Genomic DNA, 576,716 nt, shown 5'->3' on the forward strand with positions numbered 1-576,716 from the left:
TTGTCCATCTTGGTCAGTGGCGCTACATGATTTATGATATCGATCGGTTGTCTGGGAATCCTATGATAGAAATAAGTGACAGTTGTGATCGTAGGAATCATGCTGAGGGCAAAGTTAAGTGAGAGTGCAAATACTTGGGGGAATCAACAACTTTTGATGTTTCAAACAGACTTGTCAGCAAACCTCAGTCACACATGGAACATTTCTGTGGTGTGTTGTCTGAAGTGTTTGATTGCATTCACCAGACTCGGAGGCGGATATTTGTTTGTTTGATTGCATTCAGCAGACTCGGAGTCATAAATTTGTTATGATTGCCAGCACTAGCCAAGTGATAGCGTTGAAACTGCTCTGATTTAGAATCGGAGAGGCTTCGGTCGACTTTCAAATTTTTGTGGAACAAGCGCTTACCATTGCAGATGATCTTGATATCGGGCCTCTAAGTCTAAGAATTTGACTTGGAGATTCACTATGATACTGAATCAGTCCAATGAGACCTAAGGAAGATTGAGACCTATGAGGCGGAGTTGATTTTAGCCACTGCCATAATTGCCGATCAAGTTGTACTCATGACTCTTGAGCTTATTCATGGTGAAAATGCTAACCCTGTTCACCCTTGACATTAAGATGAGACGCGGAGACTAACACTATAGTGTATTAAGCTGGATCACAGACAAAGAATATGACTCGGCCAGGATTTAAAAAGGGTGGGGTATTTTCTGATTTTGATATAACAGGACATGCGATTGCTGATGTCAATTTTGTTTTAAAAATTGACGGAAAATCAACAATATTTGAATGTTTTGCGGAACAAACAGACACTTGACTAAATATTGGTTAGAAATGCTGTTTGTTTTCAGGGTGGTAGGGCACAGTGACATTTTGAGCGTAAAAAGGCTCACTGGATAACATAGAAGCACATTATCGAAGTTGTAATGCCTTTAAACAAGCGAAGTTTGGTTATGGGAGGGTACTCATAATCCTGATGGTACATGCACATGACATATATATAAGGCAGCTGGATTGAGACATCGTTGGAAGCAGCTGGCAGCAGTGTTGTATAAATTGTTCCTATACTGTATGAATGATATAGGCTACAACTAGAGAAAATTCTAATACATTTTACAGTATGTATGTTTGTATATATACTGTATGTATGTACGTGTGTATGCATGTATCTATGATCATCATTGCTGTCATTGTTATTTCGATGTGATTGAAAGTCCACCTGCTTATGACTACTCATGTATCTAGATCACCAATTATGCCAGCGTGGAGGATTGTTCGTTGTTAAAAAAAGCGAGATTGACAACATGATTGAGACGTCAGTCTGTATTCCTAATATATTGAAGTCAAGTGGCCTCTTGTCATGATCACATTCATCAGAGTGTCATGGGTTTAGTTTGCTCTATGATGTGTTCAATATTGACCTTGAGCAGGCCACTTTATTTTGATTGCCACAAAGCCATCAATGCAATCCAGGCAAACACAGCAGCCTCTTTTGGTCTGACTTTTCCACATATATTGTGCTGTTGGCACAAATCCCTTATGTCCAAACACATGGTATGGTTCTCAAGTCATTCTCACTTGAGAGAAACGCATGTTTAGTAGTAAATTGATTTTTCCATTGATTCCCAAGTGACAAATGGGTATTAGTTGCATTGGGCATTTAGTGCTCAAATATCAAGTGGGTGCTGGACTGAACACAATCTTATTTTTGTAGAATGTGTGCCACATTTGCAGAAGTACTGGTTCTGGGGCGACGTTTTCTTAAAGGGGGACTATAGGCAGGAGGAGGGGAGTCAAATTGGCCATCTTCGGGTGACTAATATGCTTAGTAAGGGCACTGGGTCATTCAGCACTACATATATTCATTGTACAAGCCTGAATAGTTTTGACGTACTGTGAGATGAGAGAGACCCCTTTTGGCGACATTGTGTAGCTTTATCTTGCCTGCCTAGCTGCTTCCTATAGTGTCGCTTTAAAGGGTTCTTCAGGATCAATGTCAATTGCATGTGTAATCACCGTTTAGACAAGTAATACCAATTTTTTGTTCTGATATGTATCCATCAGGTTACAAAATGAATTATGTATTCTGTCTCACATTGTGCATATCTGGCCATCTGTGCCTTCCTCCGGGCTTGGTACAAAATTTGTTACACAACAATGGTACATATCTACATGATATTTTTTTCATACGTTGGTTGGTTTATCTGTAGCCTTAGGGCAAACACAAATTAACATCCGTCGTTTGGTCGCTTAGGATGTGATTAGAAATATGTTGGTCTGACACATACAGTATGTCTCAAAAACATGTCTTTGCTGTCATTTGTTGTCAAGATCATAAGAAATAGCGATACCAGTGTATGGGTTTCAAATGTAGATGTAGGTTAAACCATCTCTGCTGTAAATTCCTTTATTCCTTGGATAACCAAGTGACTTCTATTCTGCTCTACCCAGAATGTTCCCATTTATGATTGCAATAGATACCTATATACCTTTATATCAACTAACGCCACAGAATAGATAAAAAGTACTATTCTAGAAAGCAATTCTCATCAGTCCCCAGAAATTGTTAAACATGCGTTTCTCATTTATGTTCAGAAAAACCTGGAGCCACCTGCTCCTCAGATTAATGGGTGAAGTTCCAATGAATCTTTGAGTGTTTTCAGTCTCTCCGACATAAGAATGACAATGTTTTGTGGATGGGCACTGTCTTTTCAAGAATCTTCATGATCTGGAACTTCAAGATGTAAAGCCTTAATATGCTCACTGTTGGGCTGTTGGCATTTAACCACCAGGCTTTAGTTGGAGGTTGGTGGGGTCGTTTCTCCTTGCAATAGATTACATGCAGCTCCCGACCAGTACACGTGTGTCACTTCAGTAAAGCACCCGCAAACAAGCAATATTTATCGCTATGCAACCTGCAATCAAGTTCCCATGCAGCAAAAGTATCTGGTTTGCGGTGTTCATGATCGCATGTAATAGCAAGAATCATTCTGGCTGCAACCTGTAATCAATATCAACCCAGGGATTACCGGTTTTACTCCCAGACATACAATCTTTCTATCGCCCATCTCAGCGATAATTGTCATAGGTTGCAGCAACAGAAATTGCTTGTTTGCGGTTCAAGTTTTTAAAGTCCATGCAGGTCCTCCTTCAAGTTCCACCAACAAACTGGACACAAAGTTTGACCATGAGACGCAACCCATGTTGATTATATCTCCAACCTTTCTGATTTATTACACCCTTGAGAAGGTCCCCCAGCAATTAATGTCTGTAGATCTAATTATGATGGAACCTCCCATAGCGGACACCTTCCTATTAAGGACAACCTCTCTATTAAGGACACTAGTTGTGGTCCCAAATTGGTTGTTTCCATTCAATTGGACCTCTCTAATCAGGACACCTCTCTACTAAGGAGCACTTGTCAGTCCCGAGGGTGTCCTTAATAGAGAGGTTCTACTCTGTATTTTATTGTGGGGCTCAGCTCAGGCACAGACTGAGGAGACGTAATTTGCGTACCATAAATAATGCATCTTAAACTGTAGAATGGGAATTTTGTCTTGTTCTGTCCCATCTAGTATGTTAGAAATGAACAATTACGCGCCTACTGGGAATGATCTCTTCTGTAGGTAGATAATAATTTGGTGGAGATATGTCTGCAGTTCTGACATTCGATCGAAGACCTCTATTCATAAATCTTAATTCCAACAGACCATGAATTATTGATATGGCCTAAAGTGGACGGTGTTGTTAACTGTCCTTTTAGTTTTAAAATAAAAAAATAAAATCAATGGGCAAATAGTCTGGTGTATCCTAAAAGGCAGGTTCTAATAGTACCAATAGTCAAGGTAGTGAAATCTTTGCCAGTCCAAGTACCGGTACATCTCAATGAAGATTTAACTCCAAAATTCTTCATGATTAAGCTGTTTTATTTTCCGATTACAGCATGAGAGAAATTGAAAGTGAATTGAGTTTTTTGATTTGTAATGCAATCATTAGATGTAAGACAATATCTTTACCTGAGAACCGGTGATTGGTGAATAAAGAATGGCGCTAGATCACCTGACACTCATCATTTTATCATTAAAGTATAAAGTCAATTTCCCCATCTCTTCTGACAGTCTGCATAGGTTCTGAAGTGAATGATGATAAGAACTTTCAAATTGCGGAAATCTCCTGGTTCTGAATCTTGAGCCTTGGCAACTGCTGCCCCCCCCCCATAGGTGATGTTTTAACATCCTTTGCTGGCCAAATTAACCCATGCCTATCTCTATCATTTCAGATCGCATCTTGCAGGAGGCCGGAAGTTTACTAGTCAAGAAGTCCAAAGGTGTGACTTAGAAGATGCCATATTAGAGAAGATATTTGGAGAAAATGTCCTTTTTAGGATGCTGCCTTAATGGGAACGAGCCAGTTCTTTGAAAAATACGAGAATTTGATCACTTTAGTTGGTCATCTATCCTCGGACATGAAATTCAAAGTGATTGGTCAAGTTATTCTCATATCTATGGATAGTTTCCAACCAAGGTTCGCTGCATCCAAATATGAAATGTATAAAATGACAGGGGCAAAAAATGCCCCAACTTGCCAAAAAGTTAGTGTCGTTAAAATCTGCGACAAGTGACTTTGATTTTGTATTATAGATGTTCAAAATGTGACCACGCGCTTCAGTGAAGTGCGGCGCAAATGAGTGCTTTGACTCGGATCCCGAGAATTCATTTCCTGATGGAGTTGGGTTGCATGAGTCCAGAATTGTACATACACGTTTATCATTTACTCTATAGAGCACCGTACAATTCCAGAGGGCCTTTGGCTTTCCTCTTTGAATATTCTGGTAAAGATGAATTTTGAAAACTACGTCTTCCGGACGATTTGTAGTTTGTGGTGCATTCCATCATGATTTGATAAGTGTATAATATTATGAAGGTGACGGGGTACTGTAGTGTAATCCATTATTTTCACAAAAAGCTTTGTGATTTGTGACTATGACATTGTATTACTTTACAAAGTGGACCTAGAAGTAATACTTGTAACTTAGTAAATTAGGGTTTACAGTACATGTATATATGGTAAGCAGAGAAACAGTGCCCACTTTTGATTTGGTCCCACAAAATTGTCTCGACTTCTATCTCCCCGACATCGCCCAAATAAATTGACATCAGGAATCCATGGCATCCTAATGAATTTTCTATTATGTCTGGCCCACGGTGGCACAATTAAGGCAACCCGCAGGCTGCCTGCTCCCAAAGATAATCCATTACTGGCGATTCTAATATCATGCCACAGGTGGAATTTGCGCTGTAGCCAAGGGGACTGGGAAAATTGTCCTTAAAAGATGATCAGATTTTGCCATCAGCCCAGCTAATATTACACACTTTTCCATCTATTCTGTGGTGATGTTTAACCCCCTGATACAGCTCTGTGTCTGAGTTTGTCCAGCAATTCTGTCGAATGTGTGTGACCATTGCGTTACATCTTTTTCCGACAATGTTTGGTGGTTTTAATTTTTCCTCTGATGTAATTAAGTCGAAGGAAGAAAAACTGCTGGCCGACACTAATGTACTTTACAGGATTCCTAGTATAGAGTGTGTTTCATCAGTACATCAGGAAATTTACCTAAATATTCTAGCAAATGTGTACACTTTCAGTTTGAATGAAATAACTGTTAGGCCCTCTTCACTGGAACTCTTAAACTATCATTAGTGCCGGTCTGGTACTCACGCACTCCAGTTTCTCCTCTCAGTAACTTGCCCATCGATTATGCATGTGTTTCATAGTCATTGTGTGCTAAGGTCTGTAGCACGGTGTGAAGCCTCCTTGCTAATGGGTTGAATTAGGCATCCTTGCTAACAAACAGTGTGGAACCCTCTCAAGTGAACGCAGCCACTATAAATAGCAGTCCTACGACTTCTCACAAGAGTCAGATTTTTTTCTTGCAGGTCCTTATGGGGATTAATTATCGGTTGTGTGCATTTCAACCCTAGCTGGTGTGAACTGCAGTGCATTCTGTGGACAACTACACAGCATTGGTACCGTTCTTTGATCCTCTGTGTAGATCTCTGCTATATCATCACTGCTCAGTATCTTCGATTCATTGTTGTGCACCATTCAATGCTATCTGCACCATTTCTCAACAGCAGTGGATGTGACAGCTTAAAGGGACAATATAGGCAGCAGCTAGGAACGCAAGATAAAGTTACACAAAGTCCCCAATAGGGGTCTCTCCCATCTCACAGTACGTCGAAATGATTCACGCTTGTACGAGGAATACATCTAATGCTGAATCTGACATGAACCAGGGCCCTTACTGTGTATATTAGTCACCTGAAGATGGCCAAATTAGCGTCACTGCTCCTGCCTATAGTCCCCCTTTAAGATGACAACTTTTTGTTGCTCTCTCCTATGGCTTTAAGAACAAGTCTTAACTGTTAGAATTAACCCTCTGATACAGATCACCTTGGCACGTGGGCATTGTTTTCAGGAGATAACTAATGCCATGTGAACCGCCTGTGAAAAGAGAAGTCTTTACTTGACAAGGTGGAATATTAAACAGAACTTTTATTTGTTAATATTTGAAGTATTTATCCAATCATACTAGTAAATAGCTCTTTGCTTTCTGAAATATGTTCTGTTTGATAATTGTCATGATCTTGACAATATTCTTGTCCTGTTTGATTAAAGGAAGAACTTTGGCATGGGATTTAGATGGCCAGGAGAATGATACCTCTCCTTCAGTTTTTTTTTGGGGGGGTGTTGAAGGTTTCATTCTGTTCTGCAATGTTTATTTCGGTTTAAATGGTTTTTCGATGATTAGTTTGAGAAAGTGACTCTCTTGCTCGAAGCCATTTTCTTATAAAAGCCCAACATATCACTTGCCAAAGTTGTCCCTTTAAGTCTGGTGATTTATAAAAATTGTTGTGAACATTGTGCTTTATAGTCTAGTCAGTGAGCGATTGTTTGACCTTGCTTTATAGCAGAGTATAGGTCAATTATGCCTTCATTTTCTTCTGCATTACAGTGGAACCTCCCTTAGCGGACACCTCTCTATTAAGGACACTAGTTTTGGTCCCAAATTGGTTGTTTCCATTCAATTTGACCTTTCTCATCAGGACACATCTCTATCAAGGACAGCAGGGTGTCCTTAATAGAGAGGTTCTACTGTATAACATTATTTCAGTCATTGATTCAAAGGGAGGCTGCTGTATATATTTGACATGTGCATAATGTTATGAAAGATATTTTCACGTTGCCCAATTGAACGAATATACTGGTTACGGGCCATAATAGATTCTCCCGAAACTTCTCTCAATTGAATTTAAGAATGGTGAAATACACTCTTTACACTGTTCAAATTCACCAGTCACAAAGGATTGGTCCTTTGTCACCAAAGATCTGTTCTCAACCCAATATGGTTGGAGCGATTGGGCACCGTGATTTTGGACCTGAAAATTTCAATAAATTGTCGAAGCATAATGAAAAATTGTTTCATAAAGCGGTGGTGGTGTTATTTAGTAGGTAAATGAACGGGGAGGGTGGAGCGAGGTTACGGTTCATGATGTCATCAACCGGCAGTTGTCCTACCACAGACCTCAAGTATGTGCTATATTTAGCAACGTTGAGCGATGTCATCTTCTCCAGTGATATCATAATTTGCGTTTACGTCCATGACGCCTTCTTGCATTCTAGCATACGTCGGTATGTCATGGTGATGTCAGCAATGCGTGGGGATTAGACATTGAGATCTCATCTTCGCTCCACCCTATTAAAGGAGGATTCTAATCTACAGGTACTGAAACCGGAGGATGAGAGTCCCGTAAAATTTAAGCAGAGTCCTCCTTTACATATTTATACTCTTTGTGAATATTGGCCTTGTATTGAAAATATGATTGTTAAAACTTTAGGCAATGTGTGTTTGAATATTTGAGAGGAGGGTTTCCTCATAATTTGATGAACGATTTTATTTGAGATTGAATCTCAGGTGTTCAGAGATAAGATTTAAGTTTGGCAAGCTCATGATACAATAGGCATGAAGGCCTATAAAGGGTGACGCAAAATAGTAGAGTTGATGGCAGCTTCTGTTTTAGATCAGTTTTGTTTGAGAGCTCCGTTAGGTATTTGATTATTTTACATTTGAGAATAATTCCTATAATTTTCAATTCTTGTTTTCTTTTGAACTGAATGGCATTTCACATTAGCATATAAGATAGAGCTAAGATTTGTTATATGATTAGCAAGTTGCTAATTAATACTACATAGCACCCCTTAAGAAAATGCCATAATGCATTGCTGAACAGTTTAGCTGCAAGTTAGAAACCGTGCTTCTTTCGTGTTGATTGATTTGATGGTGAAATTAGCTGTAAAAACAGCAAGGAGTCATTTGTGTTTAGTATAATTTGCTCGAATTTGTTTTGTAGAATGATAAGAGGATTACGAGTTGGATCTTCGGGAGACGGGTAGATATTTTCAGCTTCTGTTATCGGAAAGAAAGATATTGGTTTTTACTTTTTAGTTGTTTGTGATGTTTTCAAAGCAGGTGGAATGAGGACGGGTCCAGATGTCAGAGTCAGAGAGGTGATCTTCAGGGACCACCTTCTTTTTATCAAGTCCGTCTGCTGGTTTGTTTATCAGAAAGCAAAGTGGTCTTCACGGCTCTGGTCATGGGTCTGGACTTCATGGCTCTGGTCATGGGTCTGGACTTCATGGCTCTGGTTATGGGCCTGGACTTCACGGCTCTGGTCATGGGCCTGGTCTTCACAGCTCTGGTCATGGGCCTGGACTTCACAGCTCTGGTCATGGGCCTGGATTTCATGGCTCTGGTCATGGGCCTGGACTTCATGGCTCTGGTTATGGGTCTGGACTTCATGGCTCTGGATATGGGCCTGGACTTCACGGCTCTGCTCATGGGCCTGGTCTTCATGGCTCTGTTCATGGGCCTTGACTTCATGGCTCTGGTCATGGGCCTGGACTTCATGGCTCTGGTCATGGGCCTGGACTTCATGGCTCTGGTCATGGGCCTGGACTTGATGGCTCTGTTCATGGGCCTGGATTTTATGGCTCTGGTCATGGGCCTGCCGGAAGACATTTTCAGTATGAAATTGCATTGCCTATATTCACCCTTTATTGAAATAGAGGTGTCTGCATGTAAAGTGCCAGATATATTTTCATCCTTTTGGTATTGGGTCAGGATATATATATATATACTATGTACCATGCATGAGAATGTAAAAACTGTTGATTTCAAGATTATATGCAGGATGTATTGAAATAATGCACGCATCAAGATTTCTTTGTCTTCATGGTTTAGCAGTCTCCAATCTGACTTGAAACCTTGAAACCAAGAGAGGTACATGTAACTTATTAGCGAGTTTGTTTTTCCATGTTTATTGGGTCTCATCTCTTTGATGCTGGCGATACTGACACTTGCGTAACTAAACCTGTTGTTAGCCCATGTTGCAAATCCTTTGGCGAGCTTTGCGCTACGTTGTTTAAAACAGCTCGATCATGCAGTTATTTTGATCCACCCTGTATAATGGTGTGCATTTACTTTATATTTGGTGTTTTTTGTAGTACTTGAAAATTGTATCAATGTACATACAGAAATCCTGTGTACAGAAGTGCTGTAAATTTTTTGTGTTTTATTCCATTTATCGAAAAATAAAGCACTATTTATAATAGAATACTGTATTGATCTTATTATGTATGGTGTCACCTTATACCCCCCCCCCCCCCCTTGTCCTGCCTACAAAGTAATTTCCAACCCTGGACCTGCCATGGTCTAGTAGCACAGACTCCTGGCACAGTCAAGTGGTCCTTAGTTCAAACTGCACAGTCGGCAGGTCTCTTTGTAACTTGCCTTACTCCACCCAGGGTGCTTGTCATAAATGATCAAGTTGTTGCATTGAGTAGCTCATCTGAGATCTACCGAAAGGTTTCAGGACAAACCGAGGTTGAAGGATGGAGGTAGGACGGTCACCTCCACTGTAGTTAAAAATCGGGCTTTATACCCCAAATGGTTAATATCTTCATCATATTTATCATAGGCTTCATGGCATGCTGTCATTATTCACTGTCTAAAATATCTTGCCATGACAGCTTTCCGAACATCATGAGAGTCGAGTGGTATCGGCCACCACACATCCTCATATTTTCTGAGTGTCATACCAACCTGTTTTATAAGGTGCCATAATTGATTTCTTCAGAAAAGTGTTCTTCTGATGTATTCTAGACATATTTTCATCATACCCAACCTATTCTAGTTGATATCAAGTGAATCCAGCTTATGGCCATACACCTTCAACATGATGCACTTGCCGAGAGAATTAATTGGGTGGGTGGAGATTTCCGATGTTTTCTTGGGAGTGCATCAGGCAGACTTATGATAAATACAGGATGGGATTTGATCTGGTGAATACTTGTTATTGGATAAGGGATATCTAGGGATGGTTGTGTTTAAAAATTGGGTTTTTAATTCCTTCGTAGTTGCTAACTTGGAAAAAAACGTATTGGAGAGGGTTCTCGCAGATTTAAATGATTCTCAGCCCCCCCCTCCGTATTCAAATATTCTACAGAAGTGCATTATTTTTTTGTCAGGGCTGTGAAAATGTACGAAACTGTCTCTCTTTCATCAGTATAGTAGGGTTGCTGAGTACAATGACCATTACTGAAATGAAAAACATAGCAAATTGCCCTTATCATTGCTTTGCTGAACAGAAAACGATTTCCTGCAGTTCAGTTATCATTTCAATTCATACCAAATTGGTATTTTAAGGACAAAGTCACAACCAGAATTCAAGGCACAGGACACATCTGTTTAATAGCAGGACATGTTCTCCATTGTTGATAGTGGTTCTGGTCCCAAAGGTGTTGTTTTGATGCATTTTAACCTCCGTCATTAGGACACCTCCCTATTGGGGACTGCATTTGTCTGTCACAAGTGTGTTCCTTCATGTTAATAGAGAGTTTCTACTCATAAAGAATAGCAGTGAAGATAAAATATGATCGCATAAATCATAAAAGCATTCAGAAATGATGCATAAGCCCATTGTTTTTGTCATCAGATCCTCTCTACCACTGAACCAAAAGAATAAAGTGTAGATAATGGTCTCTTTACTGAAGGATAATTTTTTCCTCATCCTAATTGACACGATGATGACGCAAACCTGTTGGGAGCTGCGATAAAGATTGCCTCGCTGATAACAATCTAGAATGACAGCTATGCAGAGCGTATTAGCTTTCTGCTTCGGCTGTCAATCACAGAGGTATACTAATTAATTGTAGGGACAGGTAGGTGTTGCCATGGAAAGGATGTGGAATGTATAGGATAGATTTGCAATTAGCAAGAGAGGCGGTGAGGTGTGTCATATACAAACCTACTCCAATCGTTTAAAAAATTGAATTTGAACTTTTATGGTTGTGTACATACACGACGAATGTAAATTTTAACAATGCAGTTGTGCAGACTGATACTTTAGTACTGTAAATACCAAGTTTCATTGAATTTGCATGCATAAAAATTGCATAACATCAAAGTTCATTTCCATTTACGGCCTAGTCTTTAAGATGTTGGACGCCTAATCCAAACACCACGGGTTGGATAACCAACATCGACTCGACGATTGTGACCTTGACAAGTCTCTTGACTTCCATTGCCACAAGCACATCTTTAGAATGAGAATAGACTCCATAGCTTCTTTGTCCAACATAAGAGACAGACTTGTCCACATGACCTCTGTTATGATGAAAACAGTATCAGGTAGGCCTTGATGGCCGAATTCATGTTTGGACTTAGGATTGCCACGTATCATCAAAGGTGGGTCCAGTTGTGTTGAATTGATAATATATATGTATATGTATGTTTATTCGTACAAAAAAATAGTACAGCTTTTTCATGCAAAGTGCAGATCAATTTATCTTTCGAACCTGAAGTGCATTACAATAAATTTATCCTATGTTATTAAGTGTGCAAAGAAAGTCTATAATTTGTCCTAACTCTTCCTTTGATAGGAGACAATGACCGGACTCCCTCAATTTTAGTAACTCCCTGATTTGCTGTGCAGTTCTAAATGCTTCAGTGTTCTCATCAACTCTGTTTACAATTGAATACGAGTAATTTATGCGGACATCATATAAGGTGCAAACCAGAAACTGGGTTCTCTGGTACTGAAGGGGGGCTATTGGGAGTTAGTACCGAGGTATACACACAGAGGTCTTATATAGAGGGCGATTCTTGAATCCATCAGATTCTGTTCACAAACATACAGGGTGTTTGTGTGCACTCGGTACAGTAACTCCACAACTATCCTCACCAACAGCCCGCAACTCTTGGGTTTCCTCCAGAGATTCCTTCTGTAAGGATTGTCTAAACCATGTCATTCCAAAAAGATAACTTAACAAATCGTTTACAAATGTCACTTGGAAATATTTATTTAAATATGTTATCAAAGCACACATACTCTCAAAATAAAAGGCAATGCACATTCATACTGACATCGATATATTACAGTTTTTCTTGAAAGAACAAGTTAACAAGAATAAGTTGGAATTATTACGAACATGACACAAATATTTGAAAGAAAAGACAGATGGTGGTCATGAAATTAAGTACATCATATAAATACGGTATACACATCCTCCTTCTCAGTCAACACGTTTGAACAGCTCAAGGAACTTGAGCGACGAATGGAAGTCCCACTTGGTGAATCATCATTTACATTTACGGCGAAATATATTAAGCTGTACAAACACATTCAAGACTAGGCATGAATTGCTCTAGTAGTTTCTGGAAAACTGCTCCCGTTTGGAAATTCTGGCCACGATATGGCAAGTGCATCACTTTTTACCAGGTCACAAATTCTTTAAATTACATATACAACACACGCTTTGGTTAATACAGCAGTTGATTTTTCTTCAGACAGAAATTGCCTTTGTCCTCCTTTTTGCAACATCAAATATCTATTCACAATGCATAATGCATAGTACATCTATGTACAAGCAGTCGGCATCTTTCATGAAGCAAATATTTACATTTGATCGCTATGGAAAGCACAGACAAAATGGACGATATGATTTGACACAAAGAATGAACACAACTGGTTTAAAGTCTTTACATTAATTCCTGATCAGGTGGTGAGCATCAGTTATGTCACATTACCCCAACTGGTTTCTGATTGTCCAGACCAATGATAGGAGACGATCTCTATTGCCAACAAGTATTATGGGATGTTTCACCTTTGATATCTCTAAATAGACGGCCGAAAGTCATAGCAGCAGCATCTGTCTTGACTAGTAGGTGATTGCTGATGTGACCTTGGTCATCTGAGACCAGAAAAATAATGTCCTGTATGCCCCCCTTCTCAAGGGTACATCATTTATGACAAGACCTGCACATCTTGTGAAGCAACGCCATCCAGTCACAACAGTCAAAATCGGCTAATTATCAACTCTTGATTAAGACATGTCAATCGCTCATAGTACACATGTAGGACTCCTAAACATTGACATCCTACCATAACCATTCTGTACAGCTTGCGACAGCATGGTAGACAAATCAACCAGAAACTCCCAAAAAAGTTTTTGAGACATCACAGCATTGTTCGCTTGAGAATGGAGTGCCAGGACACGCATAGATTCATTTGCATAAAACACGGCGATACTACGAAAACGATTCAATTCTTGATTCTGTCGACTCAAAAATGCATAGTCACACACAAAGCAGTTAAAAGCTGTAAACCGTCGCTACACCAGTAAACCTGAAAAGAACCGTTTTGTTTTCGCTTCGGTACGCATTCGGTGCATTTCCAAACTCTCTGCTGAAGTGTTCTGTACTGCGTTCAATATCTCAAGGTGGGCATTTTCATGTTCAACTTTCGTCCAGTAAACACCTTTTCCGAATCGTTCCCACGCTGTCTTTGTCGTATAGTGTTTTGTCTTTCGCATGGCATAAACTATTGCCTGAAATGAGAGAGATAAAACAGAGAATTTTTAAAAAGGAAATCAATACAGATAAACACATTATTATAAGCAACCTTTTTCATATGATCACATATGATTCATAACTACAAGATGGAAATGTTTTCGTTTTGACACTACCATCGTAGCTAGCTCATTGCTATGATTACCGGTATCGACGAGTGGACAAGCCATCCATTGTCTCGATGTTTGTCACAGATTGTAGGAATACTGCTTACAGGGAATGATGAAATTACTATCAATCCACATTGTTGGCTTTTTGTTTGAGTAAATATAACATACTTTGTTTGGATATTGATTCAAAACCTTTTCTCAGATTATGTGAAATTTTCTCTAATTTATAATTATAATGTTTTCTAATAAGCTTATGTGACCCGCCACATCAAAATCAGGCGCATGTTGCTCTGAGCTTGGCAGGTTGAGACGGACTGTTTGTTCATTTCTCTATTGTCTGCCTTTTGTGAAATATGAGCACATCAATTTCTTCCAATATCTCTTGTGTCATTTAGGCTCATCTTCTGTGCTACATGCCCCTGGATTTGCTGTGACGGGTCACATATTATACAGTTTTCTCAAGTAAATTGGATATCATAATAGCAGCGGATTGCTTACCTCTGGGACCCATACAGTCAGGACGTAATTGAGGTTACTTGTAACATCAATGGAACTTCCTGTGTTGATTTCATTAAACCATATCATTAACGTGTTCTGAATCTCTTCAATCTGAAAAGAAAATGACAATATTTCACAGACAGTTCTCAAGGATATTACACCTATACATTAACCCTTTGAACCGGAGTCGCCCAAATATAGGCGAGGCTAGAGATCTTCAAATCCAAACGAACTTGGCCTTTGAGATACAAATGTACCGAAGCAGGTGCAGCAGGAAGCAGCACCCTTTATTCCACAACTTACGAACACTAAACACAGCTCAATGCCCAATACATTGGGCTGAATACCACAAGCCATGTTCTACAAAAGTGTCCACTGCAAGAATCACTCGGGAAGGACCGCTGGCCAGACAAACAGAATGACTAAAGGACTGATACACCAGGTCACTGCATAATACGACTCACTGTCATATGGCCTGAAAAAGGCCACCGAGGCTTAAAAATGCCATACATAGAACCTCTCTTAGCAGACACCTCTCCAATAAGGACAACCTCTGTATTAACGACACTAGTTTTGGTCCCAAATTGGATATTTCCATTCAATTTGACCTCTCTAATCACGACACCTTTCTTAAGAACAGCACTTGTCAGTCCCGAGGGTGTCCTTAATAAGGCGGTTCTACTGTATTTTCATAAAAAAAGACAAGACTTAAATCTTCAAATGATATTTTATACACAAAGAGGGCACAAATATCAGAGCGTCTAGATATTCATTACCTGACTGTCGTCATCGATTGGTCCAAAACCAAGATCTTTCCCCGAGGGGTGCGTCTTGAACTGGTCGTTCAGCAGACTCTTCCTCTTTCCCATGTAAATCTCAAACAAATAGTTCTTAACTTCATCACTTTGGATGAACTCCACCATTTCTTTGTATCGCTCTCGCCTCGTCATTTTACTGAAAATATAAACGAAGTAAAGGGTCACAAATTTGAATGGTTTGCCGAACTGCGTATCCATAGGCTGTTGCCTTGTGGCGCTTTTTCAAAGGTCTCCATAGCATGTTCCCTGGTACAACCAAATGGGACGTCCAATAATCCAAACAAATGTACATCTAGAAAACAAACGAAATGAATAAAATCATCTGCCTGGTCATATGAAGGTCTGCCTATTATGGCAACAGATATTCCTGTATGGACTTTAATAACGAATGGGCAAGCCAAGAGTGACTTAATTTGTTGCATTGACTACTGAAACAGCTTAAAGTGATACTATGATGTGATTTACAACTTTGCGGAAATACGCCCGTTGTTAATTGTAGATCACAAATGTAAAGCTCAAATTTTCCATTTTTGATTAGATTTATTATAAAATTGCTGAATGTAAACCACCGCGACCTCGAAAATGTTCATGTTGTGACGTCATCAACGAAAACTGCATCGAAGCGAGCCGTCCGGGTGGGATTAAACCATCAATTTCTAGAAAATGTGCATTTCGATTCGAAAACCTTACCGATTTATGAGAAAGTGACGTAGTCATTTGTCAAAAACAGCTAAAACATTATATGGTGAAATTTGACACGAGTTACCCTTTAACATTTCTTCCCAAGCCTATTCTAGAATCCTTTCTGTAGAATCCAAGGATTGCACATACTGGCATTTCAGACCAGGTGAATGTTCTGAGTGACACTGGCCAAGCCTCACAAGATGGACTTTCTCCCACTGTACCACCGTGCTTCCCATGCATCAAGACATTCACGACCTACATTTCTGCCAGCCTTTTGGACCTTGGTGTATCTTCTACAGTTTCCATGACGTTTGTGTCCTGGTCTTCATCCTCACTGCTGTCCTTTTCTCTGTTCTCTTCCACAGAAGTCTTCAATCGAGGTTCAAGTGTACAAGTGTCCAAGGGAGTGTCATCTTCGTCATCGGTCCAGGTTTCTGAAGGAAATAAGAGATTAGAATAAATTTTGGTGAATCCCCAGGTCTTCACCATACAGCTTGTCGCACTGGCCTGTATCCCCTTTCCCAAGTCCCCTTTCACACGGTTGACAATCTTGCCAGGATGTTCTCTACTGTCACTGCGTCTGTGTCACACAGGCAGATGGCACTCTTTAAAGGGGGAATATAGGCCGGAACTTAGGGGAGTCAAAATGGTGGACTTCAGGTGACTTATGTGGACAGTTAGAGGACTTGGGCATGTTTGATTTGATGATGAATATATTCCTGGAGAAAGTGTGAATAGTTTAAATATACTGGAAGATAGGACTAGGAGAGAACCATAATGGCGACTTATTTTATATAGTCATCCTTTAATGATAACTAATTCCAAGGGTGCATCTAAAATTACTATAGAAATGATGGAGCATGACAGGAATTACCTTCTACATGTGTAAAATACTCCAAACTCGACTGTTCGGTCAAACCGAGACCTTTCTTCGTGAGGAATTCCTTAATCAAATTTAGGGCTGCCTCAAACTGTGAGCCCCATGATGAATTCTTCCCTTCGTCCTATAAAGGAGAAAACAATATAAACCATAATGCATCACTATTCAGTACAATGTCAGGGTTTCCGCCAGAGGGGGGGGGGGGTGGGGGGATGGGGGATGGGGGATTCATCCCCCCCTAAAATATTTCAAGGGGGGATATCCCCTCCTTAATTTTGAGCACTAAAGTTTGTTTTACTGTCAAATGAGTAATTTTCATGATTTGATATGTAAAATAAGAGCATTTGGGAGCCAATTGTAGCGGTTTTAGGGCCAAAAAAAGTCTCAGGAGGGGGGGTCATACACCCTTTTTAAGAAAAATTTCATCCTGGCAGAAACCCTAAATGTTTTCTTTAAAATAGACGTTGGCAAATGTGTTCATAAAATCTAAAATTGTCAGCCCTGCAAGGTTACAGAGCCTCAGATTGACATCACTTGACGTGACTGAACATAATGATCATGTTTCACAATACATGTAAAGCTTCCACTGATGAAAACACTACTGTCATTAACTGCCCTATGACGTCATTATGATGTATTATGACGTCATAGATCAGAATCATCATGAAAACGCTTCGCTATATCTTCATATGACTCATATGAAGATATGACTCATATGAAGATATAGCCAAGTGTTTTCACGACGATTCCCAATGGCCCATTTACTGATCAAAAGAACCGACATAAAATGCGCTGTGATGTCATAAAAGTTGTAGCTGGGTGTTTTGATGATGCCCTCGTAAATACATCGCATTTTCAAAAACGCTGACATCAACTTTATGCGCCCAAGCTAAATTTGATGATCACATCACTACTTTTACCATCTACAGGGTGGCACAGAATTATTTTCCTGTGCACAATAGAATTCTATTGTGTATCAATTGTGTGTGGGAAAATAATTCTGGACCACCCTGTAAATCACAAATCAGATGTTCAATTGTTCAGCAAGGATTGTAATACTTACGATGAATTGTGCGCGTTCTGGACAAGAATAACCTCGTACGGCCTTCTTCGTGTACCTAACTTTAAATCTAAATGTAAAAAAACAGACGTTTAGTTAAAGTCGTTCATGGTACAAACCAGAGCAAGGGCAACATCCTTACAAGTACGTCAGCTCCCATTCTTCATTTGCAGGATACGTGTAGTAACTATTTGCTTTTAGCTGCAGAAAAACAAACACTGAAAAGAAATATCGCAGCGTATAAAATCTTTGGCTACCAAAAGTTCGAAAAAATGATTCCCAACAGATACATGTACTGTACGTCATTTTGTAATCACCAGGGTGACAATGAAATTGAAACATGTTGGACAATTATATTACGTCTATGAAGGAACATATAAGAATCTTTAAGATAATTGATATCTTCTGGATACTATTCCAATGAACTATACATGCTTCCCGAAATTGGTGGCTTGCATTGGAACTAACTTTTTCCCCCTTGTCCGTCATTAAAGGCATTCAAGTGTGTTGGTCAACCATGACTATCTCCTTTGTCCCTCCACCATAAGGCCTAGTTTCCCCTTATGACATCACTATTTCGGACACTCAGCGCCCCATTTCTGGAAAGGTGTATACATGTATGATATTCCTATCAATATTTTCATCAACCAATTGAACAATTCCGATCTTACCCTTTCTGCCCCTTCTCAAAGGAATCGCCAACAAACAGGATTGACAGACGACCAAGCCTTCTTTTTGTGTAATACACATTCCGGATCATGCACGGCCAGTAAGGATACCTGTTCCACTTAACCCACACAAAGTCGCCTTTGGAGAATTTAGGAGCTGCTGAAAAGATATTCCCCAAGTCATTTGCAGGTGGAAGTAGGCATGAACAAAAGATAATGACGAAAGTGCCTTGTAACTTTGATGGCTTTACCCATCATGTTGCAGTTAAGTAAGTAAGTTTATAAACATGTACCAGCGATGAAATTGTTTTCAGTAAAAAGTCAAAAAGAGAAGGCCTGTCTTCAGCAGATGCCAAACAGGATTCCGGACTCCCAGGGATGAGGCCCATTGTCTTATCCTCATTCTCTCTCTGACACCCCAACTCTCTATTCGTACAATGAAAAGAAGGTTTTTGGGGACGAATTATCCAAGGGGATTGTGACATTTTGCATTAAACTCTCAATATCTGAAAGTATCACACCCAGTGGCAATGTCCCATTAACTTGGACCGTTTCAATGTATGTTTAGAATGTCTCTATGATTCATCACATGATGACCTTAACTTGACCATATTATCTGACTTACAAGTCTGCGCTGGGGACGAATAAAATGCTTCAGGCAAGTCATCATCATCATCATCATCATCGTCATCATCATTGTCCTCTTCATCTTCCTTGCAGGAATCACCACTCCAGTCTAGGTTTGGGTCATAAGGCATGACATTGGCAGACACCCTGAATAAAAATGTTGACAAATCTGAAGTGTAGTTGGAGATATGATTACAGTTTAAACCACCAAATTTTCGAGTCATTTCGGCTAATCTCAATTAGTCGAATAATCTGTGGGGAAAAAGTCCACAAAGATTTGGTGGTTGACACAGAGTTGTTGAAAAATGTACGTAAAACAAGAATCAAGAGAGAATACGACTCTGGGCGAAGAGGTCATCTGTCTGGGCAGCACCTGTTTCAATACTGACCACTGATCTTACTCCTGGTATCTGGTTTGCAAACTTTAAATTTGAGATTAGTACACACACTTTACATTGAAGAAAGCAGCTACTATTGGCAGGGTAATTATACATACCTCTTAGCGATAGCTGCAGTCGTTACTGAGTCATCACAGTTTTCCTTTCCTTTAGTTGGTAATGCGTCATCACTGGTCTGGATCGCACTTTCAAAGCTCCCCAAACAATGAGCGACGGGGTTCTCCAAGTCTTCCAGTAGGCAGGCATAAACGGACGACTTTGTTTTTTTCAGCCCTTTCTTATCCTTGGCGTTTCTGGCAGGTTTCACAGCAGCAGGTTTTCTGGCAGGTTTTGCACGGGGTTGTGGCAGTTTAGAAGTCGTCGGTAATTCCTCCAACACTTTATTGACAGATCTGTGTTCACTGGGTAGCGAAGAATCACAATTTTTTGAGAGACAACTGGGTGGTTCATCTAAGGTATCACGCTCAGATTCTAAATCTAAATTCCTCGATAGAGATGGCCGAGATGGTCCCAGTCCTAAGTCCGGGGAGTAGTCCCTGTGTGCACTCCGTGGTGAAGAGTCACAAATCTTCGAGAGACATCTCGGTGACTCATCTGCAGTATCGAGCGCAGTTTCTAAATCTGAATATGGACGGCTGTTTTCAGTTTGAGATGATCGAGATGGGCCAAGTCCTAAATCTGGGGAGTCGTCCCCCGTTTGTTTTAATCGTCCTAAATCATTGCCATTACTAACCGATTTAGCAGAAACATCGTCTGTACAAACTGATTCAGTAGCAACTTCTGTCTTCTCCCGTGTTTTGCTCCTTCTTCTCCTTCTACCCCTAACAGGTGGAGAATCTCTGATTTTCATTTCAACCTGATGCTTTAAAAGTTTAGATGGTGTTTTCAGACTCTTTAAGAGTGCATCTAAATTTCTCGATGGAGACGGTGAAGTATCTCGAGGTTTTTCCGTTTCAACGTTAATCTTCCTCTTTTTTGTGTGACCTGAAGAACTCGGCAAGTCCTGTTGTAAGGGAAGAATTTGTGCTCTCTTACGCCCACGCCCAGTCAGCAAAGCCTTTTTTTCACAAGGTTTGGCAACCTTTACAGCTTGTGGTTTTCGGGATGCTGAATTAGTCCTCTTTTTAGTGTCCGACATTTTAACCAGATTCGCATCTGAGAATTCGTCCTCCGCTTTTGCACTTTTTTTCGCCAGCCTCTTAGAAGGAGCCGACTGAGTCCTTGACTTTTTCACCCCTCTCCCATTTCCTGATTTCTCAGCACCAGTGTCGGAAACAGTGTTTGAACGAGTGTCATGGTCATTTGACGGAACTTTCCTGTTCCGTTTAGAAATTGAGTCTTCAGCCACGCTTGTATCTGCAACAGTGTTTGAATTGTCCCGATTGTTCACTGACACTTTCCTTTTTCTCTTAGCTGGAGTGACATCTTTCAAATCCAACCGGTGGGGGAATGCAGTCACACGAGTCGACCGCCTTGGTGAGACAGATACACTCTTAGTCTTAGTAAGAGAACACTTTCTCCCTCGTCCTCTCTTTTGAACATCAGAAATACCCTCAGCAGAAACATTATTTTCTATTTCACTAGAAATTTCAAGAGGGGAAGTAACAGAAGGATCTCTCACAACATTTTCACTCTCTGGATTCTTTGTCAAATAAGTGGGATTCGTCTTAATTTCAGTTTTTTTACATAGTGCTAACTCAGCAGAATTAAGTTCATTACTAATCACATCCTTAGTTGAACCATCTGGCCAGACACTAGCAACACTTTCTTCACAGTAAGTTGGGAACTGCGCACCAAGACCCGAATCATTAAAAGGCTCAAGGCCAGACCTCCTCGGCTCATTTTCCTTATCCAAACAATTGTTCTCATCATCAGGACAGAAGCTTTGTACCACTGTACCAGTCAAGTCAGACCCATTATCAGAACGAATATGTTCATGATTAACAAGTATGTTTACAATGCTATCAGATTTCTGGCCACTAGCGGCTCCAGCGATGTTCTCAACGCTAATCAAGCTAGCACTGCTTTCAATTGGAGAACTGTCCGGTTTCAAGTCGGACCCACAGTCAGAAATTTCTGGAGCAACCTGTACAAAATCTGCGCTGATGACGTTTTGAGAACCCTCAGTCAAACCACTCGTCTCCGAATCATCTTCACTAGACATTTTGTAAATATGACTGCCAGTGTTAATATCTTTAGTATGAACAGAATTATCCGGTGATTGTAAATCTATCCCATAATCATAAGTGCCTCGCAAATCGCCTTCATCATTTGAACCATTCTTCCGTTCAACACTTTCAGAAAAACCACTATCAGTATAAAAACTTTTCTCCGCGCTGGTAATTTCAGCGCTTATTTCAGCGCCATAATCATACGTGCCTCGCAAATCGCCTTCATCATTTGAACCCTTCCTACGTTCAACACTTTCAGAAAAACCACTATCAGTATAAAAACTTTTCTCCGCGCTGGTAATTTCAGCGCTTGTTTCGTCATTACCATCACTAACATTAGCACTTTGATCAACGTTAGTACTTTCACAAACGTTAGTACTATCCGTTAAAGAAGTGTCTGGCACGTTAGTACTTTCACAAACGTTAGGACTATCAGTCAAAGAAGTGTCCGGCGGTTTCAAATCCATCCCTGTATTGCAACACTCCAGCACTTCATTTGGATCATTCCTTTCACACTTTAGACTTCCCTGCCTGGTCTGCAGTCACATATCTATAAACTGAAATGTAAAAATGAAATTTACATTACACATTGTTACATTACATTTATGGTGGTGCAGGATATAAAGCGTGGGGGGGGCTGAGTGGGTCATATATATATTCACATGTCGTGACGAATATTGGACTGAGGTATATGGAAAATCAATGCTCATGGTCTGCATGCCTGGTAAACAAACAAAACATGAAGGGAATGATGGACCAGACATGAACTGAGCCAGACAGGAACTGAGCCAGACACAGGGTGCTACAAACATGACAAACTATATTTGGAAGTAACTGATATGATCTTGTGTACCAGAACATGATCATCAGTCATGACGCCATCAATCAACAGACTGAAGAAGTTTCCAAAACGGATTGAAAGCTTTTGATAATTATGCCTGTAACGAAAGTTCCTAATTCCGAGGTTCAAAAGGTTTACAAGTCTCATTCAATTTTATACTACGGTACATGTACTCGCAACAATGAATTTCCATTAAGTGAACAACACCACCTGATGTTCAACTTAAGTACAATTTTATCATGACACACCTGCTGTTCAGATACCACAGTTTTTGAACAGGAAGCTGACAATAAAATAAAAGTAAAACACACAATTTTAAAATTTTTTCCATGATATTTAAAAACTTTCTGCATGCAGCTGTCTGAATAAGCGTTCAACTTTTTTTTAGAAAAGTTTACTGGATTCATATTTGTGCATATTTTACAGCATAAGAGTAAAAAATGTGAGGGAGTAAGTATGTATCGAGTAAAATGGCCTGATATTGTCAGGATGGTCACTGGCAAACTATCACCAAAATCAACTGAATTCAAGTTTGATTTGCAGACTTAACAACTCTGAAGGAAATGACTTAATGCTGTAAACTTTTTCATTTTATCGAATTTGCAAAATTCTGTTTTGTTGTTTTTACGGTCGGCTTCAACTGATTGAGGTCATATTGCCAAGCTTCAACACATCAGTCAGTGAGGATTACTAATTATGCACTGGCCCCATGGAAACACAGAAGCCACAGGTAGTGATATCAACCAAGAGATCAATAAATTATGCGGGAGAGTAACAGCACAAGTGACAAGGTGGAGAGTTAACCATATCATCAAGTATTCATAAAGACTTATATGTATACTTGATATCATGTGATACAAGTACAGTAGCCTCCATTAGCGGACACCTATGCTAGCATGACACTCCCTCCATTCAGGACACTGATTTTGGTCCCAAATAAGTCATGACCATTCAATTTGACCTCTGCAGTCAGCAAACCTCTCTATTAAGCGCAGCAGATCTGGCAATCCGAAAGGTGTCCTTATAGAGAGGTTCTGCTGCACATTAATCACACATTGGTGGTACACATTACATGTAGCAAACATTATATAAGATTCAGAGAATTACCTGTGATATGAAGTTAATAGTGGACAATAAAGGAGATGATAATCACTTATCCTGGTGCCCGGGAGAGAAATATCCATGAATGAATATTATACTTCTGGCACTTCTTGGTAGTATACTCCAGAACAACCAGGGTTTTTTCTTCAGAAATAAAAAAACACACCCTTGCATCGACTCATGAAAGGATTTGTCCTAATTTTCAATACTGACACTGCACTATGAACAAAAAGATGATATTCTATAATAAAGCCAACAAATTTTACATGCCCCAGGCGGAAATCTTCCAATGCACGATAAGAGCATGATGACAATGAGCTCCAAATCAGGGTACCAGCACCATCCTCTGACACAGGTACCACTGCACTGCAAACAAAGGAGTTATTTTTACAAACAAAGCCCGGACAAGATATGGCAGAGTTCTCAATTGTCCTCTGTCAGAACAAAAAAAATATGTGCAGCTGCTACTGGGGAGTTTGTGATTTAAGGGGGATTTGTACTTCTGTTAGAACCTCTCTATTAAGTGCTGTCCTTAATAGAGAGGTGTCCTGCTTAGAGAGGTCAAATTGAATGGAAACAATCAATTTGGGACCAAAAGTAGTGTCCTTAATAGAGCGGTTGTCCTTAAAAGAGAGGTGTCCACTGTACCTTTTAGATACTATCTCTTTCAGAAATCAATCACCGAAGGCACGACTTTTATTGACCTAGATACCATCGAAAAGGGCAGCCTTCAAACATGTCGCATGTGAAGTGGTACATTTAAAAGAACTTGGAATACAACAAAGTGAAAATCAATGAGCCTTACCTGGGAAAACGAGAGTAATTGAAATAAGCTCAACCAACCTGATATAAATGTATAGGGCCTGTAAGTCCCCACCGATCAACCCCTTTTGATAAGAAATAACAAATACTAAACATAGGTCATACCGGGAAAACCCTATGCTCCTATTTGTACTATGACAGAAGGCTATTTACACAATAGCATTGGATGACCTTGACCCTTGAAGCTCGTCTGGCAAGAATAAATCAATATGGAGAACCAGGCAACCAATTGCCTTCTTCTGACAAATCTAGGCCAAGAGTGCTGATTTTTTAAATATTAAAAATTAAGACTATTTATTGACCCTGGATTGGTTACAACAACCGGAATCCTAATTGGGTCACTTTGGTGCAGAACTTACAAAAGTTTTTAAGATATTAACAAAATCTTCACCACAAATGATTTACTTTGATAAAATGCACAACATAAAACCGTCATAAGTCACATATGTTAATGGAGGTCCGGTGCCATTGGGCTCTACACTGGCTTGGCCATTCATTTGATAGCTATTATGATAGACTTTCTCCCCTCCAATGGTGACTTTGACTTCCTTTTGTTGGAGAACAAATCGATTCTAGCAAAGGGCCGATTGAGATTGGAAGCAGTTCTGCACCTTTTACTTAGAGCAAGTATACATAACCTCAGGGTCGAGCACAAGCTATTACAAATTTTACATCATTGCTGGGACATGTACATGTACATGTAACTTTGTAATAATTCTGATGGGAAGAACATTGGTTAGAAACTTTTTCATGGACTGCACACTGAAAATGAAATTGAAAGCATGCCTGACAAGTTAGAAAAAGGGGAGATGTTAGCCCCTAATTTCTGCTTACAACAGTTTGTTTAAAAGAGAGCAGCGGAACCTCTCTTACTCTTAGCAAAACACCTCTGTTAGCAGGACACCCTCTCTAGACTCTATTGGGAACAATATGTCCCAAACTCACCAACCATATTCACTAGTCGACACGCACGTTTTAGCATACGGCAGTGACAGGTGACCAGGTTATCACCACGCCGTTCGTGCATATTTCTTATTATCACCAATTACGTCGTGACGTTATTCCTAATAAAATATTTGGCGATAACAGTACACTGACAAGCACGCCTTGCATATTATTGCCACTTACGTAATGACATTATTCCCAATGGAAATGGTAATGAAGTCGCACAAAGACAGCCCGGCCGACACTTGTATTCCCGCCGGATGTCACGACTCACGTGACGATGTGGGCCGTGGCGCCAAGAAGTAAATCTTTGGACGAACGTCGTCACATGCCCAAATAGCGATTAGCCAAGAACAATCGTGTATGACAACTACGTCATTATGGCCAGGCAGGTCATTGGGTTGTCCATCCCTCGGCCCGCCCCGTGTCGCGACATTTCTCTAGCTATGCCTGCTGCGTACCGGCCAGCACCGCCAGCATGGCTGACTGAGTTCCAGTAAGTCCACAATCTGAAAAACATGCCATCATACAAGCAGGTCTAAACAAAACTGAAAAAATATGGCTTTACATGAATAACATACCAACCCATTAGGTAAGAAATCGTTTGTTCAGTGCAAGAACATGAAAACGGAAGTTTGTATTTCCCCTCCCTGGGACTTAGTGAAACGGCGTGTAAAAATTGCAAGGCTGCGATTGGTCGTTTTTCGGCCTCGTCCTCGTTTTTCCAAATCATGATGTACCAGATAAAAGGAAAATTGACCATAACACCTGAACTCACTCTTAAAACATTGTAGAACCTACAAAAATGTCACAAATTTATATCATCTACCTTATACTTGTTTAACAGATTTTATTGTGTGTTAATCACGTATTTGTAGGGAAAAAGTTCAGAGGTCAAACAGATACAAAATGTCAGCCTCCATGAAAATGTGAAAACCAAAAAATCATCTGAATAATCGGCAATATCCTCTGATTTAGTTCCCAAATACAGGAACTGTTGACGTGAAATAGTTTTGCATTGCACTCACAACAGGTAGTCAAATTTTCCTTCATTTGCGTTGGCTAGATTTATGTAAATTTTATCATTGAATCATTTTGTAGTTGTAAAAATCTATTGTCGGACACATTCCAGTACCCGGATTTGCTTTGGTCATATGGTCATGCCGAAAATAACAGAAACACCAGGCATGAAAACAAATGCCGTTAGTTGCCTGGTCATCGCTAATAATGGTGCTGAAAACGTACAATCCTCCCACCAGACAGCTGTTCTATAAAAATCCACTCGCAGGAATTATGAATTTATGTAGCAAAATACCTTGCACTACTGACAATCGATATTTTCATACAAGTTTACCTTGGCGCTGGCCAGTCGTTTCGTCTTGAATAAAGGGTCACAGTAGTGGTAATGGCATTGTCCAAAGTCAACTTTGGCCTTCTGACGTGTTCTGAGTGTGCGCATTTGGGTTTTTTTTGGTCTGATTGGTCTTTGTCGAAAAGACCCATACCCTGCAACACAATCTGGTCCCCAGTCAGCTTGTAGCCTATCCTGGTTCAACTAAGCCTCAACTAAGGGCAAGGTCAAGAAAAAAATGAAAATAATTTATGTGTGTGGCAGAGTTTGTATGTGACACATGTAAACTTAGCCATGGCATGAGAATGAAAGACCTAGTTACGATACCGTCCACCTGCTGCACCAGATTCGGTAGGGAGATTGGCTTCTGTTTCCTCTACTGTTAAAACACGAGCCCTGATATGTTACAGGCATCTGCCAAGAACTCCTGTATATGTTCTCTTCCCTTACAGCATAGTATACATACCCCACGTTTAAAAAAATGTCTTATCAAAATCTTATCTTAATTTCTTCTTCAGCACGCTATTAGTATTAGAAAATGGTTTTTCTAACCCGTGTGTTAAGCAGAGCTGCCCGCTTCAAATACTGGCAGCGGTATCTCGATCGGGAGATGCAAAGGACCCGTCGGGAATTTAAACCAATAAGAGGCTGGGTCAATACAAGGGAGAAACCCTGGCACCATACTGAGGCAAGGCCATGGACTGAGGAAGCGAAACAGATTAATGCTCCAGGGCAGTATCATGAAAAGGTGTTGGTGGAACCCATCAAGGAATGGATTTTATTCAAGGGAGATCGGGTAAGTTCTTTATTTTCTCAGATGTGCCTGTGCCTGTGTACTTCGTAAAATGTAAGCTACATCATTGAATAATGTTTATAAATATCTTGTGTATCTGGTCATGTCATCAAAAACATGATAAAAACGCCATTAAATCTGATGCGTTTATATCAAAAACCACAGAAAACACTGATTCCTATCTTGCAACAATTTAATATAGCGCTAAAGATTACAAATACAGAGTTTGAAAAAGTAGGATTTGAGAGAACAGGGTACAGTGTGGTATAGCTGAGTCAGCAGAATAGCCGCCTCTCTGTTTATTCATGAAAAGTTAAAAGATAGTGATTGTGTCATGATGAGGTAGCGCACCATTCATAGGAAGACAAAGAATTCAAAGGTGGATCCAAAATACATTCATGTACTTTTCCTGTTGAAAACATAAAGAGTACATGTACCCGCCATTGTGTAGGCATGTCAACTGGGTAGTATTGCAGTGGCAGAGTGGCTCAGCTCCTCATCAGAAATCTGGGTGATCAGGATAGGTGCAACCAAAGTGCTGTATGACGGTCTGAGCAGCATAGTTTCCACACTTGAGGCACTCGTGAATTGATTTACCCTGCACCAATTGAGACAGGAACCCGCCAATGAACGAATCGCCGCAGCCATTAGTGTCCTTGATATCTGACGGGTTAACCTTGTTGATTGGCCATTCAATGATATTCCCCTCATGCCATACAATGGTCGGATCATGGCCAGCTGTGAAAATAATTGTCCGCCTCCTCTTTGAATTTTGCTTTGGCAATGCAGCAGTTTTTGCAGCAATCTCCTTGACATCTTTCGTGCCAAAGTTCATCTTATCAGCAAACGTTACAGCCTCTACTTCATTCCCTACCAAAATGTCAATGTAGTTCATGAGTTTCAACTCTGGGTCAACAAAGTAGTCAATGAGAAAAGGCGCGGAAAGATTCATGACGAAAAGCTTGTCATTTTCTGCTGCATGTTGACCTAATTTAGTAACCGCTGCTGTGCTGTTGGTCAGTACAAATCCACCAACATAAAAAACCTGTGCGGCTTCAACTAGTTTCTGCGGTGTTTCCGTCTCGAGGAACGAATGGCAGATACTACGGGCTGCACCAAGTTTTGTGACAAGAGATCTATCCTCGCCTGTTATCACTGCGCCACACAACCCGGTCATCTTCTCCGGGTGGACCATGTAGCAAACCTTGACACCCACATCATTGGCTTTCTCCTTTAGAATCTGAGCCGCCTTGTCATTGCCTACACAGCCAATAAAACTAGTCGCATACTTTTTCTGCAGCAGCCACTGAGCGACGCGGATAGAATTCTGAGTGGCTCCTCCTGCGATGTATTGCGGCTTAAACTCCTCTTGCATTAGTTCTGTGAAGAGGGGATCGTGTTTCTCTTCCGCCAATATGGCGTTGTTCGCTTCTAATTCGTATTTCTTAAGCACCTTTGCATCGGAAACGACGGTGATATCGAGAAGGGGGTTCCCCAGTCCAAGTAGAATTCCTTCCTTGACGTTGGCTGGTGCTGTACTCATCCTGGTGGCTAGCTGCTGTACTAAACCTCGTCTGATCAAACCTGAAAGATACAAAACAAAACATTTGGTGAATTAAAAAATTTCCTGGAGGAAAGGGGAAAAAAGTCATGTCAATGATAGTAATCTAAATGTGAGTGTGACAGAAAAAGTTGTGCTGGGGTAAATTAAAACCTCAGCCTACCATAGTCCTACCTTGGAATAAACGGTTTAGCATCTTGCCTTATTTCAACTACCGGTAGTTTCATACACAGGCAAATGTGAGCTGCTAAATACATCTACTGAACTGAATTCATATTGTAACATATAGTATTGATTTATCATTCATTACTCCAGGATTTGATTCTCTGCTTTCAACACTGTTTAAGAATTGGCTGACCCCAAAACATGAAAATGGGTCATCATCTGTTGTCTACACACAACTACATGTATGAATAATATTCACAGTTTTATAGGTCATGCATGAGAATAGGAATGATGTAGTGAACAATCCAGGTGTGCCTGCCGGCAAAATTCTAACAGTTGTTCTTAGTAGTCTGATAAAACCTCTATCTTATTCGGTGAGGAAAGCATTATCCCATGCATGAAGTACATGGGCTTGTGTCGAAACTAAGTTGAAATTAGGTGTGTGTGGCATTTCCTGGCTGGCAAAGCGCCTAACTTTTGCACTAATATCCCTCCCCCCCCCCCCCCCCCCCTGATTGAATGACACTTGGAAGGGTGATAATCAGTTTGGTCAAAACATGATGAGGCCAAAAATACGGCGAGAGAGGACGAGAAATAACTTTCTTATGACAGTGAGTGGGTGTGGCGGTGTGAAAATGGCGTGGAAAACCAAATGGAAATCGGAGGTTGTTTCTTACCCATTTAGCAGTTCCTTTGCCTCTTTTTCTGTGGCAGGAGCAATAAATGTTGCTGGAACAGGAGAAGGAAATGTTCAGGACTGTTGCCTCTCTCTCTCAGCTATTCTATGAAATACAACTTACATGTATTTGTATGATATGATAATGATATGATAGCTTTCCCACTTGATATCTTGTGTGCTACAAATATCTACATTTCACCTGAATAATGTATGCTGGGCATTGAATTCCTCGGCCAACCGTTGTGTTTGTTATCATTGTTGGAACAAATTTATAGGTAGATCAAGCTAGCCTGAATTGTATCAATGAGAAATACCCTAAAAGCCTTTAGCATGTTTAGGAAAGGTCCCAGATCCGGCCAATGATTTGCATGCAAGTGTTGAAGTCATAGACCTGATCTATGACCTCTTAGAAAGGATTTGTAGTATCCAATTCTAATTGCAAGGTTTGTTCCAATTACTTTCACTTTGCATCGTACTTTTGGTCTTTTACTGTTAGAGGAGGGGGGGTTGTGTTGAACTACAGACAGGGGCAGATGTTAGTGACATGGAATCAACTGTCTTTCGAAGCATGTGTCAAACTTTACTAGCAGCAATCAAAAGAGTCTGGATATGACAATTGTCACACGTAGGCCTAGGTTGTTTTTTTTTCTGTAAAAACCTACCTCCTTTTAAATATGAGCCCTGAAAATGAACTTGACTAATTCGATAGGTCACCGCCTCATCAGATGTTATTTGTGTCTTTCTAGGTAGAAGTGTTGGTGGGAAGAGATAAGGGAAAGCAAGGTATTATCAACAGTATCATCAAAGAAAGGAACTGGTGTTACGTGGAAGGCCTCAACTGTGTAAGTATTCTTAGCAGCGGAGTAAGAGGAAAGAGGTGAATTGAAGGTCGTTCTCAAAAAACTATCATTTGCAAAGTGTGCAGTCTTACAAATATCTGAAAGCCATTTGAAACGGATTTCCTTGTAGTGCTAGGATACTCACCTGAAGTTCCCTGCAAAGTCTATCTTGGACTTTCTGTAGCATTCCAGCATTCAGGCGGTGAATTATGTTACCTTGATCTGTCCGTGAGGTACTGCTCAGGTTAACCTTGGGGCCCATGTCAGAAGGTTGCCATGCGAGAATGTACTATTGAGCAGTACTGATTATCAATGGATCTTTGACCTAAGTGCAATTATAGTGTGTTTCTAGTGAGTGTAGCTGAGCAGAGAGTCGTAAGATCTATCAGAGAATATGTTAGTAGTTGGTGCCCATTACTTGACTGTTTTACTATAGGTCAAATTGCCATCCGTTCTGAGGTTGTGCCTCTGAACGTCTAACCAGTTTCAAATAATACAAAAATGGTAATAGTATCAAGGATTCTAGGTCCAAACATTAAGAGCATATCACTGTTACTTAAAGGGTAACTCGTGTCAAATTTCACTATATAATGTTTTAGCTGTTTTTGACAAATGACTACGTCACTTTCTCATAAATCGATAAGGTTTTCGAATCGAAATGCACATTTTCAAGAATTGATGGTTTAATCCTGCCCGGACGGCGCGCTTCGAAGCCGATTTCGTTGATGCATCACATCATGAACATTGTCGCGGTGGTTTACATTCAGCGATTTTATAATAAATCTAATCAAAATGGAAAATTTGAGCTTTAGATTTGTGATCAACAATTAAAAACGGACGTATTTCCGCAAAGTTGTAAATCACATCATAGTATCACTTTAATTACTGGTATATGATATCCCAAGAATTCATAAAGTCTTCATGAATTCTTGAATATACCAATCGCTTATCGAAAATGTCTTGGTTTGAGTTTAGTCCCATTTATTCTAAAAAAACGGTATCCTGATTTATTCTTGTCTGGTATTGATAAGCTGATTGTACAGTAGAACCTCTCTATTAAGGACACCTCGGGACTGACAAGTGCTGTCCTTAATAGAGAGGTGTCCTGATTAGAGAAGTCCAATTGAATGTAAACAACCAATTTGGGACCAAGCCTAGTGTCCTTAATTGAGAGGTTGTCCTTAATAGAGAGGTGTCCGCTAAGGGAGGTTCCACTCACTGAATTATGTTTTCAGAAATATTCGTCCTCGGGGTCATTTGTAAAAGGCACAGCTCCTCGGCTGATGAAGATGGAGAAACCTCTATTAGTCACCACGGAAGTAGGCTTGGTGGATCCATCTGATAGGTAGGTGTCAGACTGTCACCAAGGTGATCTGTGGCTTCATATCAATGTGGGTTCAATTGCTGACACCGACACATTGCTTGTTACAATGGACTAGTCACTTCACTTTGATTGTTTCGTCTTTGCTTGATTGCTACGTAAAATTGAGATAGATTGTGCCCAGATGACATGAGCAGTTTGTGACAAGTTCTTCTGTTGTGGCCAAAAGATGGAGTTGCTGGGCAAGAAACCTCATTCGGTTCCCAGAAAGAAATGTACAACACACATTAAAAAGATTAGTCTTTAATTTTTTGTGATTGTCTCCTCTTCCAGTAAGCCAACTGAAGTAGAGTGGCGTTATTCAGAACAAGGCGAACAAGTAAGAGTGTCAAAGCGAACCGGACGGATCATTCCACTGCCCAGGGAAGCTTACGAGCTGGAAGACTTTGTTTTACCATCTGATTACAAAGGTAAGAGTGTCAGGTCCTGTGATGTCATCTGAGAGGAGGCCTATAGACGGAGCTAGGGGATCAATTTGGTAGTCTTCTGCTGACCAATATGCACATTTAGATGCCCAGGTTGAGTTTGATTCCGTGACAGTTACTGGTATCTGGCATGTGTTGTGTCTCTGTCTATATTGAAATTGGTCTAACCCACATTATTATTATTAAAGATATATGGCATTATCAACTTCAATGTGTGAATTAGAACTTTTCTTAACTCTCCATCTCATGATTTCATTTCTGATTCTCCTTACAGAAAATGCCGAAAAGGATACCAAGCCTGATGAAGTAATTAAAGTGACATTTGAACCGAAATTAAAAACATTTGAACAGGAAATCATGGAGGAAATGGGAATAAAGGAGGATAGAAAACCTGCAAAAACGTACTGGTACTGAGCGGACAGGCAAACTATGTCAGTTTCTCATGGAGAGACGTGGACCTAGTACTAGTAGACAGTCTATGAACAGAGGACGTTCTCTTGTTATGGCGTTGTGTTAGATCACTTGACAATTTGTGATGTTGGTTGGTTAAAACATAAGTGAAACGCTGTCTAGGATGCTGGTTCTGTCCTCAGCTTGCTCAGCCATATGTGCTGACTAAAGTGATGCATCTATCTAGGAATGTGTAAAGGCTTACATCAAGTCTGAGAGGCTATAAACTGGTTCCGGCCAATTTTTATGTGGAGAATGAATATATACGGAAATATTTCAAATATGAAGTCTTCCTTTTCATCTTGACATTGTGTAATGCAATTAGCATTGCCTGTCCCACTGTTAAGGTAGTCATCAGAGCCTGTCGTTCTGTGAAGTAGAAGACACAATCAGTTCAGTTAAAAGCTAGATAGCACAGACGACGTCCTGTCCCCTGGTGTAGAAGATGTCACAATTGGACCCTTCTGTAGTATGTAGGTGTTGCAAAGTCTCTCCTTCTCAGGTAGTTGAAACAATGGGTGCCTTTGTACTGGATGACTACAGTCCCTCTGTCCCCACTAACACCTATTTGTAATCAGTCCCTACTTGTGGTTTCTGTCCCAGCCACCATCCTGCCGTACTTTGTCATGACAAGATCTCGTTTTGCCCGTCACTCAATTATAGTAGAACACCCTAACTCTAATAACACAGGACAGCTGGGAGGGGACACAACTAGCCTTTGCGAGCATGCTGGATTTCTGTTGATGGTCACAGCCAGTCCTACTCTGCTTGTTGAAACAGCTAGTAAAATTGGCCTACTGACATCACTGTCATGGTTGATGACAGAGTGGTTATGACATTCGAACAAACATGTTTCTAAAGCTATTGCTGATCTCTGAAACCACCCATCCCCATAAAACTCGACACATGCCAATGAATTTGAACGGGAAGCACTACCAACTAACAGAAGACAGGTTTACGGGCGTCACGGCTAAAACGGAATCCTCCACAGCAAGGTATAACGACTGCAACAACAAAACTATTTCTGCAAAATCAGAAATTTGGTGGCAAATTTAAAGCATTAAAACGCCTCTCAGAGACAGATGTGACCATGAAGTGTATCATACCCGGTGTAAATGTAAAAGGTAGTTAATAAGGATCAAGTTGATGCTGCTGTTATTGAAATATATTTATAGTTTACCGAGTTTTAATGGGTTGAATGTTGACTGTCAAAGTCGGTCTATATTTTTCAGGTTGGTGTCAGTGACAGTGTCTGTGTAGGCCTACCCATTTTTAAAACGTGCTGCTTTGTGTACCTCTGCATCCCCAAGAGTTATTCTCTGTTATTTTGTGGTCCCTGTCATAGCTTGGGTTTGAGAGTATACATCAAATTGATGCGACACACACTGTGGGAATGGGGAGCCTCCTGGTGTTGCGAAAACAAACAATTTTAACAATGACAAAAAAATTGAAAGACACTCAACTTTTTCAAGAGTCAACAGCACTTTCTTTATGCATGATATATCAAAATGAACGATATTTTCTCATGCTTACTTTTTTAAATTCGCCAAAATATAAAGGAAGTAATTCATCTGATTTAGTCATTTATGATTGAACCCATGATACCAGGTGGCAGGTCCAGGAATGTTCTTTCATTGCAGTGTTCGGTCGTGCCGTCCATTCCCTGTCTAAAATTGGAGATGAAGTATATATTGATCCAATGCAACATGGGGTAAGTGTTAGTGATAACAACTGGAAATTCAGCAATCATTATCCAAATCATTATGTAAGTAAGTAAGGGCTGTTTTCCCATAAACAGTGACAGCCACCTGTATATATGCTTCCGAAATTGGTGGCTTGCATTGGAACTAACTTTTTCCCTCTTGTCCGTCATTAAAGGCATTCAAGTGTGTTGGTCAACCATGACTATCTCCTTTGTCCCTCCACCATAAGGCCTAGTTTCCCCTTATGACATCACTATTTCGGACACTCAGCGCCCCATTTCTGGAAAGGTGTATAGCTAGCTACTAGTGCTATACTAGGTTATTTTGTCCAGGATAGCAAAGGAATGTTGTGGATCCATAGTCTCCTTTGCAAACTGTTGACAAGGATCCCTAGGGACATTAACTGAAGTCACTATGGACATTCATGATACACCAAACATGTAAATTGTGGATGGAAGGCAGCACTGAAGTATGAAGGCAAGTTCCGTGTTGTTATTCATTCTGTACTAGGCCTATTCTTTAAATGATTGTTCTTTTTCTACAGCTTGGTTTGCGGACTGTCAACTCTTCAAGATCAGCCTACTCGTGTTTTGTATTTGCACCAACCTTCTTCCAGCATTATGATGATAGTCAAGAGAAAGATGATGAGCCTGTCAGATGTAAGATAAATATGAAGGTGCGGACGGAAATCTTTAAATACAAACTGTATGTCATCTCTAAAATTACTGATCAAAACCATCAAAACTAAATTGAATCCGAAGAAGAAATAGCTAATGACTAACAAAATTTATGATAGATAACCAGTCTTAACGCTTCCTGGTCAGTCTCTATTCTCTACTTTGAAAGAAAATAGTTTGTCTTTGGTATATTGTGTCACTGGGCCTTTTAACAAAATTTTCTTGATTTCAGTCTTGTCTGACAGTTTTCAAGTCATTGTCACATTTAGAGAAGACTGTGGATAGATGTAAAATAACTATCAACACTAAAATTGCCCGAGTGATATTTCAACTTTATTGTAAACATGGTGAGTTCAAAGAAGATAGCAATTGCCAGTTGTAAAAGTATTGAAGATTTTAGAGTTAAAGGTGCAATATTTTCATGCTACCCAAACATACTCATACGAGAAATGAGATGTAATTGAGTTGTGTTGAAATGTGATTTCAACCATTTTGTCCAAGCGTCATCTACAAGTATGAATCCAAAAACAAACTTCTATGAGCTAAACAGCAGTTACAACTTTATTGGAACACCCTGTGAAATAATCCTTATGGTTCTTTATTTTCCAGGCATAGTAAAAACTTATAATTTAGCCTTTATTGAATGTGAAACACTTCAGGCTGTATTCTCCAAAGATCTGTGTCCAAATGCCATCACCGCTCAATCAAGGTAATCTTTGTGATTGTTTCCATCCCCAGTACTGAAGGGTGGTTACCACAGTAGTTCTTCCCATCTGCAACAAATGTGTTCAAATGTAAATGGTGCAGAGAGTCACGTAACTTTTACTCAATTGGCATAAATCCTAATGCTTCTATTGTAAATGAAACTTACAAATGTGTTCAAATGTAAATGGTGCAGAGAGTCACGTAACTTTTACTCAATTGGCATAAATCCTAATGCTTCTATTGTAAATGAAACTTACAAATGTGTTCAAATGTAAATGGTGCAGAGAGTCACGTAACTTTTACTCAATTGGCATAAATCCTAATGCTTCTATTGTAAATGAAACTTACAAATGTGTTCAAATGTAAATGGTGCAGAGGATCACGTAACTTTTACTCAATTGGCATAAATCCTATCCTTCTATTGTAAATGAAACTTACTGAAGTAGATAATACTTGACATTTGCCTGTGATGTTGATTTAGCAACTGTGCCCTGTTATTTGACTTAAAATATGCTAGTCTTCTAAAACTTGTCATTCAGACTGCTGTGTGATGTGGTCATGAACTTCCAGGGAACTCAAGAAGAGGTGACTCTTTGTGTCAACCCGCAGAAAGTCAGCTTGAAGAATTATGTGGAAGATGAACCAGGTATTGGCCTAAGTTAACCTCCAGGTACTTGTGCGGAGGACAATCAACCCAAACTTTCTTCTTTAGTTATGCCTCTGATTTACAACTTGAATGGTCCCAGCTACCAGAGTATGATTATTAATGCCAAAAAAAATCAAGATTAAAAAAGTTTCGTACGGGTGTGCCCCAAGACGTAGAACCCCCCCCCCACAAAGGTGTGTCTATCGGTGCACATAGCAGTGACCTCTCCCAACCAAATTCCTAGATCTGGCCCAGCAAAGGATAAAGTCGTCAGAATCTTTACTGTTGAATAACTTTAAACCTTGTTTGTTTCAGACCCCAATAAAGTCATTCACACTGAGATGACTCTGAACCCAGATGAATTCGATTCTTTCCAAGTCGGTGTTGATGCGGAGGTCACCTTTTGTCTTAAAGAGCTACGGGTAGGTAACCAAAGTCGGGTAGAGGCAAAGATATAATCAATGGGTTCTGGGCCATTGAAGTACCATTGTAGCAATTCTAAGTTTATCTGCTGAATGTTGTTACTTATTAAAACTTCTCTATGTTATCATTTCAGGCCATTTTAGCCTTCTCAGAAGCTGGTAATCTGCCCTTATCAATGAATTTTGAGTCAGCAGGAAAGTAAGTTTATCCACATTTAGATGACTGTAAATGAGATGATTTTAATGTGTTGATGAAATTTAGGCACAAGAATGCCTGCATTTCAATTTCAAATTAACTGTTGTGATATAAGTTTTAGCATTTCAATTGAATTGAGAGTTGGGGTGAAAAAAAAGTTTTCAACATTGTGATCAGTTCGATGTTGATAGTGTGCAATGATGGAATTGAAAGCTAAAAATACAAAGAGCAATCCTTCTTTATTTCGTCTAAGTACTAAATGAGCAAATCATAATAGTTATGATCTTATCCTGCAAACTTGTCATTCAGTCTCATAGTTTTCATATTTTGTCCTCATTTTCAGACCAATAGTCTTCTCAATTGAGAGTGATAGTTCATATGAAGCTAACTTTGTCCTGGCGACATTAGCAGATGCCCCAGCTGGCAGCCAGGCTGTGGCCTCACAATCCCAACAAACCAGAGTGCAATCTACTTCAAAATCACAAAGGTATCTGTACATCTTGGAATATTGCTGACTTTTATCATACATCTTTTGGTTTATCGTCAGTACTGCCGTCTGCCGAGAAAAAATAATTGAGAAGATTTTAGTGTGTTCTTCCCCAATCACATCTTGTGAGATCCATCCCACAGACATCTTTAAAATATTCAAAGGCTTCTAAAAACAACTGGATTTTATTTGGAATAGACAATAGCGACATCTATTTGGTGTACTGCCATCTGCTGGGAAGAAATAATTGAGAAGATTTTATTGTGGTCTTCCCCAATCACATCTTGTGAGGTCCATCCCTCAGACAAATGTCTTAAAAATATTCAAAGGCTTCTAAAAACAACTGGATTTTATTTGGAATAAACTATAGCAACATCTATTTGTTCTTTTAGAATCAACACAATGAGTAGTGCGAGGAAAAGACCATCAGAAAGCAGTTATAATGTGTCAAATGATACTGTGAGGCCATCCACAAGCAAGGAACAGAAGACTAATGGATATAGTAAAAAAAGGTGCATTTTCCATAGAATTTTTGGAGTTAATTGCGTCTCAAAGCGGTAATCATTGTCACTACATGTATTATTGGTCTCCATTATGGCACTCAATGGTATCAAGCCAAGTCCATGCAACTACAGTGGAACCTCCCTTAGCGGACACCTCTCTATTAGGGACAACTTCTCTATTAGGGACAACTTCTCTATCAAGGACACTAGTTTTGGTCCCAAATTGGTACTTTCCATTCAATTTGACCTCTCTAATCAGGACACCTCTCTATTAAGAACAGCATTTGTCAGTCCCGAGAGTGTCCTTAATAGAGAGGTTCTACTGTAATGCTTTATAACAATCATTTCATATTGACTTACTGGGCATATTAAAGTTCTTTTTCTCAATGTCAGGGACATGTCTAAAAGAGAGAAAAGAAAAGAGAGCAGTCGACAATTAGACGAGGCATTGCAGAGTTTAATGAATGATGATTTCGAGTGGGACCCGATGGCAGGTGGTGGTGACTTTACTAGTGCATCGAAGAAGACTTCTGAGCCTCACCCAAGGGAGGAAGAACTCCGCCGAGACAGCGCTGGTGATTCAAACAGTCCTGAGATACCAGTCCTTAATCAGCCACTTAAGGTTTGTCTAGTTTCTTCTTTTTTAAAGTTCTTCTTCTAGTTCTGCTGCTTCTTCTTTAAGAGCTGAACTAGACTATGCTACTGAGTAGTGCCGACTGTCTTGAATATAAGCAGTGATTTGATTCTCTCCATAAATGAGCAGATGCCTTCTGTCCTTGATACCAACTAGTGGTTCGTATTGCAAATGGAAGGTAATATTCCAGCTTTATCAAAGGCTACTGTAACTAAATATTTTCATTGAGAATAGTTTCGAATTGGAGGTAATGGTACAGAAAGTCCAGTGCTTATAGAAATGGAAGGCCAAATCATTAATCACAGTGTCAACGTCCCAAGTTGCCTTTCTTTGCTGAGTGAGGATGCTGTCTTGGAAACCTTTGACGTCTTCTCTTGGCATCTCGTGTCATCTGCTGATTATTTATTTCATTTTTTTCAGGTTGATAGTGATACTGCAGGAAGCTCGAGTAAACCACTGCCCATCCTGGTTGATGATGATGATGATGATGATGATGATGATGACTGTGTACCAGGAACACCTCCACCACCCCCAAGCAAAAAGGTAGGAGTAACTAGATTGTTTGAAGTATCTTCCGCCTGCAGCAGGCCTTTGGATTGTTTTAAAAAAAACCTTTGTGTAAGGTTTGTTACACATGAGCCTTGGCAATTTCAAAATTGACCCATGCTCGAAAAAAAGAGGATAGTGGATATATTGACTAGTTTATTTCAGCTCTCAACGTTAAAGTGATACTATGTAAAGTTCAAATTTTTCATTTTTGATTACCTGGTAGATTTATTATAAAATCGCTGAATGTAAACCATCGCGACCGCGAAAATGTTCATGTTGTGACGTCATCAACGAAAACGGCATCAAAGCGAGCCATCCGTGCGGGATTAAACCATCAATTTCTAGAAAATGTGCATTTCGATTCGAAAACCTTACCGATTTATGAGAAAGTGACGTAGTCATTTGTCAAAAACAGCTAAAACATTATATGGTGAAATTTGACACGAGACCCTTTAATGTATGAAAATATGGGAACAGGCGGCACTGTGTACAGTTCCTTAAAACATTACGTTCCAGCTCTCAATGTTAATGCCACATTTCTGACCATTTCCGATGTCTTTTTCAGTTCAAGTCGCTCTTTTTCGGCTTTTCCCAAGCTTCAAATGAGCCAGAGGAGAAAACACCAACACAAGAAGTCTTAGCAGAGGACACGGATGAGGAGGACTGACATTAGTTCAACTGCGATCCTATTCGGACTTTGTAATATTGTCTTTGGTGGAGGCAGAAATATTCATAAGGAAGGATGTGACAGTGTCTTCTCGGTTGAGCATACTAGTTGTCTTTCTTGGAGGCAACTATTCATGATAAAAAGATGTGACAGTGTCTTCTTGAAAAAAACCCAGTAATTGTCTTCAGTGGAGGCAGGATGTGACGGTGTATTCGCGAAAAACCCCAAAGTAATTGTCTTCAATGGAGGCTGAACTATTCATGAAAAAATGGATGTGACAGTGTCTTCTCGAAAATAAACATATCAATTGTCTTGAGTGGATGCAGAAGTATTCATGATAAAAGGATGTGACAGTGTCTTCTTGAAAGAACATCATATTGTCTTCAGTGGAGGCAGAACTATTCATAAGGAAGGATGTGACAGTGGGTGATATGAATAAAGACTAGCAAATGCTTTTATCTAAAACTCCATGTACATTTACACTAGGCCTTTCTGTACAAAATTGAAGTAAAAGCATTTGCTAGTCTTTATTCATATCACCCAGTGTCTTGTCGAAAGAGCATACAGGTACTTTGAACACAGGGAAGAAGAATTGTCATAAGGGACTTAAATCCTGTTTGACTTTTCTGTTTGACTTTTGTGTTCTGATGAAAAATGTGTTCAGAAGATTGTCTCATCTGAAAGATGTTATACTTGAACAATTAAAACTCTAAGAAAGACTGTTACTTGCATGAAAGTTTTTAATGAGGACTGTTGGTTAAGAAATATACAGCTGTTATAGTGGAAGGTATCTTGTGTTGATAGAGTGATGAAACTTGATAATAAAGCATTATTTTATTCAGATAAATCACTTTGATTTGGACATTTCAAAGCTCTCTACGGCCTTTTACAAGACAATTGGCTGCAGACATCTGTTTGCCTTGTCACTTGCCTGTTGTAGCCTCTAGACATGATTCTATATAAGACTGTGTTTGTCTTGGGAGGTGTTTGAAAAAAACGCCATTATTGTCGCCATTTGTTGGAGGGGTGGTTTTGTACTGTTTTTCAGTAGAGTCCATTGTGAAGACTGAATTAGACATAAACAATGTGATGGTGTCTTCCTGAAATTGTATAATATTGTCTTTGGTGGAGGCAGAAATAGTCATAAGGAAGGATGTGACAGTGTCTTCTCAAAAGAGCATACTGGTTAACTTTATGGGAGGCAACTATTCATGATATAAGGATGTGACAGTGTCTTCTTGAAAAAACCCAGTAATTGTCTTCAGCAGAGGCAGGATGTGACGGTGTATTCGCGAAAAACCCCAAAGTAATTGTCTTCAATGGAGGCTGAACTATTCATGAAAAAATGGATGTGACAGTGTCTTCTCGAAAATAAACATATCAATTGTCTTCAGTGGAGGCTGAACTATTCATGAAAAAGTGGATGTGAGTGTCTTCTTGAAAAAAAATCAGTAATTGTCTTGAGTTGAGGCAGGATGTGACAGTGTATTCGCAAAAAAACTAGCTCTTCATGATAAAAGGCTGCGACAGTGTCTTCTTGAAAAAAACCCAGTAATTGTCTTCAGTGGAGGCAAGATGTGACAGTGTATTGGCTAAAAACCCAAAAGTAATTGCTTCAATGGAGGCAGAACTATTCATGAAAAAATGGATGTGACAGTGTCTTCTCGAAAATAAACATATTAATTGTCTTCAGTGGAGGCAGAACTATTCATGATAAAAGGTTGTGACAGTGTCTTTTTGAAAGAACATAATATTGTCTTAAGCGGAAGCAGAACTATTCATGATAAAAGGATGTGACAGTGTCTTCTCGAAAGACCATTATACTGTCTTCAGTTTAGGCAAAACTATTCATAAAAACAGTCATGACAGTGTCTTCTCTCGAATGGGAATATTGTCTTCAAGGGAGGCAGAACTATTCATTGAAAATTGATGTGACAGTGTCTTCTCCAGAGGCCATTTTAATTGTCTTTAGTAAAGCTGAACTATTTACAATAAAAGCTGTGAGAGTGTCTTCTCGAAAGACCATGATATTGTCTTCAGTCGAGGCAAAACTATTCATAAAAACGGACATGACAGTGTCATCTCTCGAATGGGTATATTGTCTTCAAGGGAGGCAGAACTATTTGTTGAAAATTGATGTGACAGTGTCTTCTCGAGAGGGCATTGTAATTGTCTTCAGTGAAGCTGAACTATTCACAATAAAAGCTGTGACAGTGTCTCCTCGAAGGTACATAATATTGTCTTCAGTCAAAGCAAAACTATTCATAAAAACGGACATGACAGTGTCAACTCTCGAATGGGTATAATATTGTCTTCAAGGGAGGCAGAACTATTCGTTATAAAGGATGTGACAGCGTCTTGCCGGAAGGGCGCACTGTTGTCTTCAGTGGACCCAGAACCAGCCGTAGTATAAAAGGATGTGAAAGTATAATCTGGTCTGGTTGCCCCACCCTGTTGTCGCCATGGTGAGAGAACCGAATTGGGCCTGACTGATCCAGCGTGTAGAGATGACAGCCAAGCCCCGACCGGATCAATCCTGGCAGCTCCATCCTGTTATTGACATAGCAAGAGAGATAAGAGAACCACAACCAGACTGAATAGCACCCAGAAGCTCTAACATCTCGTCGACAGGATGAGAGAGATGAGACAGTCACAACAAGACTGAATCGGACATGACAGCTTAACCGGTTTGCAGACGCGATGAGAGAGGTGAGACAATCACAACCACACCAAAATGGGCCTGGCTGCTCCACCGCGTCACTTACGTTGTGAGATCAATGGTACAGACACGACCAGACCGAATCGGGCTCAGCTGCCACTTTAAACTGGCCGGTTCACCGCTTCTGCAAACCGGAGGAGCTGTCGGGATGTATTTAAGTCTGGTAGAGGCTGTCTCATCTTTCTCACCTTGGCGACAATAAAGTGGGGGCACCAGTGTTGATTCGGTCTCATCGGTATGATTGCGATTGTCAGATCTGTCCAACTGTGCAAAACTACCAAACTGCCAGGGCCAATTCGGTCGCGTTGTGACTGTCTCATCTGTCTTACCGCGTCAGCAACACCGTTGAGCTGCAAGGGCAGATTCGGTGTGGGTCTGGCTGTCCCACCTCTCACAGTTCGTCTTGCCGACACGATGAGATAGATGAGACAGTCACAAGCAGACTGAGCAGGACCTGGTAGCCCCAACCAGGTGCTGACACGGTCAGAGTGACGAGAAAAGTACAACCACACCGGATGGCAGCTATGGAAGCTCCACCGTCCTGCCAACACGGTGAGAGAGAGTGACAGTCACAACTAGACTGAATCTTTGGTGGAGGCAGAACTATTCATAAGGAAGGTTGTGACAGTGTCTCCTCGAAAGACCATAATATTGTCTTCACTCGAGGCAAAACTATTCATAAAAACGGACGTGACAGTGTCAACTCTCGAATGGGTATAATATTGTCTTCAAGGGAGGCAGAACTATTCATAATAAAGGACGTGACAGTGTCAACTCTCGAATGGGTATAATATTGTCTTCAAGGGAGGCAGAACTATTCATAATAAAGGACGTGACAGTGTCAACTCATGAATGGGTATAATATTATCTTCAAGGGAGGCAGAACTATTCGTTATAAAGGATGTGACAGCGTCTTGCCGGAAGGGCGCACTATTGTCTTCAGTGGACCCAGAACCAGCCGTAGTATAAAAGGATGTGAAAGTATAATCTGGTCTGGTTGCCCCACCCTGTTGTTGCCATGGTGAGAGATCCGAATTAGACCTGGCTGATCCAGCGTGTAGAGATGACAGCCAAGCCCCGACCGGATCAATCCTGGCAGCTCCATCCTGTTATTGACATAGCAAGAGAGATAAGAGAACCACAACCAGACTGAATAGCACCCAGAAGCTCTAACATCTCGTCGACATGATGAGAGAAATGAGACAGTCACAACAAGACTGAAACGGACATGACAGCTTAACCGGTTTGCAGACGCGACGAGAGAGGTGAGACAATCACAACCACACCAAAATGGGCCTGGCTGCTCCACCGCGTCACTTACGTTGTGAGATCAATGGTACAGTCACAACCAGACCGAATCGGGCTTAGCTGCCCCTTTAAACTGGCTGGTTCACCGTCTCTGCAAAACGGAGGAGCTGTCGGGGTGTATTTGGTCTGGTGGAGGCTGTCTCGTCTTTCTCACCGAGGCGACAACAAAGTGGGGGCACCAGTGTTGATTCGGTCTCATCGGTATGATTGCGATTGTCAGATCTGTCCAACCGTGCAAAACACCGTTGAGCTGCAAGGGCAGATTCGGTCTGGGTCTGGCTGTGCCACCTCTCTCAAATCGTCTTACCGACAGGGTGAGATAGATGAGACAGTCACAAGCAGACTGAGCAGGACCTGGTAGCCCCAACCAGGTGATGTCACGGTCAGAGTGACGAGAAAAGTACAACCACACCATCCTGCCAACATAGTGAGAGAGAGTGACAGTCACAACTAGACTGAATATTTGGTGGAGGTAGAACTATTCATAAGGAAGGATGTGACAGTGTCTTCTCGAAAGAGCATACTAGTTGTCTTTCTGGGAGGCAACTATTCATGATAAAAGGATGTGACAGTGTCTTCTCGAAACTAAAGATATAAATCGTCTTCAGTGGAGGCAGAACTATTCATGATAAAAGGTTGTGACAGTGTCTTCTCGAAAGAACATAATATTGTCTTCAGTGGAAGCAGAACTATTCATGATAAAAGGATGTGACAGTGTCTTCTCGAAAGACCATTATACTGTCTTCAGTTTAGGCAAAACTATTCATAAAAACAGTCATGACAGTGTCTTCTCTCGAATGGGAATATTGTCTTCAAGGGAGGCAGAACTATTCATTGAAAATTGATGTGACAGTGTCTTCTCCAGAGGCCATTTTAATTGTCTTTAGTAAAGCTGAACTATTTACAATAAAAGCTGTGACAGTGTCTCCTCGAAAGACCATAATATTGTCTTCACGCGTTCAAAACTATCCATAAAAACGGACATGACAGTGTCATCTCTCGAATTGGTATATTGTCTTCAAGGGAGGCACGACTATTCATTAAAAATTAATGTGACAGTGTCTTCTCGAGAGGGCATTTTAATTGTCTTTAGTGAAGCTGAACTATTCACAATAAATGCTGTGAGAGTGTCTCCTCGAAAGACCATAATATTGTCTTCACTCGAGGCAAAGCTATTCATAAAAACGGACATGACAGTGTCAACTCTCGAATGGGTATAATATTGTCTTCAAGGGAGGCAGAACTATTGGTTATAAAGGATGTGACAGCGTCTTGCCGGTAGGGCGCACTATTGTCTTCAGTGGACCCAGAACCAGCCGTAGTATAAAAGGATGTGAAAGTGTAATCTGGTCTGGTTGCCCCACCCTGTTGTCGCCACAGTGAGAGAACCGAATTGGGCCTGACTGATCCAGCGTGTAGAGATGCCAGTCAAGCCCAGACCGGATCAATCCTGGTAGCTCCATCCTGTTATTGACATAGCAAGAGAGATAAGAGAACCACAACCAGACAGAATAGCGTCCAGAAGCTCTAACACCTCGTCGACAGGATGAGAGAGATGAGTCAGTCACAACAAGACTGAATCGGACATGACAGCTTAACCGGTTTGCAGACGCGATGAGAGAGGTGAGACAATCACAACCAGAACAAAATGGGCCTGGCTGCTCCACTGCGTCACTCACGTTGTGAGATCAATGGTACAATCACAACCAGACCGAATCGGGCTTAGCTGCCACTTTAAACTGGTCGGTTCATCGTTTCTGCAAAACGGAGGAGCTGTCGGGGTGTATTTGGTCTGATAGAGGCTGTCTCATCTTTCTCACCGAGGCGACAATAAAGTGGGGGCACCAGTGTTGATTCGGTCTCATCGGTATGATTGCGATTGTCTGATCTGTCCAACCGTGCAAAACTACGGAACTGCTAGGGCCAATTCGGTCTCGTTGTGACTGTTTCATCTGTCCTACCGCGTCAGCAACACCGTTGAGCTGCAAGGGCAGATTCGGTGTGGGTCTGGCTGTCCCACCTCTCCCAGATCGTCTTGCCGACACGGTGAGATAGATGAGACAGTCACAAGCAGACTGAGCAGGACCTGGTAGCCCCAACCAGGTGATGACACGGTCAGAGTGACGAGAAAAGTACAACCACACCGGATGGCAGCTATGGAAGCTCCACCGTCCTGCCAACACGGTGAGAGAGAGTGACAGTCACAACTATACTGAATCAGCCCTCGCAGCTGCGCCATGTCGCCGAAACGGTTAGGAACATAAGCTAATCACAACCAGATTGAATTTGACCTGGCTGTCCCTGCGTGTCCCTGGAACTGTGAGAGAGTTGAGACGGCCGCAACTAGACCGAATCCGCCCTGGTCTTCTTCGTCTCGCCAACCTTTGCCTGCCGACATAAGATAGATAGATGAGGCTGTCACAACTGGAACCAGACCGATTCTGACCTGGCAGCCTAACCCTGTTGCCGACATTGTGAGTGGCGAGACAGATACAATGAGATCGGATGGCAATTGGTAGTTTCGCCTTTTTGCCAACACAGTGAAAGGGGTTAGAATAGTCACAACCGCATCAAATCAAACCTTGTATAACTCCTGTTGGCTAGGTACCACTCAGTCTGGTTGTGACCGTCTCATCTCTTTTAAGGCGTGTCGAAAAAAGAGTGGAGCTACCAGGGTTGATTCGGTATGGTTGTGACTGCCTCATATCTCACCGTGTCGGCTGTACAGTGGGACAGCCAGACCAAATTCGGTATGGTAACGACTGCCGCATATCTCTCACCGTGAATGCAAAACAGCGGAGCCTGGTCGTGGCTGTCCTCACCGTGCCGACAACAGAATGGGGCCACCAGTTTTGATTCGGCTTCGCTGTGACTGTCTCATCTCTCGCTCTGTCGCCGACTGCCAAAAGAGCGCAGCAGTCAGGCCAAATTCAGGTTGTCGCATCTCTTCCACTGTGTCTGCAACTGCCGGTGGAACTGCCAGGGCCAACTCGGTCTCATCTGTCCCACCATGTTGGCAACACGCTGCCAGCAGGGATCAGGTCTGGTTGTGGCCATCTCATCTCTCTTACCATCGGACAATTCGTCCTGGTTGTGACTGTTTTATCTCGCTAGGAATGTTAGCTGTCAGCGCAAATTTGGTCTGATTGTCGCTATCTCATCTCCGTGTTGGCAAGCGGCTTCAACGGCCAGGTGCCATTTGGTCTGATGGGGATTCTTAAAATTCCTTTTTCTTTCAGGTGATTACAATTGGCGTTCCATCCTCTCCCTGCGATCAGCCAAGACAACGTAATGTCCACAGCCGAAGAGCGACGAAGTGCGAAGGCCGTTGTATCATCTGTTAATACACCGGGCTATGAAAGAGTTTTTTCACTGAAGGAGGGTGCCATATCGGAGACAACATTCTAATGAATATGTCATCCAAATTTGCACCAAATTACCTTGGGAGCAGCACCGTTTGTCAGAGGTGACCATTCGTCTGTTACTGCAAAATCGATCAGGAGCGTGCCGACTTTGTAACTGTTGACATCATAACCACTCGTACACAAACTTCATGTCGTCTTCTAAGGGCCTTCCTTTCGGAAATATAGGTTCGGAACCTGACGACCAAATACATGTTGCTTGTCCATTCGGGGTCAAATTATGTCATCCTCCAATCTCAGAATCCTGGAGATTCTCACGTCTCATGTTTTGGAGGACAGTCTCTTCTCAGGTGGGAATTCTTAAAGAAGATTCTCGTGTCTAATATGAGAGGACAGTTTCCTTGAAGTTGGGAATCCTTCCTGAAGACACTAGTCTGTACACTATGTCATCCTCCAATATCAGAATCCTGGAGATTCTCACTTCTCATGTTTTGGAGGACAGTCTCTTCTAAGGTGGGAATTCTTAAAGGAGATTCTTGTGTCTAATATGAGAGGACAATCTCCTTTAAGATTCTTGTGTCTAATATGAGAGGACAATCTCCTTTAAGTTTGGAATCCTTCCTGAAGACACTAGTCTTTACACTCGTCTCTTGAAACGAGAGGACAATCTCCTCCAAGTGGTAATCCTTCCTGAAGGCACTTGTATCTAATTTGGGACGACAAAGCTAGAGCCCTCTGAGATGGTGTGTCGGGTAGACACTGACCACGTTTCCTTTGCAAACTCCTCTTGAAGCATGACTTGTTGTTTGGGAATTAGATCTTGAAGCAATAGTTGAAGACTCATTTCTCTGTGTGGGTGTGTGCTCAATTGAAGTCTCTACCCCACCATTGGTCATTGTGTCTTTGTCTCTCCAAAATGAGCTCGAGGTTTACATCGTTCAACCAAATGAGGTTCATCGTCTTCGATGGTTTCCTAATGACAGGACCATCTTTCCCTAAATGGTTGGACTGGGTCAAGGAGTTGTATTGGATCTACTCTCCCAAACAAGGAGAATTACGACAAAAAATTATTGCCACGGTCTGAGCCAAACGGGCTGCAAGGGGTTTATTAACAACCTTGTACCCAAGACCAAAAAATGAAAATTGCAGGTGTAAAAATATATAAAGAAATTTTTAACTTTTTCCTAGGAACAAGGTTTCCATTAACCCTCTCATCTCGTTTGGCTCTGACCATGGGAATATTTTATTTTTGCAAAATTTCTGCCTTATAAAATGGATATACCTTTTTTCTCTCAAAATTAACCCCCTCTGTGTGGAATCATTGCCTATCCATTGTACTTTAAAAGTACGTTCCTTTTTCACATCTTAGGAGCACAGAAGCAAATGGAGGAAGAATGACCTGCTTCCAGTCACATCTTTCTTACTATGTTCGCAATTTGGTGGACTAACTAGGTGCCATTCATGTCAGTCTGGTTGTGACCGTCTCATCTCTGCAACCGTGTGGACAACAGGTTGCAGATAGCAAGGTTGATTCGGTCTGGTTGTGACTGTCCTCTCTCCCACAGTGTCTGCAAAACAGTGGAGCTTCAAGGGCAGATTCTGTTAAGGGACAAAAGACGACTAAACATATTTATTTAAATTTTATTGTTAAGTAAGAATACAAAACAATGAGGCATTCTGAAATGTAATGACACTCTCAAAAGATGATACAACTAGAAAAATAAGCTACATATGATTAGGTACTGTCAGTTGTTCTGTAACAGAGTAGAGGAGCATAAATTACTACAGTTTATGTTGATAAAACTTTAAAGGGGGACTATAGGCAGGAGCAGAGGGGCTAATTTGGCCATCTTCAGGTGACTAATATACACAGTAAGGGCCATGGGTCATGTCAGATTCAGCACTAAATGCATTCTTCGTACAAGCATGCATTCTTCGTACAAGCGTGAATCATTTTGACATACTGTGAGATGTGAGAGACCCCTATTGGCGACTTCGTGTAACTTTATCTTTCCTGCCTAGTTGCTGCCTATATTGTCCCTTTAAAGACATATAGTACAAGTGAAAAACAATCCCACAAATATGAGAGACTTCTTTCAGCTTGACCTTTTGTTTTGACCGAAATTCCTTGTCAAGCGAATGTTCACGCTTTAAACTCGACAAATTTCCCCCAGAGACTTTATAGTTCTATATTTTAACTACTTGAATATGTTTGCCACTTTGTACCATATGCCCAAAATATCAACATATTAAAGCTAATTTACATCACAAAACTCAGTACAGGCTAATTAATCATATATGAATGTACATGTACCTAACGAGTCATTCGGACGGTTTCGAGCAGATCTATATGTACCTTCATATATCTCTAAAATGCCTAGAAATACTACAATCCACAAAAAATAATAAAGCTATCTATAATTTTACAGCAGTCACTACAGTGTCAATCACAGGATAAAGATGTATGATTTCAAATATTAGAGAGTAAGAAGTCCAACATAGTCGTTTTGACAAAATAATCGAACTTAATCATCTAGATGTTGTAAAAGGAGAATCTATTAAAGAAATTGTAATCATGCCACCAAACAGCAGTAATGAATGGATAACAGCCTGTTGATGAAACGAAACCAGTTGATTGATGATACCCAAAAAGAGGGCACAACGCCCATTCAATCAAGCAAGCAATAACTTTTCCTCAAAGAAGTATAGAGTAAGAATGAAAAGGAAATCGGACATTTGGTTTTTTCATCTTACAACTTTGATATGACACTCTAACTTAACTACAAAATGCACAGATGCTATCTGAATTCAAATTGGCTACTTTTCGACAAGACAAACTAAAAGGCTCTATGCAAACTCAATTTCTACAAAATTACATTTAAACAGCAGATTTAACCACCGATAATGGAAATATTCATTCCAACTAAATTATCGATAACGGAACAATTCCTTCCAACTAAAATACTGATAACAAACTGGATTTAGATCAAGGAAGCGAAAGTTAGTAGTCACAGCTTCGGTTGAGTGACAGAGTCAAGTAATGAGTTAGAATTAAAGGTAGAGAGAGTTAAGAATTAAAGAAGCAGGGATAATAAGGATGAGTTAAGATCACAGAAGGAGAGTGGGGATGCTTTTAGAGTTTCAAGTGATTTCATGCTGTCAATTTCAAAAGAGACAAACTTTTTAGAGTCGGGGGTTTTTATAGCCTGTATCACAGGCGACAAATCCTTTTACCAAGATTAGTACTGCTCTTGAACAAATCAAAAACATTTTCATGATGTTCCTTTTATTATTTGAGTATCACAACATAAAGCTGTTATCCACTGTTAACCTTACCTCAACTGATCAAACGAAAAGCTAAGTGAATGCAAGAAATGCTTCATTTCTGATCAAAAAGAGGTCAACACCCCTTCCTGATTTTTCACTTAGCACGAAATATGGTATGAGTTATAGTTCTCAGGTTATCAGCTGGAGGGGCAGTTAAGGAGACTGCTATTTGGTGACATACAAATGAAGAGCATCAGTGCACAAAACTCCATATATCGAATAATTTTGGCCGCTTTGGGAAAAATTTGACCATATTTTAATTTTGGATTTTGTTGAAAACTTCACTTTATAGAATTTTGTTCGCGAGATAACAATATGTTTGCTCAGTATGCTGAAAAATGACACCAAAATATTACAAAAGCACACACAGTATTTTGCAGCTGAGCTCTTCATAAAGACAGGGATAGGTTAGGTACTGTGACCAGGTGTTGGATAGCATTAAATCTAGGACTGAACAACACACAGCACTACCAAAACCTAAAATAAAGGCAGACAATTGCTTCCATGCAAGAAGAAGTCAAGCTAACAGTTGGTGAATCGGCTCATTTTCAACTGGCTATACAACTAGGAGTATGTACTTGATACATCATCGCTAAAACTTTCAGAAAAAAAGATCGGGGAAAATTTCACGGTGTACAGTAAAAATTCTTAAACTCTGTTTCACCAAAGGCTGACCAGAAAACCCTTATGACATACATCACACTGTACTTTGATACACAAGCTATTCTGATCATTTTCAGGTCAACTTTCTATGATATCACAGTCATTAAAGCTAAAACATCTACATGAAAAGGATAATCTTTATCTCCAGGAACAATGGCAGATTAACATCAGATAATCTCCTAAAACATGATTATCAGTTTTACGATAAATAAATTTAAAATCATTCTACTATTTCATGATTATTTTTAAAATTCTCCGATAGATTCTTGATAAAAATATTTTTATACTAATATCTGGCATGGTTCCAACATCAAACATTCTGCAAGATTGATGCGCCCCCATGAGCTTAAATAGCGAAATTGTCAAAGTTACAGGGCTTGACATTTCTGCTCTGTGACAACTCACAATCATGTAAAACATTCAATGATGCATAAAACTAATCAAACAGCAATCAAAAAGTCAATAAAATTTCTAAATATTTCATCCTAATTTTACGAAATATAACAAAAAGCATGCACTTTACAAAATAATAACCAGCATATATACACGTACAAAAACCTATTCAGTATCTATAATATAAAACACCAGAATCTATTTCTAATAACTTAATCCAATTAATTCCTAATTGAACCCTCTTTTTCTTGTTAAGAGAAATTAAGGGATAATTTAATAGTAATGATTTAAGCATTGAACTCCCAGAGAACAGATCATCTTTTAACATCATTATAAACCTGTTACATAAGCAGTCTACTTGCATCTTCAAAATGATGTCAGTGACCATTGATTTTAAGAAAATGAATATGAAAAATGGAATAATTGACACTATTTCAACAATAACTTAAGGACGGACTTCAAAAAGAAAGTTGGTCAGCATGAGAAAAATATCTGAGAGAAGTTACAGTGAATAACTGGAATTTAGTTTCAGTAGTTGATGACACAACACAGCAGATTTACCAGGGAATGCAGAATATATATAATTAAAATATAATTTTTTAATTTTTTATGACATGTATGATGGAACCTATTTGAAAATGCACCAGATATTGTGGAATAATATCCTGACGTAATTACTTGGACTGTTGTGTGCTGTTGATTCATCAGGGATCCAGGCATTGAAATATTTCAGTAAACACTTTTGCATACCAGATGCACGTCTGATCAACAGACTAGGATTAGAAGACTGGCCAACTAATGAAATCGCAGAAGCACAGCATATGATATTTAGATGACATTTAAACTTATTTCATTTCTTTTCTTTAAAATTTCCTGAGTGTTATGCACAGTGTTCAAGGCCATTATGGAGGGTAAACCATTGCTCATTTTTGCATTGGCACAAGCACTTCCTTGCCATTTCAAGAACTATCCTGCCTAATGAATTCCATAATGAAAAATGTCATGATGATATTGCCTTCCGATGCAAATTGAGCACCAAGTATGAGATATCGTTCTTCAGATGCTGCCTAGGGTCACAATTTCTTCACGAAGCAATGTTGAAATCTTCCACTGTTTCAGCTAGTATCACTCTCAACAAGAATTGATTAAGACTCGTCTTTATCAATTCTTGCTCTCAGTTATCTGTGCAGTGACGACTTGAGCTCATTAGTTGCATACTGCATCACCAAGTCCTATCATTTCCAGAGTAGGGACGTGCTCCACTTCGCGATAACTGTGAATATGCTCTCTCCAGTTGCATCAGTTCCTGAAGAAATAAAATGATGATAAAATTGTTATCAAATTGTTACAAGAAGTAACTCGAGTTTTACCACTGGGAATGTCGCAGCCTGGGTCTTGTAAAGATACTTGGAAGGATTCATCAAATTCAAAACTATACATGAAACTAAGAAACCTTTACACCGTGGGTTAACTGGACGTAGACACATACCAGTGCTTGTGTCCTTGGGTAAGTCATCGTCATTTGAAGGAGATAAAACTGAGATTTCTTAAACCTTGTGTCTATGCTTTGGGAAGCAACACGAATTCGATGCCTCCCATCAAGGCCCGGATGTTAATTTGCCTCAAAAGTGCTGTCATCAATGGGCGTCAACAAAATTGGCTAATCCCGTATTAAATTAACCCCATTGAAAGCTGTGAACTTACTTTCGTTTGATGCGTCAAAGCACTTTGTAGTCTTGATACTTCGGCCATTTTCTGAGTTAACATTGTCTCGTTCCTACTAGCACGGTCCTCAGCAAGTTCGGCACGGAGTTCGGCCTGTTTTGTCCTATCCTTGAGGACATTGGAATTGTCTATGTAACCCTAGGGAGAGAAGAGCTAGCTATTAGATTCATACTAAAAGCTGCTTAGAGGCAAGAACTTTGAGGAGTCTAAAGGTCACTGGAAGACGACCTAGAAGTTTCTGTGGGAAAAGTATCAATCGAGGCATGTTTAAGTTTTTAAGCATTTGCTCTGCACTTGAAGGTGTTATTCCCAAGGGAGCATTCCTTCTCCACGGCACGATGAGGGTTTTTGCATGCCACTACAGTTAGGGACCAATTGGCCAGGTGACTCTGTCACCAGAAGTAATGAGAGGCTTATGGCTCAACAATCAATGTTTTATTAGTATTACTCCGAAACAGCTGTGACATTTTTAGGTCACAACTCCAGAGTCTCCCCTGGCGAGAACTTACTGAGTTGTTTGTGGCAGTGAGATCGGTTGTTGAGCTATAGATTGCAGACCTCTTCAGACTCGTATTTTCCGCGCGGAGTTCTTTGATTCTGTTCTGTAGGTGGCGTAACAATTTGATTGTGTTCGTGTCACAGTCTGAGCTGCATGAGTTTAGGATGTTGGCCTGAAAAAGAAAGACGTTCTTCAGTACTTGGAAGATATAATTAGTCATCGGGCCTGCTTGAAGACTGGTACGTAGCCCCTTTGAACAGCTGTCTGAATTTTCGGAGATTTTTTCGAAGAACCTTTTAGATAATCACCTGAGTTAGTCTTGTTACTTCTTTCTCCAATCGTTCAATCTCTTTCTGCTGGTGACCGCTGAGCCTGTCTTTGTCTTTGCCAACTCGTTTAATGTCCCGAATTCGCCTGAAATGAAAATGCAACAATGAGCAGGTCGGAAGTTTGAATTTTTCAAGAACTTAATCAGTTTTACCTGATGATATCCAGTGGAAGGTACATTGTGACTCCTGCACTAACACAGAAACAGGTACAAGTAATCTATGAAAAGGGTAACTCGTGTCAAATTTCACCATATAATGTTTTAGCTGTTTTTGACAAATGACTACGTCACTTTCTCATAATTCGGAAAGGTTTTCGAATCGAAATGCACATTTTCTAGAAATTGATGGTTTTAATCCCGCCCAGACGGCTCGCTTCGATGCCGTTGAAATTGCGCTACGCCGACGACGTTTTCGTTGATGACGTCACAACATGAACATTTTCGCGGTCGCGGTGGTTTACATTCGATTAAAATAGCGATTTTACAATAAATCTAATCAAAAATGGAAAAATTTGAGCTTTACATTTGTGATCAACAATTAAAAACGGACGTATTTCCGCAAAGTTGTAAATCACATCATAGTATCACTTTAAGTAAAGTGACTTAATGAAGGCCTCGTTTTGGTGTGGATACTGACATCAGCTACGTGGATTTGGAAAGAAAAGACATATGGTGAACTTTTTAATGCTCTTTTCCTTACTTTTCTAATTCTCGCTTTAGCTCGTCTTCAAATTTCCTGGCAAACTTTTCCGCGACGTCTTCCTTCCATGTGTTCATATTTCGTTGGATCTCCCTCAGTTCATTGTCCTTGTCGATCAAGGCCGCTCTCAGAGCCTTGTCGGAGTTGGCCGTGCGTTGGAGCTGCGTCACCTCATCGAGATGTTCCTAAAAGAAGAGTAGGCGATCGGAAATGATTCAAATTATAATGGAGAACTACACCAATCAAAAGCTCATCTCCATGAGTAGCCAGGCTGTTGATCCAGCAGGATGTTATCTTCCTTCCAAGATTACATAACGAAATCGTAAATTTGAGTTGCAAGCGCCGAGCATTTGGTGCCCTAGAGATAATATCCAAAATACCCATTAGTACGTCATTCCAATTCATATGCATTGTCAGGTTGAAGACTCTAATGCTCACTATACATCATTATGTTGTCTCCTGCATTTCCTGGTCAAACACATCACTTTTTGCTCCACTAATTCTGAACATTGAATAATTGTTCTTACCTTAATGAGTCTTTCTCTAAGCATTTCCAATTCTCTATTCTTTTCCAAGTTAAATCGCTCCCGCAGTTCGTCCATTGAGTCGGCCTTCTCCTTCTGCAGCTTCAGCATCACATTACGCTGTCCTTCCAAGTCTTGCTTCACCTCAAGGACGTAGTTCCTGAGCTGGTCATTGCTTGCTCGGAGATTGGCCTGAAGGGTTGAAGTTGGAGATGAATTGTTTTGTTCTATCAAGAATTAGACCTACTCTACTACCATGGTGAGAGATGGCACTAACTCTTCAAAAGACATTGGATTAGCATGATTCCTATGCATAAGTACCTCACTTAGTGGACGCCTCTGTGAGTGGGCCAAGCTTTGGCCTTTTGAATCAGGACCTTTCTCTATTAGGAATAGCATTAGTCAGTCCAATAGGATGCCCAAAATTGTCTATTTCTACTCACAAGAGCAGCTGTAATGGAGTTCCTGGCAGGAGAGGGGTCCCTCTTGTGACACGATGCCTGGATCTTCCTGGGCGTCACACCAAGGAGGACTGCCGTCTTCCTACAATCCTCATTGATCTCGTGGATCACCGTCTTATCTTGACGGTCTGCGGAGGACGTGTTGTCACGCTCTCGGGCAAGGAATTCATCGACCTCTGCTCTGAGTTGGGAAATCTCATCATCTTTTCGGGCAATCGTCTCGCGGAGTCTTGCAATCTCTTTCAGGTTCTCCTGAAAATCACACCAGAGTTATAAGAATTGCTGACCGGATTATTAGTTTGATTATTTCATCTTACTCTGCCTCTTCTTCTCTGTTGGGCCTTTTGAAATCATTTTAGATCTTCGTTCTAACGAACGGACCTCTGTCATCGGTTTCATCCAGGAATTTGTTGTTTGGTGAAATCAAGTGACAAAGTGCACTGTCATGTTTTAGGGTGTCCTCGGTTCCAAACTTCGCTCTGCTTTTGGTTACCCGGTGCGTAATTTTGCAACAGTAAGCAGAGATCTTCAATAGTATATACTAAAGCAGTAGCCTACCTCATTTAGTTTCCCCTTGACCCTCTCCACTTCAGTCTCCCTCTCTTCCCTTGCCATCTCCTTCACACGGTTCAGAGAGTCGAGCTTGTCCTTGTAGAGCTGACGATTCTGCTGTCGCTGGTCTTCAAGCTCCTACAAAACAATGGAGAGATTGTACATCATTAATCGATCGATTCAGTTCCTTTTAACTTACTTATATTAGAGAATCAAATATGGAAACAGCAAAACTAAGGATGACGCTGATGCTGACCAATGTGCGAAAAGGCGACGTCAATTTTGTGGGAGGGGGTGGGTAGCGGGGGGGGTTAGAGAAGGGGGGGGGGGGGGGTTAGAGAAGTTACCTAACAAAATTACAAAGCAAAGTCATAATATCAGCCAAGCTTAACATGAAAGACTTCACTGATTACAAATCGTGTCATTTTCATTGACTGGTCTTGTCCAAAGCAACAAGATCAATAGGCATAAACATTCTTAACATTTCTCTCAAAAGAGATATCTGTGTAAGTTTTCCAACATGACATACCTAACAAATAGGACACCTTCATAGAGAAAGGAATGAATGATGGTAGTGGCACAGATATTTTCTTTTTGAAGCCTTATTTATGCAGACATAATAGACAGGTATGGACACTGTGATCGATCTATTTTGGACGGCTTATAAAGTGATAGTATGATATTTCAAAACGTAAAGTTATTGTCGACGAAGAAAGATGACCGGATGGCATTCCACGACACTAGTAGATCTCGGAATAGTCGAGAATGCCAGTCCTTGTTTCTTGAAAAGTCTAGCTCCAAATGGGAGTGTTGAAAGCATTGCGTTTTGTTTCATCGTTGTGTCATATACTTCCAAATGCCATTTAATACTGATCAATCAATAGCCTCATCTCCAAACTTTATAGCATACATTGTTACCATGACAACCATTGGCCTTATCCTGTAAAGCCAATGGATCAATTTGTCAGCAACAAAATGACAGCTATTACTATGACAACCAATATGCCAATGGAAAATATTTGAATATTTGACAATTTATTGTTCACAACATTAGTTTCACCATATCAACTCATTGAAGTTTGTGTGCATTTCGGTACAAAAATGCACTGATGTTTCTCAGTTTCAAAGGCACTGCACGTCATTCTACCCGACCAACGAAGTCGATGTCCAATTGTTCATCATTTTATGAAATATCTGCTCACGAAAAGTTGTCTTTTAGCTCTGACAAGTCAAACAATTGTAGATTTGGGTAAACCAAGTCTGCCTAAAAGGGTTAACTGTATATGCCATTAAGACGCCAAATCCATTGGGTTTAGCATATTAACAGATTACTGCACACCTAGGCCTTTTCTTGAATTATTTATGTAATTCATTTATAAAGCATATGTATAGAAAGCTTACAATAGCCAGTCATTGATCTGATAAAGTACTTTTTTAAACAGTTGGAAAATCAATAGACTTTTACAACCTGTCAAAATATGGAAGGAATCTGATACTTTACATGCTATTTTCCCTCATCTGACAATATATGGTTAAAAATTACCACCCAAAGCTTTCTCTTAATACACTTGTCAACTTTAGCTTTTATTCTCTTGAGACTCAAGTTCTGATGTGCGTCACACCAGCAAACGATTTTGTCAAATAATATTTTTTTATGCACAAGGCACAACTTATTCAAATACAGAACAGCCAATCACTCCATGTTTTTTCATGATAGCAGGCAGACACTTATGAAAATAATTGAAAGTAGGCTACATGATCAAAGTATAAATGTATGTTAAACCAATAATGAAAATGAAATGCATGAAAGTCCGCAAGAATCAAACCTGCAGCTGGGTCGTTTTGTCCCCTAGCCTTGTTCCACAAAAGTCCGCAAGAATAAGGAAGCTTAACTGGGAGAAGTACCAATGTACCTACAACAGGCATATGCCTGAAGAGTTCCACCAACACAGAATAAAAAAAACAAGGAGAAAGGGCTTTTCCAACTTTTTTTCAGAGCACAGTGAAGGCTACCCAATACACCCAGACAAGATAAACACTTCGGGATATGTCCTCCTTGTCTTGAGTGAAAGCAAAAGACCACACAACAATTGTACGACAGAAAACATACAAGTACTGCATGTTGGCCGTGGTACGCAACTTCTCCCTCTGAACAGCAAACTACCACTTCAGTTGAATGACCGGTACCGATGATTTCAAGGGCGGCGAACTTTACTAGATAATTCCAAACACGAGAAATACCCTACTAATGCATAATCAATACGCATCTGTCACTCCTGTCGGACCTACCAACGATGCGTTCACATCCTTCCACAAATTATGCATAACGTCCACGATATAGTCATTATCGTCCATCCAATCATGTCGAATCCATCTCCGCTTAAACTGATCCATATTCGGCTGTTTCGTACCACAAATGCCCCTTACAGGATTCCCCACGCCATACCTATGCCTCGGTTGAAAACCGACACTCAACTGTGGTTTCATACTCAAAGCACGTCAATATCTACACTCGATAAACGACCAATAATTAAATGGGCAGAAATCCAAATTTCTCCAATACTAGTGCGCAAGGAATGATAATTTCATATATTTGTATTGGGTCAGATATCTGAAGTGATTACTCCATGAATGACTCCGATCACACGGGTGATTACATTACTCTCCAATCAACATAGAAATTCTAAGTCGAGTCATAAATTAGACGAAAAGAGAGCAGAAGGAATTCCTTTAGTTTCCAACAGCTTTTTTATGTGGTGTCGATAACTGACATGAATATGTAGCCCCGTTTGACAAATCGGAACTTCACACTGTCATGCTCCTGTGCCAAATCAGTATTCGCCGCATGAAAGCCCGAAGACAAATATGACCTATTTTTCCATTAATCCAACCCTGTACATTTTTATCGTACGCACAATTCAACCATTGGCAACCCCAGGGCCTAGGAGAACGTATATAAAAATACCTGACCACCAGACTATGTAGAACAACATTAAATACCACAAACTGAATTTGGGGTATGGTTCGGTGCCAATCATGCACCAATAAATTCAACCAATAGGTGTTATTTTAGTCAGGATGTTTTTGAAGGTTGAATCGACTGACAGATTGTGACAAAATGACTTCGTACCTGATGTCATAATCTGGTAGCAATGGTTTTGCTGACTATTGACTGTGCTGACTGGCTCATCAGCCAGATGATGTCCGGGTTGGGGACTTGGGGTATCATTTCTCCTGGAATTGTTGCCCGGGAAAGTTTGCTGGTTCATCCCTAGTTCAATATGTCCACCCCCTTCGCATGGGAAATTGCGCAAAGAATTGGCAGGTTGGAACTTGTCATAAAGACCTACGACAAGTTTGAGAGTTGTAATGGCAAGAGGTGGCCATATCTCATTTTGAACAACTTAATTCAAAATCATGGATTAAAATTTCATAAAGATTTCTAATACGGGAGATTAGCTTACAATGGCTGTTCAGCATGTTGGTACCACTGAACATGAGAATTTAAAATGATAGCCCCTGGGGCCAAATAGTTCCCATGGGGATTTAACATCAGGGGTCCCCAAGTTGCAAATGACACTGGAGTCCCCCCCTTTGGTCGATGGCAACGGACATAAAACCACATTTCACAAATGTCTTTACAAATGGATGTAATCCTAAGAAACTAGATGTTGCTCTCTTTCGTAAGCAAGATGATGATTCTGTCAAATGTGTCTCCCCCCTCCTAACCATCTCAAAGCTACACTAGAAGGCTCATGATGTCAGCTGGCAAAGGAGTGTTCCACAAGCCATTGAAAATTTCATAAAAGAAAACGTGCTGGTATAATTTGACATTCAAGTTCGTCTATTTGTCGACCAATCGACACGCAGAATTATATTGATCTTCCTGTCATTACTGATGGGATAGTTTAGCGATGGAATCCAATAAACCGATTAGTAGACATTTGAATATTCGCAGTTTACTCTAGTTATGAGCTTAATATTAACACTGTAAGGTAGAAGCATGCATCCTAACCCTGTTTGCTGTAGCTAGGGGTGAATAAAGGAATTGACCTGGCGAAAGGGAAATATTGATATCAATGCTAATTAACCATTTATTCTTCTAAATACGAAATGACAACCTGGACATGTTCTCAAAATATCAACGTTTTGCTTGATGACATGGAAGACAATGTCAGTCTAAGTACCGAACCAAGATTTAGCTACCATCACACCATGTTTTAGCCATCTAGCCCTAGCGGTGATGAAATGTGCTCCGCTAACGGACGACGACGGATGCCGGACGCCACAGTATCGTATAAACTTCCCAGAGGTGAGCTAAAAACAACAACACAGAATTCAAATTGACAAGACTTGACACAGAGATGAGGCTTTGAAATACTACTTCCTACCTTAACCTTAAAATACATAACCTCCAGGTTTTCAACCTGCCAATGCGTCCATCGACCAGCCATGATCAGAAATGTCTGAGACAATGCTCAATTAATTCACGAAAGTTGTATACTTTGGAATTGTTCCCGAATATATCCTATTGGGTCGTTGGGAAAGATAACTGTTCACGCTTCAGAATGAAAAAGATTTCACATATTATATTGATAAACTGAGTGGGTGGAGCAGGCAACATGAAACTTATCGAGGCTATATCCTAAATAGCTCCGGTTGTTTAGCTGCTACAGACAACTCTGTCCTTCTCATCGCTAGAATACAAAGACAAGTGCGCATCGTTCAGCAAAGACACTTTCAGAATCATGACTCAAGTTAATCTGACAGCAAAAGGAAATTCATAATCAATAGAGATTTGATAACCACCATTAATCTTAAGAAATCACGATGGATTCATAATTCTATGACATCATTAAAAGAACCAAATAACGTCTGATTCTGAGGAAGTCCAGGTGACGTCCACAGCCACTTCAAAGATAAGCAATTGTACCAATAAAAGCTAATTGCTCATTTGCACAGAGTGATTTGCTTAATTCTGTTTCATGATCATTAAACCATCGACTTGATTGCCCAATGAATCTTGTTGGCCTCACCTGAATATCATATCGACTAAATTGGTTTGCCTATCAACTAAATCAGATGATAGGTAACTTGATGTTGTTCAAGTCCTCAAATAAAGAGAATTTCCTAGATTTTCACAAAAGACAGACTTACGAAGAACATGCCATAGAGAGGTCCGTTAATATCCATGGTCAAGACCTCTGTCTTCTTCGGTGTGAAAATTCACGACTCAAGAGAATCAGAGTTCATCTCCATGTGAAGATCTTCTAAGGCAAGCATCACTGGCCTTGAACTAGTAGAAAAGCAAACTACGGTTCAAATCTCTTGCACTGGTATGGCTTTGTGCATTTCACGTTTTGAAATCACTTTAGTCCACCAATTGTTTGAAAATAAGGTCATGTAAGGGAAGAATCCGAAAAATGTCAAAATTTTGGATTGGTGTCACTGTTAGCAATGCCTACAGCAATATCACATACTTTAAGTAAGTTGAAGTTCTTTCAAATTAAGTCCCATCTTCTAAGGAAGAATCACTTATTCAATCCCCAGAGATATATGGTATGCCACTATTACATATAAGACCACTTGAACAGGGTATGGATATCTGTTTTTGTGACTTAAAGTCCTGTTTCTTTCCAAATTCAAGAAAGACCCAACAATTGCAGTAAACACACATCGTCCAGAAAAAGTGAAAAAATGTAAAGTTGTAAAATCCAAATATCGAAAATGCAATAGTCTGTATGTTTATTTCTGCCAATGTCCTGTACATTGAAAGCAAAAGTCGCAATTATTCAAACCTTCATAAAGAAATTCAATATAAAGTTCCCCCATTTAGTATTAATGATAGGTACGTTCCTAAAGGTCAGCTGTTGGTTATCCAAATCAATCATCTACATGACTCCCCTTTGATCCGTTACCCTTCATTGGGTACATAGCATTATGATTAGTCCAATTGCACTTTGAAAGACTATCACAGAAACTATTGAAAAAGTCATAAATAGACATATATAAAAGCATAGATGGTGATAATTCTTTGGGAGGAGACTTCTTGTATAGCAGGACTTTCCTGTAGACTTCAGTTGAAAAGACCTCTACATATCACCAGACATCGGCCAAAAACTTGGTCTGCTTTATTTCACCCACCTTGCTTACTTATAGACTCAGTTATATCAGAATTTTTGTATTTTTGTATGTATTGTCTCTGCTTATATCAAGAACTCATAATGACTAGTCTTGATCAATCTTCAGTGAAAACCCTATAAGCATGATTGAGAAGTGCACTCAAATCTTCAGCGGACAGAGTTTCCTTGACATAGATTGGCAACAAACAGCAGAGTAATGTGCAATAAAGCAATGATAACATTGACGGAGATGAAGAAAATACTTTTTCTTTTCAAGGGTTAGTGCCCTTCCATTCATATCGAACTAGCAAATCGTCAGCAGAATGTCCCCAGTGTCCCTCAAAGTGTTTCACTTCCGCGCAATCTAACGTCATTATTGGCCGTTACCTTGAACAACATGAGACATAACAGACTCAGGAAGTGCATATGAATGATTGAGACGGACGGTAACGGCTGGCTGATGCATAATTCATGTTACAAATCTGACTATCAATTCACAACGACCAGTGTAAGGCCATTTAGTCTAACTGGCTTAGGAGACAGGTGGCCAAGAAAATACGAAGAGAAATAGTTAGTTCTTCTTAATCAATTGAGGGTGTTTGACATCCCAAAAAACAAACAGGGTATCATAAGGATTCAATGATTAATAAAACTGAAACTGAAATACATTTTTTAAACGAGGCAAGCTGAAAACAGCATAACTACTACTTTTTATCAAGACAGAAAAAGCAAACTCAGAAACTACCAACACAAGCTTCATAACCTTCACCGAGCACACACATCTCAGTAAACTAAGACATTTTCAACCAAAGCCATTTCTTGAAGGAGTGTGCTTAGATGCTGCTGGGCCAGAGCTTATCATATCAACAGAATTCTATAGTGGTCTCTAAAGATTTGTATCCGAAAAATGTGCACATACAGTTTACATAGTTTTTTTGAACACTTTCTCTATGATCCCAGAATCACCTTGATGGAGGAACCCAGTGAATATCATAAGTGCCATGCCAGCATTATCCTGAGACACACCATCCTCAAACTATGCAAATACTGTTAAAGGTGGCTATAGGCAGGAGCAAAATGATCAAATTGGTGGTCTTCAGCATATAATAGGGGACTTGGACATGTTTGATTCAGGGTACAAACCTGGATTCTTTCGATGTACTGTGAGATGAGAGTGACCCCTATCAGTGATTTAGTGTAACTCAATCTGACATCGTACCTATAGTCTCCCTTTAACACTGTGCATTACATGGGGAATTACTTTCTGACACATCTGTACGAAAGAACTAAGTTGAAAAATATCGTCCCCTGGTAAGCCCAACAGAACTTAATCACATATCACCATAATTGGTTTAGGAGGGAAATTATTTCAAGAATTATCAAGTTTTCAGTGGGTGTCATCAACCGTAAGGTGCTCAGCACTTCAAAGTTTGTCAACATAAAGAACTCGGTGCCACAGGGACCTAGGTTTAATCCAGTCTCAATATAAATTGATAATCCACTAGCTGTAGAATGGTTCGTCACAAGTGATTAAGTCTTTGTATATCTTTGTGTAAATTGTCTGAAATTCAGAAGAAGTGCATTTTCCCGAGGGACAGAGACGACTATACTGAGTGAGAGAAAACAAAATGGTGAATATAATGTCACTGAGTGAAATGCAAGAGAAAACGGCATGCAAGAAAAATGTTGGGTCCTGTTCTGCTCTAAAAGCCTCTCTTTTCAACTAAAAATTAGTCAAATGCCTAAAACATTTTCAGAACAGGACTTCAACTCTAACATACTGACTATGGACACTTAGCTCAGAATGATGCAAAGATATTGTGCTGGTATGAGAGACTACTTACAAAATGCTGAATGTTTTGAGGGAAAAAGAGAGGTGTTACTCTAGGATGACAGACGAGAGTCTAACTAAATCTATAGCAATTGACTAACTCAATCAATCGACTAACTCAATCAATCGACTAACTCAATCAATCGACCAATCCATGAAGTCAACAGCTGTCTTTTGGGAGACAGATTCTATGAAGGCCTCTTCAGTTATCTCTGATTCCGGCCACAAGCAATGCAAGGGTTGACCTAGGGTCTACTCTAACTGTTTTAGGCTCTACCAACAACTCTACCAAGTCAAGATGAATTCGGTTTCCCGCAATCTACAAGGTGGCATTAGCTAAACCACCGTGCAAATGAAAGATCTTTGTATCCGTGACCTGCAACATTGCCATCACAACATGCAATTTAACCAATCAGTGGCCACATTCTAACCACAGTCCACATTTGTCGCATGTCGCAGCGACTAAACTTGCTCGTTTGTGAGGTGCTTTATAGCCTAAGAAGATTGATCACGAGGTTTTAGAAGCAACATGAGTCACCAGCATAACTAAATCTCTGACCAGGGATGTGCAAAATACTGACCAACTCGGTTTATCTAAGTCAGATAGTTATAGCGAAAGATGCTTCCGTTATCATTATCACGGCACATTTAAAAATCCTTCGAATGGAAATAGTTTCAACACCACTGTAGTCACCCCCTGGAGTCAAATTGATACTAGTAACTCATGAGTCCTAAACCATTCTTATCAACATTTCATCCTACCTGTTTAATGAGATCTATCTGTTTCTCCAAGTGTTGGCTGATCTCGCGCTCCCTCTCAGCATCTTCGTTGGCTTTCTGCACAGCGCGGGCACTCTCGTCACCAATCTTGGCCAGCTCCCGCTTCCACAGACGATCTCGTTCAGCATCCCAGTTCTTCTTCTCTTGTTCCAAATGGGTGTTAAACTGGAAGCGGACAGGCAACAAAGGTTAGTCTAACAAATTATTCTACACCCTTTGATATCTTCTGAGTGATATCCTGACCTTGGTCTAATAGCAGAGCCAATACTTGACATTTGAGACTTGGAACCCACACATCATAGATATGTATGGAAGGACCAGCTGCATTCTCTGAAATAGCTCATGAATTTATTCTGAGACACCCACTTTTCTCAGTGTCCCCTCACCTTATCAAGGACGAATTTTGATGGAGAAACAAAGAGTTTTTCTTCATTGAGGGGATGTCCTCTTGGCTGAGGTGTCCAAGTCAATAAACAGTGTCAACGTACATGATATGTGTCCAACAGGTTTTTGTCACAACCACAAATTGAGACAGCAGTACAATACAGAAAGGACCAAACACGAGCAAGAGATTAAAATGTTTTTGCTCAGATTTCTTGAAGCAATGTGTTTTTCATTATTTACCTGTTCTTTGGTCTCGTATCTGACTTTATCTTGGAGAGTGTTGGCCGCATCCTCACATTGGCGGATCTGTTCTCGCAGGGCCTGATTCTCCTCGTCTCGGGCCTGCAATGAGACAAGACACACAGCTTATGAGCAACAGCAGCCAAATAGTTTAGCAACAAAAAAGTCGGGACAGGTACCCCTTTCCCCTCTCCTACCTGACACCCATCTTCCAGTATTTGAAACTGGCTAAGAAAAAGTCCAAGAAACAATAGATACATGAACGCTCATAAAGATAATGCAATGAAGATGCTAAGTCCATGATGTATTGTGACAGCCAATCATTCAATTCCCCCAAAAAGGTCCCCAATCCTACCTTAGCATACGACCAAAGTGGCTCAACATGGCTACGAAACAAATTCGGTCTCTGGATGAAAATTGACTTTGGTCTATGCATATTGTACATGTTGCTCGCAAATGCAATAGAACTAATGTCCAGAAAGTCGAAGTTATCGTCCGTGATATCACCTCCGCTGATCACCAATACAAGAACAAATTGACCTTATTTTCAAAGTCCCGTCAGACCAATATGCCAAACGCACATAGAGATTGAGATTTTGATAGAATCATACGTAGGATCAGTGCATGATTTGCAGTGAAAGTATTATAGGTTAAACGGCAGAGGATTTCTATAATTGTAAATAACCCATTGTGCCCATACATTCCCGTAAATATGACAATCAAAGATCGGGCATAGATTTTTAGGCAGCGCACCCTGGATCACTCAATCTTGTTAGCACAACAGGGCCTACACAAGTCACTGAAAGGCTAGGCTAATATTTCGCTTAACGACATCACCTCTCAACAAGCGTGTGGGTCGAGATGTACTCTAACAACGAAAGTAAAGATTTGACATTGACATCAAGGAAGCACACCCTGGATGAGTCTAATTGACTTAACTTGAGTGTCTTCCACAGGATATCTTGTTGACATAGCATTGGGTGTGCATAAGTCACCGAAAGGCTATGCTAATGTTTCACCTGACAACATCAACTCTGACAAGTGTGTGACAAACTGAGGAGGTAAATATTGGACACCGACTTCGAGGAAGAGCATCCTAGGACAACTGTAGTACAGTAGAACCTCCCTTAGCGGACACCTCTCTACTAAGGACACTCTCTCTACTAAGGACACTAGTTTTGGTCCCAAATTGGGTGTTTCCATTCAATTTGACCTCTCTAATCAGGACACCTCTCTATTAAGGACAGCACTTTTCAGTTCTGAGGGTGTCCTTAATAGAGAGGTTCTACTGTAGTTGTCTTAATTTGAGTGTCTTTGAAAGAGTGATGTTGGCAAAACAAGGGGTGCCTAAGGGCCATGTAGAATAGCAGAATGAGAGGATTCTGTACAAAATATGATAAATTTTCATACAAAATGGAACTTGATGAATTCATTAAGTTTTAATTTGTTCGATACGCCACACAGATTATTTGAAAATCACTTTTTACAGTCGTTAAGCCATGACTCGCAATGAGGGCATGAAAACTGGTCTGTAGGGACAGTTTAGTTCAGTCAGTAGCCGTGCGCAGCACTGTATTACCGTTCCTCCTTTAGTCTTCAGAGTTCAGGCATGGCGACGATCATCGCGACAAATACTGGCTTTTCCAGGTGATTGAAACCCAGAATCAGCTCATTCCGTTCATTCCGCTAATTCTACATGGCTGTGCATAAGTCAGAGTATTGCTTGGCTAACATTTTTTCTGGCAAAACCACCTAGGTCAAAGAGGTTTACAGTTTGAGGTTTGCTTGTTGATCTGTTACAGGTGATCTTGAATTAGTGATAGCCAGCAGAAATTCTCTTTGCGGCCACTATCAAAGCCAAATTGCTTAAAGTGATACTATGATGTGATTTACAACTTTGCGGAAATACGTCCGTTTTTGATTGTTGATCACAAATGTAAAGCTCAAATTTTCCATTTTTGATTAGATTTATTATAAAATCGCTGAATGTAAACCACCGCGACCGCGAAAATGTTCATGTTGTGACGTCATCAACGAAAACGTCGTCGGCGTAGCGCAATTTCAATGCCATCGAAGCGAGCCGTCCGGACGGGATTAACCATCAATTTCTAGAAAATGTGCATTTCGATTCGAAAACCTTACCGATTTATGAGAAAGTGATGTAGTCATTAGTCAAAAACAGCTAAAACATTATATGGTGAAATTTGACATGAGTTACCCTTTAACAGTCTATTTTGGTGCAGACAAACAAAAGTAGATATGTTGCCAATTTGTTTCACTAAGACTGTCACCAGATCTTGTACTTGTCTGGAAATAAGCCGTAACAACATTCTTCAGCCAAGAAATTCTACACTAAGATACATAAAGACACCAGAAATATCGAATTCAGAAAGAAAATCAGTACATTAAGTAAAGTGAGGACACTGTTTAATCGGGCATGCATAAACTGTCCCGGAACAACTGCTGTCACTTCTCAATAAGCTATACAAAACGCCTTTCATTGATAAACAAGTTTGGGCCGAATTTTACCGATAATCATTGAAGCCGAGAATGAAACGCAAGCCAATTTTATGGAAATGTAAGACCAATATAAAATCACCTGCCGAGATGCACAGGATGATTGGTTTGTGAAATGCCTGGGAATGTGTATGGGGGAAAGTGAGCATTCTCAAGTAACACCAATTAGATATTAACCCTTGAATTATTAATATCACAATCTGCTTAAAGGTTTTTACCTAATGTCGAAGGACTCTTCAAGGGAGACTGTAGACTGGAGCCAGCAGGGCCAGATTTAAGTTACACGAAATCGCAAATAGGGGTCTCCCCCATCTCACAGGACACTGAAACTTTTCATGCTCCTATGAGGATTATAGTTATCGCTAACTCAAACACAACCCGATAACCTAACTGCACATAATCTCACCTGGAGACTACTACCAGTTTGAGGACCTACCATCTGCTTATCATCCCCATTTAAGGAAACAGCCTCCTACCTTTATGTATTTCCAGAGAGGGAATAAGGGGGAGTGATAATAGGGGTCATTTTCATCCTCCTCAAGGTCAAGCAAGATATCATCCATAGCAACGAAGGAAAACGCACTCCCAAGTTAATAATCCAAAGAATAAGGTTCAGCAGATCCGTGATACAGAAATCACGGTCGAGTGCTGATCACCGGTATGTCAACAGTGATTCTGATGTAGGGTTTCTGTGCAATTCTAATAATGTGAAAATGGACTTCTGTCGACCACAATTAATGACTACTGGCAAGATATACATTTTACGCGGGGAGATAATTACACAATTTAAGGTATAAGAAAATATAGTCTATTAAGTATACTGCAAAAAATATTTTGTTGGTTTTTCGTGTTGGTGGAAATAGCATTAGCGAGCTAATCTGAGTGCATTGAAAGGAACAACTATATTTAATGATTGCTTATTTCCTACTTGTTTAGCTTTGGGTTGGTTGTTTACTTTACTTAAATACATAGAAATAAACTTCTCTGTCAATAAAACTAGTGCGTGCTTCAAAAAGGCCTCTTGTGCATAGAAAAATATTAACACAACTGAGTATGCAGTGACCAATAAATTATACGCAAATGAATTGTTCCTTTAGGCACCTATTCCATAGAGCTATACCCTATACTATACTATACGCAAACAATAGTTTCATGGTCATGCACCCTTTGTGAAGCTATTGTTCGCGTATAGTGTAGTATAGGGTATAGCTCTATGGAGAAGGTGCCTTAGACATTAACTGTTCAGTTGAGAAGGCCTATAAAATAAAAACACCCTGAATCTCATGTAGAAATTGACAGTCCTTATCAAAATTATATAAGCAACAACCCTATTAAGGGAAGTGACATTGAAATTTCAGGTTCACTTACACTCCTTGCAGTAATATTCCACAGTTTGTGATATAATCCCATTGAAAAAATACTCTGTCTATCCACCAATAATGTTTTTTTCTGGCTAAGAAGTCTAACAAAGTTCACGGCTGAATTTCGAACTGGTGAGATGTTCCAAGTTGTCTTTTTTGTCGACAATGACCCACCAATGACCCAAGCAGATTTATTTAGAGGATTAGTGGGTTATCGATGTATGTACAATAGTACATTTGAAGGCTTATACGTAAAGAGGACACAATATACGTCGCTGTTTTCAAGAAGTGACCAATCAACAAATGTTCACTTTTTGAGGTTTTGCCACCAAACCTTATCATATTGGTAAATGGTTCTTCTCTCAAATTTGTAGACCTGTACATGAAGTCATTTAGAACATACAACTAATTAAGTTTGGCGAGTCAACAAAAAAAACAACTTAAATATGCTAATTACTAAAAATAAAAAAATGTCGATTGGACGGTTTGTGAAAACGACGCATTGATACAAAATAATTTTTTCAAATTTGGACAATACTGAGGAGGCAGGGAGCTAGACTGCTTTGTTAGAAGAATATCATAAGTAAGCACTGATAGAGAGAAAACGACTTTGATATAACTGCGGTACATGGAGAGTGTATTTCCATAAATAAAACCACATTCAAAATTTTAAGAGCCATGGTAGGTTCTGTAGATAAGGATTACTGTACCTGAATATGTTTCCACAGCGGATAAAGGGGTGAATTCCAATAAGGGTCAATTTCTTCACACTTTCTCCTCATATATTCAGATTTGTAAGTCTTCAAACCAGTCATTTTGTCCAAAGATATTTCAGCTAAGGCAAGTTAGAACCACACTTAGGCATTCCTAGATAATTTATAACACATATCCTAACTAGAAATTTTACAACTTGATCTAGTTTACTATAGTATCTGTGTCTACTAAAGTATGCATGATAATACAAGACACTTAACGCTTGGTATTTCATTCTTGCTTTGGTTGAGTGGTTCTGGGAAGCCTTAATCGGCCTTCTGTCAAATCTGATTGTACTAATGAGAAACATGGCCCAAGGTTACAATGGAATAATGAACTGCACCCCCACCCCATTTCCTAAATCTGCAAATTAGAGCACAAAATGATGATAGTAATTTGAATCAGGTTATTGCACACAGACACATGGATTTTTATTGAGCTATTGATATCCTAAAGTCACCAATACCAAAATTTATGTTCAACGATGCAATAAACTGGTATAAGGAAAGCCTTTCTGTTTTAATTTCATTCCTAAAGTCATAAACATGATCAAGTCATAAATTATTGATTCAGGTGTTTGCATTTATTTTGCAAGTAAAAGGCTGAAAACCCGCTTGAACCCGTCTTTTATGGCACTCAAATAATCAAATAAAGAATCCTATTTATCAAACATGTCACGCTATAGAAACGGTGTGAAAATTGGCTTGAGAGCCTCCTATTATATGAAAATGTCACTGTGCACCAGTATGTGGTCAGGACCGCACCAGTATATGGCAAGTAAAGGACTCTGCCAGTATATTGCCAGTGAAGGATTGCACCATTATATGGCCAGTTAAGGACAGCACCAGTAAATGGCCATTAAAGGATTGCACCAGTATATGGCCACTAAGGGATTGCACCAGTAAGGTCAGTGAAAGTCTTCACCAGTAAATGGCCAGTAAAGGACTGCACCAGTATATGGCCACTAAGGGATTGCACCAGTAATGTCAGTGAAAGTCTTCACCAGTGGAGTGCACCAGTAATAAAGGCCAGTGAAGGATTACACCAGTATATGGGCAGTAAAGTACTGCACCAGTATGACCAGTAAAGTACTGCACAAGTATGGCCAGTAAAGGTCTGTACCAGAATGGCCAGTAAAGGACTGTGCCAGTATATGGCCAGCAAAGGACTGCAACAGTAAATGGCCAGTTAAGGACTGCACCAGTATATGACCAGTAAAGGACAGCAACAGTATATGGCCAGTTAAGGACTGTGCCAGTATATGACCAGTAAAGGACTGCACCAGTATATGGCCAGTAAAGGACTACACCAGTGAAATAAACCAGTACTCACAATAAGTTCATGGTGGTGTTGAGCTAACTGTTCTGCCAAGCGGCTTTCCGATCGCTGCATGAAGTCTCTTCTTTCTGCATCAAACTGAGCCTGGAGTTCATCTAGGGCTTCTTGCTTCTCATTGTATAACTGGTCCCTGAGTTGAGTGAGAGCATGCTCCTAAAAGAGAGCAAGAAAGGGGTTGTCTCTACAAATCTGTCTTTTTTTTCAAACTTCTGGTAACATACCCCATTGTAATCCAAACAAAATGTTGAAGTTATAGACATCAATCTTTTTTCTTCATTTGGGGAAGGATAGAAGAGTCATCTTTCATGGCATCAAGCAATTTTGAAATCATTCCTAAGTGGGAAAGAATCCCTTTAACAGCTACCGTACCTTTTCAGCCAATAGCGAAGACATTTCCTTTCTGTAGCCGTCACTTTCTTTGTCTCTGAGTTCTCCTTCTCTAGTGAGGTCGGTCTGAAGCTCAATCACTTGGTTCCTGAAAGGAGACATTTAGGAAACGATTCAAGCACAAGCAAAGATGCGTTCCCGCTTGAATACTTTTAAGAGTCACAACTCCTCTCTAGTTGACAGTGACTTGCCCTAGTCTTGAACTGGGAAACACCTTTTCGAGCTGAAAAAACATGACATAACTCCACACGAGTCAAGACCTGAGTAAAAACACAGAACTCTGAACAGCGGCCCAATTCACTTCTGATGACTTGCCACGGTCTACTGTTTCTACGATTTAATTTGCATAGCAACCTGTTCCTTTGCAAATACTCTCAAACTGATGATGACTCGATCCAACTAGAAAGTTACTATTTGACAATTAAATATAAGCACTTGGTAGAAATGAAGGGCAGCAAATTCATGCCTAAACTAAACAGAACGATGTCTTACCATTCACAATTAAATTCAAAATCGAAAACTAATTATGCATTAATGTGCGTAAAATATGCAAAGCCAACTATCACATACATTGGCCTCATGATGGAGTGAAAATCACACATGATTGTCCTGAATATCATTACCTGAACATAAAATTCCAATAAAACCTTTCCTGACCATGCTTGTTAATATTTATTTGGGGTATTTAATCGAGAGAAAAAATTTCTTTTGGGGTAAGCTTATAAGAAAATGGCTTTGTTAGTTGCTTATTGGCATGCAGTTGGTATATGGTCTGCTAGCATTAATATTGACTTGGCTAATGAACGATAGGCCTACATAAACACTGATTACTCATTGTAGTTTTATTGAATGACCCTAGATGGCAGGACTATTGATTGGCTCGCACAAAAAGTGAACAATTTCGACTCGTTGAGTCGTAGAGTAAAAACGATATTGACTGATCAATTTTCGCAAGCCAGATTGGTAGGAAAGAGTGATAGCATCCTTTAACAGATATGGAATATTCAAGCAAAGTATTGAACTAGAAGTATAGTTATGCCAGTTTCCTGAGGATCTGGCTAATCCAAACTGAGAAAAAAATTACCGGAGAAAAATATACCTCAAATACCTTAGAAAATACCCTTTACTGAAGGGCAAATGAGGGAGTAATTTGGCCTACCCAAAAAAGGGCCAAATGTTGTTAACCCTTTCGCTGCGGATGTACGCTTTTTTGCGACCAAAAAAAAATTTCCCAACAACCTTTTCCAATTGTCCAAAGCTCTATCTCTTCTCCTTCAGGCTGTATATTGGCCTCAAATTTACCAATGTTAAAATTGGCTTTTACAGTTTTTTGGGGGCAGCAATTGCAAGGAATCAATATTGAAATAATTTTGAGCAGCGCAGCGAAAGGGTTAAACAGTAATAATGAAAAACTTGAACTTGAAAGGGTACTAGCATAGACGAAATGAAGTATTAAGTTCAAATATGAGGAATAATTTAGAAGTGCAATACGACAATTTAGGTGTCGATGTTGGTAACAATTGTATATGCATGATTCTGATGACTGTTAGAGAAGTTCTGATGACTTGACCCCAGACATCATAAAGAACAATAGGTTATAACAGGGCCACATCAAGAACTGTAATAATAAAATCATGAATTTTTTCAATTTTGAACAAGGAGTTTTTGCCGTTACTGCTTTATAGCCCATACAGTCACGTGTTTATAACCTCTGAATAACTTAAATTTCGCATTTCTTCCTAACACACACAAATCTAACTCCCCCAAGTTTTGAATCTCTCACCAACACCACTATTCTTTTTTGGTTACACTTCCCCGAAATATCTTTTTATGAACCTCCCAAAACCCTTCCCAGCATGGCCCTGTTGAGGGATCTAAGTGAACTGACAGCGGTAAAGGTATTTCTTGGAGAATATGCGTCTGTGAAAGGGTTTAGACCAATTTATTATCATGAAATGAATGATTTAGAGTCCCATTACCCCGCCGGTAGTTGTTGAAGTGTTCCCCCTACCGTATGATCTTTGTGGTTAACAAAACGTCTTCCAAACTGTAACAGAGTTTTGAAACAACACACTGAGATATTATCTGTGAGAAAGACTATTTTGAAATCATTGAAATACCAGATGATGTACAACATGACAGTATGAAGGCACGACATTTAGCAATCACAGTAGTTGCGCGTACACCACGACATATTGGTGGACCAATTGCACGTACACCACCACATTGCAGCGACAAATTGGTTCGGCAATCCATTGCCGATACAAATTGCCGGGCGAATTTGTCCCATCAAGCTTGATGGTCCATATTCGCCCGGCTTGTTAAAAGCTCAGCTTTGTCGTGGTGTACGCGCTAATGGATCGGCAATTAGCTAGTTAGATGGTTCGGCAACAGGCGGCGCTTTCGAAATGGCACTTTCTGCGCATGCAATTTATTGTTTGCGCGCCATCTGTTGCCGGATTTTATAACTAGCTGCAGCGCTGGTGTACGCGCTTGGTGGATTTTCGATGGTGCGGCATTGGTTCGCGAACCAAGATTGGTGGTCCATTTTCAGGTGGTGTACGCGCGGCTAGTGACCTTTTCACAGTTGGGAAGCCAACAATTATAAACGGTAAACAAAAAGAGCGGTTAGTATGCCACTTGTCAATAAACAACAATGACACCGATAAGGCAACTGGGTGAAGATTTTCCAAACTCACGTTAATTGCAGATTAAGTTCATCCTTGTGTTCAACCTCTTGTTTCAAGACGACCACCTTGTTGCTTGCTTCCTCGAGTTCCTGTCTTAACTGACTTGTCTCCTCTATCGTCTGCTGGTGAAGATCCTGCAACTCGTTCTGTAACTTGCCTCTCAGAAGCTCATAATCGTCATGGTTTTCCTGAAGCAAGAGAAAAGACAAGGTTTACATACTATGAGCATTGTTACATGCCACTATGGTTAGGCACCAATGGGGTGACTGTCCCTCGAGTCCTTCTTCAGCAGGTAGGAGAATTAAGCCATTGCAATGAAACCTTTAATCACCTAGATGGGGACCAGAGAGTTTGCTTAAAGGCACAAGACACACGGAATTTCCCTTTTATGTTTCATTCAAAGGATGCATCAATAACTAAAGTGACTTGCCCAAGGTAACAAGGAATGTCTGGGTCTGTGAACGACTCACAATGCACTACAAGTGAATTCCCTAGATTGGGCGACTGCAACATCCTATTATCCAAGTGTTACATGGTCTCCATACTATTCTCTTCACAGTTTTTGATTCCAAGTACTGTTTAGAGGTGGCAGCATTCAAATTCACCAATTGCATTATCCTCAGCTAATCACGCAACAAGAGAAGGGTGTGTTGTTTACATTATAGCGCATGTCGCAGAAGAAAAAAAAACTATATCAAAATGACGAAAGGAAAATTCTACCGATAAACGATAAAGGTACATATTAACACTTTCAGGTGGTTTTCATTTTTATAGGATTTGCTTTTCACATACTGCCCACTCAGGAGTGTTCGTCACCATTGAGACACCCGCGATTCTCAAATACCAATATCGCAGAATAGGTGCAATGAAGCTAAAATTAAGCTTCTCTACACTGTGCTGCCATCATATGTTGGTACCTGTATTAGTCAGTTTTTTTGCCATTGCGCTCACATAGAATTGACTAGCCAATTCAAAGATGATTTGGCCTAACTTTCGATTGGAATTATATCGAAAACAGCCTTTTTGTTGACATTAGAACATACTCACACAAAGAAGTCAAATATGAAACTAGCAAATTCGAACACTGATGATATGTATATATGAAAGTGTGTCGACCAAAACAACATAAGCAAATAGCGCTAGATTAAATGACATTCCACTCCGTGGTATATAACTCCACTGAATAAAAGCCACACACCTTCAACTCCAATAGCTGAGAGGATTTAAGAGGACTTATACTAAAAACAGTTTGAAACGGTTTTTAATATAGTCCTTGCCAATATCTGGCAAAATATCAAAGAATTTTGAATTATGTGATATTTCGCTTGTCACATTCGGTGCAAAACATATACACAGCCCCTCATTATTTGCAGCGAAGTAGCCTTTTTAATAATGGGACATCAGTACCAATAATAGCCCCCCCCCCCTCTTCATATTGGAGGCTGGAAACAAACAAAGGTGTCATCTGATCCAGAGTAAAAACAGAAAATCAGTCACACTAGCGATGGCAAATGAGCTTCTTTGGAAAGAACTCGAGCAGAGAATATCAATTCACCTGTATCGTGTTCTCTTTTTCGCGCATGTCTTTTGCGTATTTTTGCTCGAGACTGCTCAGCTTTTGTGATAATTCGCCACGTTCAGTCGTCACTTCTTCGAGTCTTTTCATCGCCGTATCCAGTTTCTGTCAATGAAGAAAAGAGAGATAATCACAGAAATGCTCGATGATAATCTTCGCAAAAACAGTAATGCGATCATAGCTAACAACAAGTGTTGCAGAGGATTGGTCACAGAAATAGTACTGATTCTTTCAAAGGGCATTGACAAGGAATCAAGTTTTTCTGAAGCGGTACAAAAGGTTAAGACTTCTATCACAGATAAGCTTTTTATACAGGGTATCCCAAAAGCATTACGATAAGAACAAAATCATGCACTAAGTCCTTATATGCTCGGATGCCTGTAACCTTCTGACATGTACAAATGTAGGATATGCAACAGCCAATTAACATCACCACATGCAAATGCCACAATAAAATTGGGATTTGTAGGTGAAATTTGTTATAATGTTGGAGCTAATCCCTCAGAACAATCGGTGCCAAAACTCATTGAACTGCAGGTTTATCATATGACAAATCTACCCATTCAAATTCAAGGAAATATTTTGCTTGAAATCCAAAAATTCAATTTTCAGGAACAATTTACCACATAAAATTCCCTGGTTTTATTTGCACCGCACATATTTCCTAAAACTACAAAGTGCTTCCACCTTTTTATTATTATTATTTATTATTTATTAAATCCAAATAAACAAAATTACATATTGAGACAATTGCCAGGGCTTAGGCTGAAAGCATTAATAGCCCTGGTTACAATGGTATACAAAGAACAAGTTAAATCAAGATAAGGTAACATACTTTGAATGGAAAGAAAGGGATGCAAGTAAAGGTAAAGTAACACAAATAGTTATAGTTTGTACAAAGGTAGTGATTGATGAGGGGTTCCATTGATCTGGCACTAGTTACCAGAAAAGGCGATAATATTACTGAGAAAAGTGGCTGTTTTTTCTACAACAAGCCTGTTTGGCTTCCACCTCATGGTGCTTCCACCTGATGGTGACCACATGAACTAGTATTTGGCCAAACTGACCTCCTCTGTAGCATCCAATCGATTCCTATATTTCTTCTGCTCATTAAACAAGTCCTCCTTGGTTGCAAGCAGTGTCTTCTGCAGTTCGTCACGTTCCATCTGAAGGGCGTCCTTGTTGCTCACCTCCGATTGCAATACATCACGTTCAGCCATCATACGCTTACACTAGAAGAAAACAAAAAAGGATTAAATATTCGAAGGTGGCTCTGACCAGATCAATTCTGGTCAATAATTGAGCAAATCACACTAAAGGCCTGATTCCACTATGGTAGCTTACACTAGAAGAAAACAAAAACATTAAATGACATTCGAAGGCGGCTCTGACCAGATCAATTCTGGTCAATAATTGAGCAAATTACACTAAAGGCCTGATTCCACTTTGGTATTTCCCCACTGCAGTCACTGCAGCAGGAAAACAACACAGGGCCCCCGCGATTATTTGGTAATCATGAGTACCAGGCTCTTTCAGTTGGCGTCTTTTAATGATATTTCCCACCGACCATCCTAGCAAGTGATTCGAATTATCAAATATCCACCGGGGCCGACCATAGTTTGTCGCAGTGATCAGATCACAGAAAACTGTTGAATCCTTGCCTAGGTGGCACGAATCGATTGTTACCAATCTGCCACAAGTCAGCTCTTTTGTGACAAATGGTTCAGTTTTTTTGTGGCTTTCGCTTAATCAATCAGCGTTGTCAATCAATTATCATTACCATCTACAATGTATCATCACCTCGGGACTAATAACACACCACAATACCAATCAGGTATCATAAAGATCCGAACTGGCTCTTGGCGTTTTCAGAAGTAAATGGCTATGTTCCTTTGGGTGGCTGTGCGTAAACTACTGGTCCAATTTCTTTAAAGTCTCATTTTCTTACATGTAATATTGCGAACCAAGAGAATTTTCCCATCTCTGGGCTCCTATGAAGAAAAAAAAAATTTGGAAACCTTTGATAATTAAACTGTGTTGGGTCCAAAAATTTGATTTCAGAAAAAAACAAAGTTTGTAGACATCGGCAACGTTAGTTCTCACACTGCTACCCAAAAGGATGTCATAATTTACTTCTGAATAAGTCTGTAGTCTGTATCACAGCAACGCACACACCTGTGAAAGACTAACAACGTGCCATTCTCGCAAAGAGAAACAGCGATGCATACCACCAAACGACCAATGGAGTCTATAAGGAAACAGCTAACTATATTTGCCAAGATAAGCCAGTAATCACATTAAAGATAATGGGTTTACCACCCTTATATTTTTTGTCCATTACTAGTTCATTCTTTGATGCTAAAGACTTGCTTAGCCCAAGGCTGCAAGGAGCGCATATCCTGTCTTTTAATTACCATCTCTTGTCACATATAGGTACAACAGAAGGATGGGGTTGCTATACCGGGGATTGCAAGGAGTAGGTTCAACCAAAGGATGGAGTTGCCATACCGGGGATTACAAGGAGTAGGCAGGCCTACACTAGAAGGATGTGGTTGCTGTACTGGGGATTGCAAGGAGTAGGTGGGCCTACACTAGAATGATGGGGTTGCAATACCAGGGATTGCAAGGAGTAGGCAGGCCTACAGTAAAAGGATGGAGTTGCTATACCGGGGTCTGCAAGGAGTAGGCAGGCCTACACTAGAAGGATGGGGTTGCCATACCGGGGATTGCAAGGAGTACGTTCAACCAAAGGATGGGGTTGCCATACCGGGGATTGTAAGGAGTAGGTAGGCCTACACTAGAAGGATGGGGTTGCTATACCGGGGATTGCAAGGAGTAGGTTCAACCAAAGGATGGGGTTGCCATACCAGGGATTGCACGGAGTAGGTAGGCCTACACTGGAAGGATGGGGTTGCTATACCGGGGATTGCAAGGAGTAGGTTCAACCAAAGGATGGGGTTGCCATACCGGGGATTGCAAGGAGTAGGTAGGCCTACACTAGAAGGATGGGGTTGCCATACCGGGGATTGCAAGGAGTAGGTAGGCCTACACTAGAAGGATGGGGTTGCCATACCGGGGATTGCAAGGAGTAGGTAGGCCTACACTAGAAGGATGGGGTTGCCATACTGGGGATTGCAAGGAGTAGGTAGGCCTACACTAGAAGGATGGGGTTGCCATACCGGGGATTGCAAGGACTGACAATTATTTTCTAATCATGAACCTTCTACTATTTGCATTTGCTCTACTTTTTTGCACTTGCTTTACCTGGAATACATGTAGCCTGGAGAATATTTCTTCTAAAGATTTAGTGAGTGGGTTTTACATGCCAGCAGGGTTGGGTACCAATTAGGTTGATCGATTTATCCATATTTTACGTTCTTCAAATTTTTTGGAAACCAGTTGACCTTTATCATGGCTTTTATACCTGTTTTTGCATCATATGGGCAAATCCAGTGTTTCCTGTCTCCCCCTTTTAATCACCATCTCTAAAGTTGTCACGTACAACGGGAAGATGTAATGGAGAAATTAAGTGACGCAGCCTTCTCTTCTCCAATTACTGTTAATGAATGTGATCTTATAACTGTCTGGTTTACCTTTATCATTAGCTTCACAGCTTCTTACTTATATACAGCTGTTTACAAAACCATGCTAAAAGTGGATGTGCATCCTTCTAACCGATCCTCAATTAGCAAGGAGGGCCATTTTTTCCAAAGGTTACAGGACATTTGGCTTTTTAAATTCTTTCTTTATGCTTCTGATACGGAAAGGTTTAACAGACCTCATGCAAGAGAGTGTTTGAGGTAGTCACCCCCTTTTATAATTTTCATGGGTTATACCCTTTAACTCATAAATCTAACATGTAAGGCACACCTAATAAGGTGTTTCCACTGTTCTGAGCTAGAAGGCAGAAGGCCTTAAGCAGGAAAGATCTTGTAGATTTTACTATACTATCCAACTGATAATGAAGAATTGAATTTGTTATTTTTGATAAACAAACAGTAGAGAGTAGAGATTGAATCTGAAAGACACGGCTTTACACCAAACTGGCTAAATGTTATCAGCATCAGCTTATTTTGAGATGGTCCCTATCGTGATAAAGACCGATATCAAACCACGACAACCCACGTACCTCCTCTGGATTCATCCCGATATCCTCAAACTCGCGCAATCTCTCGTTGTGATCTTTTACTTGGTCATCCAGATCACGTAGCCGTTTCTTTCTCTTCATGATGTCCGTCTGAATCTCGTCCAGTTCAGTTGCCGCATTGTCTCGTTTGAATTCTGTCAACATCAGCTCGGTTCTGAAAAATGATAACCAACGGTTAAAGCATGTGACATACGGCACGGCACGTTTGTGAGACAATATCTTGTATTTCGTGTTTCGTAACTGAAATTGAAGAAAGCTTTCTGACAACAAAACACACATTGGTGTGGTCTTTCAAAGGTGTCGCACTGACTGCATAGAGGTTGCTTTGCTTTTCAGATAACCTGAGCATGGATATCCCCCAAATGTTTTTCTAACCGAAAAATATTTGATATAGGAAATAGTTCTGATGTAGAACCGCATTGCGTATTATTCCTTTTAGCTTTTCATCTTTCAAACTGCAAATTCCAAAACAAAATTTCCAACAAAATCATTTTTGTAAACAAACAACTCTTGTACAAAACATGCCACAATCACATTCCATGATGGTAGCTAAAGTTATTCATAAAATATTTTACAAAAATATCCATTACACTAATGATTTCCTCATAAAGAAGGCCATCAAGTTGCAGAAAAATCAATAACATGAAGATATACACCAATATGCAGAAAATCTTTGAGAATGAATTCTTCATATACATGTAGATATTTTTTCAGCAACTAAAGGGAAACTGAAGTAAAAGGAAAACTTGCCTGAGTGCTTTTCTCAAAAAGACTGTTTTTTGATGATTAGAATTTTGCAAATTTCCCATGCAAGTTGTTTATTTGCTGGATGTGCAAACACGCAACAGTTTTTGCCATTGTGTAATTAATTTTCCCACTGGAATCTCCAGGATTCTATTAGATGGCTAAGCCACCAGTTAAAATCTCAGTCAAGGCAACTTATTTCTTTCTGTATCGGCAAAGCTTTTGCAAGATTATTACCAGGGCTTGGATAATGATCCACCAATCCTGCATGACCTGAGGACAAATATTGGAAGTTGAATCTGAGATTCTTCAGGCTATTTATCAAACATCACACAAGCAACTAGCGTCAGAAGATCAAAAACATCTGCTAGTACCAAAGGGTTTCAGATTAAAACGTGTGTTTTCCCTTCAAGATTAAGGAAATGGCATCCAATATCACCCACTCAGTTATGATATAAATTCTCTCATCCCTTCAGGACCTGCTTCCATACAAGGACTACGAAAACTGCAGCCTCCTTGACAAACAGGCATTATTTCTCAACAAGAGCAAATTAATCCTGGCAACAGCTAATGCGAATCTCAGCAACATTCTACTGGTTATTTCAACCATTTACTTAAATCCTCCCAATGGGGCTTGCGTATTCCGGTTCATCTTCCAGGACAAGAGTCAGAACATCTGACATCCCTCGGGAATAATCCCTCAATGACATCTGACAAGCTATCAAATAGTTTCCCTGCAAAGGACTGCAACTTAGAAAGGACAGATAAGACAGTTAGCTGATTTACAATGGAGATTGCCATGACTCGACCTTAGCAAATCGGCACCGATAAAAGAAATTTCGGGTAAAGAGTCTTGACAGTATGGGACAGAGGCTGCGATTCTGAACTGAGATAAACATTGGGACCCAAGAGTGGCATCCCAAGACAACAAGAGCAACGCAAAATGTGGCATATGCCCCCAAAGAGTTGGAAATGAAATTCAAGATGGCCGCCATGGCGACCATATTGAATATTGTGAGGTGATTTTTGAAAGGAACCTTCTCGACACCCTCTTCCCGAAATCAATAGAAACCAATCAAGAATGTGCTAAATTTCAAAGGAAACCTTACCCCAGTCACGTCCAACAAGCCCCAAAATATATATCGGCTCACTCGACCAAGGCATTTGTTTGATAATTCATGGAAACAAATATTGACCCCCCAAGCATGGCCATGACCTAATGGACCCCCCCCCCCCAGCAATCACGATATTTTTCAAGAAACCCTGTCATTCATTGATAGATCCTAAACTTTTCATGAGTTGATGTATTCGTAGCTTGTTACGAAATAAGCGCAAAAGGTTTGCTCCCTAATGAAACATGATATGCCAATTTTCACAACCATTCCATCCCCTAGGGTGGTGTGTACCCTAATCAAGTAGAGATAAATGAAGGTTATGACAAAAGGCAAGGTGACATGCGAGCCAGTTAGTCGCTGTGATGGGTTAAATTACAAGCTTGACTGCAGTGTGACATGTTATTGTCTCCAATCCCTAGGCCGACAATATATGAGAACATGATACATCATATTGGTGACAATTGCTCCACCCGTAGCCACCACCGTTTGCCAACATAATCATCTTTTATCAGATATGAGGCCATGTCAATTTATCTCTTGGATAGCTTGCATTATGATAATTTAACCCTTTGTAACACAATTGAAAGCATATCCACTGTTTTATGATGTACAAGATATTCTCAAGTTATTTGGGTGCCCATGCTATCAAGAATTGATGAAGACTTTATTGATTCTTGATTTTTTGTATAGAAGTGTAGAATATCCTCTTGGGGGCTAGCACTCAGCCTTATTTGCAGAAAATATTTGTAAATGAAAACAGATTTTTTGAAAATTTGTCATAAAAGGATTTTTCACGAGGTAAAAGTGTGTGTCCTTTTGATCCACTGTGTGAAAGGTTCATTGTGTCAATTTCTTCAATGTCTAGTTTTTTCCTAAATCAGATTTTTAGACCCAACACAGTTTCCAGGTTAAAGTGGACCTAATTACTTCTGAAAAAGCCTGTAGGGCACCCACCCTTTCTCAGTTTTTTCGATCGACCTCTTTACCAGTTCATGACAGAGTACCTGACCAAGACGATGTCCATTTATTCATAGACACAGCACCGCACTAAGCAACCGTATGAATGAATAATCACCAAGAAGAACACGACGCTTAGGGCAAACAGGTAGGCTTGTGCTTGCACTTAAAGGCACTGGGCAGACAGGACCGTCTACCCGGGTAGATTAATCCTATGTCAGTATGACAGTCTTGAACCGACAATTCTATTGGATAAATGTCGGTTGGACTTTTTAAAATGTACAAGACAGTCTCAAGCCATCACAGTGGCCTCTCAATTGACCAGTAGCCAAAAGTACAATGAGCAATCCATTAGTGGTTGTCCCAATTTATACCCCACGGGTTGAACTTTCATTTCACCCCAAATCTCGGCTACCCCCTCAGGTCTGGCATACCCCTCACCGAAAGGCAGTGCACTGAAAATGACTGCATCACACTGCTTTTGACTGAAACCCCCACTGCATATGACTGTCTTAGGCATATCATTTTTTCTTAATGTTTTAAAACCACTGATTTTGACTGAAAGACCACTGCAAAGCACTGCCACTTGCATTATGAACGACGTATTTCAAAAACACTGCCTATGACTGAAAGACCACTGATTTCCACTTCTCCAACTCTGATCGAAACCCGTGGCATTTTCAACATGACTGAAAACCACTGCTTTATGACTGGTGAGATTAAGACTTGATGGCAGTGTAAAGCAGTGGTAATTGCAGTCAAATTCAGTGTTAAATATCACCCATAATGCAACCTGAGACAGGAAGCTAGTATTAAGTTTGAATTTGATAGTCAAACATTCAAGAAATCATGGTAGCTCTTCATATTTCTCGATATTTACCCGAATTTCAATATGAGAAGAGGGGAGTTTTAGTCAGTTTGAATTGGAACACATAAGGAGCCAAATGAATGCAAAAAGGGTAACCTGGACAGACACTGAAGTTGTATTTTCAGCAAATCAAGAAGGCTGTAGGCCCTATAGGTGTTGTAATGCATGCAACACTGCAAGATATCTGCATGTATCTTCATGCATCTACTGTAGGCCCTATAGGTGTTAATTGTAATGTATACACTGCAAATTATCTGCATGGGAGCTCAATACACATCAATCAGTAGATCATTATTCTACAGGCCGTGTGCAGTTACTTTATTTGGACGTCAATTTGATCTAGCTTTAATCCCTGACATCACTGACAGTAGCTATGTGCCATGTGTCGTTTCAATTGTCTAGTAACCCATCTGACCACTGTCATTATGACAAAGTTTGCAATGACGTAGGTCAAGGATGTGAATTTGTCATCTTTTTACTGTGTCACGTCATCATACAATGGCGATGTTCTCTATTTGTTCAGATGACGTCATCACTGCCATATTGGACGCAAACACACCGTCTAAAAAGTAAAATAGGACAGCAAAAGTAACAGTTCGTGCCTGCATGCCATTAAATAAATTATTCATATTAACACTGAAAATGACTGCTCCCTCCAAGAGGTTTTGGAAATGGCAGTCAAAATCAGTGGTGTTTCAGTGTGGATTCAGTGTGCTGCGAAATATTTAAATTAACACTGAACCCCACTGCCAGCCCTGTGCATGATGCATAGTGAGGAGTCATTTTCAGTGTCAAAAGCAGTGGAAATCAGTCAGCCTAAATATTTAAATGAGCACTGCTTTTGACTGCCTTACCACTGATTTTGACTGTCTTACCACTGCTTATGACTCCCTAACCTCTATTTTTGATTGCTGTATAACTGTATGCTTTGGTATTGCGTGACTGAAAAACACTCCCTATGACTGCTTTCCACTGATTTCAACACTGCCATAAAAATGTGAGGTAACACTGCAACCTGACTGAATCCTGACTGATATCACACTGCTTTTCGGTGAGGGACGTTTTAGCAACCACCCTTTCAGTGTTTGGTGAGGCAACATGTATCTTCAGTTCGGCATCAATTTCTTGACTAATTGGTACTCACAGAATGTTGCTTTGGAACTGCCACTTGGCGTAAATTGCAGGCAGGCACCAATCTGACTACAGATTGAAATTTGGACTCAACCTTCCAAATTTAATTTTGATGACCTCTCTGAGTACTTTCATTAGTTCAAATCTGATTCTTCACTGTCTAGATGTTCCAATATGCAATTTCCTTTATGAGAGACAGGATGAAGAATGCACTTCCAGGCAGCCAAACTTTTGCGGATCTTAGTTTGTTGAGATACATGTACCATTCCCAAAGTTACTTGACATCAACTCATATCACCTCGGGTACACATCATCCTTACTGAACTCAATCCATCAGACGACCAGTAGACAGTGACTTGCTTATCCGGCTTGTGATGATGACACTTTGACGGTGGAGGAAATTGCCTGTATTGGCAATGGCTCGATGAAAACGACCAGTTCTCACAAGTGTGAGTGCTGAACCTTGCCCAAACTGAGAATGAGGTACAGAAAACAGATTAACTAAGAAAGCTGCTGCTGACTTGACCAAAAGTTAAGTTGAATTTGGAAGGATGCGCTTTTAAATGTTGTCAACATGCTTGAATCATTTTGGAGATGGAATACCACTTTCACTTGACATCAACATGTATTGCCTCTGCACAAATCATCCCGACTGAACTCAATCAATCAAAAGTCTAGTAGACAGTGACTTTTGATCATCCGGCTAACCTCCGATCATGACATTTCCACCGCAAAAATCGTCTGTATTGGTGATGGTTCGACAAAAACAACCTGCATCCTATTTGCTATTAGTGCAGTGCTTTGGAATGGAGTATGATCGAAGTGTCCGCCTTCTAGCTGATGATATATGGTGTTTGCCCAAAACACCTAGTATCAGCCCTAAAAAATACTTCCCAATTGACTATAATGTCACACCACTCCATTTTCTTCACCACTGCATGGATCTGCCCCTAGATGAAATAAATCAATGGCATCAAGAACCTTATCTGTATCTTTTGTTCAGTGAAGAACTTTGAGATAAAGTTCAAGAAATGTCAACAGTTTTTCTTCTCCAATCCAAATATGGGAAAATGAAAATGGAGACAAAAGGATTTTGATATGTGTTAAAATGTCTGTATGGAACATATAATAAAGGGGAATTGAAGGCAGGGGGGACAACAAAATATCAATCATTGAGATTCTTGCCTCTTTACCATTGCTTACTGGACACACAGAGCACAGTCGTTAAAACCTCATCATTTTCACTAACTTTTCTTTTTTAAATGCGCAGCAGAAAGATTTCCAAAGGGAATGAACATCCTAATGAAATTCTCATCATCTCCTGGCACTGACGCAGCTTTCGATTTCTTTCCGCACTTAATCTTATTTTGATTGTCATATGTCATCAGTGTATGACATCAGGTGTCAGCGGCCATCCACTTGAACCGTAGCTGTAGGGTATATGAAGAGGTTCCTATGGGCGACATGGTAATTGGAGTGATGAGCATTTTCGTTGATTTTTTTAGAGACGAATAAGAAAAAGGGGAGCTGAGGATCAACTTCCTAAAACATTTCAGACCGAATAATATCAGTTGGCAACAACTTGAGGAGTTAACATAATGTACTTGAACCAGGGGAGTACGGCATATAAAGACGTCCTACATGTATGGACATGGAAATTTGAGACACGAGTTCTTATAAAACATGTTTTTCGGAGACGTCTGGAGGCAGTTGACCCCTGCCCCCCCGCCGCCGCCGCCGCGTAAAATATAGCCCTGGCAACATGAAAATAATGCAGCGCTGAAATAAATGGGGCCTTAAGCCACTTATTGATATTTAAGATCCTTTGATGCTGTAGTTAGACAAGAAGATTATTTTCATCAAGTTCAAAGCATTTTCAAGCAGTTTCAGCATTTCAAATGGCTGTACGCTGCATCCAGCTTACATGTAACTTAATAGCGTTGAATGTTTTGTAATGGAATACTTGAAACAGCATCTGCCTTAACGTTCTTTTCTTAGCAGTCAAGCAGAGGAGTACACACTGCTGCGTCAAGGTAATACCATTGAGCTTAATACTACTGACAAAAATTACATTTATGAGGGATATTTTAACATTAAAGCGTTGCAAAATTTAATTTAATACCATTTTTCCAAAAGTTGTATTCCCTTATCTTGATAAATGTCGTTCATTATTGATTGATAGGCTCACAATCCGAAATGTTGCTTTACTATAGTAAATGTTGCACACAGCCATGCATGTTACTTTTGACCAGTGCCATATTACCTTTGACCATTAATGTTGTAAATGCTTCTTCTGACCAGTACCAAATGACAATCGATGAGACCTAAGACCAGAACAGTGGCGATCAAAATACACGCCAACGGCTATTTGACGCAGCCTCATCTCTTGGTGTTTAAATGTAAACAGCACATTGGAAAGAAGATGAGAAATCGGCCAATGGGGAATCTAGGTGATGGGGTTTTAATGAAAAGCACACACCAGCTGCCTTTTTCTTTCTGACTGTCAGCTCTATTGTCAAGGGAACAATGTCCAGCTGCAGGCAAAAATCCAATAAGCAAACAACATGACCAAGGAGGATTAGCTGGAGTGAATGAGGTTGAGGACAGAGGTGTATAGCAAGAAGAGTCAACTCAGAGAAGCACATTGCCATTGGCTGCCTTTATACTGGAATTTAAACATCCACCAACCAGAAGCCTTGACACATTTGATAACGACACTATTTATTTGAAATAACCAATGACATTGCAGGTTGGTGTATAACCTGCAATGTCATTGGTTAACTTAAGTTAAGCTGTAGAGATTAGGTGGTATGCCTTTATACTGGATTTTAAACATCCACCTACCAGAATCCTTGTCACATTTGATAACGGCACTATTTATTTGAAATAACCAATGACATTGCAGGTTGGTGTATAACCTGTAATGTCATTGGTTAACTTAAGTTAAGCTGTAGAGATTAGGTGGTATGCCTTTATACTGGATTTTACACATCCACCTACCAGAAGCCTTGTCACATTTGATAACGGCACTATTTATTTGAAATAACCAATGATATTGCAGGTTGGTGTATAACCTGCAATGTCATTGGTTAACTTAAGTTAAGCTGTAGAGATTAGGTGGTATGCCTTTATACTGGATTTTAAACATCCACCTACCAGAAGCCTTGTCACATTTGATAATGGCACTATTTATTTGAAATAACCAATGACATTGCAGGTTGGTGTATAACCTGCAATGTCATTGGTTAACTTAAGTTAAGCTGCAGTGATTAGGTGGTAAGGATACCATACAGAAGAGATAGGATACCATAAAGAAGAGATAGCATGTTAGCTCATTAAAGGGTTGACCATATAGGCATCGCCATTTTGGCTTGAACTTGTAATTCCAAAGCATTAAGAATACCTTCAAGATGATGTGAATGCCCATTTAAAACACGGCAGGCAAACAAGAAGTATTTAACAAGAAATCTATTTTATTATAAACCTTCGAGAGAGGCATCATCGCTGTGAAAAATGAACAGCGAAGCCTTGAAAATGTTCGAATCTATGGCTTCAGTGATAAAAGGTTTAGAATTAACCTGGCTCTAACGTAAATGTCACAGGACTGAAAGAGTGATTTATCAAGGACGGAGCACTGTAATATCGCGGCTGAGTGGGTGGTCCATTTTGAAAGGAGGAATATCGCGCAGGAGATGCTGCTTTTGATTGCCGATATAATCATATCTTAGGTTATCGATTTTAAGATGATGGATAAGTGCTAACATGGTGCCAAGGTCATGATAGTATCGACTGGAAATTAACCCACTCTAACCTGCTGGGGACTTACTCTCCCGAAGTGACCTGCTTGATATTTATCAGTCACCTCTTGATGCTGCAACATGCAGTGTAATTTTAACTTACGACATGCACGTTCAATGAAGAATGATGACCCCAGGCCCAACTGTGACCCCTAGGCCCCACTGTGACCCCATGGCCCCACAGCTTTCTCCAAATCTGACTTGACCATGTCATAATAATGGGACTGCTTGGCAGTGCTATTGTCATGGTGCATCATAATGCAAGGAAGCCTGTGTCACCCTTCATGTTGACATGAGTGAAAAGTTCATTTCAAGGTGGGAACTTTGATGGTGCCAATAAATTCTTTTGATGGTGCAAATTTATAAAGATCCCAGTTCTGCTGTTCCTGGTTAAAAAATTGAATCTGCAGAATATATATATATCAAAAGAGGCTTTTGAGTGTTGGTATTGTGATGGTCATAGGGGAATCAAGGACAACAGTTCTTTGATGTTTTTTTTATTGCATTAAACAGAGCAACATCACCACACCCAAATCATTCAATACGATGAAGCTGGCCATTAATCGCATTATATTCACAATGACATCAAATACAATTAGATCGTATCCTGAAAATATTTCCGATACAATACAAACGCAATCTCCATTATCAAGGCAATTTCAGTATTAGGCAAATGAAAAAATTGTTTCTCGTCCGAACCTAACCTCAAACTCAGCTTATCGACAATTTTCACTTTCAATTTTTAAGGCTGGTCGACGTCAGTGTCAAATAATTTCAGGAAAAAATATGACCAAACCAAGGAGAGAGGTCCGCTTCCAACAAGGTATTCCTATATCATCTAAATCATGATTTATATCATGATTTATATCATAAGGAATCATAATCATGCTGCCAGCATGGGCTGTACATGTGTGGTCTGATATAAACTGCTATAAAATGGTGGAAGAAAGTGGAAAATAAAAGATATTTTCAGGGCGGTGGGTGGCCAAAATCAAGGCGGACAGGGAAGAGACTCAGGTTTATATCTTTAACTGGCCTTAGAAGAGGCCATTGAGGAAAATGATCAAAAGAATTGAGTCGTTAATTAAAGAGTGTGCAGTGGTACATCTCACTAATAATCTTCCAAGGATAGGCTGTGTCTATATCATGTCGTAGTCAAATAGCCAATATTGCCAGAGGCTAACACTCCCGCAAGCTGCGTCTTCACATCAGACAATAGATGGCATGTCCTCAAACAGCGTCTCCCAGGCCTATGATGTTGGAATATGTGAAATCATAAGATATACAGTAGAACCTCTCTATTAAGGACACCCTGTGGACTGACAAGTGCTGTCCTTAAAAGAGAGGTGTCCTGATTAGAGAGGTCAAATTGAATGGAAACGCCCACTTTGGGACCAAAACTAGTGTCCTTAATAGAGAGGGTGTCTGTAATAGAGAGGTGTCCGCTAAGGGAGGTTCTACTGTAATCTTATTGTTGATCTCAGCAATGTCCCTGTCCGTTGTTTGTTTACCTCTTCTGGTAAGCTTACATCTAGTTAACTATCTGTATAAAGTCTGCCAAATAAATATGCATGTAACACATGAAACCCGTCACCACACATTATGGCTATAAAGACTCTGAATTCACCAATCCAGGCGCTCAAAGACAGACTATAATAGATTTCACAGCAGGAAGAAAGTTGAACTCTCGACGGAGCTATCACGCTCAAATCTAGATACCATGTAGCTGACCATACGTCCGTGACTAGCATATCAAAAATGGCGGACAGGAAGCAATTTTCATCAGCTACGCCAAGAAGCAGTAACACCATCAACATGGCCATACATCTTCCGGTAGTGGACACTACTCAAGTTATTATTAGCAGACATGGTCATTTTTCAGGAATCGGGTAAACACATTACACAAGAGATCGAAAATAATGCATTATGTAGTTCTCCATTGCATGCAGTGCGGATACTTCAAACTCCTTAATGATTGAAGTTTCCTTTCGACACTGTCATCAACTGCCTTTGACGTCATCTCACAAACATTTGGTTATTTCTGGAAGGTTGTCGGAAGTATTAAGGCTTTTCCGAGATGCTGAGGATGACGGTTTGACTGTACAACAAATACACCATTCGCATTTTTTTAACGATTTACTCCCTGCAGTGCATTGTGGATATAATTTGCAGGAAGGGTTAAGGAATAATGCTTTAGTTTTAGGATTGGTATGAAGTAATTAGTATATATCAACAATTTCAGTATCAACCTCATTTAGAAAAAAAAAAATTGCAACCAGCATGCCCTCTAGTCACCAGGAGAGGTTAAAAAGTGATCATTAATTCTGACAAACTTGCAACCTCTGCTTTGGACATGATGGATGTCATCAACCGAAGTAGGAGGATGACTTAAATAGCACTCCACAGAAGAAGTGCCTAGAAACACACCAATGAATTAATGTTCTTTCCCCAAGCACACAGTAAGCTGGTGCAAGCAAAATTTCAAACATTACACTTGTGTCGATTACAATTCTCCCAATTTAAGCTATCTTTCAGCAAGAACACTTCTCTAAATCCCAAACAACAGGAACCACTTTCGGTGAAACCTGGCACCTGTTTCGATTACAAATCCTACCACTTGAACTGTGTAAACAAGACTTGAAGAAACTGCCCAGGGACCAAGTGAAAGACATCGATGATCTCGGATATGTAGTTCAACAAGTCCTCCGCCAAATATTAGTTCAGGTAATTGACAAGCCGCTGTCGATTTCAGGCTGATTAGACTAACAAGAAGCGCGGCGATTCGATCACCGCTGGGTGGGCGCGGCGATGCTTCGAGTCAAATTGACGGGAAAGAAGAACAGGCCGTATTCCCACCAGGATATTACTTTAACCCTCTCTTGGTCATTATACAGTGATGCCAACGTTGACTGATAAAGTTATTGCCAACCTCAATATGGCAACGCCTTGATAAAACCGATTGTCATTTCCAAGCTGGCTGCACCTATTTCAGGAATACAGCGGCGCCAAGATAATGCCAAGTACAGATTTGATCCATTTTTGATAATGCCCAATGTCATATCCAATATAGTTGGTTGGCTGCACCTATTTCCACAAACTGGAGGCAATATTTCAGGTGGCATTACCAACTAATTACCTCGAAGCGACAACAAGGATTTTCAGATGCTGAAAAGAAGTTGCCAATGATTCAGTTGCGCAGCAGACAATACCCTTGATTGCAGAATCTCTCCAGAAAACAATACATTCAGTGAAAATTGCAGAGAACATCCTTCTCTAGTTTGAAGTGTGCCCTCAAATCATGGTAACTCCGCGCTAGTAATACACAACCGTCTAAGTAATCCAATTAAATGCAAAAAACAGACTTATACCCCGAGGATATCAATTATCTTCAAGATACATTAGGAAACCAACCTTGCGTCTTCACACCTAGCTCGGCTCTCCTTGACAAAGCGATCGGCATTCTTCGCATCGACTTGTTGACATTGCAACGACTGAGATAACGCTCGCAATTCTTTCATCACAGCCTGTAATTAGAAAAATTAAGAAAGAAATTAACAAACGACACTTTTTGAGAATACAGTGGAACCCCGGTCGGCGACCACCTCAGTAACGCGACCACCCCGCGAACACGACCAAAATTCTCCGGTCCCGAATGGTTTTCTCTCTAATTCCCATTAACTGGCCCTCGCTAACACGACCACCCCGGTACCCAGACCGCGACCACCAGCTTGGTCGGTCCCAAACTGCAAATTAACCCCGCTAACGCGACCATGAGGCCTAATTGCCGTAATCAACCATGACCGCATCGTATCAATTGGCACCTTCTCGCAAATCCGTGTTGATAATTAGCACCTCGAACACATGGGAATCCATATGAAAATAAATGATGTGTAAGTGAGTTTGATCAAATGTAAACGCAAATAAAATGAAGAATAAACTTTCTTTTCGACTCACGGTTTTTTGTTTCATCATTTAGTATTAAATGATGTCAAGAGGCATGCACACGTAGTTTTTAGGACAAATAAATTATGTTGATTAGTAAGAGTACCGATACTCAAGTAAAGAATGCTCACTACGTCGTAATGTTGATAAAATACGTTATTAAAAAGATGATTTAATCAGTACCAGTTCAAATTGGCTGAAGTTAAAGCAGGAAGACATCAGGAAGAATTCTCAACATCTTCTCACATCACCTCTCTCAATGTTAGCGGGAATATTAGCTTGACATCAAGAAGGGCAGCTGCCGATGGTGTGAATTACATGCTTGTTCTAATTAGCATGCTCAAGTTTTAATGTAATGTTTGGTCTAATTAGCTCTCGTCAGTTTATTCACTCATTTACATAAGTTGCAAATTAAACGCAAAACACTCAAGAAAATGATTTTTTATTCGTAATATACACACAAAATTATCGAATCACCCGGTGGCGTAGTCATTCATGCATGTCAATGTACACACAGCAGGACGATGTTTTGGCGGGAAAACCTACTTATGATTCTTAAATTCACTAACGCGACCACCCCGGTAACACGACCACTTCGGCTTAGTCCCTTGGGTGGTCGTGTTACCGGGGTTCCACTGTACCAATTTTTTTCTCCAAAATAACAGTTAATGATGAAAATTGAAATAAACACATTCAGCATGTTCAGACTCGACCCCTATAATAAGAGAAGCAATGTGGGAGTAAAGTGTCCTGCTCAAGCACATACGTGTAGATTCAACAGTGGTGGTCCTTCAAAATCATGCGCCAAATGAGCAGGACAACGTTTTGGTCAATTTAGACAAATAACTCTGTTTATTTACTCATGTACACTTAATCAACTGATGACGAAGTTAAACCACGCAGAAAGTTCAAGCCTGTTATTCTACAGCTAGAGTTTCCGCAGGTTATCTGAGACATGATTTCAGTTTAACCATATCAATTAGCACTTTGTGTTGACGGATCACTTCAGGTGCATTGTGGGTGGATACCGTTGTGGCAAATTTGATTGTTTGCGATGTCGTCCCCAGGGGAAGAAATCGCTCAATGTGCGTCTTCTTCTGAGCTGCAGGGATTGTTAATTAAAATATCTGGAGCGTGTAACCTTCTTTTTCAGAAGTTGGAATTGTATTTTTTTGTGCTTCACGTAAATAGACATTAACTTTGCTGGAGTGAAAGTATTATGCATGAAAATTTGCTGAAACTTGGCACTCTGTACAAATGCTTAAGGCATATAGTCACACCCTTTTCCGAGTAATGCTCCCAAAGAAAACTCAAATATATTTCTGTGTGACAAGAAATCTTCAGACTGCTTTGAACTTCTTCAGGCAAAGCAGCAGTTACAACCTACAGCTAGATACAACATTTTCTCAATGTATTAAATGGAGTTAAATCTGAAATAATCGAATGTTAGCGCTCATGAATCTTTCCATCTGATTATGATATGGACCAAGTGAGAGCTTGAGCAGGGAGCTTGTTGGTATTCTGGTCAATTGCGATAGGATCACTCATTATATCGTGGAAACCTTGAGATTGCTTTGAGGTGGAAGAAAGAATATGCATGTGAAGCTCTGCGCAATCCATTCTGTCATATTCGCTCACCAGTACCCCTGCAGGGAAGGAATGACTAAACCTCAGGGGGTCACCTCAATGACACACGCTAATTGACTACTGTAAGGAAGGCTATGAGAACGTGATCAGAATTTCTTCGTAGTTGCCAAAGCTACGAAATATACCCAGCATGCAAAGAAAGAAGTATTTTTGCGTGCTGTAACAAGTTATATTTTTCCCGGTGTTTATTTTCACAGATTTTGTGAATAACATCGACGGCAAAGTGAAACCTATGACTACGAATTTTTGGCGAGTTACAGTATTTTCTAGGATAAGCTGTCAGTGAGCACTCTCTGATTCTCTTCCTTTCATAAATTGTTTTATTTTAATTGCATTGTTTTTATTTTAGCACGCGTTCAGGGATCCTGAAAATCTTCAATATCGGAAAGTACTATAGTCATTGGAGTGTCGTGAAGGCAGGAATATAATTCCTCCGGAGATCTGGACGAACCCTGTCTAATCTATGATACTATTTTTGTCACAATTGCTTCTGTTCTGCGGTAAACAGAACAACTAATCTATGATACTATTTTTGTCATGATTGCTTCTGTTCTACCGTTAACAGAACAACTAATCTATGATACTATTTTTGTCACGATTGCTTCAGTTCTGCGGTAAACAGAACAACTAATCTATGATACTATTTTTGTCATGATTGCTTCTGTTCTACGGTAAACAGAACAACTAATCTATGATACTATTTTTGTCACGATTGCTTCTGTTCTGCGGTAAACAGAACAACTAATCAAATTTTCTAAAAATATCATATTGTTCTCCTTATAGAGGGTAAATAGACTGACCTTCTTCTCCTCCCTAGCTTCTTCAATTGAATCACCCAACACCTCGAGCTCGAGGAACTTCTCTTTCAGTTCTTGTTCCTGCAAGCAGAAGTAGGAAAGATATGGCATTTTTGCGAGTATTGGTACACGAGATGTAAGAACTTATCCAAAGAAATGTTACACTATAGGAGCACATGATTGGGCATAGAATTGCTGGATTGCATGCTGAAAATGAGATTCTAGGAGGAAATTCCCAGGCACTTTACACTTCTAGTTTATTCTGCTTGTTCTTGCAAGCAGAAATACGGAAAAATATGGAATTTTTGCAGGTATTGGTACACACGTAAGAAATGTTACACGCTACTCTACTGTAGGGGAGCATGACAGAGCAATTGCATTCGATTCCATTCTTTTCGTTGAATAAAACAAGCATCTGGATGACAATTCTTGGATTCTTCAAAAGCTTATTCACAAAGTTGTAGGGGTTTTTCAGTTTTCTGAAAACCTCTGGGGGTGGATACATGCGTTTGGTCTAGAAGCTGCTGCAATGCAGCCAAATACCAAACAAAGAGCAGACTGATTTGTACTTTGGTGAGATAATACATGTACAAACAAACTGCTCCTCATCAAATATAAATTGACTACTGTCAATGTTTGCGATAGGATCATCCTAAAATGTCCGCAGTAACAATACCTGTAACTCTGAATCTGATTTGGCAAGTTATCATTGTCTGTCAGGAACTTGTACAAAAGTCGCAAATGCTAAATGTTGACAAATCTTGATGAATAGCTGAGGAAATCGGATGCGGGGATAAATCTGCTGTACAAAAGGAACGACAGGTAATACGAGGACGGTGTATTCAGTGCTTGCTCCTCGACAGAGAATTAGGCTAATACGAGACAACGAGATGGGACAGAGAATAATCCGTCGAAGTCATGGAGATGACAAATGCAGCTTATGAACACAGAAATAGAGTAAATCCTAGATGAAGATTACGTCATGTTAACCCTCATTGACCTTTACAATGTCAAATGAACAAAACTTAAATAAAATACAGTGGAACCTCCCTTAGCAGACACCTCTTTATTAGGGACAACCTCTCTATTAAGGACACTAGTTTTGGTCCCAAATTGGTACTTTCCATTCAATTTGACCTCTCTAATCAGGACACCTCTCTATTAAGGACAGCATTTGTCAGTCCCGAGAGTGTCCTTAATAGAGAGGTTCTACTGTATATTGCAAATAATTATCATATTCTGACCTTCTCCAGTGCTATATTGAGCTATGTGACTATATTACTTACTGATTGGATCTGTAAAAATTATCCATCAATTAATATTCAAGATGGCTGCCATAGCTGCCATCTTGGATAAGCAGGCATAGGTTTTTCTTGGAATGCAGAATTCTCTCGCTAACTGAACAACAAATTTTCAGGCGAACAACCAAGAGTATTCTCGGGTATAATCGAAAAAATCTGAAGGCAGACATGGGGAATGGTGCCACACCTCATGCCCTTGAAAAATGCAACCATTTTTTCTATTAGCTGATTTTCATTGCTGTGATCGGTGTGAATAATACCAATTTGCGTGCACCTCATAGCTGCTGCTAATATGATCACACCTTCTCGACCATACCATAATATCCCACAGTCATTAAGTGGCGATCACATCTCCTTAACCCTAATAGCTTGGCTGAGAGCAGGCGCTTTCGAACCAGGGGCGAGACTGCATGGCTGTGACAAACAACACAAAAATTATGTTTTTGCAATGTGTGATGAAGCATGAGACCTGCCACTTGATAGCAGTATTGCTAAGTACCGGTACTACCAGCCAAATGCTGACGTCTCCTTGTTTTTGCAATCTGTGAAAATTTCTGAAAAAATTAGGTTGTCACAATTGTTATTTTGGTGGATTACAAAATTTCTTCTACTTTTCCCAATGAAAAAAAAGTTTTTCGTGATTTTTATTGCTCCAAAATCGAGGTTATATACACACCATCAAAAATTTGGCCATTAACAGAACTCACTGAAGAAGAGTGGTAAATTCAAGAGCGTGCCATATTTTCAAGAAAGCCTTGTTGTGCTAAACTCTTAAAAATATCACTCGGGCTTACATCTCTCTATGCACACTTTTACTAAAGACGATAATGCACTTTAATGGTGTAATATGAATCACGCACATCCACTGAGCACCTGATACATCTTCACCTGAACTGTGGTGAAATTGGACCATTTTCACTCAATGACAATCCATCGGCGATGAAGACCGCAGAGTACCTTGCAACAATAGCAGTTAAGGTTTCATTTGATCGGCGGTAGGGTGTTCTATAAATCACTAGGAGAAAACCCTGGAATCAGGTGCGTTTTCATCCATTATGCCCGCTAGCGAAAACGTAATACATCTTTCCGCTAGCCAAATGGGAAATTGAAATTTTACAATAACAATCAAATACAGCTGAGTGCAATTGACATAGCAGCAATTTCTAAACGGCTGATTGTAAGCTGGTACATCTAGATTCTGGTGTGAATCCTTCTTATATTTTCAACTATGTAGATAAATTTCAACAGTGCCACTGTGCAGATGGGTACACAAGTACAATAAATCGCAAAGTTCAGCTTGCATAATGACTGCACCACAGCATTGTTTATTTCTATTTACTTGAGCCACAAGAAAACACAATGAACAGGAAAGGTGTACGCCTTTAAAATACACAACACTGATGCATATGTTCCTCACCTAGCATCACTCATTTTGTTTGTATTTGCGTCATTTGACATTTAAATCCATACTTGCACTTATTTTAGTCGTTAAGACACAGCTGTGTACACAAGTGATAATGGAAAAGAATGTCACTTATGGGAAAACAAATGGTAAATCTTTCTCTTTCTGATAGTGCAACACCCCTAAAAGGCATGTAGTCAGCTGATATGACATGTTTTCTTTGGCACGAACAAGAATGACTGGACAGGAATACAAGTCAGTTCAGCTTCAATTCAGCTGTGATCTGGAGCAAGTATATGTGGCCACCTTGCTCCTAAGTTTTTCCTCGACTATCTTATTTCCTTTACAGATGACAAACCGGAAAGTCTTTTGACCATCACCAATCTGATGTGACTCCGACAGACCGCACAGCCTTGCCCAGGACGCAATTAATACTAATGGAAAACCAACCAGGGTTGTAAACCCGAGCTCACACCAGGAACAATGAGTGTACGATGTTCCCCTGACCTTCTCATTTTGATGAAAGCCAACACGCATCGATTCTTTTTGACAGTCACTTCATAATCTGCATCTCTGGAAATCTCCAACCTAAGCATGACCATCATTCACTACATTACCTTAGCATGCAATCACCCAGATGTGATCAATACTGAAGGATTACAGCAGAGCCGAGACCAGATGCAGACATTAGAGGTGGCAAAGTGACTTACTTTCCATCCCTTTTCAATCATGGGTAGGATTGCCATAAACACTTATCTTTACGGTCCCTCAACCCCACAAAATCAACTATTGTTGTGTGATCCTGACTGAGTCTACTAGTACGACCTCTCCAGATGAAAAGAACACCAACAAGGATTACACCCGAGCTGACCCCTGGGACAAATATGAGTGGGCTCAGAGCTAATATTTATAATATTTCTCATTTCCATCAAAGGCAGAGGTAGATTTGTCAATATGCATCTCGTATAAGGAAACTAAGAGCATCGTGTTTGAAGTGCACTCTAGGTTTCCCTAGTAATGGTCACCTGTTGATTAACCTGCATGTCATGGCATAAGAGCACTGTACTTATTAAAGGAGGAGTGTTTCAAGATACTGCCGGGCTGGCCATAGTGCCTGTTATAGAGTTCCTGTTGATTCACCAATACGTCAAAGGTTAAGGCTTCGAGTCTGATAAAGGTTAAGGTTTTGAGTCTGATAAAGGTTAAGGTTTTGAGTCTGATAAAGGTTAAGGTTTCGAGTCCGATAAAGGTTAAGGTTTCAAGTCTGACAAAGGTTAAGGTTTTGTGTCTGATAAAGGTTAAGGTTTCGAGTCCGATAAAGGTTAAGGTTTTGAGTCTGATAAAGGTTAAAGTTTTGAGTCTGATAAAGGTTAAGATTTCGAGTCTGATAAAGGTTAAGGTTGCAGTTTAATATCCACAGCAATTAGCCCTATATCTACACAGAAACCCTGTAACAAGCATTAGTGTCAGTGCCGCAGAATCTCAAGGCACCACAACCTTCAGCTTTACTATACTTCAAACCACAACTTTTATCAGACTTCAAACCACAACCTTTATCAGACTTCAAACCACAACCTTTATCAGACTTTAAACCACAACCTTTACCTTTACCAGACTCTAGACTGCAACCATTACCTTTACCAGACTCTAAACTGCAACCTTTACCTTTACCAGACTCTAAACTGCAACCTTTACCTTTACCGGACTCTAGACTGCAACCTTTACCTTTACCAGACTCTAGACTGCAACCTTTACCTTTACCAGACTCTAAACTGCAACCTTTATCTTTACCAGACTCTAAACTGCAACCTTTTCTTTATCAGACTCTAAACTGCAACCTTTACCTTTATCAGACTCTAAACAACAACCTTTACCTTTAACAGACTCTAAATCTTTACCTGCATCTAAATCAGACTCTAAACTGCAACCTTTACCTCTAAGAGACTCTAAACAAAACAACCTTAATCTTTCTCAGACTTGAAGACACAACCTTTGCCTCTACATTTTTATAAGAAATGTTTCATCAGAGAACATAGCTCTGAGGTAATGCCATTGCTTTTCCGAATCCAGGTTATATGACGCATGCGTGAAAACTAACTTACAAAGAGCTTCTGTGGATCTGGTGAAAGTGGTCTACTAGGCACTTCAACTGGCTGCGCCTTCTGCTGTAATTTGGTGATCTTTTCGAGGCTTCGCGCTATCCTGGACAGCTCGGGACTTCGCGACCTTTCGACGATATTCTTTGGAGAGACGTCTGGTGTTGATGAACGGAAACGATCAGAATATAAACGTTCCATACTCTTGGCACTTCGGGTGGGACTTGTCGATCTGAAAAAGAAACCACAAATCTTGAACTCTAAATTTCGGTAAAAGTTCGAGTCACAATATATAGATCCCAATTTGGCACCATGTAAAACTGCAAAAAGATGCATGGCTGTCAATTCAAGACCAAATGAAGAAGAATGGCGGGAGAAGAAGAAGAAGAAGAAGAAGAAGAAGAAGAAGCAGCAGCAGAAGCTAAGATATTCTATAGTCACTTCTATAGTCACAAAATGGTGTCCCCAGGTAAATATTTTTGTACCCTGTAAAGAATGGGACTTTTTGCTGTTTTCATTTAGCATAAACATAACTTATTCCCATTTTAATGATTTCCGAGATGGAGGACATGATCTGCTTTCATGACGCCGATGACATCGTGAATTCCATGTTAGAACTTTCGAATACAACACTTGCTATGATCACACGCTATCCAATTACAAAGAACGAAATAATTGGAAAGTTATATAGGGATGTATGGAGAAGCTATTTTAAGACAGAATGAAAAATTAAACTAAAATCAATAGTGCTATTTCCGTTGCAGACAACAATTATTGTATTCAAGATTTTTCAAAACAAACGTCAAAAAGTTGTATTTTCACAGTGGTGATAAACCCATCCTGACTCTCATGCGTTTGCATCACTACTATCGAGGTCCACAAACCCATGACGGATTCCATCAATTTTCCTGTTTTCTCGGCGCGCTCAGTCAAGAATCAGATCGGACTGAAATTCATTGTCAGAGGTCACCCGACCTGAGGGGTCCTGTGTACAAAATTTCAAGTTCATAGCTCTAGCGGTTAAGACACGTGCCACTGTTTTTGAAACAGGATATAGACAATGGACGACAACGACGGACGACAGACACAGCGGTGTTGTATAGACTCCCCTACACTGAACCAAATCTAATAAAGCATTAAATATGATACATACTGAGAAATACGCACAGAATATATGATTTTTCTGCATTTCCATGTATCATTGACATGGTGGAGTCATTGAGTAACTACGTTTTTGCATGGCTTCTTCTGGCAACTGCAATTTATTTTTAGGGATACACAATAGATTTAATTTTTAACGTCTCAGAGGCAAAAGGAAAATCGTCATGACTCAGCAATGAAAACTTATGGTCAGCGCCAAAGACAGATTAGCACATATGTAAGAAGAAATGCTGATTTCAATGCAAGTCAAAGTTCTTCACATTTTGTGTGAAAAAAACCCTAAGGACGACAACCTCTTGAGCTAGCACAGATAAGTGGACTGCACTAGCCTTTGCAGTAAAACGTTAGGGCACGTACATCTGACGACAACATTCACAAGGAAACGCAATCATGGGCGTAAGATTTCTCCTGGCCTGTTCTCCTCAACGCAGCGTGATTAGATTTGTCTTTTGTCACCAGCAATAAGGGGAGACGGATAGAATCATGTAACTCAATAGACAGCTGTAATGTTGGTTAGATACATGATGCAAAGTTCAATGTGTTATATAAGAGAAATGGGATATTCGTCACACTGATTAGAAGTGTATACAATGGTATATCATATATCATATGTCCCTATGGATGACCAGAGACTAAATGAAAAACAAAAAATGCTGCAAGACTCTCTTATTTCATGAAAACGACAAAAAATCTGATAAACAAGTCTGTGACAGCATTGTAGGAAGTGTTCAAATCGACCTTCACATTATTTTGTGACCCGTCACAGCAAAACCAGTCACAAGTCGGGCTGAGCTCGGTTGAAACGGACTGGTTGTTCATTTCACTGTTGTCAGCCTTCTGTGAAATCTGAGTACATCAATTTCTTCCATTATACTCTTGGTGTCATTTAGGCCCATCTTCTGCGTGACATGTGCTTCGTTTTGCTGTGACTGGTCATATTTTATTCTAAACAAATTGGTTGCTGCCATGTCCTATTATTTCCAGTGTACATTGCACCTTATTTTAGCCACTGTGTTTTTGCGTCGCATCCATAAAAACTTGGGTTGGTATCAGGAAGCAATCAAATTCGAATTTCGATGTTTAGATGGAGGTGTTTTATAAAAGGAACTGATACCTCAATGACGGTATTAACTGTCTCACCAAACAACTGTTGTGTGGAGCTTTCAGTTCACCCCAAACCATGGTAAGGTGCCACAGTTTTGGCCTACTTTTAGCTCCACTCTACTGTAGCAGTGTTTGGTCATACAACCAATACCTTCAGTTCAGTATCAATTCCTTAGACCATAGATTTTCAAAATTCAACCGAACTCTAACCGGCTGCAGCTAAACTCCAGCTACTTTACAATGAAACAAGTCTCTTTAATGGAGAAGCACCATTATTTTAATCCCAATAAGATACAGCCTACACGGAGAGATTTAAATTCTAAACGGATATCTGAGTACGTAGCCACTCAAAAACCTTAATCACACTCCACCTTCACATTTGCAAGTTCAAAGAAATCAGGGTCTTTACTCTTAAGACAGTAAACAGCTAATATTCTCTGAAGTAGGATTGAAGAAGAATCTTCTCAAAAGCTAAATGCTCTCTTAAGTTGAGCTCTGTGCAAGCTTAAAAACACTTGATTTTTCTCTGACAAATGAATTTTCAAGTTGATTTGTGCGAAAGTGCTGCTTATTATGTGGACAACTGCTTTTTGTAGCATCGTTCATGACGATGAAGAAATGCAATGCATCACAACAAGATGCATCATGCCATCATGAGACTGGTTTAACAGCTGTCACAGCATCATGTAGTGATGTATCAGACCAAAATATTGGTCTATCATTTTAATTGTATGCCAAATGTATTTTTTATAGAAATCCGCAAAAGTAAGATGTCTACAAAAAGTTGGCGGTTTACCGCATTTACCTTCTGCCGCTCCGAGCGACTGGAGTAGAGGTCATCCGTTTCCGGCGCTCCTCCTCCATTTCCCGTTGGATTCGCCGCGATTCCCGCTTGATCTCTCGCGTACTTTCTTTGATTTCCTCATCCTGGGATGTCGACATCTCATGATCATCACGGTAACCATAACGTCTGGAGGTAAACAAAGAAAATTGAATTTAGCTGGGTAGTCGTAGGATGAAAGGGACGCTGATCGGTTGGTAATACGTTGGGGATTTCCTGCGTCTGGGCAGAGAAAGGGATGAAAATATATAGCTCGACTGTTGGGTTGAATTACGGAATTGTCTATCAAATGAGCAACAGGCAGGTGGAACCTATATAAAAGTCAAAGAATTTGGAAGTTTTTTTATTTCTTCGGTATCATTGATGGTTTGGCCTTGCTCAGAGTGTAAGTTTTTTAATTTCTTCTTTATTTCTTCTGAATCATTGATGGTTCGGCCTTGCTCAGAGTGCGTATTGAATCTGAAATGCAATGAAGAATAGAAAGAAAACTGCAGTTGATTCTTGTCGATGTTTACTGCTTTCATTGAGTTTTATTTTGCAAAGTATTTATTTTGTCACTACTTCAATAGTAATGAATACGTTTCTTGTACACGCTTGTATAGTTTTCATGTACTGTGACATAAGAGAGACCCCAAGGGGCATCTTTGTGTGACTCAATCTGACCTACATGGCTTCTACCTATAATGTCCATTTAATACACAATAACCCTTCAGGACAACATAAGTGTATCAATTATGATGGATATTTTATGAACCATCTACCTGGAGATAAGCCATACTTCATCATTACAAGCATTTTGTTCCATTAAGGCGGATAATATCAGGAAAATTAATAACATGAGGCCATCAGGCATGATGACAATGATAACTTTGAGATAATTGATAAAAAGCTTTGTAAAAAATTTCCAGTTGACACACAAAAAAATATATGATACTGAGAACAGAAAGTCACAAATATCAACGGGGTTCATTACCAGCTATTGCGGGCCTAGCACACTCTGTTTTGAATAGAGGGAGACTCCATCATTCCTATTGTTTGAGATTGGAAAGGTGTGAATTAATCTGGCAATTAGCCTCCTGTGCATTGGTGCATACAAACACTAAAATGTTTGGTTTTTGCTGATTTAGGGTCAAATAAATCAGCCAAAAGTTTTGAAAGCTTCACAAATGATTGTTGCAAGGAAGTACTTTATGATAGTTTGCGAAATTTTGATTAATTCTAGGTGGAAAGTAATATTTTTCGCATATTTGTTGGGAAAAAAATTGAAAATCCTCCAATTTTCAACCCCCCTATGGACACTATGAATTTTTCTCCAATAAAGCTGAAATCTTGGGAATATAATCCTAAGAGTTATATCAACCACGTCTGAAGTCGGGAGTTTGTATCAAATGTATAGTTTCGGAGCTAGCGCAGCTAGAAAAGCCCCCAAAACCCACTTTCTCAGGAATTTACACTACGGGCTACGAGTGAAGCATTACAGATTTACCAAAATTTTCAACCTATAGATGGACACATCGAATTTCCATCCAAATCACTCCAAATTTTGCCAGTAAATACCTAGACATATATAGAATTGTGTCAGAAGTCGGGAGTTGGGATTATTTTAACACCCCGCCCAAAAAGCCAACTTTATTGATATTTCCTATGCATTTTCCATTAGGCTTGCCAGGACCAATTAAGCAGGTGCACTAATTGGCTTAATTGGCTAGGCCCGCAATAGCTGGTAATGTGTCAAAATGTTAAATACAAAGCGCAAAAGTTGAAATAAATCCCGAAATTAAATGGCCGTGAATATTTCTGGGTTTACAGCACACTTCATTTGACATCAAAATTCAAAAACCCGTTATTCGAATTCAATTCAAATCATGTAATGTACAATGTCAGAATGATCATGTGACATAGAAAAAGCAAGAAAATCAATACTGATAGGCATGCAACAGGATAAAGGAAGTTCCTTTTTACTTCATAATGGATTTATGATGTAGTATTCCATATTAAGGCTGGCTGGCATCATTCTCTTTATGTTTCCATGGAGTTGGGCTGCGTGTACCAGTTCCGGTGTGTGACATGTCTAAGTGTTACATGCCAGTGTGGGCAGCAGATATGCTTTTCTCTGGAGAACTAGCTTCTCTCATGGCCGCATATTCCATACATGTAATCTTGAAAAATATAGCTTCCAGATTGCTTATTTTGCTTGCGATCTTAAATTGAATATGTCTTAATTGAATCACTGATGTATAAAAAACTGCAGAACATGATAGAGGCAGTAGGTTTGAGAAATACTTCTAAGAGAATTGACATACCATTTTGGTAAGGTATGTCTGTAGGCCTATTCATCTTACTCTCATTAAAGCTTGGCTGATACACCATTAACATGAGATTAATACACCTATGAAATAGAAAGTAAGTTATTGTATATTTTGTAGTGTATTATGGCTAAACCAAAAACAAATCTGGAGACCTGCTAGTTGTGAAAGAAAATGCTAACTATCCTTTCTATTGTTTGTTCAATTCTAGCCTTTCCTGCAGGCACATAAACAATCTTTAAGAGAGACTGGGGAGAGGATATTACCCCTTAAGTCAAAACCAACAAACATTCTGTGATAAAAGAAGAAGGTATTCCAGAGAAATACCTCCTTTGTTGCATATACCGAATAGCTAGGCCTATGACAATGTTGGCTGAAACTGTCTTAGGAAGTCAGATTGTGGGAACAATGCAGTTTTTGCAATTTGGGGGCAAAAATGCAGAAATCTGTCTTAAATGTAGGATGAGAAAAACGTTCCAGAGGAAGTCGCATTGTGGGAACAATGCAGATTTTGCAATTTGGGGGAAAAAATGCAGAAATCTGTCTTAAATGCAAGATGAAAAAAGGTTTTCCTCAGAAAGGACTGCTGGCCCCAGGGTATTGGTAAGGCTTCTAGTCAGTCTGTACCTGGAATCAGTCGCAGCTCAAATATGCCTCTTTTTAAGGTGAGATGCGTATCCCTCAGAAAATTAACCTCTCAGTTGAGGTAAATTGTAACCTCTGTTGTCAGGCATAATTCAAATCTGGCCGGTTTTCATGAGGAACAGAGCGGCCTGCCACTACGTAAGGCATTTCCGTAGCAGTCGTCTTCTCAGGTTGTTGTTTTCGGGATGCCAAGAAGTAACCGGGATGATCAAGATGACAAGACAAGTGTTGCATATCTTACAACTCATGTATGAAGATATGGGAACAGACGACATTGTGTACAAATTCCTTTAAACATAGATACTCTTTAATCAGACCTCCAGATGCGTTTTGCCTCATTTGTTTTGCATCGCATAGGTTCATCAGTGGGGTTACGATGTGAAATTACCGATGGTTTTTGTGCAAGTGACCGGTCTGACGTCGCTGGCTACTGTGCTTGTTGTGGCGACGTTATGTTGGTTGTGACGCATTGCTACACTGTTGATAACTCCGGCATCACGAAGCTGGCCTCGGGTGTTTTCGGAAGCATTCGTGATGTACTTTTACGGAGCAGGAAACACCAGCCAGCGACGTCAGACCTGTCACTTGAACAAAAACCATTGGACATTTCACATTGTAACCCAACTGATGAGCCTATGGGATGCAAAAGAAATGAGGTGAAACGCGTCTGGAGGTCTAATAAAAAAGTTTCTATGTTTTAATGAACTGTACACAGCGTCACCTGTTCCCATATCTTCATACTTTAGCATATCTTACAACCCACCATTTGAGGATCCTTGCCTGACTGGTCAACTCACATTCGAGTTGTTGTTTGAAAGTTGTCGAAGACCAACCATATTATGGTAACCATGGTAAGTGTCATAGATGTATCAGCTGAGTTTTAGATCCATTGGCAAGAACAGAGCAGTCATGACTCTTGGCATTATCGCCCCGAGTTATTTCCACAGTTGTCTTCTCATGTTCAAGTTGTTATTCGCAGGAAATTGTCGAAGCACACACAAGGACAGTAAAGTCGGAAAGACAATAAGTGCCGAGATCTACCAGTTGACAGATGAGCTGTATCTAGGCAGATTTGCTAGAACAGAGCGGTCACAACTCTTGACATTATTGCTGCAGTCTTTTAATGTTCTCAAGTTTTTGTTCGTATAGGCCAATGAAAGTTGATTTCATGGTTCTTGTCACTGCCCTCACCTCATTATAAATTTACCATGGAACAGTTCATCACTTTTACAAAACTGAAGATTTTACAAAAATAAATAAAGGTCTTCACTCATCGTCAATTGCAAGACCTGTGGATAGGTCCAGAGCAGCCAAAAACAGAATTAAAATGCAGGGGGTGAGTTTTAACCCCTAAATTTGTATTTTTCACCAGGTCAGGAAAATCGTGGTTTTACTTTTGATGAAAGACAAATGTTGAAAGAAGACACTCTCCTATGTCCTAGAAGTGGCTGAAGAGATCCAGGAAATCAAATTTCATGGCCCTTATCGAAGCATTTTAATGGATAGTAATAGAATTGCGAGAGCAAGTGCCAGAGGTTTAACAACTTGCGAGATCAGACAATTTGTAATGTACAGTAACATTGAAAGGGCACGGTTCGTCAACTATCTCCATTAACAGTTTCGGCCTGTGAGGATCTTTGGGTTTTCCCAATTTCGAACCCAAGTTATAACCTCCAAATCATTCACTGCTATTCAACTGAAGGTTAATTTGACATTCATGCTACATCAACAGAAACCATGATGATGATGGATTAGACTTGTTGCGACATGACCTTTTGTGTCTGAAGGAAGAACAACGAAATAGCTACTCTCCATCGTAGACTTTAGCAATCTCTTGACTTTTCATTTACGACTAACAAAGTTCATCAATCTTTCTAGCAGATGAACCAACAACCGGTATGGAATCAGCAAATATGTTCCGTATTATTCTCGAGATGGAAAAATAGTAGGACAAAAAAAACCTTTCATTCGTGATATTTCTCGCAATGCTGAGGCTGTCTGGTGAATGGCCAGTGACAACAAGACTATATTACCTAAATGAATCCATTCAATAGTCCCATCAAAAAAAAATGCACCAGCGATGGTCTCCATGCACTTTTGCAGACAGTGCAGGAAGCACGACAGCCCTCAGGGTACTTTCTGATGATTTCAACATTTTCATTTGTTATTTGTGATTCACCAACATTCAAGACTCTACTGAAGGCTAGTGTCATCTTGATCCCATTTGAGACTCAAATTTACTCAAGTTGACACTCAGGTTGGACTCAAGGTGAGATTCATTCTGAGGCTTAGCTTGACTCACAATGAGACTCAGACTCATCCTAACCCAAACTTGACATCCATCTTGATTCAAATAGTGAATCAATGCGACCCAAAATGAGACATATATTGTATAGACTCATATCAACTCAAATGGAAACTCAGTTGAGATTTATCTTGACGAAGCTACGAATTATTATAACTCAAATTCAGTTCTATTTTGACTCAATTTGGGACTCAATTTGATTCAATTTAGAGTAAAAACTCATATCTATTTAAGCTCGAGACTCACTTCAAAGGGTTAACAAATCCTGCTGTGTCTGTATTTTGATCTAGAACTTCACACAGCAACTTTATATACAAAACCCCATTAGCTGCAGAACAGAAAATTTAACTTCGTAATGACATGCTATTCCGATGGAAATGCACTGATTTAAAACTGTAACTATACCTTAAAGCCGTTTCAGAGTACCGCTAATGGAATTAAACATTGACAAGGTGGTCGTGAAGCCGCATAATGGACTACAGCAAAGGCAATGCAAACGTTTCAAATGGATTCTTGAAAGCACCCTGATGAATTAGTGCGTATCACCTACGCTTATTTAGACTGAAATGGGAAAAGGAAGAGCGGTGCTCATTTTAATGGAAATGGTGAGAAAGAAATCTGAGCCATGGCGCACCCTTTCAACACCCACACACACTCCGACTTCAACTCCGAGATTGAAATATGGCTATCAAGAGAAAGTTTGGACTTCAGATAATTGACCGATATTTTCATAAAATGTTTATATACTACCTGCATCTGCAAAAGAAATTTTGAAATTCCCAAATTGGAGGTGGAGGAATAATCAGAGATGATGAACAATTCACCGATATGGTGAAAACGGCATCATGAATTGTAACTATCTAGCCCGTTTGTTAAAAAGAAAAATCCAGCCGGAGGTAAAATGTTGTTCAAGCCCTCCTTATATTTGAGCTGTTTCTGGATCAGAAACAAGCGGAAGTTGTCTGAGACGGCTTAATAGTCATCTGTTAACACCCGCCTACCGCCCCCATTTACCTCCCGGATCTTTCCCTATCGTATTTCCCAAAAACAGTGTTGCAGACAGTGTTGTGACGAAGGAAAAATATCCGGACGTTGTCAAGAAAGTTCTCGAACATAACATGCATAATGTGAAACTGCATAACATATTTAACGGGTTTTTTTGTTGCGTAGGTTTTCCCTTTTGGTAAAATCAGCTTCAGGCTCTCAACAAATAAAGACACAAATTTCATTCTCCCAGCAAAGCAGTTGAAATTTTACTAAAAACATATTTACATCGGATCGTGGAACACCCACTTCAACCTTCCTCAACTTACGCTCAGGGCAAATTTTCTGCATTCTGATCTCTGTTGGTTCCCATGGTCTCTCACAAATACACTTTCCAACCTTTTTTAGTCACTTACTGCCCTTTGTCACAGGTCCTGGTGACAACGGTAACTGGTTTGCGCAGTGCTTAAGGATGAAACCACTCAGGTGGTGAAGAATCCTAAACATTACTGCCTTCCACGTCTGCGCCATCAGCCGGACAAACAAAAATATTTTCTTTCTATCAAAGTGATTACGGAGCAATCTGAACAGCAAATTGGCTATCATTAGTGCTGGGTGCACGTGTTTACTGAGCCAGATCCAAGCATCTTCATGAAGGAATATTTCATGGCTCAATCATTTTATTGGTTTACGACAGAGATAGCAAGAAGATGGAGTAAAATCAACATTTGATGCAACATGATTCAGTAAGGCACAACACAGATCATTTGTGGTGGCTACAGGGTGGCCGCCAAGACATTGAAGCATCCCTCTTTCTGGTAAAATTAGATCTTAGCTTAGATGGTCCAACGGGAACAGAATCGAGGCCGTCAAAAAAAGACATGGCGCTGTTCAGTAGAAAAGGAGATGCTTGGTCTGAACTGGGGAAATATCCACAGACAGGCAGACAAACAGACAAGGTGGAGAATAAAAATTGAAGCCTTAATATGCGCCCTCTAGGTACAAAGAGGACTAAGTAAGTAAGTTAGATGGCCAAACGATTTTGCCTCTGCTTGACAATGCTGATCCCACCTCCGGTGGCTAATGAAATATACATATCAGTTATACACATGTGCAAAGATTATAGAAATGTAGGGGAAATATCATTGACTCTTCCCTACCCTTTTATCCTCAAACCTGTCTCTACTCTCAGACTCAGTTTAGACTAAGCATCCTGCAAACGAGCAATTTTAATCGCTGCAACTGCAGTCATGATTGCCAGTGACATAATTGGATGTGCCTGTGACAAGAATCCGTGATCACAGTGACGTGAGATTAATATCAAAACCCACTAACACTGATCTACCTGCAGACAAGAGATCTTTGTGTTGCACATAGCAGCACTTAAAATCACAAGTCCCAGCAACTAAGTCGCTCGTCTGCGTGGTGCTTTACTTCGAGTAGATCAGTTTCCCAGTGGAGTCGTTATCATCTCGAAATCATGCTGTCTAAAATGAAAATAACAATTAAGTTCTACGATAGCAAAGGCTATCACAATGATAATGACAGCTTCCTCAAACAATAATGACAGCTCTACCTATGAAGGATGAGCGATGATTCTGATGAAGCTGATTAAGCCAGCATCTATCTTTCTGACATATCCCAGAGCAATGTCCCTCAAGTTATAGGAAAGCTACACGGCTAATTTACAATGCTCGGCAATACGATGTACCCGATATACATTTGGAGCTTTTTAGCGGATGCTCAGTCTCCTTTTACTGCTAAATGCAGCGATATGAAGCTTGCTACCCCTCTTAACAATGTTAACAGGAAATGAACACTTTCGCGACTTGGTTTTGAATCATTTGGTAATCACACGCTTGGCTTTTGTGCTAAACAGGGATAGTTTGATCGAGCTCATCTGTCATTGTTCAAAGCATAAGTGATCATCTCAAATTTACAACAAAATACGACTTTTAACATAATGACCAAACAGAGATAGAAATGCGGGACCAGCCGAGATTGTTTCACATCACAAAAATTTGCTGGCAAAGTTTTGTTTGGTCAAGTTGTGTTATATGCACAAGTAATAATACTGACAACACAGGAACAAGAAATAACAATATCATGAATGAATGTGACCTTTAATATACCATGCCAACAACTGGTAGGAATCACACCACCTTATTTGGCATTCACACCAACAAAAACGCTCAAAAGCTTAATGTCAGCTCATGCAAATGTCCAGCCTCCTGCTGCTGATATCGCACTGAAATCTGTATCATGACTTCCTGTTTTCCTCAAGACCTCCGATAATAGCCGGCACTGCCAATGGTGATTTAGCATCCGCAAATGTCAGGTTGCAAACTCCTTTATTTGGTTTCCCTGATGACTTGGAGCCTTTCTTGATGACAGAAATAATTGTGGTGCCAGTATTGGAACAGTATGCTTACAAAGTGTTCTCACTGTGGGGAAGAAATCTGCTTTGTTTGAAAGGTGTACCTCAGGCAAGAAATCTGCTTCGTTTCAAAGTTGTACCTTGGCGAAGAAATCTGCCTTGTTTTTAAAAGTTGTACCTCAAAGAAGAAAACTGCTTTGTTTGAAAGGTGCACCTCAGGCAAGAAATCTGCTTCATTTCAAAGTTGTACCTTGGCTAAGAAATCTGCCTTGTTTTTAAAAGTTGTACCTCGGGGGAAGAAATCTGTTTTGTTTGAGAGCTGTACCATGGCGAAGAAATCTGCCTTGTTTTTGAAAGTTGTACCTCAAAGAAGAGAACTGCTTTGCTTGAGAGCTGTACCTTGGTGATGAAATCTGCCTTGAATTGGAAATTGGTATCTCAAAGAAGAAATCTGCTTTGTTTGAGAGCTGTACCATGGCGAAGAAATCTACCTTGTTTTTGAAAGTTGTACCTCAGGGAAGAAATATGCTTTGTTTAAAAGTTGAATCTCGGGGAAGAAATCTGCCTCCTTTGAAAGTTGAACCTTGGAGAAGAAATCTGCTTTGTTTAAAAGTTGAACCTACAAATGAACAGCTTTTATTCGGGACTGACCAGCCTTTCAATTCATTTTCTCCTCTTCTACATGCATGTGCATGTACATGTACACCATGGATAAATCATATAAAAGGATGCTGGGCTTTTCAACATTCCATTCTCATGCAGAATATTAAGCACATACCTCAGCATAAGACAAGATATAACAGGACAAATCTTAATGCGACATTGTTAAGAGTAGCGTCAGAAAAAGCACCACAATCTTTCCTGTATCTTCTTACTGCACCAAGTATGCTCTTTTTAGCCTGTTGACATTTCGTCCTCAGCTAAAAGTCGTGACAGCAGGATTATCATTTTTGCCGAGTTCGAAAAGGGGATGTTTCAAAACCTAATGATCGGTACTGCAGATGTGTTGTATGGAACTAGCAGCAGACGTCAAAGTAAGGATGTCTAACTCTTTATCTAATAAGATCATTTTCTTTGATTTGATCAATGAGATGCATATGTGAGATAAATTTCTTTAGTTGGCCTATTATGGGATGAGTGAAAGTACTAGTTTATGCTGGCTTATAACCAGATCAGGCAAATTTGTCTAAAATTGTGACCAGTGGCTCGCTATTATGTGATCAGATTTGGCAAAACGAGTCTAATATCAGACATAGTGGGTCATACGTGATCAGATAGCGTAAAATGAGTATAAAATCAGACATAGAGGGTCATACGTGATCAGATAGCGTAAAATGAGAATAAAATATGACATAGTGGGTCATACGTGATCAGATAGCGTAAAATGAGTCTATAATCAGACATAGTGGGTAATACGTGATCAGATTGGCCAAAATGAGTCGAAAATCAGACATAGTGGGTCTTACATGTTCAGATCACGCAAAATGAGTCTAAAATCAGACATAGTGGCTCGTCAGACATAGTGGGTCTTACTTTATATGTGATCAGATCTAGCACAATAGGTAAAAAATAGTGGCTTTCTTGTGATCTGATTTTGGATCTCACAAAATGAGTCAGAAGCCACACATAATATCTTTCCATTTAAAAAACAAAGACCAAAAATTCAATATCAGAAATCGCTGTCTCTTCGCTTTGGAAAAACAAACTAGTAGTCATAGCAACAGAGCCTTTAGAGTTTTCATTTCTGCACCTCACATAAAAGGTTTCATGCATTTAGTATCGTTCTCAAAGAATTTCTCTTTAGAAACAATATTTTTTTGGGATATTCTTTCCAGCCAACAAGTCAAAGTCAGTTTTGAAAGAAAGCAGGGTGACATGTCCAATGTATCCTTCCAACATTCTACACATCAAGCAAGCCTTCTTCGTTATCACGCACATTATACATCGTTTTCTGAATCACTCAGACATATTTTTTTCAAACAGCCAATGATGCCTTTAGATTCAGATATTTTCATAAACAGCAACTTTTTTTTATAAACATAGCAAGTATTTTCATACACAGCAACTTCCCTCATGAAACTCAGGGTTTCACTTTATGTGGAGTGATCACACTGAAGCAAATCACTCCTTAAAATTTGGCTTTGGAGACCAGCTTTAGAGCAGCTATCACTCGACATGATGGTGAGAAGAGAACATCCTGCCATAGTTTTGTTGTACAGAGAGTGATTCAGCATTCTTAACCACGTTAACCTAACCCAGGGGAGTGACAAACAATTCTCCTGCAAAATTGAAATCCGGGAAAACTAAAGTACTCTCAAGCTTGCAAAATGAATCGGAGAGTTTAGTCATGAAGTGAGGTCAACCCACGCGCCCAAATAATTATCACACACGGCTATTATTTATGATGTATCACAAATAATCAATTTGTTGAGGAATCTGGTAACTTTGTTGCCGTTACCATATATTTTTGGCCAATTTTCTGATCAATGGTTTCAGACACTGTTATCGGTAAGTTCAATTTCAAACAGATCGTTTTGAACCAAACTATCAGATTTGGAAAAATATCAATCGAAACAACAGTGGCCTACGCAAGCATGACTAATCGATGGAGACTACAATTAGGTATCTAATGATTGGATATGCTGTTCATTCTGCTGCAGCCAACTTGGAGAGGATGTGTGTCACCTCCTAATTGCTAGTCATTGATAGTGGTACTTCCACTACAGTAAACTCTGGTGTGTGTCCGAGTTTATTCTGATTCCACTATAGGATCTCCAGGTTATAGGCCCGGAGCTAATAACACCGGGTTTATTATAACCGGTGATCATCGGTTGGTTTCGCACGCAGTTCCGGATCGGCACCGGAGTTTTCTGTAGTGGAATACCAAAAATAATACCAGAGATAATAGTTGTATAGATTCGGCGATAGGTGGTACGCCGATCGCTTAATACAAGTGCGCACGGCGCATGCTGAAAAATAGTGCCCAATATTTTTGCCTCCACGTCTGTAACTGGACAGCAAATTTCGGTATTGCCCTCTGTCGCCGAGCTTATCAACCTTACATGCAAGCCTGTAGTGGAACACGAACCAAGAAATATCTGGGTTTCTTTATATCCGGAGAGCCTCCGGATCTATTAACAACGGGTTTAAATCTGAAGTGGAAGTAAGACTAATGTTGCAGGTTTTCTCCATGAAGAGCAGACAGGAAAAATTTAAACCCACTCCAGGCCAATTCTCCATATCTTTTATCTATCCTACGCTCTATATCCAACCAGTTTTCAAGCGACATTTAGATGTCATGAAAGAAAGAGCACAATATGAAGTTCCTTTTCACAGAAAAACAGGAAATAGGCTATATTGGATTTCACCCCATGCTAGACGGATATGACAGGTATGATGAGACTGCTACCAGCGGCTTTCTTTGTATGACTTTGCAGCCTTTGGAACATGTTATACTGAATTTGAAAGGTTTCAAGGATCAGGATGGGGACGTCATACTCATAGGACTAGAATAAGTATCCGTGGTAGTCATAAGAAAAATACCTGATGAAAGGTAATTAGTCCTTTTAATTCTAAGCAGAAGAAGAAAAGAAGAAGAATTCTGGTCATCACTCCAAGCAGTTGGTTTTCAAAGAACGATGCAAATGTCAGAGCATCAACTAATAGTTCTACAGATTGAGAACAGTCAAATGAACAAAATGTGTCCCAGAAGCCATCCAAATATTATGAAATGTGAAATATCATAACAGACATTCTTTATACATGTTTTTGTTGATATGACTCAGACAACACTAACTAATAATTCCTTCTGATCAAAAGCAGAACCTGGGAGCAAAACATAACAATATCAATGCAAAAAATGATGTAATGGAGAAAATATCTTAATTGAAAGAAAGCATAACGGTAAGGAATTTGTCAGAGGTCTATCAACAAAGGCTCCATTAACCTGGCTCATAAGCTGTTACCGTTATTGCCACTGGGATTATGTGAACAAGAAAAGGCCAATGTGGGAGGAGAGGCTGAAAGAAGACTGGTTGCCTTGGTGACAAACCCGCATAGCAGTATTAAAATAAGAGTGCTTGTTAAATGAATCATAGGCCTCACAGGTGTTGCAATATTCAAAGGAAGTGATGAGCAGTTGCAACGAAGTTTACCATATCTGCTATTATTGACACGGGTTCCTAATTTATGATATAACGTCAAAAGATTTGGAAAGTTGTATCTGTCTACAGGAGAAATCCTGTCTAAATGTTCTTATATGTTCCAAGGCTATATAAGGTTGGTAAGCTCTGATTTCAGCCCTAAGGTATTGACATGGTCTGTTCTAATGGAGTGGAAATGGCTTCGGCAAATCACAGCATCATTTTGTTAACACCTTTTGGTTAATCGCAATCCCATTAGTGACATTAGTGATGCTTTGTAACTGAAGATGAAGTGTTGGAAGTCAGAGTATACCAAATAGGAAACAACAAACTTTGGAATGGATTTGTCTGGAGCAGACTCCAGACAAAACAGGAAGTCTAAGCTTTCTTTCATCAGCTTAATAGCCGCAACAGATGAGAAATTTCAACAGATGGCAATTTTCATTGATTAAGTCTCAGGACTTTTCAATGAAACGGCAAGGGGCCATTGTGCTCACCTTCTAGATATCTGGTGGTTAGGAATACATCCTGGTTAAGAAATTCGGTGTCAGAGGTTACATGACATAGGGAGTCATGTGTACCAAATTTCAAGTTCATAGCTTTAGCAGTTGAGAAACGTGCCATAGTTACACTCAAACCTCCAACTTACACCATTTGACCTCTGTGACCTTGAAAATTACGTCAAATCAAAAACCTGTACGAAAGGTGATGTATCCTTGCTAGGAGTACCTACCATAAAAATATCATTGAAAACAAGTCACTATTAAGCGAGATATTGCACTTTTTTCTTTTTTTAGCTTTGGCCCCCTGGTGGCCAAGTTGAGAATCAGATCAGACTGAAATTCAGTGTCAGGGGTTATATGACGTAGGGAGTCATATGTACCACATTTCAAGTTCATAGCTTTATCGGTGAAGAAACCGGACCGAAATTCATTGTCCGAGGTTACCTCACCCGGGGAGCCCTGTGTGCGAAGTTTCAAGTTCATAGCCCTAGCGGTTAAGAAATGTGCCACTGTTTTTAAAACAGAATACAGACGACGACGGTGATGACGACGATGACGGACAATGGACGACGGACACAGCGGTGTTGTATTGACTCCCCTAAGGTGAGCCAAAAATATTTGCCTGAAAATTTCAGGAGAGTGACCTCGATGCATATACATGTAGATTGAATTTTATTGGTACTGCCAACTGTGCATGTCTTCATGAAATCACTGCGTCATGACACAGTTAAAATGTTTCTTTTACCTCAGACGTCATAACTGAATTTGAATTACATCATGTGTGTGAAGTCTTGATCTCGTCAAGTAGTGCCCTCTTACAGAGGATCAGCTATTTACAGGTTTACGAATCACAGTTGGAACCCACACCGACAAGCTACCTCACCACAACCTTTACCAAGACAAAACATCCTAATTCAGCGCAACGTAAATCCATATCTGAAGATGTCATGTGACAGAAACTTTCCAATTCACCGGGATTTAATTAGTTAATGGGATTTCCTGTCAAAGCTAACTTTGGAAGAATTCAATTCGGTTCTCATGACGACAAATGCTTATCTTGAGGCCAATCTAAGTAATACTTCCATTTTGCATGCCAATTTACTTAGTGTGATGCCATTAGGACTTGGAAATAAAATGGAGGCAAGACGGAGACGTGATCGCCAAATGGATCGTTAAATGGAAGAACCTGGTGATTGTGTCTTCGCACTATTGTGGCGGTACCCGGAGGTGTTACTTAATATTGGTGCAATTGACATCGTCTAAGTGGTCGCGTTTAGAACTACTTAACAGTTCTCTAAAGTCTTCAACACCCAGGGCCATATTTGGTGCGTGTGTGTCAGTGTGGGAGGAGAGGGGGAGTCCATGCTGAATGTCTTGTTTTTCGTTTTCGAGACCTGACTTGATGGGACCAAAGAACCAAAATACAACGTACCTCGTCATTGATTTCATCCGGTATCACCAATTCGCTTCCAGTCGAAAACAAATAAATGAAAATTTTTTATTCTGACCTATTTTGGCCAGAAGCGAATAAACGGTAAACAAAACATTTAAATTACTCAAAAAATGCTAGCTTTTTTTGTCAAACTTATTTCTTTCCCAATCCAGTTCAGAAAATTCATATGCAAATACTTGAAGCCGAACTGTTACCATAAAAGGTGTTGCATCCATGACTATTTTTGTTAGTAAATTATTCACCAGCGGCAAAAGCTCAAATTCAGGTCAATATCATACAAGCAGGCTTAGACTTGTTGCGCACACATACATCATACTGACACATACGCCATGATATTGATACCAAACCTTTTTGTGTTTTCATTGATTTTAAACATGAAAGTGCATCCTACTTGATATGCTTTAATTTTGATTGGAGAACTAGTCATTGATCTTATCATAACCAAGTAAACAAATTCAAATCTCTCGTTTGACAAAAACAGGGTGAAGTCACAGTTACTGCCATCTAAACATGCTAAACAACATTTGAAAACAAGACCCAATGTTGTGAGCTGAAACGTCAGGGAAAGACCTTAAAGGCGAACTGACAGTTTTAACTGTTTTAAATTTGATACCGATAGGAGTCATAATAGCCAATACCTGGAAGTTTTGAAAGACAGAAAACGACCACGGCCATTTTAACTGATGACATTTTTGGTGCACTATTCACGTGCATTAGCAAAATCTTTTCAAAGTTTTTGACATTATCTCAAAAACCGTGGCTGACCAAGGCTGAACAATTAGAGTCATAGCCTTATTGCCATTTCATAATGGTTTGTCCTAAAGTCACTGAAATATCTCGAACCTAATTACGTGGTAATACAATACAATCTTCACGCTCGGAAAAGCAAAGGTGTTTGTCGTCTCTGATTGCGTTGCACCGGCGCCTAAACAAGTCAGCTTGGTTAACCAAGCGTTTACCTTTATCAATTAGGCGCTCGTCCGAGTTTAGCGGCTAGTGGACTAGAATTAATGAAGGGTCGTGTTTAGCAGCCCCTCCCGAGTCTGCTACTGCCTACTGCTTACTGCCTATCATGGGGAGTGATACTCCCAGTGCTGTTATGAGCCATTCCTCGCGTGGGCAGAACATACCAGCAGATTTAACTTTTTAAAACTAACTTTTCAATTAAATTTTAATGAGATTATTTTAATGAGCTCTCATGAAACAAAAAATTACCTGATTATAAAGTCAGAAGAGGAGAAGTTTGAATGTATTTCACCCTGTCTCTTTAGCATAAGCCTAAGAAATACTTTCTTGGCAACTATAGAGATAGGACTTTTATAGCACCATACCTCAATGCATAGTGTGACTTCACACATCACACCATGGAATAAAGTCATCTTTTTCCGACGAATTGCTTTTTCTGCCAGACGGCATGAAAAGAGTCGACAGAATGATGAACACCGGCCATTTATCACTGTGAATTGCATTGAAATTGCCCATGAAGGCCGATAGATAATGATTTCGCATCATTTTAAAATTGTGATATGAATTGAGATGTTGGCAAGGATTAGTAGAAAATAATCACCAAATGGTAAATCATGCAGTCGGAGTCACGCAACTCCTACAATCTCTCAATGGTTATTATGAGGCAATGCCGGCATGCAGCAATTAAATTATAATCTCTTTTATATTGGCTTAATCGTAGACTATTTCCGGAATGTACTTTAATTGCCAAATTCAGAATGTCTTCTTATTGCAAAAGTGAATTTTTTTAATCACTGCTGAAAAGGTGATGGAATTCATTTCCTTTCTCCTTCGTTGGCAGGTAACTTAATTGGACCAGCTGTGATCCACTCCTAAATAGTGACGAGGTTTTTGGGACTGTATTATCCTAGTTTATGCGTGATAACAAGCTCATAACCACAGCTTGTCACCACTTAAGCACCCCCTCCCATGAGTGATTTTTTCCAATGATTAAACCATGAGATTCAATGTTTTTGCACTCCTAAATTTGTGAATTATCTCGGGAAAGTCACAAAAATGAAGCAACACCCACAACAATACATTGATAACATCATGCTTAGAAAACATGGTCGACAGTACCTGCCACTTCGCAATCATCTTGACTAAAGTAGCCTATGAAATATTAACGCTGAACGTGAATTTCAATCACAGAGCGTAAACAGGCTCTGAAAGCGGCGGATCGCATCAATCATCTGCGACGCTTTGTTAGTCGCGTTTCATTCAGTATCGTGGCGGTAGACGCATTCATGGGGAAGTCGTTTAAATCAAAAGATTAAGGTATAATACCCGAAGATAAATTGAAGGAGATTGGCCTATGAGTTATCTTGGAAATGATATGGCAACAGGTTGCTAAGCAATAAAAATTAGGCTCCGTCTACAAATTTTTCCCAAGATATTCCAGCAATTTTTTTGTAATCAGTCAAGGTGATTTTAAGGATTCCATCTTCTGAAACGTACCTGTCAATAATGCCTGGGCCTGGTTTTTGGGAAGCATGTTAGCTCATAACAAAATGTCGACAACGTTGCCTCACGTGCATTACAACTGCACACATCAACACATATGAAATGACATGTTAGCATGTTGTTATGAGCTAACATGCTTTCTAACAACCTGTCCTGTTGCACTTGAATGATCACATCTTTCTTCATGTCTGAAAATGCTGATTCAGGGCTTATGGCATGAAAATAATTGTCCATGTGGAAGTACTGAATAAGCATTTTCCGAAAATTCGATGAAAAATTACATTGGCGTGGGCGGCAGACATAAATCTCATCAATTACCGTGGCTGTCATCATAGTATTGATATTTTCCAAAGAATATAACGAGATTCAATTAACAATTTGATTCACTGATTGGTCTCTTTGCTAGATGAGAGTAAGCCACGACATTAGTCCATAAGATATTTGAGAAAATCAGATTTTTTTTCTTCTTTGCACTTCCTTTTTTTGAACAATTTCATCTTTTCAAATTGAAACTTTCAGTTCTCCATGTCACTTATCATTATTGTCCCAGTTGATACATTTTAAGAGTGACTTGAAAATAATTTGCGCAGACATCAACATCAACATCATCATCATCATCATTTAGGCGTCGTGGCACCGAATAGGGCCTTGAGACAAGAACACTAATGAATATTCATAGGTTGGAGGGTCCAGGCCTATCTATTAGACGAGTGCATGTTTTTTACTCTCAAGTACATATTTGGAGAGGTATTGAAAAAATATTTGTTGTGGCAAGTCTACAGATATAAAGAAATTATTTGATGAAAAAATTAATTTCGAATTTTGCTAATTGGGTAATAGGGGGCGTGTTTTGAGTTTTTTCTGCCAGTTGGCTGAAAAGAGTGGAAATATCAAAGTCTGTCTAATTTGTCGATTAAAAAAAAATTTCCGTGGTCAATCACCATTTTATTTTTCACCATTTACTTGCCCGACTGTCCGGAATAACATAATCTAAATTTCAGATTCACAACACCACGCGTTCTTTGATGCGTCGCGGTCAAACATTGACAATTTAACTGCTAAAAGGCTTAAAAAATCAATTGTGGTCTTGTCTCTATTTACACTACATTTTGGGTCAATATAGTGAAAAATTTGAATGTGCTCAAATCACTCTAATTCATTTAGAATATTGTATTGCTGATGATTTAAGGTCAAAACAAGCTAAAATAATGAGAAAAAAACTTAATTTGACCCAAATAAGAGTCAACCTAACACCGGTCTAAGTTCGGTTTCATTTTTACAAGTCTTGTTGTGTTGCCATTCATTTTGTAATTTCTTTGAAACTACTTAGGCCTTGATTCTGAAAGTTGTGCCCTAAGCAGCAAAGATATTCCTAAATCACATCCTAAAGTTTCAGCTCCATAGCTTGCTTATTCTGGCCAGGGCAGGTCTTTGAATTTGGTGCTGTTGGGTGCAAAATCATGACTTTTTGTCGATTTTGTCCTCTTTCGTCGCTTTGGCACAGTTGTACCACTCTTTGAAATGTCTCTCATTTCTCCAAAAATGTCCAGATATGACTTTCCTTTGTTGGAGAGTTGTGGGTGTTGCGGAGCCGACTTCTGGTCCTCCACAATGAGTAATTGTGCATTAATCTGGACGAAAACAGGAAGAACTCTATAAGTTTTATTGACCTCAAAACACAACTTCCAGGCTCGCCGTGCGGCCAGCCGAAGACACAACACGCAACATCCCCCCTTCTTAAGATAATAAGAATAATCTCGAACGCGATTACACAAACACTCGACAGGTACAACTTATTAGCAACCAAAACCAACTTGTGTTAACTATAAACTTAAAACGCTACCAAAATACAACTTTGATGAATCCTCTAAAACTAACGGGCTAATTACACTTATATGCTGTAAACTGCAAATATAACTATGAAAACTTTTGACGCACTTGCCTCCAAGCTCACAAACACAGTGACACAACAATAATAGAGACAATGTCAACTCCAGACTGTTCATAAAGACAGGTATGTTTTGGAGTCAGATTCAAACATCATAATCCTGAACATGGTCTATTTTCTCACATAGTCTTTCAAATATTGTGGCGCAACATGGATTCTAGTGCTTGTGCGTCTTGGAGGAGTAGGCACAGTGTCCGTCGGCTTCGGACCAGACAATTGGCCATGATTATAGTCTAGAGAAGAGTTTTCAACAACCGGCGGAGTGGCATTTTGTGGAGCATGATTGACACTTTGATTTTGAGGCAAATTATCAGGAGTGCTCTCTGGCAAATCCAACACCTGTTGTGGAGCATTAGGAAAAAGAACATTTGGATTGTGAAGACCACTTGGTCGTAATGGCAATTTTACCGCAGTAGGCCGCATTTGTACCCTATTTCTCCGATATTTACCACCGGTTCTCCCCTCAACTTCATAAGTGCGATTCCCAAGTACGCCCACTATTGTACCCAGAATCCAACGCTCTCTTTCCCTGTACTCAAAATACACGACTTGCCCAACTGGGAGCCTACGTAATTCACATGCTTTTTTATCATGAGACTGTCTCATTCGCTCCTTCCGTCTTTCCCTCCTCCGATTTAGAGAAACTGAATCTCCACCACTAGGCTTTTGCTGAATATACGGAATCACTGAACGAGTAGAATGCCCAAATAACATCTCCGCAGGACTACGACCGGTGTCTTCCCTAGGCGTATTGCGCAACTCGAGTAATGCCAAATTTGGGTCAGTCCCACTTTTGCGAGTTTTGATCAACAGGTGTTTGGCGACTTTAACGGCCGCCTCCGCCTTGCCATTAGCACTATGGTGCCCCGGTGAACTTTCCACATGAGTGATTCCCCAGTTCTTGGTAAACTCTCGAAAATCACCGGACGTAAGTTGAGATCCCGGATCAGTTATGAGAATCCTCGGAATGCCGTAGCGCGAGAAATGTTTCTTTAGTATCGCAATCACACGACCACTAGTCATAGACGGCAAAGGATCAACTTCCAAAAAGTTGGAGTAACAGTCAATGGTGACCAGATATCGCTGTCCTTCGATTTCAAAGATGTCACTGGCCACTTTATCCCAGGGGCCTCGTCCATCATCTTGAGGTAACAACGGTTCCTTGGGGTTTCTGGCCCTCAGCGCCTGACACGGCTCACATGAGGCCACCAACTGTTTTATGTCCTGAGCGAGACCAGGCCAGAATACGAGACGACGAGCACGCCTTACCATGCTATTATAGCCAAGATGTGCTGAATGCAAACGCTGTTTGATATCCTGCCTGAGTGAACTAGGAATGAGAATAGCCTCGCCTTTTAAGATGATCCCGTTGTCACAACTAAGAGTGTCTCTGAAGTCAAAGTATACCCTCACGTCTGAAGGTACCAAGTGTTTATACTCTGGCCACCCCTTCAGAATCAGGGATTCAAGGGTTTTTAGAGCATTGTCATTGTCTGTAGCTTTGCGAACTTCCTCAAGTCTGGCATCAGACATGGTATAGGCAGATTTCACGTTTAATATGCGGGTTGTGGTATCTGGCACATCCAGATATGCTCGGCTCAGCGTGTCTGCAATTATCAACTCGGAACCTTTCAGAAAACGAAAATCAACGTCATATCGATGAATTCGCATCATCAGCGCTTGCAGACGCTTTGGGGCTTGGTTGAGTGGCTTGCGAAGAATCGAATAGAGAGGTTTGTGATCATTTTCTACGACCACCTTGGTCCCATAAGTATATTGATCGAATCTTTCCAGACCATACACCACGGCAAGCAGCTCCTTTTCGATTTGCGCCCAGTTTCGCTCTGCCGAGGACAGCGAGCGTGACGCATACTCCACAGGTCGGCCATCCTGTAGGAGTACCGCACCAACACCATCCTTGCTACTATCAACCTGTAGCATGACATCCTTGTTGGTATCGAAATAGGCTAAAACTGGAGTCTCTGACAGTTTCTTCTTTACAGTGTCCATAGCCTTGTCACAATCACCCGACCAGTTCCACGCGGTCTCTTTGCGGGTGAGGGCGCGTATAGGTTCAAGATCAGCGGATAAGTTAGGTAAAAATCGTGCCATGTACTGAACCATGCCACAGAAACGTTTTACACCTGGAAGATCAGTGGGGTTAGGCATCCTCATGATTGCCTCCACTTTTGAGTCATCTGCTTTAACACCCTCCTCTGTAAAAAGGTGTCCATGAAATCTAATTTCTGGTTTGCCTACTTCCTTTTTATCATTATTCAAGATGATGTGACGCTCATCACATCTCTGATACAACTTTTCAAGCTTAGAGTCATTGTCCTCGAGTGCAGCACTCTTCGTTTTGCCACACCCAGCAGCTATGATATCATCCGCAATCGTAAAAACACCGTCAAGTCCGCTGAGAGCTTCTGTAAGTTTGCGCTGGAAGATTTCACTGGATACTTTGAGCCCAAAAGGAAGACGAGTCCAGCGGAAACGTCCAAATGGAGTAATCATCGTAGTTAGTAAGCTAGACGCCTCATCTAACCTAATGTGCCAGAATGCATTTTTGACATCTAATTTGCTGAACACTTTTGCGTCATGAAGCATGGGTAACACATCATCAACAGTAGGTAACTTGTAATGTTCCCTCATTAGGGCAACGTTCAATGCCTGAGGGTCAATACAGATTCTAAGTTTTCCATTGGGTTTCCGAACAACTGCCATTTGACTAACCCATGGCGTAGGTTCAGTAACCCCCTGGAGGACACCCATCTCCACTAAACGCTCAAGTTCAAGCTTTACATCCCCATTTATAGCGACGGGTACGTTCTTGCAAGGCAAAGCACGTGGCTTGACGTCCGTGTCCACACACAGATGTGCCTCACCTAGATCACCAAGTTCCTGTTTCTTTACTTGTGCAATAAATTTGTCAGCATTGACGGTAATGAGTTCCATCACGCGAATGGTATCGAGGCCTAACAAACAACTGAGACTGTTAGGCACCACCACAAATTTCACCAGATATCGTAGCTTATTGCGAACGTTTATGACCGGTAGTGTGGCTTCCCCTAGTGGCTGTACCTTCGTGTTGTTCCACATCACGAGCCGCTGGGGGGTGTCTTTTACCTGTTCCTTTTTTACGAACCTCTGGCAAATGGTGTTAACTTCAGCCCCACTATCCAGTTGAAAGTGGAGGTGAGTTCCATTGACCTCCATTTTGGCGGTAAGAATATCTCGTTTGCGTTTACCAGTCATGACATTGGCCATCCAATAATCGTCATTTTCATCATCATCATCAGCATCAGCACTAACCATTTTGACCACGCCAGGTTTTTTGCATTTTGCCCGGAAGTGATTCTCGCCATGACACTGACTGCACGTTTTGCCCCAGGCAGGGCAATCCGTTTTTCGCATAGGGTGTTCCCGACCACAGAACTTGCATTCCCTAGTCGGAACTGCAGCTGCCCCATATTGGGCCTTTGGCACTTTTGAGGTAGCCCCACCTAGAGGCTTTTTAGGCCACGAGTTTCTGTCCTTAACACGCTTGACACTTGCAGCGCTAGTACCATCTAAGTCTGTGCCGAGGGCTTTCCCCTGCACCGTTGCATTTTCTGCCGCCTTGCAGATATTGATAGACGTTTCCAATGTTAAATTCCTCTCCCTCAGCAGGAGTTTCTGTGTCTCGCGGTCATGTATGCCAAGCACAATACGGTCCCGGAGAATTGAATCGACAGAGTCAGCATGATAGTTACAGGTTTTGATTTTATTCCGTATGTCAGATAGGAATGACTCGAATGTTTCATCCCCCGTTTGCATCCGTTGGTTGAATAGGAAACGTTCATAGGTTTCATTCACTTCGCCAATAGCATAAACGTTGAATTTCGTAAGAATTTCTGCCACAGTCCGCTCATTATCCGGGGTATCGAACTTGAATCCATTGTGGATACGAAGACCATCGTCCCCGATCGTGTGTAGTAGCAGGGCAACACGATAGGGCCTGTCCTGAGCAGCCAAGTTTGTAATTATGGCATAATTTGTCCATTTCTGCCTAAAAATTCTCCAGTTCTCTGCGATGCTAGATACATCTTTAAAATCAGGAGGGTTTGGGGGCCTTATCCCCTGGACAGGACGTGCCATTTCAAAGTTCTAGTTACAAACGTCGTTTGAGCGGCAGTGTACACCCGAGTGTACAGTATCGTACAGAGTCAATGTACACGCTACACAGTACAGTCACACACGTGTAGTTTACCGGCAGGATTTCCGAGACCGGTTTCAACCCAGACTACTTTAGATTAACGCAATAATTATACAGTCTATCATTTCTCGGGAAGCTTGAGTCTTTTCACCTCGCTGCCACTGTCGTTTAGTTTGACAAGAATGTTTCGTAGTTTTACTTGCAGTAACTCAAAGATGCTAACACAAGGAGTTCTTGATGATAACTGGTTTATTTGATCGTATAGTGGTAATATGTATGGTTAGGTACAACAAAGAACATAATCTTAATCTTATAAGTATGCTGCAACTTCCTGTCTTGAAAGGGGTTGCTAATCTGTGTGGAGACAGAGAGTCTAGGAACAGAATTACCACAAGGGTCCCTTGTGGGAAACAGCCTTGGGCAATATTCGACATCCTCCGGGGCCAACAAAATGAGTTAATTACTCTGATTAAAACACGAGCTTATCCTGCTGATCCAACTACAGTCAAAACAACAATCAAGCAATTACACATAATCTAATCTAAAGCATAGAGGCAACCAAAGGTTATGAATGGAGGAAACTAAATTAGTTTGAAATCAAAAGTCAGTGTTACTATATATAACAGTCAATGAAGCAGAAGAGCTTAGAGTCATGATGCAAGCTCGTAAGTATGCATAGTCCAAAACTAAGAACAAATGTGCACGGCCCATGCCTATGCCAATGGAAGTTAATATACACTGCAAACAGTCATAAAAAGGTCTCTTGAATGTAGACGCAATATAAAACAATAAATGATAATGACTTATTTCACCTAATGTGACGATACTAATTAAACATTATCCAAACATATGGAAGTGAATCGCTTCAAAATATTTCCAAATTATACTCCAAGCAGACTAATCACTGTCAACAAACAAGTCATAAAGTTTTCAGACTGATCGCGGATTTTCATTTTCGCGATTGCAGCAGAATTGCGGGTTGGCCTCGTTGGAGGCGCAGTGTTATCGGGCGAAGTGTCTTTTTTGTCATAATCCGCACAGTTTATTTCGAGAGGATAGAGATGCGCGACGGCGCGATTTGATATTCCAGAGTTTGTTTTCACCTTTGCTACTCGAGTGAGGCCATCGGGGCCGGTCAGAAGATCAATCGCTATACCTAGTCTCCAGTTGCGGCGCGGGTGGTCCTTGTCATACACAATGAAAACATCGCCCTTTTTGATCACATTGTTCACAGCGTTTTGCTTTTTGAGTTCATGAGCGTGGCGTTGGCGAAGTGCTGCCAGATATTCGTTCTGGAAGCGAGTTTTGAAATTCTGAATTAATTGTGAGCGGCGGAAAGCAATCTTTTCTAAATGTTCTTTACCAATGTAGTCTTTGTCAAATTGAGATTCATCTAAGTCCTGACTTGGCAAGAGTTCAATCAAGCGACCGTACAACAAATGGTTTGGGGAGAGGATTGATAACTCCTCCAATTCTGACGCGACATACGTAAGCGGTCTGTTGTTTACAATGGCTTGGATCTCCTTGATTAAGGTCTGAAGCTCAGCAAGACAAACTAAAGATTTTCCTAAAACCTTTTTGATCGCGGTTTTGCTGGTCCCAATACAACGTTCATGGACTCCGGCCATCCAACTAGCTTGCACCGGAATGTAGCGAAATTTGATGCGTTTTTCGGCGAAATGATTTTGAGTGTCTCTATGTCGCACGATCTGATACATGCGTTTTAGTTCGGTTTCACTGCTCGTAAAAGTTTTTGCATTGTCACAATAAATCACTGATGGGGTTGAATGGCTGGAACAGAATCTACGAAAAGCGCGCAGGAAAGAAGATGTGGTCATGTCTTCCACTATTTCTAGAGTTATATGTCGCGTGGCACAGCATGTGAAGAGACAGAGGTAAACTTTCTTAGTTTTTCCGTACATTTTTACTAACAAATGTCCTGTAAAGTCAATCGCTGTGGCTGAGTATGGTTTTGCTTCGTCAAGCCTGAATTTGGGTAAGGGCGGAGCATGTGGTGTTTGATACGCCCGACCTGAAACTTTACGGCAGATAACGCATCCTTTTAGGATTTTTCGCACTGCACTTCGCATCGATGTTATCCAGAACTTTGTCCTGATTTGAGCCATGGTGGCCCCAACTCCGTAGTGAAAGACAGTTCTGTGTGAATCCAGTATTATCAGGTTGGTGAGATGGCAAATTCGTGGCAATAGAATTGGCAGTTTCATCTCATGATCGTAGATTGGGTGATTTCGAACCCTCCCCGCGCAGCGCAAGATACCATCATCGGATAACACGAGACCAAGCTGATGGACTAAGGGTGGCGAGCGTTTGAGTTTTCCTTTCCCGTTTTGGAGAGATTTGAGACGGGCGATAATATCTGGATAAGCCGCAAGCTGGGCCGATTTAATCCATTGTTTCTCAGCATCATTGAGGTTTTCAGCGGTAATATCATGGGCGTTTGATCCAAACGCAGAGTTCACGTACGTGGTGACACGTAGCAGTTTTTTGTAGTCACTGAAACGTTCAATGTCAATCACTTTGGCAATTCCCTGATCTTTGTTATGGTGAAATTCATTGTCCATTTCTAGTGTCGCCGTCAGTAATGCAGTGGAGTTTTCCACTTTGAGTTGATCGACGGGCCAGTCGCTGAAATCCTTTTGTAGCCACTCTGGGCCAGTAAGCCAGTCTGATCGTGCAAGTTCAGTATATGACGATCCTCGTGATAGAATATCTGCCATGTTATCCTCCGATTTCACGTGATACCATTCATCTAACTCTGTGTTAGATCTGATCTGTTCGACGCGATTTTTTACAAATGGAGTCAATTTTTTGTCTGAATTGATCCAGTGTAGCGCTACCTGCGAATCGGTTAGGTAGAGCATAGTGATGATGGGATAGGATTCCGCGTAGGTTTCCTTCAGCCACTGTCCGTATTTCGAGCCAATGACCATTGCCTGCAGCTCGCATTTGGGTGTTGTGTATCCTGAGTTTGACACAAGCTTGTTTTTGGAGCCAAGTAGCCGAATGTTATTGTCTCGTTTCATGTATACCACACATGCTGATGCAGTTACTGGAGTTCCATCGCAGAACACCACTAGAGTAACAGGCGAATCTGACCTCATGCCAAGTCCGCGGGGTATGTTAAAATCTGATGCTCGAGAAATAGATATCCGGATTTTGTCCCATTGTTTGACTTCCTCAGGTGTCAGTGGTTCATCCCACGATTTTTCTTTGGACCACAGTTCATTTACAAACTTTCGTGCGGGAACAATCAATGGCGAAACATAACCTAACGGGTCGAAAACAGATGATGTTTCTGAAAGGACCTGACGTTTGGTGACCATTTCAGTTTTTGGGAAAGACTTCGGAGCTAAAGCTAGAGTGTCATTCACTGTATTCCATTTCAAACCCAAGGTTGTGACCGCCGTGGCGCTTTTTGTGGACATGTTTTCTGCTCTGGCGTGGTCAGTGAGGGCGGCTGAGTTGCTAGCCCACTGTCGGAGTAGGAAAGACCCTTCACTCATGATGTGCCTCGACCGAGCGTAATAATCCAATGCTTCAGCGTCACTGTTCACAGATGTGAGAAGATTGTCAACATAGAGTTTCTTTGCCATATCCTTGGCGATTGGATCGCTATGGTTAGCTAAGTGTTCCGTTAAAACAATAGCCAATGAGAAGGGGCTTGAAACATTTCCGAATATCACTGTATTGCAGTGATACGGGATGACCTCTTTGTTGGGGTCATTGTCTTTGTACCAAAGGAACCGGACATATTTTCTTTCGCTTTCCAGCAATTTCACGGAAAGAAAAGCTCGAGCTATGTCGGCCACTAAACCAACTTTTCCCGTGCGGAAAAGTGTCAATAACTGGGGAAGATCGGTGATCATCTTAGGCCCTTCGTACAGACAAGTGTTCAATGAAGGTTGACCGCAGCTAGCATCAAATACTATCCTCAGTGGAGTGGTTTCGCTATCTTTGAGGATGTAAAAATGTGGTAGATAGTAGCAGTCTTTTTCCAGGAGGGCAGTTTCGGGGTTTTTTACTTCTTCTACCCAACCTTTCTGTATATTTTCTTTCATCACCTTACAATAGGCTGGCATCAGGTTCAGACGTTTCAATCTGGTAGCCGTCTGCAGAAGGCGTCCCCGGCTTGCATTGAGATTGTTTGGCAGTTCCGGGTGATCGGCTCTCCATGGCAAGGGTACGTGGTATTCTCCATCAATGAACTGAATACGATCAGCATAAGCCTGTTGAAAGTTTGCATCTTGTGCGTCGAATTTGAGATGTTCAAGTGTCTGTGCGCTATTAGATTCCACGGTTTTGAAATCGTATGGGCATGGATACATTTCACCAGAGAAGCGATTGTCAAGATTGAAATCATAATTCAGAGTTAATGTTGTTGTACTTACAGTCGAAGGAGCTGTTGTGGATTGATGCAAGGGCCCTGATACAAAACATCCGAGATTTGAGAATTGAAGCATTGGTCCTTCTCCTTTAACCATTTTGCTTTCCAGAAAAAGGTACGCGCTGTCGCATCCAATCAAACAGTTTACTTTGAAAATGTCATCATGATAATCATCTGCAAGATTTTCACGGGCGACATAATCAAATTCAAGACATTTGTTCCATCCAGGGCGAGCAATCGGTTTGACAATTTCGTCACATATCATAACATCCATATCGACTTCTCCGTCAGATGTTGCCACTCCCACCGTTGCGATATCGTACACCTTGCGGGTGGTATGACCTCCGAATCCGTGAACAAACATCGTTTTACGGCGGTGCGCTTTGAGATCGAGTTTTCTGGCAATTTCAGTCGTTACGTATGAATGCATGCTTCCACGATCAATGAGCACTGATGCTCTGCACTTAGAATCCGCGTTTATCAAGAATATTTTCCCGGTTTCCAAAAGAATAGGGTTATCAGGTTTCGCGGAGACTAGGTCGTGTGACGATCCCTGACCAACACTCATAGCAGTTGCTTGGTCGGGGTTTACGGTTTCCGTTTGAGAATTTCCGCTAGCTGACGATAATCCATTTTTTGACGATAATCCATTTTTTGACGATAATCCATTTTGCGACGGTACCTCTCCTAGTCATTGTTGGTCCGCAGCAATCATGGTCGTTGTTAAAGTCACAGCTGTAGGCACCAGTCCATCATGAAGAGCTGTGTGATGCCTCGAGTTGTTGCAGGTGCGGCAGGACGGCCATTTTGGGTTTTGTTTACATTCCCCTCTGTTGTGCTTCCTGAGACAAACGTAACAAAGTTTCTTTGATCGTGCCTGGGCCAGACGCTGTCCTGCATTCAGGGTGCACTGGTGTGGCCAATGTTCCCCTTCACAAAGAATGCATTTCTTGATTCGCTGACTTGAAGAGTTTGAAATCAACGACGCCGTGGTTGAAGTAGTGGGACGATGCGAGGTGTTGTCCCGAGATCTGGCATCCTGTACTTCGTGACGTTCCCCAAGATTTTCTAATTGTTCTTGGAACGCCTTCCAAAATAAATCTAAGTTAAAGTCATCTCCTTGGGCACAAGTTCCCATTTTTTCAATCATTTGCCTTGGGAGTTTTCTTTCCAAGGCTGGCACAATGAATGCTGAACACTCGTTGATATTAATTCCGAGATGCTCCAATGACCGCAGATTCCCGTTCACACCGTTGAAGAATCTCGTCAGTGCAGCGTGACTGTAACCCGGGGCAGCCATGTCCGTTATGTCGTTGACATGTGCCCTTACAATCTTCCTTTTCTGACCAAATCGTTCCTTAAGAATCGTGATCAGGTTCGGCAGGTTCGTCCCAGATGCGTGTATTCCCCGCACCGCTTCTTGCGCCTGTCCGTTCAGCTGGCCAATGATATAATTAAACTTAGTTATATCTGAATAGTGTCCCGCCAAAATATCACATTCGATCGTATCCCAGAAACTCGTGAATTTCGTGTAATTTCCATCGAACGTGGGGAGCTTTAATTTGGGCAGCTGGGCTGTCTTTTTGGTAGTGGCCGTGGTGCTCCCATTGTCCTCTTTTTTCTCTTCATTGGTTGAGAGCTTGGACTGGATCTGGGCTAGTGCTGTTCTCCGTTTCCTACGGATGGCCGAACTTTCGGTAATATGCTGCTTCAGCAACTCCTCTTCGTCTAACTCTGTCAGCGTCTTCTCGATCTCATTGTTTAAGTCCTCGATGGCGTGAAAGGTTCCTTTCAACTCCTCATAAAATCCTTGTATGTGGAATAAGTCCGTGGCGTCATTTGCCTCTTTTAGACAGTCCTCGAAACTGCCTTGTCTGAAGTCACGAGTCTTCATCATCTTTCGTACAGCTTCCATAGTGACCTCCATAATCCTGGTCACGGCACCAATTTGTCGTTTAGTTTGACAAGAATGTTTCGTAGTTTTACTTGCAGTAACTCAAAGATGCTAACACAAGGAGTTCTTGATGATAACTGGTTTATTTGATCGTATAGTGGTAATATGTATGGTTAGGTACAACAAAGAACATAATCTTAATCTTATAAGTATGCTGCAACTTCCTGTCTTGAAAGGGGTTGCTAATCTGTGTGGAGACAGAGAGTCTAGGAACAGAATTACCACAAGGGTCCCTTGTGGGAAACAGCCTTGGGCAATATTCGACAGCCACCATGTTGCGGAGCCGACTTCTGGTCCTCCACAATGAGTAATTGTGCATTAATCTGGACGAAAACAGGAAGAACTCTATAAGTTTTATTGACCTCAAAACACAACTTCCAGGCTCGCCGTGCGGCCAGCCGAAGACACAACACGCAACAGTGGGATGTCATGTACATTAGTTTGAAAAAAATCTCAAAATGTTAACCCCTGAAATGTACCTTCATTGAGACAAGACCACTAATGAATATTCATAGGTTGGAGGGTCCAGGCCTATCTATTAGACGAGTGCATGTTTTTTACTCTCAAGTACATATTTGGAGAGGTATTGAAAAAATATTTGTTGTGGCAAGTCTACAGATATAAAGAAATTATTTGATGAAAAAATTAATTTCGAATTTTGCTAATTGGGTAATAGGGGGCGTGTTTTGAGTTTTTTCTGCCAGTTGGCTGAAAAGAGTGGAAATATCAAAGTCTGTCTAATTTGTCGATTAAAAAAAAATTTCCGTGGTCAATCACCATTTTATTTTTCACCATTTACTTGCCCGACTGTCCGGAATAACATAATCTAAATTTCAGATTCACAACACCACGCGTTCTTTGATGCGTCGCGGTCAAACATTGACAATTTAACTGCTAAAAGGCTTAAAAAATCAATTGTGGTCTTGTCTCCCTTTGCCTAAAATTCTTCTATAACATATTCCAGTAAATTACATATCCTACTCATTCAAGGTCCATTTTATCGTTTGAAAAGAAATCCTCAATTATTGTTTTGAGATCATATCGACAAGTTTTTCTTCTGAATTTTACAATTCATAAAAAAAACTTGCAATGACTTGCAGAAATTGCAAAGAAAATGTGATACAATATTAGCGCCGAGCAGATTATCCTGAATATGAACGCTATAGAGTTGCTCCCAACACTACACAGCAAATCGATTAAGGTATTGTATATCTTAAAGGCATAGTACACACTTAAAGATTTTGATTTTTTTTATACACGGAGGAAATGTAGTTCTATATAGTATCCAAAGACCCAATATTGTATACATCGCTAGTGTGCTGTGTCTCTTGCTGTTATAACCTACAAAATCTTCCACGAGTTTCCATGGAGCCGTAATCTTTTTCAGATACTGCCATATAAGATATCGGCTGATCCATTCTTCCTCAAGCCTAATCCCTTTGAAATATGACATCAGACGTACCTTTAAAGCGTGCCTGCATTACGGAAGCTTATAGAAATCCTGCCAGGTACTCGTTTTATATAGGAAATATCATATTACTGTCACTTATTCATGTTGATGAAAAACTCATACAACATAAAATGGCAAAATTTGAAAGACAATGGATTTTTTAATGATCATCTTGTGTGTAGACACAAATCAATCCCGTTGCACATATTTAATTTACTCTATAGAATTCAGGCTTTTAAGTCCTACACTGTTCTGTTCCATCTAGCCGTGTAGGCTGTATTTACTCATGTCGCAAGTAAATAGAAAGAACCATATATTGTTGCCACTGCACAACCAGTGCATCAGCAATGTGATGAAATTGACCTAGAGAGCATATATCTATATCGGTCTCCTGCGATGTTGAAATTTTTATTCAGTTCGTATTTCCATAGTTAAAAGTCTCCAATTCAATGTCAAATATCAACTGATATAAAACTACAACTCATGTTACCAGCTTTAAAAACCAGAAGCCATTTCATGTAAAATATCTCTAGAGCAAAACTGATGAAAAACCAAAAAAAAATGTGAAGAGAAGTCGTACATATGATAATATATCTTTTATTTCATATTCTTTGAGTTTGACATTTACAGTGGACAAGAGGCACTACTCCCCATCAAAAGCATGCAAGGGACTAGACTCTTTATGTGCAATAACAAACTAGGCGTTAACAGAACATCACAGTTACGCAGGGCCGCACATAACATCAAAACAAAACCATCGCGACCTTTTCACATAAAAATAAATAATCTGTAGGTCTTTATCTGTGGGTGAGACATACATCTTTAAAAAGTTATATAAGGTAAGTTGATACAAGTATAGACTATGAGTGCATTAATGTGTACTGCAAGGGGAATAGAATTGTACCACTTTACCTTACATTGCACAGTTGACAATGTCCTATGTCTCAAGGTACACTTCTGAATACTCTTATACTGTTCTGTACACTTATCACTTATACTTAAACATTAACCAACTATAAATATACATTTTTCAGTTCTTTGCCAATAGCTAAAGAGACAAACCAACCAACATTGCATGTTATCTATGGTTTGATAGCCTTTGAATATACCATGTCAATTTCTCTTTAAGTAAACAAAACTATAAACATTTTTTAATTTGTGACTGATCCAAGGATTTCGCAAGTAAAATCATGGACAGAAAGCCACTCTTCTTATCTGGATTTTATCTAAAATTTCCCCCAAGATGGGCAGGGGTAGGGGACACCCACTGGGTTTGGGATTGAATCTTAGCTTCAAGAACACTTTTGATACCGTGGAATACACAGCGTGTAATAGGTCATCCTCAAAGGGATTTTCACTCTTTTACTTGGAAACTCTTAGGTCACCACCCTTTCATACGAGCTAAAAAAATCAAGTAACTTCAGTACTATCAGTTTCTATCAACAACTAGGAGATGAGGTACTCGTATTCATATATACATTCAACGTATTCTCTTAATGTCACCCGAAAAAGGGGTACAGATAGAAAATACTCTACCGACTGGGTTATCAAAGTTTCAAAACAGTAAGAAAAGGCTTGAATCCAAACTTTGTCAGATAATATAAATAGGATCAGTCATATCAAATACCACAATTTTGTTTTAATAAAATGATTTTTGCTCACTTAACAACAATCTGCATAACGGTTGTTAATGTTAGTTACTAATGTTACAACAAACAATTGATAATAAATGGAGGACCTGGGTTGAGGGCTTGGGCTGCACACGTTCGACAATATGGAAGATGATGCTGGAATGCCCAGGGGAGACAATGTTGGCAGTAGTGTTGCCTGTGACGCCAGTTGACAATATTAGAATATTTCCTTCAACCCACCTTTGCCATAATCACACATCTGGTCAAAAGTGCAGTCTTGTTATGTTCTATTGTCTTATCAGCTCCCATATCATAAGATGAACTGGTTGTCCCCTTGTATGTCAATATAATCTTTCTTGAACCTAGATTGTTCATCCCGGTAAATTGCAAAGCCAGTTTATATGAAATGCACAACCGGTAACATCCTCAGATTCACTCAGTGTGACAATGGGTCTATACATCAGACTTTACATGAACTTATGCAAAAACGACTTTGGTTGCAATTTCAACCACACGTCAACGAGGTATCAACCAACATTGGTTGGTTTGAATTGAACATCTTGGCAACACTGGAATAGTTATAAAGATCAGCACCTTTCCAAATCCATAAATACTACAAATGGACTCATCTACATGTACGTTATGAAGAACCAGTTTCCCTAACACAATGCAAAAATCTTGGACGCCTTGAGGTTTGCCAGCATTCATAGCCTCTAAAGATGTGATGACTTCTCATGTGGTCTTTTATGGCAGGAGCCAGGGAAGTCCGATTAGGTTACAGGAAGTCACCAATAGGAGTCTCTCCCATCTGACACAGCGACAAAACTAATTCACCTAACGAAAAATGTATGCCGAATCAAACATGACCCAGCCTCCTTACTACATATCAGTCACTGGAAGATGACAAATTTGACCCTACAGCTCATCCTGCTTATTGTTCGCCTGAGTAGACTCCTAGATTTCATGGCATTTTATTCTGTCCCACTACTGGAAATCCAATGTGACATATGCTGTAACACAGCATGTGGGGAAACTGTCACCAGAGTGACCTCCTAACACAAAATGATGGTAATGGCCAACAAATCTGTTACACTATAACATGTATAAGCCAAGCAGGCCAAAATGACAATAACACAACAAAAGCACAGGTAACAAACCCTTCTGACTCCAAAAAGGTACATTTTACATGAAATCATCCCATGTTGAGGTTTCTTTTTCACCAGATGTGATTGAAAGGTATGTTCCCATGTGCAGCTGACTTCTTCATCATCACAGCAGGTCAACAGATTTTTAAAGCCTTTTTTATAACATACAGTTTCATAGCTATAATCACTTGGAAGTAACCTGTTAAAAAAATATTTTCTTGGACAAGTCTTAAGTTATTTTCTTCTATTGACTGGGTTAGATTCAGGTTTTGAAAAAAAGATAGTTTGCAAACCTTATAGTAAACCTTCATTAAAAAAACAAATAAATATATTTTCACGATTTTTATTCTGGAGGGATAACGAATAAATTTATTTTTTTTGCACATATTGCAAAATTCCGAAATAAAACATCCACAAAAATTAAACACTTTACAGTATAAGATAATGTATTGAAAAATAGCATTGGTCAAAACTTGGCATCAGGTGCATCTGGACCGATCCCTAACTAAGGGAATTATCAAACCAATATTGGCTTTAAATAATCTAAGAATATTCTAGTCTGATTGCACATGAACTAATAATCAATACAAAACAAAGAGTGATGGATATATCGCTTGGTATGTGGGTGGACAAATTGGGCTATATTGATCCTATTGATAAAGATACCATCAAAGTGATGGAAAAAAATAAAAGGTGAAGGTCATAGGAAGTTGTACATAAGGCATGATTAAAAGTGGAGCTTCTGCTGGCTGATTCTATTGGTCACTATCAGACATATTAGAACAGAGAAAATTTGCATAAAGGGTCACATATCGTAATCAGTCATGACTTTTCAGTTATGATATTAGTCGATCAAGGTCTATTTGGCAGCTGTTTCAGGAACTAACAGTCGTGACTGATGAACGCAGAATTAAAGCGTTTCTTTATTCCAGTCTCTTATGAGACTGAATATACATGCAGTAACCCGATAGCTGTTTTATGCATTCCAGCCCGAGGCAAATGGTTAATTTGAAGTGACGCGAACACCTTGGTAACATCGCCTCATCAGCAGACGCTGTAATAATAGTATCGCTATTGTTGGATGGTTGGTATTCATAAGCACATCGACCGTTTGAAGCTGAATATGAATAATTTTAGCAAAATGGAGACAACTTTTATAGATATCATCATTACAAGGCTCTATCTGAGCATGGATGTATCATGAACATCGGAAAACTTGGCTTCGTCAACCCACTGTCAATCCAAATTGAACATTTGGAATACATCGAACGACCGAGTGTCAAATAATTAAAATAACATAAACTGAATATTCACAAATGGTCTTAAATCGGTGAAACTACAGTAAGTACTCTATAAGTACACTGTAACTGACGCATTCAAGTTGACAGATGTTTCTAAAAATCATCTCTGCACTCAATGTCCTTCGAGGCATACACAGAGGATGAACGATGAAGAAACACTTTTGACTTAAAATAGCATTTTGAGTAATATCACTGGTAGCTTATTCCACTGGTGGCTTTGTATCGGCAAGAAGTCTCTTCATACAGCACAGATGCTTTCAAGTTGACAAACATTTCATGCACTCAAGGTGCTTCAAATAAGGCACATCCATTGAGTATGTATCTCAAGAATGAAGTTGGTCTATATGCTTTTAAGATTCTACCGATTGCTTTACTTGAGCATGGTTAGCAAAATAGTCTCCTTCTACTGTACATTACACTGCAAGCTGATGCTTTTATGTTGAGACATGTAACTGAACCCATATATTGAACAAAGATTGCCATGATTTTCAATGCTATCTTCATGAACCGTTCAAATATCATGATGCAAGCAATCAGATGTTGTTTGAAATACTCTCCTTTCACTTTGATGAGGTCAATGGCAAACTGGTGTTTAAAAATTGGTCCAATGAGTAATAGGCTTGAGAGTGATGGTAAAAGTGAAGAAAATAAGGAAAGGTCAATATTCTATGCAAATGAGTGGTAACTTCTATATTAAGTGTGCTGTAGCAATAATGCTTTTGCATCCATTTGAAACTATACAAAATATAATTCAGTTTCTGTACAAAAAAAATCTCTAATCGAAAACTTAGCTATACCGAATGTGTTGAGCACTCACTAACAGTGCAATACATATATATTTGCTCTCTCCTTATTAATAGGAATCTCAAAATGAAATAAAAATACAGATTTTACTAATATTTGTCTGCCTAAAAATAGATAATGCTTTAAAAGGTTTTTGATATGAATTCAAAATAGAGAATGTTAAAAAGCTTTCTATTCAATGTAAACCATTCCTCGGCATTGACTGAAGAATACTTGTATAGATTTTCCGTTTGTTTCAAAAGCTATGTTTACCTCCTAGCCTACTTATCGAAAAATAAACTGCGTAGGTTGAGGCTACTGTATGTGATGTATGAACTAGTTTTATATCAAAAGTTATGAATATATCAGTGATAGATGGCTTGAAATACTATTGGTAGCAAAAGCTCATAAATTGGAAATGGGATCACAGATTCTAAAGAGGCAACTCGTTTGACCAGAAAGTATTTGAGTGTCAATCAAAACAAAATTTGATTGACCGTATTTTTCTATTTTGTTTGGCCTTACTTATGATAAATGTCTCCTATTACTTCCAAGTGATAATCTTCATTGATTTGAGATTAGACTAGACTGCAATGATATAAATACATGAATATGGATGTATGAACACCACTTGTGACGTTCCCCTTTATATCAATATCACCCCACCTGCATAATTTCAAATATGAAAGCTTCAGACATAAACGCAAAATACCTAGTCTAAATGATGCTTTCGACATCTGGTGAAAAAGCAACCACTGGCAACACAACAACAAAAAGTCAGTTTCGCAATACCTCAAAATATCATATCATATCCATAAATGATATTCCTATTTACATTGAAATAGAAAATCTTATGTCTGGGGCCCCCAAGAATAGTCGTCCGTTTTTTGTTTTGTAATGAGTCCACGCTTTTCTTTGAAAACACCAATATCCATCTTTCTATGTAAAAACATATTCCATATTCTGAAAATACCAATTCCATGCCAATTTTCCAATTCGCATATTGTTTGGGGGCCTTCTTGTCTATTCTGTTTAGAGGTAAAGACGCTATTCCAAGTTGCTATGAAACTGTGTTTTGAAATGAAGAGTTCCATTGTTAATCCAATAAATGATACAAAAAACAAAGGTACCACTTACACTGGTAGGCATATCCTGGTTTAAGATTTGCTTTTGAACTTAACGTTAAGATGAGTTACAGCCATCTCTGGACAGAGTTAAGCAATACTTTGCACTTTTATGAAAAGTACTCCATGTGGAAAGGACTCCGGTAGATTCTTACATAGGCTATCTTGTCTGATCATGAGCCTGGTCCGAGGTGTCTGACAAGCGGTCAACATCCCCCGAATCCTGGCGCACAGAATCAGAATTCCAACTGGAAACTGATTCTTGCTGTCCTTGATTCTTGAAATCAAATATTCCACCAGTTTCAAAGACAGAAAGTTTCTCAGTGATAGATGTCAGTTCTCCGTCATCAGCGTGCTCAGTTTCACATTGAGATTTGTCAAAATCATCGTCCTGTGGTCTACCGCTACCAAACTCAGCATGCGCATCAAAATCATCATCATGTGGTTCAAAGTCATCATCATGTGACTTATTGAAATCATCGTCACAGGTACTATCTGTATTTTGAGTATCGCCCATTGTTTTTAGGAAAGAAATTTGTTGCATGATTAATTTCTCGGTGACTGACATTCGTTTTGACACCACTGGTTCTGGTTCTTCATCCATGATGTCATCATCATCATCATCATCATCATCATCTTCCTCCTCCTCTTCATCCATTTTTCGTGTATCAGCAAACTTCTGACGTAGAAGCGTCGTATCCAATGCAGCTTCTTCGCAAACTGATGCCAACCTCTGCAGCCCTCCAGAATCGTCTACACTATAACTAGCCATGCGGTAGCCATATTTTTTTGCCCTAGCAGCAGGACTTGATAACGCTTTTTGTGGCAAGTCATTCACATTGTCTTGTTTTCTATTCATCACATTGTCATCAGCACCATGTTCGGCAGGTAAATCGTACTCAATCACTTCATCTGCACTGTCCTCATCAACTGTTGTTGAGAAGATATCAGCAAAGCTCTTGCTTTCTCGCCTCTCGCGATCGACAGGAGGACTAATATCCCCCTCCTCCTCTTCCTCTGAACTGTGACGACGTATTTTAGCCAAAAATGCCCATTCCTCCTCTGTCGGTGACATTTCCCCACTTTCAGATCCGTGATTGTCATCCTTTAAGTCAACACTTTCACCACTCGTGGTAAAGCCCATAAGCATATTCTCTAATTCAGCATCAACATCCTTTAATTTTTTCTCGTCATACATACCAATCAGCTGTTCCAAAGACATATCTCCCATTTCCATTGATTTGTAATCGCTAACAATGTCTTGTAAAATCTCAGATCGAGTACTCCTTAGTTTACCTTTGGCAATATCCTCAAATAATCCAGTCACAATCTTAGCCCTTGTGTCACTATCCTCTAGACTTTCAGAACTTATCTGGAGTCTATGTCTTCCTATTCCATGTTTTTCAAAAGAAGAATCAGGAGAGTGAAAAGGTGACAAGGCTTTTATGCCAGCAAGCGGTTTGCCTTTTGATAATGGGATCCCTAATGGACCAACTTCCTTTTTAGATTCAGGTCCCCTTTTTGAGGCTGGATTATCACGATCCTCAAGTGGAGAATTATCAACATCTAGTTGAATACAAGCCTGCCTCAACAAACTACTTCTCCGTCTTGCTAAATTTGGGTGCATTTTAGCAGCACTCTCCTCACTACTACTTGCAGTGTCGTCATTAACTTTTTTCCCATGCATCTTTTTCAAAGAGTTCCTCCTCTCCGAGCGAGAGATTTTGCATGTCAACGAATTTTCACTACTAGCAGTGGATGATTGCCGAGATCTGTCAATGGCCTTCATTACATCTTTCTGCTTAACAGATGTTTTCACAACAGCTTGACCCTCCATATTTACTTGAAATTGGCTATCACGAAAGTTATTGGCAAGGTGTTCAAAGAGGGTGAGCTTACTAACACTAGCAAATGCTGGCTCTGTAACTACACTGTCTATCTCGGATACAATTTTAGTTTCACTAGTTTCACTAGTCCTCGGACTGAGAATGACTGATTGAAATGTGGGAGAATCATCAGAAAAAGTGAATGTTTTACCTGAATTGTCATGTAAGTCATCAGAAAAAGATCCCGAAGCACCAAACTCACTTATATTCCTTGAGTAATTTTCAGTGTCCAACGAATCACTCTTTTCATGAAAGTCTGTTTTATCCACTGATGAATCTAAGTCCAATTTATCACAGGTTTCATCAACTTCTGGGATAACACCCCAGGAATAATCCTTCAGAAAACTACTAAAGGAGTTCTCAGATGTTAATGATTCAAACCTACGTCGTCGACGTTTCACTTGTTTTGTTTTCCGCAAGATTCGTTCAATAGTTTGATTGAGAGCATTGTCCCTGCCTTGCGACCCCGCCGAAACACTCAGATCTTGAGCTGCTTGACTGGAAGTGACAGCACCGCCACTACTGTTAACAGAGTGGTAAGCTAGGGCTGGAACAACCTGATCAATGACACCCAGCTCCCTCTGACAATGCGAACACAAACTGCCATCAGTTGATGATTCTGATATTGTCTTTGATGAACGCCGGTGAGTAGCAGCAAGCTCATTTCCATCTACCTGTTGTCGCTGACGATATGACACTTCTAGCCCTAGCTCTGGTGAGTAATGGGGTATCCATGGTAACGAAGCAATAGAATTGTATGCTGCTGCCTCAGGTGGTTCTGTGCACATTCCTGTCGTCATCATCTGTTGTCGATCAGTTTGCGAAAAGTTGTCAACTTTTTCAAAAGTGGGTGAATCTGGTCCCCAAGCACTATGTGGGTTTACTTGAATCTCAACAGAGTGTGTTCCAAAATCTATAGGTTCAGTTCCAACAGAAGTAGTTTGAAAATCCATGGGTTCTGTTCCAGTGGAACAGTAAAGAAAATCCATTGGTTCAGTACCGGTGCTTACGTAAATCTCATTAGTATAACACTGAGTCGAATTGTCAGTAACTGTACATAAGTCTTGATTACCAGCAACAAAGTCATCCACATTACACCAAGGCTGAATAGGGGTTAGCCTACCATCATCAACCTGCACTGATATCTCTGATGAGGTTACAGTGATTGCTGGGATTTCAATATCAATAGAGTTTTCAGCAAACACAGAATCGTCTTCTCTGTAAATGTCTTCATAAATAGTGTTTACTGAAATAACGTTTGGGATAGATGAGCGTTTTCTTGTGTGATACTCACCGGAATTTGCACCTTTTTCTTTCATAATACTTTTTTTCATAGACATAATCATCGAGTCGCTAGCTCTCCTATGCATGTTAGAATGAGTTTGATGATTGGCAGTATCATCGAAGCTGTCATACTGGTTGTCCAATTCACACTCGATCACTGTGATGGGTGACAATGGGGACGGTGAAACTGATATCGAAGACAACGGAGAAACTGACAGCGTATCATAAGTCTTATTCTGCATTGATGGCCGTGCATTCTCAGAATCTGACAGAACTGTAGTATGCATAGCAGGCTCTAAAATATCAGCAACTTCTAAACTACAAGATGATGAGTGTTCAGCAATTGGTGGTGTCTTTGCTGTTATGATAATTGAAGGCACAGATGGCAAATATGGCACGTTCCTCACTTTTGCAGTGATCGTTTCAATTTCTGAATCGCCACCAGATTCACCTTCCTGATGATCTGTACTCTCCACTTCAACATACTTTGATGGGTCTTCGTCATTTAGACCAGATTGATTTGGTGAAGGTTCTGAATTATGGTTATAGGCAGGTAAGTCATTGATTCTTGACACATCACTTTGTAAGCTTGATGTTTCAGATGACTTGTCACTCCCTCGCGATTGGCTTCTTCTTCTCTCGAAGCTCTTTGCAATTTCGTCTTCCTCGCATAATGTTTCTAAACACAATGGTAATGACTTCTGACGGGATGTTGCAAATTGTTGGCGCCTTCTATGCTTGTTAGACCCAATATGTAAAAGGCTTGCTTGCTTTTCTAAAATAGCTTTTAGCTGGTCAATACTGTCTTGTTTCTCCATCGATGACTCTTGTGGTTTCAACCTATTGCTTTGACTAGATTCATCCTTGGAGTTTTGGTGGAAAGAGAGCACGGTGGCAGAGCGCTGAAACTTATCACGTCTGCGAAAACTTTGTTGACGTGATTGTACATCTAAAGCATGGACGAAGTCTGCAGTTTTACACCTTTCATTATGTGAATGCAGTGAATAATTTGAGCGTAACGTTCGTTTGGAGCGAGAGGAGGAGTTTAAATTCGAACGAGATGACCTGCTTGATAAATCAGACCTCTCTTCTAATAATGCCAGGACATGTTGTTGTTGGATTTCTAAACGTTTCTCTTGTTGGGCCTGTTTTATCTTATTTGCCCAGTCCCGGGCAAAGCGTTCTGGTAAAAAGCTGCCTGTTGAACAAAAACCTAAGTTCATCAACACATCTTCAGCACCAGTCGCACCAAAAAGGTTGGGTTCAGATTTTTGAGGTGGTGTCGATGAAACCTGTGGTGATGTGTAGCCAGAGTTACTGTCCATACTAGTTGTACGAGATAGATATCCAGGAAATGGGTACCTCTTACTTTGTGAAGGCCAGACACCATTTGTGCTCTCTGAAACACCCGACTCGGACAATGTTGGATAAAAGCTGGCTGAGCTGTTGAAGGAGCCAGTGGAGAGGCTACTATCATGACTATTGAAGTTTTTATGCTTGTAGTCCGTAAGTTGCTCCAAAAGACTTCTCCGACGGGAAATGTCTTTCATTTTTGGTGCACGATACTCAGATTTTCTTTCTTTATGTTTCTTGTTAAAGGTATGCTTGGCAAATGGAATATTGTCCTTGTCATGGTCATCTTCCACAATTAATTCACGTCGTTTTTTCCCCTTTTTATTATTATTAGTATGTCTGTGTGCTAATTCCATTATCGGCTGGAGGGTAGGAAACCCTCCTTCCATTGGGCACTCGAGGGACGAATCCCCAGTTGATGAAAATTCATTTCGATGGTTGAGGTCCAAGCTCTCAACTTCATCAAAGGTGGAAATCGATGTTGAAGTGGTGGCAGAGCTCGAGGACCCCCGGTGCAACTTAAACCTGTCGTTCGAGTCATTCGATTCTCGCCTCCTGGGATAAACGAAATCGTCATAGAATCTGTCATTGTGACCGGACAGCCTGGCCTGGTAGAGGCCATCAAAACCAAAGGACTGGTCGTGGCTCCCCCTACCATCACGGCTCCCTCGACTTCCACTTAGACTAGTTTCTTGTGATGATCGGTTAAGATCCAAACTCTCGACTTCTTCAAATGTTGAAAGGCTTGATTGGCTACTATCCTGGCGTGGAGACGTTTTGTGTTTCTTTATCCAGTCTTCAACAGGGTTGTATTTGTGCCGAACAGCTGGATGTACCCTGCCTCTACTGAAAAGATATAGAAATGAAATACAAGTTGATAAAAAAATGATACTGAATTTGAGATTTCTTGATCAGATCATAAGAACTTAATAAACTTTACCATACGTTCTTGAAATTGTTTATAAAACAGCACATAACATGCATTCCAGTTGAATTAGGGTCCATGCAGTGAGAAACAAATGTGCTTTAACAATATTACTGGTATGTCTCTCAACAAATTCTCCTGACCTGCTATTGCCGAGATCAATGTCTATGTAGATGTTTTTGAACAAAGCAGGAGAAATACTCCAATATTAAAGGGATGACATATGTACCGAAGAAGTCTGGCCAAAAAATATTCTAACTCAGTATAAATGCCGTCGCTTTGGACTTAAACCTGACTAACTGAAACACACCTTTTTGTAAAAACAGAAAGGATGTCAAATAAAATGTGTATTACCCATCCTTTAGGTTCTAGCAGGTAATTCGCTTTTTTTGCAAACTAAACTATTTCAACACCTTGTATGAACTCATTATTCAAAGAAATGATGGGCAACAAGTTTATGGAATTTGCAACATGTAACTTGAGAGTTTTGTACATTATGTAAATGTAGTGAAGAGATAGCAATTCAGAAAATGTAGTCATATTTTTCTTTGAGGAATGTCAGTCGACTTGACCCCTTGATGAACAGCAAATAAGCCAAATTAATCATTTTTGTTTGTGGCGCTTCAAACAAGGTATTCTCCGCAATATGCCTGAAGGGTCAATAGTGTCCAAATCACCTGTAATCATATAACAGCATTTGATCCGGCTTAGATTATTTATAGACCCCTGCCAATATCAGAAACCTACACTAGATAATAGGTAGGCCTGTTACCATGGTGACTGCACAGTAACACTATCCGAATGGCCACACCCACTCTGGTAATAACAACTAAACAGTGAAGTAAATAGATTTGTGGAGACTTCAGATGTACCACTCTCTACATGCTCACAGAGAGAAGTGGTGCTGTATGTTTGCAATATGCATCAACGTTCTTCTACAGAATCATGAGAGTCAGCGATGTGCATTTACCCGGCAAGTCTAAAATCTCTGTAGGACTTGTTAAGGGATATTGCAGAGGGGGAGCCACAGCAGATTTGACCGTGAAAATCAGCAGTGCTAAAAGATGTCTTTAAAATTAACCAGAAAAATCACTTAGATATCATAAAACGCCCCTTGCTCGGGTGAAACAACCTCCCAATGACCAATGAAGATATAGTTGTGATGCATCACACTGTTGGGTCAGTGAACTAAATCTTCAGACTCAAAAAACAAGCCATAGACTGTCATTTTACCTCCGCTGCCCAAGAGCTTCCTTAGACCACCTTTCATTATCTCTAGATAATGGCAGTAGCCCATTATTTCAAATAGGTTTTCGATAATTGTTCAAGACAACATTCCCGCACACAGCACTAACAAATCACCATTCCTTTAGTATAATGTCCACAACCAAATGGGCATCCCTGCTAATCTGATTCTGCATCTGTTTTTAAAGGCAAGTTCCAATTCCAGCAGTGTTTTCTGCCATCAGGCAGTTTTCATCATAGCTCTTAATGTCAGTTCTTTATCCTGTTTTTGCAAAACCTTTTTTAGCAATAGCAATGTTTGCATTCTTGAGCCATAAGGTGGTATTTACTGCTGCAGCGCTGGACCACAAAGCTAGAGGAAAGTAGATATTTCATTTTTCATTTTTTATCTTTGGCTGACAAAGAATGATGAATGAATGAATTCAGGAGGCCATTCATTGACATTTGGTCAAGGTCTCAGGAGAACTGACATTGGTCTAATGGCCACAGGTACTATGAGACTCCTCAGATGGGAGAAGCCATAATGAAGGACATTTGATTGAAAGGCAACTGGTTAATGAATAACCACCAGTGTTGATGAAGCATTATGGTAAAGGCAGATCACCTACAATAGGTTGAAGGATTTCTCATTTCCAAGGCATAGTGGCTTGCCTTCACTTAAATGCATTAGGTGTGGTCGAAGTCGGTGTCTGTTTATGCATAACTATAACAGTGCAAGTGAGTCTCTCAAGAGGCGTAGAATCACTGTGCCTGGTGACGTCTTAGACTTCGAAGACTTCTAGGAGCAGCAAGCAAATAGGGAAGCGGGTTATATCAAATTCTTAGACTAATTAATATACAGTCGACGTTGTTGCCAACATCAGAGGCAAAGACTATAGCTCTTGCTATGTGTGCCCCAACTGATGTGGCTATGCCTTGAAAGGGTAATTAGAGATAACCTATTTGCTAATGGCTCATTTCTTCGAAAGCTGCTTTGGTGAACTCGATTTGAGGGGGCGGCGAAGAAAGTCATAGTGTGTCTACCATATCCTGTCTAGTCAAATGAGATGTAATAGCAATCGATATTCTTAGTAAAGGTCAGGGGAAGCAAAAGATCTTAGTCAGGATAGGCAAATAACACCAGTAGCAATCAAACACGGTGGTATGCCAAACCACTCACTTCAGCAGATGCAGAGATAGATAGATAGATAGATAGAGTGGTTAAATTTACCACTTCCTTCAGCAACTCTGGCCACCACAAACTGGTCCATGCCACATTTATCATTCTTTTCAATCTTCTAAAGGGTTGATGATATTGGGTATTCCACATCACTTAACTGATGAATACGATATTGCATACCGGGCATCGAAAGGTGTTATTGATAAATTTATGACAATACAGCCTGACCAAGTGACAATTCCAGCAAGACCTATATTGAAATTCGCACCTGTAATCAATTTGGACGTCGGACCTAGGCAAAGGACACCAATCAAAAAACCCTTCTAATACTGGGGAGTTTTAAACGACCCAGTCAAATTAGGCAGGATAAGTCTTCATTGATAAATCTTATGCTAATAATGGTGCACTTGAAACTGCGATCACGTGACCTGAGAATTGGATTTGATAACATGACAAGTTTAACTCAGTCAATGAATAAGGCCATCTCTGTAATGATAATATACATCAACTAGTTCATAAGGAGGGTTTACTCATGATGGGTTTTTTTCTACCCACACAGATATCTGCTACCCGAAGTCTCTCCTTGAGGATTGACAATGAAAACACTTTTTGAAGAACCTTTAAATAGTTTTAATTACTTCTGTGCTTTAGATGTGGCAGAAATTGATGAAAGCACTTTGAAAACTTAAGGTGACTAGATGACATTAACTTGTAATACTCATCATCACAGGAATAAGGTTTTATTCAATATCACATAGTTTTCTTATAAACCCCTTTTGAACCAAATGTTTGAACAATTAATAGAGGATCCAAGATGCAAAGCCCTTTGAAACTGATAATGATGTTGAAAGTTGGAAATCCCTTGCTGAGTTTAGTTAATAACCGATGTATTTCATGTGAATTCTTTGATTATACCTTGTTATGTTTGCTTCATCAAAGTTGATCAAAGCTTATAAGACATGTCTGTTTGATTTCAACAAAGGACCTGCACCTCAAATATCAAGATTATAATTATTTTTTCAAATATGAAATGTTGCTGTGATTTTAGACAGAAGAGGTCAAACATATACATCGCAGCATGAAGGGACATGAAAATGTTCAACACCATGCTTTAGCTCATTTGAATTGGCAGTCAAGTGTTTTTTTAAAGAAAATTACCTATCATAGCCATGATGTGTTGAATAATCAGGGTTTGATTTTCCCACTTGTCCACTTGCCCTGGCCAACCAAACTATCAAACAGACAAATTACTTCAGTAAAGTAGTTGCCCCGTGGAGAAGCAGAAACTCTTAATTTTCAAAATAAAACCTATTGCGGGGCAACTCTCCTATTGTAACGGATAACCAGACATCTTGGAGCACAAACCCTTCTGGCAACTGTGTTAAAAACATAAAAATCGACCAGTGATAATATCATGTTTTAAACATACATTTATGTGTCAGTGAAGGAAAAGTGTATGATTGTCCAAGAAGTCTGTAAACAACAACATGCAACAACTGATGGACGCAGCATTATCTTACGACACTATTCCATTAACGTCACCGCCAAAACAGCCTTAAGATAATCGAATCAGCCTGCCAGGCATACAAAATTACTTAATGAACTGAAGTAAATTACTAAGGCTGTCTTCAAATTATCGGAGCGTTCGAAATTACAAGCAATTAGGGGTTCAATCATGAACTATTTACCGGTACCATCAACGAGGCGCAATTTTAAGCTAGAATTACAAGGTGCCTTACCAGCAACATTGTGTGGGTAGATATCACGAGAACAGGGGCAATTTTATCTTTGGCACAATAATGGTGTTTAATCACAAAGTTCAGACATTGTGAGATTCTTATTTTGGTACCAGTTAAGCCAGGTTTCCAAAAACTAACGCTTTTCCGATACAGGGGTCAGAGCCAAAACACTTTAGAGTACTGTGTCGTTACATTTCGTGAATATGAAGTTTTTTATTGTTGGCATGGCAGCAGACTGGGTTGAGCGGTGTGAAATACTTGAAATTGGATTTATTCTTTTTTTGGACTTGGAAGGCGTACGATTCTCAGGTGTGGATCCAGGATTGAAGAAAAAATGGGCGCCCTTCGGCAACAATTGGTAAAACCGTTATTTCGCCAAACCATGCTTTGGAACCAGGAAGGTAGATGATCAATTATTTTGAACAGAATTCGAGAGGTATGAAGTGACTTAAAGCATCAAGCGTTAATGTTGTCAACAAGACATCAGCAGTGATGTCAACAACTTCAATGTCATGGCGGACGCTACGTTGGCAACATCAAAGGTCGACCTAATAAGTCGGCCATTTGCTTCCTTTGCATTGCACATCGGAAGGCAAGGAATTTAAGCCTATGTTTGCCAGAACTTGAAACAATATAAATATCAGTTGGCAAAGAAAAGAAACTCTGCAAACGACAGCAGACTCTACACTGATGTGTGAAATCAACAACGCAACTAACAAGAAACTCTGCTTTACTTCAAGTATATGTCCACCTTGAGCCAAACACAGATATCTCTTCACACCAACTCACCCTCAACTCAGAATAATCAAGTCCCAATGATAAGTCCATCACAATGCTTTGCTAAATCCAAGCCCATGTTGTATTAGAAATACACAAGCATAGTGTTGCCCAGCAATTAACAACCTGAAGACATGATCAATTAAAGAGAGGATGCTAGCTGAATGTGACTTACTCTGCCCAGAAACCTGAACCAGAAATATCGATGAGAAATATTGGTTTATAAATACTGCATGGGAAGCTGATCAACCTTTGGTAAAATATGCATTCGGGCATCATGGACACAAGGTAACAGAGAATAATTTCAAAATTGTTATACCCCTCCTCTCTCAAGAATCAATGCTGAGTCTGATTTTGACCTTTCATGCTAAAGTAAAATCTGATCTATAATATCATTGAGGAACAGAGTAGCAAAACAACCCCCCTCCACCCTTCCCCCTTATTCAGTGATTGAGTAGTCACTAATCACACTGACAGGAGATTGCTTTTCCTTTAAGACACCTGTTCATCCAGGCGACCTTGACCTTGTATCCTAATGACATGCAAGCATACCTTCTTCCTTCCACCTCCCACCAGCACAGATGCTTGACATATCCAAATTGCTTCAACGGTTATCCTTCACGATACTGCCAGCTGACGAACTTTGAACAGAAACTGGTATGACGTCACGATTCCACAACTGCTAGATTAATGAATTTTCCCGTGCACAACATCCGAATCAGAAATTGACATCTTTAATTAACTTCTATTCAATGCACAACTGTTTGCCTCAGTCCCCAATGTAATTTCTCAAATCCTTGTCAATATGTCTTCATTTCCAACCCACAGATGATATTTCACTGAACTATGTGTTATAATGAATGAACACAACACATCGAACGTGGACTATATCTGTAGTTAAACCTTAGAGAAATATAGCAATTACAAGACCAATATATTATCTACTTAACCAGTCTTTGCCTGTAAACCACCAATATATTTTCTACTTAGCCAAAGCTAGCATGTTGGAGTCCCACATAACATTCTCTCTATACCAGATGGTATTTAAAGGTACAGGGTATCTGAAATGTGTTTTTGTAGTTGATGGCTTACGTCGAGATGCCACTAACGCAATCATTCAGCTTAACAGAATTTTGCCAGGCATAGCCAGAAACTGCCACGTGAAACAGCGGCAACGGTCTCCAAGCTGAGCACATCCATAATTAGAAATTCAAATTCAATTTCTTGCAGCAAATGAGGAAGGGTGAACTTACTCTTTAACAAGTCAATCAGAAATTTAGATGGGACAATATTTACCAGCTTGGGCTTTGACAAAGAGCTTGCGTGTAGCTATTGGCGTAAGTGTTCAAAGCAAGGTAAAAAATGACAAGATACACAACATGGCATGAACGTGTAATGAGTTTAGGTTCGATATGAAATATTACCACCAACATCACTCTGGAATCATATTCTTAGCATTCCGCTTTCAGGATCTTTTAGATACACCACAAATTACAAGTTAAATCTGAAAGTATTGGTAATTGTCTGCCCTGGCATCAGCACTCCGACAACTTTCACGAAACCCTTCCTTCTTCTTTGCCCCAGTGTGGTTTTTTTGCACGCTGTCAACTGAGGTTATTCACCAGGTCAGTTTTTCAAGGAAGCACAAGGCCTTTGAGGGTGTTCTTGGATGTCAATACCATACAGTATTTCTGATGATTAAATCTTGATAAAGGATTAACAGTGGCCGATAGCTGAATCAATGTAGAAGTCTGCTAATAGCACAAGGTAATTGGACATGATTGCACTTAAAGTCATCTCGCAGAAGTAACAAGACTCCATTTAAAGAAATTAGTTGTTGTCGATATTTTTGGTTGGTAGCTTTGCGTGCAGCAATAGTCAAAAGCCAAGAACCAGTAATCGTCATTAGCATTCCTTTTTCTCCTTTTATGGTACATATTGCAGAGCAGATTTATTCTGCACGATTGCCCATCGCACCAATCAAGGAATGATCAATCGTTTGGTTAATTAATGCAAATAGCTCTAGTTGAACTGACATCAGATGTTTGACTCGAGCAAATGTGCAGCTGAGCCGTATGAGATCCAGTTTGATGACTTATGCAAATGGTCCTTCCTTAGATGTTTGAGTAAGCCAGATGAGGCTGTCATTAGGTACCAGACAGAGGAAGTTTGCCGCAACATCTTCAGGTTGTCTACGGAAATGAAGGGATGCATCTGAATGGATCTCAGCAGAGAAATGGCTTTTATTCTTTGGGTAAAACTTAGCTTGCTGAAGACTTATTACCATCCAGGCGCACCAGACTTTGGCACCCTTCTTATTAATGAAATCTTTGAAATTGACCATTTATTTTGGAACATACCAGGAAATGATGAGAAATACAGTGCACGCCCCTCTTTTTCTCAAAGATAAAGCATTCAGTTCTGACATCTACCTCTTGAAAACTGATTTTGAAATGTACAGCAACAGTGTCCTTTGAGATGGTCCCAATGAAAATATTTCCCCCATCAAGCATATTATGGATCAAAAGGTCGTATAATCGTGATGAGGTCAAGAAGTAATCAGGGAAATTACTCGGATTATGAAAGGCAACGGAATTGACAAAGTATCATTACAGCCATCTCATCATCAACAGGTTATCATTACAGGAACGAACCCTGGCTATTTCTTAGAGGGGAGGCGTCATACATGAGTATTAATTTCAATATACTCTCAACTCGGCTCTATAAGACCAGGTTGATCATACCGCCCAATACCACATTTATGATGTTTATTCATAAGGATATTCATCCGGGTAGGGGTGGTAGGCCTATAACAATTCTCGTCAGACCTCATTGGTTGGAATCGAGATTTTGGGTAATCCTACATGTATGTAATGGGCGGGCAAGAAATATATGATCTGGTCTTACACAGCCGAGTTGAGAGTAGTTGTAATACCATGTACCCAACTCCCGTTTTGTGATACCTGCCATGCACTGACTGTCACACAAGGTGCTGTTCTTCTTATTCATTGACTTTCTTCTATAATGCAAGTGTAATTTGTCACGGCATGCTTTTTGTAGCATCTCAGTATCTAATTTAGTCCATGGGGATAATCAAAACCTGTTCAACACGTTCTTTTGGCTTGATTAAAGTACCAAAAACAGCAATCACTAGTTTTACATGTATTAACTTGTGATTCAACTCCAGCTAGTTTATTTTTCTAACACCAGGTGACACCAAATGTTGTCAATAGACATATATATATTTGATGGTAATATTTGAGGCAGAAGATAGGATTTATGACGACTCCCACTAAAGTTAAAATCGCTGAATGCATGATCAAACATGCTGGTGAAACATATGACTGCAAACTCTACTAGACGACAAAGTATATCATGAAATATTCAGCCAAAGTTAGCTGTAAAAGTTGACATAATCTGTGGCCAGTTCCCCCTCCCACACCCTTTTTCTCTTGAATAAGATGGGAAGGACAGCACAGGTGCAAATGGGAATCGGTACAGACGTGGTGAAATCAATACATATCATATTTATATATGAATGCTACAGAAAAATATCATTTTACTATCATAAAGAAGACAAATGAAAAGAAATAATGAAAATACCTGTAAACCGAACGCAGATAAGAATAATCCTCGTGAGCAGACATCGTGAAGGACTTCTTGTACTGGAACAGTTTTGAGCAAAAATCGTGAGGCTCAAAACCGTGAAAACACACGGATATTCTCAATTACGTGGTTGGTTGGCAAATAAAACGAACCGGCAACTGAGGCATGGCAATAGAATAACAATAGAAATCCATTCATATTTCATTATTGATTATGACCAAGATCAAGATCAAACTTAGCAATCCAGGAATGACGAGGTTCATTTTTTGTGATGAGTTATTTTTATCAGTTTCTCTTGACAGCTTTTTCAGAAGGTCAAACTATAGGCGAGCAGAGAAAACTAAAAATGTAAAATGTTATGAGTAAGCGTTTCCCTGGGGGCTTTAAGACTTTGCTCTGGAAAGCGTTGCAATATTTGTGCATCATTTTTCTTAACGTGTTCGCTGCCTAGTCACGAATATACTCGAAAGCTGGTTCCTGCTCCATTGCCAAGGCACGAGTATATTCGGAGCAGTCTATGCATTATTCCATGTATTTCAAATGACTGGCAAAGGTGAATACACCTCCGTTCTGTAAAGCATTACGTCATAAACGTTTATTTTAGTGTGTTTATTATGCACTAGGTGTGCTCTAGGTTCATGGCCTACACTCGTGGTGAGGAAATGGAGCAAAACCTAAAACTGGAAAACGTGGCAAATGGCGGTGGACTCCAAAAAATGGGGCGGCAGTGAATGTGTTAAAAAGTTCACAAAAACCAAACAAAATCAGCACCAGTGAACGAAATTTCATAAGGGCGTCTGGAATAATCTGTTAGACTTATCAAACAACTTCATATATCATGTATATTTAGGGTTAGACTTTACCAGGGAAGATCATGGTAAGAACTGTCAAGCATTAACATCTTGGAACACAACGGGTTACCATAGCGACAACATAACATACACCTGGCAAATCTGATTTCAATTGGCCCATCGTATGAAACTATTAATTCGGTTCGGGATAATGGCGGATTGGGGCATCAGGGAGAATGACAAAATCTGACACCACCAGCAGAGGGATTTTATCTGGAAACCAGATGGTAATAACAGGCCAATCAAAGTAAGGCTTGCAAGGTGTCTCTATTGTAACCAAGATGTCGATGATTGACACTTCTCACAGTTATCTTCTCCAAGAAAGTCTAACTTCAAAAGTCATCTTGAGTACCGCCAATGTAAAATTTTGCTACTTCAATGGATGCTGCCAGCATCTGCATATAATGGTTTTGGAATTGTTGGAGCCTTATGTTACCTATAAAAGAGAAGCACCGACAAGAAAACTTATCATAAGTTTAAAGCATAAGCGAGAAGGAGAAGGGCAAAATTAAAGACCTTTAATGCCTTTGACTACAAGAACTTAGACTTCATATGCCTATCTGTTTCATAACTTTTGGTTTCGAAAAGATCAAAGTAGACTTCAAAGTTTAGTTCGAAGTTAGAAACTTTTATAGAGAAAGAAAATGTGACTTTCATCACCAATGTTGAGAATATTGAAAGGAAAAACAAAGTTGTGTTCAGGGATAACAAAGTCATAGCCAGGAGTGCGGTTCCTGTTTCACAGATTTTTCTGCAAGGAATAGGCTTTGGTGATTTGAAATGAAGGTTTCTAAACCCTTTGATAAGTGTGGTGAGGTGTTTTCTGCCTTAAAAGTGTGCTGTAGTTTAACGACGCATATCTTTGTCACTGGGGCTAACAGCAAATCCCCCCCCCCAACTCTTCCTTTAAACTATGTTGCTTGTCTTCATGTCACTTGTTAAATGCACCATAACTCATCACAGAAGTGTAGCCGCACACGGTATTGACACGTGACAGAAAATAGCGTTGACATCACACGATTAGTTATAGGATCGTATTCGAAAGCCGTTAACTGCCGTAGGCTTCATATCAAACCACTGGAACATCAAACACATCGTGTAGAAGATTTTTGTCTATCGTGCTGCTGTCTTTAGGCAAGCATATAGAGTAACCGCTAACTTTTTTTAAACTGATTTTTTAACACATTGTTTCTCTATTAATTGCCATTGTTTGATGATTATTTTCTCACCCTACGGAGACCACGGTGTAGCAAACACTCATTCTTTAATGAGGGTTTTTATCAGAACACACCTTTGATCTCATTGCATCGTTGATAGGCTTTTTTTACCTGCGTCTCATTTTGCGATGAGAGGTAATTAACAATCAGCAATCAATCGTTTTTTCTTCCCACTTCTAGTCTGAAATTTACAGTTTGAATCAAGTTTTCCCTTAACATCTCCAATCCCAAGGCCTCTTTGTACTTTCTGCTGCCTTCTTGTTGAAACCAGTGCACAATATAGCCAATTTGAATTAAGGACATCTTAACCTACATGCATGGCCCAAGGATTCAGAACATATCAAATACTTATGTGAGAGTGCCACTACAACACCGGAGTGAATGTCACGCATTTTGGTACCATTAAGCCTGTCAAGCTCGTGCTCTTAAGCCGCTAAAGCAAAAGGCTCTTTACTTGCTTGTGCCTTTAGCCTTTGAAGACTTCAATACCATAGCAACTGGTGGGGTTAGTCAGTGCTGCCACCAAGGAAAACATCGAGGAACTAAGCCAAGGCGTCGCCAAATCAAAAGAATCTATTAATTTCAACTATTACTCCATCTAGTGTGATGCACAACGTAGGAGATTTCCTCAACCGATTTTTAGATACATTGCTGCCATCTAGTTCAGTCAGACTGAACTGACTTTTCCAGAAGATTTAGTACAAAACGCAACATAGGTGTTAGGAAACGCATTGCCTAATCCAAAATTACACAAAATGAAAGGTTCGATCCAATTTTCTGAAAGAGCCGATACTGGGCCAAAACACTTTATCATGGCTAAAATGCACAACCCATGATCAGCATATTTCGAAAATGCAATGGAAAATTTGATCTTGTGCATGGTTATTAAGTTTTAAAGGGACAACTTGGGCATGGGATTTAGGACTTTTGGTAATGTTGCAAGGCGGTTCTGGACATGGCTTGCAAATTTCAGGCATATTCCATTCTAGTAAAGTTTCAACTAACTGAGTAACAGCTCAATGAATTTTCAATGATCCTAAGGCCGAAGTTACATAGACCTCATTCGTTCATTTCCCAGGACTCATTTTCCCCTTTTGCTTTCTTGCCCCTGTGAATGCACGGCCTTGTGGCGTGCATTCACCGAGGAATGAAAGAAAAACCCGGAAAGTGACTCATGGTAAATGAACGAATGAGGTCTATGTAACTTCGGCCTTAGAGGAGAAGTCACAGATATGCTGGAAGCCATTTTCTCAACATATATCTTATGCCCAAGTTCAGTCCATTAACATCAGTGAAAGGTTTATAGGAGGTTGCACAACATATTTTTCTAGTCAAACAGCTGTCTTACAGATATTTAAAAGAGATCTCATTGGATTTTCCCTGTGTAGCATGAATGATTTGAGCCACAAGATCTGGCCTTGCTACCCACCAGCTGGTTAAGTCAATTATGAAAAATAAATGGCCAGATAGCAGCCGACTAATTGTCCCAGGTCTGTTGATTGACTATTGGTCAAATATTAGAATCATACACGGTTACAGTATATTGACAAAGCTCTAATGCTACTGCTAGCCAATAGTATTATTTGCAGTAGAATCATGCTCTAGCAATACATTACTGCTAGCAATGTATTTGTGTGTGTGTCTGAGGTCAAACTATCTTCGCAAATGACATCCCAATTTCCATTGTCCCAGGTCAAACGCTGGACATCCCAAAACCACTCCTGGATACCTCCTGCGAATTGACCTAAGGATGTCAGGCACTATCTTGTCCACTAATAGGCATGGGTGACAGGGCAAAATGCCTCCTCTTTCAGAGAAATCTTTCATGAAATTTACCATGAAGCTTGGAAATTGATGCCGAAAACATCACTGTGTCATTCTTTCAAAGACTCCTGGATCACCCCTGACGACACCACCAGGCCAGTCACCATACTAACTGGTACTAAAATATTGATGATTGCCAGTGTCTGGTATCATTTTTGTGCTGCGTAAATAATGTAATATACACACATATTGGAAATTTCATGTCTGATATCTGGTTTAATACCAGTAATGTTCTATGATCCAAACTGTGCACTTTAAATGGCAAAATAGGAGAATTCAGTCACTTGGTTCTCTCGACCAATGATACTTATCAGTACCACATAAGGAATGTCATTAAACAACCAAATAAGGTACATCTCAGTGAGACACAAACATGCATTACTGGAATGCAACAATGCTCTTTAATTGTTTTGTTCTCTCATACAGGCAATTCTCTTTACCCTTGCCACTGCCTACAGCCCTGACGGGGGCGGAAAGCTTATAACGCAAAACTTATAAGAAGACTCTGACCAAGGTAAAATATAGGCCTTTGGAGACATCTCAAAGGAAGATTACTTCCCCCTCACCACCACTCCCATCCACCTCATCACCCGCACCCTACAGATACTGAACCAATGCAGGGAGTCCTCCACAAAAATGAAAACTGACCAGAGCTCGACAACCAACACAACAGTCTCACCTTTTATAGCTATAAGCGATACGCTTCTGCGTCGTGTCGGCATATCGAAAAGGGTGAAGAAGGGAATCATTCACCGCGCCATTCATCTTCGTAACATCAACCTAGCAAGCCATGTATCCATTGAAGAGTATTGTTACAAATGCTACATCCGGACTTGTGCCTCATGACAAACTACTATTCCCAACGCACGCGGACCCATTGACACTGTCAATATTGCTAACAGTTCAATTAACGGTAGCATAGCGATCGCTAAGGAAGTGGTTGTGATAGTTTCATGGGTGTTACCCTCCAGCTTTGAGCGAAGATAAAGAAGTGGCTATAATTGTAATCAATCAGGATTTTCAAAGGATCGATTCGAAAGAAGCGACAAAACGTATATTGTATATTTCCTAAGTGCTATATGGAAACCATTAGAAATGTGGTTTAGCCCGTAATGAATGGCATGATTCTTTAGACCATGTCTGCCGCATATGATGGATTTTCTTCCAGATAAAAAATTAGGTTTTGCTCAAATGACGACAGAAGGAAAAAAATGATACTAAGTATCTTGAAATCGGCTAAACTTCTTCAGTGCAAAAAAAGATTACGCTCCTGATTCTGAAACTGAAACTCATATATATCTCATGGCAGCCATCTTAATTTCATCTTTCAAAAATATGAGGGCTTCTCAGCAAATCAGGATGAAATACAAAGTCAGCTCAGTCATGGAAACAGATGAAGATCTGTTACAACATTATATAGATGCATCACTAAGCGAAGTGTCAGGATTCTAGCACATTTTTCAACAACAGTGGCGGATTTAAGGGGAAGGGGCACAAGAGGCACGCTTTAGAATATTCTACTTTTAGCCCTCAGATTTCCGGAAATGCAAGTAAGTCATGGCACCATGTTGATACAGTGAGGTCCAAGTCCAGCAAAAAATACCAGCTCACCTGAAAGGTTTACAACCAACTCTCCTACACCTAAACATTAAGTATTGTGTCGCAAGTGATTGCAGTCTGAAAACAGAAACACAAAAACAAAAACAATGTGATTGTACATTTCAGGGTGATGTGATGTGGTTCACAACGAATCCATGCAAGGGGGTGGGATGATACAACATTGAGATTCAGTAAGGAAGGGCCTGCAACTTATGCAACTTCTGACATCTTCTTATATATCTGATGATCAAATATTACTGTAGTCTACCTATCAAAGGGCGGCATAATTCTTTTCACTGTCCAAGATGCCAAAGTCATTGATCAGGACACCCATGAAAAAGATTCCAACGATTATCAGGAAAAAAACCCTATAGTTTCACCGATTCTAGACCTGTCAACTAATTGATATGAAAAAAAAGCCATGGCATAATGACAATTGGAAAACTTGGTGCTGCCAACCTAATTCCTATCCAAATTTATCATATTGCATGCATCAAATGATCACGTGCATGATGTCTCGCTCAAACTGAATATTCAGGAACTGTCTTCGATTGAAGCTAGAGTATTATATGAAATAAATCTCTAATCTAAATATCGGCAGGGTGAGAAAACAAAGTTACAAACCTTAGTGAATCCATGCGGGGAGTGACGTCGATATAGCATGCTCGTGTCATCGTATAGGTGGCGCCACGTACGAAAATCCAACGAGAACAACAAACGCATGCGGTGTGTTTCAAGTGTAAAACATGCAATATGTACTGACACAAAAATGATAGTTTTTATATATCTTTCTGTCTGACAGAATGCGCAAAATATCAGCGAGGCTGTATGTGATGTTCAAATGGTGCTTAACGGGCAAATAGACAGGCAGTCGCTCCATAGTGAAGTAACATCAATAACACTATAAATACTGCTAAAACATTAATACTCAATGGACAGACGTTAATTTTTCATGAACGCTTTTTAAAAACTGATGCATTTTGCAAATTGATAAATGGTATAAAATCTGTCATGAACAAAATGCTCAATTGAGAGCAAAATGATTGGTGCAGTTTGCTCTCCTGAAATGAACGATGCTGGAAGGTCAAAAGTCTATCTAAAGCTATCTTGCAAGAAATCATTCAAACACTCACGGATAATTTGGCGAGGCACTTCTATGCCCACGGCTTGGCTGAGGTGCTGGTGGCTCCATCTGAATGTCACTTTCCGCATACTCATCCCGGCCATCCATTAACTCTTTCTGACTGACAGACTCGATGTCGGAAAGACTTGGTTCGATTGGAGGTAGTCGCGATGGCCCGGAAATTTCTGGAAAAGGCAACCAGATATACTGCAGCAATAATCTCACAGCATTTTGTGGTTTAGAATAGAGCAATGAATAAAGTCATTTTCTACAAATGTATAAAACTGTGCATCACTACAACAAGAACTTAGTGCTTAACCTCTCGAATCCCGTTGACCGACCAGTCGGTCATTTTGAAATAACGTTGTTTCCCAACGACCGACAGGTCAGTCTCAGTGATATTTTTATTCCCTTGAGCTGGGACGCTAGTTTATTGCTTGTTTTAGCATGTTTGATGTACAGTAGGGTCAGTTAGAGCATGCCTGGGTAGATGGTGCCTTGGTACCGGACTTTGGCGGTTGTATGCGGGCGCTATACATCGTGAAAGTCAGACCCAATTTCGCAACCACATGACCACCCTGGGATCCCGGGATTTTCAAGTTTTGGGATTCAAGAGGTTAAGCATGTTAAGGAATTATTAGGTTGGCTTTTATAATTTTGCCTGTGCCACATCAAACTTGAAGTATTAATGCTTCGTGATCAATGATTAAAATTTTCTTATATTTCCGGCAAAATAACCAACCAGCTTGCAATGACAGTAGTGTTCACTTCCACCAATTGCTTATAGATGTCACTGCTCGATTTGAGTCATCGATTCTGATAACAATACAACCTACTCCAGTAGTGAAGTAGTTCTTTGTGCAAATGACAATATTAATGACATATTTGCACTGAAGTTCATGACGAATCCGTTTGTTGCGGGAGCCATACAACCACTACATGAGAAGAGCTTGGATCAAAACATCAGACCGTCAGGCGGCAGCAGCAGACGAAATGTCTGTCAAAGGGACTATAATTTACCTGCCATTTTCTTTTGAATATATTCCTTATATTTTTTCTCTAAGATATCATCCTCACTCATTTCACTGGGGGCTTTACCTAAAAGGCAATTAAGATTAGTTGCAATTAGCATATGCAAAAAGCATATCTAAGGAGTTATAGAGCATATCTAAGGAGTTATAGAACTTATTCACTATTTGAACGGGAATTTCAGCTGCCTAACTGAAATGTTCAAAGAAATCGCATTGAAAAGAATTTATACGGATGAGATGTCTTCAGTATGAGAAGCATATCCACAGGTACTCCACACAAGAGGCATTAAAGTACAGTAGCCTATTCAGGGACCACAATGATAAAAGTCCAGTGAAAGTTAAACACCTGCCTCTGCAATAGACTTTAGAGAATTGCCACACACCACAAATTGTCCCCTCAACAATTATTTTATTACCCGCAAGTGTAACTTACAACAATTGGCATATTTGTTGACAGTTCAGCAACACAGATCAAAAATCATGAACTTTGTCTAAACGTGACTTTTCAGTGCTTAAGTTATGCAGGTATCGACTTGTGCCTCTGGTTCTATTGACAATAATGAGATGTCACAGTGGTGTCATTCTCTGCGTCCATCCAAGCATTTCCCACCAAGTGTTTAAAGATCAGACAAACACTATGCCATATGTTGATTCAATGATGCTAAAGACGGACTTCTTGATGTTTGCATGAATTGGTACACACAATAGGCAGTATATCACCACACACAGGTCAATATGTACTGCCACTTCATGGACTGATTTAACTCCTTTCTATCATATATCTCATGAAATATTGATGATATCAAGAATAGATTAATCTTTAAGCCATACTTCCTGGTCTCCAAAAACATGAATTTATCAATTCTACTGTCTCTGATGTTTACCTGGAAACCCTCGTAACCGGTCTCGCACTTGTGATGATCGTACTGTATCAAGATCACTATCAATCATGTTGTCATCAAAACTCGTCAAGGGTACCCCAGCAAGGTGTTTGACGTTGATCTTGTTAAAATTGTTTTCAAAGTCTTCAGTCCTTGGTGTGTCCTCACTACCATTGCACATGGCCTTCATGGACCAGGGGATGGACGGTTTCGGTTTTAGGTAACTCGGTATGTTGTCTGGAAAGGACCAATACGAGGTAAATGTAAGAAGATATTTCAACAGATCAGTAATTGCACAAGAGGAACACATCACAACTGTAAGGTTAAAAGGGTAATAATAATCTTTGACTGATTATTTCCTGTTTGGGCTCAAATAGTAATTTTCTTATCTCACACAGGTTCACATTGATGTAAATTGTTCTAAACATTAAGCAACCTTCAATTTCACCTCCCCTCTGGTCAATGACATCTTTCTCTTAGAGAAGGCTCTAATTAACCTGGTATTGGACAATGGACAATGATTGATTTTGATCATCAATATCTGGAGAAAACGCCCAGCAAAAAAGGATAACTGAATATATTTAGCAGAATTTCTAGTGTTCTTAACTCCAGTTCTTGGAAAACAAAGCTTGTATTGGGACATTACCCTAGATAAACACCAAATGACACACACCACACATGATAACATGTTCATAAAAAACACCAAGTCCAAATGAATGGACAAGCAAGGCATCAGAATTTAGCTGTGCCCTTCTGGGAAAAGGGAAGTTCAAACAGACACACAAGGGTAGGCAAGGGTTATGCTGAGCTTGAGTTACACTGGAAGTTGGGGAGATCATCTGGCCAAGGGTCCTGACTAATGGGTTTGCCAAATTAAAGAAAATACCAGCCGAAAAATGGCATTGTGTGTCGGTATCCCTTCTTCCTGAAGGGGGAGACGAAAGGATTGATGCACAAGTTGGCAAGGAAAATACCAGAAAACGAAAGAGGTTCCATCCGGTAACTGGTAGATTCCTCACTTACCATAAGGTAAATGTAACTAAAAGATGGAACATGTTTTAATTCAATTCAACCCATAAAATGTACATTATTTTTGTTTCTTCTTGAATATGGCAAATCCAGTAGCCGGGCTGCCTCCCCAAGGTGATCTTCCCTTCTCCTGAGGATGAGTCAGCAGGGGAAGCTGGGGGATTAACAGTATACATCCATTAAAGGGGATATCTGGCAAAAAGACAAAAAGTTTCTCATCAGAAACCTGGATCAAGCAACACCTTAACACCTTTGAGGGTGACAATGCCTCCCCCCACTCAGCAAATCTAAGGGGGCCAGTGCTTGCACCAATATTCTAAAATGACCCCCTTTAACCTTAGGAGATTTCCATCTAAATTCTGACCTCCTTTTATTTCTTCTATCCGATAGTGGGGTCGGGGATTGTGATGGTGGTGGTGGGTGATGGGCATATACAAAGCCTTGCTAATTTACTGTACTTCTGCATATCAGCACTAGGTTCCATCAATTGCAGGTGTCAGAGAAAAAGAAGATCCTCTTGATAAAACAGTTTATTTGCTGCTTGACACTTGAACACCTCTGACATCCTCAGAAGGACGACTTTTTTGTAAAGCATATACCAAAGGCACTTCATGAGAAATTCAAGGTGGCTTTGATCTATTGCTTTCTTAAGTACAAGACATGCACTCTTTATGATAGAACACATACATGTTCATGTCTCGTCTTTTTAAAAGCTTCCTTCAAATAAAGTCTGATCAAAAGAAACGATTATCAATACCATCCTCGGTTCATTTAATCAAACAAACTGGAACACTTAACCGACTCATTGGTTTTCTATAGAAAGCTGTTGGATGTAAAGCCTATTCGAATTATATGCATGGAGCCCTCATATTACTGTCAGTGTTTTTGCTACATTTATGTCTTTTTGTCATCGAGCTTGAAGTCATGAAGTGGAATAAATGGAAAGTTAAGCCATTCCCTGAACCCTTTTTAAGGTTTGACCATAGGCACCACCAATATGGCTAGAAAAAATCCTATAGTAATTAGAACCCTTTCAAAATGACGTGAATGCCAATTTCGAAGGTGGGAGTCTGTTCAAAGACTTGACCCTCACCCTTAGGATTTAAAATTCCAGCCAAAGAGCGGTGCCTGAGAACAACCCATAACAAATAGATACAGTTCCCATTGATACTCCTTGGTGGAGACTGTAGTTCTGTTTTTGAAGCCTCCACACTTATGGATACAGAGCTTACCGTTGGCCTAGCCTGAAATATTTGCGATTTTTGCAACCGGGGTACAATCGTGAACTTTAGGGGCCCAAAAATGTTTGACTTAATGGCTTTATCATTGGAAAATGCACCAATTCACAGAAATAAATGGACATAAATTGATGCTTTCACAAACACTATGGTCATGATATCAAAGGGTAACAACCTTGTTGTTATGAACAAGTTCCAATTTCCTAAGATTACAAACACAGTTTTCCTTATCATGAATATTTGAGACTCTCAATGGTTGTGTTAGAAGTAGTAAAACAAATCAATCAACAGATTATGTGCAAACTGTTAAATTTCGATTAAACAAAATCAATTTCAAAACTTTAATTGTCAATAATCTGCAGTGCTTTTTGATTTACTTACAAAACACCATGTCTGCAATATATTTGGAAAACACCATAGAAAGGGAAATTAAACTAAGCAACCGAAAAGGAAGGACAATTTAGACTGGGATGACTGGGACATACGATTATGTACATAAGCAGCCAGAAATATTTATGATTTGATTTGATATTGCAGCCATAAGGGTAAGCGAAGTTATTAATTTTAATACAATACCATAGCTAAACAATCTGAGATTTCCAAAACATTCTAAGATGCCCCTTTGAAGCCGAGGTACACCTATAGTGCAAATGAGCAAAGAAATAGTTTTTGTGTGAAGTGTGTAAGGTATATCTTGTGCATAATCACTATCTCGACACATTTGTCAATTGAGTTTAATTAATCATCCATTTGATATGAATGATGTAATTATTTGTCATTTCCATCTGCACAAAGGACCCCGCAAACAAGAGGTTTTTGTTGCAGAGACAAAACTCTCTAGTTTATGGGAGTTATCACAGGTGCTTGCAAAAAGAATTGGTGATTGCTGTGACTTTCAATAAACATCAAATCAAGAAATGATAAAGACTTATCCATAGCCTTTATAGACTCTTGACCAAACCCATTGATTACCATTTTAAAAACAGACAAATGTTTGTTTTATTACTCATCGAAGGTCGCAGCATTAAAAATTGTTCGACTTAAAAGTTATGAATTAGCCGGTCTCATCGCCGATTGCAACAAACAGGCAAGAACCAGAAGTCTAAAGTTACAGCTACAGAAGCAACTGAAGTAACAGCTACAGAAGTAACTTAAGTAATAGCTACCGGAGCAACTTAAGTAATAGCTACAGAAGCAACTTAAGTAACAGTTACAGAAGCAACTTAAGTAACAGCTACAGAAGCAACTTAAGTAACAGCTACAGAAGCAACTTAAGTAACAGTTACAGAAGCAACTTTAGTAACAGCTACAGAAGCAACTTAAGTAACAGTTACAGAGGCAACTTTAGTAACAGCTACAGAAGCAACTTAAATAACAGCTACAAAAGCAACTTAAGTAACAGCTACAGAAGTAACTTTAGTAACAGCTACAGAAGCAACTTAAGTAACAGCTACAGAAGCAACTTAAATAACAGCTACAAAAGCAACTTAAGTAACAGCTACAAAAGCAACTTAAGTAACAGCTACAGAAGTAACTTAAGTAACAGCTACAGAAGTAACTTAAGTAACAGCTATCTATTCTACTGGTTAAAAAGGACCATACAAGCTTTTAAAAACAGGTCCAACCTTTGCGACCAGTTGCTGCCTGTGCTGTTCTCATGGCAGTGCGAGCCTGCACAGCTGCCTGAATAGCTTTTGCCCGATCCTCTCTAAGTAAAGATTTCTGTACATTGAGCAAACTCTCCTTATATTTTCTCTCAAATTCTTCAGTTCTCACTGAATCTACATCACTTTCCCTTTTGCGACGAGGGGCGGGGACATCTGGTGGAAAAAAGGGTACCAGAAAACAGTTAAATCGGGTACAAACAGTTGTGATTGCACATGAAAGACAAAACAATGAAAAAAAAACGCCCTGAAAATCCAAAATAATGTGTGAGTAGGCTGTTGCTGGGCAATAGGGGCTTACCATTCTCATGCAAGGGAAAACCTGTTGCAAAATACTTATAAAAATAGGGAGTTTTGAACAGCCTTTGGGGATCATTTTGACAGGACATCAAAATAGAATTGAAGAAATTTGGTGCAAAGAAGAGAAGTGAGAGAGAAAAGGAGGATGAAATCAGACAAAAGACAAGATAGAAACAGAAACACTGTGCAGAAAACCATCGCATACGAAATAAAAGTCTTTACCAAGGTCTTGATATGTTGGGGTTTTAGTTGGTCGCTGGCGTTGGGCTGATGAAAAAGGGTGTCAAAGGGACAATTTAACTACATGTAACTAAAACAGCTGAAATGGTTTATGAAATGATTTCGATTGAAGCAACCGCAGGTGTTCAGCAACTACTCTAAGAATGATTATCAGGTGTAATCTGTAATGTGGGTATAACAAACTAAAAGTGTAAATGAAAACTGTGAAAATCTTGCAATGGAACATCCTGTACTGAAGTGGTTTTAGGGTCAACGAATATGGCGAACTTGTATCATTGATAACAGTACAAATTTGTGGACCGGTATGCGACATTCAATGTGTTATTTATGTGTTTTCTCCAGTATGTCTTGCTTACCTGCCGGCACAACTGTTTTCATATATTCCCTTTGAAAATCTTCCGTTTTAACCGAATCTAAATCACTATCTTTTCCACTCATCATGTACGCTCGCTTTGATTTTGGTTCCCGGCCTGCAATGACAAAGGTGAAGAAAGTGTGAAAGAAATCATGAATTTAGAAGTGTTTTGTCAAGAAGGGGGTGAGAACCACTTTCAACAAAGTTGCAAACAGATAATGGCAAATAGGTTACAGAGTGTTTTTCTTGTCAAGAAGAGAGATCATAGTTACAGTTTTTAATGATGAATCCAGGGAAACTGTTGTCAGTTAACAGAATGACCACCTTTGTACAGCATCAGAGGTGGATCTGGGAGAAAAGCAGAAGGGTGGCTGGTAGAGGCTCTCCGCTTATCTGAAAAGATCTTTTAAACTGACTATCACTTTTGGTAATTTGACCCTCAAAACCACCCTATTGCTTAACTGCCTTGACCCACCCCTGTCAAAATCACACCCACAGATTTAGTCTTTTTCAGGATCTGAGATTCATAATGAGTGGATCGGTGCAAGAAAGAGAGTCGTTACTCTAGGCCTATACCCCCAACAAAAGCTATGCAGACCTGGTATAAGCATGGATGTGTTTAACTACAAGCACTTATGTCTGCTTTGACCCTCAAAACCACCCTATTGCTTAACTGCCTTGACCCACCCCTGTCAAAATCACACCCACAGATTTAGTCTTTTTCAGGATCTGAGATTCATAATGAGTGGATCGGTGCAAGAAAGAGAGTCGTTACTCTAGGCCTATACCCCCAACAAAAGCTATGCAGACCTGGTATAAGCATGGATGTGTTTAACTACAAGCACTTATGTCTGCTTTCTAGCTATGATCTTCAATGGTCCTGGATTTCTGCCATCATATTTTTGTTGACTTGTTCAATATTTATCTATTCTCACAGCAGAATGAGAAGCAAACTTATATGCCGAGACACATTTGATTAAATTGAATAACAGCATTTTTTAGAAATCATGCCCCGTCCTTGAACTTATTTGCATATTCCAAACAAACTTTGTACAAACTCTAGAGAAAGAAAACAGAAAATACTTGCTGTGTTTTTCCTGACAACCTCAGTCCATAAAATGATGAGTGGTAAAGACTTCAACATTCTAATCACAATGAGATACCTTGATCATATTGAATCACTAACCAATTTCATTTCAATTTTTAACAGATCTCAACTGAATCATGTTGCACTGCACTGGCACGATCTACATAAGTACAAGAAAATCTATATTGCCCAAAAAGTATGCCACATTCATGGTTCACTTTTACTGATATTGTAATGGATATAATGACATTTTGAACTACCAGTCTAATAATACAATATTATTGAACCTAAACAATTCCATTGAATCGACTGTGAATCGAGTGTTGAGATGACAGTGTTGAGAAGACCATTTCGATAATGACTTTGACACTGCATGTTTTTAATAGTCCTTTTGATAGGCTCGCTTTGCCTTTCTATTTCATGAGCATGGATGGGCTTGCCATTAGGTCAAACACAAAGTTGGCGTCAACTTATGAGTGCTGTTTAACTTTCGGTTGGATGACAAAGAGGCCCCAAAGCCAGGTCACAGAAATGTAAGTGCATTGCCAATGCCCTGAGACATGATAAACCATCCTGAAAAAGCATAATACCTGCTCTTCGAAGAGAGAACAGGATATCAAGAGTTTGGTCCCTCAAAGCCACACAGTTAACAGTTAACAGCTCTATGAGGAAAAATCAAATATCAATTAGGGAAAGCCCTATAAAAGTAGAGGAACAGTAATTCTGTAACAGTTGAAAAGGTTTTGGAAAAACATAGTACTTTTATGCAAATTTCTTCCAAAGAATGCTCACCTGCTGAAATGGGCCAAGTTGCATATAACTGCGGATCAAAATGGCAAATGAGTACATAGGCCTATAACTTGAATATCAAGCCGAGTCTTTATTGTCAATCATGAGAGAACTATTTCATTGAGGATTATTGTAGTGTTATAGTATGGCATGGTGCCAGTCACACATTGGATTTCCTGTATAATCCTTTCTTATCTCGTGCTTATGTGTCCCGCACACATTTCTATTGACAGGTTACTTTCTGAAAGTCAATTCGAATGCATAACAGTAAATATCAAAGCTGATAATGTCAGGTGGCAGGCCAGGGCATGCTGAGGAAGGATTGACAAATAGTTAGTAGCAAAGTCAAGCTGGGATCCACATTTGACCGCCTAATTTGCAAATTTCAATGACTACCGAAGGTCATTGCAGGAGAGGGGGGAGTTGGTAGTGGTTGCAAAAGTGCCCCTCCCCTGTAGTGGAAATCCTGGTCACACCTTTGCTGCCAAATCACAGCTGATATGGGCCAATGTTCTTGTTGCTTTAGCAGTGATTTTGGCAAGCTCATCAATGTTGAAACCTATGTCCCTACCAAACTCGTTTGGTGGGATAATAACAGATCATGTACCACAGACCAATATTCAAGTGTGCTGTTGCCACAGAAGATGTCCTTTCGGATGAGAAACTTGCATTAAAATGTCCAAGATATTGTTTATCACATTGAAATGTGATTTGATAATAGAGAAAGGAAGGTGTTTCTAAGCATCAAGCATAGAGGATTCCTCTCTAAATTTATACCTTTATTGTCTCCAACCAATGGCACCACACAATATCTGACACTAATAGGAACACAATAAATCACCATAAGATTTCACAGCATTTGAAAATTTAAACCCAATATAACCTCAGAACAGTGTGCACCAATGAAAAGAAAATCCCGAAAAAGACTATTCCCGGCCTTCATTCTATACAGGCCTGCTCTCTCAGTTCATTGACTCCTAATCCAACTATCGTAACCATTTAAACATTCTTTAGCCATGTACATGATATATACATGTACTTCCTGCTGACACATCAGCAAGACCAAGGAACCTCTCAATAATCGTCTATATGAAAGTTAATAGATTCTCAAAAGGATTACATTAAAATTCATAAACTGTTGGCAAGAACACAATACCTTCGTTGATTTTTGGCATTATTGATACATTTTAAAGCAAAAACCCATTTGAAGTAATGCGTTTTTGATATAAGATTACTACGGAATTACCAGAGGCACCTGGCAAAGAGTCAATCTTGTGAACCAAATCACAAATGAACCAGTTTTGTTTCATGAAAAATCTCAGACAATGGGTTGAGCACCTCAAGGTAAAAGGATATGTGCAAGATGATCTCATTCAACTAGGCCTATACATTGCCAGACAGTTCTTAACATTCCACAATTTCAAACCCCATGAACCTGCAAAAGCACCTACGGGAGTTGGGACGTGCAGCTATTGTCGTTGGGTAGTAAAACTATATTATCAAAAGGTTCTAAACTACTGAAATACGAGAGAGAAGATGAGGTTTGTCTAGTGCACTAGTGCTGTCTAACCCTTTACCTCCTTTCTGTGGCGATAAGGACCGTGACCGGCTTGAATAGAAAGATTTCCAGGATCCACCATTGTATCCTGAGGGGTACATACTCAGTAGCCTAACCAAATGTTTTCAGAAATCACAAAATCAGTAGCCCTTAGAAACTCGAGCTAACAAGCCGGCACACTTTGACTAGCATGTACTAATCCCAGGCCTTGTCACACCATAGGCCTACCTATATAGCAAATATGGAATTCTTGCTGTTCGTCTTTGATATGGTAATCCCAAAGGCCTTTCATGCCATGAAAAAGACCGGGCAACTAAGTCTATAGAATAACTCTCGAAAAAGAAAAATGGCTTATCATAATATTTTACTATGTGTAAGCACTACTCAGTCTGTGTGTAATTTGGAGTTTAACTTTGTAAGGCTGCCCTATTTTCAAACATTTCAAAAGAGGACAGGGGTCCGAAATTAAAACAATAGCATCAGAATATTTCTTTGTAAAGAAAGCATGGTGATAAACTCTCAACGAGTGTGATAGGCAGGGCACATTTAAGGGTTTCATGATCTTGAAGCAACTTTTGGATTTTCAATAATGCCCATGAAGGAAGTTCATTTACCAACTATCTAATACACCAGTCCTTAAGAATGCTTGAGCAAATCAGAAATCAGGGAGCGACAGGGATGACTTAAAGCTGAACTGTCACCTATGTATGCAATTCTAAAACAACGTACAATGCTACAGCTCTATAACGGATTATGTATTAGCCTCGTTATGACCAGAAAGGTTTTGATGAGACAACTATAACCTTTTGGGTTGGAAGGTCAAAAGCAGAATCTCGGTGTGAACACTTTAAGTCGGATAAGTACAATCCAATCAAATCCAATCGGGATTACATATATCAATATTCATTGATATATGTAATGTACTAATCCAACTTAAAGTGTTCTTTTTAATGTGCAGTTGTAAAATCCAGCTTAAAAAGGAAAACTAGATGTAGTGGCTGTCTCACCAAACACTCTGAGGTGAAGCTAAAATATAGGCCAAAACCAGGGCGGGGGCCAAAAATTTGGGTAAAATCACAGCTGCACCCATACAGTATTTGGTGAGACAACCAAAAACCAATTATGTTGTAATAGTTGTAAATGAAGTACATTTTAAATCAACGGTCAATTTAACTCTAAAAAATTTTACCAATAATTTCAGGAATTACTATACCATTCACAGATTGATCGGTTTAATAAATTCATTGGTTTACATACACTTAAAAATCTAATGCAGATATGATGTCGATGATAAAAACCATTAAAACAGCCAATTAAGTCTTCCATAGCATAATACCAAATTTGCCTCCGGCTGTCTGAAGATTTGGTGAGAAAACAGGAGTATGGTTATCATAATGTCGAATAAGGTTATACATGTCCAACTACACAACCAGCTATGGTTGAGTAACCACGATATATTATGATAAGCCGCGACATTATATCAAAAACGTGTCCTGCTGGCATGTCGCCAATCCCGTCAAGAATGGGCAGATATCGACAAGCATATTTAATGGCTGACCTCTTCATATCTCTCACGGAAGACACTTGTCACGTTAACCCCTTCCGCATCAACGCTGGAATGTGTTAAACCTTTGCAGAGGATCAGGATGAAATAAAATGACAAATTTCTGAATATTCCTAGTGACACTGAAAATTCCTTGAAAAGCATGGCACAAAAAGTCTGCCTAATATGAGAACTAATCATATGTCCTTTTTTTTTATCCAATGAGTTACGTGCTAACTGCAATGACCCAAACAATTGCCTTATATATGACAACTATCACCACAGGTAACAGAAATAGTTGATCATGATGCTGATCAGTCGCCAAGCAAATTAGGGTGACCTCTCTTTGACAATCTCGCTTTAACCGAAGCCACTGATCATCGTGTAATGTGTCTGTCAAAGGATGGTTGTGTTGCCCATTGTGTTCTTCCAGATTGTTTATCGACACATATCATCATGTGTGATTTCCGTAAACACAGACGGAGAATCCAATTTTTAAGATAATGACATCGGGCATTCAAAGGCGAGAATGACAACAGGCAAGAAAGGTCAGAACATCAACTTTAGATTTTGCAGACTGAATCCAAGGAAATTACAGCCAAAGCAAACTGAATCCAAGCAACTTACAGCCAAAGCAAACTGGGCCAAAGCAAACTGAATGCAAGCAAATTACAGCCAAAGCGAACTCAGCCAAAGCAAACTGAATGCAAGCGAATTACAGCCAAAGCGAACTGAGCCAAAGCAAACTGAATGCAAGCAAATTACAGCCATAACAAATTGAATCCAAGCAACTTACTTACAGCCAAAGCAAACTGAGCCAAAGTAAACTGAATGCAAGCAAATTACAGCCAAAGCAAACTGAATTCAAACAAATTACAGTCAAAGCAAACTGAGCCAAAGCAAAGTGAATCCAAGCAAATTACAGGCAATCAAACGACAGTCAAAGCATTCAGATTTGCAATCAAATTACACTGCAAAAGCATTAATATATATTAGAACATTGATGCGAACCTGGTGCTGATCTCGCTTGGTTAGTTTTGCCAGCCCCCTGTTTGTTCTGCTGAGCTTCGACCAGGGTCTCGCGAAGCTTCTCGAGCTTCTCGAGGAGTTTGTCTTGAAAGGAAGAATGTTAGGACGGGTAAAGCATGCATGCAACACAACAACACATTGGTTAGTTTGGCTGGTTTCAGAACTTCCGAACATTGTTACAATGTTCACTTTACAACATTCTGAAGTTCTAGCATGAGAAGAGTTTCTCAAAAGGCTGATTCAAGGCCCACATAGGGTAGCTGTGTCTTGAAGCAGTCTGAATATGCTGAGAAACCATGTTACCAATTCTTTATCAAGAACAACTAGTAAACTTGCTAAAGACAAGTTGGCTATACTGAAGACATCACAGAGTTAATTTATAGCAGCAACAATATCATGCAGTAATAGGGTTAGATTTTTAAAACGCAGTTAGTTTTACAACACAGTGAGAGGGACTCTTTGCTTCGAGCAATCCCTCACAAAACACACATGGTACAATTAAGAGTAAACTGCTGTGACAAATTGTGGGAAAGGATGAAAGAAAACATCAATGTGTTATGCTGCACTTTTGAGATTTCTTTATTACTGTGTACCGTGACTAACATTTTAGAGATCGAAGCTGACAAGGATAAAACAAGCAAGTCTTTCTGCAAGAAGAGTGGCCCATCAGTATCCTCGAAAAAAAATTTTCTATTACCTATTTAGATAAATTTCATCTTTTCGTCAAACCAAATGACTGATAAATATTAATTCTTTACAATCAAATGGCAAAAGCTCCTCAAATATCCCTCATATGGGAAATAGTCCTGAGAATTAAGGAAGCCATTACTAGATCAAATGGAACCATACATTATTACACTTTTGCAGTGTTGACAAAGCTACTTTGGTAAAAATGTCAATACAGGCAACATGCCTTGATTAAACATCACCCTTTGGTCATTAGTTTCAGATCAATGAAGTAATTTATTCTTGCTGCATGCTCTCAGTGCTATGCCTTGGCAAAATATTGGTTCATGGTATTACAACTGTCCCTCTGGGTGTTTGCCACTCACTCCAGGACCTTGTTGGCCTCTAACATTTTGTTAAACACAGCTTGTGGGAGGGTATTGCTTTTAGGCCCTGGAAAATTTGTCAAACATAAATTTTGATATCTGGTGATTGTCAAATGTGAGTTTTTCTGTAGTTATATTGACAATGAAAATATCCTTGGCCAGTATAGGGCTGGCCTTTTGACCCTCTCATGGAACAATAAGGTACTTATGCTAAGGTGCCTTATGTTAATTATAATCATCAAACTTTGATCTGATGTTGGCCCAACACTGATCCTATGTTGGCCCAATGTTCAATCGTACGTTTTTCTTCTCTTCTTCTTTTTAGTCTTTGGTCTCGATATTGATGCTTAGACAAGTAGTGGTCATGAAGGGACAGTTTCATGAGGAGCTTCTTTGCCAAGACTGATTTCATTGGAGTATTACACTAGACTAACATCAATTACATAGTATGCCCAACAACAGAACCGACTTTTGGAGGGAAACAATTGAAAGCATTTAAAAAAAGAAGATTTAAGACTTACCAGTACTCTTTGGGGTCTGTATCATAACCTCCTTGAATCTATCTTCAAAGTCTTCGGTTCGAACAGATTCCATATCACTCGCAAAAGGCTTGGACTTGGAGTCTCTCAGGTAGTTACCTGTAAGTATAAAACAATCGAAGAATTCAAAATGAGGGGAACATGATTCTAGAGAAGGATAAAGTCCACACCAGTGCAAGTACAGAACAAGGCAATTTTGATTCACTCATTGGCAATTACAGGCAATAGACCCACAGCATGTCAACATCTTTGCTCTGGTGTCTGAAATATATCACCCTGAATACCAGATCAGAAATGATGGACAGATCCTTAAGGAACAGTAAAAGACTCTTTAACAAGTTTCAGATAGAAAACTAGAAAGCAGGGATAAGTTCACTTAACCTTCACAGGATGGAATAAAAGGGGAGATGACACATCTATCCTAAGACACTAGAACTCATCAACAAGTTCATTTGCAGTCCTCATACATGTATACATAAATTTTGTATGGATCTGGCAAGCAAAATTATGCTTGGATGATATCATTTACCACACACAAAATGGTTTTTCTTTGATCACTGAACACTTTGAAAAGTTAAGGTATTAGCACCAGTGTGTAAACCTTTTAATTCTTGATATAATGCATCAAAGTAAAATATGTCACCAGCCGCACTTACACCACCTGAAAATGGACCACCAATCTTGGTTCGGGAACCAATGCCGCACCATCGAAAATCCACCAAGCGCTTACACCAGCGCTGCAGCTAGTTATAAAATCCGGCTACAGATGGCGCGCAAACAATAAGCAGAACGCGGAAAGCCTTGGCAGAAAGCGCCATTTCGAAAGCGCCGCCTGGAGCCGAACCATCTAACTAGCTAATTGCCGATCCATTTGCGCTTACACTACGACAAAGCCGAACTTTTAACAAGCCGGGCGAATTTGGACCATCAAGCTTGGTGGGACAAATTCGCTCGGCAATTTGTATCGGCAATGGATTGCCGAACCAATTTGTCGCGGCAATGTGGTGGTGTAAGTGCAATTGGTCCACCAATATTTCGTGGTGTAAGCGCAGCTACCGTGGCTCTAAAGTAGATCAAAGTCCGTCATGGTACATTACATCTCTATTTGCAGTTGATTGCATCAAAAAGATATCTAAATTCTAGCATTATTCAACCACTTTGCCATAAATGGAACTGACAAAAACAGCAGTGATACAAACTTTGACCAACACAACAGGACCATTAAAACAAATGAGGATGACCTCCATTATCACCTTGTGGTTAAAAGCTTTTCTGAATGTGAAGGCCACATTCACAGATTTCGAGGTTCAAATTTTCCCTCCAAAAAAGCTTTTTGTTTATACTTGTTGAACTTCCTGTGATCCTTATTTACATATGTTTATTAGGGGTTTCCTTTCTGTTTGGTGAGGGTCAGAAAATGGTGGCCAAGAAGCAAATTATTTTTTGTTTCATTATCCTTCTAATATCTCAGTCATCATCAATCAAAATGATGATAAGATTGGTTCACCTCATGCAGGGTGAGCCTACGATCCATTATATGGTCACATTTTTCTTGTAAGTGAAACATTTTGTACTTGGAGACCTTTTTTCCCCCAAGACCTTGAGAATCCATGATGTGAGGTTAGCATTTTTTACATGCATATATATTTATGTACTACATATAGACCAACCCATGACTATATTTGGTCAAGTTATCTTCCACGAATGTTCATTTCAACCCATATAACTATCTGTTCTTGTCCATTTGATAGTAGTTATGTTTCATTGGTTCATATTTACTGTCTTGGAGAATGTTTAGGTGACACTCTTACACCCGTGAAGGGTCAACCATCAGCGCCATGGTCAGTAATGAAAAAATATATTTGACACTTAAGGGGTCACGATCGGCATTTTACTCAAAATATTACCCAAGTGATCGCCATATTATGACACGTGACCATGATACCTCCCCAACGGGAACTGTGCGCTTGAAGCTGGCTGCACTTCACATGCAATCAGCAGCTGTCTCCAACACAAATACAGTATTTTAAAGAAACTTTATTTTGAATCCTTGTTATGACAGTATATTTTGAACCAGCCTAGCGATTCTGATATTTTTCAGTAAACCGTATCAATAGAACTTGCATTGGTCACTTGAGCGAGTTTGAATTTCCATGGATCCCACACTCAATTTATCACCGTCCTTGTTAATCCATTCATGACATCTAGCCTGGTAATCCACACATCTTATACTTGGCATGATTCACTATTGCATAATGGCTTTTATCTTCAGCTCACACTTTATCCAAAAGTGACACTGTGTTGAGAATGGCGCCATCCAATTCTTGCAACATATGAGACTGGGTGGATAGCAGAAGGATGACAGTTAACTGATATCGTCAGGTTTTTCATAGTCAAAAGCCTCCCTACACCTCTTATATTTTTGTCATGATTCCTCATGATAGCACTGTTTAGTAATCCATTCCACTCATAGAAACTTCCAAGACAGCTGAATATTAAGCACCAGAGTTGCACCGCACCAGAGTTTTCCAATTTCAGTGCGGCAAAAATGAACACATAAATCTAAAGTTTAAGAAATCCTGATGAGTCAAACACAATGAAATTGCTGCAGGATAGTCCTAGAGATAATACAACAATAACAATCTCCATTGGAAATTGAAACAGAATGCACTCTTTTCTAACAGAAGGTCAACCAATCCAACTGAGTGACAGCGTACTTCTGGCAGAAGTCATGGCTATAGCATCCGATTCCCACGTGTCATTAACGAGCTGCATTATCGATAAATCGCAAGCCTGCATGATAAGCGGACATTAACTTGTGCTGTCTATGCACCTTTAAATGTCAAGTGTGTCCATTTAAAACTCAACGGTTATAATTTGAATTTGAATTTTTGATTTCATGAATATCTACAAAGTATAAATTGCAACAAGGTTGTTTGTATTGGAATCAAAACGATATACTTGCCAAGTTTCATCACATTGGTGTGTAATAACTGCAAGACATACTTTTTAATTTCCCGTGGCCTCATGAAAACAAATTTCACCGATGCTAGTGCACCTTTAATTATTCACTTTTGTAATGATGTGAATCACAATATTGCTGGAGAGGATAATCTACACCACCACACGAGACAATGGTGCAATAATAAAGCGCTTCCTTAGATACCCCAGCGATAGCAATGATACGCGCCACGTGGGTGATGAATAATAAACAGAAACGTTTACGATATTGGTTAATCCATTCTTACCAGCAATTGTCAGGGCTAACAGCACTTTGAGCATGCAAAATGCAAATCTGTGGGGTAGCGCCAATCAGCTGTGGAACAAAATGGCTCGAGTGACAGTTAATTCATCATCATGGAGGAGGAAATTTAATGAAGCGATGGAATTTAATGAACCAGTGCATTTATTGCATGCTGCATGTGGAGTGATTATTGAAAGGTTTACGCTGGGGGGAGGGGAGGGCTGGGTCTGAAACACTTCATGACACTTTATCCTTAAAGTGTTTTTTTCCAGCTTTGTAAAGCTTCCTCAACCCTCCAAATAAGTGGGCTGTCAAAATTATACCCCCTACTTCCAAGGTCTTACCCAGATGGCTGGGATAAAACCACTCGTATGAAGCGCATATCATTTAATGTGTTGCAGAAGAAGAAAACCCAATCAGAATCTACTATTAAGCATGATAGTCCTACAATGTTCGAGTAGTTCAACTAAAATCACATTTAAGACAATTTTAGCTAAAAATGTCTTATAAAAGCTTTGTAAAATACTTTGTTCACAAAAGATGAAAACCTACCAAGAAATGCGATTGAACACCGATGGACACCAACAATCCTGGGAGGTATTTCCGCACAGTTCACTAGAATATGGTTATCCAGTTGGCCCACAGTAGGGCTGTAAGCTGCCGAACAGTTAACTATTCAGGAATGAAGTCAATCTAAGCCTAGGGGTAGAACAAGTAGGCCTATTTGAGAGCATGTCAGGACCAGCCCTTAAAGGCCTTGTAGTAACTATTTACTACTACGTACTGTCAACACAAAGTGCATAATACTTGATAATCCTACATTGACAATATGCCTGGGACCCTATCTGTCACAGGGGGCCTAATCTACGGCATCCACAGGCAATAAAGGCCAATCTGATTAGGAAGATCTCTCCTATGGTTTGTTTGTAGTTTGTAAATCTGACGACTAGAAAATACAGACCCCCTAGGCCTATGGTTTCACCCCGTTAGAATTGCCGTTCACGGCCATACTGTAATCTTAATACTTAGTCAAATAGCTCGGTCTAATCTGGTGAGACAAATCAATTCTGAACAAATCAATTCTAAACGGCAGAGAATCAATTAAAACTGCACATCAGGCTTTGTCAAAACATGTTGATGAAAGGACTTTAGAAATGATTTGTAGGCCTATTATAGGGCCTGTTACATATTTAAGGATAGGGCGTCTATGGAAATATCTTGGAAAATGAGACAATTTCAAGGAAAGAGCATCCTGAGTGACATCTGGCAGTGGTGTGACGAACCCTTCTTTTCTTTGCATGGCGGTCGCGGTTGCACGTTTCTCCTCGGCAGACAGGTAAATTGGTCAAATTTCCCGATTTTCGAACGCATGAGGTGTGTTTTTGCCATGAGGTGGCACGGCTATGAGGTAGCCGAGAGATGTATGCTCTGAGGGAGTGTTCTGGTCCCTGAGGGGGACTGCAGTTTGGGTCTTTAGCGAGCATGAGCCTGAGGCCGAGGGTGGGGCTATGGCGGTGGTGGCATCATACATGCCGAGCCATGCCCAATGTGTACACGTGTGGGCGTGCATTTTGGCCGGGCCAGATGAGTGTTTTATGGCTGTTAGGTGTGTGTAGTGTACAGGTCTTTTTCCTATGCCTTAAGGATGTCAATTTTGAGCGGTTTTTGCCGGATTTTGAGCGGCGAGTGATTTGTTTTCCCCACCAAAATGACTGGGCACGTGACTGTGGGTCTTTTTGCTACGCTGCCTCTGATTGGTGGAGTGTCTCCCGGAGGCCGAATCTTGCTCATGATTTGCCAGTACTTTCTGTGAATTTTCTGCTCAGTTGCAGGGACGATCGGAGGCTGGGTTTGATTTTCAAGGTATCCATCTGCATAATTAGGTATTTCCTTTGCCTTGGCCCAAAGTAGCGAGCATGCAAGGGGCAATGCCTATTTCGACCTGGATTACTACTGTAGTGTACATGTATGTATAGGACTAGGCCTGGCAGGCCAACTGCTTTCCTCAGCCGATGTATGTTCTTAATCTGTTCTTCTCCCTTTCAGGGTTTGAGAACTACTGACGATGGCTACAGTGCTAAGGAAACGCCATTCCCTGGTAGGAGAGAATCTGCTCCCAATCATGAAGAGGCTGGCAGCTCACCGAGGGGATCCCCCCAACCCCCTTGCTAGGATGGTGTCCGAGAAGGCAACCGAAGAGTTTAACGAGGAGGAATCAAGAAATTCATTCCTAACGTTGACAGGGGAGGATGCTGGCACTTTGCTCCAATTGTCGGGCCGGGAAGCCGACCTGCAAAACCTTCACCTATTCCTCCATATGGCCATCCTGGTGGCCAATGAAGTTGGACAACCCAAGGGCCAGGCTCTGCAGCCCCCCTTGGTTGTCCCCCAGCTAAGTTGGTTCCCGTTGCGGGGGGATAGTTAAGGTAGTACATGCGTGTGGTCATGTAAGCGAAGCTACACAGGTGTTTAAAAGTACTAGCGGTGTCATTTTAGGAAACTTGTGATTTATAGTGAAGGAGGATGTTTTGGAGATGGCATCGATCTGCACTAAAGGTGCAATCTACATGTTGGGCTCAGACATTTCTTCGTTGTGTCAACAGAGAAATATGCACTACACAATGGAAGCAGTGAAAATTCAGTTTTGAATGCATAGACTGGGGCTTTCAGTGCACATATGGTGTAAAGTTAATTATAAATGGCCATTGGAATGAGAATAAACGGGAATGTAGTCCTTTTGTTTACTGATTTTGTCTATTTCAGGTTGAAAATGGTACTGAGGTTGGTACACCTGCTGCAAAGCGTCCTAGAGCCAAGGCTGAAGGAAAATCAACTGGACCAGAGCTGACTCAGCATTTGGAAACTTTGGAAAAGGAGGCGAAGAAGAGGGAAGAGGAGGCCACATCAGCTTGCCTAAAGAAGGGGAGGTGCCTGGCACTTCAGCCCAGCCCGAATAAAGGGCTCCTGTTGGCGGTGTTAGATGAGTTGTCCTCGATGGCTCTTGCTGCTGGGCATAAGGATGCAGATCTGTATCTGGAGCTTTATAAACAAGCAGAACGTTCAAAGGCCAAAATTGATTTGGGGACATTTTGCCATGCGGCTCTAGGTAGTGCAGCCGGGCTTGTGGTATTCGACTCGATGACTCGACGATGCGATGACTCAATGACGCGATCGTTGCTATGGATTCTGCAAAAATACGGAATCCCATGATCCAGGCTACCGCACACTCCAATAGCAGGGGTTTTAGCTCGGCCTTTCCATACCCGGGTGGGTTTAAGCTCGGCCTTTCCATTGGCCTTTCCATGGAAAGGCTGAGCTAAAACCCACCCGGGTGGAAAGGCCGAGCTTAAACCCACCCGGGTATGGAAAGGCCGAGCTAAAACCCACCCGGGTGTGGAAAGGCCGAGCTAAAACCCCTGCTATTGGAGTATCAGCTATGGAAGGATGTGGGCCAAATGCGCAATCGCTATCCGCCTTGATTAACGGATCCGAAGCTGCCCCAGCGCCGCGTATCAACAGCGATAAGAACCAGACTAGCTTTTCCTACTGTATTCATGCAAAATTTGGATGGGTACCAGTTTGCTTGCAAAGCAACATGGCGCATGGTTTTATCGAAAGTGCGAACCTGTGGGAAACGAAAACAGCTGGAAAGGGGGTTGTAACGTTTGGTACTTATTGTATTTTCCTCCACTTATGTATAAATTACATTCCAAGCAGTGATATTCTTCAAAAAATGTCCAACTCGATCGCGTCATCGAGTCATCGCGTCGTTGAGTCATCGAGTCCAATACCATAAGCCGTGCAGCTGTGGACCGTGTGCTAAAAGCTGTGTCAATATGTATAAAGAGTAACGTTTTGGAGAAGAAGAATAAAGAGTAAAGTTTTGGAGAAGAAGGTGGAGAAGAAGAATAAAGAGTAAAGTTTTGGAGAAGAAGGTGGAGAAGAAGAAAGGGACAGGTGTTGTGTCTTTTCCCAACTCTGAGGACACTGGCCGTCAATAGTCACATATCCGCTATCTTGCTTCCAGTGGGGACGTTTTTCCCCTTCTTCAACAGAGTGATCTCCGGGTCAAAACATACCTCCTGTGCAATCTTGACCAACCACATGACTGCAGTCTACCGTTCCTCCTCTGTGAGACGTTCAGAGACAAGGCCAATCTTTCCCATGCTGGTCAACCAGGCTGTCTTGTCCACCAGTTCCGACCATGACTTGCTATCTGCGATCATTTTCTCAACACCACTCGGCTTCTCTCCATCTGGCTTTGAAGTCAGGTTTACGGTTACATTCTTCTTCAGCTCTGCATTGTCGTCAGTTAAGGGCTGCACTGTAGTCATGGGCCAGTTTTCTTCAGCCTCCCATAAGAAGCTTGGGCTGTGCCACCATCGATATTCCATGCTGAGATCTCCAGGACTTAACCCATGAGATGCATCATCCGCTGGATTGTATTCCCCAGGACAATGACGCCACTGCTCCAGACTGGTGGTCTCTCGAATTTCAGTGACACGGTTAGAAATCTAGGTCGAGTGTGGGGGCGGCTCGCTCACACTCTGGCACGCTGGCTAGTACCTTTCTGCTATTGCTAAGCCAGCCTGTCGTGTGAAAACCTCCTCCTTCCTTGGCAATCCTGGACACCTCCTGGATACGTACTGTTCCTGTGCCAACTGTATCTACACTTTCAAAATAGTCATCTATGTAGAGAGTCTTTTACTGCTTTCACTGCCTCTGCGCTGTAACCACTACTGTCATCAGCTGACCGTCTCAAGGTGTAGATGCAGCAACATGGACTATCCTTGGCACCAAATATCTTTCTCACCATCTTGTACTCTGATACACAGCCGGTGATGTATCTTCCTCTGACACTTGTACTTGTAAGAACATGCTCTCAATGTCACCAACCAGGGCGATTGGTCGCTCCCTAAACCTCACCAACACACCAAGCAAACTATTGGTGAGGTCGGGGCCATGCACTAGCTGATCGTTGAAGCTGACTCCACGATATTTGGCGGCGGCATCAAACACTACCCGGACTTTGCCAGGCTTCCTAGGGTGAAAGACAGCATGATGTGGCAAATACCAGGTTTTGTTCGTTGTCATCCTTAGTTATTGTTACTACGTTAGTCGTTACATGGATCGTCATACCTTGTCATGTCAAGGTTGAATAAAGAAAGAAAGGACAAGAAGATGCGTTTCGAACACTTATTAATTTATCCATTCTGCTGCGGTCCACCACAACAGGAGAGATCCCTGCACCTTCCATGGCCTCCCCCCTCCAAAATATCTATCCACCGACTATGAGCCCATTCCCATACCCCTTTTCCTATGGCATAGGGTACCCACCTGCTTTTTCACGAGGGGGTCGCCAGGGAGGGATGCAAAAGCCCTGGCAACCACGTGGCCCTTGCCATTTCTGTGGCATAACTGGCCATGTTTTTAAAGATAGTGAAAGAATGAAGGCCGCAATGTCTAGGATGACTTAAAGTACTTGTAACTGCATCTGCTGCTCCCTTTCTTGTCCTCCTCTTTCTTCAGTCCTGTTTCCATTCATACCTCGTTAATTTTCCAGGGGAGCTGACAGGCCGGTTTTAGTACATATATATGTACATGTACAAAGCTTTTGCAGGAGAGAAGGTGTATCCATGTTTAACATGCTGTCAAGATTTTTTTTGAATTCTCATCTAGTTTTAGCCCCGGGGCACTGACTCCTTACCTGGATTCTTCCAGTGGGCTGAGGTTGGATGGGTCTTTCCCTGATAGTCTACTCTAGGGTGTGGGCTCATTGTTGTGGCCCTCATTTCAGGTGTTGGAGGTGCCGGCCAAAACACAGTTCAGGCCGAAGATACAAATGTGGGAAAAAGGGGTGAAATTTTCCCCGGTTCCCGCGGCGGCAGCCAGGAAGCCACACCCGTCTTGGACGACTATCAGGGGAGGGCTCCTCCAGCACTCAAACCGTCATCCGTCAGTGCAGGCCTTAGGGGATGACCCTCGTTCTCCCTTTTCATTAGAGTACTTGCCAGTGAGAGACCCCAAGGGGTTTGTTGCTGGGGAGTTACATCACCATATGGATGAATGGGACAGGGTGTTGAATGGTTATGAACATGGTGACATGGTCAGGGCCTGGCTACTCAAGGGTGTTGAGGTGAAAGATTTCTTTCGGCCATTCTAAGGTAACTTCGGTGGCACCTACTGGGACTCTGCCGAGTCACCGCGTATGTTCTTCCCCAATCATGCTCGCTATCAGGAATTTGGGTCATTTATTGCAGCCACATTAGAAAAGAGGCTACGTAATGGCTCTTTACGTTTATGGGGGAAGATTGGGGAATGTGAGTTGCCAAAGGTGGTTATGCCATTGGTTGTTGAGCCTACCAAGCCACGTTTGTGTCATGATGAGAGATTCATTAATCTATGGACAAAGGATTCTCCCTTCTCTTTGGAGACTGAAGGATGTCCCAAGGATTGTTGGGAAGAGTTCCCTCATGTTTTCCTTTGACGACAAGTCACGTATGACCATGTCAGTCTGTCAATCGGGTCTCAAACCTATTTTGCATTAGAATTTGGAGGTTATGTAATGACATACACCACGTAGGCCTTTAGTTGGAAGGCCCCACCGTTTATATACCAGACGATTGGGATGGGCGTCACCTCGTATTTTCATTCGTTTGGCCTGCCAGCTCTCCTGTATATCAATGGCAGATTCTTTGTATGTCCTGTGGGCTGTTGTTATTTCAAGCCGTCTACATAGGTGTATATTGCTGCTAAAATACTGACGGCTCTTGGCTATACATTTTCACTGGTGAAGAGTGTATTTGATCCCACTACCTTCCTGAAATCATTGGTGTTTTATGTTGATTCACAGAGGTCTGCTTTTATCCTACCCCTGATAAACGAGACAGTTTTCTGGTTCTGAGGGAGAGCATACTGTAAGAAGATTCCATGCTTTTGAGAACACTCCAAAGATTTACTGGGAAGTGTATCTCAATGATGCCGGTGGTATCAGCAGCAAGGTTATACACTAGGCTGGTGAATGCGGCAATTTCTAGGGCGACAAAGAACAGCAGACCGGTGCCATGAGGGAGGAGATAGAGCACTAGGGCTTTGTCGACAGCTGGCAGGGCCATGTGCCTTGGTGATCTGAAAGGCACTTGACGTAACGTATGATTACGGATGCATCAGGCTTTGCCATGGGGCTGTGATTTTGGATGGTAATGAAGAGGGGCAGCCTTTCATGATTTTTGGGCTAATAATGATCAACAGCCTATCCTGCATCCGTATGATTACGGATGCATCAGGCTTTGCCATGGGGCTGTGATTTTGGGTGGTGATGAAGAGGGCAGGCCTTTCATGATTTTTGGGCTAATAATGATCAACAGCCTATCCGCATCAAGGAGGCTGATGCCTTACACAAGGCTTTGTTGTCTGTCTCTTCTGACATCAGGAATCACAGGGTTGATGTTTTAGTCGACAACATGGCCGTTGTCTTGTCCTGGAGGAATCGAGGAACAAGGGACCATGACCTCAATGTGATTTTGAAAGACATCTTTCAGCTCACTCAGTGCTTGAATGTTGATCGGTGGAGATCGGGGTTCTGACTTGGGACAGATGAAGTCCCAGGAGTTGCTCCGTCTGCCAGATGGTTCAGGTTTTCAAATAACGCATACTTTTGGGAAGACACTCAGGGATGATAAGCAGAATACATTTTATGTCAAGCGATGTGATGATGTAGTCATATGGCCTGAACCTCACTTCTGGTTTCCTATTTAGGGCCATTTCTGAGTCGAGATTAGTACTTGGCACTCCATTTACGTCAGGGGCTGCGTAGGCACGATTGAAGCTATATCTCAGGGTCTTGCGGCTCGATGAGGGTAAGACACCACATGGTCTTAGGATTGGGTGTGCCATATCCCTGCTGCTATCAGGGCCTTTAAGGGAATCTAGAGCAAACGATGCAGCATGTAGGGTGGTTCTCAGAACAGTCGCTGGGCTATTACAGTAGGGTAAACACCTTGCGGGGTACCAGTGAGGCAGCAAGTAGATTTGCTCAGAGCCTGGTGAATCCAAATGTTGTGAGAGATTTGTATAACCAGTTTGGGGGGGGGGGATGAGTTGCCAAAAGCATTTTGATACATGCATGTTATAGTGTGTACCCGGTGTTAATGCTAGTGACTTATAGGGGTTGTGGTATTCGACTCGATGACTCGACGATGGAATGACTCAATGACGCGATTGGTGCTATGGATTTTGCTAAAATACGAAATCCCATGATCCGGGCTACCGCACACTCCAATAGCAGGGGTTTTAGCTCGGCCTTTCCATACCCGGGTATGGAAGGCCGGGTATGGAAAGGCTGAGCTGAAACCCCTGCTATTGGAGTGTCAGCTATGGAAGGATATGGGCCAAAAGTGCAATCGCTATCCGCCGTGCTAAACGGATCTGAAGCTGCTCCAGCGCCGCGTATCAACAGCGATAAGAACCAGACTAGCTTTTCCTACTGTATTCATGCAAAATTGGGATGGATACCAGTTGGCTTGCATAGCAGCATGGCACATGGTTTTATCGAAAGGGCGAACCTGTGGGAAATGAAAAATGGATGGGTTAAATACGGTGAAAACAGCTGGAAAGGGGGTTGTAACGTTTGGTACTTATTGTATTTTCCTCCACTTATGATTATATGTATAAATTACATTCCAAGGAGTGATATTCCTCAAAAAATGTCCAACTTAAACGCGTCATCGAGTCATCAAGTCGTCGAGTCATCGAGTCGAATACCACAAGCCGACTTAGAGTAGTTTGGTAGATTAATGTTAACCCTTTTGCTGCCAAGCAAATTTTTTTTTTTCGAGTCCTCAGTGCCAAGCAATTTCAGGTTAAATTGAAAAAAATTGATATGATCAATTTAAATATTTTTCCTGAGAAAACTATTGGAGATATGTCAAAACAATGCACATGGAAGTTGTTCAGTATGACCTGGACTTCAAATTAAAATTTTTAAAAAGTAGGTCACGCCCTAATTTGCATGCCGCCATCTTGAATAACTAATGAGAATTGAAGATTTTGTAGAATAAACCACTGTAATTTGGAATAAATGTAATAATACAACTAATAAAACTATTTTTATGCATCTGCAAGTTTCTTTACTCTTTCCTTTCTAAGTCCATAACCTTGTTAACCCTGAATTTGTATTGCTTTGTAACAAAATTGCCAAGAAATACCGATGCGTTATTTACAGAAATCGAGCAAAATTCTTCAAAATTCAATGATCAGCCATTTACTTTGTAGACCAAAAATTACTACTTATGGTGATATGTTTGGACTAAATTACATACCTTCACTCCCTAGAGCTCCTTTTTAGTGCTACCAGAGAACTAATAGTAGATAGGGGGGTCAGGGGTCCCTATGGAGGGGGCCTGGTATAAAACAGCTAAAATTCAGGGTTTCCTCAACTAAACATGAAAGTTCAAAGTTTCTCAGCCAAATGTCCTGTCATAGAATGTATGTAGCAGTCAGATAACTCTATTCTAATAATTGACAACTGTGTGGTACCTTTCGAATTCGGGCCCAGAATCAAAATCATGCATGATATCCAATTCATCGAGTACCTGTGATAATGACATCCGATTCGCCATTTTGTAAACTTTTGGAAGTGATTTTCACCCGAAATCTCAGCAAATCGATATATAACATGTACAGTAGAAACGTAGCGTGGTAACTCCTCTACCACGCCATCTATAGGTATATACCATAAACGACGCTAGCAGACGAAAAATCAATGTATTTTCACCACATAGGAAAATTTCGCCAAAATGCGAAGTTGGCAGCAAAAGGAACAAAAGTCATTGTGCAGAAATGCGAAGTTGGCAGCAAAAGGGTTAAACACGTAGGCCTAAGTGTCACTGTAAGTATGTGACAGTTGCCTAAAGCATTTGGATGTTAGTGCCCAATGTAAGGATGTGATGGTTGGCAAGATTTTAGGGTAATAAAGGTACTTAGTGAATATAATTGTTTTTGTCTATTTTTGCTTTGAGAATAATATTTGTAAACTGGACTACATGTGGATACCCAGTGTCTTTTACATTTGTACATGGCCTGCATGCACTCTGTATTAATTTCAAGCACAGACATGACACAGGGAGTTACATGTATCCTAGTTTGAAGTATTCTCGTTGTGAGGTTTGGGAGAATTAATGTTAGTGTCATCTCCTAGATGTGGCATGGAGAGAGAACTGTTGGCAGTAAAAGCAGTCATTTTGCCACTCCGAGACCTTAACCCTGGTGGAGACACACAACGAGCTATGTGACACTTGGGATTGTCTCATCTCATATCGCCGGTGGTAACTTAGAGGGAGGACAATTAACCATGAAACCTGACCAGCAATCTGCTGTCGTCAAAATCATTGAGTAGTGGATCAACCTGCCTTAGAATCCAAAAACTATAATGTAATTTTGATCCGAGACAATTCGTATCTCCTTGAGACCACAAAAATATAAGAAATGGTACTAGACACCCCATTGATAATCAGTACTGATAAATATTGACTGAAGACAAGGTTAAGTAACTCTGACACTTTAAAGTGTCAAGTAAAGTCTTAAAAGTGATTCATATGATTTATTTGACTGCCGCTAGACAAGCTCTCTGAGAAAATCACTATAAAAAAGTTCTGATAACTGTCAAAAATGCAAAATAATTGCACACTTCTTTTAGCCTAAATGATGGAATAATTGGCATCATGCATCATTACATGTAGGCCCGCGCAGAAATGATAGTTAGTTTGGGTTGAGCCTCCAGCTTCTCATTGGTGGAGGGGGTGGGGCTTGGAGTCAGGTTTTGTAAACAAAATATAAAAATTTGGCAGATTTATTTTCAAAAGTACATTATCGAGTCTAAATATGGAACTTGATTTTAAGAAGGAACTGGCTATTCGAACCGCCACTGTGCATGGGGCCATTGTTTCCGGTCTTATTCGCACCGTCGTACCGTGATGGTGCAAATAATACGAAGTGAATAAATAGATCGCACCGTGGTGACATGGGTGATGGTGGGTAAGGAAAGTAGGCCTAATTCATGATTGAGGTGGTGTTTGTTTGTGACGAGTATTGGAAGTGCCTTTACTCCTGGCTCCGGCTGTGGGTAGGGTCCTGGACTTCCAGCCAGGCCAGCCGGCCCTGTCATGGTACGAATAGCCACGGCCTTTTAAGAAATACACCCCAAAAGAAATTCCAACTGAATTTAGCCTTGTCTCAATTTGCATATCTGAACAACCGTTCTTGATCCATTGATCTGATTACCAATGAATAGATCATGTCAAGGGTGACAGCTCACCTCTCAAGTGACACAATACACCTCTCAACAGGTTCATTCTGATTCTCAACAATTGGCCCAACAATGATATCTCACAACCTCATAATAAACCAAAATGATTTAATGAAAAACTGCTCTATTTTGCGAGGATTTTAAGTGGTTTAGAGTTCTCTGGTACATTATGGCCAGAAAAAACCTGAGAATTCTAAACACCAATGAAATTGTTACCAACAGTCACCACAACTCATTGACTGAAACACTTCAAATCACAAGATGCACTTCATGTCAATCTGGAGCAACTAAACCTGCTGGACAAAATAGTGCTTTCAATGGATATCATTCCTGGAAAAACGACCTTGGTCATGATTTATGTAATATGTCTGGCTCACAAAAATTAAACGCAAGTCTGTATGTGATGCAAGTACAGTAGAACCTCCCTTAGCAGACACCTCTCTATTAAGGACAACCTCTCTATTACGGACACTAGCTCTGGTCCCAAATTTGTTGTTTCCATTCAATTTGACCTCTCTAATCAGGACACCTCTCTATTAAGGACAGCACTTGTCAGTCCCGAGGGGGTCCTCAACGGAGAGGTTCTACTGTATCTTATTTACAGGCCTTCTTGAATAATACATATTTTGTAAAATCTTATTTTAAAATGGTGCTTTGGATACTAGATACCATTTCCAAGAAAATAATTGTCAAATTTTTGCTCACCTAATTTGGGCCTCCTCCCTAGTACTCCATGTTTATTCCAAGCACACAACGGGTGACTATTCCAGCGATTAGTTTGATATCAAGCAAACACCAAAAACATGCATTGGGGGCAAACAGGCTTGCACATGCTACCTTATCTCACGAAAAGCTTAAATCCTCTACTTCGGCCTGCAGTACGCCAAGTTCAATAGAGCATGACTCGTGAAAAGGGGAAAACCATGCGCAAGCATTGTTGTCAAATGAATATGCCATGCATTTTCGGAAAATCAATGAAGAGATTAGGGGATTATCATTTAATATTTAAAGGGCATTAGCATATGAAGGACTGTTTTTTTGGGTACTATTAATCGCAACAGCTATGAACTGCTCATGGTAAATAGAGCTTGTTAATTTGATACATTTTGATGTCATTGTACCACAATAACCGTGCAGCATTCCACAACACAAACCATGATAAATATTATACCTATTCATAAGCTGACCACCCCTTTCATTGTAATCACAGCATTGATCTGCATTAAAGTTTTATTTCATTGAAAGACCCTTTGATTGCATTGGAGTACAAATAGCCCTTAAGTTCTATCCCTAATGAAAAGTACATGAAATTCCAATATTCCTCACCTTCCCGACGTTATGATGAACCAATTACAACTAGTGGAACCTCCCTTAGTGGACAACCCTCTAATGAGGCCACCAACACTTTTGGTCCCAAAGTGGTTGTTTCCGTCCAATCAGCTCTCTATTAACCTCTTGAATCCCGGTGACCGACCAGTCGGTAATTTCGAAATAACGTTTTTTCCCAACGACCGACAGGTCGTTCTCAGTGATACTTTTTTCCCCCTTGAGCTGGGACGCTAGTTTATTGCTTGTTTTAGCATGTTTGATGTACAATAGGGTCAGTAAGAGCATGCCTGGGTAGATGGCCTCTCGGTACCGGACTTTGGTGGTTGTATGCGGGCACTATACATCGTGAAAGTCAGACTCAATTTCGCAACCACGTGACCACCCTGGGATCCCGGGATTTTCAAGTTTGGGGATTCGAGAGGTTAAGAATATCTCTTGTCAGCTCTAGTCTGGCCTCATCCCAAGATGACCTTCCCTTAAATTTGCAAGCTACGAAATAATACACCTGAGAGTAAAGCAAATCAATTAAATATTCAATCCCTTTTTCTCTGATCTCAATCACTAATGGGTAAAAAAATCTGCAATTATTGTCATCCAACATGGAAGACTATTTTGAGTAAGGAAAGTTATTCTTGACAACAGCATTTTAGCTGCTTTTGACAAATAAATTGACTTGCCCGGGCATCCCATCCATTGAATAATAGCATCTTTGATTCAAGACCTGTACAAGACGCTATCATCTGCCATCAGGCTTATGTCGGGACAAAATCTGAGACCCATGAAAGGGAGAGTCTATTGTGTGAGCATAATATGTATGAAAGATTCTTGATTGTATGACCTTTTATGATGATTGATGTGAAATATCATTGAGGCTTTCAACAATTAGTAGCTCGGAAAAGATTTTCACAAACCCATGAAATTTCAAAGGTTGTCGGTCACAATTGATAACTCCTAGATGTACTATTAGCAGGAGCCAGGGCGTCAAATTAGCGGTCTTCATGTGTCTAATATGGACAGTTAGGGGACGAGGTCGTGTTTAAATATTCATCAGTAGCGGATCCAGAAAGTAGGGAAACAAAATGTTTTGCTCTAGCAAAACTGAGGCATTCCTTAAAACCTGTTTGATAAACATACGGTATCAGGACACTTCCCCCCTGGACATTTGCCCCCCGGACTTCTGCCCCCGGATTTCTGCCCCCCTAGGACATCTGCCCCCCGGATTTTTGCCCCCCGGACATTAGCCCCCCTAGGACTTCTGCCTCCCTAGGACATCTGCCCCCCGGATTTTTGCCCCCCGGACATTAGCCCCCATATGACTTCTGCCCCCTAGGACATCTGCCCCCCCGGACATTTGCCCCCCGGACATTTGCCCCCCGGACATTTAGCCCCCATAGGATTTCTGAATACATCTTTTCTATTTATAGTAACGATAATTTTATATATAGTAACGTCGCGGAATGCTATTCCGATGCTTGTGAAGGGATAGGCTTGCGTAGCTAAGCCCGAATAAAAAAATAGTTAGTTGGCGTCCCCCTTTCTACCCGACAAAGTGCTCGAGAGCCAAAAAAAATGTATAGTGCATTTTACACTAGAATGTACACCAACCCGGATTTTATCATGATTCAGATTTTTTTTTATTTGCTCAGCAGCTATATTTTCAGCCTTAAAATGAATTAAAAAACACAAAAACACCTCCCCCTACCCACCTCCTCCCAGAAGCAAGGACGCTAACCAGCTTTTTTTTAAAGTGGCCTAATGATACTCCTTTTCTGAGAAATGCCTCTGTCATACAATGTTTCTGTAAATCTATTTTTAGTACATGTACATGTATATCTGATGTTTTGAAACGTGTTTGTTGTTTGATTAAAATAGAAAACTTCACATGACACCTCCGTCTCCTTCCACCATCACCACCAATCAAGAAATGAAGTTATAGTACAGGTCAAAGAAGGTAATCATTATTTAAATTATTTTGTGCTGAAAATTACTGAAGGGTGGCCTACCTGCTACCTTCAGTAATTCTGCTACCTTCAGTAATTTTCATTTAAAAGAAATACAGCAATCCTTACCATTCTTACATTTGACCTATGGATTGCCCTGGAGTAATGCACATAAGTATGCTCTTAAATCTATTAATACAGGCCAAAGCTGATCATCCTGCTACTCTTGGACTGACCGACTCATCCAAGTTCTCCTTGACTGTCCCCGGTGGTAAATGTCCGGGGGGCAGACGTCCTAGGGGGGCAGAAGTCCTAGGGGGGCTAATGTCCGGGGGGAAAATGTCCGGGGGGCAGATGTCCTAGGGGGGCAGAAGTCCTAGGGGGGCTAATGTCCGGGGGGCAAATGTCCGGGGGGCAGATGTCCTAGGGGGGCAGAAGTCCTAGGGGGGCTAATGTCCGGGAGGCAAAAATCCGGGGGGAAAGATCCGGGGGGCAGATGTCCGGGGGGCAAATGCCCTAGAATCAAACATACGTGCCAAGTCAGTCGAGTTTTGTGACACCCTGTATTATGTGAGAATCTCAACTTTTGAAAAAGATAAACAGGTCAAGGGTTTGTTATTCAAACCAATATCAATATGATCAAGCTGGGCAAGCGAGGGCACATGCCAGGACACAGACAGTAGAGACACCTAGAGTCAAAAAACAGAACTGAAATCCTGTGTTCCAAACCATGAAACATCTGTACAATCCCTCAATTATGCCCTTTATCGGAATTACAATCACCACCATTTACGCAAGGACAAGGAATATTTTCATCACTAGGTAAAACCAGACTCAGTTGTCTCCTAGAGACCACTAATGACCCAAAGCTTCTGCCTATAGCCCCTTTAACTTCTGAATTTCTCAGGATGGTTCCTGGCTCATCACAGTCCTTTGAACGAGACTTAACACCGAGTATCCTTGTATCTGGTGGCTATGCCAGGGCAAGTAAAAGACCCACCGAGTGAGTAACATTGAGTAGCTTGCGTGGACTCCCCCTCTTTGCCGTAAGATGCTGAATATGAATTATGATGTATACTGATTCGGATGTTCGCTTCCTTGGTGGCTATGAATCATACCATTTTGTGCCACACATAAACCTGATATTACGATTCCTTTAACATCACATAGCTTCACACACATTTTACAAACAGACAGCAGATAGGAAAACAGGACGAAGAAGTGCAACCAGAGGTAGAACAAGGACAGGTAATAAGGACAAAGAAATAAAGACACCGACAAGGAATATAATAGAAACTGTCACCAGACGCTTCAGGTGCCAAGGAGAAAAAGTGGGATAGGGAATCGTGTATCTTATCTTCTTACCTGACCGCTTCTTTCTCGAGGCCCTTTTAACAGAGCCTGAATCTGATTGTTTGCTCAAGATGGAATCTATATCACTTATAGACCCTAACACTGAAATACATATATTTGATACATTTACACTCAGTAGACTAGACTTGTGACATGAACATGTGGTTGAATGGATCAGTGAGTGGGAATCGATGCAGTAGACCATCACAATCCTCAGGGGTCACTCCTAATGACTATGTGCATGTGTAGAGCATCCTTGTACCAAAAAAATGGGTAAAAAGAGGTGTGTTTTATTCGATGGCCAAGTCAGCCCACACAGGGCAAATGACCCCATCTTTAACCTCTTGAATCCCGGTAACCGACCAGTCGGTCATTTTGAAATAACGTTTTTTTCCCAACGACCGACAGGTCGGTCTCAGTGATATTTTTATTCCCTTGTTCTGGGACGCTAGTTTATTGCTTGTTTTAGCCTGTTTGATGTACAGTAGGGTCAGTTAGAGCATGCCTGGGTAAATGGCGCCTCGGTACCGGACTTTGACGGTTGTATGCGGGCGCTATACATCGTGAAAGTCTGACCCAATTTCGCAACCACGTGACCACCCTGGGAACCCGAGATTTTTAGGTTTTGGAATTCAAGAGGTTAAGTCCAACCCTTCAATAATCTGTGGGTCCTGCTTGCTTAGACTGATGTTCCTGCTGGAGGGGACCAATCAAGAACTTAGGGTATAGTGCTGCTCCACATGAACATGAAATTGAGAGTGTCTCTTTTGGGATCACAATATCAGGTGCTATGAGTGAGTTGTATGGGTAAATCAACTTGGAAAGATACTGAAATAAATTCAAAACACACTAGGCATTTCTCATCCACACACATAGTCAACAAAGAAAATAACTGACTATATTTTCGATACCTGGTATAACCCACCCACCCACTCACTGAAAAGACTGCAAAGAATACAAAATTGATTTTATCATAATATGATTAACTCACCAAATCTTGCATGACGCCGAGGGGCATCCCACGCCTCATCATCTGAATCGGAGCTACTCATTTTCCTAGGCCTGCATCACCTACTCTTATATGCCTAGCTATCACCAAGACTTATAAGACTATAACTATAATGCCGGTGATAGCAATGGATTTTTCATGTACATATGATGTATGTATGCATTTCCATCAATTTATTGTCAATGTTATCCTTTCGATCGCTTCAAGCCAACTTTACCACAATCTGCAATACTTTACTGTATGCTAGTGTACACAGATCACGACCAAACTGAGTTGAACCAATCGCTTCATGCTAAAGCCTTTGTCATGTTGTACAGACTGAGGAAAGGCCTTCAGGGTAGATTATGAGAGTTTTCACTGTACATGGCTAAGATAAACTCTTATCGCTGTCCATTGTCAGGGTATGAATTTAATGAAAAGTTATGATAACATTTTGATACTACATGCAGTACGCTACTAGCAGTTTTCATTCACTAACTTGTATAAGTTTTGATGCGTCAGGAAAATTAGGAGCTATTGTTGGTATGATGTGACGACATATGCTGATTCAACAGAAAGCAGTGATAATTGTTTGACCATGTGTCAATGTAGGGTCAAGTGAGGAAGACAACTGCTAGACACTGTCAGCTTGGGCATGGACTCCCACTTCCGATTGAAAAAAAACCAAACATGTCCAAGATACCTTATAACAGGTGGCTTAGGAGGCTGAAGACGATATTCAAGTGAAAAACAGGAGTAGCTTTCTGATGGAGTCCTTCACCCTGGCAAAAGATGGAGACACTCGTCTTTTTCGCCCAATACTCCTTGAAGGATTTTGAATTTGTCTTGGATTAGCAGAAGTTAGATCAAAATCTCCAGATGTTGTCTACAATCATGCAAGCAAGACTCTGCAACGGTATTCCATCATAAGCAAGACCAAAACATTACAAACAGATACAAAATTTAGACATTTCGTATCAGTTTCTTCTGACCATGGCACTGATTAAAGGTCTAAAAAGGAGTATTAGTGGCAGCTGCGGTGACATGCATCAAACGTGAACAGGTTGGGTAGTGCAGATGAATATTTGTAACTAAACTTACAAGTTGATGTACCATCTGTCATATTGTCAAGTGAACTCAGCAGACCTCTTGACTGGCGATCGGTCAGAGTCCTCTCAGAGACATTATCTTCTGCCGTCCCAAGGCCGGTGTCCTGGTCACTACGCCCTGAAGTAAGATGCAACTAGGTCAACGTAAGGCACACAGAATGTGGGCATCAGCCATGAATCCAGACATAAGGATTTCAGGAGAAGAGACCGGCTAACAACTCACACCAGGGCAAGAAAAATACCCCATCCATGTGGACAGTAGTGTGTGATGGACTCCCCTCCTCCCTCGGTGAAGTCAAGTTCCTAGGTCAATAAACGACCCAACTCGGGACCCAACCGTCTTCTCTTCTGAGGACACTGCTTTTCTGTAATCAAGACACTTCATTATTCAGGACAGCATCTTTCAGTCCCAAGGGTGTCCTTAATCGAGAAGTGCCACTGTACATACTACTGCTCATTTTGAAAAGAATGGGATAATCTGGGCAATAATTGGCATGGAAGAGAAACCGCCATGATCACCATGCAAACATGTCTCACCTCTTGCAGCATGGTCTGAATCATCGGCCGAGTCAAACTGGACACCCTGGGTTGATAGGTGGGTGCGCTCCTCTCTGTCTGGTCGGGTCATCCTGGGCAGGTTTAAACTCTGAAAGAAACAATAAAAATTGATTATTATTGGCGCAAGTAAAACCTGTTGTAAGATATACTGTGATAAGACTTAAACTTTATCCTCAAAAGATTGTCTCATACATCATTTCAAAGATAATTATGTGAGGAATCATCCCATTCTGACAACTGATTTTCAATTTTTTTGTACATATATGTGTCCTTCAGCCAGAGCCAGCCAAAATTTTGGCATTGTCAAAGATATTTCTCTAATGTATCCCAAGTGTTACTACTCCACAAGGGATGCGCTTCATAAATAGCTCTTTAGTCATTCATCACTGAATCACCATAGCCCTGAGGTATTCCCTCTTCCTCTGGGTCAACCACTAAGGTCAGTACCGGTTAGCATAATATGCTACCACCTACCCCATATCCAGTGATCTGCAGCAGCTCAGCATCAATTCTATCCATAATGGAATCCACTGGGTCATATTTTGGTAGTTGGCGCATATCTAATCTCGGATAGCTACTGGCTTTTATGGAAGAGGACAGTGGTCGACCAGGGCTTGGGGCTGTCACACTGACTTGTTGCGGGCTGGAATTTTTAGCTGACTGATCTTGTGCAGCAAGGTCTTCTTCTGAAAATGGCAAAACAAGTTGGTCAGATTATCAGCGAAGTATGGATGAGAATATATCCTCAGCAGAGATAAGGTAACGGGTTGAAAAAATGGATGCCTGCAGCATGTAGAGCATGTTTCAAACACAACTAACATGTTCACATGGCAAGGGATGTTATTTTTGTCTCGAACAACACTTATTAAACTTTACCTGAGAGCTGACCGAAATCTGATGAACAGGTTGAATCTGATCCATTAATCCTACTTGAAACTAGCCAATGTCTTGAACTCAGGGACCAAGAACTGTGACTCGTATTATCAAAGCTAGTCCCATATGGTGAACTAAACGACAAATCACTTGAAGAGTTTGAATTATCAAAATTAGTTCCCTGTCCTGTTTTCCTGGACCACTGGCCCAGCCATGACCTATCATTCGAATATGTCCGATGTAAGTTACGGGAGGGAAAAAACTCCAGATTACAGGGTCGAGGGTAGTTGGGTAAATCCCCAGAGGAAGACGACCGGCGGATAACATTGAAACGATTCATGGCTGACAACTGCACTGAGCTGGTATGAGATGATGTCTATACGCATACATATTACAGAATATTCAAATCGGGAAATCACTTGTTGGAGATTTGGTCCATGGTCATCCAAACACCTGGATGTGATGTTGAGAAGTTCACTTTCCCAGAAGAGAACATGTGTTGATACCACTGCAGTCACATCATTATATGTCCAACTCTATCCTCAACAGGTCCAAAATATATCCATCATTAAAGTAACGTTATGGCAGCAGTCGCACTCCTCTTGTGAAGACAGAAAGAGATTATGAAGTGCAATCACTCTCTTCTCACAGAGACTTCTTGAAATTTGTGCCAGTGGTGTTAATCAACGATGTGAGAAGTTGTCAAGGGAGCCATACAACGTCAATGAGCGAGTTGAAAAAACACATTTACCAACAAACGCCAAAAACAAAATGTAACAAGTGGATCCTGAAGCAAACACAATATAGTACACAATAAGAATAATCTTCAAGGACATAGATCTATTCCTTGCATGTCACTCCCTAAATGAATCTGATAGTAATGAACCAACATCTTCAAAGAGTTAATAAGGTTTTATTATGACATTGATGCATTGGAAGAATCTAATGATCCACACCTAATGACTACAACAGAAAGGGTGTTGCGAAACTGCTAATGTCTCTTACATCATCAGGTGGATAAAAAGTAGTTACAAAAGCGGAATGAATACCATGGTGTCATCTCACATATATAGGTGTTTACAAGTCATGTGATGCAGTGCTAAAGGGGTATGCCGTTTGTCATTACTTGTGATCCAGTTAAATAGAAATCCACTAATACACAATGCTGTAGTGCACTTATTACGTGTAAAAATTTGTTTAATCTTGGTATTCATAGTATTTGTATATCAGTCCACACAACGGCAATGTTGAAATATACATTTCGTATGTATTTGCGCAATTAGACATTTTCAAATTCAATTACAAATTCAGAATTTTTAACGAACGGCGTATGCCTTTAAGGGTTGGCCACATTACGATCGTTACGACCAAGTATAAAACATACCCCAATTTCAAATTTCAAGAAATTTATCAGTGACGTGCAGCAACAAAATTGTCACTATCCTGAGTGGTAAAGAAAACCACTGTACAATGATAAATCCATCAATAAAAACCTCACCTGTGACTTCGCCCTCCGTTTCACTCCATTCACCGTCGGCCTCACTCCCATCCATCGCCGACTTCTGAAAAACCCACGACGTAACATATTAAAACATGTAATGCTCGAGACTAATATTTATTTTGGCAATCTGAGCTACTTCAGGTCAACCGTTCTATTATGCGTTATCAACGTTAGGACACAGTTTTAGGACTGGAGTTTTCAAGACCAGACGCGTTTGTTATATATTCAGAATTTTTTTTATTCATGTTGACCAGAGGCAAGACATTTTCCTGCTCATAGTTGTATCAAGGGCACAAAAAACACAACAAATGTTTCATGGTCTTAACCTTACTTCCTCAAAGTACACATGAAGTTCCAAGACTTAACAAAAACTATTATAATTCTTGATAATACACCAAGGGCTGCTGCCATCCTTCCCTATTTGAACAACATATTAATTTAATTCTGTTTCCATTCTTAACCTGATTTAGATTACTACTTTCACTTGGCGTCCCCATCCCCGCATTATCCTGGGTCTGTCCCCAGAGACACAGTACTCACCCGCTTGACTGTAGGGCTATGCTCATCCTTCTCAGGCTCCATCTGTACCCCCTCTGCACTGTCGACAAACTTCAACTTCAATATCTCGTCATCCTCTGGCATCTCAATGAACTTGCCCTGCTTGACCTGCTCCTCAAGTTCCAGAATCCGCCGAATCTCATCTTCCTCGGTCAGTTTTGATTTTTCGCCTGGTGATCCCTGTGACGACCCAGGTACTGGCGTTTCAGGAGTTTCACTGCCAGTGGCTCCCTCTTTCTCGCCATTTACTACCGCAGCATCCCGGGCTGGCTTCCTATCTTTGTCTGGAAAAGTATGAATATGATTTGTTATAAGAAGAACAGTCAGATAATGACGATCATACATTCGATGAATGACACTTTCAGGAACAATCAAGTGCGCCTTCATCCTGTCTTAAAGTGAAGAACAGGATATATTCGACAGGGAGAAATGTCCCTTCCTTCACAAGAGTGTAAGTTGGGTTCCTCTGGGCTGACACTGACAGTTCCTTTCTCCAATATCACAGCCATGCACTGAGTTCACAGCTCAGAGTTCTCTTTATGGGTTCTTCCCAGCCCTCAAGTCAGATTCCTTTGAGGCTGCTCATGTGTAACAATTTACTAGGGGAAAGGGTCATTTGAGTTCAGAGTTTGGTCTTTCTACAGGGATAACAAGGATAACACAAAAGGGAAGAATTAAGTATCGACATGAGAGAACGGAAAGGAGGTACGCTTCAGCTGAAATGAAATGGCCAGGGCCATTGTGCTCACCTCATGTGGAGGAAAGATGGATAAAGAGCATGGTATTGTGTCATGTAGTGTTAGGTTTGATGTAGGTCCAAGCAATTACAATTTCCCCAAAATGGCCAATTTACAGTACATTCGACCTCTGTGACCTTGAAAAGTAGGTCAAATCAAAGAAGACCCGGATGACACATTGAATGGTTGTTAGAATTAGATGTACCTATGATATAAAATTGGTGCCAATCGGGCAAGTCATTACTAGGAATAATGGCATTTTGAAGAATTTAGGATTTGGCCCCCTCCCTTGAGGCCAAACGGCAAATCAGATCGCACCAAACTTCGGTACCTGAGATCACCTGACCAAGGGGTACATGTGTACTTAATTTGTGATCAATAGTCATTGCAGTTAAGAAACGTGCCATAGTTACGGCCTGACGGCGAATTTATGCCATTTGACCTCTGTGACCTTGACAAAAAGGTCAAATTAAAAACCTGTGTGACATATACTGTATGGTGGTTAGATGTACCCATGATATCAAATTGGTGGCAATCGGGCAAGAAGTTAAGGAATAATCACATTTTTAAGGTTTTTGGATTTTGCCCCCTGGTGGTCAAGTGGTGAATCATATTGGACCAAACTTTGGTCCCTGAGATCACCTGACTAAGGGGTAAATGTGTACCAAATTTGGTATCAATAGTCATTGCAGTTTAGAAACGTGCCATCGTTACATCCTAACGGCCAATTTACACCATTTGACCTCTGTGACCTTGAAAAGGAGGTCAAATCAAAAACCCGGAGGATATATGATGCACCTTTGCTAGAAGTACATACCATATTTTTTTTAAAATTTCCCGACTACTATTAAGGTTGATATTGCATATTTTCACTTTTAACGTTTGGCCCCCTGGTGGCCAAACCATGAAACGAATCGGACCGAAACTTGGTCTTCAAGGTGTCATTACATAAGGGTACATGTGTACCAAGTTTTAACTCAATAGCTCTAACAGTTACGAAACGTGCCCTGCTAACGGACGACGGACGACGACGACGACGACGACGACGACGACGGACGACGGACGCCACGGTATGGGATAAGCTCACCTCTGCTAAGAGGTGAGCTAAAAATGAATCAAATGGAATGAAGGAATGTGAAAAACTGGCAAATGTAATAACCTTGGGACATCCAACGCCACGCCATGGCAATTTTCCGACCCTCATCCTCAACTGTGCTGTCACTGCCATGTTCATATTCCTCCTCTTCCTGACTGCAGAATGATGCCATTGAGTTCGCACTAACGAGGTGACGAAGACACCGATGATTTAGTAGTAGCCAGAAGTTTGCTAGGGAGTGCATAACTCCAAAATCATTGTTAGATTATATTTTGAATTCATTAAGTAGACAACAGGACTAGTGTTTTTTGCTTGAGAACCAGAACAGAAAGCTCATCAGACACTATGAGTAACATGATATCACTTGATATCAAATGTTATTTAGTAAACAGTTCCCAACAGAACAGTCAAACCCTTTAACAAAACCATGGCAACACAGAAACAGACTATCAATATTTCAAAGCTTTTCGGTGACCAGGACAAATTACGACAGATAATAGCATTAATTGTAACGAGAACAGGATCGACTGTCAATCTAAGGTTGTAAAAGCAGAAGAAGATATTTTAGAAGCACTGATAGCAGTTGTTGTATTTTCCGTGCTCAAATATGATTTGTGTTTATAGGGTACTATCCACCCTGTGGTCCAAAACAATGTCCATGCTGATGCTGTTATAGTCTAACTATACACTGTCTTCCACAAGCAACTGCCAGATCTCACGAACATATCAATAGTACTCAATAATGAATAAAAAACAAAGTTTGCACAACTGGAAGTCTTTTAAACGCAAATGGGGAAATCAATAGTACTTTCGGAATGATTTTTTTAAAGTTTGCAGTTTCCCACAAACTTGCCAACAAAAAGTGAAGTGCTACCTGTTCCTGTGATGCAGTTGTTTTTCAAAGATGATGGTTAAAGAGGTTAGTGACGACAACATGATATTGGTCCAGAATAAAAGGGAATTTCCTCACTCAGCACAAAATTGAGAAAAACGTAAATGTACAACAGTCGAATCATGGCAGTTCTAGTGCGAGGAACAGAACAACATCATTAACTTAACACTGATGAATCCTTCCCTAGCCTGTTTATATTCAGAGTCAGCGCATACAGTCCTCATCTATTTTTTGATAAACAATGGGAACATCACAACAAGTTGACACAGATGACAAACAAATAACCTATCCTCTGCTTTCGTAGAAAATCACACCTACGCTCGGTCTTCCACAAGCTAATCGAAAATATGGGATGAGTTCAACACGAGATCAGAAGCCAATGCACTGGGTATAAGAATCTATATTTTCAATATCGTACATAAAATACTCAGCAACAATAACAAAAAGGCTTTTTCTATTTTCAATTCTCCAAGCATCTTCGGGTTGCTATGGGAACCGCAAGGCTTTAAACTAGGATCGGTACATGTTTTTAGAAAATCAAATCAATTTGGTAGTTCATGTCAGTTATAGCCTCATAAGTGCAAGGAACCCATTTATCAGAACACTTTGAGAAGGGGGTGGGGGTAAATGAGTAGTCTTTTGCCCCACCCCGTCAAAAAGTCCATTATCACCCAGGCACTCCGTGGATGTACATAAATATGGGTCAAAATGATTTCTTTATGGTAGCAAGAAGTATCAGTCAGTGAATCTCATGTTCCCAAAACAAACCTTTCTTTTTGAAGCAAACTACATAGGACATCCAAAAAAGAATACAAACCTTTAACTTCATCCATGTTGTCCCACAACTGACCTCTATCCAAGACAAGAAATGTCTTTAAAGTCTGTAATACACAGATGAGGTCCATCCACCCTAGCTATAACCACAGATTCACTCACGAATTACCTCTTAAGCTTATAATGGACACTCATACAAGAAAACAGTGATTATTCCTTATCCACTCTATTACTTGTAAGAGCTCTATCCAAGAGAACAGAAAATGCCCTCACTTCCAGCTGTAAGTCAACTGTAAGTCAAATATCTATCCACTCTAATTTGTAAGAGACCGAGATCTATCCAAGAGAACAGAACATGCCCTCACTTCCAGCTGTAAGTCAACTGTAAGTCAAATATCTATCCACTCTAATTTGTAAGAGACCGAGATCTATCCAAGAGAACAGAAAATGCCCTCACTTCCAGCTGTATTAGTCAAATATTTATCCACTCAATTTGTAAGAAGATCTATCCGAAGCAAGAGAAGTGCCCTCAATTTAGGATTCTAACTTTCGAGAGACCAAAATACAAAGTTCTTCACTGTAGCTCAACAAATAGACGTATTTATTAGGATATTTCTCCAGCTTGTTGAGATGGTTGTCAGCCTTTGACATAGGCCTACGGATTTCATAGTAAACAGCCTGAACAAGGAAATGATATTCAACCAAGTCATTATACTCAACCACACACCAGGGGAGCCAATACATGAAGTATGTCAAACTGATGCTACGGTCTAATTCATATATCATAAGGACAATATCACTTTGAAAGAAATTAGTAAAGCAAAACCTAGAAATCATTGATCATGCACTTTGTGTTGGGTGTACCAATCCCATAGTCTTCCACCCCATAATTTGAACATGTTGACAGTTCATCATGAATCTATGGACTGTGTAAACTAATGATAAATGTGTCTCCAATTACTACCAATTTGAAGTCGTTAATTTTATTTCAATGTGATATTTGGGTCCTTGGGTCTTGTCACTTACTGTGATGCTTTCAACTGAAAAGTATGTCACCTGATCGAAAACTCTTTTGAAGAAGAACAGCCATGTACCCCAAGAACACCGATAAGCCATGAAGATTTTTGAGAGTAGTGTTTTAGGATTATTAAAATAGCTTCACAAAACCAGTTTGCAAAAAGTCAAGAAGTACAGACAGATGGAGACCAGTGGCACCAAAACAACGTACATGTACTCCAAAAAGTCTAAAATACACCAATGTTTGGACAGTTCAACATCCTTGTCCTTGAAGCAATTTGTCGTTGCACCCACTCAATCAGGAGGTTTTCAATCCAAAACGGAAGGTCAAAAACATAAAGAAACTGATGTCAAATGGCTAAAATCTTATCTTAATCAGGATCTTTTGCACTTACCTGGTTTCCCCTGTCACACTATCCACTAATTATTAACATGTGCAAATGTGTTGTGTAAACTGAACCTCCACATCAGGCCAGTCCATGCACCATTTCGAGCATCAACCTGATATCTCCTTTGGGAGACAACCTCCAATTAACCTGTGAGGTAATCAGAGGTAAAGCCTCCCAAAGCAGCAATAGTTTCTAACTGGCAAAGCAAAAACTGATGCAATAGATCAGAGCAAGAAGCTTTCTACGGTTTCTCATTGCGTATTGCGACTTTCGAATGTGCCAATACGTTTTCAAGCTGCCAGACACTTACTAACCTTGCCATTCGCAATGAGAAAGGTGATAATTTGGCATTGCCATCACAAATGGCCATCACAACTACAGACATCACAGTTAGATAATTCTGTCCTAATCAACATCACTAAGGTGTCAACTGGTTTGACAGTGTCCTCATGACCTCTGATGATACTGCATCACTTCCAATTACCAGCTCAATACATTTTTTATAAGCTTGCCTTTAACCAACAGGAATGTAACAGCGCCCAGAGCAAAAAGAACCTATTATTCCCCCTGTGAAAGTGTTGTCCTTGGATTGGAACTTGAAAGATATGCCTCTAAAATGGTTATCTTTTGTCCAATTTTGAAAATTCAAAGTTCTATCGAGAGCTGAAGCATAGATCTTTACATTTCTGCTGTCAAAATTAAAAGCCCTTTTTCGGAGGGAAAAAAACGGAAATCCTACAAAAATAGGCAATATCACATGCCTGCTATAAAAACTCAAGGTCCAACAGAATGAATTGGGGGCTTCTAAGCAAAATATAACCATCAAAAAAGATCAGACCATGGAAGTAAAATAACTAATAGTTGGCCTACTCTTACCTTCAGACCCATCTTTCTTTGGTTTGTTGGGTTTTGAGCGAGAACCAGCCTTTTTCCGTCTAAATTTCCCCATATTTCCAACGGGGTAATCCAATGAAAAAAGTCACCGTTTAAGGTCCTATCCTATGTGCAGTCTAAGTACTACCTCAAACACTAACATCTACCATGCATAATGCATTATGACCCCAGAAGTTCATTCAAATGAGCCATGTGCCACCATATTTTGATTCTCGGCTTTTGATCCTTTAATACCTGTTTCTACCTGTACAGCGGCTAAATAGCAAGTGTGCCTTAGTGTTAATTATGTAATTATGTTGATTCTAGGGGTTCCCCAGAGATTATTTTCTTTGTTATGATAAGCAGAAAAATGCTCTCGAAGTGTTTATGTAAAACAAATTTTAAACAAAAACAGTTAAATCTGATAATCAACTAAATAATTATTACACATAGGGCCAATTCCAAAGGTCACATATTCTTAGATTTAATTAGCATGTGTTGATCTTTTGGTCAATTTTGTGAGATATTGTTTACAATTCGTTTTTGCTTTACTGTACAATAATGTGAAAAGAAGAACTCATCTTGCTATCTGTGCACTTTCTAGAATATTACTTTTTCTCCACTATACATGGTGGATCAGCCAACTTGGTGTGATAAGGATAAATGCTAGCTCAACCTTAAAGGATGCCACTTCTCATTGATTTCAATATTGAGATTGGAACCAAGCTAAACCTGCATGATGCACACCACATTGGTCAACACAAAAAGCTTCTGTATGTGTCATTTCAATCTTTGTTCCTTTGAAGCAAATACAAATAGGCACCCTGATTGGTTTTATAATGATATCCCCACACACAAACACATGCGTATGTATTCATTTCTTCTTCGATCTAAAGACACTGCCATGATCAGACAAGTTTTAGGTGAACGCATTTTGTAAATAAATCTGCCTTTTAGCGATGCATCCGTCTGGCATAATGATAATGAACACAAATAAGAACAGCCGGCAGCTAGCAGCACAGTGGCTTAAGCAAACATTCTCAAAACACAATGGTATAATGCATTTCAATAATTCATGACAACGTGTACTCCGTAAAACAATAGTAATGCAGAATTTTTTCCGTAGTTTCTGTTTTTCCATAGTTTCTGGTAGTAAGTTTTCTGTATTATGGTATCATCAACGTTTGAGTCGATGTCAAAATAAAAGGAAAAACATCATTCCTGGGCTTCGAATCAAGTCCCATGATTTCAATCAATCAATCAATACGGAGTCTTGTATAGCGTCCGATCCACCATGGAAATGGTGCTCAAGGCCCTGTTAAAAAGTTCACAAATGTCTACAAAAACAGGTATCCCTTTAGTCTCTTTTTGAAAATGTCCACAGACTCTGATTCCCTGATGTTCCTTCGAAGTTCATTCCAGAGTCTGGGTGCACTGACACTAAAGGCCTTGTCACAACCACAACGTTTGGATACAGGCACGGCCAACAGCAATTTCAGGGCGTGGTCCATGGTCATTGCATATAATGAAGCCTCGGTACCTTTTTGGCTGGATGTGACAACGTCACCAGCTCCTTATATGACATTTTGGGAGACCACAAATGGCACAAATCAGCAGAGACACCAATAGCTCTCTGAAGCATTTTTGCCCTTAGACAACTAGCCTGACACCAATCTAAAGACTAGTTGCCCCTTAACTGCTCCATTATATCTTTTCACTTCAGGTTGTTGTATGAATTGTCCAACATGCATTAACTGCTCAATCAAAAGCGATAGTTCATTTACATTTGAGTCATATTCATTGTCGCCATTGATGAATTAATCATAGCAAATAGTTTTATTACTCACTGACGATTAGTAAACGATTGAAAGAAATAATCTGTATATTATTATGGAAATATTGCGTTTACACATGTTTTTTTGTCAATAATACAGAGACTGAACAACTCATCAGAAAGTGATACGCAGGGTCGGGTCTTTACCATTTCAATTATTACCGGTTTTAAAGGGACTATAACACATAACATAAGTTCAGAATGGTTGAGAGGATCAGCCTTTGTCCACCCAAGAGTAAATAAGACTAGTCTTTAGTTTTCCTTCATACAACTGATCAATGCGTATGATTAAAGATCATGTTACTTCTGAGCGGTATACTTTCGCCGTGTATTTACTGGTAGTGATTAAAGGGTAACTTGTGTCAAATTTCACCATATAATGTTTTAGCTGTTTTTGACAAATGACGTCACTTTCTCATAAATTGGTAAGGTTTTTAAATCGAAATGCACATTTTCTAGAAATAGAGAGGTTCTACTGTATTTGCCATCTGAATGCCTTGCTGTGAAAAAATGGATTTACATTCAGAAATATTTCAAAACCAAGTTTACCAACCAAGACAGAATTAAAATATCCAAACATTTTATCATGCTAAGAAAGCTGTGCTACTCCACAGTAGTTATTATCCTGTAAATATGTACAACACAATAGGCCTATACAGCTAAACAGTGAGCAAGAATCCACATATCGTACACTCATGAATAACAACACAAACTTACCTAAACCAAGTTGGCGAGCACGAATGCTGATTTTGACCGCCTCCAACTTCTGTAACATCCGAACAACATTTTTATCCATTTTGTTGTGGTATGTGTCACAGAACTATCAGCATGAATCGATCATTCATGTATTTTTCACAACGCTACTCAGATAAATCCATATCGTTAATGCACTATGCATAGTAAATTGAGTAAAACACAATGCTTTTTTGTCTCATAATCCTCTCTCTCGAAGTAGCAGGGCCAAGGCACAACACGAATATGACCAATGAAAAGGTATTACAAAATATATTACTATTCCTACTGTAGATGAAAGGTTTAAGAGGGAAAGTGTTTATCTCCGATAATTCGACACTAAAAATCCCAATCTAAGTAAATGTTAGTTTATCCAATTCATACAACAAACCATGACTGATATTGCAAGTCACAAATCCTTAACCAAATATAGTTTTTAATAACGTATAATGTGGACTAGCACAAGTGGTAAGGCTTTCAAGGTGGAGTGACCCCAGGCATGATAAGACCGCACTAATAGGCCTAAAGCACTTCGAAACAAAATCCACTCGGCATATACATTTCTGAACATGTCCAGTGACAAGTTTATCTTGAGGATCAATAAAATGATAGCACAGCGTAAAACTTGATAAATACTGGGTACTATAAATCAAACATGGAGTGATACCTCTGTCTGATCTAACCGACTTGAAAAAATGTGAATGAATATCTCCAATCCCATTCAGAGTTGATGGACATTGACAATAGCAATGACAAATGTAGGATGAATGTGTGAGCAGGTCTTGTAAACTTTGGGTCCATGCAGTCCTACAACATAGCACTAATTGAAAGCACTATTATCTATTCTAGTCATCACAATATAGGTTTAGACAGGACCTAATGCCTATTTACTTTGGAATGAAACTGTCATGGGCATGCAGCCCACACCAGTGAACCGAGTGACATTATAAACATGTGCTTTGGAAATAGAACAAAAGGTGTATTTGAGATATTTAGTGCACTTGCATGGTAGCTGGTGATAATCAGCATGAACACCTTAAATAAAATAACACGAAACACCTCATTGAGACCCAATGGTTCACAGTTCATAGTATTACGACTAGAACTTGCTGTCATCCATGGAAGGATAAGCCTCATGAAGACTGTCATATGGATCAGTTACTTATGAAGACTGTCAAATCTTCATGATAACACACTTCATGTAAAGAGGGTGACACTGGCACCCACCATCAATCTAAATGTCACACGGACACTGCCACAAACCTTAATGTAGGAACTGATTCACCTTAAATTCCTGCTGACAATCACAATATGAAAATGTTAAAAAGATGACCAAGGTTTGCAATGGGGTCATGCCTAGATCTCAATTAGAAATGAAAGTCTAATAAAAAAAAAGACGAAGTAATAATCTTACCTATATTTTCGTCCTCCTCTGGGATTACATCAATAAATGGAGCTATTTCACCCGTCTCTATGGTTTGTGAACCCGTTTCTACCAGCTCACCAGATTTCGCTATTAGGGTCCGTGGTCGCTGATCACTAGATACATCAGAAGTATCCAGCACTACTGCATCAGGTTTTCGACTCATAAGGTCATCCTCTCCCTGAATCTGATCTCCTGAAGTCCCATCACCATTTCCGGGCACCCCGGCCTCAACATGTTCAACCTTCTCAACATCCACAACTGCCTTAACATCTGTAACCATCTCAACATCTGGAACTTCCCCAACATCTGCAACAACTACAACATCTGCAACCTCCTCAACATCTGCCACAACCCCACCTCGTGCATCTCGATCAGCACCAACAACTTCTCTAACTTCATCAGCATCTGCAACTCCTTCGTCACAAGTATCCGCATCATCTCCTTCCCCCTCAGCATATTCCTCAGGTGGGGCATCTTCCGTCGAGTCCAAATCCTCACATCGATCAGCAACCGAACTCAGAGGAGTCAGTGTCCTGACAGTGTCTATAACAATCCTTGGAATACCCTGCCACTCCCCTTGGTTTCCATCCTGGCCAGCTGGAAGTGATAGCTCGATGTCTTCTCTATGATCTCCGGACAGGGTGGCACAAGAAGATTCACTCATTTCAGTTCCCTCAGATTCACCAACACCATCATCAGTATCAGTGCATTCCGTGTCCGGAGCACTGCCGGCTTCATCACTTTCCTTAGATATCCCCTGGACTTGTTCAGCATCCTGAGTAACGTTACTCGTGTCCATCTCTGAAAATTAGAAGAGACCATGAAAAGAAAAGTTAATTTGTTTCACAAGGATGACTCTTATATTGGGGTTCGTGTAATCCTAGTAAAAGCTAGAACAGAAACATTATCTTCCATTTCAGAGCAAATAGGCATAGACAAGAGAGTATGGGTTCTCATAGCAAAAATCCTAAAAGTATTATCAAATATCCATTACTCTCAGTAATGGATATCTGGTATTATACAGAATAATAGAAAAGATCCTTTTTAGAATTGTACAGAATTACCTGTCAGGATCAGGGTCTTTTAAAGAAAGAGCTAAGAATTTATCTCATTTGAGGGTAACCAAGATGAACAATGCCACATTTAGAGAAATTTTGCATTTTGAGGACAACCACTTTCAGAGATAAGATCACAATTTCTAAGTTAAGTTATAGTAATTATTGTTATCTTAGTATGCTGACAGCTCCCACAATGACGACTCCTTGGATTGGAAACCAGGATAGTGAGTGCCACCTACTAACAAAGCAAGGAACTTCTGTGTCATCTGTTCGATGATTGGCCATGAAAAAGGTGGTCCATTGGTTAATTTTTTTGTAATGATGTAATCCGAGCCGATTAGCCGCAGATGAGCAATATTTTTATTGCTTATTGCAGCAACTATTGTTGCAGTTCACAGTGATAGAAATCAATTGTGTGCAGGGTCCTTACTGCAAAACTGATGTGAAGATGAGGAGAGATTATAGTATCAATGATGGCTTTCAGTCGTGTCAGAAGCTGCGCGTACACCACGTAATATTGGTGGACCAATTGCATGTACACACATTGCCGCAACAAATTTGTTCGGCAATCCATTGCCGGTACAAATTGCCGGGCGACAAATTCGCCCGGCTTGTTAAAAGCTCGGCTTTGTCGTGGTGTACGCGCTAATGGATCGGCAATTAGCTAGTTAAATGGTTCGGCGACAGGCGGCGCTTTCGAAATGGCGCTTTCTGCTTATTGTTTGCGCGCCATCTGTTGCCGGATTTTATAACTAGCTGCAGCGCTGGTGTACGCGCTTGTCGGATTTTCGATGGTGTGGCATTGGTTCACGAACCAAGATTGATGGTCCATTTTCAGGTGGTGTACGTGCGGCTTAAGAGATGTCAAGATGTAGCTTACAACAGCACTCTGTGGCCGAGGGTGATACCATGGTTTCAAAAGGAAAGTATAATGATGGCTTATGAGGATGGGAATATGCATACACAAGGTAGATGACTATAGGCAAAGGGAATTGGGTGAGTGCATTTATGGTGAACTTGACCACACCATGTAGTAAGAAGATGTGACACTGAAATTGAGGAAACACTTACCATGGACAAAGAGAAAAGCTATTGACAACATTGTAAAATGTGGCTCACACAATTTTAGAATAACAAGGTAGAAATGAGAGACTGTTGTCCTGCTGATAGAGGTTAAGTATATCACCAGGGGTATTGGCAAAATGACAGAATTTCATTCTTTGAGAACAAAAGCAACATAAGGAAGGGCGATCTGACCATTGTAACTGTGGGTTATTCTTCAATAATATATTATAGATACTTAAAGGACACTCTCAATACAGCTTTGTACACTTATGAATAAAACTTTAGATTTGAGGAGGTGGTATGTCATATGGACATTTCAAAGATTTGCACTTGCCTGTCAAACAGCTACCCGCTTGCATTATGGTTTCATTTAACCATATTTAGGCAAGACTATTTCTTGTAACTTGTGGCAGTTGTGATGCTCAGGCTGTTTATTATTTTGGAAGTTTATTTGGGGGTTTTCTATCCCAAATTCTCCATTCTACCCCGAACGTGTGACCCCAACCACACCTTTCTCATGTTGGGCGCAATGAGATATTCTACAGGGTCCTTGTATGATAAATATTAATGGCGATCTTTATTCTTACCAGAGCTGAGGGGCCACTTAGTTTTGACAGTATAAGGTAAGCTAGAACAATGAAAACTCACACCCTTTAGTAGCTTTTAAGGAATTGAGGACAGAGGGAAATAACCTGATGCCCTGGATATACCGCCAAGGTTCTATCAGGACAAAATAACCTGCTCACATTTTGGTTAATGGTGAAAATATGTATGGACCTACCGTTCAGAAGTGGTGAATTCCCTTCCTGAATTGCCACGGAATAAGCCCCTGAATACGTATAGGCCTAAAGGAATGCCTCTCAAGTGAAGAAGCACAACATATTTGAAGTTAAGTGTCTGTGACAAAGTGAATGTTTTGAAAAGGAGAATACAATCTCAGTGATCTTCCTGAATATACCTTCATACTCCTCTTTCACCGATATAAGACTAAGGTTGATTATTATGAAATTGAAACAAAGGCCAAGCTGTCATATGAGGAGATGGCCATCAGACAATTTGCCGTCACAAACTCATTGTCTATCCAAATTAAACACTTTGAATGGTATCAAACAACCATGTGCATTTATCTAGCTTGAACTGAATATTCAGAATCTGTCCTACATCAGTGGAACTAGAGCTTTTGAGAAAGGGCAATCGTTAAAGGTCACCTGCAACACTTTTTAACTTAAGGAAAAAAATAATAGGGCACAAGATAACAAAAACAGTGGTGAAAACCGCATAAATATGACCTGCTCTAGCAAAACCAGTCGCATGTCGCACATAATGCAAGTATCAATTCGTGTCTTGTACCCCCCCTCCTCAAGGGTACGACACCTTATCACCCTATAACGACATCTTAAGGCTCAAGCATCACCCTTTTTTCACCAATGCTACTTTTTCTTTCGTCAAGACATCACCATCAACAATATATCAGTTATCACCGTCATATAAAGTAACCGGACTAATTTTACTGGGTAAGGCTGTATGTTCGACAAGAGATCGACACATTAGCATCCTTATTCTTTCCAGCTTCGCCAAATTTTCACTAAAGGAAAAATAAATACTACTCAAGCATCGGCAAAGTTTGTGGTGATAGCTTAACTACCCTTGAGGAGGGGGGGGGGGGGTACAAGAAACGAATTGATACTTGCATAAGATGAGCCTAGATGACACCAGAAGATAATAGAAGAAATTGATGTTGTCAGATTTCACAAAAGGTAGACAATAGAGAAATGAACAAACAGTCCGTCTCAACCTGCCAAGCTCAGAGCCACATGCGACTGGTTTTGCTGGAACGGGTCACAAATATCGAACTACCCATCTTCAAGTTATGGCAGGTGGTGAGGAAGAACAAACTGAAGATGTACATATAAATTTTTTTTGGAAATTTCATGCCTATGACATAAACTTGTTCACTAAAAGCTCATACCTGTGACAAGGTAATTAAAATATAAGCATGGAACTATCAAAATTGTATTTCAGTACAGCACATCAATTTGTTCTTCCTGCACCACCTGGAATGTTTGAATTTCAATGTACATACTGCTATAACTTTGATTTTTATGCAGTTTTCACACTTGTGTTTCTGATGTTATGCCCTATAATTTATACCCTACTATAAAAGTGTTTCAGGTCACCTTTAATTAGAACCCTTATAATAGGTTCTAACATGGTACAACACTACTTTAAATGAATAGGCCTAATCAGTAGTACAGTAGAACCTCTCTAAAGGACACCCTCGGGACTGACAGTTGCTGTCCTTAATAGAGAGGTGTCCTAATTAGAGAGGTCAAATTGAATGGAAATGACCAATTTGGGACCAAAACTAGTGTCCTTAATAGAGAGGCTGTCCTTAGTAGGGAGGTGTCCGCTAAGGGAGGTTCCAGTGTATTTGTAGATCTTGGTCACAGAAAACATAGGCCTAAGTTGTGGCAAAGTAGATCAGAAACATCCTTGTTGCAGCACAGGCCATAGAAACAGGGGGTCATAAGGGGTTAAAACAATGTAAAATGTCCACGGAGGGTTAAGGTAGAAGATAAGGAGAAGGAATCCACAGAGGTCCCATCTCTTTGAGACCCCTGTGGATACAGTAAGGACATCTTCGGGACTGGCAAGTGCTGTCCTCAATAGAGAGGTGTCCTGATTAGAGAGGTCAAATTGAATAGAACCTACCAATTTGGGACCAAAACTAGTATCCTTAATAGAGAGGTTGTCCTTAATAGAGAGGTTGTCCTTAATAGAGAGGTTGTCCTTAATAGAGAGGTTGTCCTTAATAGAGAGGTTGTCCTTAATAGAGAGGTTGTCCTTAATAGAGAGGTTGTCCTTAATAGAGAGGTTGTCCTTAATAGAGAGGTGTCCACTAATGGAGGTTCCACTGTATCTCCCTTTTCTAGCTACACTATATTTTAACCCCTTACTGAGCCCCAAATTCAGTGGCCTATGGGATTACAGGCCCTACAGCCTACACCCTCGGGACTGACAAGTGCTGTCCTTAATAGAGAGGTGTCCTGATTAGAGAGGTCAAATCGAATGTAAACAACCAATTTGGGACCAAAACTGATGTCCTTGATAGAGAGGTTGTCCTTAATAGAAAGGTGTCCGCTTAGGGAGGATCCACTGTAGTGGAGCATATACAAGGAGTACCTGTACACCACTGACACGGCGAAGCCAACGTGTACGAACACATAAGATAAACCTTATTAACTTAATAATATAAACTTTCTCACCTCCTGTGCAAATATCTTGTCCCTCTTCGATTTGCTCAGGACTCCCCGGCGATGAAACACGTTCCTCATCAGAATCCATCGTCAAACCTTGTCCCAGACTGTCAAAATCAACAAATTTAGATAATTCCCAGTATTAATCCAGTCATTTTGCACAAATCCGTTAGGGACATCTCGATATCCACAGTCACTCGTGTAACTCATCATAAAGGTTCGCAAAAGCTATTGTAACCTTTCAACTTCGACATGGTCCGTGGAGCACATTGAGCGGACAACGCCGGGTTCAACTCAGTTTTAAATGAGACTTCTTATCTCTCTCACAATAGATTGGGCTGATGTATGCCACTGTTGCATTGACCTGTTAGTGAGACATAAGAGCACGTGGCATAGATAACAGGTGAAAACTATTTCTACGGTGGCCTGTTAAAAGAACTATCCTCCACGAGTCGTCCCAGAACTTTGGAAGATCAGTGGCATAGTGGTTAGAGAGCTCATAATCAAGAGGTCGTAGGTTCGACCCTCGGCAGGATGACCGCTGTTTTCGTCGTTGTGTCCTTGAAGCGCATCCTGACACTCATACGGTTCGGTTTTGGGTGAGTGAGCGATCTCAAAACATTGCGGGTCAAGATGTAAGAACCGAGGTTCATTGTACCCGGTACTTCTACACTCCGGACGCAGTGGACCGGCCTCGTTCATCACTCTAACATTAACAAGAACCAATTAGGATGACGCAATGGACTGCCCAGGGGGGGGGGGGTCAAGGTACTGCAAGAAAACGAGAACTTAAAGTGAGAAACACGAGGACCACCTGTGGCAGGAGGCGGCGTCACTAGACCAAGAAACACGATTGGCGCCTAACCGTAGCGGTACGTGCTGCGGTACCAATATCTTCAGTGAACACAAGTTAAGTTGACTTGACTTGGCCAAATCAAACAGACGCTAGTCACGTGAAGACTACCAATTTGACACCCCAGCTCCTACCTTTTATATGGATTGATCGATGAGGAGACCGACATGCGAGGACCTGTCCAACCAAAGGTCCGACTGCGGTCAAGGATATATCAGTTTGAAAATTACAACTGCTTGAACTGTAATAGTCGGCTTTTTATTGCAGTATGTTTGTTCTTCTTCTGGTTCATCAGTAAACTATTTTTTTCGGAACGTGTTTGATGCTTTTCCAATTTTTGTTTCAGCTCAAGGATAGAAGAAAAACGCGTTATTCGTTATTTTCAGTAGGCGCAAGTCCTGGCGCGAAAGACCTTTCCCGCCACGTGAGTGCACGCCGAGATCCGAGTTCACGTCACATGACCCCGCTATTAAGACGCAACGTCATTTCCATTTATCGTCGCAGTTGCGGGGTAATCAAGCGTCATCCGCGTGATGTCGGAAACCGTGTCGGCAAGGATCATAGCGCCAGGAAACGCCTTCCTGGTGCATCGTTCCACGTGGAATGAGTCGATGCGAGGAGAATAGGCCTAACTATTAAATCGGAAAAGCGCGATAATTCAGTCAGATTTAGAATTTTTCCTTTTTTGAGCAATTTGTTGATGGAAACAACTTATGTAGAATAGGAGGTGACTGGGGAGCCGCCAGCTGGGTAATATTGCCCTTAATAATGCCAATGGTCCTTTAACGTCTCTATTAAACTTTCGGAGGAGGGTCACATGTTTTATTGATATCTCTGTCGCAAGACACATGTATTCCCACTCCAGGTATATACATGCATGCTTTCGAGCATGACAACGACAACACACTTATATCCATACAATGAAAAGGCTTTATTGAGAATCGACCCAAATATCTAAAGTGAGGCAGAGTATGTAATTGAAAATATCGGGAGCGCTGGCCGGACAAGCGCTTGGTGTGTCGCACTGGGTTGACGTATGAGTCCGTTTACTGGATTTCCCGTGCATTTTGACTAATCCAAATGCCTTCACTTCGAAGTTCATGATGGCGCATTTTATCAAGGGAACTGTGATATTGCTTCTAATTGCTTGGATACCCACTTTCATTAAAGCACAAGGTAAGACTGTTAAATTATTTTAACAAAAAAAGTTGCGCAATGTCTCAGTCCCAATCTTTAGAAGCGTCTGCATGTTTTCATTGGCACATTGGTCATCGCTCTGTTCTACCTTGTTAATTTCAGTTAGAATTTTGGACATGAGAAACCAATACATTGAAGAAGCCGTTTCATAACATTTCGTACCACGATATGTTCGCACATGTACGTCGACATCCAGGAAAACAAAATCGATCATGTTGGTGGTTTATTAATGGGTTCTACCTGTATTTGCTGATGTGCAATGTGTATACTTAGATGATAGTGGCCAAAGGACAGCTAATTTACGTAGCATTTTACAACGTTGGGAAGGTTTGAAAAGCAAACTGTGACTTATAAGTTGGACTACCTCTACCTGACCACAATTGTCCCTTCTACATGATTCACAACAGCCATTTGATTAAGTGCTATTCACATTAGTTCATGTCCACCTTTTTTTAATTCAATTAAAAAAAAAGACAATTTACCATTTAATCAAATCAGCGTACATGTACCGTTCGTTTGTAGAATTGCGCAACGCAACTTGGACAGACGTGAGATCGCTCATCAGAAAATAGTCTTGGAGAAGTTTCCACCTTTGGGAAAAAATACATTGCACTTAAACTATATCATTAGCACCATAATGTTAAACTAACTACTCAGTGAGACTATCAATATTTTGTTCAAACTGTCTCCTGATGTGCATCGTCAAACAAGGAGATGACTGAGATTAAGGGGATGAACAATACGAGCCATATACATGCAACAGACTCCCTGAAGAATCAACTTAAGTAAAGCAACTTGACTTAAGATTTAAACTTAAATCAAATGACCATTAGACTAAGTATACGTGCATACGTTTATTACATATTTTTTCCTTAGGCGTTCTTGCCAAAATACGAAACAAAATTTAAAAAACGACCGCGTGATTAACTTCTGGTGACATCTTGGGGGCGTATCAAAGATGGCGGACGATTGCATTGAAATTCGCCGACGCTGAAGCGAAGAACTCGAACCATAGTTAATTCATTAAACTTTAAGATGTTTGTTCTGTTTGAAGTTTCTCTTTTTCGTAATGTTACCGAAGGCATCGTCTAACACACTTTGTTGCTTCGCTAGTCGAGAGCCAGAACGGCAACTAGTCTGCATGATATGAGTCGTCCTGGTTTTTCAAGCACGCAGGGTAAGATATGTGTTAATACCAAGTGTTTCAGTAAAAATAATATGAACAGATGAAGTTTCATGTAACCCGTTTATATGATAATCTGACATTGTCACACCCTGAATAATCATTAAGTCACGTGGTATTGTTTGGTCACGTGAATGTTGCGAGAAATTTGTTCAAAATGTTGCCATGTTTTTTTCAAGCGGGTTGCCACATATTTTTGAAAACAAGTCGACATATATTTTTAGGAAATGTTGCATTATATTTTCAAATTTTTTGGTACATATTCTAAAATCTCGACAGAAGTTTTTGAAATGTTGGCATGTTTTCAAGGGTTGTAATATATTTCAAAATGTTGCATTATATTTTCAAGTCTTGCATTTATTCCGCTTTGGCTTGCCGTAAATGTCAGAAGAGCTATTAGGACGTTGCCATGAATGGCGTTTACTGCTGACTTGCGCATAACACATGAACAGTATATGAACTATATGATTATATCTCATGTTCGTCATTCTTCATATCTTTAAAAGGAATGGCAAGATATGTATATGATAAAGAGAAACTTAGCCAACACGCTTAGAATACATGAACCACTATCTGATAATTTAAGAGAACCTTAGTCTACACTTGTGTATATGTGCAGCCTTTTTATAGGCTATCGACATAATGTCTTATACCTCAAGTGGTAAACCACGGGAAATCTTACTGGAAAATAATTCGGATGATTGGACAATTTACAACGTAAAGGTTATGAGGATCCATTTGGTCTCTACTCCACAGCGAATTATTGTGTGTTGACATCACAATTTCACAACTATATGATAAAGAGAAACTTAGCCAACACGCTTAGAATACATGAACCACTATCTGATAATTTAAGAGAATCTTAACATACACCTTTAGAATACGTGAACCACTATCTGATAATTTAAGAGAATCTTAGCCTACACCTTTAGAATACGTGAACCACTATCTGATAATTTAAGAGATTCTTAGCCTACACCTTTAGAATACGTGAACCACTATCTGATAATTTAAGAGAATCTTAGCCTACACCTTTAGAATACGTGAACCACTATCTGATAATTTAAGAGATTCTTAGCCTACACCTTTAGAATACGTGAACCACTATCTGATAATTTAAGAGATTCTTAGCCTACACCTTTAGAATACGTGAACCACTATCTGATAATTTAAGAGAATCTTAGCCTACACCTTTAGAATACGTGAACCACTATCTGATAATTTTTAGAGATTCTTAGCCTACACCTTTAGAATACGTGAACCACTATCTGATAATTTAAGAGAATCTTAGCCTACACCTTTAGAATACGTGAACCACTATCTGATAATTTAAGAGATTCTTAGCCTACACCTTTAGAATACGTGAACCACTATCTGATAATTTAAGAGATTCTTAGCCTACACCTTTAGAATACGTGAACCACTATCTGATAATTTAAGAGATTCTTAGCCTACACCTTTAGAATACATGAACCACTATCTGATAATTTAAGAGAATCTTAGCCTACGCCTTTAGAATACGTGAACCACTATCTGATATTTAAAAGAACCTTTGCTAACACGTTTAGAATACCACTTTCTGTTAAGGAGAAAAAACTATTCCTATACGGCGAAAACGAAGATTCGTCATTCCCCTGGGCTGTTAGACAACTTAGCATGTCTTCCAACAGAGTCAATAGTTATCACCATACATGATGTTTTCTCTCTGTGATTTGCAGTCAATAATATTTGTTTCGACCCCATCATACAATAAAATGTCAACTAAGTCTTATTTATTCAGAGAAATAGCCTACAGCATTGATGGAAGAGTTTACATGTAATGCACGAGGTGTTGATGTGCAGTCTTTCACCTGTCCATGCACAGTCCTTTATAGATAAAAATGGACCAGTGACGGTGTAATGTTTTTGAGTGTTTCCCCTCATTGTTTGGGAACGCTCAAAAATAGATTGACAAGTTTTTCTGTGTATCCCCCTATTGAAAAGTCGTGGTCTCTCTAGCTGCCTATTGTTTGGAAACACTGACACATGGGGAACAACCACAGATGTTACAACGGACATAGGCTTGCAACGATTGGCATTCCCTTTGCGCTTTATCCTGCCGTGAAATTCAACTGAATTTTCTCTATCAAGGCAAAATGACATAGGTGACCCGCATGAGATTTTCGCAGCTGCTCTTTTTGAAGCAGCCTCTGGGTCCTCGCCTCTAGAATAATTCTAAGACTAAATGTATGGAAAATATTTTTTTCGATTTTACTATTAACTGGATACCTTAAGTGATTTTGGAAGTGTGAATTGACGTTCTCCACATGACTAAAATACTTCTGCATCGGTATTAACTGCAGATACATTTGCGATCAGAAAAATATTTTTTACGTTCTCAGGAATATCGCTAATTAAGTGCAATTCAGTCTCATCTCAACCACGGGTTATGACATTAATAGAAACGATAATGTTTTGGCATTCATCTGAAAGGTTGACTAGCTCACTATGACTAATCCGTGCTAGTCCAAGGGAGAATGATCACGCCTTTGTGAGTCCAATACGTAATAACTCAAAACCGGTATCAATAAAATCTTCCTGGTACCACCAACACGATTGTTATTTACATAATGGACTATGTTTTCATATATACTTTTAACAAATACCAGTTGAGGACTACATATATCTTGCCATGATTGGATTATGTCCACTGCGTATTTTCCATTGTATGTATATGAAATGCAAAATAATGCTTTTGTAATCTTGCAAACGGAAAACCATCGAGACATCGCCCGACATCGCCAACGTAAAGGAGCACTTTATATGCAACGTTGGCCTAGATATTGAAAGGCATTGTCACTTCATATGTGTACCTCAGGGGTCCTTAAAAAAATAATTTGGAAAAGTCAAATACCACTTGCCGTATGTCGTCACACCAAAGCTATCAGTGTGAAATTGTTTGTTGAAGTTTCTTTGACTAGTGCCGATGTATTCAATCGCTGTCTTCCGTTTAAAAAGAGAGATGTATAACAATTTCAATTTCAATTTATTCTGTGTCAATACCATATGGTTATTACAGAGATGAATAAGCAAGATAGGCAATGTACAGTGTGAGATGTATGTAAATAAACATAGATAAAAGTACATCATAAGATGGTACAAAGAAGCCAAGAAAGGTATTCGCCTAAAGCTGTTCGCTAATCAGGTGTCCCAGGAGCCGCGTCTGATATAATGATAAAGGCATCATTAGAGCGTGATGCCCGTGCCAGTGGGTCAGAGGCCTGGCCTATTGACCTAGAGTCACTGCAACAAACTTCAGATAAGAAGGTTGTTGCCCGAAAGCTTTTTGGATTTCAATGCCAAGTAGGACAGCAAATTGTCCATTCATTTCTTGCTTCTTGTCCATTCATTTCTTACTTCTTGTGAAATCGTGACTTATAGATACATGAAATAAAAAATAAGGGAGAAAAAGATGACGCACGCTAGTTTCAGTCTCTGCTATAGTTTTGTACATTTCGATAAACGAACCGGCCAATTTCACGTACCGGGTTATGATACGGAGTGGACTTACTTGCTTTGTCATCGGGCGGTTTAAGCCGTACCACCCAGTACTTGGCTAAAGACCTGTCGGTTAAAATTTGATGGATTAGGTTGAATGTAGGAGAAGCAGACACTTTAGGCTTGAGTTAAAAAATAAAACCCTACTGAAATTAGGTCAAACATATTTGCATTACTGTTGATTCTTCTTAAAAATTCCAAGTTGTCGGTAACTGAAGTAGGTACTTTACCCGCACAGTCAACAGCTCCTTTCCAGTATTAGAAGAAGAATATCATGAGAGGAAAGCTAGTCAAAATAGTCGTCTGAATAATGATAACAAATATCTGGTCTTGCACTACAGCGTAGAGAGATCTTAAAATGTTGTTGAAGATCTAGCGAATTGTGATGGCGTAGATGGACATCATTGAGGCCGAAAGAGATTGCATGTCCAAACCCCATCGTCGCTTTGTTATTATTTTGTGCTGTTAATATGTGTTATGAAGACCCAACATCATTCTCATTTCAGCGAGCCAGCAGATAAATGTTCGTATAGCTTCAGGAAGTGGTGATGGGAAATCTTACGGCCGGGTAGAGGTGTCTAAAGGAGGGTCAGCCTGGGGGACTGTTTGTGATACTGGTTGGGATGATAACGAGGCCCGAGTTGTGTGTAAGCAGCTGGGATATCTTTGGGGAAGGGTAAGTCTCGGAAGAGTTCCCCTTACGTTAAACAAGTGTCAAATGATCTGAGAAGTAGTTTTGGTATGTACAAGAGCATCTGAATGTACTCCGCTATTATAGACCATTCGAAATCGGTACTAGTCATAAAAATGCAAAAGGGGCAAGCGAGGAAGATGTCACAGCAAATAAAAAGGCAGTTTTTTCATGTGTGATAGCTCATGCCTACGACCATTTCATTGAGGAAAGAACATAATACCGTTATACAAGCAAAACTTCACTAATAGTACATCGGTGCGACGGCGCATCAAGACCCATGGGCTAAGCCGAGAACTACAGCTTGGCCGTTCCATATTCATAAAGCGTCGTTTTACCTATTTCCTAGGAAATGGCCGTTGGGTTGTCTTCCGATGGTTTCTTTCTGATGAGGAGGGTTTGTCATGTTCTGCTTTATTTCAGGGTTACGCCAACTCAAAATACGGACAAGGTACCGGCGTAATATACATTGACAACGTGATTTGTAAGGGGAATGAGGCCTCACTAAGCGACTGCATCTCCAGCCAGTGGGGAACACATCAGTGTAGCCACAGCAAAGAAGCCAGCGTACAATGCTTCAACACAACGGGTGAGTATACAGTGTTCTCTATCCAGTAGAAAAATCGTTAAAAACACTCCGTCATACCACCTCCTCCTTTTCCATACACGCTTTCCTCTTCTTACTCACATAGAAAGACTCTTAGAAACATTCTGCCGTCAATAAGTCATCCGTTCTTCGATTCACATATTATTATTATACCAGATAGAGCTCTTAAAGGGGGTCATACTCGGTCCAAGTATTGTTGCACCACTTCTTCGTTGACTTACCTTCAAAGTATTAGTAAATTTGCAAACCAAACGCATGTCTGATATACTTTTAAACCATAACGTAACCATGATCTATATACTCGCTGCTTTAGTGTTCGTTCCTTCTGCCGTCGATGGTGTCTACGGCCCCGTGTTGGTGTGGCACCAGGACCAATGGATGCCGGTGTGCGACAGCAGCTGGTCAGACAAACAGGCCCAAGTAGTCTGCAAGCAACTCGACTTTACAACCGGCTACGGGTTCTGCTGCTCAACATTCACGACCTGGACACAGAGTATTGGGACGTATAGTAAGGCATTGACGGTTGGGACATGTAACAGTGGGGCGACCAAGATAGAGGACTGCCGGTCCGTGGTACTGTCTAACGCTTGTGGATACCGACATCAGGCGTCCGTCTTGTGCCTTAACCAGACTAAAGACTCAAATGGTAAGCCAACAAGCGCACAGCAGCGAGACCTGAGAGTGTGTAGCATTCAAATGATGGATGTGTAAAAACTTCTGGCAAATTAGGCTTCACCTTTGTATGAATGCTATCAGTTTTATTGAGAAAAAAAATTGGCGATCGGACGAGAGAGAAGATGACCTGTGATACCACAGTCTTTCTAATAAATAGTTGAAAGACTCTGGTGATACTGATAAGAAAAGGAAGATGCTCAGCACCTTTATGTTGTTTCTGTTCTATATCCACATTGGGCAGTGTCCATAGGCAGGTTTCGCAACCCAAATGAAGTACCCTTACGCTGGCCTGTGTAAATCTTTTTCATCGACGAAGATATTTTAAAATTGACATGGTTTCTTTTATCATTGACTTTGAGAGCCGGCTGTCTAGTGTCGTGTCAAGAATCGCGCTTGAGTTGACGAAAAGAGGTCCTTCGTATTTCTTCATTCGTATAAGACCTTAGAAAAGTCTTCGAAACCTTACACATAATTGCTTACAAACCAACTTACTTCGTATTTTGGAAGTGAATAAAAAGAAATGTTTCCGTCTTTCAGCGTTCAAGGTGCGACTGTCTGTTAATGGCCGTCCAAGTAACACGACCACGTCAGGGCGGGTTGAAGTGCGGTATAAAGGAAAGTGGGGGACAATATGTACCAAGAATGCCACAGATGAGATAGCGGAGGTGGCCTGCGTGCAGATGGGTTACGCTGGCGGCTGGGCTCTCGGGGCCAGACCGGGGATATCTAATCTCATGGTCTGGATGGGGAACGTGAGTTGTGATGGAACGGAAGCCTCCCTGCTTAAATGCGAATCGAGTGGATTGGGAAAATTCGGATTCTGCGACCACGATAGTGATGTGCATGTGTTGTGCTATGAAGATGCATATTCGAGTAAGTTCTGGTGTATGGGTTGACGCCTCAATAAAAAAGATAGAAATAAGTCATCGCATCTACCTCCGATTGACACTTTTTGACAGGACCCTATATCATACTAAGGCACATGCCAACTTTCGAATCAACTGTATTAATTTAAATTTTCTCTTGCCTTATCGTAGAAGCTGAATGCAGAATGACTGTCCTAGGAACCGAGTACGCCGGTAAACAAAACAAGACCGCATCGAGCCTTACCTGTCAGAGATGGGACTCGCAGTATCCTCACGCACACGGGTCAAACAAGACTATGCAATTTCCGGAGAATGACCTTGCCGATGCAGCCAACTACTGCAGGAACCCAGGCGCTTGGCGCGGGGGATTGTGGTGTTACACTACCAGTCGTACAGTCATTTGGGATAAATGTGATGTGCCGTTATGCAGTACGTAACTCCTGAGAATTATTTGCCGATGTTTACCTGTTGCTTTTGACCACCGATGAAGGTTTGAGTAAAACGCGTTGCAAAATGTTTCGACACGTAACATTTGTCACATTACCATTTATTAGCAACGTTGGTTTTGTATTGGGTCCGAATGTATCGCTACAACTAAGGTAAGTCGATATCCCTTGTACGATGCTGACGGTAATAAAAAACAAATAGAGTGAACCTCTGGATCAAGGCAGATTCTCCACCACAAATAGAATTGAATTCACAGCACTGATGAGCGTATGTTGGCATTTAAATCAATGTGTGAACAACAGCACAGTTCACGCAATACCAAACACAGAAACATAAACAACAAGAACTTGAAGTTCGGTTAAATAATTCGAGATAAAAGTTCTTTCCTTTCCTAATTAATAGTTGATTTTGTAAATTCTGCTTCAGAATCTGACCAGTGCAAACACACCATGAAGGGGACCCATTACAACGGCACAATGAGTGCAGTGGGTAATATCCCGTGCCAGAGATGGGACTCTCAGACACCACATCCTAACTCGATGAGCCAGCGAACCACTTTCATCGATGGTAACGCCACACTGGCGCAGAACTACTGTCGAAACCCTGATAATGATCCACGTGGCCCCTGGTGCTATTCTACTGTAACAACACCAATATATCAGTATTGCAACATTCCGTACTGCTGTAAGTATGTCCTATCTGTATCTGTTTCTTTTTTATATCAGTACTGTACGCAACCTTGCTACAGATACAACATTCCTTTGATCTATAAACCCGTCCTGGTGAAAGGAATCCCAGTGATGACCTACGAGGGCAACTGAAGAAAGGAACATGGAGAATTGAGATAAATGTTCGGTAATCAACTCCTCCTTTTCCTCACAGGTGCCCTTCGTCATACCATTTATCAGAACTGCGAAGTTTGTGCATGAATAAAATGGTTTGTTCTCGGATTACCGGCTCGGACATCCTGTTCATGTCATTGCCATCATGTTAAAGCCCATTTCTTGTGATAGCAACCAGGTATTAACTGTGATTGCTGCCGTTAAGTTTCTACTGATTCAATTTTTTTCCTCTGCAGCTTTCCATGATAAGTGCCGGCGCACACCACTGGGTCGGGAATACACTGGTACAAAATCCATTTCAAAGAACGGGTATCCTTGCCTATCTTGGTATGGGATATTACGTTCTCTGCGCTGGGGGACCCAGTTCCCGGAACATAGTACATCAGCAGCTAAAAACTACTGCCGCAATCCAAAGAATAAACCAAAAGGACCTTGGTGTTATGTCTCACTGAATAACAGGATTTACTATGATTATTGCAACATTCCATTTTGCAGTAAGTCTCCTCCGAATCACCAAAACCTACACTACACCCGTCCTATGTTTTCACGCTCGGTTATATCTCAGTCAGTACTAAGTCAGTATGGCATTTAGTAGTTGCAAACATGTCCGCAGACAGTTCCTTTATTACATCTTGACCCCCTAAATTTTTTGATTTTTCCATTTTTATGTACAACTTGATGAGAGGAACTACTGCTGTAGCGCTGAAGGTGATTGAGCTGCTGACTGTTTGGTCATAATGCCCTTCACAATCGCAATCGTATCCGATGACTCACTGTGAAAATATACACAACACCACGTAACGTAAATACCCAAGCCTCCACCTTTTCCACATATGGTCTCTTTTACTTGCTCAACTTCCGGCCGATCTTTATCAATTCCCTCCCACCTTCATCATGTTCATCTAACTGCTTTTACGGCAAACACACGTTTCCCTTATATGATAACCTTGTTCGTTTTAGATGAAATAAAGGTTCGACTGATGGGCGGAAAGGAGCGTAGCCACGGTGGACGCGTTGAAATCGAATATGACGGGCAATGGGGTACAATCTGTGACCGCAACTGGAATAATAAGGCTGCAAGGGTCGTCTGCCGGCGGCTTGGCTATGCGGACGGGGTGGCCAACAGAACTACCTACACTGACAAAGCATCGGGCCCCGTGTGGCTTGACAGGTTGAACTGTACGGGAAATGAGACATCCATTGAGAAATGCAACAGTAAGGGAAGGTGGAATGTGAAAGACACGGCATGCACGGGACATAGTCGAGATGCCGGGGTCCTGTGTTCAATTGATGGTAAGATGCTATTGATTTTAAGCAGACACCATATTGACTTTGATGTTTTTGTATTACAATTCGGATTTTGTGATTTACATGATTATGTGTTGTACTCCGCTAACTATTTTTGTGGTAAGAACGCCGCCTCCAGCCCGTTCTTGTCTATGATTTTGGGCAGAGGGGTTCTAAACCAAAATGTTAAATATGATAAGTATTGTTTGATGTGATGAGCAATCACAGACTTTGACAATGATAATGTTTTTCAGTCAAGCTGGGCTACGGTTATATGAAACCAAACCAAGCTATTGGGATGATATTGCTCTACAACAACAGTATTTGGTCGAAGCAATGCGGAAACACATGGGACGACAACGCCAGCAAAGTGGTCTGCCGCCAACTTGGTTACAACTACAGCAAGACTTTGTGCTGCTCTACCTACGGGATGCAACTGAGAAGCGTGGCCTTCTATCACCCGCAGTGCTTTGGCAACGAGACCAAGATACACGAATGCAAGTTTATTCCGCGGACGTGTCAGTCTCACAGTACGAACTATGCTTCTGTCATGTGCAGCAAAACGCCGTTCAGAGGTAAGTTTGTGTAAATGCCATTTACTGCCAAACCTATGATGAGTCTTGCTATTTTCTAATGTCCGAAGTACATTTAAGAATCAGTGCTTCTCGAAATCCTCGTCCATTGTCCACACATGTTTCTTTCTTCTTACTCATCTGTTGGTCGATCGCCTGTATCGAATTAAGGATTTCTTAGCCATGAACAAAGCAAGTTCTAATTTTGATGCTGGAGCAAGATTCTTTCTATAATCATACCGTAACTTCATTCCAGCCCTTGAGATTGGCTTGGCCGGAGCGAAAGCAAAATCGGCCAACTTCTCAGGCAATGTCGTGGCGATGTATTCAGGCGTGACGGGTTCCATCTGTCGGAACGGTTGGGGCGACGAAGAGGCTACAGTCGTCTGCAGAGGTCTTAATTACAAAGCCGGTGTGGCTCTTCAACACCGCTTGGACAAGACCGTGGATATCCTCGCGTCGGACTTTCGCTGCAAGGGGACAGAGCAACATATTCTTGACTGTACATACAGGAATACATCTAGCTGTCCGACCCCGTTCCGATACTCAAAGCAGGCAGGGGTACTTTGCTACAATAAAACTGGTGAGTTAGTTTTTCGTTGAGTCTCATCCTTTCGTTGAGGTAGCATGGCTTAGATATTTTCATTTGCCCTTAACTTGCCGGAGAATGAAAAATGTATGGCGCACCGCATTTCCTATCATCCCAAGACTTCTTTTGACCGAGCTAAATTGGGAGTGAGAGTATTTAAACCGTTCTGGTTGTCGCAAAAAAGTCTGAAAATAATTGTTCTAATTCCTCTTCTTAGTCCAGTTTTCGACAAGAAAAAGTAGATAAAAATCATTCATTTTTGAATGTTTACTGGTATGTCTGCGGCATTTCACAAGGTTAATGTATAAGTATTTACTTACACGTAATAGAAGTCATAAGCATTTTCGTGAAAAGGTCAATTTCGATGTGATTGACAGACTGAGGGACCAGTTCCAATATATAAATTTTGGCCACCTCCCCGATTTTTAGTCAAAAGTTGAACTGTTCTCGAACTTAAGGTCTGGCGTTCCGAATAGTTGAGCAATCTCCAGGAGCGGGAAGGGTTGAAGTACAGTACGATGGCGTCTGGGGAACCGTCTGCGATAGCCTTTGGTCAAATTATGACGCTGGGGTGTTCTGCCGCCAAAACGGTTACCGAGATGGGATTGCAGTCAGGTAAATTAGAATACATTTATTAAGGAAATACTCATATGTTTACAATACGCATGTTTTTGATGCATGTAAATTACTGTTTCATCGAAAGTGGGCATCAAAGATGAGATTATTGATGGGTTTCATCTTAACACTACACAACACAAAATGATGTAGATCTTCCAGTTACAGTTCGCATAATGCTTTGCCCAGTTCAGCAATGGGTGCTGGGAATTGTTAGTTGTATAGATGTTTTTAAATGATTACTACGTACAGAAAATTTTCGAATTGCATTCTTCACTTGAAAATAATCGTAATCGAAATAATTTCTCGTTTTCTTAGGGGATCTAGAATGGGTCGTGGGACTGGGCCAGTCTACCTTACTGGCTTTTCATGCCGTGGTACGGAATCCACCATTCTCCAGTGCATCAACTTCGGATGGAAAAGCGTGTATTCCAGCTGCCTGAACCACAGCAGGGATGCTGGGGTTAAGTGTTTCCAGAATGGTAAGATTCTTTTTCAGTTTTGTTTTGTTTTATTGAAAATGATTCGAAAATCTCATGCTATTTATCCATTAATAAACTGGTTGTTATCAATCTATGATTAAACTGATTACACCTTTCAAACGAAATGCCTTAGCCTTATATACGATACAAACTCACACTTAAAACAATTTATCAGTCGTTCTAGCAAACTAGCTCGTCTGCGTTGGGATGTGACTGACCTGTCTTTCATCTGTATTCTTTTACAATTTGGCATGGTATCCATACCAAGGCTACTCAAATTAATGATACAAAATCGTTTACTTGAGATTTATTCCGGCCATCAAATGGCCATCGGCACGCTCATGTGAGCTGAAAAGTTACACTCCCATGATAGAGACTATTAAACGTTTTTGATTCACAATGTTCAGCTTTAATACCATTAGCTCATCATCCTATTGCAGTACGATTGTACCGCAGTGTAGCGAACAGCACCACAAAAGCCGCCATCGGTGCCGTATTGGTGAGGAAGTCGGGACTGTGGGGCAGGGTGTGCAGCAGTGGGTTTGATGACAATGATGCCTTGGTGGCCTGCCGCGAACTCCACTACACCCATGGGAAATATCTCGGGCCCGGCGTATTCGGGAACATATATATTTCACGGATTTGGATGAGTGATACTCAGTGCCAGGGGAATGAGGATAGTATCCTTAACTGTACATACAACTCAAGCAGTCTATATAGTTGTAGATATGATTATTCCGACTACGCCTCAGTGATGTGCTACAGTGGAACAGCTCAACCCAGTAAGTATTTTGTATGACTGTAAAAATACTAGGTAGTTCCAGCAATTATAATTGAAAAACTGATCTTCCAATGGTATTTGCTGCCAAACATATGTAGCCACGACCTGTTGGGCACTGCCGTAATCACTTGCAGTAAAGGTTGTCCGCATAAATCCTATTAAAAGTCCAAAACGCGATTTTAATTTTGAGGCAATGAATGTGTCTTCTATATACAGATATGCAACAACAGATAAAAGGACAGAATTTTAATGGATATCGGGGTTTTCCTTGCGGTGGTACTTTTTTAATCATCTGGATATCTCTAATCTAATATCATGTATTTCATGAGGGTTTGAATTTAAATTAGGTCTTCATGCAATTTGCTGGCTTTCTAAGTCTTGTTTTCTCAATGCTACCTTCAGAATTCGACCTGGCTACCAGAAAGGTTTTTGTCCGCGACGCTCCATACTTCCGACGCGTCTTGTTCGAAGTGCTGGGCATGAGGACAAGAGTATGCTCGACTGCCTGGACGGACGTAACATCCAATGTTACTTGTAAACAGCTAGGTTACACTGGCGGCGTAGCAATGATAACGCGCTCCAACACCAGTCTCCCAGTGCTTACACCAAAGTTCAACTGTAATTCGCAACATACCAAGATTGAGCAGTGCCGGACTGATTATAGGAGTAATGTTCGATGCCCCAATACTAGTTTCCAGGCAGGTGTCCTGTGTTACAATAAGTCACGTAAGTCTGACTTTTCGAGAATTGTCTCGACATCGATGTCTTCCAGCTAATAATATTGCATTGGAGATGGGAACGTTGCTTCAATTGGAAGAAATATCTTTACGATTAGTATAGGCTAGTTAAGCCAAGCTGCATCGATTCCTCCGTGATTTCTGAGCTGTTTTGTTTTAAACAATCAATCTGCTACGATATCCAATAAATGTTTTTCGTAATTGCTTGAACTTTTGAATTATGCGGTGAAATTATGCATAAGGACATTCTGATACACTAAGCTCGTTTTTTCAACAGAAGATGTAACGGCGTTGTTAAGTCTTGATTTCAAAATATGAATGGGATATCATTGACTGAAAATAACAACGTCTTAGAATACTGAACGTATCTGTTAGGGATAATGTGAATTTTGTGCTTTTGAACAACCAGGCCCACAACCAGGTCCCTTGAATCATGCATATCCTTCTTCTCAATTCTCCTCTTACTCATTCGGGCACAGGAGGAGTAACGCTCGAATGATTTATGGTTCAGAAAGGGCTTGGGTATCGTTTGGCCTCCTCCTTTTCCAATACGTTGCCTTCTGCTTGCTCATCTTACTAATACGTTTAAGTGTTATACCTCGTGATTCCGCATCCACTGGAGACCTACACAAATCTTAGCTTTAGAAAAGAAAAAGATTAGACATTATACGCTCGAACTGTTTAGTAATATCCATTGATCTTTCACAACCTTTTTTCCTCAGCTGGTGTCCAATTCCGCATCAGTGGTGGAAGAAGTAGAAGCATAGGTCGAGCCGAGATCGGCTATGAGGGGAAGTGGGGAACAATATGTCCTGGAAGCTATGCTTACCACACAAATCTCTCTCGATTGGCAAAGGTAAGAACCGTAACCGACACAAAGAATCGGTTTGCAGCTTAACGGCTAACTGCATTTAACAATGATATATAGGAACAAGGAACGAGTAGCTCATGATGAATGACCTTTGGCCAAACTGAAGGCTGCATCATTTATGGTGACCCAGAACTAGAAAATAATTATTTATGCAATTATGCATCATGGGAGTTGAAATTATGTTCCGAGATGTTGTATAGTGAAAAGAATTTAGAATAAGATGAAGAAGCCTATAGCTAACACTAGAAGCATCAAAGCGGGCACACACTCGAAAAAGGGCAATCTAAACTTTCTTCTCCTGAAAATATCTTCAGGTCCACTGCCGAAGCATGGGATATCCAAATGGCAAGGTGTCGTATTCTTCCGTCACAGCAGCATCATCTGGCACACCGATCAACCTCAGAATGATCAGATGTACTGGTAATGAGGCAAATCTACTGATGTGTATGCACTATGGTTGGATGGGACGGAACACCAGCTGCAACCATAGATCGGATCTGAAGGTTTCTTGCGATACCGATGGTAAATTCTTCTTCACTGACTTATACATTCAAAGCATCGATAATGCTTCAGATGTTCAAAAAGAAACTTGATATGTTCCCGGAACAATTTGACAGGGAAACAGCATATTTTGGGATGATTTCATTGGCTTTTACACATTAAACTACCCAATCGCATTCTAACTACACATCAAACTGCACCATTGTATTATATTTCAGTGGTATGATGCTGAAATTTCATGAGTGGTAAGCAGGCAATGAAGGATATCCTTTTTCCATTAAACGTTACTTTTTTTCGCCTCAGCCAAGAATCAGAATTGCCTTCGACTACTGTGTACTCGTTTGTTAACTCAATATTGTAGGTTCCATGGAAACGGTCTTTGGTTTCTAACCACTACTTTTGATTACAGTTAGAATTGGTTCCGACAATTCCAAGTCCTTCGGCCCGCTGTATGTCAGGTATTCAACAGGCCGATACTCGAGCTACTATCTCATCTGTGACAACACCTTCACCGATAGGGAAGCAAATGTGGCCTGTCGGAACCTTGGCTATCCAGGAGGACGGGCGCTCTGCTGTTCTGCTTTTGGCAGAGTAAGTGGGTTGATCCGAGTCAAGGATGTGAGGTGTTTAGAGGAAGGCAGGGATATCAGCAAGTGTGCCCACACGATCATCGGAAGTAATTACCAGTGTCCGAATCGAGCCTATGCTTCTGTGGCTTGCTTCGACAAGCCGCCATCTACGGGTATGTAACTATGTATATTTCATATCGAGCTCAAACGTAATGCATGAGAATCACGCAGACGATGTTATTTTTTCTTCATTCTTTCCCCCAATAAGCCTAAAGTCCATTTTCCTCATCCCTCTTTCCATTTGCCTTAAATTGTTGGGTTTTTTATGCACATTTTCCGGCTCGCAATGCATAACATGGCAATTGGGCATCATCCTGCACGAGCATTCTCAATTTTCTCGGTATTTGGGCAGGGTATGATGGGTCTTACACAGTCACTTACTGTAGAAGTTTAATCAAGAAATTGATAACTTTCTGCCAGTACTGTACATGAAATATTTGCTTATTTCGAACAGAGCGCCATGATCGTAATGTACTGTTACATGCTTCTATTTCAATAGCCATGTCAATAAGTCTCACGAATGCCACAAGTCCTATCAAAGGAACCGTCTCTGCTCCTGTAACTGTCACCTACCTCGGCATACCCGGAAACATTTGCCCATCAACCTGGACTGACAAGGAAGCCATGGTTGTCTGCAGGCAGCTTGGTTACGCTGGCGGCCAGGTCTACAGGCACTACCCACCACCACCAGGACCGTTCTGGTTAGGGAACATCAGCTGCACTGGGTACGAGAACAGCTTACTGGATTGTAAGGTGTCTGGTCGGGGCGGAGTGAGGTGCACGGAGAAGCGGTATGTCTGGGGCACGTACTTGACTGCTGGAGGTGTAGTATGCTGGCCAACCAAGACAGGTAAATATGAAACCAATTAGTACCAGTTAGTGCAGCATTCTAATCTCAGATTTGGCGTGGCAATAATTGTAATGTGAATTTTCTGTATTTTCTTTTTCATTGAAAGCATAATATGCTTATTTGCGGTAGGAGTTCAGGCTACTCGAGTTTCATCAGCTGTGATGTAAGCGCCAGATTCTTCAAACTCAGAAAATGGCTGCTTTGCAGCACAGGGCGCAATGTCACTCAACCTTTATCGTGGTTTCGAAAATTTATGTTAATTTCAATCAGATGCAGGAAGTTACAGATGATACCATTTTGTTTCAGCTCCACCTAAATACAACCTGGTGAACGGCACAAAGCGATCAGGGAGGGTAGAAATAAATTTCAATGGGACGAAGGGCGCTATCTGCCAATACAGCTTCTATTCAAATGAGGCAGCTGCAGTGTGCCGAGGCATGGGTTTTCTTGGAGGAGTACACGATCGACAGTACTTCGGATACAATTACACGGGAAGGCCTTTCATCCAGCGGTTGAAGTGCGGTGCGAATGCATCCTCTGTGGCAGATTGCTCGCATTCGTCTTGGAGGAACTCGATGCAGCAGCAAATGGGAAGGGCCTGTCAGGCAGTTGGGGTCACTTGCTTTGGCAAAGGTAGATATAACACTGGAGACACATGTGTACCACCAAGGCAAAACCCATGATGGAGACATTCACAGCAAAATACCATGTTGATAAAAGAATTATAATTTTTTAGGAAATGACTACTTGGCAAGTCCGGCTTACCAAACAGCGACTTTTTCTTGTCCTGAATGGAGAGCCGAACTCATTAATATTAAAGTAAAGTCTCCAGCTCGCCAAACAGGGTAGGTTTTTTACCTGTTTGACAAGCCCGGCTGGCCGAACAGGGTGGCTTTTTAGTGCTGTTTGGCAAGCGGCTCTCCAAACAGGACAAAAAAATATGCCTGTTCGGCGAGCGGCTTGCCAAATAGACCCGGCCAAAAGAATTATAATTTTTTAAAATTGTAACAGTGAGTGTTGGTAATCCGAACTCAGAGAAAGACATTGTAATGTTTTAAATTGTTAATTTCAGTTCGCCTGGTAGTTGGCCCAACTAACAACTTCGGTATAGTTCAACTTGATAAGGGGAGTATCTGGTACAACATGTGCGACGAGGGTTTCGATGACATGGCTGCCCAGGTCGTTTGCAAAGAATTGGGGTTCACTGATGGAAAGAAAGTGTGCTGTTCTACCTTCAGAAGGATGGCGTATACTGGAAACCAGGTCTTGAACAATATAAAATGTCAAGGATCAGAAACCTCTCTTGAAAAGTGTGAGAGTGACACTGCACACTGTACCAGTGGACGGTATGCATCCGTGTACTGCGTTAACAACACAGTTGATGTTACGAAACGTAAGTTCAGATTATTTTACTCCAATATTGAACAATGATTATCAAATGTTTTTATAAAAACCTGGCCGATGAACCATATTACTTACTTAGTTAAAAAACAAAAAAAAATATCTAGGAATTTGCCCACTTCCACATTACATTTTAATGGAATGGGCCACTGTTGCACTGATAGCCAAGGGCATTTAAGAAAGTGCAAATTTGTCCGAGAATTCCCCGCGTTGTCTGTGAAAAGTATGAAATATCGGTGATTTGTCCGAGATTTCCCTAACGGAAAGAAAAAACATGCTAACTTAATTAGCCCAGGCTCATCCAGCGTCAATACGTAACGGTTATTTCTATCCAAATCATTTTCAGCTACCAAGTTCTACCTCTCAAGGGACTACAATTTGCGATACACTGGTAGTGTTAACGTCATGTACAAGGGCGTCCTCGGTCGCGTATGCAGTCAAGGGTGGACTGACAGAGAAGCAAATTTATTCTGCAAGCAGCTGAACTACAAGGGCGGAGTTGCTTTCACCCAGAACTTGATCAATCCGATGCCAGTGATGATATCGAATGTGACCTGCAGCGGTGCTAGCAAAACCTTAGAGAGGTGCACTTTTGATGATGTCATCACGAGCGAGAACGGCGGCTGTGACAGATTTTCGCCAACAGCTGGTGTGCTGTGTGCTCAGTCCGATAGTAAGTATAGATACACTGACCAATGACACTAGGAACTAACCAGCTTCGTAAATAATACTGCTTTTAAGAACAGAAGACTGTCTTGTTAACGTTTGATTGTTATTGACATCTGAGAAAATAAGACTACCGATTTGTAGTTTTCAAATAAAAATGCTTGCGTACACTCGGTTATTTCTGTCGAAACATGAAGAATACTGAATCTTTCAGCATCTATCGGGTACCGCCTGGTTGACGGTGGAGACAGTTACGGGAGAGCCGAAATAAAGTATGATGGTGTTTGGGGGACTATCTGCTCAGACGCATGGTCGACGAATGATGCTACTGTATTCTGTCGCAGTTTGGGAAAAGGATTTGTTTATGGAAAAAGAAAGTAAGTTGATAATTTGTACACCTCAAAACCTTGACCACGATCAGAGAATCTACTTGGAAACGACGTGGCTAGCTGACTGTCTAGAATTGCAAAACCTTGAACATGACCAGAGAATCTTCTTGGAAACTGCGTGGCCAGCTGACTGTCTACAATCCCTCTCAAACGCGAAGGCTGGAATTTGGCCCCCGGCCGACAATTTGAACTAGTCAAACCGTCTGCCGTTCGAGGTCGCTTGACCAGGCGAGTGGAAACCGCTGAGACTAAAGCGGGACATTTCAACATGTTGTTCGATTGCACTCGGCATATTTTTTCAAAATCAATCCATATTTTTTTACTAAAGGACCTATCGAGTGTAACTTCTATCCGAAGCCTACCTTGGAATTCCCTTTGATGTTACCTGGGTGTTTTGCATTACGTTTAAGTTTGTTGTCAATCTAGTTGAATTGCGTGTGTTTAGACACTTGAAGATCAATCGTTTTGAGTGAGAAAGATAAAGCTTGGAGTCATATTCAACTTTCAGATATCAGTCCTTTGGGAAAGCAGTTGGCTCTCCAGTCTGGTTCACCAACACATACTGCAATGGCAATGACAGCTCCCCCCTGCAGTGTCAGAGCAGTGGGTGGTTACAGGTCCGATCATACTGCAGAACCCACTCATATGATGCAGCTGTGCAGTGTTATGGAAAAGGTCGGTACTGTGATTTCTTTTTTTGCAAATGTTTAATCGCGTAATTTATATAAATAATGCATGGTAAGCATAACAAAAACACCTTACAAAACTCCTATAAAACCAACCAAAAACTTGTTCAAGTCAATTTAGAAAACAGCATATAACTGACTGGCAACACTGTTAGTACAGCTGGTATCACTAGCAAAAGTTCGTGGAGTTGACCGTATTTGTCTGCCTACTGCGAATTAAGAAAACATTTCGTCACCTGTTTTAACTATACATGTACATGAAGTCCTTGTCACATTATTCTTGTTATGCAGTCCGGCTGGACACAGCGTCGTATGGACGAATTATGGTTTATACAGAAAATACATGGAGCAGTGTCTGTGAGCAGGACTGGGGCCAAAAGGAAACTGGTGAGAGACAGCATTGCTGATTTGTTAGAAACACTATGCAAAGGCCATTTCTATTACTTGACAACCACTCTCGATTACGTTGCGGTGTGCACAGAATCCTTAAGGATACATGTATATCAAATTTCTTCGTAATCATCAACACCAATGATATAATTTGTGGAAACGATAGAAAAACAACAGAAATAATGGTTAATACCACACTTATTGTTAGTTCACGATTACAGGTCTCACAATCATATTTATTGCCTTTGACTTCTAAAAGAATATGAAAACAAGTTTAAAAAAAAACTGCCAAAACGGATATTTCTCGCATTTTTAGATATTTGTCAAACAATTCTTTTATTTTCTCTTTCAGATGTCGTTTGCAAAAGCTTAGGGTACAGTGTAGGATATACCCTATGCTGTGCTGCCTTTGGAGCGAACTACAGACTGGCTAGGATAACAGGCTTCCAGTGTACAGGAACTGAATCTGATCTACTGGACTGCCCTCATCGCAAAGCAAAGGACGCAGAAGGAAGGGCTTGTACTAGGCAGAATTATGCGTCTGTGGCATGTTCCAATAGGACGTTAACTGGTTGGTAAAAAAAGCTGGAGGCACAAGTTGGTTGACCTGGCTTAAGTGGAAAGTTAGATGATAACCTCTACTACTGATGTTGATATCAAACTACAAACTTTAACTGAACAGTTTCCCCGAGAAAAAACGAAGTCGCTCAAAGTATTGACTAAACTGCTGTTTTCCACATGAAAAAAAGGAAAAATGTTAGGAGTGAGTTGATAAGTATGATAAAAACGCTTTTTAACACCCAGTACAGAAGTTACTTCTTGTCCCCTTGCTTTCAGCCTACGAAGACCTAAAGCTCAGTGGCAATTCAAACACTGGAAAAGTCTTAATCGCCTTTAACAATATCTACGGCCGAATCTGCCAGGACGGATGGGACAACAATGCAGCAAGGGTTGTCTGCAGGGAGCTGGGCTTCAGGGACGGAACTACTTACACACACTATGAAAGCTCATACTATGGCAGCTACAACCCCTACTGGACCAGTAATGTTAAGTGCAATGGCTTCGAAAGGACACTTCAGCAGTGTCCGAAGACTGCTTACGGGAAGGTGACATCGTGCAGTAGTAGGCATTCTGCAGGAGTGCTGTGCTTTAGGAACTCGGGTTAGTGTCTTAATTTATTGATAACAATTATCGAAACAAAACATCGACAGGAACAGAAATTATTTTGAACAGCCGAGCATGTGTGTACATGTAAATATAAACTGAACAGTATGACAGAAAGTAGCGCTGCTACCATTTCCAATTCACGGTGAGCCCCTGGAAACTGTTTCTCATCCGTATTTTTGCTGCAGGTGTCACCGTTCGTATGACGGGCTCTGACGATCCAAAGACAGGAACGGTGGAGGTAATGGTGGACGGGACGTGGGGAACGGTTTGCAATAGGTATGAATAACCCTACCTGTTTAGTATAGCTATCTCAGTTCATTGTTTGGATGAGATATTTGCTATAAACGTTAAAAGAATTGGTTTTCAGATAATGCAATCCACCTTCAAGACGTCTCCTAATCGACAGTGCCGTTACCGTTTCTTGAAAGAACAACAAAAAGACGTGCTTTTCTCAAAATTCCCTACCAACTCAGATCAAGATACACGGTCTCGCTAGTCTGAATGAGAGAATATAGTATAGAATATAGCAGCAAAAATAAAAACGTGCAGTTCATTCTAAGATGTTGTTACTGACCATCCCTTTTTTCAGCTATTTTGGAGATCCTGATGCCAAGGTTCTTTGCACATCCATGAACTTCGCAGACGGCATAGCAATCAGCAGGACTCCTTATGGTCGAAGCGGAGAGGCGAAAACCGTATGGTATAACCGGTTGAACTGCTTTGGCAATGAAAGTAGTATTGATGTGTGTCCTCATAGCTCATGGAAGAAAGCGACTAGTTTTTCCTGCCGGTACCATCGACACGATGTCGCCGTCAACTGTTACGGACATGGTGAGTCATGTTCAGAATAGTAATGTCTTTCTGGGTTGGTCAACATGGCAACTGCTACTTAGAAAGCATTGTTTTATACATTACGGGACAGGCGACATTCCTGCTTGTCATATGTGACCCCCTTTATTATGTGCAATTTCTTTGTCTATTAACCACTCTTGATAATTAGTTCTTGAGATATATCCTCATCTTATAATCAAACTATGGAGTTTATTTTTATTTACTCCCCCCCCCCAAACATCATAGTGTCATCATAGCTTCTAAAACATTAAAAAATTTCCTCTGTTATTCAGTCAGGCTCATCAACACGTTAAGTGGACCAAAGCCCATCAACAACACCAGTGGAGCGGTGCAAGTCTTCACCAGTAACAGTTCCTCCTCTTCTGCCAGTAAGACCTGGTTCCCTGTCTGTGACGAAGGATTCACAGACTCTTCAGCAAGGAGGGTCTGTCAGGAGCTGGGGTTCATAGACGGGCACGCCATCTGCTGCTCTGCCTATGGAAAACAGTTTGGTAACATCACAGATAATTCGTCGGTGTCCCTACAAGACTGCGAGAACTCTGTCATGTCGTTGAAGGACTGCGTCAAGTTGGTTCCTTTTTGTAAGAATGGCACGTATGCTTCCGTGATGTGCCTCACGGATAGGACCATACAAGAAGACGGTAAGCATCTTCATGCACTCTACCTTACTTTGTATCACCAGATTTACTTCTAATGCAAAACTGCAGGTTCCTGTGCTGAAATCCTTGAGGGAAGGAGGCCATTCTAACAAGCTCAAATGATGAGAGGGACTGCGCCTTGTTTGATGTCCAGAGCATGGAGAATCTAGACACTCAGATCAAGCGTTGATGGTCGGAGGTTGAACTGATTGCTTAACTCGTCACCTTCACTGAACTAAGAATTTGAATTTGGTGCTGTCGACATGTCTGTTAAGATACGCACAAAAATGTTAAATAATCTTAAATTTTTAGGTACCCACAAGTTCACTCTCGAAGACACATCTAAAGGTGACGGTCGTATCTTGGTGAAAGTCTTCAGCACTACAGGGAGAGTGTGCAGCGTAGGTTGGGACGACACTGACGCTATGGTGTATTGCAAATCAAAAGGTTACCCGTCAGGGATTGCCTACTTTCATTCAAAGGTCGGCTCTAAATTTCAAACGCGCCAGATCTTGCCGTATTTGGTTAGTGATGTGGACTGCAAGGGAGACGAGAGGTCACTTGATAACTGCACCTTCAGCAAGGCTACATCTCTGAATCGTAACTGTACAGAAGGCCATGATGCTGGCGTGATATGCTTCAAGGAAGGAGGTAATGTCTTTGGACAGTAATGTTAATATAACTTGGGGTTGCGAATCCCGCCAAATAATCAATCGATAATCTAACGTTTCTGTGGACGAAGTTTTAAAAAGGAACGCAAAATATCAAGCATGGCCTAAACGAGTACAGTACCAGTGAAATAAACTAGAAATAGCAACCATCAACCGACAGACAGCCAATTGTTCTGAAAAAATTACTTGCCATTCATGAAATAGTAGATATGATAATTTAGGCTTTTTGGAATTGTTTCTCATTTCTGTACATGTGAGATTGTTTGTATAAAGCTATGGTTTCCTTAATACGATGTGATTTTCTTTTTAGGTATATCGTACCGTCGAGTCGCACCACCCAACAAAATACCAGCGAACGCGGGACGTGTTGAAATCAAAGTTGGTACAGAATGGGGAACAGTATGTGATTCCATGTGGGACAAGTATGATGCTGCCGTATTCTGTCGATCCTTGGGCGAGAGCTTTAACGATGGTGACGCAACCTATAGGTCAAACTTTGGGAGAGGGGCTGGGCCTATATGGCTGAGCCATCTCCAATGTAAAGGGACTGAGGCGTCGCTTCACCAGTGCGCACACCGAGGGTTTGATGCCTCTTTTGATGCTGGCAACGGGTTTCGGTATTGGGATTATTGCAAGGGTCATTTCACGGATGCAGGCGTAGTCTGCTACAAAAATGGTAAGGCAGGCAACCTTTTGATCAGCCTCAGACTCTGTTGTCTGATGTGACGGCATTACCCCTTCTCCATACAGGTTACCATCGCTCAACAATAATCATATTGAATTTGCCACACTGAGCACAAATCATAGGCAGATAGGCTTAATATTCGTGTTGAGAAAACAACACCTTTAAAAAGGAGAGTAAAATAATAATCTGGCAACAAAACCAAGTGACATTTTTCTGACCTAAGCAAATGACAACACAACTGAAAATGAAATTGTATAAAAAGTATAGGGACTGCTAATTTGAAATTTTAAAAATGGATATTACTATATGTATATGGTCAAATGAGCGTCTGACTAATTGTATTGGCGAATTGTATCTCAGTGTTCATCTAGCGTTTTTCTCACTTGCAGTGCGTCTGAATCAGATTTATCAAAAGGTCCGCCGCCACGTCCATTACGGCACCGTTGAAGTCTATGATGCGAAGAAGAAGGCCTGGGGAGGGGTCTGCTTCGATGATGGCTTTAACGACAACGCCGCCAAGGTTGTTTGCTCAGAATTGGGCTACGTCGATGGAAGGGCTGTCCCAAGGTATGATAAACGATCACCACTTTCTATAAGCAAACCTGATGTCTTCTGCAGTTTGATTCAGAAACTCCATTGATGAACTAGATTTAGGGGTTCCGTGGGAAAACATTTCATTCTTACTGCTCGAGCAGAATGGTGAATGGAGAATTTGGCCTTTAACGTTCGTACAATTCCTTCTACTAGTCAGGAGGATTTTCTTGAACTGATAAAAAAGTTAAAAGCTATATTCACCTGCGTCAGGTCTACTAAATCAATACGCACGCCTAAGCATGGTAAGGCATGCACGTTGTTTCAGCTATAATCGCCGGCATCAGTACTAGTGCAAGAGAGAGAAGAAAGCGTTACATGTATGATGACACATGTGGACCGCCAAAAGTTCGCTGCTCCTTATTTTTGCGATTCGCGAAAATTTCTGAAGGATTAGTTTTCCCAATTTTCATTTTGGCGGATTATAAAATGTCTTTTCGGTTTTCCAATCCAAAAATATTTTTTTCGATTTTTATTTCGTCGAATCACAGTTGTTTTTAGGTATATATAAAAAAAGGCCGGGTCTATTTGGCAAGCCGCTCGCCGAACCGGCATCTTTTTTTGTCCTGTTCGGCCAGCCGGGCTTGCCAAACAGGTAAAAAATCTACCCTGTTTGGCGAGCTGGAGACTTTACTTTAATATTAATGAGTTCGGCTCTCCATTCAGGACAAGAAAAAGTCGCTGTTTGGTAAGCCGGGCTTGCCAAGTAGTCACTTCCAAAAAAAAATCGCGGTTTGAAGTGTATTTTGCATACTTTCAGAACGTCCTTCGGTAATGTCACTGGTGGTATTTTGGTGAACAAAGTGTTGTGTTCTGGAAATGAGAAATCCCTTGTTGAGTGCAAGAAATCATCTCCAAGCTGTAAGAGTGGCCAGTATGCGGGCGTCTACTGCTCCAACGAGACGATCACAGATACAGGTCAGTGTTAGGGTCATTGGCTGGTACCTTTTGATTTGAACCCTTTGGTGATGAAAAAAGTACTCCGCCACCTCTTCACATCTTCGAAATAAGAGCCAGAATGCCAGTGGTATGGCGTGATTATGTGAACGCTGAGCTGACATGGATTCAGCATCGAAGATCATTTGCACAAAACAACGTACCACGCATAATTCCTGCAACGCGGCAACTTTTGTAAAATATTCTTCCTCTTCCTGTTTTAGGATTCAAAGTGGCATTTGCAGACGACAAATACAAAAGTGAGGTGCATGGATCATTAGAGGTTACACTAAATGGCATAACTGGCCGAGTCTGTGGTTACAACTGGGGCAAACACGAAAGTACCGTTGCGTGCAAGGGTTTAGGGTTCATGGGTGGGATACCACTCTTACATATTGCCCTAAATATGCAGCCGACTGTGATGAGCAATGTGAGCTGTGCCATTGGAGCCACAACCCTGGCGTCGTGCAGCTACAAGAAATGGGGGGATAACTATGCCTGTCGTGCCAACAGCTTCGAGGCTGGCGTTCTATGTTACAAAAAGAGTAAGTAAAGGTCAACTTTAAAATGCTCATTTCCAATAGATGAACACCCTGGTTTGATATCTAGGATAGCTTAAGAGATAGCTTTTTATCCGCAAAATCACGAATCCCGGCCGCGATTCTACATGTTGAAACACGGCGATTCAAATAAACGCAACTCCGTGCGATGCAATGGAACAATATGTTAAAAATAAGGAAGTGACTACTTGGCAAGCCTGGCTTACCAAACAGCGACTTTTTCTAGTCCTGAATGGAGAGCCGAACTCATTAATATTAAAGTAAAGTCTCCAGCTCGCCAAACAGGGTAGATTTTTTACCCGGGCGGGGGTAAAAAATCTACCCTGTTTGGCGAGCTGGAGACTTTACTTTAATACTAATGAGTTCGACTCTTCATTCAGGACAAGAAAAAGTCGCTGTTTGGTAAGCCGGGCTTGCCAAGTAGTCACTTCCAAAATAAAAAAGGATTCAATGTATTGCTCATCTTTTCTCCGAACTCAATCCAACTCGTGTTTTTTTGTTCCAGATTTCGAAATACGGCTTGCAAATGGAGGTACCGGACCAAACCCAAGCTTTGGAAGAATCGATATAAAATACGATGATGTTTGGGGAACCGTCTGCGACTGGAATTGGAAAAACGCCGATGCTCGTGTCATGTGTCGAGAGAAAGGCTTTGCTGACGGTATCGCCAAAGGGGGCTCTCACTTCGGGGCTGGCCGCGGGAGGATCTGGGTTGAAAGGTTTTTTTGCCGTGGGACGGAGAAATCACTTATGGAATGCCTCAATACTGGGTTCAATCGCACCGTCCCGAATTACTATTACTGCGCTAGCCATAGGCGGGATGCATCTGTGATTTGTTACAACGAAAAGATAGGTAAGTTTGAATTTCAGCAACTGAAGAGCTATATTTTGCAATATATAAACGTGACGTATGAAAACGTCTTCTTGAAGTAGTATATGACTTCAGCCACGCAAAGATCTCTGGTGAATGAGATGTATCCCCAATCTGAACTTTGGAGCCGCATTCTCTTCGTGATTTTACTCCCCACATACTTGGTGGAAGTCTGGGAAGGCATAGCAGAGACCACAACTTTAGAGTCGAGATGGTCTCTCCTTAAGTATCCGATGGACTAGCCTGTAATTGGCAAGAATATAAGTAAAGCCGTTCATACATCGTGTTTTTATTAGATGGAGTGCAATACTGAGAATGATAAGAAGTGCTAAATCTATCATGATCGCAGGTGCAATCTCGTTATGAACTATTTTGCAGAGGTAGACAAAGTCCGGCTTGCTGAAGGAAACCGAACAGCCGGTCGTCTTGAGGTCTATGCCACCGGGATCGGAAGGTGGGGTACCGTCTGTAACGATCTGTTCAACAACAATGCTGCCAATGTAGTGTGTAGGATGTTGGGGTTCGCCGGAGGGAAGCCGAGCACAGCGTATCCTGCAGGGAGTGGTGAGATTCTCCTTGATAATGTCTTGTGCAAGGGGGATGAGAAATCTCTCAAGGAGTGCCGAACGAATGATATTGGTTCCCATAACTGTAAGCATGAAGAGGACATCGGAGTTATCTGCGAAGGTACGATATTGGGTTGAAATGTCATGTGTATATTTATTTGATAAGGGTCGATCAGAGAACTGTAAGAGGCAATTGATGAGGTTTCAGCAACCTCTAGTTGGACGACTTGCAAGTTTAGAGTGCTTTCTACATCAAAATGCTCTCAAAACGATGTGGTGGAAATAGGGTCTGAAAGTAGCTACATACAATACAACTGCGAAGCTAATAAACACGTGTTTGTAGATCAGTCACTTGACCTTATCATAAGAAAATTATCTGAGAGTTATGTTAAAAACTATTGATATAATTTTTTGGCCCATCACTTGCTCATCTCTTTACAGAAACGTCACCATCAACTACTACAACAACTACCAAACCAGTGAAATCGACCGTGACGCCAAAAGGAACGCTTACAGAACAACCGCCAACAAAAGCCGTGAGCCCAGGCAAACAAACTGGACCAGGTTTGAAGAAGTCTGGCATTCTGGCTGCAATCATTGTACCAATTGTCATTATCATACTCTTCCTTGCCGCGATTGCTGGATTCATTATTTACAGGATCCGTTCTGGTAAGGCAGCGGCGGCAGCGGCGGCAGCAACGGAGAGTAATGGACCGAGCGGCCGGGAATGCCCAATGCAGATCTCTAACGTGCTCTACGACATGGCAATGGAGGACCGGCCACACTCGCAGGAAATCCCGACGAACTTCGAAAACCCTATGTACGACAACGCCAACTCGAATAAAGCAGACATTGCTATAAATGATGATGGTGCGTCTGGGGTTTATGCATCCTTGGATACTCCCCCCATATCAGTCAAGTCAAAGGATGGTGAAGCGTCCCCGAGGCATAATAAGAAGAAAAAGGGCAAATCAGACGACAAGGACGGTCTTGTTGATAACATACACTTGGATGTCCCCAACAGCGATGAGGGTTCGAATGTTTAAGATGGAGACTTCTGCACTCTTAAAAATAAGGCGGACTTTTGGGCTTTCAGAATTTTTTTTCTTGAGAAATGAATTCCTTTAAAGTTTTTGAGCTGAGAAAACCTCTAATGATTTTCCATGTCCCTGAATCATATTGGCGTGCCAAGAAGCTTTATTTTTAAGCGGGTAGACAATACAATATTGAGGAGCTGGATATAGGCTTCACATAGTGCGTATATGCAGATACATGCATGTAGCAAATTTCAGAATATCAACATGTAGATGTATAACCAGAATTCTGATGGAGGATAATTTTGAAGGTACATGAAAGACAGGGAACCAGGCTACTTTTGTTCGTGGAGTTCTAGGTCTGGTCAATCAGGGAGTCCCTCTTTGAAAGCCGTGAGGTCCTAGCTAATGTGTTCGTAGTCTTACAATTCGGACTCTGTTGTTCGTTTATGGTATGCTTTCATTTATTGGATTGGTATGCGAGGGACTACGCAAGATCCGTCGCGGAGCCATTTTACCGAGTTGAGATTAGAAACTAGAACAACCGGCACTGTAAATATACATAATATCACTCTATATAACTGTATAATCTGTATTTACTCGGGTAACTTTTAATCAATTATATTTTTATTGTCAATGCCATGCCAACACCGTGATTATCATTGTGATACATATTCTACGAGTTTTACAGGGTGTGTCAAATGCATGTGAAAACTTGGTTATCCTAGACGTTTTCGCGTAGAGAATTTATAGAAGAAAAAAAACATCTAGAACCAGATCTTCCTTCTTAGTAATAGTATCTAACATCAATAACTTAGGCATATCTGTATATTCATTTGAAAGACAGAAAGCAGAGGATTATTCCTGACCAGTTCCTTCCGGCATTGTGGAAACGCAAAATTCTGCTTATGGTTAAAGCGTGAAGTTTTGACGATTCGCCAAATATCGATGAGTGCACAGCTTGTTCGTCGTCAATTAAGATATTCGTGCCAGAGACAATCCAGTTCAGGTCATATAAAGTGTTCAATTTACTTACTTAACATTCCAATTTTTGTATTACTTTTTAATACACCTTACAGCTTGTTGATGTATTGTGTGGATAATTACACGGGTTCATGTCCGTCTCTATGCAATAATTCGTCCACCTGTTAAAATTCAAGAAAGAGATTGGTAAACAAATTTAAAGTGATTTTACTTGTCCATGTTTGAATAGAATTATATTCATATATAATATATATACAAGTTTATAAGGCAGCCTCAATGAATTGACTGAACGAACGGAATAAAATCGAGATATTTTGCTAAAACATAGCCAAATGCATTGTAGCAGAGAAATGTAACGGCAGGAGATAACGTCGGATCAACTTTGTTGAGAGCAAGAATTCCCGAAAAGAGAGCAGCACTGGTCTGTAATGCATGAAAAACAGTGCGCATAAACCAATAAACAAATATTTGTACTTACGAATGTATGTCTGGAACCAGAGAAACCCAATGATTTTCTTCTGTACGCCTCCCTTAAGCTGGAAAATAATTGCAAGACGTTTTTAACATGGTTTTATCATCATAGTTATCTGTTCTTTCCGTCAATTCGATGAGCCCGTAGGCCCCACAAGAGAGTGTGCGATGTATACAAGTACACTGTCTTTCATAATTCGTCCATTATACTTTTATCATGGTACATGTACATGTATTTAGGGATAGATCATTTTATCAAGATTATCCATCCTAGGCATTATCAAATCAAATTGATAAATTTGTAGATTTATATACATTGTACAAAGATATAGATTTTGAGCCATAGCTGGCAATTTTCATAAATCACTGGCTGTATGTATATTATTTTCTGAATAAACATGTGTTCATTCTTACAAAAGCACATTTTGAATTTTGCATTTGTCATTCGCCCAAAACTACGACGAGGAGCCTCGATTTGGGACTTATAGCTGCACTCTCTAGCTATTTACTGAGACAACCAAAATCTTAAATGTCGATTATTTTAGGAAGTGACTATTTGGCAAGCCCGGCTTACCAAACAGCGACTTTTTCTTGTCCTGAATGGAGAGCCGAACTCATTAATATTAAAGTAAAGTCTACAGCTCGTCAAACAGGGCAGATTTTTTACCTGTTTGGCAAGCCCGGCTGGCCGAACAGGGTGGCTTTTTAGTGCTGTTTAGCAAGCGGCTCTCCAAACAGGACAAAAAAAGATGCCTGTTCGGCGAGCGGCTTGCCAAATAGACCCGGCCATTATTATAACCAGATATACGTACATTTGTACATTACCTCACTTTCGGCAAACACATTTATCAACACTGTTAGAATTCATTCTATTTCAAAAGCTGAGTGCCGTCACCGTCAGTTACATAAAATCCGAGTAACTCCAACTGTCAAGCCGTATGATAGAGACAAAGCAACCTAGTCTGCACGCTTTTCACATGACATCCAAGCCCAGCGGCCAATCAGGACGAGGATGATCCGAATACTCGACAACCATCTGGCCATGACTTTTCCCTGCAGCTTGATCGCCGGAAACCAGTTTCGCAAAGATGTCCGATAATTTCAGCCAATAAACGTGCCGTCTCCATCATCATCAGATGAATAACCCAACATAATGCTAACCTGGTGTTGACTTTAAAAGGATATAATGTAGTCTTCACACATCGTTCCTCGTCTGCACACCTGCATTGAAAAAGGAGGACTACCACTTCAGGCAGCACAACCGAGCAGATTTGATGTGCCACTGCACTACGATAAATGCTATATAATTCTACTCAATAAAATGCCTTACCCATGCTGACGTTGTTGCTGGGTACATGAACATCTAGTTTTGTAGGACTGGCTCTCCGCTCATCGCTACAGCACCACGTTCACATTCGTCTTGTTTTGCAACACCACCTTCTTCAGCAGATTGAACGAGGGACGTCAACACTGACAACAGAACTCCACCAGTCAATCTTCCTCGGACGAAAATAGTCTGATATAAAAATATTCATAATCAGGTTATCGTTATTACAAAGAAAATCGACATAGACTAGGCCTACCCTCGAGTATAAAATGATGTACACGTATGACATAAAGTGCCAGGTTTCGAAAATGCAGATTAGCGATCATTGCCTTCAGTCATTGTGATCATGTAGATAGCACTGACATAAGTTGAAATGATCTGTGGAACCCAATACAACGACTTCTTTAGCAGCACTTTGTCGACAATAACCTGCCTAGAAACCAGAAGAAAATGTGAACAGCTCATGAACACGTAACTCACTGTGAGTGTCCATAATCCATTTTGTCACGAGGTTGGCGCGGCTGGCGACAAGACAAGGGTACGGTAATACGTTATCTCCGCAAGGGAAGCTGCTCCACGCAGTGGGGGGTTGGACGTATCCTCAAAGCAGTTTTATGTCAGGTTTCAAAAACCGAACAAAATTAACTAGACGTTGTCCAAAGATAATTTGTCAAAACTATGATTTTACACAAAATGTTACATTTATTCACATATAGTCTTACAGTCTGATTGCTGAATACGTACACAGTCGATGGAATCTCGGCACCCCATATGTGATTGTAAATTGCAGGGGCTGTTAGGTCAAACCCCCTTGCTGTGAGGAAGGCCTATTGGTTGCATTATGGCAAACTGATTCTTCTGGTCTTATCAAGCATTGGCCTAAACATCTATATCATACGTTTTCTATATATTCTAGAATGGAGAGAATCCAGCATCCAGGTACAATCATGGTGAGCTATACCGGAATTATGCAACATGTTTTAGTTTTGTCCTAACAGATGTACAAAAGATATCAAAATTTGATCTTGGTAGTTTGCTTCCTTCTATTCGTTCTGCAAACTTTCCTCAATCAAGCAAACTCAAACTGATTTAAACCCAATTATCTGAAGTAATTAACACGTATCATTCCACGTAATTAAGGAGGAATACTGAGCGATTGTGACAGCCACTTCAACAGGAAGCTAAAAGCTGCTGGAGGAAAGTTATGGACTATACAGTTTGTGACATCTTTGGCACTCTAGAACTCCTTCCTATCCCGATGGACAACCAATCATAGCGCCAGTCAGTTCAGCAACCTCGCGGGGATTCTTCACGTCACCATTCACTGCCATGGATGTCACACAACCAGAGAAGTTGTTCGTCACCATTCCTGCAGAATGATTCGTTACACCACCTGAAGGAACATTTCGAAGGTTTTTAAACGCCACAAGAGTGAATTAGAACTGATGAAACAACGGCAACACTTATAAATAACGTCAATATCTCATGCGTCAAGGTAAGCACGATTATATAGACGACATCTTATACATCAACTCGAAGATAGACGTCTGCGGACGCATTGTTGGAGAAAACATAATCTGCTGATCTCGACGTGACCAGGTCATGATCAAAACGTTCGTCCACTTCAAGTTTTTGCAGGATATTGTTGTAAAAGTAAAATAACCCAGGAACTGATCATTACTATCATATCAAGACTAGGGTAGGCTACTGTCACGGTCGTTCTGCACACATAACGATGGCCCGTTAACCCAGCACCATGCCAACGTACCCGGTTTCCCTGCAAGGTAGAGATTTCCGCCATCGAGAGTCATGACCCAGGCTGTTGACTCCGGCGGCACAGCTGCAACGTGTCGGACACCATCTACACGGATGACGACATGGCTGGTGTTGACATGCGCTGACAGGGTATGCTCGCTGCCATCACAGATATCGTGGGGTTTCAACAGAAGAAAGGTAGAGAGGATGACTGGTGAACTGGTATTGGATGCGTTTGGAAGCAACAACTCAACCTGGAACGAAAGACCATTTTAGTAACAGGCTGAGGTGCTTGCAATTCATGCAAGGGAATATACAGTCCAACCTACTAGTATGCCGACAGAGATGATGTACATCACGCAACGTGAGGGTGTTAAATGCACGATCATCCGCTTTATACAAATGTTTTAATGTAACGACATTTTGGAGCTTGTTATTTGTCTAAAGTGAAGATAGTTTTATACGTGGCTTATGATGTTGGCGCTTAAATGATGAGGTGCCGTATGGTTTTAACAAATATGCTATGAACGATTTTGGGGTAATATGTTACGTCTGAGACTGAGGTAACTTGTCCATCAACAAGTATTGTCGAACATTGGTCTAAATGCTTGGACTAAATGCTTCATCATCACATGCCTATAGCCGACGATTGAAAGTATTGTTGACTTACCTGCCCATCATTGAGCTGCAGCACAGCATAGTGGTCAGTGGACGTTACAAGTGTCATTAAGATACCGGTGTTTTCCGTTGGCTTTAGAGTGAAATCCACCTCCAGTGAATTTCCCACAGTGAAATTATTACCTACGAAAATGTATAAATAGTTGTAATGAAAAAGGTTGGACATCAATTAAGAGGATATTCTCTGCTTTATATACGCAGTGTAGGATATTTCGGACAGATACCAAATGTTGCGACACCACATTACAGTTCCCCGAGTCATTACTGGACTAATATAGAAAGAATCGCCACATCATCTGAAGGACTTGTCTTTTCAAAAAGTCGAACGCAAACGCTCATACAATGACCGCCCAGGCCTGATTATTGCCACGTGCCGGTCGTATGAGGACAAATCTCTGATAATGGACGCTAAACAATCGCTTAAGGAGTGTCGTCAGTACAGTAATGTGTATATTTCGAACGATAAGCCTCTGTCACAGAGAATTGCCGAGAATAATATACGGACAATTGTGAAAAATCTCCCAGGCGCTGGCGACGTGCTTGAGGTCAAAGGCTCGCGAGTGGTCGCCAAGCAACAGAAATATGTCCCCAACGAGAATAATCGAAACGATAAAATGAATAGCCGAAATCGACCTCAGGGTAACCAAACAGTAACACGAAACACGAATAACCGCCAGGAAGGATATAACCGTGGAGCGAATGCAAACCGCTAGGATGACGCAATGTGTCGAGACAACTCCGCTGGAGAACATGCAGTCAGGGATGGCCACTCATTTATGTTGCTGAACGCTCGTAGTCTAAAAACTGTAAATCGGTCGAAAAATAAGCTGGCGCAATTCCAGCAGTTGGTGCTTTGTAATCAGTTTGATTTCGTGTGTGTTTCGGAGACTTGGTTAAACGCAGAGGTAGCAGACGGTGAAATACTGCCGCCTTCGTACACCATCCATCGAAGGGACCGCAACTCGCAGGAACAAGAACGTGGTGGCGGCGTTCTAATGGCATGTAGATCGGACATGCCGTCGTACCGTAGAACTGACCTGGAAAAAGAAAACTCCGAGATTCTTGTGTGCGAGGTCAAACCAGATTCTGACGAGCCTTTTGCTCTTATTGTGTGCTATAATCCACCGGATAATGTCGATGAGCAGATGGCGTTCCTGGGGGACCTCAGGGACGTTCTCAAAAGTTGTGAAGGAGAATTCAGCAATATTTGTCTCTCAGGCGACCTAAACATTCCGAGCATCAATTGGGACACTGTGTCTAGTGTCAATGGCTCTCATGTGTCTGGGGAGTTTTGTAATATCGTGAACGATTTCTCGTTAACACAGCTCGTCCTCAACCCTACTCATAAGCATGGAAACATACTCGACTTAATCCTGACAAATCAACCAGAGCGATTCAGTGACACGGAAACATGGCCAGGAATGTACGATTCTGATCATTTTCCCGTAGTGTCGAATTTCCGTACTAGAATGCCCCGTCGTGTTGGAATTTCGCGCGTTGTTTATGACTTTACGCGTGCGGACTACACAGGTCTAAGGTCATTCCTTTGTGACGAGCTTGGTCCCAACTCTGATTTCTGTTTGCAAAATGGCCAGGACGGCATTGACAATTTGTGGTCAGAGTGGCTAGGTGTGTATAACACTGGATTAGACCGCTTTATTCCGCGGAAAACTATTCGTGACAAAAGCTATCCGCCATGGATTGACCGCGAAGTGAGACGCATGTCAACAAAAGTGAATGCTGCCCGCCGCTGCGCAAAAAACAGGAACAGTGACTCTTGTTGGAGGAAATACCGGCGCCTGCGCAATGAACTCAGAAATTTGACCCGTGACAAATACAAAGCGAATGTAAACAATCTTGGATCAGAAGTGCGTAGAAACCCAAAACGTTTTTGGAACTTCTATCACGCAAAAACCAAATCAAACTCTATACCAGAGACAGCGAAGCTGGGCAATGAGTCTTTTGTGACTCCTCTGCGCAAGGCAAAAGCCTTCAATGGTTATTTTTATTCCAATTTTTCTCATCACAACGACTTGAGAAAACCTGATGTTACCATGTATGATAATTATAACCTTGATTCTGTTAACTTTACAGCAGTTGAGGTGAAATCGGTATTAAACAGGCTGGACAAGACTAAGGCATGTGGGCCTGACAGGGTCTCTAATCGTGTTCTGAGGGAGTGTGCCTCTACACTGTGTTCTTCACTCGCATTTTTATTCAACGTTTCAATGCAGACAGGTGTTTTACCAAACGATTGGAAAATCGCTAACGTTGTGCCAGTGTACAAGAAGGGAGACAAGCATTTGATTTCAAATTATAGACCCGTGTCTCTCCTATCTGTGGTTTCTAAAGTAATGGAACGTTGCATTTATAACAGTATCTATCCAGTCTTAAGTCCGTCAGTCTATAAAGGCCAGCATGGCTTCTGTAACAGGCGGTCAACGGCCACTCAGCTTGTTCAGTTCCAGCATAGACTGGGCCAGGTCTTAGATAGTGGGGGTCAAACTGATGTTATATATTTGGATTTTGCTAAAGCTTTCGATTCCGTTCCCCATTGCCTCTTATTACATAAGATTCGTTCCTTTGGAATCTGTGGACGTCTTCTGAGTTGGTTAACGTCGTATCTTACAAATAGGAAGCAGAGAGTTGTGATTAATGGCTCGGAGTCATCACTTTTAGATGTACTGTCTGGTGTGCCGCAAGGGTCAATTTTAGGCCCTCTTTTATTCTTATTGTACGTAAATGATATTGCTGAGGTCGTTAGTGACGGTACTGCCATGGATCTTTTTGCTGATGATTCCAAAATGTGTAGGGAGATAGAGTCTGTAACCGACTGTCTGCTACTTCAGACCGACCTTGATAAATTGTACGCTTGGAGTAAACGGTGGGGCATGACATTTAGCCCAAGCAAATGCATGGTCATGAGTGTTACTAGGAAGTTAAATCCGACACACTTCTTTTACAATATCAATGGTTTTGCATTGTGTCGGGTTGATAAATTCAAGGATCTTGGTATTGTCTTTTCTTCGGACCTGTCATGGTCATCTCATGTCAATGGTATTGCAAGCAGTGCAAGTAGAATGTGGGGTATGATCAGGCGTGTATGCGGGCGTACTGCAGACGTTAATTTGAATATCATGTTGTATAAATCACTTGTGCGTAGTCGCCTTGAATATGGTACGGTGGTATTCGACACACATGTGCGACGTGATCTTGAAACTTTAGAGCGTGTCCAGCGGAGGGTGACTCGTCACATTTTAGGCCCTGATATGCCATATGTGGAGCGTCTGCGAGCGTTGTCTCTGCTGCCCCTGTCGTACCGTCGGGAAATCAAGGATCTAGTTTTTATGCACGATTCTTATTATAATGTCCTGGATTTTAATGCACGTTTTTATATAACCCCGGCTGTAAGGGGCGACGGTTTACGACTGGCGCAGCCGAGATTCCACTCGGAGACGTTCGGTGCCTCATACTGGGTGAGGACACCGAAGCTGTGGAACAGCCTCCCGGTCCAATTACATAATTTGAAAAAAATGCATTTTAAATCGTCCCTTAATGTTTATTATTTTGACAGGTTGGATCGTTTGGATGTCGACGACATGTGCACTTTCGTCACTTTCTGCCGTTGTGCAAACTGTCGGCCCACTTAGTGCGCATGTCGCCGGCACCCCGACGACACAACCCATATTATCTGGTGCCATATAATAGGTCTCGACCTACATGGTTACCAGTGTAATGCATGTACGTTTTATTTTGTTCATAATCCAATGTCTTGTCATGTTATATCAAATATTGTACATGTATTTTACACGAATAAATAAATAAAAAAAAAAAAAAAAATCATTGATACACCCTGTATAATGAAGATCCTCATGACAACGCGTGTGTACGACCTCAATTCTCATAAGAAGGCAAATTTATTGATGCTCACTTATATGTGCATATCCTGACCCTGCAAAGTACACCCCTGGTACGACGTTGGCGTAGCATTGTCCTGTGCCTTGAGAATAACTTGGTGCTCTGAAAATATAATAGCAAAGCACTCAGTTACATATCAATCAATAAATTCCAACTAAGGAATTCAAAACCATTCATCATAGTTATCCTCATCGTTATCTAAGAGGCCAACACAGAGCTGAAAATCGGTGCGTTTTGATACTAACTAAAAATAAAGTATACTTACGATAGGTCAAATATGATCGGATTTGGTTGTGTGTGGCTGTTTAGTTCCATCTTGCGGAGACAGCCTGAGAATGGAAGTTTTCCAACCTGCAATGAAACGATGTCATTATTTCAAGATCTACGAGAAGGACGAGTTATTATATCCAGCATATTAGACACCAATGCAGACTTCATACCTAACCGTTGCAAGGCGAATCGGCCCCTTCACAAGAGCTATCAAAATCATGATTTTGCAGAAGTCATGACAGTAGGCAAGAGAATATGGATGGACGAAATAAATGAGTGGTTCGGACGAAAGCCGGATGACCTGATCCATTTTGCTGAGGACAGAGCTTGGTATACCTTATGATCACCAAGGCTGGGTCGCCCAAATGGCTTCACAGCTGCGGGATATCATACTGAACTTCCAGCGGTATTGCCTTGCGCACTGTCCGCAAGCTTGGCAATGTCTATACATTGAGGGTCAAGATGCGGAATATAAAAGTGGGCAATCTAGACTAGCTGTAGTCTTCAAAAAAACTTACAGGTATCGTCCCGTTAAATGGATATCCAGTGATATTCGGCGTCACACCTCCAATGAATAGATCAGTGTTAACATTCAGGTTTGAGAACTGCGTGGACGGAACTTCGTTGTTTTTGTAATCGGATCTGGAAGTGACGATCAAGGCCACGAAGTCGTTGATCCTTAGAACTGTCGACTGAAAAGAAACAGAAGCCCATATTTATAAGTTAGATTTCAGTATCTCCAATCAGAAGTACCTAACTCGGCATCACTAGTGTTGTAATTAGAAATGAGCAAAGTATAAGCTGTTCTCTGGTGTTACAAATGTAATTCAAGTCAATTTGCTCTCGAAAGGGGTACATCAAGAAAGTACTCTCGTCAAGCAAATGGCCTAAAGTACGATTATGAAGAAGAATTAGTAGTGTGATGTACGTTCCACGTAAGATGATGATCCAATAAACAATCATCTATCTGCATACATGTTGTAATAAGAAAGCGGTGGCCGAAAATATCAAATAGTCATTCCTACCTCCCACCAATTTCCATCATCGTATTTCTTGCTCAGTTGAACACCTTTGGTCCTAAAATCTTTGGTATCGGTTTGCATGCTGAATGTCAGGTAGCCATCCTGAAGGTAGAGCGCTAACCAGCTACTGGGATCGTTCTCACTACTGGCAGCGTAGTAAATGAGGCCATTCGGGTCCAGGGCCCGGAACTCGGTCACCAGGACAAAGCTGGAATAGAAAGGATTACGCTTGGATATCACCATTTGATCCATTGTGAATTCGATTCAACGTTACTGTTGATACTCAAAATACTATGCATTTCTAATCTTCATTTAAGATAAAATTGAGTTAAGCAGCTCTTCAAACGCTTTTACGAAAGTCGGTTTGCCCACCACCAGAAAATAACCATTAACCTGGTCGTAATATCGTCACAGGAATATCCCGGATGTTATAAACTTCCAAAACGTGACCCAATATGGAGATGGATTCAATTCATTCAGCATATTTACCTGGTAGTGAAAAGATTTGATGTTGAACCGAGATTGAACGCCAAGTACGACACATCCTGGTCACCGAATCGGACTCCTTCGGTCACGCTGCCATATGATGGAGTCACGGCGCAGGACGGCGCGGGACTGGTCGGTATGGAGGTCGTGGTCGTGAAAGGTGGCAAGGGCAGCGTGTCCGGCGGGAGGGGAAGGCCGGCGAGGGAGGCACCAGATTGTGCTAGGATGATTGATACCCGGAAGAAATCAAGAAGACTGAAATAGGAAGCCGTTTGGTTAGCACGAGCTGTTTCCAGCGTCTTATAACGACCCATATACTACTGTAATGGATGGTTCATGATATCCGCTAAGTCGAGTTTAGAATTGTTCAACCAAAATTTCAGCGAAAAGTTATACCCAATTCCTTTTTGGAAAAAGCACATATTTATTATTTCAAGTGTTTCCTTTGATTTCATGTGCTGATATAGAAAAAATGCTGTACATGAACGACTAATTAATTCGTCTTACTTGTTATTGATATATAGTTGGTCAATTCCTCCCTGGAGAGACGCCTGTACCGGCAGATCATGGTCCAGGACCACAGAGTTCGGTACGCCTCCAACATAGAAGGAGCTGGCAACTAGACCTGTCGAGACGGTCCCTGGACTGGTAAATGTCTGTCCGTTCACGATCAACTTGGGGCTGAAATTGAATTATAGAACACACTGATATAATAATTGAAAAGAGTCAGCGACTTGAAATTCCCTTAAAGGTTCTTCGAAATCTCATCAAAAATCATAAAGGGTTTTTCATTTTACCGAAAAATCTTTACACGGGTGCATGGTGTAAGCCCCAGTGGCCTTAGCTTTGACTACGATTGAGACATATGAATCAGTTCTTATATTAACCCAAACCTGCGAACAGATCATCCTACAGTCAAAAGGAGAATACTAGGTTATACTTGAATAGATTAGCATTACTATATTTCAATGAGTAAGATCAATAAAGAAACATTGATAGGATTTTCAGAAAAAGATATGTTTGAACATTACCTGCTTGTGGATATGTCAATAGTAATATCCTGTTGTTGCCCGTTGCTGACGAACATATCTGTAGTCAAAATGGGCGCAGCATCCCCGATCTTCATGAAGACGATACCGCCGTATACACTTACATAAAGGTGCATGGTCTGTAAAAGGTAAGATAGGGCAAATTGGAACAGATAAATTCTAGTCCTTCAAGAGAACCAAAAACAAGCAACAGAAAAAGGAAAAAACAGCGAATAAGAAAGAGTGTTATACCCATGCAAGGCATTATAACATACTTGATTAAGAAAATATGACTAATGAAAAATATTTGATTGAAATATTGTATTCTGATCGAAATCAGTATAGTTATTTAGTAAAAAGGCTTTCATCTATTACCCATTACGGACTCTCAGATGCTTCGGAATAAATAAAAGCTACGGGGAAACTTACTGGGTCAGTCGCCGATTGGACATATACCAAAATCCCGTCATGTTGCTCTGTATACAGTTGGAACTGTATTGTGTTGAAGGTGACCGTGGTGGCTGGTAGCAGACCTATCCAAGCGTACGCAGTGTCAGATGCGAAGGAGAGACCAGGAATAATCTGCAACGACCAAATGAATTATAAATAGCTTGTGACGGAAGGGTGCAGTTCGAAACGCATTCTTGAAATATTGACTTCTGTGGCATAATATGGTGGATGGTGGAGATTCTAACTCACCCATTTTTTACAACCAAGCAATCAGTTGGTATATCCTAAAGAATGAGCGAGCGTACATGTACAGGGAGTGGGCTACAACCTCAGTTAAACTCTCATGCTCAGGAAATGATGCTTTCGCAGCTGTCTTGATTGGTTACAGAGTGGTCTACCAATCCAAAAATGACATACAATGTCCTGTGTGTGCAATCGCTTGCAGTGAGCGAAATAATACATACTTCATCGATGCATCCTTTCAAGTCTACACCCTCCTGCTGAATAAGACTGTCAGTAATGTTGCGGATGTACAAGAGAGGGTCGCTCCCCTTGGAATGTTGGAGTTCTTTCAGACAACCAGCAAAAGAGGGATCCACTGGCAACCAACTGAAATTTTATTGTGGGCAGATGATATCGGTGAAAAACGAATGGTAAATTACTTAGATGGTGGGTAATTTTGACGAAAATTCTTGTTTTACAGCAGTCCCCAAACAAAGTGGAAGGCGACCTCAAGAAACTCCACCAAACTTAATAACGATGAACATTCACGATAAATCTGTAAATGTATGCCCGACTCACCTGGCTTTGAAATCTGGAGCAACGCCGCCGAGATAAACATTCGCGAATGCGAGAGATGTCATGGGCGCGGTGCTGGTCACCAAGATCGACTTAACTGTCTCCTGTAGATGGTAGCCCGTGTCGTTTAGACTCAGTACTGATATCATCGCCTCGGTGCTGTTGTGATAGGTCACAACCTGAAACGAATCGAAGGAATCGTCAGTGAGAGCTAGCATAATTTGTCCCAGCATCATTACATGTAGTAACTGCATGCAAATTCACAACAAAAACTCATTTTTTTCCGAAAGATAAAACAACACTACATGCACGTTAAAGAACTACAACAATAATTGCCACTTACTTTTTTGGGGCATAGTCATTCAATAATTTTAAAATGGCAAAGGTAGTCTAATTAATAGAATGGTGACGACATAAGTTGTTAGAGCGTTTCTCCTCGGATGATACTCATCATATATAAGTAGTAAATCATTTTAAAGACAAAATTACTTGCAAATCATATGTTTTAAAGATACAATATCAAGTAAATCGTTTCAAAGATAGAATTGCCAGTATAATATTTTAAAGATAAACTTACTTGGTGCCAACCACCATCGTTATAAGTATTGGACGTTTTAACATAAATGTTGGAAGCATCTGATCCGTATTCAAATACAAGCTGGCCTTGTTTCAAGAAAATACCATAATATTCATCAGTTTTTTCAGCGTCAACAGCAAGGATAACAGCATCTGTGTCATAGGTTCGGAAATGGACTGAAACGCCCGAAGTCTCGGCGAAGTTAAGATCGTTTTGTTTCAATTCCACGTAGCCGAAGCCGTTCATGGTTACACCACTGGTGGAGGTGCTGGTGTCAGTCTCCACGGGTTTGGAGCAGCACGCGGTCTCTCCTGCTAAGGTCCGCGCCTTCCAGATTGGAACCTGGACACCATCGAATATCACGTTATAGACACATCCCTCGAAATATCCTCTGTTCATGTGAGGGTCCTGAAAATAGTTACAGACATACACATTACGCATCCTTTCCTCGAATCTACTATATAAGAACATTAACATACAAATGTAACGCGGCAAGGAATATTTCCATGCGTGATTTATTTGGGAATTACCTTTACCCACCATCCAGCAGGAAAGCTTTTTTATCATTTTCTCTGATTTCTAAATAGTTGGGAATAAAAAGGCTTGATGGCTAAGAAGGAAATGGCATTCCTTTAGGCTCTGTGAAGTCAAGATTTCATGATATAGCCATCCGATCGCTCAGTCCGTATCGAAGAAAGGAACTAAGAGAAAACTTACCACTCCGTTTGGTAACCCTCCGACGTAGAATGGTCCAGGAAGAGCAAGGTAGATATTGATATCAAGGGGTGTGGAGCTGAATGAACTCGTAGTGCCACCTGTCGACAACCTGGTAACTGTTAACTGGCCTGTATTTCCATACCTATAAGGATAGATGAGATAAACAACAACTATATTCCGGGTGAAGACCTAACCCACCACTTTATGTTATGCACATCAAATGCACTAGGAGATTCCTTTGAATATGCTATTTGCAGTGTTATAGATCAGTGCAATAAGACCGATAGTTCAGCTATTAGAATTTATGTGATATTTATTTGCCAGCCGTCTTCAAACATACCGCATGGGAGACCAGGGTGAGACAGTGGGGGAATGCACATTAGTTTTAATGGCCAAGATTGCTCACCAATCTCTGCAGGGCTTTGAGTGTAGCCTATTTCAGGAACGATACAAAGGCCTACCGTGGGAGGATGAAGGACAATAATGAGATTTTGATTGAGAGAGAATGAGAAGCCACAAACCTGTTGGCATGAACTCTGAACCAACAGCCGTCACAAACATCTACCATACTCCTGACTGTCTCCACCGCGCCGTCAATGTTGAATTCAAAAATAAGGCTTCCTCCTTGCATGTACAGCGACAGAGAGGAATTGGAAGCTTCCTCCCGGGTGTGAAACAATAAACCAGAAGTTCCATTACTGGTTTGAAAGTCAAGCTCTAAGTCGTTATAAACCGTGTTATTGGTCGGTTCTTCTGCAGCATGGCTAATGGAATCATTTCCGAAGAATTTTACGGGCTGTTCGAATTTGTCTACGAGGTTTTCGATCTTTGCTAGCTTGGCTGCAATAGCATCAAGCCTGGCTTCAATGCTCAGCCGGGTGATAGATGTCTCTTTGTATAAAGCTTCGATCTGATCAGCCTTGGATTGGACGGTTGTCACAAGGTCATTCTGGAACTGAGTGACTGAAAGATGTTGAAATGGATGAGCAATAGGTCCTGGCCATTTAAAAAGTTTACTAGTCCGCGTAGGGTACAGCATATGCTTGATGCTAACAAGTACGTTAGCAATAGCAAACTAGTTAGCAAACGGTTTTAACATCAAGTCTGATCTAAATTCGAATATACATGTACCAGGACGTAATGTATATTATTGAGACACATCTAATATTTTTACCCCCGATTGCAGATGTTAGATTTCTTTTCAATTGTTTTTGATTCTGTATCATTTCACAACAGACATGTGAACTTCAGAGCTAAACCAAGTTGCAATGAATACAGTTATTTACCTTGGTTATTCAGGTCCGCTACCACGACAGTTGCATTATTGTACGTTTCGGTGATGCCGCTAATGATAAGATCCTGATCAGAAAGGTGGTTGTCGATGTCGTACTGATGAGGCATGTAGTCCCATTCTATCTGCTTCACCACCGACATCGTTAACTCATTGAAGCTGGAGCCCTGGCTTAATGCCGTCATGATGCCCTGGTCTAGAGGAAGGAAAGAAAGAAGATATGGTAAAGGGAACGTGACATGCATCTCCGTTTTTTTGTTAAGGATTCCTTAATGATCCAATAGCGCCGATAAGCTTTTTCTGTAGGCCTATGCCTCGACATACCGGTCAAGTGATATTCTGCAAAAATGCAGTATATGGAATAATTGCGCCTACAACCTTATGACATGAAACATGAAGTGCCAACTTTTACCAAATATCGATCAAGCCAGCGAACGAGCTCACCGACTGCCCTTACTTTCTAACCTTCCATCTTTTAAACTCACCGTTAGAAGTTGTCATTAGATCGGATACCTCTTTATAAAACATCGTTGAGTTAGCATCAAGATCACTCCAGTAATTTATGGAGTCCTGGTAGCTTGCATTCACCGACTCTATTTGGGATTGCAAATCTGCAAGTACAACAACGTATTGTAAAAAGCGGTGGATATATTGCTGGCAGGAAGGAGTCAGTAGTCTAGACAGTGAGAGGGTCCTTCCCAAAGTCCCTATTCCTACCAAGACTAAATACATATTTGAAGCAAAGCAGCCCACAATCTTACACTGATTAGTTCACTTTCGTCTTTATAAAGAGAAACTGCGATATTGTTTTCCTCAAATTTATATTGTTCCTTGTCTATTTAGTAAATAAATTCACTGACACCTAAGGATGAAAAGAGATTTCACCGCATTTTCTGTTGAAAATGACATTTTATATAGATTTGCTGTTGACATTATTTTTCATACCTGCTGAAGATACCAAACTCTTAGCAACCTCCGCCATCAACTCTTCACTGGCTTTCTTAGACTCATTGGCTTGTAATTCCAGGTTGAGCAAAGTGATGTTATCAATTGCCTCCATTGCCTGCATCATGGTCTGATTGGCCGACATGGCTAAGGTCAGTGATTGGTTGATAAGTGCTACCACGGTCTCATAGTATGTGATGGCCTCGACAGCAGTCTCACCCTTGGGTTTTACTTCTTCGTACAGGCTGAAATCAAGAACTTGTGTTAATGCGGGTGCTCGTCATGAAGTTAGGCTGAACATGGAAACAATCTGTACTCATTCAACATTCAGATTCCGTTGCTTATCATAACACTGTAGTTTTCTCTCTAGACCATTTTTGAGCAACCAAACGGCAGCGAGCTTTGCAGCTTAGAAAGTCATTTTTCAAGATTACACTTACCGATTGATTTCGTCAGCATGCGTTGTAAGATTGACAATCCAAGCCTCGGCTTTTTCAACTTCAACAGCATTCATTGCCAGCACACTTGATGTGGAGTTAATACTGGTTGAGAGTGTTGCTGATGACACCATCCATGCTAGAAAAAAGACAATAAGGGATATAACATATGAATGGCCTTGAATGAATCGTTCATTACTGCAAAAGTAAAACCAAAGCACCATCAGAATGTTTGCCGACCAAGCCAAGAAACCCATATGCAGTTGCTAAACCTGAAAACTGTAAATGACAGAGCATCGTTCACATTGGGGTACGCAGCATTCCATGATCACATCGCCACAAAATATTCGGTAGAAATATTCAAAAAGAGATAATAATAAATAAATAAATATAAATAAAATACAGTATATTATAGTGCCCTGTCCAAGCTCTAGGCTTGCTCCAGGGCATTGTACAGAGTTTCAAGCATTTTAAAATGTCTATATGAAAATAATAATTAAGTCCATTTTAGTTAAAGTGTCCATACTAAAAGTGTCCAAAAGGGTTAAATGTCAAAAGCTGACTTAAAAAGGTGGGTTTTTAAAGCACGACTAAAGATTTGGAGTCATTTATCACAGCAAGATCTTCCGGCAGAGAGTTCCACGGTCGTTCAGATATGGCCACACCCTTGATGTTGAAATGCACACGTAATCGTTCCAAGAGGATATTATGATCAAGCGTGTCAACGGCGGCTGAAAGGTCTAACATTACTAGAACAGCTGCATTCCCTTTGTTGAGGGCGTCAAGAATGTCCGACTGAACACGGAGAAGAGATACAAGATGGAATCGTCCACAACACAACTTACATTGTTCAGCGGCTTGAGCCTCATCAAATGCAATAGCTCCATCACTGAACAGGCCAACAGTGGTACGATGTATGTAATCAGTGTAGTTCAGGCCCAATGCAACCTCAAGGAAGAGATGCTCAGCAAATTCTTTGTGATGCTGAAATAAACACAGAAATACATGTTTAATGAGACGTCGGCATATAATGCCAATATCGTAGCACCTTGAATCAGTTTGGGAATAGTTTTATTGGCAACAAATACAATACACCAACAGAAAGGTGATGTACATCAGATCACAATTGTCTTTTGGCCATCAAGTGAAGAATTGAAATTTGTTGAAAGCTTGTCCTAGAGTTTGCGTCTGAACTCTTTAATGAACCTACCATTGTTTCATTGAGAACAACAAGTGTGTCCTGGCCAGTTGTTTCAATAGCAGTCAGGTCCATAGTTACACCATCATAACTTTGATTCAATAATGCATATTTGTCGTCGATGACGTGACTCTGCTGATCTAGGTTCGAAAGGAACTGATTCTGGAAAAGGAATGAACAAGCGTATATGTATAAAGAAAGAACATTAAAGCACTGTTACATAGACGTTTTTCGAGCCTTGAGATTGCATTCTCAGGGGAAGAGGAACACGGGCAGACCACGCACAGCCTGGATTAAGCTCCATGGAAGCTATGGTGAAGTCCATAGGGCTTTAGAGTGGAACCAGCAACGGACAGAAGAATTTGGAAATGAGTACGTGTAACTCACCTTTGCCCAGTAAAAGGGGAAAAGTATAAGTACACATGTAAGTATTACATCGACGTTCGATTCTAGCGTTCTTGCGTACATGACATTCGGCCAGATAGCTTCCGCTGTTAAGGTCACATAGCTCTGTTTAATGCTTACCTGTTCAGAAGCACCTTGGAGCCTGTCACCAGTCATCTGTACGGCCTGGTCCGAGAGAATAGTCTCATTGACTATAATCTGTAGGTTTTGGACGAGTGTGATGTCAAGCTGAGTGTCAATCTTCTTGCTGGCCACCAAAATCTGAATTAAAAATGATATAGTCTATAGTCTATAGTCTATAGTCTGCAATGGTTATCGAAATTGCATAAAACTACTTTTAGGTCTACTGCAAGAGGGGACAAAACGACACTAAAGCCTGCAGTAGGCCAATTAATCGCTTGCTGTAATAAAACTTGATCACCCCGCCAAAAAACCATGCTGGTATACATATGCGACTGGCAATAATAGTGACATCTACTGAAACGTACCTCTTGCGCGCTCTTGTTATGCTGCAGTAAGTCTCCTTCGACCTTGGATGCCTTTTGCAGCGTGAGGACAAGTTGTGCCTGTGTATCAAGAATGCCTTGCCTCAATGTCGCCAGTCGTATAGTCTCTTCCAGGGTGACATTCTCAAGTTGATAAGCGTTGGACATCAACAGATAGACCTGAAACGGCATTGAAGAAACACTGACTTTATTGTAACAACTTCGCGCTGTAGAAATAATTTGTCTTCGGCATCTCGAGGAGAGTCCACGGCAGCGAAGGAATTCGTGTTTTAGGCAATCGCTCCGGGCAAGGTCCTTTTGGCGATTTTGTGCCTTTTTGGGGTCAAATCTCATTGTTATCGGCCTTAACACCCGATAATAAGAGGCAATTTGATGTGATTATTATATACGTCATTTGTTGCGACTGTTGTAAAGGTTTTCAGCTCTGTAATTTTGCTGTAAATTCATGGTTTTCTGTTGAAACTTTATGGATTGGAAGTAGTTTCATTGACTGTACACCATGGCGCTGACGGTTGATTCTTCTTCTGATTGTCCGAGTGCATTCCTAATGCCCGGTAATATTAGTGGAACGACGCCTGAAAAGAATGCTGCCTGGTACGTTGCTATTCTGTAGTGGTGTTGTAGCTGTTCTTGGTTTCTGGTGGAAAAAATGACGTTCGGATTTGTAGCAGGGATGGCAATTTAGCTGATGTATGATCTTGTACATCATGGTGAGCTTGGTCTTGGCTCTTCGCTAGGCCAGAGTTGGCCATCCTAAATCATTTTAGATGGCCGTGACACTCTGCCGGGGCTCGTAAGATCTTGTCAGGAATCTTGCCGCTCTTCTTTGGACCACTTCTATCTTTTGTTTGTTTTCTTTAGACGTTCTATCCCAAATTGTTGTTGCATAGGCCTACTCTATTCTTGGCCTCCCTGCTCACATCCGAGTGTTCCATTATCCTTTTTGCAGACCGATTTGTTGGGTGGTGACTTTGTGTTTGAGACATTTGCCATTTTTAGAATTAGGATGCAGTTGTTTCATGTGTGTAAGGAATGTGCTATAAAAATAATATGTAAAGAGCAATCTCTAGTGAACTCACACAACTGTTTGACATGGGGGAGCCCCCGAACCCCCGTCCTTCTGACATATGTAGCCAGTACATTGGGGGATGAGTCCCCCAAACCCCCTCCCCGTTCTCTGAAAGTGACAGGTTTTAGTCAGTACATTGGGGGGAAGGCCCCCCCAACCCCCCCCATTGGACTCTAAAAATAGAATTCCTTGGAGACGCTGAACAATAAGGCGCCATAAAGAAATAGTCCTCGCCCCGGTAGCTGTCTCATATCTGCTGAAAGAAGCAGCTCTTTGTGGTGAAATAATAATTGAATGCATGTCATGACACCCAGGAGCTTTTTCTCATTTCTGAAACAGTTGCATGGTTGGAATGAATTGCCAAATCAGTCCGTCAAATCTCTATGCAATGAAAATTGAAATGTCACAACTGTCTCCACCGACGTTGTCCTGTATGTCCTAGCAGACGATTTTTAAATAAATAATGTGATTGATATACCATTGGAATGAATTATTTTTTCAATGATATGAAAGTTGAAAACCCTCTGACATGTCTGAGTACAAAAATGCAGAGGCAAGACACATCATGCATGTCATGACACCCAGGAGCTTTTTCTCATTTCTGAAACAGTTGCATGGTTGGAATGAATTTCCAAATCAGTCCGTCAAATCTCTATTCAAATGGAACATTATGACCTCTCTATATTTGTGCAGTAGTGTTAAAACTGACTTTTTTGAAGTAAAGTACGTAAATCGAGAAGAAGAGGACGTTTACTTCGTCTGCAATGAAATGTCACAACTGTCTCCGCCGACGTTGTTGTCCTGTATGTTCTAGCAGACGATTTTTAGATACATGATGTCCCACACTCGCACTTCAGGACAGTGGCGCCGGTGTGAATAAATCTACTTGCGTGATTGGTCAATGGCTCATGACGTCATGAAATAATTGCGTCAACAACGGGAATCATGGTGACTGCGGTGCGTCGTGAAAGCAGGATCGGCCAGCGCGGCCCGTATGGAATGCAACAAACTGTACCGGAACCGGAACTGTCATGGGTCTGCACAATTTTTTTCAGATTCGATGGACATGATGGATATATGAATTTTGTTTACACTTTATACATACACGTAACCATTACACTCACTACGTTGTGTGAGTTACTACCGGTACTAGTATTTTGACAACTTCACGCTTGCTTGAAATTATTTCTCTTGGTTTCATGTATATATTTCAGTGTTGATGAGGTAATGTACTAACATAATGTGTCTCAAGCAACCGTAAAGGCAGTATCGTATGGCAGTATTGTGAGAGAGCTGTAAATGAGACGACAGTGCATGGAAATGTTGTAGGTGAACCGAGTCTGTGTAGTGAGTGAGACAAAGCAATGCCAGCGATGCAGCGCCAATACGTGTACATTTAAATGGAGAAATGCATTGACCGTCATTTCTATGACTTCGTGTCCATCTTGGATGGTGATTAGACAGACCTTTCAGCCCAATGATTGTGAAAGCATATTATTGTCGGCAGTTGGTTGACTTGTTATGTACTAACCTGCGACATTAGATTGCCAACAGAGGCGTTAATTCTCGGCTCGATTTGTGTCATGTTGTCCAGTCTCTTCAAAATGCTACCTAAAGACTGTCCAGATACACCAAGCTTTTCCAGCGTTTCGTTCAGGCCGGCTCTCATGGCCTCCATTTCTTTATCAATGACCATTACTTCTGCTACCATGGTGGACGTATTCCAGTACACCTCCCAGTTCTGTTGGAGTTGGTCAGTTTGCGATCTTAGGGTAAACTCACAGCGGTCACAGCCTGGAAAGGAATGATGAAGTCAATTATGTTAGTGAAAAAAGTTGTTGTAACTGAACTTCAGAGGATGGCGTTTCCTATAAACCACAGTGTTTACCACTTACTTCTGCAGCCAGAGTCGCTGAAGTCCACATGCATTTTCATACACTCGTCACAGTCTCGGCCCCGGACACCGGGGCGGCAATTGCACTGACCAAACATCCTGTCACAGGGGGTCGCAGGGTTGGTTCCATTTGCGTCACAGCTGCAACCTGTAATAAAGAAATCATTGGATAAGAGAAAGTTTGCTTGCAAGGTCTTCGAACTGCACCTGCTTCCTGGTGTTTTCTTTTCGTTTGCAGTTTCCCTCCTCCTAAACGTTAGGAAGCAACTTCACTGTTTCTCTGCATGTCTTTTGGAAAAAGTGTCTGTGCATCCTCCCAAGAAAAATATTTGAAATAAGAACGTGCGACTTACTTTGGCATTGTTGATAAGGTAAACCCCAAGAACCGAAGGCACATAAGCCACATTTGTCACCACTTGCATTCAGATGGCAGTTACAGATACCAGTATCAAGGTCACACTGAAGCGAGGCCGAACCAGCTGCGTTACATTTGCAATCCACACAACCTGAAGCAGTGATAACGAAATATCAGACATGTGGCTACAGTGAGTAGTATCTGTATTCATGCACGCAAAAACGTATTACTTCAAAGTTTTGCTGTATGGTATGTCAGATGCTCTTCCAGAACTTTACTTCAAGAGAGATATGTTAACCAAAACGTGATGATTCAGTATATTAGGGCCGTTTTGACGACATGAAAAAAACCACACGCGATCTGATTGAATCCGAATGCGGTTTAAATTTTTCTCGTCTTAATGCAAAATGATCCGGATCAATGTGGTCCCATCCGGATTAAAAGAAAACCATCGATCGAGGTAGTTTTAATCTGGATGCATCCGGATGCATCCGTATCAATAGCGTCGTCTAAACACAAATGGATACCCGACTTGAACATGTTAAAAAACCTTATTTTGAAAAGAAGCAATTTTCTATCCAACAGAAACTGTTAAAAAACTATCCGTCTTAAAAAAAGATAATCAAGCTCACCAGTTATGTTTGCCACGTATGTATAACCATAGTGGTTGACATCACACTGGTCGCACACACGGCCAACAACACCCGGCAGGCACTGGCAGGCTCCTGAGGCATAGTCACACACCTTACTGAGACTCCCGTCCATGTTACAATTACAGCCTAAAACAATGATTAAGAATATACCGGTATTAAGTATCACTTATGTTATCATGGTTATGGGAAAATCATCACGACTAGCTAAAAAAACTGAAAACTTTCAAAAAAGTTAAGAATGTTATAATGTACTGGTATAGTGCCGTAAAGTCGCACGGACCATTTACTTGTTTGTCAAATGAGTAAACAGAAGGGGACGCGTTTGGAGAATGTTTTGCTACCCAGGGATCTCTATATTGGCCTCGGCACCATACACTTTATACCTGTTTGCCAGAAATGGGCCATGGAGATCAGGCAAAATTAAACCCGTTTGCCAAGTGAGTAAGCAGAGGGGAACATGAATGGAGAAGCAGAACAGTATTTAGGCAAACGTGAGAAGGAAAAAAATATTTGCCTCATTGACATGTCGGAAAATCAAGACCAAAAACCGACCCGTCCTTGCAACTTTTATGTTTTCGGTGTGTTAGTGTTCAAGCACCTGGGCCAATTAATTATTGAAAGACGTCGTGGCATTTTGATGAAATAAACCTACCACTGCAGACCTGTGTGGTTGCATCACCAAAGAATTCATCGGCGCATCTTTCACAATTGAAACCATCCGAATTGAAGCCGCAGCTGATACACTGGCCATTGGTGATGTTACATCTATCTGTGTTGCCATTACAATTACATCTTTGGCATTGGCCAGTGAAGGCTACATCTGGGTTTCCATAGTAGAAGTCGTCGCAGCTGAAAAAAGAATGAATTGGTTCATTCCAACAAAAAAGAGGCGATTAGAAAATAAAGAATCATCGCCTTTGTGCATTCGAAAGCTGTTAAGATACACGGCTCAAGTCTAGGAAGTCAACATTTGAATTCAGGACGCCTCGTCCCTGAAAATGTGGCTTCCAGCAATCGTGAGGTCTACACACTTGCTAGAAATCAAAAACTTTTATTTGAGCTTACCCGTCACATCTATCACCGATATAACCAGTGTTACAATATGAACATTTCACCACTGCTCCAACCTCTTGGCAAGTCGAGTTGACTACTCTTGGTGAGTAGCAGGGACACGCAGTACAATCAGTAGGCGTGCCTACGCTAGCATCTCCATAGAAACCGGACTGACATTGATCACAGTTAAAACCTGAAAAATCAATAGAATATTTCGAATAATTATTTTATCAAAAGACGTGAAGATAACTTTTTGACATTGCTCTGAAATGAGATATGTAAGGTTAATGGAAAGAGTCTGATAGTAATGTAGGCTTACCTGTGGTGTCGTGTTGGCAGGCAATGCACTTTCCAGTGTCCGCATCACAGTTGCTCGAGTGCCCGTTACATTCGCAGGGAACGCACACACCGAGGAAGTCATGGCTAGAGACGTTCGCTCTCTTGAAACCATAAGCACATCTCTGAAAGACGAAAACGGGTAAAGCATCAAGAATCGCATGGATATCTGTCATTCAGCTTCCCTTCAAGTTGGGGCCAAATTCTCATCCTTTTCCGCCTTCCAAACAGCTCTCTTTCGGTATCAGGAGCAACACAAAGTTGCCTTTGTAATACGGCACTCTAGAACCATCGACAAACAAGAAAGAGTCTTAAAAAATGATGGGAAAATTAATGTCTGTTGCATACACAGGATGCTATGTACATATCCTCTTCCTTCATTAAAAGGTCGGGTAAGCTAGAAAAAAAATGGAGTTGTTTATCTCGTACGTACCTCGCACGACAAACCATCGTAAGCCGTTGGACACTGGCACTGCTCAACACCAAGTGCTGGAACCATTGATGAGCTGTTTGACATTGCGATGTTATAACTCGCACCGAAAAGCCTGAAAAAGATGTAACGAGAAATGAATTAGCAGGATAAAATTCTAGTTGGCACAGTGAAATCTGTAGGTGGGGCTAGATATCGCGTTTAACGATGTTACCAAAAGAACTGTTCTGTTTAAAAGTGGTCAGGATGTTGCTGCCGCTGTGAATCATTTGAATGCACTTTTTAAGGTTTTTAAGTAAGTATTCTAAAGTTAAAATTCAATTGAAGACAAGACAAAAGCCAATAAATGTATCATACGTGTTTGAAGACATTGATACTTAAACTATGTTACAAGTACGCACCAAGGCCTATTAACAAATATATACATGTATTTTAAGAGGTTAAAACATGGGCACTATATGTCATTTAAAATTAAAGTTAAACCTACTTTGATATATGTGAACCTGTGAAAAATGTAGCTGGGAAAAGAATCATTTCCACGTTCTGTAGCACAAGCAGGAACTGTTTCCGTGAAGGATTCCGACTGCTTCCCTCCATTGACCAATCATGTTCCCACATGCTGATATTGACCGTCGTCATCGTATCGTCTGCTAAAGCTGTAACGTTATGGTAGAAAATGGCTCCGTTCTTTCCCAAGAGGGCTGCACTAGAATAGGATGGAGTTCCTGCGCCTTGTGCGGTGTACTGCACTTCGAAAGAGACCACTCCTTTGTAGATACCAAGTAGATTCCCGGAGAATGGTACCCCCATTGGCCACCAGAATAACCGTTCCGTGGATGCACCGGCCATGTTTGCTGAGAGATGTGTCCGACCTGTTGCTGGATCTACTGTGACGTTGTGACTGAACATTTTGGGGCCATTCATCAGGAAGAAGGAGCCCTCCGTGAACAAGTCAACCTGTTGGTGGAGAAAGAATAAGAAGGTACTTTCTGAGCCCGATGTAACAGATATAACATATCATTTGACCTCTAACGAAAGTTAACGTGCCCGGTACGGAAAGAAGAGTCGGCTCACCTTTTGGCGTTTCCAAGACGTGCTGCTACAATTCGATGTAGTTCCCATGCAGATGCAGTCAAGACAGCCGTTGGGGTGGTCCTCATTGTTGAAGAAGGTGCCCGACTTGCACTGGTCACATGTCAAGCCTTCCGTGTTAGTCTACGTTAAAAGAGAAGAGACATCAGGATAAATGCGCACCTTTCTGGTAAACGAGCCCTTTCCATCAGCTCAATTTGGTACCCGCAGATCGCAGTTGCCCAAGCTCCATACCTTAGAAACACAAATTGGAAGTTTCCTTCACCCACGTTCGAAATGGTATATTTGGGTTATACAATAATGTATCTCAAATTAATAACGCTGCAGAAGAAGAAGAGATCATATTGGAAGCAATTTTAAAAACGACCGAATTCATCAGCAGCAGTACCCTGTCATCAGCCAAGTTAGGGACCATATTGATTGGAATGTTTGACTGTTTTGGCCCAAGAAATAAATTTGACGAAACATCGTATACTTTTCTTACCTTACACGAACATTGTCCAAACCCCTTGTCGCAGACACTGCTTAGACTACCGTCCATATCGCACCCACAATCCATGCAGCCACTTTCGCTGTAGTGATTGTATCCATCTGCACACTGTTCACACTTGTAACCATCCACACCAGGTTTACACGAGCATTGTCCATAGGTAAGGGTACATTGGAGGCTGACAGAGCCTGTTGCATTGCAGTTACAAGCCTGGAAGAAGAATAATTTACAGTTGTGCAATGGCTTTAAGTGCATCTCTCGTAAAATAAGGTAATAGCGTTCTCGTCAGACAAACGTGGACAAACAGGGTGGTTTGGTATGCGCCTGGTCTGACATCATCGTAAAGGTATCGGAGAAGGAAGATTTGCTCTTCTCAATAAGGGAAGAACAAGTCTTGTATGTCTGAGTACGAGAAATGCACTGACATCCAGGATTTCTTCAAGCCAAGATCACATGCGCCCTACCTCGCAACCTTTCGTAGTGTGCCAATTCCAGTGATTTACAACGCAAGTATCGCATTTCCTTTCTTCTGTGTTTGCTGGACACAAACACTGTCCGGTGGTTCTCAAACAGTTCTTGTTGTCAGCAGCACAGTCACAAGCTAAAATGAAGAATTTTGCTATGAAGATATTGTGTCAGGAATAATCAGCACGTTCAACAATCTGATTCTGGACCACTGTTAAGTATACTTTGCTCCTGATACTCTGCAATGCCATTTTGATCTCATGTAGCTGACTGATTATGCAAAGAAGATACCAGTTAAAACAAATAATTGACACTTTCCACTTTCGACAGTCAGCACACTTGCAGCTAAAAAACGACCCTGACGTCAATTTAAGCGACCTATTTACCCTGGCAGCCTGCAGAAGTCAAGTTGTAGAACCCAGGCATGCACACATCGCACGTTCTTCCAGTCACGCCAGCCTTGCAATGACACTGCCCGCCATACTGTTCGCATGTTTTATCGAGGCTTCCTACAGCGTCACACCCACATGGCACACCACCGTCCATGTAGATAACACTTAGAGAAAACATCTGCTTCCGGCAGAAGGCATCATCGGACCTGGAGACAAGCACACAGAAATGGGTTAACGATAGAAATGGGAGAGGATAGGTCTCATGACTATCCAAATAAAATGTAGGCTTCATCGTTGAATCCCAGGACACCCTATTTGCTTAGCAGAGGGGGACGCCTAACGAGAAGATGCCGAGAGCATCGTGTGACATTCTCAGAGGGAGTAAGGAGAAGGGGACATGAGGAAAAGGAGGTGGCCGCTGGTATACGGGTACGCGGGTGTATTTACTGGTATACTTGTATATTTTATTGTCACCTATACACTGGCCAGCCTATAAATGCTTATGAGACACAATTTACATCGAGTTACTAGGGCATATTTTATCAGTCATTATATTATACAAGGAATAATGGACTAGGTCCCATCTGTTGTATTGACTATAGAACAAGCATGCCCTGGTGGGCGGTGCATCAGATTGCTCTCATGCACTATATATTTCCGTTCTTTAAGACCCATGAGATCCATTCGAAACGAACGTGTGTAAAGAAGTGGCCAATCGGTTGTAATTGTTTCTCAACGGTAATTCTTTCTCAACACATTGTAATCTCATAAAAATGGCGAATTTAATGAAAGTTTGCTCTGACTTACATGCTGCCGTCCGTGAGGATTCCACAGTCTTTGACAAACTGGTCCGCAAGGCTGCTTCCCAAAGCATCAGGGGTTGCAAACTCTTCTGGGAGTGCAATAATCTGGTCCTAAAAAAAGAACACAAAACTTATATCAAGAAGAGAGTGGTTTGATCTAAGCGGAAAATATGAGACTTGGGATATTAATTGTTGAAATCATATGAGTAGAAATTATCAGAACTAACGCATTTTCAATGGATATCACACTAAATTAAAGCAATTTCCGCATGTAGCTTTACCAACAAGTCTACCATGAAACCAAAGATTCCAAAATTTTGCGGCGTTACTTACAAGATAAACGGCACCCGTAAATGTTGCTGTTACAGAGTATTGTCCTGGATTCAATGACAGTTCGCCTTTGCCCGATATAGGATAGGTACACCATCCGCCTACGCATGTAGGCAATGCCTCCGTGAAAGTGATGGGACTTGAACCTTAATAAACAGAAACGAAAAGAGATATACAATGGATAGATTTCCAAGAATAGAACACGCGTGTTTATCAAATCGTTTCGGTTTTAAGGTACATGTAAACAACCAAAGCTACTAACATGGTGCGTATATCACCGATAGCTGCAGCTGTTTTTCTTGCAAACAGCGAAGGAAAAATATTCATTTGGTGTGGATGGTATAGGCGGATAGATGATACCATATCAATAACAGGTAGTGGCATCTACATGTACTGTGCTAATACGATTTTTCTCAAATACTCTTTTAGAATCATACAATGAAAAACGAACACCCTTTAAGATTCGACAGAAGCAACAACGTTATGATTCTCTCTTTCTCAGTGATGTTCAAAACGATACAAACCATTGGTGATAGTTGCAGTGATCCCAATAAATCCAGACACAGCGGTCCGGTACCTTAGTAAAAGCCGGTATTGTTCACTCGAGAGGGCCGGTACGTTAGGAACTAAAAGGGTGACGCTTGTCTTGACCTTAAAGAAGAGGAGACATGTTGATTAATGCACTGACACTAGAATACATTGGTAAATGCACAGTTTTGAGTAACATCAACATCTTCTCCCCTAATCTTCTCAATTACCAAATCTACTGCTTTTGATAAAATTGCGATATAAACTATCCGTACGGAGCATGTCAAAAATTATACTGAAGCCAACAAAGCGAACACTATTCGTTTCACCCTGGACCCTCACCCCCTAGAAAGACGAGCAAGACCGTCTTCTTTTTATGGGTTGATGTAAAAAATAAAAGAGACCAACAAATGATGCCATTTCTGTCAACCCCCTTCCCCAGACGACTGGTGTGCGTTTTTTGTCTTCAACATGATTTTAACATGCTCCTATACTATGGTTATCTTCCGTCCTTGAACGAAAAATCCTGGAAATTGTTCTTTGCTTTATATCAACACAGTTATGTAATAACTGATACATAAGGAATATAGATGGCATGATAAGCATTTATGGAAAATTAATGTAACTGATTTCGATCGACAATGAAACGTATCTGTGCAAGTCTGTCGAGTCCAATTTTTACCGCACCTACCCCAGTTTGAGTGCTGATGTAGCCAGGTCCCATGAATCCATTTAAGGTGTCATCGTGTAGAATATCATGATCGGATACTGCAGTTTCAAACTCTCCGGCGATGAAATAGGCGGTCACCGAATAAAACCCATCAACAGATCTGAAAAGGATGATCGTGAGTATGAAAAAAAGTGTCCTGCAGCACGTTGAAAATGGTATTCTCACTTGTAAACACACATTTGGAAGCCTCGCATTGTGCTTGCCATTAAATAAGCCATGAATGAGAGAGTTCAGCGATATCAATTTAAATAGTTCTTCAAATGATTGCCAAAAAACAAACAGCGGATTTAGTTTCTAAGATTTTTAGTATCATCTTATTTCCTCCACAACAGATTAAGTGATTGGCAGAAAAAATCATTTTTTGGGTCGTGCACAACAGTGCAGGTATAAATTTCTTATAAAAAAGCAAGAAGGGTGTTGAGAAGAAGGTCGGCTTACCTGTCACACATTCGTCCTGTTAAATCACTGCGACATGTGCATTGTCCTGATGTCTTGTCACAGATGGGTGATGTTGAGCCGCCTACGTCACAGTCACACGAACTGCATCCTAAAGGTGTGGTATATACAAATGCATTATCGCGAAGAAAAAAAAACCCAGTAGCAATTACAGGTGCCTTGGTTTAACAATACCATGCAAAGTCATTTAGTCCAGGATATAGTATTTTGAACTAGACTTCATTGTGCCTATGCCAGGCTTAGCATCGATCCAGTTTATCTGATAAAATTATGAAGGTTGTAATGGGCATCTCTCCCTGGCCGAAGATGAAGCTGCCACACGAATAACATGGCACGAAAAAACCCGTCACCAGTATTAAATGCGAAGAAGAAAACCAAAATGAGAACAACAATCTCGCTCAAAGCATTCTCCCGCTGCATGTTTATTGCAAGAAGAGATTTTCTGAAAAACAGAGATGATGGAGATTGGCACTTACCATCTGTGTTTGAGTCAGTAAGATTGTAGAACTGGTCCCGACATTCGTTGCACTGCCTGTGGATGACATTCGCTTTACATGGACACTGACCCATGATGTCTCCTGAACACACGTTACTGCTGTTGATCGTACCAGGAACATTACAGAGGCAGTCTGAAACAAGAATATTGAATTGAATCAATATTTGGGCATTCAACTTATACATGTCATGTTAACGTAAGTAGGAAACACAAGTCAGGACCCCTCACGGAGACACAGGTGACAAGCGCTGATGTTAAGTTCGAAAGACCTTTTCGTTGAGAAATGCATTGTACCTTGACAGCCATTTGAATTCTTCATTGTCAAGTTGAAATATTCTGGTTTGCACTGGTCACATTTCGGCCCGGCTACGTTGGTTTTGCAGAGACAATCCCCTGGGATCTGAAACATAAAAAGCAGACAATGCCATTGGGAAAATACTATTGCCTCTTCCAGCAAGGGCAACCGCAGAAATCGTAGTTGACTTCCTTGACCAAAGACTAGGCCTGTCATACAACTGGCACCATACCGTATTGGCACAGAACAAATACAATCAAGCTTGAATGCAGAAGAAGAAAGCAAAAATGAAAAAAAACAAGCTAAATATCGAATAGATACAATATTTACGCCTACCTTTCCGAAAGGCATAATGCCATCATCATTCATGATGCAATCTCCAAAACGCCCAGTCTCCAGGTTCATGACAATACCGTCATCAAAGCAGCCGCAAGGGATACAGGCATCCCCTGCTCCCTGGGAGCGGCCAAGAGGGCGGTAGAAGAAATCAACACATTTCTCACAGTTGATGCCTAAAAGCAAAGAATACAATGTACGTGTACGTTATAAAGTATAAAAGAGCGATCTGGTGTACGTCATTTACCTGGTGTACATGTATATCGTCGAAAATGCCAAAACCTGACGGATGATGTAAATATTGGCTCTCTGCTGGCAAGAAGTAATCTAAGTTACATCTTAAGTTTTGACAAATTACTCCAAGGGAACATTAAGGATTTAAGCATTGGTATCATCAAAATTGCTACACCGTATTGATAAAGACTGATAAAACACTAAGCGTGACCGTGTTTTATCAATTTTTATCAATATATTGGTATCAACCCGTTTTTAGTGGTTTCCTTTTCATTGAATATTGAATTCTGACTATTTTTAGTTCATTAGAAGGACTGTGAAATGCATGGTTTAATAACGCAGACCAGTAGTTATGATAAGAGTGCAATTGCTGCAGATTGCTACGACACCCAAAACGTACACGACTTAATAATAAAACAGAATTAGTTATAAATACCGGTCGTGTTGTGATCGCAGTTTTGGCAGACACCACCGCCATTTTTCTTTCCCTCCAAGTTGAGGCTGAGACCAAGGTCGGCCACTGATTGGTTGAAATAGCAGGCATCGGTGTGGTTGAAGCAGTTGCAGCCTGGAAAAGAGAGCAGATGTATACGAAGGTGACATTTGGGAAACAGATGTCACGTTACGTTTATATGCCCTTGCCAATTTTGGCCTCATATCGAAACCCATGCACGCTGTTTCGAGGGGGTCGATGTTATCAAGATTTGCCCTAAATAACCTTTTGATGAGACAGGAGATCAATGGAAATTTAGGCTGAGGAGCGAAGAAGCTTTGTATAAAGACAATAGGTTGTGTGTTGGGCTGGGCCTGAATTCTTTTGATTGTGAGGCAAGGGGCTATATAACGTTATGTAGAAAAGCCAAGCTGATGATTGGTGTTAACCAGAAAGAACCAGGATGGCATTGACGATGACCCTCGTTTCTCAGGGTTTAATTAAGGCGTGATCATCTTGATCTACAGGGGGCTTCAGGGCGAGTAGAAATTTCACTAATAGGCCTACGGCCGTATCCCGCTCTATAAAAATGACCACTTTGTATCGAAAGATTTGAATAATTCATTCACCTTCGCAGGTTGCTCCGTATTTGAACTTCTTCTGATTGAAGGCAGGCAAGCACTGATCGCATTGCCTTCCTTGGGTGTTGTCGCCACAAACACACTCAAAGTTGCCTGTGATGTTACTGTAGTCACAGGCATCGGCGTGGCCGTTACAGATACACTCGGCATGCACCTCCAAGTTACGAACTGTGTAATGTTGCTGCAAAAATTCAAACCAATAGGGTGAAGACTTATTTATGGTGACATGAATTACATACGGGCGAATTAAAAGACAGTTACCATTCTTCTATAGTAAACGCTAAATATTTGGTTCTTGTTTTGTTTTCCAGAAAAAAATTGTAGTTTAAGGCTAGTCGAAATATAGGGACTTGCCAAAGAACTCAGGATACAAATGTATTCATTTTCATAAAATGTATTTAAGAAAACCTATTCTAGTATGCGTATGTACATATGCGCGTGCATGAAATATAGTGCTGATCCCAAAAGCAATGAACCCACTTTTCATTCCTTGACCGCTTAAGCAGTCCTTATGTGGACCAATTCCAGAGTGGTTTATATTCTTGTAACCACCCATAGTTTCTCTTTGAGCGGCATGCAAACATTGAACGGTCAAATGCATTAATCAATCGTTTTGTAGGCACAGCCCACATGTCGATCCCTTCCAAGTTAAACATGGGACAAACTGCGATAAACATGAGGCAAATGAATAACTTAGCATGCGTTATTTATTCACAGAAGCATGCGTTATTCATCTATCAAACATTGTTATATTTCTGATGTCGAATGTTTTATACACCCAGAAAATCGAACAGAACACAGAACAATCAAGAAGCATTCCATAGAGAAACACTGCCCAACTGCCAAACAAACTGTGCCCGATGCTGTGACTGTTGTTTAGCCTGTCGTATAGTGCAAACTGAAGACTATTTTTTTAATGAACTTATTGGAAAAACTTATTCCAGGCGGACAGATATGGATATCATACTGTTACAGTCGGACACGTTCTTTCACGTGGACTTGCACGCTAGTTTATAATCATAGAGATTAAGAGTCCACAATACTTAGCGAAATTACCTTTACAATAACTCATTTGGTGACATTTCCCTCCATCGTTTTATGAAGAAACGGCTCACATAACTTCGAATTGCTATCTTGAACAGTAAACTTATTAAGTCCTTTGGTACACACAACTGATATCTCGCTTAGATAATAAAATCTCAATGCGTAGGTCGAACTGCTTCCATCAAGAAAAGGCATATTTTGCAATTTATGGCAACACGCCCACCGACCGTTCAAAGCGAGCTCTTCGCGGCTGTGCCGTGGTAACATTCTGCGTAACTATGAAATTGCCCATGCCAACAACAAATCGTCTCCAAAACGTCTCCAAGTTATTAAAAGCGCTGATCTAGTGATCTAGTCATCATGTACATGTAGCAATTAACACACTTTCTGAAAAATGGAAATACATGTATGCCCAGAAAGGAGTAACCGAGGAATACTTACAAACTTATCACCAGTGATGCCCAAAGTTAGGTCCATTTGGTAGAATTTAAACCTCAAATACCGAGACATCGTCCAGCCCTGAAATTTGATTGCAGCGGAATAAGAGATTTTTTGTGGGGTTATCCTGTACACAATCAGTGATATTCTACTGTAAATAAGTATAAAGGATCTCTGATTCATTAAGGCAGTTGCTTGATTAACTGTCAAAGAAGATGTAATGGAGTTCATATACTTACAGCCAAGTATCCTGGAACGGATGACAAATCGGTTCTTATCTGAAATAAGAATGCCAATATATATCAGACGTTTTTATGTAAAAAGCTCCATTTAGACACAGAATATGAAACGGGGTACACAATTTATGGGGTAAGATTTTTTTAAATATTCAGATATATACGTACCTGGTAAACATGCTTGACTTGTTTTCACTGATTGCGACATAATGATGAATCGGGATGCAAACTATGCTAGGAATTTTTCATCGATTTGTCCATAATATGGACAAATAAAATCATCAAGCAGGCTTTGATTAGAATTTTTCTCACCGATTCATAGTTGGTCTCCTTTGGTGCACCGTAACTCCTGCAGATGATAGAATCAACTTTAGATGGTAAATTCTCGTATGTCGAGCTGCAGTCAGCCTGGTCAGACTCTCGGATTACCCAGGGTATGTAGTTAATGCCATCATCTGATCTCTCAATTGAAAATCTCTTCGGCCGTTTTGAGTCGCCGAATTGCAGGAGGATTTCGTCTATTTCATATCTCTACAAAAAAATTTTTTTGGGAGTTATTTTATTATCCAATATTCAATGTATGGTACTTTTTATCTCAATAGGCCGACATGTGTATACATGTTTTAAAATCACAAGAGGGAGTCATGTTGTTTTAATCTACATGTGCATCACATAAAATAAAAAAAACTACGATGTATTTCTACTCCTTAGCCATTGATCTGTTTGCTAAAATTGCATAAAAGTGATTAGTGGAATAACATTGTATTCCGAACCCTTTTTCAAAATGGCCATTCAAACCATAAAATCAGCTACCATCTTTCTTTGTTGAAGGGACAACTTTGGCATGAGACAGGCTGTTTTTCATGCAAAATAGCTTCAAGTAGGACCGTGACTTCTCAAGGAGCCGAGAAAATTATTGACACACCATCAAACTGCAAAAAAGATCTCACCAAAACGGAATGTAACTGTACCTTTGCCTAAAAATCTAAGATTTGCAAATCATGTCAAACCCGTCTCACATTACACGCTCAATTCATTATTAGTGATGAGCATTTAGTTTGTAACTACAGTGATGAGCAGGCGGATAGATTCAAATTACAATGTACATATCACCTTCCTGGCCACCTAAATCCCACACCGAAATTGCCCCTTCAAGTCACGTGCACGGAGCTATATAGATACAATTGCCGTGTGCATGGGCATTTCCGACTACAAAAGAATCGACTCGAATCTTAATTCAAATCAGGCATTGCTGACATCATTGGCGCCAAAGACTATTTCTTTTGACCCTGTTAACCCTGCTTCTAAAATTTTTTTGGGAAAGCCATTCAAACATTTAAATCAAATGCAAGCATTATCTATAATATCACCGAGCTATATAAATACGATATATCAAGAAAACTCTGTCGCAATATTAAATTATAAGACTATCTGGGACTATTTGAACCCAATTACTCTTCCGCCAGCGTGACCTCGTCACAATCATGGCGCTTTTTCAATATGGCGACGAATTGAACGAGCTAAATCCCTGTCTATCATACCCCTTACAGTATAGCCTTGATGGCCTTGGCGGTTAGACTGTTGCACAATGGATTGGATGGTCACGGGTTCGAACCCCAGGGAATCTTTTTTTCGTGTTTTTTTTAAACATTTTCTTATTATTATTCATTCATGTACGTTTATCAGGCGCGGATCCAATCGGGTGCACCAGACGCACGGCTCCCAATTAATGTAAACTTTTTTTAATTGACCGCTCATGAAATTTTGGAACACACCTGTCCAGGAATTTTGATAAGAAATGCAGTGCACGCTCCCTCTTCTTCCAGTTCCTAGATTCGCCGGCCCTCTTTTACCATCATCTTATACCATTGTGAATATTATCATGAAGAAAACCCCTTCACCCGAACTTTTCAAGCTGAAGTACACACTGATTCCAGGTGTTCGAGCACTCCAGAGATTGGTTTGAGTTGTCGGCGGCTTGAATTCCCGAGGGTACATTGAGGCCAACAGCTATTTTGGTTGACCTCGATTCCAAACCCTTTTTCAAAATGGCCATTCAAACCATAAAATCAGCTACCATCTTTCTTTGTTGAAGGGACAACTTTGGCATGAGACAGGCTGTTTTTCATGCAAAATAGCTTCAAGTAGGACCGTGAATTCTCAAGGAGCCGAGAAAATTATTGACATACCATCAAACTGCAAAAAAGATCTCACCAAAACGGAATGTAACTGTACGTTTGCCTAAAAATCTAAGATTTGCAAGTCATGTCAAACCCGTCTCACATTACACGCTCAATTCATTATTAGTGATGAGCATTTAGTTTGTAACTACAGTGATGAGCAGGCGGATAGATTCAAATTACAATGTACATATCACCTTCCTGGCCACCTAAATCCCACACCGAAATTGTCCCTTCAAGTCACGTGCACGGAGCTATATAGATACGATTGCCGTGTGCATTGGCATTTCCGACTACAAAAGAATCGACTCGAATCTTAATTCAAATCCGGCATTGCTGACATCATTGGCGCCAAAGACTATTTCTTTTGACCCTGTTCACCCCGCTTCTAAAATTTTTTTCAGAAAGCCATTCAAACATTTAAATCAACTGCGAGCATTATCTATAATATCACCGAGCTATATAAATACGATATATCAAGAAAACTCTGTCGCAATATTGAATTATACGATTATCTGGGACTATTTGAACCCAATTACTCTTCCGCCAGCGTGACCTCGTCACAATCATGGCGCTTTTTCAATATGGCGACGAATTGAACGAGGTAAATCCCTGTATATCATACCCCTTACAGTATAGCCTTGATGGCCGCGGCGGTTAGACTGTTGCACAACGGATTGGATGGTCACGGGTTCGAACCCCGGCGAATCTTCCTTTCGTGTTTTTTTTAAACATTTTATCATTATTATTAATTCATGTACGTTTATCAGGCGCGGATCCAAGCGGGTGCACCAGACGCACGGCTCCCAATTAATGTAAACATTTTTTAATTGACCGCTCATGAAATTTTGGAACACACCTGTCCAGGAATTTTGATGAGAAATGCAGTGCACGCTCCCTCTTCTTCCAGTTCCTAGATTCGCCGGCCCTCTTTTACCATCATCTTATACCATTGTGAATATTATCATGAAGAAAACCCCTTCACCCGAACTTTTCAAGCTGAAGTACACACTGATTCCAGGTGTTCGAGCACTCCAGAGATTGGTTTGAGTAGTCGGCGGCTTGAATTCCCGAGGGTACATTGAGGCCAACAGCTATTTTGGTTGACCTCGATTCCAAACCCTTTTTCAAAATGGCCATTCAAACAATAAAATCAGCTACCATCTTTCTTTGTTGAAGGGACAACTTTGGCATGAGACAGGCTGTTTTTCATGCAAAATAGCTTCAAGTAGGACCGTGACTTCTCAAGGAGCCGAGAAAATTATTGACATACCATCAAACTGCAAAAAAGATCTCACCAAAACGGAATGTAACTGCACGTTTGCCTAAAAATCTAAGATTTGCAAGTCATGTCAAACCCGTCTCACATTACACGCTCAATTCATTATTAGTGATGAGCATTTAGTTTGTAACTACAGTGATGAGCAGGCGGATATATTCAAATTACAATGTACATATCACCTTCCTGGCCACCTAAATCCCACACCGAAATTGTCCCTTCAAGTCACGTGCACGGAGCTATATAGATACAATTGCCGTGTGCATGGGCATTTCCGACTCCAAAAGAATCGACTCGAATCTTAATTCAAATCCGGCATTGCTGACATCATTGGCGCTAAAGACTATTTCTTTTGACCCTGTTGACCCTGCTTCTAAAATTTTTTTGGGAAAGCCATTCAAACATTTAAATCAACTGCGAGCATTATCTATAATATCACCGAGCTATATAAATACGATATATCAAGAAAACTCTGTCGCAATATTGAATTATACGATTATCTGGGACTATTTGTACCCAATTACTCTTCCACCAGCGTGACCTCGTCACAATCATGGCGCTTTTTCAATATGGCGACGAATTGAACGAGGTAAATCCCTGTCTATCATAACCCTTACAGTATAGCCTTGATGGCCTCGGCGGTTAGACTGTTGCACAATGGATTGGATGGTCACGGATTCGAACCCCAGGCGAATCTTTTTTTCGTGTTTTTTTTAAACATTTTCTTCTTATTATTCATTCATGTACGTTTATCAGGCGCGGATCCAAGCGGGTGCACCAGACGCACGGCTCCCAATTAATGTAAACTTTTTTTAATTGACCGCTCATGAAATTTCGGAACACACCTGTCCAGGAATTTTGATGAGAAATGCAGTGCACGCTCCCTCTTCTTCAATTTCCTAGATTCGCCGGCCCTCTTTTACCATCATCTTATACCATTGTGAATATTATCATGAAGAAAACCCCTTCACCCGAACTTTTCAAGCTGAAGTACACACTGATTCCAGGTGTTCGAGCACTCCAGAGATTGGTTTGAGTTGTCGGCGGCTTGAATTCCCGAGGGTACATTGAGGCCAACAGCTAGTTTGGTTGACCTCGATTCCAAACCCTTTTTCAAAATGGCCATTCAAACCATAAAATCAGCTACCATCTTTCTTTGTTGAAGGGACAACTTTGGCATGAGACAGGCTGTTTTTCATGCAAAATAGCTTCAAGTAGGACCGTGACTTCTCAAGGAGCCGAGAAAATTATTGACATACCATCAAACTGCAAAAAAGATCACACCAAAACGGAATGTAACTGTACGTTTGCCTAAAAATCTAAGATTTGCAAGTCATGTCAAACCCGTCTCACATTACACGCTCAATTCATTATTAGTGATGAGCATTTAGTTTGTAACTACAGTGATGAGCAGGCGGATAGATTCAAATTACAATGTACATATCACCTTCCTGGCCACCTAAATCCCACACCGAAATTGTCCCTTCAAGTCACGTGCACGGAGCTGTATAGATACGATTGCCGTGTGCATGGGCATTTTCGATTCCAAAAGAATCGACTCGAATCTTAATTCAAATCCGGCATTGCTGACATCATTGGCGCCAAAGACTATTTCTTTTGACCCTGTTGACCCCGCTTCTAAATTTTTTTTGAGAAAGCCATTCAAACATTTAAATGAACTGCGAGCATTATCTATAATATCACCGAGCTATATAAATACGATATATCAAGAAAACTCTGTCGCAATATTGAATTATACGATTATCTGGGACTATTTGAACCCAATTACTCTTCCGCCAGCGTGACCTCGTCACAATCATGGCGCTTTTTCAATATGGCGACGAATTGAACGAGGTAAATCCCTGTCTATCATATATTACAGTATAGTCTTGATGGCCTCGGCGGTTAGACTGTTGCACAACGGATTGGATGGTCACGGGTTCGAACCCCGGCGAATCTTTTTTTCGTGTTTTTTTTATAATATTTTCTTCTTATTATTCATTCATGTACGTTTATCAGGCGCGGATCCAAGCGGGTGCACCAGACGCACGGCTCCCAATTAATGTAAACATTTTTTAATTGACCGCTCATGAAATTTTGGAACACACCTGTCCAGGAATTTTGATGAGAAATGCAGTGCACACTCCCTCTTCTCTCAGTTCCTTGATTCGCCGGCCCTCTTATACCATCATCTTATACCATTGTGAATATTATCATGAAGAAAACCCCTTCACCCGAACTTTTCAAGCTGAAGTACACACTGATTCCAGGTGTTCGAGCACTCCAGAGATTGGTTTGAGTAGTCGGCGGCTTGAATTCCCGAGGGTACATTGAGGCCAACAGCTATTTTGGTTGACCTCGATTCCAAACCCTTTTTCAAAATGGCCATTCAAACCATAAAATCAGCTACCATCTTTCTTTGTTGAAGGGACAACTTTGGCATGAGACAGGCTGTTTTTCATGTAAAATAGCTTCAAGTAGGACCGTGACTTCTCAAGGGGCCGAGAAAATTATTGACATACCATCAAACTGCCAAAAAGATCTCACCAAAACGGAATGTAACTGTACGTTTGCCTAAAAATCTAAGATTTACAAGTCATTTCAAACTCGTCTCACATTACACGCTCAATTCATTATTAGTGATGAGCATTTAGTTTGTAACTACAGTGATGAGCAGGCGGATAGATTCAAATTACAATGTACATATCACCTTCCGGCCTGGCCACCTAAATCCAACACCGAAATTGTCCCTTCAAGTCACGTGCACGGATCTGTATAGATACGATTGCCGTGTGCATGGGCATTTTCGATTCCAAAAGAATCGACTCGAATCTTAATTCAAATCCGGTGTAATGTTTTTGAGTGTTTCTGTTTTTGAGTGGTTCCCCTCATTGTTTGGGAACGCTCAAATATAGATTGACAAGTTTTTCTGTGTATCCCCCCTATTGAAAAGTCGTGGTCTCTCTAGCTGCCTATTGTTTGGAAACACTGACACATGGGAAACAACCACAGATGTTACACCGGCATTGCTGACATCATTGGCGCCAAAGACTATTTCTTTTGACCCTGTCGACCCCGCTTCTAAAATTTTTTTGAGAAAGCCATTCAAACATTTAAATCAACTGCGAGCATTATCTATAATATCACCGAGCTATATAAATACGATATATCAAGAAAACTCTGTCGCAATATTGAATTATACGATTATCTGGGACTATTTGAACCCAATTACTCTTCCGCCAGCGTGACCTCGTCACAATCATGGCGCTTTTTCAATATGGCGACGAATTGAACGAGGTAAATCCCTGTCTATCATACCCTTACAGTATAGCCTTGATGGCCTCGGCGGTTAGACTGTTGCACTATGGATTGGATGGTCACGGGTTCGAACCCCAGGGAATCTTTTTTTCGTGTTTTTTTTAAACATTTTCTTATCATTATTCATTCATGTACCTTTATCAGGCGCGGATCCAAGCGGGTGCACCAGACGCACGGCTCCTAATTAATGTAAACTTTTTTTAATTGACAGCTCATGAAATTTTGGAACACACCTGTCCAGGAATTTTGATGAGAAATTTAGTGCACGCTCCCTCTTCTTCAATTTCCTAGATTCGCCGGCCCTCTTTATACGATCATCTTATACCATTGTGAATATTATCATGAAGAAAACCCCTTCACCCGAACTTTTCAAGCTGAAGTACACACTGATTCCAGGTGTTCGAGCACTCCAGAGATTGGTTTGAGTAGTCGGCGGCTTGAATTCCCGAGGGTACATTGAGGCCAACAGCTATTTTGGTTGACCTGGATTCCAAACCCTTTTTCAAAATGGCCATTCAAACCATGAAATCGGCTATCATCTTTCTTTGTTGAAGGGACAACTTTGGCATGAGACAGGCTGTTTTTCATGCAAAATAGCTTCAAGTAGGACCGTGAATTCTCAAGGAGCCGAGAAAATTATTGACATGCCATTAAACTGCAAAAAAGATCTCACCAAAACGGAATGTAACTGCACGTTTGCCTAAAAATCTAAGATTTGCAAGTCATGTCAAACCCGTCTCACATTACACGCTCAATTCATTATTAGTGATGAGCATTTAGTTTGTAACTACAGTGATGAGCAGGCGGATAGATTCATATTACAATTTACATATCACCTTCCTGGCCACCTAAATCCCACAACGAAATTGTCCCTTCAAGTCACGTGCACGGAGCTATATAGATACGATTGCCGTCTGCATTGGCATTTCCAACTCCAAAAGAATCGACTCGAATCTTAATTCAAATCCGGCATTGCTGACATCATTGGCGCCAAAGACTATTTCTTTTGACCCTGTTGACCCCGCTTCTAAAATGTTTTTGAGAAAGCCATTCAAACATTTAAATCAACTGCGAGCATTATCTATAATATCACCGAGCTATATAAATACGATATATCAAGAAAACTCTGTCGCAGTATTGAATTATACGATTATCTGGGACTATTTGAACCCAATTACTCTTCCGCCAGCGTGACCTCGTCACAATCACGGCGCTTTTTCAATATTGCGACGAATTGAACGAGGTAAATCCCTGTCTATCATACCCCTTACAGTATAGCCTTGATGGCCTCGGCGGTTAGACTGTTGCACAATGGATTGGACGGTCACGGGTTCGAACCCCAGGCGAATCTTTTTTCCGTGTTTTTTTAAAACATTTTCTTATTATTATTCATTCATGTACGTTTATCAGGCGCGGATCCAAGTGGGTGCACCAGACGCACGGCTCCCAATTAATGTAAACTTTTTTTAATTGACCGCTCATGAAATTTTGGAACACACCTGTCCAGGAACTTTGATGAAAAATTTAGTGCACGCTCCCTCTTCTTCAATTTCCTAGATTCGCCGGCCCTCTTTTACCATCATCTTATACCATTGTGAATATTATCATGAAGAAAACCCCTTCACCCGAACTTTTCAAGTTGAAGTACACACTGATTCCAGGTGTTCGAGCACTCCAGAGATTGGTTTGAGTAGTCGGCGGCTTGAATTCCCGAGGGTACATTGAGGCCAACAGCTATTTTGGTTGACCTCGATTCCAAACCCTTTTTCAAAATGGCCATTCAAACCATAAAATCAGCTACCATCTTTCTTCGTTGAAGGGACAACTTTGGCATGAGACAGGCTGTTTTTCATGCAAAATAGCTTCAAGTAGGACCGTGACTTCTCAAGGAGCCGAGAAAATTATTGACATACCATCAAACTGCCAAAAAGATCTCACCAAAACGGAATGTAACTGTACGTTTGCCTAAAAATCTAAGATTTACAAGTCATGTCAAACCCGTCTCACATTACACGCTCAATTCATTATTAGTGATGAGCATTTAGTTTGTAACTACAGTGATGAGCAGGCGGATAGATTCAAATTACAATGTACATATCACCTTCCTGGCCACCTAAATCCCACACCGAAATTGTCCCTTCAAGTCACGTGCACGGATCTGTATAGATACGATTGCCGTGTGCATGGGCATTTTCGATTCCAAAAGAATCGACTCGAATCTTAATTCAAATCCGGTGTAATGTTTTTGAGTGTTTCTGTTTTTGAGTGGTTCCCCTCATTGTTTGGGAACGCTCAAAAATAGATTGACAAGTTTTTCTGTGTATCCCCCCTATTGAAAAGTCGTGGTCTCTCTAGCTGCCTATTGTTTGGAAACACTGACACATGGTAAACAACCACAGATGTTACACCGGCATTGCTGACATCATTGGCACCAAAGACTATTTCTTTTGACCCTGTTGACCCCGCTTCTAAAATTTTTTTGAGAAAGCCATTCAAACATTTAAATCAACTGCGAGCATTATCTATAATATCACCGAGCTATTTAAATACGATATATCAAGAAAACTCTGTCGCAATATTGAATTATACGATTATCTGGGACTATTTGAACCCAATTACTCTTCCGCCAGCGTGACCTCGTCACAATCATGGCGCTTTTTCAATATGGCGACGAATTGAACGAGGTAAATCCCTGTCTATCATACTCCTTACAGCATAGCCTTGATGGCCTCGGCGGTTAGACTGTTGCACAATGGATTGGCTGGTCACGGGTTCGAACCCCAGGCGAATCTTTTTTTCGTGTTTTTTTTAAACATTTTCTTCTTATTATTCATTCATGTACGTTTATCAGGCGCGGATCCAAGCGGGTGCACCAGACGCACGGCTCCCAATTAATGTAAACTTTTTTTAATTGACCGCTCATGAAATTTTGGAACACACCTGTCCAGGAATTTTGATGAGAAATGCAGTGCACGCTCCCTCTTCTTCCAGTTCCTAGATTCGCCGGCCCTCTTTTACCATCATCTTATACCATTGTGAATATTATCATGAAGAAAACCCCTTCACCCGAACTTTTCAAGCTGAAGTACACACTGATTCCAGGTGTTCGAGCACTCCAGAGATTGGTTTGAGTAGTCGGCGGTTTGAATTCCCGAGGGTACATTGAGGCCAACAGCTATTTTGGTTGACCTCGATTCCAAACCCTTTTTCAAAATGGCCATTCAAACCATAAAATCAGCTACCATCTTTCTTTGTTGAAGGGACAACTTTGGCATGAGACAGGCTGTTTTTCATGCAAAATAGCTTCAAGTAGGACCGTGAATTCTCAAGGAGCCGAGAAAATTATTGACATACCATCAAACTGCCAAAAAGATCTCACCAAAACGGAATGTAACTGTACGTTTGCCTAAAAATCTAAGATTTACAAGTCATGTCAAACCCGTCTCACATTACACGCTCAATTCATTATTAGTGATGAGCATTTAGTTTGTAACTACAGTGATGAGCAGGCGGATAGATTCAAATTACAATGTACATATCACCTTCCTGGCCACCTAAATCCCACACCGAAATTGTCCCTTCAAGTCACGTGCACGGAACTATATAGATACGATTGCCGTCTGCATTGGCATTTCCGACTCCAAAAGAATCGACTCGAATCTTAATTCAAATCCGGCATTGCTGACATCATTGGCGCCAAAGACTATTTCTTTTGACCCTGTTGACCCCGCCTTTAAAATTTTTTTGAGAAAGCCATTCAAACATTTAAATCAACTGCGAGCATTATCTATAATATCACCGAGCTATATAAATACGATATATCAAGAAAACTCTGTCGCAATATTGAATTATACGATTATCTGGGACTATTTGAACCCAATTACTCTTCCGCCAGCGTGACCTCGTCACAATCATGGCGCTTTATCAATATGGCGACGAATTGAACGAGGTAAATCCCTGTCTATCATAACCCGTACAGTATAGCCTTGATGGCCTCGGCGGTTAGACTCTTTCACAATGGGTTGGATGGTCACGGGTTCGAACCCCAGGCGAATCTTTTTTTCGTGTTTTTTTTAAACATTTTCTTCTTATTATTCATTCATGTACGTTTATCAGGCGCGGATCCAAGCGGGTGCACCAGACGCACGGCTCCTAATTGATGTAAACTTTTTTTTGACCGCTCATGAAATTTTGGAACACACCTGTCCAGGAATTTTGATGAGAAATGCAGTGCACACTCCCTCTTCTTCCAGTTCCTAGATTCGCCGGCCCTCTTATACCATCATCTTATACCATTGTGAATATTATCATGAAGAAAACCCCTTCACCCGAACTTTTCAAGCTGAAGTACACACTGATTCCAGGTGTTCGAGCACTCCAGAAATTGGTTTGAATAGTCGGCGGCTTGAATTCCCGAGGGTACATTGAGGCCAACAGCCATTTTGGTTGACCTCGATTCCAAACCCTTTTTCAAAATGGCCATTCAAACCATAAAATCAGCTACCATCTTTCTTTGTTGAAGGGACAACTTTGGCATGAGACAGGCTGTTTTTCATGCAAAATAGCTTCAAGTAGGACCGTGACTTCTCAAGGAGCCGAGAAAATTATTGACATACCATCAAACTGCAAAAAAATCTCACCAAAACGGAATGTAACTGTACGTTTGCCTAAAAATCTAAGATTTGCAAGTCATGTCAAACCCGTCTCACATTACACGCTCGATTCATTATCAGTGATGAACATTTAGTTTGTAACTACATTGATGAGCAGGCAAATAGATTCAAATTACAATGTACATATCACCTTCCTGGCCACCTAAATCCCACACCGAAATTGTCCCTTCAAGTCACGTGCACGGAGCTATATAGATACGATTGCCGTCTGCATGGGCATTTCCGACTCCAAAAGAATCGACTCGAATCTTAATTCAAATCCGGCATTACTGACATCATTGGCGCCAAAGACTATTTCTTTTGACCCTGTTGACCCCGCTTCTAAATTTTTTTTGAGAAAGCCACTCTAACATTTAAATCAACTGCGAGCATTATCTATAATATCACGGAGCTATATAAATACGATATATCAAGAAAACTCTGTCGCAATATTGAATTATACGATTATCTGGGACTATTTGAACCCAATTACTCTTCCGCCAGCGTGACCTCGTCACAATCATGGCGCTTTATCAATATGGCGACGAATTGAACGAGGTAAATCCCTGTCTATCATAACCCGTACAGTATAGCCTTGATGGCCTCGGCGGTTAGACTCTTTCACAATGGATTGGATGGTCACGGGTTCGAACCCCAGGCGAATCTTTTTTTCGTGTTTTTTTAAAACATTTTCTTCTTATTATTCATTCATGTACGTTTATCAGGCGCGGATCCAAGCGGGTGCACCAGACGCACGGCTCCTAATTGATGTAAACTTTTTTTTGACCGCTCATGAAATTTTGGAACACACCTGTCCAGGAATTTTGATGAGAAATGCAGTCACACTCCCTCTTCTTCTAGTTCCTAGAATCGCCGGCCCTCTTTTACCATCATCTTATACCATTGTGAATATTATCATGAAGAATACCCCTTCACCCGAACTTTTCAAGCTGAAGTACACACTGATTCCAGGTGTTCGAGCACTCCAGAGATTGGTTTGACTAGTCGGCGGCTTGAATTCCCGAGGTTACATTGAGGCTAACAGCTATTTTGGTTGACCTCGATTCCAAACCCTTTTTCAAAATGGCCATTCAAACCATAAAATCAGCTACCATCTTTCTTTGTTGAAGGGACAACTTTGGCATGAGACAGGCTGTTTTTCATGCAAAATAGCTTCAAGTAGGACCGTGACTTCTCAAGGAGCTGAGAGAAATTTTGACATACATGTACCATCAAACTGCCAAAAAGATCTCACCAAAACAGAATGTAACTGTACGTTTGCCTAAAAATCTAAGATTTGCAAGTCATGTCAAACCCGTCTCACATTACACGCTAAATTCATTATTAGTGATGAGCATTTAGTTTGTAACTACAGTGATGAGCAGGCGGAGAGATTCAAATTACAATGCACATACATATCATCTTCCTGGCCACCTGAATCCAACACCGAAATTGTCCCTTCAAGTCACGTGCACGGGGCTATATAGATACGATTGCCGTGTGCATGGTCATTTCCGACTCCAAAAGAATCGACTCGAATCTTAATTCAAATCCGGCATTGCTGACATCATTGGCGCCAAAGACTATTTCTTTTGACCCTGTTGACCCCGTTTCTAAAATTGAAATTTCTCTGAGATCGGTGCAAATTTTACCAATTTAACACGGCGAGGTGCATCTCCATATCAACCACGACTTTCAGGAAAAGTTTCGAGGTCATCCGATCTGAACTGACGGAGGAGATGTGTGACAAACTATTTCAGCTCTACGTCCATTATAGTAGTGATTATCATGGCAGGTAGAATAAGTTGATAAGTATCATATCGGTATGGAAAATATATTTAGGTATTAGCTGTCAGTGTATACTCATATCGGCATGTCTGACAAAAATTTAATCTTAAGTTGACAGCAGTGTTGTGGCACCTCAATACTTTGAAATGGATTTTAGTGCGAGTTAGGACGAAACTCAGTGAGAAAACAGCATGTAATTGTCTGTTTTTCAAGCAATGTCGAGTTGGCTGTGTACGTTTTGATCCTAAATCGAGGAATATTCTTGTTTTCATCAATATGATACTTACATAAGGACATTTTTTTTGGTTTCAAACCACCTACCTGTTCAAGATCGATGACAATTATGGCGTCTTGGTTCGGGTATCCGTATCCAGCCAAATAAAGTTGTCGCCGGGACGTACTCTGCCACCAAGTCGACAGGTTACCGTCCACCATAGCCGCAGCAGGGCGCACTGAGGGGTCAGCGCAAGACTGAATGGTCCGCATCGAAGGGTCCAGGAGAACCTGGCTATGGTCGTAATAGGTCTCAGGTCCCGTGCTTCCACATGTTATGTTGGCAATGATGTTCTTGTTGAGGGCTACGTTAACTGCTAATGGGCTAAGCACTGCGGTAGTGAATGTTGGTCCGTAAATTGCTAAAATGGTCACACAAATCAAAGAAATGTAGGAATGCATTTCTTTTCGGAGCCGTTGGGACTCCATACCTAGTGTATCCCGGTGAAAGTGGAGTTATATGTGAACCGTTGTCCCAGCACTCAGGAAAGGCAAGTTTGGCGCGCGTAAATAATTAAGGAAGTGACCAACACTATACAGAGCCGCACCTCACGTTTAATGAACGTGTGATCGATATTAGGCAGCGATATCAGGACTTACGTAATTCATGTTGGGCGTAATAAACCTTGCTTGTGTCAACTTATCAATTATTTGCCCAGAGCAAACTTTCTCTTACGTTCCCAGTATTGCTTATCAAAAATATAATTGTTTGTCATTTTGATAACACAATTTCAGCTAGTTGACGAGTTATAACTCGGTATTTTTACTGCTGTCTTATGAATATGCCAATTTGAAACCTGCCAGTGACCACCACATATATATGCTTGCATCTTTCGTTAGACGCATACTGACAGCAGCAACAATCAACTCGAGACTAAATCCGACCGCTACAACGAGAAAACACTATGGACTATCATTGTATTACGCTCTGGTGGCTTTATACGCCCTCTGAATGTGTAAAGTCAGTATAAACGATTAAGTTGATGCAAAAAGCAATGGTCACAATGACAGACATTCTCAGATGGAGTAAGCAGAAGGGGACGTAAGGAAAAGAAGGCGGCCTTTAGAACTGTCGAATGTAAAAAAACAGAAAGCGTACTTTCTAAGTAAACATTTTCGTATCCTCGTATCTTTGTAATGAGACATCTGGTATAAGATCCACATGACTAGATACGAAAAAAAACGTGACATGTCACGGGCATGTTCGTTCGTTGAGGTGGGCTGGAAAACGTGGCACGAGAGTGAACAGTGATCTCGTGAATCTGATGTAGCCTGCTCTTTGGAAATAACTATTTCGTTCTGAAAGTGACGCGTTAAAAGCGACAACGTGACTCTCGGTAAACTTGGCCTTTTTACGCACATTTCAGCCGGTCTTGCTAACCAAAGTACATGTACATAGTGTTTAAAAAACGTTCGCGGGTACGGTGACCCCTTGTTATAACAGTAAGGAACTTTCTACTAACAAGTTGTCAAAACGGTATATATCGGTGGAGGTCACGACCGTCCTATATTGACCACACGAAGTTTTCTTAACATGTCAAGTAGGGGTTAGCGGTGAACATGGAGAAAAGAATCATTGCAATATTACTCAGTTATCCCCAGTGACCTTTTGTGTTGTGCTGAGATTCAAATGCGAGCATGACACAAACATTTATTTGATAGCCATGTGGCCTTATACTAGTCCTTAAAAAGCTTGTTTTGGTGACGAAGTTCCAACATTGTGTGTGGTTCAGCAAATATCGGATGGAACTCTGGAATCAAGTAAGATTTATCCATCACTGATTAGGGAATACCGAGGAAATAAAAAAGAAATTGTTTCTTTTAAAAGATTATCGCTTTTTTTAGATCGGGACAGTTCCAAGGGTATGCATATTCTGTCTGGATATTCTGGCGATAATCCAATTGAAGGACAATACTATTCTGCAATAAACAGTGCGTGCAGGGCTGACAATATCACCGTTCGATTAGATTCGTGAAAGGCTTTCTCTGTGATATATACAAACATGAAGAATACTAGATTCTGACTCGCACTTTGACGAGGCAACAATTTAGCAAATACGGAAAATGGAGAAAATGGATGATGGAGGAATGGCCAAAAAAACAACTGCTCTTGTGAGAACGCTGAAGGTTTGTATTAATTGAAAATTATCATACATGTACTTCACCAGTTGCGTCCTGAACCAGTAACTCATTTAAAGCTACAGCTTTCATGGCCGTTGTGTAGCCTGGGTTATAAACCTAATTGGTAGCAAACGTCTGTCACCTATTGATTTGAAACCACTTAGTCACGCTGAGAAACTTGGGAAAACGTTAGGTCTGTTCATTGACAGTTGGTCATGGATTTGCACCCAGATATTGAATGTGGCTTTCGCACAGATACAATTATCGTTTGACGATTGTTTTGAAAGAATTCGCGATGAATTGATATAGCGTGATTCCTGTAAAGGAAAAAAATGCCTTTAAGGAAGAAAGCCATTCTTTACAACTTACTTTCCAACATGATGACAAACCAAAGACATTATCGACTTGTCTGGAAATGTTTCGATTATTGCACCTTCCTGTCAGTTTAGGCATGTTTTCTATCGCCATTTTTTCGTGTCTCGAACAAACCTGCCATAGTTTGCACTCCATAAACCAACAGTGTCCTTTTGTTCCGTGTCGGAGTAACAAAGCCACAATTTCCATGTTTCCATTTCCTTATTTGGCGAGGTCTTTGCAAATAAACCGTGACGTATTTTTTCTTCTGACCACAATCCGTTATTCTGTTGTTTGAGAACAACAGGTAATGAAGCATGAAAACATGTTAGACTGATATCAAGTTAGTTTTGCGTCATTGCCATAAAGTTAGGCAACATGGACCGCATCTCGATCTGATATGTTCATCCCATAGACTACATGTCACTATGGTTATAGTTTGGACTGTAAAATGGCGCTGGGATAACACCAAACAATCTCTAAGTAACCAGCACTCTAAGCTGTGACAGGGCTTTTATACCTTTTGTGTCTGGCCTACTTCTCTGAAGGTACATCGCAATTTCCACATCATCCTGACCCTCAATGTATTGAAATTGCTCAGCTTCCAGACAACGCGCGTCAATACCGCTGGAATCCACATAGGCCTGAGGCTAAAGACCGCAGCACACTAGCCGCCAACTTTGGCGACAAGAAGCGTTCAGCTGACGCCTCTCGACGCCGAAGTTGGCGGCCAGTGGATCCCAGTCAGAGCACACCTGCCCAGAATCGGCGTCCAGTAGCGGAGAAAGGCCACTAATGAATATTCCAGGTTGGAGGGTCGAGGCCTATCAATTAGACGAGTGCATGTTTTTAACTCTCAAGTACATATTTGGAGAGGTATTGAAAAAATATTTGTTGTGGCAAGTCTACAGATATAAAGAAATTATTTGATGAAAAAATTAATTTCGAATTTTGCTAATTGGGTAATAGGGGGCGTGTTTTGAGTTTTTTCTGCCAGTTGGCTGAAAAGAGTGGAAATATCAGTGTCTGTCTAATTTGTCGATTATCAAAAAATTTCCGTGGTCAATCACCAGTTTATTTTTCACCATTTACTTGCCCGACTGTCCGGAATAACATAATCTAAATTTCAGATTCACAACCCCACGCATTATTTGATGCGTCGCGGTCAAACATTGACAAGGCTTAAAAAATCAATTGTGGTCTTGCCTCAGCGTCTTTTCCGCCACTTTGGGCTGCCATTTTGAAATCATGTGACATCAAGACGCATACTGATTGGCCATAGCCTCGCCGCCGACGCCAATTCAGGCGGCAATCCGTAGCACACCTGGCTTCTTCTTGCGTTCAATTGCGGCGACACGCGTCAAAAATCAAACATGTTAGATATTTGGCGTTTAGTTGCGGCAAGTGGCGGCAAGTGGCGTTCGCCGGCGCCGTTCGTAGCAGACTAGGGATTTTTCAGGCGTTCAGGACTCTTGCGGCAAAAAACGCTTGTGAACGCCGAAGTTGGCGGCTAGTGTGCTACGGGCTTAAGGAAGAATTATAGATCCGAATATCGTCTATTCTATTACTCGACTCGTGCATTTAGAAATACCAAAACCGCGTAAATGTTCACATGGTTTAAACTGCTATCAATGAAAACACTTGACAGGACGTTATGCTCATGAAACATCCACTGGTGTGTCAATTGCACCTCGTGATAGGAAGGGACTGAACAAGCAAGGATGCAGAAAGGAAACATTGATATGCCATACTATTTTCAATGGGGACATCATGAAATGACCCCATTGGGCTCTTCTGCTTTATTGTCACGCAGGCTCAAACCACTAACCAAAGTGACCATTAACGTGATTGCCGTCGTAAACAAGCGGACTTCGAACTTATATCTACAGTTGATGTTATACGCCAGTGGCACGCCAATGGTACAGCCATTAGTATTCGCATCAATTGTTACATGTAAATAGATGATGTTACGGTAACGGATGGCTCATCTGGTAGGAATAGAAAACCAACTATCAGGGAGTATCAATAGAGATTTTAACCAGGCGTCTTAGTCGACGGCGCAATTAATGAGCTCGGAGATGTCTACCCCGGTATCACCGCACGACGTCACCGGATACAACTTGACAACGGATGACCTGATGATGGTATATACCCTCGATCCACGTCAAGAGACAGAAGACTTCAGAATTAAGATAATGATGGACATGCTGTACGTTATAGACGTCTATCTCCCACCTGTCATCGTCGGGATAGGATTGTTAGGGAACGCACTGTCATTTATGTTAATGTCACAGCAGCACTACAGCAAATCTACCAACAGTCTGTACATGCGGTGCCTAGCGCTTTCTGATAGCTTGTATCTTCTTACTTACACATTGCAACGATGGCTTTTAGTTGTTATCGCAGATCTTTTGATGACGCCAGGAATTCATCGACCTTTCTGTTTAGAGTATCTATTTATGTATGGTTTCTCCGTAGTTGTGTCTTCATATCTATTAGTGGTGATGTCGGCATCACGACTTATTGCACTAGTGTTTCCGCTCAAGGTAAAAATGTGGTGCACCATGTTCAGAGCCAGGATAAGTCTACTCGTGATCGTATGTATGGCGTTATCAATAAACATTTCAGCATTCTGGAGAATCGAAAACCCGAAATACGCGACCTGGCTTTGTCCATTTCACTATGAGCAAGATGTCCTGTTCGAGACAGCGTTTCCAATCATCTGCATTTACAGTCCAGCCACTCTTTTATTCCTTATAAACATTGCTATCATCATTACAGTCAAACGGATTAATGACAAACGGAAAATGCTCGGCACCGACGGCGCACAAAGCGAGATTAAAGAAAAGGCCCAAAATATCACCAAAACTCTTCTCGTTGTTTCGTTCACATATTTGTTCTGTTTGATCCCTATGCGAATACATATAATCTTTTTTTCGGCCTGGGAGCCGACACGGGATTTTAAGTTTTGGAAAGCGGTCGACCGCCTCACCCTCGACATAACCGCGACATTGGAGTATTGTAATTTTGCTGTGAATGCATATTTGTACGTCTTGGCGTGCAGCAGGTTCAGAAGAGAGCTTCGATGGATTCTGTGCCGAAAACGAAATTGCAAAAATGACTTTAAATTGTCAAATATCTCCAGTATAGCCTAGTGTCTATTCATAGCTCAATGAATTACTTAATCACATCGGACTGAATTCTCGAGTAAAGAACATTGCTGACAGTGCAAGGTAGGCTTACCTCCTCGCATCAGCAATTTCGGCCCACTACCATGCGATAAACGTGATGAAATTTAAGCGACCAGGCGATTCTGACATGTATTATTAGACACCAGCATCAGCCCAAGGGAAAAAATGACAAACTAAAACTTCTCGGCACCGGCGCACAAAGAGAGACTTAAGAAATGGACCAAAGTATCACCAAAACTCTTCTCGTTGTTTCATTCACATATTTGTTCTGTTTGATCCCTGAGCGAATACAGATAATTTTCTTTACGACTTTGGTGCCGACTCGAGATTTTGTGTTTTGGAAAATTGTCGGCCGCCTCACCCTGGACTTAACCATTACCTTCGCGTAATTTCGCTGTGAATGCCTATCTGGAGGGATTCTGTGCCGAAAACGACATCGCCCAAAACGATTTGAATTATCAAGTATCTCAAACACTGACAGAAGTGCTGAAACATTTGAACGGGCAATGTCGATGTCTTACACATAGAATTTCATGGACACAGCGCTGCGGGTAGAGGGACGGAGTTGCAGACGCGTGGCGCTATACATTGTACAAAATATGGGTGTGGCCGAGCGGACAACGATCGTACACCTATATTGGCCTAGTGTGTAGCTATTGGCAAATATCAAAAGGATCAGCACGGTCGAAAATGATGATGATGATAAAACACTTAGGTCACGAGGGTTGGTATAAAATGTGTCGAAAGCAGAATCTCACCAGATTATGCCTAAATTATATCAAGATTTAGGTGTTTCAGAAAAAGAATTTGAAGCCTAACTGTCGGTCTCACCACAACCGCTCGGGTGAAGCTGTCATTTGGCCTAAAACCCCCACTGCCGCCTCGATTTGGGCTCTTATTTTGTAACTCCACCTTCGACGTGCTGGGTGAGATGACCAGTGCATCCAGCTTAAACTATTTGTTCAGCTTCAGCAACCGGTTACGGTGGGTTTGGTGATTTATATTAGTGTAAACAGCCGGCGGCCCTATTTCACTGCCAGGGATGGTTTTTAGACATTCTAAAACGCTAGAAACTAACATCTAATCGTGGAGTTGGAAACCAGTTGTGACAGACAACACGAAGAAAGTTAGAAGATACCTTTCTGTCAGGCATTTTTTTGGAATTGTAACATACGATGGTGTCTACATTCTATATTACATTGCGTGTGTTCCTCGATGGAGAAAGGAAACGATACGAGACTCTAATGGACTGAGAAATCTTAAGATGAAATTTCATAATAACTAAAGGTAGTTGCATTAAAGTTACATACCTTGCTGGGGCTACGTTTGAAATGACCGCCATGATTACCATGCATACCTGCACCTAAGGCCTATTAAAGGTCACTCATTTAATCCATGGGCTTGAGTGATATCATGCCAATCATTTCAACACAGATCTGTTGAGAAATAGGTATACTTGACAGCCGCATGCATGAGTTCAGCATAAAATTCGTTAAACATGTACTTAAGATATAGAATTTAATATTTTCTTAACCTGGCCTTGTGTGTGGGTTATTTTGAAGCAAAACGTAATATGACGGATTTCTAATTGATCCCTTGGATAAAATATCTTAAGAGCAGAAAATCCAACTTGGGCCTACTGTTGCATTGTAGGAATCAGCGGCATAGAGTTTAGTTTATGGTGTTATTTCAGGAGAAAACGATCTATGGAAACTCATGTTCAGAGCCGAGTGATTCGGACGAAGATGATCTGAATGGCGCCTATTTGCCCCCTTGGGCTTGTGGCGAGGATAACCCCTTGTTGGCTGCTAGGAATCTCCAAAGACCCCCGGTACCGCTACCAGCGCTGAGAAGCATCACTCGCTTGATTCACAGGAGGGCGAATAAAATGATCAAAGGAGGCGGAGTCGTCCGAACGGACAAGGTAACATTTTTCTCTTCAAGTGAATTCCTGCATTATAGTTGTTACTTTGTCCTCTAAAGACAAATAAGGGACGAGTTGAAACTAACATCTAACACAAATAATTGTTTTCGTGTAACGCAGTAATGATGAGAACGTATGTTGTATCTCCATGAAACCGCTCTCTATCACAACGGTGGTCACTGTGTTCAGCTATGCCTATTTCGTAGTTTGGTACAGTCGCACAGCTCACGAAAATAAAATTCTCTTCAGTAGAATATTTGAATTGGGGGTATAAAGACACTTGAAGAGAATCGTGACAAACTGTACTTATACAGGTAATGATAGACTTTCTCGGGGGCCTCGACTTAGACATTTTTTTCCAAGATGGACACCAATACATGATCACTGGCGAGTATTACTATGACAAAACAAATTAGTACATTTGTAATTATCACCGAAGAACACCGTAGGTTAGGCCTCAGTATGACACTAGTACTTGTAGACTTATATGGACGAGTATGCGGACAAAGTCATTCATAGGTCAGGAGTTAGGATTTCGGCCATTAATATTTTCTCTGGGTAATATTCTAAATGGAGAACGATTCGAAAATCCCTATCCTACCCAAGGTGAGAGTGAAGGGTAGACGCTCAGTCTTGAATCATCCTAGAGAGAAGGTGAGACGGCCTCTTATATTTGAACTTAATCAGTTATATCATACTGTGCATGTATATGCTTCAGATCTTGCTGATGAACATCTAACTTGTTTCTTATAAGAACGCATTGAGCAAATGGTCATACCAGTTCAAAATGTATGTCAACGCTCAAATAATCATGTCGTGCGAACCCACCTGCAAGAGATGTATACGTTGTAGTTTCAATACGACCTAGCATCGGATTTTACTTTCTTCTATTTCCAGGTGTCTGTGTTCATCCGCTATTCCTTCCTTAAAGTTGCGGATATCAATACTCAGAAGGAACAGTTTTGTGCTGATGTATTCATCCAGGCAAAATGGAGGGAGCCTGCATTGGACAACAAGAAAGCTGTGGTAGGCAGTTTTGGAATAAAATAGTTCAGAGGTAGATGGCTATGGATATGTCCGGGTGGTGTCACCTCTTTCCGCTTGATATTTTACACAAAAACAATCGGGCTAGGCCTATTCCAGCAGATTTTTTGACAATATAATGCGGTTTAAAACCTTCTAAACAGGCGATTAAACGTGGCATTAAGATCAAAACTTGTCAAAATTTGTTTACCTGATATTAACCACAGTCCGTTGTAAATCGTAAAGAAAGCGTTAAGAGAAAGAAAAGAGAGCTGTCTAGTTCTAAAAACGGATTCCTTTTAAGAAAAGACAAGCTGGCGTCAATGCAGTGCCAAGAATAAAGTTTGTTGAACGACATTTTGCCTCTATCACGCGCCGTGTCGTAAAACACCGACTCTTAATTTACCGTAAGACCAATACCTGAAATTCAAAACTGCTTTCCACTGGTAACTGCCTGTTGCAACCGAAACAGCCATTTGCAATTTGTGGTTGCCAAGTCCGTCTCTTCTTTCCCTGTTTAAGGATCCGGACACGATGAACTGGGATGAATACTGGAAGCCAAAGCTTGTCATAGAGAATGCTACAGAGATAATGAAGGAGAAAAAATGGTATCTGATCGAGTTCGACGCGACTGGAAAGGCTACTATCCTCCAGAGACGAAGGCTTAGGGCGAATTTTATAGAAAATCTGGAGCTAGAGGAATTTCCATTTGATGTACAGGCAAGTCGTCACTTTGTCTTACAATACGGGATGTTGTTTGAGTCCTCTCTCAGAGAGGGTGGGTTCAATGTTATCGATGTCCAAAAAAGATGAGTTTGTCGTTCGACTCTTTGTCAGTCTAAACCGTAATTTAATATAGAACTGTAGAGGATGTGACTGTCTCTTTAAAACGTATAAAGTGTTCCTCCGAGCTCCCAATGAGTCTCCTAAATTCTCATTTACAGTATTTACACTTAAAACTTACGCCAACATTGATATGGGCGGTTATATCCGCAATAAATGGAGGTTGCAATTTTCATGGACGTTACCAATTTTATAAGGAGGTTGCAAATTTGGGTGGTTAAATTAAAGACGTTAGAATTTATGACATTAACAAATTTAAGACGTTAGTAATTATACACACTAGCATATACCCATGGAGCGGGCAAAGTTGAAATGTAATATACATTAGTTAAATGGGCACGATGATTAAACTACATTAAATTTCTAACGTTACTGAAGTTTTATTAAAGGTTAAACACGAAATGAACTGCATTTAGGGACTTATTGCTGCTATCTACATGCAACCCCCAATAGATTGATTGGAGTACGCTATTTTGCACAATGCCATTGAGACCAGTGACAGCAGGTCCTGTTCCAAATAAGGGCCTCACATATTAGGCATATCACCTACCGTACCCAATGCCACTGTCGGACCAAAGCCAGGCGCATGGAGAGATGCAGAACGCAATTCAAACTGACAACATCAATCAGTAAAGAATAAATCAAAGAGCAAGCGCTGGCCACACTGAACATATTTTGTCCATCCTGGCATAACTGTTTATTGATACCCTGACTGTATGTTCCGGTAGGCCACCCTGCATAATTTGCCTTATCACTCCGGTCAGTGTTTCTCGAATAGAACTAAAATAGAATAGGCTAATCATTAATCTCCCTGCTAATACCCTGCACCATGGACCAGGTTGTATAGCACTACATACGTGCTGGAAGCTAATATTGATGTGGCAGGGAGAATATGCGTGAAGTTTGTGTATGCTTTTGAGAATGAGCGGAGCTCTCCAGTCGACGTGCTCTCTGAAAAGTTGTTATTTATTCCAAAACCACCAAGATATTCGACGTATGACACCCTCAGTGACACTCTTACTTATGATCCACACCTACGAAGCCAAAAGTTGCAAGAATTCGACGCATTTCCGAGGCCCAATTTTGAAACAAAAATCGCCTCCTATTTAGCGGCCACAACGCGCATTATAGTATAGATGGCGATTTACGGAGGTTGTGAATTAGGGTCGTATTGTTAAACAGACGTGGTTTTATACAGACGTGGTTTGATACAGACGTTGTCTTATACAGTCGTATGTTTAACAGCCGTTGGGTGGCGCTCGTGTCGCTCGTGTCGGAAATGAAGGGAGTAGTTCTTGCATGCTTGGAGAACATGAATGCATTCTCGGTTCTGGGTGATAGAATTGAAAGAGTCGTCGGTGAAATCAAATTTGCTATTGAACATGAATCTGAAATTGACGATGCTGTCGATTTTTTTCAATTAGAAAGTGTCATGCGTGACAGTATTGATTTGTGTGTTGGAAATGAAACCACAGAAAATATTTCGACCCTTCTTGCTGAAATTCACAGAGTATTTCGTGGTATTATCAATGATCAGCAAAGTGACGCCGGTGGGACTGCTGTTGCCCAACCCCGAAGAAATATTTCGCAAGGGCCTAGCGGTGGAAGACCTCGTTTTGATATCCCTAGGGAACACTGATGCAATAATATATTTTGGGTAAGTGTCCGAGATATTTCGATAGGCCTAGGCTGCCGTCAATTCAGCGCACTAGCTGATCATTCCAACCGGTACCCATTTATACACCTTGGTGGAGAGAAGCAACTGCAGGGTTAAGTGTCTTGTCCAGGGACACTGAAACCAGTATTGTGGTTCTAACCGGAGTCGAACCCACGACCTTTCGGTTATGAGTCCGGCGCTCTAACCATTACTCCACTGATTCCCCCATGCATGTAAGAACTACTCCCTTCATTTCCGACACGAGCGCCACCCAACGGCTGTTAAACATACGACTGTATAACACAACGTCTGTATTAAACCACGTCTGTTTTACAATACGACCCTAATCCACATCCTCCGTAAATCGTCATGTCTATAATTACTAACGTCTTAAATTCTAACGTCTTTAATTTAACCACCCAAATTTGCAACCTCCTTATAAAATTGGTAACGTTCATATAAAAATTGCAACCTCCATTAATTGCGGATATAACCGCCCATACATTATAATGTACCACATTTGACATTTTTCGATATTTTAGGCACTAAGCGTAACTGTGACGTCACATCGGTCGGACACGGAAGTAGAGCTGCTGGAGGACACTGACCAGGCGTCAACAATCCAAATGGATTCTTTCAAGGACGCGTCGGAGTGGCACTTGTACAAACATGTAGACATTAGTAAGAAAGTCACCACAAAGGAGTACACCAATTCAAAATACAAGTACTCTGTTATATTGGGATCGTGCTTTGCCGTGAGGAAGTATGGCTTCTTCCTGTGGAATGTTTTGCTCATCATGGTGAGATAGTTTGAAATAGGCAATCGTGTGATTGATTGAGAAAATGGAACTCAGATCATTCTTTTAAAAGGCAGCAGCTAGGGTGCAAATTTGACGTACAAAACAATGTACAAAAGAATACCTTCCTTGCCTTTGAAAAAAATTGTTTTTTTACAACGGCAGTACAAATTCGCTGCGACCGTATAGCGTATCGCGTAAGGCACTAGGCATTTGCGCCGGATACGCATGTGAGGGTAGGCCCTTTATGGTTGTTATTCGTTTGCTTCCAGCTGTTCATCTGTTCACTGGGACTGTGTACATTCTCGGTGAGCGTGGTCCTGCCCCAGAACCGTCTTCAGCTTTCCTTCACTCTCGTCTTGACCATCGTTGCATTTAAATACGTCATCAATCAAAGTCTACCAAAGATATCTTATCTTACTTATTTGGTAAGTACTGATACCTCTCTTACCAAGTATTTATCGATCATCTCGCGTACGTAAAATGGATAATCTAATACCCTTCCCCTTGTTACGTACGCACTGAATGAACAGCTCTTTAACACTAGCATCATGTCTCTCTGGATGATATTTTGCACATTCAAATTTCTCGTCTTTCAGGATATCTACGTGCTCGTCTCGTTGACCATGTTGTTCCTCATCTGCTGTTGGCATTCGGTCCTGTCCCAGCTTCAGGAGTTTGGTTTTTCCGAGAGTACGCAATACTGGGCAGATAAATACGGCCTTTACTCGTTTGCTGTGTTATACGTCATCTTTCACATCATTTATATCACAGGTATTACGGTGAAGGTAAGTAACAATTTTTATATTTCATAAAGTCGGCGAGTTTGTTCATGACAGTTTACCGATACATGTACATGTTGGCATCGAATCTGAAAACTGCATCTGCATCTGCATCTGGGAGTAATTTTACGGGTGTAAAGATATAAAAAGGGTAAAAACTCCTAGTCCTACCCCATAATCCTCATTCGGGCCGCGTTGACCTTAAATTGGTGAAAATGTCAACTTTTTTTGACTAAGCTATGTTTTCAATGAATTCTCGAGGGGAAATGATACATTAGTGTAACCATTCCATTAACTAAAATCTCTGGTGTTACACCGTCTTTCAAGTTCATCTAAATGTTCGTTCTTCATTTTAGAACGTTCGTCGGCGAGTTGATTTGAGAAATGCCGAAAAGAAACACAAGGTAGGATAAGGTTCTCACGTCGTCATTAGTCGATCATTTTTTATTTCCTGAAACACACTCTGCCCCCTCAGCTAATGAATGACTCAACATATTTTCTTTATAAAAGCGGTTTACAAATTGCTTGGTGTAAACTACATGTAGTTTGCAGTTGGTATCAGTGAGTTGTCGATGCAGGGTGCACTGCCGGGCGCTGAAAGTCATTGCCTGGAACAATGCATCTAGTGTCATTAAAGGCATAGCCAACACCGATGGGATTGTCTTCTCAACAGTCGCCTCCTGGGACCAGATCATTTTATATTCAGTTATATGCTCAATATCGCGGCAGGACCAAGCTATACACCTTTCCAGAAAGGGGGCGCTGAGTATCCGAAATAGTGATGTCATAAGGGGAAACTAGGCCTTATGGTGGAGGGACAAAGGAGATAGTCATGGTTGACCAACACACTTGAATGCCTTTAATGACGGACAAGGGGAAAAGTTAGTTCCAATGCAAGCCACCAATTTCGGGAAGCATGTATATTCAGTAATTCTTCGAAGTCCATTCGATTATTGCCACGTGCACCTCCAGTTAAACATCAATCGGTTATAGAAAGAGAGGGACACTTGCTGCTGAATGATGATACTTTGACAATTGCGCTTTCCAGGCCCGAGTGTTGGCAGAGAGTCTAGAGGCAGCAGATCGAGTAGACCCTGTGGGCGATGGACCCCAGTCCTACAGGATAAGAGCATCATTTCCGCAAATGACACGAGGACGCAGCATTCGACCACTAGACCTGGACAACGGCAACTCCCCAACCAGGTCCGCTGCTGTGATCATCTCGAACCCTGCACGGATGATGTAAAAGCCGGTTATAAAGGGTCGACATTGACTAATTTGGCGATGGTTTTCTCGCACTAAAATGGCTATAACACGAGAACGAAACGTACAAATTTGTGACTTTAATCATCAGAAAACTGAAAAATGATATTCTCAGTTACATTTTATGATTCGTTTTGTTATTAATTTCGAAAGTTTCGTTTTCCGTTATTATAAAAGCCTTGGTCGTTCCTGCCCATTGTATTTTCTTGTGGATCAGGTGAAAATTAATAAACATTGACGTCTTTGCAATTATTTCGCACGCTCTCTGAAACATGTCATTTGTAGTATTTGTATATACTGGAACAGCACTGTATCTGCAACTGTAAATATATACAAGAAATCAAAGAAATAAATGATCTGCGGTATTTAGGTGAACTCTTCTGTGATATGACTTCTGGAGTAAACACACCCCAGCTAGTTAGCCGATCTATATTGTTCCTTGAATTGGAGACCTACGGTTTGTGTCATTAGATCTACATGTACATGTATATGGTATAATGATGTTTGGGGCAATGTAAATAATAAATTACATGTGTATACACTTCTTATTACTAGCATTATTCATGTTTCGAAAGAAACAAAATTTACGATCAGCAAAGAGATAGGTGAGCAAGATAGATGAGTGAAAGAGGTCACATGAAATATGTGACCATGAAATATGTGACCCAATCAGCACGCACTGAGAACTTCCTCGTCCAACAGCGTTGGAAGTGCTTAATTACAACTGCTAAGAGACATTGCGCAGGGCACTTGCGGCAGATAATAGCCGCACTAATTGCCTGCTCAAAATGTCACAATCTTTCGTGCGTTAACAAAAACTCAGATTTTGATTGGCTGGCTCTTTCCGAGTGAATCTACGATAAAAGGTAACGGTTTTTGTTCATGAGGTCCTTATGGAACAACACTCCAGGTTCTTCCTGTATAGGTTACGATTTCGATTGCCGAATTCCTACATTTGCCCATTGTACCCGTTTTCCTGCAGCATCGTAGAGGCTCATTGAGGTAAATAATGAACACCGTATACTTCACAGCCATTTTGTTACTTTTGGCTTTTTACTCCTATTCTAAGCATAATAAAAGACAAAACTCTAACAGACCGTCGCCCTCTTCTCTAGCTTGAGGACATGCAATTTACATCGTTATAAGACACCATGTGAACGCATAGAAGTAGATACAAATAGCCATCAAAGTACATGTATTTACATGTACCAGTACCTTTGATAAATTGCTACAGCCGAATTACTCTTTTTGAAACCGTATGTATTTTTGCTACTGTTTCAGATGGCTCGTGCAGTATTCTTGCAAAGCTCCACCCCGCGTACCGCAAAAGAAATTACAACATCTGGACACGACAAACAAAGGTAAAACAACCACAATATCAGTCGTCTAACCCATTAAACAATACCGTCTGCTCACAATTATTTAAACAAACATCTTCTACGTAACTAAGATTGATTACTCTTGATCTGCTGTACTGGAAATTAAAATCCCAAACGCCCCCACGCCTAATCACGCTTATTTTGACTTGAATTATTAGTAAGCGTGTCCATACAGTTTGGATCCTAACCGTAATATACATGTATGGACACGTAAAAACCGGATGGCTTTTGTCGAAATAGCATGAGCCATCTATTTAGTTACTTCATAAACAAACCTGAAGAAAATCTTATTGTTTTACCGTGGTCATTTTCCGATGTGCTAATTATCCAAACAACGGTTCTGCCAAGCGTGGTGTGGGTACTAATTACCCTGCAACTGTCGCAACCAATCGACCCTACAGTAGAGATGGAGATGTGCAATTGCGCAACGAGAGCCTCGGTCTGGGTACCAGGGTAGTCGTAAGTCGGTCAATCGAAATGAGAAACCGTTCCGAATCCGGAGAGTATTGGTACTCATGGCAATGTGGTCGGCAACCAGGATTCCACTGTCATCATAGGCGTGCCTTAGTTGTTCTTCGTTAGTGCTAAGCTTGGACTAATTATAGAATGTTTTGAAATAAGCGAGAACAGGTGTCATTCGACTTTAGAACATTGCTTTAAAAAATTCATTATTTCACTCTTTCCAGCGATGCTGATTCTTCGATAACCGGAACGAAGAGGCGCCTCGCGTTTGGCTCGGGCAAAACCAGATCCAAAAAGCTGCCGTCCTTTGCCACATTCTTCAGCGATTTCTATCCTGCAGATACGCCGAAGTTCGACCTTATTTTCGGCGAAGATGAGAGACGAGAATTGCAAAACGATATCGTGGATACGACTGAGGAAAGCTCACAGACACTAAAGACATACTTTGACGAGACCACGTCTGACACGTGGGAAGTGGATGATGAATCCCCGCCAAAGAATATCCTCCCCGTTAACGCCGAGTCAGCTATTGATGCATCCCAGAGAACTTCGGAGTGGGTTACGTCCGTTACAATGAGTTTTCGTGCATGCCTCATCGAACCGTATCCCAATCTGTCGTCAGTCCGTAAAACGTCCAAGTTGTCGGCTGTCCCGGTAATTCCCAAGAACGACACGAGAAGAGCCAGTTACAACTTCCATGGTCTTGTGATGAGCGGTCGTAAAGAGAAACAAGAGAACATGTCGTACCAATGCCGCATCTGCCGCCGTGACTTCACCAGCCGAATAGGTCTCCAGAATCACTCCCGTGTGCACAGCGTCCAAGGGAATCAATACGAGTGCAAGAAATGCCAGACGATTTTCGCCACGAAGACGAAGCTCACTGCCCACCTGAAGCTCCACCGACCACTCCCCTACTCCCACTGTAGCAAGTGCGAGAACCCGTTAACCATGTCTGATGAGCACGGACTTCAACCACATTTTTGTCCTATCTGCGGCTTGTCGTTCGTCGCGAAAGATTGTCTTCTACAGCATATCAATCATCTTCATCCACAGTATTGTCCGCTATGTGCTGTCCCGATCGCGTGGTTAGGCCCGCATAAACATACAAACTAACATTTTTATCACGATTTCATATACTGTTTGAGAGCGAGTTATCCGACCAGATACGGTTCGCTTGTTCTGTCGTACAGGTCCCTGCATGCATTGAACAATATCTTAGATTCTGATATCATGACCATGTACTGCCATTTGTTTGTGTTCATACCAATTATTTTAGCTCCAAATAAAGTATTATGGCGTCTGCACAGTAGTACTACATGTTCCTTTAGTAGAGAATGTGCAATGTATCAATAAAAATGAAACGCCTTAAAAATTGACTGCATTTGTTTGTATGTTTTTGGGCTTCAGGTATATTTGGCGATGGATTTCCATGAAGGCACCAGCTGAGAAATCATTCACCTGTGACGTGAATCATTGCCTGACTGTTAACTTGGAGCAGGAATGAGTAACCGGTTAAGGCAAAGTTGAAGAAAGTTACACTGGGAGTAAAAAATAAATTTTTTTATAACGCTGCGTTCGATACTACTCAATTGTAAACTGCTGCATTCTTAACTGCGATAAAAAATATTCAATCAAAAAGTTTGGCAGCGGTGGGATTCGAACCCACGCCTCCGAGGAGACTGGTGCCTTAAACCAGCGCCTTAGACCGCTCGGCCACGCTACCATCATGGCCTTCTGTAACCTTCCCTCGGTTAAAACAGTCAAATTGATGATTTTGGTCAAGTGTGATACCTTGTGGGAATGGTCATCTGTTGATTACTGACTGCTTATTCGTATTGTGTTAATCAGTTTAGGTAATACACCCAGGAGAATCACTTCCCCAGACTACCGAGAATCGGGCAGGCCGTCCAACTCGCCGAGCTAGCCTGCCGTGGGAAATAATGTCGATGTTTTCACCTGGTAATAAGGTTCGTCAAGCACGAAGTGCATCAAAAATAGAAAACATGCACGACAGGTTGATCCTGAGGAGAGCAAGCAAATCGCTGAGCTTGAATAAACACTGATTTGTTTGTGCTGAAAAGGAACGGGGTGGTTCATAACCTGAAAAAAATTAATGCATATGATATCCACTGGTACCACCAGTTACCAGATTTGTTTTGTAAATTTACCAACGAGCGCACGCATTGGCTGACGAAGCAGACATTTTTCCAGGCACCAATGCTCAGTAAGTCGGAGGGCCTGTCCTGAATACACAAGATTTTGATAAGAATCTCGGCAAGCTGGGGAATTAATTCTCAAGGGTGTCAGCTAATTTTGTTGGATAATTTTGAAAGCCATTCGGTGGGAAAGCCGACTGGTCGTCCCGGAGGCGTGGGTTCGAATCCCACCGCTGCCACAACTTTCTTTCTTCGAATCGCCGGTAAATTTTGAATGTTTTAATAGGCTATTTGTCGAATATTCTATTTCGGTAAATTTTAAATGTTTTAATAGGCTATTTGTCGAATATTCTATTTCGACCTTGGCAATAGCCCTACCTTAATTTTCAGATGTTTTTCCTTTTTTGGAAATTGGTGAAACAATAAGTTCTGCTAGTTCGAACTACTACAGCTGGGTGTTTTTGATCCCTGTGACACTGGCGTATGAGGCCAGAACCAACTGATGGCTACATCATAACCAAGTCCTGGTTCGAATCCTGACCCTTAACCTGACTGAAACTTGATACGGATTAGCCTCTAACATCATCAAACCTGTAAATTTCCATGGCAGGTACAGGTATTTCTTTGAAAACGTTAATTTGGTATGTTACAGTACATTTGTACATGTAAGAGAGGAGACATAACCCGGGGAACATAGGACCCTGGGCACATAGGGGATGATGTTATTTATGATGTTATTTATTTCCAAAATGTTCTTGTAATATTGTTTCAAACAGTTACATATATATATTAGTCCTCCCACCTGCCCCGACCACCTGCCTGACCCCACTGCATTGCTGCACATGTATATTTCATGTTAAATGGCCAATATTTAATACGCTGATATATGAATATTTATCGAATAATTCATTGTTTCGTTGTATATATACATGTACACAACATAATAGCTTGCGAAACACATTAAAAATCATATATATATATATATTGACATTCTGTTCGACCTCGCATTTCATGAAAGGGTGAAGGAAAGCGCACGCCGGCCGGTGTTTCATGCAGATAATATTGAGGACTTTACCAAAAACTTATAATTGTGATTTTGGATTTTATCTTCTAAAACTGTGGATATAACATTTGTTCTGTACTCTAGTTTAGGAAACACTCTTTTAATGGACAGAGAACACCTTATATAATGTAGGGTGCGTTCGAAAAAGGTAATAGTCCGGGAGCTGAACGACAAATGATTTGAATGTGTTGAGGGATAGAGTTCGCCTACCTGACCACAGAAACCCAATTGTTAAGTTTTTCCAGTGGTGGGTGTAGGAGATAGAGGGGTTAGAATTTTTGTTAATGGCTTCATCCCGGACTACAATATCCACTCCAATATCGAGACAACCCAATTGAAGGTGCCATTTGACAACTACACATAGCGCAATCGAGGCGAATCGCAATGTATGCCCCCGCTCTGTCGTGGGCACCGGAGATGTTTCAGGCCTGTCACTAAACTGGTTCTGAAGTTACGGGGTGGATAAGGAAGATGGTGGCCATATTGAATTTAGCGTCGGGTTATAAATCGATAGGGAAGCTCCCTCACACTAGGCCATCACATCATAGAAGTTTCAGGTCTGTCACTCACTCATTTCCAGAGTTATGCGTCGGAATGCGAAAAACAAACGTTTGCCATGTGATTTTTTTAAAAAGGACACCCAAATGAAAACAGGTTTACACACTGCAAGCTGAAGCTAATACAAATTAATCTTTTCAGCCCCTAACTTCCGCTGAAAGATGGGTTTAGAATCATTAGTCGCCGTACTGGCGACTGCAGCCGTCCTTCAATCCCTTTCATTGGCAGGTAAGTCTTGTATATCTTCAACAAAGTGCAGTCAACAACCAGTATTTCATACTTCGTAATTTGTCCAGGGACAGAATTCGACACTAATTCACCCAGTGCTTAAAATCAAATCGTCAGGCATTCATCATTCTTTCCTCACATTTTTACTGACACATCATAAAGTAACTTTCTGTAATGACGAGAAATTCTTTTGGCGGAACTAACCCTAGCTCAAAATTCGACACTTAGAAACACAGAACCAGAAAGTGCAGGTTTCAGATTGATTGCTGGCATTAGGGACTACACCGCCAAGAAGCAAAAAGGGTCAGACACGAAGTCATATGCGAAACATGTAAGGTAGAATGGGGTAGTTGTAGCCCCGGTTTAATTGTAGTTCCATAGCACGGCGACAGATGGCGCGTTCGATTTCTGTAATAGCAATCCCTATGGCGCATGCGTGATACACACTTTCTAACCTCCAACATTTACAAAACACTGGAGAGGTACTAACTGCAGCGGCACCTGTCGCCGGATCGACTAACAATGTCTTAAATGGCGTCCCTTTAATGTGATGCAGGCCAGCCGTCAATAAATTTAAACACGTGCGTAGGAGTTATTAATGTATTCCATGATGAATGGACTAATGCAAGTATCAATTCGTTTCTTGTACCCCCCCCCCCCCCCCTCCTCAAGGGTAGTTAAGCTATCACCACTAATCTTTGCCGATGCTGGAGTAGTATTTATTTTACCTTTAGTGAAAATTTGGCGAAGCTGGAAAGAATAAGGATGCTAATGTGTCGATGTCTTGTCGAACATACAGCCTTACCCAGTAAAATTAGTCCGGTTACTTTATATGGCGGTGATAACTGATATATTGTTGATGGTGATGTCTTGACGAAAGAAAAAGTAGCATTGGTGAAAAAAGGGTGATGCTTGAGCCTTAAGATGTCGTTATAGGGTGATAGGATGACGTACCCTTGAGGAGGGGGGGGGGGGGGTACAAGACACGAATTGATACTTGCATAAAAAGGTGTGGTTAATACCCAACAATGAGACAATACCACCAATTAATATTCATAGGTTTTAACTATCAAGTACATATTTGGAGAGATTTTGAAAAAATATTTGCTGTTGCAAGTCTACAGATATAAAGAAATTATTTGATGAAAACATTAATTATGAATTTTGATAATTTGGCAATAGTGGGCGTGTTTTGAGTTTTTCCTGCCAGTTGGCTGAAAAGAGTGGAAATATCAGTGTCTGTCCAATTTGTCGATTATCAAAAAATTTCGGTGGTCAACTACCAGTTTACTTTTCACCATTTACTTGCCCGACTGTCCGGAATATCATACCAAAATTTCAGATTCACAACCCCACGCAGTATTTGATGCGTCGCGGTCAAACATTGACAATTTAATTGTTAAAAGGCTTAAAAAATCAATGGTGGTCTTTTCTCCATTTACACTACATTTTGGGTCAATTTAGTGAAAAATTTGAATGTGCTCAAATCACTCTAATTCATTTAGAATATTGTATTGCTGATGATTTAAGGTCAAAACAAGCTAAAATAATGAGAAAAAAAATTAATTTGACCCCAATATGAGCCAAGCTAGCCTCGGTCTAAGTTTGGTTTCATTTTTACATGACTTATTGTGTTGCCATTCATTATGTAATTTCTTTGAAACAACTTACGCCTTGATTCTGAAAGTTGTCCTAAGCAGCAAAGATATTCCTAAATCACATCCTAAATTTTCCGCTCCATAGATTGCTTATTCTGGCCAGGGCGGGTCTTTGAACTTGATGCTGTTGGCTGGAAAATCACGACTTCATGTCCTTTACGTCCTTTTTCGTCGCTTTTTGCACAGTTGTACCTCTCTTGGAAATGTCTCTCATTTCTCAAAAAATTTCCAGATATCACTTTCCTTTGTTGGAGAGTTGTGGGATGTCATCTACATTAGGAAAATCAAGTTTGAAAAAATGCTCAAAATTTTAAACCCCCGATTTCTACCTTCATTGAGACAATACCACCAATGAATATTCATAGGTTGGAGGGTCCAGACCTATCAATTAGGAGCGAGTATGTTTTAAACTATCAAGTACATATTTGGAGAGGTATTGAAAAAATATTTGCTGTAGCAAGTCTACAGATATAGAGCAATTATTTGATGAAACAAATTAAATTTTGAATTTTGCTAATTTGGCTGCTGCTGTTTTGAGATTTTTCTGCCAGTTGGCTGAAAAGAGTGGAAATATCAATGTCTGTCCAATTTGTCGATTATCAAAAAATTTCCGTGGTCAACTACCAGTTTTTCTTTTCATCATTTACTTGCCGGACTGTCCGGAATATCATCTCGAAAGATTTAGATCCACAACCCCACGCAGTATTGGATGCGTCTCGGTCAAACATTGACAATTTGACTGTTAAAAGGCTTAACAAATCAATGGTGGTCTTGTCTCCAATTGGCATGTTGGAAACTGGATGTCCGAAAAAGGGTTGTTTCCAACACCTTCTGATTGGCACTAAATTTGCTTGATGATAACGACTCATTCCAGCGAAATGATTCTTGCTACGGTCTAATTGAAAATAACCCATTTATGGCTCAAAACTTACTATCTGTTACAATTCTGCTTAATCTATCATGTGACGCACGGTTGAATCTGGTCTCAAGCAAAAGTTTTTATGTCATTGATGTAGTGCCTCTGAACTAAAAGCAAAAACAAGAAAATGAAACTTTTTTTGTTTATTAATCCATCTTTGTGGTGTTTTTCTATCATTTCCTTTTTTATTTCTGTTTTTTTTTCACACACCTATACAAGAATAATGCTATTCGACCCACGGTATTCGATAAAGCCATGCTAGTACAATGTATCTTGCTTTATCAACATCTGCATGCTATTTGGACCGTTTTAGCTCAAGTGAGCGCAATCTTTGATTATTTAAGATGTCTTGCCCTGTCCAGCGCGAAGTTTGTGACATCTCAATAATTCAACATACACAATGTTAGGTATGTGGGCTACGCCTCACACGTTTACGGAGAGTGCTCCTATACATTTTCTGAGCACTTTTGTTTCAGTGATGGCGGGTGGTGGCTGCCCAAAGGGCTACACGATGCAGAAGGAACACGGACATGTAATATGTACCGAGACATTGAATTGTCCTACTGGATACGAAAAGGGAGAAGAAAATGGTGTACAAATCTGCACTCAAACAACAACGACGGGGGCCAAAGGCGTCGCGAAATGTCCAGCCGGGTACACGAGGACAGTGATGAATGGGGAAGTGGTTTGTGAGAGTACGGAAATCCAAAAGTGCCCTCCTGGGTACACGAAGACCACCCAAAACGGGAAACAGGTCTGCACATCAGATGTTACCGAGACAACTACCACGACCACGGGTACGGCACTCTAATGCGAACCTCTTTTTCCTTCGAAGAGAAAAGTATCACAATTCTTACGTGGTGTCACCACCTCTAACCATCATGTACCGGTACACGCGTAGAAAATTGTTGTTGGATGATTTTGGGAGACTCCGGCAGAAACACATTTTGAGTGTCTTTGCGTGAGAAAAGTATCCAGTATATTCAAATGTGCTAAACCTAGGATTTTCATAGCAATCGTTACTAATCCTATCATACGTAAAATGGGAAGTTGTAAATTTTGAATGGTGTCCTATACAGGGGTTTTGTATCAGTAATGTGGATTCATCATAATCATTCTAAATTCAGAAACGGTGGAACCACATGAGAAAGCAACTACAGTCCAGGTACGAAATGTCGAACATGCGGTGAAAACATCTAAGTGGAAGCATGCTCCGACCCTTATCAAGTATGCTGGCGTCAAGGAGACCGTGGTCGAGATAGGTAAGTGAGAAGTCCCCATTTGCCAGCCGCAGACATAGCGTTTGAGGATGTAGGGGCATAAAGGTGGTTATCAAGTGTCATCCATGAAAATTGTGTAGAGTAACATAGTGAATAATTATCTAGCCTTCAATATGGACAAATCGAATGTAGGTAAAATAGGTACAGGTAAATTAGGTACGGGTAAAACAGGTACGGTAAAATAGGTACAAGGTAAAATAGGTACGGGTAAAGTAGGTACAGGTAAATTAGGTATGGGTAAATTAGGTATGGGTAAAATTGATACTAGGAAAAATAGGTACTGGGTAAAATAGGTACACAAAAAAGAGAGACTAGGTAATATAAAGGTATGATCATATATTTTTATCATGATTCTTTTATTTCTGATTTTATCAATGCTTATTGAAAGAGTTTTCTTAATGATTACTTTTTACCTTTTATGGGAAAAAAATCATGCACTTTAGATAAGTTTAAGTAAGTTCAATAGATTAATGCATTTTCATTTAACTGGGCCAAGTTTGTGCTGTAACTCAGAGGTCGTCATTTGTGTAAAAATAAATACATGCAGTCTCATTAAACTATATTTTGCCTTCGTTGTTACCACTTGTCGTTGTCACCAAAAAACTCTCAATTCAACATATAAAAAAAGCCAGGAACCCAACCCCAGACTTGAAACCTAAGAAGCCATACGATCATTAAAGAAGAACTTTTCCCCTCATGAGACATGGAAAATATTGAGGCCATACCAAGCTGTTGGAAACCATACAAAAGCAGAAAAAAGCAGGTGCACTCTTGCTGTTCTACCAGACAAATCTAGTTTTCTAACAGCAATCAATCATAGTTACTTAGCAACAGTTAATCATAATTAGTATTAGTTGGTAGTGATATCAGCACCAGCAAAAAACAACAATCACTAGAGAATTATTTCAATAACAAGCATTAATTAGCACTCCAAGTAATTGATTAAAATTATCATAAAGTGAACCCTTTCAATAAGCTCAATTAGCATTGAAGAAGTGAAAAATTAAAAAAATCTGGAAACTCAGATAAAATTTTGTGATTGACCCTATTTTACCTAGTTTCTCTTTTTTGTGTACCTATTTTACCCGGTACCTATTTTACCCGTACCTAATTTACTTGTACCTATTTTACCTGTACCTATTATACCGTACCTATTTTACCTGTACCTATTTTACCTGTACCTATTTTACCTGTACCTATTTTACTGGATACCGGACAAATCGCCTGTATAACGGATGTATAGCATACATGTACCTCCGTGCCAGTATGAAGCATTGAGCGTTGCTGTTCTAATGCATTTCACTTTAGCCTTATTGTGCAAGGTTTTTGCCGAGGTTCACGAAATGGAAAAAAAAATTGTACTTGGCCACCTTCTAGCCATACTAAATTTCCAGCGGTATTACCACTTTTTTGCCTCACCTTCCGTTGTTTCTTTGAATGAATTCAGGAATTCTTCGAAAATGTTTTTTTTTACCTTTTTCCTTTTACACCATACTACTTGACAAGACGTAAAGCAACAAACCCACCCCGGCCTACCCAAACACTACCATTGAATTGAGAACAATTTCTGCATATTAAAAATTAAAACATATCCCTTCAGTCTAGCAAACAAAACAACCCACCTGCTAGACTGAATAACTGATGATGATATATACAAAAATGTATCCTACAGACATTGTTCACATAGAATAAGGTAGAATGGGGTATTTGTAGACCCGGTTATTTGAGGCCCCTGCGTTGTTTGATGCATGGGGATATCAATCAACATCATAGGCAGGGGCTACAATTAAACTGGGGCTACAAAAAAAACCCCAATCTATCTTACCAGATAGAGCGTGTAGCTTTTCAACATCCACCACCATTTTCCCCGATAGCTTTTAAATGGGCTTTTAACAATCAAAATAGATTTCATCAATTCATCGCAAGATTCCTATTGTTGAGGTATCCTCATCAGACGTACATGCAGAGATCGTGATGAAGAACTCTGGATACACACAGAGAAATACTCGCGTAACTTTCGAGCCGAAGCCGAGGTATATAATTGACAAAGCCACTAACACTGTGTCGCCTCTGAACCAAAGGTGATGAGATCAAGCGAGGTCATAATTTTTATCGCTCTTCGGGTATATTCGTTCATTTGTCAGAGACCGCATACAGCTAGGTTCAAATAAATGTACTTCCATTTTTCTGATCCCTGGGTTCCCCGTGTTATATGAAAGTGCGGTTAGGTATTCCCATGCAGCTCTACAGCCTTAAGATCAGACTAAAGTGTCGACCATTGCTATCTTAGAGTCTAATGAGCCTCCTATCTAGCTCAAGCAGGTTTTGGCTTTGAAACAACCAATAAGCAAGGTACTTTTGCAACCGCTATCAGGGTGAAGAGAACAGCCAAATTTGTTCAAATATTCATCGAGTCTAGCAACGAATTACATGTCACTATTTTAATTCCAGCACATGACGTGGTGTTTCTTCTCGATTCTTCGGCCCAGACAGGAAAATCCAACTTCTACTTCTTCAAGAAACTCATCCTCGAGTTGACACATCAATTTGGCAACTTTGGAGGAAGCCACACCCACGTTGCCGTAATCCTTGTATCAGATAAAGCAAAGACGAAAGAAGTCATTCACTTGGACACCTATAACAAATTCAGCGATTTTAAACGTGCTGTGATGCGATTACCTTTCATTGGCGGAAGCGCCGACCTCGCGAACGCCATAAACTTAATGGGAAAGTCCTCATTTTCCAAGAAGTACCACGCAAGAGCGGAAGCCATTCGAACAGCCATTATTCTTGCCGGAAGCAAGATCAGTCGACGTGATTTGCCACGGTTGGAGCAGGCTGTGGACTCGGCCAAAGGTGCCGAAATAGATGCCTACACAATCGGGGCAGCGGCAAGAAACAAGTACTATTCGACTTTACTTGGACCAGGAAACGTGTTCAAGATCAAGACACCTCACATTGCGATGACCTTGGTCCCTAGGTTGCACTTCGCAAAAGAGTTTGGTAAGTTTCATTCTGCATCTATAAATGCACTCTGAATTGCTGCTGTATAAACTATTGTAATTAAGATACACAATGTAATTAAAGGTACCAAACTAAACCATTGAAAGTCCGTAGGTTTAACATTTGAGGGTATCCGGTTGGCGAACCAGTGTGAGCTTCGGTACTAAGGAAAGGAGGAGCATGCTCACGACTGCGTTAGTAATCATAACACTACGAGAATACGATAACACGGGAGTCGAGAAAAAACATCATGGCCAACGTGGAGTCATAGCATTTTCGATTACAGTCCAAAGGTTTAGCCCTGTATGCTGCATGTCATAATAGTTCGAAGTTTTAGTAACTACATTTTGATTGTTTTGCTGTCTTTAGAGGTGAGCTTCTCCGGCATGATTGACATGGTGTTTGTGGTCGATGCTGACTCCAAAGTCAGCCAGGGCCATCTCCTCATGCTGATGGTGTTTATCGAAGACATAATCTCCGGCCTTGGAGATGTGAACCCTGATCATATCAGAGTCGCACTGGCCTTCTACGGCGCCAAAGGCAATGCCAAAATAGACTTCGGGTTCAATAAGTACAGGAGCAACAACGCATTATCCAAGGCGTTGCACAGGGTTCAGAAGCTTGAAGGAAAAGGAGAATACCTTGGCGAGGCCCTTGCACTTGTCAGGAAGAAGGTTTGGCCCTACGCCCGTAAGAGTGCCAAGAAGATGCTTTTCGTGCTAACTGCAGAAAAGTCCAGTGATTACAAGGCGATCGTGAAGGAGCGGCACTGGCTGATGAAGCACCATGTCTTCATCGTTGCCGTTGGAGTTGGCGCCTACGCCTCAACAGATGAGATTAGGATGCTCGCTGGGCACACGGGTATCTTCTACAAACTGGCTGACTGGGAACGGCTGTACATTGATGCCTTTAATCTTGTTGCTAAGATCATGGGTAAGTAAATATTAATTAATGCCTACGTCTCGTATCTGTACATCATTCTATCGTATAAGTTTAGTTTAAATGGAGGGGGACGTGTTTGGAAAAGGAGGAGGCTGACATCGAAGTGGTTGTCGTTGTGGGCAACAGCTGGTACATTTCAGTGATTGGGCCACATCATTTAAAAAGGCAAAAACGAAAAAAACCGGCTCTTTTAAACAATTTTTTTACGAATGAATCAAATATAAAATGAAAAATCAATTATTCGAAAAGTTGAGAATTAAATGCTTTTCTGTTGGTAGGCATTTTATTCCTGTCATGTCGAGAATACAATGATCCGTCATAAAAAGCCATCCTACCCTCGATTATTCTTGTTTTTACACAGGCTGCCCTGTTGGCTTTCGAAGACATGGGACACATTGCAGATGTAAGCAAATTTCTACTTCACTGACGACGAAACTAGGTCACACAAATGGCATCATTTGCACATGATAATTACTTTGAATACCAATTGGAAATATTTAGTGATACCGTGCATGTAATGCAGAATATGTTATGTTCCTGTTTCAATCAGTCCTCCACGAATACTCCCTAGTTATACTGATTATATTGTATTATTCAGGATTGAAAGGTGTACAAATATTTTTAATCACTAGATACATAATGATTTGACATGTAGTTATAAATCATAGATGATTACCTATTCTGACAAATACATACATGAACATCTCATTAAAAAGACCTACAAATAAATGTATGACATGATAGATAGCCGCCAAAAACTGCTTTGCCAAATCTCATATTTTCCAAATTTAAGGCAAATTCTTTTTTTATATACAATGTGTTATCATTGTATAAACTTCTTAATGTTAGCCAAAGAGATGCTGCACCGATAAAAATTAAAAAAAACATACTCTATGCTTCTTTTCAGTTGCTTATTGTCCGTACGGATTTAAGAAGAAGAAAATAGGCAATGCTTTGGCGCAGTGCCGGCAAATTGCTGGTGAGTGTACCATAACACAAAACTCTTCCAAAAATTGCGTTAAATTCTGTATACAGATCCCATAGTGAGCCTGTAAATGCATTCGCAAGGATGACCACGTGTCAGTGACTGTATGGTTTCCAGATTGTATAATGGGTGATAGGGTCAAGCGGACTTTGCGACATAACTCTCGACCGTCATCTAACGACATTTGGCTGGCCCACTGAGGCAATTCATGTAATTACGCGTGATTTAACCAATTATTTTTCAGTTTGTCCTCCCGGTTACAAGAATATCAAGAAACTGTGTGTTTGTAAGTATGAGCGTGGAACGGATGGTTTCACTAAACAGATCCAACTTAACAAATTGTTTTCTCCACTTTCTACAGAACAGTATACCTTATAAATGGCGATTTCTGTAGTATTTCCATTAGATAACGTGCTTCAAACTGCTTCTGTTTTGACAGTTCATCCCAAATATGACGGAAAAAGCCGTTATCAGCCTCCGACATAGACTCTTTCACCAGTCTCCTCCATTCACTCATTACAGAGACTAGTACTTGACGACATTACTCTATTTGGGGGCCTAAGCTTCCGGTGTTCGGTCAGGTGTTTTTTCTGTAGGATGGGTAACCTCGATCCAAGTGAAAAACCAGGAATACCAGAGCGCTCAGTATTGACAGTTCATCCACTCTATGCACTGAAAATGTATGGCTCGCCTCGGGTAACTCAACGTGGCCTCCTCTACGACGAGGCCGCCGCTACACGGCGGATAGGGTCGAGGTTACCTGGACTACTTCCGACATAATCCATGATCTTCTAGATCAACACGTTCAATCTCTCTTGGTTGCTAGACACCAGGGCTGGACAGCGCCTCAAACATTTAACCTGCCCGTATTTCTATCACATCCGTCAATTCATAACAAGTTTTTTCTATTTAATTCTAGTCTCTAAATGTCCCCGCGGATACCACGTGAAACACCTCGACTCCTTAATCCCCGTTTGCTACACAAATCGTAAGTATCATATTAAACAAAACTGTCCAAGTTTAAAATTTGATATCTACACTTGAATTTGAGAATTTCCAGTCACAAGTGGAGACAAAATCAAGATTTTGGAATCATAAATCGCTCTGTTCTTTGCAGCTTGTCCGATCGGGTACAGGAACTTCGCTGGAAAGTGTGTATGTAAGTAAATGTTACTTTGTTTAGTGATGATTTGCATTGTCCATGATGTGTTCCATGTACGACATTCATAGAACCCGTTATAGTTTGTACATATATTTGCATCACTTTTTCAAAATTGGTCCGAAGTGACCTGTCATCTTGAGCTTAACCGTACGGAATTCTAGTATTGCTTTTCAAAGGTAAGTATACATTCCTGAAAACAGGCGTAACTTTGAAAGTCGTTTCTCTGCTTTAATTGTGTAAGTTAATTGTACCATTTTGAAGTTGGCATTGATGGATTGTTTTGACTCTTTTGACCTACCACATGCTCACCCCAGGTTTGGGGAAACTGATACATCTTCCTTTTCTTTAACATTTGACTTGAATACCTCTGGGAAACTAAGCTATTATTTTACCAAATGCAATACTGATGACTGAAGTAAGACTTGAGAAAACTCAGATAAAAGACTGTGGTATATTCCGTTGTTTCTTTACAGTTCAGCTTTGCCCAGTCGGATACAAATTGTCACTGTATGGTGGTTTCAAGAGGTGTGTCTTCAGTTGTAAGTATGACCAAAGACGATCACGAGTGATGTTAGAATAATTCTGGTGTGTCATTAATAGACTCTCAAAGAGGATTATAGGCTGCCATATCGCAGAATTCGGATGCCAAAGACACATTGCTGTTGTAGGTACCTCAATATTTACTAGGATGCTATACCAGGACTCCACGCATAACCCAATAGCATGGTGTGCAGACTTCAATAGCCAAACCTGCAAGTTTTCTTTAGTGAGTTGGTGGATGCACGGGAGAAATTCGAAAGATTGCTATTAACATCGCCAAAAATAACGTTACTCATTCATTTCAGTCTGCCCATCTGGTTACAATAAGGTTGGATTCACTTGTGTCTGTGAGTATATACTATCTACGTTCGCACGAGCAGTAAATATGACTGAAAGATACTGAAGTTCCCAACTATATCAAAATGTTGCAAAATATCGATTTCATTCAGTCGGTCTGTCTATCAAAAGCTAACAGTGAGTCATGCCAAATTCTGTATCAGAAAAACTGTCAAGTTGGCCCAAGAATGAAATAATTTCTTCAGAAGCAGGAAAGCTAGTTTACTGGCACCGAAGTCATTTCACTGAAAAATGACGCGTCGAGAGAAAAAAACCTCTGATTTTTCCATTATGATTGACCAGATTCCAAGTGTCCAGTTGGATACAAGTCACACCTACAAGATGGCCGAAGGGTTTGTCTATTTTATAGTGAGTAGAGCGGAATATAGACAGACATCTGCATGGGACTGGTTTTACTGTATTTTCTATGAGCGTTTTCTATTTTTGTTAGCTTTTCGCAACATTCACGGCGCGTTTTGCCCCGCTGATACCTTGCTTGCGTAACACTCCTGTGACGATAATGCATTATAGCGGAGTAAAATAAAAATTAAACTATCGCATGTCTAACTCATGATGGTGCTTTCAAATGTTTTATACCCCCATTGTACAGGAAGGACATGACCTATTTTAATGTCCCTCACATACGACAGAGTGCTCTAAAACAAGGCAAAGTAAAATTCCATCATGTCATCTTCGACCTATCATTTTTGTCAAAATTTCCTTTCAGAATGTCCACAAGATTACATCCAAAGAGGACCAGTTTGTCGTACGTATCATTCGCACATACAGATACATTGCGTTCGAAAGGCGGCTCATTCAGAACTTTTTTCAAAATTATTTCACTTGATTTGGTTGGTTGTCTTAAAGTGATACTATGATGTGATCTACAACTTTGCGGAAATACGTCCGTGTTTAATTGTTGATCACAAATGTAAAGCTCAAATTTTCCATTTTTGATTAGATTTATTATAAAATCGCTGAATGTAAACCACCGCGACCGCGAAAATGTTCATGTTGTGACGTCATCAACGAAAACGGCATCGAAGCGAGCCGTCCGGGCGGGATTAAACCATCAATTTCTAGAAAATGTGCATTTCAATTCGAAAACCTTACCGATTTATGAGAAAGTGACGTAGTCATTTGTCAAAAACAGCTAAAACATTATATGGTGAAATTTGACACGAGTTACCCTATGGTTCCAGAAAAAGAGGTTCACGAACTTATCTGATTCATTTTGGACCGGTATGACAGTGCATATCCTGTTTTGAGAGCAAAATTACTACTGACACTGTCCCTACGTACACAATCGGGCGAATGGACATGCCGAGGCGTTTGGGCAGGCATTTACATAGGCATAATGATGGACACAAACAATGAGAGACAACACTGCAACACTCCGACAGATAGGCTTTGGGCTCTGGTCGTTAGTGTACAGTGAGACGTCATTCTCATCCTGTTCAAAGACCTTTTCTCACGCATTTTCAAAGGACACAATTCAAATCTTTCAGTGGTGAAATGTGCACCTGGATTCAAGAAAGTGTTGTCGGGGCATCTCGCCTACTGCACAAGTCGTAAGTACACAAGCGGCAGCTTTGACCCAGCGCTTACAATGCTACGTTCAATCCCAAGATTCCCCCAATTTTGACAGATCTTCCAATGAACATAATGTCCCATTAGAAAACAGAAGACAGCAGTGATGTCGACGGATACGTTGAGTTAATTACTTCTTCTTGGATTTTGATCACACAGGCCTACTGCAGCACGAAATCTACAGTCAATTGTCAGTAACTGATAATAGACTGAGAAGTGCGCGCTTTGACCCTGTTTTAGGTTCTTCAGCGTTATCAGCAGATGGAGACCTTATTACATATTTTTGTATCAGGTGCAGAACATTATTCTAATGACAGCCTACACGACGTCATGTGCAATTGTTCTGGTTTTCAGGTTGCCTCCCAGGATTCAACTGGCGCAAAGGAAAATGTAAATGTAGGTATAAGAAAAGATATTTCCACTTCGTCAAAAGGACAAAATTCTCAGAAACCAACAAAGGAGTAATTTGATTTAAACAGCTTTTAAAACATCTATTTCCATTGTAACGTTTGGAGGAACTAACATTATTTAAAAAATGAAAACATTGAGTTTTCAACAATAACGTTAGTTCAAGCAAACATAGATTTAGATTTGATAAAAGTGAAGATAAATTGGCCCCCATTAAAGTCCCCACAGTGTAAAAAGTAGCTGGCAATACACATTTATGCACACATGGGCTATAATTGTTCCGGGGATATGACTGTACCACTTTAACATGTTTAACCTTCATTGTATCATCCATGTCATAATATGTTTACAGTCGGGACATGTCCGAAAGGCTACACCAGGAAGCGAACAGGAAAGAAGAAGGCCATTATCTGCCTCTTTAAATGTAAGTATATTCTAATTCTCATTATCAGAATATCATTTTCTGCCAGTGAACGTAAGTTTCTTCGCGCTGTCATTGCGATTTGCTCCTCCCTTGCTCTGTAATGTTGTGTTACTGTGCATGGTTTTTGAGACTAGAACCTTACGTAGCGAATTAAGATATCTTCTTACCCAGACTTTCACCTGAGGGTATAATATCCCTTTTTCACCCGCACTAACTGAAGTTCATGCTCTATTTGCAGTCTGTCCCAAAGGATATCAATTAGTTTTGATGCATGGTGTAAAACGATGTATCAGTAAGTATCGATTTACGCCATCGTGAGCATCGTAGCAACATACGCATCCGGGCTATAATCTATTCCATGAAGAAAACCGCAATCGGATTTAAATTTTTGACGATTTGACATATGAGATATCTTCCTTCATCGAGACCTCTTAGTCTGACAGAATCGGAGTTTGGCATACCTGCAATCGTACCGCTCATCGCACCATTTACAAGCGAGTTTAAAACAAACACTGGTGAATTGTATACAACATAACTTCCGCGTAAGGCTGACCGGGAAGGCTGACAAGTTAATCATCAAATATAAATATCACTGTCGGAATACTTATCACGCATTTATTCAAAACCTGTTTTATTTTGCTCTCCACAGAGCCGAAATGCCCTTATGGATATGAGATGGTCAGAGTCCCAAGTGAGAACACAGTCAGGTGCAGAAAGAGGATTTCTGGTAAGAATCATGGTTCAGCTATGACTCAATAAAGAAGCTATGCTATGATATCCATTCTAAAGCCACGAAGTAAGCCTGTTGTAACATCAGCCAGGAGCTTTTACAACCTGTTCGACGGTATCGTCATTCAACTCAGGTTTACATGTACATGTACGCCGTTAAACTAGGTGTTGACAGCATTACAAAGAGACCTAGATAAAATGTTTCGTCGACTGTTGGGTTTGAACCATGGACCTCTTGACCGCTAGCCGAGAGTCGCAACCCACTGGTCCATAGTTAGTATACTTGCAGATCAAGGTATGCTTACTAGCTTTATCATCCTTAATCATTGCAGTGAGTAAATGCGCAAAAGGATTCCAATTACGGCAAAGAAAAGGAAAAGCTCCTGACTGTGTCAAGACAACCCTGAGGTGTCCGATGGGATTCGTATTGTACAAACAAGGAAACAATACTATCTGTAAGGAAGAAGGTACGGAATGCATCAATGCAACGTTTAAGTTATCTGCAACCTTGCATTTTTCATGTTTCTCTTTTCATTACTGAACATCTTAGGTGTCGGGGAGTTTTTGAAAGTTCCACTGGACGAATGGAGGCATGAGAGAAACTTTCTTATCTATTCTAATGAGTTGATTAATAATGTTTCATGCCAATGATACACCATTTTAAGCTCCCGTCGAATATTGCTATCGAAGTACAAATGTATGCAAATAACTGAATTGCGACATTGTGCATTGGTTTTAACAGGTAAGTTTGATACTGTTCATGTTAATGCTCCCTCTAAAAATGTTATACTGAAAAAGGACATAATGTACCAAATAGGGGTTTAGAGTAAACTCCTCAATTTATCTACTTTGAAATATTGTATAGCCCCGTAAAAGTTAACAGTAACATTGAGGCTTTCAATAAAACTACATGTATGTGTTTAATTTGTATTTGCTGCATTAATTGGTTAGCTTTGTTCTTTTGCCTTATTTTCCTGTAATACGTTTTGTAGTTACAACCCGAGAGACTGAACTTGAAGCAGAGAAGCAGTTAAGGAGGAAAATCTACAAACCTGCAAAACTTCACAGACATAGATTTGTGTTGAGGCATAAGAAGTATGAAAATATTAGACCAGTGAAAAGGAAGAAATCACCAGAAGAGGTAAAGCCTATTGTTAGAAAAATCGAGAAACGAAGAAGAATATTTTTAAAGAAGGTGAAGGAAAATAAGAGGATTATACGATTGATGAGGAAAATCAAACACACCAGAAAACACTCAGTTCGTCGGCTCAGACTTTTACGAAAAATCAAGCACGTGAGGAAGAAAATCTATGCGAGAATAAAGTATAGGAGATTGAAACATGGGATAATCAGGCAATACAGAAAAAGAAGACACAGCTTTATATTGAGGAGAAGAAAACAATTGAGATCGAGATTACAGACCTGGCTTAAATGGTACCAGAAGCACACAAGGGAACTGATGAAACAATTAGCAATTTACAGAAAGGCCTACAACCGATTGTGGCGCAGGAAAACGAGGATTAAGTATGTAAAAATTGCAGTACCTGAGAAAACTACAGTTAAAACTATTACGAAAAAACTTAATCTGATGATGAAGAAAAACAGCCATTTAAGACAGAAGCTTGAGAAGAAAAAAAGACAACTTCAAAAAACAAAGACGAAGGTAGTAACAAGGGTGAAATACATCTATAAAACACAGAAGTTGACTAAAAGGATTAGGATACTGATGAAAAAAATGAAACGTATGAAGCAGCAAGAAAAAACGATGGCGAAAAGAAGGAGACTTCGAATTGCAAGAATGAAAGCAAAACTGGTGGCAATGATAAAACGCATGATCAAGAAAAAGGTAAAAAAACAACTCGATTTGCAGAAATTGAAAACACAAAGGATATTAGCAAAGAGGAAAAAACTTTTGATGAAGACCAAACAAGACATGGTCAGTATAATGAAGCAATTGACACTGATGTGGAAGGAAAATAAACGATTAAAGGTGACAATTGTTACAAATAAGCAACAACAACAAAGTGTTAGGCACCAGCAGCTTGCCCGACTGAAGCGGAAATTAACTACCAAGTTACAGAAAGAAATGTATCAAAAACATAATATGCATATGATGATACTCAAGCAAACACAAGAAATTCAAAATATTGAGAAACTACTGCAGCAACAAGAAAAGGAATGTAAACAACTCAGGATGCAACTGACTCAGGAACACAATAAACAGCTGAAGGCAATTCAAAGGATGCAAAAGCTCAAGATTATCAAAATGAAAAAAGAGCTCACCACTAGACTGAAAAGGGAATTTCAGCTTTTGGCAAAGAAGAAGTATCAGAGGAAACTGATTTTGAGAAGGAAGAAACACCATCATGCCTTAATGAGAAAGAATAAAGAAATAGCGTATGTTTTACAGAAGTTAACGACACTGCATAATAAATTGATAAAAAAGATTGTTGGGCTCCAGATCAAACGTCATAAGGAAATTACTACAATATCAAGGAGATTACAAGTATTGTTGAAAGAAAATAAACGAATCAGGGCTAAGTTGGTATCACAGAGAAAGACACAGAATAAAATTCAGAAACAACGTCTTGCAGCAATGCGTAAAAAGATAACAGCTCATCTTAGGAAACAAATGAAGAAATTGGCTGAGAAGAAAACAAAGAAGACGACACAGGTGAAAAGAGTAGTGAAAAATCATGTCAGTTCAATAAAAACAATGCATGTTAATGTCAATGTATTAAAGAAATTGAGGAAAGAAAACAGGCTCCTTAAGCATAAGTTACAGAAAGATGCACAAGAAAGGGTGAAGCTGTTGAAAGATTTGAAATTCGCTATTTTGAAGAAGAAACCAACAAAGCAAATAATTCGGAAGTTGCAGAAAATAACTAAGACAGTGAGGAAAAAGACAAGACTGTTGAAGGAAGGAAAACATGAAAGTAAATATCTTCAACCAAAGAAGATTAGAATGATGAAAAAAGAAATAAAAAGGCTAAAAAGGAAATTGATGAAAGCCGAGAAGAATAAAAATTGTAGACCAAGTCTGAAGACAAAAAGGATCCTGCAAATAAGAAAGGACTTGATAGCTAGATTAAGGAAGGAAATCAAATATCTGGTTAAAGCTAAAGTTCAAAAAAAGCTCATAGTAAAAGGAAGAAAGCAGCACAATGTCAAGATAGTGAAGAAGGTCAAACAGCTAAGGAAGAAACACAAGGAAATAGCAAGAATACTGAAGAAATTGAGGATACTGACAAAAAAGAACAAAAGACTAAGAGAAAAACTTGCAACTAAGAAACCAAAAAGTATTAGTAAAAAGCTGGTTTTGAAATCGAAGAAGAAGTTAGAGGCCAAGATAAGTAGGGCAAGGAAGAAGTTAGCAAGGAAGACTGTTCACCAAAAGAAAATTCAGAAGAAAATGAAACATCACAACATAATGGCAATTGTGAAAACCAGGCAACTTGAAAAGAACAAGAGGAACATTGCAAGAGTATCAAAGCATTTGAATTTGCTGCTGAAAGAAAATAAGAGGCTTACAATTAAAATGCAGAACATCAGAAAAACAAACCTTAAGAGGAAACATCTGCGGCAGCTAAGGATAGCAAAAATGATTAGAAAAATAAAAATACAGATGCACAAACAAATGAAGAAAGCAATCAAGAATATATTAGTGCACAAGCTGAAGAAATGGAAGAGAAATGTTTTAAGAAAGCAAAAGCAAAAGCACCCAGCACAATGTAAAGTATCAAAGAAGCTCAAGATGATGCAGGTGGAGATGAAACGATTAAAAAAGAAGCTTGTCCTTGAGAGGAAGAAGGTACATGAGATACAAAGAGTTCATAAGCAAAAACATAAGAAAAAACTTCAACTAGCCACCAAGAAAAAATTGCCAGCCACAAAGATTATTAAGCAATTGAAACATCTCAAAAAGAAAGGGATTAAAAGACAATTGATAGTAAAGGAAAAGAAACCACATACCTTCACAAACCTGATAAAGGAAAACCAACTACTGAAATATCTAATAAAGAAACAAAAGCAAGAATGTACAAGAAAAACGGAGAAAACCATAAAACAAAAGAAAATAACGAAAGTCAAGAGGCACAAGATGCAGGTAAAACAAATCAAGAACATGCGTAAAAGAATTATTGCCAAGATTAAAAAGTCACTAAAGGCAAAACTGCAGAAACAGATTAAACATGTCCTCTTGAAGAAGATTCATATGAAAATGACAAGGCAAAGAATGAAGAGACAAAAGATGAAACTGCTGAAGAAACTAAAAATAGCCAGAAAGCAAAAGAAACCTGTCATCAAAATAATAAAGAAATTAAAACAACTTAAGATTAAGAGGATAATGCCAATGATTAAGAAGAAAAAGATAAAGCTCCTGAAGCAACTCCGCCTTGCAAAGAAAATGAAAATACCAACTATAAAAATCATAAAGAAACTCAGAAAAATAAAACAAATTCAAAAGAAATTAAGACTTAAGAAACAAGTATATGTTAAGACAAGACGGCCAAACGAACTTCGAAGGAAGATCAAGAGACTTCAACATAAGTTGCAGAAGGAGAGACGTCTGAGAAAAACAAGAACACTGCAGATAAAGAAGTTGAAAAGGAAATGGATTGCCAAATCCAAAAAGACAGAAAAGTGTTTGAAGACAAGAAAAGTTCCAAAGAACATACAGAACGAGAAGGAGAACAAAACAAAGAAGTTGAAAAGGAAAATGAAAATGATGATGAGAAAAATTAAGCAGCTTAGTATTAGACTAAGCAAGAGAGACAGAATTATCAAGAAACTGAAATTTGTAAGGAAGGAATACAAACCAAACGCTAAACCAGTGAAGAAGAAGAAAGCATTTCACAATGTAAAGAAGACACAGGAAAGGGGAGTACATAAGGTACCACAACGAGAACTGAAATTACTCAGAAAGATTGAGCTGCTTGAAATAAAGCTTAGGCAACAGAAATCACAGAAGAAAACAAGGAGGATAAAGGAAGCACAGAGGGTACAGAAAGTGGAAAAGAAACCAGTTACAAGAGACATGAAACTGATTCTCAGAAAACTGAAGCAGATGATAGATGAAAACAAACGATTGAGAATAAAGTTGAAAGAACGAAGGACACCTGTCATTAGGCACAAAGAGAGGACGACAACAAGAATAAAGAAGTGGCCTGAGAAAATCAAGCTCCAAAAGGTTCCTGCAAAATGTACTAAATTGTTGGAAAAATTTAAGACATTACGACAAAAGTTTAAACAAATGAAGGTGAAAGAACAGAAACAAAGGAAATTACGAAAGCTGAAACTTGCCAAACTTACCAGAAAGTTAACCATGAAATTGAGACAAAAATTAAAGCACGTTGTCATAAAGAAGATCCAAAAAAAACTGTTATTAAAGGAAAAGAAGCGACGAATAATCAGGCTAAATAAACTGAACAAATTGGTAAAGGAAATAAAACAACTAAAACTAAGACTAAACAAACAAAATATGACTATCCACAGGAAACAAAAACAGCAAGTGGTGACTAGGAGAGTAAAAGTCACTAAACCGAAGGCAAATGTGGCTTGGAGGTTGAACATGTTGCAAAGGGAAAATAACCTATTGAAACTAAAGCTAATGAATAGGCAGAAGCTTATAAAATCACTGATTGTTGCCAGAAACAAAAACAACAAAAACATAATCAATCAACTAAAACACTTGAAAATACAGCCAGTTGCTCACAAAATCAAGACGATCAAACGTCTCATGAGGACGACTGTCCAGAGAAAACTGAAATTAAAACGCAAACTGGTCCACCATATTTCAAAGAAGGTTTCTCATTTGAAGACAGTTGTCAGGCACCTTATAACGAAACAAAAGAAAGGAAAGCCAGTTACTCACCAAATCGAGGCGATCAAACGACTCATAAGGAAGACTGTCCAGAGAAAGCTGAAGTTAAAACGCAAGATAATCCACAAAATCTCACATCGGGTACATTTGATGAAGGTCAACGAAAAGCTGAGGGAGAAACTTCAAAAGAAAACAAAGCAAATCAAGAAACTTAGGTTAGTCCTAATGACAAAGAAAAGAACACACAGAATCACTAGGGTTCAACAAAAGAAAAGAATGCAACCAATCTTGAAACAGGTGAACAAATGTAAGGCAGAACTGAGAAGGAATGTGGGGTTGATAAAGACAATGAAAACAAAGAAAGTCCTTAAAGTTTCACATCAGAGACATTTGATGAAAGTTATCAAGCACCTGAAGAGGAAACTACAGAAACACACACTGGTCCACCATATTTCAAAGAAGGTTTCTCATTTGAAGGCAGTTGTCAGGCATCTTATAACGAAACAAAAGAAGGGAGAGCCAGTTACTCACAAAATCAAGACTATCAAACGTCTCATCAGGAAGACTGTCCAAAGAAAGCTGAAGTTAAAACGCAAGATAATCCACAAAATCTCACATCGGGTACATTTGATGAAGGTCATTGAACAGCAGAGGAAGAAACTACAAAAGAAAACAAAGCAAATCAAGAAACTAAGGTTAGTCCTAAAGACAAAGAAAATAACACACAGAGTCACGAAGGTTCACCAGAAGAAAAGAATACAACCAATCTTGAAACAGGTGAACAAATGTAAGGCAGAACTGAGAAGGAAAGTGGGGTTGATAAAGACAATGGAAACAAAGAAAGTCCTTAAAGTTTCACATCAGAGACATCTGATGAAAGTTATCAAGCACCTGAAGAGGAAACTACAGAAACACACACTGGTCCACCATATTTCAAAGCAGGTTTCTCATTTGAAGGCAGTTGTCAGGCATCTTATAACGAAACAAAAGAAGGGAGAGCCAGTGACTCACAAAATCAAGACTATCAAACGTCTCATCAGGAAGACTGTCCGAAGAAAGCTGAAGTTAAAACGCAAGATAATCCACAAAATCTCACATCCGATACACTTGATTGAAGTTATCAAGCACCTGAAGAGGAAACTACAGAAACACACACTGGTCCACCATATTTCAAAGAAGGTTTCTCATTTGAAGGCAATTGTCAGGCATCTTATAACGAAACAAAAGAAGGGAAAGCCAGTTACTCACAAACTCAAGATGATCAAACGTCTCATCAGGAAGACTGTCCAGAGAAAGCTGAAGTTAAAACGCAAGATAATCCACAAAATCTCACATCGGGTACATTTGATGAAGGTCATCGAACAGCTGAGGAAAAAACTGCACAAGAAAACGAAGCAAATTAAGAAACTTAGATTTGTCAAAAAGACAAAGAAAATAACACACAGAATTACAAAGGTTCACAAGAAGAAAAGAATACAACCAGTCTTGGAACAGGTGAACAAATGTAAGGCAGAACTGAGAAGGAAAGTGGGGTTGATAAAGACAATGAAAACAAAGAAAGTCCTTAAAGTTTCACATCAGAGACATTTGATGAAAGTTATCAAGCACCTGAAGAGGAAACTACAGAAACACACACTGGTCCACCATATTTCAAAGAAGGTTTCTCATTTGAAGGCAGTTGTCAGGCATCTTATAACGAAACAAAAGAAAGGGAAGCCAGTTACTCACAAAATCAAGACGATCAAACGTCTCATAAGGAAGAATGTCCAGAGAAAACTGAAGTTAAAACGCAAGATAATCCACAAAATCTCACAGCGCGTACAATTGATGAAGGTCAACGAACAGCTGAGGAAGAAACTGCACAAGAAAACGAAGCAAATCAAGAAACTTAGATTAGTCAGAAAGACAAAGAAAATAACACACGGAATCACAAAGGTTCACAACAAGAAAAGAATGCAACCAATCTTGAAACAGGTGAACAAATGTAAGGCAGAACTAAGAAGGAAGGTGAGGTTGATAAAGACAATGAAAACAAAGAAAGTCCTTAAAGTTTCACATCAGAGACATCTGATGAAAGTTATCAAGCACCTGGAGAGGAAACTACAGAAACACACACTGGTCCACCATATTTCAAAGAAGGTTTCTCATTTGAAGGCAGTTGTTAGGCATCTTATAACGAAACAAAAGAAAGGGAAGCCAGTTACTCACAAAATCAAGACGATCAAACGTCTCATAAGGAAGACTGTCCAGAGAAAGCTGAAGTTAAAACGCAAGATAATCCACAAAATTTCACATCGGGTACATTTGATGAAGGTCATTGAACAGCAAAGGAAGAAACTGCACAAGAAAACGAAGCAAATCAAGAAACTTAGGTTAGTCCTAAAGTCAAAGAAAATAACATCCAGAGTCACGAAGGTTCACCAGAAGAAAAGAATACAACCAATCTTGAAACAGGTGAACAAATGTAAGGCAGAACTGAGAAGGAAAGTGGGGTTGATAAAGACAATGAAAACAAAGAAAGTCCTTAAAATTTCACATCAGAGACATTTGATGAAAGTTATCAAGCACCTGAAGAGGAAACTACAGAAACACACACTGGTCCACCATATTTCAAAGAAGGTTTCTCATTTGAAGGCAGTTGTCAGGCATCTTATAACGAAACAAAAGAAAGGGAAGCCAGTTACTCACCAAATCAAGATGATCAAACGCCTCATAAGGAAGACTGTCCATAGAAAGCTGAAGTTAAAACGAAAGATAATCCACAAAATTTCACATCGGGTAAATTTGATGAAGGTTATCAAACAGCTGAGAAAGACACTGCACAAGAAAACGAAGCAAATCAAGAAATTAAGATTAGTCAGAAAGACAAAGAAAATAACACACGGAATTACAAAGGTTCACAACAAGAAAAGAATGCGACCAATCTTGAAACAGGTGAACAAATGTAAGGCAGAACTGAGAAGGAAGGTGAGGTTGATAAAGACAATGAAAACAAAGAAAGTCCTTAAAGTTTCACATCAGAGACATCTGATGAAAGTTATCAAGCACCTGGAGAGGAAACTACAGAAACACACACTGGTCCACCATATTTCAAAGAAGGTTTCTCATTTGAAGGCAGTTGTTAGGCATCTTATAACGAAACAAAAGAAAGGGAAGCCAGTTACTCACAAAATCAAGACGATCAAACGTCTCATAAGGAAGACTGTCCAGAGAAAGCTGAAGTTAAAACGCAAGATAATCCACAAAATCTCACATCCGATACACTTGATTGAAGTTATCAAGCACCTGAAGAGGAAACTACAGAAACACACACTGGTCCACCATATTTCAAAGAAGGTTTCTCATTTGAAGGCAATTGTCAGGCATCTTATAACGAAACAAAAGAAGGGAAAGCCAGTTACTCACAAACTCAAGATGATCAAACGTCTCATCAGGAGGACTGTCCAGAGAAAGCTGAAGTTAAAACGCAAGATAATCCACAAAATCTCACATCGGGTACATTTGATGAAGGTCATCGAACAGCTGAGGAAAAAACTGCACAAGAAAACGAAGCAAATTAAGAAACTTAGATTTGTCAAAAAGACAAAGAAAATAACACACAGAATTACAAAGGTTCACAAGAAGAAAAGAATACAACCAGTCTTGGAACAGGTGAACAAATGTAAGGCAGAACTGAGAATGAAAGTGGGGTTGATAAAGACAATGAAAACAAAGAAAGTCCTTAAAGTTTCACATCAGAGACATTTGATGAAAGTTATCAAGCACCTGAAGAGGAAACTACAGAAACACACACTGGTCCACCATATTTCAAAGAAGGTTTCTCATTTGAAGGCAGTTGTCAGGCATCTTATAACGAAACAAAAGAAAGGGAAGCCAGTTACTCACAAAATCAAGACGATCAAACGTCTCATAAGGAAGAATGTCCAGAGAAAACTGAAGTTAAAACGAAAGATAATCCACAAAATCTCACAGCGCGTACAATTGATGAAGGTCAACGAACAGCTGAGGAAGAAACTGCACAAGAAAACGAAGCAAATCAAGAAACTTAGATTAGTCAGAAAGACAAAGAAAATAACACACGGAATCACAAAGGTTCACAACAAGAAAAGAATGCAACCAATCTTGAAACAGGTGAACAAATGTAAGGGAGAACTAAGAAGGAAGGTGAGGTTGATAAAGACAATGAAAACAAAGAAAGTCCTTAAAGTTTCACATCAGAGACATCTGATGAAAGTTATCAAGCACCTGGAGAGGAAACTACAGAAACACACAATGGTCCACCATATTTCAAAGAAGGTTTCTCATTTGAAGGCAGTTGTTAGGCATCTTATAACGAAACAAAAGAAAGGGAAGCCAGTTACTCACAAAATCAAGACGATCAAACGTCTCATAAGGAAGACTGTCCAGAGAAAGCTGAAGTTAAAACGCAAGATAATCCACAAAATTTCACATCGGGTACATTTGATGAAGGTCATCGAACAGCAAAGGAAGAAACTGCACAAGAAAACGAAGCAAATCAAGAAACTTAGGTTAGTCCTAAAGTCAAAGAAAATAACATCCAGAGTCACGAAGGTTCACCAGAAGAAAAGAATACAACCAATCTTGAAACAGGTGAACAAATGTAAGGCAGAACTGAGAAGGAAAGTGGGGTTGATAAAGACAATGAAAACAAAGAAAGTCCTTAAAATTTCACATCAGAGACATTTGATGAAAGTTATCAAGCACCTGAAGAGGAAACTACAGAAACACACACTGGTCCACCATATTTCAAAGAAGGTTTCTCATTTGAAGGCAGTTGTCAGGCATCTTATAACGAAACAAAAGAAAGGGAAGCCAGTTACTCACCAAATCAAGATGATCAAACGCCTCATAAGGAAGACTGTCCAGAGAAAGCTGAAGTTAAAACGAAAGATAATCCACAAAATTTCACATCGGGTAAATTTGATGAAGGTTATCAAACAGCTGAGAAAGACACTGCACAGGAAAACGAAGCAAATCAAGAAATTAAGATTAGTCAGAAAGACAAAGAAAATAACACACGGAATTACAAAGGTTCACAACAAGAAAAGAATGCGACCAATCTTGAAACAGGTGAACAAATGTAAGGCAGAACTGAGAAGGAAGGTGAGGTTGATAAAGACAATGAAAACAAAGAAAGTCCTTAAAGTTTCACATCAGAGACATCTGATGAAAGTTATCAAGCACCTGGAGAGGAAACTACAGAAACACACACTGGTCCACCATATTTCAAAGAAGGTTTCTCATTTGAAGGCAGTTGTTAGGCATCTTATAACGAAACAAAAGAAAGGGAAGCCAGTTACTCACAAAATCAAGACGATCAAACGTCTCATAAGGAAGACTGTCCAGAGAAAGCTGAAGTTAAAACGCAAGATAATCCACAAAATTTCAAAGCGCGTACAATTGATGAAGGTCAACGAACAGCTGAGGAAGAAACTACATCAGAAAAGGAAGCAAATCGAGAAACTCAGATTAGTCAGAAAGACAAAGAAAATAACACACAGAATTACCAAGGTTCACGAGAAGAAAAGAATGCAACCAATCTTGAAACAAGTGAACAAATGTAAGGCAGAACTGAGAAGGAAAGTGAGGTTGATAAAGACAATTAAAACAAAGAAAGTCCTTAAAGTTTCACATCAGAGACATTTAATGAAAGTTATCAAGCACCTGAAGAGGAAACTACAGAAGCACACAGTGGTCCACCATATTTCAAAGAAGGTTTCTCATTTGAAGGCAGTTGTCAGGCACCTTATAACGAAACAAAAGAAGGGAAAGCCAGTTACTCACCAAATCAAGACGATCAAACGTCTCATCAGGAAGACTGTCCAAAGAAAGCTGAAGTTAAAACGCAAGATAATCCACAAAATCTCACATCGGGTACATTTGATGAAGGTCATTGAACAGCAGAGGAAGAAACTACAAAAGAAAACAAAGCAAATCAAGAAACTAAGGTTAGTCCTAAAGACAAAGAAAATAACACACAGAGTCACGAAGGTTCACCAGAAGAAAAGAATACAACCAATCTTGAAACAGGTGAACAAATGTAAGGCAGAACTGAGAAGGAAAGTGGGGTTGATAAAGACAATGAAAACAAAGAAAGTCCTTAAAGTTTCACATCAGAGACATTTGATGAAAGTTATCAAGCACCTGAAGAGGAAACTACAGAAACACACACTGGTCCACCATATTTCAAAGCAGGTTTCTCATTTGAAGGCAGTTGTCAGGCATCTTATAACGAAACAAAAGAAGGGAGAGCCAGTGACTCACAAAATCAAGACTATCAAACGTCTCATAAGGAAGAATGTCCAGAGAAAACTGAAGTTAAAACGAAAGATAATCCACAAAATCTCACATCCGATACACTTGATTAAAGTTATCAAGCACCTGAAGAGGAAACTACAGAAACACACACTGGTCCACCATATTTCAAAGAAGGTTTCTCATTTGAAGGCAATTGTCAGGCATCTTATAACGAAACAAAAGAAGGGAAAGCCAGTTACTCACAAACTCAAGATGATCAAACGTCTCATCAGGAAGACTGTCCAAAGAAAGCTGAAGTTAAAACGCAAGATAATCCACAAAATCTCACATCGGGTACATTTGATGAAGGTCATCGAACAGCTGAGGAAAAAACTGCACAAGAAAACGAAGCAAATTAAGAAACTTAGATTTGTCAAAAAAACAAAGAAAATAACACACAGAATTACAAAGGTTCACAAGAAGAAAAGAATACAACCAGTCTTGGAACAGGTGAACAAATGTAAGGCAGAACTGAGAAGGAAAGTGGGGTTGATAAAGACAATGAAAACAAAGAAAGTCCTTAAAGTTTCACATCAGAGACATTTGATGAAAGTTATCAAGCACCTAAAGAGGAAACTACAGAAACACACACTGGTCCACCATATTTCAAAGAAGGTTTCTCATTTGAAGGCAGTTGTCAGGCATCTTATAAGGAAACAAAAGAAAGGGAAGCCAGTTACTCACAAAATCAAGACGATCAAACGTCTCATAAGGAAGAATGTCCAGAGAAAACTGAAGTTAAAACGAAAGATAATCCACAAAATCTCACAGCGCGTACAATTGATGAAGGTCAACGAACAGCTGAGGAAGAAACTGCACAAGAAAACGAAGCAAATCGAGAAACTTAGATTAGTCAGAAAGACAAAGAAAATAACACACAGAATTACCAAGGTTCACGAGAAGAAAAGAATGCAACCAATCTTGAAACAAGTGAACAAATGTAAAGCAGAACTGAGAAGGAAAGTGAGGTTGATAAAGACAATTAAAACAAAGAAAGTCCTTAAAGTTTCACATCAGAGACATTTGATGAAAGTTATCAGGCACCTGAAGAGGAAACTACAGAAGCACACAGTGGTCCACCATGTTTCAAAGAAGGTTTCTCATTTGAAGGCAGTTGTCAGGCACCTTATAACGAAACAAAAGAAGGGAAAGCCAGTTACTCACCAAATCAAGACGATCAAACGTCTCATCAGGAAGACTGTCCAGAGAAAGCTGAAGTTAAAACGAAAGATAATCCACAAAATTTCACATCGGGTAAATTTGTTGAAGGTCATCGAACAGCAAAGGAAAATACTGCACAAGAAGTCAAAGCAAATCAAGAAACTTAGGTTAGTCCTAAAGTCAAAGAAAATAACATCCAGAGTCACGAAGGTTCACCAGAAGAAAAGAATACAACCAATCTTGAAACAGGTGAACAAATGTAAGGCAGAACTGAGAAGGAAAGTGGGGTTGATAAAGACAATGAAAACAAAGAAAGTCCTTAAAATTTCACATCAGAGACATTTGATGAAAGTTATCAAGCACCTGAAGAGGAAACTACAGAAACACACACTGGTCCACCATATTTCAAAGAAGGTTTCTCATTTGAAGGCAGTTGTCAGGCATCTTATAACGAAACAAAAGAAAGGGAAGCCAGTTACTCACCAAATCAAGATGATCAAACGCCTCATAAGGAAGACTGTCCAGAGAAAGCTGAAGTTAAAACGAAAGATAATCCACAAAATTTCACATCGGGTAAATTTGATGAAGGTTATCAAACAGCTGAGAAAGACACTGCACAAGAAAACGAAGCAAATCAAGAAATTAAGATTAGTCAGAAAGACAAAGAAAATAACACACGGAATTACAAAGGTTCACAACAAGAAAAGAATGCAACCAATCTTGAAACAGGTGAACAAATGTAAGGCAGAACTGAGAAGGAAGGTGAGGTTGATAAAGACAATGAAAACAAAGAAAGTCCTTAAAGTATCACATCAGAGACATCTGATGAAAGTTATCAAGCACCTGGAGAGGAAACTACAGAAACACACACTGGTCCACCATATTTCAAAGAAGGTTTCTCATTTGAAGGCAGTTGTTAGGCATCTTATAACGAAACAAAAGAAAGGGAAGCCAGTTACTCACCAAATCAAGACGATCAAACGTCTCATCAGGAAGACTGTCCAGAGAAAGCTGAAGTTAAAACGAAAGATAATCCACAAAATCTCACAGCGCGTACAATTGATGAAGGTCAACGAACAGCTGAGGAAGAAACTGCATAAGAAAAGGAAGCAAATCGAGAAACTCAGATTAGTCAGAAAGACAAAGAAAATAACACACGGAATTACAAAGGTTCACAACAAGAAAAGAATGCAACCAATCTTGAAACAAGTGAACAAATGTAAAGCAGAACTGAGAAGGAAAGTGAGGTTGATAAAGACAATTAAAACAAAGAAAGTCCTTAAAGTTTCACATCAGAGCCATTTGATGAAAGTTATCAAGCACCTGAAGAGGAAACTACAGAAGCACACAGTGGTCCACCATATTTCAAAGAAGGTTTCTCATTTGAAGGCAGTTGTCAGGCACCTTATAACGAAACAAAAGAAGGGAAAGCCAGTTACTCACCAAATCAAGACGATCAAACGTCTCATCAGGAAGACTGTCCAAAGAAAGCTGAAGTTAAAACGCAAGATAATCCACAAAATCTCACATCGGGTACATTTGATGAAGGTCATCGAACAGCTGAGGAAGAAACTGCACAAGAAAACGAAGCAAATTAAGAAACTTAGATTTGTCAAAAAGACAAAGAAAATAACACACAGAGTCACGAAGGTTCACCAGAAGAAAACAATACAACCAGTCTTGAAACAGGTGAACAAATGTAAGGCAGAACTGAGAAGGAAAGTGGGGTTGATAAAGACAATGAAAACAAAGAAAGTCCTTAAAGTTTCACATCAGAGACATTTGATGAAAGTTATCAAGCACCTAAAGAGGAAACTACAGAAACACACACTGGTCCACCATATTTCAAAGAAGGTTTCTCATTTGAAGGCAGTTGTCAGGCATCTTATAACGAAACAAAAGAAAGGGAAGCCAGTTACTCACAAAATCAAGACGATCAAACGTCTCATAAGGAAGAATGTCCAGAGAAAGCTGAAGTTAAAACGAAAGATAATCCACAAAATCTCACAGCGCGTACAATTGATGAAGGTCAACGAACAGCTGAGGAAGAAACTGCACAAGAAAACGAAGCAAATCGAGAAACTTAGATTAGTCAGAAAGACAAAGAAAATAACACACAGAATTACCAAGGTTCACGAGAAGAAAAGAATGCAACCAATCTTGAAACAAGTGAACAAATGTAAAGCAGAACTGAGAAGGAAAGTGAGGTTGATAAAGACAATTAAAACAAAGAAAGTCCTTAAAGTTTCACATCAGAGACATTTGATGAAAGTTATCAGGCACCTGAAGAGGAAACTACAGAAGCACACAGTGGTCCACCATATTTCAAAGAAGGTTTCTCATTTGAAGGCAGTTGTCAGGCACCTTATAACGAAACAAAAGAAGGGAAAGCCAGTTACTCACCAAATCAAGACGATCAAACGTCTCATCAGGAAGACTGTCCAGAGAAAGCTGAAGTTAAAACGAAAGCTAATCCACAAAATTTCACATCGGGTAAATTTGTTGAAGGTCATCGAACAGCAAAGGAAGAAACTGCACAAGAAATCAAAGCAAATCAAGAAACTTAGGTTAGTCGTAAAGTCAAAGAAAATAACATCCAGAGTCACGAAGGTTCACCAGAAGAAAAGAATACAACCAATCTTGAAACAGGTGAACAAATGTAAGGCAGAACTGAGAAGGAAAGTGGGGTTGATAAAGACAATGAAAACAAAGAAAGTCCTTAAAGTTTCACATCAGAGACATTTGATGAAAGTTATCAAGCACCTAAAGAGGAAACTACAGAAACACACACTGGTCCACCATATTTCAAAGAAGGTTTCTCATTTGAAGGCAGTTGTCAGGCATCTTATAACGAAACAAAAGAAAGGGAAGCCAGTTACTCACAAAATCAAGACGATCAAACGTCTCATAAGGAAGAATGTCCAGAGAAAACTGAAGTTAAAACGAAAGATAATCCACAAAATCTCACAGCGCGTACAATTGATGAAGGTTATCAAACAGCTGAGAAAGACACTGCACAAGAAAACGAAGCAAATCAAGAAATTAAGATTAGTCAGAAAGACAAAGAAAATAACACACGGAATTACAAAGGTTCACAACAAGAAAAGAATGCAACCAATCTTGAAACAGGTGAACAAATGTAAGGCACAACTGAGAAGGAAGGTGAGGTTGATAAAGACAATGAAAACAAAGAAAGTCCTTAAAGTTTCACATCAGAGACATCTGATGAAAGTTATCAAGCACCTGGAGAGGAAACTACAGAAACACACATTGGTCCACCATATTTCAAAGAAGGTTTCTCATTTGAAGGCAGTTGTTAGGAACCTTATAACGAAACAAAAGAAGGGAAAGCCAGTTACTCACCAAATCAAGACGATCAAACGTCTCATCAGGAAGACTGTCCAAAGAAAGCTGAAGTTAAAACGCAAGATAATCCACAAAATCTCACATCGGGTACATTTGATGAAGGTCATCGAACAGCTGAGGAAGAAACTGCACAAGAAAACGAAGCAAATTAAGAAACTTAGATTTGTCAAAAAGACAAAGAGAATAACACACAGAGTCACGAAGGTTCACCAGAAGAAAAGAATACAACCAATCTTGAAACAGGCGAACAAATGTAAGGCAGAACTGAGAAGGAAAGTGGGGTTGATAAAGACAATGAAAACAAAGAAAGTCCTTAAAGTTTCACATCAGAGACATTTGATGAAAGTTATCAAGCACCTAAAGAGGAAACTACAGAAACACACACTGGTCCACCATATTTCAAAGAAGGTTTCTCATTTGAAGGCAGTTGTCAGGCATCTTATAACGAAACAAAAGAAAGGGAAGCCAGTTACTCACAAAATCAAGACGATCAAACGTCTCATAAGGAAGTATGTCCAGAGAAAGCTGAAGTTAAAGCGAAAGATAATCCACAAAATTTCACATCGCGTACAATTGATGAAGGTCAACGAACAGCTGAGGAAGAAACTGCACAAGAAAACGAAGCAAATCGAGAAACTTAGATTAGTTACAAAGACAAAGAAAATAACACACAGAATTACCAAGGTTCACGAGAAGAAAAGAATGCAACCAATCTTGAAACAAGTGAACAAATGTAAAGCAGAACTGAGAAGGAAAGTGAGGTTGATCAAGACAATTAAAACAAAGAAAGTCCTCAAAGTTTCACATCAGAGACATTTGATGAAAGTTATCAAGCACCTTAAGAGGAAACTACAGAAGCACACAGTGGTCCACCATATTTCAAAGAAGGTTTCTCATTTGAAGGCAGTTGTCAGGCACCTTATAACGAAACAAAAGAAGGGAAAGCCAGTTACTCACCAAATCAAGACGATCAAACGTCTCATCAAGAAGACTGTCCAAAGAAAGCTGAAGTTAAAACGCAAGATAATCCACAAAATCTCACATCGGGTACATTTGATGAAGGTCATCGAACAGCTGAGGAAGAAACTGCACAAGAAAACGAAGCAAATTAAGAAACTTAGATTTGTCAAAAAGACAAAGAAAATAACACACAGAGTCACGAAGGTTCACCAGAAGAAAAGAATACAACCAATCTTGAAACAGGTGAACAAATGTAAGGCAGAACTGAGAAGGAAAGTGGGGTTGATAAAGACAATGAAAACAAAGAAAGTCCTTAAAGTTTCACATCAGAGACATTTGATGAAAGTTATCAGGCACCTGAAGAGGAAACTACAGAAGCACACAGTGGTCCACCATATTTCAAAGAAGGTTTCTCATTTGAAGGCAGTTGTCAGGCACCTTATAACGAAACAAAAGAAGGGAAAGCCAGTTACTCACCAAATCAAGACGATCAAACGTCTTATCAGGAAGACTGTCCAGAGAAAGCTAAAGTTAAAACGAAAGATAATCCACAAAATTTCACATCGGGTAAATTTGTTGAAGGTCATCGAACAGCAAAGGAAGAAACTGCACAAGAAATCAAAGCAAATCAAGAAACTTAGGTTAGTCCTAAAGTCAAAGAAAATAACATCCAGAGTCACGAAGGTTCACCAGAAGAAAAGAATACAACCAATCTTGAAACAGGTGAACAAATGTAAGGCAGAACTGAGAAGGAAAGTGGGGTTGATAAAGACAATGAAAACAAAGAAAGTCCTTAAAATTTCACATCAGAGACATTTGATGAAAGTTATCAAGCACCTGAAGAGGAAACTACAGAAACACACACTGGTCCACCATATTTCAAAGAAGGTTTCTCATTTGAAGGCAGTTGTCAGGCATCTTATAACGAAACAAAAGAAAGGGAAGCCAGTTACTCACCAAATCAAGATGATCAAACGTCTCATAAGGAAGACTGTCCAGAGAAAGCTGAAGTTAAAACGAAAGACAATCCACAAAATTTCACATCGGGTAAATTTGATGAAGGTTATCAAACAGCTGAGAAAGACACTGCACAAGAAAACGAAGCAAATCAAGAAATTAAGATTAGTCAGAAAGACAAAGAAAATAACACACGGAATTACAAAGGTTCACAACAAGAAAAGAATGCAACCAATCTTGAAACAGGTGAACAAATGTAAGGCAGAACTGAGAAGGAAGGTGAGGTTGATAAAGACAATGAAAACAAAGAAAGTCCTTAAAGTTTCACATCAGAGACATCTGATGAAAGTTATCAAGCACCTGGAGAGGAAACTACAGAAACACACAGTGGTCCACCATATTTCAAAGAAGGTTTCTCATTTGAAGGCAGTTGTTAGGCATCTTATAACGAAACAAAAGAAAGGGAAGCCAGTTACTCACAAAATCAAGACGATCAAACGTCTCATAAGGAAGACTGTCCAGAGAAAGCTGAAGTTAAAACGCAAGATAATCCACAAAATTTCACATCGGGTACATTTGATGAAGGTCATCGAACAGCAAAGGAAGAAACTGCACAAGAAAACGAAGCAAATCAAGAAACTTAGGTTAGTCCTAAAGTCAAAGAAAATAACATCCAGAGTCACGAAGGTTCACCAGAAGAAAAGAATACAACCAATCTTGAAACAGGTGAACAAATGTAAGGCAGAACTGAGAAGGAAAGTGGGGTTGATAAAGACAATGAAAACAAAGAAAGTCCTTAAAGTTTCACATCAGAGACATTTGATGAAAGTTATCAAGCACCTGAAGAGGAAACTACAGAAACACACAGTGGTCCACCATATTTCAAAGAAGGTTTCTCATTTGAAGGCAGTTGTCAGGCATCTTATAACGAAACAAAAGAAAGGGAAGCCAGTTACTCACAAAATCAAGACGATCAAACGTCTCATAAGGAAGAATGTCCAGAGAAAACTGAAGTTAAAACGAAAGATAATCCACAAAATCTCACAGCGCGTACAATTGATGAAGGTCAACGAACAGCTGAGGAAGAAACTGCACAAGAAAACGAAGCAAATCGAGAAACTTAGATTAGTCAGAAAGACAAAGAAAATAACACACAGAATTACCAAGGTTCACGAGAAGAAAAGAATGCAACCAATCTTGAAACAAGTGAACAAATGTAAGGCAGAACTGAGAAGGAAAGTGAGGTTGATAAAGACATTTAAAACAAAGAAAGTCCTTAAAGTTTCACATCAGAGACATTTGATGAAAGTTATCAAGCACCTGAAGAGGAAACTACAGAAGCACACAGTGGTCCACCATATATCAAAGAAGGTTTCTCATTTGAAGGCAGTTGTCAGGCACCTTAAAACGAAACAAAAGAAGGGAAAGCCAGTTACTCACCAAATCAAGACGATCAAACGTCTCATCAGGAAGACTGTCCAAAGAAAGCTGAAGTTAAAACGCAAGATAATCCACAAAATCTCACATCGGGTACATTTGATGAAGGTCATCGAACAGCTGAGGAAGAAACTGCACAAGAAAACGAAGCAAATTAAGAAACTTAGATTTGTCAAAAAGACAAAGAAAATAACACACAGAGTCACAAAGGTTCACCAGAAGAAAAGAATACAACCAATCTTGAAACAGGTGAACAAATGTAAGGCAGAACTGAGAAGGAAAGTGGGGTTGATAAAGACAATGAAAACAAAGAAAGTCCTTAAAGTTTCACATCAGAGACATTTGATGAAAGTTATCAAGCACCTGATGAGGAAACTACAGAAACACACAGTGGTCCACCATATTTCAAAGAAGGTTTCTCATTTGAAGGCAGTTGTCAGGCATCTTATAACGAAACAAAAGAAAGGGAAGCCAGTTACTCACAAAATCAAGACGATCAAACGTCTCATAAGGAAGAATGTCCAGAGAAAACTGAAGTTAAAACGAAAGATAATCCACAAAATTTCACAGCGCGTACAATTGATGAAGGTCAACGAACAGCTGAGGAAGAAACTGCATCAGAAAAGGAAGCAAATCGAGAAACTGAGATTAGTTAGAAAGACAAAGAAAATAACACACAGAATTACCAAGGTTCACGAGAAGAAAAGAATGCAACCAATCTTGAAACAAGTGAACAAATGTGAGGCAGAACTGAGAAGGAAAGTGAGGTTGATAAAGACAATTAAAACAAAGAAAGTCCTTAAAGTTTCACATCAGAGACATTTGATGAAAGTTATCAAGCACCTGAAGAGGAAACTACAGAAGCACACAGTGGTCCACCATATATCAAAGAAGGTTTCTCATTTGAAGGCAGTTGTCAGGCACCTTATAACGAAACAAAAGAAGGGAAAGCCAGTTACTCACCAAATCAAGACGATCAAACATCTCATCAGGAAGACTGTCCAAAGAAAGCTGAAGTTAAAACGCAAGATAATCCACAAAATCTCACATCGGGTACATTTGATGAAGGTCATCGAACAGCTGAGGAAGAAACTGCACAAGAAAACGAAGCAAATTAAGAAACTTAGATTTGTCAAAAAGACAAAGAAAATAACACACAGAGTCACAAAGGTTCACCAGAAGAAAAGAATACAACCAATCTTGAAACAGGTGAACAAATGTAAGGCAGAACTGAGAAGGAAAGTGGGGTTGATAAAGACAATGAAAACAAAGAAAGTCCTTAAAGTTTCACATCAGAGACATTTGATGAAAGTTATCAAGCACCTGAAGAGGAAACTACAGAAACACACAGTGGCCCACCATATTTCAAAGAAGGTTTCTCATTTGAAGGCAGTTGTCAGGCACCTTATAACGAAACAAAAGAAGGGAGAGCCAGTGACTCAAAAAATCAAAACTATCAAACGTCTCATCAGGAAGACTGTCCAAAGAAAGCTGAAGTTAAAACGCAAGATAATCCACAAAATCTCACATCGGGTACATTTGATGAAGGTGATTGAACAGCAGAGGAAGAAACTACAAAAGAAAACAAAGCAAATCAAGAAACTAAGGTTAGTCCTAAAAACAAAGAAAATAACACACAGAGTCACGAAGGTTCACCAGAAGAAAAGAATACAACCAATCTTGAAACAGGTGAAGAAATGTAAGGCAGAACTGAGAAGGAAAGTGAGGTTGATCAAGACAATTAAAACAAAGAAAGTCCTCAAAGTTTCACATCAGAGACATTTGATGAAAGTTATCAAGCACCTGATGAGGAAACTACAGAAACACACAGTGGCCCACCATATTTCAAAGCAGGTTTCTCATTTGAAGGCACTTGTCAGGCATCTTATAACGAAACAAAAGAAGGGAGAGCCAGTGACTCACAAAATCAAGACTATCAAACGTCTCATCAGGAAGACTGTCCAAAGAAAGCTGAAGTTAAAACGCAAGATAATCCACAATATCTCACATCCGATACACTTGATTAAAGTTATCAAGCACCTGAAGAGGAAACAACAGAAACACACACTGGTCCACCATATTTCAAAGAAGGTTTCTCATTTGAAGGCAGTTGTCAGGCATCTTATAACGAAACAAAAGAAAGGGAAGCCAGTTACTCACAAACTCAAGATGATCAAACGTCTCATCAGGAAGACTGTCCAGAGAAAGCTGCAGTTAAAACGCAAGATAATCCACAAAATCTCACATCGGGTACATTTGATGAAGGTCATCGAACAGCTGAGGAAGAAACTGCACAAGAAAACGAAGCAAATCGAGAAACTTAGATTAGTCAGAAAGACAAAGAAAATAACACACAGAATTACCAAGGTTCACGAGAAGAAAAGAATGCAACCAATCTTGAAACAAGTGAACAAATGTAAGGCAGAACTGAGAAGGAAAGTGAGGTTGATAAAGACAATTAAAACAAAGAAAGTCCTTAAAGTTTCACATCAGAGACATTTGATGAAAGTTATCAAGCACCTGAAGAGGAAACTACAGAAACACACAGTGGTCCACCATATTTCAAAGAAGGTTTCTCATTTGAAGGCAGTTGTCAGGCACCTTATAACGAAACAAAAGAAGGGAAAGCCAGTTACTCACCAAATCAAGACGATCAAACGTCTCATCAGGAAGACTGTCCAAAGAAAGCTGAAGTTAAAACGCAAGATAATCCACAAAATCTCACATCGGGTACATTTGATGAAGGTCATCGAACAGCTGAGGAAGAAACTGCACAAGAAAACGAAGCAAATTAAGAAACTTAGATTTGTCAAAAAGACAAAGAAAAAAACACACAGAGTCACGAAGGTTCACCAGAAGAAAAGAATACAACCAATCTTGAAACAGGTGAAGAAATGTAAGGCAGAACTGAGAAGGAAAGTGGGGTTGATAAAGACAATGAAAACAAAGAAAGTCCTTAAAGTTTCACATCAGAGACATTTGATGAAAGTTATCAAGCACCTGAAGAGGAAACTACAGAAGCACACAGTGGTCCACCATATTTCAAAGAAGGTTTCTCATTTGAAGGCAGTTGTCAGGCACCTTATAACGAAACAAAAGAAGGGAGAGCCAGTGACTCACAAAATCAAAACTATCAAACGTCTCATCAGGAAGACTGTCCTAAGAAAGCTGAAGTTAAAACGCAAGATAATCCACAAAATCTCACATCGGGTACATTTGATGAAGGTCATTGAACAGCAGAGGAAGAAACTACAAAAGAAAACAAAGCAAATCAAGAAACTAAGGTTAGTCCTTAAGTCAAAGAAAATAACACACAGAGTCACGAAGGTTCACCAGAAGAAAAGAATACAACCAATCTTGAAACAGGTGAACAAATGTAAGGCAGAACTGAGAAGGAAAGTGGGGTTGATAAAGACAATGAAAACAAAGAAAGTCCTTAAAGTTTCATATCAGAGACATTTGATGAAAATTATCAAGCACCTGAAGAGGAAACTACAGAAACACACACTGGTCCACCATATTTCAAAGCAGGTTTCTCATTTGAAGGCAGTTGTCAGGCATCTTATAACGAAACAAAAGAAGGGAGAGCCAGTGACTCACAAAATCAAGACTATCAAACGTCTCATCAGGAAGACTGTCCAAAGAAAACTGAAGTTAAAACGCAAGATAATCCACAAAATCTCACATCGGGTACATTTGATGAAGGTCATCGAACAGCTGAGGAAAAAACTGCACAAGAAAACGAAGCAAATTAAGAAACTTAGATTTGTCAAAAAGACAAAGAAAATAACACACAGAATTACAAAGGTTCACAAGAAGAAAAGAATACAACCAGTTTTGGAACAGGTGAACAAATGTAAGGCAGAACTGAGAAGGAAAGTGGGGTTGATAAAGACAATGAAAACAAAGAAAGTCCTTAAAGTTTCACATCAGAGACATTTGATGAAAGTTATCAAGCACCTAAAGAGGAAACTACAGAAACACACACTGGTCCACCATATTTCAAAGAAGGTTTCTCATTTGAAGGCAGTTGTCAGGCATCTTATAACGAAACAAAAGAAAGGGAAGCCAGTTACTCACAAAATCAAGACGATCAAACGTCTCATAAGGAAGTATGTCCAGAGAAAACTGAAGTTAAAACGAAAGATAATCCACAAAATCTCACAGCGCGTACAATTGATGAAGGTCAACGAACAGCTGAGGAAGAAACTGCACAAGAAAACGAAGCAAATCGAGAAACTTAGATTAGTTAGAAAGACAAAGAAAATAACACACAGAATTACCAAGGTTCACGAGAAGAAAAGAATGCAACCAATCTTGAAACAAGTGAACAAATGTAAAGCAGAACTGAGAAGGAAAGTGAGGTTGATAAAGACAATTAAAACAAAGAAAGTCCTCAAAGTTTCACATCAGAGACATTTGATGAAAGTTATCAAGCACCTTAAGAGGAAACTACAGAAGCACACAGTGGTCCACCATATTTCAAAGAAGGTTTCTCATTTGAAGGCAGTTGTCAGGCACCTTATAACGAAACAAAAGAAGGGAAAGCCAGTTACTCACCAAATCAAGACGATCAAACGTCTCATCAAGAAGACTGTCCAAAGAAAGCTGAAGTTAAAACGCAAGATAATCCACAAAATCTCACATCGGGTACATTTGATGAAGGTCATCGAACAGCAAAGGAAGAAACTGCACAAGAAATCAAAGCAAATCAAGAAACTTAGGTTAGTCCTAAAGTCAAAGAAAATAACATCCAGAGTCACGAAGGTTCACCAGAAGAAAAGAATACAACCAATCTTGAAACAGGTGAACAAATGTAAGGCAGAACTGAGAAGGAAAGTGGGGTTGATAAAGACAATGAAAACAAAGAAAGTCCTTAAAATTTCACATCAGAGACATTTGATGAAAGTTATCAAGCACCTGAAGAGGAAACTACAGAAACACACACTGGTCCACCATATTTCAAAGAAGGTTTCTCATTTGAAGGCAGTTGTCAGGCATCTTATAACGAAACAAAAGAAAGGGAAGCCAGTTACTCACCAAATCAAGATGATCAAACGTCTCATAAGGAAGACTGTCCAGAGAAAGCTGAAGTTAAAACGAAAGACAATCCACAAAATTTCACATCGGGTAAATTTGATGAAGGTTATCAAACAGCTGAGAAAGACACTGCACAAGAAAACGAAGCAAATCAAGAAATTAAGATTAGTCAGAAAGACAAAGAAAATAACACACGGAATTACAAAGGTTCACAACAAGAAAAGAATGCAACCAATCTTGAAACAGGTGAACAAATGTAAGGCAGAACTGAGAAGGAAGGTGGGGTTGATAAAGACAATGAAAACAAAGAAAGTCCTTAAAGTTTCACATCAGAGACATTTGATGAAAGTTATCAAGCACCTGAAGAGGAAACTACAGAAACACACAGTGGTCCACCATATTTCAAAGAAGGTTTCTCATTTGAAGGCAGTTGTCAGGCATCTTATAACGAAACAAAAGAAAGGGAAGCCAGTTACTCACAAAATCAAGACGATCAAACGTCTCATAAGGAAGAATGTCCAGAGAAAACTGAAGTTAAAACGAAAGATAATCCACAAAATCTCACAGCGCGTACAATTGATGAAGGTCAACGAACAGCTGAGGAAGAAACTGCACAAGAAAACGAAGCAAATCGAGAAACTTAGATTAGTCAGAAAGACAAAGAAAATAACACACAGAATTACCAAGGTTCACGAGAAGAAAAGAATGCAACCAATCTTGAAACAAGTGAACAAATGTAAGGCAGAACTGAGAAGGAAAGTGAGGTTGATAAAGACATTTAAAACAAAGAAAGTCCTTAAAGTTTCACATCAGAGACATTTGATGAAAGTTATCAAGCACCTGAAGAGGAAACTACAGAAGCACACAGTGGTCCACCATATATCAAAGAAGGTTTCTCATTTGAAGGCAGTTGTCAGGCACCTTAAAACGAAACAAAAGAAGGGAAAGCCAGTTACTCACCAAATCAAGACGATCAAACGTCTCATCAGGAAGACTGTCCAAAGAAAGCTGAAGTTAAAACGCAAGATAATCCACAAAATCTCACATCGGGTACATTTGATGAAGGTCATCGAACAGCTGAGGAAGAAACTGGACAAGAAAACAAAGCAAATCAAGAAACTAAGGTTAGTCCTTAAGTCAAAGAAAATAACATCCAGAGTCACGAAGGTTCACCAGAAGAAAAGAATACAACCAATCTCGAAACAGGTGAAGAAATGTAAGGCAGAACTGAGAAGGAAAGTGGGGTTGATAAAGACGATGAAAACAAAGAAAGTCCTTAAAGTTACACATCAGAGACATTTGATGAAAGTTATCAAGCACCTGAAGAGGAAACTACAGAAACACACAATGGTCCACCATATTTCAAAGAAGGTTTCTCATTTGAAGGCAGTTGTCAGGCACCTTATAACGAAACAAAAGAAGGGAGAGCCAGTGACTCACAAAATCAAAACTATCAAACGTCTCATCAGGAAGACTGTCCAAAGAAAGCTGAAGTTAAAACGCAAGATAATCCACAAAATCTCACATCGGGTACATTTGATGAAGGTCATTGAACAGCAGAGGAAGAAACTACAAAAGAAAACAAAGCAAATCAAGAAACTAAGGATAGTCCTAAAGACAAAGAAAATAACACACAGAGTCACGAAGGTTCACCAAAAGAAAAGAATACAACCAATCTTGAAACAGGTGAACAAATGTAAGGCAGAACTGAGTAGGAAAGTGGGGTTGATAAAGACAATGAAAACAAAGAAAGTCCTTAAAGTTTCACATCAGAGACATTTGATGAAAGTTATCAAGCACCTGAAGAGGAAACTACAGAAACACACACTGGTCCACCATATTTCAAAGAAGGTTTCTCATTTGAAGGCAGTTGTCAGGCATCTTATAACGAAACAAAAGAAGGGAGAGCCAGTGACTCACAAAATCAAGACTATCAAACGTCTCATCAGGAAGACTGTCCAAAGAAAGCTGAAGTTAAAACACAAGATAATCCACAAAATTTCACATCCGATACACTTGATTAAAGTTATCAAGCACCTGAAGAGGAAACTACAGAAACACACACTGGTCCACCATATTTCAAAGAAGGTTTCTCATTTGAAGGCAGTTGTCAGGCATCTTATAACGAAACAAAAGAAGGGAAAGCCAGTTACTCACAAACTCAAGATGATCAAACGTCTCATCAGGAAGACTGTCCAGAGAAAGCTGCAGTTAAAACGCAAGATAATCCACAAAATCTCACATCGGGTACATTTGATGAAGGTCATCGAACAGCTGAGGAAAAAACTGCACAAGAAAACGAAGCAAATTAAGAAACTTAGATTTGTCAAAAAGACAAAGAAAATAACACACAGAATTACAAAGGTTCACAAGAAGAAAAGAATACAACCAGTCTTGGAACAGGTGAACAAATGTAAGGCAGAACTGAGAAGGAAAGTGGGGTTGATAAAGACAATGAAAATAAAGAAAGTCCTTAAAGTTTCACATCAGAGACATTTGATGAAAGTTATCAAGCACCTGAAGAGGAAACTACAGAAACACACACTGGTCCACCATATTTCAAAGAAGGTTTCTTATTTGAAGGCAGTTGTCAGGCATCTTATAACGAAACAAAAGAAAGGGAAGCCAGTTACTCACAAAATCAAGACGATCAAACGTCTCATAAGGAAGACTGTCCAGAGAAAGCTGAGGTTAAAACGAAAGATAATCCACAAAATTTCACATCGGGTAAATTTGATGAAGGTCATCGAACAGCAAAGGAAGAAACTGCACAAGAAAACGAAGCAAATCAAGAGACTTAGGTTAGTCCTAAAGTCAAAGAAAATAACATCCAGAGTCACGAAGGTTCACCAGAAGAAAAGAATAAAACCAATCTTGAAACAGGTGAACAAATGTAAGGCTGATCTGAGAAGGAAAGTGAGGTTGATAAAGACAATGAAAACAAAGAAAGTCCTTAAAATTTCACATCAGAGACATTTGATGAAAGTTATCAAGCACCTGAAGAGGAAACTACAGAAACACACACTGGTCCACCATATTTCAAAGAAGGTTTCTCATTTGAAGGCAGTTGTCGGGCATCTTATAATGAAACAAAAGAAAGGGAAGCCAGTTACTCACCAAATCAAGATGATCAAACGTCTCATAAGGAAGACTGTCCAGAGAAAGCTGAAGTTAAAACGAAAGATAATCCACAAAATTTCACATCGGGTAAATTTGATGAAGGTTATCAAACAGCTGAGGAAGAAACTGCACAAGAAAACGAAGCAAATCAAGAAATTAAGATTAGTCAGAAAAACAAAGAAAATAACACACGGAATAACACAGGTTCACAACAAGAAAAGAATGCAACCAATCTTGAAACAGGTGAACAAATGTAAGGCAGAACTGAGAAGGAAGGTGAGGTTGATAAAGACAATGAAAACAAAGAAAGTCCTCAAAGTTTCACATCAGAGACATCTGATGAAAGTTATCAAGCACCTGGAGAGGAAACTACAGAAACACACACTGGTCCACCATATTTCAAAGAAGGTTTCTCATTTGAAGGCAGTTGTCAGGCATCTTATAACGAAACAAAAGAAAGGGAAGCCAGTTACTCACAAAATCAAGACGATCAAACGTCTCATAAGGAAGACTGTCCAGAGAAAGCTGAAGTTAAAACGCAAGATAATTCACAAAATTTCACATCGGGTACATTTGATGAAGGTCATCGAACAGCAAAGGAAGAAACTGCACAAGAAAACGACGCAAATTAAGAAACTTAGGTTAGTCCTAAAGTCAAAGAAAATAACATCCAGAGTCACGAAGGTTCACCAGAAGAAAAGAATACAACCAATCTTGAAACAGGTGAACAAATGTAAGGCAGAACTGAGAAGGAAAGTGAGGTTGATAAAGACAATTAAAACAAAGAAAGTCCTTAAAGTTTCACATCGGACACACTTGATGAAAGTTATCAAGCACCTGAAGAGGAAAATACAGAAACACACACTGGTCCACCATATTTCAAAGAAGGTTTCTCATTTGAAGGCAGTTGTCAGGCATCTTATAACGAAACAAAAGAAAGGGAAGCCAGTTACTCTCCAAATCAAGAGGATCAAACGTCTCATAAGGAAGAATGTCCAGAGAAAACTGAAGTTAAAACGAAAGATAATCCACAAAATCTCACAGCGCGTACAATTGATGAAGGTCAACGAACAGCTGAGGAAAAAACTGCACAAGAAAACGAAGCAAATCGAGAAACTTAGATTAGTCAGAAAGACAAAGAAAATAACACACAGAATTACCAAGGTTCACGAGAAGAAAAGAATGCAACCAATCTTGAAACAGGTGAACAAATGTAAGGCAGAACTGAGAAGGAAAGTGAGGTTGATAAAGACAATTAAAACAAAGAAAGTCCTTAAAGTTTCACGTCAGAGACATTTGATGAAAGTTATCAAGCACCTGAAGAGGAAACTACAGAAGCACACAGTGGTCCACCATATTTCAAAGAAGGTTTCTCATTTGAAGGCAGTTGTCAAACGTCTCAGAAAGGAGCTACAACTGGTTCGACTTTCAAGGAATCTTCAGGTCGCTGAGAAGAAGAGGAGACCTGTCATGAAAATAATCCAGAAGCTGAAGCGCCGCAGGTTAAAAATGCCATTCAAGAGACTTGAACTCAGGAAGATTCAGCTGTTGAAGAAATTGAAAATTGCCAGGAAGGAGAAGAAACCGACTCATCAAATATTTAAAAAGCTGAAATATACAAGGAGAAAAACGTCTGTGCTCCAGGACAAACGAGTTAAAGCATTACAAATTCTTAATCAAACAATGACCAAGGAAATTGAAGAATTGAAGGAGAAAATAAGGCTCTGTAAGACACAGAAATTGGTCCAGGTGAGGACTCCAACAAGTCGGATGACAAAGAAGCTCAAGCATCTTAAGATGAAGAGAATCCATGAACGGCTTGTAAGGCAGAAACTGAAATTAAAGAGGATGCGTTTATTGAAAAAATTGAAACTGGCTAGGACGATGAAGAAACCCACAACATTGATCATCAGGAAGTTAAAGCATCTAAAGTTGAAGACAACACAAAGAACTATTCGAAGGAGACTGACTCTGAAGCAAAGGAAGACACTGACGACAAAGCTACTCAAGAAACTTCGACTTGCTAAACGTGAAAAGAGACCAACCACTAAGATTGTTAGACAGCTTGAACAATTAGCAATGATGAAAGAGAAGAAACGCTACCTGTCTGTAAGACAGAGGGTGGAAGGCAAAGAGTTACAAAAACCTGAGGAGAGAGAAGAACCTGAAGAAAGGGAAAACCATAGAGAGGTGGAAACCCCGGAAGAACTCACTCGGGGACAAATAGAAGGCAAAGAGCTGAAAAGGAAGCCAGTGAAACACAAGGAAGGACTTGAGTTCCAGAGGCCAATCGTGAGACAGGAGGCACTGGGGATACGACGAAATCTGCTCTACATGACTCGATATAGAACCAGGAAAGAGGTTGTGGTTTACGAAATATCATACAGTTGCAATCATGGTTTCAGATTACGCACCATAAGCAGTGATAAGGTGATATGTTATAAGGTTATTCAGAAGTGCCAAGAAGGGTACAAGTTGATTAAGAAGCCTGGGGAGAAAGTGCTTTGCCACAAGAAGATACCGAGATGTTCGAAGGAATATAAATTGCGAAGATTACAGGAAGGGGTAAGCACATGTTACAGAAAACACCCCTCTTGTCCGCCCGGCTATGAATTCAAACATACACCTAGTATGACAGCAGATTGCTTGAAGACAATCAGAACGTGCAAGGGTGGTTTTATAAAGAGGAAAAGAGGAGAAGAGACCGTGTGTGTCAAGAAGACTCCGAGATGCAAGTCTGGTTACAAACTGATGAATAAGTTGATTGGTCAAGCCAGGTGTCATAGAAGGGTACCTAAATGCCCGCAGAAATACGAGCTCAAGAAAACCAAAGAAAATACCTTTGAATGCATCCACGATGTTCCGATCTGTGACGATGGATTTACGTTAAAGAAACAAGGAGAGGTGCCAGTCTGCACAAAGAGAGTAACAAGTAAGTAAAAGCAATCAGTATAAACTTAGAGCCTCATGTGATTCATATAACTGACCAACATGTGCTCTCTTTTCATTTTAATAACGTCATTAGGAGGCAAATTTCACTTTTGCTGCTAACTTTTTTTATACATGAAGTTCAGTGGCGTAAAGAATAGGCTTACCTGGGCTAGCATTTGGTGACAAGTTATCAATCAATCCACAGCTAACCAGAATGCTGTCAATGCGATGGATATTCTTGCCCAAGGTAACTACCGTGATACAACAAACATTATAAAAGTGAAAAGCGAGTGTACAAGAACAGTATATTGATCAATACACCACAACATCAAAAATTGGTTGCAAAAATTCTGCTTCAGCAGCCATAGTTTTACCAGTCATGTCAACAAAGACAAAGCTGTAACGTCGTTGTATAACCCTGTTGAACTCAAACTTGCTTTGCAGAACTTTCCTGTGAAAAAGACTACGAACTGAAAAAGAAGGACGGAAAGAAGCAGTGTGTAAAAGTAGAGTACAAATGTCTGCCAGGCTTCACTCTGAAACAGGAACCGGGCAAAGAAGTTATCTGTGAAAAGATGGTGACAGGTTAGATCCGTTTAAAGTCTTTCTCTACATCCGTTTTACTATTCTGTGTATTCGAATTAGCGCTGAACACACTTGCAGATCACGAATTATCGGAATGACCAATGTGAAAGTGATTTTGGATTCCCGAGGAGAAGAAGCTAGAGAGATAAATGTACGATGTAATATTAGACTTCTGGTCTCCATTGTTTATCAAACAAGGGAGAGAAACCATACCCAACACCTGAAGCATACGATAGTCTACACTATTCTCGATATTTTCAGCTAGTATTTTGTCTTGTGTTAGGGGTGGTTTATAAGTGCTCCTTTATATCTCTAAGCCAATCGGACCTCAAGCTCCAACGCTGCAATCTGCCGCAACAGCGCAGTCAGACACTCACTAATATACATTTTGGCATGATTTTTCAGAAGAACCAGAAGAATCGCGACATGGACTTAAAATGCCAAAGAAACTGGTCCCAAAGACTGTAAATGAAACCATACCTGCAATCCCAAGAGAACTCAACGAAGTACGAGAATATACTACCATTGTGAAGGAAATCATTAAGTTACCCAGGCACGTTGTCTTGAGAGAGAAGCCTCAGGAGACTGATGAATTCGTTCAGCCTTTGGAGAAGGAGGTGACAACGGAACCAAAGGAGGTTGTGCTGAAGCGTAGGCCTGTTGAAGCTGCTGATGAAGTGAATCCAGTGATTGAGGACCGTACAGAGACACCTGAGGCAAAGGAGGTGACAGTTGGGCCGAACATTCTTCGGAAGCAAGTGGCCGGACGAACACGGATTGTGACGTCTGGACATTCTCCGCTGACGACTGTGAAGTCGATGGAAAGATTCAGAAAAGGTAACACTGTCGAAATTTCGGAGTCTTACAAATGTAACGTCGATGTTATACAAAGCGATCATCGCCGACCATGTTTACTGCATGCCCCTTCGATCCCCTTAAACGTGTTTTATTAAAGGGATGTACAATGTATATAAAATGGTGTCAAGGCGACTCTATAAGGATGAATAAATGTGAACCACTTAGAAAAATTTGCTCAGTAAAATTGACATTGCCACCCATGTTTTTATCACAAATGCCTACTTTACAGTTGCGTTTTCTTGCAGTTGCTGAATGTGATGAAGGATATAGCGTCATCAAACAAGGAGACAGGAAAGAATGCGTCCGATGCCCTGAAGGCTTTAACATCCAGCACAAGAAAGGATACATCGCCTGCTTCAAAACTATTCTAAAGTGTATGGAAGGCTATAAACCAACATGGAAATATGGAAAAGGACTTTGCGTGATGAAAATTCCGGAATGTTCTAAGGGCTTCGAACTGACACAAGAAGGAGGGTTAGCGTTGTGCGTGAAGAGGGCCCCTCCAGAGTGCAAAGACCCGAGGAACAGTGACCCAGCCTGCTCGAAGACTGTCCGCTCATGCCCCAGCGATTATCAACTCAGTGGAAAAGAAGACTTGATGGTGTGCGTTAAGAGGCGCCTCATGTGTTTGAAAGGATATAAGATTAAAAAGAAGGCCTCAGGAGCCAACTGCGTGAAGAATATCCCCACTTGTGACCATGGATTTAGTTTGGTGAAGAGACAGGGTGTGCCAGTTTGCGCCAAGAACTCAGCGACTTGTTCGGACGGGTACGAACTACGAAACACTGGACCAAAACCGGAGTGTGCAAAGAAGGTCTACACGTGTGAAGAAGGCTGTGACCTCAGAGAACGGGGAGGAAAGATGACATGCATAATGCGCAAGACAGGTGAGTGCATTGAATTAAACACAGTCTTGAAACTTGACGGCAATCTCACCCTCTCCTTGGATAGGCCTCGGTCTATTCAAAGCAGTTTTCGTTATCTTGAAACACGCCGCTCAAAAACCAGTCGAGCCTACACGAACGTCTATTTTACCAAGCATTTTAGGCTACGTATCACGCACAATGCCTTTGTTATGCCTAAAGAGATGGACCAGAGAGTGGGTGTGGCATGGCGTGGTAGCCACTAGATTTGTAGTTCATTGAGACATTGTGTAAGTTTTGCAAACCCTGTCATCCTTTTGCAGAAATGCAAGGCGAACCGAAAGAAGTCCCAGCTTCCGTGGTTGAAGTCACCATCCAACCCGAAGAAAAGATGTCTTTTGCCGACCCTCGTAGTATCGAAATTGACACCAGGCCTGTGATGATCGATGTGGACAGAGTTCCAGCGACTGTTAGGACCATCTTTGTCAAGGACGAAATACGTAAACCAACGTTCATCGAAATAAAGGTTGAACCCTTGACCCACACCGTGACAATGCCAGTAGAAATAAATCCTGTGCGGAAACTAAAAACTGAGCCGAAATTGATCTTTGAAAGGATGGCGCCAAAGCTGTACGCTACAATGTATCCGTTCTTCCATCCAATAACAAAGACTGGAGCCCCTGCACCTCTCCATATCGTATTTGTAATTGATAACTCCAAGGATATCAGACGGAAAGAGTTTTGTTATATTCGTCGATTCCTTCACGGGTTGATCACTACGCCACGTCTGGATTGGAAGATCACGAAAATAAGCGTTATTACAAACAGTAACACACCTGAAGTGGTATTCGGTCTGTCGCCGAGGAGACGCATCAGGCGCCTACTCTCGAGGCTGAGGCATGCTGGAGGTGTCGCAAACATGGCTGGAGCTTTAGAGGTAGCTTCCGAAATGTTTGATAACAATCCCAGTAAGACAGCTAGGAACGTGGCCATCGTCTTGAGTGCAAATTCCCCATCGTTGCGACAGGTAGGATGTCTATTATTTTTTGCATTTTGCTATTTTAGGGTCTGTCCAGCAAATGGTAACAACTTCGGAAAAAATTAAACAAGTAACTGAGAATACGTCTGAGAAACGTACGACCTGCCTTGCCAGCATTCAACAAGCCACGGGTATTTAATATCTTCCCAGGCAACTGAATAATAATCTTTTGATGAACAGTACCGGTAGTAAATTAAAATGTTATCTTGAAATATGATCTCTATTCCTGCTAGCACTCTTCTTTGGCAAAGTACTCTTGGTCTTTGCTTAATCATTGAAAATCTATAGCCAAAGTTTTATAATGATTTCCCCTCCAACTCTAGGTATCAACAAGACTTTGGGACGACCTTATTGAGAAGGGTGTGGCCACTCTCACAATCTCCGCAGGCAAGGGTCCATATCCAACATTCTACCACCACTTAAAACGAAGCAAGTTGTCCAGTGCTATGCTTCTTCAATCCTTCAAAATACTACCATCATTCAATTGGCACTTGCACAGAAGTGACCAGTTGAGAGTGTGGAAGACTGTGAACGTATCGTCCAAGGACCACACGAAGCTCAGGTCATTCGTGACTGCGTTCACGTGCAGGCCGCGATACAGCTTAAGATACGGAAAAGGGAAAGGCCCAATTTGCTTCAGGAAGGTCAAAAAGCTTCTTAGATGTCCTAGAGGATACGAAATCACTAGTGGGAAGACTGCGAAGTGTCTAAGGAAGGTGAAAAAATGTCCTGGCGGGTTCAGTCTGCAGCTGAACGGAAAGCAGTCCCTCTGCGTAAAGAAAACTTCTTCTTGTTCGGAGAAGTACCAACTGGTACCACTGAAGGGAGGGGACTTAGTTTGTGTGGAACAGGTCCATAAGTGCGACCAGGGCTACATGCTTCGACTGACTGAAGACAAGAAGACGGAGTGTCTAAAGACGATTAACGCTTGTAACCCCGGTTTCAATTTGGAAGAGCGTCCTGGAAAGAAGCCTGTCTGCGTCAAGCAGTTAACAAGTAAGAACTGACATTTTTATTGAGATCGACTTTGTAAATGCCATGCACAAAAGTGACATAACCGAGTTTAAAATAGGTCTATGTTGTCGAAAGGCTTTTAGATATCTGATTCTTTGAAATTAGAATCACCATAAGCATTTTATAATCAGTCAGTAGTGGCTATCGCTCGTCATGTTCACGAAGCAAGCAGTAGTACTCCATGGTCCATGACCACATATATATATGTGATGAAGTTGTCAAGGACCAATAATAGAACTGCATAGATTGGGTGTGTTATGAGAGCTACTATTCAACAGTTAAATAGAATCGTTGATACGACCATCTTGATACCGTATTCTAGCGTCAGTCGATCGATGTTCCGGCGTTTATTTGCTAACCCCGTGTATCTTCTTCCAGTTCGCAAATGTGATTTGGGTTATAAGCTGAAACAGCATGATGAAGTCTTTGTATGCATCAGGGTAACAACTGAGCATTCCAGGCCGGTAGACTCGCAAGGTTTGATCAAAGAAGTACTACCAGAAACGAAGGGCGTCACTATTGTAGAAAAGCACATAAAACGGCCAGCGGACGAGAGAGAATTCGCACGAGGGCCGAGAGATGCAGTGGAAATCATCAAACCGAAAGTAAATATGGAAGTTAAGGAGCCACGAGAGGTGACGATGACGAAGGAGCCAGTAGAGGTGAAGAAGAGAGACAAGATTGCAAGCAAAGACCACCGTAGTCTGGAGCGTGTCGTTGAGGAAACAGCTGGAGTGACCGTCATTAGGAGACCAGTCGTGAGTAGGACAAAGGTGTTCCGGGACGAAGGCCCGCCGATTGAAGTAGTGTCTTTAGGCAAACGGATGCAAGTCCGGCCAAAGACAGGGGAGATCAGTCAGTGTCCGGATGGATACGAAGTCAAGTCTAACCAGAACGGGAAAACGGTGAAATGTGTACGACAGTGTACAAAGCCTACTTGTTATAGGACGGTCCATGAATGCCATGATGGCTACACTTTTGATACAGCGAGAGGTATCTGCATACGAAGTAAGCTGAAGTGCACTAATGGGTACAAGTTGAAGACCAATGGTGATAAAACAGTATGCATGAAGGAGGTCCCAAACTGTGACGATGGGTACGTGCTCGACAAGAGTCAAGAGAAACCAACCTGTATCAAGAACATGCCTAGCTACTGCAGGAATGATTACGAACTCCAAGTGAGGGGATCAGAGAAGCAATGTATCAAGAAGGTCTACTTGTGTGGCGATGGCTTCAAACTGAAAACCAAGGAAGGAAAGAAGATCTGCTCCATGCAAAGGCAGGGTAAGCATTGTTTTCATTACGATTTTACACTGACCTTGTGACCTTTAGATATCGTCACTTCCTAAACCGAATGGGGACTTTAACCGAAAAGAAGAAGTCGGCATTTCATTAAAGATCTTCAATTAACGAATGGGACAACTTCTCCTGTAGTGAACATGTCAAATCATTCATGAACAGACTGTGACGATACCGAGTTTAGATAATAAGTTTTGGAGGACGTCTTCATTCGACACAAGGACAGTCGACAGAAATGGGAGGAGCAGTCGTAAACCGGTTGCTTCATCAGCACCAGCAGTAACGTTGGCAATAAGTCCTAACGCAGATAAAATTTACTAAAATGAGATACAATGTATCGCTTACTTGAGCTAACGCTGGCGTAGACTCTAACGCCGATGCCCAATGGAGCAACTGGGTCTTCAATACAAAAATTGCCATTTTGCATTGCAGTGCTGACGTGTGGCAACGGCTATGAACTCAAAAGGGAGACCGGAGAGAAACCACATTGCGCGAAGGCGTCTAGATCAGGTAATTTGGTCGGGTCGACTCAATTTAAACGAGAACGTTGGTCATGCAGAATGCAGGTAGTGCATGAGTGTGATTTCGTGCGTCTCTGAAAAAATACCACTGCAGAATCTAATTTTTGCGTTAGCGAGATCATCCTCGGGGCTTTCTTTCAATACGTTTTCCCTAAAATCTGAATGAAATACTAAAGTGTTTGGTATACTGCTGCTAAAGGATGTTTCTCTTTTGTTCTCACAGATACAATCAAGTATATGAATGTCTGTCTCCTCAATTCAACAGAAACTCGTCTAGAAAGGTACCATTACATTGAGTTCTTTTGTTATAACCTCAACATTGTGACATCCACATTTACCTTTCAGGAAAGGGAGAGGCAGTGATAGAACCGACACTTGAAACCGTTGAAAAGTACAAGGAGCCTTCAGTCACAGAGGTAACGATTCAACCAGAGGAGAGAACATTGCAAACCACGCCACGTAACATAGACGTTGAAACAGTCCCATTCCAGATCATATTGGACAGCGCACCGGCAAAAGTGGAAAAGGTCCGCACCGATGTGGAGACAGTGCAGCCGAGAGAAGTGGCTGTCGACATGAAACTTATCAACGAAACTGCCGAAGAGGGCGTCGAAATGAAACATGGCAATGCAGAGGAGACCAAGTTCAATACGCCTTCTGCCCTTACGCATCTGTTCGGAGAGATACCCATGGACCGACAGCGCAACCGTATTTTGGACATGTCTCTGCAAGATTTCCTGAAGAAATTCGGTGAGGGCAAGAAGCAGAAAGTTGAGTTTGCGGGCGGACAGGGCCCATACCATTGGAGTCCTTTAGAACTGCATCGGCCGCGTTCTGAAGGCTATGCAGGACACGAGGAGACGCACCATACCGGGCCTTGGTATCTATTTTCGACAGCTGCCGATTATGAGCAGGACGTCATCAATAAAGATGCGAAGAAACTCTACGATGAAGTTATAAATCCGTAAAAAGAGAATACATTTACATACTTTTAAATATGTCAGGAGCCAGAATGCGTAATCGATTCAGACACGCCGCTGGGTTGCATGTTTTGAAAATCGTCTCGTCGCTGTGCCAGTAGGATGTTACTGCGAGTTATACGCATTAAACGACTTCCCTCAACATTAGTGATGTAACTGTATTTTACATCCAAGAATAAACTGGAGTGAAGTTATTCCTGGAAAAGTCATGAGCGATTTTGCGAGGCTCTTGACAGATTGATCAGTTAATTCGTCTTTAGGGACAGAAGAACAACGTCACAGACAATTAGGTATTCGGGATTGATACAAGTACGGTGAATTCGGCTGTGTCTCGTATAAAATTCCAGGCCAGAAACGACATTAGAATCTTTACAACCATTTCCGAACAACAGTCCTTTGAATCAGTAAAGTTGGCCACATTCTGCGTGCAATTTCGTCTCTTCGGGAGAATGCGCTCTAGCTTTCGAACATTTTTTTTCTGATGCCGTACGGGGCAGAGCCGAATAAACCGTATTTTAAAATCGAACGATGTCTTTTCTAATACATCTGATGTCCAATCTCTATGTCAGTATGTTCAAGTTACATTCATTACCAGACATGATGATGGATAAAGGAAAAAGTAGATGGACCAAATGAGAAAAACACTTTTTGGAGATCTTTGTAAATATCAGCATTCGTGACGTGTGGATCTTCTGATTTTTTTTCAGTCATTACTAATATAACTAAAATTATAACCAGTACTTATGGGATTAGGGTGTTTTAAAAAAAATATTATGGAACTGTTTGGTTGAGGATAGTGAGTATTGTGATAAATATTATTGTGATAAAACAGATCAGTCAATGTTCATAAGGGATTGTACACAAAAAAGCTAAATTTCAGAAAACATCTAAAATTTATCAGACCCCTCCCATTCTCCGAATAAAGAGTTAAGGACACATATCACGGACGTCCATGCACATAGTCGACTGTAGGTTAATCACATTGTAAAAAGAATCAAAAATTTTCAATTTGCTTCATCTTCACCCTCAGCTCCGCTCCCTTTAATTTCAGACTTTTTAAAAAGTTTAACGTCAAGGTGGGTCTTTTTGCACACGATCCCTAACGAAGGACTACTGTTATTTGTGAATATTGCTAAGGTTTGGGTGAAATGCTTCGTTTTGCTAAGGAAGTTAACTTCCTTCTTTCGGTTTTGGTTGTGGGCTTTTTATCACATAGACGACTTGATGACTGTAAAATGGGCGAGGTATTTTAGATTTCTCTGTATGCCGCTATGTTATTGGTGAATTCAAATTGTAAAATTTACCAGTCGTGGGCTTTGAAGCACTGACCAATTAAACTAAATATGAAAACAACACTCCTGTTCTTTTTTCGTCATTTGCTAGCTTACACACGAGGTCATCCTGACAAGCAGGGCTTCCACCCCATTATACCGTCACCCTCATAAAATTATTGCCCAAGTTGTATGTTCTACTTTTGAGAAAAATGGAAAAAACTTATTCATTTCCGACCTATTTCAAATTTATTTTGCAGCTAACTAAGAATAATATGTTTAAACTTGACAATGAACATGTAATTTATTTTATTTGAGCCGGTGCAGAAGTAGAAAATGTCTTCCTGGAAAAAGTAACCTGCCCTATTGTCTTCTGACGGGTTCTATCCCATATGCCACAGCGCAGACTAGAATCCGTTGCGCCCCGGACGTTCCATCCGAAGAAATTTCAAACTACCAACGATGTGCGGCAAATGGTCAAGAAAAATCATTCTAAAATACCTTGGTACCGTAAAGTCAACTTTTAAATGGAAAATGCATAAGCCCCGTTCTGAGAGTGGAGTGTTTTGGACACGCAACCAAGATGCTCTACCAAAGTTCCCTCGGGTTGCACTAAAATGTGGAAACCATGCACACGTCACCCATTTTCATGAATTTCCAAATCCAGTTGAACGAGAGAGGAGGAAGCTGTGGATTCGGAAGTGCAAACGTTTGGAGTGTTGGAAGCCTGGGCCTTCGGCCAAACATTGCAATGATCACTTTATCGATACGGATTATCACATGAAGCCGGATATCTGCATCCAACTGAATATTAAATGTCACTTGTTAAAAACAGTTGTTCCATCTGTATTCGATTTGACCAACCCCACTTACATGCGACAGCCTCCAAAGTAACGTTCGTTAGCCAAAAAACGTAAACATCAAGAAGTGAGTTGAACACTATTTCATGATTTATACACTGCTGATGCACACAACACTCATACTACTCAAATAGCACATGTCATCCACTGTACAGTGGCTACACAACCATGTCAATTGCATTTAATGCCCGAGGCTGCATTGATAGACGGTTGCAGATGCATAACATGTATGATTTTTAAACAGACTAATGTTGCACAATATTGTTTCGCCTCGTCTATGTTGTATCGCCAGTTATGTCATGACGCTGAACTACTATTGAAAAATATTATGCTACCAAATGTTCTTGGCCAATAGCGTAACTCGATTCACATCATGTGATTTCAAGTCATCACATCGTATCGGATCCAAAAAAGCAATAACGGATCCAAAAAAATGTCGTAACGGATCCTAAAAGGTTTTAATCCAATCAAAATGAAGTTTACAAATGATCTTGGATGGTCGTCGGTAGTTACGTTTAAGAAACAAATTTGCCATCAATTCAAAAGCAAGATGGCTGCCACTTCAAGATTTGCAATGGAATTTTGTATCATAAATTCCAATGCTGTTTACATTTTGTATATTTCATTAAAAACAAATTGTTTCATTATTTTCCTTTGGATTGATTTCTTTGCCAAGACATTTGGTTGCATAATATAGCAAATAGTGGATGTTTAAGGTTGTCCAATATCAAGGAGGATACCGCGGTGACGTCACATCACGTGATCCCGACCCATATTAGTGATCGCTATGGCAAATCAGATTCAGTCTACTGACAGCACCAGCACTGAACATATCTCCACGTCTCACTGTCTGGTGCGCTCCTGTACACAAAAACACCAATAGACATGAAATATTGCAATACCTAGTATGGATTCTTCCTGTGTAGAATAAAATTTACAGAGCAGATTAACTTCCACGAATAAAAAAGACGTTTGGCGTGGCCAAAGTGCGGAAATAATGGGAAATAATGTCTCCGCTAAAATACACTACGAAATACACTAGGCAATGCACTACGCGATACACGGTAGAGATGCAGTTGAGTTTGTTATTGTTTTGACTTAGAAGCCCGCCCATATCATAATATATTCATGTATTCATGAAGTATGAACTCATTTCTGTCCCATACAACTCTAAGAACAGTCAATTTCTCCTTAAATCATCACCGAAACCGCGATATCCGCAGGAAGATTTCGTTCTAGTGTCCGAAAATGCATGATCTTACAGGGGCGCTAACTCGACAAATAGAGGGGATCTATGGGGATCTATGCGAGTTTTAGGTATTACAGGTCTCGAACTTGTAAAATCTGTAAACATGCCTCCAAATCCCCTTATGATAATGAAGAGATTGCCCCATATCTGGGAGACTGTTTTGAAACCATCGCTAATTTTGGAAGATCGGTGCCGGCTATTTGGTTTAAAAAAACCTATTTTTCCCCATCAAATCAGCACTTTTCATTATTCAAATGATAGCTTATTGTCTGAAGACTTATTTCATAGCAGAAAAGTACTAATAACTCTGATTTGATGCGAAAAATCTAACTTTTTTGATGACTTGATTTTCCCTTGGCCGTGGATCGAGTTTGTTTACAATATGCAGCGCCATCTTGGAAAAGCCGTGACGTCACTCGCAAAGCCTCGTCCGCCATGACATTTCTTCGTCCATCAAAATTCCATATCGGACTCCCAAACATCCACTATTTGTATAGTGACGGTATTATGCACAATCATCTTGACGTGACGATATAATGCCGTGCAACGTTAGATAGGCCTAGATGTCAGATGACAATAATCTGTCATTGACAGTGGCTGTCACTGACACTGACCTGTGTCGCTGTCACCTTGCTATGGCAGGAACACAAGAAGACACTATGCGGTATCACAGGCCCCAATAGGGCCTACACATTATGTATAACAACCGACCTCAGCAGCCTAGGGCATTAAATGCAATTGACATGGTTGTGTAGCCACTGTACAGTGGATGACATGTGCCATTTGGGTAGTATGAGTGTTGTGTGCATCAGCAGTGTATAAATCATGAAATAGTGTTCAACTCATTTCTTGATGTTTACGTTTTTTGGCTAACGAACGTTACTTTGGAGGCTGTCTATGGCAAGCCAAAGCGGAATTTATTCAAGACCGTGGAATTACTATTCAAGAAGTTAAATATATGTTCAAGACCAAAATATGTTCAATCCTGAATCAAATATTGTCAACCTTGAATCAAATATTGTCAACCTTGAATCAAATATTGTCAACCTTGAACAAAATATATTCAACCTTGAACAAAATATATTCAAGACTCACGTGACCATATTCAAGACGCACGTGACCACAAAAATTGATGACGTAGTTGCTCATGTTTTGATGCTTAACGGACTTTCCCGAACCCGCGTCCGGACTTTCCCGAACCCATGGTACTTGTGTTGCGTTTCGGAGCTCGAATTGTTCGCACGAGGTTTTGACACATGGTTGTACACGTACCTAGCCGCCTGCGAAATTTTTTTCTGCAGGATACTTCTGCCATAGTGTACATCTGACAGCCAATCAGAATTCAAGGCAAGCACGTGTCTTTGTTGACATCATCTTTCCACATGGCGCAATAATGTCAACAATGCCACGTGTTCTGATAATCTTGGAAATAACAAGTTAGCAAATGGTTAGAGGAGTATATTAGCTAAAATATATTTATTTGCAGTATCTTAACATGTATTTTCATTGTCGAGTGGACTGTATTTATTGGACTTGTCTGTTAAAGGCGCACTGTGCTCGGCAAAATAGCCGAGGTTGAATGTTTATCTGTCAACCGTGTAACTAGTTCTGCTGTATATGCATAGGTGGCGCCACCATTCAATTTATTTTGTTTGCTTGTCAAAATGTGTTTTATACAATGGCCCTTCAACAATGTTCAAACTACCAAAATAGGCCTGATACCTTCAACAGCAGACATCGGATACACTGTCCCTTTAATAATTATCAACATTGGCAACACTGTCAGTGTCACTGCCCCTTAAAATTTCACAAATCGCGAGACATCGGATACACTGTCCCTTTAATAATTATCAACATTGGCAACACTGTCAGTGTCACTGCCCCTTAAAATTTCACAAATCAATGCATGCACTGCAATGTAGCGATCAGATCAGCTGATGCCTCTTTTGTATGCATAATATCATCAATTTTACAATGAATCTGTGCAATTCATTCCTAAACACTACGACACAAACCTTGAGTTGAGCATAATTGGGGTCAGACAATGAACTATTGTCACATTCACAGTTGAAGTGGCACTCGGCATGCGACTCGGTATCGTCCATTGTATTTGCATTATCATGCATAAATAAACAGTGTGACGTCAAAGATCGCGCCAATTGTGATTGGCTGTCAGATGTACACTGTGGCAGAAGTATCCTGCAGAAAAAAATTTCGCTAGCCGCCTACACCTGACATGTACTGTAATCCTACACATCATGACATGGATGCCGAGTGAATGTCAGAGTCGATACATGTTTCACAGACATATCAGGCAAATTATAGGTTCAAAATGCGCAATGCCTGTCGTGAAACAGAACGCATCGGAAGTACCACATATTCTACGCTCTACGTCATCAATTTTGTGGTCACGTGCGTCTTGAATATGGTCACGTGAGTCTTGAATATATTTTGTTCAAGGTTGAATATATTTTGTTCAAGGTTGGACATATTTTATTCAAGGTTGAACATATTTTATTCAAGGTTGAACATATTTTATTCAAGGTTGAAAACATTTGATTCAAGGTTGAACATATTTTAGTCTTGAACATATATTTCCTTCTTGAACTTATATTTAACTTCTTGAATGGTAATTCTAAAGTCTTGAATAAATTCCGCTTTGGCTTGCCATAGCTGTCGCATGTAAGTGGGGTTGGTCAAATCGAATACAGATGGAACAGCTGTTTTTAACAAGTGGCATTTAATATTCAGTTGGATGCAGATATCCGGCTTCATGTGATAATCCGTATCGATAAAGTGATCACTGCAAAGTTTGGCCGAAGGCCCAGGCTTCCAACATATATATTTATTTGCAGTATCTTAACATGTATTTTCATTGTCGAGTGGACTGTATTTATTGGACTTGTCTGTTAAAGGCGCACTGTGCTCGGCAAAATAGCCGAGGTTGAATGTTTATCTGTCAACCGTGTAACTAGTTCTGCTGTATATGCATAGGTGGCGCCACCATTCAATTTATTTTGTTTGCTTGTCAAAATGTGTTTTATACAATGGCCCTTCAACAATGTTCAAACTACCAAAATAGGCCTGATACCTTCAACAGCAGACATCGGATACACTGTCCCTTTAATAATTATCAACATTGGCAACACTGTCAGTGTCACTGCCCCTTAAAATTTCACAAATCGCGAGACATCGGATACACTGTCCCTTTAATAATTATCAACATTGGCAACACTGTCAGTGTCACTGCCCCTTAAAATTTCACAAATCAATGCATGCACTGCAATGTAGCGATCAGATCAGCTGATGCCTCTTTTGTATGCATAATATCATCAATTTTACAAAGAATCTGTGCAATTCATTCCTAAACACTACGACACAAACCTTGAGTTGAGCATAATTGGGGTCAGACAATGAACTATTGTCACATTCACAGTTGAAGTGGCACTCGGCATGCGACTCGGTATCGTCCATTGTATTTGCATTATCATGCATAAATAAACAGTGTGACGTCAAAGATCGCGCCAATTGTGATTGGCTGTCAGATGTACACTGTGGCAGAAGTATCCTGCAGAAAAAAATTTCGCTAGCCGCCTACACCTGACATGTACTGTAATCCTACACATCATGACATGGATGCCGAGTGAATGTCAGAGTCGATACATGTTTCACAGACATATCAGGCAAATTATAGGTTCAAAATGCGCAATGCCTGTCGTGAAACAGAACGCATCGGAAGTACCACATATTCTACGCTCTACGTCATCAATTTTGTGGTCACGTGCGTCTTGAATATGGTCACGTGAGTCTTGAATATATTTTGTTCAAGGTTGAATATATTTTGTTCAAGGTTGGACATATTTTATTCAAGGTTGAACATATTTTATTCAAGGTTGAACATATTTTATTCAAGGTTGAAAACATTTGATTCAAGGTTGAACATATTTTAGTCTTGAACATATATTTCCTTCTTGAACTTATATTTAACTTCTTGAATGGTAATTCTAAAGTCTTGAATAAATTCCGCTTTGGCTTGCCATAGCTGTCGCATGTAAGTGGGGTTGGTCAAATCGAATACAGATGGAACAGCTGTTTTTAACAAGTGGCATTTAATATTCAGTTGGATGCAGATATCCGGCTTCATGTGATAATCCGTATCGATAAAGTGATCACTGCAAAGTTTGGCCGAAGGCCCAGGCTTCCAACATATATATTTATTTGCAGTATCTTAACATGTATTTTCATTGTCGAGTGGACTGTATTTATTGGACTTGTCTGTTAAAGGCGCACTGTGCTCGGCAAAATAGCCGAGGTTGAATGTTTATCTGTCAACCGTGTAACTAGTTCTGCTGTATATGCATAGGTGGCGCCACCATTCAATTTATTTTGTTTGCTTGTCAAAATGTGTTTTATACAATGGCCCTTCAACAATGTTCAAACTACCAAAATAGGCCTGATACCTTCAACAGCAGACATCGGATACACTGTCCCTTTAATAATTATCAACATTGGCAACACTGTCAGTGTCACTGCCCCTTAAAATTTCACAAATCGCGAGACATCGGATACACTGTCCCTTTAATAATTATCAACATTGGCAACACTGTCAGTGTCACTGCCCCTTAAAATTTCACAAATCAATGCATGCACTGCAATGTAGCGATCAGATCAGCTGATGCCTCTTTTGTATGCATAACATCATCAATTTTACAACGAATCTGTGCAATTCATTCCTAAACACTACGACACAAACCTTGAGTTGAGCATAATTGGGGTCAGACAATGAACTATTGTCACATTCACAGTTGAAGTGGCACTCGGCATGCGACTCGGTATCGTCCATTGTATTTGCATTATCATGCATAAATAAACAGTGTGACGTCAAAGATCGCGCCAATTGTGATTGGCTGTCAGATGTACACTGTGGCAGAAGTATCCTGCAGAAAAAAATTTCGCTAGCCGCCTACACCTGACATGTACTGTAATCCTACACATCATGACATTACGGTGGCCCATTAGGGACATCATGTTTTTTTTTAGATTCAAATACGATTTTTTTTTCTCGAATTTTCTCCACGGAATTAAGTATTTTCTCCGCGGAAATAACATTTATCTCCACGGAAATAAATACTTTTCTCCACGGAAATAAATATTTTTCTCCACGGAAATAACATTTATCTCCACGGAAATAAATACTTTTCTCCACGGAATTAAGTATTTTCTCCGCGGAATTAAGTATTTTCTCCGCGGAAATAAATAATTGATTCCGCTGATATGATTGGTCCTGCATTTTAGAGGACGAGGTCAAGGTGAAACTATTAACCCTTAAACCCCAACCTTGCGGTAGGCTCGGGAACCAAGCTGTACAGGCGCTGCCCGCTGGAACACGAGGCCGCTTGTCAATCCCGTTTGACATTGTCAGATCTGACTATACGTGTATAGTGTTGGCATGAAGACTGTGGAAGATGTAAGTAACACGATGATTGTCAGATTTGATACGTTTTGAATCATAAAAATGCAGTTGGTAGCATCTTTGTAGAGTGGCCTAGTATCAGTGAAGAAAACGGTACGTGGAGACCCACTGCCGATGTTATGTATAGCTAGCTATCGCGCGCAGTAGCTAGCTATACATAACATCGGCAGTGGGTCTCCACGTACCGTTTTCTTCACTGATACTAGGCCACTCTACAAAGATGCTACCAACTGCATTTTTATGATTCAAAACGTATCAAATCTGACAATCATCGTGTTACTTACATCTTCCACAGTCTTCATGCCAACACTATACACGTATAGTCAGATCTGACAATGTCAAACGGGATTGACAAGCGGCCTCGTGTTCCAGCGGGCAGCGCCTGTACAGCTTGGTTCCCGAGCCTACCGCAAGGTTGGGGTTTAAGGGTTAATAGTTTCACCTTGACCTCGTCCTCTAAAATGCAGGACCAATCATATCAGCGGAATCAATTATTTATTTCCGCGGAGAAAATACTTAATTCCGTGGAGAAAAGTATTTATTTCCGTGGAGAAAAGTATTTATTTCCGTGGAGATAAATGTTATTTCCGCGGAGAAAATACTTAATTCCGCGGAGAAAATACTTAATTCCGTGGAGAAAAGTATTTATTTCCGTGGAGATAAATGTTATTTCCGTGGAGAAAAATATTTATTTCCGTGGAGAAAAGTATTTATTTCCGTGGAGATAAATGTTATTTCCGTGGAGATAAATGTTATTTCCGTGGAGAAAAGTATTTATTTCCGTGGAGAAAAGTATTTATTTCCGTGGAGATAAATGTTATTTCCGCGGAGAAAATACTTAATTCCGCGGAGAAAATACTTAATTCCGTGGAGAAAAGTATTTATTTCCGTGGAGATAAATGTTATTTCCGTGGAGAAAAGTATTTATTTCCGTGGAGAAAAGTATTTATTTCCGTGGAGATAAATGTTATTTCCGTGGAGAAAAGTATTTATTTCCGTGGAGAAAAGTATTTATTTCCGTGGAGATAAATGTTATTTCCGTGGAGATAAATGTTATTTCCGCGGAGAAAATACTTAATTCCGCGGAGAAAATACTTAATTCCGTGGAGAAAAGTATTTATTTCCGTGGAGATAAATGTTATTTCCGTGGAGAAAAGTATTTATTTCCGTGGAGAAAAGTATTTATTTCCGTGGAGATAAATGTTATTTCCGTGGAGAAAAGTATTTATTTCCGTGGAGAAAAGTATTTATTTCCGTGGAGATAAATGTTATTTCCGTGGAGAAAAGTATTTATTTCCGTGGAGAAAAGTATTTATTTCCGTGGAGATAAATGTTATTTCCGTGGAGATAAATGTTATTTCCGCGGAGAAAATACTTAATTCCGCGGAGAAAATACTTAATTCCGTGGAGAAAAGTATTTATTTCCGTGGAGATAAATGTTATTTCCGTGGAGAAAAATATTTATTTCCGTGGAGAAAAGTATTTATTTCCGTGGAGATAAATGTTATTTCCGCGGAGAAAATACTTAATTCCGTGGAGAAAATTCGAGAAAAAAAAATCGTATTTGAATCTAAAAAAAAACATGATGTCCCTAATGGGCCACCGTATGACATGGATGCCGAGTGAATGTCAGAGTTGATACATGTTTCACAGACATATCAGGCAAATTATAGGTTCAAAATGCGCAATGCCTGTCGTGAAACAGAACGCATCGGAAGTACCACATATTCTACGCTCTACGTCATCAATTTTGTGGTCACGTGCGTCTTGAATATGGTCACGTGAGTCTTGAATATATTTTGTTCAAGGTTGAATATATTTTGTTCAAGGTTGGACATATTTTATTCAAGGTTGAACATATTTTATTCAAGGTTGAACATATTTTATTCAAGGTTGAAAACATTTGATTCAAGGTTGAACATATTTTAGTCTTGAACATATATTTCCTTCTTGAACTTATATTTAACTTCTTGAATGGTAATTCTAAAGTCTTGAATAAATTCCGCTTTGGCTTGCCATAGCTGTCGCATGTAAGTGGGGTTGGTCAAATCGAATACAGATGGAACAGCTGTTTTTAACAAGTGGCATTTAATATTCAGTTGGATGCAGATATCCGGCTTCATGTGATAATCCGTATCGATAAAGTGATCACTGCAAAGTTTGGCCGAAGGCCCAGGCTTCCAACACTCCAAACGTTTGCACTTCTGAATCCACAGCTTCCTCCTCTCTCGTTCAACTGGATTTGGAAATTCATGAAAATGGGTCCCATCCGTCATTCGATTGTTCTTTGTGCTATCTTTGACACAATTCGGAGACACACAATACACCATAGTGAATGAAACACATTACTTCCAGGTGTGCATAATTAATTAAGGCCCTCCTGCTTTTATGATTGCATGACATGTACAGATAACCTGATCTACATCACAACTTTTGCTGAACCCGCCGCCTGGCTCTAACAAGCTAGTTGCTAGCCTGATTAGGTAATCAAGTTGTCAAACACATAATTGGCTATATCTTCAAAATGGATGGAGCTAATTGCATTTGGTTTTCTGTATTGTATAAAGTGTTAGGTACACTTTTGAAATCGTATTACAGCAGAAAATGGCAAAAAACCTTGAGTTATGGCCTTTAAATCAAAAGGTCATCTCAGCAAAAAAATAAAAATCACCTCTGCTGGGACTCGAACCCAGAATCTCTGGATTAGAAGTCCAGCGCGTTATCCATTACGCTACAGAGGCCTTTGACAACTAACAGTTAGTTTCAGTAGCCGTTGATACACCATTTATGATATTCATCCAGCATTTGATGCATGTCTATATAGGATATCGATACCCAAACTACATGTATAAGTATTTTGCACCTGTCAAGTGCTTTATCGTATAAACACCTGGTTCGCTTTCACCGCGAATAAGAATGTACGCTACATGTACATGTACATACATGACAGCATTAGGCCTATCGTAGATTATTGTCTTTCTCAATGTAACGATGAGCTTCAATCATATCGTAATATTTATGGTATTTTGTTTCATAGCCTACTGCAAATCGGTCAGGAGCCGTCCAACATGCTAGATAGAACACGGTTAGCTCACAAAACTGAAACACTGTAGGCCTAAGGGAGTTTTGAAAACTGAAAATTCGGCCATGAGCATCGAAATGCAATGGAATATAGTAGCCTACCCTCAAGTCGTTAGCAAGATCAAAAATATACAAAGCTATATGAGCCAGTATTTATTCTTCCATGTTGATTCTGCAATGGCGGACCACATCATCGATCATTCATTTTACCTTGAACACCTAACTGCATTGGCGGGTACAGTATTGGACCGCGCCCTATATTGGTTATGCGCTGAATTTTTGCTGCGAATCCATATTTATGTCCAACTCAAGAGAATGGAGAAGAAGACTACAAAACGGGAACCTCAACATACTGACTTAGGTGGAAGTCGCACCGTATTTGACCACCGCCGGGGACCGCCACGTGCGGGTGTATCGGATCGCTTTGTGGGTTGAGCCTCGCGGCTTATCCATGCAGGAGAACAACCATAATGAGCAAATGCAATAAAATAGGCTACATGTATGTAGGCCTAACAGAGTCCCTTATCGCGAAGCGTTGACAAAAGAGGTGTACTGCCAGCCATTTAAAGGGACAGCACAACGAGTTTCGCGCTACATACAGGTCGTTGAATGTCACGGAACGCGGGCGTTTTCATGGTATTCGCACTGGAGAAAGACCACTTGGCATGAAAAAATGGCAAGAAACGACAAAGGCAGAACACTAACCAGGTCTGTGATTAATTCTACCTGATAAATGTGATTGCAAAGTCAATGAAGCTAAAGCGAGGCTGGCCTCAAGAGAAAACAAAATTTATAGATCATTTGAAATTACCGCCAACGAAACAAATCGGTTGGCGCGAAAAAATACTTCTCGATGGCAATCGAGATTTCAGTTCCGTCTAGACACGTGGGATGTCGCTGGCAAAAATTCTCGAAGGATAGGAAGAACGTAAAAGAAAAATGCCGAACTTTCGTTTATCTTAGGTCTCGAGTCTGATCAAGGGTCTTCAAAAGGTAGAATGGTATCTCTAGACTCATAAAATCAAACGTCAATGCTGTAGCGATGCTGTAGATGACCAAGATTGGTATTTTCTGGTCTTGTTTTCCAGCCGGTCGCCATGATTTTTCCTTTGTTATTATTATTCCATCAGTCTATCCTGCTAGGAAATGCATGTGCATTGACAGTACACACACTGACCTTAGAGTCTAGAGTAGTGGAATACAATGTTTCTTGTGATAGTGCAGAAGTGTATTATTGTACATTTTGGGGGTTATTCCTTGCATAGACTTAGTTTTGGAAAATCTTAATTCTGAAGAAGGTTGTCTTTCCTGTCATAATGTAGGATGTGTCGTTTAGTTGTTGGAGATAGATGTGTGTGGTGATGATGTTGACAAGTCTATCTGAAATGATGATATTGATGTCCTTGGACAACACACTTAATCATTCATTCTCTAAAATGTTGGTTTATAAAGTGTTCCCTGGCCATAGGCATAGAGAAGACACTAGACAGTATCCTACCTTTAGCTCACAGCCAAATGGTTGAGTTTGACTTAATTTGTATGTAAAACTAAAAAAGTAAAATAATGTATTTCATTTTCATGTCACGTTAGACTCGCTAGCAAATTAGAAGAAATCTGGTGTAACATCCACTTGGACCAAAGATAGAAATGCTTCCTGCACCAAGAACACTGCCAATCCACAGCATGATTTGAACCAAGATTGAGAGATGGAGACCCTACCAACTGATATCAGCTTCACTGGGGAAGACATGGATGCCTTAGACTTCCCAACTTCAGTCAGCCTGGAAGTTGATGCCAATTGCTCTGCTGGCTCAGGAGTCATCATGGGGACCTCTAATCTGTACACACATGTCTCACATCTCCAACCAGAGCACATCTTTCCCTCAGTCGCGATGGATCTTCAAGGGTTAGCGAACCCTTTTGGCCAAATGGGAGAAATATTTGACTCTTTACTTTCCTCAACAAGACAGGAAAACTCATTAGACCAGCAAACCTTTGGGCTCCAACCCGCAACGCTTGGTAGTCCATATTTCATTGCTCCTAACGGCTCAATTCTCAATCCCAATATCCAACAAGTACCAACAACATTTACGCAGCCAATGACTACAATAAACATCCCATTTCTGCAGGCTCCTGGTTTAAAACAAATCCATGTTCCAGGCTTACCAGGGCCAGTTATGCTCCGTGAAGTTGACAAACTAATAGGAGACCCTGCACAGTTGTGTACTACTGCCACAGACCCGGGGATGAACCTCCTTACTGCTACTCTACCCTCCCAACAGGCTAATATAGCTACGCTCGCACTGACTCCAAATCAGTTAGCGGCATACCAGACACAGGCAATCTTACATGAAGTGCCAGAAAGAGTAGACAACCAGCAACAGACGGACTTCATCGATGATTTAGAAGATGAAGGACACCAGGAACTCGCACCGGATCTTCAGAATGACCAAAATGGGACCGGCGAGTATCTCAAAGGGGGCATCCAATATGGGAGTGAATGTGAAAGGACAACTGACCACGAACAGCATCCTTCGCACCAACCTAATTTTTGTCCCCCTTCAGGACTGAATGCAAATGAAATGGATACCGCTACATGTAATACTGGGACTTCTGCTGATGACACTGTCCCATTTCTAACACCAGCTATAGTTGATGCCATCAATGAGAAACTGGCAGAAATAGCAAAAGATTTGAAAAATGGCAATGTAACAGACAGTGGTGTTAATCTTAACCCCGCGCCAACTTTGCAGTTTGTCATAAACCTGGTGAATAACAGCATCCCTCAATCTAACGCTGCACCAATACAACCGCTGCAGGAACCTATGACGAGTGAAGACAACAAACACATCTTGGATGAAACGCTTGATGTTAGCAAGTTTTTAAATCCAAACCCTAATAAGCATTCAGAATCGTACAACCTGTATCCCGAATCACAGTCTAATGCAGATTTGGAACAGCACACAGTCTTGTCGGGCTTTAAATCTAGCTTGATACCAGTCACTGAAGAAGACCAATCTGGATTGGGTGGTGTGACTGTGGCGACAAACTCTCAAAACACAGTGGTGCTTGAATTGACTCTAAAGAAACAATCTGTTGATGAAGAAGCTCTGCCATTAGATACGAAGGAGGAAACCACGATTGAGGGCCAAACAATGGGTGACGTTAAAGTGGAGACTCCACGAAGGAGTGTCGATCAAGCTCCAGGCGGCATTGATGAAGATGGTAAAGTTGAGGATGGGGACAGAGACTGCGGAAAGAATTACCATGATGATGACATAGGTGATGAAGACGATGAGGATGATGAAGATGAGGATGCTGACGAAGGCTTTGAAGTATCGTCAGATGGCAGCGCTGATGATTTGGATGAACAAGACATTGACGAATTGGCTGAGCAGGATGGAACTGGAGTGAGAAAAGATACTGAGGGCAAAGATCAGCCGGTCCTCGATTTGGCCAGTCCAACAATTATACGGGAGATTCGGGAACTGCCAAGCGGCATGGCTCTGAGTAACATCATGAAAAATAAGGCAAACGCACCTGAACGGACTGAAATAAATATTAAGATTGATGAATCTTACTGTGTTGTGGAGGATGGCGTGAGACGTTGGAAATGCACGATGTGCACAAAATCTTATACAACAAAGCATAATTTAGTCACTCATGTTTTGGACCATAGCGGTATCAAACCACATTGCTGTATGATCTGTGGAAAGTTTTTCAAGCAGATCAGCCATCTGAACACTCATAAACTCACCCATGGAAATTATAAACCACATGCCTGTAATGTTTGTGGTAAAGCATTTACGCAAGTGAGCCACATGAAGCGCCACCTAGCAACCCACATGGAAAATAAACCACACATATGTGATATCTGCAGTCGCGGTTTCGCATACCCTAGCGAATTAAAATTACACAAAAAGAAACATCTTCGGAGTGGTAACTGCACGTGCGAAGAATGTGGTAAGACATTTCCTACGATGAAAAAGTTGGTGCAGCATCAGTCATCGGCACATCGGGAGCGGACAGACCTGACGTGTGAGTTTTGCAGCAAGTCATTCATGTACCCTAGTCAACTGAAGGACCATGTCGTGAAGCATACAGGGAAAAGACCTTATATCTGTGGAGAATGTGGAATGGATTTCATGAAGGCAAGTTTATCTAGAATTCCCCACTTCATGCGGTACCCAAGTGAGTGAGGGAGAGTCCAACACTAAGAACTGACTGTCCTTTAGAAGAGCATAGTCCTGATGATCTGCAATGTATTGGGGCGGGGGGGGTCTCGTAAGAAAATCAGCTGAGAAGTTGAGGTCAACAGGAGAACTTTTGCACGGTAGAACCTCTCTATTAATGACACCCTCGGAACTGGCAAGTGCTGTTCTTAATAGAGAGATGTCCTGATTATAGAGGTCAAATTGAATGGAAATAACCAATTTGGGACCAAACCTACATGTAGTGTCTTTAATAGAGAGGTGTCCACTAATGGGCTTCAACTGTATGTCAAACAGGAACATTTACAATGGCCTTTTAGCTGTCTTAAGAGGCCCCTCTTTCTATCTTCGTTCTGGTGAGCGTTAAAGCTTTCACATTATTTTTTCTCGGCTTCTATTGTGGACTGATGTGCCGTGAGCTCTGGCCAGGCTTCGTCTGGGTCGATCTTTTTAAAAGGGACAATCCCTGGCATTTAAGCAGAGATACCACGTTCACAGTGGAGGCTCTTCGAATGTAACATTTTCTATGATTTATTTTCACCTGTCGTCTTTCAGGAGCACCATCTTCGCTCTCACCAGTTTACTCATACAGGGCTAAGACCATATGCTTGTCCCATATGTCGTCGAGCCTTCAACCAACGGGCCAATATGCAGCGCCACATGCTTATCCATAACCCAGAGAAAAACTACGAGTGTGAAGTGTGCAACAAGAACTTTGCCCAGCCTCAGACGCTCAAAGCGCATATGGTGACGCATGCAGATCAGAAGCCATTTCAGTGCAAAATTTGTGGTGAGAGCTTAAATTATCAGTTGGATTTAAATCATTGTCCAACAAGTTAACTGGCGTACAAAGCTATTCCAGAACAAGACCACCGCCTCTGTTTTATTTGTCGAATCAAGGAGAACTGAAAACAAGTGATTGTTTGCGACCTATTACCCATTGTTGAAATGCCTGATGGACGAAAAATAGTTGAGAAATTAGAATGTTGTCAAAAGCTGTAAAAGTTGGTGAATTGATTTGTAGATGTAGGTCCTAAAATCCAAAATCAATTGTCTTTTTCAGGGAAAACCTTTGGACGATTGCATAATTTACAAGGTCATATGCACATGCACGAAGACAGTAAACCATATGTCTGTTTCTGTGGTAGCTCATTTACTTTACGGGGTGAGTCGGTACAATCACAAACTTTTAAAAAGTAAATTTCACATGACAATCCCTGCTAGACGGGTCTCAATACACTGCCCCTTTGTTTTATGCACCTCAGTCGGAATCGAAATGAGGCTGAATGAAACTCCCAAAGTGATGGTCGAGTCATGAGTACATGTACTATGGAATTCTACTTCTACTTTTTTAGAAAGTCAAGAGACGTCAAAGTTTTTTATTTCTATAATTCAGGTAACTACAACCGCCACAAGAAAGTGAAGCATGGCATCAAAGAGACTGAGGAATGTACTGACGAGGAAGCGGCGCAAATATTGAATGAAATGGCACTGAAGAAATACACAGACGAGAATGATGTGGCTGAAGAAGTGGAGCCTGAAGCCGTCGCTTCAGGAGACCGAGCTAATATTGATGAGTCGAGAGATCAAGAAAAAATAGGCGCTTCAGGAGAACATGACAAACTTGATGCTTCGGGAGAACGAGAAAAACTGGACGCTTCGGGCGATCATGAAAAAGTCAATGGTGCTGACGAGTTGAACACTTCAGGTGAAGGGGTGGGACTCCTTTCACCGCAGAAAAAGAAGCGCAAATCGGTCATACCCAGGAAGGCACTGAAAATAGACTTCTCAGAAATGTCGGTTCAGGGGATGAGGTTTACGAAGTTGAGAGAGGGGCAGGGGTCTAGTGATTTTATCGACCCGAATGGTGCTTATTCCTTGCCTAGTGATGGATTGAGTGAACAAAATGTGGCTGTAAAAGAACTGTTAGGAACGATGAGGACAATATCTGAAGTAGAATTTCAGAATTCTCAGGCGGGTGCTGGGGGAGGGCACCAGAAAGGTGATGTGACTGTGACAGAGGGAAAACAATTGCTAAACCTGTGATTTGTTGCGACTATATTGTTTGTTGTTATGAGACTTCACTGCATCTATTGTCACTTGGTAACCATTTTCAAAGGGATAATGTATTCAATTCAAAAGGGTTATGTCCCCCTTTAAATCACAAAAATTAGTTCGGAGACAGAAATCAGCAGGAGTTTCAAGCTTTCAGGCATGACACATACATGCCTTGACAACTCCATTTTGTATCAAGTTTTTTTATGTGTGTTACCATCCTTTCCCAGCAGCCAAAATTATAAAAATATCATATTGTGTGGTCCCTTTTGGTCACACAGGTACATAATTATATATGTACTAGAATGTTACGTAAATAAGTTGATTAAAAATGCATTATTTATTTCTATGAAATGTCAGTCATAGTGGAAAAATTGTTGGTGTGCCGTCTCCATAAAAGTGTAATCTTATCACAAAGTGATATGAAAAACCCAGCTTTTCATTCTATTCTATGTTTAAAAATGTTCGAGATGAAATAAAACTCTACCGATAATGAATAAATTTTTCTTTCAATCGATGCAACTTTCGAGCTCAGCGAAGTGGCATCTGAGTCTGTTAGTGTTATCTGAAGATGATTGTTGCACAGTCCCGAGGTCAATGATGACTGTGGTGACAATACCCTGGGGGGGAAGGGGGGACTGCGCAACAATCATCTGCATGTCAGATTCATAGAGGACAGCCTGCGCACATACCGCATATCATTCACGAACTTCCAACCATACGCCCTGTCAGTTCAAGGCTTTCTGGAACAGTGGTGGAGCTAAAGGTAATGCACACAAAAAAATAGAAAATTTGGGATCCTTTGTGCACTCCGGACGCGTGGAGAGCCCCCATTCCTCATCCTATGAGACGGTATATTGGTATAACTAAATGGGCTGCACAGGAAGTCCTCCTTTTTGTAGCTCATCGGCAATTGCGAGACAAATCCAGATAGCAAATACAGACAGTTCATGGACTCCGGGTTAACTAGTTGTATCTTAATTTTTGTCAAAATTGATTTTATTATCTTAAATTAATGCACATTCAACGACATTTAATTACAACTTTAAATCGTAGCTCTACCAGTTGATGTGTACTTGCACAAAAACACTCCTCAAAACAACTGCATTTCAATTGGTTTTGAGTCTTCAATGGTGTTTTTCTCAGAACTACCAAAATGACAGATACAACTAGTTAGCCCCGAGCCCAAGAGTTGTCATTTTCGGACTATTTTGGTCTTGGCTGCTGTAGAACAAGTCATGATTTTCGAAGTGCAGGTTAGGAATTCATGAGTTGCCTCACAAACTCTTTGGTTCTGGCGCGAGTCCTGACATGTGAAGCGACAAATGAATGCCGATCGACGCAACCTCCATTAAGTCCATGTTGGAAGAATAGCACAAGGCACCGACCGGCCAGAATGAATGCACATGTACGTGTTCTGGGCACAAAAGATATACCACAGTAGAACATCTGCATTAATTTTCAGATTTATTCCAGAGCTGCTCCCAATACAGGAACTGCACATACATGTCACATGTACTGAAATCGGTTCAGCAGAATCATGCAATACTTCCCCGGTGACAGAAATGTTATCAAAATGGAACTAAACTTTTAAGATTCATGCATTTTATTCAGCAAATCAGCTGTATAGATAACATTTTAATAATTAACATAACACGCATGCATGGTCACACTCGTAGCAAAAGTGCTGGAGCAGTGGCCTGTTTCTGATTAACAAAACTGTTGTCGTATAACAAGAACTGAACTTTAAGTAGGGCTGAGATTTCAATGAGGCTATCGGGGCCCAGTTGCTCAATCAGCAGCCGAGCAAGCGGGCCCAGAAAGAAAGATGCAGATCGCATTCTGTCTCTTTTTCAAGTTTTTGATCTTTTCTCACATTATTTTTTGCAAGATTCTGGAATATGCGGAATTGAAATATCAGCCCATAGCATGCATTGAGAAATATGGAAGACTTACACAGACAGCCATAAGTACATCCTGAGTGGTGAATTTCAGGATGTTCCGTATCAGGCATTCAGACACAAGAAGGTCTTTACAGACGGTTCTAAAGCAGCTACAGTCACTGCTTGCATTTGATTGAATCAACATTTCAAGTAACATTTTACAAAAAAGCAATTAAAGTCTGGTCCAAGATGTTCAGAAATCATGAAAGTCGCTCTCATTTTCACAATTGCTCTCGGATTTTCATCAAACCTACCTCAGATTGATTTGTTACAGCATGTCGCTGCGTTTTAATCCATTCAAAATTTCAATCCGACATCAACCGCTCCAGAAAACAGCCCGATGTTTCAGCATAGGAAATTTTAGTACACAAAATTTGCACGGGGTTTTGCGCCATTGAAGAAATTTCATGAAAAATGAAGTTGGACAAGCTCCAGATGCTCTGTTGCAACTAGTGCGATCATGACAGGCCATCATTGACACATGCATTTAGCATTGGGGCTCATATGCTGCGAAAAATCATCCTTTTCTGAAGCTGTTGTGGTCGGAATGAACTTTTGATTAGATTAAAATGCAGGGACATGCTGTAACACTCAATCTGAGGTAGGTTTGATGAAAATTCAAGAGCGATTTTCAAGATTTCTGAACATCTTTGACCAGACTATAGATATATATCCCTTGCGTTGTCTTTAAGCCAGCCCTAGCTAATTTCTCCATGGATGTCAGCAAATTTTGTTGGACCGACAAATTGTAATGAGAAGGTGCAGCTTTTCCTCTGTGTTTCCTTCTTTTGGGTGCGTGATCATCTCATTTGATCATGGCGACCATCTCGGTTAACTCTGCTTCAATTGCATCCTGAAAAAAATACAAAAATGTGCTTTATAACATATGAAAACAGTTAAGGGTTTGTTGGCCATCAGCTTATGCAGACCCAAGGAATTCCTAGTGAAAATAACCGACATCATGATTTGACAAGACCACCAGTTCTAACATGGACTTGGTTACTGGTACTGACCAATTCTCTTTTTGTCTCTTCTATCTTTACTTTTGTCAAGGCAACATTCTGAAATGAAAGAAATTATCAAGATCATAACTTGCATTGGTACCTATTGGTTCAATCTCGAGCCTTATACCTGGTTGTTTATGGGGTTACATTACAATAAGTGAAAGTTGACCACACAGGAATTATTTAAGAGCCTACACAGGCATGTAAAAATGAGAGCTCACTAGCCCCCCATTTAACTGACAAACACATTCATAATAGATCTTGAAGCAAAAATAGATTCAGAGTGGCAGAGTAACGTATTTCTTCTTACAGGTGGTAAACTGTGATAGTTATCTAATTTCATCTTCAAGGAACTTAATTTTTCATTGATGCTTTGCAGTTCCTGTGATTTGGCTAGTATGGCATCATGGGTTGTGAATCGTGCCGGCAGCTTTGACTGGAGAAAAGAACGGGAATGTACAATACACAATTTGCCTTGAAAAGACATCTCATGGGCAATGGACAATGCTTTAGCAAAACTGTCAGGATAGTTTTCGACACCAAATCAGTCGGCCGTACATACAGTTGAAACCTTATGAAAACTAAACCATAAAACATAGCCACAATTAGGGACTAGGCCGGTCAACTGCGTCCAGAGTGTAACAATCCGATATCAACCTCTATTGCTCCTAGCTCTCCTTGGGGGAAACGAGTGCTCATCGACATTGCGTGGCCAGGAGTGTAAATACAATTACTTACCCTATTCTTAACAATGACTTTGTGATATTCCTTCTCTTTGTTTCGAATGAATCGAGTGTCTTTTTTCTTCTTCTCAAGGAAGGGCCCCTTGGTCTCTGCTTCCTCTCGAAATTCTTGGAATGACCTGGAATGTTTCGAAATATCTATTGATATTTATATGCGTCTCACCTTGGTTCAATTGGATAGTGAGAATCACGGTTGGACTTGCAAGCAATTGCTTTGTGTACTATTGAACAATGCTTGAGACAAAAGAAAGAAAGCAAAATACCAATATACAGAAGAATGCATTGCCCTCACGAGTCACTCTACTGCAGGTGTGGACAAACTAACCTTTCCAGAGCACCAGTTTTCAAAAGAGCAGATTTACTCTTGGACTGCAGCAGCGCTGTCTGCTTTTGTTCAAACAACCTCTCCTCTGTTACTTTGTGAATACTCTGTGAGAGTTCACTTATGCCAAGGAGATAACTGGAAAAAAGAGATGATGATTATGAGCCTGGAATCCTCTCGGTGATGGCGACTGAATTCCACTGAAAAATGAACTACACGTAAAAGGCTGCGCAAATGAGTGATTTTTGTCACTGTGACCTGCAATTACAATCACTCCTATGTGCAACAAAATATCTCTTATCTGCGAGTTACAGTAATAGCTGGGTTTGATATTGATTGCTGCGATCGCCAATTCTTGTCGCGGGCACCTGCGACGACCACCACAAATTATTTACCAAATGAAGCAAAATAGAGAAGACATAAATCGCTCCTTCGGCTTCAGTCTTTTAACTGAAGATGTCGGATAGAAGTGGGACATGTACCATGACCAATTTGCCAACCGAAGTCATTATTCGGACAGGGGATTATAAACTCTCAACTCACCAGGTGTCAGAGCAGTCACTGAGTTCCAGGGTCAGTGCCATGCTTGATAAGGTGCGAAGATTACTCTGAATGGAAGTCGGGAGGTTCTCAGGGCAGAGGTTCAGGATGTCTAGAGTCTGACGCAGTCTTTCTGCTGAAGTATAATGGCGTAAAGATAAGCTCTTTCACTCTATATACAGTAGATTTAAGAGATGGAACAAAAAGAACTGAATGGACTTAGACTTCTGACAAGTAGCAAAACAGATCGGACTCCCACCATTACAATAAACTGAAGACTACATTCCGCTCCCTGTTGGGCTACAAAATCAAATCAGGGGCCCACTAAATAGAAAGAGGATTCCATGCTGATCTATCCCCCACCCCTCACCCACACACGCGCACACACCTTTCATTTGCTAACCACCACTCAATTGACGAATGCGCATAGGAATGAGTCTACTAACAAGTTTATTTCAGGATCGAAAACTTCCTTGTTGGGGCCAAGATATTGAGTAATCATAATCATTGATTAAGATATCTGTTAAATGCACTCTTCGCGACGCCATCATCTTGACTAGAAACATTTAGCATCAAGGAAAGGTACTAGAAGAACTTGAAAGCCCTGAAAAGGCATCTCATCAATACCTTCTGCTTGGTATTCTTGTTTTTTCTGTAGCAAGTCTTCCATCTGAAGTTGGACGTATTTTTCTCTCTGTTCATTCTTCGTCATGATGTGATAGAGAGTATTTACTGTCTGTTCACTTATTTCATACTGAGGAACATCACTGCCAGCAAATGTTGTCTCAAGCCAGAGCCTCACCTGTGTGAAAGAAGTACAAAATGAATAAGAGCAGAGTCCGAGAAAGAAACAATAGACGAATTCGAAGGGGCTTGTTTTGGCGCTGACCAGTCATACGTTACACCCTGAACAAAGGATCACCATGTCGCTAGGCATTTTCCAAAGTTGGCTTAGGCCTTCTGATGTGTTCCGAGTGCGCATTTGATTTGTTTTGGCACTGATTCATCTTTTTTGAAAAGGCCTATTCCAACACACGCTGATATGATGATGAACAGTGACAGTGCAGTACACTACAGGTCACAGCGATACATGAAGTTGAACGTGAAGTTTTAAAAAGTCCAAACCTGCATCGAATTTGTACCCCGGGGATCACTATCCATAACATGTGTAGAGCATTCTTGTACCAAGAAATGCGCGTTAGGGGGTGTTTTTTCGGACGGGAGTGTGGGACCTGCGCGGGTCTGGGCACAGAGACCCCCTGATTTCAGTCAGACCCCACAAGTAGCCCAAGGGTTAACTTCGCCAACATCCCGCACCACCACGCTTACCGCGCACTGCACGGCTTCTTGCTTTCCCGCCATGCCCGCTCGCCGCAGTCCCAAGAGATCTTTATCAATCATGGAAATTCAGAAATACAAGCTCAGACAAGTATCTAGTTTAGACTAGACCATATACTCGCTCATATTCAAACTTCCCATCGCAATTTCGCATTTCACAACAAAATGGCAACGGACAATCGCGGAAGCATGATGGGGTGGCGATGAAACACATGCCAGCAAGAGGGGGTAGGGATGGGAAACGTGCCTGCAAAAGGAGGTGGAGAATAGATTGGGAAAGGTTGGGCCCAGCTGAAGAGGTCTTTTGAATTTGAAAAGTGCAAGGATGCTCTTCACATATGGAGAGTACCCCCCCCCCCCCCCCCCGGTATTTGTACAAGCATTTATTTGATGCGGGTTTTGACATAAACTTCTAACGGATGGTCCTTTTGAACAAACAAATACACACATGTCCAAGAAGAAACGCACCACCACATGTACAAGAGCACATGGCGAGCACATGTCATGATGTGAAAAAAAGAACATTCGAAATCCGGACAAGCAAGATTGGTATTTTTTTAATTGTGCCACTAATAACCTACATTTCTATGCCTTTCTTCCATTACTATAGTCAATAAGGATGTTCTAATTTTACTGAATTAACTTGAAATACACAGAATGATTTTTAAAGTCCTTTAAAAACATCTACTCTGACGTCATTGCCGTAGGGTCGATATAATTTATTGATCAGTAGATGCCAGGACGGAACGCACAGTAATTATTCAGGGACCATCTCAATGTCTTGTGAATGGCATGTCTCAATGGTCGATAACAAGCTGCTATAGAGAGTCAACCATGCGATTGGTTGCGTGATAGAATTGGATATTATAAAAAGAAAAGCTTTCTGTTCGGCTTTAATGTCCACTGGTATAATACAAGCCTACGCACATCGTCATTCAGCGGTCTGCAGTAGGCTACGAAATATCGTGTTCATGCTCCCCTCAATCGCCTCGGATTTTGATTGGCTGAACCGAAATATCATTCCACGAAATCAGGGGGAGGGTACCTAATGACGTTTTTATGATAAATAGAGTCTATCTAAAACAACTTATGGGGCAAATATTGCTACCAGTGAGCACTAGTATCAATCTGATCAATTTTATTCTAAAGATATTGTGCAAATGAAACATCTACAATGGTTTTCAGCGCGAAGGTAACACGTGACGTCATAGATTTTGTCGCCTGACAGCAAAACGGGGAATTCCCCATTATCATATTCCGTGTACCATACCGTAGTAGTAGTATCAATGCTCTGCAATGCGTGAACAATGTATTGTCATAGTGTGCGATATGATATTGGAATTGAATTGTGATCTGGAGTGGGTGATATTACAGCAATAGGGTCGTTAAAGGCCTATTCCACTTGCTCTGCCGGGGTTAAGTCCAGTCGAAGAGAGAGTGTGCAGCGCGTCTGCTAGCTGTCTGGCAACTTGTTCCGATTTTCATTCTTACTTGATGACAAGCATGATGGTACCAGTGGAAGCCAAGTCGAGTCCTTCATAGAGAATCTCGTAGGGTAACAACCCGAGCAGCCAACATTTTTCGGAATCGCGCGTATATATAGGCTACCGCCCGAAAAACCACTACATGCGTTCCTCTGACAATTTCCCGCCCTTTTTCTGGGCGGGGTCTATCCTGGTCCTCATGGCGCTGGTGAAGAACATTGCAGCTTCTGGTGATGACTGCACTCCTCCTGGACGGGTAAGTTATTCATTGATATTTGCCGATTGCGGTTTATCTACCATCCTGTGACGGCATATTTCGGCCGATATCTGCATAAACGTCTATTATTTTGCACCCCCGGTAAATTTTTTTGAGTAGCCCCCCCTCCCCCGTTTTGACTTCCCCCACTACCTAGGCTAACCAAGGATAGGCCTCAGACTGGCAGTGATGCCGATGGGCTTACTGCTTACCACCTCACTCTCAGGAATTTTTACCTTGTTGCCGTCTTTAGCCTACACTTTCTTATTTTCAGTCTGATCTGAAATGTACAATACTGCCAACACAGGGTAAGTTGTGATGTAGACCCTAGAGAGGTGATATTCTTAGCTGCGCACATTTCTTGGCTGTGTGTAGTTCAGGAAATGGCAAAGATCATACAGGATATGATAAAGATCATAGGCCTACATTCTTTAACAATTATGGCAGAACATAGTGAATTGCAGTGTAGTAATCTAGGCATAAAGGAACTGAACCAGTTAGAAAATGATGACCATTTTGCATGATGGTGTCGAAAGGAGTACAGTCCTTAATTGAGCATGAGCCTTCAAAAACATCTGATCAAATCAACTCTGTCCACAGCTAGTGATGAAAGTCAATATGTCATTAACAATATTTTTGAGTATATTATGTACATTTATGACACCCTCAGGACTGACATGTGCTTTCCTTAGGTGTCCTGATTAGAGAGGTCAAATTGATTGGAAAATAAACAATTTGGTACCAAAACTACTGCAGTCCTTATTAGAGAGGGCATCCTTGGATATTGAGAGGTGTGTCCGCTAAGGGAGTTTCTACTAAATACATTATATATATCATGTATTTTTTCAGCTTGTAAGGATCGAGATGATAGCCTTTATGTCCCAGCCCAACCTAATGATTATCCTAACAGTGCAAGAGATCTGAAAATTGATCAATACCAGTTCCTGCATACAAATGGGAAATACTATACACGTCTCAATATAACCTTCAAAGGGCCTGACAGTGGTAAGAATTACTCTTGAGAAAGGCGCTGAAAAGGTCATCACTTTAAACCAGGCGGGGGGGGGGTCCCTACAGAAAAGAGTGATTAAAGGGACAACTTAGGCATGGGGATTTAGTATGCCAGTGGGATGATACCCATACTTGCCACCATATACGTCGCCACATTTGGCACCACACACTATTGCTTATCTCCACCAACGATTCATCTTACTCGCATGACTGTACACGTACTCTCTTTAAAACTATCGTTTGGATTGGTGAGATCCGTTGTAAAACCTTGGTGGTTGAAATAATGATTAAGCCCACACTGAATGGTGCCTGCACAGTTTCTTTTTTGGGCGTTTGATAGCTTCCTGGATGAGTTGTCGCGGGATCATCGTTTGGCAATGACTTTTGGCGAAAGTTATGCAAATAAGCAGTAACCAGGACAGGGGGCATCTCATACATTAAAGACTTGATAACTGATTGATAAGGTACATGCGGGGTACATGTAAATGTAATGTAACTGTTCCACATAGTGTTGCAGGAAGTCTAGGATCTGATTTTGAATTCAGTACAAGCATTCCACACTGCAGTACCACTGCCATTGATGGTTGTTTTGATAAAATTTTGAATACTCAATTGTCTAAAACTAAACAATTAGTACCAGTATGTCAAGTAGCATCTTGAGATTAAGGGCTTTTCACTCCTACGTCATGTACAAAATATCGAAAGTATCTTATTGAAAATCTCTTGTTTGTGTATGAGGATCAAATGATGAGGTGGAGGTAAATATTACAATTGCCTATCTTCCAATTGCTCTTTCAGTCGACCTCCTTTATGTAAAGGCATTCGAAGTAAAGCTCACTATAATGAGTGGTGGTAGAGCAGGAACCTTTCTCTGCCGAATACTAAATTTGACAGCAGCAAATATTACTGATGTAAACAGCATGGTTCAGGTAAGCTCATCATGTTTGGCCACTAATTGTGTATTTCTGAAGCCATATGACGAAAAATAGCTAAAAAATATACCACCTCAATCCTCAAAAGCTGGTTCTCAGCTCTTCTAGATCCCTAGGATAGTCTCATAAAAGTATCATATTTTAGCAAATAAGTCCCATGCATAAGAAGCCCCAAGCATAAGAAGTTTTTTTTCAAATTATGTTACTGAGGATCAACCATCACTGGCAAGAATTAGCGTTGGCTTGTTATCGTAGTCAGTTGATGACTTATAATGATCTCCAAATTCACTCTTTTTCAGACAAAATTTTCACTATTTGGACTGACTGTGATGCAGAATACCCAATATCTTGTTAATGTGCGGTCCCTCCCTGAACCATCAACAACAAACTCCGATGCCAAAGATATCTATAAGTACATCAACACACCTTCAGCTGAAAGTAAGGAGAATTTTTAACATCTATTTCCTTAACAGATGAGGTGGTGATTCCCCTTTTCAGGAAACATGAATCTTGGCAGTATTTTTTAGAAAAATTGGATAAAAAATTGATGTCATGTCTGTATGGCATATGTGATAGGTGTGACCTAGAAATAATTTGGGTTTGGTCTTTCAATAGTCTGATAGTACATTGTACATGCATGTATACTTCCTCATAGGCTGAATGAGAAAGACCATTATTATCAAAATGTTTACAAAAGTGCTGTATTGTATATGAAATGTGCACAAAAATACTGTTTTAACTCAGCTGAACGAAAATTGCCCAATAGAACCAATGTCAGCAATATTCAACAATAGTGTTTTCATGTGCCTGACTATCACATGGCTAATGTCTCATTGTTGCATTGTGTCATTGGCTGTATTTATTGACAATCCACCTGTGTCTACTACTTCCTTGTTGAATGTATGATTAAAGGGGTATACGCCGTTCGTAATAATTTATGGTCCAGATAAATAGAAATCCACTAATACACTATGCCGTAGTGCAGTTATTGTGAATACAAATTTGTTTAAACTTGGTATTCATAGTATTTGTATATCAGTCTACACAACGGCAATGTTGAAATATGTATTTAGTACATATTTCTGCAATTGGACATTTCTAAATTCAATTACAAATTCAAAATTTTGAACGAACGGAGTATGCCTTTAAAGTGTTAACCCAGTTTTGCATGTGCATGTACGGTATTTTGGTTTACAGGGTTCGAAAGTACACTGAAAATTGCACAGGCTTCTGAGTTCTTTTGTATTCATTTGATGAATCATTTTTCTGGAATCTGAAATTAATAACGCAATCTTCATAAATCTGATGGTCCGATTTTTTTGGTACAGCGTTTCTAACAATGAAGAACACTCTTAGAAATAAAGTTTTTCTGTTTTAGTTTGGGGGTTCAGAAAAACCTCTTTTAGGCCAACACAAATATATGTCCCCAGAGGTTTTTCAGCAACAAGGAAACCCCCTAGTACTTTTTACTTTTAGGAATCACAAAAAAAAACTTTGGGAATTTTCATATTCACGAAATACCTTCAGGTGGACGTATTTATGTTGACCGTAAAACGATAAAATGTGCAAAGGTTTTCAGCAGTTTAAATTCTAAGAGTGCAGGGATATAAAACTTGATCATATCCTTTTAAGGTCATGGCATTATTCATATCATCCGCCATTTCTCAAGCTCCTTTGAAAGTTTGCAGTTTGAACCCTCTCTGAAACCATCTTCATCATTTTCATTACTGCTGTTGTTCATTTGAATAGCACCTTAAGTATCAAAGCCTACTTCCTTCTACCTTTTACAAAAATCTGCATGCAATACATCCTTCATTTCATTAAACCATTTATGTTCCCGCATGTCCAGAAAGTAAACGAAATTGTCACACCTCACATAGTCGTACTAAAAGAGGTTCAAAGAAAGGTAATGTCCCCTCATGTCATCCCCCCCCCCCCCTCTCCCCTCCTCTCTCCTGCCGCACTTATACTCTACAGAATTTTTTACCCTCTCGTGCCTGCGATCTTTAGCCAGACTACATGACTCCCCGTCACATACGCTTGCCCGTCAATTGACTTCTCTTCACACTCATACTGTATAAGATGTTCTCCAAGTCGTTCCTCTCTCAAGTTGCCGTCCACAAACTTCCCTTTACTCATACATACACTTCACCATTGCCCAACCAGTTCCTTCACACTCACTGCATGGTCAATAAATTCCCTCCACGAGTTCCATTCATACATACACTACTGTCGGCCTCCAAGACTCCCATTCATGCATAGTGTTACCCCAGAACTTTGTCGCCAAGATTTCCCTTCACACGTACCCTTCAGCTGTCCTCCAAGACTTCGTTTACCCTCACACTGCAGTAAGTTCTTCCCTGGTACTTCACACTCACATTACAGTTCGTCCCTTCAATTCTCCTCGTACATATGCTACAGTTGTCCTTGAATACTTCCCTTCACATGCCTACAGTTGTCATCCAAGGCTACCCGTAACACCCACACTACATTGTCCAAGTCTTCCCTTACATACAGAGTAGCTGTCATCCCTTACTTCTCTTGACACTCTACTACCAGTACTGTTGTCGTCTTCCCTTTTATACTGCAGTTGTCAATCAAGACTTCACTTCCTACATGCATGTACTAGCTACAGTTGTCTCTTAGCGATAAACTACAGTTCTCCTCCGTTATGACCCTTCACTGATCTTAGACTTAAAGGCTCTCCTCCCAGCTGAGTTTCCTTCAATCATACATGACAGCAAGTATAGATTAGATTGTACCAGTAATCCATACCTGATGACAGTGGTCTCTTCTTTCACACATACATGCTATTCTCCAATTCTTCTGAACTTGCCGATATAGAGTAGAGCCTGATGTTATAATGACCACCTATACAGTGACATAAGGGTGTTTTCCAATCCTGTCTCACTACAATGCATCACAGATACAGTGGATTTTGGATAAAGGGAACCAATTTTCAATATCTTGATCAATTTGGTGAGGCTAAACCTGCACTATGACAGCTTTTAAGAGGGTAAAGGCTAGCACTTTGTCTCACTTGTAAGCACTCTCCTGATATTTCTGTGGAATTAGTCTTTTGCATAAAATTCCACATCACATTGTTAGGTGATGGGCATTGCCATTGATCGATGCAAGTGCACAACCATAATTCTCTTATTGCAGGAATATATCATTATAAACACAGGCTCATACTTAGCGAGTCAGTCACCGCCTGCCCAATAATTCTAAGAAACTCGTTTTAAAAAAAACATGTTCTTCCTGCGAGATAGCTGGGGAATTCTCAAACTTTGGCTGTGTCACCCGGGGCATGATTACAATCCTGATATATTGCATGAATTATCACAAAGGGTGATGGCCAATTTCGCATTGTTGGCACACTCACATGATTTATCTTGCAAGGAAGATAGCAAGCCTCTTAAAGGTATGATAGGCACGAGGCAGATAGAATAGTTTGAGACACACAAAGCCACCGGAAGAGGTCATGCCTATTTCACAATACACCTTACCAGTATATAGGCTTGGTGTTTTGATTCTTGGGTTAAGGGGTGCCTTTAGTTAAAGGTTAGTTACTGGTAAAAACTAATCTATCCCGAGTTAAAAAAGGTTTCTTTTTTTCAGTACAAAAAGTTGATATAAATAATACGGCAAATTGGGCATTTTTCATCGAAACTGTATTTGACGAAAGAGAACTGACAGTCAGCTTCTCCAAACCACCAGAAGAATATAAATTCACTCAGTTCTTGGTTCAGCTGATTCGACACGATATTGTAAAAGACAAAAAAGTAGCTGTCAAAAGAGAAGTTACGGTAAGTCTTGCCCTGACCATGGTGTGACATGTAGAATTTTATAATTTGGGTATTTGTAAAGTTTGATGATCAAAAGTAACATTCATCTTCCTGTCTGCATAAAACGCAGGCAATGGCATGACTTACTTCATAATTGCAAGCAATCAACAACAGGCCTTCCTCGGAATAACACCATCATGCCGGAGGCAATAGCTCTTTAGAATTCCACTTCCAGGATACCATTTATGCCTTTTGACGAGTCTTCTTCTTTTAAACTTACCTTAACATGAATAAGCTATGATACGATTCCAGGGTGACTATTCTGTTGTGTTTGAGAAGATAAATTTACTAATCCCAGGACTATACCAAGTAGCAGTGAGTATGAATATTGTTTTCTTTGGCAAGAGAAACATTCACCTTCAGGTTTTTACTTTACTTTTTTAACAGAATATATGACTGACTAAATTTGTCTTTTAAAAAAAAGTCAATTCTTGTTTAGACATGTACAAAGGTCAGTTATCCTAAAGCCAGGAGTCATTTGGTTATACCTTAAAAAAAATTACAGATCCACATACTTGAAGTAATGGAATGCTATAGCATTCGTGAGATTAAATGTGATTGCAGGTGGAGCCGTATCTCAATAGGAAATGTCCATGCAAAATGAACGGAAGATGTGAAAGTTGTTCGATATCAATAACCAGTGAATTCAACATTACATTTGGTATTGGTACAGGTAAGCACAGCATTTCATTGTTGTTTGCTAGAGTTTCAGGGGGGTCAGCGAAAAAGTGTCATTTGGATCTATATTTGAGACTCATGATGAATTCAGTTTAGTTGGAATTAAGTCTAGTCCTTCTGCTCTATGACATTTACATTTTTACGGAAAACATGTTCATGCAGTTTTTGTCTTAAAATGGCCAGAAGAAAGGCAAAAAGATCTATTCATGAAGATTTATACATGTAAATGTTGTGCATGTCTATTTCAGAAGCCCCTATAGCTACAACAGTTCAATCCAGTTGGCCTTCCTCCACTGTCAACACTCCTGGACAACCAGTCTCTGAACCCTCAACCATGTCAACACAAGCACCAGCTGGTTTGGGTCTGTTGCTCGGAGTCAGCATACCTGTCACCATTATCCTTGTGGCCCTTTTGGTGGTTGTCATCATTTTCCTCTATAGACGCTGCGAGAGTAAGTACAAGGTTTTTTTTGTCTGGGTATGTTGTTTGTATGCTGAACTTCGAAATATCAAGAATTAATTCATCATCTTTTTTTTTGTATATCATAGTTGCATATACTGGCAAGTGAATCATTTTCTGTTGATTTAAAAGCCTTATTTATACATATATTGGAAAGTTTGCCTAGTATTTTCCTCATAAATACAAGAAAAGTGTCTGTTTTTTGTACCAGGATGAACTATTCATTTGAATAGTCAGCATTTTACCACTGATTTCTCAAATATTGGCCAAAATCTTTTGGAAAGAGAATCCTTTCTTGCAAGTCCTTTTCTCTTTATGTCAGCAGGTGAAGATCACTGTCCTATCATCAAATCGCAGAAGGAACCATTGCAATCAGATGGACCAGACGATTTCTATTGTTCTAACGTCAATGGTGTACCTGTAAAAAGCCCTGGTATGCCTTTATTTTGTAAACCAATGTCTGGACAGTTTTGCCATTCGTGCCTTTTTTTATGCTCCTTTTTTTTCCATTGAGAGAAACGAAAACCTTTTCTTTGATGAAGAAAGGAATATTGAGGTTGAAGGTTGCACGAAAGTATTTAGTTATAATTCCTAGATAAATTGCTCATATGTAGAGCCAAAAATCTAATTTTTGCTCTGAAATTTTTGGACATTTTCCAGACATGTTTGATTTTGTGTGTTTTAGGTCGGAGTCAGACACCACCCATGCCGATTGCTCTTAATACGTCAACGACGATTCTTCTTCTGTATTATGCTGATGACGAGAGTCACAAGAGGGCTGTGTTCTGCCTTGCCGACTTCCTTGAAGGCCATTGCTCTATGAAGGTATTCCTACATGACCGTTGCACAAATGACATCTCGAGTAAAGGCCAAGACAACTGGGTGGTTGAAAAGATAAAAATGGTGGACTGGATTGTCATTCTAAACTCGGAAGGTGCCTATGAGCAGTACAAACTTATCACCAAGCCATGTCAACAAGATTCGTACATTCTGAGTGATATGTTCCTGTGTGCCATAAAGATGTTGGATAGGTACACTGATGTTTACAAACACAAGTTCATCAGTGCATATTTCCCCTACACAAATAAAAAGGATCTTATTCTACAATTCACACCAAAGGGAATTCACTACAAACTCATGGATGACCTTGAACAGTTTTTCCTACGTGTGAATAATTATGAGAAATATAATAAGAATGAGGTAATAGATGCTGCGATTGCCAACAGTAGGGAGTACTATTTTACTGAACCTGGGCGACAACTGAGAGAGATAATGAACTGGAAGATGAAACATACCTCTGGTACATCAGGCGAAGCTGATGTTGAACATCAAAACAACTTTGATTCGGGAATAGAATCTGGATTTAAAAATCACCCTTTTGGCAATTTCAAGGCAAATGTCAAGAACCTGAAGCCTGAAGGCCTTTTCGATCCTAACTGGGGAGATGGAGATGACGATTCTTCCGGCAGCTTAAGAGATCCTGATTGTAGGTGTACTTTTGTTTCGTTAAGTTTAAGTTTGTTTAAATTCTTCCCAACCACAGTACATGTATATCCCCTTTCGCTCCTTCCGCCAGCAAAAAAAGACTTTCACGCATTTTATGAAGTGACATGTTTCCTATTAAAAGTGTTACAATTGACACACTATCAAGGGCACATATCTTTCTCACTATACAGCACAATACTCACATCCGCACTGGTGAAGGCACTGCTTTAACTGTTCAATGTCAGTAATGTTTATCATCTTTTTAGACATGGCTAATATCAAGCGGAAAAAATGCTAGGCTTCCTTTATTCTTGGTCGCATTAAATATCTTGGTAACTTACCTGAACTGCCATGATTTATTTATGGGCACTGTTAGTGCTAATGTGTTATTGAAAAACTATCATCATATGATGTAATGTATATCTTACCTTTCTCTTTTAGCTTTGTCCTGTGGTTCCATTGGAAGTGCTGGGAGAGCCGAATTTGACAAGTTTTATCGAGACTGCCCAGTGAATGGATTGTATACTGATTACCAAGGAATGACCAGGCCTAATTACCAACAGGAAGCCAATGATATTGATGTTAGCAGCATAGTCCCGATGGATATATGAGACTACACTCATGTGTGATGTAGCTTGGAGTGCTCTGTCGAAGGGACAACAAGTGACATTCATTCTCCACAATATTCAAGTGTATTTTCTTTGACATTATTGGCTTCCATGTTGCGACGTCACTGAACTATGGGCATATTGTAATTGGAATGAGAGACAGCCTTGGTGTCGTACTCACTATGCAGGAAGCATTTAAAACCTAGAGTCCTATGCAGTCCAATTTTTCATCCTAATCGTCCCAGACAACAGGAGGAGTCCTGTCCACTGAGTCGGGAGTGTTTTCAAACCATATATCAAGCTTTCACTTGACAAGAGGCCCTATAAATATTATAGGGTAGTAAACAAATCCCCTGCTCTCGGTCATGGAGGTCAATCATTCAAGCAGGGATGGAATTTTAGACCGGCCTGCCCCATCCCACTTCGTCAGCCTCGGCGGACTAGGATGGAATATTAACGTCATCAAATAATTCTAGTTTCGTTCATGTACAAGAAAAATGGATAGGTCGCAGGAAGATATAAACATCTACATGTAGAATTATTTATAGCTTTGCCTTATATGTTGGTATAACGTTCGCCAGTTTTTAGCTCACCTCTTAGCAGAGGTGAGCTTATCCCATACCGTGGCGTCCGTCGTCCGTCGTCGTCGTCGTCGTCGTCGTCGTCGTCGTCGTCGTCCGTCGTCCGTTAGCAGGGCACGTTTCGTAACTGTTAGAGCTATTGAGTTGAAACTTGGTACACATGTACCCTTATGTAATGACACCTTGGAGACCAAGTTTCGGTCCGATTCGTTTCATGGTTTGGCCACCAGGGGGCCAAACGTTAAAAGTGAAAATATGCAATATCTCCCTTAATAGTAGTCGGGAAAAAATATGGTAGGTACTTCTAGCAAAGGTGCATCATATATCCTCCGGGTTTTTGATTTGCCCTCCTTTTCAAGGTTAACAGAGGTCAAATAGTGTAAATTGGCCGTTAGGATGTAACGATGGCACGTTTCTAAACTGCAATGACTATTGATCCCAAATTTGGTACACATTTACCCCTTAGTCAGGTAATCTCAGGGACCGAAGTTTGGTCCAATATGATTCACCACTTGACCACCAGGGGGCAAAATCCAAAAACCTTAAAAATTTGATTATTCCTTAACTTCTTGCCCGATTGCCACCAATTTGATATCATGGGTACATCTAACCGCCATACAATATATGTCACACAGGTTTTTAATTTGACCTTCTTGTCAAGGTCACAGAGGTCAAATGGCGTAAATTGGCCGTCAGGCCGTAACTATGGCACGTTTCTTAACTGCAATGACTATTGATCACAAATTAAGTACACATGTACCCCTTGGTCAGGTGGTCTCAGGTACCGAAGTTTGGTGCGATCTGATTTGCCGTTTGGCCTCCAGGGAGGGGGCCAAATCGTAAATTCTTCAAAATGCCATTATTCCTAGTATTACTTGCCTGATTGGCACCAATTTTATATCATAGGTACATCTAATTCTAACAACCATTCAATGTGTCACCCGGGTCTTCTTTGATTTGACCTACTTTTCAAGGTCACAGAGGTCGAATGTACTGTAAATTGGCCATTTTGGGGAAATTGTAATTGCTTGGACCTACATCAAACCTAACACTACATGACACAATACCATGCTCTTTATCCATCTTTCCTCCACATGAGGTGAGCACAATGGCCCTGGCCATTTCATTTAATCTGACCCAAGAAAAGTTTCTTGCCAGTAGATGTGCACTTTACTGATTAAAAACCAGGTATAATAGTTTTAAATGTCCTTAGATAGATTGTCCTTAGGATAAACAAAATCTATAATGCACTTTTAATTTCTGAGGCATTGATAACCATTGATCTTTAAAGAGCCAAACCTTACTCCATCGCCATAAAATAGGAAATGATACTTTTTACAGGGGACATTTAAGACTGCTACACCTGTATTATATATTTCACCTAAGATAGCTTATATTACAGGTATTATATTATAGGTATTAGTATTAGTTATGAATATAGCGCTGGAGGAAAAATAACGAAAATCTTTTTGATACAAACACCATTTTGAAAACGATCCTGCTCTGGACCCAGTAGCTGAGGCGTTGGTGTCAAGTCCCAAGCTGCTACCTATAGTGGAGATACATGTAACGCTCATAGATTAGCCAAAAGCTGGTGGTTGTCACGGTTGTCTCTATCAACGATTGAGCAACTAGATCTGAGACTCTTGCATGAATATTGCTAAGAGCCCAGTCCGTCCATCTTAACAGGCCTGGGCCTTTCATGTGAGGTCTGTTGTTGTCTATCCTGCTGGACAGGAAAGATGAATATTGTGTTATGGTCTCTTCAATGTTACATGATCTCAGTGCTGTTATTTCTTAGATTTAGAGGAGGTATTTCTTAAAGCACTTTTAATGATAATCCCATGGTTCTGGTATGGTGGTTCTTGGAATAATTTACACACATTCAACGGACAGGTTGTCTTTATAATTTTCGAAGACGGTATTCTACTAACGTAGGTCAGATGAACCTACACTGAGCTGTAAGTACATGTAGAAAAGATCTCTCGGAAGTAGTTCAGTACAAGAAGACTAGCGATGTACAATGTATTCCACTCTGTTATATATGTATCATATATGTGCACGGGAAATAAACTAATATCTGGAGGATGTTCTGTCTTTGAAGTTATTTTAATGAAAAAACAAAACCTTCCGGTGTATTATTTAAAACTCATGTTCATTGAAGAGTGTTCTTGACGGGCAGATTGAGACCAATCGTCTTGAGGGGCGTCCATGGTGTAGACTACAGGATATACGCTTGGGTGCAAATAACCAAGATGGAAAAAACCGTCATAAAAAATACTTTTATTTACATCAGCAGAAGGCACTGCACATGCCTGTAAAAAGTACACACGGTCGGACAGTAACCACAGCTTGCTGAACAACTATTTTTATCTACTCGTATCAAGCGAGATAATGGGCTCTTTTGAACTTTTTTTCGAGAGATTACCTCTTCTTTGAAGTTAACGAAAATTTCCTCCCAGAACACGTGGCCTACATGTATTTAGAAATTATGCGTACATGTACGTCTGCAAAAACAATTATCCGTTTTTAATCGTGTAACAAATCGCGATTACCTCTGAGATCTAGCCAATGAAAGTCTTTTTAATTTCTGTAGGCCTATCTCCAATTTCTGGGCCCTTCAACAAACTGTAAAACGCCTCGATCTATCTAAAAGCAGATCACACTTATAATCATTTACAGATTGACATAGTATATTATCAGTTTGTGTCTTTAAGGGAGTCTGTATAGGCAGGAGCCAGGTAGATCTGGTTAAGTTACACGAAGTCGCAAATAGATGTCTCTCCCATCCCATCACAATACCGGTACATCGAAACTACTCATGCTAAACGGGGAATATATTTGATGCTTAATAATCGAGCCCTATTGACCAATTTGACCCCCCAGCTCCTGCCTATATCCCCAAGGTGCATTATTTACTCCTATCATTATGATTATACATGTTGTTAGCGTTGATGTACATGTATATGAGAAAATGCGTCCAGGTCAGCACTCGTGCTACATGTACATGTAAACATGTGAATAAGAGGAAGTATCATGTACACTCATGGTCAAAAGTAAATGGACACCAGTTTTTCTTGAATTTCTCAAAAACTAGGCTAAGCAGAAACATTCACCTAACACCGATTGTAGCAAATGATCTTGGCTATTGAATAATGCTAAAATTTTAAAAATCTGTTTAGTTTTGCCTTTGATAGGAGAAATTTGGTAAATGTCTCTTTTTCACTACTTCTTTATTAGCAGGAATTCCCCAATAAAAATTACATCCTCATGTTCGACTCATGAAGGCCTTTCATAATATATCCAGGTTTTGAAATAATTCAAACTAAAAATGTGGTTTTTGGCCACTTTTACGGTAATGATTTGGATCATGCTTGACACATCTACGACATGGTCCCTCCTCATCAATTGAACAGACCTTTTGAGTGAATGAGTGGGCATTGTGTTTTTCATGGCAGGGTGGTCAACAGACCTTTTACAAAAGATGGACATTATTATCTAAATTTGAATATTGACAGGCCTATTCAATTATTATTGTGGTGGGTTGTTGATCAATTTGAATGCTTTAAGAAGGGATTCCCAGATTAGTAATCTGACCAGTTAACTAAAATGACAACCATGTAACGCAATTGGTAATAGACCTGACCATAATCGTTGGGCCTGTGCCTAGTCATTGTGAAACAGACAGATCACAAAACAAGACAATTGGCATTCATTCACAACCACTTCACTTCATTTGGAGTTGACAATGGTTTAATGGGACTATGTCAAAGGTGTCTCCAGTGGGGTAAAAATCATTACCGTAAAAGTGGCCAAAAACCACATTTCTAGTTTGAATTATTTCAAAACCTGGATATATTATGAAAGGCCTTCATGGGTCGAACATGAGGATGTAATTTTTATTGGGGAATTCCTGCCAATAAAGAAGTAGTGAAAAAGAGACATTTACCAAATTTCTCCTATCAAAGGCAAAACTAAACAGATTTTTAAAATTTTAGCATTATTCAATAGCCAAGATCATTTGCTACAATCGGTGTGAGGTGAATGTGTCTGCTTAGCCTAGTTTTGGAGAAATTCAAGAAAAACTGGTGTCCATTCACTTTTGACCATGAGTGTACATACAGCAAGCATACTATTCTATAGTACATGACGGGCTCCCCGGCCGCATAGCGCTTTTTTAAATGTCAAGTTGTGGTAAAACATGGCTGAGATGGATCAATGGGGAATTGAATCTCAATCTGTGGACGTGGTTGATTCTAAACCTGACGTGTCAACGTGATGAAAAATGACCTTTATATATAGGTTCACAACGGCAATGCAAAATATTGAAATCTCTTATATTGAAAAATCACAGTTTCTATTTCTAATTACACAAAATCAGCAATTTACAATAATCACCGGTCGGTGAATATGTCTTACAAATGAACTGGACGGAGTGATAAAGACAGTGCATGTATAGACTAAAAACCCAGAGTTTTTGACAAAAATTTAGATTAACGATTAAGCGTACGTTTTCGGAATAAAAAAATCGACAAATTTGTTCTTTTCATATATTTACATATATACATGAGTTGTTTACAGAAAACGAACGATTTGTATCGTAAAAAGGGTTGGTCTATAAACTAGTAGCGCACCACCCCTCCGCAGAAAACGTCTGCGTCACGCGTTAGCTAAAACTTATACAAATATATCTGCTAGAACTCACTACTTTATGATAAAATGTTCATACAAAGGCTGACTTTCGCAATTTACAAAAAATAGACATTGACGGGACATAGGCCTACTCTCCATACAGGCATAATATACATGAAATCACAATCGCTAGGACGGATGATTAGCAAGAGCTGTCAATAAAGTAACTTATTTTTTATTCCGATAAATACGAAAAATATATTCTAGTAAACACCAAGTGGGCTAACTACAGTAACAGTAACAGACATGAACATAAAACAGCAGTGACCCACATTGTGACGTAGTCGGAAACAGTAAATGTGAAAAACACGGACGCATGGCCGTGTAAATATATCGTATCTGCTTACAGTGTGTACCTATATCTACAATATTGCATGAATGTAAACATTGTTTGTTTCCAATATCAATTCAACGAAACGACTTGTCTTGAAACGAAAAATCTTCTCCCAATTGTTACGTCCAGTTGATACGTTTATCGACCCCCACGATACGCCTTTCAGGTGGTCCATATAACCCAAACTCTAAACCGGAAAGAGCAAATAAATGTAATGTCACAGCACGATTGCCTCCACTTCCAATTAAATAGAATGATGCTTGTACTGAAATGTTACAATATCAGGTAAGTATACCAAAAATATATAAGACGAGCTTATTTTTTTTCTACCAAAGATATATAAAGCGAGCTTATATATTTTTGGTAGTACATTATACTATACTTCGTACAGTTATATGTATTGTGAAAATATGTTTATTTTCGGAAATGCGTGCATGGGCCACCAAAAAGCAAGGAAGATGTGATGCTCTATCGTCATCTATCAAACCAGGTCCAACTGGGCGTCTGATCGGCGCGGAGTATTCAATAGTCACATTTCCTCCTCTCCTGGATCTTTCGTCGACCTGAAATGTACATACGCGGCTTGTCAATCTACTGTTATCTGGTTAACCAAGTCGGTGGTCGCGATTGGGACATCCTCGAATACTAAAGTAAGTTAGTATGGTCCTCCCTCGCACAAGCTCGGTAAGTGCCGAGTGAAGGTTCTGAAGCTCAGGATGTACTAGACAGGAAGGTCAGCGGCACAGTGCATGGTTAGGGCACCGGGCTCATAACCAGGAGGGCAAAGGTTCGACTCTCGACTCACTGTTTCGTCATTGTGTACTACAATTCTCCGTCCGATAGTAAATGGGTACCTACATTTATGAAGCTGGCAGAGATGGCCAAGTGTAAATGCCAGTCCAGAATGCTGAATACATGCAGCTCGGACATACATGCATAATAATCTCCACTGAGTTGAGCTTGAATCCGGAATGAACAAGCCAGTAGCTAGGGTCATGATATCAGGGGCACAGCCGGCGTAAGCGCTTGCATGGCTGTTTCCCTGGCCGTTACTTGTTACTTTTTCTTGTTAGTTTTAATCATCTGTTGACCTTTATCCGCCGTGGAACAATGTGGTAGTATTTCTACGGGGACTAAATCTGCTTCACGCCGATTCAAAATAGTAGTAAACAAAACAACCTGGCCCAAAATACTCCACTTACCCGTCGTCTTGTTTGCCGTCATCCCTCTGCTGGCGCTTCTTGTCTCGTTTCTGTGCCATAATCACAGCCTGTCGTCTGCGCTCGTCCATTCGCTGTCGGTCAGCGTCAGCCATTTCCGTCAGCAGTTGCCGCGTTGCCTCTTCGTGCTGAGCCTGCAAAGAGTATACTTGTATGAGAATGACAAAAAAGTTTTTACTAGAATATTAGATCATTAGATTAATCGGGCGTGTGTTGTTAAAATTTGGCGCCGACCCGGCGACGGAGACGCCGGCTACTACGCACGCAGCCTGACACACGTGATCTGATCGCTATTGGCCGATTCAAAGAAATCTTTGATAAGCATCATTGCTTACAGCTGCTACAATCACGACCGACGGAGATTGAAATCACCTTTAAATTAGCAATTGAAAGAACTTCCGGTGTCCTGGAGTGGCACTTGCCACCGATAGAGCAGTGCGTGGGTCAACCAAAACACTGCAAAACTGACTTGAAACCTGTGCCAAGAATCCCAAACCCAAAGGGTGCAACCTAGTTTACGTACCTTTGTCGCACCATAACCGGAGTCGGTTGAGACAGTCCGGATATCACCATTGACTCCCTCAACATCCTCCAGCTGAGTGTCGCCGACATCAATCATCCTGTTCCGCAGGTTGCCGCCGTGTGATACGCCAAACCGGCCGTGACGGGCGCTGGGAGACTGCGCCCTCTCATCCTCCGTCACGAGCTTTCCACCAATGTGCACAATGTTCTTATCCGGTATTGGCAACTTATCTAGATTGTTAGTGTTATTAATCTTAACATCATCCATGTCATTCAGAACCTCTGGTTTGTGCTTCCCGACGTAGTTCGGTGGCTTTACGTAAGAACGATCACAGTTATCCTCAGGAGACTTAGGCGGTTTTAGTTTAATTGCTTTCTTCACCGCCCCTAATTTGAACTTGTTGGCCAACTCCTTTGCCCATTTCTTACGCGACTTAAGCGGTAGTTTAGTCCGTGATTGGGCGTGGGAGTAATATAGGGTAAAGTTATTCACCACGATAGGGACGGTGAAGGCAATAGTGAGGACACCGCAAATCACACAAATCGACCCCACAAAGTACCCTGCCTCCCTTTTGGGATACTTATCCCCGTAGCCTACTGTAGTCATGGTTACCAAGGCCCACCAGAAGCCTATAGGAATATTGTCAAATGTATCACTCTCTACAAGGTGAATGAGACAGGCGAATATGAGCACACCAATGAAGAGGAGAACAACAATAAGAATCAGCTCCTTGGAGCTGACTTTGATGGTATAGACGAGGATCTTGAAGGCCACGTAATGCTTCATTAGGCGGAAGATTCGGAGGAGGCGGATCACCCGGAGTGCTAGGACGGCCCTCAGGATGCGCGACACGTCGTCGTTATCGCCGACGTTCTTGAGGATCAGGGAGAGCAAGTAGGGAAGGATGCAGATGATGTCGATGATGTTTAGTGGCGTCTTTAGGAACGCCTTGCGGTCCATTGAGAATGAGAACCTGAAGTATTGAAGTGAAATTTAATGGACATGTTATATCTAGGGGGGCTTTTAATTCTTAAAATTACGGCTCTAACTTGGACCGGCTCACTGTCTGTCACTTCATTTTCCTCTGCCCAAAACCCCCATGCCGACTTACCGGCGGTGAACATCAATCCTGAAGTCTCCTCGCACAACGACGGTAGATCGGTATGCAAAACCCCATAGATAGTAATTCTGGGACTATCCCGGACCAGTGTCCCGAAAAGGTTACCCGCCCTCCCTATAGATCATATATCGAGAATGGACCGTTACCTACCTCAGAACGATTTCAACGAAGAAGAAGACGAAACAGACATAGTCGATATACTCCATGACAGGATTAACTTTGGACTCACAAACGCCTTTCACGTCCAGAACATTGTGGTCCTTACATTCACAGACCGTCGTGAGGGTGCTGTTGGGCGCTTTGTAACTGATTATCCGGAACTTACAGTGGGTCTCCAAAACGAACAATGCAATTGACAGCATCACAAATGTCATTGAAACGGCAACGTATACCTGAAAAAAGGAAATAAGCTGGTTACAGCAACCTCTTTCTCGGGGCAATATTCAATCTGATTTTTAAAACCAACGAGTGACTGCAGCGCCACTGTGGCAGATGTTGAGGTAGATAAAGATAGGTGAGGTGGTTCCAGGGAATGGGCATTTCCTCGTCCACGCCAGTCCCCCCAAAGGTTCGGATACAGAAATTGAGCCGTACAACCGATGCACGTGGATGAAAAAGTAAGTATACAAGTAAGTTTATTCACTCCAGACGAGATAGTACGCAAGCGCCCACTTTTGGAGTAAATCTCAGAAGAGGATGAACGAAACATGGACATTATGAGGAAATAAAAAATTAAACGTCTACTACTAAAAGACAAAAACGGGAATTTATCTGCTGAAATATCATTAACGTTTCAGTTTCGAGTATGCATCAGGTAGGAAACCATCGAGCCAATGCATTTTACAGTGTCGTATATTGCAGTCCATATTAGATGAAGCGCTACAATCATTTAATCAGCTCAGGGTTGTGGAAAAATGACTATTTTGAAAGGTTTGAAAAAGGAAGTGAGGCCCGAAAAATATAAAGGTGCCGTAATTAACAATGACCAAATATATCAAATGTATCTTCATCGACACAAATTGGAGGTTTGTGGAAAATGACCTGTCAATTTGAAGGGTTGAAAATAGGAAGTCTAATATACATCACAATCAAGATTCAAACTACACGTATCTTCATTGACAACAACAAGTGGAGGTTTGTAGAAAATGAACGGTTGGAGTGGTGGGGAAAGGAGTAGAAGTCAGGAAAATTTAACGTAACTTACAATGACAACAAAACCACTCGGGAATTTTTGCCAAATGATATTATCATTTTAAAGGTAATGAAGCAGGCCTCCGCACAGCATAAACTTAAGCGTGACTCCTCACAAAGCTTAACTAAATCCAACCTAAAGAGCAGGGAATGGTCATAAAGCACAAAATTAGGGATGGGTAGGATGGACGCCTACATAATGACTAGGAAACGTAACTAACCACTATCTTACAGAGTCTTGGAAAAACACAGTGTAACTCCAATTGTTGACATTTTGCTTTTCATCAAATTTGCACTCAATTCCTTCTTCATTTCCAATAGTCTATTATTGAGTACAGAAGTCTTATTGAACGAGAAAGGTCATGTCTCGTCACAGAATCTGAACGGAATGTCATGGAAAATCACAGTACGCGTAACTTCAACTATGTTAACGGTCGAACAAAAGGAACTACAGTGAGTAAGTGTCTTCTCCCACACGAAATTTCATGACATGACTTGACATGAGTCTTTTCTCGTATTTGTTCTGATCAAGTAGGGTCAGATCATCATGATGAAACCACACATTGCATGTTCCCTTCGATCGGTTTGGTTGCTAGGTTTTGTCATGGTAAAATTTTCAGTCATGATATGGAAGAACACAGTTACCCACAGCAACACGGTTTTTCCCCGGGAGCTTCCTAATTTTTGCTCCTGTGAAAAATCAGGTCACGTTGGCAGCGGCCATGACCTACTTATGACAGCACTGTCCTCCGATAAAATATCCAAGAAGAGTAATGAGACAATATGAAGATATGCCTTCGACAAATTCAAGGACGCCGGGGCAATATCCGACTGGACTCGACGAAACGCCACACAACCTGGAAGGCTGAGGATAAAACCGTTTATACTCATCGTATGGTGACGTATGGTGACGCACCGTCTAACCTCTCATTCGGCCCATTCGACCCATACTGAACTTCCAGCGGTATTGCCTCAGTAGCCCGCGCCCATACGTCTTCCGTCTGGAAGCAAATTGATGGTCAAGATGACTCGACCAACTGTAAACTTAAAGTGAAAGAGGGTGCGGTGCGGAAGTGAGAAAGTCGACCCCCCCCCCCCCCCCCCATGCAGGCCATCACCAATCTACGCCCCTGATTTTACCCCAAGTCTAAGAAGTCACGATATCCGTCCTCAATAATTGTTTTTTTTAGGGAATGTGACATTTACAAAGTGTCATTTTTTTCAGTATGTACATGTATATGTTTTTAAAGGTACTGTGTTCTTCCATTTCACTGTAGACCAGTTACCTTAGATAATTTGTACTTGACGAATATATCATTCTGAGACAAAACAGAGACAAGAAGAAGGAAACTTTAATTGAAATGCTGAAACAGCACTTATTGTTTCTGCACACTTTCAGGGAAACATTTGTAACGCCCTCTGGACAGGGGACTCGGTGAGGTAGTCAAATAGATTAGGTCCTTTCACTCGGTAATTACCGACCTTATCTACGGGGAATATAACACAGGGGTAATCATTTGGATTCATGCCAACACCGACGGAATTAAAATAGAGCGAACGAGTTAGTAAAATTACTAATATTTATTTCAGATATTCAGGCATCTATATATACTTTACATGCTCTATGGAAAATCCAATAGCCCTGAAACACAATCACCCACAAAGTTTTCATGGATCGGATTTCCGAAAGCGAAACTTGCAGTTGGTTCTTGGTTCTGGTGGCTTATCCAATGAAAAGTGCCGAATTCTGCCAGTACATCCCGTCCCCGGTGTGCTCATTTTGTAACGATCAAATCACATGGCTATTGCGGGGTGTTCCGGTCGGTCAAATTCTGCTTTCGGATATCGGCAAATGTTGTTTTTTGTATCCCCGAGCCTACTGGTGCAATTAATGCCTTTTCCAGCACTGCTCATTTGCATACAATTCTTCTCTCAGCCTCACAAATATATGTCTTCGATTTTGTTTTGTTTTACAATGTGTTAGCCATCTCGCATATATGCATCATTTGTATAAGCACTGTGACATCGGCTCTCTCCCGCTCTCTCAAGGCAAAAACGCATGACTTCAATTTTTTACCAGTTGGGTAACCAGGGCCAGCAAGAACATTGTGTTGAAGTTTTGATTGCACCCTGCATTTCATGGCTGTACCAGTTTGGTTCTTGGCATGGATGGGGACTTTTTCAGTTCAACGTTCAAGTTGTTTCAGACCGCGGAAAGGGACAGAGCCAACTTAACAGCAAGAACTCATATATACGATTTCAGTAAGCCTTACAGTCCATCGATTAGTCCTAAATGATATTCAAGTTATTAAAAAGCCACTGCCTGAAAATCTACGCATGGGGTACATGTTTTGCCCTGTCAAATGCGGTTTTAAAAGTGGCCGATGATGGCATCGACGGCTCCTCCAAAGTCAGTCGTGCAATGGTGTTCCGCGGCGGCAGCAGCCAAAATAGACTTGGCGGCCTGAAGTTGAAAGAATTAGAACGATTAAGACAAAAACTATAGCCTAGTGTAACACTGTGGAAGATAAAGATATTTCGAAACATCTGACCAATTGAGTCGACATTTTTCTGGAACATTGTTTAAGATTACAGGACATTTCGAAACCGACCGACTCTATCTTGTTTCGGTAAACACGAATTACGCCATTCCTAGTCTCCCTGGCCCTTACCTTGAATTCGGCAGCTCCAACATTGCGAGCCGTGTGCCTGGATGCAAGACCGGCGGGGTCCGCTTTACCTGCGACGGCTTCGTCGATGTAGTGAACGGTCTTGTCCCGCTGTGTCTTGTAGGCAGCGTTGCTACCAAGACTTCCCAGAGCCACTCCCTTGAATTTGAACTTGTCTTGGTAATCCGGGTGGGCCGAGAACAACCTGAAAGAAATAACGCAAGTTAAGTACACGCTGTTATATGAGAAAATGTACTGAGTTGCTTGAAACTTGGAACCAGCACCCCATTTCCCGAGGTCATTCCCCGGTTCGGCTCGGTTCGAGGTAGGATTGCCTGGAAATGTCAACCATATCCTGATGCCTTCTGGTCTTGTGTGGGCTGATACAGGCAGAAACCAACTCCAGGGCCAACAAAATGAAAACGAAGACACAATTCCTGATGGGTTCCATTTAGCCATGGCGCAATATCAATATAGATCAAATATTGAGATATATGATACATTGGCTTAAAATTTCTGAGTACTACTTTTTTCATAGGAGTGATACTATTTGAAAATGGAATTCTTTGATCATGTACAATATGTACAAACAAGTATCCAAACTGTTGATAAAAAATTATCCGAAAAAAGAGATGGTACAGACTGGTCTACAGCATGCATCTCAAAGAATGATCTTGAAAAATGATAAGAATTAACCCGAATCCTGGTCAAGGGGGATAGAAACGTAATCAATGAAAATTCTTTTGAGCAGACTAGTCTATGATCATGCATCTCTAAGGTTTTCAACGCTGAAGAAGAATGAACTTACTTATGGTAGAAAGTGTCGACGATGGCAGCCTTATCAGCGCTGTTCCAAGACATGATTCTGAAAAGAGAAGGGCCGGGATATATATCGGTATTGATTCTTATCACCGCGGCGAATCAATGTCGCATTGGGGATACCCCCGCCTCATCTCGGAGATAACCCCGGACTGATTTGCGCAGAAAAAGAAACTAGGCATAGGAAAAGTGGAAATTGTGTCACATGAAATTTAATTCGGTGAATTTGGAAGGTAGCAAATTTCTTCAGACTGTAGTCAAAATGATTTGGAGGCAAACATTTTTATTTCATTGCAATGATTGTTAAGGCTAATATATCTGACTATCGGACGACCAGAGGCCCCGCCACACTAAAATTATTAGCAAGTTGAGTTATGATAAACAAGCAGTTATTGTGGAGTAGTCATATGATGAGAATGAGAAGAAAAATCGCAAGAAAGCCAAGAAAACGAAAAAGAGAAAATTGAAAATGATTTACATCGTACTTACACTGATTACGTGTACACAAACACTGTGTGTGACTACGAAAATGATCAGGCTTCGGTGTTGGATGCTGAATGAAACTTCGATCAACCCACAAGTCGTATTTATAGACAACGCCCCTTAAAAAGCCGGCTTGCCTCACATAAACCAATGAAATTCTCTCCTCTTAATGCCGTCATCGTTGTACCGTTATGGTCATAACACCTCCTCGATGTATAATGGAGTCTCTCAGCTCCCGGGTCTCAGCCAAGCCTCATTATCATCTTGATCGTGTCCCAAATTCCAAAACGTGCACGTGATGAATTCCAAGCAGCGTCCCTGCTGCAGGCACGCCTTCAAAGTCACCTCTAACTACCTAACAGGCCTACTGCTTGTTATTCCAATCAAATTACGAAAGAAAAACAAACTGTCAAATTATAACGCCTGGGTGGCACTGCACCAAATTGCATGTCACTCGACATACTTTCTTTCGTCAAGAGTGTTATGTTGTAAGTTTTTGCAATGCCATACCATCGACTACAGGCTGCCACAAGAGGAATGCACTTGCTCCTGTATGCTCGTCTTGAAATTCCAATCAGTTTTGTTCTCACTCCTGCATTTCATTGAAGCATGGAGAGGCGGAGTGTATTGAAAACCAATGGTTATAAGAGGGTGCTGCATCTTTAATTTGACACGACTTTACCTTAATACACCCATGTAAAATCGCTAATGCCAAACTTGAAAATCGACCTTCGAACTCGCACTATCGGCCGGGTTGGGTAGGTCCAAACGCGAAAAAGTTTACCAGCCATGATTTTTATGCGTTCCCAGGACCCTGTGTTTCCCGCGTTCTATCCCATAACGACAGGGGTAGAATTTGGCCGCCTTCATTTCAGACAGATATGCTAATAACTGCTTAATAGTATAAACTAACAATTGGAAAACAACCGTAGCGTCCTTCATTTGTCCTCAGTCGCAAGGACAAATTTTAATTTGTTGATAATGATAATAACCAAAAAATAAGGTCAACTTAGATTATTAACCTAACCTGACTCCGGTGAAACATTTTGGTATTTCCCATTAAGAAATAATTGGCAGCTGACATTGATATAACGGGAGTCGAGAAAAAAGCCTTGCATCCACTTCACACATGGGAAAAGGAATCGTAATGATTAGGCGACGGGCTCGTGACCCAAAGATCGAGGTCACATTATTGGGTACAAACTTGTTATCGGATTTACCTTTGCAACACAACAAAAAAAGTTCCCTTCTATTACAGTTGTGGAGAGGTATAATGTAATTTTTAAAAACGCGTGGCCTTGCGCCCCTCAAAATGAACTAGTCTTTTGTCTGTTTCTTTGTGACGTCATTTCCTCTATTTCTAAGGCGACCCGACACCTTTATCCACCATTTGGGTTCCACGGTCGGTTTTGACCCCCGGTAGAACTCACTGTAAATCCAGTGAACGCTATGTGTTTTATTTCAGGAGACTTTTATAGTGGTACTGCTTCAAATATCATGACTATGCTGTGGCTGTCTTCGTTGTTTGAAGTGGAAAGCTCTGATATTTTCCCAGGTTTGAGCAGGCAATAAAGTATCGGAGATAAATCTTGGTAAAAAACGCCAACCGTTTTGGTTATATTTAACGCTCTTTGTTGGTTCAGACTTTGCGCTTCTCGAACTGCATGAACTTAACCCAATTTCGACACTTAGCATCCAATTTCGACAATGTATGCAAGTCTAGCTTTTTCTGGGTCGGTCCGTGAACTGGTGGTATTCGGTAGCCGAGCAAAAGAGCCTCGTTGAAAGTTTTCGAGGAAACTAAAGGAACTTCTCATACATGTACAGCGGTCATTGAAATGCCTAAAACGTTTCATGGGGGGATTCCGTCGGTGGTAAAGTCGGTTAATCAAACATATCCTCTTACAATAATCAACACGTGTTGCGTCTGTTTTTTTATTTAGACAAAATACTGCATGCTGCGGACCGTTTCAGGTCCGACCGGGGGTGGGGGGGGGGGGGCGTACGGGCTCTTGGGAAAGGGGGGAACACCACTCCGTCCCAAATCTGCATGAGAAAATAATGGTCGCAATATGGCCACAATAATCACCTCTGATGAAAGAGTTATGATATTTATTCAGCCTAACACCAGGACGTCCACTTACTTACCTTCGCCATGATCGAGGAAGTCGGGTCTTCCAGCAGCCTCCACATGTTGTATCGGAAACGGGTGTGCCATGGTTTCTCGGCGCCCCAAGCGGACGATGTTGGTGCCGTTGCAAAGTCGTCATCCAATGCCGCCAGTGTGTCCTTGTGGTCGACGAACTTACTGTAGCTTGACCAGCAGCATGGTTCTATGTCTTGTTCCTCGACGCCCCAGAAGTCAAGCTCCTGGAAAATAGTTGAAATGTTACAATTATATTTCAAACATGATAGAAATACAAACACGCTTGCATTGTTTAGGGTTAGTATAACAGTGACTGCATGAGAGATTGCATGCGTAAACTCTTAGCAAAAAACACGCGTTAATCTACAAGGCGTGGTTTTGCAAACCTCATACGAAATACGAAATACATGTATAATGTGTATGTAAGTTTAATAGACGAATTTCTTTAGTCGGGAAATGGCCCCGATTTATTTTACATCTCAGTATAGAAGAGGATTTACGAGTGTCGCGCAAACGAATTAGCAGAGGACTCGATTACACAACAGACCTTCGTCGTTGTTACTAGGGGTTGCGAAATCTGTCTACATGTATATTGTAATAAAAAAACACAGCCATGACAGTGCGTCAAATTCTTTGGTACGAATTCATAAACTAAGTGATTAAACATGTCTGGCTAGTTCTCTAATGGTAATAAAAGCCAAGAGGCTAGTACGCATGTGTGGTTAATTATCGAATAACAATTGTTAGTGCCGAAAGCCATGTAACCCGACAGCTTCCGGAAGTTGTGATTGATGGAACAAGAATGAGTCCACTGAGCGACTCCACGCCATTTCCGCGCCTGGATGCTCAACGATTTACCTGACGTGTGTTGCCGCACCATACTGAGACTATACAAACACCACAACGAGGTGGAGAGCAGTCATTGCCCAGCAACCTGTTGCTTGCAATGCTGGTTCGACGTGCTAAAAAAACTTGGCGGCGACAGGGTCAACCGGCCATTGGTTTCATCGGAAGTCGGGACGTCTGAAGCTAAAGAATAGGCCAGTTTTCTCGAGAATGGGCAGCAGTAACAAGAAGAAGAGCGTCGTGATAATGGTCGAGAGGTCGCGTGTTCGACTCGAAAAGTGTTGCCTACGTTTTGCAGGCACGAATAGGCCTGTTCGTTCCGTATATACAGCATAAATTTCGGCCTAACTTCGCATTGCTGAGGTACAAAAGTGGTTTGTGATATACATTTATAAGGATCTTCTAATTTTTATTCGTCCACAGACATTGAGTAACCAACAGTACGCAATTTCATAATTCTCTCAATCATACTCTATATGGTCGTGACAGAGCGCATGATGGCCCATGGCATTACCGTTGCGTTACTCGGGGGGTTTTGTGTAGATTAAAACTGCAAGTATCTGAATGTTGCTCATAGCAACATCATTAGGATCAGCCGATAGGTACATAAAATACAGCAATTAAATATCCGGCCATGCATATTAGCATTCAAGAGTATTGGACTGGTTTTGATATATTGCTTAAACAGGCGATACCTACATGTAATATTTAGCGTCCTTGCACCTAACGGTATAGCTCAAAATCACTAAAGTCCAATAAGAGAAAATTTACCTGCGATAGAGTTACATTAAAATGCATACTAATTGCTATAGTTGCTGAAGCGAAAACTAATTCACTTGTGTCGTCTAGGGAATACCACGAATTGACAAAGACTATTCTTAACATTGCATTGAATTAAATCGCCGCTACTTTACGATCCCAACTCATATTTTCATTTTGATAATTCCTTTTCCCTCGTGAAACATTAGTAAGTGTGTTCGTTTCAACAAAATATGCACAGATAAAAGGATCATTAATTCTTTTTTCCAAATACCTGGAAAAAAAAGAAATAACAGTAATGTTTTCTTCGGTTTTATACTGAAATATCGGCACGCATCTTTTTATTTCTCAACCCCTTCCTCCATATGTAGTGTTTACATCATACATTCACCCATAGTTCCCGGTCGCAAAATTTGCCAAAGTCTCTCCCAAAAAGCCTTCGACTATAATACATGTTGGCCTCTATGACTGCAATATCCTTATTTCTGATAGCTGCAGAATTGAACACCTCTGACTGGGCAACACGAGCGGAAGTCAATCAAGTTTTTTGATGAGCACGAATCACTGAATACTATAAGTCTCAATAAAAATGCATAAATCATAATCGCATTGCTAATTGGAAATGGCGTGTTACAAGTGATTTGCAAGGCTAATGGAATCGACCCAACCAGACCCAACCAGGTGAAATTGCAAATGAAGAAAATGACAGAACTTTCCGTGATTGGAAAACTAGAGACCCATTTCATTTGATTTGGTATACATTTCTGCCTGAATTAATAGGCTTCTCTGAGTTCGCGCGGCGACAATTCCGATTTCTGCAGTAAGCCGTACAATGCATCTTCTCCAAAAATGCAATTTCGCGGCTTTTGGGTGTTGATGTGAGCCTATTGTGCAGCTCCACTACACGGATAGCCCATGGAATGCATGATTAGGGTTTTCTGGCCTATCCTGTAGTAGAGTGCCTGGGAGACTTCGGTACATTCTTGACGCTACATAGAAAACTTACATGAAGATAAAGTTTTTGGAGCAATGATGACAGCACTAATCGAATCCGTTTAATTTAGTGGTTAATTGCCTCAAGAACAAACTATTAAAATGATCCATTTATAGTTTTCCTTTACAAGCAAAACTAAAAATACACAGTATGAACACAAAGGCTTTTCGATATGATGTTGAATCAATCAGATACGATGATGGAAATCGTCAGCGGAATATTTAATGGTTTTCTAATATCGGTATCGCCGTTTGGGTACAGTACCATGTACACAGGCAAAAGTGTCCATATATGGATCACTGATGGGGCCCATCGATAGGTCTATGATGATTATTACAACCCACGTTTTACAACGGGATCCTATCATAGATTCTATGATGGCCCATGATAGATCCACTGATGGCCCGTGGATTATCCGCAGATGGGAGTTCCATCATAGACCCACTAACGAATACAAATTAACGTATAATGCAGCAAAGTACAACCATTTGAGTAACCATCTTCAAAATTATGGAAAATGTGTACAGTTCCTCACCAATCCTAATATCAATTCTTTGATGGCCAGTCAAAAAAATTATAATGTATTCCATGCAGGATCATGGTAGCTACGACCATCCATGGATCTATGATTGGGTTCTCCGTCATCTAACCATGGATGGGCCCATGGATGGAACGCTGGTCATTAATCGCCGTTATAGATCCATGCATGAACACTTTTGCCTGTGTACATGTAAAAATGACCGAAATTCTCATTGTCGCATTCACGGGCGCACCCTGGATTTTCAGGGGAGCGTCCAAAAAGAAAAGGATAACGCATGACTAATTACAGATTCGAGCATTCCTCGGGCAAGATAACTTACAACGATCTTTCCCAAATCTTTTCGTAGTTTTACGAGTGGAGGCATAAGAGCCCATTTAATACATGCATATCACCGAATAAATTGATATTTCGTCCTGAAACGGGTTCAATCCGTACACAATCGGAAGTCATTCACTCTTAAAATTAAATAGTAAAAATAACTATTTGATAGTTATCGTTTACTACTCTGCTATAGTTGTTATTGCACCGACTGTGAAATTACCAGTTATAACCATCAAAATAGTAATTCTTAACCATTTTGATGGTAGTTTTTACTACTTTTATAGTTGGAACAACTAATAATGGTTAGTTCTTTACTAATTTCACAGTTGGTGCAATAGCAACTACCAAATTAGTTGTTTTCACTAATGAATTTTAAGATATAGCTTTATTTGTGGTTCTCTTGTCATACTCTGCAATTTACACCTCCCAACACAGAATTATCCATCGGATATCAATCACTCTCATTCCTTAAAATAATATTTGTAATAACGACAACAAACTCGCAGGGTCCTTATTTTGTTTCAAGCTGTGACGAAAGCGATATATTTTTTGTCTAAATAATGATTATGGTTAGGAAATATTTGTCCGGAAACTTTCTGACATTGCTGGTTTTCCTTTATATTAGTGCTAAACGGAGATGAAGTGTTTTGCTGTGTACTGTAATCATACAAGATGTGAAGCTTACTCTATACTCGGACATCATATTTACTGTTTCTGTACCCGAAACTTAGAGGCAGCGGATTCTTCCCAGTCCGCGGATACGCTATCTAAAGGACCGAAAACAACTGTTTCATTTACCCGTGCCAAGCTTTTTGCGATTCTTTACGACTTTTTTCTTGTTAACGATTTATCTCCTCCGTTTATCTGTCAACACGTAAGATGTCCTCAAACAATGGGACTGCTCAAGCCACGTCAAGTGAAGAACTCATTTCTCGACGCAATTATGGCCATTACTTGAATCATCTGTGTGCATTTGCACGTCCAGGAAGCTGTTGCTAATGCACTAAAAGCTGAGCAATTACAATTCGAGTCCGGTTGTGGTATAAGATCGATGCATGCACAGAACAAACCTTCACAATGGATTAGTTAATGATCGAGATGCAAATTTAATGCTTGTAGACGCTGGGGACAGTTGTAAAAACAGAAATAATAAATGTCAATTACATGTAGGTCTATATAACTTTCTGCTGTTTTACATTAAAATTCATGGAATGATTAGTATGAACACATTATCACCTTTATCATGATGCCGATGTGATATTATTTTAGGACAGCCACATATGGGATCTCAGTACGTCTGACTGATTTTATGCCTGGACTTGAAGTTTACAGCGTTTATCGAGACTTTCCATTTTGTTAAATATGAGCACGAGATACCACTGTCACCACTATTGGCTGAACACATTTACTTTTCAATCGATTACAGACTGCAAACATTTCTTTCAGCTCAATTACCCCGCATGCTTACAGCGCTTCCATGATATTGTTTCTAGGAAATAGAGACCCAAGGCATGCATTATTCCATGGGCTATCAAAGTAACAATACTGGGGTTAGACAAAAGCCAACAACCCTTGGTAACCACAACAACGCTGAACGTTGCGTGACATAAAGTATTCGAATGGGATATTAAGGAACTCATTTAGAATGCGATTAGTGATCATATTGTTGTTCGCTAAGCTTTTCATAAAGACAGAAGAACCGTGATAAATTTCGAAAAGCTTATTAAGCTTTCATGATGATGAGCAGTTGTAAGGATGGTGATGGCAGCTGTTTGGAGAGCGTCATCCTGTACTCAGTGAGTTTACTTAATGTCTAATTGGTATTGACCCGAGCAAGTTATTTGCTATTGCTGCCTGACATCGCAAGCAGCGGTTTGAAATTGTTCAAATAGTGAGCCATTAACTGTTCAGTGAGTTCAGGGAAAACTGAAGCTACATGTAGTCGTGCCCGTGTAGAAGTTTGAAATGTCAGTGGATAAGAATGTCCGAGGAACAAAGGATTATGTTATGCGCTTTTGATATCTGAGGTATTCATACATGTAGTCATGATCTCTATTGAGCCCTATATACTATAATCCGTCAGAATACAACAGGGTCGGACACGTTATCCTGGGGGACATAATCTAATTCTACACTGGGTTGACAAAATCAGTGCCGGATATGGCTGAGTTCGAAAACAGCATTGACAAACATTGGTTGGTTCAGTTGACCCATCTATACGAGCAATGTTGTCAACAGACTTTAGGTCCACGAATTTATTTATCATGTCGCCTCTGTCGAGGCAATGAAAACGTAGCCGCCACAGCCAGAGCCTTGTCCCAAGGTTTGGGGCGGATTTTGAGCTCCAGTTGATGGTCTCGATCTTACTACAGAGACCAACAATTTCAATTAAATTACACCTAAAAATTAACGAGTTGTCCGTACGAAACTTATTGAAAATTATCCTTGACTGTGACTTCGTTGAACCAAACGCAGCCCTTACGTACAACTCGATCAAGACCGCTGACTCGAGAACGAGGTGCTGTATCAACTGCATGCAAATCAAGGCGACGCTACAATCGAGGTGTTTCAGAATACTCTCCATTAGGTTGGTTGAGAGTACAGGCGTTCCTCGTACATTTTCGTTACATGTTATAGGTAATCAATAAAAAATGCAGAGAAACTAAAATATTTCCATCAATAGTAATGAACACTTCTTCACAATATAGAGGATTGAAGGCCTAGCGCCATGTTAGCATGTTATCGTTGCCAGTAGGCTTCGATCAGCCAGATCGATATTCATTTACTTAAGTCTGTATGCGCAGCTGTGAAATTGGTTACTTGTACTGAGCCTAATAGAGGCATAAACCAGATCAAAAAGGTCATCTTAGTGTAGGTAAATGTTAAAAGACTTATGTAGGCCCTACATGTATTTCTCACGACACTCGACTGAACTAGTCAGTGAAGTGGTTATCTGTTGAATCACCCAATTCACCATCCGCGAAGGACAACGGGCTATGCGAGGATGTGTGATGTAGGCCTGTAGGCCTGGTTTAATTTCTCACTGAAAAGCACAAAAAATAAAAATGCAGCTCATAGATTTATTGTTATTTGTTTTTGGTACCCCATAATCAAATCGACTTTGGCCTGATGGATTCTCGAAACCAATTAACACCGCTACGACTCGTCTGTTAAAACTGTAATGACACCAATATTAGATGGAAATTTTGGCCATCGATCTTCGAAATCGGACAGATGACAAAAGTTATTTAGAACAATGGAAATTTGGTTAATAATGGATGATGTATAGGTCTGCTGCTGACTGTTGAATGTTGAATCATAATGGCTTTCACTATTGTGAGTTACCAGCAGTATAGTTCTCAGCAGGGGACGGGGTCATGAATACCTCTGAAAGTGCATCTAAGGCTTTTGGGTGCATGGTGATCGCCTTCTTTCTCAATCGCCGTACAGAGTTCCGACGTCTCCATCCCTCGTTACTGTTGGAGATTGAAATTGTAAAAAACAAACATTCGACAAACTGAATTGTTTGATGCTTTGATCATGCCGAATGTCATCCTGAACTTCAGTGCAACACTCGGCACTAATGACCGAACTCAATATAACGGACGCAGAGGGAGGAGTATACGAATGACTCTACTGGTATCCGAGGATGGCCTGATGTAGGAAGAGTGGAAAAAAAAGCGACGGAGCGCCCCTGTGGCAGAGGCTTCTTCCTGGCATGTCTAAGGCTCGGTGTGACCGGGCCGCTTTTTTTTACCGTCCCCGGTGCGGTGTGGTAGAAGCTGCTTTTTGTGATCGTTGAACCCGAAAGAGGGAGCTATATACTACTAGGGTTATATTTACCGGTCTTTTGGTAGTGAAGTCAGAACTATCGAGAAGATAAAGCAGGGCCGTGCCAAGCCAAAAACCAGTCAGTTCATGAGCACTGCATGGCATGACTGGTGACCCGCATATTGTATGCATTTTTAAAGATGGCAGCGGGAGTTACAGGCAACATCGACTCCCGAGCCAGTCGGACATTCGTCATCCTTAAGGGAGTCTTCGTTTGAGGGAGGGAGGGACGAGGCGGCCAGCGTAAAGAAAGGTGTGGTCCTGCTCAATAAATGGGTCAACAGTAAAACACCGTTTTTGGAGCAGGATTTCACATCCTGAGGAAATCAGGGGTTGATGTTCGCTTCTCCGGCCTGATTTCCTAAGGATGAGGATTTCACAAATACTCACTGATTTCAATCCATTTCCACAGACACTCTGATCAATATGGAGTTCTTCAGTCCGGTAAAAGTTCAAGATATCCCTGAATGCCGCTGGATTTCGGTCGAAGAAATATTCATTTCTCTCAGCGTCGTAGGATTCGTCCTCCTCCATTAGACTGGAAAGAAGAGCAAGACGCGTACCCGGAATATTCTCTAAAGTCCTCGAGAAAGTTTCGAATTTTTCTCCACCTACATTTATCAAGATACGCTTGTCAATTTTATAATGTTGTTCTTCTTCTTCTTCTTTTTCTCCTATAATTGCCTTCTTCATGTCCAAGAATGGCTTCTGCTTCATGTCGATCTTCCATGATCTTCCCATAGGTTTCTTCACATTCCCGTTAGTCAAGTTGCTCGTTTCTGTTATGTCATTCTCAATCGTGTCCTCCCCGCGTTTGTCCGAAATCAGATTTTCCCGATTCATTGCTACGGGTGGCATCATGACGCATTAAGCGCCCTTAACCATGCTAAAATTGCTTCAATCTAACAACAACCGTCATAGCCAACATTTTGCCTTCTAAGAGAGTCCTCACCGGAACACTCAACTCAACTCGACTGGCGGCCGTGCTGAAATATTTCATACCCAGCCAATAAATTCATCATAAATGGGATATATTGAAGACACAAACATGCAGTTGCCGAATCCCAAAGATCCAATGGCTCTATAATCCAGTTGCAGTGGCCGTGTTTCCCTTGTAGACCTGTTGCCTTGGAGAGTAGCAGAAAACTTTTTAACGCCACCGTGTTATAGCCAGGTTGTTTGCTGCGTATGGCCATGTGACGTTTTATTTTACGAACTTGCCTCTCTTACATATTAATGGTTGCCAGGCGACATGCGCTGTGTACATATATTTGAAATAAGAAAGTGTTTTTTTATTTGTTCCCCACATTCTATATTCGCTGCAATTTATAGATTTGTTCTCTGGGCGCCTGGGAAACTGCTTCGGGGTAGTTTACGCAAAACTAGTGTTAACTAGTGATGAAAACCATATATTTCCTTCATAGAAAAGCAATGAAATTTATCCTGGGCACACAACAGGACGGTTTGTTCAATACTCAGTGAGGCCACACACTACGTCAGAGGCGGTTAATAGACATTACGTGTGAAAATATTAACTGAGATTTTTCATGGTGCTTACAAGAAGCACCAAGAATTGATAAAGACGTGGAAGCAATACTGCAACATGTTATCTATATGTAGCACTAGGTAACAAATTAATTCGGACAATAGAGGGCTTTCACAAGATAAATCGGCTCCGATCCGATGGCTATCGCTCCTAAACCCTGGTCGTGCTTAAATTTTGTCGCAACATACGTTACATGCCTCAAATCAGATCGGTCACAGAACCGGCTCACTCAGGCCTATGACTGGAAGCTGTGGAGGTTCATTTTCATCTCCCAAAGAAAAAATGAACTTTAGAAGAATATTTGCCCGGTGGGAAATAAGCTTTCACTCCTCCTTGCTTTACTGCTCATGCGAAAGAGATGAACGGCCTCGGAATAAATGTCAGAGTGGCAATGAAGATATTGGATGAATGAACCTATCCGTTTAACTAATCAATGTTAGGGACATGCATTCCAAGGGGACTTGCATTTCTGTTGCACCAGTTAATAATTCTGATAAAAGCAGAAACCAAAAAATGCAACTCGTTCCACTTCCTCCTCACACTTGTAATGTCGATGTTGTGGTTCTTCATTTCTCGGAACAGATGAATTGATATCAAAATCGGAGACGGGTGCAGTCACATTAAATGCCGATTCAAACACATGTTTATAAGAGTTGATGACTATTCCTGACCAGTGCAAGTCCCAACTGTCAAGGTGACATAATATCACATCATTATCATGACACTTCGGGATCCTCAAATACAGAATAGAGAACAACTCTATTGGAGATAGAATAGCACCATCAGAACAAAATTTCCAAAACAAAAATATATATATTCTCTTCAAGGAAAACACTCAAATAAGCAAAACTAACATGATTCTTATGTCACATAGCACATTTCCTCTGGAAAGCTTTCTTGAACACATGAGGCTTACTATCTAAGCTTATTTACCACTATAAAAGCCGGACTCGGCAAAGACTTATTTTAGTATCCATCTTGTTACTGGGTCCATCCCATCGGTATTTGGGTTACTTAACATTTTCACTTGAAAACTTTCAGACATTTGGACTTTTCCACTTTTTTTTCATTTGAGGATTGGGTTGGACAAACGGTACAGGACCAAATTTCGTATCCAAAGTAAAACAAATCAATTCACTTCACACAGGTGCCTGTTTTGCTTGAATGAGTCATCAGTTATAAAGTTATACAAACAAATGATGAGTTACGGAGTTAATCTAAAAAACCACTCACTGCCAAACCTAAATATTTTACAAACACAAGTTGGCCAAGTAAAAAATGTTCAAAAAGACATTATTTGCTACTTTAAACAGGACTTAATCAACTAATTAATTAACAAAGAAATGTTTTGTATTGCCACTATGATTTATGGTATGTAGCGGAGAAGTTTAAAAGGTTAATGAAAAAAGGCGCATGTTTCATTCATGTACACATTGCTTACTTTTTTGTTCCTACTAGTAGGTCGTTTTGGAAGTGATACATCAGATTGTAGAGAATAGAGACACAGCTTGTTTATCCCCCCAAAAATATTCTGTGGGCTTGATTTTACCCATTAAGCATCGAGACTGATAGCTGAAACGACCTTTGTGCAAAAAAACATAGTGGGTGAAATTCTGCTTTGGTTGCTCAATAAAGATTGGTGATGCCCATGATGGGCACAAAGAGTTAAACTGTGCAAATGATTTAATCAATGATGCGGCAGTTGGTGATAATGTGAGATTGTGTTTTGTGATAAAGAACATATGAATATGATAGAGCCTAAACAAACTACGTGACGTTTTCGCTGTTTTCTCAAAACACAGAAAATGCACACAGGTCGTTTCGGCTCCGAACCTTTCAATTTGAAATATTAGAAATAACTACAACAGTATTGCAGTAACAAGACGTGACAGAGTCAGTATTGCAGTAACAACACATGACAGAGCAAGTATTGCAGTAACAACACACGACAGAGCCAATCAGCCATGGCAGTTGGCTCGTAGTGGCATACATGTAGTGTTTTGCCAGCAGTCTACACAACAACACTGAAATTTATATTCAATGCATATTTACAATTACAATACACGATTACAAAATCTCAAATTCAATTTCTAATTTCTGTACAAACAAGCCTGGCCTAAAAAAATTAGGCCATCACTATGATCTAATGATGTTCTGATGGTCATTACTTCAGAAATAATAAATGTAATTGACTAGTGATGATTTAATTAAGTGATATTAACATCACACAATGTTTACTGACAAGACACAAAGAGGAAACAGAGTATTAATGTACTCTGTATCATCCAGCAAGAAACAATATACATTACACTCGCACAGAAAAACAGTTATTGCAACATAGATTGAGGATGTGAAAGTCTTGAAAGATGACAAGTCAAGATGTATCAATCACACTATAGAAGCCTGAACAAGATTAGAAATGAGGCATCATGCACGCAATCTTTTTCAAGAGCATATTCCACCACATCTAGCCTCTGCAATGAAAAATGCAAATTCTGTGGATCTGCTATCAAAAATGCATTTGCGTTTGCAACTTCTGCAATAAGGCGCACAAATGAAAACTATGGGGGTAAGATACTGTACTACTAAGGTGTTAAATGCATCTATTTCCAGAAGTAAATGTAGGTGAAATCTGAAAGGGATGCTTTTAAAAACAAATAGAACTGCGAAGGTAATGGGATTTACGGTATCAACAATGTAATTGCCACTGACTAAAGTTTTTACCTGGTAAAGGTTGTAAATATGTACACGCACATTTGCACATGTAAATTATGCTATATACGTACCTGTAAATCATACATGTACAAGTAGTTGTAAGTAAAGTAACAGATAAACCCAGAAAAATGCCAATGATAAAGAATCATCACCAAGCTACTACCGTAGTAAACCACACAGCCTTGCTTTCATTATGAAGGGCAAGGTCACAGACTAGGGGCCCTCTAGACGAAAAGATATTGACATCACTCACAGATGGCAAGTGTACAATACATTGCCATAGTGCAGAATGAGGCTGTCCACTCCGGATATTTTGTCCAGTGGGTATGTCGACAACAATTTGTCTACATCACTGTTACTGGTTTATGCCGAAACAATCATATTAAGTGATATCATATCAAGTGGGATGGTTCTATTCTGCAATATGACTTATCATGCTGGTAAACCATGAAAAGGCCACTCTCTCACATGATTTTAGTACATGAATTTCCCACAGGAAGCAACTGCATAAAGGGCTATACATGTTTCTGACTATCAATATCATAATGTCCTGCTTGACTATCATTATTTCCCCTTCTCCCCAGAATGACAGTTAAACATGCACAGCCCAAAAATAACGAGTTCAAGAACATATCTTTCAACATAAAATGCATAGGTTAGTCTCCTGGAGACATTGTAAAAGAAAGACAAGCCTACAAGACATTTTCAATATGTAATGTTTGGTAAATACCTGTGCTACTTTAACCACACAATTCAAGCAGGGCGTATTTCTCAAAGTCTCTAAAGCCCAAGTACATTATGATTGAATCTGGCAACGGCAGGGTTTGCAGAAGAGGAAAAGGTATCGCCCTCTTAATCCTATCACTATCAGTCAGCCGCACAGAAGGCCGCTTCTTTTGTCGCATGATAGACTTTATCCGTGAAAAGAAACTCTTTCTAGGCCTAGACAAGCGCATGCCACTGCTGCCTGGAGCAGTGATTGGTGTGTTTACAGAATTTCTCCAAATCGTTGACCGAATGACAGTGCGACAGATATCTTTCAATGGTATGGGCTGTTCAACTAGACTTGCCGACTCGTCACCGGGTAGGACTAGTGGCAACGTAGAGTCATTACAGGATGCAATGATGTTTAGAAGTTCATAGTCTTTTTGTTGCCAAGCATAGGAGTAGAGCATTTTGCCGACATAGTGGTCAACTCCACAGGTCATCATGACCAGGTACTGGCAGATGGTTTTGAACATTTTATATTTCTCCAGCAAGATATCAGTATCCTTCAATCCATCTAAACGACACCCAGCATCGATGAGAGCATCAACGATTGGAAACACGACATGAGGACGCTTTTTCAGAATACTGGCACACTGCAATATGGCAATCAAAGGGCTGTTAAATCTAGTCTGATCACCTGTCATTTCATCTGGGATTGCACCATTTTTCAGCAATGTCAAGACGATATCTGTCAGACCAAGACCACAAGCATAGTGAAGGCAACTTGTACCTAAATCGCCAATGGGAATATTAGGATTTGCACCTTTTTCAAGCAGGCGACTGACAAGAGAAACATGTCGATTCTTGATAGCTAGATGCAATGGTGTACACTGACTACCAGACTCCCTTGCATCAACCAACCCACCGTTTTCTATCAGAGCTGTGGCTACCTCAACATCCCCAGTGAAACAGACCCGATGGAGAGGTAACTGCCCAGCATTGTCATTCGTATTAGGATTGGCACCGTATGCGCAGAGGATATGGACAATTTCTGGGTGAAGGGCATCATGAATTGTTGTCCTTCCAAACCAATCTTTGGTGTGAATGCTTGCACCTGCTTCAAGAAGCAATTTGACGGTCTCTGCATGCGTTTTCTGGCAGGCACGATGAAGTGGGGTGTCCTTGTAGTTGTCTTTACAGTCAACATGAGCACCATGTTTCAACAGAGGCTTGATGACTTCATTGTAGCCCCTGTCAGCCGCATGGTGGAGGGCAGTCCACCCACCCTTATCCCGCATCTCAACGCTAGCACCCAACTTTAAAAGCTGTCTGACCGCATGAACATGTCCATGCATGCATGCCACATGCAATGGAGTCTTTCCAGATAAATCTTTACAGTTAATAGACTCTTTATCACACATTGCACACTCAATGATTTTATCAGCCTGTCCAAGATAGCTGTACAAATGCATATCACTCATTAAGTCTTTCTTGCAAACAGCACCGTTGGCCACAAGCAGCTTGACCACCTCCAAGTGTTCCTCTGAATAAGCATTGTACAGCGGCGTTATGCTCCCCACGTTCACATCAGCATTATGATCTAACAACGACTTGACAACGTAGACATGACCAGCAGAGCAGGCAGCATGGAGCGGACTATTACTTGATTGGGGGTAGTTCACTTTCACGCCATAGCGCATCAGTACATCCACCACCTCATGGTGCCCATTTGAGCAGGCCAAGTGCAAGGCAGTGATACCGTACCGATCTACAGAATTGATACATCGTGCCCTGTTTTGAGTTATAAAGTACTCAAGAAGAATGCCGACTAGATCAGAAAAGCCTTTCTCCGCTGCAATGCGAAGACAGGTCCCCATGTATGCACCAACTGGATGCCTCTCCACCTCTTGCAAGAGCTCCCTCAGACGTTCAGCATTTCCATCACGGCATGCGTCCCCAACAGCAAGGTCAGTGAGAGAAATGTTCATTGTATTCAGCGGGATAAATGCGATGACACGAACACGGTTTACATTGCTGGCTCGTAATCTGAAAATGGAGAAGGGAAATAATGACCGTAGGCGTAACCTAATCAAAAGTGATGTATGAAGGAAACACTATAGGGTACGCCGTTCGTATTTTATCATGGATCAGGAAAATAGATATGCAGTTATACACAATATCACATGCAACTTGGTATATATTGTGTTTAAATATTTATCTTCACACTCACAACGCCGGCAAATGATGTGACAATGACATATTGAAATGTACAGCCAGGTTTGAGGTTGGTTGGCTTGGCGAATTGTGCAAGGACCAGATTTTCACCTCATGAACAGGCTCGATAAGGCAGGGGTCATACACCTTATTTCGAAGAACAGAGTCAGTGGCCGCGTACCACTACTAGTAGTAGGACATTTTAACGAGGGACACAGATTTCTGTTACACCACCACAATCCATGAGCATGAGCTGTGACAAGGAACGCCAAAATCAAAGAGACTTTTGTCGAGAGTTTGAGCATGTTTCTCACCTATCCAAGCCATTTATCCGCCTGGCTAAAGGACCGTTAACACTTGCACCAATCATTCATTTATCCTAACGGATTAAAAATGAGATTATCGGCCTCCAATCGGCCCATTTTTTACCATCACAAATCGTTATTATTTCACAATTTCCGTAAACATTGTTGTGATCGTCGTTCAATTATATCGGACTAGTTCCATTAGAACCGGTGAGTTAGTTGGTGATATTATCTTTATTTAGTTTACAAGACTAACAAAACTGAGTCTGATTTTGGATGTCCTATGTGATGGGAAAAGAACGAAACGATAATCCGTAACTGAGGTCTTCGATTGGCGACTACAAAAGAAATTGGACGGGGCAGCGACAGAAGACGGGTCCGTCGTGTTCCGGCTGAAGTGGAAACTGTTAGAGTTGTTATTGTCGGATCGCACAATGTCATACATAACTCGGTCATGTCGATGCGATAAAATGGCCTTTAATTTTCAAAGAGGTTGGTAGTATCTGTATGAGAGTGAAGAGTTTTGTCCACATAGGACTCTGGGTAGTGTCCAGATGCCAGCACCCATCGCCATTCGCAACTTATTCCACATGGCCATGTGGAATCTAGGTAATTGAGGTACAGGAAAAAAGCTACAGGAAAAAAAGGTAGGCTACGGAAATAAAGGTACAGGAAAGAAAGAGGTACAGGAAATAAAAGTACCGGAAATAAAGATACTGGAAAAATAGGTACACAAAATGGCATAAATAGGTAAAAAAGTACACAATATTTTTTTTAGATATCATTTGAATTCTCTCTTTTTCTATTCATAACTTTAACTTTATTTGTTGCGTAGGCATTGCATAGGCCTTCGAAATAATCAAATTTCCAGCATAACGTTATGGTTTTCAATAGTGAAAACACCGCTAATATGTAAAGTCAAGAACTTAGTGAGCCCCCCTTTAGGTCGGGGGAGCTCCCCCGAACCCCCCTACGAGCATATGTTAAGTGCAAGCTCTAACAACTACAGCTGTTACAATGGGGGGACACCCCCCAAACCCCCCTCCGTCGACATAGGTTTTTACCAGTGCGTTGGGGGGAAGCTCCCCCCAAACCCCCCCCCCCCCCGGTGAACAGTCAACTAGCCCTTCTGTGTCATACTGCTGGAGGGGGGGGGGGTGCGATGGGACCATCCATATAGTTCCTTCCGACACATTTTTGTTTTGGTAATGTAATACATTGTGATTGACCTTATTCACGGGAATCGGGCGTTTCCAGTGATACGACACAAATGGGTTGTCCTCCTGCATTCACTTTGGAAACGCATTTTAAAATAGATGTTACGTCCTGTTAATGGGGCACGTCATCATCGCGTACATTTGGGAAAAACTCCCTAACGAGACCGGAGCAGACGGCTGAAAGTAGTTTAATTATTGGCCGCTAGGGTACAGAATGTATCATACGTCGCTCACCCGAATTTTTCACTCAACTATAGCTAAATAGAGCTAGTTCTAGTTTGTGATTCAATTTGATACTTCAGATTTGGGCAGTAGACCAATATAACTTAGTCGTCAGTGTGGTTTTAAGCTGGAAAAACGTATTTGTTTTTCTTAAAGTGCCTTTTTTGGACGGGTGTGTGCGATTGTTTTGTTTTTATGTCACGTGACCTCCATCATGTCGACACAAAATTGAAATAAACCACCCTTTTCTGTCATTATTTAGGACGGATATTTCTCTGATAAAAATATTAATATAATTGGCCAATTTCTTAGGCATATGATGTAGCGAATTCCCATGAAGATTTAAATTAATTTAAATTAATTTCAACCAATGGGATAGCAACCACCACCGGAAGATCGCGGAGAAATCGGTAAACTCAACGGAGTTAATTCAGAAAAATACCAAAAAAAATTGTTTGTAGGGTATACAATCTCTCTTTATTTCTCATCATTCATTTACATTATCTACTCCCGCACACACGTGTATCTTAAGAGCCCCTCCTAAAGGGGGGCTTAATATGTAAAGTCAAGGACTTAGTGAGCCCCCCTTTAGGTCGGGGGAGCTCCCCCGAACCCCCCTACGAGCATATGTGTTAAGTGCAAGCTCTAACAACTACAGCTGTTACAATGGGGGGACACCCCCCCAAACCCCCCTCCGTCGACATAGGTTTTTACCAGTGCGTTGGGGGGGAAGCTCCCCCCAAACCCCCCCGGTGGACAGTCAACTAGCCCTTCTGTGTCATACTGCTGGAGGGGGGGGTGCGATGGGACCATCCATATAGTTCCTTCCGACACATTTTTGTTTCGGTAATGTAATACATTGTGATTGTCCTTATTCACGGGAATCGGGCGTTTCCAGTGATATACGACACAAATAGGTTGTCCTCATGCATTCACTTTGGAAACGCATTTTAAAATAGATGTTACGTCCTGTTAATCGGGCACGTCATCATCGCGTACATTTGGGAAAAACTCCCTAACGAGACCGGAGCAGACGGCTGAAAGTAGTTTAATTATTGGCCGCTAGGGCGCAGAATGTCGCTCACCCGAATTTTTCACGCAACTTTTGCTAAATAGAGCTAGTTCTAGTTTGTAATTCATTTTGATACTTCAGATTTGGGCAGAAGACCAATATAACTTAGTCGTCAGTGTGGTTTTAAGCTGGAAAAACGTATTTGTTTTTCTTAAAGTGCCTTTTTTGGACGGGTGTGTGCGATTGTTTTGTTTTTATGTCACGTGACCTCCATCATGTCGACACAAAATTGAAATAAACCACCCTTTTCTGTCATTATTTAGGACGGATATTTCTCTAATAAAAATATTAATATAATTGGCCAATTTCTTAGGCATATGATGTAGCGAATTCCCATGAAGATTTAAATTAATTTAAATTAATTTCAACAAATGGGATAGCAACCACCACCGGAAGATCGCGGAGAAATCGGTAAACTCAACGGAGTTAATTCAGAAAAATACCAAAAAAAATTGTTTGTAGGATATACAATATTTACTCTCTTTATTTCTCATCAAATCAGTATATACTCCCACACACACGTGTATCTTAAGAGCCCCTCCTAAAGGGGGGCTTATCAAGATCATGATGATTGTAAAGATTCTAGGACAATTCCCTCTGCAAATGGGTTAACTGATAAATGTACCAATGTTCAAGTTAAATTGCAATTAATCAATTAACATTCATCATAGAGCTGGATCAAATTAACAAAGTGCCTGGCCAATTAGGTCTTAACAGACAAATTACTAGATCTAAGACCAAACACAAGCTATTTAGGGAAATTGGCGAGAATCTTAATGTGAAATGCCAGGTAAGATGCCAGGTGCGCCTCCCCTTCCCAAGATCCTGGATCCGCCCCTAATGAGAATATGACTCGAGTATTTTAAAATTAAAAAGAACATGAATGTAGTTATTACCAAAAAAACTTCAGCTCCCCTGTTGGGCAATTTCTTCAAAGAATTTTCCTCAAATTCATTCCATAACAAAATTGTCCGCAATGTATTAAACTATTTTAAGGCACCACCTTAGTCACAGAAGAAGAAAATGGGCAAGAAAAGATTAAGAGATAGGCTGAGTCTGAACCAGTTGAAGAGAATAATATTCTAAAAAAAAATTGTGTACTTTTTTACCTATTTATGCCATTTTTTGTACCTTTTTTTCTGGTACCTTTTTTTCCGGTACCTATATTTCCAGTACTTTTATTTCCTGTACTTTTATTTCCTCAGTACCTTTATTTCCGTACCTTTTTTTCCTGTACCTTTTTTACCATATACCGGCCATGTGACGTGTGTCGACTGAGTCGTGTGTCGTTCTCCATGATGGTGAGTCCATGTTCTCTATAGCCTTGTGACTTTGTCTTTGTGTCCGCAGGGCATACAGGGCTTGGGGTATTCATAGGGCCATCCAGGTATGTGGTCATGTGTCGCAGCCAGGAGATCGTCGCCTGCTTTGGCCCCGGCACTTGATCCATCTCCTCGGATCTCGCAGTGGCGAGATCCCAGCAGACGACATACCAAACTCTCCCAGTGACGAAATTTAAATTAAATTTAAATTGTAAGGAACGAAATCAGCGTCTCTATTCACAGGCACTTGTAAATAACAGCACCCCCCATTGACAAAATTACACACGTAGGCTACCGGTATAAGAAAATTTTACCTACATGTAGGCCCTACTTCTCAGGTTTTACTAGCCACAAGGCCTACTTTGTCTTGTTCTGAAGTTAGCAACGTGTAGTAAGCAGCCTCATGCCGGCTACTGTGTCTACATCTGGTGTCAGGAATTCCTAACACCAGAACACTCAAACATCGATCCAGTCCAACTTGCAACTATTCATGGCGCTGACACTTATTACCGTAATTTCTGTGGCAGGCAATTCCAGTTTCAGTTTTGTTTATTATACCCTGTTTACAAAGAAGTTGGCCGAAGATCTGTTCTCGTCTTCAACTTTACAAGTCACAGGTTGTGGCCCCAGATACGGTGCTCCCCCTCCTCTATATTTTGCAAATAGGGAACCTCTGCTCTGCCTTACCGGCATCATCCTGAATATCTCAATCAAGGCCCCTCTCCACCCATGATGTTCCAGCGAGAAGATATACTTTAGCCTTTCCACATAACATAAGTGCTTAATTGAGGGAATCCATTTCGTTAATCTACTCTGCACCTTCTCCAGAGCAACAATGTCCTTATCTATAGTTAGGCATCCATGCAACCCTCTGTACTCCAGTATTTGCCTCACACGCCCCTTGAACAGCATCAGCCCGATCTCCTCATTCCGATACCCCATGGTCCTCTTAACGGTGAAAGAGCTACACGTTCGGCTTTTGATTCGGCAGGGTCGGTTCTAAACACGGCATTAGCATTGACATTGGCATTGGCAATCTACAAAATTCCCAAAATGAGACCTATATTTATTAGTGGCCATAGTTCATGAATATTATTTAGATAGGAGAAATATCACAATTTTAATACATGTATTGGGTGGTTTTCCGACGATTTTCGACATTTACATTTGCCGCCGACCTGAGGACGTCACACGCGGAAAGGAAAGCTTGATGGAGAGCCCCGCCAAGTCGCCTTTAATTTATTTTGGGCTACCCTGTAATAAGCCTTACGAAGGATGTTGCCCATGTGGTCTGCAGCTTATCCAACTTCCATATTTGGTACTCATTTGGCAGATTGCCATTGCCAATGCCAATGCCAATGTCAGTGCCAATGCCGCGTTTGGAACCAACCCATTCAGCAGCAGGTCCATCACGAATATTCCCGAGTGATCGGCATTGGAATGCCAAACGGGAATTTATTCAGGACATTTTGAGAAATATGTTCAGGACATGAAATATGTATGCAGAACATAAGAAATATATGCAGAACATGAGAAGTGCATGCAGGACTTGAGATATTTATATCCAGGACAAGAAAAATCTATGCAGGACATCAAAACTATATGCAGGAGATGAAAAATGTATGCAGGACGATCTCAATTATGCATGCAGGACATAAAATAAAAATGATAGGCACTATCGTTCGGCAGTATCTAAAACCACATACCACATACCCACATACCCACATGCCAATTTTTTCCAGGTGGCAATCCAATGACGGTTGAAGCTTTTTCTTCACAACGATCTGTCGATCTTTCGACCTTATAATGTTCTGCATAGATTTTCGTGTCTTAGATAAGAATATTTCACGTCCTGCATACACTTCTGTTGTTCTGCATATATTTCTTATGTTCTGCATACATATTTCATGTCCTGAACATATTTCTCAAAATGTCCTGAATCAATTTCCTTTTGGCACTCCATACTCGGCTTTTATTCGAGAAGGTATATTTTGACAAATTACAATGACAATTACAAAAACGTATAATTTGCAGGGAAAGTTACATAGGTCAAATGTAGGTATCCATAAACATATGTATAATAAATAAGGCTATGATAAATTATGAATGATCGATAATGAGTTGTGATAAACAGTAATAAATTGAAAGGCTACTTTCCAAGTCCATCACCCTTCTAAAACAAACATCACAGTAGTTCAAAATACCATTCCATTTACCAGACATGAGAGGTAAGAATTTTTCTTTGTCTGATAAGGACAGAAGATTTGGAATACAATTTAAGAATTTATCCCTAAGTTGAGTATATATTTTGACCCGTCAGCTTTGAATTTCCTCGTGTGCGGTTACGTAAAAACTTGGTCGATAAAAACATTTACAAGTTAGTCGGTCTGCAGGATGAAAAATGAACTGCTGACCAGAAGCACTGTAGGCCTATCACAGGTACGTGACACATGGAGGTACCATCCCTTGCGTGACATTACATAAGCCGATATTTGGTGCTTAGGCCTACATGCACCACATGTGTTTGCTCTCCCTCATATCGGATCGGTAGAGTCAGTAAAACCGTTTGTAATTCTGAACATGTCTTTAGGGGAGGCCAAGGCCGATCAACTCTTTCTCTGATTACCGGATGCGACCTGTAACTAGTATTGCCCGAGGAGGCTATGATGATTCCATGTCAACGATTTTACGAAAGGTGTACTTTGTCTACCAATTGTACAAAATGCACATCATCAATTTCCTCCCTTGTCAAAATGTCTAGTCCCCTGTCCCGTCCACTCATTGATTCCCTAATTTGCCCCCTCTTCTTTTTTGTTCCGCATTAGCATCACTAACATCACCTGACTAACTGAATCAAAAGCTGACATGGTCTTTTGGATTTGATTACTTTTTACTGTCCCGCGAGCATGGCAGGTGATGACGTCCCATGGAACAACTCTATAAAGTTTTTTTGAACGAGCTTCACGAGCTGTTTATATCCGTTTTTCCATTTATTTCAGGACAAATCGCCATGAATCATATCAGGTACCTGCCCCACTTTTTCCAGAGAGCGAGACACGTCGCAAAGACCCTATTCTCGTCGAAATATCTCCTCGCGACGAACGTAGGCATCAGCTTTGTTACTGGAGTCGTGGGAGCAGACATGCAACAGCGTTACGAAATGGCAACTGGAAGCAGACAAAAATGGAATTGGAAAAGGGTTTTTCGTTATGGTGTGTTATCTGCTGCACTGACTCCACCATTACACTACTGGTACATTTGGTTGGATCGTGTCCTTCCAATGAAAAATGTCAGGACAGTGTTGATAAAAGTTGTTTTGGACACCCTACTTGTATCACCTTTAGCGATGGTCTCATATTTAGGAGGTGCTGTAATTCTTGAAAATGGTTTGAAACATTTTTTTGAACGTATGAAATATAAAGTAGTGAAATCAGGACCCGAGATTTTGTATATGGATTTGCTTATCTATCAGCCACTTCAGGCAGTAAACTTTTATTACATACCAACTAAATACCGCTTACTTTTTGACAATACATTGACTCTGTGTTTCGATTTTTATTATTCATCTGTGATATGGACTCCTCAGGGAGAGGATCAGTGTTCGAAAAAAACGGACGACAGCAAACGGTCCGACGAAAAGATAGAGAAAATGATAAGTGTCATTAAAAAAAAACATTGATGTGATACCCGGTATGTAGTCAAAAGGAATCCGAGCGTTCTGCTCCATATTAAGGTGAAACTATATGATGGGACTGCATTCTGCCAATCGAACACCAGAACCCTTCCAAAATCAACAAAATGCATGGTTAAAGTCCGATTTTGGCATGCCGATCTACCGTTGTGCGTATTTCCATCCTTCAGAGAAAGGAGGAGACTTTAGGATTGACATTCACTGCCGATAAGTCGGCATGGATTTTGGGTGTTTGAAAGAGTTCTGGTGTTTCTTGGACTGGAAAAAACGAAGTCACTGTGGTTTTACCGTACTGGGAGTGGCGGCATGTGCTGTGTGCATACAATCGGTTCAGAAATTTGTACTCCCCAAGCTCACCACAAAAGTGAATCGTTGACTTCATTTCATTTGACCTTGGATATTTGTCCTGGTCCAGTGCAATTGGCAATGCCCAATATCTTATTCGGGGAAGGAAAACTACTCCCGGCCCAGATCTGGCATGTGCTATATATGTAGTCCATTATGTAAATGTTTTGTCCGTAGCATTTAGGGCTCCGGTGTGCGAACTACTGCGAAGATTTCTTTGTTCTCAGTTTTCACCCGAGCTTCACGGCGACCGAACGGAGGGATTTTCTCATTTTGATTACCATGGTAACAAAATAAAGTGTGTTATCTTAGCCCAAAACGGTCTTTTTCACTAAATTTTTTGCAATTCAATTCACCAGCGGGCCCGTAGCTAGCATTTTTGTCAATCGAGGGAGGGGGCGACAAAAAAACTCTACTCTCCTCAAAATCGGCAACGGCTAAAGATGGAGTTGCATCTGGTTTCAAACAATTTCTGGGTGCCTCCAGTTCTTAAATAGTTTGCCGTGTTTTCTCTTCATGGGCTCATATCCATGTTTTCTGTAGAACCTTACGCTAAGGTAGAACAGAACATTCGCGGCGTTAAATTTTCGCAAATACTTAAGTGCCAATGAACTGACATTCGCGGCAGGTTGTTTTCACGAGTCAGATGTGCTTTTTCAAAACAGCTAATGTATTGAACGTCAGTCAATAAAAACTTCAAACAAATGGACCACAGACCTTTGCAAGGTACATGTAATTAATATGAGTTTCACTCGGACTACGACCACCTGCTATTCAGCAAACAACCTAACCGGGCAACCTAATCCGATAATGTGACCAAATTGAGTCCCATAACAGCCCAATTATCCAAGCTACCGATGCAACTGAGAAAATGTGTCGGCGACCAACAGAAGTGTGAAGGATAGAGCGAGCGGCATCATTTTTTCCCGATATTTCTATCGAATGTAGCGGTAAACGGGGCTTATATAGTTTGCCACCGTAGACGTTTCTCAACTCTGAACTCGAACCCAAAGACTAAACCAACTAAGATGTCTACTCACATCATTCATTACACACGTCACTCAAACTTCTCATTTACAAACAACACCGAAACATCACAGAGCAAAAGACTCTGGCGCTTTTCAAGAGAGTGTCTTGTTTAGCTACAGAGTGAGGATGACAGATATTTCACGAGTTGAGTTCTGGATCTGCCAGGACTTGCTCAAAACATCCAAACATCAACCTTTATAATTACTCTCACCCCTAATGGGTAAATAGCCCAGCCCAAATATCAGGCTCTGAACAAACTAACACTCGGTAATTAAAAAGAACGGAAAAGTACCGGAAATAAAGGTACCGGAAAAAAGGCACTAGAAAATAGGTACACAAAATGGCATAAATAGGTAAAAAAGGTACACATTTTTTTGTGTCTGCGAAGTGTCTGTCGTCTTTTGGCGGGGCACATTTCGTTACTACTGGGTCTCTATTAACTTGAACATTGGTACATTTATCAGTTAACCCTTTTGCAGAGGGAATTGTCCTAGTCTCTTTACAATCATCATGATCTTGATAGCCGTGTTTTGACTATTGAAAACCATAACAGTATCCTGGAAATTTGATATTCCTATTTCTAAGGCCTATGTAATGCCAACGCAACAAATAAAGTTGAAGTTTTGAATTGAAAAAGAGAGAATTCAAATAGTATTCAAAAAAAACTGTGTACTTTTTTAAACCTATTTATGCCATTTTGTGTACCTTTTTTCCGTTACCTTTACTTCCAGTACTTTTATTTCCTGTACTTTTATTTCCTGTACCTTTATTTCCGTACCTTTTTTTCCTGTACCTTTTTTACCGTATACCTGGTAACCAGCTGCTAATCAGGAACTAACAGATAGAGATTATAAAACAATGGAAAGGATCATTTAAGAAGAAAGGTGTTAAACTCACAGCGGTAAACGATCCTGGGTGTCTAGCCAGAGAGAAACACAGAATAATAATTATAGATTTGGTAACCAATTCCAAATATCGTCACACGAATATCAACAATATTTTTCGGAATGAGGCCTACCCGCACGTATTCTGTCGAAATAATCAAATACCGTATTACATCGATAGTACAATATAATACAGTAGGCTACCACAGGTACGAACAAATTGATAGAACCAGAGTTATCATTTTCACAATTTTTTAATAACACATAAACGTTTTCGGCTAGACCTCCAGCCCTCCTCAGGTCAGAATGAAATACAATGTGTTCAATACAGATATTTATTATCATTTATGTTTATTTCGCACAACAAAGGTACAGAAAGTTCAAATTGTTTGTTGTGCAAGTGAAAGTGCATACAGTTACATGTAACGTAACGCTGTGCAACGTGTGATGACAGACTTTAATAGTCCTACATACATTTCTTTTCAACCTTTAAAATTATTACATTATTCTTATCGTCCGCCAGATGGCGTATTTGCTTAATCAGTTATGTGCGCAGAAATTCTAAAATTTGTCCAAGTTCGTCATTTGTTATAATATTTCCCCCAGATTCCCTCATTTCTATCAACTCCCTTATTTGTCTTGCTGTCCTAAACTCGTCAGAGTCTACATCCACGTAATAATCAAATTCGAGTAGTTCCTAAATCAACGTCGTATTTGCAAAAACCGTATTTTCTACATATTTTGATTAAATTTTTGCTGAGTTTTGACGAACTTCCTTCCAGTATTAAATTTTTGCACAATATACTGCCAGTTTACAAACAAACATAATAATAGGATCGTGTGGTCAGATGTGTGATCTGTTGCTCTTGATAAATAATGCTTCTTTGATTCTTAATTCGAAGTCACTGTTAACAGTTGGCTGAACCAGATGAAGAGAATAATATTCTAAAAAAAAATTGTGTACCTTTTTTACCTATTTTTGCCATTTTGTGTACTTTTTTTCCGGTACCTTTTTTCCCGGTACCTCTATTTCCAGTACTTTTATTTCCGTACCTTTTTTCCTGTACCTTTTTTTCCTGTACCTTTTTTTCCTGTACCTTTTTTACTGTATACCGTATTTTACATACCGGTATCTGTCTACACTACAGCAATGTTGAAATTTATATTCAGTAAGTATTTGGACTGCGCCCTTGTCCCGTTTTTCTCTACGATTGCCGAAGGCCGATTCGAATCCCGAGAGCTAACTCAGGATTCCAACGTTTTGTTTTATACATGTATGAATTAACTGATATTTGGACATTTTCAGTGCTAATCTGTTGTAAAAGAAAGGCCGTCGGTGATAAACAAAAGCGTTTTGTTCTTTATTAGGCCATTGGTGATTTCTAATTTCATCAATACTATCATCACCATGCAGGTATGATTCTTGAAGATTACTCTAAAATTTAACTAGATGCAGAGAAGGTAACATCATGTTGATAGATGAATGTTGTACGCAGTGAGGAGGATGTTTGCTTGTACCGCATCTTACCTACCTTTTCCCATGTTTACTGCTCAGGACACACTTTACCAATTAATTCAAGACTGTTGCTGGGAGGAAGAAAATGTACTGTTGTTGGAGCTTATTAGCATTCTAATGGCTCTCCTATAGGAAAAGCATATCGAAGTTGGTCATCAGCGACTGGGGAAGCAAAATATTGTTTCGGTGCTATCGAGTCGAATGTGTCTCGTATTTGAACGTTCTGGGGAATCTTTTCCTTCTGGCAGGGCGTGTAGGAGTATGCTGTCATCAGTTTCCCGAGGTGAGGAGGTCGTTGGTTCGAGGTCATATGTATGGCAGGCGGGCGATTCAGCACGACAATAATCTACTCGAGTCTAATTTACACGGAAACTAGGCTACTAATTTACTATATTGGTTCATTCTGTTGGGCACTCGCGTTGTCAATACGCTGTACCGGTATTGTGTGTAGGCCTCTGTGGTTACATTTTATGCAGTAGCCTCCGCGAGTGCATGGCTTCAGCACCATGGAAACTGATCATGAACAACCGAGGGGTATCAGGGGTAGTTGGATGCCCCGGACCGATTTCATATTTTGTTGTCTCAGCTGGACGTTTTCTGTAGGACATATTTGGAGGTTACCTAACATCATCGCAAGTCATGGAGGAGGTAAGAATGGTTGCTTTTGCAACGATTTATTTTTGATAGAATTCAATTGGGTACAAACGCAAAATGCCTAGACTTCGATGCAGTCCATTTCGTCATCCTAATCGTCCTTCTCTATAGGGTGAGAAGCCAGGTCGGTTCAAAGCATCAAGAGTGGAAAACAAATTCCGGCCGAGTTGAATTGCCTTGTGACTTTCAGGTTTATGATCTCAAGTCTTGCCACGAGTCTTGCACTGTAGAAAGATGGACACCGTCAGGCCTACACATCTACCGGTAATATGGCCTTCTCTCATTGCCCGTAAAGCCGCGGACACCCGCCGCCATTTAGGGCGCCACCTGGCCCCTATGACTATGTATCTGCAGTAGAATTTCAGTAATTTTGTTGGGGTAGGCGGAGTTGGATTATAATGTTAAAGGAACTCCCAAATAAGGCCCACCGGGATCATGGTCAGGTTGCATCGAGTTGAAAATTTGGTGTTACATAAAACCGCTTTGCTTTTTGGAGGCTGTCTCTCATGTGACAATAGTGCAGTAGCGAACTGACAGAAGTTGGCAAACGCGGCACCGTCTTCCTGACTACTGTCAAAAAGAAAATTAAAAATCAGCTAGGCTGAAAGGCATAGGCCTATACTATTGGCAAACAAGCCGTTTTTATAAAGTGGCCCGGCACCTAATGAGGACTAATTTGCTCTTTGATTGCCATACTATTGATCTCATTATGGAAAGGTTAGGCTATGCTGATTACATTTCACATTTTAGAGACAATCTGTATATAGATACATAGTTGATATCGAAAACAATGTTTGATATAAAGAACGCTGCAGCTGAATGTCGACAAACGTCCCAAATACGTGTATAGAAAAACTAGGGTGCAACGGGGTCATTACAATATAATTTGATACTCATTCTTTTCAGTTGTGTTCTTGATCCCTTATGCATGTGCCATATTCGTCGTCGGATACCCCATGATGTTCATGGAGCTGAGCATGGGCCAGTTCGCATCATCTGGCGTCGTGACGATATGGGAATGCTGCCCCTTATTCAAAGGTAAGCAAAGGATGATAAGCCATTCGATAGGTTGTAGCAGTGGTGTATGACTGCTGATGGCAACTTCGCCTCTATATACGCTTCAGAAGAAGTTCTCTTAGCTACTGTTATACATTCAACAATCTTGCTGAAACTATCTCAACGAAATCAACAAAATCCAAGCCTGCCCAATGAGTACAGAAAAACAATATTTTGCCGTTCCCTGGCATGTTTGCGCAGGCTTTCTCTCGTGTGCGGGTAAACATGGAGTGCGAGGCCCGGTGTTCGATAAGGAGCTGGTAAACAGATGCACTGGCTTCATCTTGATCTACGATAGTCGAGATCTGGCCACAGGTAACATGGCCATGACATTGGCCTTATACAAGTACTAAGCAAGGAACCTCTCTGGAGGTAGATATACCTCACTAGAGTTAGATTGGTCAGTGTCTTAGTCTTACCAAACACCATGACCAAACACCACGAGGATGGAACTACAATGTAAAGCCAAAAATGAGGCGGCAGCCGAGGTTTTGGGCGAAACGATGAATTGGAGGGAATGCCTTGCGCTCAGAGTAACAATCTATTCATCTTGACCCCTTCTTTCTTTCACGCTTTGGTCACAACCTGAAGGCTATGTACATGTACTTAAATCGCTTCTGTTTCTTGTTCAAGGTATCGGTTACGCCGTGATTGTGATGCTCTTCCTTTCCCAAGTGAATATCTACGCGGCATGGTCCTTGCACTACCTTGTCACAACCTGTGTCACCCCGACGGCCGATTTTCCTTGGAGTACTTGCTTGAACGCCTGGAACACAAATAACTGCGTGAAAATTGAATATCGCCCTGACGGCAACTGGTCCGCCGACCCTGTTTGGCCCGACAATGCAGTCAACCCTGCCGATGAATACTTCAGGTAAATGCCTTGAGCACGGATGCAAAGGCCGACCCATTTTTGACAGTGCTTTCGGTTATGACATTATAGGCCTATGGAAGTTAGAAATATCTATAAAACAGACCAGACTGCCTCTTGTAGTCTGACACAATGTATTATTAAATTACTGTCTGTTTGTGAGATTTGATGGGGATGAAGTAAAGCGATCATAAATAACTGAACTTGTTGAAACAAATGATGATATTACTTAACCACTGGCTTGATTAAACAATCAGGATCATTACCTCAATTATGTTTGCATTTCTCTATTTTGTAGTCGAAACTTCCTGGAGTTTCATCGTGTAACAGGGCTCGAGGACACTGGCAGGATCCAGTTGGACCACTTGATAGCCTTGGCAGTGGTGTGGGTGTTCGTGTTCTTTACACTTATTGTTGGTCACTACTCCATGGGCAAGGTGAGATGTTTGTCAAAGGTCGGAGGGGGGGGGGGGAGGGGAGGGGTTGATAGCCTTGTAGCAGTCGTGCGGGTGTTCAAGTTCTTCGCACTTAATGGTGGTCGCCATTACATGGGCAACCTCAGGACGATGATTATCATCAGGTCAGGTCTGGGCAACACTGGCAGGATCCAGTGAAAAGTGATAGCCATGGCAGTAGTGTTGGTGTTGGTGTTCTTCACACTCAATGTCAGTCACTACTACATGAGCTATGCTTGATGGTTACTATACAGTAACCTTTTGACTGCCCTCTGCTTTTCTTTTGGACTTTTTTCATCACTTTCAGACATGTTCGTACGACCGTACCAAAAATATGAGCGTGCGGAAAAGTGAACATCTAAAACCATCTGGCCTCGCATTCTTAGTTCTAGACTAAGGTTTTTAGGGGTATTGAGTGGGTTTTATTTGGGAATGATAACAAGTATTTCGTTGTTGAATACCGACAAATAGATTTAAAGCTCGCGTGCGATAGGCGATATAAATTGTGGTAGTTATCATTGCGTAGGATCGATTTAAATGAGTAACTGTATCGATGCAACATCATTTGAAGACCCCGACATTGTTGTGGATTATTTTATGACTGAACGGGAATGTGATGGTATTGACTGGCATTTTTCACTAATGAATCAATTATAAACCTCCGGACGAGAAAATGCATTGCTTTTGATATTGAGGCACATAAAAAATGTACCCACTACACAAGCCAGCAGCGTCCATGTGTCACTCTTAGAAATAAAGGGTTTTGACAAGCCGACACAAATAAACACCCGTAGAGAGGTATATTTCGCGGAAATGAAAAACCCATTGATGTTTTTCGCAATCTAAAAAATCTTAGGGGTTTTTGATTTTTGATGAGCATAAATTTGTACTGGCTGAAAAATCCTGAAAAGGTACATGTAAGTAATAATTTACTTATTGTTTCAGCGTACACGACTATATCATTTGACCTGTTAGTCAGCCCATTTTATTACGGAATTTACCTCATGGTTTCCCGAAGTATACATGTACTAGTCTGGTATACATGTACTGTTGACCGTTCATAACTAGGCTTGAGTTGTAATTTGCAATGCAATAAATGTCTAATCATCAGTATTAGGCAGTGACCTAATGATTTGATTGTTTCTAGCTATTTCGTGTAATTATCTCCTCGTTGTTTTTCTAGGTTGCATATATGACTACCAGCCTACCAAGTATATTCGTCATTGTTTTGGCAGTTAGGGGAGCAACATTACCAGGATCTGTGACTGGTCTCAGATACATGTTTCATCCGGACTTCGATTTTAACCCCATGGAAGCCATTTCGGTAAGCCATGGGGAAAATATCGATGAATGATATTGAGTCCATTCAACCACTTCGAAGAGCATTACTTCTCTACACTCTTAGAAATAATACAGCTTTTTAAAAACCTTAATGGATTATTTGGCGAACACAATTGTGCCCCCATTAGAGGTTTTTTTTAGCAAGGTTTTTCGTTTTGCCAAAAAACTTTCATGGGGTGCATCGTAAAAGCGTTTTCAACACCTGAACATCCTTTACTTCTGAGTGTACTCGACAGTATATTCGTGATGTTTCATGAAAAGTTTACTTAAAAACTCATATGAAAGAAGAGTAGTGTTTACTTAAGGGACGAGATATATGGATCGTGTACCCAAAATATAAATAGAACCACCTGCCAAACAAAAATACATTGTGGGTACGCCGACTCCCGATATGTCGATAGAGCACCTTTAACATATTTCTTTTTGATTTCTGTTATTTTCAGCGAAATAAAGATGCTTATGCAACTGTGATATACGAGTATGGTCTTATGTACGGTGTTTATACTATGCTGGGGAGTTATAACAAACGAAATTACAACTTTTATCGGTACGTGGTTCAGCTCATTTTCTTCTCCAACGAATCGGTCCAAAATGCTTTGTGGTAATAGATTGTTACCGCTGGGCTGAAACGGAGCAGATTGGTCATGCCCGCCATTTTGATGCATTTTCAGATGCATTTTGACACATTCTTCCTTGTGTCATTGCCAAAGCAGTTTGCTTTTTGACACTTGCTATATTTTCTGTTTTTACTACATGTAATTCAATTCTTGGAATATTTGCTATCAATCGTATCTGTTTACTCCGACTTCATGGGCGACCGGAACCGGTAGTTAGTTTAAGTCACTAGGAAGGGTATAAGTGGAAACACAAAACCAATTAAGCGGTTACAAATTACTGTATTTGACGTACGTACCAGATATAGAATAAAATATCCTATATGTATACCCGTTATCTTAATTTTAGGGATTCGGCCATCGTGACTGCGCTGACAGTTATTTTCTCTCTCCTGTGTGTGCTGATGATCGCTGGCTTTTTGGGTCACGCCGGTCACATTGAAGGTCGATCGATGAGTGATGAAATGACCTCGGGTAAGTCACTTACATGCCAACTAAAAGCTACAATTGGCCCTTTTCATCGGCAGAAACTATCTCACTCAGATCTTTGGACGAGGGGTGCAAGCCCAGTCAATGCCATGCTGCCTAGGTCAGCACTACTGTAGACGGTGGGTTAGTGCACGACCGTTCTTGCGGGGGTTGTAGGCTCTGGCAATCTCGCTGTACGTCGATGTAATCTTCATCTTCGCTAAGTACTAGTGTCGGCGAACCGCGACGACCTGGGAGGAAAAAAAAATTCCTTTCCAACTTATTCATCATTGTCTTTCTAGGGACTTCCCTTGTATTCATCGCCATGCCGAGTATCCTAAGCACCTTGTCTGGGGCTAGGGTGTGGCTTTGTGTCTTCTTTCTCATGATATTCATGATGGCCTTTGGGTCCCAGGTGAGTCTGCATGATACGATCTGGCGTGCAGTTTATCAGTATGAGGGTCATCAATAGAATATAGGATATCCATTAACATTAAATTAAACACTGCTGCAACAACCTCCACTGATATAATTTGCCATGTTACTACAAAACCGGCCTTATTGCAAGAGGTATGCCGTACAAACTTTAAAGTTTATATCGAGCATGGATAGCAACATATTTAGAGTGATCGCGTCACCAAAATCACAAGAGTACGAAGGTTATTGATAAGATTCTGCTTAAGTAGATTGAAAGTAGGCGATCCTGTTTGCAGCCGTAGTCGTTAGGGCAAGTCTTCGTAGAGCCAAGAAGAAAAACGTTTACGTGTTCATAAAATACCAAGCTAACATTACATATAGAAGCAGTTCGTGATGCGGATGGCGACCGCTAAAAAAAGCTAGTGCCAATAACTCGTGTGTGACCTCGGTGTACATGTGAGGCCTAAACGTCACATCACGCACTCAAAGTATGTACGTTACTTCCTCAACTTCGTAAAATCTGGCTGCAATTTGAAACAAGCCTCGGGTCAACTGATACATTTTTCTTCTGTTATTCCAGATGCTAGCTACAGAAGCAATAGTGACGGCCCTTACCGATGAGTGGTTCCCGAGGCATCTGAGCAATCCTCGGCGGATGGTGTTTAAGTCTATGTTCGCTTTTCTTATCTGTGCAATATTCTTTGCTCTTGGAGTGCCATATGTTACTTCAGTAAGTTAAACTCTGTCGCCAGTCGATTCCTCGGCTGCCTTTTTCGCCCTACACACACGGACGGTAGTCTAGTGAGAGGCGTCTGCTGGAGGGAACCTGTTTTTCATGCTGCAGTTACAACTTCCCCCCAGAAAGTCAGCCACTATTCATTCTTGCAAATAGCCATATCTAACAACATGTACATGTATATGTATAGATGGCCAGGTACACGATAAACTTCTTTTATTGACGCGTCAATGCGATCAAATGCCCAGGAATTTTCAATCTTCCGTCCACGATAAATCGCATCAACTAATATAATTACATCTTTGGCAAGCTTTATCATGACGTCATCTTCATGGAGTTCCTTTAATCTTTTTCAGGCCGGTGGCTATGTTTTGACGTTGTTGGATAATTTTGCCGCCACGTGGACTCCACTCTTCCTCTGTCTTTTTGCTTGTATTGCCATAACATGGGTTTACGGTAGGTCAATCTACACCCGCCCATCATTGCGACCTGGGTTGATCCTGCATGATAACTTAAATAGGCAAAACTTTCCATGTAACTCCCCCATAATTAATGACATCAGCTTAGTTTTGGTAATTTAATCAACGTAAACATGTTCATCAAATTTCCAAAACATCATATTTAGTTCATGATGATTTTGTATCGTATCACCGACTCGGAAGCTTTTTTTAACTGGCAATTGTCAGATTTTCTTAGCCAATACAAGTACGCGTAACTGTTTAGTGACTATATCTGCACTGTAGTTTTAAATTTAAGTCGTGTCTAAAAATAAAAGGTATCTGTATCGCCGATTATGTAGCTGTTAAGATTTTATTGATAACACACTCTGTATTGATGCGGCTGTTAATGCGTTTTCCAGGAGTTGCTACTTACGCCTTCGATGTTCAGACGATGCTCGGCCATAAACCTAACTACGCAATCCTTGGGAACTTGCTGGTCCTGGCGCCACTTTTCCTTACAGTAAGTTCTATCATCAATTTATTTTGTGTTGAGGTCTTTTCCTCTTCTTGGCAATCAAAATATTGAGATATTTGCCGAAGGAATTCGTCCGTGTGCGGTGCGAGAACAACGAATAGACAATCAAATATAAATCATTGTTGATAAAAGAATTTTGGATGAAACATGAATAACATTTTCAAAATATCTTTTTAGTTCGTTATCATTGCCCGGTGCATATTCCACAAGGCAGGGTTGTATTACTCTGACTACACTGGTATGTACCAGTACCCGTGGTGGGCAGAAGCGATTGGCTGGTCGGTGACTGTTCTGTCTCTCTTGATGGTAGCACTCTTTGCCTTTATTCATATTCTACGGGTCACGGCTTGTAACAAGGTAGGTTACTGTGATGTCAGCTTTTTCTTCCGCGTTATCAAATAGTCGCTAATTTCACGAAGCATCAGCAGAATGTTGATTCGTCCTTCCGCAAACTTTGCCTTGACTGAGCTTTCTCGTGTAGCTGTTGGACTTTATCAACTATTTCTGACACTCAATACATGTTGATGCAGATGTAGTTGACGATAGTCGTGCCCTGAACCTGCTTGTTGATAATAACCAACTCATTTTCTTTCAGAACCATTCCGGATCGTCTTCCTGGCGAGAGAGAGTATTCGGTTCCTCGGAGGAATGGACCAGGCGCAAAGAACACTACCTGGCCTCCTTACCATCTGACTCAGAACCAACCTCAGCAGGCGACTCCCCGAACGACAAGCTCATAGGATATCCTGTCATAATGGAGAGCAGAACCTGAGCTTCCCTTGAAGTAGTCCGCCGAGGCTGACGAAATGAGCTGGGTCCAGGCCGGTCTACCCATTGGCCAACTCGTGCTAAGCGCCACCTGCATTAAAATCTATGAAACAGACCACTTGGTTTCGCATTTGCCTTGCTCAACTTGAGCCATTTAGGTCCGACTGATACCTGATACCTGATCTGTTGTCCTAAAATTGTTTATCATGGGATCTCGGAAAGCTTGGCGGGGCAACACCATAGCCAGGAATGTGACCAAGACAAACAATTATATTAGCTGGTGATAAAAATAGTACGTGACCAGCTTCTGAACTCAACCCAGGTGAGGTCAACTGTCAGGTTGGTGAAAAACAGCATCCATCGCTTTCTCAGTCACTGCGAATCCAAATGGTCTGGAAAGAGGTTGTTGCCGAATCGAAAGTGAACTATCGTCTACCATAATTTGTTAGATGTTGGACAATCATTTACATTACAAACAAAAATATGTTGAGGGATAACAAAACAACTTTGGTGTTGAAGGGGGGGGTATGTTTTGGTAATGCTGAAGCAAAAGCAAAGACATGGTGTGGAAATTGTACAATGAAAGCATTGTAATACATGTAATAGTAAATGTAGTCGCTAATTCAGATCCATCTACTGGTGGCCAGTGTCTTTTGGCTGTGACCACCATAACTTACCGGAAGTGATGTCGTTTCGTTAATCCCCCAGGGAGATGTCTGATATTATTCTGCCTCATGGTATTTTTCTACAACCTTCGAATTTTGTACTGTACTTGTCAACCCTTGGTGCCATCTCTTATTTTGTATCTTATATGCATATAATATTTTGTTGAGAGGATAAAAAAGAACATGCCGGTTGGCACTTATTACGATAACTGTTTTAGGGACACAAGATGCCAGCAAGTTCAATGTCATCAGAAATTACCTTGGCCAGCAAGGTTGTTAGATCTTATTTTCCGCAACCTCACTATGAGGGGATTCACTCAGAATTTTTATGAGATCTGTTTACCATATTTGTTATATACCCATCTCTACGATGTTATACTTATTTGCTAGACACGTAATTCTACTTTGCTACTCATATATATACATGTGCACAATCTATAAATACACAATGTTGCCATACTACAATAAGCTGTAGATTGAAATGAAATATAATAATTTGTACATTTTAAACGTGCAGGTAGTCTTGCATTTGTTGTTTCTGGACGGATAGGAAGCTGTGTGTTACGCTATGATGAGAATCATGTGGCCTGGAATTTCGGTCAGGTACGATCCCCGATTTTCACCCTATTAGCTGTCCCCCGAACTGCGCGCCAGTAAGATCTACATCAGATGCATCAGATTAGCACACTAGCACTCATGGAAACCAGCTCGTTGAGAGCCCTTGTTTGTCATAGCGTTTCGTATATTTCCCCGACAAAGAACGAGCTGTCACTCACAACACGACTGGCTGTTTCTTTGGGCTCACGTTTCGGATACTTTCCAGACAAACCAATAGCTGTCACCTCCCACAACAACAAGGCCCGATGTACCCTACTTGTTCTGCGGATGAGTTTCCTCGACAAATCGAATGCTATCATAGGTGAGTTTCATAGGTATCAGCACCCACAACCAGACTGGTTGTCCTCCGTACCTCTTAGATAACCCAATAGCTGTCACAACCAACTACAAGACTTGCTGTCACTTTGTCCTCTAGTTTCAGACAGTTTTCCCGCGAATCAAAAGCTGTCATGACCCACAACGTCGCTGGCTGTGTCGGATAGTTGCGCAATATGGCAAAAGGTGTCCGCACCGGTAAAAAGGCTTACTGTTCCTTTGTGGTAAGTTTGTCTTCACGTTCCTCCCACAACAAGAGTGGTTGTCCCTTTGTCCTCACGTGACGGACTGTCCTCGCGTTTTGAATCATTCACCGACATGCCCATCAACAGAAGCAGACACCATACCAACAACAGATCTGTTTTTTTCTGGCAGATCGGATAATTTCCTGACACAATACATTCTTTACTTTTAGGAAGTGCGAAATTGACATTTTTCAAACAATGTTTTATGATTCTGCAAACGAGCTCAAATAATAGTCGCTTTTCATGATAACAGTCACTGTGGCTGCTTCGGCGTGGTTAAAAAACACCCCCGCATGTCTCATCAAAGCAAAGGCGACTTGCCGCGCTGCAAATCGTCTGAAATCAAGGTCATTGTAAAAAGGTTCCCCAATTAAAGCAACATATTCCCTTTTTATTGCTCTATAAGTACATTGTATCGTAAGGACTGGGCGTCAAGTGAATGGCACAGGTGTCGAACATCTAAGGACACCGCCTTTTGTAACCCCATGTTCCCCCACTCCTTTAAGATTCTTCGACAATTCTCAGAATTTCGTGTCTTAGCTGGAACCGCGGGAGTCAAATGATTCATTCTGAAGTCTTCGAACTAGCCGTTATATCTTGTCATATAAGAGAAATACCATTGGACAAGGCCGGTCCAGTGCATCACGAATGTAGCTCAGCACGTCTGCACACGCTTCAGTGTTGGCAATACTCAAGTATAACAATGATTAGTAACACGAATGTGTTGATTTTTAGTAGTTGCTTCTTCATTGTATTGCCCTAAATTAAAGGAATTCCTTTTGTAGTGTTAGTTCTGTTTTCCTTACACAGTAGAAAAAAAACTATAATATTATCACACGAAGGCAAATATTTAGCAATGTCCCAACATTGATCTTTTCCCTGTCATGTTTCGTCCTGTTCAGTTTTTAATTGTCTTCAAAGCAACACGATTTTCAGTCTGTTTGTTTATAAGGACTGTAAGCCATGGCCGGCGGTCAAGATTTCGTTTTCTGATTTGAAAGCACTACTTGAACAGTTTGAAAAGCATTCCAATAGCTTTTTGACTATGGATTCCAGAGATCCTCAAATGTCTTGTAAGCCTTATTACATTAGGTGGTCAATATTGACCGGCCAATGCAACACCTCGTGCTGTCCGACCGGCCACAAAGCTTTCTTCTTGCACTCGATGGGCATTCTGTTTTCTCCTTGTCATTGTTCATCAAGCGGGCTCTAATCCCGGGTTACAGGACTTTGTTTACCAACAAGACCCCCAAGAAACAAACAAGAGTGACAATACCTGTTAGAGAGATTTAGAATTTGTATGGATATGCAGCTATCAAAGGAGAAAAACATGGCTTCTCTAACCTGCCATTGCATGAAAATTTATCAGCTGAGGTCTCTACCCGTCACGATCGCTCTTACAAAAGCGGTAATATTTCCCCATTTTCAGTTTTCTGCATTGTAATAACGCTGCCAATGCGACAGAAAACTCACACAGTCAACATACATACATCAGTTGTCTTGACGATTAGGCCTATCAGATACATAATATTTAAAAAATTATATTCATATTGACTTTTTTTATGTTAAGTCGGGTGAGATCAAGTATTTTTCTTGACCGACCTATTCAAATTCCAGCTGACCTTGATTTTAACGAGATCTTAATTGTTCCGTTGAACTTTTCTGTTTGGCGACATGCTGTGTAAATTTATGTCCGTAACAATGAAAAATTTAGTAAAAACCAATAAATCCACTTATTATCAAAGCGTCGTTAAAGGAAATTATCCTTATCATATAATGAGATCATGCTGAACACAATGTCATTCCTATAGGCCATGCTGAGATTTGAGTCCAGAGGGGATTCCGGATGATATTAGTCAAACTTATTGGGAACCTTGCCCATCGAAGGACCATTAAAATGGGGTTTAGCACAAACCTGATTTTTGTCCAAAAGAAAGAAAAGTCTTGTAATCTTGCATGACACTTAACCGGATTTTCTGCAACGCGTACAGCCAATGTAAGTCTTAATTGACTTAGGCTCATGGTAAAGGCACTCTTTCACACGGGGAAACAGTGGTTTGAACTCACAGCAGGAATTTTAATGCTCTTTTCCAGACAGACTTGTGCCAAATCCGACTGTGGAGTCCCCTTGTTGGCCTGTCATCTCAACGTCATTTTATCACCATTGGATACTGCTAAGACCGCCTGGAATTTGATTGCACGTGTCTGAAAACATTTTCTTTTCTCTGGGCTTTTTTGTCTGGGCTGTCCACTTCAGAAGTAAAGGGCGTTTTCAAAGTTTTATTGCCCGTCATTTTCAAAAAACATCATTTATTTTTCTGCAGCAGATCACTTGCCAATATGTGAGAAGATTTTACACGTAAATGTACAATGTATGGTACACATACATGTAAATACACTAGAATAAATACGAAAACAAGAATAATAACAAATTCTCGGCTACAACGAAGATCTCTGTACATCTCTGAAACACCTCTTTCTACACCATTTCCTGATGGCAATAACGAACACTTCTATATTCACCATGGCTATAACGAACACATCTATATCTACACCATTTCCTTAGTGTTGGTTATAACGAACACCTCTATCTGCTCCATTTCCTAGCTATAACGAACACCTCGACAAACAAAGTCCCGGTGTGACAGCGGATATAGTCCCCCTGGAGTCATAGTCCGGTAGCATTGTATTTGACCAATTAAGCAGCATGATCTATTGTACCGCTAACCCTAACCAAAACATTTAGCAATGCGGGCTATTGTTACACGGACTATCAGCCCTAGGACTACTATCCCTGCCACACCGACAATAACGAACATCCATTTCATTAAGTTCAATCTCGCTACGACAAACTACTAAGGATCCAAACATATTTTTTGTTAGAGTAAAGTGTTCGTTACAGCGAAGAATTTCGAGAAGAAAACTTGCATATTTCACAAGAACATGCATTTCAAAACACTCGTACTGCCCTCCGTTCGAATATTATGGACATGATGCAGCTTTTGGTGCTGAACTAACTCTGAGAGGGGCTTCCGCCTATACAGTCAACTGCAGTTTTCGGGTGGTCCCAGGGTATAAGAGCAAGCAAATACCCTCGTTCAGGGTGCCCTTGTCCCATAACCAGATGTTGTCCTTCTGTATGTTATCAGCTGACTTGATCCAAATCCTCTCGGTCAATCATCTGGAGGACGTGTCACCAGTCATGCTAGTCTTCATTGACATTATAGAGAGGTTATATAGAGGGTTAAGGGATATGAACAACTCCAACACTTCTGCAGCTTTCAAACGGATCTTGCAGATTTCTGTTGTGGTGACTTCACTTCGACATGAAAGGTTCTTTAAAAACAATTCCAGACAACCCCATCGCGCATATTTTGAGTGTGGAAACGTCATGATCTCTTTCCTAAACAAGATATTATAAAGTCTGTTTTCAAATATCATTTGGTTTAGGGCGTTTATAAATCTGTGTGTGGCTGTATTTTAAGTCCTCTCCTCTTTGCAGATGAGTTATACATGTGTTCAGCGCTTAGTTCTTTCAAGAAATTGCCTTGCTTTCCACGAAGTGATGGCAAATTTTGTGCTGAGTGCTCAATTCGTAGGGGCCCTTGTTTATACTATTTAACTTGTCTTCAAAGTTATACATTAGTCTATCAAAATTAATATTGAATTAAAACATCAAAACAGTGTTAAGTCCGCTGTGTGCATGTTACAAAGGAACCAGTAGCTATCAGACGGAAGTCAAAACACGAGAGGAAAATATTAGTCAAAAGATAAAAACCTTTGGTAAAATATTTCGCGAGGTCGACTGCTGTTGGTAACATATTGATGTTGTGTGTACTCTGTATTGACTCCCGCAATGGTAATGCGCACAATAAGCCAAAGAATTCCCAGTTATTCAAGACTTGAAAATAATATGTTGACACTGGGCATAATGTCAAATTGTCCCTGTCTTTTCTGCCTAACGCTCCAGGAACGCGAGTTTACATCACACTGTTTTCTTAAATGCTTTTGCTTTTCGTGGGAAATATGTACACAAAAGATTTCGACAGAACAAGCGGTTATCTGTGGGCCGAACTTTGGGACAGAGACTCAAGTATTGCTCAAAATACTTAAAATACTCGTTATAAACGACTCATCTGACTTAAATCTGACTTTCCAATGCAGCTCCTTTGACAGGGGATTTTATTCTTGATATTCTGTTTTAATTAACTCATTCAAGAACGTGATAAAATCACCTCTAAGGCTGACTTCATGTCAGAACTCGAGACCAAACATTCAAATACATTATCAAAATAAGATTACTTTTGCAGGTTTAACAACCTGGGAAGTCGAAATATTTTCGGTGATTAGAGAAGGTAAAAACAACTTATTGTTCAACTTGGTACAAACAAGTTACCATATTGTCCAAATGTTCGTTTTTTAAACATGAAATAGTTTTATCTTTGCTCGAAAGGAAAGCTGGTGTAAGCTTCTTGGGAAAGAGAAATGGTTGATTGAAAGACCGTTTTAATTAGCTCTGCTAAAACACCGCGCCCTAAACGCACTACGCCCTTGTGTGTAGTTCACGTCGTACAACAATTTTATTTACACATCATTTGCCTCACAATGGTTCCTTTGTTTTTCGAAAAAAATTAAACATTGGGGAAAAAACACACTCGTGATAGAGTCGAAACCACAAACAGTACAAAATTGACTTATTTCTAGCGTTTCACAATACTCAATTGAGTACTTTGATTCAACACCAACGTCGGCATAGCAAAATTTTCAGATTTTGTATCGGGTTACGCATGACCGGATACAAAATCTCGAAATTTTGTTCGATCTTCCGCCGACCGCGGCGCTGATTCATAGCTCTCAAAGAGAGCAGTTCGTTGAAATAATGATCAAAAATGATGCTGCTTTTTCTCTCATGGTCCTCGGTATATTACTTGTCTTACTTTGGTTACACAGCCAGTCCCACCGACAGTTCAAATCACGTGCGAACAAAGGTAATCCCGAGTATAAAGTGGCGCTATTCACAAACAACGCCTCAGGAATTGTGTCCAGATGTTTATCAAGCATTGTGGACAAAACATCAAATTTACTAAAACAACATTAATTATTGACCCCTGTCCAGTTAATTAAGTCTGAGTGAAAGGTCACATCCTTTTCCGCACTAATACAGAAATAAATGGAATTGTTTGGAAATGCAGGTGTTTTCCGTTTTGCTTTTTGTGTGACGGAATCAGCTTCCTTTTTGCTGCACTCGCCCTTTTGCACATGGTCAAAAGATTTCCGGGCCACGGTCATCCATTTTGAATGAAAATACCTAATACCGTTATGCGGCCATTGTCACATGGGTCACCCTCTGTGACGTCATATCATTGTTCCATTCTTGTTGAACGTTTTACCCATGATCTGCAACTAAATACCAATAACTGATCAACAATGGTTGAATATCAGAGAAGAAAGCCTGGAAATTTATCGCGAATTTTGGCGCTTTTTGACAAAAAATGCGGATTGCATTGGGCTGGGGTTAGCGTGGTGTGTACTCAGATTATCATATCCATTTCAAAAGATGCAGGTGCAGGCAAAGGAAAACACACAATGGCGGATTAGGGGTCAACACGTGAGAATCCTTACACCTACAAACCAACACTAGCCCATTACAATTCACTGTGAGTGGAAAAATAGTTTCCAAATTCTGTACCCCGATCCGTGATTGTACCAATATTTGCAGTAACCTGATTTGTATGACTTTAGTAAGAATGCAGAATTAGCGATAATCAAGGACAATATAGCTTCAGACATTGATCCCAGTTCCTGGTGTCTCTTCTGTTAATGTGGATTTTGAAAGGTTAAATGTTCAAGCAGTTGTGATTCAAGGAATTTCGCGTTGATCATTCATATCAATGACTGATAAGTCAAGTACAAATTTCTGAAAACAGACATTCAAAGGAGTACAATGCATCTTCTTCTTCTTCTTCTTCACTCTTTTTTGTCGTTAGTTTCTCGAACAGGTCTTTTCGAGCACGTCCGCGATGAAGTAACTTTCAGCAAGAAGGAGTGGGAAAGCAGCAGTCCATTTTGACATCCATCACTCCGGGCCACCAATTACAGATTACGTCATCACCATCCCGACCAATCCAAAATCGATGATTATTTCCTGCGGCACATGCGCGAGTTACCGGAATATTTTTATTTTTTATTTGTCATTTAATCTTTAATTACAACATGATGTGAATAATGGTGTTTGGGTACCATGTGGACCCGTCGCTTCGTCAATTCATGGCCAATGCTATTGTTTTCCCGCGGCTTTCATGGTTACCTCATCACCCATTTCGCTATCGATCTAAACCAACGTCAATACGGAGACTGGAAACTCATTGGATCTTTGTCAAAATCCATACCGGCCACGGGCTCCTACAAAAATACCATGTGAAATATTAATCAGCTGTTTGTGAATTAAACAGTTGTGTGTTTTCTGAAGGACTTGGGTTGGACATGGCGATTGTTTCGTGGAATGGTCAATATGGAAAATGAATAGGAATTAAGCAATATTGTAGACGCTGGTCAAGAGTTATATTTGGTCAGGAGGCACTTTCTTTGCTTTTCATATACTAACATGCCTTGAACAAGGTGCGCCGGTTGATCGGCTGATATGACATTCCGCTAGTTTCAGGGTGTGAGAGTAGCTGTTTAGAATAATGTGAAATAATACGCTGAATGAGATAACGTTATTTGTTCGTATAAATGAGAGTCGATGCGTGTTCATACAAAATACTACATCCTTTGCCCAGATATTCCAGCCAGTGAACGGTCATAACTAATTTCTTGCTGCTGCTCTATATACATGTACATGTATACACACATGTAACTATTTGGAACCAGACGGATTTCAGTCACTTTAGAGACACTTTTTAATATTTTCATACTGGTCTCGACCGGTGGATTTGGACATACATACATGTACATTTGATGATGTATGTGCCGCGTCACTTTGAAGTGTTCCCAATCGACGTGCTGTCATCCGTAGTTGACCCCCGCGTCGTCTGCTAAATGGCAGCCGTGTTTTTTTTATAATTGTTCATGAGTAATGTATGTACCTTTACGAATACTACATTGTTCATCAAAACTAGGCCAAATTAGTGCAAGAATTCTATTGCGTTTAAAGTGTCATCCAACTGTTTCCCCCAGACACACCGTGCATCGGCTTCGACGGCACATTGTTGTTGTTTTCTCTTTTATTGGATGATAATCTTTAGACATATTGTAACTTCACACTGTTGATGCATGTGATAAATTCGTGTGTACACATAGTTGTACTATACTCGCTACGCATTGGCAATAAACCACTAGATTCTCGCCAACAGACTTCAATATTTAGGAACAGTTAAGAAGACACGGGAAGATGTTGACAAAACCGCACCAATATTTTTCTCCAATCGCGCACTTCGTACTTAAACACGACTGTAATGGTGGTAAATATTGGCGAAACTCGGGAATACGGCTTCCACAAATATCGAGGTAATAATGCCTCATCGTATACAAAATATTTTCACCAAAAAGAAAACGTTTTCACGTAAAATGACTTCTTCTATTCATGAAGTAGGGTCTTTAGCGAGAAAGGCGTGAAAACAAAGAAACATGTCGGTATTGAGTATGCGAAAGTCAAAAATTCGTCACAATATTTTCTCTCTAAATATTTAGTGTTTTCATCGACTGGGGGTGGACGTGGGTCAGTGGAAGTGTTTTAAAAGATTAAAGTCTAATTTGTTGGTCTGTGTAAAATTTCTTATAAAATATTGAGATTGTCGACATTCCTAAATCGCCCAGTATACGATGTACATGTAAGAACTGAAAAGTTTATCAAATTCATTTATAAAAGATCCATTTCAACGAAAAGAAACTGCCGGAACTTTGTATTCGAAGATGTAGACAATGGGAGCTTTGTCCCATCAAATGTGTGGTGAACTTCTAAAATCGATCGGACAAATTTGTTTTAGCAGCTGTTTACCAGTACCGGACGAGGTGCCGGGCAACCAAAACCCTCAATGCAGACCAAGGTACCGCCCCTGAATGCAGTAATCATTTCTTCTTTTCCAACGGAGCGAAAGATATCCATTTCATGGATTCCCGAAAAACATCCAAAAACAAAATAAAAACGACTTTCCATTGCAGAATTAATTCGTTACATCAATAACGAAACCTGGGAGAAATCCCTTCGGGAGATCAAAGAACCACGCCTGATCGCGAGAGGTCATTCTGTTCTAGCTGGACCATTGACAACCCGCAGATTAACATGTTCTGCATAGTTGCATTTCTTGTGTCTTATTCATTTAAGTGCCGAATATCACATTAACTCGAACACTTAATAAAGTCTCTCAAATTGACTTACAACTTAATACCTCAAATTCTTTTCTTTTTTTCTATATTGTTGGACTAATTATAATAGATTATAGTCCGCTTACAAAGGATTAGTTGGATTATGATGAATGGAGCTACAGGTGGTAATGCGTTCCGTGGTGACTTTTTTCTGTCACATCCGTTAATGGGGAGATCCTGCATGTGGGTGATCCTGTCGTCCGATCGGGGTAAATCATAGTTGCCTTCGGGTGATGCTTATCAGGATAAACCCGTGACACCGCCGTATAAGGCCCTGAGACGAAGGTCCCAAACTGACCACCAACATGTCTAGTAGCAAGGATTAACGTCATTCGCCAAGACGGCGACCTCTGAATTTTGAAAAAGTTAACCCTTGGACTAAACGTTAGAAATAGCCCTAGATGATCAACCAGTGGTTGATACGAGTAATGAATTGGCAAGAAGACTTGATTACAAAAATTCAAATGTTTATTTATCAACATTTATTGCACATTTTTGTGGTCGCGATTCCACAAACATCAGTCAAATCATATACAGTCATAGGTAATACATTATAGATTATGCTCATTATTTAACAGTCATGTTGCCATGAAATAAACCGAGACGTAAATAAGTACATGTATACGCATTACATTCAATATCAAATGCAATTCATGCCGTTAGAGCAGAATGCAAGTGGAAAAGACTCAAACAACTGTAGAGTTGAACTCCCCAATGTGTGACAGGCTTCCCATATCTTGAAACTGTGACTCGATTTTACGCTTCGTTTTGCGCCCGCAACAGTAATGTGAAGTTGCGAGTATGAGTCAACTTAACCTATCAGCACATGTACAGTATATCCACACGAACCAAAAAGGCTCCGTCAAATTTCTAAAAATCCCCAGTACACAAGCTGGACCAACACTGAAACAGCAATATGCTCGATAATAACTTTGCTTGAAGAAGATATCTGAATTCGCAAGTTCGAGTATCATTGTTCATTTTACTGATGTTTTGAGTTAGCGATGGATCACTGTTGGCCAAACAAATGGCATGGAAAATACTGAGATCTTTAAACTGATTAACTGACAAAATGGACATGTCATCCGTTTTGTGAGTACATACATCTGTTATCTACACTCTATGTGTGATCCTACATTTTGTGTACGGCACAGTGCTACAACTCTATAACCAGTATCGTGTAGGAAAAATAACTTGCATCACGAAATTAGTGTTATGATAATTCTCTGATGCAATTGCAATTCTAAAAACAGAAAAAGTGAAAATAGAAATGCGAGGTCTAGGACTGGTCATAGCACTTTGCCATAGTTGTTCACCTATATATTAAAGGAGTTATAATAATCGTTAATTTACATAATTATTTACACTGTTCTATACAAATTGGCAAGAAATGGTACGAACTGATTTACTGAGCATTATTTATGTACATCTTTTGAAAAGAATTTAAACTACAGTTTGGTACGAGATTCACTGGAACTATCACTACTGAATAACTTTTTTTTGCATTGAAATGTTCAGTGATGAAAAAAGGTCGCCAACTCCCGAATTGATTGCCAGGGCTAGGTTATTCAAAATAAGTTAAGTTACAACTTGGCGTTAAATTGAAATTAGCATTATCTCCTTTAGTTAAGCCCAGCAAATTTTATTAGCGTCCAGTTAATTTAACGCCAAGATTAAATTGTTTTTAACACACGGGCCCTGGTAATTTTTCAGAAAAACGGTCGACTATCGGATATTTCTAGGAACAAGATGTGAACACTCATCTATTTAATCTTAAAACGTTTTTAATGGAATTTCCAGTAGAGTACACGTACTTTCTAGGAAAGCCGTTCAAATGGTTTTGTGGATTTGAAGGGTTTACATCTTATGGGCCAGGTCAACATTTATTACAATAGTGAATGTTTTTAATGAAAACTGTCACCAAATACCTTAAATACCATACCGGTATACCGTCAGTAGGTCACGTCAGACCATTTCGTGGAGAAGGACTCAAGTGTAGTTGACAGGTAGCAACTCGAGAAAATTTCTAAAGGCTTTTTCTGTCTAAAGGCCAAATATTGCAATGTACACACCGTAAAACCTTAAAACTGCCAGACCGAAGCCAGGTAAAGGATTTCATTTTTGCCAAAAAAAGAACTTTCAGGCTATAACACAAGGCCTATGGTGATTTGGGCCTTATTGGATTTAGAAAGTTCCTACAGTGGATAAGATTTACCTGGATTGAGCAAATTGGCTTAGAACACCTTTTTGAAAAAGCCTCATATGGCATTGTCGTTTTTTCCATTGGGTAATATTTAATAATTTTTAGATTAATAAAAGGCATAAATTGGATTACCAAGTCAAAAAAATAGCTGAATAAAAAACGAACTGTTCGTATTGCTGTCGCTACAGAAAATATCATGCGTGTTGTTGTCAAAAATGTGGGCTTCCTGTAAAAAGGAAGGGGTAAAATTTTGTCGAGTGAAGTTTGCGTGTGTCATATAAGATACCAAACACTGGCAAGAACGCCCATGGGCGTGGTCGTTCTACCAACTAACCTAAAAATAAATACACAGAGTCTACTGTCGTGCCTTGAATTGGCATATCGTAAACGTCTTAAACGGGGAAATATCTTCCCAACACCATCATTTGAAACTAAAATATTACTCACTTTGTACCTTACCAGGACAAAACATGTCACAAAGTAGCTACTCTAGTATTAGAATACAAATAAATTCACAAATAATACGTTGGTTAAATACCAGAATACTGTAACAGGCAGGTGTCTCAGATGTTCAAATTTGGAACCCTCTCAATCATTTTCCGAGGGCTCGCCAGAAAACCCCTAACATGAAATACAAGCTCGAGAGATATGTACCAGCGTAACATCCCAAACAGAATGCTTTGCTTAATCGCTACGATCAAGGGAGTATCACTATGAGTATTTGAGAGAGTACCCAATGATCAATTACCACAAAATGCGCTGAAATTAGCTGACTCACATCATGGTTCGAGCAAGGAAGTTCAAGTAATAATTTCCTTGCTTGGTCCGAGCTCATGACCTTAAGAAATTCGAGGCTTTGCATTGTTGCATTGTATTTACCTGGTGCAATATGATCCCTTGTGGACCAAAGCGGTATTGACGCTTTCATATAGCATTTTCGAGTTGCTGCGGTGAGCTGTTCCGATACATAGACACTTCAATCCTCACGAGAAGTCAATTTCACCGAAAGAAATGTTCACTTAACACCTGCAGCAGTCCTTTAACTGATTCGATTCGAATACTGCTGGTTCTGATAGTGCGATTGCTGTAACGGTGAATAACCTGAGAGTGCTGGATTCGGAAGTGCTGGATTAGTAGATGGCATTGAGCATTGTCCTTGGCTCATGGATGGAATGTACGACCCCGCTCCCAAACTTGACCCACCGAGTCCTGAATTGGCCGAAGCTGACATGGCAGTTGTTCCGTAGTAAGGATTGTTGTAACTGCTTGTGGTTGGTAAATTTGGTATATTGCTCATGCCACCCATGCTGCCCATACCGCTAAGGTTACCCCAAGCCTCTGGCTTACTGCTGCCTAGTCCTGGGTACTGCTGATGCTGCGCCGTAAGTCCCTGCGTGAAACCGGACAGAGATAAAGGATTGAGGGACGGGTATCCTTTATAGCCTGGCTGTGGCGGCCCGTAAAGGCTGAAATGTCCGTAAGAATTCACATGCTGAATCATTGCTGGTTCGTCCATTCGCTTTGCTTTTGGTAACTTGAACCTCTTCGCTCGTCGCAAGAAGCTACCATTGCCGAACATGTCCCCGCAGGATGGATGAAGCGCCCAATAATTGCCTTTCCCCGGCCGGCCAGGAGCGCGAGGAATCTTAAGGAAACAGTCATTCAGTGAGAGATTGTGCCGAATCGAGTTCTGCCATCTCTGTTGATTTTCTTTGAAGTACGGGAACCTGTTCATGATGAAGGCGTACACTTCGTTCAAGGTCATCATTCCGTTCGGCGAACTTTCGATTGCCATCGTGATGAGTGCGATATAGGAGTACGGCGGCTTGACGTCCGCGAAACGGCGTTTCTGCTGAGACAGTGTTGACGTTCCGGAAAACCCATCGTCAACGCCGAGGTCTTCATCAGAGTCACCTTCCGAAGAGATGTGATCCTCTAGCTCAGTTTTTGCAGTGATTGCATCCAGGTCCGCCTTACCGTCCGTGTCGTAGCTGACGTCTGACTTGTTGTCCAAGGCCTGGTGGTGTTGTAACGAAGCATGTTGAAGGGATGTCAGCTCCGTCGCGTTGCCCATCATACAGGAGGATGGGTCGAGATCTACCCCTGTCGTACTCCCAACAAGGCCACTGCTATCCATGATCACGTTATTCGAAAGTAGCTGCATGAGAAAGGGAAAGAGTTCGCAAAATATCAATACTAGAACTAACTGTTCACGGAGAGATCGTTTCGGTTGTCGATTTGTTTTGAGACCGTCTTGCCAACTGTAAGGGTTTCATACGAATGATGAAGTGAAAACAAACTCATGGGAGAAAATAGAGATTCACGCATGCCCAGTGGGGGTCATTGAAAGGGTCTGACATGCGTCGCCTGTCAGGTGAATACGCAACAACCTCGTCCTAAAGAAATATCGTTACATTGTTGTTGTTGGTTGTTTGTACAGCGTTTTCCCTCGATCCGAGGTTTTTACAGCCCTGTTTTGTTGGTTATTTACCATTTTCGACTCTAACAACTGTAGAAAGGGAAACCCGTTACTGTTGATTGGGTAAGAAGGGGCTCAGAACCGCCCCTTTGTTGACACAGGAGACAATGCTGCAGGTCCACCGCAGTTAAGTGGCACCCAGCGAAGGACCATTGAGAAGTCCCGTTGACCAGGGAAAGGGTATGAATAACGGCATAAAAGGATTCGTAGTTCAATGTGAAAGAAAGCTAATTTTGTTGTGAAAATTAGTTTTTCTGTTTCATTTGTTTATTGATTTGTCTCTGTATGCTTAGCGACGTAAGGGAATTGTTCTATTATCAACACAAATTCATTATACAGTGAAAGGAGGCTAGCGTTTGATTGGAACTTGTCGGTACCTCATGATCGTGAATCTTTCACCTTCATTTTGAGCCAAATAAGTACAGAGATCAAGTACCCACGGCCACGGTCCTTAAATGCCTACTCCGTTTGCAAAGAAATTTGAAAATTGAACTAAAATTTAAAATTTTCTGATTGCTTGAATACGCACTGCACCATTACTGTTACTTTCAACAATGCGGCCATTGTGTAGAAACAAATACTACATGTGTGAATATCAAGTTTCAGCGAATTTGCATGTATAAAAACTGCACTATGGCATTGTGTATATTTTCTATATCTGATCCACCAGTAAATACAATGAACACGAACGACTTTCCACTTTAAGGGTGAAAAGAGGACATCTGTGTTGCATTTAGATTTTGATAAGGTACAAATCGTCCATGAAATCTAAACACTTAGATTTTCGTTACCTAAATCATTTGACAACAGTACGTTGTACTCTTACAATGCCTTATGCTTTGAGATCAAGGCATATGTAGCAATAATCACGAGCCTCTGCTAAGTCCCATCAGCGTTCTTGAGTCATCTTATGGTGAGTATTGAATTATTCAGGCCTACTTATTGGACACAGGTACGCATTTCCACCTGCTGGGTCACATGCGCCGGGGAGTTCTGAGGGGGCTCAAAATTAATAAGTTGGAATCCCTGCTGGTGACCACTGGCCGAATGTCCATCGATGGTCATTGATTAAGAGAGGACATGACTCAAAGTCAATTGTCTTAACGTGGCTTACCATTTTTTTATTGAGTTGCATTAACGACTTGGCGTTCTTGCTTCTGACCATTCTCTTTCTGGGTCCCGAAATATGTAGGAATCCCTGCTGCTGACCCCACGGGTATAGCCATCTTTCGACACCCCTGGTCAGCCATGTCAGACTTGATTTCTTTCAAAAACCGTCGAACTATTGTTTTTCAAACGTTTGTTTTTAATCGATTGTGTTTTTTTTCTTTTTCAACTGATTCCATGCTTTTAAAAGACTAATTTCTTGGTCTCTACCAAAAAGGTCTACCTTCTGGCTTTATGATTTGCTGATGGTATCGAGATGCGATCAAGGTTTCGGAGAACATTCATAGCTTATTCAAATCTACTTTAGCATCATCTCCGGTGAAGAAAGAGTCCTATCAGATTTTCGATTGTGTTTTTTTTCTTTTTCAACTGATTCCATGCTTTTAAAAGACTAATTTCTTAGTCTCTACCAAAAAGGTCTACCTTCTGGCTTTATGATTTGCTGATGGTATCGAGATGCGATCAAGGTTTCGGAGAACATTCATAGCTTATTCAAATCTACTTTAGCATCATCTCCGGTGAAGAAAGAGTCCTATCAGATTTTCCATCAATGACTACAAGTTCCAATTCATGAATTGTTCTTTTTACGACCTTACGTATAGCATTGACAGTGCTTCTAATTGTTCGGTCGGTTATTCACGCTTTTAAGGAAAAATCAGCGAATTTCGGTGTGTACTCATAAAGCGCAATTTAAAGACTTGAAATGATTCTCTTTCTCACCCTTTTTGAATGTTTTGGGCAGTTTTTGTCGCATTTTTATTACGTAACCAACCTGCCATTACTGGAATTCGGAAAATGTTCCACAAATGCATCCTCACCAAAAACTCGTGTTGTAAATAATGACGGCATTGATTCTCTAACGGCAAGTGAATTGCTTTCGATCGAAACTATTTTAATCCGCTTATGATTACAATTCGCACTTGTGAGCAAAAAAGGTGTAAACGATGGAGTAGGCTGCAAAGAATTAAAAAGGTAATACAAAAATTTTAATGAATTTTTCTCGCCTTCGGGCGAATCCCCGATCTTAAATGCCCCCGGTTTTAATGGAATTAAGCAGTGTTCAGGCTTTTTGTTGCTAGGTCCGTCACCAGCGGTGATTACTTGCACAATATTGACACACCGCGAGTTTCAATTTAAAATATATACATTGAGTCAAAGGTTCCCCCACCAAGATCAAAAGGCCGATGAAAGTATTTGATGACTTACGAGAACAGGTTGCGGCAGGCGAGGATCGCTGCAGATACATGTTGGTGTAGCCCACGGAGTTTTCCAATTCCTGCAGATTGAGCTAAGCAGTAAAACGTTTATGTTTAAAGATTTAAAGTCTCCATGATGAAAAACATAATAATATTTTTTTCCTTTTTTTTTTACTGCAAAATGATGCAGTTTCTATTTGCTGTTTTCACCTGCATTGTAATTTGACAGTAGCGATACGGAGAGTGACCAAGAGTGACTAATGAAGTGTTGATAGCTCAGTACTACTGTTGCTAGTCGCCATATGTCATCAGCACCCAAGGAACGCGTTGGGACAATTTTGGTGTCCTGCCTACGGGCAGAAAATCACCCGCCATATGGGCATTCTGCGAATTCTAAGGTATAAAACATATTCTGACCAAGGACACGATCCAGGTTAGAAAGCGACCGACACCACTTAAACAATACTTAAGTGGTAATGAGAAAGTTAAATCTATCATGACTTGTGCAAACAAACCTTTGTCACCTGCACCTTAATTTTCCCTTTTCTGGTGGCGAAGCTTTTGACTTGGTCTCTCTAATTTACTGTAAAAGGGCAGTTCATTGCAATAAAAATGCAAAATGCACTTGAGTTGTTAATTGTTCTTTGTCGGATTTCGCCGAAGATCGACAAAGCAAGTCCGCCGGTTTCCGAGAACCGCGCGACGTCTCAGAAAGTCTCTCACTCACATTAACTTCCGGTGTGTAAATGATCACAGAAAGTCAGAGGAAAAAGACATCTAAATCTCCCCTCGCTGAAGGTTGTAGGAAACTGATGTCAGTTTATTCCAAGTGAAAGATTCTTTCACCGAAATGGTAAGTCCAGAAGAGATGGGAACCAATTCAACAATGAATCCGACATTTTTGATGAGGTATCCCACTTCAGACATCTGGAGAATGACAACAATTAAATACTGAGCGTTCCCTCACATAGTTTAGTAAGCCATAAACCCCAGAAACATCAACTAACATGTTTAAAAACAGTCGCGGTCCTTAACCTAGTAAAAACTTCCGCAGAGCCACAAACAGTCGTCAAAGATGTCCCTTTCAAGGCAACATTCTCTGTACGAGGGTAAACATTTGATTACGCGCCTGCTGGAAGTCCCACCCCCGGGTTATACATCATTAGGATTCTTAACCCGTTCATGAGCGTGTTATTGCGGATGAAAGGCAGAAAATCTTCCCAGTATCCCTCAAACTTCCCCAAGGCCCGTCCCAATGTCATTCAGGAAATTTCCTTGCATCATAAGCACCGCGCCAGGCTAAGAGATTTCCATTGAAACCTCACATCGGGAAATCAATTATTTGGCCATTTTGACTGCCATTGTTTTCTCGCCGGAGGTGAGAGGTGGGAGCTAAAGACCTCCGCAATGTCCGAGTTTCGTGGAGGAATTCACTAAAAGTCGTTGGGTAGCAATGAAAACAGATTTCACGCTAATTTGGGGGAAATCAATATAGATTTGGTACCAGGTGTACCGTGATAAATGGATTACTGCCATTTCGAGACTTTGCTGGAAGGTTACGAGAACGAAGCCAACCTGGACGAAATCCGGAGTTCCTGGACTTGCAGTCCATGCAAGGCGATTCAGAGAGTTCCAAAACTCCAACCTGCTGTAATATGAGTGTTGCGCGATAGCCAGTTAAAAAATGTGCATGAAATTGATCTAATCGAGATACCTCTTGAAGAGGATGTTGCATTTTGTATTCACCTTATGTCGAACCTGACATTCACTTAATAAGTGAATGTCAGGTTCGACATGCATGTATCTGAAGAGGATGCATTATTTAAGTGCCAATTCGTGAGCAATTCAAGAATCTTACACCCCAATATGCATTTGGTGACATTATGGGAGAAACAGGGCTCTCCCTCTTTCTCAAAACTGCCGTCGAAATGACCAGACGCTTTCAGATGACATATCAACAATAAGGATCATTGATCAGAGTTTTGCACCAGTACATGTATAGCATTTTGACCCAGGCATCCTTTGTGCCAGCATTCTGGGAAGAATTCGGAACCTGTCGACCTAGAAATAGCACCATTAACCTCATAAAAAAGGCAATAAGTAGGTGATCGATTGCTCCTGGATAGCCTGAAGCATGTCCATTGTGACTTTGGGTAGAGACAGGTCTCTCTGCTCAAACAACCACGACAACTCAAAAATAGGGCCATCAAATGTTACGTCAAGACAAATTGCTTGTTGACATGTTTAAAAGTTGCTTTGAGAGTGTAAATTGGCATCGGGAGTAAATGTTGGTTTTGACTAATAAGAAGTCACCCCGTACATTCTCGTGTGCATATGCGTAGCAACATGTCTTTGAGCTGGGACTCAGGGGAGGTAAGGGGTGTTGATTTTGCCAATTGCTTTGAAAACAATGATTTAGAAAGTGTCCCGACTGTAAGAAAGCAATGCAATTAAGCCAATCGAGTGGAAGCGTGTGGTTTAATTGCATGGTGATAGAGTGGATGTCTTGACTTATTGACAGTCGGCGGATTGGGAAAATTTCGATCGGACGAATTGAAGAAGGTACTTTCACGAGGCATTTTCATGGCTTGAGGTGAAATAACTATCGGTTTGCACCGACTCGTTTTTGCAAGGCAAGGACGATGTAAGGTGAAGCTTACAGTAAAGTGTTGTTTCATTACAAACATTGTCATAGAATTGCAAAACATGGTAAGGCCACATCCTTGACATGGCTCAAAATTTAGCTCTCTGAGTTAACGTTATTCTCCGTGTGCATACGCATCAGCTTCTTACAAATGCTATACAGTCTGTCGCGGTGTATCTTTTAGGGTACTAAAGTAAAAACTATCCGGGTATAAATTTTCCCTGATGTACATGTACAGGTGTGCTTATAATGTGGACTAAACATCCCTGATACTTGTGTTTGTGACAACAGTTCACCAACACGTCACAACGTTGACGCATCCGGACTCCTTCACAAAGAAACAGGTGACTTCAACAAGTGGTGCTAAATTTGACTTAAACCCAAGAAACTGTTTTAATGGCAGCTAATTCAACATATAAAACCACGTGTGATTTCAACAATTTCGCTTTCAGCAACAGGTTGGATCGACTCATTAAGCTTTCTGGTTGCTGTGTTAGTTTTGTAGTTAGTTATGCATATTTATTTACAACACAAAATGTCAATAAATGCATAGTTTTGAGTTCGAGAAAAGCGTTATTTTTGGAGTTAATTAGCGCATATTTATGAACGATACTTAATGTCAACAGATGTAACTATTTTAATTAGTAATAATCCGTTCACAATATTCTACAGGATGGACAAAAGTAACTATTTGTATGCCAACCATTATATTTCCACTCAACTTGATTATAATGTGACTTTTCAAACAAATCAATATTATGCCCAAGTGTGTACACTTCGCGCCTTTTTTTAAAGAGAGGAAATGAAATATTTTCACATCCTGAAAAAGGTCGCTTACTCCAATGCAAATATTATTTACACAATGATTAAGTTAAAAAATAAATAAGAGGAAATAACAAATAACAGGATAGCACTGAGCAAACATGTAGCAACATCCAGTTATCAACTACGTCAAAACTTGAGAACGTTAAGTTTAGTACATGTACATGTACATGTATATACATATTGGTAAGCAAAAACTGTGGATAGACCTAAATCATAAAATGGTCGTCATCAACATCAACAGACACAGCGCTGTAGTCTATAATCAGTACATTGAAAAAACATAACAAATTGAGAGGTTCTTGAATTCCTTTATTTGAGTATTTGGAACTTGATTTTTCTCTTGATATGAGGTAGTTGAATGCATCGCTTTCTGGTGATCGTGAATAAATTTAATTCAAATCTTTCTCGTGTCGAAGGAATACACTGTGTTCTCATGAAGGATGCAATGCGGTCTCTGGAAAGTATGCATTGCTTTCTCGTGAAGGAATAGTAACATTGCTTTTTCAGAAAGGTATCATTACGGATGTACAGCGATAAGATACATCCGTTGTATCACTGAGGTATCGTGAACACCCAAGGGGACGTTCTTATCAGTGCACCTCTTGAACTGAAATCGTAACCTAATATTCACCAAATGGGGTGGGTTGTCAGGTAAAAGGAGATTATCTAAACTTGGTAGGTGATGAAGACTCCAAATCATAGAAAATAGAAACAGTTACTTTTTATAGTGTCATTCTCCCACGACGATTTGACCTGTATCCGAAAGCTTAAATTGTGTAGTGATTGACAGGCACAAAGCTGAGAGGAGGGTTGACCTGGCTTAGTGAGCACGCTGAAGAATGAAAGCGCAAGGGCGTGAAACCGAATGCGATTTCGTCAAATTTGCCCTGGTCCCCAGTTACGTCGATGTGAAATGAGGCATCCCTGCGGTGACGCCAGCAGTGCAACCCGGTTGGAAAGCCCATACACCACGGCCACCGGCGCGGAAGCCAACAAGTCTAGACCGCTTAAATATCTTCCAAAATAATCTTTGCCTTACGGTGGCCAGTTTGGTTTCATATGTTGGCAATTATTCGCGACAGGTGTCCCGTCTTAAATTTTCTTCTTCAATTTAATCAGAATACAAGTTTAATTCCTGACAAACATGGTTATGGGATTTGGCGTTTGTTGAATGTTTGAGACGGAGTAAACTTTGCACGTCAATAGAAGAGGGAACGTGTTGAGTCATGATAAGTTGACGGCACTAAGCGTATGTTTCACCAGCACGTACATGCAACGTTTCTTCTTCCTTTTCACGTTCGCTCTAGGGATGATCTGCTTACCGCTGGAATGGGGCCTCAGTGCTGGTCAAACAAGTCTTCACGAACGAACTGCACCTTCAATAACATTAGTTGTAATCTTCTTACTAGGAATGTTGTGACATGGCTGTGACTTCTATGAAAGAAGATTGACAGATAGAAGTGTTCGATTTTTGTGCCAGCATACACCAAAATAAACACTTAGTAAGATTTCGAACCCGTGCATTTGTTTTCTAATGTTGGTAACCAATATTTGATTATTTGCAGGTTGCTACTTGTGTAGAACCACGACCAATTTCCGGCGAAACTGCTGTCAAAACACTTGCATTGGAACTTGTATGGCAGAGGGAAAGGCGTGACGAAACACACACAATATTGGCATTGGTCGGCCATATTGGTCTAGCTACAATTTCAAATATTGAAAAAGAACCTAATATGTGGGCATAATATTGCAATAAAAGTTGTGATATAGAATCTAGACTATCTAAATTCATGTGTAGATATTGTGGTAACGATTATCAGCACCTAAAACAAATTGGTGCAAATATTTTGGGTGATTCGATTCCTAATTCAAATACTATGATAGTTGTTATGTTTAGCTTCCATGTACTACACCAATGAGTATATATTTGATTGGTAATATTTATCTTCCACGGGTCAATCGTATAAAGTAATTACTTTAATTCATGTAAAAGAAACTCATTTATTCAGTCAGATTTATGGCTCAAGTAACATTTTTGTTTTGTTGAAAATAATAGCCCAAAGAAAGGTCAGTGATATTTTCACTGAGAGTACATGTTAATGATAATTGGCTTTTCTAAAGCGCTCGATCACACTCAGCGCTTTGTGTTATTTATATTCCAGTCTCCACAGGAAACTCCCTGGAGTTTCAAAATGCAACTGTAAGCTTACAAAGCGCTCATTTGAACTTGACCAGTAAAGGGAACCAAGTCACAACTTGGTCAGGAGTTGAATATCAACCTCTCGATCACGAGGCCACGCTACTGCTGCCCCATAGTTGAGAATTGTTGGTGTCAAAAGGCAGGGAAGCAGCGGTCAATACATGGCCCTTCTGGTTTTATTTGTCAGCTCATATAAAATTGTCTGGCATTTCCAACTTACTGGAATGATCTAGTAGCCTCCTTTCTTTTGGAAGATCACTTGGGTGTATTTTAGAAACGACCGAAATGCTTGCTTTATGGGGGATGATCTGCCAGAAGAAGTCCAATACTGTTCGAAAGATAACGAGGTTGTTCTTTGTACTTATTAAGACCAAAGATGACATATTCATCAGAGAGAAGAAAGCTTTTTGAGTGATTCGATTACTTGTGTATTTTTAGTATGCCTTTATGTACATACAAGTCGAGTATAATTGTACACAATTGATTTTTGATCCTTTAATGGACGCCTATTGGGCAATAATTCCAAAATATGGAAAAATTGAATTAAATGAGATTAAAGATCAGTAAAATTGTTAAATATTTAACGTTAAATTGGTTAGATTAAGAAACCAATGGTTGAAACTTGCTAATACACGCACTTATGGTGGCACGCGTTTTTAAGCTCAATCACAAATTCCTCAACTAAAAGCAATTTACGGCTTGACAAGGAAATAAAAAGGTTATAATCTCACATATACCCCTTCAGTATAATAGCAAATTCATATTGCCCCATGTGATCTCTAAGCATACGCCAACTGGTCTTTTATAAAAACCCGATTTCTATAGACCAATTAGTTAGAATCGAGATCTGATGTAACCCTCTGAAAATATTTTCGTGTTAGGGAACTAAAATGCGGTGGCCAACTCGAAAAATATTGATATTGGTTTCGATTGGGCCCCCTTCGCGATATGACACAACTTATTGCTAAATGGTGTATTTGTTTAACGTCGTGTAACAGGAACTTACCCTTTTAATGGTCAGAAAGGGCCATTTATTCAGGGTGGTTAGGTGGGGCAATCTCAAAAACAAACGGACGTAAATTTAGTTTTAACCCTCCCACAGCGATTGACAATGAAACGTATTAAAGCAAGTTTTTTTCTATTGCATTATATTGACCTAAATATTATAGAGTGAAATCGTTGAAATAATAGAAATCCCCACACATTTTGTGAAGAGCAGTGTCTATTCGTCGTTCTTGACCGAAAAGAGCTGCTTTCTTAATAAAACCTCATATTGAAGCAAACATTGAGTACTAGCATCTTGGCCCTTTGTGTTTTTAAATTGCTCATCTTTTACGCAACGCGCGACAAAAGAAAACCTCTGGTTGGGTATCGGTACCATGCATTAAAATCAACCAACAATGCTTTGACTGCAAATAGGCGAGAAAGAACTTTATTTTAAAAATAATTTTATTGAGAGAATCGGAGGTCAACGCACAGGTGCGATCATTTTCACCTCACTCCGGTATCGAACAATTCGTCAAATCGGAAAACCGCACTTTTCGAAGTCGTCTTCATTTAACTTAATGTTTAGAAGTCTGAGGAAACCTCATATCAGGTAGCTCACTATAAAGATCGCTAAATAGGGAGAAAAACACTCGAGTACGGCAAAGAAAACAAGAAGACTAGGAGAAACCCGCGCGAGTTTCGTGAAAATATTGTGCCATTTCTCCCCGATTGCTGGTATAACAGCAAACAATATTGATGAACGTACACTGTTGTAAAAGTGATGATTTTCATGTTGGGATAGCAATCTAAGCGAATGCGTGAAAATGTTGACTTTCTCCAGGGTGAGTTTTGCTTGAAATCTTTCAGATTGGTGATCATGCAGTGATTTAATTCAAATATTGTCAGGTTTTTGATAGATTAGAAGGAAAATATGGACCATTTAGGTGTTGGGGTAAATATAAATAGTGACTTTATAGTGGTTTAATCAAGTCTTTATTGACTTGACTGATACGCTTTAACTCGTGTCAGGTTATTTTATTCTCATTTTCAATAGTTGTTTTATATCATTGATCTAAATCAAGGCGCAAGCAAGATGAGCTAAAACAATTGAACCGAATTGAAATATCTTCCCAATGAAGACTCTCCTTCTACTGGTACTGGCGCTTTGGGTCGGGAGTCAGGGTGCACGCGGTGGAATTCAAGTAAAAGGTCGTCCGTTTTTGGCCCACTTTCTATTGACGATATTCTGGTTTTACGGCACATTTTTGGCAGATTCGGTCAGTTTTGTAGACAGTGTTTGTGGAGAATACAATAAAGGCAATCTCATTCTCTGATGATAGTTTGTTGACAAGGGAATGGCAAAAGAAAACAGCGAGTAAAACAATGGTAACTATGTCTGTCGTTACCGGGCTGACCCAGTAATTAGATCTCTCCAAAAAAGGAATCGAAGACAATCTTCTCGAGAGAACAGTTTAAACCTTTCTCGTTGACTTGTTGACTTTCGAGTTAAAACATAGAGCGAACATTCCCAAAGAAATTTCAACAAAAACGCGTGTCGTCATTTTGATTTTAATCCCATTTGGCTTTATAGCCAGGTGGTCGCGTCAGAACCCGTTGTACCACTCAAAAGCTAATGGAGGGAGCTAATTCACCGCAATGTCACAATCCGCCTCAAAAGTGGTTTGTTGATATAAGGCCTTTGTTTCTAGGCCTTTCGCACGGTTGAACGTCTTGTCCAACTATGTGTGAAATCTGGCCCGTTCTTGAGAGGTCAAAAGTAAAAAGGTTGGCCCTTTTAGTTGGTTTTGCTGTCGGCGTGGCAGGGATTTGCAAAAATGGAATTTTGGACAAAAAAATAAGACCTTGGTTTCTTATTTCAGTTATTTGTTTTACTTTTAAGCCATATATGCTACCGTGAACTTTCTATCGGCTCACAAAGAAACTCGAAATCGTACTGTATTTTGGTACAATATCATATAAATATTATGACATGACAGAACTGTTTTTATGGAAATTGCACAAAACAATAGCGCCACACAATCAAATAGTAAATAATTGGTGATAGCGAAGGGTCTAGCTGAGGTACCACCCAAAGCGATCACAACACGGCATCCACACCGCCATATCAGTCGGAGTATCAATTCTATGTAGACACTTTCGCTACGCTTATACATGGCAACACCATTGGTCAGAAATGTTCAATTGTCGGACTAGACACCAAGTCGTCGTTCGCAAAAAGCTATGGAGACGGCAGACGTGACAGATCCTTATCAAGAGGTTGTTGAATCGTAGTCCTTCAGTCAAAAACCCACAAACCCAAAGCTCCTGGGAGAATGCCTCATATGTGATTACGCAATGCCATATTCATTCGCCGCATTCCGCAAATATTTCGTCGACTTTATAAAACTATGTTTTATTTACTTAATCCTTTTCAATGAGTAATTCAACTTTTGTGACGAATATTGAGATAAAAATGTGGTTATTGGTGATCTGTTCTAGTTTGAACATACAAATATACCAGGAATAGACCTATAGTATAGTATATTTGTTTATTATAGTGTCATCTGTTAATTACAGCCAGCCTTATCTAGGCTTACAAGACACGTTATCTACATAGTGCTATATGATCGGACCGAGAGTTCACTTTATACATTCTTCTATATACAGTTTCTAATTGCCAGCGCATTGATGCCATAGTTGGCCACATACTTTGATACGTTTGAGTTGCTCAACATTATTGTTATCTTCTCATTATCGGCAAGTTCTTCAAAGTCTTTAAATGTGGTTGATATCAATTGGTACATTTTCATCCGCTGTGTAAGATAGGCGGGGCAATGGCAGAGGAAGTGCATTTCATCTTCTACCTTCCCATTATTGCATTTAGGACACGTCCTTTGCTCTACCGGGGTTCCGCGGTATCGCCCAAGTTCTAGGATGATAGGGGAAGTTCCGTTGCGCAGTTTTACTAGAGTTGATCGTTCAGCACGGTTTAACGGTTTCAAATACATTTTTAGAATTTTCAAAGCTTTCCATCTATAGCTGTATATATGCTATTCGATCTCCTCGGACAAAAAGAAAAAGGTAGATTTGTTGATTATTTCCTCATAATATTTACATTGTATTATTTACAAGCCGTTCGCGAAAATGTACTGTAAAAAAACGTCGATATACATGTACATGTGATGTATGTGTGCGAGAAGAACATCATTCGCCCTCTGCCCACACGAAGTAGAACTAAAAGGTGCCTTGGCAATGACGTCGTCAAGTTGAAGCCCACGATCATCGGACGGGTTGCCTTTTTAGCCATTAAAAACTGCATTTAGCCCTTACTTTACAAATGTACTGACGTAGCTTTTGAAAGAACTAGGAACAAGTAATTTACTTGAGCTTCAAGAATAAGAAATATTTAAAAAGTACTGAGCAATTCCAGGCTGGTAATGACGCCAACCAGCGACATATACATGTACATCTATCGAAAATGCTTTTTTTACCATGTTCAACCTAAACAATACATATTATAAAAGTAAAAAGTTTTACACCACTTAAAATTCCTAAAATTTAACTGATTGTTTTCATTATACATTCATTATACATTTTTTCTAGTCGTTCAAACTCAACAAAATGTCTTAATCAAGTCTATGCATTGCGGTGTGCCATCTGTGCTTTCATAGCTGCGGCCTGGTTTTTCCCGAATGTTTTTTTTCGGTCTTTTTATCACATTATGCAATGGTTTCCTTCAGTTCAACATAGAGTGGTGGTGGCATATCATCCCGACCTGCAGGTGACGCTGTGTGTCTCTGGATAATGGTCTGTCTCTGCGATACATCTTGTTGATACTGCCTCTTCCACCGAATGGTTGGGGAGACGGTCCGGGAGCAAAAGTTCTTAGAGGTGCCACACCGCTGTAGAAGGGAAAATACTGAGATTGAATAGCAGACATATATACATGAAGTGCACATGAACGTGTCCAACAAATTTTACAACTTGAGCGGAAGCATCAAAGGTGAATGTTTTTCGCATAATTGTATTCGATTGGCTGTTACCTGAAAATGACAAGCGCACCCAGTTTCAGTCCTTCGAAAAACAATCGACTTCGTCTTACCTGCGGGCAAATTGCGGCCTGGAACAAACGTATTATCATCAGGATCGGAACTAGAACCAGCGGCAGAGTGGCGATGACCCACGTCACTAGCGTATACCATGCCGGGTCATTTACACCGCTTCGATAATGAAACTTATTGAAGATCGTAAATGCGAGGCATCCCTGAAAGGAAGAATCAAGTGAATTTAATTCAAGCTTATCACGTTTTAAAATTTAAGAAATGCGTCGATCTGGTCTGGAGCATTTTCTGCATGGCAGAAAAGCATCTGGAAGGTTCGAGTTTATCGACGTCGTGAGGCTAATTGATTGCCTAGGTTTTCTTCCTTTCATTATATCACGACTGAAGAGGCTAAGGGACATGATAAAGTACACGACTACTTACTAATAGTGCGAGGGGCACCACACCAATGATACACCCCAGGATGAGATAATCTGGCTTGTAACCTAACATCATCTTCACATCACGAGAGTACTGCACAATGCCTACAAAGTTGAAAACAATCAGTAAATAAACATTTAAAGAAATGTCGAAAATAACTGCATACTTCATTATGAGTTACATATATTGCTTCAATAAAATCTTTTAAAAATGTTTGCAGCATATAAAACTTCTACACGAGGACTGCACAGCTGATGGACATAGTAGCCTGATTGAATGGGTTTGGCTGGCTTGACACACTATTCAATAGGTACATTGTAATCCATGAACCGATCTCAACTTGCGAAGTTGCCCCAGAGGATGAGACAATTGGCCGATGCCATCAACAACAACACATTTGGTTTTGTGGCCAAATATGACTTACCATAGATCCAAATGAGAACTAAACAAGCAAATAGGATGAGGACGTACGGCGAATAGGTGGCCACATTCATATCCAACAGCATAGCAATGTCAAAACCGCCCTGAAATAGCATTATAAGAACACATATCAAACTACGTCGAAAAAGACGTCAATAGGTTTTTCACTTACAATAGGCAATAGATAATCATCGGATCGTTCATGTTCTCCAAGATCCTCATATTCGATTGCACAAGTTTAAATTGGAAATGTTTGCGCATCTGTGACACGGGAGTGGTGTTTTTCCCTGACTGATGGTCGATGGAAGACCGCATATATACTAGTAATCTGAACTCGGACCTCAAAATACTGATTCTTTAGGGTGAAATTACAGTACCTGCGTTGATAGAGGTATTCCAATCAGGAGCATGAGAAGACAGAAGGCAAGAGTCAGGAGGGATTTGAACAGCATCCTCTTTCCCTTCGTGAGCCTCACTGGAAAGAATTCATCTGCAAGTGCTGTCACGATGCTTTCAGTGACAACCATCTGCAAGCAAAATCAACATCATGTCAGCTGGATCACTGGCAAATACCTTGACCAGTTTTTAGTTTTTTAAGACCTATGCACACACTATGTATCCATGTTACAAAACGATTGAGACACCCTGTGTCGAAAACGATGGCAGAAGCCGGTCCAATCCAACCCATTATCACTTTGAATGTTCGTCTACAATATACGGTGCGCATTTTTTTCCATCTTTCTCTGAGATCAACACAGCGAAAACTTGGATTTTAAATATATATCCCAATTCAATCTGCCTCCATCAAGGGGAGACTTACCTGCGTTCCGAACATGAGGAAGAAGACCAAGGCAAAGTAAAGGCAGAGCCAGAGTCTCGGTGACTCGAACGAACTGAGCAGGGAAGGCATGATGATGAACAGAAACTTCTGACCTGCAATTATAGAGACAGTAGATTGAGCTATTGGTTCGTTGGAAGCATGTTATAGCGTAGATGTAGTTGGCACAGACTATAAACCAAAACTTCATCTTATGTACCCTTTTTCATGAGGCTGAACGTAAAAAGCTGCTGAATTGGCTGGGGATTCAGTCTTACCTGGCTTCATTGCTTCGCCGATGCTTATATTAAGGAGGTGGCAGTAGTGCCCAATATACATGGCCGTCATTGCAACACACAGCACGCAGAACAGGAATGTGAAGATTATCACCAAGATGGAATCTCTGCAAGAACGATAGGTTTGGAATGATTAGAATTATGGTACATGTAAATTTCTATAAGAGAGGTACTTCCTTTGGCGTTAATCTTGTCACTATTGCGTCAGTTGCAACAGTCCAAATACATTGTACATAATATGGCATTTAATTTTTATAACCGCCATCAGCAGCATAGCGGATGAAAGCAAGTGCTAACTCGGCATCGCCGGGCATTCTGACTTTCTGTGCTCTTCCTAACTAGTTCGAGATGCGTGAGGCGGTCAAGAAAGGAGGGTGGTCCTCTGTTAAGGTGAAAATTGTGCACTACGGACCTGTGATAGTTGTATTGCAGCCGACTGTAGCTTCCAAGCGTGGTGAAACAACCATAGCCGAGCATAAATGTGTTGATGAGACTGATATGAGACAGTGCTGTCATCTGAAAGAGAGAGTATATTAAGTGCTTGGTGTCGGCCGTCAATGATTTCCAATAAAGTATAGTACGCATTAGGACATGATTATGTTGTCATCCTTTCTGAATAGACTTTACTGATCGGACACGGATGGTTAAAAGCAACTTTAACCAAATTATGTGGCATCTCGTGCGAAAGCTCTATCAGGACCTGGGCGAGCGACAGTAGCATGTCACAGCAACAAAGACTACTTACCGTTATTATGAACTCCTCCCGAAGAACATCATTGGGCGTGATTTTCAAAACGTAGAGTAGACCGTCAACGGCTCCCGGCAGCGGAATCACCTTTACCAAGAACGCTATCACTATCCCTAAAGGTACGAGCGTCGTGAAATAGGACGCCTGAAATAGATCAACAGTTTTCATGATTATTGAAGGCATTTGTACATTTGTGATATAGTTCATCACCGAGTCAATGCACCCCTGACTAAGCCATTCATGTACGCACCCTTGACCAAGCCACTTCTCCATACGTTCTTCGATACTGACATCTGCATTCACTTTAAGTAGAAATTGTGTTCTTTATTCACCAGTGCCTCATCGCCGAACAACACATTTTAAAAGAACTTACATACCGGTAAACAGAATCTCATCTTTTCTACAGTAGCTATAAGATAACATCCACAATCACAAAAGTGTCAAGAAGACTTTCTCCAGAAAGGGTATTTTGTTGGTCGGAATGACTGGCCTTGGATGACCTACCTTTCCAAGTGAGTAATGTCCAACTATCAACATGAAGTACATGAGCACCCAGAACGTGGCCAGTGATAAAAGGATTTCCCATTGAATCTCACCAACGTTACTTATACTCGTGCCATTGCCTATCTGAGCCAAGAATCGATACCTGAAATCAAAGAATTTCTCATTTGAATTAGTTTATCATCTAAAATTATTCATTTACTTGTGCTTGTTAGTAATTTAAATACTACATTACGTACTTGAAGTATCAATCAGCATTAAGTGTATATGTGTGCAAACTTATGTTCCCTAGAAATTATGAAAAGACAGCGAACTATATGTATATACATGTATGTCTAACCAACTCATCATGACAGTATACATCGGGAGTATCAATACATATAGGCATCGGGCCTACCACCCCCAGCCTTGACTGCACCACACAGCAGTTCTTCCTCTCAGTGTTCTTTAATGTGATTTGTTGTGTTGAATGGCTTCAATCTTTAACTTTGTTCACCTTCAGCAGAGTGACCCTGCCTTCAGGAAGAATTCGAAGCTTATATCAATTTTACGGCCTAAAAGGCCTTGTATCTTACTTATAATACTCTTCCGCTGGTTCCATTTGCATATGACCAGAAAAAGATGGATTCACATTTCCTCCATATGACATCGCCGTTGGTGACACTGACAGTGGTGATGCCGTGCTTGTTTGTTGTTCGTCCTGCACCATGAATTTAAGTTCGGCACAGTTTTGAGTGTTCCAGTCGTTGGCGCACGTGGTCCAGGGCAGCACGTCAGGGGTAAGGACAGTAGAGGCTATGTAGTGCAAGGGCCAGCTTGACATGTAACTGTAGGGGATCGACGACATGACACTCATGAGGGCCATGCCATAACCTATACCTGAAAAAGTACATGTAAATGTGATGGTATCTTTGGGCGAAATGTAAGAAGCTGATAACAAACGAGTTATCACAATCGGCTATAAAAAAGCCCCTTGGTCACTTATTTTTTTTGTGGATCAAAGCTTCTATCACTCCCTTTTTTTGTCAGTTCCCATTTCCTGATTTTTTTAAAAACTTGGGCAAGGTAGCTGAGAATTACATAGTTTAGCTCCCATTTTCAACTGACTTGGCAAAAGTCACTTTTATTGTGCCTATACTTGTCAGTAATCTTAACTTACCTTTAAATAATGGACAGAGATTCCAAACTGATATCATTCCACCCGATCCGAATTGTCCCAGGCTTATTTCCATATTCATGAGAGGGTAGGCTACGAAGACGAGGACCAGCGCAAAGGCAATCAAATAGAGACCTAGAATGGAAGGACAGTTTCTTCATAACGGACTGTTAGCTTTCTCCAGAAGTATATTTGCGCAGCGACATATAACGAACCGAACGAACCGAACGAACTTATTAGATTTCAATAACTTCGGGTTATTTGGAGGCGACTTTTTATTTTGGCAGCGATCTTGGAGGCAAAATCCAGGTTGACCTCAAAGCTCATCTTGAAGAGTATGCATGAGAATACAGTGCTTAGGCTGAAACGAAAGGCAGTTTTTTCTTGACTGGACCTGTTTACTGAAATATATGTAGGCATACATATTATGTATCCTTGAACTTGATTAAACCACTTATCTTTGTCTTGTCCCTTGTCAAACCACTTACCTCCTCCATACTGTAGCATGAGCCATGGCATGTGGCTGAGAAAGCTGACATTGAAGGTCAATGATAGTGCAGCGAATAGGAAGTCACATCGTGGCCACCAGTGCCCCCGCCTACAGGGAACAAGCTCAGACTCCATCCAGCGGTACGTCTGCAAAGCAAGAGAATACAATTAATATGATTAGATGCATACCTAACTTTTTCGTACAATGCGAGGCCGTTGCCTGTTGCAAAGTTAACTCTGCCGGACATTGTGAGACAGCCTGCTGAATCTAACTGCATAGCGAACTCGGCCGTATATCATACGACCGTTATCTTCTGAATCAAACTGCATAGCGAACTCGGCCGTACAGAATGCGATCGTTGTCTTCTGAATCAAACTGCATGGCGAACTCGGCCGTACATCATACGACCGTTGTCTTCTGAATCAAACTGCATGGCGAACTCGGCCGTACATCATACGACCGTTGTCTTCTGAATCCAACTGCATAGCGAACTCGGCCGTACAGTATGCGATCGTTGTCTTCTGAATCAAACTGCATGGCGAACTCGACCGTACATCATACGACCGTTATCTTCTGAATCCAACTGCATAGCGAACTCGGCGACACAGTATATATGCGATCGTTGTCTTCTGAATCCAACTGCACAGCGAACTCGGCCGTACAGTATGCGATCGTCGTCTTCTGAATCCAACTGCACAGTGAACTCGGTCGTACAGTATGCGATGCCGTTGTATTCTGCATCTAACTGCAGGAGGGAACTCGGCCGTACAGTATCGTTGCCAGCTGAATCTAACTGCATAGCGAACTCTGCCGTACAGTATGCGATCGTTGTCTTCTGAATCAAACTACATGTACATAGCGAACTCAGCCCGTACAGTATGCGATCGTTGTCTTCTGAATCTAACTGCAGGAGGAGACTCTGCCGTCCGTTGCCTAATGCAATGGGACATTGTGCTAGTGAGCGAAAAATAATACATTGGACTCTACTACCTTAAACGTTCTAAAATCCTCAAATCCAACGTCAATTTTAAACTTGTAATATGATGAAGATATGCGGAAAATGGGCCGGGGCAACGTACCTTACCTACAATTCGTCCTTTAACCGTGCATTTTCATATATAGCATACATGTCCCATCAATGAAGGCACTTGAAAATCTACTTTATGCTGTTATATTATACTGGCAGTTGTTGAGGACAGCTGATGAGGTGATAAAGGACCCGGATTTTACAACAAATGCCTAGATTTCGCTGTATTGATCTCGTATAGAACTTCGTCGTTTACATGGTAAATGTAGCTATTGGAACAGTATAGGCCTCCACGGCGAAATGGAATTGATATCGTAGTGCAAGGAAGATGATAGGGCGGAAACCTATAATGCAACTAGTCAAAACTATGTGGCCCGAGTATTGAGTAGTCTTTGATAATTGTTATCAGAGCGGCAATTTGATCTGCATGTCTCTCTCTCTCGCTCTCTATCTCGCTCCCTCTCATCGACTCTGTCCAATGGTCCAGTGTCCTCTCCTTGCTCTTCTTGATTCGTGTGTTGTGAGGTTAATTTGTCTACTTAATCAAGAAGTTAGACGGAAGGAACTTTAGAGTGCATGTTCAGTTGCACCTGCATGTATTAACATGATAAAACTTTCTTGGTCTACCCGACATGCCCGATATATCCCCATTTCTAAAACTATTCAAACCAAATGACTTGGATTGTCATCTTCAAAAGACTTTGTGTGCAGCTGTGACAAATAAAAGAAGGTTATTGGAATGTTGTTGTCAACATTTAATACATGTCCAGGCTGAACAAGCTTGTATCAACAACTCGTGCGTGATATAGCCTACCATGTAAATGGTTACAGGAAAATTCGTCCCCGGATAATTCGTCCCCGGAAAATTCGTCCCCGCAAATTCGTCCCCGGATAATTCGTCCCCAAGGAAAATTCGTCCCCGGAAAATTCGTCCCCGAGGATAATTCGTCCCCGAGGATAATTCGTCCCTGGAAAGTTCGTCCCCGAGGATAATTCGTCCCCAGAATATTTTACAAAGTTGAAAGTTGGGGGTTACAGGAAATATATAGAATATATATAGAATATTTTACAAAGTTGAAAGTTTCTGACTTTACTTTCTAAGTCTTGTCGAATGGACTGTAGTAATAACTACTACATTCGATTTTTCTCATTCAGTGTAACACCTCTCTTTACTACCATACAGCTAGTTACCTACCCCACTATTTTTATAGTAGGTAGAAGTAGGCAGGCGAAATATTTTATTGAAGAATTTTGAGCTTTTCTTTCATTTTGACAAGTAAAAATACTTATTTGAAAAAAAAAAAAAATTTCCCCTGCCTACCTCTACCTACTATGAAAAGAGTGGAGTAGGTAACTAGCTAGTAGGGTAGTAAAGAGAGATATAATGAATGAGAAAAGTCGAAAGTAGTAAGTAGTAGTTATTACTAGAAAGTAATGTCAGAAACTTTCAATTGTTGTTTGATTTTCCGGGGACGAATTATCTTCGAGGACAAATTTCCCAGGGACGAATTATCCTAGGGGACACATTTTCCGGGGACGAAATTTTCCTCGGGGACGAATTTTCCAGGGACGAATTATCCTCGGGGACGAATTCTCCAGGGACGAATTATCCTCGGGGACGAATTATCCAGGGACGAATTTTCCTCGGGGACGAATTTTCCGGGGACGAATTTTCCTAGGGGACGAATTTTCCGGGGACGAGTTTTCCGGGGACGAATTTTCTGGGGACGAATTTTCCTAGAGCCCATGTAAATGTGTATATACATTGTAACGAGTAGAAATACTCGAAATTTAATGTGAATGGGAACATATCATGATGGACCATCCTCACTTTACCTTGAAAGAATGGTCACTCGTATCTCTACGGCACTGTAACAATAATTCTAAGTCAAGTGCTTTAGATAGTACCTATAGTTAGTATCGGGGAGAAACTTGCAGCGAGGCTGGAAATCGTAAGTGCATGCATGGCCGCCCAACGCCCAAGATTCGAAGAAAGCTTTTCAAGACGCTGGCGATGGTAGACCGAGCTACTGAGATCAGCTTGCACCCATCCTCGAAATTCCAGGGTCAGTCATATCCTCCTCCCCTCGCACACAATAGTGTTGAGTGTTGGTCTGAGCTTCAGAATGGCTTGCACCATGATTAATGCCATGATAATCCTCCAAAAAGGGGATCGGAAGATAAACGAAGAAGGAACTTACCCGACTTACGGACACCCACTTCGGCATGATGTCGTCTTCGTCTTCAGCAATGAGGTGAGGTCCCAACTGAGGACAACTGTACCATCCGGTAGTACGTCCGAGGCAATATCAGAGAGGGGTAGACCACAAGGAGATCAGACTGATCATTGGAGTGTCACAACATTGACTTTGAGCAGGGCCCTATACAAGTACAAAGTGCATACAATGTATATACATGTAAGGCCTATCTGGGCATTACCCTCGTATATACACATACATGTACGCATAGGTAATATAGGGACCGCATAGAGGACGTGGTTGAGATTCAATGAGCCATAATGTATGTGGTCACAATACTTTTTAAAGAGTACATGTATTTGTCTACACTGTCGCAGTGTTTGTGTTGTGTGTATGCCAGTGCAAGATCGTCTTGCGTCATGGGTCGTCCACCAGAGATGTCATGAGATGCGGACTTTGATCAGACCTGAGGAAGTCTTTAGCGTCATGTTATCCCGGGGAAGGGGGTGAGGGTTGTACAGCATCTTCCATCAGGCCCAAAGACCAAAGTGGCAAACAAAGTCAGGCCCCTGCATCGCAAGTCACGACCTGCAATGAATTTACAATTGACAAAGACGACCGAAAAAAGACAACAATCATGCATTTTGCATCGTAATTGTCTCAGGATAATCCGTTCCTCTTTGTCCGTCATTAGTCTGGATTAGGTAATATATATATACATGTACACGAGTTTTTCTGAGAGAAAATATTCTCCTGCATAACAGCCTTCCCCATTTAGATGTTTCTTTCTCAGTGATAACTGGCCGGGACCGCCAAGGCTTCCTCCTTTTCCATACAGCTTCCCTTCCTCTTGTCCATCGTTTTTGTCAAAGTGACCACATGGCCATCTTGGCCCTCAATCGTGTATTAACATTACTAATCTTTACAGACAGCGCGCGTATGGGCGAAGTTAACGGAGGCAACACCGCTGGAAGTTCAGTATGCCACATGAGACTAAATCCGTCGATACCCGATAGGTAGTAGAGGTTTCGCAACCGCCCGGTTAGGCCCTTCGACGACGTTTATCTATTGTTCAGGTAAACTCACACAATAGATAAACGTCGTCGTAGGGCCTAAACGGGTGGTTGCGAAACCTCACTAGTCCTTGCCGTTGACTTTAATATTAATGGATACTGTAGTGGGGTTTTCTGCATTAGACCGGTGCGTTATAGTAATCCGCCAGATGGAGGTCGTGATGCAAGGCAGGTATGGCCCTCGCAATGGTTTTACAGTATACCCGTCTTGTTCAATATAGGTCCGATTACTCACCACTGTAAACTCGGCTCGGTGCCGTCACATGGCCCTCTATGATTGTGGTCCGAATTTCCGGCATTTGACTTAAATTATGTTTTATTTTTGAGAATAGCACTGCAGTCGAGAAGAATTGACGAGGCAAATCAGAATTAGTTGACCAATAGAGGTGCCCTGGATTAAGGCCAGTACGTAGTAGGCTTAAAAAATAATTCTATCATAGTATATAAAAAAAAACTCATTGGGAAGCTAGTGGGTTTGATCGGAGAAAAGGATGGATAGAAAGAATATGAAAACTTAAGTCAAGGGATCTGAGCAACGGCGAATCAGAGGCTGAACATACAATGGTTGAGATCGAAGGGCTAGATATCACAAAAAGAGTTGTCTGTTGAATCGATTCGGCTATGGTATCATTATCTTACACTAGATTTTTTATGGGCCAGGCAAAACGAAACGTCCTTGATAGGACATTATACTAAATCCATCAGAAATAGGGCCGGGCAATTTTTCAGGGGGATATTTTTACTTCTACACCGCCCGGTGGCCAAGGAAGTAATTAAAAGGTAATTTAAAGGGGAAACACCCTTGTTCTCGTTTCCAGGTGAAATACTGGCGGACACCGATGACAATGCACAGGAATTACATACAGTAATTGATTCACTGGCGTCAAGGTTGCCAGAGCTATGATGCCAAGATGGCGGATACTTCCACAATTGACGTTCGAGTTTTCCTATGAAAATAGTGATTTATTGTTCAACCAAGTCTTCTGTCACTGTCCTTGCTGCTGTTTGTGATACTTTGTAAGTTAACATCAGCATGTTATTTCACTATCTGCTGTTTCACTCATAAAACCATGAAATTTAGCGATAAATGTCCAAAAATTGAGAATATTACAGTACTACGTGTACACTACATACTTATGATACTAGGCCTACATACATGCACTTAGCCTAGACATTACATCTACATCTACCCGTACTTCATTGGTTTGCTTTTCTCAGTTCATGACTTAGTTTTATCAGCTAGTTTTATTGATCAGTTGATTTCAGGCTTATTCACAATTGCATGAAGAAAGAATGATATGGAGAGGATCCCCCCTTTCTCATAAATCCTGGGTCCGCCCCTGACTAACTTTCATACTTTGATGATTTGAGTGATTTTGACTAGCAAGAATCCAGATCCAGATCCAGATGCCCATGGAGATGGACCATACATGCAATGAAATGTAACAGTGGTTGGTATGATGGCGTTCATACCAAGTGCTGTACATTTCATTTAGCTTCTGCCTGAATGTGAGCTTGGCGATAAAGTTGAGTGTTATGATGAAATTAGTGTATTGTTGTATTCATCATCATCATCATCATCATTTTGGCGTTATGGCCCAGAATTGGGCCTTTGCCTAAAAAAAACCTCCAAAGTCGTCCGGCCTAACCACCGGGCCACTACGCGCTACCGGGCCACACACAAAGGCTATTTTTTATAGCTCTGGGCTCCTGAATGAGGATTGTGGTGCTGAAGAGGCCGACACTTGTGCTCTTCCATACAGTCCAAATCACAATGGACGTCTTAATCGAGTCAGGGGTGCGCCACTGAAGGTCACGTGATAGTCGCACGTAATATATATGTAACCTTCATAAAACAGCAATAAGCGCATCACTGGCACGACAAAGTCGGTCGTTCAGTGTCACTGATGCGAAGCAGAAGGGATGTCAATTGTGACTTGGAATGTAGTGATTATTTAAAAAGACCCAAAAACCTTGTGCTTAAATAAACTACTTTCATGGTGGTTTTTGAATTCAATCTATTCATCAAAAAAATTCTTTAAAGGTTTTGTAGAAGAAATAATGCTTCAGACATTGTCGTCAAACTACAGCAGAGGTGATGGGTCTAAGGAACACTCTACATGTAAGAAGGGATTGTTCCCCAGTATCTGTATGCAACTGCTCACCACTGTGTGCAAAGGCTTTGCGTAGTGTGTGCTGTTTTTTAAAACAATAGCTGTAATTTTAATGGAAGTTCTCTGTTATCTGCAGGTTCACCATTGTGGTTTGATTTCACTCTGCCGTTGCAGGTAAGTACTATTTATTTCATCAGCAACTGTTCACTTTCAAGAAGCTTTGCAAACAACATTTCACAGTCTACTGTAAGCTGGCCTCTGGATGAATGAGTTCCTTCAGTCTGACCCTGTATAATACCCTATCGTGACAACCTTCTACATCGATCAAGAGAAGTCATGACCTGGCTACGATTGCCCTAATCTACTACCAAATCCTTGGGAAATAGCTTTTGTGATGGATGAGATGTTTTCATGGTGAAGCTGCTGAACACGATCATTTCAATTCAACTGCGGTAATTGTTTTGTTGTTCTGGAGTATCATCACTTCAGTGTGAACTCACTTCCTAGACGCCGTCATGGCTGTGTTTTGGAGGAATAGGAAGGTTAAGATCAGCTCCTACTCCCACTCCCACTGCGGGTGATTCCCTTTTTGTGAGCTACGTCATCAATAAAAACGGGGTTTCACCGCGTTATGTTGTTTACTCGCTCGTGAAAACGACTGGGACCTGCCTGATTCGTAAGTATTCTCCAACTCCTCCGACTTGAAAAAATCAATATTTCTTAATAAATTATTATCATAAAATGGGTTTTTACTCTTTGTAATGGTTATGTAGACAAGTGCATCAAGTTGGTTGGTTACGACAACTATCGTTACGGAGCGGAACTGACTACCCGGCTGACGAGTCGGGTTCGGAATTTCTTAACCGCGTCATCGCGTCACGACTCCCGACTCGAGTTGGAGTCGGGAGTCGGAGTGGGAGTGGGAGTAGGAGCTGATCTTAACCTCCCTAGCGTCTGCAAGGTTCGCAAAGATTTGATGTGGTTTTGCCCTATTGGATAAGTGATTGATGTTTCAGATGTATGGTCCTGTTAAATTCCCCTTAAACTGCAAAACGAATGATGGATGAAGAGTATGTTGACGTCTATAAACCCCCGTGATTGATTTCAATTGTTTTTCCTCAAGTTTTTTTGCCTTTGTCATGACTGGTGTTTCTATAAATCATTTGCCGTGGTCACACTGGGGTTTTAACACGAATTGAATTCGAATTAAAACGTTGATACGTATTGGGGCGTCGCACTCAATTCGGTTCATACCGATCTCAATCCGCTTTAACCAACACGGTTCTTAAACCGAATTGAATGCGAATCAGCTAATCCGAATCAACGAAACCGTATTGAGATTTCAAGTGTGACGCGCTTGATACGAATTAAGGTTTTCGATCGCACTGCGCATGCGCCCGGCGCATGGAAAGTGACCTTTGACCGCGGGAACTAGTGCTCCGAACTAGTTAACTGATGTATTTAAATGATCTCATGAACTCAAATCGTTTTTCGTTATGCCATAGAATAGGGAAAAATCAACTCCCTTGCACGTGACTTGCATTTCCATTTCCTGGCAAGGTATGTTGCCGCCGGTTCGTTGGTCAAAGGTACGCTGGTCAGCAACATCGTCGCGGCGGGGTTTTCCCCGGTTTTGGCCTCGTTTTCGAGGGCGAGGCCGGGATTCTCCGCTAATAGCGACGGTGGTGTTGACTCGCTGAGGACACTCCTCTTTGACCCGAACTTTGGCAATAGGCATGGCCGGGAGATGGAAATGGTCAAGCACCTTACGCGATTTTAACTTGTTAATAATGACTGTGTGATACTGTGATATTATATACTTATATGTTTTGTACTCGTAAATTTTATTCTCCCATATGGGAGGTTAATAAATAATAATAATAATAATAATAGATGGCGCGTCGTTAGTATGCATTGAGTGTGGCGCGTTTTAAACCAATTTGAATAGGTATTCGGGCCAGTGTGACGCGACCGTTCTGAAACTGGGTTAATCAATTCGTATTCCGGAGAGCGCTCTACGGAATTCGGTTTCAATTCGCATCCAGTGTGAACACACCAATTGATGTCTGGTCTGTGATGCTTATTACACAAATCGGTGTCAGTCTGCCACTGCTGGTACCAGCTAAACTATAGCCACCCCTGTAGGTGCTCACTATCACTTGGGTATTGCATTGTCATGACAGAGACATGACATCAATTATGTCTTGTGTGTTGACGACCCTGGTGAAAATCAGCGTCACCTATTGGAAGCCAATGCCCTAATGCAATGCAGCATTTCCTGGTTGAAGTAGTTGTTCCTTTAATTCTGATTCTACGATAAGAGATCTGGGCTGGGGATTCACTTGAAATTGGATAAGAAAGGGGAGGACCCTGTTCCCTCTGCCACACATGATCCCATCGAACAGGGCCTGTCATTTACTTGTAGGGCCGTGCCTATAAAATGTCTGATAGTGAACCTACATCCACTACATAGAAATAACCCAAGTAGGCAAGTGGCCATTTAAAAAACCAGCCTATTGCTCTGGTTTGTGGGCCAGTTTGATAATTTTTTTTGGGTCGTCTCATTCAGCTTTTTGTAGTTTCATAGTCAAGTACAGTAGAACCTCTCTATTAAGGACACCGTCGGTACTGACAAGTGCTGTCCTTAATAGAGAGGTGTCCTGATAAGAGAGGTCAAGTTGAATGGAAACCACCACTTTGGGACCAAAACTAGTGTCCTTAATAGAGAGGTGTCCGTTAAGGGAGGTTCCACTGTACATCAAACGTTAATTGAGATGACCTCCAATAATTAGGTTTTACAAAGAGAGTCCTGATGATAGATTTAGGCCTCCATATTAATATCGACAAAAGTGTGAAAGGGACTGACAGGGAACTATCCAGTGGCCTAGATGTCGAGTAGATATTGCATATATTGGGAAAGGAGTAGATGACTATCACAATACTTTTGTTTCACCGATCTATAAAGAATGTTTCTGAATATTTAGTCAAACCTTAGTCAAAAGAACAACATAAGAAACAAACTTATTTAGATTATAAAACCTTTGGGCTGAGGATTGCTGTCTTTTATAGAGAGGTGTCCTGATTATTGAGGTCAGTGGGCGAAAATGAACAATTTGAGCAACAATCAGTGTCCTGATTAGCAAGGGCGTCCTGCTTACAGCGGTGTTCATTAAGAGAGGCTGTGTTTGTGTATGCCGCCATTGGCCAGCTAGGCAGCACTGTTGAATAGGTTCATTGATCCAGTCATTTATCGCCAACCGGCGTATTCGAGCCGATGCGACTGACGGGAAGGCATGTCCTTGGGTTCTAATCGGATACTAACGGTAGGTGACCTTTATGGTTCAATCAATTATCATAATGTTGGCGTTATTGAGTAAATTTGATATTGAATGATTCGAATTGTTTAAAATTCTTGTTAGTTTAGGTGAGGGAATATGCCATGTAGGCTGGGGCTGGCCTGGGATGGTTTTACTGATTCTGGTAGGTGTTATGAAAATTATGTATGGTAAGATCTGCTTCAACTTCAAGGTGCGAGGCATGGACCTCCCCGATCTCGCCCCATGCCAAGTCTAGTATGACCGAGTCAAGTGAAGGTGAACAACCTCCAGGCATACATGAACTCTCAGGTATTCTGATCATTATGTTGACTTGCAAGGGCTATTCCCGTTGGACCAACCGCTGTAACAAGCGCCTAATTGGCAATTTATCTCAACTTGTTGGTGGGTAAATGTTCGGCGTTCAGAATCAGGCCATATTGTCCAATCAATGCAATGAAGGAACCTGGAATCAAACAACCCTGTTGCTTCAGCGTCCAGTATTAAGGGGCCATGTTAGAATTGTAATGATGCAAAATAAGAACACTGTTTGTTTTGGGAGACAGGGGAGATGAAACCATGTGTCCTCTCTCTTGGTCTTATATTTTGGCATCAACTCAAAAAATCTGACCAGGAGATGTTATTGCCAGAAGATGGCCTTCTTCATCATTTCAGAGGGAGGAGGGGTCCAAGGAGAGATGAAGAGTGCTCGCTTTTTTGGTCTGAAATAATTTTGATGAGCTCCCTAAAGTGCCACGCGAACGTTAGGTTCCTGTTGTAGCGAGTGGCAACAGTTCCAGCGTGATGGAATTGACAATTCAATTTCTCCCACTCATTACCAACTGCTGGGTATTACATGCCCACTGAAATGAGCTTATTTTGCTCCACCTGGGGGTCTTGCTTCTCGGGATGTCAGTTTTTGCTCTGCTTGTCGAATCGTGTCATCGTTGACATATTTTGCATTATCTGCATTATCTGAAAGTCCACTTTCCGATGATTGTTGCCATGGATAAGAGGTCATAAGTGCACTGCCTTGTCTGCTGAAAAAATATTGATATCAGTTTTGGTTATCAAATGTATAGACCCCATGCCATGGCATGGGTTGAATATTTCTTATATTCAGTAGAACCTCTCTTTTAAGGACACCTTCGGGACTGGCAAGTGCTGTCCTTAATAGAGAGGTGTCCTGATCTGAGAGATCAAATTGAATAGAAACTACCGATTTGGGACCAAAACTAGTGTCCTTAATAGAGAGGTGTACGCTAAGGGAGGTTCCACTGTATATATATATATTAATATATGCTTGTTCGTACACATTATTCATGGCAAAATTGCATGACTGTACATTTTTTTGTATTCACACTTGTCAATAGGGAACATCAACAAAAACTAGTATGTCAAATGATTGTGTGTCCTTCTCCAGTACAAATATGCTTAACACACTTATTGGTTGACAAAGTCTTTGCTGGCCAAATATATTTTTTGCTTGTCTAATCTTCATGTATTTTTGATCGAATAACAAATCGAATGATTGACTGTTGGCTACGATGTATGAGGAAAATTAGATAAGATGATTTCAACATTTCAACGTGTTTTGTTAAAGATAGTGGGTGCATGGTCCTAATACAGTGGAACCTCCCTTAGTGGAAACCTCTCTATTAAGGACAATCTCTCTCCTAAGAACACTGGTTTTGGTCCCAGATTGGTTGTTTCCATTCAATTTGACCTCTCCAATGGGGGGACACCTCTCTATTAAGGACAGCACTTGTCAGTCCCGAGGGTGTCGTCCTTATTAGAGAGGTTCTACTGTATATAATAACAGTTTTATCACCCCCAATGTCCAGCAGCCCCGATCATTTGTGATGGGATGACTTTGAAATACACGTGAAGTCTGGCTATCTTTCATCACCCTCAAACTTGGACTCTGCAAGTACAGTAGAACCTCTCTATTAAGGACACCCTTGGGACTGACAAGTGCTGTCCTTAACAGAGAGGTGTCCTGATTACAGAGATTCATTTCAATGGAAACAACCACTTTGGGACCAAATGCACTGTCCTTAATAGAGAGGGTCTCAATATGTCTATGGCGAGATATTGGGATTGTTAGACAGTCATTTCGAGATGTTTGGGGGTTGTTTACATTACAAAGCACTGATGAATTAGAAGGGGTTTTCTTTGATCACCCCTTCATAATAATATTGTCATTATTTGTCTGTAATTTCATCCTTATAAGGCTATATATGGATCTCTCATAGAATTGCAGTTAGATGAAATGAGATAGTGTTTATGCCTTAGTTTCATTGACATTTTCATAGCGATATTTGTAAGCATAGTGCAACTGTCAATGACTGACATGACAGAGGGATTATGCCACTGGATTGACAATCAAGACTGTCTGACGTCACTTGATTTACTACCTGATTTGTTATAATGGGTTACATTTGTCAGCAAGATAAAAAGTAGCTTGTGTTTCCCAAAGTAAAGTTGCATTAATAAGTGCCAAAAAATTTAGTAATAACAGTAAATTACGCCATGATGTTAATAAAAGTAGAAAAAGAAGGAAAAAATATTACTGTGTGCATGAATAAATGAAGCAATCCCAGACTAGACTGTATATTGCAAGAAAACATGTTGTCATGAGGGTGCCATTGGCAAGTTTCTAATCCACCCCCTTCCGTGATGAGTGCATCCGATATCCTACCATAACTAGGGGCCAAGTCTAAGTTTCAGAATCACAGGCCATTTGAGACATGCTGACAGCAATCTTCTCTGTGAAAGGAGTGCATGTTAAAATACTGTTAGCGTAGCCACTTCTGGGAAATCAAACCTGGTGTTTGTCAGCCTAAATGCAATTTGGAGCCAATTCTTTTGAATGCACTACTCAGTTACTTCCAGCCCTTATATTTCAAATTGCATTATTTGAATGGATAGCGTTACCAACCACGTAATTGCAGTCTGTTAAGGCGATAATTCGGTTTCAAGTGGTTGGTACGCTGGTTGGTTGTTTTATAGTGCTTTATCGGTTGTTTACCGCTTAATGGTGAGGTGGTAGTGGATAATTTGATACTAAATGTACGCTGTAAAAAAACAGTGCGGAAGACTCGCCTCCTGAGACTTGGTTTGATAAAATGGACCATCCAGTGTTTCCACATAAAGCTGTGAGCGCCCAATGCTGCCTAAATTCGATTTGGGACTTTAAGGAAGCTATCATAGATCGCCTGGTCTGACAAATTATTTCCTTTCCACTCCCAGCGCCCCAATTCTTTCTCACTTTTAGTATTCAATTTCATCTAAATGTTCTGTTTCAATCTTTTGGCACTCTTCCACAGGGTGGCCCTGAATTATTACCTTACTCTGTTCTTTCAGATTGCCATGATCGAGACTGTTGAATGACAAAATGAAGCCATGTTGGAAAAGAGAAAGAACCGAAGGTAAGTAGAGAGTGTGGAGATAATTACACCAGAATTTTTGGTCTCTTTCACTTTCAGTCATTTCAGATTCTTGACACTGATTTGTGACTTGATGCACTACACTTTCTTTTCATGGCTGACTATCATGCAAATTGCCCCTAGATATCTGAACCTGGAGTTAAAGGATATCATTGAATAGCATGCCGCGAAGTTACTATTTATAGCTCACAAGATCATTTGCATAAGATATTGATGACGTTTTAGTCACGTGACAGGCGGACATCGACACTTATTTCTACGCATTTGAGCTTATTCCAAAGTAAATTATCTTTGACCCTGCATTGTTTTTAGCATGAATGATACCATGGAGTCAGAGAGAGAAATATTCAGAACAATTATGTAGTATTTCCAACACTCGGACATGTGCCAGATTGAATCTAACTGCCCAAGTTAGAAAGCCTGAATCCATTACGAAACCGCATTTTGTCCGACATTGCCTGTAATTCAGCGATGGGGAAATAGAGGGCAGCAGCTGCAGTGACGTCATCTTCGCGGAATGCTATTCCTTGATAGCTCCACCCGGTTGTTAGTTTCGTAATTGGATACTTATATTGACCATTGATCAGTTTTAAAATTGTTCTGTTGCTCGACATTGACGTAAATGTTGTTAAATCTAAAATGCTTATCCCCCTGGTACAGTCATGGGTTAATTCTATCACCAGTATCACTCTATCATCCCTGTGGCAGTTTGTCGATAAGATTTGAACGAGACGTCCAAAATGTATTGGTAATTGGGTGGCTAAACTTGGCCCTAAGTCCTTCACATCAGTAAGCCACATCCATTTCAATGAACCAGGCAATTTGGCTCCGATGTGGCGCACTATCAACTTCCAATTGCCAACCAGATTGATTGGCCAATTGAAGCCCGCTGAAGCATTTTAAGGACAAAGCGGATCATTCTTTCAGTTGTGTGTTTTAACAATGATTATGCCCCCATCCCTCTTTACCGAAAGGATACGCTGTTTGTTGTCTATTACTACAGTGAATACCTTCAGATCAGCAACCTGGCACTGTGCTTTCTGATTCTGTGCTTTCCGCAACTGTCTTTTTATTGTTGGTGTTCTGCCCAGACTAAAGTATATTCTTGTAATTTATTCCCTCAATTCTCTGTCCAGTTAACATAGTCGCCCTTGCCATTTTGATATTATAACCAGATATCGATTACACCCGATGGACAGTATGCAGCCTCAACTAGGAGACGTCGAATTGAAGAAAGTCTCCAGTCTGAAAAAGTCAAAGGAATTGTTCGATTTTAAACGCGGCAAAACTGGTAACGTTTATGGTGTTGATTAGCATATCTTTGGCTGTATTTCATATAGCACAGCTTTTTAAAGGTTTAAAGGCATGAAATACTGCTTCATGCATGCTGTTACTGGGCATTCAAATCATCAATTGCTTTTCTTTGCATAATACATGTTTATAAACTGAGGCAAAAAACATGTTGGCCATTCGCATTCATTGCTGGTTGTGATGTATTCTCACTGTATATTGAGCACCGCATTATTTGATCTGGATATCGTTCTGCATGGGCAACATTGTGTATTTTGATTTTTTGCACGTATTGTAAGGAAAGGTCTACAAGCACTGACATCTGGACTCTAGTCCTGTAATTATGTTTCTTCGTTAATTTGGCCCCTTCTATCACAGTATCAGCCTTTTTAGTTGCCCTAAGTTGTGAAAAGTTTGGCTAAATAAGTATTTAAAAAATGGCTGAAAAGTTTGGCTCAAATCTAGGTTTTCAGCAAGCATAATCCTTTTTGGACAGCAGGTCCTGAAATCAGATCACCTACCTTTGTCGCTAGATATCATGAGGAAATTTGTCACACATATCATTTCCATTTTGATATCAAGCCGTTCATGTGGCTTCCAATCATATTCCACACGCCCTTTTCATGGAATACGACTCCCCAATAATTGCTATCGGGAAGCACTCACTAACAAAATCAGTTTGTACATAGCGAGATTCCCCCCCGCAGGACTTTCATTGATTTTTACATCATCGCTTCTTCTACAAATTCTGTATTTCTTGTCAGTTGATTCTCAAAGATTTGTCAAGATTAGTCCCAAGGATTAGTCCCAAGTTTTAAAATGGACAAGCATGACATTTGTGAACCTGCTTTATTATTCCAAGCATGTAAGGGGTCACCTCTCAGTAACTATTCTTGTCAAATCAGAGAATCCCAAACCATAGATATATGCAGACACAAAAGATACATGTAGAGGGTGCAATTGACAATTACATTGCAGTTGGTTCTAGCTTGAAATATGGTCAACCTTTAGCTGGCTAACTCATGAGGTCTGCTCAATACAGCCTGATAATTCCGCCTATTTACGATTGGATGTTCGATGACATTTATCACTACAATCAAATCTCATAGGAAATCAATGCAATTATTGTTGATGATACATTTGGCAGATGAAAACATGAAACATTGATGTTATGTCACTAGACTTTGTTTGCGTTTTGCCGTTGTGCTTTCCCAACATGATTTCAGATGTCCGCCTACAGGCTTCTATGTTTGACATCACCCCTGGGCATGATTTTCTCCTGGATACTGCATGTGTCATTTATTAATTGATACAGCCAGACTTATGTACGATTTATGCATTTCACTTAAGCGCTAAATCATCGCATTTGTCAAATGTGACTCGCTCTACCAAAACTAGGCGCTTGTCGCATCTGAACTCGACAGGTTGATACGGACTTGTTGTTCATTTCCCTATTGTAGACCTTTTGTGAAATCTATTACAAACTGATTTGGTCACATTTCACAAAAGGTCTACAATAGGGAAATGAACAACAAGTCCGTATCAACCTGTCAAGTTCAGATGCGACAAGCGCCTAGTTTTGGTAGAGCGGGTCACAAATGTGGTGGAATTTCAATAAAAGTTATGGTTTCAAAATGGTTTGTGCTCTGCTTGCCATTGCTTTCTCTGAACTCTGTGGTTCACAGTGCATGCCTTTTGCATTCAGCCTCAAGTTTCTTGGTGTTCTAAGATGAATTTATGAAGTTATTCTTCTGTGAAGGGTAGAATGGGGTTATTGCAAGCCCCGGTTTATTTGTAGCCCTGCATTGTTTGATGCATGGGGATATCAATCAATATCATAGGCAGGGGCTACAATTAAACCGGGGCTACAATTACCCCATTCTACTTTACGTATTTGCTATATCAGCTTCTAGCGGCAGCCATGAAATATCTGTTAAATTAGATACATTATTGGCATTAGTCGATATAACATAAAGTTGGTGATCATCATTAGTCAGTATGCTAATCGTAGTTTAATCAGATTCTCCACACACTTACATGAAACAATCACACAAAGTGGTATAACTTTCTTCATCAAGTATTATCAATTCTTTGCCCTTTTCAGTTAGGCTTGTTGCTCAGGATAGTTCCCTCCGGTCAGCCAGGACAGCCACAACATGGAGGACTATCACCTCCAAGATTTGGCCCAAAGGTATTTGGCATGATTGGTGGATGCCAACAAATGTGCTGTTATTTGTTTCAGCATTTTATATAGATTCAGCACTAAGTGTTTGGTGATGTCTATTCACAGTTTCAGCTGATAGCCTAGCAAATTGCTGATGCCTCCAGTTCATCTCACTGATTTATCTGCCCCCTAATGGTCAAACTGGCCAGTATCGAAAATGCATGTATGTGAAACCTTTTAGATGGAATGATCCACATCGCTGTATGTGTGAGCTAGGAACCCACTTGCCTGAAACTCAATGCGTTACAAGGAAAGTGCTGCCCTTTGAAAAAAAGTGTCGCTGTTATATACATGTTTATACATTTAGTGGTGGCTTTTTGAATGAAATTCCTGGGCACTTTCTACAAGTGCTTTAAAGTTATGTTTTCATTTCAGCAATTATGATATTCATCAGAGTATGGGACCAGGGAAACAGGTGACGAGTTGACAATAATTATCCACACAGTTAAATTCAGTTCAGCAACTTCCACTTGCTTCGATTTGATTTTCTTTTGATGCATTTCACATACAAGTGTAGGTTAGAAAGCCGAATACAAAAAACAATCTTATTAGGTCTTTTATAAAACCCTTTCGTTGTTGTAGATGATTTTCTGAAAAATATGTTGGAATTGCTATAATTAGACCACTGACACAGTGTTTCAGTTTCACGATATTGGAACACTGGTGACCGCCGTATATCTGAACACCTTACATCAGAACACCGTACCTCTAAACTCATCAAAATAAGGATCATGTACTCATGGTTAGATTACTTTGAAAGCAATTACGGGGACGCGCGACCTGCTAAGTGATCCCCCTCGATGAATTTACGTTGTCTTGGAATTGGGGTAACCCAAGCTAACACAGGATTCGATCATAGGCATAGGGTTTTCCAAGTGAGAGAAATGATATGACATGACCAGAAAGCCTCCTGGAACCAAAATGCTTGTTGTAGATAGGGATCAATCATACATGGAATACAAATTATGTTAAAATGCATCTGCCTATACAGTTAGCATATTTGCATTAACTGTGGACATTGATTGTTCCAAATATGCAGGAGCATGCTGGCAGGATTGATTTTTGCCATTTATATCAGAGCTTAGCGAAACCCCTCTTGTTCACTTTACTTTGTGTCCAACCTATTCCCGAGCTTCTGTCATACTCAATCCTGCGACATGACTTGCCACGCTCTTATTCCACGAGCGTCTACAATTCCCTCAGTGCCATCGATTACCAACGACTGCCTGGGGTACAGTGGCAGAGGTTACACGCTTGATTTAGTTCAAAGTCAATGCCAGAGGCCAGTGGGCTGATGATGTTGATGCGGGTTACATGAAATGGATATCCCAACCGTCAACGCTGAAACTGTGCAATTTGTCGAGGTTGTTTATATGGTCTTGGCTACTGTGATTTTGGGCTTAGTACGTAAATCCACCAATATTGGTTGGTGGAGAAATAATCGTTCGAGCTGATAATGATCTTGTTGTTGTGATGGTGGACTCGTCCAGAGAGTTGACTGAAAGAGAGGAGTTTCGTCTACCTTTGTCTGCCCTTATGTGGGTTGTCTATTTCATGAGTGTTAAAACCCAGATAAGTACCACAGATGGTGAAAAACGTCGTCAGATAATCTTTAATGGCAGGGTTGTGTGGTAGGTCCGTTCCTTTGGGTGGAAGAGGCTAATATGTTGTAGAACTGCCAGCATTTTTTAGGAGAGATTCATGGGCCAATAATAAGGTCTTCCCCTGTTTGTGCAAACTTCAGCCATCTTTTCCCAAAGCTGTCTAAGTGCAGGCACTCACCAATAGCTAAAGTTCTGGAGCTTGCATTCATTCCTTTCTCTCTCCATCTTATGTTTACCAAGGCTCTTTAAACAAACATAATCTCTCCCACAGCCAACATATGAGTTCAGTTAGTGATATTTGTTCGCCTGCCATAGTCATAAAAGTACCTGGAGTTGTGAGGAATCAACGAGGTGATTAAGAATGAGACTCGGAGCCTGGTGGTATATATGAGCATTGCGTAGGCGTAAACAACAGCCATCACACAGGAAAGCACTCTTTTAACAGTACCATATAGTTCTGTGGGCTCGCATGTCTACCTTTGTATTCTTATTATTCCGTTTTTCTGAAGTGTGGGATGCCTCAAGCAAATTGAGTGAAATGTGAACTTAGTGCTTTGGTAATAAGTTACAGGACCAAGGTACTTTTCGTGAAGCTAAAAGTTGGTAAATTTGCTACATGTATTTCAAATGGGTTGTTCATGTGTACTAAATATCGTGTTTCCTGCTGTAATGTGATGGTTAAATGCATTACAGTTAAAATGTTGCACTCATGATGTTTTGATGGTGCATTTGTAAGAATAAAACGCTGACGAAAAATTTCACGGCTTTACAGTATCTATCTGTTGTAAACTTAGCCTGAATCCTGTTTGATCAGGATTTGGTTTTCTTCTGCCATCTTTTCTCCACTGTGTTCTGTATGCCTCTCCTTTACATTGACACATGTGATTCCCTTCGAGTCAGCTAGAGCCCACCAGAGGCAATCAGTCTTATCTGTACAACCTGGGTGCAAAGATGCTTTCTTTTGCTCAATGTCACGAGTCAAGGGGCAAGCTTCGACTGCAGTTGGATTTGTTCATTGTTGTCCCTTATCGGTATTACAGTAGAATCTCTCTATAAAGGACACCCTCGGTATTGACAAGTGTTGTCCCTAATAGAGAGGTGTCCTGATTAGAGAGTTCAAATTGAATGGAAACATCCACTTTGGGACCAAAACTAGTGTCCTTAATGGAGAGGGTGTCCTCTATAGAGAGTTGTCCACTTAGGGAGGTTTCACTGTACAGTAGAACCTCTCTATAAAGGACACCCTCGGTATTGACAAGTGTTGTCCCTAATAGAGAGGTGTCCTGATTAGAGAGGTCGAATTGAATGGAAACATCCACTTTGGGACCAAAACTAGTGTCCTTAATAGAGAGGGTGTCCTCTATAGAGAGCTGTCCACTATGGGAGGTTTCACTGTGGAACAACTTATCGCAGTATGGGAAAGTTTTGCCTGTTTATGGGATGACATTAGACAGGAGACAGTGGTACTTCCTCTGGCATATCTGGTAAACAGAATAGTTTGATCTTCAATGATCATTTCACCCACGTCCTAGATTGCAATGCTCTTGAAAATTGACACGGCACAGTTAGTTTTATTTTTATCACATATCAGTATTGATTATTAACAGAAGTCTAGTACACTATTATTGATAAATTCAGGCCTTTCGATCAACTACGTAGACTTCACCTTCTGGTTTTCTGAGTAGGACTGTTGAGGAATACTGTAACTGGGTAATGTTCATGAAGCCCAAAGTTCTGTGAATCATTGGCTCCTCTTAACATCATGGTAGACTGTTCTAGAGAATTATACTGTTCTGCATATATGCAGGAATGAAGCTAATCTAGTGCTTTATTGCAATGGTATGGTTATACTCTGTGAAAATGAATATGAGTATGAATAATCCTCATTGGAATTTGTTCTATCTGTGGTGGTTTTCTGTATGAAAATTAGTTCGAGTCCGAACACAGTAGAACTTCCCCTCAGAAAGGTCATCAACCACTGTTTACTTATGGTTTATCCGATAATTGAACTAATGAGACCAAACATCAATAAACATGATGAGCTGTGTCTGTAATCCATTGTAACAAGATTAATGATCGACCCATTGGTTCAGTTTGATTGATAACCAAATGATCGGTTATGGTCCTTCAAAAGTGTTCTCGATGCATAATACTGATTGTAGTGATCTCATATCTCATCGATTTGAAAGCAGATTTGACTGGGAACTCTATGAAAATGAAGCCATATGATATACTCATCTCTGAAGACTTCTAATGCGTCGTTTTCATGCCTGATTGGACAATAATGACAAGAAGTCTCTCAATTTTGCATTTGGAAATCTCTGTATGGATGGTTTGTCTCTGCTGGACTAATTCAGTTTGTCCTGTGGTTGCATATTTGGCCACACAGGGACTAATTCCATTTTCGTTCTTAACAGGATTTTGTCATAGCGCGTTCTTTCCTCAGAATAAACTGATGATTTCTGTATCTGATGGGAAAAAAATAAAGTAGAACCTCTCTATAAAGGACTGACAAGTGCTGTCCTTATTAGAGAGGTGTCCTGATTAGAGAGGTCAAATTGAATGGAAATGACCAATTTGGGACCAAAACTAGTGTCCTCAATAGAGAAGTTGTCCTTAATAGAGAGGTGTCTGCTAAGGGAGGTTCCACTGTACTTTTTCATGTCAAGTGCCGAGCAATTCACTCGTACAGTACTTAGACAAGTTCCCAATTGTCACGAACCAGAGGAGCCACCCTTCGTTTTACCTCAGTGCTGCCATCTGAAGTCAAAAGTATGAACTGGAATGTCATTTTTGATTGTTGGAGGTGAATCTGACTACAATTGTTCATTTCGTTCATATCAAGAGAAAACTTTTTGGCATCAGTTGGGATGAAGTTTAGCACGGTTTATATTCATTATTCGAACCTTGGTTTGTTATCTAAGGTCTAGATTGCCTAGAGTGATTTATAAACATGAGTTATTCAATGGCAGTCTTGGCTGTCGGTGAATTGATGATGATTTATCTGAAATCCTTTAAAAGTCTCACCCTTGCCAAATCAGACATAAAATATAAAGCTCTGCTGAAATTACAGTTGTCATTCTAATAATATCTGTGCCAATATGCTATTTTAATCTAAACCAATATGTGTTATGCCTAAAAATAGTTTTAAAAAAACTGTATCAATATGTTTGATTTGGTCTATTTTGGTCTATTTTATCCCAACATACAAACCACCCTATGACGCATGTGGTGACAAAAGCCTTTTTGAAACTAGAATCTCAAGGCCTATACAAGTGTCATCAGAAACAGTATCCGTTTCTGCAAAAACTCATTGGTATCATCTGATAATACATAGTAGGCATCTTCAGCAGTCTGTTTAGTTTACTCAATTATCAACAGGTGGCAACCTATGACTGATATTTCTGAACAACTTCAGTGCACTTCAATCTGGTTGATATCGTCAATTAAAAGTAAAGTAGAACCTCTCTATTAAGGACACCCTCGTGACTGACAAATGCTCTCCCTAATAGAGAGGTGTCCTGATTAGAGAGGTCAAATTGAATGGAGACATCCACTTTGGCACGAAAACTAGTGTCCTTAATAGAGAGGTTGTCCTCAATAGAGAGGTGTCCACAATGGGAGGTTTCACTGTATTGTGAACATGAAATATTTGCAGCTTTATGGCAGATGTATTCGAAACTTATAAAGAAGAAAATGTTTAAAGGTTTACAGTACCGGTAAAGTCGAGTGCAAGAAAAGTTTACAAAAATAGGAACATCACTTCTCCAAGAACTTGCAGCCTACTTGTTGCACCTTGACAAATATGTATTTTCATTTATACATGAAATATGTGAATGGTTGAGTGATTGAAATCAATGCTCTCAATATAACATGGAAATGAAATAACTCTCAATAATAGATGTGTCTGGGTAGATTTGTGCTGGTCATGAACGACACACATTGGTCAGTTGACCTGTGTTAGTTATTGATTCAATACTTGCATACACAAAATGTAATCTGATATCGATTTCAGTATCCTGACCTATATGCAACATATGAATAAGAAATGCCAACTCACTGTCCAGCAGGCACTTTGAAAATCCTAGGACAGAAGACGCATTTCATGTCGAGATAAAAGCAAATTAGAAAAATTTGATTTAAAGCATTTTATTTCGTCTTTTAGAAAAATTCTCAACTATGTGAATTTTTTATCACAAGTGGATGGACTGCTACAGTCCAAATCACAATTGACATCCCTTAATTCGTGTCATCGGCATGCCAATGACACGCTACCCATGCGAATAAGTCGCGCATAGGTCATGTGAAACTCAGAGTGATAAGTACGACATTGGTGTTTCACTGGCCGCAACTCGTGCATACATGTAAGTTGCACATAATTGACGCGAAGCAGGTGGGATGTCAGTTGTGAGATGGACTGTAGAAAAATTGCCTTCTGAATGCTAAATCGGCCTATTCACATAAATCACAAAGCATGACATATCATAATAGGCCAAGATCACTTATAGTATACATAGATAAGTCTATATTTCTATAGATAATGCAGTGGTCTCATTGATCTTGCCACCATACATGTATATCTTTCTAGCTTTTAAAGCCTAATCCTGGTGGCACATGGCCTTTCTCATGAAATATTCACATTCGCTATGAAAGCGTCTCATATTTTATTGAAGAATGACGTCCATTTCCCAGGATCCAATTGCAATGGCGCGGCAACGGTGTGTTGATGAAAGGCATTGTGTCGATTGTTGAATCATGTGGATGTTCAAGTAGGCTGCGGTAGTGTGGGTGTGTTTTGAAGATGATTCGTAGGGTTATTTAATGATATCAGAGAAAATCTTTGGTCCGTCGTGTTTTATGTGGGAATATTATTCAGTTTGTGGATAAAGTTTATGTGGGCTTGAGGAGGTGATCCAATGGTTTGGTTGAAAGATATGAGTGATTTGAAAGTTGTTTGGCAAAGGATGACATCGCAGTGGTGACAATTTCTAATTATCGATTAGTTCTCAAGGATAAAGGTGTCAGTTGAAGTCTTTAAACATCAAGGTGTTTCTATAGGATGTGCTCCTTTTGGCAATGAGGCGTTCAGGGTCTGAACTTCTCTGACACCCTTCTTGGCAGGCGTTTGAGGCTGTGAATTATACCAACTCCTCAGTTGATACCACTAGGAATGCACAGCAGATTCTGTAGGCCAAATAAGGTTTAGCTGACATGCTTGGTTGGTATTTTCTCAGTCCCTTGTTAAAGTTAATCTCACAATTTAGGCCATTTATTGTCCTACTGTAAGTAAGTCATGAAATTTTTGTGAGCTATTTTGCAGAAAATATATAAAATGAAGTCAAAGAATGCGTGATTTTGCCAACATTTAGTGCCACAAATTTGAAGAACGCCTAACTTTCCCTTTATCGTAGGCCCTATTGAATTCATGATTGAATTGAAGGCACGTCAGTTCCATTCGGACTATATCAGATCATTGGGTTTATCAGTAAAATGGTCTTTGTATGGAGTACTTTGGTCGATATTTGGCTTGTTTGACCTGTGTCGCTGTCATAGCCTATTGTTTATGTGTTGTCAACGAAAGTAGTAGTGTTCATTGAATACATGGTATACATGTACGTATATGATACTACATCTGGAATATTAAAAAAATACCGGTTTTTAAGCGTGGCTGTCAGTTTCAAATACAGTCCAGATTCACAGATCTAAAACCAGTTCCTAATATTCACTTCAAGCTTGATAAATGGACATGCTATTTGGATGAAACTAAAAATATTCAATTTGGATAGACAATGAGTTGGCAACACGCAAGTTGTCAAATAGGTTATATTCTGTCAGTGCCTTTGTTTTGACTTCATAGTAATTAATCAACCGGTCTTAGTTCGGTGAAACTAGAGTACAAATATATCAAAATAAAATCTATTTAATGATATACTAAACTCTAAGTCTATCGATCCTGCCATTGATTCAATTTGGATAGACAATGAGTTGGCAACACGCAAGTTGTCAAATTGGTCTTTAGGTTATATTCTGTCAGTGCCTTTGTTTTGACTTCATAGTAATTAATCAACCGGCCTTAGTTTTGTGAAACTAGAGTACAAATATATCAAAATAAAATCTATTTGATGATATTCTAAGCTCTAAGTCTATCGATCCTGCCATTGATTTTCTCGCTGTATATTGGTGGTTCGATCCTTGTCTGGCGGCTGTGACAGATCAGCCTGGTGATGATAAACCTTCCGACATATGTCACCAAATTCTTTCTGTTAACGGTCATGTCCTGGGCTCATATCTTCTGATTCAATTCAACCAGGCCTTGTCCAATATAGCTAGGCCTTAAGCTTTCATTGTGATTGCAGCCGAAAGACCCATTCAGGATTACTGAAAATTTGACCTTCCCAAGTGACCTGATCTCTCATCAGCGTGATTATCAAATGCTGGCAAACATTTAGCATTTTGCAGTATCTTTCAGATAGTTCTCACAATGGCAAACATTACATAAACACTGTTTGGACCATTTCTTCTTCACTGCCATCTGGAGGGCATGAACATCATGACAAAAGCGCTCCAGTATCTTCAGAGGAATCCTGGGGAAAATTGTGCAATATGACACGTTACGGTTTGATTTGAAGTGCAAAATGAGGTTTAGAACAATCGCACAAAACATGGGAGGATAGATCATGGTACATGTGGGAATTGCATTTTTGAAAATTACAACTGTGCCGAAAGTGAATCAATGCAGACGTGAGTATGATATGCTTGCAGCCCTGTGGCTTCGATAACTTGGTTGGATGTAGTCTGCTTCTTCTGAATCCTTTTTTGCACAATGGGAAAAAAACTCTTTGAAACAATACAGATGTTTTATATGTACTGACTTAATAGAGTAATACAAGTCTCAGGAAATGGATTGCTACTTTTAAGGAATACGTCGACAATAAATCTGTACAATTCTGCCAGATCGTCAGTGAAGTCTGCATTTCGATCTCAGGTCTTCCAAAGTTCTTCAACACATGTAAATAAGTGGGTATTTTGTTGACCAATTTCTCAACAATACTAGGAATGAGATGACAGAAAAATAGAACATTTCTGGATTCATTGCAAATAACTTTTATTTCAATGTCAAATACATTGTAAATAGGATTATTTCTAAGGAATTCTAGCCTTGCATTCAACAAGATTCTTAAGTCGGAATCGTAGGTGATATAGGACTTGTAAATACGATATTTTCGGATATATTTTGACGCCTTGGCAGTTTTGGAGGAAATAAGGAATTGGGTGTGTTTGTATGATGCCGGTTAAGAATAATAAAGTCTATGCATCTGAGGATGGCACTGTCAATCATGCTCATGTCAAGAGGAGTACAGGGGACGGCGAGACGTCAACAGAGCCTCTTCCCGTCAAGAGGAAAAAAGGCGAGCCAGGTACTGGTATGGTTTGAATTTCCAGGTCGTAGCTAGCTTGGGCCTTCATATTGACCGATCAATGCTTGTTGGGTCAGTGATGGGGGCGTTATAAACCGGCCTGATGTTTTTCTCAAACAAAGTTAAGATGGTGTAGCACTCCTCACATCCTTCAACTTGACCAGTCATTTTCAACGGGCGGTCTTTGTATTATTCCTGTAGATTTATTCCCCACTCGAGAGGCATTTGAATTTGATCGCGTACCGTTTTAATCAACACTGAAAACTTTGACACTCTCCATCAGCCATGCCCCATACATCAACAATAACAATCAACCATCGAAGTCAAAATTGCGGTTTATGCATAAAAGCGGAATCAAATACCATGGTTAATTAATTTCCTGGTGCCATGTCAGGAGTCCTATTAATTTTTTGAAATTCATCGATCCTGCATGGTTTGGAATCGTAATCTTATAAATCGTATACCATGTGTACAGAGAAATTCCTTGGGCATTTTGGACTCCAACTGTGTCACTGTAACATGTTGTATTGATGGGTAAAATGCATTTCTTTAAGTATATACCAGGAACGTCATTTCCGATCAGGGATTGTAAATTTTATCCGAGCGGCCTCATGTGGCGATATGATTATCATGCACAGAATAGAATCCCTCATTTGCCATATTTATCTCCATGGAAACCAAGATGCCTATCAGAACCAATTTTCTACCAGATTCTAGGCATTTAGATTGGAGGCTGAAAAAACCCTCTGGAAGCCTTAATGCTATGATTACAATCGGTCTTCTGGGAAATCTTTTGAGGCAGCCAATCTAAAGAACCTGTAATAGACCCCAACATGTAATTGTAATCAAAACTAATCTGCTGCACCAGCCAAGCCAAATGGGTTTTGATGTTCCCCACACAAGAAGCCAGTTTCAACAGGGTCAGTCATACAGTTACCATAGCAACTGGTGATGCACTTCATACTCTCATACAATAAGGGCCTGATGAAATGTACAGACACCACCACTCTCTTATTAATGAGTTTCCCGTTGAGATACGCGTTACATCCATTGATTGATAGTGAGGAAAGTGTGGATGAAGTGTACAGGAGGAGTTTCCTGAATACAAAAAAACGATTTTGCTTTGTGGAGATTCTGCGCTGAGTGGCTTTAAAGGGATTCTATAGGCAGCAGCAAGATAGGCAAGATAAAGTTACACACAGTCTCCAATAGGGGTCTCTCCCATTTCACAGTACATAAAAAGTGCCTTTATTGTGCATAATAGTCACCCGAAGATGGCAGATTTAACCTCCTTCTCCTGTCTATAGTCCCCCTTTAATAAAAACAAATAGGATCACAGTGGTGTTTGCTATTTTTGGAAACTTTTAGTGTAAAATAAGCCTTTGATCTGTTATCATTCACATACAATTGAAACAACCAGTCAAATCATGGCCTAGAGCTGCTATCTCTCTCAACAACTTGGCATTTTTGCCATCTCAAAATATTAAGATGGACTTAATAATTTTGTTGTTGTTGACATATGAGCAGAAGACACAAAGTCTGAATGGCAGGTGCAATTCCCAGCATTCCTTGTGGGCTAAATTAGGAATCTAATTTGATCTGTGTACCTGTTGAACATCTCAACAAAGTATAGTTTCAAATCTGATGATGTGAATTATAAACTGTCTTGTTGCATAATACGGTTTAGTTTCTAACTTTGTGAACCTAATGTTACGCCTTCATCATTATCATCTCAAATCAGATTCTGTTTCTGTATGAAAAAAAATCACACATCGTTTAAATAGCAATGTCATCATTAATTCATACCTGGACAGAAATAGACATGCATATGACAGTGTTCTCTTGTGAATTTGTTCAATTGCGATTAATTATTCAATATTGATGCGAATTCTTTCGAGAGATATGCAGTTTTGATAAACCAAGACAATTCCTCATGCGGAGCACCACTGCTTGTAGGCGGTGTCTGTTTCTTCTGCATGATAATTGATCTTTCTACTTTTCAGATTTTCACCATCTTGACACCTTGGGTGCCCAATGATGTAGACCTAGTCGCTGATGTCCCAGTTCAGTGATCAGTGATGTCAAACTGCATTGTTGGGGAGGGGGGCAGAAATGTATGTTTTTAAGGAACGTTAAAAAATGTGGTGAAAGGTGATAAAATGTTTGCTCCGTCGGGGATAGTAAAAACTCCTGGGCACCCATGGTGTTTGAAAACTCTCATCTTTGAATTTCATTTGTCAGAGAAGTTGTTGTGTTCCTCCACTATAAAAGAAAAGTAGCATTGGTTATAAGCACACCACATACAACCAACTTTTATTGCAGCTGCATGATATGTCAATAAAGATTTCCAGCCTGCGAGGGTCATCCCAGGTGCATGCCTGCAGTAAAATATGCGTACATGTAATAAGAATCGGCCATTGCTGCAGCATGTGACATTGATTAACATTGATTATGACGTTTATTGCACATCGCATTGATGACCTTTTTTGCCGCAGATGGGCAATCTTGTCATCGTACATCTCTGCGATGAAAATTGCTTGTTGGCAGTGGTGTTCTTCACTGTAGACGTGCATTTGAAATTTGAGATGAACAGTTGTCAGAATATTTGTGTACACTTTTGGATGCTTGCAGAATTGCACTCGTACTCCATCTTTGTGGCAATCCAGTCAATTACGATTTACAATGTACGTTCCCACCCCTTGTTTTTGCCTGGCTAATGTCACGATCCAACACGGTCATACGAACATAATTCGCTGCCACGCAAATGCATGTTCAAAATGCTTCAAACTTTAGCGCTATTGGCTGTGTTTCTTCTCCAGTGGCCATATCTTTATAATTCATATTGTAATTAACCTGGGCCCGATTGTTCAAAAGCACAAAAGTCGCGTTATCCTTAACAGTTACGCTATTAAGTATCATTATAAGGACGTTATCTCTTTCAGTTATTTATTAACCCATTGAAATGTTCACGTTAACGTCTCCGTTAAGCTAACGTATTTTTGAACAACTCAGCCCTGAACATTTTCACTGGTTATGTAAAAAGGAAATTTCTCAGTTATAGCTGACTATTGACTGTACTGTATCATTTCACTGATTTCCATGACCAAATGCACTACAGCCTATAAAGGCACCTGTTAAAAAGAAAAAGTACAAAACATTTTAGAAAAATTTCCACAAGTGATGAGGTTTAGTGAGTTATCCTATGAAGCTGCTACTGCAGAGGATATTAGTTGCCAGTAAAGAGTTTATTTGGCATGGCAATGGCAGAAATCAGAACAAACTTTAAATATTTGAATTTTTTTTACAGAAAATGGTTGACTTGTCTTAAATTTTGGTTGCACCTTTCCGCACTACCTCAAATTTATCACAACTGATATTGATATTCAGCTGTTGCTTATTGCCTTCAACTGTTGTTCTTTGTGATTTTAGAAACCAAGAGAAAGCTACGGGCCAATGACTCGGAATACAATGCTGCTTTTCAGTATGCTGTAAGTATAAACATCCTCATCTTCATCGGAAGAAAACCGAGAACCTCGTTTCTGGTGACTGCGCCAAGAGAACCAACCCTCACCATAGAACAGGGGACTGCCAACACCCCTGCAACCCTGCCAACACCCCTTCCAACCCCCTGGATATACCCCTGTAATACCCCAAAAATTCAAAAGGTCATGAACCCTTGACATAGCCCTATACTCCTGCAAACACCCCTTCCCTGTACCCCTGCAAACACCCCTGCCATATACCCCTGCAAACATCCCTGCCATGGACCTCCAGCAAAACTGATATATACCCCTGCAAACACCCCTGCTCATGCAGGGGTGTTTGCAGGGGCTCAATTGCATAATTGGGCCACTGCAAACACCATTGCTAACACCCCTGCTCCTTACCCTGCTCATGCAGGGGGACTGCCTGCATTTATAATGACCCCTGCAGAGACCTCTGCAAATACCCCTGACTTTATATAGGGGGGGAAGTTACCCCATTCGAGCTGATTCTTCACGTCGACTGAATTAATGTTTCAAATGCGACATGAAAAGTTATTTAGTTTTCACCTGTGTTTAAATTTTCTCAGCGAAAAGTATACATTAACATTTCTTCAATTTCAGAACAACTACATCTCAACGTCCAAGTACAATTTCCTGACTTTCGTTCCCAAGAACTTGTTTGAGCAGTTCCAGAGGATCGCCAATGCCTACTTCTTGGGTCTTCTCATTCTGCAGGTAAGCCAACGTCTGCTAACTTGTGATGAAAGTCATAAATCCAAAGAGGTACTCAGCCTGGAATCCTGCATTATGGGAAGATTTTCTCTGATCACCGGCAGTAGGTTTTCTCACCTGAAATTTCCGACTGTACACTACAATCTTCTTCGGCAGACTGCAGATGGTCGTGTTGACGTCACATGCTATCACATACATACGACCGAGTCCTCTGTGTTCCAAGAACCCCAGCAGAAGTCACGTGACGTCGACACGATGATCTTCAGTCTGCTGAAGAAGATTGTAGTGTACATACAGATGAAAATGTCAGGTGAGAAAACCTTACTGCCCGTGGTAAGAGAAAATCTTCCCCTAAGAAAGTCATAAAGTTGTTGCCTTTTTATTTTCATGAATGTATAGGTAATTTGCTAAATACATGAAAATGAAACGCCTGCAAAAAATTGGCTGTTCACAGTAGATAATGTCAGTTCTTTACATGACCCTTATGCCGTGGTCACACTGGGGTTTTAACACGAATTGAATTCGAATTAAAACGTTGATACGTATTGGGGCGTCACACTCAATTCGTTTCATACCGATCTCAATCCGCTTTAACCAACACGGTTCTTAAACCGAATTGAATGCGAATCAGCTAATCCGAATCAACGAAACCGTATTGAGATTTCAAGTGTGACGCGCTTGATACGAATTAAGGTTTTCGATCGCACTGCGCATGCGCCCGGCGCATGGAAAGTGACCTTTGACCGCGGGAACTAGTGCTCCGAACTAGTTAACTGATGTATTTAAATGATCTCATTAACTCAAATCGTTTTTCGTTATGCCATAGAATAGGGAAAAATCAACTCCCTTGCACGTGACTTGCATTTCCATTTCCTGGCAAGGTATGTTGCCGCCGGTTCGTTGGTCAAAGGTACGCTGGTCAGCAACATCGTCGCGGCGGGGTTTTCCCCGGTTTTGGCCTCGTTTTCGAGGGCGAGGCCGGGATTCTCCGCTAATAGCGACGGTGGTGTTGACTCGCTGAGGACACTCCTCTTTGACCCGAACTTTGGCAATAGGCATGGCCGGGAGATGGAAATGGTCAAGCACCTTACGTGATTTTAACTTGTTAATAATGACTGTGTGATACTGTGATATTATATACTTATATGTTTTGTACTCGTAAATTTTATTCTCCCATATGGGAGGTTAATAAATAATAATAATAATAATAATAGATGGCGCGTCGTTAGTATGCATTGAGTGTGGCGCGTTTTAAACCAATTTGAATGGGTATTCGGGCCAGTGTGACGCGACCGTTCTGAAACTGGATTAATCAATTCGTATTCCGGAGAGCGCTCTACGGAATTCGGTTTCAATTCGCATCCAGTGTGAACACACCATAAGCCACCTAATTTTCCAAAATCAGGACAAACCATATCAAACAGTCAGTTTTGACTAAAAGTGCAAATGATCCTTGGAACTTGAAATACCTTTATTTTAAAAGAAGAAAATTCTCTTTGTCATGTTCATCAATGCAGGTATTTCATGACATTTTATTCTGTCATGTTCAATAAATATCATTGCATTATTATTTGTGCTTTATATGAACCCTCTGATAAACTGCCGTATAAACATAATTACATAAATACACTTGTTGTTAACATTTATAAATGATATTATTTTTCAGTGTACTTATTTTGAGCTTGAAGCCCAAATTTAATTTTCAGGGTTGCATTGCAAGTTCTAATTTATTGTCTTGGAATGAATATATCCAATCTAAATTGAACATTCTAAAAGGGATCGAAGGGCTATTTCCATAATTATTAGATCAATGGAACTATAAACTATACTGCTTTTGCCGGGAGGCAGGCCTGCACTGATAGAAAATAAAGTTACCTGAACCAAATTGAGAAGTCTGTATGTGTGAGCTAACAGAGAGTACCGGTATACTTTCCCTATCTCGGACTGTGAGATGGTGACATAATGTTTAACCAAAACAAACTAGGTATTTGATGTAAATAATTCATAGTATCCAAGAGCCGCAAGTATCGCCTTAACTAAAAAATAAACATTATGTCTCTGGACAGACCGCCAAAGACGTTTTGTGCATGATCAATATTTGATGAGATTGTTGCCTGTTCTGTAAAAAAGTATTTTCCTCATTCCCAAACTTGATGGAAGGTTTTTGCAAAGGTGGGCACAAAAATGGGCTTTATAATCGTTTGAGGGGTGGGGTGGGGTTGGGGGGGGGGGGGGGGTTAGAGCCACTCTGCCTGAAGGACAAATGTGGCTTTCGGGAGCCCTTCATTCATGAAGTAACTTGGGATAATATGACGGCTGCAGTGTTCCCACTGTAATCTCTGTCTTCACATTGAATTGAAAAATATTTTCTTTTATGATTTTGAAGCAGTCAGGATGGGGTTGGTTATGAGTTGAGGTCTGCACCTTGATGTGCTTGCTACATGTACATCGATCTAAAGCTTTACACCACATAAATATAAAAATCAAATAATTCTAATGTACATGTACACACACCTTTGGCTGTGTACATGTTGCTTCCACAATCAATACATCTTTACAAATGTCATAATATAAATGGCGTGATATAAATATCGAAGTAGGTTTGCATCGGTGGTCAAGAAAATATTGATATCATTAACTACCACTAGACTTTTTTTAAGGAAAAGAACAGCAGCATTGTTAATGCAACAAGAATTGGTTGTCATGGTGAGGTGTGAAGGCTGTGTGATGAAGTCAACAAAGCTGCCAAACCCTCAACATCCCTGTTCGAGTATTTTTTTACAATATTGTGACATGTCTCAACAAGTGTCTCATCATCCACTTTACTATAAAATGGTAAACTTGGAATTTGCTGTCTTAATGGGACAATATAGGCAGCAGCTAGGCAGGCAAGATAAAGTTACACAAAGCCGCCAATAGTGGTCTCTCACATCTCACAGTAGGTCGAAATGATTCACGCTTGTACCAGGGATATATTTAGTGCTAAGTCTGACATGACCAAGGGCCCTTACTGTGTATACTAGTCACTCGAAGATGGCCAGATTAGCCCTCTCCTCCTGCCTATAGTCCTCCTTTAAAAGTAAACTTTGCAAATGGGTCCATCTAGGAATTCACAATGAGAATGGAATTATGAATTGATGCCAAGATGGTCAAGGGCACTATATAAGTTTGTGTTATCTAAAGTGTACCTTTTGATAGCTATTTGCTTGATATAGAAGCTCTGTCATTGCCGAAGCTAGATATGACGTTCTTCAAGTTTCTATCAGTGGTGTGATGACCTTCAATTCAGCACAGTTCATTGTTCGTGTGTGTTCACAGGCCAGATATCTATTTTGACGAGAACGCCTTGGGTCAAAAAGAGACGCATAATGGCTGTGACAGTATCAATACTATTAAACAATAATACCTCTGCAACCATTCTCTGGTAGAATGTCAACAAAACTGTGGAAGTTCAGCCTTCCGATAATTCTGATAAGATATCAACTTGGTATCCTGACAGTGCCGGAGGAGGCACGCATTGTTACTCATTAATCTATGCTGTACAGGGTGGCCCAAAATTATTTTCCCTAGGTCACATGATTTGGAAACAGAGTATTGTGCATTTTTCATGTTAGCTGTACATAACCTGTTTTCAAATCATGGGACACAGGGAAAATAATTCTGGGCCACCCTGTAGAACGTTTGCCCTGTATCACTAGATAATGTTATCAAATGAAACAAACTGTCAATTTCAGCTTATTCCCTACGTATCATCACTATCCTATGTCACCACTATCATCCCCCTGGTGGCAGTGTTGGGCATGACTATGATCAAAGATGGTTACGATGATGTCGTAAGTGCATTTGGCACGAGTTCCACTATAGGGTGCGATGTACCGCACCGTAACTCCAAATAGATGCTGCTGTAACCACATGCAACCACATGTACATTTTCTCAATAACTCTAACTGCTTTATTTCAGTAGTCTTTTTTCATAACAGATCCCTGACTTTGGAGTGTTTATAAGCTGGCAGCACACCTGACTCAACTCTGGCGTCCAGAGGAATTCGACGGAACGCCGCTCGCCGCTGAATCGGTAGCACACCTGGCTGCTTCAGGCGTTTACTGGTGTTCACTGGAGTCCAAAATCAAATCAGTTTGATACCTGGCGTCGAGTGGAGTTTGCCGGTGGCTAGCGGCGTCAAGCCGTAGCATACCTGGGTGTTTTCTGGCGTCGGACACTGGCGACCAAAAAACTCCACTGGACGCAGAAGTTGGAGTCAGGTGTGCTGCAAGCTTTAGTTTACCTGTTTGCTTGCTAATTATAACAGGAGGCTCTTACACAAACTTTATGATAGGAATTATGATGACTTCTTTTCAGCTGATTCCCCAGGTGTCGTCGTTATCCTACATCACAACCATCCTCCCCCTGGTGGCCGTTCTTGGCATTACTATGATCAAGGATGGTTACGATGATTTTGTAAGTCGGTGGACGGTTGGTGTGGGTAGGGGTCATTTGCAGACCAAGAATATCGAATCACCTCTGTGAAATATACCGTATGCTGGTCTTGTTAGGTGGTGGTAATTCCCATCTTTCTATTGCGAGTGTTGCAAGACCTATGAAGTCGCACACCTTCCATTCCCACCTCTACTAATATTACCAAAGTTTGCTGGTAAGTATCAAATAACATACCTCGCCAATGTGATGACCTCAAGATAATAGTATCTTTCAGGAAACCGTACATTTTGTGTTTTATATAAATCATTTTTCATTCCAGCGAAGATGGTTCGGCCGGTTTTTACAAATCTCTTGTGAAGAGCCTTGAAAGTTAAAACCCTCACAGCTTTTAGTATTCAAACTCGAATCTAGCCTACATGTAATATGTCAAGCTCCTAATTTATGTCTTCTTTCTGTGCTGTATCATTTGTGGTCTTGATTCCCATTTGGAATGTCATCATGTCTTCATGACCATTTGCAGGGTCTAAGGATTTAGGCTGTCCAATCCTTCACCGCGTCCATATTACAGTCTCATTTCTCACCACAGCTTTTCCACATATTATCGTCTCTGAACCCTGTCACAACCATCTTCCTTTTGTCCTTGTTTTAGGTCACTACAAAACAAAGGATATTTTGCACCAACATGCCTCAACTGCAATCTCATTTGTCTCAACAGATTGTCCCTATGATATTGTCTCTGAACCCTGTCACAACCATCTTCCTTTTGTCCTTGTTTTAGGTCACTACAAAACAAAGGATATTTTACGCCAACATGTCTCAACTGCAATCTCCTTTGTCTCAACAGATTGTCCCTATGATATCGTCCCTGCACCCAGTCACAACTGTCATTCCTCTGTCGGGGGTGTTGTGTCTCACCGCAATCAAAGACATCTATGACGATGTTGTAAGTCCTTTGTCAAACAGGGAAATCAGGTTATCTTTTTGGTGAAAGTTGGATTGATTTGGAAGCCAATGATGAGGCAGCCAATATTTTCGTCAAAGTTAGATTAGTAGCCATTGCTTGGAAGGGGAATTTTAGGCAGCAGTCTAATTATATTCCTAAGGTTGGTGTTGACGTTCCTAACCTTTTGGTGAAAGTTGTCTTGTAGTTTAATGCGAATGCTCGGAAGAGGAATTTTGTTAGTGGACTATCTTCATTCCTTTAATAAAGACTGGAGAACATTTGGAGGAATTCTTTATTCCGATCTACACGTATGTTTTTTGGGAAACCAATACTTGCAGAGATAATCATTGGCAGCAGACATTCGCGCTTGGGGTTCAGCAAACAACTTCATCAGCTCAGAATTGTTCCGTTACTGGCAGTGTTGATGTGGGGCTGGTCTTTTTCAACCATAAATCTGAGTACAAGTAACTGCTTTAAAATGAAAGGTTGCTTGGTGTTGATATTTGTGACATCGGCCTTTGGTTACCATTCTGTCAATTTTTTCTGGCCATATCATCACATTGGGTGATATGAATAAAGACTAGCAAATGCTTTTATCTAAAACTCCATGTACATTTACACTAGGTCTTTCTGTACAAAATTGAAGTAAAAGCATTTGCTAGTCTTTATTCATATCACCCATTGTCTGTACATGTAGGTCAGTATTTCAACCTGTGACCGAAGCTATATTTGTCGGATACATACATATAAGATCTATTTGAATATGTTCCTGCCACTGGCCATTCCCATAATTGACGTATCCCAGCATTTCCGACCCAAAACAGTAAAAAAACATAAACCCTGTGGGTCAGAAATCGCACCCCTTATATGTAATGTGTACATTCTCTCATTTCTGTATTTACTGATTAATTATAGATGGAGTAGAAATATAGATATTGATTGATAAGTTCTGACCACATTCATACGTCATCCCATCGGTGCTGTAAACCTTTTAGGCTTACTCCGATCGTTCAAAATTAGAAAATAGAACGTTAAATTTGAATAATTCTAGTTGTGAATAAAATACACGCTGAACGTTTATTTCAACAGTGCTCTCACGTTGACAGATATACAAATTCTATTATCACCATGTTTCAGTGAAGTTGCATGCATCAACTGCACTGCGACTTGAACTGAGATTTTCACATTATACTTCATGCTCTAAAATTGATTGCCAGTGTTTTCCCACCGTCTTGACTGAGGTACTTGTAAACTTGAGCATGATGAGACAGAATGGATGAGTTCACAAGATGGAGTAGGGGGCCGTGTCCTACAACTGTGGAAACGAAAATAAGCTGTGATTTGCCTAGCATTGTTGTAACTATTTTGTTTTGTTAAATTGTATAAAAATGGATGGGCGGGCGGGCTTCAAATAATTAGAAAGAATATGATAGTTCAAGATACCCCTTTGTTATACTCTTGTAGACTCATTAATTCAACATGTACACAAAATACCGGGTTTCATCATAAAACTTATCTCTCCCTCCCTAAGGACTGAGTTAATATCCTTCACTGAATACATGTACCTTATTCAGTACAGTAGAACCTCTCTATTAAAGACACCGTCGGTACCGACAAGTGCTGTCCTTAATAGAGAGGTGTCCTGATTAGAGAGGTCAATTGAATGGAAACCACCACTTTGGGACCAAAACTAGTGTCCTTAATAGAGAGGTTGTCCTTAATAGAGAGGTGTCCGTTAAGGGAGGTGCCACTGTATTACACTTCATTGAAACCAACAATCCAACATATATTATACGGTCTTGTTTTGGAAACCAACAATGAAATTATTGATTTCATCTCTCGTGGGACGAATTTTATATCCAAAGCCAGGGGGTCAATTAGCAAATCATTAATATATGATCAAGTGAATTCAACTGTTGGAACTTAAAATCTTTGTCATTGCGTCTAATTGCAAGGTGTACATGCAGTTGAGTTGCAAGCGGATATGGTTCTCGTCCATTGATGTTGCTAGGGCGACAGTATACAAGGGGATCCTCGTAATAAATCAGCTCTAACCTGTCATCACTATCTCTAAGTTCCTAGTTTCTGTTCCTCGCAGATATGGCTGTGTGAAGATTACGATACTCTGGCAAACTAAAATTCTGTCACTGATGGTCTCTTAGATTCAATATGAGCAAAATTATTTGTGACCCGTCACAGCAAAACCAGGCGCATGTTGCTCTGTGCTTGGCAGGTTGAGACGGACTGTTTTTTCATTTCTCTATTGTCTGCCTTTTGTGAAATATGAGCACATCAATTTCTTCCATTATCTCCTGGTGTCATTTAGGATCATCTTCTGTGCGACATGCGCCTGGTTTTGCTGTGACGGGTCACATTTTATGTGTAAGTCATACCACAGATATTGTTCTTCAGTAAAGTCGAATCTTAAGAAAAAAAGTACCAAGATGTACCCTTTTGATACCTGTAGACATTGGACACCTCATCAGTAAAGCTGTCTGCGAGAGTTACCTCGAGCTTATGCAGTGGAACCCCCTAAGCAGACACCTCTCTATTTAGGACAACCTCACTATTAAGGACACTAGTTTTGGTCCCAAATAGGTTGTTTCCATTTGATTTGACCTCCCTAATCAGGACACCTCTCTAGTAGGGAGAGCAGTTGTTCGTTATAAGGGTCTCCTTAATAGAGAGGTTCTACTGTACTCTATCTTTGCGACAAAATCTGCCGTGATAATCAATACAACACTAATGGCTCTGCATCCATTGTTTTTGTTTTCCTGTCAAAAATGTTGCTATAGTACTCATTAATGACTTCCTTTTAAATCCATTTGAGTAAGGTTGCATGTGGAGTCGAATTGAACCATTTTCTCCAGCCAGCAGTGTGAAACTTACTTCTAATCAATGTTGTAAATTATCAGTAGCATACATGTACATGTAGGAGAAGGTGTATTGCAACTTACATATGTAGCAGCTAGGAGACGGATCGATGTGGCAGAAGAAGGTGTATGACAACTTAGCTTTTCTTAGCGGTGACATTCAGACATTGCTTTTAAAATGTGGTGTTTTAGAGAGCAAGAGAGGTGCTTTGGTTGTTATTATAGGTTTAGCCCCAAGATTTGGGTGTGTCAACCTGCCCTTGTTGGAATGCATGTTTTCTTAGGTACAGGTTCTCCTCGTGACATGTCAGGGGACCAAGGTCTACACGATAACAAGGAATATATGTCCTATCCTACTGGTGTAGGGGGTGCTAGACTAGTACATCTTGCCCATCTGGTTAACCGGGTACCTTCTTTCTCCCTTAGCTCATCCCATGGATCTCATCTCTGACCCCCCTAACCACCATCATACCGTTAGTAGGCGTGTTAATGCTCACTGCAGCCAAGGATGCTTTTGATGATATCGTGAGTCCAACTGTTCCGATTCTATGTCATGTGTGTCCATATACATTGTATGCATTAGTCTGCAACTTCTGCATGTTTATTTCGATTTTGTGTTGTTTTTTTATGTCTACCATCTGTGCATTTTGCTGCATGCCATGCACTTCTAGTGAAGCACGGTCTGATAAGCCATGGAAACAGACTTGTCAGAGACACAATTACTGCTTTATGTTGTTTTTTTATATTTGCCATCTGTGCATTTTGCTGCATGCCATTTCTAGTGAAGCACAATCTGAGGAGCGATGGAAACAGACTAGTTAGAGTCACAACTGCTTTGCATACATGTAAAGTAAGGTTGAGATTGACATCTGACATGGACACTTGTCCGTCATACTGACCAAAAATGATATTGTCGCACATATGAGACCCGTTCTAGCAAAACAAGTCGCATGTCGCACATAAGATGAGCCTAGATGACACCAGGAGATAATAGAAGTAATTGATGTCGTCAGATTTCACAAAAGGCAGACAACAGTGAAATGAACAAACAGTCAGTCTCAACCTGCCAAGCTCAGAGCGACATGCGACTGGTTTTGCTGGATTGGGTCACATATGCGCTTTTATACACAGGGATGGAAAATATCAATTCAAAACACTGACTTGATACAATAGTCTGTAAAAGCCCAAGTGAGTTACCCCGTAGCATGAATATTTACGGGCACAGAGTCTGTGATGTCAATTTGCCATCAAGGCATGATGGTAACTTTTCATAATGTTGCCTCTTAGGACAGCATTAGAAATAAGTGAGTGACTTAGTTTATGTACTGCTTATGTACGCATATATCCATGGCTCTTCAGATAGCTGTTGAATGCATGTTTCTTTTTCATAGTTTATTCATTTATTTGTTCACTCTTTTAAAGGCCTACGCCATTTGTTAAAAATTTTGAATTTGTAATTGAATTTGAAAACTTTCAATTGCATGAATACATGATGAATATAAATTTCAGCATTGCCTTTGTGTAGACAAATTTACTATTATTGATACCAATTTTCAACAACTTTGTATTCATAATAACTGCACTACGGCATTGAGTAATGATAGCGGATTTCTATTTAACTGGACCACAAGTAATTACGAACGGTGTACCCCTTTAAAGATCACTTATTGTGCATGCAACCAAGTATAGCTTACAATGTAAATGTAGTTAATAAGGTATCGATACTTGATGCAATGTCAAGCTTGATTGAATGTTACAGTTGATTTGTTATTAGTCGACATTTGCTTGAAAAGTTAAAAACCCTATGAAGCCACGTTCATTTGCTTTATGAAGTATGACTGAAAGTGCGAAGCAATCATTTTGTTACTGGTAATAAAATTGTCCTTTTTGCCAACTGTCAAGAAATATGAAATTGATGCCATAATTGAAAGTTCCTTAGAGTTTCCTTCACTCTTTCACTACCACACCCGGCATATACCGGGTCCTTACACTGTCACTGCATACTACTGGCCCGGAATAATCCGTACTGCCACATTTTCCCCAAGTTCTCTCGTCGCCACAGTCCCTATAAGTTTTTGGCTGGTAACGCATGAAAAAGCGAGATGGCAGCACTGCACTCAATCCAATACAGACCTTGTCCCTAAGGTTGGGTAATGCTAGCTATTTTAAAATGAAACTCTCCAAAGCTAAGTTGGGATCGTCCGGTCTGTACCGGGTGTGGGCCAGAGGTATACACCTTTCCAGAAATGGGGCGCTGAGTGTCCGAAATAGTGATGTCATAAGGGGAAACTGGGCCTTATGGTGGAGGGACAAAGGAGATAGTCATGGTTGACCAACACACTTGAATGCCTTTAAATGACGGACAAGGGGGAAAAAGTTAGTTCCAATGCAAGCCACCAATTTCGGGAAGCATGTATAGTACACTGCCAAAAGCCTGCGGTAGTAAAAGAGTTAATGACAAATCACGAATGATGTCTTTTAATCACGACAACATTGATGGATATTCAATCCCCCAAAAGGCCTTCATACTTCCTAAAGAGTATAGTCATTGAGGTCTTCCACATAGCCTTGCTATTACTTTTCACCAGTACGCACGGAATTAACCTAGCTCAATTGCCATTGTACCAGTTCCTTAGCAACAAACTGCTCCTCTGTTCGAACTGAAATTGACATTCAGCTTTCCATGTCTCTTTTGAATTCTCCGAGCCATTTTTAGAATGCTTTTGTATAGGCCCTGCTTTCTATGCGACGTTATTTGCATTAGGCTTCTAATACTAATCAAAACTTAACGAGTGTGAATATCTTGAACATTATTGCGCAAGTTTAATGCATCGCTTGCACTGCTTCATTACATGTATTTTTGCACATGAATTTATTGCACATATTTCATCGCATGATATTAAGAAATTTTCAATTAAAACGATATGCAAGTGTGCACAACTTTTTATTTCGTAATATCTCTTGACGTCATCTATTACTTAACATGCTAACTAATTGAAAATCAGACGAATGGCACATACAAAAAAGTGTTAATTAACAATTAGCTTAATTTACTGTGCACAGGCTTTACAAATCAAATATTTATATTTTATTGTGGAAACCACCCATGTCTTTCGTATCTGTCATTGTTGGATGAGTGAATTGAGGAAAACAACATCTTCACTAGCTCATCTGGGGGCCAAGATCCATGAAAGAAATAGAGAATTCATTCAGAAGAGTAGCTTAGTCTTCTTTGATGTTTTGCAGCGGTGCTTCATCAAAAGACCTCCTCTCATATTAAGAATATCCTTTTCATAAAAAGGTGTATCTTGAAGATAAGATTGAGCATTTAGACAATGACCCAATGTGGCAATGATTATACAGAGTGGCCCAGAATTATTTTCCCGTGCACAATAGAATTCTATTGTGTATCCGTTGTGTGAGGGAAAATAATTCTGGGCCACCCTGTACATCGACTTCAGAATGTTAAAGGGGAACGATCGCGTAGTTTGTTTGGCTGAAATAAATATAGCATATACTGATTCTCCTGCGTTCCAACAATGATCATTTAAAAATTCGGCATTATATTTGTTTATCTTTTGGATATGAACTCTTGGATATGAACACTTTCAGCAACGCCATCGGAGTGATAATCGCGTAAACAATCGCTTGTCGCACGTGTTACGCAATGGCAAAGTTGTGGACGAGGTTTGGCACAAGGTTGTGGTCGGTGACATCATCAAGATGGTCAACAATCAGTTCGTAGCTGTGAGTATGATGTGAGATTATTCATGACAGTATATGCAGACTGGAACAGCTAACTGCGTATTCCTATGAAATGAACTCTTCCAATGACAAACTACGCATTCAGAAATACCCTAATGGGTTTGTCTTATTAAAGGGACTATATAGGCAGCACCTAGGCAGGCAAGATAAAGTTACACAAAGTCGCCAATAGGGGTCTCTCTCATCTCATAGTATGTCGAAATGATTCACGCTTGTATGAAGAATAAATTTAGTGCTGCATCTGTCATGACCCAGGGCCCTTACTGTGTATATTAGTCACCTGAAGGTGGCAAAATTAGCCCCTCTGCTCCTGCCTATAGTCCCCCTTTAAGGTGATCTTACCCTGGCTTTCTGTTTGTGACTTTGTTCTGATAAGACCAGTTTAGGATGAATAGATGAACAGAATCTCAAACCACTCTTGTGGAATATTTGCCTGGTGGGAAAAAGGAAAAGTAATCTTGAAAAACAGATTGTCTAAAGTAATACATATAATCATATACTTTAGGACCCAGTATATGTCCACTGACAAGTCATGAAGTCTGTAGGTCAGTGAATATATTACAACCTGTGATGATTTGGTTTGATGAAATTCTGTGGGAGGGAGTTGGTTGACAGTCTGAAGTGTGAAAAATGACCTTTCTTGATTTCAAATTCTTGTTTTTAGGCTGACTTACTGCTGCTCTCGTCTAGTGAACCCAACAGTCTTTGCTATGTGGAAACTGCTGAATTGGACGGGTACGTCTTTCTAACGATATTATGAATGCGTCATATCACTTTGGTCGTGTTTCTAAAGATAGTGATATACAGGGTGTCTCATGGAAAAAGGTAGTCCTAGCAAAATGGGTTGATATTTTTAAACCGTACTTTCTACAACTTCTCTCATTGCAGCACAGTAAAGTAGGAGCTATGAGCTATGTGTTGATGCCATTGCGACGTCAAATCTGTTACCCATTTCGCCCAGATTACCTCTTTAAAGGGAACTGGAACCGCCGAGCGATTTATTTAACTTTTCGACTTTCACCGCCCGAGAAAGTCAAACTTCAAACTTCCTATTCGAGTTCAGATTTGTAGCTCCGCCCCCAGTGCCCGAGCATGCGCAGTTCAATTTGTTATTATTGAGAATCACGTGAGTCATGCGATCTTTCATTCATGAGTTTTCGTAGTAAATTCCATAGTAGTGACGTCACTCAATGATTGACAGCTAGGCGCCATGTTTCATTCATGCCTCGTTCTGATCACCCGATACGCGGGAAATGAAAACGAGGTCATACGAACTGGCTTTGCGGTTTCAGTTCCCTTAAATGAGATACCCTGTATATTTGTAAATGAACGCCAGGGTAACTTACGTTGCACTCTGCCTCTTCCTTAAAAGAAAAAAACGTTAATGAATATCAAACAAACGCATTTTTCACATCAAGTGACTTGTCATTACAAAATCGATATTCAGTTTGTTTACATTCATTAATGTGATGGTTAAAAAATCTGGCAGAACAGTGCACTTTTGGCGGAATGTTTTTTTCCAGTCCTTGAACCATTTTTCCACCTGCATGCATGTAATAACGGGTTTAAATTACCTGAGAAACTCTTAGACCAATTAAGAATGTAATCAGGCAAACTCGTTAGTAATGTACTTGAGGAAAAATCTTGTGTTGACCGTTAATAGCTTTGTATGCTTTTAATTAAATTGGCTAAAAATGCATCTTAAACTATAGTTAATCAATCACCTTAATTTAAATAATGGTGTATATATCATGCTCTTTAATACATTTTACACGTCGATGATTTTATCAAACTACCGAACATTTTAACTACTGCAGCCTGCCAAATTTTCATGCCTTTTCCATTTGCAGTGAGACCAATCTCAAAGTTCGCCAAGCGATCCCAGAGATTGCGGAGATGGGGGACAATGAAGAGGAACTCGCCAAATTTGATGGTAAGTTGAAGGGACAATATAGGCAGCAGCTAGGCAGGCAAGATAAAGTTACACAAAGTCGCCAATAGGGGTCTCTCACATCTCACAGAATGTCGAAATGATTGACGCTTGTATGAAGAATATATTTAGTGCTGAATCTGACATGACCTAGGGCCCTTACTGTGTATATCAGTCACCTGAAGATGGCCAAATTGGCCCTTCTGCTCCTGCCTGTAGCCCCCCTTTAATAGTGTGTCCATGAATTTGTGTTGCCACTGCACAACTTTCATCGGTAAAATCACCGGAGAAAACTTTTCAGCAGTACAGTGGAACCTCCCTTAGCGGCCGCCTCTCTATTAAGGACAACCTTTCTATTAAGGACACTAGTTTTGGTCCCAAATTGGTTGTTTCCATTCAATTTGACCTCTCTAATCAGGACACCTCTCTATTAAGGACAGCACTTGTCAGTCCCGAGGGTGTTCTTAATAGAGAGGTTCTACTGTATTTCCATGATGATCCTTCTTCTTTCAGGTTCCATCCAATGTGAGCCGCCCAACAACCGTCTGGGCAAGTACGATGGCACGCTCACTTGGGAGGGGCAGCAGTTTTCATTGGACAATGAGAAGTTACTCCTTCGTGGTTGTGTCCTCAGGAACACGGAGTGGTGCTATGGGCTAGTCGTCTTCGCGGGGAAGGACACAAAACTCATGCAGAATTGCGGGAAAACGACATTGAAGAGAACTCATATAGATCGACTGGTCAATATTCTCATTATAGGGGTAAGTCATAGTGTCACTTTGCTGTACAGGGTGGTCCAGAATTATATTCCCTCACAAAATGGATACACAATAGAATTCTGTTGTGCATGGGAAAATAATTCTGGGCCACCCTGTAGATCGTGCAATCACTTTCTCTCACATTTTCTAAAGGTAATACAAGTCGCATTTTCACATCGATATTTCCTGTGTACACTCTCTCAATGGTACTATCAACAGGTCTTATGATTTTTCGATAAAATAAGTCAGTCGCTGGAAAAAAACAAACTTAATACGAGAGGCAAAGTATACGTTCCGCCAGTGTCCACACTGGCTTCATCAGGGCAAACTACGCTGTTCAACGGCAGTCTCGTAGAATCTCGTGAGAATACTCAGTTGAGATTCTACGAGACTGCCGTCGAACAGCGCAATTTGCTCTGATGAAGCCAGTGTGGACACTGGCGAAACGTAGGTTTTGCCTCTTGTAAGTTTTTCTCCAGTGAGTGACTAATTTTATCGCAATATCTACGAAACCTGGATGTCTGAGAGTATACATTTAGGTCTTATGATTGTTTGGTTAAGCATGGGAGACTTTTGATAAAGTAAGAGCTTCAGTAGCCCGGAATGCACAAATTGGTGACCAGATAATTCATGAATTGATGTTCTCATTCCATCCTTTCCAGATCTTCATCTTCCTGTTGTCCATATGTCTGTTATGTACCATCTGCAGTGGAGTCTGGGAGACCTTGATTGGCCAGAACTTTCAGGCCTACATGCCGTGGGATTTCTACATCCCAGGCGGGCCTTCGAAGGAAGGGACCAAGGCGGCCGGGGCAACAGTCATTGCTCTATTGGTGTTCCTCTCCTATATCATTATACTCAACACTGTGGTACCGATTTCGTTATATGTCAGGTAAGTGTTAGTTTATCTCCTCCGAAAGTCACTAAAACAACAGGCTATGTTCAAGGATGAAATTCTTGTGCTTGTTCCGTTTTATGTTAAGGACATTTTAAAAACATTCACAACCATTTCGTTTCTCTTGTTTGAAAGAAGACACTTTTGTGTTCTTTTCCAGTGTGGAAGTTCTGCGCATGGCTCACAGTTTCTGGATAAACTGGGATGAAAAGATGTACCATGCTAAGACAGACACCCCAGCCCACTCAAGAACGACAACATTAAACGAGGAACTAGGCCAAATCGAGTATATTTTCTCGGACAAAACAGGGACATTGACACAGGTGAATAATAAAATTTCTTCCGCATAAAGAATACTGCTGCAAAATTTTGTGACTGAGATGGCATCATAGACAATGAACAGTAACTGATTAATTTCATAAATTGATGTAGGACTTTTATTATGTTTATGTTATTACAGAAATCTTGCTATATGTCAAAATTATTTTGATCTCATTGTTAGTCCTCTGACTTGAGTCAGAACGAGTTTGAGTCATTTTAAAAAACTCATAAAACTGGCCCACGTCTTTCAAATTTTGTGAACCTGGGAGGGTCCTACTTCTTAGTCGTCTCAATTATACAATGTACCATTGTCAAATATTTTGTAAGGGAGACTGAATTAATTTGTTCTGAGGACGGCTGTTCGATTGATTTTCAATAGTTTCCTCATTAATTTATTGACACTGTCTTTATTGGTTTCAACTAATCAATGGATGATATCGCTAGATTTTAAACCATTGTGCCGACACAAAAAAATCATGTACAGGATCTGAAATCGTTTGAATACCCTCTTCTTCACATGGGCGGAGTTCTCTTGTAACAATATTGAGGTAAATTTAACGATCCCAGGCATTGGTGTTAACGACCTTGGGCTTTAATTAGAAATTGTGACATCAGCGTCTGAATGATTTATTGTTGATTGCCATTGGTTTTTTATGAAATATTAATGTGTCACAAATGGTCATTGTCCGTATTTGCACAATAAATCGTTCTGTTTTGTGCCCAACTGGCTCTAAAATGTCAGTGGCGAAATAAAGATTGCTCAAATTGGTTGTTCTGTATACTTTCACTTATGGTGGTGAACAATTTTGCAAGATAGGACATTGATATTATTGTCTTACCAATATTTGGTTAGCATTATGCTCCCGGTTAGTCACCAGTATACATGCTTCCCGAAATTGGTGGCTTGCATTGGAACTAACTTTTCCCCCTTGTCCGTCATTAAATCATTCAAGTGTGTTGGTCAACCATGACTATCTCCTTTGTCCCTCCACTATAAGGCCTAGTTTCCCCTTATGGCATCACTATTTCGGACACTCAGCGCCCCATTTCTGGAAAGGTGTATAGCCAGTGGACTTCGTCACCAGTCAGGTTTTCTTCCCCTTAATAGCGTTCGATTTACTATCTTTGGTAAAACTACACAACCAGGCCTATGTCTCTTATAAACCTGGCTGTTGTCTCTTGTCCTCCCTTGATCCCCAGAGCTTGGTCTCCAATGATGCACCATATGGCCATGTGGCCAATCTCCCAGTAGCCCAGAGTGGGCAGTCAGGTTTTATTCAGTGTATCTGGTTGCAATTGCCCGACTGACGAGCCCAGATTTTTTGGTTTGATTTTGAGTTTTCTCTTTCATGTCTTCTGGAGTGGTTGCTGACCACTCCAGAGAAGGCGTAGAAGGCTGGTGTAGAAGGCTGGTGTAGAAGGCTGGTGTAGAAGGCTGGTCTCCCCCAAGTAGTTACAAGTTGTCATGAGTATTATTTTCATGTCGTGTCCCTGTTTTCTTGCAGAATATCATGTCCTTCATGAAGTGCTCAATCAATGCCAAGTCATTTGGTGATGCATATGATGAACTTGGCAATAAGCTGGAGATTGGTGAGGTGAGTCATATTACTTCCATTCAAACTATCCAAATAATCCGCTTGTCGCTTTCCCTCAGGACTTGATGAAATGTGAAAACCCCACTGAAACTGATGCAGTTGCAGACAGAAAGTACATACATCGATCTCGTTTTGGGGGTCGGCACCAATCTTATAATCTCCCTGCCTGCCAATACTCTCATGTTCGTGGTATTGTGGTGTCATTGCTTGGTTTACTCTCCTTTTCAGAAAACACCAAGAGTCGATTTTTCAGACAATCCTATGTCGGAGCCGAAGTTTGAGTTCTTCGACAAAGCGTTGGTCCAGGCTGTTAAGTCGGGGGATTCCGACTGTCACGATTTCTTCAGGCTGTTGGCTTTATGTCATACTGTCATGCCAGAAGAAAAGGATGGTGAGTCTCCAATCAGTTTCTCACCAGAACCCAAACCAGTGCATACCCCTATCTCTGTCGTACTATTATCGAATAAATGCATCCTAAATCTTTCGGTATTGATAGAAAAATGTATACTGTTAACTTGCAAGCATGCTACTGATATAAGCTACTCATTTAGTGGCTGTTATTTGCACAGTTTTATGAAGATGAGCCAAGTTGCATTTCAAGAATTTTTGCCTGTGGCTCTGACTTTCTGATGTGTTCTTGTACATGTAGCACTGCTTAATACTACCGTATGAAATTTTGTCAAATTTGATTTCCTTCTTTTTCTAGGTGTGTTGGAATACCAGGCACAATCCCCTGATGAAGGAGCCCTTGTCTCGGCAGCGAGGAACTTTGGATTTGTGTTCAGGGTAAGAATACATTTTTCGGTGATTTACCAACCTCTGCCACAGTTGCTATTTGGCTCATGATAGGCGGTGAACCTTTTCAGAAATTTGGCGGAAATCCAAAGAAATTTGGTCCAGATTTCTTATCTATCTCAGTATCCCTTGAAATATACTTGAAGTATACAAGAAATCTGGTCCAGATTTCTTATCTATCTCAGTATCCCTTGAAATATACTTGAAATATACAAGAAATCTGATCCAGATTTCTTATCTATCTCAGTATCCCTTGAAATATACTTGAAATATACAAGAAATCTGGTCCAGATTTCGTATCTATCTCAGTATCCCTTGAAATATACTTGAAATATACAAGAAATCTGGTCCAGATTTCGTATCTATCTCAGTATCCCTTGAAATATACTTGAAATATACAAGAAATCTGGTCCAGATTTCTTATCTATCTCAGTATCCCTTGAAATATACTGTTCGTCGACAACCTTTGTGACTGCAGCTATTAAATGTGCACTTTCTTTTTTTCAGTCGCGTACGCCCACCACAATCACCATTGAAGTGAATGGAAACACAGAAGTTTATGAACTCCTCTGTATTCTAGATTTTAACAACGTCAGGAAAAGAATGTCCGTAAGTGGAACTATTCAACTGCAGACTTCATTTTGTTCTGGCACTGAAGCCTGTTTTTGGCCTTGTCTATACCCAATTTGAAGATAATCTAAATGGTGATAAGAAAACTTGGGCTGTACGAAGGTATCTTTTGCTGTCACACAAAAACAGATACCTCGGCATGTACATTATTTGGTTTACTTGTAAACCTGGTTCATGTTTATACAATACTATGTTAAAACTCTCCCCTTTTGCAGGTGATAGTACGCAAAGATGGTAAGATCAAGTTGTTATGTAAAGGTGCTGATAATGTGATATTTGAGAGACTTGGTCCAAAATGCCGGGATCTGCAAGAGCTTACCACCAGTCACTTGAGCGTAAGTATTCTGTTTCATATAATTTTTTTTTTGAAATCGGCATTAAGTTCTCACTATTTGGCACGAATTGAGGTAATTGACCGATTGACATTGACTATTTTGGTCGGAATTGTCCCCTGATTGGTCTTAAAATTCTGAACACGGAAGGACTGAGTACAGGTTCTCAACCTTTGATATAAATTTCATCCCTTTGCAGGACTTTGCCAATGAAGGTCTCCGGACCTTATGTCTAGCCCAAAAGGACATCAGTGAAGAATATTACAACAGTTGGAAGAAGGATTACCATGATGCAAGGTAAAACACTCATCAGCTCTTCTTGACTTTTTCTTCTTCTCTCTCGGGTCGTGACCAGTATTACCTCAGTATCTATCACTGAAAGAGCCAATCCAGACATTTAGCCCTCTGTGGCATTTATACTGGTACACATGTGGGCTTTCAAGTAGAGAGTAGAGATATGAGAGCCTTGGTTAAGGTCAAATTCAAAGTGCCGGGTTGATTGCTTCCTCAAGTCAAAGAAACCTGGGATTATCAAAGCCTTTATGGACCAGCGGTTTGGCCTATTGCTTTATATTATATGCTTGCTCTGCAAAAAGACATGCAAATATGTACAGTAGAACCTCTCTATTAAGGACACCCTTGGGACTGACAAGTGATGTCCTTAATAGAGAGGTGTCCTGATTAGAGAGGTCAAATTGAATGGAAACGACCAATTTGCGAGCAGAATTAGTGTCCTTAATAGAGAGGTGTCCGTTAAGGGAGGTTCTACTGCAAATCATTAACAATTGCAAAAATATTTTTGCATGTTTTTTGATGCATTCGAGAGCTGCTTTTCACACACTAACTCCTTGATACTTGGCAGTTGCCCTTGCTACGCTTGCATTAACCTTGAAAATAAACTTCCTCTCTCTTTTTTCAGCTGTGCCATGGAGCTGCGTGATGAGCGGTTGGATGAGGTCTACGAACAGATCGAGAAGGACTTGGAATTAATCGGGGCCTCGGCTATTGAGGACAAACTCCAAGATGGCGTACCAGATGCCATCGCCAATCTTGCACTCGCCGGTATCAAGATTTGGGTGTTGACGGGGGACAAACAAGGTCAGTGACTAGAAGACTGGAATGCACGAGCTGGCTTCGTAGAATTTGCGTTTTGAGATTTTTCCCTAATCTCCTGTTTGCACTTGATCCATTTAATGTCTAGTGTGAATCTTAAAGATTCTGACTGACAAAAAAATTGTGACTGACAAAAATTCTCTGCAGGTTTTGAAAATGAACTTTTGAAAACGTGCAGGACAGAAACGACACTTTTGATATGAGCCATGGCTCACAGAAAGCATGGGATGTCATGTCGAGCAATCACGATATGTCATGTCCATTGATCAGTGTCGTCACAATGACCGACCTTGTGCTCCCAATCAAGAACGAAGTCAACATTTGCAGCCAACATTGATTCTCTCTCAGCAGAGACAAGTTAATGATTCGGTCTTCTTTTTCCTCATCGCCAGAAACTGCAATCAACATTGGATATTCTTGTAAATTGCTTACGGACGAAATGGAAGATATATTCATCATCGACGGTGATTCATATCAGACAGTTGAAGATCAAATTGAGGGCGCCAAGACTGTCATCAAGAAATCTGGCAACTACCCGGGCGTTGATGTGTCCTTCCAAACTGGCAGCAAAACACCCCTCCAGCCGAATGAGAATGGGACAGTCGGTGAACAAGTCGTAGAAGATGGCGACGGTGTCTTCGCTCTTGTCATCAATGGGCATAGCTTGGTAAGGTTTATGCTCTATATGGAGTGATGAAGGAAATTTGCTCCAGCCTACCGAATCAAAATCCCAAACACGGAGTATAGAGTGTTTTTACTGTCGGTCGTGTTGGAGGGCAGAACAATGATTTGTCATGTCTGACTTAACTGAATCAAATGCCGTCATGGTCTTTTGGGCTTGCTTACTTTTGTCTGTCACGCCAACATGGCCGGTGATGACGTCACGTGGAACAACTCTATAGTGGGACAAGTCGAGGTTCGCAGCATCTTGTACTCCTGGATTTCACTGCTCTCCACCAAAATGACTTTTCTCCAGTATACCTGGTTATGTTTGTGGTAAGCTGGTATTTGCATTCTATGCGTCGCCCCTTCCATTTACTTGATTATCTGCGATAAGTGTGATTAGTTATGCAGGAATTGAATAATTTCATATTTGAATGGAACTGTCGGACTCCCAAGATTACAATACAGCGGGGTATTGACCAAGATCTTCCTGCAGTCACACGTTTGAACCGCTTTCAGGTTTATGCTCTAGATCCCAAGATGGAGATGCTGTTCTTAGAGGTGGCTTCCTTGTGTAAAGCTGTGATATGTTGTCGAGTGACACCGCTCCAGAAAGCGCTTGTTGTCGACCTGGTCAAGGAAAATAAGAAGGCGGTCACTCTTGCCATCGGAGATGGAGCAAACGACGTCAGTATGATCAAAAGTGAGTGTTGAGTTTGCCTCGCAAAGGGGTACCTCCGGACGGGACTAGCCATTTTCCAGATAGAAGAGTTTCAAGTAGTGCATGTTAAGTGTGCAATGCCTGAGTTGTATTCCAGTCACTGGTGACCCCCCTATTCACTCGTGACCAGGCCACGAGCTCTACTTGTTTAATTAGCTCTAATAAGTACTTAAGCTTTCATGATCCCACAGTGTCTGTTGTTGACCATAGCACTGCATATATCCGTGTCATGTATTCCTGTGCCACGAAGTTTTGGCCTACAAAGAGTGATAGAAATGTTCCCCATTCTGGCAAAAGTGAAACAGCAGGTGGAAAAAATTGTCTGTAACCATAACCATGAACATAATTTCTCTCTCTTTTCCAGCTGCTCACATTGGAGTCGGCATCAGTGGCCAGGAAGGAATGCAGGCTGTGCTCGCCAGTGACTTCTCCATTGCTCAGTTCCGTTATGTGGAACGCCTACTCTTAGTCCATGGCAGGTGGTCCTACCTCAGAATGTGCAAGTTCCTCAAGTATTTTTTCTATAAGAACTTCTCCTTCACTCTCTGCCACTTCTGGTTTGCGTTTTTCTGTGGATTTTCTGCTCAGGTAAGAAAAGAGACAACAGTACCTGGTGCATGTATATACAGTGGAACCTCCCTAAGAGGACACCTTTCTATTAGGGACAACCTCTCTATTAAGGACACTAGTTTTGGTCCCAAATTGGTACTTTCCATTCAATTTGACCTCTCTGATCAGGACACCTCTCTATTTGTCAGCATTTGTCAGTCCCGAGAGTGTCCTTAATAGAGAGGTTCTACTGTATAAGATCATTTAGAAATGACAATAAAACACAAATCGATTGATCAAAAAGTTTTAAAAAACTCCTGATGGTGTATATTAGCTCCAACTTCTGGCTCTTCATTTCATTTTAAATGATTTCGACAAATTGATTTAATGTTTTGACGATAAGAATGCCATCTGTTGCTAAGTCCAGAAACCTTAGATCACGTTACACAGTAATGCAGGTCTTTGTGTGCCTCGGAATCACTGCCTACTTCTCTTACTTTGTAAAATTGTGTGTGAAAGACATCAAGCAATATAGAAGTTCTTAAACATCGTTGTTTATAAAGATGTGTTGACCAATCTTTATTACAGTAGCTTATGTTTGAGGCGACAGTCGACATCACCTCCCCATGCCCCCCTCACCTCCCCATTATTGAAATGTTTTACCCATGACAACTTGGTGGTGGGGACTTCTTTCTGCACCATTCATGAGTGAGGTTCCCCTTGTTGCTGTGGCACCCGTGAACTAATGGAGATATCCGAATATAGAGGATACTTCTCATATTTTTTAAGAGTTTTTTTTATCCCACTTTAGAGTTGAGCTAAATATATTCAACACTGCACAGATTTGAAATAAAATCGCAGTCGATTTATTACATTTGATGACTTTATACTTGGTTTGAGGATTTCCGACAAAAAACTCCACAGCTGAAATTTCACAGCAACAGTGAAAAAAAATGATTTGCTGAAAGATTTTCTAGTTTTTAGAATTGGAAGGTGTAGAGGGTCCAGGACTTTTTAAATTGGGAGTGGATAAAATGGTTTATGGGGCTTGCTGGAAGTAGAAGGTTTTGGCCCCTTGATGTGGCCTTGGTGTATTTCCCCATTCACTTCGATAACCTGTCTTCACGCCTTGTTTTTCAGACTCTCCTCGACCCGTTCTTCATCTCCTGTTATAACCTCTTCTTCACATCACTACCTATATTAGCTTTGGGTTCCTTTGAGCAGGTATGTCAGCGGTATGCCCCCCGCCACATGGAATGCAGCCTTCCTCTATAGCATGCTTGGATGTCCCTAAATTCATGATCGTTTGCTACTGTGTATGACATGTGGAGAGTTCAATTCACTACTATGAGTGTGACTCAGCTGATACTGGGCATCTACTGACTCAGCTGATACTGGGCATCTACTGACTCAGCTGGTACTGGGCATCTACTGACTCAGCTGGTACTGGGAATCTACTGACTCAGCTGATACTGGGAATCTACTGGCTCAGCTGGTACTGGGCATCTACTGACTCAGCTGATACTGGGCATCTACTGGCTCAGCTGGTACTGGGTGTCTACTGACTCAGCTGATACTGGGTGTCTACTGACTCAGCTGATACTGGGCATCTACTGGCTCAGCTGATACTGGGCATCTACTGGCTCAGCTGATACTGGGCATCTACTGGCTCAGCTGATACTGGGCATCTACTGGCTCAGCTGGTACTGGGTGTCTACTGGCTCAGCTGATACTGGGCATCTACTGGCTCAGCTGGTACTGGGCATCTACTGACTCAGCTGATACTGGGCATCTACTGGCTCAGCTGGTACTGGGTGTCTACTGACTCAGCTGATACTGGGCATCTACTGGCTCAGCTGGTACTGGGCATCTACTGATTCAGCTGATACTGGGCATCTACTGGGATGGTACAATTTACCGCCATTTGTAAGACCTCTACTCCTGATTCGTTGAACAAATGCAGTCCCATGTCGTGTCTTGAACTAATCTCCATATGTCACACAACAACTTATTTCCCTGCCAGTTTTGTTTTCAAATCTTTCTCAGCATTTGCACAAGTCTCGGTGCCGATATCTTCAAATGGGTACCATGGTCATGGCACAGTTCATCTGCTTATCTCTTTGACTATATTGCCCATGTACGTGTGTGAGACTTAGAAATGTTTGTATTTTAGCATCCTGAGAGTGAATCAAGGAGCATTCAAAAAGACAGTTTCCCACTTGGGATGTGTAGGCCACACTTTTTGCCTCATTGTACAGTTTCCACTGGCATAAGACAGTTATCAATACTCAGTCATTTCTCATGTTGGTGTCAACAAGTACTATGCCTTTGTCTTGAAAATGTGGCAAATTCAAAATCATAACATAAACAGCCTAGTGTGCTAAGGCCTTTACTCAACTTGATTCTCATATCAGGATTTATAGAACCATCACTTTGCATGGATGTTCTATCCTTCTACGTACAGCTGTTTGCATGTCACGTAGTTATGTTATTAGTAATGAGAGATTCTTCATTGCCTTCCAGCTTGTATATATAGCCGACTAACATGGCAGAGTGTGTGACTAAACTGGAGGTGGTTGGAAAGGTTGAGGATGAGGCAACATAAAAAATTGTCAGAATAGAAACCACTTTGGTTGCTAGAATGTGATATTGATGTGAATACAATTGTGGCCGCGGAAGAGCAGGGTGGGATAACTTTTTACCGTAGTTAGAAATTTCGGGTGGCAATTGGCACCTCTTGAAGGGGGATGACAGGTATGAGCATTGGGTCCAGTTGGTGGTGATCTTGTGTATCAGATTGAGTTTTCTGAACACTTGCCATTAAATTTGCCAACCCTTGCATCCACCTCCAGTTTCCTCAGTCCAGCATGTGATGTGTTGCAGAACCAGCTCTCTCCTCTGCCGCGTTTCTTTGCATGTGCTTGTATTGTGTTTACCTTCTGTTTACAGACTCTGTATGACCAGTTCTTCATTACATGTTATAATGTCTTCTACACATCGTTGCCGGTTTTAATGATGGGCGTATTTGAGCAGGTAGGATATGAGTTGAGATTTCTTCAACCTCGCTCCCAAGATTATCATCCGAAATAATGGGAAAGAGGTTGTCGCATTTTAACACGTTAGTGCACAATGTACATTCAATGATAGATATCCACCAGACGATTTCACGACCCTACATTAGATTAATGATTATGCTGACGTACTTGTGTTGTATTTGTATTGTAATTGCAAATGCATGATATCATGTGTATGTTGTCACCAATATGATCTGTGAATCAGTGTCTCCGTGAATGATAACACTTGGGCATTGTTAGGTACAGAAGACGTCTGCACATCTCAAACATTCTAATTCTGTTCACACTACTGATGCATGCAAGCGTATTGGATGCCGTCTGTCCTGTATAAAATGACATGCAGATGATGTCATCATCCTCACATTGGACTCTTGCCCCACAAAGTCCAAGCCCCACCTTAGCATCTCAACTGGCTTTGACATGTTGGCCAAGGATTCAGATTGATGTATTCTTAAAGCATGGAATGTGTGCGTGTTACTAGCTTCACTGTCAGTAATTCTCTTCTCCACATATCTCTGCTGGCGTGCTCAAAAAGTCTTGCTTCATTCGATGTTTACTCATGAATTGACAGCTCGAGTGCGAGTTGAAGATGTTGCTGAAAATCTCAGAATGATTGTAAAATGCTGCGGCATGTTTGCTTATAATTAGCATTAGCAGTAACGTTAGTGGGAAGTTCAAATGCTGCAATGTACAATTGTAAATGCAATCTACTTGGAGAGCTAATGTAGTGTTAGTTGCTAATGCTGGAAGTTGCTACCAGTCAGTCATCTGTAGTAGTAGGCTCGTATCCCTAAAGGTCATCATATGGACACTTTAGACCTTATACAAAGGCCATTTCAAGGATGCTTGGACTGAAAGAGTTTTGTGAATTGGACCAGCCAACATCTTGCTCCTAAAGCTGCGCAATATTCTGCGTTGACGAGATGATTTCAGCCATTTTTGCAAGATTGGTACACGATGCATGCTAATAGCCAAGAGTTGTCTTTACCATGGGGTCATGATCATATAGAAGTATCACCATTGGCTTTATGGTCTATAATTAGTTTGCGCAGGAGTTGATGTGAATTGAATTGAATACAGTGAGGCTTAAATCATGACTTATTCTTTCTTCAGGATGTCAATGATGACTACTCAACCCGCTACCCGAAGCTGTACGTCCCTGGTCAGCGCAATATCCTCTTCAACAAGAAGGTGTTTGCGTGGAGCGTCATCGAAGGTTTCCTGACTTCCTTTGCTCTCTTCTTCATCTCATATGGAGCGCTCAAAGATATGGTCCGGCCGGATGGGTTAGACATGGCTGATCATCATTCATTTGGCGTCACCGTTGCGAGTATCCTCATCGTGGTTGTTACACTTAGAGTAAGTTGGCCTCATTTGTTGAATTGAGGACTTGTTCTGCCTTTGCTACATCATGAACTAGTATAGACTAGTTGAAAGATTTAGAAATTAGACTCGAATTAGAAAATCTGTAATTGTGTTAATACATGTATGCAATGAATATAAATTTCAACAATGCCGTTGTGTAGGCAGAGATATACGTGTACGTTGTGTAGGCAGAGATATATGTGTACGTTGTGTAGGCAGAGATATATGTGTACGTTGTGTAGGCAGAGATATACGTGTACATTGTGTAGGCAGAGATATACGTGTACATTGTGTAGGCAGAGATATACATGTACATTGTGTAGGCAGAGATATACATGTACATTGTGTAGGCAGAGATATACGTGTATGTTGTGTAGGCAGAGATATACGTGTACTATAAATACCAAGTTTCGGCCTAAGTTGATTATTGTACTGAAGCAAATCTGTAGAACATTCCTGAGGAGTTTCATTTTTCACTGAGGAGCGCTTCATGAATTTGTGATTTATAAATCATTATTATTATCTCAAATTCGTTCATCCAATTTACTAATGTTTCTTCTCCTTCTTTCAGTGTGCCTTGGATACCATCTACTGGACAGGATTCAACCACTTTGTGATATGGGGAAGCATTGTTTTCTATTTTGCTTTCACATTTGTCTTGTACGCTGATATATGGGCTTACTCTTACATCGGCACAGGGCGGAACGTCATGGCGACCGCATCCTTTTGGTTCACAATGCTATTAACAGTGGTAATCCTATTGGCGCCAATCATTGCCTGGCGGTTCTACAATGTGGACACCACACCTACGTTGTCAGACAGAGTCAGGTTAAGGCAGAGAATATCTAAGTCAAAATCCAAAGCGACAGATTTAACCTTGCGGCGATCTTTCAGTCGTCGCAGCACGAGATCGCTGCGATCTGGTTACGCTTTCTCGCATCAAGAGGGCTTCGGCGAGCTCATCACGAGCGGGAAAAATATGCGTGCCTCGTTCATGGATTCGAGAAATGAGAAGAAACCTGGATGACAGGCAGCCGGGCGGTGGCAGGAGACGGCCCCGCCCACCGAGAAGAAGAAACCGGAAGCCGCGAATTCCAACCAATCGAATGCAAGTGTCCAAGAAATCAACGTCGAAGAGAGCAATGCCAGCTTTGCCCAGTTCGAGGAGCATCAGCGTTTTACATACATTCCATGAGAGGGGGGCCATACCCAGGAAACTGCTAACTGTGATATTGATGAAATATGTGTGTTTTAATCACTTGAAGACTGACACGAAACAATTGAGGCAACTAGCAAGGTTTTAGCCAATTCATTCATGATGGGCCAGTCAAAGCTATTTTTGGAAGATTCATGTCTATTTATAGTAATCCGCCCCAAATATGGCAAAACTGAACCTGATAATTAAAGGCTTACGCCGTTCGTTAAAAATTTTGATTTTGTAATTGAATTTTAAAATGCCCAATTGCGAAAATACATACTAAATATATATTTCAACATTGCCGTTGTGTAGAGTGATATACAAATTCTATGAATATCAAGCTAAAAAAAATTTGTTTTGACAAGTAGTTACGAACGGCGTACACCTTTAAGGCCTCTCCTGGTTAGGAAAAAAATTTCTCAAAGGTTTGAATATTTGATAAAACATTTTAGCAAACTCTTGTAGTCTTCAATTGGTTGCCCGCATTTTCAGATTTTGATATAAGTATTAGTGTTACTGTCAGTTTGCATATCTAACTGTTTATGTCGTAACACTCACATGTCAGATATCACTTTTTATTTTCTTCACTGGCACAGAATCGAAAATTTCCACCCATGCGTCCTTAAAGGCCGACTCTGTGTTCGTTCAAAAATTTGAAAAATTGAACTCGAATTTGTAAGTTTCTGGTTATGTAAATATGCGCTGAATATAAATTTGAACAATGATGTCGATGCTGTTGTATGGTCAGAAATACCACAAATAACTTATTTCAGCGAATTTGCTTGCATAATACGGTAGGACCTCTCTTAGCGGACACCTCTATATTAAGGACACCCTCTCCATTGAGGACACTAGTTTGGTCCCAAATTGGTTGTTTCCATTTAATTTGACCTCTCTTATCAGGACAGCACTTAAGTCAGTCCCGAGGGTGTCCTTAATAGAGAGGTTCTACTGTACTACAAAGACCTTATTTCAGCGAATTTGCTTGCATAATATATCGACTGCACTACTGCATTGCATATTTTTATTTTCCTGGACCACCAGTTAATGCACGATCGTGGAAGGTTTAATAGCCTTTAAATATCTGCACGAGGTTCAGAGTTAATATGTAATACAAAACTGTGCCAAAGCAACCAGGATATTATTTGAAAGCTCATGATTTCACCAGTTGCTTTGCTTCTTTAATATCTGCTTTAAGGTTATTATTCAATGATTTCATTGTCAAGACCGAAAATGCTGGAATTTTGTATTTTGACACTTGATATTCGAAGTCATTCTTTTGGTTGGTTTTTTGTTGACATATTGGGTCAAGGCAGGTGCCGTCTGCTGTCAGATGATTTCATAAAACTCCGGATTTGTCTGTATATCCTATGGCAACCACATTGTGTAGATTTCAGTTTTCTGGTTTATTCTTCTCTTACGGGACCTGTTCTTCTAATAATGCTATTAATTATATTGTATAATTATGTGAAGGTAACACTATTTACATGAATTTGATGAAATGATTAATCAATAATCGACAAATAATCTTTAATTTTTATCTTTAAATAGATTATTTTTTCTATGTTTCACTGAAGACATGATAATTGTTGTAGCAACTCTATTAACCCTCTATCGACCAGGGTATTTTGGGTAATACAATATGCAATCAAATTTCCTTTGGATAGAACAAACTTTAAACACTCACTGATGGTTTATTTTGGCATGATCGTCATATTTCGCTGATAGAAATTGCAATTGATGACCATCCTCCCTCTGCATGTCTTTGTAGGATTCCTGAAACACAAATCTATGCTTTGCTTTGTGTATGTATTCAAGAAGTGAGCCAAAGGCTTGCTATCGGAGGATTGAGATGTTTAAAGATTTCATAGCAATGACTGCCAGTTAAGTTGAGCTTGAAATGTCTCCTTGATATTTCTTGGAAGCAATTACTCCCCGAATTACTCTCAAGAAGAGCTTTGCATTTATATCCGCTGTAAATTGTTAGAAGTAGCTGTAAGCATTTGATTTAGATAAAGTATTTCTGCCCATTTATTTGCATCCCAGCGAAAATGCTTTGTCACTCGGTCTCCATTCAATTAATGCAACCCAGAAAATATTTTGTGGACATTTTCATTTTATGAGCCACAAAATTAGCAAGCACAATACTTCACGTTGTCCGTACTTTAGTGTCACACGTCCCATCGTGTCGCAAAACGTAACGGTATGAAATGGCAAATATAACAAGCGGCATTGCGGGGTTACAGTAATATGTGCAGCAAGGGAACTGGCCATGGTTTGACTGAATGATGAAGTATAACATGTACTTGTACACGGGTGAATAGTGCTTATGTAGTGTGAGATAATAAAGACACCCATTGATTACTTTGTGAACATTGATAGCTGGACTCATCTGGTTCCTGCCTACCAACAGTCTCCCTTTACAAGTCAATACTGATGTATTGAATTCACGAAGGTAATTAAGATGACACTGACAATGCAGGCGAGATTTATAAATTGTTTCATTATAATATGCTAGGCTGTTCGACAGCGAAGATCGTCTAATGTATAAACAATTACAGGATATCAGGTCTGATTACACTCCTGCAGCAGTGGAGTCGGTCGCTATGGCAACTCTATTCGTCTTTGAGGCTGGCCAACCTCCATTTTATTGGAGCGAGTACCTATGGTTGTAAAACTGATGTAAACATGCGTATATCTGTACATTGATGAACCCCTTTGCCCCTGATGCATGCTTGTAATAAACGCATGTATCCCTGTTTTATTTTTATTTTGAATGACAACGATTAGCAGTTTTTCTTGGTACCATATTCTAGTGCAACCCATCCGGACCTTTTTTAAAGCAGATGAGATTGATAGCTAAACCACCAGATTTAAGCTGGGATTTGATTTTCACCGTTTTTCGGGAATATTCAATAACCCGTCTTGTTTGGCGAAAATAACAAAATTTGAAATGAGAACAAATTTATTGGCGTTGCACACTATGTGTTTATTTTGTCCCCTGGTTATGTTACTAATCTGAGCACCATTTTCTTAAGGCAGGATCACTATAATAAAATCGATTAAGCTCGTTAAAATTAGATAGTTGGTCATCATTTTGAAGCAAGTTTTAAATATGTACATGTATTAGTGAAAATGCGACAAATGAAATTCCTTGTCACATTGAGAGAATAAGTTTGAGGCCTGGATGAAATCTGATGTTTTCAAAATGATGGCCAATGTGTTGCAGAAGGCAGTTTGCACAAATATCTTAGTTTATTTTTTAAGCCTTGATTATTGTTTATCAGCTAGTACCTTCCCATAATGCACAAATGTCAAGCTGTTAAATTAGCTGGATCCCGTGAAGTGCTGACCTGTATCGAGATAACTAGTAAGTATACCCAAACCCATGTCTGGTTTACTAAACACCCTTAACTGAATCTTCATGATGGCTCTGGCTAATGGATTTGACCATTGCCATGTTTTAGGTATTTGGTTCAAAATGATCTAATGTCTGAATTCAAAAAGACGTACATGTAGCGTCCTAAAAAGCATTTGCATTTTGTACTAGTATTGTTGAAATAGTATTTACTAGGCTGATTTATACCTCTACCCGTGTCTTGGGTGTTCATCCTCTGAAACTATTGCACTTTCAAAGTATGCAATAGAGCAGTTGTTTCAAATAAAATATCATACACATGTACCACTTTTGATGGGTTTACATGTGCTACCGAAAGCCTATGTCGTGGTGTCACCCCAAGCAAAATAGCTACTGTGTTAAAAAAAACTTCCATACATGTACTGTAAGCTTTGTGCATAACACCTGAAATGTGTAGCACGTAAATTCACTGCAACACTCCACTCACCCACTTCCACATGCCTTATTTTACCCATTAGATAATACAGCACACTCATAAATGATCCCTAAGTGCTTCCTGTCCTGGGTATGGATGGCCTAAATCTCTCTCTTTCTCCATTATCATCATCGTATTCATTAAAATGTATAAATATATCGTCAAACATGCTAACTTTTCAATCTGGGAGGTAACTTTGCCACTTCTTTAAATGCCTAGGAAAAGGCAAATGAAGGGTATTATTTAAAAAAACGAATATTTTGCGACAAAATTCCAGCGTCCTTATGGAAACACTTTTTGATAATACCCCATTTTGGGAGGTATTTTTAATGCACAGTGGTAGGGTTAGCGTGTTTTACAGAATTGCCAGACACCTCTAGACATGTATGCACTTTCTTTTTCCTTGCTCTTATCTACTGAACTTTGTTTTGTAATTGTATTGCCCATCTGAGAATTGGGCAGTCCCCAGGCAGCAAATGTTCTACGTGCATCCCATGTTAAGGAGTACAGAGTATGCGGCCTGGGGACAAGAAAGATGCCGACCACATTTGGTGCCAGCATGACGGTCTTCAATCCACAAGTTTGCAGAACAGTGTCCAATTTTCATCTGGTCAATACAAGTATTACTGTGGTCTGTAAATAACTATTGAATCTTGTTACTCTTCAATGAATTCTGTAGTCTTTCCTTTTCTATTTTTTGCTCAGTAATGTATCTGCACAGCCTTGGTGCAGAGTATCCTTGAAGTATTGCAAACATTTTTTTGAGTTTACTACTGCTTTGCATATACATGTATTACAGTCAGACAAAGTGCCAAAATGACCATGTTTTGCGCATTTTGACGCTCTACTTCTCCTCAACATCATATCATCGGGAGAATATGAAGTAACTGAATGACCATGGAACTTTTTAATGTTTTTTGACAGGTATTCTTATCTTATTGTCTATTGGTCACTTGACATCTGAATGTTTAGCTGGGGTATAAATACAAGCAAGGTGGGCTAACATGGGTCAATACTCTTTGTGTGTTCCTGAAGTTCTCGGCGTCTGGTTTAATTGACATATACTGCGACCATTGTAAATGAAATTTACGGAAGGAGATAAGTTGAGTTTAGCCAACGCTGGTGTTCGTCTCTTCCGCCCATCAAGCAACTTGCCTCTTGTCAGAAATTATCCATATAGCGCTCATCAGTATGATTAGCTGTTAGAGTGCTATAGCTGATTCATCACATATGTGACCCACCATGGCAAAATGAGTCGCATGTCGCACAGAAGCTGAGCCTAAAATGACAATAGAACATAATAGAAGAAATTGATATGCTCAGGTTTCACGAAAGGCAGACCATAGTGAAATGAACAACCAGTCTGTCTCAACCTGTCAAGCTCAGAGCGACATGTGACTCATTTTGTCATGGGGGGTCACATATATTGTCCCTTAACCAGCCAACACTTCATGTGCCTCTTAATAAAGGTGTCTGAATCCTCAATCACTGCATGATACAAAACAGTTAATTTGATGATGTCAACCAGAGAAAATAATCATTTTGTTTTCGAATCAAAATCTGAAGCTCTCTTGATTTTTGCCGGACCATCTGGAATATGTGACTCGCTCTACCAAAACTAGGCGCTTGTCGCATCTGAACTCGACAGGTTGATACGGACTTGTTGTTCATTTCCCTATTGTAGACCTTTTGTGAAATCTATTACAAACTGATTTGGTCACATTTCACAAAAGGTCTACAATAGGGAAATGAACAACAAGTCCGTATCAACCTGTCAAGTTTAGATGTGACAAGCGCCTCGTTTTGGTAGAGCGGGTCACATATCTCCACCAATTTGTGTTGGCTGAGAAAACATCCGTTAATCTTGTTAGAGAGTGTGCTGACCTTTCATTGTGAAAGTGTCCAGGAACTGTTTCAACGCTCTTGAACAGCATTTAATACAGTGTGCCTGTACATGTACATGTAAGCTCATCCTGACAATATCAGGCCATTTCATTCGATATATACTAATACTCCCTCATAAACATGGGAAAGGAGAAGTCAAGTTGGAGGCCCTGTTGGCTAGACTCCCGGGACAGTGCATTGCGTCATCCTAATTCGATCGCACCGGGCGACAGGACGAGGCCGGTCCAATGCATCCAGATTGTACTATTTGCAAGAGGATGCTGTATAAAGCATGACATTATGGCCTGTGCATGTGATGTGAATTTATGTGTTATGTACACAGCTATTCTATCAACTTTTCTGCTCACTTTTGCTTGTATAGGGCAGCGGCCTCTTCACAGGAACTATTTAAACTACATCAGTGCTTGGCCAGCATTATCTCACGACGGGTCCTTTTGGGAGCCAGTATACTCCATTTCACGAAAAATAATGGTACTGCACGTAAAACAAGCCAGTAATGGTTGGGGAAAATGGCACTGCACGTAAAACAAGCCAATAATGGTTGGGGAAAATGGCACTGCAGGTAAAACAAGCCAATAATGGTTGAGGAAAATGGCACTGCACGTAAAACAAGCCAATAATGGTTGAGGAAAATGGCACTGCACGTAAAACAAGCCAGTAATGGTTGGGGAAAATGGCACTGCATGTAAAACAAGCCAGTAATGGTTGGGAAAATGGCACTGCATGTAAAACAAGCCAGTAATGGTTGGGGAAAATGGCACTGCACGTACAACAAGCCAGTAATGGTTCGGAAAATGGCACTGCACGTAAAACAAGCCAGTAATGGTTGGGGAAAATGGCACTGCACGTATTAAAACAAGCCAGTAATGGTTGGGGAAAATGGCACTGCACGTAAAACAAGCCAGTAATGGTTGGGAAAATGGCACTGCACGTAAAACAAGCCAGTAATGGCTGGGAAAATGGCACTGCACGTAAATCAAGCCAGTAATGGCTGGGAAAATGGCACTGCACGTAAAACAAGCCAATAATGGTTGGGGGGAAATGGCACTGTTCGTAAAACAACTTTTTATTCAAATATTTCACAATCTGTGCAAAATCACCAACATTCAGTTTTTTTGTGGAATGGAGTATAGGCATGGTTTTATCCTATTTGTGTCCTGGAGATGATTGAGTACTGACTGTAACTCGGGTTAGCAGATGTTGATATTTTGTGTGCTAGTATAAATAGTTGTCCCAGTTAGCAAGGCAGCATAACCGTCTTTATCTAAAAATACTGAAAATTAATTTCAAAGGTTTCAAAGTTTATTTTGACTAATGTAGAATTGCCAACTCTGGGTACATGTATCTGTCTATGCACTGTGAGATATACACATGAAAAACGTATTCAATTGAAATAATGTATCTTTGTTTAGTGAGAATCGCAGATAATGTATATTTTAATGAACTCTAAATCTTTGTGATGTACACATGTGAATATCTTCAAATAATAATAAATGTCTCATTTTTACACTCTACTGTAGAAATATTTTACTTTCTGAGCCATAGGTTCCGTAGAGAAGAAAGGCTGTTACTCCTAAACATCTCCACAGTCCTCCAAATGCCTTCAAGAGTTACACCTTGTCACAAAACATCTATGCCATCCTCCTGTCGGCTGCAGATCCAGTACACAAGATGTGCCATCGCCCTAAAACATCTGTACCGTCCTCCTGTCGCCTGCAGATTCAGTACACAAGATGTGCCATCACCCCAAAACATCTGTACCGTCCTCCTGTCGCCTGCAGATCCAGTACACAAGATGTGCAGTCTCCCTAAAACATCTATCCTCATGTCGCCTGCAGATCCTGTACACAAGATGTGCCATCTCCCTAAAACATCTATGCCATCCTCCTGTCGCCTGCAGATCCAGTACACAAGATGTGCCATCACCCTAAAACATCTGTACCGTCCTCCTGTCGCCTGCAGATTCAGTACACAAGATGTGCCATCACCCTAAAACATCTGTACCGTCCTCCTGTCGCCTGCAGATTCAGTACACAAGATGTGCCATCTCCCTAAAACATCTGTACCATCCTCCTGTCGCCTGGAGATCCAGTACACAGGATGTGCCGTCTCCCTAAAACATCTATGCCATCCTCCTGTCGCCTGGAGATCCAGTACACAAGATGTGCCATCTCCCTAAAACATCTGTACCGCCCTCCTATCGCCTGCAGATCCTCTACACAAGATTTGCCGTCTCCCTAAAACATCTATCCTCCTGTCGCCTGCAGATCCTGTACCAAGATGTGCCATCTCCCTAAAACATCTGTACCGTCCTCCTGTCGGCTGCAGATCCAGTACACAAGATGTGCCATCTCCCTGAAACATCTGTACCGTCCTCCTGTCGCCTGCAGATCCAGTACACAAGATGTGCCGTCTCCCTAAAACATCTATGCCATCCTCCTGTCGCCTGCAGATCCAGTACACAAGATGTGCCGTCTCCCTAAAACATCTATGCCATCCTCCTGTCGCCTGGAGATCCAGTACACAAGATGTGCCATCTCCCTAAAACATCTGTACCGTCCTCCTGTCACCTGGAGATCCAGTACACAAGATGTGCCGTCTTCCTAAAACATCTATGCCATCCTCCTGTCGCCTGGAGATCCAGTACACAAGATGTGCCGTCTCCCTAAAACATCTATGCCATCCTCCTGTCGCCTGGAGATCCATTACACAAGATGTGCCGTCTCCCTAAAACATCTATGCCATCCTCCTGTCACCTGCAGATCCAGTACACAAGATGTGCCGTCTCCCTAAAACATATTTGCCATCCTCCTGTCGCCTGGAGATCCAGTACACAAGATGTGCCGTCTCCCTAAAACATCTGTACCGCCCTCCTATCGCCTGCAGATCCTCCGCCAAGCGTTGCACCTTATCACAAAACATCTCACAGGCGACAGGTATACTGTAACCCATTGAGATGAAGATACTCACAAGGGACTGATATACTGCATGCAAGCCTCTGAGATGAAGACTCGAACAGGGGTCTGATATACCCTGGAAACGAGTCCGGCCCTATATATCTGACTGATTATAGTATAATATGGTTCTAAAGAGACTGTGACCGTCAATAGCACATGATAATGATTCTTCGTTCCACAGATATTCTATCCCCTTTCCACCGGTGTTGCATTTCTAACTGTCCCCGTGGTAAAAGTGTATGTCTCATTTGTATGGCGACGAATAAGATATGGTCCTGTAGTGATCGGCCATGACCTTCACTACAATGTACGTCTCACTGATAGGTCCCCAACTAACACTTGTATCTTTAAGCATGTTGTAAATGACAATTACATTGGTCACGAGAATCTTCGGTGTTAAGGTGTTTATGTGTTTGCAAAAGTCTCTATTATCACCATTTCCGCTGGCAATTGAATTTTCCCAATGAAGTAGAAGTAACGATAGTTCGATTTATTCAAACAATCTACTTGACGCGGTTTGTCTCTCCCAAGTTCCAAGACAATATGAAAGATTTTGATGTGTGGTTAATTGATATAAAACTAGTCTTTGTGTCACACTGTACCTCCTGTTGCCTGTTGAATAGGTAAATATTTTGATTTCAAAACAGCCGTGGGTATTTGCGTGAACCTCACTTGTAAGTTGTTGTCATTTGGGGTAGGCCTGACTGATATGCTGCATGCAAGCCTGTAGGAGATGAAGATTTCCACAAGGGACTGATATACTGTCAGCCTTGGAGATGAAGAATCTCACAGGTGAATGATATTCTGTAACCCATTGAGATGAAGGGAATAAGAATCGTCGTTTTCAAAACAGTATCAGTTCTTTGTCAGAGTTATCATTTTCACAATGTACCGTGTCAGAATATTTAATCGCCAAGACTCACTGTATACTAGTCCACTGTGAGAATCTTCATCTCCAAGCCTTATAGTATATCACCCCCTTTTGAAAATCTTTATCTCCTAGGCCAACAGTATATCAGTCCCTTGTGAGAAACTACATCTCCAAGGTTCACAGGATATCAGTCCCTTGTGAGTATCTTCATCTCAATGGCTTAGAGTATATCAGTCACCTGTGAGATTCTTCATCTCCAAGGCTTACAGTATATCAGTCACATGTGAGATTCTTCATCTCCAAGGCTTACAGTATATCAGTCACCTGTGAGATTCTTCATCTCCAAGGCTTACAGTATATCAGTCCCTTGTGGGACTCTTCATCAGCTATCGCATGCAGTATATCAGTCCCTTGTGAGTATCTTCATCTCAATGGGTTACAGTATAACAGTCACCTGTGAGAATCATCATCTACCATGCTCACCATACTCACCATGGTGAATGTAGGTTTCAAAAGGCCACTCTTGCATTGCATATTTTCCATGGTTACCGCTGGCTAACGTCCTGGCCTTTAGGTCAACACTCGGCACTAATGACCGAGCTTATCACGTCAGGTGTGGGAAGGATGGAGGATACGGCCGACTCTGGTTTTCGAGGATGCTAGCTTCGGCCCCACTTGTTTCGAAATTGGCGGAACACGTCCACTTAATACTGAGAGTAATTCGTTCGTCGGCATCCAAATCACTGCCAAAGAGACCTTTGACAAAGTAACGTAAAACACCGGAGTCAACAATTTACTACTTTATTGAATATAATTTATAACATACACTGTAGAGTGATAATATCTACACAAATTAAATAGTAATTCAAGGTATAACAGTAAATAGATGAAAGACTAGATACAAGTATTGCATGCAGACAAAATAATTGTTTCGTACCGAAACAGGTCATACCGGTATAAATTAACCGGGATTTTCCATAAAAGCATGAAAATATTAAGCGTGCTTCTTGACGCGACTGGGCTCCTGTCTCGGGGACTATAGGCCTAACAAACAAGTTGCATCAGAGAGGTTGCAAGTATGGTCTACACAATATGTACCAAATCGACGGCAACAAGCTGGTTAAACTCCGGCCGTTGGGAGTGATGGATCCCCCACTCCCTACAGCGAATCTAGGTAATAAAGGTACAGGAAAAAAGGTACAGGAAAAAAGGTACGGAAATAAAGGTACAGGAAATAAAGGTACAAGAAATAAAAGTACCGGAAATAAAGGTACCGGAAAAAAAGGTACTGGAAAAATAGGTACACAAAATGGCATAAATAGGTAAAAAAGGTACACTTTTTTTTTAAATATCAATTGAATTCTCTCTTTTTCTATTCATAACTTTAACTTTATTTGTTGCGTAGGCATTGCATAGGCCTTAGAAATAAGTATCAAATTTCCAGTATACCGTTATGGTTTTCAAGAGTGAAAACACGGCTATCAAGATCATGATGGTTGTAAAGATTCTAGGACAATTCCCTCTGCAAAAGGGTTAACCGATAAATGTACCAATGTTCAAGTTAAATTGCAATTAATCAATTAACATTCATCATAGAGCTGGACCCAATTAACAATGTGCCTGGCCAATTAGGTCTTAACAGACAAATTATTAGATTTAAGACCAAACACAAGCTATTAGGGAAATGGCGAGAATCTTAATATGAAATGCCAGGTGGGATGCCAGGTGCGCCCGCCCCCCCTCCCAAGATCCTGGATCCGCCCCTAATAAGAATACGACTCGAGTATTTTAAAACGTAAAAGAACATGAATGTACACGTAGTTATTACCAAAAAAAACCTTCAGCTCCCCTGTTGGGCAACTTCTTCCATGAATTTTCCTCAAATTCATTCTGTAACAAAATTGTCCGCAATGTATTAAACTATTTTAAGGCACCACCTTAGTCACAGAAGAAGAAAAATGGGCAGGAAAAGATTAAGACATAGGCCGAGTCTGAACCAGTTGAAGAGAATAATATTCTAAAAAAAATTGTGTACTTTTTTACCTATTTATGCCATTTTGTGTACCTTTTTTTCCAGTACCTTTTTTCCGGTACCTTTATTTCCAGTACTTTTATTTCCTGTACTTTTATTTCCGTACCTTTTTTTCCTGTACCTTTTATTCCTGTACCTTTTTTACCGTATACCCCTACAGCAGTCTGCTGTGTACATAGCAACTTCGATTATTATTAGATATCATATCATTATTATTATTATAATCATACCTAAAAGTGCAGATTAAATACTTGGTATTACTCTATCCTATACTTCTATCCTATAGGATGACTTGAAATTACCCTCGGTCTCCTGTATTGTTGGTTTCTTTCAGTTGTCCTTCATCATCTTGGCTTTTAACTCCTCTTGTCGCTTGAATTTCTCCTCTGATTTTCGGTTCCTCTCTTTATACTCCAAACTGTAACATACAGGCCCAAGGGTGTACATGTATCATTGCAAAGGTATTCCAATAACTGGTAAATAGTGTGCAAAGGGTTATTCATTAATGAAACTATAGCGCCTACACCTCATGGCTTTTATCATTTCTACATCGCTTTGGTGAGTAATTCTAAAATACCTTGGTACCGTAAAGTCAGCTTTTAAATGGAAAATGCATAAGCCTCGTTCTGAGAGCGGAGTGTTTTGGACACGCAACCAAGATGCTCTACCAAAGTTCCCTCGGGTTGCACTAAAATGTGGAAACCATGCACACGTCACGTCAATGGAATTTCAGCTCACTTCAGAAGTTTGAGGCTCTCAAAACACTGTTTCAAACACAAATCAGTCAAGGAAGCATCAACTACCCTAAGTTTTTTAATGAGCACTACACATATTTGCCGAGAAAAACGCTCCAAATAGCCCATTTGCGCGGATTTTAGCATCACTTGAGTGAGCCGATGCGGACTTCCTATGCGCGCTGTACAAAATGTACATGTCTCATTTTCTGTAACGTTGCCGTAACATATTGTAAACAACGGCGCTACCGGCGCTCCGGCCGGGCCGGCGATGGATGGAATTTGCCAAATTCGCACATATTCAAGTTATTTTCTTGGCCTATCTTTTTAAGTTTGAGGTATTTTAGAATAGAAATTGAACCCTCGGCTTCGGACCTTGGTTGAGTTACCAAGACACTCTCGGGTGGAGCTAAAATTTCGTCCAAACCCTGTATTTTAGCTCCACCCGAGAGTGTCTTGGTAACTCAACCAAGGTCCTCCGCCTCGGGTTCAATTCCTTAAACTATATATACATGTAGGCTTTTCAATTTTTACGACAATGTACATCACTGTATAAAGCCATGTCCAAAACCGCGTCGCAACGCTTGCCCCTACTAATGCAAGTATCAATTCGTTTCTTGCCCCCCCCCCCCCCCCCTCCTCAAGGGTAGTTAAGCTATCACCACTAATCTTTGCCGATGCTTGAGTAGTATTTATTTTTCCTTTAGTGAAAATTTGGCGAAGCTGGAAAGAATAAGGATGCTAATGTGTCGATGTCTTGTCGAACATACAGCCTTACCCAGTAAAATTAGTTCGGTTACTTTATATGACGGTGATAACTGATATATTGTTGATGGTGATGTCTTGACGAAAGAAAAAGTAGCATTGGTGAAAAAAGGGTGATGCTTGAGCCTTAAGATGTCGTTATAGGGTGATAAGGTGTCGTACCCTTGAGGAGGGGGGGGGGGGGTACAAGACACGAATTGGAACTTGCATAAAGATCAGCATCAATGTGACGCTAATACGTCCAGGCCATGACGTCAGAAATTTGTCCACATGCCGAGGACAGGCGTGGCGTTCGTTTTGGGCAGAAGGGCGCAACCGTTGCCGGCGTGTGGACGGATGTTGATATCTTTTTTATTTTCGCATGCTAGATGTCGGATTTTGCCATATACAACATACACCTGTGACAGCGCATGGCGGCGAGCAAGCACTGTCGGATGTCGGGGCCTCATTGCCACCGAATCCAACGCACAAGTATAGTAGCCGCAAGAATATTTACCAATGCATCATTATCCTTTGGATGATTCTATCTGTAGTCAGCGAACTGCCACTGTCAACGATCTTGTAGCATCCTCTGGACTTGGCTGCCTGATACAAAGGAACGAAATCCAAATTAAGTGCATGTAAGCAGCAGACCACGGTGTTCAAACTCAATATTTCTCTTATTTTGATATAAACGTTCCATTCCATCTCCGCGCTCCGTGGGTTACTTGTCTGTCACGAGTACACACCGGACGCAGTGGCCCGACCTCGTCCAATTAGGATGACGCAATCGACTGCTGCGGGAGTCTGGTCCTGAGGAAATCGCATCTCAGCAGGCCTTCGAACTGTTTCTAAAATACACTCGAACGGAGGGTATACTCCGTGGCAGTGATAGTACAGATATATACGCATAATATGTAGGCTCTTTCAGAAGTGAATAACCACGTCAGTTTGGGCCGCTTAGTAAAAACTCAAAAGTAGAAGCATGTAGATGCAGGCCGTGTAGAATTAGCGGAATGAGCGGATTCTGTACAAAATATGATATGATTTCATACAAAATGGAACTTAATGAATTTATTAAGTTTTAATTTGTTCGATACGCCACACAGATTATTTGAAAATCGCTTTTTACAGTCGTTAAGCCACGACTCGCAATGAGGGCATGAAAACTGATCTGTAGGGACAGTTTAGTTCATTCGGTAGCCATGCGCATGCGCTGTATTACCGTACCTCCTTTCGTCTTCAGAATTCAGGCATGGCGACGATCATCGCGACAAATACTGGCTTTTCCATGTGATTGAAGCCCAGAATCCGCTCATTCCGCTAATTCTACATGGCCGTAGATGCATAGGCTACATCACTGTCAAATATATATACATACTAAGAGTAGGTAGCTTACCTGATACGGGTCTTGGCCATCCAAGTCCATTGGGGTGTCTGTCCGTCCGTGCACCACAATATCAATCTTCAAATACATTAAGACATAGATCAATATCAGCAACTTGGTGAAATTGCAGCCGGCAGAATTTGACGTTAATGCCATTACGGACAGAATAGAGAGCGAAACGGACCACACTGGTACAATTGAGTACCGGTATTTGTTTAATAAATCTTTTTTACATATGTGTATCATTCCCAGCTAGGCAATGCTCCTCTAACTGCCCGAGTTGTAGTCGTTGCCGGCCGATTCGACAACACGCGAGGAGACTGAAGGCCATTCATGTAACGCGGACGCAGGACACAATTCACAGACGGAGGGGATCTATTCTCAAATGGCCAAAACCACTTTTCCCCCGCCCCCGTATATTACGGCCGGTGTAACATACGTCAGTTTTCTAATATTCCCCTTATCGTTCCTCCATTCAGAGAATAGGGCGACATCAAAACAACCATTCGAGTCCTAAATCAGAAAAGGTAACATATACTACACCGGGCATTGCTAGGCTTTTTAGGGGAAACAACCAATTGATGCTACATATTCTCATGTACATGACTGTATAATGGGAAACAATTAATGCCATCCCATACCTATTTATAAAGGGGAAACAATGCCTACCTTAAGTTCATCCATGATGGCCTCTGAGAGTATGTAAGGCGCACCAATGATAACTTCGTCAACGTACTTGAAAGATAGGGTAGCTAATACCCTCTCATGGAGGTTCATGATAGGGTAGTTAGTGCCCTTGCATCGGTTGACAACCTACATTATACAAGATAAAGTTCGGCATTGAATTATATCGTAGTATTTTTCAAGTTAACCCGGCTGAAAGCGCTTTGGCATCCCTTCGGAATGTTCCGCCGGGGTGCTCCACGGAATTTTTAAAGGAACAATTTCGCTCGGGACAACTTGAGTACGGTATTATGGACTATATTGGATTCAAGCTGGCCAGGGGTATATATAATCATACCGTACCATGAAAGTTTCGGAAAGACTTAGAGCTGCATAACGGGCTTTATTATAAGGATGATTACCTGGTGTTACATATGACGAACAGATCGTAAGATTTTGAAATTCGTGCTCTGTAAATTTTACAACAGTATATTCTGATAAGATACATTATTAAACTGGCGATTAATTTTGTTACGGGGAAATTCACATTTAAAAGTGGGACCGAAAAAAAGTCGATATAATAAGGGATCCTACCGCGTCTGAATGGATCCCGACAATGAGGAAGTCACCTTGTCCGGCGGCAGCTTCAAGGAAGTCAACATGTCCAGCATCTAGTGAGGTTGGGTCAAGGTAATTTATCGAAGAAGCCACACTAGGCCATGTGTTCTGTTCTGTTAATATATCACTGTTTAGTTTTTTTACGTTCTTTGATCAGACGAAACGGGTTGATTCTTTGGCTTTTATGAAACTTTCACGACGACTTCTAAACCTATAGTCCATTACCTACACGCTTCAATTACATGCTAAACCATAGATTCTGCTGATATACGAGTTTATACTATTGTATTTATACTTTGACGTAGTCCGGGACGCTATTAGCTTACCTACTGCACTGTTATAGCCTCTTTGACGCGTTATTCGACCTCATGTCCTGTGCCGGTTATTTTGATGACAGCACTTACCGTAATTATCGTTAACTATCAAAAAGAGCTCTGGTCAGTTCACTCATCGAAGATAGTCTCGAGAAACAATTGATAGGTTTTGGAAGAAAAAAACCCGTCATCAAAATCCGAGCATGGACATACAGTATGTAATATAATATGTTCTTTCTTATAAAAGATACGCATTAGGTCAAATGCCCCAGCCGTGTAGACAATCCTATCGCCTGGTTTGGGAACATTCCTCGGTGCGAAGTCCGCTATCATTTTTGAAGTTGCAAGGAAATTTGGGTTCACACATCGACCTTCTTCTAGCACATACTGACCACTCTGGAACAAGAGGAAAAGCCTATTTGTAATAACAACTTGGCTGTGGCAAAAATAAGGAAATTACAAACACTTTGCTAAAATTCTTCATGAAATTCAAAATAGCTCGAGTAAAAGGGTGTAGATGTGGCGAACTCGCGCCCGTCGATGTGAGGCCTTGGGTCGTTTCAATTCAATACACTGACTTTGCACACTCCGCGTCAATGTCTTTTTATAGCGACGATGCAAAGGCCTGTTGATGGGGAAGGATGAGTCTAGTCTAAAATACATGTCACAGTACCGTTGTATTCATGTCATCGTCCACTGTCACGTGATGAGCCTTCGTCACCAAGAGAATCCTGCAACAGGAAGAAATAGCATAATGGTTTCGTACAAGCTCATCCTTACAAGTGACGACGTGAATATTCGAGGCATCTCACATGCTTTTGTTTTTTCGCAAATCCCCTAAACGCCTAGGTGAACGCCTGTCTCATTGTTCGACGTCATGGTAACGATGTCGAACAATGGGATAGGCGTTCAGGTTGATGTTGCGGGGGATTTGCGAAAACTCCCTATTAATTTAACACCTAGCCCAAAAAGCCAACTTTATTGATATTTCCCATGCATTTTTTATTAGGCCCGCAGTGCTGGGACCAATTTTAATATCACGTGGGGTTAATGGCCGGGCATGCAACAGCTTGTCATGATTTTTGACCAAAGTGGTGTCCATCTGTTCGATGGGCTATTTTGATAATCATCGCCTACCTTCCTACCAAGTCTGTGGTTGAGATACTTTTTGTCCGTTTAACTTCCCTGAAAGAATAAGCTAGTCACTTTTGATATATGTACCGGTAAGCATCAAGCCAGGCGCCCTCGCTGCATGGGGGACTTCAGTGTGCATCCTCTGATGAACAGCCAATGAACACTTACTACACGTATAATGCCTGGCGATTTTTAAAACATTCGGCAGACATTTTATTTCTTTCAAAAATCTTATTCAATAGAAATATTTGACAAGTGTATTTTGATAACATTATTTACACAGAATGGATCATCAATTATAGATTGTGAATGAACGTCTCAAAATAACCCAAAGTAGTGCTCGGTCGCAAATGACCTCCCAGCCAATTTGCCATTTGCCATTGAAGGCAAGACCACTACGAACAGAATAATACCTCTCTCATTTTGATACTGTCTATAACTACCGGGTAACATCAAATTTTGTAAAAGAAAGAAATATGCGAATCAATATTTTCGATTTTCGTATGAATTGGTCAGAAAAATTTTTCACCAAAATATCTATTAAGCACGCCTTGTTTCGGGGATTATTTTTTAATGTAGTATAATTGTGCTTTTTATAATGAAATAATTTAGCAGGAAGAAATCCAATCAGTTCAATATTGATAATAACTTTGATCGAGTTTAATCGTTAAAGAAAAACTAAATTCAGAATTAGAACTACAATGTAAGTGCTAGTCTTTCTGAACAATACATTACTGCAGTTTGTTATGACATTCTTTAATAATATTTGGTGCGCACGTGACAACAGGGATAAACAACCCCGGTTAACGACTTACATGTAAAGGCCCGCGCTTTTTGCGGCCGCGTTAGAGTCAAGTCCCGTTTCGGCCGATATGCTTATGTCGTCTGCAAATAGGAATGATATCAAAATCAATGTTTTTACACAAAAAGCACAAAAGATAATAATTCAGCACCAGCTGGGGTTCCGGCATTTCAGTCTTGTCACAGAAGTCGATCGGTATAGAGGGGTTCACCTATAATGTGCACCTATCATCGACACATCTGTTGTGCGCTTCCAACAAAAAGATCTACATGTATATATTCAGAATTTATTTGAAAGACTCTGATATTGATTACAAAAGCACTCAAATCTGATGATTTATGTTCACTTGTTTATGTTCAAAATATTTTATTGGAAATGTACACAAGTGGTTAACAGTGAAGTGGTATTCCAAAATCGGCCGATGGAATACGATTTTTAAAAAAATCAACCCCATCGCTGAAGTCCCGGGATTACATTTGATGTGGTTGCAGACGATATTCATGCTCAAACATGTGAAAAAAAGGAAGAGGATATGTACACAGCATGTTGTGTATGCAACAGACAGTAGTTTCATGTTCACAGCGTTTTATATTATTATTCATTAGGCTCATTATAAAGCCCCGCCTCCAATTTTATGCTACCTGCTGTGAATCCTAGCAACATTTTCTCTTGAATACACAACATGCTGTGTATACAATGTGTCTAAAGTACACAGCAGACTTCGCTGGCTGGAGAAAACTGTTTTGGTCATTATGGACACATGCCATAAAAAAACCGTGGCTTCGGCTTGCGTGTTTTCCACCATGCTTTCAGTGGTACTTGACATACGCGTACTTCAAGTGCTGTGGAATTTTCCCATCATTTTTTAAGACTCTTTCTTGTTTGTCGATGGTTCTAGAGTGCCGTAAAGACAACGTTCTGTTGCTCCTGATACCGAAAGAGAGCTGTTTGGAAGGCGGGAAAGGACGAGATTTTGGCCCAAACTTGAACGGAAGCGGGAGTTCTTCCACCGCCACCGCCACCGCCATTTTTCTCCAGCTGACGTCATTGATGACGCGGTTTATGTTACTTCGCCTCTGCTGTGCATGCAACCAACTTACACAGCAGTCTGCTGTGTAGCCTACATAGCCACTTCGGGAAAAAAACCCGACCTATCCCAACTTTCCAAAACTGAGGATGAAGCAAAAGTTCAACTTTATCAAAGTTATTTATACCAGTTTCAAGATAAAGTACATGTAGAAGAAATTCAACATTTAGAATGGTATAAAAGAAAGTCCAATAAAATTCATTTTGATGCAAGTTCTATGATGTCCAACTAATATGGGAAGTCTGGCAGGTGAAGCACTGTTTTGTTTACGTGCATGCCCTTGTTTTGAAAGTAAAAAAATATCTTACCGCCGTGAACGTGGAAGTCGATGTCCAATTCCTTCAGTAGTTGAATTGGAGTGTTAAAAGGGGCATCTTCCAAAACCTAAAGATAGAATTGGTAGTTAGCCTGGGAGCCTCATTTGACCTAGTGATTAAATCGTTCGGCGAGTGTCTCAGTGTACATGTACATGTAGTTTAAGGGGGGATAGGCAGGGGCCATCTTCAGGACCGTGACTAATATCCACGATAATGGTGTCAGATTCAGCACTTAAATGGAAGAGGATATGTACACAGCATGCTGTGTATGCAACAGACAGTAGTTTTATGTTCACAGCGTTTTATATTAATATTCATTTGGCTAATTATAAAGCCCCGCCTCCGATTTTATGCTACCTGCTGTGAATCCCAGCAAAATTTTCTCTTGAATACACAAAATGATGTGTATACAATGCACAGGCGTGCGCACTGTCTAGAGTACACAACAGACTTCGCTGGCTGGAGAAAACTGTTTTGGACGTATGGCTCACATGCCATCCAAAAACCGGGGCTCCATACGCCTTAGATTTACTTGGGGGTCATAGGCTTGCTTGTTTTCCACCATGCTTTCAGTGGTACTTGACATACGCGTACTTCAAGTGCTGTGGAATTTTCCCATCATTTTTTAAGACTCTTTCTTGTTTGGGGAAATATCGAGAGGCGGAGTATATTGAAAATCATTGATTTTGGGAAATATCGAGAGGCGGAGTATATTGAAAATCATTGATTTTGGGAAATATCGAGAGGCGGAGTATATTGAAAATCATCGATTTTGGGAAATATCGAGAGGCGGAGCTAGTATATTGAAAATCACTGGTTAGGTCAGGATGGGCTTTTATGGCTTTTTTCAATCCTACTTTATCTGACTTTCTGTCAACCGGATGACATATCTGCATGGTACGAACCAAAAAAATATAAGTAGGACCTAGACGATAAAGAAAGTGAGTTACAATCACCTCATCGACCCATCGAAAAGCTCGCACAATTCTGTATCTTTCATCTTGCGTGAAAACTGGAGGGCCTTTGTTCGTAGCAATTTCAGCTGCAAAGCAGACAAAGAAAATCGATCAAGAAATGTGACAGCAGGCCGTCCCAAGTTTGTCAGACCAAGGTGGTGCCCGTGACAGTGTTTTGTTTATTGTTGACATACAATGGGTGATTTCAAAGTTGGTTTTGGTTTTAGTGTTGGGTGTTAGTGTCAGTTTTATTCTTAATTTCTACCCCTAAAAACCTATGTCTGGATAAGACCAATTCGAGGTTTTAGTTTAACACCAACACCTGGTTTTATCTAACCACCTAAAACCTGGGCTGAAACTAAGAAGAAGTTTTATTCTGCAGGTAAAACTAACACCAAGATGGACAGAGATAAAACCTTGGAAAAACCAAACATGCATTTGAAATAGGATAATGCTAAATCTGAGTGTCAAAACTAACACCAGAACAGATTTCATTTCTGGTGTTGTGGAGAGTTTTAGTTTTAGTCCCGGTGTTAGTTTTTGACACTAAAACCATCCCTTAGTTTTAAGCTAAAACCGGACATAATGCTAAAACCAACAAACACTAACTCTGAAATAGGATGAGACTAAAACCCGCTTCATTTCAATGCCGGCTTAATCAAGGGTTTTAGTGTTCCATTTAGTTTTAAAACTAAATCTAAAAACTGACTTTGAAATCACCCAATGTATGGTCAGAATTAAAGTACATAATCAAAGGACTCATTTTTTCCGCCTCCTGGGTGTCTTACACCTATAGCATTCCGCGACGTTACTATTTATAGCTCACAGTGTCATTTGAATAAGATATTGATGACGTTTTAGTCACGTGACAGTCGGACATCAACATTTCTACGCATTTGAGCTTATTTCAAAGTCAATTATCTTTGACCCTGCATTGTTTTTAGCATGAATGATACCATAGAGTCAGAGAGAGAAATATTCAGAACAATTATTTAGTACTAGCATATACCCATGGAGCGGGCAAAGTTGAAATGTAATATACATTAGTTAAATGGGCACGATGATTGAGCTACATTAAATTTCTAACGTTACTGAAGTTTTATTAAAGGTTAAACACGAAATTAACTGCATTTAGGGACTTATTGCTGCTATCTACATGCAACCCCCAATAGATTGATTGGAGTACGCTATTTTGCACAATGCATTGAGACCAGTGACAGCAGGTCCTGTTCCAAATAAGGCCCTCACATATTAGGCATATCACCTACCCACTCCCGTACCCAATGCCACTGTCGGACCAAAGCCAGGTGCATGGAGAGATGCAGAACGCAATTCAAACTGACAACATCAGTCAGTAAAGAATAAAACAAAGAGCAAGCGCTGGCCACTGTACATATTTTGTCCATCCTGGCATAACTGTTTATTGATACCCTGACTGCATGTTCCGGTAGGCCACCCTGCAGAATTTGCCTTATCACTCCGGTCAGTGTTTCTCGAATAGAACTAAAATAGAATAGGCTAATCATTAATCTCCCTGCTAATACCCTGCACCATGGACCAGGTTGTACAGCACTACATACGTGCTGGAAGCTAATACTGATGTGGCAGGGAGAATATGCGTGAAGTTTGTGTATGCTTTTGAGAATGAGCGGAGCTCTCCAGTCGACGTGCTCTCTGAAAAGTTGTTATTTATTCTAAAACCACGAAGATATTCGACGTATGACACCCTCAGTGACACTCTTACTTATGATCCACACCTACGAAGCCAAAAGTTGCAAGAATTCGACGCATTTCCGAGGCCCAATTTTGAAACAAAAATCGCCTCCTTTTTAGCGGCCACAACGCGCATTATAGTATAGATTTCCAACACTCAGCGATGGGGAAATAGAGGGCAGCAGCTGCAGTGACCTCATTATCGCGGAATGCTATTCAAGACACTATTGCCATTGATGTTGCAGGTCAATCAAGCAGAGGCATGGAGAAACCTAATCCCGTCGTGGGCCTACCAAAATGTACACATACACTGGCTTGCGACAGTGGACGTTAGGCGGCGGAACTCGAGTATATAAAATGACAGATGAGGGCGGTACCGGGAGGTATAGATGGAACAGCCCTAACGAAATAGTGACGCGTTTTACACAATCATGTAAAATGTAGTTTTACATATAAACTATCAAATTCACACATACCATCAGGATGGACACCAACTATCAGACAATCACCATGCTGCTTTGCCTGAAAAAAACACACTATAAAGATTGCGCCAACCAATTGTCCAAACTGAGCATGTAATTGAATGGCATCGATTAATTAATTCCTGACCTTTTGATGCACTTTGATTGAAAATAGTAGTGATTCGGTGACGCGCTCTCCCCAGCGAAGATAAAAAACCCTAAAGATATTCAGAAGCGAAACCAACCCTTACCTGCCTAGTTGCATTAGCGTGTCCGTAATGGGTAACGTCAAAACTGAAAAAAAAATGATGATAAAGAACAAATTGAAGTTAAATATGAGTATATTGAAAACTGGTATAGGCCTATAAAGGATGCTGCGCGAGGGGCGGAGCATACGACTGCCTCTTGGTATTCGAGGATGCCCCCGTCATGTCCGTCCAGGCATCGCTCCACACCTATTTTGTTGATCCAGGAGTTGACAAATTAACCCAGGATGTCATTTTTTGCCACAAAATCATCTCTAAAAGATTTTCTTTATCTGCTTTGCAGCTGAAAATGCAACGAACGAAGGCCCTCCAGTTTTCACGCAAATGAACGAATCTCATCTGTCACGGTTTACTCACCATCCATCCATGTAGAGACGAATCAGTTTTTTGCCTTGAATCGAAGAGGAGCTCCTGTCCATTACTATTCACCAGCTGAATGAAACTGTCCGTCCGATCAGAAGTGTACTGGTATCCTATATACATAAAAGTGACTCTTAGCTGATCTTATAATAGGACAGGTGGTCCTATCACAGGCACATGGAAATAAGAGCGCAATACACTCCCCCACTGACAACATGTTGGGGGGGGGGGGGGTGTATTGCGCTCTTATTTCCATTATGTGCCTGTGATACTATAACAACTGAAAACCCGGCATGCAGGCTGTTACGTGGCGACGGTATAAAAATCGAAATGCTTTTTCTGTTTTTTACTTATAAAGCATACTAGCACACAGCAAGTGGTCAAACATGAATTATAGTACATGTAGCAACCTCGGACACTGAATTCCATTATCTGAGGTATCAGAGGCATGGCCTGGCCAGGCATTCAATGAATTAACATTTCACTCTCGTGGACATTCATGTTTTGAGAAAAATCATGCCGATCCACCGTCGTTGTGCGTATATCCATGGAGACTTTAGGACCGATATTCACTGCCGATAAGTCGGCATGAGAAAAATGGGTCGGGTCTAACTTCTGATTTTTTAATGGAAAAGGAAAATGGAGTGTTGCCATCAATATACTAGTATGGGCTTAACGCTAAGTTAAGTTAAGGCCAATGTTTGGACAAAATTTGTTTCGAACAAGCTCATGAACTTTGCCGTTTTGAATAATATCGAGAGGAACTTGGCCTACAGGTACAATGGCCACACCCTCGAAATTCCAGAGTCAGTCGTATCCTCCTCCCCTCGCACACGTTACTGGGCTTGGTCGGTAGTGCCGAGCGTTGACCGTAAGAGACCTAGCTTCCGGATGCAATGGCCACACCTGAGGTTAACCATCGTAGTGCCATATGGCACCGGTCAGTGTAACATCTGCAAACATTGTTATCACACTGTTCGGGGAAAACAATTGCAACAACTCATTAGGTAAAGTGGGGTAATTGTAGCCCCTTTTTCAGCTATAATTTTGGTTACGCAAGAGATTTCCAGGCAGATTCACTAAAACCGGCCTGCACATTGTAGTGGCACCTCTTCCAATTTTACAGCCTGCAATTTAGGGAACTTAATTTAAAACAATGCCTCTGAGAGACAATACAAGACTCGTGGTCAGGGGCTACAAATACCCCGTGGCCTGGGGGTATTTGTAGCCCCTCACTAAAATTTAAAATTGCATGTTTCTTTTATGTATGAGAACATCTATTTCACAGGTTTATGGTCTTTATTGGAAAAAGCTTTCAATATATTCCAATATAGGTTGACGACGAGATTTTGCTGGTATCAAACGATATTTATTGAACACATTGAGTGATGTTCGATCCAATCACTTACCAATGATCTAAACAATATCGTAGCAAATCAGACTGATTTTAAACTTGTATAAAAACACGAAGTTCTACATATCACCTCTGTAGTTGTACATCACACCTTGTGTCAGACAACAGCTTGTGATAATCTGAAATGACTGATGGTCTTGTCGTGCGCCATTAAAAACCTTAAGTTCAGTCATGGGTCATGTATCAACCCCAACTATAGCTGACACCACTTAATGGTAATGCAATGTATCATGAGAAAGCTGCTATCTAGTCAATGGTGTGGCTTTAACGAGAGACACCAGTAACTTTGAAAATATCAACATTATTTCGAAATAATTTTAGAGAAACTAGTATGAAACCACAAACGTATCATTGTTGGTACATAATTTATTTTATTTATTTATTTATTCGTACATAATTATAGGTACAATTTGAAAGAAAAAAATGGGTGCAGTGCGGGAATATAGATGTTGGTGCGATGTGCAAACTATGAAAGGCTACATGTACACAGCCTGTTAATCATAACTTCTCGAAGGACTTTTGCCGTGTCACTTGTTTCGATCAGCTGCCTGATCTGTCCAACCTCACAAAGGTTATGCTTATTTATTCCGAGCTGATTACACATGACATTAATGTTTTTTCCGACATTAGAACGACTTCCGTTCAGTGCAAGAGTAGCACAAAGTCTAACCAGTTTATTGTCACTCAGAGCGCTTATGATGAATTTCACTGCTCTAGAGAACAACCGTTTTTCTGGACCCACGTCACGGCATAACATTGGCAGCAAGGCTGAGTGCGTTCTATATGGAATGTTGAAAAGTTTTCTAATGCACTTTCTCCAGGTAGTTGAGAATCTTTTCAGAGATCTGGCGGAGAAGTCCCATAAAACGCAACCATATAAACTCAAAACATAGGTTTTAAATAACCGATACTTGACCTCCATATAACAATACCCAAAGGTACTAATTATTGCGTTTGTTTTAGCGCACATATTAGACATAGCCTCAGTAATCACGACATGTTCAACATTAGGACCAATAATGTCTCCTAAATGATTCGCCCTATCCTCAGCCTCAAGCCGTTTGTTGCGCCACTGTATGAATATATCAAGTCTTTCTGTGCTAAAGAATAGAAAGTGAGTTTTTATTACATTGAACAGGAGTCTGTATTCTTCCGAGAATTCGTCGCATAACCTCAACATATTGCTAAGACCGTGTCGTGTCGGACATATCAAGACAACGTCATCTGCATACGCCAGGGCACCCAGAAATAATTGTCCAGTATAACATCCGGACCCGGATTTCTTTAAGCTTTGCAACATTTCCTCCGTATATATACTAAAGAGAATGGGTGATAGAACCCCACCCTGTTTAATACGGTTTTTGTATTTACAGTCCTGCTATTAAGAGCGTCGCGCCATTTAATTTGTATTTGCTGACATGTATACATTGTAGCCAGAAATTTTGCAATTAGAGGACAGCACCCCCTTTTTATAAGAATTTTAAATAACCGGACATATTTCACCCTATCGAAAGCACGGCTAGCGTCCAAGAGTGTCACGTAAACATTAGTACCATGCGCTAGATAATACTCTACTGCCTCTTTTAAAACACTGAAATGTACATTGAGTGGTCGAGCTTTTTTTCTTGAACCCAATTGAAGGTCAGACGAGCTGAACACTTCATCATTTTTGTCCATCAAGATATGATCTAACACTTTGCAAAGGACGCTGCTTAACGCGATTCCTCGATAATTGTCGGAGTTACTCAATGATTAACGTTTGTCCTTCGGAATGGATATTATACTAGCCCTTTTAAATGATTCCAGTATGCATGAGTGAGTTTACATTAGAGTGAACAGAGTCGCAAGCTGGTCATAGAGTACATCTGTGCCATGAATGAGATGATCACTGTAAAGTGTTTGTTCACCGTCGTGTTTCCCTTTTTTAAACTTCCTTATAGCCGATCGCACATCCTCGGCTGAAATGGTGTGCTCCTTACAACTACATCTTCCACTTTTACAAAATTGTTCAATATCCTCGTCTAAATCACTAACAATCCTTCTCATCTGATCTTCATCATAAGCGACTGATGAGTACAATTCTGCGTATTTATCCGCAAACCTTTCTGCTATCGACCTTGCGTCCATCGCATCGTCAATTCTAACCGCGAAGCTTTTCGTCTTCCGTTTGCCCTGACTGATCATTTTCCAGAAGTCCTTGTCATTTTGTTCTATGTATGCCATAGCGAGTCTATTACTGTCTGACACCTTATTTTTCTGTTTTACCATTTTTATAGCATGGTGATACCGTGTCCTAGTGGTCTTACGAATTTCAAACACGACCCCTTGCCTTTGGGATTCCCCTGCTTTCCATATGTTGTGCCACAGCATAACTCTTTCTCTCAGTCCTCTAATGTTTTCATTCCAACCAGGCACTGGCTGACTGGTTTTTCTTGACGGTTTGCCCTTAACAGGAAAACATTAAGGGTTAACATTGTATCTAAATCGGATAGATTTATGATCAAATAATACAATTCGGGTATAAAGAATTTAAAACAAGAGCAACGCAGGGCGTGGCATATTCCCAGGTGAGCACATTGCGTTGGTGTATTAGGAAAGTAAAGTGTTTTTCAGACAACCCCGGGCAGCTGGTGTCATAGCTGACTGGGTTAAGTTGACATCGTGAAAGAGTTATTGGTCTGTAATGCCCGCTGTACACGTTATCTTTTTCTATTACTAAAATTCTGTTTATAAAAATCTACGTTATAAAAAGATAAAGTCCCCGATGTACACCACGTAGTAAATTATTTTCTTTTCGAATATGGCACTCACTGGTCCAATCAGAATACGCGATAATAGAACAATAGTTAACGAACGGTATGATGTCATACAGTAATGACATCGGGCCATTTCGCAGTAGAAAGTGGACCTCGAGAGTTATATATAAATCCGCTGTAGATGTTGTAATTTTCTATAACCTTCCCATTTATTACTAGAAAATAGGACACGTTCTATAATCTGAAATATTTCTATTAACAATATTTGGATTTCCCTGCTGTAGATGTTATAATTGTTTATTACAAACTTTTAGTACTAGAAAAAGATAATGTGTACAGCGGGGATAAGGCAGGAGTACAATATTGGCAAATAATAATCTAGTGTTGTGCAATACCACTATCTTTTGGTAGATGTGATCTGGTCACATTCACAAGTACTTTGGTGAGAACGCCGCCCTGGTGGCCATATTACAATCGGAACAAGCCAGTTTTCGAAAGAAACCTTCTTCCGGTCAATTCTATACTATGCTGTTTCTAATACTGCGTAGTGTCCCAGAAGTGTGGGATTCTTGTATGGCTGATGCAACTGTGCTTCACCTCAGACACTGTGCGGTCCCCGCCAGGTTGTGGGATTATTATGGGATGTTCGTTTTGAATTATTAACAGTAGATAGATTAAATATAACCAGCATTCGTGTACTTGGAACAATAAACAACACAGGTTTTGTAAGTTATCTTCGCTTTATTTTTTCTCATTGTTCAGCGCATGCGCTAATATTCGGGAGATAAGCGCACCCTGAATATCAGCGTAGTGCGCCTAAATACGCATAAATACGGTGCATAACAATTAATAACATGTTGCATAATCCAAAACTATTTATGTTGTGATACTCAAGAGTCACCTCTTTCATATCCATGCTTGGGTTGGCTGAATAATTCAATAGTTACCGGATATGAATCAAAAACATTGCCAGGGGCTACAATTAGACCGGGGCTACAAATACCCCATTTTACCTTATATCAAAATGTTCGCCGTGTGTCAGTGTCAAAGCCTCGGGAGACATTGCATCATGGCGGGGCGACATTTGGCATGTTACCCTCCATGGCGAACAAAGTTTATACAAAATTACCTCTTATTATCCAGGAACAGTCATGCAGGGTCTGATGCTATTAAACACTCTTAAAATTAAATATCAAAAATAAGTATTACTACTAGTACTAGGTTAGTTGCTATTGCACAAACTGTGAAATTAGTTGTTTTAACTATCAAAATAGTAATTCTAAACAATTATCATGGTATAATTCTTACTACTTTTTTTAGTTGCAACAGCTATAAATAATGGTTAGCCTTTTTCTAATTTCACCGTTGGTGCAATAGCAACCGCCAAATTAGTTGTTTTTACTCATAAGTTTTAAGAATGAAGTCTAGGAACAGTCATCCAGGGCCAGATGCAATAGTCTAGGAGCAGTCATCCAGGGTCATATAATATTATAGTCTAGGAACAGTCATCTAGACCCTGATGCTACCATAGTCTAGGAACAGTCATCCGGGGTCATATAATATCATAGTCTAGGAGCAGTCATTCCGACCCAGATGCTACCATAGTCTAGGAACAGTCATCCAGGGTCATAATCATAGTCTAGGAACTGTCATCCAGACCCTAATGCTACCATAGTCTAGGAACTGTCATCCAGGGTCATATAATATTATAGTTATAACAGCCATCCAGACACTGATGCTACCATAGTCTAGGAACAGTCATCCAGGGTCATAATCATAGCCTAGGAACTGTCATCCAGACCCTAATGCTACCATAGTCTAGGAACTGTCATCCAGGGTCATATAATATTATAGTTATAACAGCCATCCAGACACTGATGCTACTAAGTCTAGGAACAGTCATCCAGGGTCATATAATATCATAGTCTAGGAACTGTCATCCAGGGTCTGATGCTACCATAGTCTAGGAACAGTCATCCAGGGTCTGATGCAATAGTCTTGGAGCAGTCATCCAGGGTCATATAATATTATAGTCTAGGAACAGTCATCTAGACCCTGATGCTACCATAGTCTAGGAACAGTCATCCAGGGTCATATAATATCATAGTCTTGGAGCAGTCATCCCAACCCTGATGCTACCATAGTCTAGGAACAGTCATCCAGGGTCTGATGCAATAGTCTAGGAACTGTCATCCAGGGTCATATAATATTATAGTCTAGGAACAGTCATCTAGACTCTGATGCTACCATAGTCTTGGAGCAGTCATCCAGGGTCATATAATATTATAGTCTAGGAACAGTCATCTAGACCATGATGCTACCATAGTCTAGGAACAGTCATCCAGGGTCATATAATATCATAGTCTTACATACATACATACATACATAACGATACTGCAATAGGCTTTTAGCCTGTAGCAGGTTTTTTCTTCAATACTTTTGTTTGCGTGGGCATGGCGGGGTGTGTACGGAATTTGATGATTGATCTAGGTTCTGTGCTGTAGAGTTCGGATTTGTAATGAGTGTCAATCATATTTTTAAATTGGTTTAGCGAGTTGGCATTCACTGCTTGTTCTGGCAAGTTATTCCACGGATCTATGATTCTGTCGGTAAAAAAGTACTTTCGGATATCTAGTTTGGCTCTTGGTTTATTTAACTTATACGAATGACCTCTGGTTTGATAGGTGACATCGACAGGTTGGGTTAGATTAAGTCCATCTATGTTGTAGTAACCATGGGTGATCTTGTAGGTTTCTATTAAGTCCCCTCGAAGTCTTCTATAGGATAAACTCGGGAGTCCTAGTTTGCAGAGTCTCTCCTCGTAACTGATGTCTCTTAATCCCGGGATTAACTTTGTTGCTCGTCTTTGTACGTTTTCCAGTGCGGTTATGTTTTTCTTCAGGTGGGGGGCCCAGATGACATTTGCGTATTCGAGGTGTGGCCTTACCAGACTTTTAGCAGTCATCCCAACCCTGATGCTACCATAGTCTAGGAACAGTCATCCAGGGTCTGATGCAATAGTCTAGGAACTGTCATCCATGGTCATATAATATTATAGTCTAGCAACAGTCATCCAGACCATGATGCTACCATAATATAGGAACAGTCATCCAGGGTCTGATACTATCATAGTCTAGGAAAACTCACCCAGGCCCTGATACAATTACAATCTAGGAAGAGCCATCCATGGTTTAATAGGATTAGGAATAGACATCCAAGGTCTAATAATATCATAGCCTAGGGATAGTCATCAAAGGTCTAATACTATTATAGTCTAGGAACTGTCATCCTGGATCCGATGCTATTATAGTCTAGGAACAGTCATCCAGGGTCAAATACTGGCAGTCACCAAGGGTCTGATGCTATTAATATATAGTCTAGGCACAGTCATCTAGGGTTTAAATAGTCTAGAAACAGTCCTTATATTTCCAAAGGGTTCACTGGATCACTTGCTCAAAACGTTAGGGTTCATATCAGCAAACTGACATCAATCCAGTTTTCTGACTCGTGTCCGTCCATGTTCTTAAACTAATAAAAGTAAAACACCTATCATTTGTTGCATTCTGGAACAAAAAAATAAATGTTTTGGCACAAATCATATTTATTAGTTATATTTATTTATTATTTATTATTTATGTAAATGTATATACATATACAATCAAAAGCTTAGGACAATTTTTCATCACAAGTAAAAAAAAGTTATAGACAATTTGATCATCTGATACAAAATACATGTACTGAATAAGCAGCTGTACATGTGCACATTTTTTGAGATGACCCCCAGAGTCAGAGGGCATCTAGCTAGTGACAGCCACAAAGCACACCCAACAAGACCTGAACCAGGTCTTAATAGATACAATAATTGTGTGAAACTGTCATACAATGAGAAACTGCAAGCATTTACAAATTCTAGCTCACCCCTGGACACTACTCTAGATATTTACAACGTAGACTTTGCAGGGGTGGCAACCCCCCCCCCCCAGGAAGACACCACATGTGTGTTTTTGGGCATGATATTGGCTGAAAAAATTTTAAAATTATATTTTGGCCCCTCAGACATGCCCCTCTTGCCCCCCCCGACCCCAGACCAAAAAGCTAGCTATCCCCGGCTGTGTACTGATTGGCTACTGCTACAGTAGACTCTACCATAGCAGACACCTCTCTATTAGTGACACCTTCTCTATCAAGGACAAAATTGGTTGTTTCCATTCAATTTGACCTCTCTAATCAGGACACCTCTCTATTAAGGATGGCACTTGTCAGTACCATGGGTGTCTTTAATAGAGGGGTTCTACTGTACTTGATAGAACAGGGTTTTAAAGGCGTGAGTGCCAGCCACAAGGATTCTGAGGATATAACTTACCATAAAAGGTGACTGATTACTAAAATGTGTAGTGACCTAGAAGGAGAATCTTCAATGGGTTTTAATGGATACTGAATCTTAGAAGTCGAGACTCTCGATGACCTAGTTGATGACCTCTAAGGAAACTTTGAGTCAAATATCTGATTAGTCAATATCTCTTTGTTAAACCAGTCCAGTTTATCTTTCTCACCTCCAAAATGAAAACAACCAAGGTCTATATCTTCTGTGATTACTTTGTAAAGGCGGGCCTCCACTTTCACACAGCCGCTAAAGTGACTCAGATCAGCCGATAAGTTGTAGAAACGTAAGCAAAGGCTGACGTAGTCTTTGAAATGCGGCACACCAAAGCAGACTGGTGGAGGATTCTTTGCTGAAAATAAATAATAATGACATAAATTTCGGCATTTGGAGGATCCCAATGAGAGTCACTTGACCTTGCCCACCACTTCTATTAGACATCTAAAATTCGTCAGGTCAGGTTGGACTACCTAGGGGGTGCTTGCAGGTTAGACTTCTAATTACTAGTAGCCTCTGAACTAGTGCATCTGTTAGATCAGGCTCAGGTCAGGTCAGGACAGATAATACCAGAATGGCTGCAGGTTGCCCACAGGTTGGACTACTTGCCACTGGAATCCTGTAACCAGTGCCACCTGTACCAGGGGGGAGATTGGCCTCTTTAGCCCTGATCGGCAACCAGTCTAGGAGAAGGAAAACTCTGATATGACACCAAAATTGCTAAAGACAGAAATGCTGGGCCATGGAAACATGGCGCCCAACCACGGCATTACGCATCTCAACACTAAATGATGGTCAAAACTAAGAAAAATCAACATGGTGCTCGGCCAGTGGAGTCCCACCAGGCTGGAAGAGTGCCCGGCCCCAAGCCTCGAAGGGGTCCACCCCAAGCTCCTGGAGGAACGCCTGCCCCATCCCGAGGAGCCAGGAGACGAGTGCAGATGATGAATACTTGCCAAAAAAGGTGGTGGCACACAACCTCCATCCCTGATCTAGCATTCGTCACAAATGACCTGTTTGCCAGAACAACGAGAACTGTACTAAAGGGAAAGCAATTGGGAGGAAGTGACCACTGTAAGCCAATCAAGCTCTTCATTAACCTCGACTACAAACCCTCACCATCAAGTAGACTCCCAAGATGGAACTTCTGAAAAGCTGACTGGGACACCTTTGCTGCTGAGACCGAACAATATACAGAACACACCTTAGTTTCCTAGCTAGGAAACTAAGACCCTGGATACAATGAAACTTTAGTCGCACTTCCACCTATCAAATCCCTGTGTCTTTTGCGCTTACACCTATGAATTGCCGTGTCTAAATAGACCCGTGTGTCAAATCCCCGTGTATATTAGCCCCATCGAGCTCGATGGGGCTAATCAAGGGCTAATTTAGACCCGTGTTCAACACGGGTTTTTTGATAGGTGGAATCTGAATAGACACGGCAATTGCAAGTTCTAAGATCCGGCGACAGATGGCGCGGTGTAGTTGCCTCAGTATTGCGCCCCCTCCAACTGGAAAGAAACACAGGAGAGCTCCCTACCTACAGCGCACCTGTTGCCGGGGCTATTAACCATCTAACACAACTGATAGGTGTAAGTGCGCCGGTTTTTTGACACACGGCGAAGACACGGGTCTTGAAAAAACACGGGGTTTTATGATAGGTGGAACTACGACTTAAGACCCACTAGGAAAATGATGAAATATAGGAGGTTCCTATAATTCCTTCTTCTCATGTCTAACAGCAATGCACCAAAGTTGAGATGAACCCTTCCACTGCTGTTTGGTCAAATAATTAACCAAAGCTGAGATGGTGGTGGTTGAGGCGGGAGGGCTGGGAGGGGGTGGGGGTAGTATTGCCCCTTAGCTATCCCTAAACACTTCCACTTAGTTTCCTAGCTAGGAAACTAAGACCTGGATACTATGAAACTAAGACCCTGTATAATTTATCAATATTCAGCAAATCTATCTCATTGATGGATTCTCCATCATTTCCTAACCAGCAGTTGAAGTGTTTAGGGATAGCTAAGGGGCAAAACCCCCCCCCCCCCCCCTCCCCCCAACCCAACCCAACCACATGTTGTTGCTGGACATAATGTAAATATTATCAGTTTCATGGAGATGGCAATTGCTTTACTGTTGTTTAGAGCACCTGTACAAAGTTGCTGCCGAAGCTGAACAAAACTGAAGTGAAGTCTAATTTAAAGGGACAATATAGGCAGCAGCTAGGCAGGCAAGATAATATTACACGAAGTCGCCAATAAGGGTCTCTCACATCTCACAGTATGTCGAAATGATTCACAGTTGTACGAAGAATATATTTAGAGCTGAATCT

The 576,716-nt window shown here is 40.5% G+C and overlaps 25 protein-coding genes and 2 non-coding genes across 57 annotated transcripts in view; 11 read left to right on the plus strand and 16 right to left on the minus strand.

Moving 5' to 3' along the window:
- Window positions 1-8,627: 8,627 nt before the first annotated feature.
- LOC135499527 (uncharacterized) lies at window positions 8,628-9,104 on the minus strand. Its single transcript, XM_064790338.1, has one exon. It carries the CDS (start codon window positions 9,102-9,104, stop codon window positions 8,628-8,630), a length of 477 nt encoding a protein of 158 aa, XP_064646408.1.
- A 3,304-nt stretch (window positions 9,105-12,408) lies between these two features.
- Window positions 12,409-26,236, minus strand: LOC135482608 (uncharacterized). Of its 4 annotated transcripts, none has more exons than XM_064762792.1 (10): window positions 26,180-26,236; window positions 19,817-22,446; window positions 19,319-19,467; window positions 18,697-18,853; window positions 18,029-18,095; window positions 16,960-17,089; window positions 16,345-16,519; window positions 15,360-15,537; window positions 14,584-14,694; window positions 12,409-13,953 (listed from the first exon to the last, which is right to left on the minus strand). In XM_064762792.1, the coding sequence occupies exons 2-10, from the start codon at window positions 22,354-22,356 to the stop codon at window positions 13,738-13,740; spliced, it is 3,723 nt and encodes a 1,240-aa protein (XP_064618862.1). In that variant the 5' UTR covers window positions 22,357-22,446; window positions 26,180-26,236; the 3' UTR covers window positions 12,409-13,737. The 4 variants fall into 4 exon arrangements, with proteins under 4 accessions (XP_064618862.1, XP_064618865.1, XP_064618864.1 ...); XM_064762795.1 differs by having other exon boundaries at window positions 26,184-26,201; XM_064762794.1 differs by lacking the exon at window positions 26,180-26,236 and adding an exon at window positions 24,675-24,754.
- A 251-nt stretch (window positions 26,237-26,487) lies between these two features.
- On the plus strand, window positions 26,488-33,508 carry LOC135482610 (large ribosomal subunit protein uL24m-like). Of its 2 annotated transcripts, none has more exons than XM_064762804.1 (6): window positions 26,488-26,670; window positions 27,468-27,745; window positions 30,894-30,989; window positions 32,222-32,331; window positions 32,641-32,777; window positions 33,067-33,508. In XM_064762804.1, the coding sequence occupies exons 2-6, from the start codon at window positions 27,488-27,490 to the stop codon at window positions 33,204-33,206; spliced, it is 741 nt and encodes a 246-aa protein (XP_064618874.1). In that variant the 5' UTR covers window positions 26,488-26,670; window positions 27,468-27,487; the 3' UTR covers window positions 33,207-33,508. The 2 variants fall into 2 exon arrangements, with proteins under 2 accessions (XP_064618874.1, XP_064618873.1); XM_064762803.1 differs by having other exon boundaries at window positions 26,488-26,631.
- Window positions 27,924-31,255, minus strand: LOC135482609 (adenosine kinase-like). 6 transcript variants are annotated; one of them, XM_064762799.1, is made up of 4 exons: window positions 31,132-31,255; window positions 30,810-30,889; window positions 30,146-30,197; window positions 27,924-29,326 (listed from the first exon to the last, which is right to left on the minus strand). In XM_064762799.1, exons 3-4 carry the CDS (start codon window positions 30,147-30,149, stop codon window positions 28,242-28,244), a joined length of 1,089 nt encoding a protein of 362 aa, XP_064618869.1. In that variant the 5' UTR covers window positions 30,150-30,197; window positions 30,810-30,889; window positions 31,132-31,255; the 3' UTR covers window positions 27,924-28,241. The 6 variants fall into 6 exon arrangements, with proteins under 6 accessions (XP_064618869.1, XP_064618870.1, XP_064618871.1 ...); XM_064762800.1 differs by lacking the exon at window positions 30,810-30,889 and having other exon boundaries at window positions 31,132-31,217; XM_064762801.1 differs by lacking the exons at window positions 30,146-30,197; window positions 30,810-30,889 and having other exon boundaries at window positions 31,132-31,223.
- A 753-nt stretch (window positions 33,509-34,261) lies between the features above and the next one.
- Window positions 34,262-41,365, plus strand: LOC135483658 (cell cycle checkpoint control protein RAD9A-like). 2 transcript variants are annotated; one of them, XM_064764654.1, is made up of 13 exons: window positions 34,262-34,366; window positions 34,883-34,953; window positions 35,490-35,621; window positions 35,855-35,969; window positions 36,232-36,331; window positions 36,867-36,973; window positions 37,289-37,395; window positions 37,530-37,594; window positions 37,935-38,078; window positions 38,471-38,590; window positions 38,975-39,203; window positions 39,636-39,758; window positions 40,330-41,365. In XM_064764654.1, the coding sequence occupies exons 1-13, from the start codon at window positions 34,333-34,335 to the stop codon at window positions 40,429-40,431; spliced, it is 1,449 nt and encodes a 482-aa protein (XP_064620724.1). In that variant the 5' UTR covers window positions 34,262-34,332; the 3' UTR covers window positions 40,432-41,365. The 2 variants fall into 2 exon arrangements, with proteins under 2 accessions (XP_064620724.1, XP_064620725.1); XM_064764655.1 differs by lacking the exons at window positions 34,262-34,366; window positions 34,883-34,953 and having other exon boundaries at window positions 35,495-35,604.
- Window positions 41,366-49,449: 8,084 nt separating this feature from the next.
- LOC135499535 (repetitive organellar protein-like) lies at window positions 49,450-216,141 on the minus strand. Its single transcript, XM_064790351.1, has 36 exons — window positions 215,982-216,141; window positions 210,581-211,393; window positions 200,805-201,106; window positions 200,262-200,325; window positions 198,365-198,576; window positions 197,870-197,978; window positions 197,325-197,450; window positions 195,248-195,337; window positions 176,047-176,163; window positions 174,456-174,557; window positions 168,469-168,582; window positions 167,534-167,728; window positions 166,485-166,547; window positions 163,645-163,878; window positions 162,750-162,827; window positions 161,740-161,914; window positions 103,986-104,150; window positions 100,922-101,147; window positions 96,120-96,197; window positions 93,142-93,254; window positions 81,101-81,272; window positions 78,039-78,203; window positions 76,951-77,076; window positions 75,405-75,583; window positions 72,688-72,793; window positions 72,313-72,471; window positions 66,350-66,451; window positions 65,708-65,890; window positions 56,999-57,130; window positions 56,423-56,692; window positions 55,983-56,171; window positions 55,456-55,640; window positions 54,736-54,841; window positions 54,438-54,599; window positions 53,908-54,066; window positions 49,450-53,509 (listed from the first exon to the last, which is right to left on the minus strand). The coding sequence occupies exons 1-36, from the start codon at window positions 216,058-216,060 to the stop codon at window positions 53,426-53,428; spliced, it is 5,934 nt and encodes a 1,977-aa protein (XP_064646421.1). The 5' UTR covers window positions 216,061-216,141; the 3' UTR covers window positions 49,450-53,425.
- Window positions 216,142-217,738: 1,597 nt separating this feature from the next.
- LOC135482611 (deleted in malignant brain tumors 1 protein-like) lies at window positions 217,739-248,763 on the plus strand. Its single transcript, XM_064762805.1, has 38 exons — window positions 217,739-218,001; window positions 223,249-223,418; window positions 223,857-224,022; window positions 224,354-224,686; window positions 225,253-225,588; window positions 225,753-226,010; window positions 226,455-226,712; window positions 227,107-227,364; window positions 227,831-228,163; window positions 228,412-228,732; window positions 228,986-229,312; window positions 229,777-229,933; window positions 230,252-230,415; window positions 230,856-231,197; window positions 231,599-231,922; window positions 232,656-232,789; window positions 233,119-233,326; window positions 233,715-234,047; window positions 234,434-234,784; window positions 235,091-235,417; window positions 235,857-236,177; window positions 236,532-236,858; window positions 237,066-237,228; window positions 237,749-237,915; window positions 238,218-238,313; window positions 238,669-238,887; window positions 239,154-239,477; window positions 239,669-239,759; window positions 240,073-240,314; window positions 240,608-240,976; window positions 241,286-241,624; window positions 241,955-242,320; window positions 242,719-242,896; window positions 243,681-243,838; window positions 244,081-244,401; window positions 244,922-245,269; window positions 245,666-245,974; window positions 246,295-248,763. Exons 1-38 carry the CDS (start codon window positions 217,926-217,928, stop codon window positions 246,897-246,899), a joined length of 10,119 nt encoding a protein of 3,372 aa, XP_064618875.1. The 5' UTR covers window positions 217,739-217,925; the 3' UTR covers window positions 246,900-248,763.
- Window positions 248,764-250,382: 1,619 nt separating this feature from the next.
- LOC135483659 (laminin subunit alpha-2-like) lies at window positions 250,383-263,259 on the minus strand. The gene is made up of 18 exons (XM_064764657.1): window positions 263,145-263,259; window positions 262,655-262,855; window positions 261,890-262,331; window positions 261,369-261,510; window positions 260,652-261,059; window positions 260,078-260,253; window positions 259,741-259,885; window positions 259,256-259,408; window positions 258,830-258,966; window positions 258,306-258,479; window positions 257,802-258,053; window positions 257,316-257,520; window positions 256,809-256,982; window positions 256,286-256,371; window positions 256,034-256,122; window positions 252,095-252,225; window positions 251,438-251,678; window positions 250,383-251,062 (listed from the first exon to the last, which is right to left on the minus strand). The coding sequence occupies exons 1-18, from the start codon at window positions 263,185-263,187 to the stop codon at window positions 250,920-250,922; spliced, it is 3,342 nt and encodes a 1,113-aa protein (XP_064620727.1). The 5' UTR covers window positions 263,188-263,259; the 3' UTR covers window positions 250,383-250,919.
- A 310-nt stretch (window positions 263,260-263,569) lies between these two features.
- Window positions 263,570-295,585, minus strand: LOC135499544 (laminin-like protein epi-1). The gene is made up of 31 exons (XM_064790364.1): window positions 295,546-295,585; window positions 294,918-295,231; window positions 281,692-281,910; window positions 281,383-281,421; window positions 279,650-279,842; window positions 279,024-279,155; window positions 278,354-278,529; window positions 278,017-278,122; window positions 277,703-277,855; window positions 277,209-277,317; window positions 276,732-276,870; window positions 275,187-275,293; window positions 274,374-274,585; window positions 273,987-274,123; window positions 273,517-273,732; window positions 273,015-273,155; window positions 272,428-272,897; window positions 271,944-272,055; window positions 271,494-271,635; window positions 271,187-271,367; window positions 270,774-270,970; window positions 270,101-270,247; window positions 269,467-269,619; window positions 269,115-269,261; window positions 268,751-269,013; window positions 266,133-266,309; window positions 265,765-265,905; window positions 265,252-265,401; window positions 264,887-265,025; window positions 264,045-264,180; window positions 263,570-263,849 (listed from the first exon to the last, which is right to left on the minus strand). Exons 1-31 carry the CDS (start codon window positions 295,583-295,585, stop codon window positions 263,570-263,572), a joined length of 5,268 nt encoding a protein of 1,755 aa, XP_064646434.1.
- Window positions 295,586-303,029: 7,444 nt separating this feature from the next.
- On the plus strand, window positions 303,030-309,429 carry LOC135499545 (cys-loop ligand-gated ion channel-like). The gene is made up of 8 exons (XM_064790378.1): window positions 303,030-303,113; window positions 303,357-303,485; window positions 304,005-304,202; window positions 306,525-306,782; window positions 307,052-307,207; window positions 307,379-307,567; window positions 307,918-307,965; window positions 308,610-309,429. Exons 1-8 carry the CDS (start codon window positions 303,030-303,032, stop codon window positions 308,805-308,807), a joined length of 1,260 nt encoding a protein of 419 aa, XP_064646448.1. The 3' UTR covers window positions 308,808-309,429.
- Window positions 309,430-310,105: 676 nt separating this feature from the next.
- LOC135499553 (histone-lysine N-methyltransferase PRDM9-like) lies at window positions 310,106-311,778 on the plus strand. The gene is made up of 2 exons (XM_064790391.1): window positions 310,106-310,185; window positions 310,890-311,778. Exons 1-2 carry the CDS (start codon window positions 310,106-310,108, stop codon window positions 311,776-311,778), a joined length of 969 nt encoding a protein of 322 aa, XP_064646461.1.
- A 528-nt stretch (window positions 311,779-312,306) lies between these two features.
- On the minus strand, window positions 312,307-312,388 carry Trnal-aag (transfer RNA leucine (anticodon AAG)). The gene has a single exon. It is a non-coding gene; the product is annotated as a tRNA-Leu (tRNA).
- A 1,463-nt stretch (window positions 312,389-313,851) lies between these two features.
- On the plus strand, window positions 313,852-339,572 carry LOC135499556 (uncharacterized). The gene is made up of 28 exons (XM_064790406.1): window positions 313,852-314,032; window positions 314,584-314,670; window positions 317,724-318,044; window positions 318,375-318,509; window positions 320,979-321,530; window positions 321,900-322,463; window positions 322,834-322,875; window positions 323,380-323,451; window positions 323,702-323,743; window positions 324,377-324,445; window positions 324,575-324,616; window positions 325,093-325,158; window positions 325,465-325,506; window positions 325,799-325,864; window positions 326,223-326,261; window positions 327,004-327,066; window positions 327,440-327,481; window positions 327,846-327,917; window positions 328,156-328,209; window positions 328,567-328,644; window positions 328,979-329,113; window positions 329,639-335,295; window positions 335,425-335,961; window positions 336,142-336,474; window positions 337,582-338,118; window positions 338,299-338,631; window positions 338,779-338,996; window positions 339,263-339,572. The coding sequence occupies exons 2-28, from the start codon at window positions 314,604-314,606 to the stop codon at window positions 339,570-339,572; spliced, it is 10,488 nt and encodes a 3,495-aa protein (XP_064646476.1). The 5' UTR covers window positions 313,852-314,032; window positions 314,584-314,603.
- Window positions 339,573-339,891: 319 nt separating this feature from the next.
- LOC135499563 (uncharacterized) lies at window positions 339,892-368,269 on the plus strand. Its single transcript, XM_064790419.1, has 18 exons — window positions 339,892-340,071; window positions 340,699-341,235; window positions 341,416-341,748; window positions 342,055-342,205; window positions 342,376-342,685; window positions 342,939-343,188; window positions 343,816-344,148; window positions 344,776-345,108; window positions 345,256-345,588; window positions 345,736-359,758; window positions 360,202-360,342; window positions 360,748-361,179; window positions 361,446-362,087; window positions 362,387-363,090; window positions 363,426-364,098; window positions 364,495-365,400; window positions 365,848-365,925; window positions 366,282-368,269. Exons 1-18 carry the CDS (start codon window positions 339,892-339,894, stop codon window positions 366,902-366,904), a joined length of 20,982 nt encoding a protein of 6,993 aa, XP_064646489.1. The 3' UTR covers window positions 366,905-368,269.
- A 10,168-nt stretch (window positions 368,270-378,437) lies between these two features.
- On the minus strand, window positions 378,438-378,510 carry Trnar-ucu (transfer RNA arginine (anticodon UCU)). Its single transcript has one exon. It is a non-coding gene; the product is annotated as a tRNA-Arg (tRNA).
- A 1,223-nt stretch (window positions 378,511-379,733) lies between these two features.
- LOC135482613 (uncharacterized) lies at window positions 379,734-385,581 on the plus strand. The gene is made up of 5 exons (XM_064762806.1): window positions 379,734-379,843; window positions 380,441-383,001; window positions 383,617-383,851; window positions 384,125-384,226; window positions 384,458-385,581. The coding sequence occupies exons 2-5, from the start codon at window positions 380,557-380,559 to the stop codon at window positions 385,105-385,107; spliced, it is 3,432 nt and encodes a 1,143-aa protein (XP_064618876.1). The 5' UTR covers window positions 379,734-379,843; window positions 380,441-380,556; the 3' UTR covers window positions 385,108-385,581.
- Window positions 385,582-386,649: 1,068 nt separating this feature from the next.
- Window positions 386,650-391,714, minus strand: LOC135483660 (HAUS augmin-like complex subunit 1). Of its 2 annotated transcripts, XM_064764659.1 has the most exons (8): window positions 391,588-391,714; window positions 390,296-390,470; window positions 389,672-389,804; window positions 389,132-389,266; window positions 388,802-388,925; window positions 388,374-388,499; window positions 388,073-388,120; window positions 386,650-387,912 (listed from the first exon to the last, which is right to left on the minus strand). In XM_064764659.1, exons 1-8 carry the CDS (start codon window positions 391,606-391,608, stop codon window positions 387,865-387,867), a joined length of 810 nt encoding a protein of 269 aa, XP_064620729.1. In that variant the 5' UTR covers window positions 391,609-391,714; the 3' UTR covers window positions 386,650-387,864. The 2 variants fall into 2 exon arrangements, with proteins under 2 accessions (XP_064620729.1, XP_064620728.1); XM_064764658.1 differs by lacking the exon at window positions 386,650-387,912 and having other exon boundaries at window positions 387,926-388,120.
- A 575-nt stretch (window positions 391,715-392,289) lies between these two features.
- Window positions 392,290-404,432, plus strand: LOC135482614 (uncharacterized). Of its 2 annotated transcripts, none has more exons than XM_064762807.1 (12): window positions 392,290-392,746; window positions 393,021-393,054; window positions 393,596-393,751; window positions 394,556-394,686; window positions 394,989-395,127; window positions 398,311-398,498; window positions 398,790-398,852; window positions 399,102-399,210; window positions 399,464-399,667; window positions 399,998-400,108; window positions 400,361-401,161; window positions 401,602-404,432. In XM_064762807.1, the coding sequence occupies exons 1-12, from the start codon at window positions 392,633-392,635 to the stop codon at window positions 401,769-401,771; spliced, it is 2,220 nt and encodes a 739-aa protein (XP_064618877.1). In that variant the 5' UTR covers window positions 392,290-392,632; the 3' UTR covers window positions 401,772-404,432. The 2 variants fall into 2 exon arrangements, with proteins under 2 accessions (XP_064618877.1, XP_064618878.1); XM_064762808.1 differs by having other exon boundaries at window positions 400,001-400,108.
- A 1,989-nt stretch (window positions 404,433-406,421) lies between these two features.
- LOC135482615 (potassium voltage-gated channel protein Shaw-like) lies at window positions 406,422-426,009 on the minus strand. Of its 2 annotated transcripts, XM_064762810.1 has the most exons (7): window positions 425,229-426,009; window positions 417,549-417,770; window positions 412,716-412,748; window positions 410,389-410,630; window positions 409,119-410,091; window positions 408,578-408,729; window positions 406,422-407,938 (listed from the first exon to the last, which is right to left on the minus strand). In XM_064762810.1, the coding sequence occupies exons 1-7, from the start codon at window positions 425,697-425,699 to the stop codon at window positions 407,905-407,907; spliced, it is 2,127 nt and encodes a 708-aa protein (XP_064618880.1). In that variant the 5' UTR covers window positions 425,700-426,009; the 3' UTR covers window positions 406,422-407,904. The 2 variants fall into 2 exon arrangements, with proteins under 2 accessions (XP_064618880.1, XP_064618881.1); XM_064762811.1 differs by lacking the exon at window positions 412,716-412,748.
- On the minus strand, window positions 412,996-415,551 carry LOC135482616 (body wall hemoglobin-like). The gene is made up of 4 exons (XM_064762812.1): window positions 415,407-415,551; window positions 414,907-414,963; window positions 414,102-414,303; window positions 412,996-413,893 (listed from the first exon to the last, which is right to left on the minus strand). Exons 2-4 carry the CDS (start codon window positions 414,957-414,959, stop codon window positions 413,801-413,803), a joined length of 348 nt encoding a protein of 115 aa, XP_064618882.1. The 5' UTR covers window positions 414,960-414,963; window positions 415,407-415,551; the 3' UTR covers window positions 412,996-413,800.
- Window positions 426,010-427,183: 1,174 nt separating the features above from the next.
- Window positions 427,184-432,488, minus strand: LOC135482617 (ankyrin-1-like). The gene is made up of 2 exons (XM_064762813.1): window positions 432,336-432,488; window positions 427,184-431,853 (listed from the first exon to the last, which is right to left on the minus strand). The coding sequence occupies exons 1-2, from the start codon at window positions 432,389-432,391 to the stop codon at window positions 429,840-429,842; spliced, it is 2,070 nt and encodes a 689-aa protein (XP_064618883.1). The 5' UTR covers window positions 432,392-432,488; the 3' UTR covers window positions 427,184-429,839.
- Window positions 432,489-443,718: 11,230 nt separating this feature from the next.
- Window positions 443,719-453,154, plus strand: LOC135483661 (sodium-dependent noradrenaline transporter-like). Its single transcript, XM_064764660.1, has 13 exons — window positions 443,719-444,272; window positions 445,185-445,316; window positions 445,968-446,208; window positions 446,504-446,642; window positions 447,844-447,984; window positions 448,445-448,548; window positions 448,965-449,089; window positions 449,386-449,498; window positions 450,081-450,230; window positions 450,593-450,692; window positions 451,096-451,196; window positions 451,389-451,568; window positions 451,807-453,154. Exons 1-13 carry the CDS (start codon window positions 444,131-444,133, stop codon window positions 451,981-451,983), a joined length of 1,845 nt encoding a protein of 614 aa, XP_064620730.1. The 5' UTR covers window positions 443,719-444,130; the 3' UTR covers window positions 451,984-453,154.
- A 12,194-nt stretch (window positions 453,155-465,348) lies between these two features.
- LOC135499571 (forkhead box protein B2-like) lies at window positions 465,349-466,526 on the minus strand. Its single transcript, XM_064790430.1, has one exon. The coding sequence runs from the start codon at window positions 466,524-466,526 to the stop codon at window positions 465,429-465,431; it is 1,098 nt and encodes a 365-aa protein (XP_064646500.1). The 3' UTR covers window positions 465,349-465,428.
- Window positions 466,527-477,795: 11,269 nt separating this feature from the next.
- Window positions 477,796-488,213, minus strand: LOC135483662 (sodium-dependent proline transporter-like). Of its 2 annotated transcripts, none has more exons than XM_064764661.1 (14): window positions 488,025-488,213; window positions 484,795-484,942; window positions 484,310-484,441; window positions 483,726-484,029; window positions 483,154-483,295; window positions 482,647-482,793; window positions 482,314-482,417; window positions 481,884-482,008; window positions 481,609-481,721; window positions 481,166-481,315; window positions 480,793-480,892; window positions 480,372-480,472; window positions 479,990-480,151; window positions 477,796-479,789 (listed from the first exon to the last, which is right to left on the minus strand). In XM_064764661.1, the coding sequence occupies exons 1-14, from the start codon at window positions 488,049-488,051 to the stop codon at window positions 479,607-479,609; spliced, it is 1,938 nt and encodes a 645-aa protein (XP_064620731.1). In that variant the 5' UTR covers window positions 488,052-488,213; the 3' UTR covers window positions 477,796-479,606. The 2 variants fall into 2 exon arrangements, with proteins under 2 accessions (XP_064620731.1, XP_064620732.1); XM_064764662.1 differs by lacking the exon at window positions 488,025-488,213 and adding an exon at window positions 485,881-485,979.
- A 1,794-nt stretch (window positions 488,214-490,007) lies between these two features.
- Window positions 490,008-548,261, plus strand: LOC135482618 (phospholipid-transporting ATPase ID-like). Of its 14 annotated transcripts, none has more exons than XM_064762816.1 (26): window positions 490,008-490,111; window positions 491,345-491,382; window positions 497,889-497,953; window positions 499,147-499,262; window positions 513,937-513,995; window positions 514,614-514,727; window positions 518,459-518,557; window positions 526,591-526,725; window positions 527,408-527,478; window positions 528,594-528,676; window positions 529,187-529,434; window positions 530,094-530,323; window positions 530,487-530,649; window positions 532,153-532,242; window positions 532,471-532,633; window positions 532,949-533,028; window positions 533,545-533,646; window positions 533,883-534,002; window positions 534,199-534,296; window positions 534,919-535,097; window positions 535,505-535,779; window positions 536,295-536,478; window positions 536,861-537,084; window positions 539,995-540,078; window positions 541,233-541,478; window positions 542,056-548,261. In XM_064762816.1, exons 3-26 carry the CDS (start codon window positions 497,928-497,930, stop codon window positions 542,509-542,511), a joined length of 3,645 nt encoding a protein of 1,214 aa, XP_064618886.1. In that variant the 5' UTR covers window positions 490,008-490,111; window positions 491,345-491,382; window positions 497,889-497,927; the 3' UTR covers window positions 542,512-548,261. The 14 variants fall into 14 exon arrangements, with proteins under 14 accessions (XP_064618886.1, XP_064618885.1, XP_064618887.1 ...); XM_064762815.1 differs by lacking the exon at window positions 518,459-518,557 and adding an exon at window positions 519,085-519,183; XM_064762817.1 differs by lacking the exon at window positions 518,459-518,557 and adding an exon at window positions 520,007-520,105.
- Window positions 548,262-553,033: 4,772 nt separating this feature from the next.
- On the minus strand, window positions 553,034-566,714 carry LOC135482620 (ethanolamine-phosphate cytidylyltransferase-like). 4 transcript variants are annotated; one of them, XM_064762828.1, is made up of 15 exons: window positions 566,628-566,714; window positions 565,834-565,949; window positions 565,462-565,504; window positions 565,226-565,271; window positions 563,037-563,122; window positions 562,072-562,147; window positions 560,690-560,759; window positions 559,878-559,925; window positions 559,414-559,471; window positions 558,992-559,136; window positions 558,403-558,479; window positions 557,815-557,958; window positions 557,158-557,223; window positions 556,276-556,364; window positions 553,034-554,698 (listed from the first exon to the last, which is right to left on the minus strand). In XM_064762828.1, the coding sequence occupies exons 2-15, from the start codon at window positions 565,893-565,895 to the stop codon at window positions 554,611-554,613; spliced, it is 1,098 nt and encodes a 365-aa protein (XP_064618898.1). In that variant the 5' UTR covers window positions 565,896-565,949; window positions 566,628-566,714; the 3' UTR covers window positions 553,034-554,610. The 4 variants fall into 4 exon arrangements, with proteins under 4 accessions (XP_064618898.1, XP_064618899.1, XP_064618901.1 ...); XM_064762829.1 differs by having other exon boundaries at window positions 566,560-566,685; XM_064762831.1 differs by having other exon boundaries at window positions 566,611-566,669.
- Window positions 566,715-573,628: 6,914 nt separating this feature from the next.
- Window positions 573,629-576,716, minus strand: part of LOC135482622 (uncharacterized) — an 8,646-nt gene continuing 5,558 nt past the window's right edge. The window contains exon 4 of the mRNA XM_064762832.1: window positions 573,629-574,739. Coding sequence (XP_064618902.1) covers window positions 574,486-574,739 — 254 coding nt within the window. The 3' untranslated portion in view covers window positions 573,629-574,485. The remainder of the gene's footprint in view (window positions 574,740-576,716) is intronic.

This window comes from Lineus longissimus, chromosome 2 (assembly GCF_910592395.1).
Source record: "Lineus longissimus chromosome 2, tnLinLong1.2, whole genome shotgun sequence".
NCBI classification, from domain to species: Eukaryota; Metazoa; Nemertea; class Pilidiophora; order Heteronemertea; family Lineidae; genus Lineus; species Lineus longissimus.

Excerpts from the sequence above, each read along its gene's own strand:
- LOC135482616 (XM_064762812.1), bottom strand. The coding sequence starts at position 414,959 with ATGTCTTGGAACAGCGCTGATAAGGCTGCCATCGTCGACACTTTCTAC. Across the intron at positions 414,304-414,906 it reads GTCGACACTTTCTACCATAA|GTTGTTCTCGGCCCACCCGG; the intron begins GTAAGTTCATTC and ends TATTTCTTTCAG. Across the intron at positions 413,894-414,101 it reads TTGGAGCTGCCGAATTCAAG|GCCGCCAAGTCTATTTTGGC; the intron begins GTAAGGGCCAGG and ends TTTCAACTTCAG.
- LOC135483659 (XM_064764657.1), bottom strand. The coding sequence starts at position 263,187 with ATGTTTTATAAAGAGGTATCCGATCTAATGACAACTTCTAACG. Across the intron at positions 258,480-258,829 it reads ATTGACATATCCACAAGCAG|CCCCAAGTTGATCGTGAACG; the intron begins GTAATGTTCAAA and ends ATTCAATTTCAG. Across the intron at positions 256,983-257,315 it reads ATGATGGAAATTGGTGGGAG|TCGACAGTTCTAAGGATCAA; the intron begins GTAGGAATGACT and ends GTTTCTTTTCAG.
- LOC135483661 (XM_064764660.1), top strand. The coding sequence starts at position 444,131 with ATGGAAACTGATCATGAACAACCGAGGGGTATCAGGGGTAGTTGGATG. Across the intron at positions 447,985-448,444 it reads ACCCCATGGAAGCCATTTCG|CGAAATAAAGATGCTTATGC; the intron begins GTAAGCCATGGG and ends TGTTATTTTCAG. Across the intron at positions 450,693-451,095 it reads TGCCATAACATGGGTTTACG|GAGTTGCTACTTACGCCTTC; the intron begins GTAGGTCAATCT and ends TGCGTTTTCCAG.
- LOC135482613 (XM_064762806.1), top strand. The coding sequence starts at position 380,557 with ATGGAGACCCTACCAACTGATATCAGCTTCACTGGGGAAGACATGGAT. Across the intron at positions 383,002-383,616 it reads GTGGAATGGATTTCATGAAG|GAGCACCATCTTCGCTCTCA; the intron begins GCAAGTTTATCT and ends GTCGTCTTTCAG. Across the intron at positions 384,227-384,457 it reads TAGCTCATTTACTTTACGGG|GTAACTACAACCGCCACAAG; the intron begins GTGAGTCGGTAC and ends TCTATAATTCAG.
- LOC135482611 (XM_064762805.1), top strand. The coding sequence starts at position 217,926 with ATGATGGCGCATTTTATCAAGGGAACTGTGATATTGCTTCTAATTGCT. Across the intron at positions 223,419-223,856 it reads TGGGATATCTTTGGGGAAGG|GGTTACGCCAACTCAAAATA; the intron begins GTAAGTCTCGGA and ends GCTTTATTTCAG. Across the intron at positions 226,713-227,106 it reads TTGCAACATTCCGTACTGCT|CTTTCCATGATAAGTGCCGG; the intron begins GTAAGTATGTCC and ends TTTCCTCTGCAG.
- LOC135482610 (XM_064762804.1), top strand. The coding sequence starts at position 27,488 with ATGGTTTTTCTAACCCGTGTGTTAAGCAGAGCTGCCCGCTTCAAATAC. Across the intron at positions 30,990-32,221 it reads ACGTGGAAGGCCTCAACTGT|AAATATTCGTCCTCGGGGTC; the intron begins GTAAGTATTCTT and ends TTATGTTTTCAG. Across the intron at positions 32,332-32,640 it reads TTGGTGGATCCATCTGATAG|TAAGCCAACTGAAGTAGAGT; the intron begins GTAGGTGTCAGA and ends CTCCTCTTCCAG.
- LOC135499571 (XM_064790430.1), bottom strand. The coding sequence starts at position 466,526 with ATGGATAGCAGTGGCCTTGTTGGGAGTACGACAGGGGTAGATCTCGAC.
- LOC135499556 (XM_064790406.1), top strand. The coding sequence starts at position 314,604 with ATGGGTTTAGAATCATTAGTCGCCGTACTGGCGACTGCAGCCGTCCTT. Across the intron at positions 328,210-328,566 it reads TGGTGTAAAACGATGTATCA|AGCCGAAATGCCCTTATGGA; the intron begins GTAAGTATCGAT and ends TGCTCTCCACAG. Across the intron at positions 335,962-336,141 it reads TACAACCAGTCTTGGAACAG|GCAGTTGTCAGGCATCTTAT; the intron begins GTGAACAAATGT and ends TCTCATTTGAAG.
- LOC135483660 (XM_064764658.1), bottom strand. The coding sequence starts at position 391,608 with ATGGAAGAAAGGCATAGAAAT. Across the intron at positions 389,805-390,295 it reads ACAAGAATACCAAGCAGAAG|CAGAAAGACTGCGTCAGACT; the intron begins GTATTGATGAGA and ends ATTATACTTCAG. Across the intron at positions 389,267-389,671 it reads AGTGACTGCTCTGACACCTG|TTATCTCCTTGGCATAAGTG; the intron begins GTGAGTTGAGAG and ends TCTTTTTTCCAG.
- LOC135482608 (XM_064762792.1), bottom strand. The coding sequence starts at position 22,356 with ATGGATTTGAAACCGCCGGACACTTCTTTGACTGATAGTCCTAACGTT. Across the intron at positions 19,468-19,816 it reads ACTGCAGCTATCGCTAAGAG|GGTGTCTGCCAATGTCATGC; the intron begins GTATGTATAATT and ends ATTTTTATTCAG. Across the intron at positions 14,695-15,359 it reads CAATCGATGACGACAGTCAG|ATTGAAGAGATTCAGAACAC; the intron begins GTAATGAATATC and ends TTTTCTTTTCAG.
- LOC135482617 (XM_064762813.1), bottom strand. The coding sequence starts at position 432,391 with ATGATTGGTGCAAGTGTTAACGGTCCTTTAGCCAGGCGGATAAATGGC. Across the intron at positions 431,854-432,335 it reads CGGATAAATGGCTTGGATAG|ATTACGAGCCAGCAATGTAA; the intron begins GTGAGAAACATG and ends CTCCATTTTCAG.
- LOC135482620 (XM_064762828.1), bottom strand. The coding sequence starts at position 565,895 with ATGGACAGGAGCTCCTCTTCGATTCAAGGCAAAAAACTGATTCGTCTC. Across the intron at positions 562,148-563,036 it reads CTTTTCGATGGGTCGATGAG|GTTTTGGAAGATGCCCCTTT; the intron begins GTGATTGTAACT and ends TTCTATCTTTAG. Across the intron at positions 554,699-556,275 it reads CAAAGGATAATGATGCATTG|TTTGGAGTATAAAGAGAGGA; the intron begins GTAAATATTCTT and ends TGTATGTTACAG.
- LOC135499553 (XM_064790391.1), top strand. The coding sequence starts at position 310,106 with ATGGCTCGTGCAGTATTCTTGCAAAGCTCCACCCCGCGTACCGCAAAA. Across the intron at positions 310,186-310,889 it reads TCTGGACACGACAAACAAAG|CGATGCTGATTCTTCGATAA; the intron begins GTAAAACAACCA and ends CACTCTTTCCAG.
- LOC135499527 (XM_064790338.1), bottom strand. The coding sequence starts at position 9,104 with ATGCAATTTCATACTGAAAATGTCTTCCGGCAGGCCCATGACCAGAGC.
- LOC135482615 (XM_064762810.1), bottom strand. The coding sequence starts at position 425,699 with ATGATGCCACCCGTAGCAATGAATCGGGAAAATCTGATTTCGGACAAA. Across the intron at positions 417,771-425,228 it reads GTGGAAATGGATTGAAATCA|GAGCTTGACTTCTGGGGCGT; the intron begins GTGAGTATTTGT and ends ACTATTTTCCAG. Across the intron at positions 408,730-409,118 it reads CCGGTTATGGTGCGACAAAG|GCTCAGCACGAAGAGGCAAC; the intron begins GTACGTAAACTA and ends TACTCTTTGCAG.
- LOC135482614 (XM_064762807.1), top strand. The coding sequence starts at position 392,633 with ATGCGTTCCTCTGACAATTTCCCGCCCTTTTTCTGGGCGGGGTCTATC. Across the intron at positions 395,128-398,310 it reads CAACACACCTTCAGCTGAAA|TACAAAAAGTTGATATAAAT; the intron begins GTAAGGAGAATT and ends TCTTTTTTTCAG. Across the intron at positions 401,162-401,601 it reads CAGCTTAAGAGATCCTGATT|CTTTGTCCTGTGGTTCCATT; the intron begins GTAGGTGTACTT and ends TTTCTCTTTTAG.
- LOC135483662 (XM_064764661.1), bottom strand. The coding sequence starts at position 488,051 with ATGCCGAAGTGGGTGTCCGTAAGTCGG. Across the intron at positions 481,316-481,608 it reads TCCTCATGTTCGGAACGCAG|ATGGTTGTCACTGAAAGCAT; the intron begins GTAAGTCTCCCC and ends TTTTGCTTGCAG. Across the intron at positions 480,473-480,792 it reads AGTTCTCATTTGGATCTATG|GCATTGTGCAGTACTCTCGT; the intron begins GTAAGTCATATT and ends TCAACTTTGTAG.
- LOC135499563 (XM_064790419.1), top strand. The coding sequence starts at position 339,892 with ATGAAGGTCAACGAACAGCTGAGGAAGAAACTACATCAGAAAAGGAAG. Across the intron at positions 343,189-343,815 it reads AAGCAGAACTGAGAAGGAAA|GCAGTTGTCAGGCATCTTAT; the intron begins GTGAGGTTGATA and ends TCTCATTTGAAG. Across the intron at positions 360,343-360,747 it reads CTGTGAAAAGATGGTGACAG|AAGAACCAGAAGAATCGCGA; the intron begins GTTAGATCCGTT and ends ATGATTTTTCAG.
- LOC135482618 (XM_064762816.1), top strand. The coding sequence starts at position 497,928 with ATGTTGGAAAAGAGAAAGAACCGAAG. Across the intron at positions 528,677-529,186 it reads GGAACTCGCCAAATTTGATG|GTTCCATCCAATGTGAGCCG; the intron begins GTAAGTTGAAGG and ends TTCTTCTTTCAG. Across the intron at positions 535,098-535,504 it reads GTTGACGGGGGACAAACAAG|AAACTGCAATCAACATTGGA; the intron begins GTCAGTGACTAG and ends CCTCATCGCCAG.
- LOC135499544 (XM_064790364.1), bottom strand. The coding sequence starts at position 295,585 with ATGACAAACAATTATATTTTTGATAAGCAATACTGGGAAC. Across the intron at positions 272,898-273,014 it reads CGTCTTGGAAACGCCAAAAG|GTTGACTTGTTCACGGAGGG; the intron begins GTGAGCCGACTC and ends CTCCACCAACAG. Across the intron at positions 269,014-269,114 it reads CAGCGACTCTGGCTGCAGAA|GCTGTGACCGCTGTGAGTTT; the intron begins GTAAGTGGTAAA and ends ATTCCTTTCCAG.
- LOC135482609 (XM_064762797.1), bottom strand. The coding sequence starts at position 29,499 with ATGCTAAACCGTTTATTCCAAG. Across the intron at positions 29,327-29,477 it reads GCTAAACCGTTTATTCCAAG|GTTTGATCAGACGAGGTTTA; the intron begins GTAGGACTATGG and ends TGTATCTTTCAG.
- LOC135483658 (XM_064764654.1), top strand. The coding sequence starts at position 34,333 with ATGAAGTGTATCATACCCGGTGTAAATGTAAAAG. Across the intron at positions 36,974-37,288 it reads TTATGTGGAAGATGAACCAG|ACCCCAATAAAGTCATTCAC; the intron begins GTATTGGCCTAA and ends TGTTTGTTTCAG. Across the intron at positions 38,079-38,470 it reads TCTACTTCAAAATCACAAAG|AATCAACACAATGAGTAGTG; the intron begins GTATCTGTACAT and ends TTGTTCTTTTAG.
- LOC135499535 (XM_064790351.1), bottom strand. The coding sequence starts at position 216,060 with ATGGATTCTGATGAGGAACGTGTTTCATCGCCGGGGAGTCCTGAGCAA. Across the intron at positions 78,204-81,100 it reads TCGGGATGAATCCAGAGGAG|TGTAAGCGTATGATGGCTGA; the intron begins GTACGTGGGTTG and ends GTTTTCTTCTAG. Across the intron at positions 57,131-65,707 it reads AGATAGATCTCATTAAACAG|GAGCTTGAAGACCAGCGACA; the intron begins GTAGGATGAAAT and ends ATTGTTTTGTAG.
- LOC135499545 (XM_064790378.1), top strand. The coding sequence starts at position 303,030 with ATGGAGAACGATTCGAAAATCCCTATCCTACCCAAGGTGAGAGTGAAG. Across the intron at positions 304,203-306,524 it reads AATTTCCATTTGATGTACAG|GCACTAAGCGTAACTGTGAC; the intron begins GCAAGTCGTCAC and ends TCGATATTTTAG. Across the intron at positions 306,783-307,051 it reads GGAATGTTTTGCTCATCATG|CTGTTCATCTGTTCACTGGG; the intron begins GTGAGATAGTTT and ends GTTTGCTTCCAG.